At 47.1% G+C, this 487,587-nt stretch overlaps 1 protein-coding gene across 1 annotated transcript; it reads right to left on the bottom strand.

Annotated features, from left to right (window-relative positions):
• Positions 1-5,717: 5,717 nt before the first annotated feature.
• On the bottom strand, positions 5,718-477,696 carry LOC147679864 (poly(ADP-ribose) glycohydrolase-like). The gene is made up of 16 exons (XM_086943423.1): positions 477,556-477,696; positions 423,162-423,840; positions 306,435-306,554; positions 299,320-299,400; positions 288,774-288,848; positions 288,014-288,103; positions 275,789-275,949; positions 254,690-254,769; positions 223,601-223,664; positions 212,619-212,694; positions 178,391-178,538; positions 95,940-96,018; positions 95,466-95,574; positions 79,034-79,139; positions 38,152-38,277; positions 5,718-6,350 (listed from the first exon to the last, which is right to left on the bottom strand). Exons 2-16 carry the CDS (start codon positions 423,834-423,836, stop codon positions 6,244-6,246), a joined length of 2,097 nt encoding a protein of 698 aa, XP_086799549.1. The 5' UTR covers positions 423,837-423,840; positions 477,556-477,696; the 3' UTR covers positions 5,718-6,243.
• Between the last annotated feature and the right edge of the window lie 9,891 nt (positions 477,697-487,587).

The following is a 487,587-nucleotide window of genomic DNA, read 5'->3' as shown; positions in this document are numbered from 1 at the left end:
GGCGGACGGGCTCCCAAACCAAGACTCGGCTCCACTTCCGCTCCAGGCCAAAGGCCCTCTTCATTCCCAGCAAGGACTCCGGGACCGTTCAACCTCCAATTCCGGCGATTTCCGCACTCACAGCCTCCACTCCAACATCCAGCACCTATATCTCGCTAAATGCAGGGTCCCGGGGGGGAGACCAGTGCTAAATTAGTAGGTTAAGGGCTCCGATCCGGCGGAGCTCACAGCGAGTGCGACCGCTCAGCCCGCCATCTTGGCCACGCCCCTCAGTTGGCACTTTCAAACAATGCTTTGAGCACAATTTGTTTAAAATGATAATTGTAACCCTGTGCTAAGTGTCACAGATAGCTTTCTTTTGCAGCCATGTATCTCCCCTGCAGCATTTAGACATGATAGAAATCCACCTATTTTATATCTTTAACAAATCTTTTGGATGGCACCTGGCAATAGTACAGAGCCAGGAGGGCTCTGCCTTCCTGAACTTTCCCATTCCAGTTCTTTCCAGCTCTCAACAGGGGTGGAGGAGGGTGGGGGAAGACTGTTCCAGTCCCATTCGGCCTGAAGCAGGTGAAGCCAGATTTAGAGACCCATGTACATTAACTCTTGCTTGGGCCTGGGCTGAAATGGACACTTCTTAAAAGTTAGTGTGTAGGAAAGAGACATGGTTTACTAGCAACGTTGTTGGCTGAGAAGCTAGGACACCTCCGCATTGAATCTAGTTCTGTTCTTGTTTCCCCAGTTCGTCAAACTGTTTGGTGCTGGACACTTTTTTTTTTTTTACTGCTCTTTACTCTTTTTATCTGCTAAACCTATGCTTCACTCCATCTTCTGCTAATTTTAGGAATGCTTAGGAACTAGCTGGCAGCTGTTCAATAGATCTGGCAACGCTAGGCAAAGTAACATTTAGCCACAGTATGGCTTTGCTACTTTTAGTGTTAGTTTGAAGAAGATGAAAGCTTTAGGAGCATTTAGAAGTTAACTGTTCTAGGAGCCATATGTACAAAATGTAGAGATTGAAGTTTCCTAATTGCGATTCTTACCTATTTGCAATTATGAAATCGCAATTCCTAATGCACAAAAACGTGTACCTCATAAATAGCAATTATAAATAAACCTACCTCATGAATATTAATGAGGTAGGTAACAGCTTGTGACCCATTAGGAATTGCAGCCATCAAAGGGATGGTGGCCTTCTGAGGCCAGTAGACCACCACGTCTTTGATTGTTTTTTTTTAATAAAGCAATTTTTTTAAATGTCTTTTTTAAATGCTGCCTTTCTTCCTTGAAATCGAAAACTGGAGGCGTTTCAAAAAATAAAATGAAATGTATAATTTTCATTTTATATGAGTAGACGGTGGTCCGTGGGATCACTCCCTGCTGTTAACAAATATTGGTTTCAACATTCACAAAGGGGAAGGGGTCCTTACCATTTGCGAATGGTTACCAAATATGCTTTCGACCATAAATCGGTCGCAAAACATTTACCACAGCAGTTCTGTATTTGGAAGGGACGACCAAAACATACACCTTCCAAATAATGACTCGCTAAGCCAAACTGTGATTTGGTAACAAGTTACCAAATTGCAATTTGGTATATGTACATTAAACATTGCTTTCCTGCAGTCGAAAACTGGCCGATTTTATGGCTGCAAAAAAACTTTGTACATATGCCCCTGCCTGATATAGAAAATCAGTTAAATGAAAGCTTCCCCTTCTCGTCAAGGACTTGAGCTTCATTGTTTTTCATCACTTTATATTTTTAAGGTAGAAACACGTACTCATGCGGGCATGAGCAGAATTTACACAATAATAGTTAAAAAAACAATGATTAAAAAACAATCATGAGGGAACAGCAAAATACAAGAAATACAGTTAGTTTAGAACAAATCAGCATATGAGGTAACGGAGAGCAAATTTTACACCCATGAAAGGTGCACTGGAGTCTTGGCATCTTCAGTTTTAGCACTGGAGTTTAAACCATCATTCTGGTCAGATTTTCAGCCTCTGAGAATATAAGGCTCTGAGTACCAAGTCTCAGCCACACCAACATACACTGAACCCAGTTTAGAGGGCGATCCTGGCCAACTCTATTTCGGATCAAAACGTCACAAGAAGCCAATGCAGTTGTGCAAGATAGGCATTATGCTTTAAGGCACAGACCATGGGAAAGCATTTTTACATTTAAAAGAAATGTACCCTTTTGTGCACAAAATATACAGGATGTAGGGCATTTACATTTTAACCAGCGCAAGCCTTTTCCTTAGCATACGGATTTCATCATTACAGAAGGACAAAAAGGAAGCAGAAATAAGGAGGGGAACAGGAGTAAATTAAAAATAAAATGGGTGGGAAAAGGGGACACATTGGTTTCTGAATACATCAAGGCATTTTTCAATATAGTTGTAGTTACGTGTATCACTCCATTCCCCAAGATCATGTATTTGTCACGAACCATCCCGTTCTCTCTGTATCTTTTTTCCCAGCGCAAAATATTTTGGTGGAATTTTTGTGTCTTGAGCAATTGTTTAAGAAAGGAGCCTGCACAAGCATTTATCATTGTGGAAAATTTGCCACATAAAACGGGGTCATTTTTTCGCAGTTTTTGGGCTCAAGCCTTCAATGTTCTCCACCGGAACTCTACCCAAGTTGTCTCATGTTCTGCTGGTTTGCTGTTGACTTGCTGTTTAAACTGACACAGGAGTAGAAGTTTACTTAGTTTTACAGCAGCGACAGACGTGCAAGTGAAAACCTGCAGCAAATGACCTCGATTATACCTGTGCCATCATAAATTTTGTGAATTAACTTGGATTTCAATTACAATAATACCTACATAGTATAAAGCCTGAGTTTTTTTATTACAGAGATATCAATTCAAGGTAAAAAGATTTTTTTTTTTTAGCATGTTTCTGGCACATTTGGTTGTTCTTTACTGATAACGTTGATTTCTCTCCTATACACAAAATATTGGAATACACTCACTTTCCTCGACAGAATTGGAGTTGCCTGTATACATTAGAAGCGCTAAGTCAGTCTTTCCCAGCTTTGGGATGTCTTTGCAGATGGGTAGGGAGCATGGAAGCTAACAGGCGGTATTGCGCCACTCCAGAGTTTGTTGAAAACATTTGTGAACAGGTCACTCGGGCTAAAGCCAGTGCTTAATTTGAGCAGGAGGTTTCCAGTGCTCAGCACCGGCACTTAATTGGTTTCCGGTGCTCGGCACCCACACCTAACTGTTCGAACTAAGGTGTCGACAGTTTTCCACATGGTGGCACTGCTCATCTAATTTAGAGGTGAGCAGAACCACGGATGTTTATGAATACATCATACATTCAAATAGTGCGAATACCTGCCTCCCCAGCCATTCCTTTAGCTTTGGAGACCTGGAATAATCTAAACTGTCCCATTTACATGCGAGAGAGATGGTAAGTAGTTGTTTTGGCAGCACTGAAAAGGGCGATGGGTGCTGCAAGCTGCAGTGGCCTCTTGGTCGGAGCCCTGGCACTTAACATTTTACAAATTAAGCACTGGCTAAAGCAGACTTGAGCCATGGATGTGGCACACACTTTCCATTATAATAGTGATCTGGCTGGGTGTTCACGCTTGTCTTCGTTAGCTTTTCCTAAAATCTTGCCCTGCTGATAGGGCTGAAAGAACAGGAGAAGTGGAGAAATACCAAAAAACTCCTTTCCATGGTGCAAGGGTCTTGTACTAGGCTCTGTGAAATGTAAACCGGATCAATAGTCTGTAGTGTATTTCAAGGAAGGTATGCTTTTTGTTATCTTCTAGCAATTCCTGTAGCTTTTTAAAAATAATTTGTATGCATAATATTTTCTCGAAAAGACTAAGCCCTTGGAATAGCACACAGCTCACATGATCCTTTCTTGACGATGTCCACTTACTATTCCTCAAAGATTCTGGGATGCCAGTGTAGATGTTACTTAGCAGACAATTTTTTCCGTGATAGGACTCCACCATTAAACGTCTCTTCCACACAGCTATATTGTAAAGCAGCTTCCTCCTGTTGATCTTCAACCTCTAAGAATGCACTAGTGTTCATAGTATCGCCTATGGTCCCATTAAGTACTGACTGTTGCTGAAATTACTTCGTATTTCAATTACTCTCTTGCTACTTGAGTTCCTCTTTTCCCAGTTGATGATGCAGCAGGCCTTTCAAATGACCAGGCACCTTTCTGTATGATCAACAGAGTCAATTTAAGAATGGACTTACTTATGACGTGCTCTGGCCACCACAACACAGTCATTGGTGGGGCTATAGTCAAGAAAAGCCAGGATCTGCCTTGGGATCGCTCTAATGTTTGGGCAGCGATTGCGATAATAACGGATAGCAGGGCAGAGGGTCAGGTAGGAGAGGGCTGTGCTTTACATTTCTTTCAAAGGAAACATCTGAGGAAAAATCTTATTATTTGAGAATCCCAGCAAACACCTAGATTGCTAGTTTCCTTAAAATGGAGCTTGATCAGTTTTTTCCCAATCAAATTTGTTAGGCAGAGGACTGTTTGTACCTTCCGAACTGAAACGACTTTTTATGCTAACAACTTTTATTATTAGTTTTCAGCTAGGGGCAGAAATTATTACAGCACCCAAAGGTGTACATCTGAAACATGGATTTTTGGATAAGTACCATTTCAGGTTTTATTTTTTTCTGGGGTCAATGATAAGCGAAACGTGATTTTCGTGAAGCAAAGAAAGCTATTTGCCACCATTTCAAAATCAGGTGAAAAGTTTCAAACATGAATTTCAGGTGGTTCCAACAGAACTACAGCATAAGTCGATAAGGAGAGGGGAATTAGGGCTTGATTCCCATGATTATGTATTTAATAAGGCAACTTATACCTTCTAGGAATTCTTTCTCTTCAACCTGAGAAGTCTATGAGGGAGGACATTATCTCTGAGGAGTTCAGGTTTGCAGAAGGGCACTCTCCTGTGGGTAAGTTATTCAGTCATCCTGTGATCAATTTAGAGCTCGAAAGGTACCTTGTTCTATGCAAGGATCAAGAGTTGGAAGAGGAGCTTTGCATTAGGGAATCTGGCTTTTGAAAGTCATTATTTGGACTAACAGTGTGAAAAAGCCTCAGAATCAAAATTGCCTAAAACAACTATATTTACTGCCGGACTATGTCATGCAGCCAAAACACTGGATGGCTTGTCTTTCTTTTGGCAAAGCACAGGTTTTAGTGCTGGAAGGAGGGGGTTGGGCATCGCTATTTAGAAACCCTGATGAAACAGCCACATTTTACTATAAGCATTAGGAAGCATTAACATCCTATAGCCAAGAGGCAGCACTCCCAATATCCATTTACTGTTTGTGCTTCAGGACTGCCAGAACTGCTCGCTGTAGGAACGGGTTGTTGCACTCTTTCAGTCTTGCACTATGTTATTTTTCACAACCTACAAAATTGCTATAGGAAAGTTCTGTAAAAGTCAATATGTTGACCACCAAGACTGCATTTTACAAATTGTATGTTTTCCGCAAACAAATCCATTAAAAACAAATTGTAAAATTGCCAACGGAGTAATTATTGTTGAATGAAAGAAAATTCAACATTATGGGTAACTTCGCAAGGGTAAAAATAGGGTAAGATTCCAAACGTGTATAGTAAAGCGCAACCTCATCCGATACAAATCCTTGGTGATCAAATTCATGCTACAATAACAATGAGAACTAAAATAGGGTTGCAAGGAAAGGGGTGTTGTAGGGTTTCTTTTGTGAATTTGTTTTATATGAACATTCTAAACCAAATAACTGCGTAACTCTGTCGAATATCTAGTCATGCAGGCAGAAATTAATCTTCAGTTGATATATCCTTTTTAGTAGCTGAATGTGTGCAAAATACTGCAAAATGTAAATATTTCAAGGTGGTAAAATGCAAAATGAGCAGGGGTGGTATGTTTGGTGCATGTATCTCATCAGGACACTGCCTAAAAATAATCAGGTGCTTTTGTGAACAGCATTACTTTTTGTTAATTACATTTCGATTCTACAAGCACCTTTGATCTCTCTTTGCTCCGACAAACGTCAGGGTAATACCCTTGATTTCAGGGCTTTAGACCAATCAATGGAGTAATTCACAGTTCTTCATTGTTGTTACACCTTTTGCCTTCAATGCATGTCACCAAGCTTCCGTAGAAACCCTTGCAATTGGTTTTTGGACTGGCAATGGATTTCCTCCCCAGCGGCTTGGCTGTTCTCGAAGAGTTAAAGCCCAGTTACTGGATGTTCTACATTTTCGATAGCTCTAACTTGGACTTCAATTCATCGTAAAACGAGGACATAATTTTCCACTCCTTTGCCTTGCAGCATTTCTTCAAACAGGTATACAGCTGCCCTGCAGGTTATAAAAATACAAATGTTAAATCATGGTTCTGCATTAGGACTTCTCTCTCTCCTCCGAGCGAAAAACAGTTAAACAATGTGCGAAAGCCAGCTTGAGCAGTAAGAAAAGTGAAGTGCAAATCCAAGACAAAGGTAGACACTTTCCGGGTAGTGAGTTTGTGTACTGTAATTTGCTTATTGTGGTGACTTTAGCCAACCCACTCTCTGATCTTGCTCCATGGTTGGGCATGAAATGTAAATTCCTCATTCGTTCTTTGCTGACTTAGAACAATTGCAAGGGTGGTAAAGCTCTTTTTTTTATTTGCACAGTGTTAAAAAGTGCAAAGTCGACCATAAGGGATTGGAGCGCTTTACATTAGCACCAGTTACATTACACATGGTCGCATTTTTTTTTAAGGTACTGAAGTCATTTGTCCAGAATCACAGGATGTTGATCGTGGTTGAGACTCAAATTTGGTTCCCCAGTTCCAACGTCAGCAGCTTTGGCAATATCGCCACATCCTCTCACCCCTTGTTAGTGCTAAGACTTCCACCAGAGGTAAGGTCCACCAGAGGATAGCTGAACATTAGGATAAATCAGGAAAATCAAATCACTATTCTGCTGCCCACTTTTTAGAGTGTTTCAGATTGACTTGAACCCTAGAAATACAAAAACATATTTCAAGCTAAACGAAAAAAAGAAGTGTATTTGTATTGCTATATTAAATGAAGAGTAATTATTGAAACACAGTCTAAAGCAACAAGAAAAGCAACCAAAACCCTCTGGGATGAAAGAAACCAGAACGGTCTAGTTAGCTAGGCAGGTTATATGTATTACAGCTTGATGGGTGCATCAATGTATAGTCAGTGTAGTGGTTCCAAGGATAACACTGATTGCACATTTGATATTTGTCAATTTATGTGAACTGAAAATTACATCCCAAACAAAATAGAAGGAAAATATTACTCACACTGTAAGCATCTGTTCATAACGTTTAGTACTGTAGATTCACATGCTCTGCCTACTGCTGCCATCCAGTGTTAGAGCTCGGAAGTTTACAAGTTGTTTTTCTTTGAAAATGTCTTTAAAGTTACAATATGTGCTGCCTCCTCCTCTGGTTGACAATGAGCACCAACTTCATCTTGGTTTTAAGCACAGCAGTTCAGAATGAGTGTGGAGTGAGTGAGTTATGCAATGTCAACTGAGAAATAAAAGATCTGCTATCATTGAAAACTTTCGAGGAGGAGGGTGGGCGGAAGTGAATCTACAGCACTACACGGTACAAACAGATGGTACAGGCTAAGTATCATTTTCAGTTTTTAGTGTGGCTGCAGATTGGCATGCACTGGCTGTAAAGCAGTGCCCTCCATAACCGCTGTCTAGAGAATAGATGATGCTAATGTTTGCAATAAAGTTCTTAAAACTGGCCTGCTGTCAGGCTAAGCTGTCCACACAGTATGGCTTGGTGTTCACCAGGTGGCCGCTTTGCAGATGTCAGCTATCAGGATATTCCCTAAGATAGCATGGTTGCCCCTTTTTTATGTGTGAAGTGTGCCCTGAAGGGTATGCAGAAAGTTGGCTCTGTATATACAATACCAAAGTGAGGTATAGTGTGCACAGAGTCCAGTGGAACCCCAAAGGTAGGTAGAGGTAAAGTTAGATAGTACCTCACTCTCTATTTGTGATAGTGTGGTTGAGCAGTAAAGCAGTATAAGAGGACGGTGTTAAGCGTTTATTGTACACAGTCAGCAAAACACTCAAAAGACTGAACTTCATGCAGGAGAGTAGGGTCTGCTTCATATGGTCACCCCCACTTTTTGCTTTTGCTTTACTGGTTTTCGACTTAGATGTGGCTGTGGGCCTGCTAATCAGACCCACAGCCCAGATGCACTCTCTCTAAATTCAAACCATGTACTCTAGGTACATACACAATTGGGAATTGGTTCACCTTGTCAGCCCCTGTAGAAGTGTACCTTAGGTACTCAGGGCATAAGTGCAGCCAAGGCCTACCAGGGGCTGCAGCATGTATTATGCCACCCCTGGCTGGCCACTCAAACTGACACAACTGGCTGATCACTCAGCTGGGGAAAGGTTGTGTAATCACCCCTTGCTTAGGTATAGTATTTCTATATCTACCCTTATATATAGACACACAGTAACCTATGAGTCACTGCTATGGCAGGCCTTAACAATCCTGGAGGCAGAGTGCCTGGTTATGTGTGAGAATGTGCTCTAGCATGAGCTGAGCCCCTCTGCAGCTTTCGGAACCATGTCCTTATAGCGGTTCTATGATATCGCCATACCATATACTCTTAAGTGCATTATGAACCTCGTGGTTAAATGCTAACTTTGGTTTGGTTTTATCCAAACAGGTCATCATACGCTTTGGAATACTACCCCCTCGCCAATTCTGGGGACGGGGGTAGCATTCCACCCTTCTAGAGGGAGAAGACATGTTAGTTCTGAGTATCCCGGTTAAAGTTAACCAGAGCCCCAGCGTCACAAAATGGACGCTGCTGCCACAGACACAAGTCTGACCTCCTGCTGCTGGGAGTCCTTCCAGTCACGGAGGTTTGGACAATAGGTTTCCTGCCTGGAGAGGTGCGAGCACCCCCCCCAGACAGGACTTTGTGTATTGGGACAGGGAGGGCTGAATAGATTGAGACACTGCTTGGGGCACACTAGGTGCTCCATGCATACCCCAGTTCAAACTGGTTGCTGGGGCACTCCAGCCCCAGCTCTGGCGCGAAACTGGACAAAGGAAAGGGGGTGTAACCAACCCCCTTCCTGGTCCCACCCATAGGAGGGACCTAGACAGTAAACCAGCCCCTTTTAGTTGTATAAAGGTAGGAGCTGAGCCCCAGGACTTTAGATTAGATCCTGAACTGAAACTTGAAACGAAACTCTGGACCTTCGACATTCTGCTGAAGCTGAAGACTGAAGAATCTCCCTTGTGGCCAAGGAGTGACCACCCTGGGCAACCAGGCACCATCCAGCAAATCAACGGCTTGCTTTGTCGACGCTCCTGCCGGGACCCGAGCACAGAGCCTGACAAGACCCAGGCTTCCAGACCTCCAGACCTCTCTGACCCTCTCTTCACGTCTGCAGCGTAGCTGAGATCCGTGGAGGCGACGAGACACGTGGGACCGGCCATCTTGAAAAGTCCACGACTTGCTAACTGTGCAGCTCCTGAGGTATCCTCGAAGCTGTGCACTGGGGATTGAGAAGCCCCGAATCCGAGCTCCACCTGCACCGAAGATCAGCCATCCACACTCCACAAGTTCTGCGTGGGGCCCTTCTGCTTGTGTTCTGCTCGACGCGTTGTCCGGTTGCTGGCCCGTTGGCTAGTAGCCTCTGTGACGACAATCCTTTTGAACCAACTCGCTGGTCTGGTTGCTCCAGTCTGGCCCTTGCCTCCCTGCAAAGGCGAGGCACCTCAGACCTTGCTGGTCTGCATCAGAAGCCTTGAATCCTGCGTGGGTTGCTTTTGCCAAGGCTTGTTGACTCCAATCCGGCGGTCAACCCCTCCATCTGCGAGAACCTTTGTGGGACAGCTCTTCTCCAGCATCCGGTCGTCCTCAACGGCTCCTGGTCCGCGTGGCTGAAGAGACAAGCTTCATGACATCACCGGATTGCTCCTCGACGTCGTCTGGTTCCTTCCTGGTTCCACCCGGTCACTGGCAAGTGACCCAGACTCTGTCCCCTCTGCTTTCAGGCCCTCTTCATCCTCGATCCACCCTTGGATCCGCCCGGACATCTTCCTCCTGGTCGCCTGCAGCATCTTTCTTCACAGGCTCCATAGACTTCAACGGCGAAACTCGACACATCTTCACACCTATGCACCCGCTTCCTGTGGATGCCGTAACGCGAGTACTTCAGTGCTCCCAAGGGTATTAACTATCCAAGTGTCTAGGTTTTTAGTTGTTTCCTTCTAGCTAGACCGGAAGTGTCCTAAATCCTTCTTTTTCTAAACTCTAAGTTCCCATTGACTTAACATTGACTCTTGCGTGTGTGTAAAGACACTGCACGCGCCGCCTGTGGGCCTCCTACTCCTAACCTAAGGGTCAGATAGTGTAACCCCAGCGATTCTCTAGGCCCTAGGCCTTTCTTTTTCTCGTGACGTGGTACTTATACCACTTTCTTAGCATATGGTTTGCTTCACCCCTAGGGCCTAACTGTATTTTGTGCAACTTAACGTATTCTGATTAAGTAACTTGTTATGTGCTTATGCCTCTGATCTCAAAGAGTTCAGAGAAGTGTGTTAGTAAATAAATACACAATTATATATATATATATATATATATATATATATATATATATCTATACTAATAATATAAAGAGAGAGCCCAAACCTTTGAGGCGGGTAATCTCAGGAACCACAGCACCAATCACAACACCCAATACAGCGTTGGAAAGGGCAGTTGCAGCAGAAGGACATAGGCTATACAGACGCCCACGATATACATTTAAAAGGTAAAAGAACCGTGCCAGCAAAGTAGTCCCTTGTGGGTGTGTCTGCGTTGTGCTGTGGGCGTGTGTTGGAGGCGTGACAAACACTGGGGGCGTGTGGTACGTTCCACCCTTCATGCCATGTCTCATATTGTGTGCTAATTCCACCCTGCTCCCTTTAAATACCCCTGCATGATCATAACCCACCCTTACTCCTTAAAATACCCCAACACCCTTAAACACTAACCCATCTTAACCCTATAAATATATCCCCCGTACCCCAAAACCCAAACCTATCCCTAAACCCTAAAAATACCCCTATACCCCAAAACCCAAACCTAGCTCTGAACCCTATAAATACCTCTGTACCTCAAAACCCAAACCTACCCCTGAACCCTAAAAATACCCCTGTACCCCAAATCCCAAACCTAGCCCTGAACCCTAAAAATACCACTGTACCCCAAACCTACCCCTGAACCCTAAAATACCCCTGTACCCCAAAACACAAACCTAGCCCTGAACCCTTAAAATACCCCTGTACCCCAAAACCCAAACATAGCCCTGAACCCTAAAAATACCCCTGTACCCCAATACCCAAACCTAGCCCTGAACCCTAAAAATACCACTGTACCCCAAACCTACCCCTGAACCCTATAAATACCCCTGTACCTCAAAACCCAAACCTAGCCCTGAACCCTAAAAATACGCCTGTACCCCAAAACCCAAACCTACCCCTGAACCCTACAATACCTCTGTACCCCAAAACCCAAACATAGCCCTGAACCCTAAAAATACCCCTGTACCCCAAAACCCAAACCTAGCCCTGAACCCTAAAATACAACTGTACCCCAAACCTACCCCTGAACCCTAAAATACCCCTGTACCCCAAAACACAAACCTAGCCCTGAACCCTTAAAATACCCCTGTACCCCAAAACCCAAACCTAGCCCTGAACCCTATAAATACCCCTGTACCTCAAAACCCAAACCTAGCCCTGAACCCTAAAAATACCCCTGTACCCCAAAACCCAGACCTACCCCTGAACCCTAAAATACCTCTGTACCCCAAAACCCAAACATAGCCCTGAACCCTAAAAATACCCCTGTAGCCCAAAACCCAAACTTAGCCCTGAACCCTTAAAATAATCCTGTACCCCAAAACCCAAACCTACCCCTGAACCCTAAAAATACCCCTCTACCCCAAAACCCAAAACTATATCTGAACCCTTAATATACCCCTGTACCCCAAAACCCAAACCTAGCCCTGAACCCTAAAAATACCCCTGTACCCCAAAACCCAATCCTAGCCCTGAACCCTTAAAATACCCCTGTACCCCAAAACCCAAACCTACCCCAGAACCCTAAAATACCCCTGTACCCCAAAACCCAAAACTATATCTGAACCCTAAAAATACCCCTGTACCTCAAAACCCAAACCTAGCCCTGAACTCTTAACATACCCCTGTACCCCAAAACCTAAACCTACCCCTGAACCCTAAAAATACCCCTGTACCCCAAACCCCAAACCTAGCCCTGAACCCTAAAAATACCCTGTACCCCAAAACCCAAACCTAGCCCTGAACCCTAAAAATACCACTGTACCCCAAAACCCAAACCTACCCCTCAACCCTAAAATACCCCTGTACCCCAAAACACAAACCTAGCCCTGAACCCTTAAAATACCCCTGTACCCCAAAGCCCAAACCTACCCCTGAACCCTAAAAATACCCCTATAACCCAAACCCCAAACCTAGCCCTGAAAACCTAAAAATACCCCTGTACCCCAAAACCCAAACCTACCCCTGAACCCTAAAATACCTCTATACCCCAAAACCCAAACATAGCCCTGAACCCTAAAAATACCCCTGTACCCCAAAACCCAAACCTAGCGTTGAACCCTTAAAATACCCCTGTACCCCAAAACCCAAAACTATATCTGAACCCTTAAAATACCCCTGAACCCCAAAACCCATACCTATCCCTAAACCCTAAAACTACCCCTGTACCCCATAACCCAAAACTATATCTGAACCCTTAAAATACCTAAACACCCCAAAGACATATACCTCAGTACCCCAAAACATATACCCCTATACCCATACTTACCGTATCCAAACATTAAAAAAAACATGCTTTTACCATTCATGCATTTACAACGAATTTCGTTGTAAATGTATGCGTAGTAAAAGCATATAAAATGTAATGCCATGCATTATAATGGCATTGCAGATTCATGGTACTTTCGTAATAAAAGTATGCCGAGTGATGGTATGCGGAAAGAAAGTTGCGGAATAATCAGTGTTTACCCTCCCCCGGTAAGTACATTGGTGGCACGGCGGCCCACATCTCCAGCAACATACTAATATTTTTTCACCACTCATTTGAAAAATGCACAGGTCTCTCTCATTGATGGCCAGCACCAACATACACTTTTAGAAATACCTCCCGCCACAAGTTCTAGAATTGCGAACTTCAGAGCTGGGGAGCTTCGTTCGAATCTCTGCATCAGCTCAACATCCTGTGATTCCAGGCAAATTGCTTTGTCTCCCCGTGCCAACCACAAATGAATGTGTTCTTCTGTAATGTAAATTGTGCTCATGCCATGTTGGCGAGTTTGCGCTATATAATATTGCAAAGAAATATGAAGTAGGGAAACTCGAGTTCACACACTACTGAACGCGCACTCTTAAGTGCATCAGCAGTGCATTGTGAATCGGAGCGTTTCACAGGCCTGTCACAGATAAGAAATGCTAGCAAAACGAAATCCTACTAAACAATATACTACTGGCCGTCAGCAATTCATACCAGGACAACGTCGGCACGGGCTGCTATCAACAATGAAATCATAAACCAAGGACCATTAGAAATTGAAGACTCACTGTATCTATTAAGCGAGAAGTCCTTACAAGATTTCAGCCTGCCGCCAGCGGTCCGAACTAACCTAACTGGATACCACAATATCGCTACCGCACACAATATTCCAGAGCTAAATAACTACCTTGCTCAACACTTGCCTAACTTAGTTCCAGATCAACAACTTGCCTACAACACCATAGTTGATAGTGTTGAAAAGAAGCAAGGCAAACTATTGTTCAAGGACGCCCCCGGTGGCACAGGAAAGACTTACTTAATCAACCTCATACTTGCCAAAGTTCGATCTTCTGGCAATTTGGCTCTAGCTGTTGCTTCATCTGGAATAGCTGCCACTTTGCTAACAGATGGGAAAACAGCACATTCTACCTTTGAACTGCCTCTAACAGTTTCCCTTGAAAGGGATTCAATATGCTCTATTCGGAAAAACGGACCTTTGGGGACACTGCTTCAAAATGTGTCTCTTATCATGTGGGACAAATGTACAATGATACTAAAACCATTGCTGCCTAGCCTTTTTTTACCCGGACAACGTCGGGACGGGCCGCTAGTATATATATATATATGTATATCCTGTGTGGTGTCCTTTCATTTGGTATTCAAGGGGTTACATATGATAAAACAGCTGGCTTTACACGCCCTCAAGAGTTTTTTTAGCCTAAGACCGTTCTGTCCACGCTACCTCTAGGATAGCTGGTCTATAAGGTTGACTTTACAACCATCACCATAAGGGTTGTTTGGACTGGTGCAAGGTGTTCACTAGAATAGTGAACATCATATACCAGGCCAACTTCTCACATTGGTGTGCAGCGGTTGGGATTAGAGCTTTCTATTGTTTTACCACTTGTAATCTTGAGATATCATTTGAAAGATCACATAGGTACCTGTAGGTACATATAAAAACAAGTCTTAGTATACTTAAGTTCTACTGAACTTACTTGTTGTAGAGCCTGGGCCTAGCACACCCTGACTACAACTCCTAGAGAGGTTCTGTAGGAAAACAAATATTGTAGGTAGGTGCAACACCCCACCTCACTAGAAACCATGTCTCATTCAGAGAACCCCAGTGGTTCTTTGCCTGAAGAAGTAGATCCCTTGAGGACTGCTTCGAGATATGAAGCCTTAACCTTCAAAGAATTGAGACAATTGTGTACTTCTAGAAGGCTAAAACAGGGTTCAAACCCTACCCTAAAGTTCCTGGTTGAGCTCTTAGAAGAGAATGATGCTCAACAGCCACCTAAGACAGGTGATACAGGTAGTGCAGATGAAGTCTTTCCCTCCTCAGATGATAATACTGATACTCCAGTACCAGATGAGGAGGAAGAAGAAGGGGTAGAAGAAGATGAGTCTGATCCTGAGGTAAATAGCCAGGTCCCAGTCAGGAGACTTAGCCACACATGGGAGTCAGTATGGGCAGCCCTTATACAGACCCCTAAGTGGGCTTAACCAGAGGCAGCGAAGGGGAAGATCCCACTCCAGGGATTCTCTCCAATCTCACTCTTCAAATGGCTCTCATGGCCCTGCTCAGAGAGAGATGACCTCCCCTCAGAGAAGGGAACATGAGGCCAAAATGAGAGAGGCTGCTCTGAGGATTGAGAGGCAATAACTAGAAGTTGCCTTTGGCCAAAGAGAAGCTTGCTCGTGCTAGAGAGCATAGAGAGAGTCGGTTAGAACCCACTGGTGGCAGCAATATCCCTAAGGATAAAGATAGGTCCTATGAGAATAGACACCTAAGCAAGATTGTGCCCCCCTACAAAGAAGGGGATGACATCCACAAATGGATTACTGCTTTGGAGAGGCCTGCAAAGTGCAGCAGGTACCCCAAAGTCAGTGGGCAGCAATGTTATGGCTCTCCTTTTCAGAAAAAGGAAGAGACAAGCTCCTCGCAGTTAGTGATGGGAATGCTAACAACTGCTCTGTCCTGAAGAGTGCTCTGATAGATGGGTTTGGCTTAACCACTGAACAGTATAGATTGATGTTCAGAGATACCCAGAACACACAGACTCAGGACTGGACTGATTCTGTTGATGGTGCCACTAAGGCTCTGGAAGGCTGGTTGTTGGGAAGTCAAGTTAGGGACTATAAAGGATTGTATAGTTTGATCATGAGAGAGCAAAACCTTAGCAACTGTCAAAACCAGCTATTGCATCAGTATCTGATTGACTCTGATCTGACCTCTCCCCAAGAATTGGGAAAGAATGCAGACAAATGGGTCAGAACCAGGATTAAGCAGAAAAACCAGAACCAGGGGGTTATCAAAAAAGGCAGACCAGAAGGGTAATGAGCAGAAACAAAAAGACCAGAAGTCTTCACCAGGTCCCCAAAAGGCACAGGGGGAGGGTGGCTCCAAAAAGAATAAACAAAAACAAGAAGGTCCAAAGAAGCCCTGGTGTGGATACTGTAAATCAGTCTCTCACTGGTATATTGAGTGCACCAAGAAGGGCACAGCACCAACCACCATTGCCCCTAAGGCAACTGTTCCCCCTAGTCCAGCTGTTAGTGGTGGTTCCCAGCAAAAGGGTGTAGTAGGGTTAACCCTGGGAACTGCGGTGGACTCTGGCCTAGTCAGAGTACCAACTCAGGCTGTTCTTGTCTGTGATGGGGACATAGCAATGTCCTCTACTGTAAGTCCCAGTAATCTGAGCAAGTACAGACAGACACCTTTTATAAATGACAAGATGGCTCAGGCCTACAGGGAAACGTGTGCCAGTGTCACCATGGTGACACCTAACTTTGTGAACCCTGATCAGATCATACTAAGTGAGACCTACCTAGTGACCACAACAGTTAACAACTGCAATACTACCTCCCATAGTATTGCAGTTGTTAACTTCTCCTGGGGAGGGGTAACTGGCCTCAAAAGAGTTGTTGTGAGTTCAGACCTTCCAGTAGAGTGTCTGTTAGGTAATGATCTTGAAACCTCAGTTTGGTCTGAGGTGGAGTATAGGACCCATGCAGAAATGCTGGGAATTTCAGCACATGTCCTTGCTGTGACCAGGTCACAGGCCAAAAAGTGCTTACCTGAACAAATGCTGGATCTTGGAACAATAGACCAGACACTACCCAAGAGAAAGAGCAAGAGGGTTAAGGCTGTGCCTTCCCCCCTGCCTCAGGTTGAGGATCAGCCCTCCCAGGAGGATGATTCTGAGATCCAAGAGGGAACTGTCCTAGAAGAGCTTGAGTCTGATCAGGTTGAGTTTGTTGGGACAGGGGGACCCTCAAGGGCAGATCTAAGGCAGGCCCAATTAGATATCAGGTGGCACCACAAAGGCCCCCCTCATACCACTACTTTTGGTGGAGGTACCCTTTGAATGAGCGGGGATAGACATTGTAGGACCAATGGACCCCCAAACAGCATCTGGGCACAGATGTAGTGGATCATGACACCAGGTATCCAGAAGCTATTCCCCTGAGGACCACAACAGCTCCTGTTGTGGCTAGGGCCCTACTTGGAGTTTTCTCCAGAGTGGGGTTTCCAAAGGAGATTGTCTCTGACAGAGGTGCAAACTTCATGTCAGGATATTTAACTGCAATGTGGAAGGAGTGTGGTGTCAACTATAAGTTCACCACCCCCTATCACCCACAGTGTAATGGGCTTGTGGAGAGATTCAACAAGACCCTCAAAGGGATGATAAAAGGGTTACCTGAAAAGCTGATGCGAAGATGGGACATCCTTTTACCCTGCCTTCTGTTTCCTTACAGAGAGGTCCCACAAAAGGGGGTTGGCTACAGCCCTTTTGAGCTTTTGTTTGGGCATCCTGTTAGAGGACCCCTATGTCTTGTGAAGGAAGGATGGGAGTTACCTCTCAAAAAGCCTAAACTTGACATAGTGGACTATGTACTTGGTCTCCGCTCCAGGATGGCTGAGTATATGGAGAAGGCTTCCAAAAACCTTGAGGCCAGCCAAGAACTTCAGAAAGCTTGGCATGACCAAAAGGCTATGCTGACTGTGTACCAGCCAGGGCAGAAAATATGGGTGTTGAAGCCAGTGGCCCCAGCAGCACTCCAGGACAAATGGTCTGGATCCCATACAATAGTTGAACAGAAGGGAATGTCACCTACTTGGTGGACCTTGGGACTCCCAGAAGCCCCCACAGGGTGCTTCATGTCAACAGACTTAAAGCATTTGTCGACAGGGCAGACATGGGATTGCTCATGGCTACAGATGAGGGGCAGGAGGAAGAGAGTGACCCTCTGCGTACTCAGAACCCTGATGATGGGTCAGTAGATGGTGTAGTCTTTGCAGACAGCCTCTCTGAACATCAGCAACAGGACTACAGACAAGTTCTTCAGTCCTTCAGACATCTGTTTTCCCTGACCCCAAGTCAGACAAGCTGGTGCACCCATGAGGTGGACACTGGTGACAGTCTCCTGTCAAGAGTAAAATCTACAGGCAACCTGACCATGCCAGGGACTGCATTAGGACAGAGGTCCAAAAGATGTTGGAGCTGGGAGTTATTGAGCCCTCAGAGAGCCCTTGGGCCAGTCCAGTGGTCGTGGTGCCAAAACCTCACACCCAAGATGGTAAGAGAGAGATTAGGTTTTGTATGGACTACAGAGGTCTTAATGCTGTCACTAGGACAGATGCCCATCCCATCCCCAGGGCAGATGAGCTCATTGATAGATTGGCTTCTGCCAAGTTCTTGAGCACATTTGACCAGACAGCAGGCTACTGGCAAATCAGTTTAGCTGAGGATGCAAAAGTAAAAGACAGCATTTTCGACCCCAGGAGGACATTATCAATTTGTGGTAATGCCCTTTGGTTTGAAGAATGCACCTGCCACTTTCCAAAGGCTCGTGAATCAAGTTCTCACAGGACTGGATGACTATTGTGCAGCTTATCTGGATGATATTGCTGTCTTTAGCTCCACCTGGGAGGATCACCTGGTCCACCTGAGGAATGTTTTAGAGGCCCTGCAAAAGGCAGGCCTCACTATCAAGGCCACTAAGTGCCAGATAGGGCAGAGCAAGGTGTGTACCTGGGCCACCTGGTAGGTGGGGGTCAGATTCAACCACTGGAGAGCAATATCCAGACCATCAGAGACTGGACTCCTCCAATCACCCAGACACAGGTCAGAGCTTTCTTGGGCCTGTCTGGGTACTACAGGAAGTTTGTGAAACACTATGGGTCCATTGTGACACTACTGAATGATTTAACTTCCAAAAAGATGCCAAAGAAAGGTCAGTGGACAGTTAGCTGTCAAAAGGCATTTGATGACCTGAAGCAGGCCATGTGTACTGCACCTATTCTGAAAAGTCCAGATTACTCCAAAGAGTTCATAGTCCAAACAGATGCTTCTGAGTTTGGTGTGGGAGCTGTACTTTCACAACTGAATATAGATGGTCAAGACCAGCACATTGCTTTCATAAGCAGAAGGCTGACCCCTAGAGAGAAACGTTGGTCAGCTATAGAGAGGGAGGCCTTTGCTGTGGTTTGGGCCCTGAAGAAGCTGAGGCCATACTTGTTTGGCACTTACTTCAAGATTCAGACAGCCCGCAAGCCCCTCCTATGGTTAAATCAGATGAAGGGTGAAAATCCCAAACTTCTTAGGTGGTCCATTTCCCGACAGGGGATGGACTTTACAGTGGAACATAGACCTGGGACTGACCACGCAAACACAGATGGACTCTCCAGATATTTCCACTTAGGGACATTAAACTAACCTTGACCAGTTGAGTCTTCATGTTCTAAGTTTGGGGAGTGGGGGTTGTGTAGGAGAGTAGGGTCTGCTTCCTATGGTCACCCCCACTTTTTGCTTTTGCTTTACTGGTTTTCGACTTAGATGTGGCTGTGGGCCTGCTAATCAGACCCACAGCCCAGATGCACTCTCTCTAAATTCAAACCATGTACTCTAGGTACATACACAATTGGGAATTGGTTCACCTTGTCAGCCCCTGTACAAGTGTACCCTAGGTACTCAGGGCATAGGTGCAACCAAGGCCTACCAGGGGCTGCAGCATGTATTATGCCACCCCTGGCTGGCCACTCAAACTGACACAACTGGCTGATCACTCAGCTGGGGAAAGGTTGTGTAATCACCCCTTGCTTAGGTATAGTATTCCTATATCTACCCTTATTTATAGACACACAGTAACCTATAAGTCACTCCTATGGCAGGCCTTAACAATCCTGGAGGGAGAGTTCTTGGTTATGTGTGGGATGGTGCTCTAGCATGAGCTGAGCCTGTCTGCAGCTTTCGGAACCATGTCCTTATAGCTGTTCTATGATATCGCCATACCATATACTCTTAAGTGCATTATGAACCTTGCGGTTAAATGCTAACTTTGGTTTGGCTTTATCCAAACATGTCGTGTAAGGTGTCATAAGCTTTGGAATACTACCCCCTCGCCAATTCTGCGAGCATTCCACCCTTCTAGAGGGAGAAGACATGTTAGTTCTGACTATCCCGGTTAAAGTTAACCAGAGCCCCAGCGTCACAAAATGGACGCTGCTGCCACAGACACAAGTCTGACCTCCTGCTGCTAGGAGTCCTTCCAGTCACGGAGGTTTGGACAATAGGTTTCCTGCCTGGAGAGGTGCGAGCACCACCCCAGACAGGACTTTGTGTATTGGGACAGGGAGGGCTGAATAGATTGAGACACTGCCTGGGGCACACTAGGTGCTCCATGCATACCCCAGGTCCTAAAGACATGAAATGGTTTGTAATCGAGGTCCTGAAAGGTTCCAAAAGAAGGACCAATGTAGATCGCCTGCTTACATTAAAAGAAAACAGATGGATTTGGACAGGTAGTACTGTGGAACATGGGCTAAACCAATGTGTGGAATGGCACATCTAGCGACTCTGTAACAGGACATGAAAGTGTATAATTTCTGGCTCAGATATATATTTTCTTAAAAAAATTTTTTGTGTTGTGATGTAATAGTATTGACTCAGGTATTCTTTGACTGGTCCCGTTTTGATGTACACTCCTGCTTGGTATACCACGGGATTCCCGATATATAATTATGTTTAAAGACTTTTCTGTTTTGTGTGGAGGATCCTAAAATCACCCCCCCCCCCTCCCCAGTCCGTTTTGTGAATTTTTCCTTTGTGGCATGATTTTACATCATTGTAAACACCGTTCCAATATGTCCGCCGCATATCGGTATTCCAGGGCAACTTTGTGCGCATGCGCGCAATTCTAAGAGAGTTTGTCTGCTGGGGTTTCACTGGCGGCTCGAACAAACGCCAACTGAGATTGACGAAGAGCGTTCTCGTCTATGGCTGAACATACTAGTAAGTTCCCCTAAAGTAATGTTTAGTAACTCTTGGTTAGGTGCCATACTGTTTTTTGGTCTATCTTACATGGAACCTCCCGAATTATATCTTTGCAGATTGTATTGTATCCGATCTATTTTGAAGCGGAGCCCTGCCCGTTATATCAGATACTCGTTCGAAATAACTGTGGAGGTAAGCTCCATTCGTGGTACTTTATGGATACTTCTATGACCACTATAATTGTACATATGGACTGAACTTACCCTAACCTTATATCTGTATAGGAGTATTCTTTGGTTTTCCTTGTGAAACCGTGGTCGATTACATTTTGGAGACAGATAGACTTGTTCAGTGAGTATGTAATGCCCTATTGGACTTATTTGGAATGGTTGTTGATAGTTGTAAATAGTTTTGTACATAGTTTTTTACATGGTCACACTGGGTGTGGTGACGGTAGTTTAATGTAAGCAGACTGTCAAATATATTGGACATAAGTAGGTGGAACCCATGTACTTATTGTGTATATATTGTATATGTTTTTGTAGATATCTTATGCAACACATAGTCCTGAGGATGGTCTTGGTGAAAACTATACGTTAAAGACCGAAACGTCGACGCTCTTATACCGTTTGGTTTGCATTCATCAATGAAAGGATTTGTATAAAAAACTGATGGATTAGCTGACTATTGTAACAGGAGCATTCTATGTATATATATGTACTAGCAGCCCGCCCCAGCGTTGCCTGGGGCAGAAGGGGGCTGCGGGCTGCATTATCCCAGGGCAGAACTCCCTCCCGCCTCACGCCTCCCACCCCCCGCCTCCCGCCCTGGACTTAAGCAACACGGCGGTGCACCCGCCGACTCCCTCCCACCCCCCGCCTCCCGCCTCCTGCCCGGACTTCAACAACACGGCGGTGCACCCGCCGACTCCCTCCCGCCCAGACTTCAGCAACACGGCGGTGCAGCCGCAACGTACCTCTCACTGCTCCTCCGCTTCCCGCCGGCTCCTCCGGTTCTCTCATACCGGCGCTGTTGTCCTCCAGCTCTTCCTGGTTCTGCTTCTCGCCGCTCCTCCCCTCACTGAGACGTCATGCTGCTCTTCCTGGTTCTGGTGAACGCCGGTCGCTCCTCCCCTCACGCAGACGTCGCGGCCGGCGCTAGTTGCAAGGGACTACTTTGTTTTTTAATTGTAATTTTTTAATTTACGTTTTAATTTTATTTTATGGAGCCTATGTCCATCTACACACCCTGAGGATTACAAAAACGTATTGGGTGTGTGGATTGGTGCTGTGGTTCCAGAGTTTACCTTGCCAAAAGGTGCAAGTTCTCTCTTTATAATAGTAGTATAGATGAGGCAAACGATGAATTATTGTAACTAAAGCATCGTGTGGTGAGGCACTGAAATGGGCACTAAATATGGACAGAGTTTTACTGATTGAACTATTTTGGACACAAAAGATAATGTGTTGATTTATTTATTTGTGCATCATCAAATAAAGTGTCTACATCTGTTTTGATTCTAATAAAATCTTTCTTTCCATCACACTTCAGAATTTCAAAAAATGTGCTTCATTTTTGCTGTCCTGACTTTTGAATATATACAGTTCATATACATATATTTACATTTTGTTGTGTGTTGCAAAAATAACATTGTACATCCGTTCCTTTCATGCTCACTGTATCCCAGCTACACTTTCTCAATATTTACTTTGTTTTTCTTTCTTCGACTCTAAAGTGAGAGGAGTTTGTGACCACTAATCCTCCATGTTAAAAACACATAAGCAGCAATTTGTCAGGAGACTTAACCTGACCTTTGACCTGTCTCTGAAGCATATGACAAGCTAAGCATAGAGCCTAGAGGCCTCGTTATTTATTGCTTTGACTCTCGATACCCATAATTTGGGACACACTGCTCTTGTCTCATTTGTTATTTGTGTTGTATGTTGCTAAAACAAGCTCAGCATGGTTATGAAGGGAGAACGTGAAATGCTTTTGAGGCTGCATAAAAGCTCGATAGTTAGAAACATTTGGTTTCAAAGCGGTGTTGAAAGGCAAATGATTTTCGGTGAAGAAAACCCTAAATAAAAGCTATACATCGTTGAAAAGCAACATTTTAGGCGACTGTTCTGAAACAAGGTGTAGCCCAAACAATCTGCAGCTTCCATTAAAAACACCTTACTCACCCCTTCTCCAAATGAGAACCCCCTGTTTTGAGCGTGACTACTTGCCTGATTACAAATCAAGTGAGTGTTTTAAAACATGTTTAATTGAGTTTCATTCTATTGCAGATTACATACCGCGCTCTGGCGCAGCATGGCACCAATAATCACTGAATGACATCATTCGCAGAGCTGAGGGTGTCGCTGACGGACAGATGCAGGGTGCAGTTTTTGCACTCTGGGGGTTCAATATTGTCTCTGCACTAGTGAGTCTGTGCAAGTGTCTGGTTGGAATCACATGCACCAAAGCATATCCGTGCGATTTATAACACTTTTCGGTGATGATACGACAGTGTGGGTGAAAAGGGAGTGGGAACATGTTGGGGCTTGAGAAGTAATTGGAAATACGATACAAAGTCACCTGCATCAGCGCGTTACGTTGCCTAAAGGTGACAGCCTATTCACATAGTTACTCGCCGCTCCTCCCCTCACTGAGACGTCGCACTGCTCTTCCTGGTTCTGGTGAACGCCGGCCGCTCCTCCCCTCACGCAGACGTCGCGGCCGGCGCTAGTTGCAAGGAACTACTTTGTTTTATAATTTTAATTTTTTAATTTACGTTTTAATTTTATTTTATGGAGCCTATGTCCATCTACACACCCTGAGGATTACAAAAACGTATTGGGTGTGTGGATTGGCGCTGTGGTTCCAGAGTTTACCTTGCCAAAAGGTGCAAGTTCTCTCTTTATAATAGTAGTATAGATAATACATATTGTACCAACGGTATATTACGCTACTGATATAATGTATTGAGTATTGTCGTGTTGTTTTGTTGCCTAGTATATGTACTTTTCTAATTTTGTGATACGCCAAAAGAATCATTGAGCAAAAATTATATATAAAAATGATTTGAGTTACCACGTTTCTTATGTTCCTTCCCTAAATGGTGTACTTGAAAAAGACATAACAGAAATTATTTGAAGCATTTGAAATAATTCCTCAAGGAGCTTTTTTCTACTTAGTTCACTGACAACAGGCACTGCTAGAGGGAGCAGTGTAATGCACTACATGATAGAGCTTTCCAAACTGTGTGTCCCAACAGTACTATGTCACCAGCAAGTGGTGGGTGTGTCGCGGGATGACGCGGTAGTTTGCTTATTTCAGACTCACTTCCTTCCGCGTAAATGAGCAGTACGTACCAGACGTACGTGGCGAGAGGAGGAGACCGTTAGGCGAGCGGTGCGCGAGGCACATGCATAGTTCGGTCTCCTTTTCAGCTGCAGTGGTGAGACGATGGGACCACGTTGCGGGCTGGTCCACCTCTGCCTCGTCTGAGCGGCATTACAATCAATCAATCAATAATTGAATTTGTAAAGCGCACTACTTACCCGTGAGGGTCTAGGGCGCTGAGGGGAGGGGGGTAGTAGAAGTTGAGTCTGTTGTTCAGGTAGGCTGGTCCGGTTTTGTGAAGTGCTTTGTGTGTGTGGGTGAGGAGCTTGAAGGTGATCCTCTTGTTGACGGGGAGCCAGTGCAGGTCTCTAAGGTGGGAGGTGATGCGGCTGCGTCGATGGATATTGAGGATCAGGCGGGCGGAGGCGTTCTGGATCCGTTGCAACCGTTGTAGGTGTTTGGCCGGGGTTCCTGCGTAGAGTGCGTTGCCGTAGTCCAGCCTGCTGCTAACGAGGGCTTGGGTCACCGTTCTTCTGGTTTCGGTCGGGATCCACTTGTAGATCCTGCGAAGCATGCGGAGGGTGCTGTAGCAGGAGGAGGAGACGGTGTTGACCTGTTTCGACATGGAGAGGGAGGAGTCGAGGATGAATCCTAGGTTGTGTGCGTGGTCCGTGGGTGTTGGTGTACTTCCCAGTGAGGTCGGCCACCAGGAGTTGTCCCAGGCAGAGAGGGTGGGACCGAGGATGATTACTTCCGTCTTGTCTGAGTTCAGTTCCATGCGGCTGCCCCTCATCCACTTGGCGACAGCCTTCATTCCCTCGTGGAGGTTGGTTTTGGCGGTGTGCGGGTCCTTGGAGAGGGAGAGGAGGAGCTGGGGGTTAATCGGCGTAGGAGATGATGTTCAGGTCGTGCTGTCGGGCCACTTGTGCGAGGGACGTTGAACAGGGTCGGGCTGAGGGATGAGCCCTGGGGTACGCCGCAGATGATGTCAGTGGCTAAATCGGAAGGGTTGGGGGCGGACTCTCTGGGTTCTGCCGGAGAGGAAGGACGTGGTCCAGTCCAGGGCTTTCTACTGGATTCCGGCTTCTTGAAGGCGTGTTCTTAGTGTGCGGTGGCAGATCGGGTCAAAGGCGGCTGACAGGTCCAGGAGGATGAGGGCTGAGGTTTCGCCATTGTCTAGTTGGCGCCGGATGTCGTCTGTTGTGGCGATGAGGGCTGTCTAGGTGCTGTGGTTTCGTCTGAAACCTGATTTCGATGGGTCTAGGATGTTGTCCTCGAGGTGGCGGGTCAGCTGTATGTTGGCAATTTTCTCGATGACCTTCACCGGGAAGGGGAGCAGGGAGATGGGCCGGAAGTTCTTGAGGTCCTGGGGTCCGCCTTGGGCTTCTTGAGGAGGGCGTTGATTTCGACGTGCTTCCAGCTTTCCGGGAATGTCGCTGTGTCGAAGGAGATGTTGATGACCTTCCGTAGTTGGGGTGCGATGGTAGAGTCTGCTTTGTTGAAGACATGGTGCGGGCAGGGGTCAGATGGAGATCCTGAGTGGATGGAGTTCATGACTTTGCGTGTCTCGTTGACGTGGATCCAGGAGGTCAGCTGGTTGGTGCAGGTGGCGTATGGGGTGGGGTCTGTCGTGGTTGGAGCAGATGGAGTGTTGAAACTGTCGTGGATGTCGGCGATCCTGCGATGGAAGAAAGTGGCGAGTGAGTCGCACAGATCTTGCGAGGGGGGGGGATGTCGTTGGTGTTGGCGCTGAGATTGGAGAGTTCCTTCACTATGTTGAAGAGCTCTTTGCTGTTGTCTGCGTTGTTATCCAGGCGGGCTTTGAAGAAACTTGGCAGTTCTGATGAGGTGGTGATGTCTGCGGATGGCGTCCTTGTGAGCTGCGTGGCTGTCTGGTGTGCGGTCGTGGAGCCATTTTTGCTGCTGGGGGCTGCAAGGCCGAGCTGCAGCCCTGCTGGAGCCAGAGAAGCAGTGAGGACGAACCTGTCTGTAGTGACCATTCCCGGTAGCCACCTGCAAAGACTGGAGGAGTCTGCATATACACAATGATTTGGCAGGGTTCAGGTATGTGTCATAATGCATCCGGAAACGTGTGCCCTCGTTAGTGCCAATTTAACACGTGCAGACAGCAATTTGCAAACAGAATGCGACCAATTAACTTTTGAAAAGGGTGTCTTACTGTGTGGCCAAATGTGTGGCCTTTCTTCATAACTTTTGACGTGTTTCAGCTAGAAACATTTTTTTGTAAATTATGTAGCAGATGGCATGTTATGTGGTAAACGTGGTAAATCTATAATTATGCGAAAAATGCCACAGTTGTGTAGAACTACATAATTTCAGATGGCCTGCCTGTAATTATGGCAAATACACCGAACACGTAATACATATCCTGCATGCATGGTAGATCCCTGGCCGCCCGAATAAGTAAAAGTTTAATTCACTCCCTAATACACTGCTAAAATATCCTTTTAAATCAGCAAAATATAGAAACTTTGCTGTTCACTCTGACACTGTGCCTCGACATTGGCACCGGAGCTGATGCCCAAGCATTATTTATTTATTTTTTAAAATTTTTGGTAAACCTTTATTATACTTAAAGCAATACAATTGCGGGCAAGTAAAGCGCCAAGATCAAAAACATACGTCATTACATCCCCAAATTGCCCCATTGTAGCTCAGGATAATGTTCGTATTATCAAATACCAGGATGGATGAGGTTTCTTTTTTCTTTTGGGATTCTAATGAACAGGAGCAATAGCGAGCAATCTTTTCAAAGTCTACAGCCAATTATCAAATCGTACAGAGGCGATCAACTGGACAGTTGAAGTGGGAGTAGGGGCGAAATAAGCAATACTGAACAGCCATAAGTGCAGTCTCCAGGCAGAACAAACCAGTGCCCCACCCCACAAGAACTGAATACGCCATAGAATTCCCGAAGAAGAAAACAGAAAAGTACAAAGGAAAGGGCCATAGAGTCAAGAAGAAACAAGAAGATACACAGTACCCAGCCCCCCACCCCGCACCCCTGCAGAAGGCCATGGCCTACCCCCCCAGTAGTGTGCCCGTCGCCCTAATAGGAAACCCGAAATATAGTTAGAGAAAAAGTGAAGAAAGAAGAAAAGATGGAGGAGGAAGACAACCAACATGCATATTCCCAGCTGCCCACCCCCGACCCCGCAACCGATGAAATACCAACGTTCAACTCAGTCAATGTCCCGCTTGTCCCTCATAGTCCCAGCAATGTGAGCATCAGCAATCCAGAAAACGCCCTCAGCCTTGCCCCCTGCGATCAAGTGCGTCAACGGAGTCCAGCTGTCCAGCCGTCATCGTGAATGAAAGAGGCGACCGGGATGGCCACAACGGAATAGGAAGCTGTCCACCAAAGTCTACCCAGACCAACGCTGCGTGTTCGATGACGATACAAATAGATCAACGCAAAGCAGTAATCCCCTAAAGGCAGCGGGCCAGTACGATAACACCAGCTCCAAGAAAGGAGGAAAAGTCACGCCATCTGACCACAAAGGAGTTGCCGGACATGGCGTCCGGGGACGATTCCCCAACCATTGCACGAGTCCACGAACACCAGGCTTCTTTCGGACCATTGCGGTCGGCACCGTGGCGGAATCAAATTCTCGGTCTTCCAATGCCTCCGTATGTACCTGGGTAGGCAGTTCACTGCAGTCGGGTGCAGGGTGTGGCGCAGTGCCACGCACTTGAGGACAACCACGGCCAGTCGAGGGCACATCGGGAGCAATAGCATCTAACCGGCTCCCCAGATCCTGGGCATTATCATGAAGGGCAGCTCGAATAGCACCTAGAGCGCCCAGAATATCACAGATCCCCAGCGGTGCCTCAGGAAGAGAGGATGCAGCATTTCTCTTCACCCGAGGCTCACGGGCGTGTAGCAGCTCTTGAGGCCGGTCGTCATCATCCCAGGCTACCGGTAGATCACCCCGCCGACACTCTGCAAAGTACAGCCGGGCTGGGGGCACAGGGGCAGCAGACTGCCTTGCGTCACCACACACAGCGCTGATACAATGTCAGCAATTACCTGGACTCTCAGTCGCGGTCCAGGGTCTCCAGTTCCAAGCGCCGATGCACGATGTACAAAATGGCTCCCACCACAGCGCAGGGAAAGACAAAGGAACTGTCCGGGCCGTCCACAAGCGGGGAAAAGATACAATGTAATTTCCTCAGCTACAATATTTCCAAGCGTGCAAAGTCGCAGGGCGGAATGAATCGCTGCAGCTGGAAGCGCAGCGCGACAGTCTCTCGCCGGCCGATCGACTCCGCCCCGTCTTCGATGGCCGCCGTTGTTGTGGCCGGGGCTGGCCGTCCCTCACACACAAAGACCCGGTCTCACAGCCAGTAAGGGCCGGGGAAGAAGCGAGGACGTTTCACCACCCGTACCGCTAGTAACAAGCCGGGAAACACACCATCGGAATCGGAATCGCAACCCCGATTCAAAAACTTGGCTCAAGTGCAGGATGGATTGCAGGATGCTGGAGGAAAGCGAGAAGGTCGGCGGAGCCGAGAGTCTAGGCGGCCATCGTGGTTGCAGGCTAGGCTCCTCCGATGCCCAAGCGTTATTGATTGATAGATGAATTCTCCACAATCAGTTTGTTCTTGTTCATAGCCAGAACATATGTTAACACTCACACCACTATGATGGGTTTTCCCTTAGTTGCTAGGTCCAGGACTTTATACCTGCCTAACTGGTAAATTCCCGCCGCCACTGTATGTTCCTGTTGAAAACATGGGTGTCTCTTTCGCTCATTCGCCTGAACCCATAGAGCTTCTTTTGTCGACGTGCAGTTGTAGATGACACTGAAATTCCCAGAGGCCATGCAGCAGCCCATACCTCCTGCTTCAATTTCACAGCTGGGCTCTGGTAACTATAAATATACCACCTGCTTCACATATGTGCTCTGGTCACTTTAAACATCAGCTGACTGACATCTACCAGTTGAAACCTTTGCTGCTGCAGACACCTCGCAGTTACACAGCTGCTAGGGTGCTCTGGTAGCGAGCTCACAGGCTGTCAGCAGCTTGCTCTACCAGATTTCTCCAGCTTCGCCTGAAGAGACAGTGCAGCAATTAAAAGGAGAGTCAGTCTGCTCGCTATTGGTCAGAACACAGCACTATCACCTGAGAAGGGATGCGGTGTGAGCGGGAGGCCGACCAAGGCACAGACGCATCCATAACTAAGGTAAGGGCGACCCAAACATCTCCCGGAGGCCCTGCTGTGTCGGAGTTTCCAACAAAGAAGGTGCTTAGATTGACCTGTAGTGTTAAGCAAATACATTGGGCCAGCTTTACATTTTAATTTGACATATAATGCTTGTCACCATATTTTATAGAGATTTATATTTGCTTGCTTTTGTTCACTTTTTGTTCTATACTTCAGATTGAACGAGTCCTAGGTGAACAAACAGTACATGTTAAATGCCTTTTGTATTCAGTCCCACCATTCCCACTGTTAATGTAATACCGTATTGGAACCAATTGCATCCAGAGACTTTTCCATTGTCATGACTTTCCACCTGTATTGGCACCACACCATTTCAGCAGTTATGTTCTGGAATTAATTATATTGCATGTGTTAATAATTATATTGTATGTGTTCCAGTTTTGTTGCTGCCATTTGTTTTGTGAGCTGTATCGTTTAAGCTGCCCCATGATCATTAAAGGTCTTACGTTTTGTCAGTCAACATAAGAGTTAGTGCGCTTTTAGAAGTAAAAAACGCTTAACATCTTGTGTTCATCAAGTACTTTCCTTCTCCTGTAAGTGCATTACTAGCGTATGTTTATGTTCTGAATGTTGCCATCTGTATTATTGCTTTCACCCATATCATTTGCCTGCTTGGGTGATGTCAATCCTTTGGTCTTAAGCTGTGTAGCAAAGAAGCATTTTTCCTCTTGGATTTGGATGAGGATGTCAGGGTAGAGCTTGTGGGGGTGTCTTTTTATGGTAATACCCCACTGTTTGTTATATATGTTTTCTTGAGTATTCTTAAGTGACGGCTTCAGTTGACAGCCAGGTCACTAGGATGAGTTTGTTTTCGTTTGTTTTGTTTGCGAGCATCGCCAGGGGATGGAATTAAATTTTTATGATTTCAGATGTGATAGTTCATTGTGAGCCATTAGTTTTACATTGTTCCTCCCATTTTAAAATAAGAAAACGTGTAAAGACCTTTATTAAGGAGATATAGTACATGTTTGCAGATTTCTCTTTTTCTCATGCAATGAACCATTCAATGTATCTTCTATTGTAGGCCCTTGCTAGTATTGTGTGGGGGCCCTGCATGCTGGAAGGAACTATCATAACTTGTTTTCCGTTTCAGACATTTACTGTTAGGATTTGGGAAGTTTTTGCACAAACCGTTGTGATCTTTTTGACCCAGACTCATCACTTGCTCCGTATTTTTTTGGGTGGAGTTTTCCATAGCGCAGACTAGACCCGAAGGTATCATAGCGCTTCACATGAGCACCAGTTACGTTACAGACGGACACATTAATTTTTTTGTTAGGCACGGGGAGAGTAAGTGATTTGCCCAGAATCACAGAAAGTTGAGCGCCCCTGCCGAGACTTGAACCCTGTTCCCCAGCTGTCACTTAGGAGCCCACCGGGTCTCATCGCTACAAAGTATAAGCTTACGGGAGGAGAAAGTCTTGTTACCCATACGGATTACGGACTGCAATAATCAAATGTATCTTGAAGGGGAAAGTAGGTCAGCCTAACAATGCAAAGCTCTTCAATGGTAAGATAGAAGTGACTCAGCAGTGGGCCAATTTTCCCTCCTGCCTGCTTTTTTAATAGTTCCAGTTTTAGCATCTTTTAATCATAGTTTTTTTTTTATCCTACCACAGCATTAATACAATTTTCTATGCTGCTATAGACATACAAAACCGTTTTTATTGACGTTGGTTTGAAATGTTTTTTATTAACTGTACAATAAAGTATTATCTTACCTTACCTTACCCAGCGCCGAGGTCGACCGCCCTAGCTGTTAGGCCACATTCACACCCCGTATAACTATAAAAAATTGGGACATAGTGATCCTAATGTACATTTACAGTGGCTATGTCTGACTTAAACCATCACTGGGAAACTAAGCTAGAGAGAACCTGAAGTGGTTGGAGGGTGAAGTGTGAAAAGAGTAGCTGCTTCAACTCCTTGCTTGTGATTGGTGCTCTTACTGGAAGATCAGTGATGGTGGGAACATATAGCCAAGGCCCGCCTGTGAGAAAGAGCGAGAGCTGAAAAACATTTTCTGCAGTTCATGTGTTGTGTTTTCTGCAGATCAGTACCTGCAGTGGAACAGTCAGCTATGCGTAATACCGGTTTCCAGACGTTTCTTTGAATTGATAATGCAAGAGACCTCTTTGCTTCCCTATATTTAGGAACAAGAAGGATGTAATGTGCCTGGATTACATTACAATGCCTAAAAGAGAAAATTACACCACAGAATAAAACTTTTTATAGGAAAGATTCACCATGACTTTTGAAGAATGTGGTATTCAACTCTACATAATGTTGCTTAGTCGTGTTACTCTGCCACTCACTGGACAATGTTACAGTTTTCCCACAAGAGAATGGTCCATGGTCAATCAGGAAAATTCATAGCACTTTATCCTGCTTCTCTGAGAAATCTCACTAGGAACTTGGGGTAAAGTCAGGTTTTCAGGACATTCTTGGTGCAGTGTCTTTCGGTGACTGAAAACATCAGTCAGAATTAAAGAAAGATTGACTCACCCTTCCATACTTCCATACTTTGGTAACGATATTTCCTGTATATTACAGCACTTAGGAACGGTCACATGCAAAATGTAGCGCTATATTTAAGGAGTAAAATCTCTTTTTCTTTCCAGTCTGCCCGATTTTTAATTTTTGAATTCTAGGTCAGAAGGTCATGAACATATTCCACACAACCTACATTTGCTGTTGGTGGGTTCTTCAGTAGCTTGCAATGCATAAAGGCAGAAAGAGGGAATTACATTTTTTGCATTTGCTATTGTTGTTGGCTTTTGGCGCGCTGCGGAGAGCGGTCCCATCTGAGTTCAATGCGCAGAGACCATCTGATAAGTTGCATGATTGTTTTACCACTCACAATTTCCCCTTTCTAAACAGATTTTTGTATAACTCATATTCAGTAAGGCAGCAGGCAGACTTTGTGCATGGTTGGAAGGGTTGGCAGTGTGTGCACCTGTCCCTTTTGTTCCTTCAATCACTGGGGCATGTGTCAATGTGTGCATGATTATATTCTTGCTTCAGGCATAAACCTAACTTTACACCCAGTTTTTCTAGTCACTGTCCTTGTTAGAACAGATTCACAATTGCTTTATTAACCTTCCTGCTTTCTCAAATTTGCTTGAAAATGCACCATTGGTCTACTTTTTTTCCAAAATTTTCTCCGGGGGGAGAACCCTCCTTCGGCGGTTCAGGTTCACTTGCTACGCTCGTTCAGCAGCAGGCGGACTATGTACATGGTTGAAAGGGTTGGCAGTGGGTACATGTGCCCCTTTTGTTCCCTAAATCTCTGGGGCATATGTCAATGTGTGCATGATTATATTCTTGCTTCAAGCACAAACCTAACCCTAGACCCAGTTTTGCCAGTCACTGTCATTGTTTAAACAGAGTCATAAATGCTTTAGTAACCTTCCTGCTTCCTCAAATTTGCTTGAAAATGCACCAATTGCCCACTTTTTTCCAAACTTTTCTTGCGGGCATAGAAGCCCCCGAACCCCACTTAGGTGGTTCGGGCTCGCTCGCTACACTACCTTACTGGGTCCAAAAAATGATGCATAGCCAAAAAGTGTATTTGTAATCACAAAGGTCCACCTCCAAGAAGGTTATTGTGCATCCTGTTGGTGTTGGAATACACTTGATGTGTTAAAATACCCCTCACACACCAAAAGGGCCCTTGGTGTCATGCTTCATCATCGGGGTCTTCCCGCTCGGCTGCCGAACGGGGCAGTGCTGCAACAAGCGACTACGCCGGAGCACCTTTTAAGTGAAGGTGCTATGTGAGTGAGTGGGAGTGAGTGTCAGTAGGGTCAGGGGTGATATAGTGATGTTGAAAAATACCTGGCCTAGTGTAAAGAAAAAATTATTTATTAGGCACTGGCTGGTATTATTAAAATAGGTGATGTCGGAAAGGTTAAGCTAGTTAGTGGGCTAACTTTCCTGTGCGGGTCAACATGTTTCGGGGCTCCATGCCCCTTCGTCAGGACCGGGGTCAGATCCCCCTGTCACTCACTAAATGTTGTGCCACAGTGCGTGTATGTACCCTAAACTGTAAGGTACTTACTCCTATCAATGTGTATTTTATTTTATTTGTTATATAAATACACAGCCCTTGCTAGTACTGGTATACTTGGTTGTATGCTAGGCAGGGGGGTGAACAGTGCCCCATGAGCCAAAACTGAACAGACGGGTAATTGGAGGTCCAATAAACCTCCAGCCTCGTGGTGCTTCCTTCTGTGTCACGGAAGCCACGGACAGAGGAGGAAGCACCACGAGGCTGGAGGTTTATTGGACCTCCAATTACCCGTCTGTTCAGTTTTGGCTCATGGGGCACTGTTCACCCCCCTGCCTAGCATACAACCAAGTATACCAGTACTAGCAAGGGCTGTGTATTTATATAACAAATAAAATAAAATACACATTGATAGGAGTAAGTACCTTACAGTTTAGGGTACATACACGCACTGTGGCACAACATTTAGTGAGTGACAGGGGGATCTGACCCCGGTCCTGACGAAGGGGCATGGAGCCCCGAAACATGTTGACCTGCACAGGAAAGTTAGCCCACTAACTAGCTTAACCTTTCCGACATCACCTATTTTAATAATACCAGCCAGTGCCTAATAAATAATTTTTTCTTTACACTAGGCCAGGTATTTTTTAACATCACTATATCACCCCTGACCCTACTGACACTCACTCCCACTCACTCACATAGCACCTTCACTTAAAAGGTGCTCCGGCGTAGTCGCTTGTTGCAGCACTGCCCCGTTCGGCAGCCGAGCGGGAAGACCCCGATGATGAAGCATGACACCAAGGGCCCTTTTGGTGTGTGAGGGGTATTTTAACACATCAAGTGTATTCCAACACCAACAGGATGCACAATAACCTTCTCGGAGGTGGACCTTTGTGATTACAAGTACCTTGACAAGAGGAGGACGTGCCCACCTCGGTGCCTACCAGCACCACCTCTCCCATCCCTTTTTTTGATTTCCTCAGATAGCCAAAAAGTGTGTCACCAACATGAAAAGTTTGGAAAGCTGTGTGCTACAAGATCTAGCACGTCCACTGTACCTCTCGGCAAAGGCTGAGGCCGTCTCACCCATCCCTTCCGTAGCCGCTGCTCTCCGTCAGTTGGAGCTGCAGCATGAGCCAACAAATATAGCTCTTTATTTAACTAATTCTGTGAGAGCGACTGCCGTGCAGCACTTGAGACCTGGCTATTAGAGTGCAGTGTAATTAATGTACGTTAACCAACACCTCGTCACTATGCTCACTTTAGCACATCCATGTGAAGCGGAACCTGGAGTCCGAATCCCCAGGCACTATCACTTTTAAACTCCCAAAAGAATCAATGTTAAAGGTGAGCCAGACTGAGGCCAGCTTACTTGCCTGGTGCTTAGAAGCTACAGACCCTGTGAGAGGAACTAAACCATGGTAGAACCTTTATTTTTATCGCCTACTTTTCTTGGCTGTTTGGGCAATTAATTGCTCTAAAGAAATAAACAAGAACAATAAACCTATTCCTCTACCAGCTCCACTGGTCTCCAGTGGATAAGCCGAGATAACTGGTCTTCACTTAATAGGAAGGACCAGTTATATTCCCTAATTGGTTTTGGGCCCTTAGTTTTATCCGTGTTGAACGATGGCTGAGCCTTGCAACCTTCTTAAAAGATAACATAGATCATGTGACTGACAAAATTGAACCGTATCCGGTGTAAATGTTATTGCTTATCGCCCGAAGTTCAACATATTTTTATCGACCAAATGTCACACTTCAAAATGCTGGCACACAAGTTTAAGCTGTATATCAATATATTGTATATATATATATTTTTTTTTGCATGACCTAAAGTATTATTTCTGTACTCTTTCCAGGACATGTGGAGAATTCTTTATGGTTTTCTAGAATGCCTGCCGACTTGAAAACAGTGTTTTTACAGTTAAAACTGTACAACAACTCTATCATTGAGGAAAGCGAAAATCTTATTATTCGATTACATTGTTAGTAGAGACGTCTATTCATGGCAGTGACTACTAGATGGCAGTGAGTCAAAGGTAAATCCACCACATAAAAAAAAACAAGGGAGGGTGAGACAGGCAGGGGAGCGAGAGTAGAGCAATGTCAACAAGCGTGCGCGAGGCCACGCTAATTGGAAACAGATGGCACCTGCACGCCGCTGCTTGCTCCCGCAAGGTGGATGCCACCACAAGCACGAGTGCTTGAAAAGTGCAGACCAATTTCTAAAGGTCATCTCCTAGGTTCTACCTAAAAATGTTTGCCATAGCTGCACCTAGGTTCCCTGTCTATACACTGTTGGGATAACTAAATGAGCAAACATTCCCACTAAACTCTTGTAGGGCTAAACAAATTTCCTTAGCATCAGGTGCAGGCTCACAAGCAATCACAGCTCTCTGGGGGAAGACTAGACCTCCAGAATAAAGGGAGAGACTATATAGAGCATGGCACATGTTACTGATTCAGAAAATAACAACAGGATAACTTAGATTACTCCCATTTATAAATCCAGATCGCTTGCAACTGATATCAAAAGAGCAAACTACCAGGACAGTAAAGTTGAAACTCATTCCCAAGGAGCTAACACATCAAGCTAGAATATGATTGGTTTTGACACCACAACCGATCCCAATCCGATGGGTAGGGAAGTATGGCAGGGGTTTGGTTTTACTAGGTTGGTATTCAACTAAGTAAAAGTTCATTTGTTTTTGCCTTTTAACATCAATGCATTAGCTTGCTGGCCTTTTGGATGTATGTGGACTTAACGTATTGCAAAACCAATAAACAGATGCATGTTAACTCATACAGATACTGCTATCTGAACTCGAAAGACTTCATTAGGTTTTCAACAGTATTTCCAAACAAAGTTTCAGTTCATGGGGCACAGATGCCACACAAACAGAATACATTATCACAACTTTGCTATGGTTAGCTCTATTTAGAAATGGTCTATGGCTCTTGGTGTCCTGCTTCAGATACAGGGGTCCAGTATTTCATAATCTGTTAAGTACCAGCTAACGACTCAACTAACCTCAAAATCGTGCACATGGCTAGATACAGTAGGGTACCTGGCAGTGGCAAACCTTTGGGGACCTTATCTCGGAAATGGTCAGCAAGAGTCAACTTTTTCCACTGCCTAGGGCATGGAAAGGACTGGGACGCCCAATGAACTCAACAGACTTACCACTTTCTGCTGCAAGCAGGACTTTATGGCTATGGATCAGCTACAAACCTAAAGTCTGAGGAACAGTAAAGGTTATTAAGATGTCACCAATATTTATTCAAGTTTGGGGATATAGGCAGAACGTTTTGGTCAGCCAAAGTCTGGTTTGTTTAAGGTTCAATCCAATGCAGTTAGGAGTGTATCAGTTTCTGCAGGCTTCTGGTGCAAGTAGTCACAGCCTAGGTGTTCAGATTGAGGTTTCCTGCACGTTTTAGGTTCTTCAGGATAACCCTGTTATTCATCCTGGAACCCTGAGTGTGGTAATTTAGGAGTACCCCTTGCCTTGAAAGACTAGATCTAACAATAATAAAATGTTGAGCACAGCCAAATGATCTCCAAATAGTCAAATTCAATGTGGGGAAAACACTGGGATAACTAGGAAAAAATTAAAAGAGAAGGGTGGCACAGCTTTCCTAGGCAAAATAAAGAGATATTCTGCATAGGCTTTCATTTTACAAAGAGGGCATTCAAAACGTTTTATTGGATTACTGAAATACAGAATATGCAGAGCCAGAAAACAATGTCAGTACTAACAATTTCAGGCAAGTGTTGCAAGATTGGATTTGTCAAATGTCACAAAAGTTTGCCTGGAACAAACTTAAAGCAATTCTAACTGGATAATGTTTTGCATCACAAGCAATTGGGAAATTTCTTGCAGCACATTCAACAAGAGTCAAGAAAACATCAATGGAGGAATGTCAAAATTGAGGACGATTGTAGACTAACCAATTGGCATCTCTGTATAACTTTATTAGGAATTACAATCTGGATGTTTTATCCAAGGATGATTCTCAGTTTATCTTAATTGACCTATAAGATGAAGGGACCTAATTCCTTGTCTTCTCCGCTCTGAATTCGGTTTCCAGAGGTTAAGACAATGAGGTATTGTGGCACACAATAAGAAAAAAAACGTAACCTTTAGTCTATAAGTTTAATACAATTATCATATTTTCTCAACTTGGCAGTCAATAATGGGCCAGATATTGGCTGAACAACATACTGGAATAGAAGTGGATTTGAGGTTATGAATGGGAAAGTGAATAAGTAAGCTGCCACACAAGGTGCATACACACAGCTGGCTCTATCAGTTTTCTATTGCACAACATTTAAGAAAGAATTCTCTTTCCTTAAAGGTGACCTTAAAGCCTGATGCTACCTTAGCATTAGCAATACCTTCTCTACTAAAAATAGACTCACAATGTTCAGTGACAGGGCATTAGGGCAACCGTATTCAGTCTAACCTCAGTGCTATTGATAATTCTGCATCATACCAGCATGAAGACAAAGGATACAGATGGTGATATTTTCTCTCCTGGACATAAACATGTCCCAACAAGGAGATGTGGAGAAACAATGCTCCAGTGTTGAGATCAAATGTATGACCTAGTCTGTCCTGCTACTTAAATAATGAAATAGGAGTTCCATGCAGTTGGGGACTGTATGATCACATGAACTTACCAACTGTGAAACCGTCCTCCAGGAACAGATGCATCTCATGCAGCTCCCTCATCATGGCACGGTCACCAAAAGTGAAGTATGCCACATCCCTTCCTGCCTCGGCAGCCGCCATAAGTTGCAGAAGTCCTGTGGATGCCGGAGACCAACAAAACATGGCATGTTAATCTTTCTGCAGTGAAGTGCAAACATTGTCAGCGACTGAGACAACAGTTCAGTGTTTGTTGACGAGAAAGAAGAGAAAATTACTTACTTTTGGTTACTGTATTGCTGGTAGATATTGTATATTTTTCCAGGCTCACCAGTCTGTGTCTATCCTCCAAGTGCCAGAGTTTTTCTTCAGCAACAGCTCACCACAAACTCCAGAGAGCACTATGTGACTCTGCCCATCCAGATTATGAAGACATTGGGATATATAAGACTACAACTGGTTTTCTGGTGTCAGTTCACGGCCTTGACAACCACAATTTCAGCAGACATTAGACTTGCACATGTTTGGGAGGAGGGCAGTGGTGAGGAATCTGTGGAAGATGTAGTATCCACGAAAATAGTTGTTACCAAAAGTAAGCAACTTTTTCTTCTGATGGATACTGTTTCCTGCAGATTCAGTGCATTGTGAATGAATCCCAAAGCATTAACCCTCTGAGAGGTTGTACTGTAAAGTACAGACTAACCAAACATGTGATACATCAGAACCCAGGCAATGTATTCGTTACTGCATGCCGGGGATATGAGACAACAATATTTTGCAAACAAATGCAAGGATGACCAATGGCTGCCAAGCAAGTGGCAGCCATTGGAGCACCTCTGAGGAAAGCAATCAAATGTTTACGAAGGCTAGCCGGGGGGTCCTTCATGGCCAGGGCATAGCAGATCTTTATGCAGAGCATAACCCAACACTGAATCATCGACTTGCTTATCAAATTGCTCTTCTTCACTCTAGCCAAGACCACAAAGAGACAGTCACCCACTCTCCACTCAAATGCGCATTCAATGTTTTAACGTATAGTTTCTTACCTGTCGGTGTAGTTTTGCAGCTTGAACACTTTCTGTATTCACTATGCTGTGCATTATTCCGCCATCTAGTGGTTGGGTCCGGAATTGTAGCCTTTTTTTTTCTTCTTTTCTGTGGCCCAGGTGGGCGTCGACATCCCACCATTTGGTGTCCTTCGTGACGTCGGCGCACTTCCTGCGGAAGCTTCCACCTTTGGTAGTCATCTTCGGATTCTTTTTTCTTTTCTTGTGTTATTATTGTCTTTCCCCAAATTTCTTAATTCTTGTGTATTTTTAATCCCCTTCCTCCTTTCTCATCTTTCTGGCAGGGGAGAGTGGGTTCGCTAGTGAATCCAGAAAGTCTTCAAGCTGCAAAACTACACCAACAGGCAAGAAAGTATTTGCTTCACAGCGTGAATCTTTCTGGATTCACTATGCTGTGCATAGGCTTTGTAGTGGTTTGTGCTTATTGTGGTGGCTGGGTGGAAGATGATTCCTGGTTACTGAAAATGTGCTGTAAAACCTTCTGTTCTACTTGCGCTTCCTTGTTCATTTGAATATCCATGCAGTAGTGCTTCGTGAACATGTGCACTGAAGCCCATGTTGCAGCTTGTCAAATGTCTTGAATTGGTGCGTTAGCTAGAAACACAATTGTTGCTCCTTTTTTCCCAGTTGAGTGAGCAGCTCCTTCTAACTGTTGCCCAGCTTGTTTGTGGCATAGTTGTATGGTTTGTGCAATCCATCGTGCAATGGTATTCTTGGTAACAGGCCGTCCTAAGGAACTGCTTGCGAAGGAAACAAAGAGCTGCTTTGTCTTTCTGCACTCCTTTGTTCTTTCTATGTAGTGCATCACTGCCCTTCTGGCGTCCAGTGCATGCAGCACTCTCACTGTACTTGTGGTTGGTTTTTGGAAAAAACTAGGTATTTGGATTGTTTAGCTGATGTGGAACCGGGACACCACCTTTGGCATGAAGTGTGAGTCTGTTCTCATTACAATCTTTTCAGTGTGTAGCAGCAGGTATGGTTCTTGAAGTGTTAGAGCCTGCAACTCACTTTACTCTCCGTAGTGATGTGATAGCTACTAAGAAGGCAGTCTTTAGTGTGAGCATGTGCAGTGTAACCTTGTGCATGGGCTCGAATGGTGCCTTCATCAATTGTGTAAGTACTACGCTGAGGTTCCATGCTGGTGCTGGCATTCTGTTTGGAGGTGCGAACCTCTTCGCCCCTTCCAGAAATCTCTTTACGACTTGGGAGGTGAAGAAGCTCTTCCCCGTTTCTCCTCTAGTATAAGCCACAAGCGCCGCTAAGTGTACCCTTAGGGATGCGTAGCTTGTTTGCTTTGCATCAGATGCGTTAAGTATTTTAGCACTGTTGATTCCCTTTGGATTTTTCTTTGCACATTCTCCCTAATGCACCATTCTGAGAATCTCTTCCACTTTGCTACGTAGCATTTCCTTGTGGTAGGCCTTCTTGCCTCCTTGATCACTGCCATTGTGCTTGCTGGTAGCTTGAGGTGTGCAAACTCTAGGTCTTCAGAAGCCAAGCTCCCAGGCTGAGGCTCTCTGGTTCTGGGTGTAGCACCATTCCGTTCTGCATTATTAACAGGTCCCTTCTGTTTGGGAATTTGTGCGCTGGTGCCTGCGCCATCTCCACAACTTGCGAGAACCTTGACTTTCTGGCCCACTGAGGTGCTATCAGTATTAGAGTCATGTTGCTGACCCTGCATTTGCTGAGTCCCCTGTGTATCAGTGGGATCGGGGGGGAAAAGCGTATGCAAATGTCTTTGACCAACTTATCCATAGCGCATTCCCTTGTGACCGATGGTCTGGTTGTCGGATGCGAAGTGTTGGCATTTTGCATTCTGGTGTGTTGCAAATAGGTCTATTTGCGGTGTACCCCACTTTTGGAATACCTTCTGTAATTCCTGTTGGTTGATCTCCCATTCGTGTGATGCTGACGTCTGCCTGCTGAGTCTGTCTGCCTCCACGTTGTCCTTCCCTGGGAGATGTATTGCTAGTAGGTCTATCCCTAGTGGGATGGCCCATGACCATATCTCCAGTGTTAGGCTTGATAGTGCTACTGACTGTGTCCCACCCTGCTTGTTTATGTAGAACATGGTAGTGGTGTTGTTCATTTGGATCAACACCCTGTGTCCGTACAGTTGTCTCTGAAAAGCTTTCAGGGCTAGGAACACTGTCTTCAGTTCCAGGTAGTTGATGTGCTTGACCGCATCCTGTTGCGACCAAAGCCCCCTCACCTTCAGTCTGTTCAAGTGCGCACCGCACCCCAGCTGGGAGGCGTCTGTTGTGATGGTCATTGTGGGAGTTGGTTGTGTGAATGGTTTCCCCTGTGATATGTTTTGTTCGTTCCACCACGCTATTTCCTGATGTGCGTGTGTGTGACAACCACTAGATCTTCCCAACTCCCGGTTGCCTGTGACCATTGCTGCTGTATCCTTTCCTGGAATGGCCTCATGTGTAGTCGAACATTTTGAACTAGGTGAATGCAAGACGCCATCATTCCCATCAGCTTGCTCACCGTCCTCACTGTCAGAACTTGCCCCTTGCTGTAAAGACATGTTTGCTTCATTATCGCCAAAGTTCTCTTCCTGCTGGGGAACACTTTGGCCTGTATGTGGTCGAATTCTGCCCCTAAGAATATCTTGACTTGCTCTGGCTCTGTTGATGATTTCTCCCAATGAATCTAGAAAGCCAGTTCTGTCAGTGTTAGTATGACCTGCTGGATGTGTAGTCTGCATTGATCGTACAAACTTGCCTTTACGAGCCAGTTGTCGAGATACGGGTATACATGTGTCCCCTGCCTTTGAAGGTGTGCTGTGACAGCTGCTAGGCATTTTGTAAACACTCTTGGTGTGGATTTTAGTCCGAATGCCAGTACTGTGAACTGGTAGTGGCTTTGTTGATCACAAACCTTAGTAGGCGCTTGTGTTTGTGGTTGATGTGTAGGTATGTGTCCTTCAAGTCTATAGTAGCCATGAAGTCTCCTTGCTGTATTTGTGGTATTACCTCTTGTAGGGTGGTCATTTTTAATTTTTGAGTCCTTATGAATTTGTTGAGGAACCTCAGATCTAGGATACGTCTTAGTGTTTCATCCATCTTTGGTACCCGGAAGTAAGTCGAGAAAACTCCCTTGTTCCTTTGGTTTAGCGGTACCGCTTCTATTGCCTACTTGCTGAGCAATTCCTGTGCCTCTAGTTGCAAGAGCGAAAGCTCCTTTGCTGAGTGGGCTTTTCTTATTTGTTTTCTGTTTGGAGGTTGTCGTTCTAACTCTATACAGTATCCATATTGTATGATGTTTAGGATCCATTTGTCTGATGTGACCTTCTTTCATTCCTGGATGAAGTCTCTTATTCTTCCCCCTACCGGTGTGGAGTGTTTGAGGTACTGCTTGTCGTTGACCGTTTTGTTGCATCTTCTCCTTTTGTTTTTCCGCCCTACTTGAGGTGTTGCTAGGGTGGTGGCCTGATGCATGGCGGAGTCACTTGTTTGAGGGCTGTCCTCGTCGTTTCCGCGCCCTCGAAAGGACTATCCCCGGGGTTGGTACTGCCAGTTCTGCTGCTGCTGACCCTGCTGCTGCAGGGCTTGGTTGTTCCCTTGGTAGCCTTGCTGAAACGTTTGGTGTGATGTTGTCGGCACGTTGCCTCCACTTCTACCGCCCGGTCTCCTTGTGGGTGTGCCTCTTCTCATCCCCCTGAACTGCAGCGCTCCCATCGATCTTGCTGTTTCGTTGTCCGTCTTGAGCTGTGTCAACTTGTCGTCCACTGGTGTGCCGAACCGTTGCTCTCCATTGAAGGATGTATTTAAGATGTTGCTCTGTACCTTCGGCTTGAATCCTGAAATTCTCATCCATGCGCGTCTACTCTCAGTCACCCCTATCATCATTAGCCTGCTAGATGTTTCTGCAGCATCCAGCGCCGATTTTAGGCATGCTTTCGCCAAGTTCTCTCCTTCCTCTACCAGGTGAGCAGCTCTCTGTTGGTACTGATCTGGTAGGGCTTTAGGATCTACCCCACTTCATTCCAGTGTTGGTGTGTGTGCCTATTGAGCAGGGCGTTGGAATTCACAATGTGTCACTGTATTGCCGCATTTCTCTCCACCTTTCTCCCTATGATGTCCATCCTCCTACTCTCCTTGTCTGGAGGTGGTCTGGTATTTGTGGGAACATTGGCCCTCTTCCTAGCCGTTGCTGCAATTATGGTGTCGGCTGGCACTGACCCCTGGATGTATGCAGGGTCCTTTGAAGAATGTTTGTATTTTTTCTCTGTTCTAGGTGTCATAGCCTTGCATACTGCTGGCTCCTTAAAGGCCTCTCTTCCCTGGTGCAGCACACTGGGGAGCATGGGCATGAATTGGCTTCTGGTCTGTTGAGGCAGTAGAGTTTCCAGGAGGAAACATGCCTTGGGTTCTCCGCCTCCATTTTTACTCCATAAGTCTGTGCAGCCTTCTGCACAGCCATGTTGTAGATCCCTATGTCGTCTGGCGGCGAAGGCCTCGAAGGGTAAGTGTCTAGGCTCTCCTCCGGCGATTCGGCATCGAGATCTTGCAATCCACGTCTTGTGCCTCCGAGGACATCGAGTCGCGGTAGGATTGTAGATCTTCGTCGTCTTCTCCCTCGAAATAGTAGTCCTCTTCTTCCAGTTCCTCGACTGGTTCGGGTGGATTATCAGCCTGAGTTCCTCCCTGTTCAAGAGTTGGGCCATGTATCCACCTCTTTGGGGGAGTTTGAACACTTTGAGGACTGTCCACATGATGTCGTCTTCGTTGTGGTTGGCCAGTGAGAAATGTTCCACAAAAGGTGTTTTGGGGGTCTTGCACCTGATTCTGCTCTGATGCTGGCTGATCCTGGTCTTTACTTTCTGTGTGGTTTGACCAATGTACAGTTTAGGACAGGGACATTGGATCAAATAAACGACATTACAAGTGTTGCAATTCGAAAATGAGCGACAATGTACAGTAATATTGTTGAATGTGAAGGATTTGCCTTTCATTGTGAATTCACAAACATTGCAGCATCCACATGTAATGTCGTAACAGCCGGGGCAACTGTGTATCCATATGTACAGCTATATCTGCTAATATATCTCCCCAGTACTGGGTGACTTTGGGGCTGGACCACAGGAGATGTAGAAGCGTGCCCGGGGTGCAGTAGCCCCTCCAACAGGTCTTATTACATATATGATTCATTTTGTGCAGATTAGTGGGAATGAGGTACCAATACGTGGTTATCTTGCTATTCATTTTGGTTCTCGCAACGTTATGCGCTGTGTTGTGCACCCGGTAGTAAATCTCCTACCATTCTTTGTGTGTGAGGGGACGCCTGATTTCGCGTTCCCAGCATAGCTGAACTAAGGACTTCTTCGTGGGGGTCCGCAGGTGCATGTATAATTCTGTTATTAGGCGTTTGTTGTCCTTTTTCAATATCAGCCATTTCTCAAAAGGATTAGGTGTTCTCTGTGTGCCACTCCTCACTGTGTCAGAACTGAAGTTAACGGAGGCTCAATGCATTGAGCCTCTGAGTAACCATAAGCTTCCTTTATGCCATCAAATGGGGATTATTCAGTTTTCTTCTAAGAGATGACTGTGAACTGTTGACCATGAGTGAAGTCTGGTTTGTACATTGGTCATTGGGGGCGGGAATGTAGTCAGCTCTTCTTGTGTTGCTATTGAGTTCCATGTTGCGAGTGTGGCTCTCACAATGGGAGGTGTAGAGTCCCTTGCCCTGCGTTTGCGAAGCAACCGCTGGGTCTTCCACATTTGTATCCCAGCTGTACACAGTTCATGATGCACAAGTATTTCCCTGATTCACTCCAGGGCCATTCTACAATATAACCGAGCAGAGCGGCTTGGTGATATATTATCAGGATTGGGATATCGAGACCCCCCTCCGCTGTGAAGCACTAAGCTTAGGACCTGTGTGTAAGATGGTGGAAATCTGACTATATGGTTACCCCCACTTTTTGCCTGGTGTTTTGCTGGTTTTCGACATAGATGGACTAGGACCCTAATATACAATACCTTGGGCAAGTATAGACAGGAGCCCCACATCCATGGTCAGACAGCTGTGGCCTATAGGGACACAGGGGCTAATATCACCATGGTGACACAGAGATTAGTCCCCTCAGAACAGCTTTTACCTGGGTTTACATACCAGGTGACCAATATTGATGGAGTCAAGTCAGATCATGCCATGACAGTAATCATTCTCAGCTGGGGAGGAGTCACTCGCCCAAAGAGAGTGGCAGTGTCTACAAACTTGCCTGTAAATTGTTTACTAGGCAATGATCTAGAACTCTCAGCCTGGGATGAGATAGAAAAAGAAGCCCATTCCAGAATTGTAGGCCTCCGTGTTTGGTAGGGCTGTGATGGCCACAGCCCAAGCCCAGACAGAGTTTAGTGTTATGAAGCCTGAAACTATGGATCACTCCACTCAGACAGAGAGCATTGGGGAGGAAGAAGAGTCTCCCTCCCACCAGACTTTAGGTGAGGGTCAGCCTCCTCAGGGAACTGACCCTACCCCTTGTGAAATAACTGCCCCTGAGGTAGTCAGGCCTGGCCTGGCAGAGCCCCTGATGTCAGTGGACCCTTCCAAGGTGGTACCCAGTCTGGAGCAGGTAACCTGCCTTAGTCAGCCCAGGGCTGCAGAAGTCAGGGAGGCCAGTGGACCCCAAAGGGCCCCCTGTCCAGAGGAACCCCCCATCAGCAGATTAGGGGCAACCAGTCTAGTAGCCCTAGCCAGGTGCAAATTCCTCAACCCTCTGAGGGATCCCCCTTACCCTTGTGTAGGGACCTCCCCCAGATGGACTCTGTTGGACCAAGGCAACCCTGGTACCCAGTGGTCCCCAACCTGCCCTGTCCCTCCAGTGATCCAACCTAGGGATCCAACCCCCAGCTGTAGGCAGCCAGAGGTTGACCCTGAGAGCACAGTGCAACTCAGTCATGGAAAGAAAGGCATTTATGGTGGATAGTGATTGGAGGAAGCTGAGCCCAACCTTAGTGGGGCCTCACTTCAATACTCCATCCCAGCACCAGCCTTTTACTTTGCCAGAACACCCCACAGGTAGTGAATCCCTATGGTGGAGACCCTCTGATACCCTTAAGGTGAGGGATTGCTTAGTGGACCATAAAACAGGGGGTAACCATGCTAGTGCAGGTACATCCTTATATAGCCACTTAGTTAATATAGGCTCACCTGGACAAGGTTAGCCTTATCTCCTTTCGTTTGGGGGGGGAGGGGGGAGGGTGTAGGAAGGTGGAAATCTGACTATATGGTTACCCCCACTTTTTGCCTGGTGTTTTGCTGGTTTTCGACTTAGTTGGACTGGGATCCTGCTATTCAGGGTCCCAGTCTATCTGCTTTCTCTATAAAATGGACTCCATGTACTTTAGGTACATACCAGATTGGTTACTGGGTCACCCTTGTGAGCCCCTGTATATGGTACCTTTGGTACCCAAGGCATTGGTGCACACTAGGGCTACCAGGGGCTGCAGCATGTATTGCGTCACCCCAGGTTAGCCTTCCAAACTGACACCACAGGTCTGTACTTACAGCCTGGGTAAGGTGGAGTAATCACCCCTTACTTAGATATAGTATATCTATATCTACCTTATATATAGACACTTAGTAACCTATAAGTCACTCCTATGGCAGGCCTTGACAATCTTGGAGGCAGAGTGCTTGGTTTTGTGTGAGAGGGTGCCCTAGCATGAGCTGAGCCCCTCTGCAGCTTTCGGAACAATCTCCTTATAGCTGTTCTATGATATAGCCATACCATATACTCTTAAGTGCATTCTAATCCTCGCGGTTAATGCTAACTTTGGTTTGGCTTTATCAAAACATGTCGTGTACGGTGTCAAACACTCTGGAATACTACCCCCACCCTGTCAATTCTGGCGGGGGGGGGGTAGCATTCCACCCTTCTAGAGGGAGAAGACATGTAGTTACTGTTAAACCCGGTTAAAGTTAAACAGAGCCCCAGCCTCACAAAATGGATGCTGCTGCCATAGACACGAGTCTGCCCTTCTGCTGCTGGATGAAACTCCGGCAGGGGAGGCCTGGACAATAGGTTTCCTGTCCTAGGCCTGCTTTCTAACTCTCATGTGGTTCTTATACCACCTCCCCAGACAGGCTTTAGAGTATTGGGGCAGGGAGGGTTGCATTCAGTGAATGTTTTTCAGACACTGCCTGTGGCACAAGGTGCTCCATGCATTTCCGAGTGCAAACTGGTTGCTGGGGCACTCAGCCCCAGCTCTGGCGCGAAACTGGATAAAGGGGAAGGGGTGTAACCACCCCCTCCCCAGGTCCACCCATAGGAGGGACCTTAGAGTTAGTCCAACCCCTAAACTTACTATAAGTATAGAGCCCCAGTCCCTAGGACTTTAGATTACCCTGGACGAAACATACATCTTGGACCTTCGACATTCCATATCGACTGGAAGACAGAAGAAGTTTCGCTTGTAGTCAAGGAGTAACCACCCTGATCAAACAGGCACAAACTGCATCTTTGCCGGTCTGCATTTTCGAGGCTCCCGCCAGATCCCGAAGAATCTGCGACACAGGACATGGATATCCAGACATCTCTGATGCCGACCTGCGCTCCCAGCAAAGCTGAGACCTGTAGCGGACACTAGAGACGTGGGACGGGAACTCCTGGACATCCTGCATTTTGCAACCTGCACCTACTTCCTGAGGTATCCTGAAGTTGTACATTACAGTGCTTTAAACCTCAGCCCGAGCACCTTTTGCACCGAAGCTCAGAGGCCCCCACTCTACGAGTGTCCCGTGGGCCCGCTTTGTGCATTTCAGCTCGACGCGTCTTCGCCGTTCCTAGTCCTTTGGCTAGTAAGCCCCAACGAAGACCAATGTTCACTTTCTACAGCTTTCCTGGTTGCTCCAGGCTTGATCCAACTCCTCTCCAAAAGGGAAGTCCCTCAGACCTTGCTGGTCTGCACTGAAGCCCATCTCGACATCCTGCGTGGATTGCGTTTGCCAAGGCTTGTTGGGTCCAATCCGGATACCGACACCGCAGTCAACTAGATCCTTCGTGGGACAGCTCGAATCCAGCTCCTGGTCGTCGTCGACGCCTCCTGGTCTTCGTGGCTGAAGAGACAATCTTCACCTTCTCAACTGAAATCACCCGACATTGGCTGGCATCTTCCTATCGCCTTACTGGTCCCTGACTAGTGGCCCAGACTATGTCTCCTCTAATTTCAGGTTCCTCACATCTCCGATCCACCCTTGGATTCACCCGGACACTTTTCCTCTGGTCGCCTGCAGCACTTCTTCGCAGCCCTCCATTGGAATCGACGACGAAACCAGTCACCAAGAGGCACCTATGTACCCGGCTTCCCTGGGTGAGGTAACACGAGTACTCCTGTGCTCCCGTGGGTCTTGACACTCGAAGTGTCCTAGTCTTAAAGGGTTCCATCGAGTTCACCTAGAAGTACCCTTAAATTGTACCTTTGTAATTTGTTCGTTCTCCATAGAAAGTCAATGGTAACCCGCGTCTGTGTTTAGGTACTGCATGCATCTCCCGTGGGCCTCCTACATCCTAACCTTTGGTGGTTCTAGGCAGCCCCAGCGATCCCACGGGCCCTAGGCCTGCTTTCTAACTCTCAGGTGGTTCTTATACCACTATTTTAGTATATGGTTTGTGAGGCCCCTAGGGCATAACGTATACTGTGCAACTTATTGTATGCTAGGAATATGCTACTTACCAGTATGCATCTGTTCTTGGCATGTAGGGCTGCTGACATTCATATCTGTGCATAGATCGCCGCCTAGTGTTGGTTCCGGATGATTGCACCTTGTTGTCCTAGAAGAGTCTTCGAAGTATCACGAGATAGGTGACTCCTCCCCTGGACTACAGTGCGCATGGGCATCTTCTCCATCCTCAGATTGTTTTTCGCCATTGTGGCAGAGATGGACATAGTAAAGTAAGAAATGTCCATGCAAAAGATAATGCTGCAGCTGCGACAGGCACCAGGGAGGAGGGCGGGCGATATGAATGTCAGCAGCCCTACATGCCAAGAACAGATGCTTACTGGTAAGTAGCATATTCCGTTCGAGGCATGTGGGCTGCTGAATTCATATCTGTGCATAGACTGTATAGCAGTATCTCCTCTAGCGGTGGTTACCTGTGCCAGCTGCAGCAGTTTGAAAGAGAGTTTTGAGTACAGCCTGGCCTACAGCAGCTTGCTCCTTTGCTTGCACGTCTACACAGTAGTGTTTTGTGAAAGTGTGTACAGTAGTCCATGTGGCTGCTCTACGTATGTTTTCAAGAAGGATATTTCCTAGGAAAGCCATGGATGCCCCCATTTTTCGCATAGAGTGTGCTCTTGGGAGGACAGTTAAAGTGCGTTTAGCCTTTTGATAACATATTTGAAAGCATTTAACTATCCATCTGGCTATTCCTGACTTTGATATTGGATTCCCTTTATGTTGTGGTGAAAAAGCAACAAATAATTGCTTTGTTTTCCTAAATGATTTCGTTCTGTCCACATAATAAAGCAGAGCTCTCTTTACATCCAGTGTGTGTAGGGTTCTTTCAGCTACTGACTGGGGATTTTAGAAGAACACTGGCAGTTCTATTGATTGATTAATATGGAAATTGGGTATGACCTTTGGCATAAACATAGGGTTAGTTCTAAGAACTACCCTGTTAGCATGTACCTGCATGAAGGGTTCTTGAATTGTTAGTGCTAGTAACTCGCTAACTCGCCTAAGTGAGGTAATAGCAATTAGGAATGCCACCTTCCACGTTAGGAATTGCAGTTCGCATGAGTGTAGAGGTTCGAAAGGAGGTCCCAAAAGTCTGGTAAGTACTATATTTAGATTCCAGACTGGGGAAGGTGGGTGTCTTGGAGGGATCACCCTTTTAAGACCCTCCATAAAAGCCTTGATTGCTGGTACTCTAAACAGTGATAGGTGTTGCCTGTTTTGAAGGTATGCTGCTATAGCAGCGAGGTGTAGTCTTATGGAAGAGTATGCTAGGTTACATCTTTGAAGATGCAGCAGGTAGCATATAATGTTCTGTATGGAAGCATCTAATGGGTTGATTTGGTTATTGTTGCAGTAAATAACAAATCCCTTCCATTTCGCTGCATAGCACGCTCTCGTAGTTGGTTGTCTTGCCTCTTTAATGATATTCATGCAGTCTGGAGGTAAGTTAAGGTATCCAAATTCTAAGACTTCAGGAGCCAGATTGTTAGGTTCATCTGATTGGGATCTGGGTGTCTGATTTCTCCATGGTTCTGAGTTAGAAGATGGGGTGCGAGGCGCAGCCTTTGATGAGGAACTACTGAAAGCTCCAGGAACGTTGTGTACCATGGCCGTCTCGCCCATGTGGGAGCAACTAGGATCAGTGTTAGTGACTGTTGCCGCAGTTTGCGTGCCACCAGCGGAATCAGTGGTGCTGGGGGAAAAGCGTACGCAAGTCTGCGTGACCAGTTCATCCATATCGCATTGCTTTGTGACAACGGATGTGGGAACCTGGCGGCAATGTACTGGCATTTTGAGTTTTCGCTTGTGGCAAACAAGTCTATCTCTGGGTGCCCCCACTGCCTGAAGAATGATTGGAGAACTTGAGGGTGAATCTCCCATTCGTTTAGTTGCTGGCTGTGCCTGCTGAGCAGGTCTGCTATTTGATTGTCTTTCCCTGGGAGGTGTTCTGCCAGGAGAAAGATGTCTTTTGGAATTGCCCACTTCCATATGCTCTGTGCCAAGTGGGACAGTTGTGGAGAGTGTGTTCCTCCCCGTTTCTGGATAAAGTACATTGCTGTCATGTTGTCCGTCCGGATCAACACAGTCTTGCAGTACAAGTATTTTTGGAATGCTTTCAGGGCTAGGAATATTGCTAGCAACTCTAGTTGGTTGATATGCAGTTTCTTTTGTTTGATTGTCCAGAGCCCTTGTACTGTGTAATGAAGTCAGTGATGCGTCCGCTGTTAGTACTGGTTGTGGGACCGGCTCTTGGAACAGTCGCCCCTTGGAAAGGTTTTGTGGGTTCCACCACTGCAGAGAGTTGTGAGCGCGACTGTCTACCAACACTAGGTCTTTTAGTTGTCCATGAGCTTGGTTCTACTGCCGTGCTAGGCATTCTTGCAATAGACGCATTTGAAGTCGGGCATGGGGGACAATGAATATGCAAGAGGCCATCATGCCTATGAGCTGCATGAAGACTCGAGCTGGCAGAGAGTGTTGTGGCTGAAATTTGCAAATGAGCATCTGCATGCTGGCTATCCTCGCTGAGTTTGGATATGCCTTTGCCATTGAAGTATCTATAGTAACTCCCAGATATTGTTGTGTGTGGGACAGTTGTAGATGCGATTTTGGGTAGTTTATCGAAAAGCCTAGGCTGTGTAGCAGCTGAAGTGTTTGAGACGTGTCTCTTGCACACTGTTCGAACGATTTGGCTTGTATTAGCCAATCGTCTAGGTACGCGAACACATGGATGTGTTGCCTCCTGAGATGTGCAGCCACTGTTGCTAAGCATTTTGTAAACACTATTGGAGCCGTGGTTAACCCGAAGGGGAGAACATTGAATTGGTAGTGTTGACCTTCTATTGTGAACCTGAGATATTTTCTGTGAGCTGGATGGATGGGTATGTGAAAATACGCGTCCTTGAGGTCCAATGTTGCTAGGAAGTCCCCTTGTTGTAGCAACAGGAGCACTTGCAGCAGTGTAATCATATGGAAGTGCTCCAACAGTATGTATTGATTTAGGGGTCTGAGGTCCAATATTGGTCTGAGGGAACCGTCCTTTTTGGGAATAAGGAAGTATAGGGAGTATACTCCTGTCCCTTGGTTTTGGAAAGGGACTGGCTCTATGGCCCCCTTTTCCAGCATGCATTTCACCTCTTGTTGTAGCAGGGTGATGTGTTCTTTGGACATAGGACGGTGTCTGGGTGGTATGTTTGGTGGAGTAGAAGTGAGTTCTAGGCAATAACCATACTGGATAATTTGTCTCACCCACCTGTCCGTGGTAATTGCGTTCCAGACAGGTAGGAATTGTTGGAGTTTGCCTCCGACCGGTGTTGGGTGGTCCGGAGGTAGTGTGATAAAGTCACTGTTTTGTGGCAGTGGAGGCTCTGGTGTTATTGCCTCCACGTCCTCTTCCCTTGTTATTGTTGCCCCTATAACCTCCTCTGTTGGAGTTTTTGTTAAAGGAACCTTGGGTGTTGCCTTTGTATGTAGATGATGTCTGTGAAGTATTGCCCCGTGTAGCTGCTCTATATGATGAGCATCGAAAGGAACCTCTGTGTTGTTGAAACTGCAATGCACCCATTGATTTTGCAGTTTCTGTGTCCTTTTTCATTTTATCTAAAATGGTGTCGACTGCCGGGCCGAAAAGGAAGTCTTGATTGACTGGCTGGTTAAGAATGGTGGACTGCACCTCATTCTTAAAGCCTGAAATACGCAGACATGCGTGTCGTCGTATTAAAACGCTAGTGTTAATGGACCTGGCTGCAGTGTCAGCTGCGTCAAGCGCACATTTGATGGAGGCATTTGTAATAAATTTTCCCTCTTGTACGAGGTCATTGGATTGGGCTTTGAAAGGCTCAGGCAGGTGTTGCATCAAGGCTTCAAGCTGGTCATAGTGTGCCCTATTATAACGAGCTAGTAGAGCTTGTGTATTTGCAATTCTCCTGTGATGCTACCCTTTTACCCGATTGCAAAAACCACAGTTGATGGACAGAATGCAGAACAATGTCATACATTCACCCCAGTACAGAGATCTGGGTCTAAATCCATTGTTTATTTGCACTCCACACCACCCCAGATCAGACATGGCCATATGCAAATCAGTCTGACCCTGTGCCTAGATTCAGTCCTGTGGTCTAAGCTGAAACCAGATTAGCAAAAACGTTTTAGTTACTGTGGTGAATTTTCATGAATATAAAGCTGTTTTAAAAGTTCACACTTTTCAATGACAATCTGGCAATGTTATTCAATGGGAGAAAATACAGGTTGCAAGTAAAGTATGATCACGTTACTTTTGTAATCCAGTACTGGGCTTCTAGGGCTAGCACTGGGGTCTGAACTTAAAACCGGTAGGTAACGGCGTTTCAGTATTTCGTATGATTTTTAAAGAATATTTCAAGTTTTCAAAAGTAGGCACTAAGAAGAAATTTCATAGAAAAGCACACAATGGGTTCCTATGGAGAAAATACAGATTACTAGTAAACCTAGTAAGGATTACTTTTGTGGTTCAGTACTGGGCGGCAAGGTACAGTACTGGCTTCTCACCTGCTTGCAGGTGAGTTCTTCGGAATTCGGCTGATTTTATATGAATATTTGCAGTTTTCAAAACTTCACACTTAGAAAATTTTCGAGTCAGAATGGGTCAATGTTATCCAATGGCAGGTAAGTGAGTTACCGGTTTCCAGGTGAGTACTTGGCTGGTGAAGTTAAGGTTCCGGGTATAGACTCAGATGTCCCCCCCGGTCAGGTAAGTACAGTCGGTTCCGCCCCAGCAGCGCAGGGCCGGCCGGGTGCAGAGGTGGGTAGGCCCAATGATATCCAATGAGGGAAAGGGGGCCTACGGTTGGTGGCTGCTAGCTAGCAGGCCACGCGGCTGTGGGAGTTGGGCTCCTGGTCACTTGCTCAGGGCAAGGGGGGAAGTAGGATAGGACAAAGGTGGCACAGCCAGTGGCACTCGGGCGGCTGGGTACAGGGTGCTCTTGAGCCGTCGGGCGCTCAATGTTATCCAATAGGAAAGGTCAAAAAGGAACAAAGGCTGCAGGCTCGGGGACGGAGACTCTCCAGGGGCGACCAGCACTTCGAGAGGTAAGTTGGGATCTTGGAGCACAGGTAGGTACCCCAAAGGGAGGCACAGGGGGCTGTAGGGCGCCGGGGTGTCTTTGGGTGTCGGAAAAGCTTACCCTTGGCTGGTCGCGGTTGGGGTGGCCCCTGGTTCTGAGTCTGCAGGCGTCTGCTGGTTCGTCGAGGAGGGTCTTTGGGCACTGGACTTTGGGTTCCAGTCGCTGGGGGGACGTCTTCGTGGTCTTGGTTCGGTTGAGCCCGGCCCAGGCTCAGCAGGTGCAGAGTGGGCTGATCCGGAGCTTCCTAGGTGGCACCAGGTGGGTTGTTGCAGCAGAGCCTCTGCTGATGGGAGTCCCAGTCTTTAAGAGGGTCAAGGCAGGCAGGTCCTCCGGGTGTCCCAAGGTTGCTGTCCGCAGGAGTCGCCGGGATTAGGCAGGAACAGGTTCCAGGATCGACAGGCTGGTAGGCCTGGGGCCAAGTCAGTTGTTGTCGTCCCGTTGTTAGAAGCTGCACGGCGGGTCTTCTTCTTCTTGATCTTCTTTCTTCTTTTCGTATCGGGATCTGAGGAAGGAAGGTTCAGGGAGCCCCTAAATACTGAATTATGGGTGTTACAGGTAGGGCAAGGACAGGGACCAATAGGTCCCTGTCCTGGGGTGAGTACACCCCCTAGCCTGCTCCTGTCCAGTGGGAGGGGGGCAGGAGCCTAGCTGGGATCGGGCAGGACTCCCCATCTACAAGATGGCCGGAGCCCGGGGTCGTGCTTCACCTCGTCTCCCCACCTGAGTGATGGGTTTGGCACAGGCTGGCATACCCCCTTCCTGACGTAGTTTTTCCCACCAGTCTTCCCGCCAGAGTGGGGGCTAGAACTGGTGGGGGCCAGTTGCTGGGTACAGCAAATAGTCTGGAGAAGCTCACAGAGACGGCATGCCTTTGAAGCTTCCCACTGCCCATCCTGGGGGAGGAGACCTAACACCTCGCCCAGGATGTGCATTGTTGCAGGCCCAGGAGAGCGGGGGCTCTCAACCCAGTGGTCCAGCAACATGTCTGCTGTGTGGCAGCCTCTGCAGCCACTCAGCCCGGATGTGGATTGTAGGTTAGGATTTCAGAGGGCATCTCTAAGATGCCCTCTGGTGCATTTTACACTAAATCCCATACTGGCATCAGTGCGGATTTAATGTGCTGAGAAGTTTGGTACCAAACTTGTCAGTCTTCAGTGTAGCCATTATGGGGCTGTGGAGTTCGTAATGACAACCTCCCAGCACCATATACTCTTAATGGCATCACTGCACTTACAGTGCCCAGGAATGGCCCTGGGTACTGTAGGGGCACAGGGCTCACGCACCTTTGCCCACACCTCTGGCATAGGGCACCCAGCTAGAGGGGTGACTGAAGTATGCCAGGGCAGTGGGTTCTGGGGGCATGGCACACAGGGATGTGTGCCATGTTGACTCTTGGTTTGGTTCTGTACATAGGCACTCAGCCTGCAAAGGCAGTGTGTGGGTGCCAGGGTACAGGACCCCAGAGGGTGGCACAAGAAGTGCTGCAGCCCTCAGGGGTCTTCTCTGGTTACCATGCCCTGGGTACCTAGGGTACTATTTACTAGGGGCTGACAGGTGGCCAGAGATACCAATTGGGTTTTTAGTTTCAGCACACTTTTAGGGAAGGAACACAGGCCCTGGGTACCTGGTTGGCAGGAACCCAGGGCACACTCAGTCAAAGCACATCAGCAGTTCAGAAAAAAGTGGGGACATACCAAGGCAAGAAAGATGGCACTTTCTCACACAACCCTCACCCACCCCCCAAACGAAAGGCCCTAGGGAGTCTTCATTGTCTAAGTGGAAGAACCTGGAAGTCCATCTTCATTGACATGGGCAGTCTCTGGTCAGTGTTCCACTTCAAAGTCCATACCCTGTAGGGAGATGGACCACCTCAGTAGTTTTGTATTTTCCCCTTTCATATGCATTAGCCATCTGAGAGGTCTGTGGTCAGTTTGAACCAGGAAGTGAATTCCAAACAAGTAGGGCCTCAACTTCTTCAGGGACCAAACCACAGCAAAGGCCTCCAACGCTGCTCTCTGGGGAGTAGCCTCCTGCATATAAAAGCAACAGGTTGGTCTTGGCCTTCCTCATTGATCTGGGAGAGGACCGCTCCTATCCCCAGCTCTGAGGCATCAGTCTGCACTATGAACTGCTTGGAGTAGTTTGGTGTTTTTAGAATGGGTGCTGAGCACATTGCTTCTTTCAGGGTGTCAAAATCATTTTGGCAGCTAACTGTCCAGTTCACTTTCTAGGGCATTTTATTGGACGAGAGTTCTGTGAGGGGAGTCACAATGGACCCATATCCCTTCACAAACTTTCTGTAGTACTCAGTCAAGCCAAGGAATGCCCTGACTTGGGTTGGGTGGTTGGAGCTGCCCAGTCCAGGATGCTCTGGATCTTGGGCTGTAAGGGTTGGACCTGGCCTCCATCAACAAGGTGGCCCAAGTACACCAAAGTGCCCTGCCCTATCTGGCATTTGGATGCATTGATAGTCAGTCCTGCAGATTGCAGGGCTTGTAGAACCTTCCCAAGGTGGATCATGTGATCCTGCCAAGTGGAGCTAAAGACAGCAATATCATCAAGATAAGCTGCACTAAAGGACTCCAATCCAGTCAGGACTTGGTTCACCAACCCATGGAAGGTGGCAGGGGCATTCTTTAACCCAAAAGGCATTACAGTGAACTGATAGTGCCCACCAGGGGTGGATAATGCTGTCTTTTATTTGGCTCCTGGGGCCATGCCAATCTGCCAGTACACTACAGTTAAGTCACAGGTGCTGAGGAATTTGGCTGCCCCTAGCTTGTCTATCAACTCATCTGCTCTTGGAATGGAGTGAGCATCTGTCTTAGTGACAGAGTTGAGCCCTCTATAGTCCACACAGAACCTCATCTCTCTCTTTCCACCCTGTTGATGAGGTTTGGGGACCAGAACCACTGGGCTAGCCCTGGGGCTCTCAGAGGGTTCAATCACCCCTAGCTCCAGCATCTTGCTGACTTCAGCTTTGATGCTTTCCTTGACTTGGTCTGATTGTCGATAGATTTAGTTTTTGACAGGGTTACTGTCACCAGTGTCCACATCATGGGTACACCAGCTGGTCAGACCAGGGGTCAAGGAAAAGATGCTAGCAAACTGTTGCAAGACTTGCTTGCAGTCAGTCTGCAGTTGGGGAGAGAGGGTGTCTGAAAAGACCACTCCATCCACTGACCCATCTGTTGGGCTGGAAGACAGGAGATCAGGGAGAGGTTCACTCTCTGCTTCCTGTTCCTCATCAGTCACCATCAGCATGGTGAGGTCAGCCCTGTCATTGTAGAGTTTCAGGCAGTTCACATGGATAACCCTTTTGGATGTACTGCTGGTGCCCAGGTTCACTAAGTAAGTGACCTCACTCTTTTTCTTCAGGATAGGGTAAGGGCCACTCCATCTGTCTTGGAGAGCCCTTGGTGCCACTGGCTCCAAAACCCACACCTGTTGTCCAGGTTGAAATTCAACCATGGCAGCTTTTTGGTCATACCAGTGCTTCTGCAGCTCCTGGCTGGCCTCAAGATTCTTGGATGCCTTGTCCATGTACTCAGCCATTCTGGACCTTAGGCCAAGCACATAGTCCACAATGTCTTGTTTGGGTTCTTGGAGAGGCCTCTCCCAACCCTCTTTCCCCAGACAAAGTGGTCCCCTTACAGGATGACCAAACAGATATTCATAGGGTGAAACCCCCACTCCCTTCTGTGGCACTTCCCTATAAGTGAAAAGCAGGCATGGCAACGGGACATCGCACCTCCTTTGGAGTTTTTCAGGGAGTCCCATGATCATACCTTTCAATGTCTTGTTGAACCTCTCCACAAGACCATTGGTTTGTGGGTGGTATGGGGTAGTGAACTTGTTCTGCACCTCACACTCTTTCCACATGTGTTTCAGGCAAGCAGACTTGAAGTTGGCACCTCTGTCTGAAACCACCTCCTAAGGAAACCCTACCCTGGTCAAGACACCAAGGAGGGCCTTGGCTACTGCAGGAGCTGTAGTAACCCTAAGGGGAATTGCTTCAGGGTACTTAGTAGCATGATCCACTACTACTAGAATGAATTTGTTCCCTGAGGCTGTGGGAGGCTCAAGTGGACCCACAATGTCCACACCTACCCTTTCAAAGGGTACCCCCACCACTGGCAGTGGTATCAGGGGTCTTTGGTTTGCCACCTGTCTTGCCACTGGCCTGACAGGTAACACAGGAGCTCACAAACTTCTTCACCTTTTGGTTCATCTGGGGCCAGTAAAAGATGCTAACTAGCCTTTCCCAAGTTTTGGTTTGCTCCAGGTGTCCAGCTAGGGGGATGTCATGAGCTAAAGTTAGGAGGAACTCCCTGTACTTCTGTGGCACTACCACCCTCATGGTAGCTCCAGGATTGGGGTTTCTTGCCTCAGCATACAGTAATCCCTGTTCCCAATAAGCTCTGGGGGTACCACTGATATCTCCCTTTGCTTCTGCAGCAGCTTGCTACCTCAGGCTTTCAAGAGTGGGGCAGTCTATGTGACCCGGGCACAGCTCTTCCCTAGTGGGTCCCCCTGGGCCCAGGAGTCCAGCCTGGTAAGGCTCAAGCTCCATGGGCTAAGTTCCTTCTAGAGTTCCCAACTCCTCTCCATGCGGAGAGGGGTCCTGAGAGGCTGGCTGTGTAGAAGCTGGTTCCCCAGTCTCCTTGCTTGTTCTCTTGGTTGGTTGGGCCATACTTTCAGGCTCCAAACCTACTTGTTCACCCTTCTATTTGCTCTGTGCTCTGATCTGCACACACACCAGTCTAGGGATACCCAGCATGGCTGCATGGGTTACTTGCTCAACCTCAGCCCAGGCTGAGGCTCCAGGTCATTTCCAAGCAGACAGTCAGCTGGCAATTGTGGAGAGACCACTACCAGTTTCAGGCCTGTAACCTCCCCCCATCCTAATGTCACCATAGCCAGAGGGCGTTTGGTGGTGATGCGGTCAGCATTGGTGACTGGGTAAGTATTCCCAACCAGGTACTGCTCTGGAGAAACCAGCTTTTCCTTTACCATAGTGATGCTGGCACCTGTATCCCTCAGGGCTTCTACTCTAGTTCCATTAATGGAGGGGTATTGCAGATACTTGTTACAGTTGGGTTGCCAACCAGCTACATTGGCAACCTCAATTTCCCCCAAGGAGACTAGACTAGCTTGAGTGTATTCCCAGATTTGCTCTGGGCACTCTCTGATCCCATCTGTAGATTTACTGTCCCTGGAGTAGCTGTATTGGGTGCCTTAGGGGCTTTATTGTAGGGCCAGTTTCTGTCTACAGATAAATGTCCCAGCTTTTTACAGTTGTTACAATAGGCCTTGTTAGGATCAAAGTGTCTTCCCCTATAGGGCTGAGGCACATAGGGCGTTGTTTGGGACCCACCCACATGTACAGGTTTTTGGGGCCCTTTGGAAGACTCAGACTTTTTATCTTGGGTTTTCTCACCACCTTTCCCCTGGGGAGGTTTTGTGACCACCTTCGTTTGGTCAACCCCAGTGGCTGTCCTTGTCACCCTAGTCTTGACCCAGTGGTCTGCCTTCTTTCCCAATTCTTGGAGAGAAATTAGACCTAGGTCTACCAAATGCTGATGCAACTTTTAATTTGTGCAATTACTCAAAATGTGTTCCTTCATAAACAAATTATAGAGTCCAGTAAAATCATGCACATTGTGTCCAGTTAACCAACCATCCACTGTCTTTAATGAGTAGGCTACACAATCTATCCAGGATTGGGTCTGGGTTTTGTGAGCCCCCCTGAACCTACTTCTGTACTCCTCAGTACTGAGTCCAAATCCCTCAATCAGAGTTTTCTTCATTAGGTCATAAGACCCTGCATCTGGCCCAGAGAGGGTCAGAAGCCCGTCTCTGCAGTTACCAGAGAACAGTTCCCACAGGAGTGCCCCCCAGAGCGGTTTCTTTACTCTTCTGATATCACAAGCCTTCTCAAAGGTTGTGAACCATTGGTGATATCATCACCTTCCTCAAATTTAGGGACAATCCCTTTGGGGATTTTAGGATCATAAGATTGCTCTTTATCCTTATTATTGGTATTGCTGCCACCAGGGATTAAGGCTAAGCCCATCTCTTTCCTTTCTTTTTCTAGAGCCAGGAACCTGGTCTTTAGGTCTAATCTCTTGGCGAACTTTGCTAAGAAGTTGTCCTCTTCATTGGGGCTCTCCTCAATTTGTTCTCTGGGGCCTAGTCCACCTGTGTGGTTCTCATGCTCCCAGAGGTTGACTCTTGAGGGTACAGAGACCCTTTCCTCCCTAGGGATGGTGGGGGGGACCATTATCCTCCTCCTCTTTCACCCCTTCTTCCTCTGGCTGGGTGTCACCCTGCTCAGAGGGGTGGTCCTTCGCATACTCAGCCAGTAGCTCCTGGAGCCCTTGTTTGGTTGGATGCAGATCTACAACAATTCTTTTAACTTTGCACAAGGCCCTCAATTCTTTGAAGTCCAAGTGCAAGTAAGGTGTGAGGTCGTGTTCCTCACCAGGTCCACATTATCTTTACTAACAGCTGGGTTCTTTTCAGACATTCTAACCTGACAGTTCTAACCCTCTACCCTAGCTTATAGTGACTTTTATTTTTCAAACATTCTAATGGGACTTAAGCAGGGCTCTACCAGACGTTTAGTATTTTTGGAAAAGACCAATTTCAGAATTCTAAAGGCAATTTTATGAGTTCTGTCGTCTGATCAGATGGTAACCAAGTAGTCCAACAAATGCAAGTTTGTATCCCACCGCTGATCCGCCAATGTGAGAAAGTGGCTCTATATATACTGGACAATAATGAAGTACAGTGTGTCTAGAGCGCACAAACCCCAAAGGTATAACAGAGGTTAAAGTCAGGACTGACCTTACTCTCAAAAGTGGTAGCTTGGTCGAGCAGTAAGGCAGTACCAGAGGGCAGTGCAAAGCATTTGTTGTACACAGTAGGCAAAGGATTTCACACACTCAAAGACTGAACTCCAGGCCAATGGTTTTTATATCCAAAGATAGAGCTGTTTTATTTTTAGAACCAACAGGCATAAAAATATACTTTGCTAGATATGAGAACTCTCATGTAATTACTTTGCAAGGAAGCAATAAAGCTGAGGAACACAATAGGTACAGGAGTTGCTGAAGGCAACTCAAGTCTAGACACACTTTAGCAGTGAGCTCAATGGATTGTTACCATAAAAGTACAGTTGATTACAGTACAGATTACTTTAGTAGTTCCAGGACTATATCCTAGATTCAGTCCTGGGGTCTAAGCTGAAACCAGATTAGCAAACACGTTTTAGTTACTGGGGTGAGTTTTCATGAATATAAAGCTGTTTTAAAAGTTCACACTTAGAAACTTTTCAATGACAATCTGGCAATGTTATCCAATGGGAGAAAATTCAGGTTGCAGGTAAAGTACGATTGTGTTACTTTTGTAATCCAGTACTGGGCTTCTAGGGCCAGCACTGGGGTCTGAACTTAAAACAGGTAGGTAATGGTGTTTCAGTATTTTGTATTATTTTTAAAGAATATTACAAGTTTTCAAAAGTAGGCACTTAGAAGAATTTTCATAGAAAAGCACACAATGGGTTCCTATGGAGAAAATACAGATGACTAGTAAACCCGGTAAGGATTTCTTTTGCGATTCAATACTGGGCTGCAAGGTACAGTACTGGCTTCTCGCCTGCTTGCAGGTGAGTACGTCGGAATCCGGACTTCGGCTGATTTTATATGAATATTTGTAGTTTTCAAAACTTCACACTTAGAAAATTTTCGAGTCAGAATGGGTCAATGTTATTCAATGGCAGGTAAGTGAGTTACCGGTTTCCAGGTGAGTACTTGGCTGGTGAAGTTAAGGTTCCGGGTATAGACTCAGGGGTCCCCACCGGGTCAGGTAAGTACAGTCGGTTCCACCCCAGCAGCGCAGGGCCGGCCGGGTGCAGAGGTAGGTAGGCCCAATGATATCCAATGAGGGAAAGGGGGCCTTTGGTTGGTGGCAGCTGGCTAGCAGGCCACGCGGCTGTGGGAGCTGGGCTCCTGGTCACTTGCTCAGGGCCAGGGGGGAAGTAGGATAGGACAAAGGTGGCACAGCCAGTGGCACCTGGGAGGCTGGGTGCAGGGTGCTCTTGAGCCGTCGGGTGTTCAATGTTATCCTATGGGAAAGTTCAAAAAGGAACAAAGGCTGCAGGCTCGGGGACGAAGACTCTCCAGGGGCGACCAGCACTTTGAGAGGTAAGTTGGGATCTTGGAGCACAGGTAGGTACCCCAAAGGGAGGCACAGGGGGTTGTAGGGCGCCGGGTGTAGGGGTGTCTTTGAGTGTCGGAAAAGCTTACCCTCGGCTGGTCGCGGTTGGGGTGGCCTCTGGTTCTAAGTCTGCAGGCATCGGCTCGTTCGTCGAGGATGGTCTTTGGGCACTGGACTACGCGTTCCAGTCGCCGGGGGGAAGTCCTCATGGTCTTGGTTCAGTTAGGCCCGGCCCGGGCTCGGCGGGTGCAGAGTGGGCTGGTCCGGAGCTTCCTGGGTGGCACCAGGGGGGTTGTTTATTTATTTATTTTTATTTAATGCGATTTTATATAGCGCAAACTTTACCCGAAGGTGTCAAGAGCGCTTTACATAAGAACCAGTTGCAGAACATAAGGACTAAGGATTACATGCGTTCCATAAGATACAAACAGAAAAAATTGCAAATGTACAAGATGTAAAGTCACACAAAGAAGAGACTGGTGATTAGAGTTATCTCTATATACATAGGGAGAGTTATCTCTATATACATAGGGAAGGGATACAGATGGATATACTCTAAGAGTCACATAGGAATGGTAGAGAGTACAAAGGTCTACTGCATATACTAGTTATTAGAGTTATCTCTATATACATAGGGAAGGGATACGGATGGATATACTCTAAGAGTCACATAGGAATGGTAGAGAGTACAAAGGTCTACTGCATATACTAGTGATTAGAGTTATCTCTATATACAGAAAAGCAGCGTTCCATTAAGTGGGGTCGGAGGGGGGATGCAGTCATAGCACCAAGGGAGGGACAGAGAAGGGCAGGAAAGTGAGACAAACGAGAGAGGAAAGCAGATAGTAACGAGTAAGACAGCGAGGAGTGTGTCAGAGGCAATAGGAGAGACAACAGAAAGGTCGCTAGGACAGAGGGGGAGGTCAGAGATCTCTAAAATGGCGGAAGAGAAAGATAGAAGAAGAAGCGAGTCATAAAAAGAAAATGGCAGGGAGCACAAAGGTCCAAGTCCGAAAGTCCAGGAAGAGGGCTGCCATAGCCAGCAAGTCCGGGGGGAGAAAGGCAGTCCGCAGCAAAGTCACAGCCTCATCGTCCATGAGGAGCTGGGGCAGAGGAGTTTGAACCGGAGACCAGGGATCAGGGAAGAAAGACCACAGGCACCAAGGCAGCTGTTCGCAGAACGGGAGGCAGCAAAGTCCAAAAACAGTTTCATGTGAGAAGAAAGTTGCCCCGGGTGGAAGGCTGTGCATCTTCCTTGGAGCTTCGTGTAGCAGCGCCTCCTCTCCCCCGCCTGCTCCAGACGCAGGCGGCGTCTCCGGGGTCGGAAGGGGGCAAGTACCCTGGCCCGGGGCTCCATGGCTGCTGCTCTGAGCTCGGACCCCCTGCCGGCCGGTGCCCCTGGAGTCCCCTGGCCCGGGGCTCAGTCCCACTCTTTTTTTTTTTTTTTAACTTTATTTTTGGTGCAGACAATGATAGCATATAACAGTTGCGTCTACAGCCACAGGAAATCAATAACATTATGTCATAGAACATTTTTCTGTTTACACGGCCCATCAGCCCACAACCCGAGGGCCGGGCGGCGGTAGCTGGTAGCATAGAAGCCAGGTCCTGAACCTAGCCCTGTGACTGCACGGCAGGATATTCTGATCTGCTTTTTTTTCGAGTTTCTTTAATACAGGTTACCCCCCAACTCCCCAAAGGAACCCCTCCCCCCAAAACTTCGGCATTCATGACTAAACATGTGTACACAGGTCGTTCACCTCATTATGGCACTCCTATTGGCAGGCATAGCAGTGGTCGGTACGTACATTAGGAATGACGCCTTGAGATACAAAACACAATACTTCCCAGTTGTAACCTACATGTGCGTGTACGGTCAGACACTCCCCCAACTCACCGGTCTCCCCCACCCTCTCCCCCGCCCCCACCGTCCTCATCCTCAGACTCTGTATCCCCAGGGGTGAACAACTCCGCACTCGTACCATCCGAATCTTCGGCTGCCTCCCCCAGCACTCGCATCATTCTCCACGCAAGCAGGTCGTCCTGCAGTTTTACATCTCTACGCACAGTCTGCATAAAGGTTTCCTCCGCCAGGGACCATTCCCCCACATCCCTAAGCCAATGTGACATCTCCGGGGCCCTCTGTCCCATCCACGTGATGGCCACCCTCCTCCTCGCCAGTACTAGAAGTAGCTGTAACATCTTGTAGGGCAGAGTACCCTTCCTGGGCTTGGGGACTAAGGCTAACAAGCAGTGAAGGGGGGTCAGTTCCATCCGGAGTGCAGTAACTCTGCAAATGTGCGCCACCACCGACTGCCAGAAGGCGTAAACCAGTGGGCAGTCCCATGCTAGATGAAGAAAGGAGGCCCCCGGCGCGCCGCATCTAGGGCAGTTATTGCGCTTGTCCGGGGCAATACGCTTCAAAGCAACCGGAGTCACATACGTTCGGTGTAAGAAGTTAAAGTGTGTCAATTTGAACCGTGCGTTGCACGACACCTTCCGGGTGAGTGTACCAATGCGTTTGCGCTGTGTTGGGTCTAAGGCAACCCCCAGGTCAGCCTCCCAGGCCGCCCATGTCGGAGGAACCGGTGGCGTGGAGTACTGCCGCATGGCTGAGTACAATAGTGTTACCAGCCTCCTGCCCCTACCACAGGATAGGATAATATTGAGGGTATGGGACACAGGGGGCGCATCAGGGAATTGCGGCCAAGTGTCTCGTGCCATTGCATGGAGGCCCCTGTAGTGTAGGAACTGTCCCTCCCCGAGTCCGAACGTCTCTGTCGCCCGTTCGAAAGATAGGAACGTATCGTCTGGGTAGAGATCTGCCAACAGCTCGCGTCCACCCGCTCTCCAGTCATGGAAAGGCATGTGTACCTCCATGTCCGCCACCGGGGCCATGATCCATATCGGCAGCTCTCTGTGAAAGGGGGCCCTCCGTAGGATTTTTTCCACAACACGCTGCCAAATGGCTGCGGTGTGGCGCACTATATATGGCAGCGTCGCATCCGCGCCCCTGCCGCGCATCAGGGCCATCTGTACCGCTCTTTCATCTGCACTACCCGCAAGGAGCCGAAGTTCCCAGGTGTCCGCATCCGCGAACCACCTGGCAGCTGGCAACAGCTGAGCTGCATAGTAGTAGAGGTCGAATCTCGGTGCCTCCAACCCCCCCTCCTCCCAGCTGCGGACCACCGTGTGCAAGGCAACTCTACTACGCCTGCCCGCCCAGAGTAAAGACGTAAGGAGAGTATTAAGAGTGCGGAACATCCGCGGGGGAAGTGGGCACAGCGAATTTTGTAACACATACAGTACCCGCGGCAGCATCACCATTTTCGCCACTGCCAGACGTCCCATCAGGGAGAGAGGCAACGTGTTCCAGAATGCCACTGATTGTTGTAGGGAGTGCACTACCCTGTCCGCATTGCGGGCCAGCAATTGTTCATCCGACAACGCCACCTGTATCCCCAGATAGCGGAAGGCCTCCAGTTCCCACCGCAGACCCAGGTGTGGCAAGTCCCCGCGCGCGTCCACATTGCAACCGCTAGGGGGAAGATCAGGGACTTCCCTGCATTGATACGCAGGCCCGAAGCTGCGCCAAAACGGTCCAGCAGCTGTAGCAAAGCTGGTAACGCGTCCTGCGGAGACGTTAAATAAAACAGAGCGTCGTCCGCATACAAGGACACCGTGTGGATGTTACTCCCCACTTTGATCCCCCATTGGTCCATTGTGGTGCGGACCTCCACCGCCAATGGCTCAATCGCCAGGGCGAACAGGAGCGGCGAGAGGGGGCATCCCTGACGGGTGCCTCTCTCCAACGCCCAGTCCTCCGAGTGTGCGGCCCCAAGTCTGACTCTGGCCCGAGGCGCCCGATACAGTATCTGGATCCATTTGCGAAACACGGGCCCCAATCCCACCTGCTGAAGGACCTCTGATAGGTATCCCCAGCTAACCGTGTCAAATGCCTTGGCCAAGTCTATCGAAACCAGGACCTGGGGATCTTCTCTGCCGCGTACCTCATGCATAATATGGGTTAACCGTCGCAGATTCATTGCGGTGTTGCGTCCGGGGATAAACCCACACTGGTCCTGGTGGACCAACTGGGCCATGTGCGGTGCCAACCGAGCGGCTAAGAGTTTGGTTAGGATCTTGACATCCGTATTAATCATTGTGATAGGGTGGTATGCTGCGGGGTCACAACCATCACCGCCCGGCTTTAGGATCATGCAGATCTCGCCCTGGTACATCGTGGGCGGGAGAGCTCCATCCTCCAGCGCTGTAAGAAAGACCTGGAGGAGGAGGGGGCCGAGGACGTCTCCGAATGCGTGGTAGAACTCGGAAGGAAACCCGTCTCCTCCTGGGGATTTCGCCGTCGGTAGGCTGGCCATAGCCACCCGCACTTCGTGGAGGGTCAAAGCCCCATCTAATTCTTCCCCTGCTTCGCTCGGGAGGGCCGGAAGGGCCACTCCACGGAGGTAAGACTGATAGGATGCTTCCGTGACCAGCGGATCTGCCGTATACACCTGCGGCAGGTGGGATTTGAGAATCCGCAATATACCGGACTCTGAATGCACCATGTTCCCGCCAGGGCCCCTCAGGGCCAGTATCCGAACCGGTGCCGATTCTTTCCTCAATATCCAGGCCAACAATCGGCTGGATTTGTCCCCTTCCCTGTGGAGTCGCTGTCTGAATTGACCCAGCGTGTATCTGTCGAGGGCGCGTAAGGATATCGTGGACTTGCTCCTGGGCTTCCCGCTCCAGGCCCAGTTCCGGTTCCCCAGGATCTGGTGAGGCCTGGCGAGTCCGCAGGGTGTCTTCAGCCTCCCTCAGTTCGCGGGTCAGCTGTCGGCGGACCCCATAAGTAAGCGCCATGCATTCCCCTCGCACCACCGCCTTCAGTGCGTCCCACCTCGTTGACAGAGGCACGTCGTCCCCCTCCCAGTTGAGGTCCACGTAGTTAGTGAGTGTAGTCTGCACATGATCCCTACCCAATGGGTCCTGCAGTAAGTCCGCAGGCATCCGCCATGTACGGGGGCGGCAGGGCTGGTCGATGTCCTGCGTAGCGCACAACACCGGGGAGTGATCAGACAGGAAGCGGGCCAGATGGGTGACCTTTAGGGAATACGACGCGTCTATATTCGCGGCGAGGACCCTATCTAGTCTGCTATGGGTGTCGTGTGTAGGAGTGTAGCAGGTGTACAGTTTCTGCGACGGGTGACTCTGACGCCACACATCTACCGCTCCCAAGTTCGCCATGACCTCGCGCAGTCTTGCCGTCATGCGAGGTTTCGTCCCCGCACGGGGAGGATGTCTGTCTAGGACCGGGTCCAAGACACAATTAAAGTCCCCGAACCACAGGAGAGGGCTGTCCACGTCCGACACTAAGACGTCTTGCATTTGTGGGTAGAAGGTCGCATCGTCTACGTTGGGTGCGTAAGTATTAAGGAGTGTAAGGTCCCTGCCATTCAACTTCACTCTCAGCAGCAGGTATCTGCCCTCGATGTCCGCCTCTGCATACTGTACTGCAAGGGGGACCCCGGGTGCCACCCAAATCAAGACCCCACGCGCATATGTCGAAAAGGAGGAGTGAAAGACCTGACCCCGCCATTTTTTAGCCAGCTTTTGCACCCCCTCCTCATTCAGATGTGTTTCTTGTAAACACGCAATCGAGATGGCATGCCTCCGGAGGAAGGACAGGACCCTATAACGTTTGGTACAAGTGCCCAACCCACGCACATTCCACGTTAAGAATTTGTATCCCATTTTTCCAGTAAGTGCCCCGCCGGGCCATGTATTCCGCCGCCAAAATACCGCCTCCTAGGGGCCTGAACAGTGATACACATGATGCCTATACCAACATTTTTAAACAGTACCCCCCCATCCACCCCCCCCTCAACGTTGCAACATTTGCAGAACACTTCCCCCTCCCCCCACCCACGAGCAGGATAATGACAACAACCCAACCTGTCAACCCACCCTTCCCCCGCTGGTGCCAGGACGTGTACAGCCTCCCCACACACCCCTCACAACCCATCACACACCCACACAACAACAAACTGCATACACCCCCCCCAGCTCCCCGCAAGACCCAATGCTCACATGATGTACGCCCGGCTCCGGCCCAGCCGTAGTCGACCATACAGGACCAAGTCCGACAATAGCACCCCCGCCTCCCAAAAAGCAATCAGTACCCACATTGCAAATCTACTGGCCTCCGTTTCTCCCCATTATGTAAAGTCTGGTGGCTCCGGGTACAATGTCTCATCAGTGTCCACCTATACCCCTCTCCACCCCGAGAGCCGCCGCAGCCATCCAATGACAAAGTACATAGGGCTTCTACATCACCTCAGGGTGGGCCATTCACCTCCAGGGTCCCAGCTCCCCCAGTCTCCTGAATCACCAGGTCCGACGGTGCCATGTACCTCACCGCAGCTGGTATCGTGTCCGGGACCAGGAGTTCCGCAGGTTCCAGCGGATTTTGAGACTCCGCCTCGGCCCCCTGCAGCAGGGGTTCCAGGAGCATTCCGCCATCAGGCCCCACCGTGATTCTAGGTTCCTCCGTGTGGTCCGACGTGGAGCGTCGTCTCCGTCCGCCTCGGGGCCTCCTCTGCCGCTGGGGACGGCTCCCCCAAGTCTCCTTGGACCCACCACGGGCCCCCGGTGGAACCCCATCTCCCCTAACCTCCAGCCATTTCCAAACTTCCTCCGGCGATTCAAAGAAGTGCGCCTTACCCTGAGCCAGCACCTTAAGTTTGGCGGGATATAGCAACATATATTGTAACTGCATCGCCCGGAGCTTCTGCTTAACACCCAGAAAGGATTTCCTCATCTCCTGAACCTGGTGGGTATAGTCTGGGTATATTGAAATCCGGCTATTTCCAATGGCCAGGTCCGGGTTCTCCCTTGCTGCTCGCAGGATGCAGTCTCGATCCCGATAATTCAATATCTTGGCAATCAGAGCTCGCGGCGGGGCCCCCGGTTGTGGCGGGGGGACCAGGGCTCGATGAGCTCTCTCGATAACAAACACTTCTGAGAGACCCTGTGGGCACACCTTCGCCCTAATCCATGCTTCCAGGAAGCGTTCAGGGTCTCCAGCCTCCAGCCTCTCCGGGACTCCCAGGACTCTAATGTTGCTGCGACGCGCCCTCCCTTCTGCGTCCTCAGCTCTCCGTTCCAGGGCACCAGTCGTAGCCGTAAGTTGTGTGACCGTCTTCCGGAGAGAGGCCACCTCCCCCTGTAGCTGCTCGATGTTAGCCTCCGCATCTGTGACTTTGTCCGCCACCTTACGGAGGTCCGTTCGCAGGAGATTGACGTCGATGGAGACTGTTTCAATTTGCCTCTCCAGCGCTGAGTGGGAGCCCTGAATAGCCTTTAGGAGTTCCGCACGGGAGGGCTCACCGGGGTCCCCGGGCTCCTCATCCTGGCCCGATTGGCGTGTAATCCTCTGGGGCGGCAGCCTTTGCGTGGTGTACTGGGTGACCGTATTGGCCTGCGACGAGCGGGACGCCCTGTCTTTACGCATCCTCAGGATGATCCTAGTGCGGGAATGGCCCGCCTGTAGAGTAGCAACAAGTCCACCTCCGCCTCCACCCAGCCGGTGGCAAATTCCGCAGGGAGTCGCGCTCGAGCTCTCACCCTTGTGTAGTCAGCTGGGCGACCCCACTCTCCCAACACTCCCGTCACAGGCAGGTCGCAGAGACCGCGGGCACCGTCAGGAAGCTTCTTGCACCGGCAAGGGGGTTTCCGGCAACTACACCCCACCAGCGGGGCGGCGCGATCTCGTCGTGGGTCCCTGTGGCCTCCAGCGGCTACGCGTCCCTTCGTCCAGTTGAGCCCCACAGGAAGCAGGCCCCTCTATGCTCCGCACCCGGCCCGTGCGGGCGGCTTAGTTCTTATGCCCTGATCACCCAGCCAGTGGTCAGGTAGGGGGGAGGGCCCCTCAAGGCGCTCTGCTCCGGCGCTGCAATCAGGAGTCCAGCCTGCACCCCACAACCGATATGACCTCCAGTGGCCCGGGGCCTCCTCCAAGAGTCAATGGGGGCCCTCGCCCCCTCCTCCCCGCACTTCAGGAGGCAGGAAGTCCCGGAGGAACCAGGACGGCTCCACACAGACTGTCAGGGGCTTAATGTTGGTGCCTGCCCCGTCTGCGCCGCTCGCCTGTGCTCTCCTGGGCCCCCAGCCTGCTCCCACCCCACTGGCACACAGTTTCTGCCGGGACCTCCGATCAGCAGGCTCCGCCGGTCACTCACCGCCTCCCCAGCCCGCCGGCCGACCTCAAGATGGCGGCCCGGTGGGGGGAGGGGCACGCACTGGTCCTCGGCTCTCTCGTCACTCCTCCGGTCCAGGAGAACCGACCGTCCCCCAAGTAGGCAGCGGCACAGGCGGGCAAGCGCACTTCAGGGCTCCCACACGGGTCCGGGGCCCCCTGACCTGTACTCGGGAGCCGCGGCCTGTTTCTCCGGGGCTGAGTCTCCTCTCGGGGCGTCCCTCGGTCCAGCGCCGCTCAACACGCCCTCGCACACGGCGTCGTCCCCCGGGTCAAGGCCCAGACCCGGGACAAGCTCAGTGTCCGCTCTGCAGGCCCTCCGCAGTACGTCAGGATACAGCCTCCCCCGGCCAACCAGGCCCCGACCGCGGCCTCGCGTAGGCTCGGCGGCCGCACCGGATCACCGGAGTTGCTCCACGGTCGCACCGCCACTCTCGCCGGCTGAAAATCGGCAGGGGTGCTCCCCACAGCTTCAGGGATTCCTCCGGACTGTCAGGGCTATTCACCGGAGCCTGGGCAGGATCACATACAGGATTTTACGGGTCCGCAGGACGGGAGCTGGCAGAGCTCACGTCCTGTCGGCCATGCTGCTTGGCCACGCCCCCTCAGTCCCACTCTTTAAGAGGGTCAAGGCAGGCAGGTCCTCCGGGTGTCCCAAGGTTGCTGTCCGCAGGAGTCGCCGGAATTAGGCAGGAGCAGGTTCCAGGATCGACAGGCCGGTAGGGCTGGGGCCAAGTCAATTGTTATCGTTCTGTAAGGAGCTGCACGGCAGGTCTTCTTTTTCTTGATCTTCTTTCTTCTTTTCGTATCGGGATCTGAGGAAGGAAGGTGCAGGGAGCCCCTAAATACTGAATTTAGGGGTGTTACAGGTAGGGCAAGGACAGGGTCCCTGTCCTGGAGTGAGTACACCCCCTAGCCTGCTCCTCTACTGTGGGAGGGGGGGCAGGAGCCTAGCTGGGATGGGGCAGGGCTCCCCATCTACAAGATGGCCGGAGCCCAGGGTCGTGCTTCACCTCGTTTCCCCCACCTGAGGGGTGGGGTTGGCACAGGCTGGCACACCCCCCTTCCTGACGTAGTTTTTACCGCCAGTCTTCCCGCCAGAGTGGGGGTTAGAACTGGTGGGGGCCAGTTGCTGGGTACAGCAAATGGTCTGGAGAAACTCACAGAGGCGGCATGCCTTTGAAGCTTCCCCCTGCCCATCCTGGGGGAGGAGACCTAGCATCTCGCCCAGGATGTGCATTGTTGCAGGCCCAGGAGAGTGGGGGCTCTCCACCCAGGGGTCCAGCAACATGTCTGCTTTGTGGCAGCCTCTGCAGCCACTCAGCCCAGACGTGGATTGTAGGTTAGGATTTCATAGGGCATCTCTAAGATGCCCTCTGATGCATTTTACATTAAATCCCACACTGGCATCAGTGCGGGTTTAATGTGCTGAGAAGTTTGGTACCAAACTTTTCAGTCTTCAGTGTAGCCATTAAGGGGCTATGGAGTTCGTAATGACAACCTCCCAGCACCATATACTCTTAATGGCATCACTGCACTTTCAGTGCCTAGGAATGGCCCTGAGTACTGTAGGGGCACAGGGCTCATGCACCTGTGCCCACACCTCTGGCATAGGGCACCCTGCTAGAGGGGTGACTGAAGTATGCCAGGGCAGTGGGTTCTGTGGGCATGGCACACAGGGATGTGTGCCATGTCGACTCTTGGTTTAGTTCTGTACTTAGGCACTCAGCCTGCAAATGCAGTCTGTGGGTGCCAGGGTACAGGGCCCCTGAGGGTGGCCCAATATGTGCTGCAGCCCTCAAGGGTCTTCTCTGGTCACCATGCCCTGGGTACCTAGGGTACCATTTACTAGGGGCTGACAGGTGGCCAGAGATGCCAATTGGGTTTTTAGTTTCAGCACACTTTTAGGGAAGGAACACAGGCCCTGGGTACCTGGTTGGCAGGAACCCAGGGCACACTCAGTCAAACCACATCAGCAGTTCAGAAAAAAGTGGGGGCATTCCAAGGCAAGAAAGATGGCACTTTCTTACATATATAGTTTCAACTTTTTTGTTCATGTTCTAGGCCGTTTCCTGCCCTCTTTGAGGTCAATTCTTGTGGAATGTTAGTTATTGGGCATTGCTAGGTGCCCTGGTGAAGGTGTAGGACGTTAGGGTCGTTTTACACTGTAAGGCGTGTCTGCGCAACATGGGAAATCTGGTATAGCGTGTGAAATCTGACAACTCTATTATATTATGACACTGTAGGAAACCTGGAAAACTAACAATACATACGTTGGAGGAGATGGAAATACCTGAATGATACCAGAGGACAGTATAAGACAAGAATATGCCATATAAAATACACTGGTAACAAATTGTATGCAATGAATTGTAAAAAGAAATGGTATTAAGTTATTTTTCTGGTTTGCTATGTCTCTAGGAAAGGAGAGATCTTTATTTTAAAAACGAGTGAGTAGGGTGTCAGTGCGTGGTATTAATGAGAATGAGGAATGGATGAATTTTTATCTTACTGTATGGGCCTCTCGGTGAGGGTTTAGGGGAGTTACATATATATATCTATATATTCAGATTTGGAGAGGATCATGAATTAATTATGAAATGTACATACATGAATAGATTCATTATTAAATGCATATATGAATAAGTAAATGTAAATTTGTACTTGAAATAGACTAATGAGCTTTCTGCAAATTGTATTGCAAGCGTTTTTTTTCTTGTTTCATTATTGAGTTTTTCCCCTGTTCTGGACCCTATACTTCCATTCAGGGGCCCCCTGTTTGTGGTCTGGACGCTAGAAGAAGCTTGTCGCTTCCCAGAAATCCTCGATGACATTCCCAGGGCATCACCAAGTGGTTGCGTTCATAGATGGTGAAGGGCGCCCAGATCCCACATCTACAGCTCAGGAACAGCAAGCCGTCATTGACAGACTAACGGAAGACATCAGTCATACTGAAGCAGAATGACTGGGTGGGCCAGTTGATAAGAATGAGTGGCTCCTAGTCCCTGTGCTACCTCCCACACCGCCAAATCTATAGGCACAGCAGCGGGTGGCGGGGTAGCGATGAACTACCCCGGGGGTGAGTGCTGAAGCCTTCACCTCCACCACTGGTCTCATCCTTTGGTCGCTTCAACTACCTACTAATGTTGTTTGGACTTCTTCTTATTGTTTGTGTTAATGTTCATCAGCTGGGGATTGGGTGGGGAAGGATCACACTCACCCCAAGCAATGATCCATTGAGGACTACGCCTTGCTCGCATCTTCATATGGGCAGGGCAGTCTGAGCTACCGGGAGTGCTCTAGGATCATGTTTCTTTAACCGTAAGGACCCATGAGCTTAATTTATCAGCCTCAATAAACGAGGCCTCAATAATCCTACAAAGAGAAGGGCAGTACTCAATATGCTGGAAGGTGCAGGGGCTAGTAGATTTGTCTCAACCAGGAAACCCACTTTATAATCTGTTTTATTACATTGTTCTGTTATCGTTTTATTGTAGTTTCATTGCTATTTGTTATGTTGCAGTTTTGTTAATGTGTTTTATCATGAACAAGATATGGCTCTAGATGCTGTATACATATGTTCCATATGTACTCAGTAACTTGATTAATATTTCCTTACAGACAAGAGTGGTCCTGCATGCTTTTGAAAAACAGTTGTTGCTCCCCTGTTGAGAAGGGTGCATGATGATCCGGTACGGTTGAAGAATTATAGGCCCATCTCATTGCTGCCTTATTGTGCTAACATTTTGGAAACCCTTGTAGCCCAGGAGATATATAATCATTTCCAGTCTGGAAAATTTTTGGACGCTCAACAAGCAGGATATCAACCAAAGCACAATATTGAAACTGTTTTATTGTTGGTAGTTTATGACCCGAGGAAGGATCTGGATAAAGGTCAAACTGTGGCTTTGGTCTTGCGAGATCTTTCTGCAGCGTTCATGGGATCCTTCTCCAGCATGTGAAAGCTGAGGTTATACTGGGAACGGGACACAAAAAGTTAAGTTCCCATCTCTGAAATAGAACTCAAGCAGTATATTTATCACCCTTTAAAGCTGCTGAAGAAAAAAATGATTGTGGTGTTCAAGGGCCCGCCCTTTCATCTCACTTGTTTCACATCTATTTGCATCCTTTGATTAAGTAGTTGGTAAGAAGAGGCTGTCACAAACTATGCTGAAGACTCTCATATTTACTCTACTCTGCTTGAAAGTCCAGAGTGTGCCTCAATTACTTTTTCAAGATGTTTTGCACTTTATCTATGAAGGCCAATTCTTTGAAGCTAAATTCCCAAAAGACAAATTGTTGTCTTTAATGGTAATTCCAGAGGCTTGGACTAACCATTAATGGCTCTAAACTGGGTCCGCTTCCTGCACCGAAGTTGCAATAAAAAGTCGGAAATTTTTGTGGACCAGCAGTTGTCCCTGGGACCATAAATTAATAGTGTGGTCTCCCTTCAGGGTTTTTATCCTCCTGACTGTGAAGAAACATAATTCTTACCTTTCCTCAGGAACCATGAAACGATTTTATGGCGGCAGTTATTGGTGGCTGCTTAGATGATGCTAATAGCATCTACTTGGGTCTGCCAGAATGTGATTTGAAAATACTCCAGCTACTTCAAAATGCAGTTGCTAGGCTGATATGCAAGGCTCCCCGACGGACAAACACCCAACGTCTGCTAAAACAAGTTCACATTGGCTCCCATTAACACAGTGCATGTACTTCAGTGTGCAGATTAATGTTTAAGGTAATTCCTGAATTAGCCCTGAACTTTTTTTGCAGGACACATCACCAGATATGTTCCAATAAGAACTCTTTGCTCCTCTATGGCCGATTTGTTAGAGGTGCCAAGATTTCGCAATGCTAGGGAGGGTGGGTGTAGGTTTTCAGTTCTAGCCCCAAATATATGGAATTCTCTCACAATGCACATTTGATCATTGCCTTCATTGGAAATGTTTAGACGCGCACAGAAATCTTGGCTTTTCAGGAAAGCTTTTGCCTCCGATACATAGTCTCTGCTGGTGACTGCTTTTAGTATCCAGAGTACTAGCGCCATGATGCCAATCAATCAATCAATCAGTGACACTTATAAAGCGCGCTACATACCCGTAGGGTCTCAAGGCGCTGTGAACGTGTGCTCAATGGGTGAACGTGTGCTCTATAAATATCTCTACCATAACCATATGTTAGTGATACCAACCACTCCCTTAGGTTCCCACCACTCTCTTTCCTTTATGATAAAAATCAAGGTGATCGTCAATGTGCGTAAATGTGTATCTCACACATTTTCCCACTCAAGTGTCAGTGTGAATAGCTATAAATAGAGCATCATGCTACATATTCAGGAAGAGAGGACTAATTGAGCAGAGAGACGCAGCTCCAAGGAATTTTTACCCTGGTCCCACACACAGCCTGAAACAGTTGTGGACTGTGCTAGACTGGCCTGCACCAAGCCTTGATTTCCGGTACGTATATTCTGTATCTCAACTCATGCCAGACATTTTAGCTACTTTTAATTTTCCCTGGGCTACACAGTGAGGAACATACGCAGAATAACACATTGCTCACTTTCTTTATAAAGTACACATATTTAGGTTCGATGTAGTCAATGTAATCATAATTTTCCAATTGTGCTTTCGTTTGGACTATGTTGGCGTTTGATAAAAGTATTTAGTATATCAATTGAAGTTTCGAAGTTTCGCTAAACTGTGGTGTAGGCCAAGGAGAAGTTGCCAAAACCAGTATCTGGCAGAACTGATTTTAACTGCCCATCAGCTCTTCTTCAGGCAAGATGTGAGGCATGACTCATAAGGCACCTGTACATATTCTCCACTTCGCAAGGTTGTTGGATATGCACTCACATGTGGTAAAAGAAGCACAGGAGGTCAGAGTATACACTTTAGGACAGTGTTTCCCGAACTTTGGGTCACAAGCTGAAAGTCTAAGCAATAAATAAAGAGGCTTTTAAATTCTGTATTTATCTTGTCCTGTTTGCTACGCTTAAAACGACAGAGGCCACATGTCAGGCTACACCTTCTGACAAATTTCTGCTCAAGTTTTTTAACATAGGGGTTGGCGTTTACAAACTCCCCATACTTTGCAGTCAGAGAAAGAAAAGTAAAGTGAAATATGTGACAATCTTATGGGGTACAGGGAGAATGAAAGGAAAGTCTATAGGATGTAATTTGTATGTAAAACAAAACAAAATGCAAATACATGTAAATGAACTGTACAAATTCAGCATTTAGAAAAGCAAATATTAAGCACCTTTTTGTAATTCTGAAGTGTAATGGAAACAAAGATTTTAAAAGAATCAAAACAAATCGAGACTCTTTACTCAATGTTCAACCCACCATCGTGGACTCAGCGAAATCTTTGGGCATAACACTTGACACCAATCTCAACATGCAGGAACACATCAACAAAGCAACTAAGGGAGCGAACTACCAAATCAACACCCTTAGGAAACTTAAACCCTTCCTGCCAGCCAAAGACTTCCAAACTGCGGTACAATCACTAGTCATACCTCGAATAGAATACGGCAGCACCGCCCTCTGCGGTCTCCCCCTAGCTACTACGGCACCCATAAGAGCCTCTTTAAACGCCGCAGCGAGACTTATCACTGGATCAAAAAAACACTCACACATTTCCCCTGACTTCAAATCCCTGAACTGGCTAGCTTTTGAAGCCAGAATACACCTGAAAATCGCTTGTTTGACGCACAAGGCTGTCCACCTGAGCTCACCTAGATACCTCGCTCAGAAGCTGACGATTTCTGGAGGCTCCAGAAACATAGAGGCACAAACAATCTTTTGCTAAAGCCTAAAAGATTCCGCAAGGAAAAAACCTATAAACGCTCTTTCTCAGGAATGGCTCCCAGGATTTGGAACTCGCTCCCCCCTGAAATCAGACTCATCCCCTCTACCATACTTTTCAAGAAAGAAGTAAAAGCGATCCTCATGGCTAAATACACTTGAACCACTACTGGGGATCAACTTCAAAGACTCGATACTCATCTGTACTACTTGTTCGAACCCTTTGCATTTTTGTTTGACTTTGAAATTGACTTACTTGATTGTTTATGATATCACTTCACTGTACTTTTAACACTATTGATGTATCTGTGTATATATGCTCCCCTCCTCTGTAAAGCGCTCTGATATCTGCGAAGATCTTGTTCGCGCTATATAAAACTTTCAAAATAAAAATAAAATAAAAATAAATGTTTACTGAAATCCGATTTCCACGCATAATTTGGGCGCAATATAGTTTTATCAGTAAAACTGTATGTCTGTGCAAACTGAGTGGCCATTTCAATGGAAAATGTGCTGTCAGTAAATGACACTGCGCTACCACACAATGAGTTAGCTACATTAAAAACCACCCAACTCATGTTGATTAAAGCATTGTGGGTCTGCAAAAGTTTGTACTTCTAAAAACTGGGTTGTGGTTCTAAAAAGTTTAAGAAGCACTAGAGAACTACATCAGTTTGGGAACTGTATTTTACAAAGAGATGTGAATGTCCAAACATGCAAATCCTATACGTTAGAGCCTGTGCTTTAGAGTGCAAAGTTGGCCTGTGGTCTTTGCTATACGGGCACTGCCAGCCAGGGTCTGAGCTTCATGCAAATCCTCCATACCTCATCATTTGTCCTGGTCTGTACTTTAGGGAGTAGCATCAGCTAGGGCCCTGTGCCATAGGGAACATTGGCATTGCACAGTCTTTGCTTTAGGGTTAGCAAGAGTCAGATGTATGTTTGCTCAGCAGCGACAGTCTGATGTCTGCAATTTAGGTAGCAAAGTCAAACAGCATACTCTACTTTATGAAGCAGCATCCACCTAGCGGGCCTACGTTTTAGACAACAGACTAGGTCTGAGCTCTAGGTTTAGCCCAGGATCTATGTGTTTAGTTGTAGCACCAGCCCAGGCTGTCTCCTTAAAAGTAATACATGTGGCTGGGACCTTCGCTTTAGTTTGTGGGGTGCTTTAAGGAGTGCTTTAGGGACCATCTTCAGCCATAGTCTACTTAAGGGAGCAAGAGTCCGCTTGAGGACTGACCATTAAGAAGCAGTACCCTCTCGGGTCCGACAATTAAGGTAAGGATCATCTTGAGACTGTGCTTTATTTGGAGAGTAGTTTTAGCTCCTTGTGTGTGCTTTAGGCCTTTGTGCCAGCTTGGTGGGGCTGCTCTAAAATGTAGCATTTGTACTTGTAGTAGTGTTAGCAAATGTAGATATTAAGGAGCCTCTTCGGCTTGGTGAGCCTTTAAGGAGTGCCCTTTGCACTTTCAGGGGCAGGGGCAGCTTGTGTTTGCATTAGGAAGCAGGGTTGGTCTCAGGTCAGGCCTTGAGGGAGAGGATCATAAGCCCTGTGCTTTAGGTCTCTTTCTAAGCTCATTGTGTGCGTTTTAGGGAGTATTATTAGCACTTGGGAGCTTTGAGGGGGAAGCTTCGGCTTGGGTGTGCTATATAATTCATCAAAAAGAGAGGCAAGACAGATCTATTTTCAAGGCTGTTTGCAAACCATGGGATGGAAATAAAAACAGAGAAATTAAGAATAAATAAATTCCAGGACATACCTTTCATTTTCGGGTGTCCATTAAAGGCTCCACATCCCCAGTTGCCAGTAGCAACAGCCGCATTCTGTTGTGAAAAAAATGAATTGACCTGGAACCCGCAGTAAGCCTAGAAGAACAAGCATTGGTAAATGTAATCAATTTTGTGTATGTGATTAATAATAAGCTGTTTTTTGTTGTAAGTTTGAGCTTGCTGAGTTATTGTACAATACAAGTTACCAGAAAGTCTATTAACCTCTGTGATGCATCGGACCGCCCCCGGCCGTCAGACGCCACAGTGGGAGTGTGGAGGATGCATAGTTTTTTCAGCACCGCGGCGGACATTCTGAAGAGGTTAAGGTGTTATGACTTGTTTAGTACAAAAAGGCAATACATTTTCCTGTTAATAGTGTGGGTAAGTAATAGCAACATTTTGAAAATATATGTGTTTAGAGGAGTTCTGACAACTGCACATGCAGTACCATTCAAACCATGCCCCTAGTGCTTGCAAGATAACTGCACTTGTGACTGCTTATTTACCAGTTAAATATAGCAATATTTGGTGTTTAGCAGTGTTCTGACAAATTTTGGCCCCGGTGGCACTGCACCTGCTGCACCATCCAAATCATGATCCTATTGTCTGCCAGATAACTGCACTTGTGACTACCTGTTTAGTAGTAAAAATAAGCAATATTCTGCGTTTAGTGGGGTCCCTAGATATTTTGGCACTGGTACCACTGCACCTGCTGCGCCATTTAAATCAAGCCCCTTTTAACTGCAAGATAAATGTAATTGTGAGTGCCTGTATAGTAGTAAAATATAGCAATATTAGGTGTTCAGAGGAGTTCTGACAACTTTTGGGCCAAGTGCCACTACACCTGCAGCACCATTCAAATCATGACTCTGTTGTCTGCAAGGTAACTGCACTTGTGACTGTCTGTTTAGTAGTAAAATAAAACAATATTAGGTGTTTAGTGGGATACCTGGAGCTTTTGGTCCTGCTGCTACTGCACCTGCTGCAGACATCCAAATCATGATCATATTGCCTGCTAGATCAATTTACTTGTGACGGTCTTGGTTAATAGTAAAATGTAGCAAAAATCTGGGTTTAGTGGGTTCCCTAGAGCTTTTGTCCCCAGAGCCAGTGCACCTTCTGCACCATTCAAATTAAGTCCCTTTTAACTGTTTCTGTTTACAGTCTTTATTTCGATCAATATAGATCATAAAAGATTACAACAATTTTAAATGATTAAAAAGATGTCAAGTTAAAAAGAAGTTTGGAGGATAAGTAAAAAACAGTACAAGTAAACAAGAGTTAAAACATTACAAAAGTATGTTAGAAAAGGAACAATTGCAGTGCATTGCATTTAGGAAAATCATCAGGCAATGCTTTTGTCAATATTTAGCTTAATGCAACGGTTGCGAATGTACCACATAGCTGTTAAAAATGTTGCCACTGCAAACACAATAGGAGGGGATAGATCTGTCTTTAATATTCTGTAGGCTGGGAGATAGAGCCTGAAGCCTAGGTTTTTTAAGAGGGGAACAAGCCAGTATTTCCTTGCTCTTTGATAGGCTTTGCAAAAAAATAAAATATGCAGATCATTTTCATGAGTATGTCGGCAAGCTGGGCACTGTGCGGAGGGCTGGGACTTACCCCAACGATCCGTAAAGGCCCCAAGGGGGAGAGTGCCGTAACGCCACTGCATGAATAGTTTCCTTGTCAGGACGGGACTGATTCCATCAAGGACAGGCTCTGGGAGGTATGAGTCCTTGGACATGGTGAACAGATTAGTTAGAGACCCCTCGCGTGTACCCTCAATCGAGACAAGCAACTTTTGCTCGTAGAACTCTCTCTCTCTCGAGAGAGAGAGAGAAGTTTGCGTGGGGTCCTACCACAAGCATTACCCAGGTCAAGCCATAGTTCCGGCCTTCCTAGAGACTTGCATGTTTGTCTGATATATCTCAGCCAAGGGATCAGGGTAGCATTTGGTAGGCGTAGGATCTCCATGAGCTCGACCCTGTAGCTCAATAATTCAGGGGAGCTCCAAATTCTGCGCCAAAAGGTTAAAGGTTTCAGTCCCAATTCTTCAGTAATAGGTCTAAGACCCAAATCTAATCTCAGTGGGAGGAGGGGGGTGCCAGGTGGTAGAGCTGCCAGCTGCCTTATAAAGTTATTCTCACTAATCTGTAGTTTCTTGGCAATTGCATGGCCCCACAGTTCTCTGCCGTAGGTAACGGCCCCTCTTGCCTGCATTTTATAGATATGGATAAGGGGACCAAAAGGCTTGGAAGTCGACCTACTTGCCATCCTACAGATTCGACCCGTTAGCTGGACCAGTTTCATGATAGCCTTGGTACAGTGGGAGTCCGAAGTCATATTCTGATTGATGGTTACCCCCAGGTATTCAAAGGTGAGGACCCTCTCTGGTCTCAACGGCCCTATGGTAGGGTTTGGGCGAGTTGAGGAGGGAGGGTTGAAGATCATACATTTTGTTTTAATGGCATTGATCTCCAACCCTCGCTCCACACAAAAGGTCGAAAACCCGTCCAAAACCCGTTGTATACCCATGGGAGACATAGATAGCAGCAGGGTGTCGTCCGCAAACATAATAGCGGGCACCCTGCTGCCATTAAGCTTTGGAGCGTCGATATCAACCAACCTATTCAAGTGGTTGATCACCCCGTTGACAAAGAGGCAGAACAGGGTCGGTGGAAGCACACAGCCCTGTCTTACCCCTCTGCCAACGGGGAAACTATCCAAGAGTGCCCCACTTCTGCCACACCTAACCCGGGCGAAGTTCCCCTGGTGTAATCTCATCAAAATTGACAGAATATCCGCCGGGATCCCCAACTCCGCCAGGACAATCCACAGTCTATCTCTCGGCACTAAATCGAAGGCTGCTCGCAAGTCCACGAAAACTGTGTACAAGCTGCCGCCCTCGATTGTCACAGTCTTCCAGAACAAAAGGTTCAGACGGAAGATCTGGTCCGTTGTTGAAACCCCTCTTCTAAACCCGGCCTGATAGGGACTTAGGATGGCAAATTCCTCAATCCAATTTTGGAAGCGGTCAAGTATCAGCCTACCAAAAATTTTCTGAGTTACATCAATGAGGCTGATAGGCCTGTAGTTGGCTGGGAGCAGAGGCGACCCCTTCTTATAAATAGGGACAATCTCTGCGCCCAGCCAAGTACCCGGTATATCCATACCCCTTAGAACAGCGTTAAATAACGTCGCTAGGTATGGTGCCCATACGTCGGGCTCCTGTTTAAATAGGTCACCCGGTAAGCCGTCCAAACCAGGTGCTTTTCCAGGTATCAGTGCTGCGATGGCTATTCGCACCTCCTTTTTCGGTAAAGGGGTCCCCCTCTAATACCGTACTGGTGATCGGTAAGGGTTTGTTAAGGGTGCCATCATCAACCCCATAGAGAGACTGGAAGTGATCCTGCCAAGCCTTGGGCGAAATGTTGGGTTCGATTGCCGAGGCTAACTCCTCAGACCCCGAGTTTACAATGCGCCAGAATTCACGTGAATCCCTACAGGATAATGAAATTGTGAGATTTTCCCATTTCTCCTGCTCCCATTCACTCTTTAGCATGTGAGATCAGGGACTTGTAAGCCCTTCTCCTGGCCTTGATCTCGGATCTGTCTCTGCCTTCCTTTATCGAGGTCAGCAGGTCAGATTTAGCCTTGCGGCATGCAGCATTATACCAAGTGGAGCGGGTGTGGTGACCCCCACCACTCTTTCCTGTCGAAAAGAAAACATCAGCCACAGACTTAACCATGTCCTCGTGGAACAGCCACAGCTGCTCGTTGATAACCGGCATGCTAGGTTGCTCCATTAGTGTGCAAACCTTTTCAAGTGTGGGAATAACCCGGGCATAAAGCCCTGATACCTTCTCTGGATAAGAGGCAAGCTTCTCCCACCTAACTCTCCGTCTGTTATTCGTCAGTGCTAACCCATTTCCAGGGACGACCGTCTCGTGCCCTCTATCATCAATGCCTGGATGGGCATATTCCAGTTTCAATGTGTTGTGGTCACTGTCCTCCCTAGATATCACCCGGAAGTCAATGATATGAGACCACGACGAAATTGGGACTAGAATATAGTCTAATCTCGACTCCCTACCTATTCTATTGTAAGTGCATTTGGGGGGGGGATGTCAGAATTTGTTCATGTATAGTTTCACTCAAACTGGGGATGGTCCCGGCTATATTTGTGTGAACTTCTCTGGAAGAATGTTGCACCTAACAACAAGCTGACCCACAGGAGTTATTGGAGCAGAATTTAGAGGAAGTGGCTCCCCTTTCCTTAAAGCCCCTGGGTCGCTTTGCTGCCTCCCCCCTCATAGTCCCACTCTGTCAGTCGACTAAATCCAGGGTACTATACCTATTGAAGGTTGGAATATGGACCGGATAGTGGGCAGCAGGACGGAATGTGGCTCCTCTCCCTCTGTCCCCCCATCTTCCCTCCCTCCTATAGATTGTCTCCCATCGCTCCTCATGTCTCACATGGGTCGCTGGAGGATAGAAGAAAGATAGAGGTAAGGACTGGATAGATGTTCCAAAGTCAGGGTAGGACCATCTGCAGATATGGTCGAGGGGTCCCTGAAATTAATTAGGATACAATCCCCATTGATCGATTTTCATGTGTTACCTAACCATGGGACTCTCCTCACCATAAGGACATCACTCGTTATTCCCTGGTGGATGGGCCTGTTGATGGAAAGCCAACTGATCACCTTGTTTTTAAGAGCCATAACATGTTCTTTTGACGATGGTTTTAGCTCCGGAACCCCCGCTAGGATAACTGTATATGGACTCGCCTCTGGCGGTAAGTTTACTACCCTGTGTTTTTTGTTAATACCCTGGTCTCCCTGTGTAACTACAGCTGGCCTTTCAGGGGGACGTGAAGATGTGGCACAATCAGTCAACTGGGGGGACACTATGTGGGGTGCGGGCTGTTGGAATTGAGAGGGCCTGGAGGCCGGTGCCACCTCCTTTACTAGTGGCGTGGATGCAGGCTTTTTATTCCTAAGCCCCCCCCCACCTTTGGCAACAATACTATCTTTTTTGGGGATGTTTGCTAGTTGGACCGTAGCTTTTTCAATTGACACTAATCTGGCTTCGATCTTAGTTAGGCGCGTCTCCAAGGGGCTTAAAAGTGACTTCAGAAGAGTGCCGATATCAGAGAGGGTGATATCTTCGTCACATGAGGTTACATTGTGACTGGGTGTCTGAAGTGGTGTTTGGGGGAGGGGATTTGGCAGGGGTAATGGCATCTTTCTCCTCAGGGGGGGTATGTCCCTTGCTACCAGATCCCAAGTTGATTCCCTCCGTTGCTGGGTTGTGCTTTGCTACCATAGCCTTGCGCCCCCCAGGGTTTTGTGGCCCTCTTTTCCTTTTTGGAACGGCTCCTTCCCTTTCCCCCTGCGTAGGGCAGCTGACTGTATCGGTAGTGTCATCCGTGTTAGCCAAGCTAACAATGACATTATTAGGGGGAGGAGGGGGCTGGGGTAGGGGTAATAAGCTTAACTCTACAGGGGCACTCGTGTCGATATCATTGATTAATAGGGTGGAAATGGTTAGGTCAGGTGTATCTAACACACCACTAGCTCCATTCTCCCCATTGTCAGACTCTATGCGATCCAGTCTCTTTACCGTGCTCATAGCCTGCGCTATTGTGCCCATGGATGATCGCCTTACCCAGTCTATTGCTTGCGATATTCGCCTTTCCAATATCGTAATTTCATCAATGAGGAGAGAGCCCCCCTTTGCAAAATAGTTGTCCAAAGTACCTTTTGAGGTCCCAGCAGCTAGCGTGCTCTTACTCCTCGTCTCTCTCATGGCCATAGTTTCAAAGTATGGTGAGTGGAAAGGATGATTTGACCGCTTTTGCCCGCCACAAGTGTGGCAGGGTATGCTCAGACGTGAGTCCCTTGCTCACTTTGCCACTGGATTCAAGCAAGCCGGGCTGAAGATGGCTGGAATGCCAGAAACCGGAAACCAGTCCTCGGAAGCTTGTTTCCGGTCCAGGGAAGACATGGCTTGGCAGTTCGGGCTAGACTGTACCCATGAGGCACAGGGGCAGACTGATTTGCATATAGCCAAGTCTGAACTTGGGTGGCAGAGTGGGCTAAAGAACGGTGATGGACTAAACCCAGATCTTTGGACTGGGTGTGAGTGTTTGATTGATTCAGATGCTCCATCCATCACCACCCCCTTTTGTACCGCTTTTGGCCGCCACAAGTGTGGCAGGGTATGCTCAGACGTGGGTCCCTTGCTCACTTTGCCACTGGATTCAAGCAAGCCGGGATGAACATGGCTGGAATGCCAGAAACCGGTCCTCGGAAGCTTGTCTCCGGTCTAGGGAAGACATGGCTTGGCAGTTCGGGCTGGACTGTTCCCATGAGGCACAGGGTCAGACTGATTTGCATATAGCCAAGTCTGAACTGGGGTGGCAGAGTGGGCTAAAGAACGGTGATGGACTAAACCCAGATCTTTTGACAGGGTGTGAGTGTTTGATTGATTCAGATGCTCCGTCCATCACCACCCGCTTTTGTACCGCTTTTGGCCGCCACAAGTGTGGCAGGGTATGCTCAGACGTGAGTCCCTTGCTCACTTTGCCACTGGATTCAAGCAATAAAGTTGGTGAACACAATAGGTACAGGAGTTGCTGAAGGCAACTCAAGTCTAGACACACTTTAGTAATTACATGAGAGTTCTCATATCTAGCATAGTATATTTTTATGCCTGTTGGTTCTAAAAATAAAACAACTGTAACTTTGGGTATAAAAACCATTGGCCTGGAGTTCAGTCTTTGAGTGTGTGAAATCCTTTGCTGACTGAGTGTGTACAACAAATGCTTTGCACTGCCCTCTGGTACTGCCTTACTGCTCGACCAAGCTACCACTTTTGAGAGTAAGGTCAGTCCTGACTTTAACCTCTGTGATACCTTTGGGGTTTGTGGACTCTATACACACTGTACTTCATTATTGTCCAGTATATATAGATCCACTTTCTCACAAATAATGCCTACAAAGTGCAAAGAAAAGTACTGAGGCATGAATAGGAAATGTCACAAACATTCTATGGCTAAAGCATCTGCTTTACACAACTAAGTAATAAAAAGCAAACATTCCAACATTCTTTTAGAAGCTGTATGCCATTTCCATGGGAAGAGATCTTATATTGACAGTGAATGGGGCTTAAATCATGTGAACAGCTTTAGAGGTATCGTAAATGCGTGCAGACAAAGAAAGGTAACAAAAAAAAAGTTCCATACGAAAGCGAATTAACACAGTAATTCGGTAATTGAGAAATGATAATAGCCACCTTTTAAGACATATTACATTCAAGAGATTTCACAAGCACAACACAAGCGCTGTGCAGGTGAAACCTAAAAAGAACAATGCCAAAGCGCTTATGATATTCCCTCCTGAAATCCCTGAGGTAACAGAGCGAGCTGCTCAACAGCTCAGCAAGCTGTGCTGCTCACATGTAGACTAAGCTAGCACGCTACTTTGTCCTACATTATAAGCAGGTTTCTAAGCACTGTTTACAGTTAAAACATGAATAGTTGTGACACAAAGTAGGTGAATGAGTTTTAAATGCTTGGCTCTGGCTCTCAGCCTTTTGCCCTACCACAACCAACGACTACACAAGAACCCCAGTATATCGTTCAAATCAGTTTCTAAGTTTCTGTGGAACCTCTTTCCTACCATTAGCGCTTGGGAACTGAAGGTTGAGCTATACAAAACGTTTAAGTAATATTTACTTTTTCGCCATGCCACAGTTGTTAACACATCCCCCTTCCCTCTGTTTAACCGTTCATGTATGACACAAAAAGGCTGAGACATACACATAATACAATAAGCAAGCAACATACAATCTGTACATTAAATACAGGAAGACGCACACACTGTAAGCAAATGTCAAAGCACTTTCAAGCAAGGTTAGTGAAATAATGCAAGTCCTGAACACCATATGGTGACTCTGCAATCAAGAAAACCCATATCCAGCAGACAAAAGTCTCACCACGAAGTACAGGCGATGGACAGATTTTTTAGGACAGAAGTCCTCTGAATGGCCCACAAAAAAACACTAGTCCTGCTTTACATTTTCCTGCATTAGATTTAACAAACAGCTAGCCAGTTGTTGGGTTAAAAGTCCTCTGCATGGCGTGAGAATGTTGCTTGCTAATTCCAGGATTTCCAGCCTACGCTGCCTGGGACAGGCATTTGCCACAGAACACCATGTCTAGCATCCTCACCCACTCTACAAAGGTCCAGGATCCCCGCACCACAATGACGGTCCAGAATCCTGTCCACACTCTCCTAGGACTAGAATTGTTAATACACCCTTTCTGTCTAGAACATTTGCCCTACCTGGACAGGTCTAAGGTTCTAACTACTCCCTGTGTTTTTTTGGTTTACCATGTGGCCTGTGTTTCTTAATTTTTAATTTTTTTTTAACTTTTAAAACAGCGGTTCTTTATTGTTTTCTGCCATTACCATATTGAGATACATGTGTTAGACTTGGCATCTTTTGGCATGTTTCCCCTGAGTTTTTGCTTTCTGTCCTCCCGGTTTTGACTCTGTTTTTGCTGGCGTAGTGTTTCTGCGCACTTTTAACACTGCTGATTAGTGGTAAAGTGCAAGTGCTCCTGTGATAAAGTATGTTATGGATTGGAGTTTCCATGATTGGCTGCTTGGTTTTCTTGTCAGCCCCTAGTAAAGTGCACTGAGTGGGCCTGGGAATCAAATGCTACGCGTGGGCCTGTAGCACGGCTTGTGCCACCCACGTGAGTAGCCCAGAAAAGGTACCTTAGACCTGCCATTGCAGAGTCTGCGCGCAGTTTGTAACTGTCATGTTGACTTGGCCGGTGCACACACTGGCCAGTCCCTGAACTTCCCTTTTTTTACATGTCAGGCACCCGTAAGGTAGGCCCAAAGTACCCTAGTGTGCAGGGTGCAGAGTATGTGAAAGGTAGGACATGCCCTGGCGTGTGTGGCATGTCCCGATAGTGAATTACAGCCCATTTCGTTTTTCACTATTGCAAGGCTACCTGTTCCCCATAGAACAGAATGGGAAGTTTGTTTATAACATCTTATAAACATAACTGGCCCTGGGAACAAGTGGGAAAATAAAATTAATTATGCCTGAACTCAGAATCTAACGATGCATCTTTTAGTAAAGGTGATTTTTACATTCTGTGTTTGAAAGGCAAATGCTACTTACCAGTATGCATCTGTTCTTGAAATGTAGGGGCCAAATAGGGTACTCATTAACATCAGCATGGATTAGTACATAAAAGAGGTATATTAAGAGTGTGATGTAGATTCTGATTGTGTACTCCTCATTGCATTTTCTAGTTAGAAATTAGCGTAGTTGGCCCCATGGTATGGCATCATTGAGGCCTATTATGTGTGTTCCCAGACGGAACACCCATCTCTGCTCTTTTTCAAAGAAGCCTGCTTCTGATGGTAACTGCTCGAAGTCTGGGAACACACATAATATTTGGCCAGTTTTTACTTGGTAATAATCATTATAACATCCTTCAGTTTGTTAACTAGTCTATCAATACCAATTTTCAAATACTGCGGATGCCACACCAGTTTGTAGGACCCTCCCCAGCTGGATCGTAACTATCGCTTCAAGAAATACTGAAACCAGCGTTTTCGCACATGCGCAGAATAATTTCTCAGTCCGGCACATGCGCTCAACCACTTGCACGGGACACTGTTACCGCGCATGCGCAGAACTGAAACAGTGAGCACTTGCGCATTACCGGCACATATTGACACAAGGGTAGCCCTTGTTTGGGCATATATCCGCCTTCAATTTACGAATCAATTGGCAATTTTAAGTACATCGTGACAGTATATAAGGGCACACCTCTCCCCACAGTGGCATTATCAGCGGAGGGGAAGAGGACAGATCGTCTCCTGAATAACTGTGAGTTAACTAAACCCTGAAAGAGGAGGTCAACAGATGGACTCTGTAAGTAGGAGAACTCAAACGGCCTATTTTCACATTTTCAGATCGCTACAAATTGGGCCAGATGGAAACCCCCCAATACACGTAAAAGGCTCATGGAGCATTGTAATCAATATCAAAAAGTAAGACAATCGCTTTCCTGTTTTTTTCCCTCCACATATCACAGCAATGCAAAAAACGAATACGTGTGTTTTTTAATGTTATATGTGTGTTTTGTCCAGTCTTTGTCACTTTACTTTACAGGGTGCATGACCACTTAAGGCATAATATATGTATGTAGGTACCAGCAACCCTTCACTTTTTGCTAAGGTCACCGCAACTTGCAAGATAGCAATAGATTATTGTGAGAACAAGTATCTAATGTTCTTTTTCTCCCTCAAGGTCTTTAATATACGCCAATTGGGCGATGAGAGACTACGACTTTGAACTACATATTAGGTACATATCACCTATAGTTCACTTCCTTTTTGGATAATACACTTTTACATTTACATCCATGTGAGTAAGGTGGGGATCTTTGTGCAAACCCCGTCCTGAAGAAGGAGTTTTTCACTCCGAAACATGTTCATGTAGACGCACAAATGAGGTTGATGTACATAATTATACACTAACAACCTCCCACTGCACCCCTTTTAATGATACCAGCCGGGAGCTTAATAAAAGTCTATTTTTCACCCCACGAGTCAGGTATTTTTTAACCATCACTTAACCCACCACTCACGTACATTCAATTCCCCACACACACCCACACATAGTCCAAGAATAGTGCTCCCACGTAGTCGTCGGTCGTAGCATGCCGCATCCCGTAGAGGGGTGCGAAGACCCCGATGATGAAGCATGACACCAATGGGCCTGTTGGTGTGTGAGGGGTATTTTAACAACACTGTGTGCTCCCCACCACTGTTGGGTTTGGATATACCTTTGCTACTGAAGTGTCTATTGTTGCTCCCAGATATTGCTGTATGTGGGAGGGTTGCAGATGTGATTTTGGGTAATTTATTGAAAATCCTAGATTGTCCAGTAGCTGGATTGTCTGTGAGGTATGGCTGGCACACTGTATGTACGAGTTGGCTTTTATGAGCCAATCGTCGTGGTAGGGGAACACATGGATGTGTTGCCTTCTGAGATGTGCTGCCACTACTGCTAGGCATTTTGTAAACACCCTTGGTGCTGTGGTTACTCCGAAGGGGAGGACTTTGAATTGATAGTGCTGACCTTCTATTGTGAACCTGAGGTATTTCCTGTGAGCTGGATGTACGGGTATGTGAAAGGATGCAACCTTGAGGTCTAATGTTGCGAGGAAGTCGCCTTGCTGGAGTAGTGGGAGTACTTGTTGTAGAGTGATCATATGGAAATGATCTGAGTGAATGTATTGGTTCAAAGGTCTGAGGTCCAATATTGGTCTGAGGGAGCCGTCTTTTTTGGGAATGAGGAAGTATAGAAAGTATACCCCTGTCCCTTGATGTTGTAATGGGACCGGCTCTATGGCGCCTTTTCCTAGGATGGATTTCACCTCCTTTTGTAACAGCGTGATGTGTTCTTTGGACATTGGACGGTGCTTGGGTGGTATGTTGGGTGGAGTAGAAGTGAGTAACCATACTGGATAATTTCTCTCACCCACCTGTCTGTAGTAATGGCATTCCAGACTGGTAGGAATTGTGTTAATCGTCCTCCGACTGGTGTTAAGTGGTCTGGAGGGAGTGTGAGAAAGTCACTGTTTGGGGGCGGTGGAGACTCAGGTGTTATTACCACGTCCTCTGCCCTTGTTATTGTTTCCTCTATAACCTCCTCTATTGGAGCCTCTATTAAATGTGCCTTGTGTAGTGCTTTTGAATGATGAAGATGTTTGTGATGTGTTGCCTCTGTCTGAGCCTCGAAAGGATGAGCGACGAAAAGAGCTCCTAGACAGTTGAAATTAAAGTGCACCCATGGACTTAGCAGTGTCAGTTTCTTTTTTCATCTTTTCTAAGGTGGTATTCACTGCAGGGCCAAATAAGAAATCTTGGTTAATAGGTTGATTGAGTATGGTAGATTGCACTTCATTTTTAAAACCTGAAATGCGAAGCCAGGCATGCGGGCGTAGCAATACACTAGTGTTGACAAACCTAGCGGCTGTATCAGCTACATCAATGGCGCATTTTATGGAAGTGTTAGTGATGAATTTCCCTTCCTGTATTAGGTTGTTTGCTTTTGCCTTATAGGGTTCTGGTCGGTGTTGTAATAATCCCTCCAGTTCGTCATAGTGTGCTCTGTCATAACGTGCTAGGAGAACTTGTGTATTGGCAATCCTCCAGGTATTTGCTGCCTGAGAGGCCACTCTTTTCCCTGATGCTTCTAAAATGTTTGACTCCTTGTCAGGAGTGGGAGCATCACCCGTTGTTTGTGAGTTTGCTCTTTTCCTAGCGTTAGACACAACTAGAGAGTCTAGTGGTAGCTGAGACCTGATATAAGAGCAGTCTATAGGGGCCGGTTTATATATTTTTTCAATCCTTGGATTGAGGACACGCGCCCTGGCTGGGTCTTTAAAGATGTCTGGTGCGTGCTTTAGTACCCCTTTTAGCATAGGGAGTACACATACACTCTTCTCTGATGTTGGGAAGGTGTTAAATAGGAAATCATCCTCTATAGGGTCAGTGTGCATGTGTACACCATGATACTGAGCTGCTCTGTCCACTAGTTGGTTAAAAGCAACAGTGTCGTCAGTAGGAGACGGCTTTGTGGGGTATGGAGTGGGTTCGGGTATGGGTTGTGTATATTCTGTGTCATCAGGATCATTATGGTCACTCCATGTGTCATCTGGGTTCCCCCCATCATCAGGTGGTATCAAATCATCCTGAGGATCTTCCCCATGTCTTCTTCCTGATCATAATCTACAAGTGAAGGAGAATATGGAACATAAGGCATGTTGGGATTGAAAGGAGGAGGTGTGTAAGGTCTTGAAGGGGATGTGCCAAAGTCCTTTTTCTTAGGAGGAACAGGAGAAGGGGCTTCAGTGTCCAGTCTTCTTTTGTTTTTATTGTAGACTATATGTCCTGTCTTAGGGTCTATATACAGTCTTTGTTGTGGATCTGGGTGAAAGAGTTCTTCCTCCTCTGTCCGTGGCGCCGAAGAATTTGCTTTGTTCGGCTGGACGGATTTTTTCGGGTCGAGTGTCTCTTTAGGATGGACGTCTTTATGATGTGAAGCCTTCTTTGGCTCGACTGGCTTTTTCGGCTCGACTGGCTTTTTCGGCTTGACGGCCTTTTTCGGCTCGACAGCTTTCTTTGGCTCGACGGCTTTTTTCCGCTCGGCGACCTTCTTCGGCTCAACAGCCTTCTTCGGCTCGGCGACCTTCTTCGGTTCAATGGCCATCTTCAGCTCGACGGCCTTCTTCGGTTCGACGGCCTTCTTCGGTTCGACGGCCTTCTTCGGTTCGACGGCCTTCTTCGGTTCGACGGCCTTCTTCGATTCGACGGCCTTCTTCGATTCGACGGCCTTCTTCGGTTGAGCGACCTTCTTCGGTTCGACGACCTTTTTCGGCTCGACGACCTTCTTCTGCTCGACGTGCTTTTTCGGCTCGACGTGCTTTTTCGGCTCGACGGCTTTCTTTGGCTCGAAGGCCTTTTTTGGCTCGACTGCCTTTTTTGGCTCAACGGCAGTGTTCAGATCGACGACCTTACTGGAGTCAACAACGTTTTTGGGTTGAGTGGCTTTAGTCGGTCCCGGGGTACCGGAAGGCTTGGGTGTGGTCTTCGGAGCTGAGCCGGAAGGCGGGGCTTCTGAAGCGGTGTTTCGGTCGCGGCTAAGGTTTTTAGGCGATGCTTTGATCGGAGCCTTGTGTGGAGGTGGAGGTGGGGTAGGGGCTTTGGTACTCACGGTTTGCCCCGGTGTGATCTGGTCATCGGAGTCCGACTGGTCCTCTACGGTGACTATTTCGAGATCTTCAGAGCCCTCTGCCTCTGAGAGTTCATGTTCGTCGTCGAAAATGTTTTACGGTTCTTGTGCCTGCCGCTGCATTTCTAGTCGAGCAGCTCTTCGGTTCCGGATAGTCTTTTTGGACCGGAACAGAGCACAAGCTGGACAGTGTTCTTCGTTGTGCTCCGGAGATAGGCACCTGTTGCATACTCTATGTTTGTCGCTGTGTGGAAATTTGGCTCCACACTCTGGGCATTTTTTAAACGGGGTCCTTTCCATCAGCAGGAGGTCCACGCGGCATCGAAAAGGCCCAACGGCCCGCATCGACGACCGGAGAGAAATGGAAGTTTTGTCGAGTTGAGGGATACCAAGCGGAAACAATACCGTCGAATGTAGAAGGTTTTAGTGTTAGAAAGTTGGAAAACTTCGGTTCGAATTTAGAGCTGTTGCAGTGCATCCGAACCCAATGGCGGAAAAAAACAATCTGAAGATGGAGAAGATGCCCATGCGCACTGTAGTCCAGGGGAGGAGTCACATATCTCGTGATACTTCGAAGACTCTTCCAAGACAACAAGGTGCAAACATCCAGACCCAACACTAGGCGGCGATCTATGCTAAGATATGATTTCAGCAGCCCACATGCCTCGAACATATCGCTTTTAGGAAGTAGGTATTTTCTTGCTCAGTCATCCCGTGTGCCTCTGCTGGAATGTGGATTGCCTGTCTGGGTTTTGGACGACAGATGGTTAGGAAGCAAGGGTGGCTCCCGATAGTCTAGGTAGGTCAGGAAAGGGCTGAATAGACCAGGGTTGCTACGAGGGAAAGAGGGAGGAGATTTCTTTGCACCTCAAAGGGCCTGGTCTGCCTCCGACAATGCCGTCTCCACCCCCTGCTGGGAAATCACACCAGAGAAGGCAGAACTGGTTCTGGCTGGGCAAAGACACCCTCTGCCTAGAGGATCAAAGGATTTTTGGATACAAATACTGGGGACCAGACCCCTGAACTTTAGAACTCTCTTGGATCGCGAAGACTGCCAAGAAGAAGAGCTGGAGAAGCTGTGAGGAGGGACTAGCATTTTGCTGTGTGCTTTGCTGTGTTGGCCTACAGTGGCTGCTTCTGTCTTGGGCAGTGAAAGGACTGGACTGAACTTTCTGCAATCTACTTTTGTGAGTTTCTCCAAGGGCTTGAGGTAGAGCTTGCCACCTGTTCAAGAAGTCTCAGGAACAGCATAGACTTCAAGCTCTTCTGCCCTCAGCACTGGGGACTGTGTGTTTTGAACTGCGACAGAAGAAAAGCAACTCAACTATGTCTACAATGCTGCTGCCGACTCCATGTCCTGAAGGCCCCCGCATAGGCCGCAATGCCGCACCGTGACCCTGGTCTCACCGAAGCCGCCTGCTGATGCCGCCACCAAGCCACTGCTCGCACCGTGACATGTGGGCACCGTACTCCGCACCGCCTCACGCCAAAGCCTGAGCACTGCAGAGAGCACCGCCGCAATGCCGCACCGCTCTCACCGCCAATGCATGCTGATGCTGCCACCAAGCCGATGCTCGCAACGCGACCTGTGGGCACCGCACTCCGCACCGCCTCGCTTCACAACAATGCCTTGGCCTCCCCGACGCCGCTGCTCCACGCCGAAATAGACACCGCTGCTTGCACCGTGGTTCGAGGGCACCGCTCGTAAAGTTACACGATGCACAGCCCTTCCCCCACCGCAGCCTTGGCCTACCGACGCCGGCACCATCGACTCCCGTTCGTCAACCGACGTCAGCACTTCAGCAACTACGCCGCTGATTGCACCATGACCTGCAAGCACCGTGACGAGCCCCGCCTTCACCTCGCACCGCGACCCTGGTCTCACCGATGACACCATCTGAAGCCGCCATGGAGCAGCTGATCGCACCGTGACCTGAGGGCACTGCACTCCGCACTTTGCACTGCAACACCAGATGCCTGCCAACGCCAGCGCTGCGGATCCCAAAAGAAAGGAGCTCGACCTGCAACGTGAGTGACTTCAAGGGCCTCGGCGCCCTGCATCTCTATGCTCACGATGCCGTGATAGCCCAGGACGGAGCTATCGACATCAAGGAGCTGCTTTTAAAGCATATTTTGATAACTGTAGAATTTTAAGTACTTTATTGTGGATTCTTATCGTTTTTGGTCTGGTATATAAAAATATTGGCTATTTTTCTTAACTGGTATGGTGTCCTTTTGTAGTGCTTACACTGTATTACTGTCGTTATGCGCAAATGCTTTTCACACTGCCTCTAAGATAAGCCTGACTGCTCGTGACAAGCTACCAAGGGGGTGAGCAGGGGTTATTTTAGGAGTGCAACTCCCTTACATTGACTAGGAAGAAGGGTCCCTACTTGGACAAAGGTGCAAGCCCTGGCCAACTAGAGACCCCTATTTCTAACAACATGGACATCTTATTCATGCCTCGCAGCTGAGCTTGTTAGGATCACGCCTCTACCACAACCTACTAGGTCTGAGATTCTGCCCCTTTAGCTTAGCTCCAGGGTCCTCACCACAGTTTCCCAGACACACTGAAGCACCCACCTTGTTTAGGTCCCTTTCGATGCTTGCTCCAGTAAACTGCTCTCGTGTGTCACGAAATCGGATGGCATCAATGGCAACAATTTCAATGCAGCGTCTTTGCCAGGCGTCCCTGCACATTTTAAAAATAAGCAGAGACAATGTTACATGTTCTGAGGAAATAGAACTGGACCATCTCTTTACTCATTACCACCATTGGTTCTACCAGTTCATCTCAACCCAGACCTACAGCATCTCATGTTTTCAGTACATAGAACATACATCTCCACCAAGGAGGGGCAGGCCTGATAAGAAGCATTTCCTGCTTTTCTAGTATTGGTACTGATGCTACCCAGTTTCGACATGCCTACCGCTACCTCTTCCAGCACTGTATCCATGGTACAGCTCCCTCTACCCATGCCCTACACCTCCTCACACCACCAGTCATTATTGTGAAGTCATGCAAGGGACATTCATTTTCAAAGATTTCAGTCTTACCGTGGAGTTGAGTCTTTCATGGATTCTTTACATTCAAAATTCCTGCAGTATCCGGCATACCTGCTGTACTGTTCTGCTCCTGTAAAATATTAGATGTGTTATTCTCCTTCATATATCTCGCTTCTAATTCCAGGGCGTAGGAACACTACTGGAACTGCTTATCCCCCACCTCTGTGTGGTGAGTACAACCTCATATTCTAAGACGATCCCACCACCCCAAATTGAAACCCAAGTGTAGCCCTTGGTACCCCTCTGGCTCCTTAGGATCACACGTCCTATCATTGGTGGCTAGGATATAGATATCCATTTTATAAGGAAGAGCAGGAGGTACACAGCATAAGATATGAAGAGCAGAGGTCATGTCAGTGCCTGAAGTGGTGATCTACATAGTGGTGTGTTTAGGATTCATGCTGCCCTGCTTCCAGCACATAAAAATAGGCAGGAAAACATTTTGTTCATTTTGTTACAGGAACAATTAAACCATTACATCAAACAATAACACTTCTCAACTTCTGCTCAAGTACTAATGACTTTATACCATGGACATTCACTGATTAGAATCAATCCTTGAAAAACAGAAGTCCTAGAAAAACTCATTTCATGCCAACAAATAATCTCACATGTACCCTTCACTCGTTTCAAGCCCTAGTGCCCCCAAGATAAACTATTAAGGTTAAGCTGGAGATCGGGTTTGCAGGTTACCCCTGTCTCTCCTCACTGCGGGATTGCTCACCACAAGCAGTTTGGGGTAATTTTTAGGTGCTAGACTTGCAGGCTGTCAGTCACCATTTACTAAAAACCAAGGTAGGGAGTGTCCAAGTATGCTAGCACACTTAGATGGTTAGTAACCCAAAGTGTGACCTAAGCATTTTGCTCACATGCTGGAACTTTTCCAAATTTCCAGCACTGTGTCACCTATAAAAGCGGAGGTCACTGCGAACAAATGGAGTGGTAGGGAATCAGGCTTGTCCAGTGGATCAAATAGATCTAGTTTTAGTTCTTGTTGCTCTGAAATGGCTGTATATTCCGAGGGCATTCTTGGTGCAATGTGTAATTCTTTATCTGCTCTGGACCAGTGGCAGCTATCTTACCTTCCCAGCCCTTTGAAGTTTAATTCCCTGGTCCCTACATTTGACTCGGCTCGTCATCCAAAAGCCCTGCTTTAATGGGAAAATTCTGTGGTGGGTACTGTCGTCTGGCACTAGTGTTCACCAATATTGGTGTACTTCAATTGAATAATCAAGTTAATGACTTTGAGCATGTGACACCCCAGAGGCTGCAAGTTCAAGCATTCAATGCTAACTCTAGGCAGGGTAAGAGACAGAGATAGGACATGACACAATCCTAAAGACCCATAAATCTGATAAAGGCTATATATAACTTGAATGTAGGTTGGACTTTATTTCTATGTTGTTGGAATATGACAGTTAGGGACATGTTACCTACCCTGTACGCAACTGTTTGTGGAATGTAGTGCTGTAAAGCCACATGCTCTGCATACTTCTGCCATCTAGCTTTGGTCAAGGACATGTGCAACTTATTTTTCTCCGAAGAAGTCTTTTGAGTCACAAGGTATAGTGACTCCTCTTATTACTCGTAATGCCCATGGGCATCAGCTCTATTCTTAGATTTTCTTTCCCCACACAAAGGGTAATGATGAATTGGAGCAACAAAAAATAGAAAAAGATGTCGGCCAAAAGAGTTAGAAAGACAATGCAACCTGAGGCTTCCAGGGAGGAAGAATAGACCCATGTGAATTTACAGCACTACATGCCACGAAGAGATGCTTCCAGGGTAAGTAACATTTTATATTTGTGGCATGTGTAGCTGTAGGTGAAAAAACAACAATTGATGGACAGAATGTAGAAAACGTGCATACATTCCCCCCAGTACAGAGATCTAGGGCAAAATCCATAGTTCTTTTGCTCCCCATGCCATTCCAGTTTGAACCAAGCCATATGCAAATCAGTCTTGACCCTGTGCCCAATGGGAACAGTCCAGTCTGAACTGCCAGGCCAGGACCTCCCTGGACTGGAAACAAGCATCCTAGGACCAGTTTCGGGGTTTCACCCCTCATCAGCCACCGACAGCTTGACTTCAGTGGAATGGAGAGTACGGGACCCACGTCTGGGCATACCCGTCCCACTCGGGGTAACAAATGCAAAAAGAACAATTAATGGACAGAATGCAGAACAATGTCATACATTCACCCCAGTACAGAGATCTGGGCCTAAATCCATAGTTTTTGTGCTCCCCATGCCATTCCAGTTTGAACCCAACCATATGGAAATCAGTCTTGACCATGCGCCCTATGGGAACAGTCCAGTCCGGACTGCCAGGCCAGGTCCTCCCTGGACTGGAAACAGGCATCCTAGGACCGGTTTCCTGGTTTCACCCCTTATCAGCCAGGATAGCTTGACTCCAGTGGCATTGAGAGCCACGGTATGGCAGGGTATGCCCAGACATGGGTCCCTTGCTCACTTTGCCACTGGATTCAAGTTAGCCTGGCTGATGAGGGGTGTTACCCTAAAAACCGGTCACAGGAATCTTGTTTCCGGACCAGGGAAGACATGGCTTGGCAGTTCGGCTGGACTGTTCCAACGTGGGACAGGGCCAAGACTGATTTGCATATAGCTGTGCCTGAACTGGGGTGGCGAAGTGAGCTAAATAATGATGAATTCAACCTAGATGTGTGACTGAGGGTGAGTGTCTGAAATGTTTCAGCACTCCGTCCATCATCTCCTTGTATTTGCCATGTGTAACTGTAGGCACACATGCTGTGCATAGACTTAAAGCTGTTCTCACTGAGCAGGGGACAGCAGGAGGATGTTGCAGGGGCCTGGAAAAGTGTAGGCAGGTCAATTTCAATTAGCCCCGCGGGGAAGGGGTTAATGACAGTGACCCTGAAGAGTGAATGCATTTTCTGTTCAGAAGGAAGGCAGAAACTGCAGTTGGATAGATGTGTAGGTGAGACCTTATGTTTGTCAGGGAAGCAGGTAGCACACTATGTCTTGGACAGTCGGCTTGAGAGGGTCAATCTGTTTGGGGAGACAGTAATGGACAAATCTTTCCCATTTTGCTGCATAGCAGGCCTGTGTGGTGGGGCGGCGTGCCTCTTAGAGGATGGTCCTTTACTGAGAAAGGAGTTTGAGGTAGTCGAATTCTAGGATACAGGAGTCAAATCGCACGATAGACCTGTCTGTGATTTGAATGCCGGACTGTGCCCTGTTTCTTGGTAAGATCTGGCCGGCCAGGCAGCTTCTCGTGGGGCGCTAGGGATAGGTCGAGCAGAGTGGTGAACCTGAGTTGTCTGGCCCATGACTGTTTGCTGAAGCCCGCAAACCACGAATAGAAAGAGTGGCAGAGGTATACAATGGAAGGCAAATATCCAATAGTATTGCACATACACTGTGGATGTGGGAACCTGGGGGCGAGGCTTGGCGTTGTTGACAGTAGCCAAAAGGCCTACTTTGGGAAACCCAAATGATGGAAGTACAGGAGCTGGACTTGAGGGTGGAGTTCCCACACATTGACTTGCTGCGCATTTTGCTGAGCAGGTCTGCAAAATCGTTGTCTATTCCCAGCAAGTATTTGCGGTGAAATGCCCTAAGCTAATGCGGACAACTGTGGTGGGTGGGTGCCACCTTCTTTCTTGAGGTAGCACATAGCAGTCATGCTATCTGCGAGGATGAGGACCCCACTATGTGCTGAATGTGGCTGAAGAAGATTTTTAGTGGCTCCAGGTACATGATGTAGAAAACAAGTTTGTGGGCTGTCCACATGCCCTGAAAGGTTAAGTGTTGTAAATGTGCCCCCACCCGGTGAGGGGAGCTTCCGTTGTGATAGTCACTGCAGTACTGGGCCAAGGAAGGATCGAAGGGATGTCTGGCAGGGTGGCAATGAGTTCTAAGCAGTCACACTGCACTATGATTGTGTGGATCTTGCCAGCATGCCAGAAATTCCTGGTAGATGAAGTGTGACTGGAGGGAAGGGAAAGTGAGTCGCTACTTGGCAGAGGCAGTTCCCTTAGATGTTCTACTTTTCCTCTACCTCGAGAGATCTTCCCCTATTACCTCCCCTTGACTAGCCCGTGAAGGGCTCTTCTCTTGCTGCAACTTCCGATAGGAGGTTGTGGCTTTGGGCGAGGTGGTCTTGGGTCCCCTTTATACTGGGACCTCAGAAAGGAACCCCGGGAAGAAGGCATTTGAAGAGATTCAACAGCTTTTGCAGTGTCTGTGTCTTTGAAAAAATTTTTACGAGCATCTGGATAACCTGCGATCCGAAGAGGTGCTCCCCATCGAAGGGCAGGTGGAGCACATTCTGCTGTAGCTCTGGCTTGAAGTTAGAACCCGCAGCTAGGCATGGCAGCAAACTGGTATGCCAGAAGCTAGAATTTATAACCCCAGGGGAGGGAGCCTGTGGAAGTGGGCTCATACTTGGAGGATGTGGCCTTGGGCTGACTAAGTAACACCCAGATCACTTTTCTGGAGCAGGAGTTCACCAACAATTAAATCCAGGAGCTGATACAACTGCAGGCTGGCAGAGCCCCTTTGACTGATGGGCTCCCTGCCGAATTCTAAAAGACATATGTTGCCTTTCTGGCCCAATCCTACTCACTGTTTTCAGGGAGGCAAGACAAGTGAGACATATCCCTGTGACCATGCACAAGCCCTTAATCAAAACATTGCTGAAGCCTGGAAAGCCCTGGACCAGTGTGAAATGCAAAAAACAACAGTTGATGGACAGAATGCAGAACAATGTCATACATTCACCCCAGTACAGAGATCAGGGCCTAAATCCATCGTTATTTTGCTCACCATGCCATTCCAGTTTGAACCCAGCCATATGCAAATCAGTCTCGACCCTGTGCCCCATGGGAACAGTCCAGCCCGAACTGCCAAGCCAGGTCCTCCCTGGACTGGAAACAAGCATCCTAGGACCGGTTTCGGGCTTTCAGCCCTCTTCAGCCAGGATAGCTTGATTACAGCGGCATGGAGAGCACGGGACTCACGTCTGAGCATACCCGTCCCACTCGGGGTGACAAATGCAAAAACAACAGTTGATGGACAGAATGCAGAACAATGTCCTACATTCACCCCAGTACAGAGATCTGGGCCTAAATCCATCGTTTTTTTGCTCACCATGCCATTCCAGTTTGAACCCAGCCATATGCAAATCAGTCTTGACCCTGTGCCCCATGGGAACAGTCTAGCCCGAACTGCCAAGCCAGGTCCTCCCTGGACTGGAAACAAGCATCCTAGGACCGGTTTCGGGTTTTCAGCCCTCTTCAGCCAGGATAGCTTGATTCCAGTGGCATGGAGAGCACGGGATGCAAAAACAACAGTTGTTGGACAGAATACAGAACAATGCAGAACAATGTCATACATTCACCCCAGTACAGAGATCTAGGCCTAAATCCATCCATCCACCTGATTGTAGGAAGCTGGCTCTGTATATACTATACCAAAGTGAGGTATTGTGTGCAAAGAGTCCAGTGGAACCCAAAATGTAGGCAGAGGCAAAAGTAGATCGCACCTTACTCTCCATTTGTGGAAGTGTGGTCGAGGAGTAAGGCTGTATCTTAGGACAGTGTTAAGCATTTGTTGTACACACTCAGTCAGCAAATGATTTCACACACTCAAAGACTGAACTTCAGACCATTTGTTTTTGTATAAAAATATTATTTTTGTTATTTTATTTTCTAGAACCAAGCAAGCCTGGCACAGGTAAGCAATAAATACTTTACAGTAGTAATGCAGTTGTAACACAGTTTGGATTGCAACTGTATATGCACTCTGTTTTGATTACAGTGTTGTTACTGAAAATGCAATGGTTTGGAAATACAGTAAATAGTTTGTATAGGCTTTTTAGTAAAATGAGGCACAGGGACAATGATTTGCATATAGCCATTGTCTGACCTAGGGTGGTGTGGAGAGCAAAAAAACGATGGATTTAGGCCCAGATCTTTGTACTGGGGTGAATGTAAGACATTGTTCTGCATTCTGTCCATCAACTGTGTTTTTTGTAATTTTCACCCCGAGTGGGCTGGGTATGCTCAGACGTGAGTCCCAGGCTCTCCACATCACTGGAGTCAAGCTATCCAGGCTGAAGAAGGCTGATAGCCAGAAACCGGTCCTTGGATGCTTGATTCCGGTCTAGGCATGGCTTGGTAGTTCGGGCTGGACTATTCCCATGAGGCACAGGGTCAAGGCTGATTTGCATATAGCCATTGTCTGACCTAGAGTGGTGTGGAGAGCAAAAAAACGATGGATTTAGGCACAGGTCTTTGTACTGGGGTGCATGTAAGACATTGTTCTGCATTCTGTCCATCAACTGTGTTTTTTGCAATTTTTAGTAAAATGACCAGTAGATTACTTTGCAGAATACTTTTCTTACACAGTGCAGTATACTTGGATACTGCACTGGGACATTTCCTGTAAACAGGTGAGTAAAAGCGTTTTTGTTATTTAGTACAATTTTAAAAAGATCTTAGATTTTCCAACTCCACACAGAAAAACAGTCAATGTTATCCTATGGAGGAAATATGGTTATCGGTTCAAAGGTAAGTATTCGGTTGTGGGAGTTGGGTTTCTGGGGTTAGACTCAGGGGTCCCCCAGGGTCAAGGATGCACTCTTGTTTGGGGCGCAAGGTGGGGCACGAGGAAGATGCCAGCACAGTTGTGAGGCTCTTGCAGCTCGGAGCAATCATCCATTCAATTATCCTTCCCAGGAGGTCCCAAGCGCAAAATAATTAATGCCTCGAGGTGACTGAATACCTGTGCACCTATGCTGTGAGTTTGGTGCATATCGCAAGCTCCGCTCTGCAGTTATTCCCACAACTTGCTGCCACAGCTGAGAGAGCCCGATCCGCCCGGAGCTGCTGCTGGATGCAAGGTGTCACTGGAGCAAAAGGCGCCCACGAGGTGACTGGGCCCTGTCGGAACTGCCTGCGATCTCCAGTGACTGGAATAAGGGGGTGAGTGTGCAAGGGCCTGCTTCTGGCATTGACTGATAAATACACCGCCTTTCCCTACGGACCGAACCGGGGCAGTGCCTCCTCCTTGCTTCGCCCCCACAAACCTTCTTCTGCTCCACAGAGCGAGACGCACCGCAACTGCCGCTTTTCCCTGAATGACGGGCTACTACTAGCAACGCCACACAACTCCCCCACATATACCGGTCAAGCCACGGCAAGGCTCCCACCGCCAAACCATTTGCAGACTGTGTAGCGGCTGTTAGTCCTGTTTGCTTGCACCGGCGGTCGCGTGGCCCCTCATACCTGCCTCACGGGATTCGCGGCAGCCATTGCTCTGCTCTTCCTTCACCTGAGTGTCACTGCTGTCTGGCGATCTGGCTGTTAACTCCCCTCCAGTTTAAGAGACGCTGACACAGGGCAACAGAGCAGTCAGCCTGGACTCTGCATAAGTGCTTGCTGCCTTACCCTGTAGGACATTGGAACATTGCTCCTTGGCCTAAAAAATGCCACGTGGTCACGACAGGGTTGACTGTGAACCCTCAGACCCATTGGCCAGTATTGTTCCTCTGCTGCTCCTTGCCACGCCGCCTTCCTGGACCTACTCACAACTGTGTGACCTCACGTGGCTTACTGCCCCTACTATTTGCGCGGACCGAGCGTGAACTGGGCTCCTTGGTCCGCGTGCACGGGGTCTGCTCATCATAGATTCATCCATTACCGCTGCTCCCTCCAGTTGCAAAACATTAAACATGGGGAAGCCATATGCAAGGCAGCTGCGGTTGACTTATGAGGCAAAGAAAAGCGCATGTCTCCACCAAGAAGAACCTGACGGAATAATTATTATTATTATTATTATGTTTCTTATATAGCGCCAGAATCGACCCCCGAAGGGGTATCTCCGCGCTTGCCTTGGGAACCCGTCCTGGCTTTTCCCTGTGAGATAGCCCCTACAGGGCATCCCCAAGGTGAAAGCCAGGCATCCCGCCGCGGGGGGGCCGTTGTGGAGATTAAGCAAGCTTAATGCCCAGAGTTGCAGAGTGTGAACCCATGATTAGGTCAGGCGCCGAAGCGAGAATTATCGAGTCCATGGACATTTGTGCTCAAGACCCTGCCGCGTCGGGAATTGAACCCTGGTCCCGGGACTGACCTCTGCTTCAGGGTCTGCCTGCTCTAACCAGTGAGCCACACTTCTCCACAATGCGCAGGGGACAGCTCTCCCATCAGACGAAGATGTAAAAACCATTCTCCTTGAGGTCAGTCAGGGCCTCTCTACCATCGCGGACAAAATGGATGCCATGACCACGCGCATGGATGCCATTGTGCAAAAACTTGACAGCCATGAAGAGCGCTTTAAAGAAACAAAGCGCAGTATCTCTGATGCTGAAGACACCACGTCTCATATTCAGGCAAATGTGGCACAAATGGACAAACTTCTGAAGATTATAGCAGCGAAGAACGAAGACATCAAAGCTAGAAGCCGGCGCAACATACGCATACTTGGCATCCCGGAAAGCACCAACACTGGAAAGATGGAGGAGTACGTAGAAAGACTGCTGCTAGCAACGATTGGCGCTGAAGCCCTCTCTTCCCAATTTATTGTCGAACGTGCACATCAGTCGCTGGGTCCTCGACCGCCACCGGGGAGCACGCCAAGGCCTATCATCAACCGGCTTCTCAATTATCGGGATGTTTCCCTCCAGATGGCCCAAGAGAAAAGAAAAGCTTAGCTTTGAGGGCAATGCGTTCACCATTTACCCAGACTTCACAACAGCTGTCCAGGAAGGGAGATGCAAGTTCCTCCCCGCTAAACAGAAACTCCGTCAGGCTAAAATAGACTATGCCCTGTTATATCCTGCCCGGCTGAGAATCACGCATCAAGGCAAACAACTCTTCTTCACTATACCTCAACAAGTGGATGACTTCTTGAAGCGCCTTAAACGTCAAAATAATACCTCTGCCTCACCGGACGCTTCACCTAGACCAGCATCGCCGTCCACAGAGTAACTTTCATTTGCGGCATACAGAGTATACACCCTATGATGCCTGGGGCATCGCGAAGACACGATATTGCGGTAATGCCGAACTATACATCATCCAGAGCGAGGTTGTTCGTCACTGTAGAACAGATAAGTAATAAATTGAGTCCACAAGACAATAAACAACAAGCACCCTCAGCTCTCTCAGAGGTCGTCAATCCCATCAATCTGACTCTTTGAGGGAGAGGTGTGAATGTGCATGACCCTAGATGATGCCCCCAGAGGGCGTTCCCCCTTTGAACTCTGCTGCAAAGTTGCACGCAGCCTGTTTATGACATATTTGGGTGATTGGGCGGGGTGGGGAAGGTAATTCTAGCATGTTTGGGATACTTCAGTTGGTGGGGGGGTGGGTGTTCATCTTTGAGTTTCTTGATATATACAAGACACAGCATGACAGACAGAAGGAAAATGCTACTTACCAGTATGCATCTGTTCTTGGCATGTAGAGCTGCAGATTCTCACACTTAGCATTAGATCACCATCTGGTGTTGGGCTCGGATGATTGCATGTTGTTGTCGTCTTGGAAGAAGTCTTTGTAGTCATGAGATAGGTGACTCCTCCCTTGGACGATAGTGCGCATGGGCATCGACTCCATCCTTAGATTGTTTTTCGCCATGATGGGAAATGATGGAGTTAGTAGAAAGAAAAAAGATGTCCATGTATGTATATCTAATTAAGATAGAACTGGAACAGATACAGGTCCCGGGGAGGCGGGTGGGCGTGTGAGAATCTGCAGCTCTACATGCCGAGAACAGATGCATACTGGTAAGTAGAATTTTCCGTTCAAGGTATATGAGCTGCAGATCTCACAATTAGCATAGACTATACAGCAGTGTCTCCCCTAGCGGTGGTCCCCTGTATCTGTTGCAGTAGTTTGAAAGAGAGTTTTGAGGACAGCTTGGCCTACAGCAGCTTGCTCCTTGGCTTGCACATCAACACCACAGTGTTTAGTGAATGTGTGTGGTGTAGAGCATGTTGCTGCCTTACAGATGTCTTCTAGGGGAATGTTCCCTAAGAAAACCATAGAGGCTTCTAGTTTGCGTGTGAAATGCGCTCTAGGAGGAATTGTTAATGTTTGTTTTGCTTTTTGATAGCATATTTGGATACATTTTACAATCCACCTTGCAATCCCAACTTTAGAGATGGGATTGCCTTTATGTGGGTGAGAGAAAGCTACAAACAATTGTTTTGTTTTGTTTTGCGAAAGGATTTAGTTCTGTCAATGTAATAAAGACGGGCTCTTTTCACGTCTAGGGTGTGTAGAGCTCTTTCTGCTACAGTCTGCATTTTGAAAAAACACTGGCAACTCCACTGATTGATAAAGATGAAATGGAGTGATGACTTTAGGAAGGAATTTTGGATTTGTTCTGAGGACCACTTTGTTACGATGTAATTGTAAAAATGGTTCCTGTATAGTGAAAGCTTGAATCTCACTTACTCTTCTAAGAGAGGTAATGGCAACTAGGAAAGCTGTTTACCATGTGAGGAACTGTAGTTCACATTTGTGTAAAAGTTCAAATGGGGGTTCCATGAGCCTGGTAAGAACAATATTTAGGTTCCACGCTGGGGAGGGTGGTAACCTAGGAGGAATGATTCTTTTTAATCCTTCCATAAATGCTTTAATTGCAGAGACTCTAAATAGTGACACATGTTGTCTGTTTTGCAAGTACACAGCAAGTGCTGCTAGATGTAAACGTATAGATGAGTATGCTAGATTACATCTTTGTAAGTGCAGTAGATAGCAAATGATATTCTGGGTGGTAGCATCCATTGGGTCAATATGATTATTAGTGCAGTAAATAGCAAACCTTTTACAGTTTGCAGCACAGCATGCTCTAGTAGTGGGTCGTCTAGCTTCTTTAATGATGGTCATACAGTCTGGTGGCAGGTTAAGTTAACCAAACTAAGACTTCAGGAGCCAGATCCAGATTCAGTTGCCTGGATGTCTGATCTCTCCATGGTTCTGCGTTAACAGGGATAGGGACAGGCACAGTCTTTGGTGTGGAACTAGTGAGAGTTCTTGCAGCGTTGTAAACCGCAGTTGGCGTGCCCATGTGGGAGCTACTAAGATTAGTTTGAGAGACTGTTGTCGGAGCTTGCGTACCACTAGTGGGAGTGGCGGAAAAGCGTACGCAAATCTACCGGACCAGTTCATCCATATCGCATTGCCCTTGGACAACGGGTGTGGAAACCTGGCGGCGAAGGTTGGGCATTTTGCGTTTTCATGTGTGGTGAACAGATCTATGTCTGGTTGGCCCCACTTGTGGAAAAATGGTAGAAAAACTTGTGGATGTAGTTCCAATTTGTGAATCGGTTGTGTCTGTCGACTTAACAGATCTGTCATCTGATTGTGAACTCCTGGAAGGTGTTCGGCTAGTAGATATATTTTTTGTGGAATGGCCCATCTACAAATGTTTTGTGCAAGCTGGGACAGTTGCGGAGAATGTGCACCTCCTTGTTTTAGTATGTAGTACATGGCTGTCATGTTGTCCGTCCGGATCAAGACAGCTTTGTTCTGCACATATACTTGGAAGGATTTTAGTGCTAGGAATATTGCTAACAGTACCAGGTGATTGATGTGGAGCACTTTTTGTTGAGTGGTCCATCTTCCCTGGGTTGTATGGTCTAGGAGATGGGCTCCCCATCCTGCGAGAGATGCGTCTGTTGTAAGTACTATATGTGGAACAGGTTCGAGGAACGGCTGCCCATTGGACAAGTTTTTGTTGTTCCACCACTGCAGAGAGCGATGTGTGCGGTTGTCCACCAACACCAGATCCGTAAGTTGTGCTTGAGCCTTATTCCACTGACGTGCTAGACATTCTTGTAATGGACACATTTGAAGTCTTGCATATGGTACAATAAAAATGCAAGATGCCATCATGCCTATCAGTTGCATGAACACTGGCTGGGAAAGAGTGTTGGTCTTGACATTTTTTGACTAAGGCTTGAATGCTCGCTATCCTGGCTGGACTGGGATAAGCTAGAGCTGTTTATTGTAGCTCCTAGATATTGGTGTATATGAGAGGGCTGGAGATGCGACTTGGTGAGTTGATCGTGAACCCCAAGTTGTGTAATGTTTGAATTGTTTGATGAGGGTGTTGAACACACTGATTGAACTACCTGGCTTTTATCCGTCAGTCGTCTAGATATGGGAACACATGGATGTGTTGTCTTCTGAGATGTGCTGCTACTACTGCAAGGCACTTTGTGAACACTCTCAGTGCAGTTGTCACCCCGAATGGAAGGACCTTGAACTGATAGTTTTGTCCGTCTAGTACAAACCTTAGATACTTCATGTGGGAAGGATGTATGGGAATGAGGAAGTAGGCGTCCTTGAGATCTAGTGTGGCAAGGAAATCGCCTTGTTGTAACAGTGGGAGCATTTGTTGTAAAGTGATCATGTGAAAATGATCTGAGTGTATATACAGGTTGAGGGGCCAGAGATCGAGAATTGGTCTTAGTGTCCCATCCTTCTTGGGTATTAGGAACTACAGCGAGTAAACACCTGTTCCCTGATGTTGTAAGGGAACTAGCTCTATTGCGTGTTTTTGAAGCAATGAGAGAACATCTTGTTTTAGTAGCGTAAGATGTTCTGTGGACATGGGACGCTGTCTGGGTGGTATATGTGGAGGGGTAGCTGTAAGTTCTTGGCAAGTACCAAACTGGATAATTTGTCTCACCCACTTGTCTGTTGTGATGGAATTCCAGACAGGTAGGAACTGTGCTAATCTCCCCTCGACAGGGAGTGGAATGTTGTGGGGGGAGCGGAAGGAAGTCACTGTTTTATGGTGGGAGAGGTACGATTGGTGGTGTTACCTCGACGTCTTCCTTTATTGCTGTTTCCTCTGTATCCGCCTCTAAAATATCCTCTGCTGGGGGATGTTTGTGTATTGGCTTTAAAGGAAGATGAGTTGTCTGCTCCCATTTGTTTAGAGGCTCCTCTGTAAAAGGAGCGGCGAAAGGAGTCTCGTGTTTGTGGGGACTGTAAAGCTCCCATAGATTTGTTAGTCTCAGTGTCTTTCTTCATCTTTTCTAGTACAGTGTCCACAGCCGGGCCAAAAAAGCTGTTGTTGGTTAAATGGCTGATTAAGGATAGTAGTCTGGACCTCTTGTTTAAAACCGGAGATGCGTAGCCATGCGTGGCATCTAAGGAGGACTCTGGTATTTATTGCTCGAGAGGCAGTGTCGACTGCATCAAGTGCACATTTGATTGAAGCATTTGAGATTAGCTTACCCTCTTGGATTAGATACCCTCTTGGATTAGATCATTTGCTTGTGTTTTATATTTGTCAGGCAAATGCTGTAGTAGTGTTTCTAACTGGTCGTAATGGGCTCTGTCATATCTTACGAGCAGTGATTGTGTGTTAGCTATGCGCCAGGTATTGCCTACTTGGGCAGCTATTTTTTACCAGAAGCGTCTAGCAGTTTCGACTCTTTATCAGGAGGTGGCGCTTCTCCTGATGTTACCCTGATGTTAGGAGTTAGCGCGCTTCCTAGCATTGGAAACAACCAGAGAATCTAAGGGCAGCTGTCCCTTAATGTAGGCAGGATCAACAGGGGCAGGCCTATACTTCTTTTCTATTCTGGGGTTTAGAATCCTAGCATGCACAGGATCTTTAAACACTTCGGTGGCATGCTTAATGACCCCTTTAATCATGGGTAATATTTTTACTGACTTGTGGGACTGTTCAAAAGTATCTAATAAAAACTCCTCTTCTGCCTCATCTGAGTGCATTGTGACACCATGATAGATGGCAGCTTTATTAATTAAGTGTCCAAAACCAATATTATCTTCTGGAGGAGATGGTTTTGAGGGGTATGTGTGTGGATCTGGGATGTCCGGTATGTCTTGTGGGACAGGGTACTTCCAATCAGGTGGGTCATTTGGGTACGTAAAAGGGTCATCTGGGTCATCTCCTACTTCTATGTCATCATCATCATCTTTATGAGGAGGTTTATGAGGTGGAGACAAATGAGGTGGAGAATTTTGAGGAGTGATAGGTTTAGGGAGAGGAGGTGGGTTAGAAGAAGTATAGGAGAAGAAGGGTGCATAGGCGATGTGGCAGAGTCTTTCTTCACAGGCACTGGAGGAACAGGTGCTGTGTCTAACTTCCTCTTTCTATATGGTGCAGTGGTAACATCTCCTGTCTCTGGATCAATATAGTTTCTGCTTAGGATCAGGATGAAAAAGCTCCTCTTCCGGAGGAACCGCTTTCGGCGCCGTTTTTTCCGGTTCCGAGCAGGGTTGTTGTTTGTTTTTGTCCTTAGCCTTAGGAGCCGTGATAGAGTCCTTTGGCGTAGGTTTTGGCTCCAGGGATCTTGGTTTCGGAGCCGAAGCTAGTTTCTTTGGTATGGAAGCGTCCGAAGCCGGCTTGTCTACGGGCTTGGGAGTTTTCGGGCCAGATTTATCTTTTGAAGTCGACGGTGTGTGAAGTTGTTTCAGAGCTGGGACTTCTTTCGGTTTTGGTGCAGACGGCACTGGTGGGATCGGCACATGCGGTTTGCTCGGTCCCGAGGTACCGGAAGGCTTTTGGATTTTCTTCGGAGCCGGGCTTGAGGGTGTGGCTCCTGAAGTATGTTTTCGGTCGCAACTGGGCCCATCAGGCGGAGTGTTGACCATTGCCTTTGATTTTGGTGGGGGGGTTGGGGTTGGGGTAGAGGCAGTAGTACTCACTCATTGACCCAGAGTGATGATGGAGTCATCGGAGTCATCTGCTTCGGATACGATTTCGAGATCATCGGAATCTTCTTCTGGGACATCTGGGCCTTCGTCGAAGATGTCCTCTGGTTCCGGAGCTGATCTCTGCATGATGTTTCGACGGGCCCTTCGATCTCGAATGGTCTTTTTCGAACGAAAGGATGTGCAGGCTGGACAGCTGTACTCGTCGTGTTCAGGTGATAAGCACAGGTTACAGACCTTATGATGGTCACTATGCAGGAATTTTGCTCCACACTGGCGGCATTTCTTGGATGGTGTCCTTTCCATGAGCTGTAGGCCTCACGGCGTGGATAGGCCCACCGGCCCGCGTCGACGACCGGAATCAAGCTGATGAAGTCGAGTCGAGGGTCGAGATGTTTAAAAGTTAATCTGAAGAATTTAAGTACTTTTTTTGCGTCAAACTACTTGGAAAGTAGATTTCGAACCGGAGCCGAAAAGTTACATCCGAACCCAGTGGCGGAAAAAAACAATCTAAGGATGGAGTCGATGCCCATGCGCACTATCGTCCAAGGGAGGAGTCACCAATCTCGTGACTACAAAGTCTTCTTCCAAGACGACAACAACATGCAATCATACAAGCCCAACACGAGATGGCGATCTAATGCTAAGTGTGAGATCTGCAGCTCATATGCCTCGAACATGTAATTATACTCCTATTCTCTCCGCAATCGTCACATGGCCATTAAGCCACCTGCAGAGAGAACCAAGTGCACATGGCTAGTTTGACATCTCACCAGAAATTGCAGATCATCACATGGAATGTTAGAGGATTGGGGGATCACCGCAAGCGCCGCCAGATACTGGCATATCTGGATCGGCACCAGATACATGTTGCGTTGCTCCAAGAAACACACATCAATCCCGACACACAACCACCTTTGCACATAAATGAGCCAACCACAGGATATTTCCCTCTTATTCCTCGTATGCTAGGGGAATGGCCATCCTTATCAAAAAACGGACTCCCTTTGATCTGGCTGGGACATTACTAGATCACCAAGGAAGATACGGTCTTGCATGGGGGCGACTGGGTACAGAATCGGTTACATTAGCATGTTGCTATGGCCCCAACGTTGACACCCCTACCTTCTTCACCACAATTTGGGGGAAGATTATGGAAATAGGCTCTACTCATATAATATGGGGGGGGGGGGGGGGGGGGGGGGAGACATTTCAATGTTGCCCTTAATCCAGCCGTTGATCGGTCCAACCCAGTGCTGCATCATTATAATAGATCACGTGAGGCACTACAGGGCATAGTGACAGACAATAGATGCCTGGCACTACATTCAACCTCATAAAATGGAAGGTACACATTTCACTGCTCAGGATGTTTCCTGGGCCCGCTTGGACTATTGTCTGATCTCCCGCGGACTAGGCCCATCGGTAACCAATATTGAACATTTGGCTAGAACATACTCTGACCACTCCCCAGTTAAACTCATGCTTGTATCCCTGGGCTATGGCACCCCATGCAGTAATTGGAGATTGCAACCTTTAGAACTACTCGACACAGCATTCCATAGTGAGTTGGGAGAAGAAATTCAGGATATTTCCAGCGAAACAAAGGCTCTGTGAATAGCGTTGAAACGGTTTGGGAGGCCTTTAACCTTTTCCATGACGAGCTGAGCTCGTCATGAGGCACGGTGCTCCGGTGCTCATGACGAGCTCACCTCGTCATGAGCCGTGGAACGCTCAGGTGTGGGGAGAATTCCCCTGCTGTGCTGAGCGTTCCACGGGAACCGGTGCACCTGTGAGGAGCTCAGCTCGTCATGAGCACAGGAGCGCCGTGCCTCATGACGAGCTGAGCTCGTTATGAGCATGCGGGCACTGTGCGCGCCCCCTCCTCCCCAGCACAGCGGGGGAATTACCCCCGCAGCGAAGAGGTTAAGGTCACAATTCGTGGATTTTGCATCTCGAAAAGTTCAGGGTTCTTGCGGGATATACAGGGCACACTACGTAGACTGGAGACTGAGCCTAAAGCGCTAGAGAGCACTAGAAAGCTCCCACCACAATTACATGCACGATAGACGATTGGCATTGCATTCTGGCTATTCTACACCGTTCCATACTGTACTTACCATTGCTTCTCCTTTCGTATCACCCCTGCATGCAACTGCTCCAAGAGAAAGGGTTTCACAATCTTCTAGAACGGGCCAAAATAGTAACGTGGGATTTATACCACAAAGGGATGAGCATAGTGCATATTCAATATTTGGCAATTGCAAGTTATCTGAATATACAATAATAATTGTGAAATCACAAAAAAAGAACATCATATGTTTAACTAAAATGATGATTGTGCTGGATGTGTTTTTTAGAAAAAAATTCATAATATTGTTAACATTATGATTCATGTCTACCCTAGATACAGACCATAATTAATCAGAACGATGTGTGCATTTTTAGAACCTCCAGAATCATTGAACAAGAACTTTAGGACCCGTTTAAGAGGTACGTGAGTATAGTATAAGAAGATTTACGATAGGATAGGCTTTGAGTAGAACTCATTTTGGAACCAAACTGATTGCTTTTAAACATTAGCACTAATAGATTGATGTGTACATTCACTCAGCGTGAGAAGAATTTTCGTAAGTTTGCGTTCGAATGGAACTCATTAGGAAATAAATTGAATTGATATGCATTATCGATTGTGTTCAAACTTTTGCATTTAATATAATGGTTTATAGCTTCCTGCATCTCATTAAAGGAGCGAGATGTCATTGTAAATATACAATTTACCCTTCATAAATTGGGTAAATAATGGTCGTTATTTCTAATGACTAAGTTACATTAAATCGATACCACAGTAAACATGGAGTATCCATTCAAAGATGGCGCTTACGTCGTAGTAAGTGTATTCACAAAATATCGCAGGAATGCGCGACTTAGTACACACGGAAGCAGGGGAAAATGCTTTCAAACAAGTCGGCATTGCGATCGGGGAATAATCGGAGAACGAATCGGGAAACTGACACTGCTGCCAAATACATAAGCGCGGTAAGGAGCGTTCCGTATATTGAGTCTTTTTGAAGAACGAACAGCATCGGATAAATATTCAATGATTGTGAATTTTATTTATTGTACCCATAGCAGAGATTGGTGTTCATTAATTGTAGCTAGACGAGACACAGAACTCGTTGGTGATAGAAAATCGGGAAACGGATTCTTCCGCCACAAACATAAGCGCGGTAAGAAGCGTTATTAATATCGAGTCTTCTTAAAAAACAAACCGCATTGGTGTATATATTCACTTATCGCAAATTTGATTCGTTGTAGTTACAGCAGAGACTGAAGTTTTTTAAAGGAAGTTTGACGAGACGAAAAACTTGTCTTGGATCGGTAAGCGTACTTTGAAAGTCACATTAAATGAGAGCATATAAACACGAAAACAGTTTAAATAATCGCACTTCGTTCATTATACAGTGCACAACTTGAAGCGGTTGTCGATCTTTTATATTCATGAAGGCGCGCAACAGCAAACAATAAGGAGGTAAGGGTAATTATGCATATTATTTCCACAATGCCGCACAAAGAAATTTTCAAGTGTAGATCGGAGGTCATTTTGAACACGAAGACAGTCTAGTTCTTCTTTTGTTGTAATAATAGCAAGGTTAGGAGCTAGGTGATAAAAGTTTACATTAAGAACGCATTCTTATGTAACAACTACGTGTAGCTTGTTAGATGACATTATAATATTCAACATAGAGCCCACTGCTTTCATTAAATGGTGTATTTGAAGTTCATTGCAAGAGCAAGTCAAATGATCAATTAAAGTGCTTTGTACAAGTAAGATATTTGATTGTTTAAGATGTTTGAACATGGTACCACAAAATGCGGAAAAATTGCTATTATATATGTTTTTTTAGGACTCGTCTATTATATCCCGCAGGGATAAATAGGCGAGATTATAGTAAGCGGAAAGAAAAGTCTACCTAGCCTGTGGATCGCGTACAGTTCATGTGAGCTTTGCGCGTTCACAGAGCCAGCCACATCACACACCACAATTTGTCTGTGCCTCTGCATCAGACTTCAAAGGCTTGCCGCTCCCCCGCCCCCCACGTGCACATCGCACACCACCATTTGTCTGAGCCTCGGCATCAGACTTCAAAGGAATGCGCTCCCGCACCACAGCAATGCCGAGAGCTTGTTTTTTTTTTGCATTCATTTCGCTGGGAAGCCGTGTTTGGTTCGGCGTTCTCTACACCTTTCTCAGGTTTTTTTCGGGATGAAAGTGAAAGCCTACTGTGCTTGTTTACAGTAGCCTTGCACCTCAAATGCTGTTGCTGTGTTGCAATCTCTCTAGGGACACTCAGCTTGAAAACACTCGACTTGCTAGCTGCAATGCTACATCCGCTATGCTTTGCCTCTAGACACGTTGATCCCTCGCAGACTGTGCTGACTCTGCCCCTCCTGATTCTGAAACTGACCAATGCAGTCACCACGCAGTCTCTTCTCTCTGTCTTATGATGTCTGCCCTGCCACCATTTACTTCAGACCCTCGCCCTCACACCTCCTCACTCTCACACACCCTCACACCCTCACCCACCCTCACACAGCCTCACTCACCCTCACACCCTCTCACCAGCACCCCCACACACCCTCATCCTCACACCCTCTCACCCTCACACACCCTCACCTCCTCACCCTCACACACCCTCACCCTCACAACCCCTCACCCTCACAACCCCTCACCCTCACACCCCCTTACCCTCACATCCCCTCACTCTTCCTCACACACCCTCTCACCCCCTCACCCTCACACACCCCCTCACGCCCTCAAACCCCCCAACCCCCACACGCTCACCCCCTCACACACCCCCTCACCCTCACAAAACCTCACCCTCACTCACTCTCACACACCCTCTCACCCTCACACCTCCTCACACCCTCACTCACCCTCTCACTCTCACACACCCTCTTGCCCCCACACCTCCTCACACCCCCTCATACCCACTCCCCCTCACACACCCCCTCACACATCCTCTCACCCTCACAACCCCACACCCTCCCCCTCACATATCCTCACACCCCCTCACGCTCACAACCCCTCACCCGCACACCCCTCCCCCTCCCACCCTCACAACCCCACACCCTCCCCCTTATCCTCACACCCTCACAACCCCACACCCCCTCCCATACCCACACCACCTCACCCTCACAACCCCTCACCCTCACACCCCCACACCCTCACACCCCACACCCTCGTACCCCACACCCTCACACCCCCTCACACACCCGTACACCCTCACACACCCTCTCACCCTCCCTCTCAAACACCCTCACCCTCACACACCCCCTCACCCTCACACACCCCTTCACCCTCACCCTCACACCCCCTCACGCTCACGCCCCCTCACGCTCACGCCCTCACCCACCCCATCACCCTCACACACCCCCTCACCCTCACTCACCCCCTCACCCTCACTCACCCCCTCACCCTCACATCTCCTCACCCTCTCAACCCCTCACCCTCGCACCCCCACACCCTCCCCCTCACAACCCCTCTCACCCTCACACACCCTTACACCCTCACACACCCTCTCACCCTCCCTCTCACCCCCTCACCCTCACACCCCCTCACACTCACCACCTCACCCTCACACACCACCTCACCCTCACAACCCCTCACCCTCACAACCCCTCACCCTCACACCCTCCCCCTCACAACCCCTCTCACCCTCACAACCCCACACCCTCCCCCTCACACACCCTCACAACCCCTCACCATCACGCCCCCACACCCTCGTACTCCTCACCCTCACATCCCCTCACACCCTCACCCTCATACCCCCTCTCACCCTCACACACCCTTTCACCCTCACACACCCTCTCACCCTCCCTCTCATCCACCCTCACACCCCCTCACCCTCACACCCCCAACCCTCACACACCCCTTCACCCTCACACCCCCTCACCCTCACACCCCCTCACCCTCACCTTCACACACCCCCTCACCCTCACTCACGCTCTCACCCTCACACACGCTCTCACCCTCACACACCCCCACACCCCCTCATACCCACTCACCCTCACACACCCCTCACCCTCACAACCCCACACCCTCGCACCCTCACACCCCCTCACCCTCACCCACCCTCTCACCCCCATACACCCAATCACCCTCACCCCCTCCCCCTCACACACCCCCTCACTCACACCCCTCACCCTCACCCCCTCACACCCCCTCACCCTCACACACCCCCTCACCCTCACATCCCCTCACTCTCCCTCACACCCTCACCCTCACACTCCATCTCACCCTCACACACCCTTTCACCCTCACCCTCCCTCTCACCCACCCACACACACCCCCTCACTCTCACACCCCCCACCCCCACATGCTCACCCCTCACCCTCACACCCCCTCACCCTCACACACCCTCTCACCCTCACACCTCCTCACCCTCACACACCCTCTCGCCCCCACACCCCCACACCCTTCCCCTCACACCCCCTCACCCTCACAAACTCTCACCCCCCACACCCCTCCCCCCTCACCCCCTCTCACCCTTACAAACCCACACCCCCCTCACATACCCCCACACCCCCTCACCCTCACACCCCCACACCCTCGTACCCCTCACCCTCACACCCCTCACATCCCCTCACTCTCCCTCACACCCCCTCACGCTCACCCCCTCACCCTCACACACCCCCTCACCCTCACACACCCCCTCACCCTCACACACCCTCACTCATGCTCTCACCCTCACACACCCTCTCATCCTAACACACCCTCACATCCTCACACACCCTCTCATCCTCACACATCCTCTCACCCTCCTACACCCTCACACCCCCCATACCCACTCACCCTCACACACACCCTCTCACCCCCTCACAACCCCACACTCTCCCCCTCACATACCCTCACAACCCCTCACCCTCACACCTCCACACCCTTGCACCCCTCACCCTCACACCCCTCACCCTCACCCTCACCCACACCCCCTCACCCACACACCCCTCACCCCCATGCCCCCTCACCTCACACACCCCCTCACTCACACCCCCTCTCACCCTCACACCCCCCTCACTCACCCTCACTCTCACACTCACTCACACCCCTCACTCTCACACCCCCTCACCCTCAACCTCCCTCACACACACTCACACCCCCACACGCTCACCCCTCACCCTCACACCCCCTCACCCTCACACACCCTCACACTCACACACCCTCTTACCCTCACACCCCATCTCACCCTCACACACCCTTTCACCCTCACACACCCTCTCACCCACCCACACACACACACCCTCACCCTCACACACCCCCTCACCCTCACACCCCCTCAACCTCACACACCCTCTCACTCTCACACCTCCTCACCCTCACACCCCCTCACACACCCTCTCGCCCCCACATCCCCTCACACACCCTCATACCCACTCACCCTCACACATCCTCTCACCCTCACAACCCCACACCCTCCCCCTCACAACCCCTCACCCTCACAAACACTCACACCCTTGCACCCCTCCCCCTCTCACACCCTTACAAACCCACCCCCTCATATACCCTCACAACCCCTCACCCTCACACCCCCACACCCTCGTACCCCTCACCCTCACACCCCCTCACCCTCACATCCCCTCACTCTCCCTCACGCTCACACCCCCTCACGCTCACCCCATCACCCTCACACACCCCCTCACCCTCACACCCCCTCACCCTCACTCACCCCCTCACACTTCCTCACCCTCACACACCCTCACTCATGCTCTCACCCTCACACACCCTCTCATCCTCACACACCCTCTCACCCTCACACCCCTACACCCTCACCCCCCCATACACACTCACCCTCACACACCCCCTCACACACCCTCTCACCCTGTAAATGTAAATGTACATGTATTTATATAGCGCAAATCACCCACCGCGGTAGGTATCTAAGCGCTTGCTTAGGGAACCCGTCCTGGTATTCCCCTGTGAGATAACCCGAGCAGGGTATCCACAAGGTGAAAGCCAGGCATCCCACCGCGAGGGGCCGTTGTGGAGATTAAGCAAGCTATTACCCAGAGTCGCAGAGTGTGAACCCGTGAGTCGAGTAGGCACCGGAGCGAGAATTATCGAGTCCGTGGAATTTTTGAGAACAAGACCCGTCGAGGCGGGGAATTGAACCCTGGTCCCGGGCCGATCTCAGCTTCCGGGTCTGCTGCCTCTAACCCCTGAGCCACACTTCTCCACACACCCTCATCCTCACACCCCCTCACAACCCCACACCCTCCCACACCCTCCCCCTCACAACCCCTCACCCCCACACCCTCACACCCCTCACCCTCACACACACCCTCACCCACACCCACCCCCTCACCCTCACCCCCCATACCCCATCACTCACACACCCCCTCACTCACACCCCTCACTCTCACACCCCTCTCACCCTCACACCCCCTCTCACCCTCACACCCCCTCTCACCCTCACACACCCTCTCACCCTCACATACCCATACCCTCTCACCCTCACACCCCCCTCTCACCCTCATACACCCTCACCCTCACACACCCTCACCCTCACAACCCCTCACCCTCTCTCACACACACACTCACACCCTCACCAGCATAGCATAACAAACATTGCATAGCATAACAAAACAAAGCATAGGATAGCAAAACAAAACATAGCATAGCAAAACACAACAAAGCATAGCATAACAAAACTCAACAAAACATAGCATAGCATAATAAAACAAAGCATAGCAAAACAAAACATAGCATAGCATAACAAAACACAACAAAACATAGCATAACATAACAAAGCATAACATAACATAAAACAAATCATAGCATAACAAAACATAGCAAAACACAACAAAACATAGCATAGCATAACAAAACACAACAAAACATAGCATACATAACAAAACGTAGCATTGCAAAGCATAGCAAAACATAGCATAACAAAACACAACAAAACATAGCATAAAAAAACACAACATAGCATAGCATAACAAACCAAAGCTTAGCATAGCATAACAAAACATAACAAAGCATAGCATAACAAAACATAGCATAACAAAACATGGCATAGCATAACAAAACATAGCATAGCATAACAAAGCATAGCATAGCAAAACACAACAAAACATAGCATAGCATAACAAAACACAACAAAACATAGCATAGCATAACAAAACAAAGCATAGGATAGCAAAACAAAACATAGCATAGCATAACAAAACAGTATAACAAACCAAAACATAGCATAACAAAACACAACACATAGCATAACAAAACATAGCAAAACACAACAAAACATAGCATAGCTTAACAAAACACAACAAAACATAGCATACCAAACACAACAAAACATAGCATAGCATAGCAAAACAAAGCATAGCATAATAAAACACAACAAAACAAAGCATAACAAAACATAGCATAATAAAGCATAGCAAAACATAGCATAACAAAACATAGCATAGCATAACAAAACATAGCATAACAAAACAGAGCATAGCATAGCATAACAAATCAAAGCATAGGATAGCAAAACATAGCATAGCATAGCATACAGCATCACTCCGCACCACCACAGCATCACTCAGGGGCACCACAACATCACTATGCACTACCACAGCATCACTGAACGCCACAGCATCACTCGTTCGCCATTACAACATCACTCAGCGCCACCACAGCATCAATCTGTGCAACCATTCAACAACACCTGGTTCAAATATGTTCTCTCAATGTTTCAAGCTTTATTACAAATGTAACAAAAATATGTTAATATTTCACTTCTCTTCTTGGATTTTCATCACTATAAAATACACTGAACACAATCTTCACAAAAGTTATTTACAAAACTAAGCTATTGCCATTATAAATTACAATAACTTTTATTTAAGTATTAATTATTGAAAAAAATGTAAAAGCCATAGTTATTTATAATATCAATACATGTAAGTCACGTAAATACAACACATATTGCATTACAAATGCTATAGGTGTCACATTTGCGAAAGTTATAACTATAGGCATTGTAAATGACATAGCTATTAATTTCGCTATTTTCCAAAACAAAACAACTAAAAAAAGTGTAATTTACAATACCAATAGCTCAAACTTTCCTAATGCGAGACCTATTGCATTGCAAATGCTTGTTTACAGAGCATCGGCCCCTGAAGAAGGGACAGGTAGTCCCGAAATGGCTTGGGCTGGGACACAACTGGATTTTGTTCTCCATTTTGCAACAAATGTAGAATTATAATTTAATGACTGTACACTATTGTAAATTAATGAAAATATATTTCTTTGAAAAAAGATTTTTCAAAAAATATGATTTAAAAAAATATGATGATTAAATGAAACATAAGGTTTGCAAAAACAAATGGTGAATTGAAATTATTGAAAGTATACTAGATTAGGGAGTAGTATTTAACCCATACAGCTGTGCACTAGTGAGTCCAGGTAGCCCAAGTGGTACCAGGCCCCTTTTAGATGTTTAGACACATATGTGCAGACAGACATAGGTCACTAGAGCACGCAACATAAAATAAAACAAAACAAACATCACAGTAAAAATCTCTTTAAACAGGCGTGCACAATCTACACTTTCATCAACACAGGGATGGGTGCCATATCAACATGGAAATCTTTGTTCTGTACCAAAACACGCAGCCTGCAATGGCAATGTGTGTGTGAAGATACAGGGTCGCTAAATGTGGCAGCCTTTAGAGGCCTCCCCTGGCCACAGTACCCTTAGCACCTGTGGTACCATCTACAAGAGATTGACCTGTGGCCAAAGAGTGTCAATTGGGTTTTGTTTTTAATGCAGTTTAGGGAAAGAACATAGGCCCTGGTTACCTGTTTGGCAGGAACCCAGGGCACACTCAGTCAAAGTACTTCAGCATTTTAGCAAAAAGTTCGGGCAACCATACAAAAAGAGGGCACTTTCTTACACCGGGAAGGCTCCACCTCAAGTACAGATGACTACTTCATTTGGGTGATTTGTACAGTGATAGCCTATTTCTTACCCAAATCGATTATATAGGCAATGTACAGGACTCCGCTTTGGAGGCTTTTACATACATCAGGTTGAAATGTAACTCCAAAGCAGATGTCATAGATTTTCGGATTGAACCTCCTATCTTCGCCACACTGCACAACATGCTCCAGGCCACGAGTACCAAACACCTGCTTTCCTCTTTTCACCGCTCTGCTCAGGCTGAATCTTCTGGCCCCAGGGGGAAGGATTATAAGAACTGGAAAGTAGACCTAGGGTGTGCCCTGTCGGATGAACAATGGCATTACTGCTGTGCACAGACAGGTCATATATATTCAACTGGCAGACTTAGAATTATCCATTATAAGTTCCATACTCCTAACAGGCTCCACAGGTTTGGCATGGGCTTGTGAATCTATCCACCTTCACTGGCTCGAAGTGCAAGCTGCACTTTTCATCATGGTATGAGAGGCGCTGCTACAGACTCCATTAATTGCTCTCCTAGGCTATGTCAAAGACCCATCTATCTCATATAGGTGATACGTGGCATTGGCATTACTACTTGCTAAAAGAAGGATCGCCGCTCATTTGGGATAAGGACGGGCCGCTACGGTCAGGGACTGGATCACAGATTTAAAATACTGTAATACAAAATTAACATTGTACGCAAATCTTCTGCCCGTCCCTTCCGGACCTCGAGATATCTGGAGCCCTCTCCACACCTACAGGGCCCCCTGTGCCTCTGAGCCCTGTGGATGCACACAGAAGGGCACAACATGTCCCCCCTGTGTGCATGCACAACAGTTCCTGCACGGCATGGACTTTTCAGTCCATGCCATGCAGGAACTGTTTTTGGAATTTCCATTGCCGTGTGTTTTTTTTAAGGCACCGCAGTGGGAACGCCCAAAAAGTCCCCCAAGGCATGAGTTACACTCGGCCTCACAACGGGTTTGGCGGTGCGGTGGCGGGGCGGACCCGGCGCAGCACGGCAAACTCGTAATGGAGCCCTCAATGTCTGCTATTATTAATTGTATGGTGTTGTTTGGGAATGGGTTTGCGGCAATGTGATTGGTATGTTCTGGAACAGAAAGAGGAACCTCGGCAGGACCATCATTTTCATGACTGCAACTCTACCTATCAGAGGTAATGGGAGCCTAATCCACCCATCTACATCCTCTGTCAATTTCTGTATGGCCGTGCCATAGCTATCCCTAATAACAACTGCTGGGTTAGTATGGACCTTGTTACCCAAATAGCAACCTGAATCTGTGGTCTATTGCAAGGGGAACTCAGTCACTGGAGCTGTGGTGGCCGGGGTTAGAGGGAATATGATAGACATGCCCCAGTTAATGCACAACCCAGAATGCCCACCAAACTGGACCACCTCTCGCAACAGAGGGGAAAGATTCACTACAGGGTCTCAAATGTACAGTAGGGTATCATCTGCATAGGCGGCTATATTAAGAGTGTAGCCTGGGAATATCAACCCTCTGTGTGCATGGTAATCACGAATTGCGCACGCTAGTGGTTCAGCAACTATTGTGTATAATAGGGGAGACAGCGGGCACCCCTGTCTGGTACCCCACGTGATGTTAAATGTATCAGACAATATCTCCAATTCTCACCCTAGCCATTGGCGAGGTATATAGGATTGAGACCAGGCGTAGAAACACATTGCCAACCCCGATCCGGGGCAGGACCGCGAACATTAACCCCCACTCCACTGAATCAAAGGCTTTCTTAGCATAGAGAAAAACCACGGCAGCCTTGACCTCCGGGTTCAGTCTCTGCACCACACCAATCAGTGTCCTCAGATTGTGCATCAGGTTACAGCCCGGAACAAACCCCGCTTGTTCTGGACGTATAATCCCTGGTAACAGTGGGGCCAACCTGTTGGCCAAGATCTTGGCATAGATCTTGGTGTCCACATTCAGCAGAGACAGTGGCCTGTACGATGAGAAGTGATTGGGATCCTTGCCCGACTTCAATAGTGTAACAATCACAGCCTCCAGCAATGAAGGGGGCATCATACCAACTTCTGCCATTTCCTCATAGAGTATCTTAAGGTGGGGGGATCAGCAGCTCCTGGAAATCTTTATAAAATGCCACTGATAAACCATCCACTCCTGGAGCCTTGCCCGACGGCATACCCCGCAGTGCCTCCCTAATTTCGTCCGATGTCTAGAGGGGCCATCAAATGGTCCCTGTGTTCTGTCACCAGCCATGGTATTTAAATATATGACAAATAGTCATCAAGAGCGTCATAATTAGCTGGCATTTGTGACGTGTACAAAGTCTGATAATAGGAGCGGAAATGATCTACAACATCCTCAGGCGTACGTAAAGGTAGCCCATCGTTATTCTTCATGTCTGTCATTTTGTCTATAACTCTCTTAGGCGTTAGGAGCCCCACCAACGTGGTACCTGGTCTCTCCCTCTCCTCATAGCATCGCGCGGTAGCATACTTTCCCATGTGTTTAAGCTCGTCATTTGCCGTGTCCTGGAATTCTGCCAATTTTTGTTTAATGTCTGGAGTTACATGAGTCCCCCGCCTCCCGCAAGTGTCTTCTCCAATCTTCCTATTTCCTTCTCAAGAGTCGTCAACCGAGTGCGTTTGGACCGGAGTACTCACACATGTGTGGAGATCACTACTCCCCTGATATACGCCTTAAAGGTCTCCCAGATCGTGGCAAATAACAAGACAGAGTCTAAATTGGTCGTGAAGAACTCTTCGATTGCTTTTGTCAAATCTGCCTTAAAGACAGTGTCTAGCAGTGAGTATGGGGGGAACCACCAGGTGAATGCGAGGACTATAATCAATGTGAGTGTGTGTCATAGACAGAGGAGTAATGTGTGTAACCCCTTCCTGTGGGTGATCTATGTCTCCATATGTCCATAAGACTCCCCTGCACATGATATCCATTATGGCCAATGCTGCTGCAGCTGGGCTGACCCGCTGATTTATCCATATCTGTGTTAAGGATGCAGTTGAAGTCCCCTCCCCCAGATCTCTGGGACCCCAGCCCATTGTGCCAATTTGGCTTCCAGGGAATGATAAAACTGGGGATCATCTTGATTTGGGCCATAGATCACAACCAGCAAGAATTTAAGATCTCCCTTAGTACAGAGGGCGGCTATGAATCTACCATGTGCGTCCCTAAAGAGACCCGTCATATCGACCCCGGACTTCCTATCTACCCATAATAATACTCCTCTGGCATGCAAAGTGTAATCAGATGTGTAACATTGGCCCTGTAACTCATGCTGCACGCTTTCACTACTCTGGACCGTGAGGTGTTTCTCCTGTAGAATGGCAACTCCTATTGAGTGCCTCTTAAGTATGCCAACACCCTACAAATTTTTCGATTGTCATTGAGGACCCGGACATTCCAGGTCAGGAGTTGCAGGGATTGCATTTTACTACTCTCGGAGGTCATTGGAACCACATGTCAGTGAATGATATCTAATCGCTACCTGTCCAAAATGCCTGAATATTCTTTAAAAAGCGTACAACTAACTAAAACGCATTTACTCAACTGTTTTCAGGAAATCCCCCGGTGCTGAATCTAGGATCCAGCACTGTGTTAGTAAAAGTAATCCGAAAAGTAATTTAATTGCATTTTACCGAAAAAGCCTATTGATTCCTATGTACTGAGTCTACTAAGTTTGTGCATTGCATTACCTCTAAACTCAATTAGGTACAAAGTCCTACTGTATTTTGAAAGTATTTAACAACAGCATTTCATATCTGAAAAGTAATTTAATTTGTACCTGTGCCAGGCTTGCTTGGTTCTAAAAATAAACAACAGTATCTTTTTTTATACAAAACAATTGGCCTAGAGTTCAGTTCTTGAGTGTGTGAATTAATTTGCTGACTGAGTGGGTACATCACATGCTTAACACTGTCCTCTGATACTGCCTTACTGCTCGACCAAGCTACCACTTTAGAAAGTAAGGTTCTATCTAACTTTAACCTCTGCCAAACCTCTGGATACCCTTGGACTCTATACACACTGTACCTCACTTTGGTGCAGTATATATAGAGCCAGTTTCTTACACACCCTAAAAGAAATTACTATTTTTAGACCTTCCAGGAAGGTTTAATGACTGGAATCCTGAATAGGGAAGTGTGTTGTCTGTTTTGTAGATATGTGGCTATTGTGACTAGGTGTAACCTTATATAAGTAAAAGCTAGACCAAAGGTATGTAAATAGAATAAATAACAGACGTCTTGAACATTGGTTCCTAAAGGATCAATGTGTTTGCAATGACAATAGTGAATTAAAAAAAATACTTTGCAGCTTAACAGGCACAAGTAGTGTGCCTGCATGCTTCTTTGAGAATGCCCATACAAGGTTGTGGTAGATTTTAATAAGCAAACTCCATGACTCCAGGAGCTAGATTGCAAGGTTGAGGGACCTGGGTCTGGGTGTCTGATGATTTTTCCTAGGTTCTGAGTGAGAAGGGCCTGCCTGTTCGCCAGTACCTCGTGGGGAACTCCTGAGAGTTCCAGGAGTGTTGGAACCATGATTGCCGCGCCCATGTGGGAGCCCTAGGATGAGGGTCAGAGATGTCTGTCGAAGTTTGTGAACCACAAACGGAAGCAGTGGGAGAGGTGGAAAAGCATAAATAAATATCCCAAACCAACTCATCCATAGTGTGCTGCCCTTGGACTGTGGGTGTGGGAACCTGGAGGTGAAGTTTGGGCATTTAAAGTTTTTTTCTGAGGAGAAAAGGTCTATCTCTGGGTGACCCCAATGCCAGAAGAATGGGAGGAGGACGTGCGGGTGGAGCTCCCACTAGTGGACTTGTTAGCTCCCCTGCTAAGATCTGCAAAGTCCTTGTCCACTGCCGGGAGGTACTCTGCCAATAGATGAATGTTGTATCAGAGGGCCCACCTCTAGATTTTCTGGGCTGAGAGAGATGAGTGGATCTGGTGCCCCCTGCGTTTGCAGATAATATATGGCAGTTATGTTGTCGGTTTTGATCAGGACTGCCTTGTACCACAGGTGAGGAAGGAAGGTTTTGAGCACTAGATAAACAGCTAGCAGCTCCAAACGATTGATATGGAGATGTCTTTGGCTGAGTGTCCAGGGTCCCTGGACAGTCAGATCTTGTGAGTGCACTCCCCAACTATTGAGGGAGGCGTCATTGTTATCGTTCACTGCGTAACTGGGTCTAGGAAAGGCCATCCTTTTAGAAGATTGTGGGTATTCCACCACTGCAGAGAGGGGCAAGCTCGATGATCAACCAACACTAGATCTTCACAATGACCCTCCGCTCAAGTTTATTGGTGTGCTAAGCACTCTTGCAGCAGACGCATGTTGAGTCTGGCATGAGGTATTATGGCTATGCATGAAGCCATAGTTCAGAGGAGATGCATAACTGTCCTCACTGTTAGCTGCTGAAGAGGCTGGAACTGGGTAATGAAATGAAATTTAGACTTGTAACGCACGCTAATACCCGAGGCTGTCTTGGTGCGCCAGCTCTGCAGAATTGGCTAACTGGGAGGAGATGTTATATCAGTGAGATTGGGCTATTTGTTGAAAAGCCTGGTTTTTAAGAGCTTGCGGAAAGCCAGAAGATTGCTTTCCATCTTGAGTTCCAGAGGAAGTGAGTTCCACAGTCTAGATATACCTGCGACAAAAATCCCACCCCCCAGGTCTTGTAGCCTTGTCTGCCTTCTTCCTGTGCTTGGTGGTATTGACACTTTCAAAGCGTCCACAAATACCAATTTTCTTTAGGCCGTTATGCTCCAGAGTGAGGAGGTCTCACAATGATGGTCTCACAATGAAGGTGACCTGACCTCGGGTCACTCCCCATGCCGCACGGCTCCCCCTGGGTGCCCGTGCCTCCCCCCAGCTGCTGCCGAGGGTTCGCCGCCCCTGGTGACTGTTTGTACTGCGTACTGCTAATCTTTTCTTCCTCCCATACTTGTCTTTCTGCAACTTGCCTCTTGTAACTTGCCTTTGTCACTTGTGTTTGGTTTTTACTTTTTACATTTTGTCTCCCAGCCTAGGCGCTCCTTTTTGCGCTACTGCCCTCTGTGCCCCCCCGCCCGCTTCCCGCTGCTGCTCCCCCGCCCTTTTTTGCCTTCTGTATCCATCCCCCGCCCATTGGCCGCCTGCTCCCGCCTCCCAGCTGCCCCTCCCTCCCACTTGGCCTCTTATGGAGGTCGCCACGCGGCAGTAAGTGTGACATGACCTTGGGTCGCTCCCCACGCCGCACGGCTCCTCCTGGGTGCCCGTGTCTCCCCCCAGCTGCTGCCGAGGGTTCGCCGCCCCTGGTGACTGTTTGTACTGCGTACTGCTAATCTTTTCTTCCTGCCATACTTGTCTTTCGGTAACTTGCCTCTTGTAACTTGCCTTTGTCACTTGTGTTTGGTTTTTACTTTTTACATTGTGTCTCCCAGCATAGGCGCTCCTTTTTGCGCCACTGCCCTCTGTGCCCCCCGCACCCTGCTGCTCCCCTGCGGCCCGCCCCCTTTTGCCTTCTGTATCCGTCCCCTCGCCCATTGGCCGCCCCACTCTGGCCTCCCAGCTGCCCCTCCCTCGCACTTCGCCTCTTATGGAGGTCGCCGCACGGAGGCGCAAGCGGGCGCGCCGCTGGCGCGCCAAAGGCAAGCCCATTTGCGCCCGTCCGCGCCCAGTGCCAGGACCTCTGGACCCCGCCCCCCGCAAAGCCAGACTGCACTACGACTCCAGCACCCTCCACGCACTCAACATCGGACGAGACAACCCCTGCCACCGGGCCACCCCGAAACGCACCCAAGGGCCCTTTGCCTGCCGGAACTGCAGATTCACCAGCATCCAGCCCTCCAAACCACCAGCCAGAGAACCCAACCACCTCCGCTGCATCCTCCTCAACACCCGCTCGGCTCGCAAACACGCCATCGAACTCTGGGACATCCTAGACTCCACCGCTCTCGACGTCGCCTTCCTGACGGAGACCTGGCTGAACGCCACCTCAGCACCAGACATCGCCATAGCCATCCCACAGGGCTACAAGATCTCCCGCAGAGATCGCACCAACGGAGTTGGAGGGGGAATCGCCATCATCCACAAGGACACCCTGAGAGTCTCGACCAACACCGACGACACCCTCACCACCGCCGAGCACATGCACTTCCAGATCCACACCGACCCAAACACCACCCTCAGAGGAACACTCGTCTACAGACCACCCGGACCACGACCACAGTTCTGCGACACCATCGCCGACCTTGTCAGCACCCACGCCCTCACTTCCACGGACTACATCCTCCTCAGGGACCTGAACTTCCACCTCGAGAACAACAACGACGCCAACTCCACCGCCCTGATCGACAACCTCGCCAACCTCGGACTCAAACAGCTTGTGACGACACACACCCACGCCGCAGGACACACGCTGAACCCCATCTTCTCCACAAGCCCCCACGTCTCCTTCAGCCACACCACCGAACCCCACTGGACCGACCACAGATGCGTCCACTTCACCTTCAGGAAACCCACCACACACCACCGCACCCAACAGCTACCACGCCGCTGCTGGGGCAGTGTCACCAAGGACTAACTGACTACCACCCACCGACCCCACCGACACAGACACCGCCGCGACCAACCTCAAACAATGGATTATTGACTGCGCCAACTCCCTCGCCCCTCTCAAGACCCCCACAACCAACCACACCAACAAGAAAGCCGCCTGGTTCACCGAAGACCTCCGGATCTCCAAGCGCACCTGTCGGAAGCTGGAGAATAAATGGCTCCGAACACCAGACAGCCACACAGCCCACAAAAGCGCCACCCGCAGACACCACCAACTCATCAGGACCGCCAAGAGGACCGCCTTCAAGGACCGCTTAGACAACAACCCCCACAACACCAAAGAGCTCTTCAGCATCGTGAAAGAACTCTCCAACCCCAGCTCCAAAACCAACGACATCCCACCATCACAAGACTTGTGCGACTCCTTGGCCACCTTCTTTCACCGCAAGATCGCCGACATCCACGACAGCTTTAACTCCGACACCCCCGCACACACCACCCCTGCGATCACCACCCGCACCAGCCGCCTGACCGCCTGGTCCCACGTCAGCGACGAAGACACCATCACAACCATGAACTCCATCCACTCCGGATCCCCATCCGACCCCTGCCCTCACCACGTCTTCAACAAAGCCAGCACAACCATCGCACCCCACCTCCGGAAAACAATCAACAGCTCCTTCGAGACAGCAACCTTCCCGGAAAGCTGGAAGCACGCCGAGATCAACGCCCTTCTGAAGAAGCCCAAGGCAGACCCCAAAGAACTCAAGAACTTCCGGCCCATCTCCCTGCTCCCGTTCCCGGCTAAAGTGACAGAGAAGATTGTCAACAAACAGCTAATCCGCTACCTCGAAGACAACATCCTGGATCCTTTCCAATCCGGTTTTCGCAGCACCCACAGCACCGAGACCGCCCTCATTGCCGCCACTGATGACATCAGGATCCTGGTGGACAAAGGAGAAACAGCCGCCCTCATCCTCCTGGACCTATCAGCAGCCTTTGACACAGTCTGCCACGGAACCCTATCAGCACGCCTCCACAACGCCGGAATTCAAGAAAAGGCCCTGGCCTGGACCACATCCTTCCTCTCCGGCAGAACCCAGAGCGTCTGCCTCCCACCCTTCCGCTCAAAAACCACCGAGATCATCTGCGGCGTCCCACAGGGATCCTCCCTCATCCAGACGCTGTTCAATATCTACATGGCACCGCTCGCCCACGTCGCACGACAACATAACCTCAACATCATCTCCTACGCCGACGACACCCAGCTGATAATATCCCTCACTGAAGACCCCCACACCACCAAAGCCAACCTCCACAGAGCAATGAAGGCCGTAGCCGACTGGATGAAGGACAGCAGACTGAAGCTGAAGTCAGACAAGACGGAGGTCCTCATTCTCGGACCCACCCCATCAGCCTGGGACGACTCTTGGTGGCCCACATCAGTAGGCAAAGCCCCGGGACCCACAGACCACGCACGCAACCTGGGGGTCATCCTCGACTCCACGCTCTCCATGACCGGGCAAGTCAACGCAGTCTCCGCGTCCTGCTTCAACACCCTCCGAATGCGCCGCAGGATCTTCAAATGGATCCCCCCCGACACGAGAAAAACCATCACCCACGCCCTCATCACCAGCCGACTCGACTACGGGAACGCCCTCTACTCAGGAACAACAACCAAGCTCCTGAGACGACTACAACGAATCCAGAACGCCTCTGCACGACTGATCCTCGACGTTCCCCGATGCAGCCACATCACACCCCACCTGAGAGGCCTGTACTGGCTCCCCGTCAACAAGAGGATCACCTTCAAACTCCTCATCCACGCACACAAAGCATTACACAACACCAGACCTACATACCTTAACAAACGTCACCCCTACCCGAAGCCTCCGCTCAGCCAACCTCGCCCTCGCCACAGTTCCTCGTATCCGGAAAGCCACCGCCGGCAGCAGATCCTTCTCCTACCTCACCGCCAAGACCTGGAACACTCTCCCTACCAGCCTACGACAGACTCAGGTCCTGCTGACCTTCAGAAGACTTCTCAAGACCTGGCTCTTCGATCAGTAGCGGCCCCCCCCCCGCCCCACTCCCCCAGCGCCTTGAGACCCTCTCGGGTATGTAGCGCGCTTTAGAAATGCAGTGATTGATTGACTGATTGAAAGATACGATCAGTGTCCAGATACATCAAGATTAGGCTTTCCTGTTTTCAGTTTCTATTTTCCGTTAATTCTGGTGGTGTTTTTTCAGTGTTTTCAAGTGATTTCAATACTTTAAAAAAACAGTGGTTATCAGTGGTTACACATTTTCGCGCCATTAAAATCAACAAAAACAATGTTTTTCCGGTGTTTATGGAAAGTTTTGTTTTTATTATTGCTTGCTTTCTGCACTTAGAGTGTATGGTATATAGACAGTGTATATGTGGACCAAATACATTTTTTCAAATCAAACTTTTTGCAGTACATCATACAATACTTCTTCAGTGAGGCTTTGGTCATGTGCGCTTGCTCTTTCCTTCACATGTAAACTTTTTTCTGTGAAAAGCCCCTCTCAACATTGGCACTTGACGGGTCCCACCAAAACAGCTAGTAAACAATTTGCTAACTGGCCACTGACATAGCTTTCCATGCCAATACTGGTGCACTTGAAGATTGTGATTCTCTGGGCAGGTTCTGCAACATTTGTGTTAAACTGGGCTCTTAGGCCCTCAGAGTTATTGAAGCGGTCAAAAATGAAGCATCACTTTTGAAACTGCGAAGAAAATCCCCTTTACGGAAGAGATCTAGAACTTGTAAAGAGTACTATAGTAAGGTTTCATTTACTTCAAATGCCATGGTTTGTAAAGGGACATTTCTATGCAGCATTGCAAGCCATTATTCATACATTATATAATAAAAGTTCCTGAATTGCTCTTCTTCAATAATGCTTTGCTTACCAAGTAGCAGGCACTCTAATATGGAACATGTTGCAGTTCCAAAGTCACTAAAGGTGTCACCAAGCCTACTCTCAAGGAGATGTTTCACATATACACCAATTATGCTGAACACTTGGCAGACAAGGGTGTTTTCAGACTCTAGTATTTTTATTATGTCCACTACAGCAGTTATGTTTTCCTGTGAAAATTAAAGAATGCCGTAAATTGTACTATCAGTATGCAACCAAAGATTCTCGCATTTCTTGCCTTTGGCATTATCACTCAGCAAAAATTATGTTAATACATGGATAATATAGCATTCACAGTCCCTTGTACTGAGAACGATCAGTAAGCGACACAGTTGGGATGACTCTTTCTTTAATGCTGCACAAAGCACAAAAGTATAAATATTTGCGTTTTAGTTCCTGTGCATAACAAAACAGTGCACTAAAATGGACTAAAAAGTCATAGCATTCTACATTAACTCTGAATAGTATAAAGATGATTTCAGCATACCATCTAACAAGTGTCAAGGATCTTTAACAGGGAAGCGCTTCAGCTCGGGTATCGATTTTGACAGGTCATCACACAACTTTTTCATATACTGAGGTGAATCACTGCAAATACAAACAATATCACTCCAATCTTTGTTGAACTTGGAAATAACCTTTTTGGAACAGCAGTCTAAGTGACACTGCGTTCCATGTTTTCCAAAAGTCTGGTGTCATGTTTTCACAACTATCCCAGATGCTTGGTGATAGCACTCTTTTCACATACACTTGTCACTATACCTGGCATTGAATGTTTAAAGCCTGAGGTGTTGGCAATTCACCTGCAATCAATACTAACTCACTAGAAACTGGGGGCTGATGTATCAAGGGTTTTCACCCATTTTCTGTGGGTAAATGTGATGGCACAAATTGGGAAATATTCTTATGAAACCAGCCATTTTACCCATCAGTGAAAAAATCAAACACAGCCAAAATATCAAATATGATTTTGATAGTTCCTGATGCTCTACAGTTCATAAAATAAATAAACAAGGGCTAAACCATGCTTCTTGACCCCGCATCTTTAGACCAAAGACCACAAAAATGAAAAAAAAGCAAAAAGGAAGAAACAATATTTTAGTGACATCCCTAAACAACAAAATTCAAGCAGAGTAATATTAGCCCAGTATTACTTGCTGCAAGCTTGTATAACAAAGTTATATTGTATTTGCCCTTTTAGGAAGAAAAAATACTTTTTCACTCTCCTTTTTCTTTCTTTGAATGACATTTAGTTTGTGGTTGTGCAGGTGTTTTTTCAGTGTTTATATGTTTACACTGGTGAGGGCTATTTTCCTTTCGGTGGGGTTTTATCAGTTATTATAGGTTTAAACCTAAAACCAGACAGCCTAATCATGATATGCTTCTGTCTTGAGTCTATCTCTGCTTGTAGCTTTTGAAGCACTGGTTACACAGGTTGAGAAGTATGTGCATGTTTGCCAAATGACTTCGGCTTCGACGTCTAAGTCTTAGATGTTGGTATCTTTGGTGCTGAAGGTTTCAGGTCTGAAGCAGGCATTTTCGACCCCAGGCTAGAGCAGTGTTTGGACACTGACGGTTTAGTCTCTGAAGGGCAGCTTGACTCAGATGGGGGAGGCGTTGGTTCAGAAACATGCAGCTGGTGTTGTTTTTTCGGCACCAAGGAGGGGCATGTCCGAAGCAGCCGGTCGGTGCCAACTTGGTTCGAAGGCAGAGGTGACCTAAAAAGAGTTTTTGACCAATCAGAGTGAGGAAGACAACCCTTTGTCGAGGTCTGCTGTGGTCGGGGTGGAGGCAGATGGGGCAAAATGCTCAGGGCTGCCCTGGAGGAAGGTCATGCATCTCCTTCTCTGAACCGGAGCTAGCTAATCTTATGAGAGAAGACACCTTTGTCAGTGGTGGATGGGTGGGTTTGTGCCTCCTGTTGAAGGTCTTCGGAACCTAAGAGATCTTGTGTGTCCTCAGCGCTGCATCGGGTCATCTTGAAGCATCGAGCTTTATGGTCATGCAGACTCTTCTTCAACCAAAAAGATCAACAGGACTCACAGGTTACTCCTGTTCAAGGGTGAGGCATAAGTTACACACCTGATGGAGAAAGGTGTGTAGGAACTTCGCGTAGCAGCGAGGACAGAAGCGGAAGGGCATCTGTTCCATCACTGGGTGGACATGGTGTGGAGAAAGCAACGAAGATGAAGACTGCTGACGGGCGAAGGCCCACAGGGGTGGCAGCCAACTTGAGCTACCCCGATGAGGTCAATGCACTGAAGATGGAGACAGAGAACAGCCATGATGGAAAACAATATTGAGAGTAAAGTTAGGAAACAATAGACAATGGTGATGAATCAGAGCAGAGGAGCACATGTCCGAAACCGACAACGGAAGAAAACAACCTAACAGTGGACTCCGTGACCATGCACATTACCAACCTGAGGAGTCACTCTCCCTTGTGACTCGATAGACTTTCTTCGAGGAAAAACACCTGCACACATCCGAGCCCAACACTAGATGGTGGGATTATAGTAAGCATGTGTAGGGGGGCATGGCTTGGCAATCGGCAAAATGGCAGCACACTAGTGTAGCTCTGCCGGCCACCTAAAACTATCCTACAAAATCCTGTCCTAAACCGGTCCATCCCAGGTGCAAAAACGGCGGATCAGCAGCGGGTGACTACAGGCTCCCGTTTGGTGTACCTACTGTCGGTGTGCAATCCGGCATAGTGTGGACTCCGAGATGTCTATCACCGCATGGTAATGGCGGCCGAAGCTGTGGCGACCTAACTGAGTGGAAGTCTACCGGAGTATGCATCCCACGATTGTTCTGCGGAAGGGGAGACCCTAGCTGCCTGGCGACGCTCCGGTGGTGCAGTACGATAGTGCGGGAGAGGCTGTGAGTGAGCGCTGGCCCTCTGCTGTGGACATCGGGGCACCCGGAGGATCTTGCGGTGGAGACTGAGGGGGTGTGTCTCACGCGAGCGGCTGGCTTTGCGGCCTGAGGCAGGGCCGCGGTCGCTTCCTGCGGTGAGAACGCGAATCTGTGCCCCCGGGGCATCGCGGATGACAGAGGAGAGGCGGGGGTAGGTGCCGTGGCTGGGAACTTCGAGGGCCTCGGAGTACGACGTGCGGCACTAACTGCTAGTAGACTACGAATACCGGCCCCTGCGCCCTGCACCTGTGTATACAACAGAGAGAGGCAGCAGTATAGTGAGACTGACCCCGATAGCTGGCGGTCGATATTGGGGCTCTGGACCTGCGGCCTGAGTGGGCTGAGCCGGGACCTGAGGGGGCTAGCGGCCGAGGTGTTCGCAGCGGGAAGGAGCGCCTTCGCAGCCCACTGAGACAGAGCTGTAACCCCAGAAGCTTCATTGGGCCATTCTCAGTGGGGGGTGTTCAGGACAGCATTAGGCATAATAAACAACGGTCATTAGTGGGGTCGCTACACCATTCACAGCGTGAACTGTCCTTCGCATCTCAGCTTGTCCCGACTGCATCTGACAGGCGACATTATGGGCAAGCCGGAAAAAACCCTATCAAAGCTCATGTTCGAACAGCGTAAAGGTGGTAAGTCCTCGCAACAGGAATCCTCGGACACAGAGCTAGACTCATCAACGTTGGCCCTGGAGAAATCTCTAGCCGCCATACACGCTAGCCTCCAAGCTATTGATGGAAAAATAGAAGCTTTAAATGAGAGGATGGACCACTTTTCCTCTAAGCTCGATAAGCAGGCTGCGCGACTGGGGGAAGCGGAGCAGCGCATCTCGGATGCGGAAGATGGCCTGCAGAAAGTCACCCCGAAACAATCAGACATGGTGAAATTGCTTGCAGTGATCCATTCCAAAAACGAGGACATAGAGGTGCGCTCGAGGCGCAACAACTTGTGCATTCTAGGCCTACCGGAAACCACCAACGTTGGGCGCCTCGAGGATTATGTCGAGACCCTTTTGCGCGACGTCTGCGGAGCGGAGTCCCTGTCGCCGATGTTCGTGGTGGAGCGAGCGCATCTGTGTTTTGGGGCACGTCCCCTTCCGGGGGCCCCGGCAAGGCCGATAATTGCCAGACTGTTAAATTACAGAGATCACGTTACGGTATTAACAATCAAGCGACAAAGGGGCACCATTATCCACCAAGGGAACACACTCTCCTTCTTCCCTGATTTTACGGCCACGGTCCAAGCAGCACGTAAGGAGTTCCAAGGCGTGAAGAAGCTGCTGATGCAAGAAAAAATTAAATACGCCATGCTGTGCCCAGCGCGGCTGCTCATTGGTGAGGCAGCAGACTCCAAGATTTTTTATTGAATCCTAAATTAGCGATGGAATACGCTAAATCACTGCGCCGTCGGAACAGTACTCCGGTTCACACAGATGGAATTGATGACTGAGACTGTGTGTGCACCAGGAACTCTATGTTTGTAAATACTACCCATGATTCCTGGAAAACCCTCATGATTGTCTATACTCTGGGACAGGCGAGACACAGGACTCTGTACACAGTGAGTGGGTGCCGTGCGCTCGGTTGAATTGGGCCGTGGCACGAGGGGTAGAGGAGGCGGGGTTACTGGAAGTCTTATTCACAGGTGTATCTGGTGATGTAAATGTGAAAATGCCGCTGTGTGGTGTTGAGCTCTGGGACACTGCTGATGCTTTATAGCTAGAATACGCCAAGTGTTGATAACATTGTCATTGTTAGCATTGAATACTGCCTAACTGATCCTTGCAGAGCTGGCAAGGTAGAGTGATACTTGGGAGGTGACTGGGGGGTGGGACATGATGTGTCTTAGGTGGCCCCTCTACCTCACATGATGGGGTGAGGAACTGCTGCTACGATCCCCTCTGTGTATGACCCAGCTGATGTTTCATTCATTCCTGTTTTTGAGGGGGTGGGAGTTGTATGTGGGGTATGTCTTTGGCTTGTTGGGGCAGCTGAAGTGGGTGGGGGAGGGAGGGGTTGTTTTTGGATTCTCAGCCTGAAGTACTTGTGTTGTGATTGGATCGAAGTGTGCGAACGGGGCAGCCATACGCCACACTACTGGATAGTAGCGATTTGCATGGGTGGAAACAACAGGTGATAAGATTATCTGCATAACATGGAGTGTGCGAGGGCTAAATTCACCCCGTAAGACTAGACAAGTTCTAGCTCAGCTAGATAGGCATAATGTGAAAATAGCCCTTCTTCAGGAAACTCATTTGAGTAAAACTACTGAAGCCAATATAGCATGCAGATGGGCGGCTTATAGACTGGCTTCCTCTAACTCCACCTATGCCAGAGGGGTCCTGATTTTGGTTAAGAGGGGAGTAGAGTTTACAGCACTGCACACTAGCACAGATAACGAGGGACGCTGGGCGAAGGTACAGGGCAAATTAGGTCCAACTCGTGTGACAATAATCAATATGTACGGCCCTGTGGTTGATGATGTCTCACCCTTTTTACAAATGCTCTCAGTGGTGCGTTCCTGGCTGGAAGCGGCGATCCTGCTGGGGGGAGACCTTAGTACTCACCTCAACCCCCTGGTTGACAAGTATAATCCAGAAGGTGCGCGTATCGTTAAAGTTGCCAAATGTGTTAATGATCTGATGTTGGAGCTAGATTTGGTGGATGCCTGGCGCGTGCGCAATGAGGGACGGCTGGAGGGCACACATGTCACACTCGCATTTAATAGTTGGTCACGATTGGATTATTGGCTGCTTAGGGCTGATGCTAACACGTGGGTGGTGGGGATACACACACTCCCGCGCACCCTCTTGGATCATAACCCAGTCATCTTGGAGCTTGTTGTCCCTTTGCAGACGCACAGACCCTTCACATGGCGCTTCAGGGCTGAGGCGCTCATGGACCCGATTTACCCAGAAGCCATTAGAACGGCTATAATACAATATTTTACACATAACGTGGGGTCAGTTGATAGCCAGGCCGTCCTCTGGGAGGCGTTCAAAGTGACCATCAGGAGGGTATGCCTTAGCACCACTGCAGGGATCCTCTGTGACCTTAGAACACAATTGCAGGCGCTGGAATGCAAGCTTGCGACTCTTGAGCGTCAATATAACCGCACGCCAACACAAGCTACACTTGCTCAAATACGTGAACACGTTGAGGAATATAATTCACTGGCAGAAGTTTAAATCAAATATATTTCTTAACGACATGTAGCCAGGTCCTATGGCGAAGGCGGCAGGTCGGGGAAGGTTCTAGCCAACAGGTTACGTGACAGGTCCTACAACCCTCCAATTGAACACATTGTAGATGCGGATGGGACATTGCGTTACTCTCCACAATCCATAGTAGAACAATTTCGCGCGTTCAACGCTTCTACATACATGTCTGGGGGGAGACGGATGTAGCAGCCCTAGATGTATATTTGTAAGACACTGCGTGCGCCTGGCTCTCTGATATACACAGGAAATACCTAGACTTGCCAATCACTGAAGAGGATGTCCAGGGTCTGATTGGCTCACCGCAGAATTTTATAAAGCGCACGCCGATATTTTGGTGCCCCACCTGCTGGCCATGTATGCTGAGGCTCATGAGACGGGCGCACTCCCTCCATCATTGCGACAGGCCTTCATTATTACCTTGATTAAAAAGGATAAGCCACCCGCCAGATGTGAGTCATATCGCCCCCTCTCATTGATTAATTTGGATGCGAAAATATTGGCAAAACTTTTGGCCACCAAATTACTCCCATTAATGCCCCTACTTGTCCTCCCGGACCAGTCGGGGTTCATCCCGGACCGCTCTACCTCTTTGAATCTGAGAACTATATTTGGCATGTTTCCTGTGCTTAACCCAGACCTTGCAGCAGTTGCCGTTCTCCTTGGCGCTGCAAAAGCGATTGATTTGATTGAAAGGGGCTATATGTGGTATATCCTTCGCCGAATGGGGTTTCCACCGTTTTTTTCCAATGGATCCAGATCCTTTATGCTGATGCTTCAGCCAGGGTTCGGGTGGGGGGACTCCCCTCGGAGCCTTTTGCTATAGATCGGGGCACGCAACAGGGCTGCCCCTTATCCCCCTGCTATTTGCTATTGCGCTAGAGCCTTTGGCATTTAGAATATGACAAGGTCACATGGAAACTGCATTAAATTTTAATAATCGCTCAATAGGAATATCGCTCTATGCGGACGATATGGTCCTCTACATTCGTGAACTGCAGAGATATCTGTCACAAGTGCTGCACGAGTATATCAGATTCGGTCTCTTCTCAGGTCTCCAGATTAACTGGGATAAATCGGTAATTATACCATTAACTACTATTACTACTCAGCCTCAAGTGAAATATCCACTGATCTGGTCAGTAGAACCCGTAAAATACCTGGGGGTGAGGCTTCATCGTGAACCGGAGGTGGTGCTAAGAGAAAACTATGGGCACGCCTACACTGTTTTGGTACAGCAGATAGACCGCTGGTCTTGCTTGCCACTCTCCTTAGCTGATCGAATTGCCATAATCAAGACGATTGTCCTCCCAAAGTTCTTGTAACTATTCAGTAATATCCCTATTCCACTGACCAAACATTTTTTCAAAACATTACAGACGCAGCTGCTACGGTTGGTCTGGGGAAACCGGTAGCCGAGGCTTAGCTGGCGTACACTTGCACTGCCCTTTGAATTGGGAGGATTTGCCGCTCCAGATTTCTATGCGTACTATTCATGCGGGCAAGCGCAATACGCTTATTTCTGGTTTAAGCCGCACGACTACGTGCCGCATGTGGCGGTGGAGGAGGAGAACGTCCATCCGATACCCCTGAGTGGCATTATCACTCAAACTGCCAGACAGACGCCCAGACTAGAGATCAACACGCTGGATGCCACTACTGCAGCATGGCAGGAGATAGGGAAACGCACGCAGAAATTACCCTTGTACGCGCCTGCGCTGCCTATTGCTGGTCATGCAGCCTTGTCCGTGGCGCAGGAGCATGGTCCCCTCACAGCTTTGAGAGAGGTTGGTATCCCGACGTTGCAGAATCTGTACCTCGAAGGGACTACATCACGGGAGCGGGGCTAGCGTATATTCAACATCCCACACTCTTGTTTAAATATACTTGCTATAGATTACGCAGGGCCATGCAAGACCACTACACATCCTTCCCTAATGAACCAACGCCACTCCTGGCACTACAATTGGTGATAGGTGCCCCTCATCGTAAAAAGATGATTACCAAATTGTACAAAGCGATTCAGGCGGAAACTCCTAGAGGTGTGGACCGCAGCTTAGAGTGCTGGAACTCTATGGTTGCCCCACCCTTATTACAGAGGAAATCTGGGTCACATTTGTGCACTGACGGGACAACTGACGTCCAACAATAATCTGAGGATAATCCACATAAAATGTATACACCAGGTCTACCATACACCTAAGAAATTATATAAAATGGGCCTACGTGATGCGGTGTGGGCAGGCCGGTGCGGATTTTTTGCACCTTGCATGGTCGTGTGGGCGGGTGAGTGAATATTGGAAGGGAGTCCTGGCTCTTGTGGGCACTATGACGGGGGTGGAACTGCAGGGTACGCCACTGACCACTGTTCCCAGTAATGTGCGCGGCTGGGCGCCCGCGCTACTTCATTCCCCCGGGCACGCAGTGCTGGGTGTGAAGCTCGCATACACAAAACATCCCGGGATAGCATTCGCGCCGCTGCTTTTAAAAAGTGAGCGGCATGAAAAATGCTAACTTCCTGTGTGCTGGAAGCCTGTGCAAGCAGTGGCTCCTCCTGCAAGTGCTGCATTCATTTCTTAATGGGGCACGCCGGAGGCTCTTTGTGGGCCTTTGTGAAAATATTTGTTCATTACAGCGCCGTCATGCGCTGCAATTAACATAAATATTTCACAATGGCCCACAATCGGCCCCCAGCTGTGCTCCTTTAATATAAGTAATGCAGCTTTCCAGTCGGAGTCAGCACAAGCGCGGGACAGGACGCTCTTCCCTTTAATCCAGGCATTACCTGCAGCCAGCCAGCACTTCGAGTGCCTAAATACAGAGACTGCGAACGGGGCAATGCGATGGGGAATCAACCAATTAACATGCAGACAAAGACTAGCAAATATGTTATAATAACTACAATTATTTTGCTTGCTACAACAGACTTCTGTTTTTTAACTTTATTTTTTAATCATGGGACCGTTATTAAAATAATTTAACATTGCCATATGTGCTGAAACTGAACCCTTAAGATATTGTGCATATTAACTGTATCAGCTGATGTCATACATTCTTAAAGGAGAAGGCATTTTTAGCATCCTTTAAAGAAAGAAAAATGTATTCCTGTTCATACTGCTAACATGCAAACCTGCTTTTACACATCTTTAAAACGATACCAGCCGCATTTTAGAAATCGGCACTTTTGCATGTTTATAGTATGTAGTACAGCTGAGACAAGATCTGGCAAGCATCAATTATGTACGCTATATCACTTTTGTTTCATTTAGTGTGGCAAAGAACACCCTCGGTTTCAATTAGGGTCTGCTGTTACAAATAAAATAAAGATTATTAAACACAAACATTAAATTTTTGTGTCCACACATCTATCTCATTATAGCAGCGGTGGAAAAGCCAAACATTTTAGTGGGGCTTCTCTCTCGCTTGCTGCCTTTAAACCCACCATCTAAGAGATGCTTTATAAAGAGTGTGTCTGCTATGGTAACTCGGTGGATTACGCGCCTGCTGTGCATTTCTGTAAAGAAACTGAGCATAACTGCAAGGAAGTAAAAGATGCTTAACAAAAAGTATGTGCACTGTAGTGGCTCAATGTGTTGAGTGCCTGCTGGGTAATTTAGTGTGAAATTGTTAAAGCAGAGATCTGGGTCTGGCAGAACTGCCTCTGTCATTCATAGTTTTTAAAGTTAAAATAAAAAACGAAATAACAGACAAATGCTGCAGCAAAAAACGAATGAACATAAAAACACACAACTGCATTTAGACAAGCACACACATCACCAGTTGGTCCAGTTTACAAAACAATTAGCAAAAATGTGTCCGCCACTGCAGACTGAGTGCCTGCTGTGCAGCTCAGTGTGCAATGTGTACCAAAATGGAAGCAAATCCAAGATGGGCATTGAAAAGGAATATGCTACTTACCAGTATGCATCTGTTCTTGGCATAGAGGGCTGCAGAGTGGTACATTTATGAATAGATCGACATCTGGTGTTGGGCTCGGATGATTGCACTTGTTTTTCTCTTGGAGAAGTCTTTTGTCGTCACGAGACTGGTGACTCCTCCTTTGGGTGCTAGTGCGCATGGGCATCGGCTCCATCCTTAGATTGTTTTGCCATAGTAGGGTTAGATGGAGTAGTATGATAGAATACAGATAGAAATTCCCATGTAAGTGTATCTAAATAAGATAGTGTTGGAACAGACACAGGTTTCCGGGGAGGCTGGGAGGGCATGTACCACTCTGCAGCCCTCTATGCCAAGAACAGATGCATACTGGTAAGTAGCATATTCCGTTCGAGGCATATGGGCTGCAGATGGTACATTTATGAATAGACTATACAGCAGTTATCTCCCTAGCGGTGGTCACCAGTGTCTGTTGCAACAGTCTGAAATAAAGTTTTTAGTACAGCTTGTCCCACTCTAGCCTGTTGTGTTGCCTGCACATCTACACAGTAGTGTTTTGTGAAGGTATGCGGTGTAACCCAGGTAGCTGCTTTGCATATGTCATCTAGAGGAATGTTTCCTAAGAATGCCATAGATGCTCCTAGTTTACGTGTAGAGTGAGCTCTAGGAGGAACAGTTAGTGTCCTCTTTGCTTTTAAGTAGCATATTTGTATACATTTTACAATCCACCTGGCAATGCCTGCTTTAGAGATAGGATTGCCCTTATGTGTAGGAGAAAACGCTACAAATAGTTGTTTTGTCTTTCTTAAAGTTTGTGTTCTTTCTATGTAGTACAATATCGCCCTTCTGACATCTAATGTATGTAGGGCCCTTTCTGCTACCGTCTGTGGTTTTGGAAAGAAGACTGGTAGTTCCACTGGCTGATTGATGTGGAATGCTGAAATTACTTTAGGCAAGAATTTTGGGTTTGTCCTAAGAACCACTTTATTTTGGTGTAACTGCAGAAATGGTTCTTGTATTGTAAATGCTTGAAATTCACTTACTCTTCTGAGTGAAGTAATAGCTATAAGAAAGGCCACCTTCCATGTGAGGAATTGTATTTCACACCTATGCATAGGTTCGAAAGGTGGTCCCATTAGTCTGGTAAGTACTATGTTGAGATTCCAGACTGGGGAAGGCGGTAGTCTTGGTGGAATTACTCTTTTGAGGCCTTCCATGAAAGCTTTTATTGCTGGTACTTTAAACAGGGAAAGATGTCTGTTTTGTAGGTACGCCGCTATAGCTGCAAGATGTACTCTAATAGAGGTGGAGGTGTAAGCAAGGTTACATTGCTGCAAGTGTAGTAAATAGCAAATAATCTGTTTAGTGGATGCGTCCAGAGGGTTGATGTTGTTACTGTTACAGTATACAGCAAACCTTTTCCACTTTGTTGCATAGCATGCTGTGGTGGTAGGACGTCTTGCTTGCTTAATGCTTTCCACGTGGGTGCTACTAGTATCATTGTCATTGAATGTTGTTGCAGTTTCCGAACCACTAATGGAATTAGTGGGAGAGGGGGAAAAGCGTAAGCAAATTTGTTGGGCCAATTTATCAATAGCGCATTGCCCTGGGACAGGTGGTGTGGGTACCTGGATGCGAAGTTTTGGCATTTTGCGTTCTGATGAGTGGCAAAGAGATCTATCTCTGGTTGTCCCCATCTATGGAAGAATGGCTGCAGTATTTGGTTGTGCAGTTCCCATTTGTGTATTTGTTCTGACTCTCTGCTTAGGATGTCTGCTATCTGATTTTGAACTCCTGGTAGGTGTTCGGCTAACAGATAGATGTTTTGAGGAATGGCCCATCTCCAATTGTCCTGTGCTAGTCTGGATAGTTGGAGAGACTGTGTCCCCCCAGTTTTTTAATATAATACATTGCAGTCATGTTGTCTGTTCTGATCAGGACTGCTTTGTTGAGGATTTGCATTTGAAAAGCTTTTAATGCTAGAAACACTGCTAGTAGTTCCAGATAATTGATGTGCAGTCTTTTTTGCTGTACACTCCATTTTCCCTGGACTGTATATTTCTCCATATGCGCTCCCCATCCGGTGAGCGATGCATCCGCTGTTAATATCACTTGTGGAATCGGTTCTAGGAACGACCGCCCCTTGGAAATGTTTGTTGTGTTCCACCACTTCAGAGAGCGATGTGTGCGGTCGTCTACAAATACCAGATCTGTAATCTGACCTTGAGCCTGATTCCACTGTGTCGCTAGACACTCTTGCAGTGGACGCATTTGTAGTCTGGCATATGGTATTAGCAGTATGCAGGAGGACATCATCCCTAACAGCTGCATGAACACTCAAGCTGTTAGTGAGTGTTGTGGTTGAAATTTTGGGATCAACGTGAACATTGTTTGGATCCTGATTGGATTGGGGTATACTTTGGCTTTTTCTGTGTCTAGAGTAGCCCCTAGATATTGTTGAACCTTGTTTGGTTGTAGGTGGGATTTTGTGTAGTTCAGCGTAAACCCTAGCTGGTGCAGCAATTGAATGGTCTTCTGTGTGTTTTGAAGACATTCTTCCTGTGACTTGGCTTTTATTAGCCAATCGTCCAAGTAAGGGAAGACATGTATTTGTTGTCTTCTTAGGTGTGCTGCAACTACTGCTAGGCATTTTGTGAACACCCTTGGTGCTGTTGTGACCCCAAACGGAAGGACTTTGAACTGATAATGTTGTCCTTCTACTACAAACCTGAGGTATTTTCTGTGGGCTTTGTGAATTGGGATGTGAAAGTAAGCGTCTTTTAGATCCAGTGTAGAAAGAAAGTCCCCTTTCTTCAGTAAAGGAAGTACTTGTTGGAGCGTGACCATGTGGAAATGTTCCGAGTTTATGTATGCATTGAGAGGTCTGAGGTCTAAAATTGGTCTTAGAGACCCGTCTTTTTTGGGAATTAGGAAGTATAGAGAGTATACTCCTGTCCCTTGCTGATGTTTTGGAACCTTCTCTATAGCATGCTTTTGTAGCAGTGATAGTACTTCCTGTTTTAACAATGTCAGATGATCTTGACTCATTGGACGCTGTCTGGGGGGGATGTTTGGTGCGGTAGCTGTGAGTTCTGGGCAGTAACCATGTTGGATAATTTGTCTTACCCACCTGTCTGACGTGATGTTTTCCCGGACAGGTAGGAACTGTGATAAACGTCCCCCGACCGGTGTTATATGGTCTGGGGGGAGTTGTATTAAGTCACTGTTTTGGGGTTGGGGAGCTGCGGTTGTTATTATTTCCACGACCTCTACCCTTGTTGTTGTTACCTCTGTAACTGCCTCTTGAATTACCTCTGGGTGATGTTGGTGTAAAAGAGGTAGATTGCTGGCTTGTGCCTGTATTCTTTGATCCCCCTCTATAGGTGGACCTACGAAAGGAACCCCTTTGAGTTGGCTGTTGTAATGCTCCCATTGATTTAGCCGTTTCTGTGTCTTTTTTCATCTTTTCTAAAGTCTCATCTGTACCTGAGCCGAAAAGTGTTTTTTGATCAAAAGGTTGGTTCAATAAAGATGTTTATACTTCTTGTTTGAACCCTGAGACCCTAAGCCATGCATGTCTTCTTAACATGATACTGGTGTTGATGGATCTTGCTGCAGTGTCTGCTGCGTCTAAGGCGCACTTAATGGAAGTGTTGGTTATTATCTTCCCTTCCTGTATAAGCTGGTCTGCCCTTTTTTGATGTTCCTTAGGGAGATGTGTGATGAGTTTTTCTAACTCGTCATAATGCGCTCTATCATAGTGTGCAAGTAGCGCTTGTGTATTAGCTATGCGCCAGCTGGTTGCTGCTTGGGATGCTACTCTTTTGCCTGATGCATCTATTAGCTTGGACTCCTTATCAGGAGGAGGAGCTTCTCCTGTAGATAATGAGTTTGCTCTTTTACGAGCGTTTGTGACTACAAGCGAGCCCAGAGGTACCTGTCCCTTGATAAATATTGGGTCCTTTGATATTTTTTATCAATTCTTGGGTTTAATACCCTAGCCCTTACAGGGTCTTTGAATATGTCTGCTGTGTGATTGAGAAGACCCTTTAACATAGGTAGTGTTCCTGATGTTCTTTGTGCAGCAGGTAGCGTTTCTAAAAGGAAATCCTCTATTTGAGGTTCTGTATGTAAATCTACCTTATGGTATTTTGCTGCCCTATTAATCAGCTGTACAAAACCTGTATTATCATCAGGTGGTGAAGGTTTTGAGGGGTATAATTCTGGGTCGTTATCATCATCTGATCCTGCATCATAATTCTCCCATGGGTCTTCTTCATCTGGGACAGTGTCGTCATCCTCATGAGGTTCTCCCTCCCCTGTATCACTGTCTACATCTGTTTGAGGTGTAGATGGTCTTGGTGTAGAAGGTGGAGGAATAGCTGGCATAGTGTGAGGAATAGGAGAAGAGGGTGTGTCTCTAGGTCGAGGAGAAAGGGGAGGAGTTGTATTTGTCCCCATTGTTCTCTTTTTAGGAGGAAGAGCTTTTTCATCTAGCTGTTCATTCTTCCTCTTTTTCGGTGATTTTGTCACCACTTTGCCAGTTTGCGGATCGATAAACAAAATCTTTTGTTTTGGATCTGTCTGCTGCTCCTGTGTCGGTACCGAAGTTCTTGGTTCCGAAAGGTGCCTTTGCTTCTGACCGTCAATGTTCTGTGTTTTCGGCACCGAGAATTTGCTCAATTCCGATTTTTTCGGTGTCGAGTAAGTCTTCGACGTCGAAGCATGTTTCGGTTTCGACATGGAATGTTTCGATGCCGAGCTTTCCTTTGTATGGAGCTTCGGTGTCGATGTCGACCGTTTCTCGGATCCGACATGGTGGGAGGACGAGAGTTTCGGTTTCTGTTTCGGTTTCATTGCCGGGCCCGAAGGCGGGGCGTCGGAAACTTTCTTCGGTAGTCTGACCGGGCTCGAAGGCGGGGTCGGTACCACAGGGGGTCGGTTTTTTGGTAAGGGGACGTCGTCACTCACGGTTTGTTGAGCGTCGATTTCTTCGACATCAGACTCGTCCACTTCCGACCCCGACTCGTCTTCATGTTCTTCTTCTTCTTCGAGGTGCTGGGCCTTGAACAGCTCCGGGATTGCCTCCGACTGCATTCTCGAAACCTCGTGTCTTGGGGCTCGACGGTTTCTAATCGTCGACTTGGAGGAGAATGCTGCGCAGGCTTCGCAGTCCCTGGATTCGTGTTCAGGCGATAGGCAGAGGTTGCACACCTCGTGTAGGTCCTTGTGTGGGAACTTAGCACCACATGCTGGACATCTCTTAAATGGAGTCCTTTCCATGGACTCCGGGCTGGACAACGTCGAGAAAGGCCTCCCGGTCTCGTCGACGTAGAAGAAAATGTTTATTGTTGGAGTCGAAACGCGCCGGAATGGAAATGAAATCGCATTCGATAACAATACCGTCGAATTGGAAAGGGAATACGCGCCGAAATATCACTTTTTCTCGAAGTCGATCCGGAGCGCTTCGATCCTCATCCGAACCCGATGGCGGAAAAAAACAATCTGCGCACTAGCACCCAAAAGAGGAGTCACCAGTCTTGTGACAACAAAAGACTTCTCCAAGAGAAAAACAAGTGCAATCATCCGAGTCCAACACCAGATGGCGATCTATTCATAAATGTACCATCTGTAGCCCATATGCCTCGAACATGCGTTTACTATGGCATCGCCAGTATGTGGAATGGAGCGCCTGTGGCACAGTGTCCACTGTGAATCAATGGACTGGCATTAAGTTAAAACGGGTTAAAGTTAATAAGGCAGCGCCCGATCAATGCGCCCTGCTGAAGTGCGGCCTATCCGCAGGTAGTAATTTGCCTTACCCTGAATGGGGGCCCTTAAAAGGCTGAGGGACCCCTGAACCGCCCCAGGAAGGGCCAGCAGAGGACTGTGGTGCCCCCTCTCTGATCCTGACTGAGGGGCTCCTTTGTCATCTGTTGTTATCGGGGCACCTTCTCAATAAGCAGCAGAACCTCTGCCTTGAACAACAACCCGGCAGGGTCAAAACGCTGGTCTGCCGATCAATGCTCCGCGGGTTCATGTCTGCACTGGAGAAGCACATCTTATATGCAAGAGAGCGCACTGCCCAGGTTTATCTGCCGCGAGCAGGAACAGTCCACGATTTTATCTAATTCAGCCCCAGATGTGTATTGTTACCCAACTAAACGCTGTTCACTTTATCACACACGTCATCGATGGGACGGCGCGGGAGGTCCGGGTAGGGGAGAGCGCCGCCAGCTGCCGCAAGCTCCTGCCTGCGCTCGGTAAAGCGCATCGCAGGATGCGCATTTGCATTACAGCTGCCATTGAGGTCCTGGTAATGGAGAGCGCTGCGAGCTCCTGCCTGCCCTCGATAAAGCAGGATGTGCAGTTGTATTACAGCCACCATGCTTCCGCTTCTCGGTAACAGAAGCGGAATTAAACTTAAACGAGAATCACGACTTAAACGAGAGACTGGACAGGTCAGGCAAAAGAGAGTGCAAATCCACACAGCCAATCAGAGGAGAAGACAAGCATTTACAAATGCAATAGGACTCGCATTTACGCGAGCCCTATTGCATTGTAAACAAAACTGCGGTCGTGCAAGAAGACCGGAACAGGAGTGGGTGGGGTGGTTGCGGTGGGCAGAGAAGTAACAGACTGCGGGAGGGAACGGGGGAGGCAGGGGAACAGAACTTTTTAAAAGTAATGGGGCTGACAGCCATGGAGGGACAAAAATGACGTCATGGCCGTCAGGAGGCGGAACTAACTTGACACCAATCAGAATGCGGCATTTACAATTTCGGCCAATTATTAAGATAGACGGAAAGTGGGCCGAGATTCCCCCACTATACTGTATACAGCATCTCTCGACGAGACAGAGCATGCGCTGCCTAGGCCGAGACCTAACGAGAGGATATTTTATTTGCGCCTAACTTCATTCATCGGCTACCATTTTAAATGTCCCTGTTGCATAGTAAAGTGAGTTTACAGGTTAAATCTACGTCTATCTGATCCTTAGGTCTGGAAAACCGCAAATAAAAAGCAGTACTTTTGTTTGAATGTTAAACCAAAAACATTTATAGAGTTGATTGCTTATATTTGCACAATATGGCAACACTACATGCACAAACCAGAAAAGTGTTTTGTCCATTTTTGGGGTGGTGAGAGAGTGTATTTTTCCCAAAACGACAGACGGCTTGGACACAGGGGTTACACTAAAATGTAATTGATGTAAGCCACAATTCCTTCCAGGGCCGAATCATGAAGTTGAATAGGTCAGTGTTACCAGTGGAGAAAAGACTGGATGGCAGCGTTTACACACATTTTTAAAAGCCTGTAATATAGTAGTAAACAAGGTTGCATTTTTAGGGTAGGAATACTATTTTGAGCCTGTCGCCTGTTCTCTGTTGCTCAGTGCATAAGTGTGCCTGTGTTCTTTACTTCCTTTACAGCCTTTGGAACACTAGCCAGGGCAGATAGGTACCTAATACCGAGAAGAACACAGTTTTATCTAGGCAGGTGAATGTATATGTGTAATGCGGAATCAGTTATCAAGCCATTTAAGCAGTCCTAGTTGCTGATTCAGTGCAAGACATCAGTGTATGCTTTTCATGTGATAACCAGGACACGGGTGACCAGAATTGTTGTTATTCCAAATACGAAGCGTGTTGTTCATGTACCAAGCCATGAAAGAGGCTACTCAACAAACCATGCACTGTGGCCTTATAATGTAAGCATGCACCTTTCATCAGAATTCTTTAATCGCTGTGAGGCAATTCTGATCTCCCACGTTAGCAAATAATATAGTTAAAATATGATGATTAGAAGAATGGCAATATGAACATATCAATTGAACTTTTACATTCAAATTTCATTAAGCATTCAGTCTCCTGGGACTTTGTGCACGAAAATTAATAAAAAATTAAAAATAGTTTCTTGCAATGATGTGAGAGTTTAAATGGAGAAAATGTAATGTACATGTTCAGAAGTCAATGTGCTGGGAATTGGGTGTACAGAGAAAAAAAGAGCTTTATAACATCACTACTCAAGATCACATTGTGAAGTGAGCTATTCTATAATTCATGCTTAGACTACTGGCCAGAGAATGTCCATGTCAACTCATTCCTTAGTATTTACACCTCCCTCCGTTGTACAACAGGAGTACAGGTGTGTTTGCAGTCACCAGTGTGTTTGGAAAGAGGATTGTTTAAGCAATGAAAACTATCAGTATCCCTTCTTGATAGTATGGACTGAATGGCAGACCTGGTCATCATCTTTCTTGCAAATATTTAGGATCAGTGGAGCAGGGCGTCCGGGATGAGAACTATCAATATCTCTTGTTGGTTTGGACTTAATAGCAGATCCTGACAATCTTTCCTACACATATTTAGGCTGTCATAAAGGCACCCACTTCATGTTGAACCAATCAACATTTATTAATTTAATCTCTACGGTGATGTACCACTAGCATATCAACAGTTTTTTCATGTTCGCTAGCTTCATCAAGATGGACCTCAGACAGGGTCATGAATGAATAGAAAGTACTGACATGCTACTTTGTCCTTAGCTTCAGTGTTTTTAGAGGTTAGAGGGATGTTACATTTAATATTGGGAAATTGTCCCCCAGAAGATACTCGTTCCACATGAGGGCAGTTTTCATCATCTGCCCTAAGATGATTGACATTTTCATTGATCTTGTCAATTGATCTTGCATCACAGACACATTTATCACCTTGTTTCTATTGCCTCCTTAATGTATATATCTAGCAAATTCCCTCTAGACGTAGCAAAGGTTCCCCATTTCTCTCTGCTTTGCAGACTGGCTAGATATTTTTGCATTTTCTGTTGTAATTCTGAAATCTTGGAACGAGGGTCACTTTTACACATACTCGGCTGGATTGAACAATTCCAAATAATCGATCTGTTCATATTTTCATCAAATGATACATTTAAAGCCAGTAAAGGCCAGGTTGGACAGACAGGATTCTATGGCAGGACCGGAGGCGAGGATTATGCTTATTCTTTCTTTATTTCCTTAACTCAGCACTTCAACTTTTCATGAAAAAACTACAAGTCCCAACATTGCAGTAGTTCCCAAGGGTCTCTCAACCGTCCAATCAGAGGGCTCCTGGTCCATGAGATCGCACAGCTGCCTACAACCTTCCTCTTTCTTTCCTGCTCAGCACTTCAGATAAGTACCGTTTTGCTCTGCTCTTTTGGGGCGAGTGTAATGCGGTAGTTTATTGTTTTAGCAGTTGTGGCTGCTTGTTAGTTCATCTGTGAGGGAGACGCGCGCTTGTTGTGACATTAACGTTGTGCAGCGCCTCTCCCTGTCCTCATGTATTTTTTGCTGTACTGCTGTTGTCAGTCATATGTTTTTTGGTCATTCCGGTGCATTTTTTTTGGCAACAAGTTTTACTGTGTGGTATACGCGGGAGCTTTCGCGGCTCCACTCGTGGCCCCTTTGAAGGTGTGGTGCGGCGTGGAGCTGTCAGGGGGCGCGACTCCGCGTCTCGTTGATCTCGGGCGCGCTTGCCGCGGCGGGATCAAGGAGCGCCGATCATTCCCCCCGTCTGCACGGCCTTCTTCTCCCTGTGATGGAAGCCACTACGCCTGCTTCGGCAGGTCCGTATCTTTGCATTGTGGTCTCTCCTACGCCCGCTTTGCGGGTCGGTATGGCGGTCAGTTAGTCATGTACACCCTGTGTGGGGTTTTTTAGCGAGGAGATCAGCGCTTACTGAGAGACTCTTGGGGAAGGCCCAGCGTTAGATACCCTCCTGAGTTGTTAAGGGTGAGTCGCCCCTGCGGGTTCCAGCCCAGCCCACACTTAGTGTGCCAAATACAGTGCTTAGCACGCCAAAACGCTTGTGCCCCTGCCAGGTAATCCTTTACTAGTGCTCTCAGCGTTGGGGCTGCATTTCTCCTCCAAGCTTCTTGTTTTCCAAGGTTGACTAAATGGAGGACTACACAGAGGAAGAAACCCTCGAAGTAATCACCCTAGATCAGAGGTCTTCAATCTGAAGGGGCCCGACCCCCAGGGGGGTCGTGGAGTCCTGGGAAGGGGGTTCGCAGAACAGACTCTGTCAGTTTGCCTTAGTGGCGCCGGGCTGATTGAGGGTGGTCACGGCGGAGGCCTAATTCACACCGAGGGGTGAAAAAAATCAAAGCCTCATTAACAAGTAAAAGGTCTTTTAAAGACCTGTGAAGTACTTGGGGGTGGCTTTGTGTGTGTCCAGTGAAGCTGTTTCAGCCGGGCTCACATACACGAGGGGATGGGAGGGGTGGGGTGGCTGGGGGAGGAGGCTGTAGCCCTTTGAGTTCAATGGGCGTTGCGCGCCTGGAGCTGTGGGTCCCGCCAGTAAAGCACATGAAAGGTCCTCATTGGTTCAAGTCCCACGAGCCCTAATACCTGGTGCCTGTGCGGGAGAAATGTGCCCGATAGTCTGTTCTTCATGGTGAGATGTTGTTACAGCCTGTCTGCCACCCCCCGCCCACAGCAGGGAGGCCCAGAGATGCCCTCCCATGAGAGAGGAAGAAGAAGGAAGACGACACAGAGATACTGACCACCCCCCATGAGAGAGGCACAGAAAAGGTGGGTGAATGAATGATGGATGGATGGATGAAAGGGTGGAAGGATGAATGTATGGATGAAAGGGTGGATGGCTGTATGGATGGACGGATGGAAGGATGAAAGGATGGACGGAGGATGGATGGATGTAAGGATGAAAGGGTGGATGGATGAAGGATGGATGGATGGATGAAGGATGGATGGATGGATGGATGGAGGGATGAAAGGGTAGATGGACGAAGGATGGATGTATGGATGGATAAAAGGTTGCATGTATGAAGGGTGGATGGATGTGTGAAAAGGTGGGTGGATAAATGATGAGTGGATGGATGAAAGGGTGGATGGATGAAAGATGGATGGACGAAAGGGTGGATGAATGAAGGATGTATGTATGGATGGATTGATGAAAAGGTAGATGGATGAAGGATGGATGTATGGATGGATAAAAGGTTGCATGGTTGAATGATGGATGGATGGATGTGTGAAAAGGAGGGTGGATGAATGATGGGTGAATGGATGGATAGATGAAAGGGCGGGTGGATGAAGGATGGCTGTATGGATGGAAGGATGAAAGGCTGGATGGATGAAGGATTAATGTATGGATGGAAGGATGAAAGGGTGAAGGATAGATGGATGGAAGGATAGATGGATGGAAGGAAGGATGAAAGGGTGGATGTATGGATGGATAAAAGGTTGCATGTATGAAGGATGGATGGATGTGTGAAAAGGTGGGTGGATGAATGATGAGTGGATGGATGGATGAAAGGGTGGATGGATGAAGGATGGATGGACGAAAGGGTGGATGAATGAAGGATGTATGTATGGATAGATTGATGAAAAGATAGATGGATGAAGGATGGATGTATGGATGGATAAAAGGTTGCATGGATGGATGTGTGAAAAGGTGGGTGGATGAATGATGGGTGAATGGATGGATAGATGAAAGGGTGGGTGGATGAAGGATGGCTGTATGAATGGAAGGATGAAAGGGTGGATGGATGAAGGATTAATGTATGGATGGAAGGATGAAAGGGAGAACAGGTGAAGGATAGATGGATGGAAGGATGGAAGGGTGGATGGATGAAGGATGGATGGATGGATATGTGAAAGTGTGGGTGGACAAATGATGGATGGATGTATGTGACGAGGTCTAACAGGCGCATTTATGGTTGTCGATAGTTGATGATGAGGAGTACCAGTTTCTAGAAACTTTTGTCGGAAGGGGGTCCTTACGCCTTAAAAGGTTTTACAAGGGGGTCTCGGCATCAAAAAGTTTGAAGACCTCTGCCCTAGATGATGAATTTTGTGATGTGGTGGATGCCTCCATCCACCAGGCAGTGAATGCGGCCATGGGGCCTTTTGAGGAGCGCATAATGAAGTATGTGTTTGCCTGTGAGGCGCAACGACCACAGAAGCGCAAAATCAGGGCAGCGACCGTAACAGGTCCCTTTGAACGCTTAAAGAAGGCATTTTTGGATAGATCTAGGGAGGATACCCTTCCTCCCCCTCCCGTGGTCCTAGACTCCCCCTCACCCCCACCAGACGACGACGATGACGATTCCGTGGATGAGTCAGGGGATGAGGCAGGCCCCTCCAGGCCTTGGCGGCCCACTGAGTCCTTATCCAGAGATGCGCAGGGCAGCGAGGAACAATCTGACATGTTAGTCCCTGAGGACCTGGTCCATCCCCATTCGTCGGAATGGGTCCCTTTTTCCAAGGTTTCTGCCTTTGTGGCTGGCCATTTGCGGAAGCGTTTTGAAAGGGAGGTGCGAGCGTGTCTGAAGGTGGAATGTCCACGCCCAGTCCTCCCGGACAAGGTAGCGCTGACCCCGGAGGTGTACACTAGAATGGCCACTTTCCTCCAGAAGTATATCTGCGATCCTAAAAAGGGGATCGATCGCTCCTGGTGGGCATGCCAGGGCAAGTTGCTGGATATAGCAGGTCCACTAACTAAAGTCCTGGAACTGGCGGAGGAAGCTAAAGCCTCCGGTACCCCCCTCTCTGCTGACAGGATCTCTAGCTGGGCTCAACGCGCTGTAGTCTTCCTAGGTAATGCGAATTGCGCCCTCTCTACTGCGAGGAGGCGCTCTTTCCTTATCAAGGTGGACCCGAAGTTGGGCGACCTCGCCTCTTCTGAGGTAGGAGCTAAAGCGCAGAGCGGCTTGTTCGGGGAGCCCTTTATTAAAGAGTTGACCAGATTAGTGTCCACCTTTACTTTGCTTGATAAAGCGCAGTCCTCCATCAAGCGGGGCTTTAACCCTAAGGTTTTCGTGGGGGCCGGCCGTGGCAGGGGGCGCTCGACCGGCCGCTTCTCCGTCCAAGGCCCTCAACGTGGCAATGGCAAGAAACAGCAGGATGCGGGAAGACAGGAATTCTTCGAGTCTCGACGAGGCTCCAGGGGCCGCGGATGAAGAGGAACTGGCAGAGGCAGCATGCCTAACCCAGGTGAGAGTCCCTTCTCTTTCCCCTTGCATGGTGGGTGGAAGGTTGGCTTGTTTCGTAATCAATTGGAGGGCTATTACCTCAGATGCCTGGGTGTTGCAAACTGTCCAAGGGTTTCATATAGAGTTTTAAGTGTCCCCGGTTCAAGATGTGCGTCCTCGGCCGCTGGTTTTTGCAGAAGATCAGGCTTCCCTCATAGACCAGGAAGTGGCCGATCTGTTGCAAAAAGGAGCGGTGCTTCCCACACACCTCCACCCCAGGGGTGTTCTGAGCAACATCTTCATAGTCGATAAGACGGACGGGGGGCAGTGTCCGGTGATCAATTTGAAGGAGTTCAACCAATGGTTGATCTATCGCCATTTCAAGATGGAAGGCATCCATCTGTTACGAGATCTCCTTCAACCAGACGACTGGATGGTCCGCCTCGATTTGAAGGACGCGTACTTGGTGGTACCTATCTTCCCCCCTCACCGTCGCTTCCTGCAGTTCATGTGGAAGAGTCGAGTGTTCGAGTTCGTTTCCCTTCCCTCCGGTCTGTCGTCGGCCCCTTGGTACTTTACCAAGGTGCTTAAACCGGTGGTAGAGACGTAGCGAGCCAAAGGGTTTCGCCTCATTATTTATTTGGACGACCTTCTTCTCCTAGAACAATGTCCAATCAGACTCTCGGAGCAGCTGTAATTTACGGTAGACTTACTACAGAGTCTGGGGTTTATTATCAATACCAAAAAGTCGAGTCTGACCCCATCCAAACAGCTGACCTTTTTGGGGTTTGTTGTGGATTCGATATCCCGTACTCTGAGTCTTCCTGCTCACAAGATCTCCAAGATCCGCAGGGAGCTGTGTTGAATGCTGGCGCGTCAGTCCACCTCGCTCCATCAGGTGGCTCGTCTAGTGGGTTTGTTGAGCTCCTCTATTCAGGTGATCTTTCCGGGTCCGCTCCATTACAGAGCATTGCAACACCTGAAAGCTTCCCATCTTCGCAAGGGCCTCCAGTATTTGGATCAGGTTCACTGACAGACGAGGTTCGCACAGAAATGACATGGTGGCTCACCCATATGGAGGCTTTGAACGGGAGAGCCATTTTCGGCTCTGAACCGGACTTGGTAATCGAGTCCGATGCCAGCAAGTCGTGCTGGGGAGCTCGCTGCGGGGCCTCTTTTACCAGAGGAAAGTGGTCCATTGACAAAGAGCAGCTCCACATCAACTGCTTAGAGTTGATGGTGGGGTCCTTCGCGGTACAATGCTGGACAAAGGACAGAGCAACTTGCAGTGTGCTCCTGACGATGGACAATGTATCGGCCATCCGGTATATCAATCATATAGGGGGCACGAAATCCAAAGCGTTGGCGGACCTAGCCAAAGATTTTTAGACCTTTTGTCTGTCCCACAACATTTCCGTGACGGCGTAATACCTTCCGGTGGAGTCCAATGTCATGGTGGATTGGTGCTCCAGGAGTTGGTCGGACTTGAGCCTTTGGCAGCTTCATCCTCCGACGTTTCAGCGTCTTCCCGACAGCTGGGGTCCCTTTTCAGTGGACCTCTTTGCGTCTCGGTTAGATCACCAGGTTCCGCGCTTCTTCGGCTGGTAGCCGGATCCCCTAGCGGCAGCGGCGGATGCTTTCCTACAGGATTGGTTCAAAGAGGAGGGGTATGCATTTCCTCCGTTTGCCATGATACTGCTGCTGACGACCCAGGTCAGACGACAACAAGCAAGGTTGGTATTAATCACTCCTTGTTGGAGGTCTCAAGTGTGGTTTCCAGTTCTTCTGGAACTTTCTTGGGATTCTCCAGTCCTTCTACCCCCCGATCCTTTTCCCCTGAAAGATCCTCAGGGCAATCCCCATCCTCTAGTCCAATAAGGTCGGATGCCCTTGATGGCGTGGCGGATTTCGGGCATCGATGGAGAATCTCGGGCCTATTGGCAGAAGCTCAAACGTTGTTGGGAGCAGCCTGGGCAGACAGTACTAGTAAGCACTACAAATCAGCGTGGACCAGGTGGGTCCGTTGGTGTGTTAGAGGGGGTCACAATCTCTTGAAGTGCGGAGTGGTGACCATCATGAATTCTTCCAGATCAGATCGACGATTTCGGCAGGACACCTTCCGGTGGAAGGAAACCCGGTGGGAGAACACCCTCCGATATGTAAACTGTTACGTGGTATCCGCTTTTCACTTCCTTCGGAACCAAGGTACTCGGCTTTGTGGGATGTGAATAAGGTTCTCCGTTTGTTTCAGTCATGGCAACCTAACAAATATCTCTCCCGCAAGGAGCTTTCGGCTAAGTTGGCCATGCTTCTCTGCTTGGTGTCTTGCCGTCGTGTGTCAGACGTTAGGGCATTAGACATCACTAGTCGCGTCTTTACTCCAGAGGGAGTTACGTTTCATGTAACGTGTAGGACTAAGTCTGATTCCAGGATTGTTTCCTACCCAGCATTTGACAAGGTCCCTAAATTGTGCGTTGTGCGATGTCTCAAAGAATATGAGAGCTTGACAGAAGAATCTCGTCCACCGGGCGAACGTCAGCTTCTTATCTCTTTAAGGAAACCTTTCAGAGCTGTTTCCCCACCAACAATTGCTCGTTGAGTCAGATGGGTGATGCAAGAGGCGGGTATTAATGTCTCGCAGTTTGGAGCACACTCAGTACGAGGAGCAATGGCTTCTAAAACATTTATGTTTGGCGCCAGACTGGAGGACATCCTCAATGCAGCAGATTGGTCTTCGGACACAATGTTTAAAATGTTTTATTTTAAACCAGTCATAAGAACGGCGTCTTTGGTGGTGGATAAGCTTTGAACCAGAATAATCCTCGCCTCCGGTCCTGCCATAGAATGAAAAATTTCCTAGTAACCATGACGGAAAGTTTCAATTCTATTAAGGACGCGGGGGCGAGGAATATTCCCGCCCACGACTCAGAGTGAGACCTGAACCCACCCGTTTGGAGGTCGTCGCTTCCGTTTGTTTTGGTTATGGTGCGTTCTCGTCGTATGGGATAAGTATAATTCTTTAACTTCTCTATGTTGATCTTCATCCAATGTTAGGTATGTGCAGTATGCTTGAAATGCTTTGTATAATCTGAAGAATGGTTTCATTGGTTTCTTTTGGATTCTCCTAGGGCCTGATGGTTCCAAAACGGATTCGATTTCTCTGGTGTCCTGCTGGTCGCAGTCAAGAAAGAGGAAGGTTGTAGGCAGCAGCGCGATCTCATGGACCAGGAGCTCTCTGATTGGACGGTTGAGAGACCCTTGGAAACTACTACAATGTTGGGACTTATAGTTTTTTCGTGAGAAGTTGAAGTGCTGAGTTAAGGAAATAAAGAAAGAATAAGCATAATCCTCGCCTCCGCGTCCTTAATAGAATTGAAACTTTCCGTCATGGTTACTAGGATATTTTTCATTTTCCGTGATAGAAGCCTCTGTGTAGATAGCTTCAAATCTGTACCTTCTTCTTCAATGAATAATCTTTCAAAGCTTTTGTTGTTAAAATCCATAAACTGTCCCTGCCCCACTGAATCAGTATATTAGAGCCAAATAAAATCTTTGTTTAGCAAAGCATATATATACAGTGCAGTCCCACTAAAGAACACTCTGCAGTCAGCGTGCAGTGGCACAGTTACTGAAATTTGAAGCAAATAGAGGTATTTGTTTTCTACGTTTACTTTGTGGAATTCCGATATTTTTGGGGGAGATCTCCTCAGGCAAACCTAATTAGATGAGGTGATTTCGAGCCATTTAAAACTTGACGTCATACCAAAAGTTAGACCATTACTTTGCATTTCTCTTTATTTAGCTTGTCCTTATTTGTTCATAATGGAAACATACATATATTGCATTTCTGAAGTCCCCTCAGCTAGTAATGAGTACAGCGGTTAAAAGAAATGGTCTTGATGTTTCTGTTGAACCTTTAACCACCAATTCAGGGCCCTTTCCCCTCACATTTCCCACTTGCTTTTAGCTGGTGAAAAATGTGGGCAGAAAAGAATTTAGTAGTACCGAATGCATGTCCACGCAAAGTAAAGCTTAGAGTTGTCTGGGGTAGTAATTCAGAAATTAGCATGTGGAATTACCACTCTACACAACTTAGTCCAAGGGCCAAGAGTTCATCTGCCTTGGTGCCTGCATCACAGCCCAAGTTTGTGATAATTTGCCATGAAATGTGATCATTGGATTACTTACATCCCAGTATGCTAAAAATGTTCAAATTGAACAGTTATACACTCTCTTTACAATGAATGTCCTGTACTATATTTATGTACCATCAGACTGCCCAGACTCACATGGAACCCATGAGTTTTTTGCTGAAGTAAATGTCGTCCCAGTGAGGAAATACTCATGTGAGGGTTGACGGAACACTTCTCTTGATTGCCACCAAAGCATAAAATCATTGTACACCCCTATATGAAGGAGTGAGGTCAATGATGTACCAGTAATATCTCACTGACCCTACCCCTCAAAACCGGTCTCCTAAGTCGTCAGCTCGAGCATTAAGCCACAACCACAAGAACTGAAGCATTTTCAATATTATATACAACTTTATCCCATTGACCAAACCAATAGTCCTGGCTTCTTGTAGGTGTAATGTTACTTGGATTACATTTCTGGATGCAAAGACAAAATAAGCAAAATATCAGTTGGGTGGTACACTATGCTAAGCACAGCTTAATTGCTTTAAAGCCACGCCCTTAATTGCATCAGCCACGCCCTTTTGAGAGACCCTCCTTGTTTTTTCATCCCACTTAAAGCCCTGGTCTACACGTGCTGTCGGGTTCTTGGGCGCACATAGCCTTGGCTGCAGCGCACAGAGACCTTACTCTGCCGCACAAAAAGGAAAAAAATTAGAGGGAACATTGCCACTGACGTGCCTTTTCGGATATGTGCCTCGGATCGGGACTGTGCTGGGTAGATATGTGAGGGTGGCCTTGTTGCTGGCCGAAAGGCGGATGTTGTTTACATGGGACAGCCGCTTGAGACCCAAGACTGAGCTGTGGTTGAAGGACATGGTCTACTGCCATGAACAACTTGAACTCTTTGCCGAAGAACTGCCGGTTTCGCCCCGGCCCAAGGACATATGGGCTCCTCTGAGAGAATACTTTCTGGCTCAACAAGAACTGGGCTCGGACTGAAGATCTATCACTGGGTGGGAGAGGCTGAGCATGTGGCCACGTTGCTATAATGTTCTAATGATACTGTGGGTGGCGACTGATTGTTTCTTTACTGCACACTGACTGCGGGCGATTGTGGTACAAGTACGGCTGATTTTTTTTGTTGGTATTGTTTGTGTTTCTTTTGTTACGTTTTCTCATTTTTGTATCTGATGTTTCGGCAGACAATGGCGGAGGTATAATGTCTGAAATGCTCAATAGAAAAAAAAAAAGCATGTGTATCTACAGCCACACATGCCTCGAACAAAATAATTTCAATCACGATGCAGTGTCCGCGGCGTCTAGGGCACACTAGATGGTTGTGATGGAAATAAATTTCCCTTCAGAAACAAGCTTGTGGACTCGTTTCTTGTAGTGGTCTAGGAGGTGTTGCAAAAGATCCTCCATCTCCTCCAATTGTCCCCGATCATACTTGGAGAGCAAGTCAACAGAGTTGGCAATGCACTAACGCTGTAGGCTAAGCTGCAACTCGCTTACCTGCCGCATCTATCTTCCTGCTCGCCTTGTCTGGTGGGGGTGTGTTGCTGGTGCATCGTACACTGGCATGCTTACAGGCCATATGACTCATGAGAGAGAAAGGAGGGAGTTGTCCCTTGTTGTATGCAAAGTCTGAGGGTGAGAGTTTATATTTCTCGTTCTCCCTAGGGGTGATCACACAGGCTTTCACTGGTATCTTGAAAACCTCAGTACTGCTCCTCAGCATTTCCTTCAGCATAGTGAGGAAATGTAAGGGTGGAGGACAGAAGAAAACAAGTTATTTACCTTACCTGTAACTTTGGTTCCCCAGTATTGGTAACTTTCATAGATTCCCATGCTTTGTATCATTCCCGTCGTCGGAATGGGAGCCTCGGTAAATAAAAAATTCCTTACTAGTAAGCACAAAGTGAAAAAATAGGCCTAGGCCTCATCTCATTTTGTAGCTTATCCACCTCTTTTTGTAAAAGAGACCAAATTCTTGCAGTAGCCAATCAGAGCAGCCTCACCCCATAGAACCTTCCTGAGAGAGCCTCAGAGCATCAGATTTTCGTAGCCGTTGTGAACAGCAACATCATTGGATAATAAGGCTGAGCTTTCCCAGGGGAGGAGGGTGGGCACATGGGAATCTATGAAAGTTACCAATACTGGGGAACCAAAGTTACAGGTAAGTAACTTGTTTTCTTGCCCCAGTATTGGAACTTTCATAGATTCCCATGCTTTGTATCAGAATAGCTAGCAGTAAAGAGAAAAAGCATCTTTTGTAATATGTGTACCTGTAAATGTCATACGTAATCCTGATAAGAAAACAGATACACATTTGCATCACAAAGCAGAACAATCACAAGTAATACAAAATATGCAAAACAGGAAGGCGGGATAGAAAGGAAAGCTCACTGACTTATTGGAAAAGGTTCCTCAAAACCGCCTGGCCCACTGCCGCATCCTCTTTCACAGAAGAATCCAAGCAGTAGTGGCGAGTGAAGGTGTGGACACTGCTCCATGTCGCCGCTCTACATATGTCCTTGATCGGGACACCTGAGAATAGCGCCACCGATGAAGCCATTGATCTCGTAGAATGAGCACGAACTGCTCGCTGAAGTGGTTTCCCCGCTTCTTGATGGCAAAGGTGTATTGCACTGGATATCCAGCGGGAAATGCAGGGTTTAGAAATTGAACAACCCTTTCGTGGAGCACTGAATAAAACAAAAAGCTGGGAAAATTTTCTGAACAGTCTTGTGCGCTCCAAGTAGAACTTGAGACATCTGTGAATGTCCAAAGAGTGCAAAGCCCTCTCTGCTGGCGTGGAGGGCCGCGGAAAGAAGGATTTTAAGACCACCGGCTCATTCAGATGAAATTCTGAGGGTACCTTCGGAATAAATTTAGGATTTGTCCGTAGGATGAGAACATCATTTTTGAATTATAGAAAAGGTTCCTCAATTGTGAAAGCCTGGAGCTCACTAACTCTTCTAGCCGATGTCAGGGCCAAGAGAAGAGCCAGTTTCCATAAGACAAACTCCATGTCAGCTCTATGAATAGGCTCAAATGGGGCCTTCATCAGATGTGACAGGACCAAATTAAGATGCCAGGCTGGTGGTGGAGGCCGGACTGGTGGAAAAACCCTGAACAAACCCTTCAGGAATTGTTTAATGATCCTCGCAGACCAAAGGGAAGCACCTGATGATGATCGTCTAAATCTAGAAATGGCCGCTAGATGTACCTTTACAGAAGAAGGAGCCAATCCAGATTTTGCAAGAGAAAGGATGTAAGGCAAAAGTTGGCGCGGTGCAGAAGTATATGGATGTAGACCTTCTCTCCGACACCAAAGGCAGAATCTCTTCCACTTTGCCCGATAGGTTTTATGCGTACTAGGCACTCGGGCCTGGGCTAAAATGTCTTTACACTCTCCTGAAAGATTTAAACCCTGGTAATCTCTGAACTCAGGAACCATGCTGTCAATTGTAGTGACTTCAGGTCTGGATGCAGAACCTGCCCATGAGCCATTGTTAACAGTGATGGAACAGGACGCAGGAGAATCGGTTGATCTTGGGAGAGGAGAAGAAGTTCTGTGTACCAAAACTGTCTGGGCCATGCCGGTGCAATCAGAATCATTCTGCACGGTTCCACCTTGAGCTTGCGGATCAGTCTTGGGATCAGCGGAATAGGAGGAAAGGCGTAAACAAATGCGCCGTACCAGGCAATCAAAAGCGCATTCCCCAAGGATCCCCGATGGTGAACCCTGCTTGCGTAGGACTGGCATTTGGCGTTTTGGGGAGTTGCAAACAGATCGACGGTTGGGGGTCCCCCAACGTGAAAACAGTTCATTTAGAATGGTCTGATCCAGTTCCCATTCGTTGCTGATAGTCTTTTGGCGACTCAAAGCGTCCGCTGTGGCATTGAGCGTGCCCGCCAAATGTTCTGCTGAAAGGGTGATATTGTGTTGGATCACCCAATTCCAAAGCCTCTGTGCTTCCTTCGAAAGGGTGCAAGATCTCGTTCCGCCCTGCTTGTTTATGTAGTGCATGGCTGTGGTGTTGTCTGTACGAACCAGCACTGAACGGTTACGGATCTTTTAGCAACCACCAGCTGCCTGCCTTCCGCATCTCCAGAGTGATTCCTATCTTGTCGTCGAAGGAGCCCGTCACCTGACGCCATTGTTTGTCCAACTGCTCCTGCAGTGGACGCATTCGCAGCCTGCAGTGTGGTATCAATGGTATGCAGGATGATATTGATCCGAGAAGCGATTTGTATTTGCGAACTGACAGAAACTTCTGTGTCTGTAGAAGGCGCGCTGAGAGAATCAGCTTGGTTTGGCGCTCTTCTGAAGGAAAAGCCAGGCAGCACTCCGTGTCTAGGATCGCACCCAAAAACTTCGCTGTCTTGGAGGGTCGCAAAATCGATTTTTCCCTGTTGAGCCGAAGGCCTAGCTGCTCGAACAGTTGACTGCAGCTCGTGACTGCCCTGGACACCTCTTGGAACGAAGGAGCCTTTACCAGCCAATCGTCCAGATATGGGAAGACTTCGAAAGACTGTCTTCTGAGAAAGGCTGCCACAGGAGTCAGTACCTTTGTAAAGATCCGCGGAGCGGACCGGAGACCAAAAGGCAGTACTTTGAATTTAAAATGGCTCTTGCCTACTGTAAATCGAAGATATTGCCTGTGAGCTGGATGAATGGGTACATGGAAGTAAGCATCTTCCAAATCTAGGGTTGCCATGTAGTCCCCTGGATTGAGAAGGCGGAGGATGTCCTGAAGAGTGACCATCCTGAAGGACAACTTGATGAGATAAGTGTTGAGCTGTCGCCGATCTAAGATCGGACGCCACTTGTCCTTCGTCTTCCGAACCAGGAAGAACCTGGAATAGAATCCTGTCCCCTTTTGGGAGAGAGGTACAGGTTCTATTGCTCCCTTGGTGAAGAGTTGGTGGGCCTCAAGATGAAGGAGTTTCAGATGTTTGGGTGTAATGGCGTCTGGAGCTCTCGTTGGAGGAAGATCTTGGAACTCCAACGTGTGTCCTTCCTTGATGATGTTTAGGACCCACTGGTCTGTTGTTATGACCATCCAGTTGTTGAGGCAATGGGCAATGCTGCCCCCACTGGTGTTAACGAGGGTACAGGAACAGTAGAAAGAGCCACCTGGCCGCTATTGTCTCTTGGTATTATCTCTCCTCTGCTGCCCCTGTCGTCCTCTCGGCGGCTGGCGAGAGAAAGAACCCCTCTGTGAATACTGGGGTTTGTATGTCTGTCCAGGTTGGGAGTTGGAAGAGTAGCAGTGCTGATTGCCGCCTCTAGAGGATGAGAATCCTCTTCCTCTTGCTCCCCTGAAGGGCACCTTGCGGTATTGTAAGGTTCCCAAGGACTTGGCCGTATCTGTATCTTTCTTTATGCCCTGTAGGGCGTCATCCACGTGTTGGCCAAATAACTTCTCCCCATCATTAGGCAGATCCAGAATTTTATTTTGTACCTCCTGTCGAAACCACGTGGCTCGCAACCAACCCTGGCATCGCAAAACTGCCGAGCCGGCTAGCGCTCGGAAGGCCGTAGTTGCTATATCCATAGTGCAGTCGATTACCTCAGAAGAGGCTCGCTCCCCTTCCAGTAAGATCTTTCTGACCTCGTCCTTAGATGCATCCTGAAGTTCTTCCACAAACGGGGAGAGGTCACACCACATCTGGCGATCGTATCTCCCCAGAATCGCCAAAGCATTAGCCGCCCTAACGAGGAGGCTGGCCATTGTGGAGAATCTTTTTCCAACATTGTCCAGACGCCTGCCCTCTCTATCCGGTGGCGTCGTTAGCGGCATGGATGGGTTCTTAGATTTACTCTGTGCAGCCTGGGAGATAACCGAATCAGGTTTTGGTTGACCTAGCAGACATGCCGGGCTGCCCTCCGGCGCCTTATATTTTTTCTCCAGTCTGGGGAGAACTGGGAGGACCGTGGCCGGATTCTGCATAGCTTTTAAGCCTTCAGACCAAACATGTTCAATGATGGGGATTGAACGTACTGACTTTCGGAATGGTTCTTTGAAGTCGTACAAAAAACATTCAGACTGGACTGTGGTAACTGGAAGACCAAATCTCTTGGATGCTCGTTCCATTAAGTTGTGAAAACCTCCAATATCTGCTGGAGGAGAGATTGCGGTATCAGGCCCTGTGACGTCTGGATCTCGAAGACCATCCTGATTCCAGTCCATATTCTGATCTTGGTCAGGGTCCACTTGCTGATCAACATCAGATGAGGCATTGCCATCATCCGTATGATCCCGAACGGGCACCACCTCTTGTGGATGCTCTACAGGCTCTGGGTCACGCCCTCTTGAAGGCAAAGAGTGTTCTGCCAATGGTTGAAGTAATTGAGGCGGAGGTGTAGGAGGGCGTACTTGTTGAACCTCCTGTGGAGCAGGAAAACGCCTCCGATAGTCCTGCAACATTAACTGTAGATCAGAGATGAGAGTGGATGGCATCGCCACCATATCCTGCTATGACTGACGTGGAGGTTTCTACAAATGAACCTGCATGTGAGGTCTCTCCTGTTGGTCATAATAGTCTTGTGGAACATAGTGTTGTTGTTCCATTTCACCTTCCTCAGAACTGACCTCCTGTAATTTGACTTGTAAGTCAGATGGGCTATAAGCCGGTCCGTAATCGCTATAAGCCTCTTCTTCAGAGTCCTCATCCAACAATAGGGTAGGAGGCAACCGTGTAACTCGTCGTGGAGATGCCATTTCCGGTGTTATTTGTCTTTTTCTGTGAGAAATTGCAAGTTTCCCAGTCGTCAACGACGACGTCGACGGAATCGTCGTCGACGGTTGAATCTTTAAAGACTGTTTCGTCGACGGAGGCGCCGACGAAGAAACTGCGCTCGTCGTCGAAGTCTGAATCGTCGACGGGGAGATGGTCATCGTCGACGAAGGCTGGATCGTCGACAGAACCGTCGACGAACTCGTCGTCAGCATCATGGTCACAGGCGTCGTCGACATGGTCGTCGTCGTCGCCGCGACTCTCGTCGTCATTGTCGTCGACGTGGAAAAAGTCATTTTCGTCGACGACGAACAGGCATCAGGCGTCTTAAACATCGTCGACGGCGCAGGTGCCGTCGTCATAGCCATGGTCGAGAGCCCGTCGACGAAGCCAATTGTACAGGCAAGTCTTTTTTGATAGAAATCGTCGACGTACCTGTGGTTTTCACCGTCGACGAACGTTCTTTCTTGTCTGAAACAATCTCCTGAGGCGCAGTAGAAGGCTTTTTCACCCTTCTTTCCTTGTCAGAGGGTGGTGAAGTCACAGGGACGATCTTTTTAGCCTTTTTTGAAGGTTGCAACTCCTCAGGCTGTCCCTGCCTCTCCTTTTCACTGTGGTGAGGAGATTTTAGGGAAGCAGGCCTATCAGACCTATCAGAGGTCCCAGGCAAGGCCTTGACATGGGGCTCATCAGATGTAGTAGGGGGAGACCTACCCCTCTTCTTCGATTTTCTAGATGACACCATCGAAGAGGAGCCCTCACTGTCTGAAGACATAACTTCCTTGCGGTCCTTCATTTTTTGTAGCCAAGTCAGGAGGCGTCCCTCTCTGTCCCTCAAGGTCTTGGTGGAGAAGGTTCTGCAAATCTTGCAGTCAGTGGCCTTATGATCCGGATATAAGCAGTATATGCAGTCTTCATGTTTGTCTTCAACAAACAACCTCTTTTTGGAGCAAGTAGCACAGGCTCTAAAAAGTGCCTTCTTCTCTTTGTCAGACATGACGAAAAACAGCAAAAAGTTGCAGAAAAATACTAGAAGTGAAGAAAATTGAGCAGAGCTCAATGGAGACTCCCTTGCACAACGTGCAGTAGAAAATCTGAGGCTCTGAAGCTCTCTCAGGAAGGTTCTATGGGGTGAGGCTGCTCTGATTGGCTACTGCAAGAATTTGGTCTCTTTTACAAAAAGAGGTGGATAAGCTACAAAATGAGATGAGGCCTAGGCCTATTTTTTCACTTTGTGCTTACTACTAAGGTATTTTTTATTTACCGAGGCTCCCATTCCGACGACGGGGAATGATACAAAGCATGGGAATTTATGAAAGTTCCAATACTGGGGCAATCTCCATGTGAAAGTCGTCCTCCTCCTGGAGTTTATGCATTTCTACCTTGGGAAAGCGGGGACCTCAAGGCAGAACTTCATGGTATGAGGTGGTGTCATCTGGCGAGGAAGGTTTAGCAGGGTTAAAGTCTGGATCAGTATCCCCGGGTCAGTCAACATCATAGTTGTCCCACGTGTCATCATGTGGCCAGATGTCAAATACCCCCCACTGGAAGAATGTGGGGAACCCTCTGGTGATTCAGGCAGAGGGACTTCTTGTGGCTGTGATGATGCAGGGAGGGGTAGAGGTGGAGAGGATGGAAAAATAGGAGGTGGAGGAGGAGGAGGACAGGGTGGAGGCTGGCTGAGGATACCCCAGATTGTGGGTAGATTGTGATCTGTTTCTGCAGGGTGTCAAACTGGTCTTGAAGGCACTGCAGAATGGACTGCTCTTGGTACTCAGATGCAGTGGAGGATGAGGCTTTCATCACAGGGTGCTTCGGTTCTGAAGCAGATTCCTGCCTTATCGGCGCAGAGGAAGGTTTGGGCTCTGGAGTCTTCAAAGTCAAAGATGGCCACAAGGGTGTCTTTGATGCAAGCGCCACAGGTGTCGTTGGCGCCGGGAGCCATGTCTTTTGTTGCCATTTTGGCACAGGGGGGTGGCTCGGTGTCAGATTCAAGGTGTGAAGGCCCTGAAGCCTGGTGGTGGACTTCAGGGCTCGATTACCGACCACCTCGGAAGTGGTGCTCGGCCTCAGCTCAGTGATAGGCAGGTGGAGGAGGGATGGATGACTTACTCACAATCAATGCCTTTGACTGGTTCTTGAATGCTTCAGGTTCCTCGGTCTCGGATTCAGAGTGGCGAGCTGGGCTTAGGGTTGTGTAACACCATGGGGTCATCACAGGCACAAGACTGTAGACAAAATGCAAATAGACACTTGGCAGCTACTACCTCTCACTCATTGTACTCTCCAAAGAATGTCGACACAGAGGTAGAAACACAATCGGAACAGTGGCCCTTTAATTCGGACTGGACCGACGAATGGGAGGAGTCTCAACAGGACACGGAGACGTCTTATTCCGGGAACAACGAATCGGAGGTGTGTTTATTCACCCGGAGGGAGCGGAGCGGAGACGAAGGCGAAGCAGAGAAGAGGTTCACAGCGTACGAGGAGAAAAGGCCGGGCGTCGTTGAAGAGGACGCGGAGCAGGAGAAGCCAGGAGGCCACCGACACCACAAGCCGCCCAGCCATACACCCGCGGGAGGTGTATGGCTCAGTCAGGTATGAGAGAGAATCAGGGGCTGGGTTACTCGTAAGACAGCCGTTACCGAATAAGCGGGCTATTTTCCCCCTTCCTGGTATTCCCTTCCCCTGAGCACAAAAACCCTCACTACGGCACTAGTTTATTTGTGTGTCACACTTAGACGGATCCTCACTCCCTTACCCTTAAAACACTAGTCAAACCGAACAGACAACTGATACACCGTTGTCTTTTCTCTGTTTCCCTCGAGAGGCAAAACGGAATCCGAAGCTCCTCTCCCACGACGGAAACCCGACAGAGGGCGTAGAACTGCATCTGCCGAATCAGGGATCCGGAAGGCTGCGAGAAGCCGTTCCCCGAGAGGAACGATAACACGGAAGAAAAGCTCAGACTCTTTATACATAAAAATAAAACCCACAAAGACTAAAATTAGCGTGCTGCCTATTCCTCCCGCGCCTGTAACAGTGGTGGAGAATGCGGGCAGAGACACCATCTGTGGAGTAAAGATGGAAACCGTCGTGGAACAATTAGTAAAAGGACAGGAAAGAATTGAGTGGGTGCTGGAACAACATTTAGTATCGGCTCAAGCAGATAGAGAGGTAATCAAAAAAGCATTCGAAGATAAAAGCGAACAACCATGGGTCGATCCCGTCCTAAGGGGAGGAACAACTGAAAGAACCATATCACATGGAACACCAGCAGTCTCCCTACAAAAGTATAGAACCGGAGAAGATCCTGATGCGTTTCTATTAAATTTTGAAAGGGCCGCTAGGGCATGTGGTTGGCCGGTAACAAAATGGCCGTTTTTTTTGGCACCCCTATTAGGAGGAGAAGCCCAGGCCGCCTATCAAGTGGCAAATCCCAAGGGGGACACTACCTATGCAGAAATAAAAAGAATAATACTCAACCATTTAGGATTAGACCCTGAGGCATATCGCCTAAAATTTCGAAAAGAGAGAGGTTCCGTAGGGGAAAATCCTAAAACCTTGTTTGTAAGGCTAAAAATGGCCGCGGACAAATGGCTCACACCCACTACGAGCAGTAAAGAGGAAATACTTGACCGCATATATTTAGAGCAGTTTCTTGAGGCTCTTCCATATGCCACCCAAAAATGGCTTCGTCAACATCATAATTTGACAACCGCCCAAGCTGTGGAAATGGCCTCATCGTTTACTCGTGCACAACCAAAAAGCTTCCCATTTGAGATGGAAAAGGAGAAGAAAATTGTTGTGCGACCTGAAAAGAATGTTTTCCGGGGTAGAGAACCTACACGTCCCCGTACCTGGAGGACCGAGAACAGTATAACTACAGGTCCACAATGCTTTGATTGTGGGCAATGGGGCCACATTGCCAGGATGTGTCCAAGAAAAAGAAACGAGGAAGAACCGATGGAGGTCGGATACCTCCCCAAGGCCGTACTATTCTCCGCGGAGATGGGAGGATCCTTTAGAGTAAGTGTAAAAGTCAATGGACACTCGTTATTAGCTTTGTTAGACTCTGGCTGTCGACAGTCAGTAATCCAGTCCCCATATGTACAGTCAGAACAATACATTTCCCAGGGTATGGTTAATATTAAATGTGTACATGGGGATATTAGACCCTACCCCATTGCTGACATTATTATAGAGCCGACAGCAGGAACATCACAGGCTGTAAGAGTGGGGGTGATGTCCAATTTACCCGAAGATCTAATAATTGGAACGGATAACCCTAGCTTCCTGAACATGTTTAAAAATAAACTGGCGGTTAAGAGTCTCACAGATAAGGAGGGTAGTAAAGAAAAAGAACGTCCGCTTGTACGTAGCCTTCAAATTGTGAAGTTGACTAAATATGCAACATCTCCCACTAAAGGTTCCACAAAAGCAGCAGGATATGACTTATACAGCGCATATGATTATGTGATACCGGGTCGAGAGAAAGCGCTAGTCAAAACGGACCTGCAAATCGCAGTTCCCCCAGGGTGCTATGGCAGGATAGCTCCACGCTCAGGCCTAGCGGCTAAATATTTCATTGACGTTGGGGCAGGCGTTATTGATGAAGATTACAGGGGTAATGTTGTAATCCTCCTGTTTAATTTTGGGCCTGATGCTTTTCAGATCAAGAGAGGAGATAGAGTGGCACAACTCATTTGTGAATGTGTAGCGGATACCTTGTTGAAAGAAGTAGTCGGTTTAGATGACACAGACAGAGGATCGAAAGGTTTTGGCTCCTCGGACGCACAAACCGTACCGGTACATTCGGTTCTTTCACAAGACCCGTGGATTTTGGATAAGAGCTTTAAATTTGCACAGATCAGTGATCCCACTCTGCTCAATGCATGGGACCAGGCCCACCAAAGAGCTGAGAATTCTAAGGTTTTCCCCGGGTTCATAATCCAGAATGATCTATTGTATAGAATAGGAAAGGAGGGGGATCCTGCTCAACTATTAGTGCCTGTCTCTTTTAGAGAGCAAGTACTTTTCTTTGCACACAGCCATATCGTTGCCGGCCACACCGGCGCCGAAAAAACGACCCAGAATATCCTCAGGCAATTTTTTTGGCCCGGTATTTATAAAGATACAGAATCTTACTGTAGGACCTGCGAGATCTGCCAGAAAATGAATATGGTCAGGCCACCGGCTGTCCCCTTGCAGCCGTTGCCTGTCATTGGAAAGCCTTTCGAAAGGGTCGGAATGGACCTTATAGGGCCATTGCCCAAGACTAAGAAGGGCTTCCAACACATCTTGGTAGTGGTCGACTAAGCCACGAGGTTTCCCGAGGCATTTCCCTTGTCTGCGGCCAATTCTAAACAGATTGGTGATAAGATGATTGAATTATTTAGCAGGGTTGGGTTTCCAAAGGAGATTTTAACTGATCAGGGTACGCCGTTCATTTCCAGATTAATGAAAGAAATTTGTGGCACGTTGGACATCCACCAGATCCGTACCTCTGTTTACCATCCTCAGACGGACGGACTGGTGGAACGTTACAACCGTACCCTGAAAGCCACCCTCCGTAAGATGATGGAAGTCAGCGGGGATGATTGGGATCGAATGTTACCCCTGGCATTATGCGCTATCAGGGCACAGAAACAGAGCAGCTTGGGGGTATCGGCTTTTGAACTGCTATATGGCCGTCAACCTCGCTCCCTGTTGGAGATGACCAGGGACGCCTGGGTTAACGAACAATCGGAAGAGGCAAGTGCAACCCTTGATTATGCCAGGGCTCTTAAATCTAAACTGGGCAAATTAAGGGATTTGGCATTGACTCATCTTGTAGCTAGCCAGCATAGACAAAAGACTGCTTATGACAAGGGAAAGAAGTGGAGGCAACTCAATGTGGGGGACTGGGCTTTAGTTCTTCTGCCGTCCTCCTCTCATAAATTTAAGGCGGAATGGATAGGTCCCTATAAAGTAGTGGAGGTAATTGGGCGCACTAGCTATAAATTACAGGTCGCTTCACGTAAACAACAATCATATCACATTAACCTTTTGAAAAAGTGGTTGGGTCCACCTCCCGCCGACATCCATTTGGCTGCAGGTTCCGGCTCGGCTAGCTCAACTGTTGACCTGCTTGTTCACAATGAGGAACTAAAGGCTCATCAAAGATTAGAATTAAGAGAGACACTGGAACATTATGGGGACGTGTTTTCCAACCGGCCAGGGAAAACGTCTCTAGCTGAACATTGTATTGATACCCCGCCTAACAAGAAAGTCAGGATTAAACCTTACCGAGTCCCCGAAGCCAGGAGAGCCGCTATTAAATCTGAAGTGGATAAAATGCTTCGTCTAGGAGTGATCCGCCCCTCTAAAAGTGATTGGTCCAGTCCTATTGTCATGGTCCCTAAACCTGACGGCAGTCGAAGGTTTTGTATGGACTTTCGCGCCCTTAATGACATCTCGCTCTTTGACGCTTATCCCATTCCTAGAGTGGACGAGTTAATTCAAAAACTGGACCAGGCTAAATACATTTCTACCCTTGATTTAACCAAAGGGTATTGGCAAGTTCCTCTACGACCAGAAGACATCAAAAAGACTGCATTCTCGACAGATGAGGGGCACTTTGAGTTCACAGTGCTTCCATTTGGCCTCCATGGGGCGCCGGCGACATTTCAGCGTCTCATGAACACTGTGCTGGCTGGGTTGTCGGATTTCACATCTGCTTATCTAGATGACATTGTTATCTACAGTCCGGATTGGCAAACTCATCTCGAACACCTGTCAGTGGTGTTGCTGGCTCTCCGGAATGCAGGTCTTACTGTGAACGCAAAAAAATGTAAACTAGCATTTCAAAAGGTTAAATACCTTGGATATGTTTTGGGACATGGTTTAATTGAGCCACAAATTGAAAAAGTGAGGGCAATTGCCGACACTCCTTTTCCCTCCACTAGGAGAGAACTACAATCTTTTCTGGGTCTTGTTGGTTACTACCGACGGTTTATTCCACAGTTTGCTGATATTGCCGCCCCTCTCACCGATGCTTTGAAAAACACTGAGAAGGCCTCATCTCCGGTGCGTCCTACCATCCAAATGCAGGAGGCCTTTCGTATTTTGAAGTCAGTAATTACATCGACTCCAGTGTTGTCCTCCCCGGATTTCTCTCGCCCTTTTTCTTTGCATACCGATGCATCAGATTATAGTATAGGGGCGGTGCTTTCCCAAATAGGTCGCGATGGGCTTGACCACCCAATCGTATATGTCAGCAGGAAACTGTTCCCTCGTGAATTAAAATATGCCACTATCGAGAAGGAATGCCTCGCGATCAAGTGGGCCATAGAAAAACTGGCATATTATCTCGAGGGACGGCGTTTTGAACTCTTTATAGATCATGCACCTCTGCTGTGGATGGCCCGCAATAAGGCTAACAATGCTAGAGTATTACGCTGGTTTCTATCACTGCAGCCATACACCTTCTCTATCCATCACCGGAAGGGCAGTGAGAATGTTGGTGCAGACTTTTTATCTCGTCACCCACTCCCCAATCGTGAGTGTCCGGAGGGGGAGGTGTGTAACACCATGGGGTCATCAGAGGCACAAGACTGTAGACAAAATGCAAATAGACACTTGGCAGCTACTACCTCTCACTCATTGTACTCTCCACAGAATGTCGACACAGAGGTAGAAACACAATCGGAACAGTGGCCCTTTAATTCGGACTGGACCTACGAATGGGAGGAGTCTCAACAGGACACGGAGACGTCTTGTTCCGGGAACAACGAATCAGAGGTGTGTTTATTCACCCGGAGGGAGCGGAGCGTAGACGAAGGCGAAGGCGGAGCAGAGAAGAGGTTCACAGCGTACGAGGAGAGAAGGCCGGGAGTCGTTGAAGAGGACGCGGAGCAGGAGAAGCCAGGAGGCCACCGACACCACGAGCCGCCCAGCCATACACCCGCGGGAGGTGTATGGCTCAGTTAGGTACGGGAGAGAATCAGGGGCTGGGTTACTCGTAAGACAGCCGTTACCGAATAAGCGGGCTATTTTCCCCCTTCCTGGTATTCCCTTCCCCTGAGCACAAAAACCCTCACTACGGCACTAGTTTATTTGTGTGTCACACTTAGTCGGATCCTCACTCCCTTACCCTTAAAACACTAGTCAAACCGAACAGACAACTGATACACCGTTGTCTTTTCTCTGTTTCCCTCGAGAGGCAAAACGGAATCCGAAGGAGCTCTCCCACGACGGAAACCCGACAGAGGGCGTATAACTGCATCTGCCGAATCAGGGATCCGGAAGGCTGCGAGAAGCCGTTCCCCGAGAGGAACGATAACAACCCGGAAGAAAAGCTCAGACTCTTTATACATAAAAATAAAACCCACAAAGACTAAAATTAGCGTGTTGCCTATTCCTCCCGCGCCTGTAACAGGTTGAAAAGCGGAGGCTGCTCAGAAGAGGTCCCCGGCTGTGGATCTTCCTTGATGTTCTCAATCCCTGAAGAGATCCGGGATGTCATCTCCCTGATGCTGTACCATTGGTTGTCGAGCGATGTGTTGATCATGCCAATAACTGTTTCTTCTTCGAGTGGAAGGTAGCACAGGCAGAGTAGAGGCCTTCTTGTACTCCGGCGACAAGATTGCAACCTGGTGGAGGCCTGTCCAGGGATACTTCGCTCAACAGCATGGGCAGTGTTGGAATGGAGTACTTTCCATCACAGATCAGAGATTCTCAGGGAACAAGATGGAGTAGGCCCTGAAAGGGAGAGAGGCCCAGGGTGGGACGTCGAATTGATCCCGGTTGCCGAACACAACGAGGATTGCAACAATGGAGTCGATGTCCATGCGCATTACCAGTAATAGGAGGAGTCACTATATAACGTTACTCAAAAGACGTGCTTGAAGAAAAACAACTTGCACACGTCGGAGCTCAAAAACAGATGTCAGGAGTAAGCAGAGCATGTGTATCTCCAGCTACACACGAAACAAACAAATGAAGATAAGAGAGAAAATTAAATATCTATGGTATTTATGAAGCAGGTATGAGATCATCTATAATACTTAATGTTTAGCCAATGTTAACACATAAGGAATCATTTGTGCATTCTCTGCGCCCTTTGGGTGTCGTAGTTAACTTGCTTCAGTTTGATTATTCTCAAGAAATCAATGTGACAGAGGTGCTAGATATTAAAAAATATTTTATTGACTTTGATAGGACTATAAGTATGGCACTGTACTAAAATTTGTAAAGCTGGGTGACTCGGTTGGAGATCATGCATATAAGTCACACAAAAAAACTGCCCAATTAAATTAAAAATATAATTATATCAAAACCTGGATCAGTCGTCAAAAGCATCTCAAACAGTGGCAATTTTTAGTTTAAAGAAATAGCTGAAGCTGGTTAATGGGCCTACCAGTGGCACAGAAATCAGTATTGACTGGGCTACCGTTCTGGCCTTCGAGGGGCAATGCAAGTACCTAAGAGATATCTCTCCGTTTACTTTTTTAAACCACAACTATTGAAATTTTTAGCAAGAACACAAGCCAAGCCTGGCACAGAACATGTGGTAAGAAACAGTTAGGCTGTTGCTGTCATAATACAGTTTTGCATAATGAATCATACAGATACACTAGAGAACAAACTTTAAGCGTTAAACTTTTGACCCCCGCACCCCCTCCTTGGAGCTCTGTGTCGTATGGTCTCAAAGGAGAGTATCTCACTGTCCACGGACCATGGCCTAGAGGGACAGGTCTCAATATGTATCCCTTGGTGGTCAGACCAATCCTTACAAATTGTGTAATGTTTATGTGGACACCCCCCAGCCTGATACACCGCGCGCTTCGGGCCCATACAATAGTCCAAGCCCATTGACCACCCGTCTCTCTGCCTGTCAATGTTTTTGCAATGTCTTCTTTGGCTATTAGCAGACCTAGCCAGAGCAGTGCCCTTTTGCATTTGTCACCCCTCCCCAAGCCATCAACACCACTCGAGTGGAAGAGTGTATAGATTGTGGTAAATCACTGCCGTATAGCAAGTGTGGGAGGCAGTCGTGACACAGTACCCACCCCTCCACTCCATAGATTGGAGGCCCAAACTCCTCAAACCACCAGTCATGGAGCACCAGAAGGTGTGCGGCCCTGTAATATGACATCAGGTCTGAGCTGGCTATGTCTCCCTCAAAGGTGGTCCTACAGCACTTCGAGAGCAATTTGGTGCACTCCTCGATTCCAAACAAGCTCACGTATGAGTGTGCTGCCCCTGGCAATGATGCATCTCCAACATTTTGAAGTTGGCATAAAAGTCTTGGTAGTGAAACCGTTTTAAAGATGGCTGAGCGACCAAGCAGGGATAACGGGGGAAGGTCCAAAATGTAATGTTCCTGGCTAATCCCAGCAGCTGAGATTGAAGGTTGGCCTATCATGCCAAGGCTCTGTTCTCAGTGGTATACGTCCCGAGATACTTGAATCCAGTGGGAAGCACTCGCAGTTCCAGGGCCCAGGACTTGGCAACCGGACACTAGGGTGTATAGGAGACTTAACCGTATTCATGCAAAGGCCAGAGTAGAACCAAAATGTGTGTTTAGTATTTGCAGAGCTTGCGGGCCCAATTTATTAGGGTTATCAAGGAATAACAAGACGTCGTCTGTGTATAGGGTGATTCTGTTGCTGATTGTCGGGACCATTGGAAGCTTCACAACAGTGTGTCAATCCTCACCCAAGCTGCCAAGGGCTCTATTGCCAAGGCAAAAAGTAATAGAGAGAGCAGGCACCCCTGCTGGGCGCCCCTTCCTAAGATGAACCAAAGGGACACGGCGTTGCCAACTGGTACCCTAGTTGAAGGTGGGTGTACAGCAGTCTGATTTAACTGATGAAATTGGGCCCAAATTGATTGTAGGCAAGTAAGTAATGTGAAGAGAGTACCAGTCCACCGAGTCAAACGCCTTTTGAAATTCAACCATAAGCAAAGCTTGGTAGCCCAGCAGACTAGCACTCATTTTGATTGCATTATTGACTCTTCTGATATTATGTTAAGTGGCCGTTGGATCATAAACCCCGATCGATCGAGTGATCAAGGGTGTTCAGTGCACACACACAGGCTTGACTAGGAACTAGTATTTATGGTTGAATTCCCACCACAAGCTTAAACAAGGATATGCTTGGAATTGTAAGGGCTAGTGAGTATGTTTAAATTATTCTGAAACCAAAAGGGCAGAGCCCCAAGACATGTGGTTAAGAGGAAAGATCTCTCTATCACCCTAGTACTGAATAGTAGCAAATATGGACTTCTTGGTGTATAAAGAAAGTTGGGGATGGTTCAAGTTCATCTATTTTTATGAGCTAGAAAATAGTCTTTACATTCTATCCCTCATAGGAACGAAGCAATACAATTAATGCACTACCCTTCACTTTTCATACAGTGGAAAACCTTTCTTGTATCCATGCACAGCTAAGAGGTATTTTCCTCCAAGTAACACGTTAAATGATCAAGTCTAGTATTCACTTTGTGTGGTGAATGATAACATGGGTGATTGTCAAATTTGATGTGATATCCGTCTCTGATTTTATTCAACACACTGTGCGTGGATGGCAGGGACTCCATTATGGAAAGTTTGGTTTTGAAAAACAAAAACATCGGAAAAGTTTGACGGCCGGCTGTCATGTCTGATGGTACCATTCGTCAAACTTTTCTTACAATGACAGGAACCAACATCATGGCAGTTACTGTCAATGTAGAGAGCTGTATGTGGGCATGAAAGACATCTCTAAATTTGGCGAGCAGAATGCCTGTCAAGACGATGGGGTAAAGTATTCTGTCTCCCTGATGGACATTAAACCGACGACCAAACTCTAAATAAGGCCCTATGTTTGTTTGGGAGTGGACAAGAAAGGTTTTCTGGGCCTGAATTCTTTATGGAGCCATTTGAATCTTCAACAATACATGACGTCCCTATAGTATGCATAACACACAGACATGGAACTATGCTTGCTCCAGTGCAAGGTATCTTCAACCAGGTCCACTGATAGCAGGCGTACACATGGGTGGAGGGGCAGGATTGTAGTTCACCAGTGTTTAAACAAAGATTGCACATATAGCTTGCATGTAGATATGCCCGTGAATTGAAATCGAAGGGGAGATTTTTCAATTGAGAAGTTGTCTGGATTAAGCACTGGATAGCAGGAATGTGATTCTGTAGCCAATTCATGCTTCAAATCAATTGTTACAGGTCATTGACGTTTTTGCATCTCAGTTTAAACTTGATCGATAACTGATAATTGAGCAGGCACATAAAAGCCTGTAGCTATTCACTGAGCTGGAAGCACAAACAATGGCATTGGGTTCTAGAGAGGGTGAGTTTGAAGAATGTGCAAGCAAGTACGGATAGCTGCAGAATTTACATTGTCTTAGTACCTGTGATTAGGAGACACTCGTCGTTGTCTAATTTTTCAGTGAAAAGTCGGCTGACGATCAGCTCAGTGTTGATAAGAAATCGGATTTCCTCCTGGACCAGACCAGAGCCCAGCACACCCCCTCCAACTATTGGGCTGGCAAAATCCACCTACACACAGGAATGCAAAGATGCATGAAATTACACTTGTGTAAAACATGAAGTATTGACAGGTGTGTTTATTTTTTTTGTTTGTTTTTCTAATGAGTGCACAAGGAAACAAATACTGTGATATGCCTCGCCATTATGGAACACACAAAAGAAACATAAGGAACTATAGGGAGTGTGGAGCAGAGGGTAGAAGACAATAGTAGCTAGAGATCAAAATAGATTTTTCAAAAGTCAGGTTTCGTTGCCAAAGGATGCCTTGAAGCAATCACACTTTAATGAAAAGCAAGCTGCAAATCCCCATCCACCAAGGTTTTCAGATGCCTAGGAGAGCTTCTGTGGTAGAGGATGCAAGAAGCTTTAGTAATTTTATTTTATTTCCTAAAAAGGACGAGCAGACTTTTGTGAGGGAGACAAAATTCCTCAGACTGGGGATGCTGAATTCAAATATTATTTTGTGCTCTATCAGCCCTAGTGTGATGGATTCCCTGGTAGCACAAGATGGACTTTCTGAGAAGTTGGGCTGCAGCCACTTGCAGTAAATTAACTTTGTGGTTTACAGTAGTTTCTACTATGCGTTTCTTGATGAAGTGAGGTTTTATTTTTGGGACATTTGATACAAAACAGTAGGTTTTATTTGTACTCGTGCCCAATCCATATACTGCTCAAAATTCTAGGTTTAATGAACAAGTTACTCATCTTCAGAATCTCTTTCTAACCACAGAGTCCTCATCTTTGCAGGTGCCACACTGTATCCAAAAACTCTCGCAATAGCTGCTGTGCGCTGACTAGTGGTGCCATCCTGATGGCTTTACCGCTCCAGATATGATGATAGAGTGCATGACACATGATGACACAGACACCAACAATTTGCGCTAATCTCAGTAATTGTATTATTTCTTTTCGTATCTCAGTCAGGGAGCATAGCTGACAGATTTAGTTTCAATTAGCGGTCAGTGACTAACGGGATTTCCTTAATTCCCAAAACTTTACCTCACAGAAAAGAGATGAGGGGAGACAGTGAGCAATTTACAGGTATCCACCAGAAAGACAGTTTCCAAAGGTATGTCAAGTTACTGTTCTGATGTATACTTATAACCACAGATTCCTCATCCTGTTGAATCAGTACCTAAGAAATACCCCACAACGAGGCGGTGGGCTGAGGAGTGGACTTTTACACCAGGAAGTCCTGAAGTATAGAGCAGGCAAAATAGCCCTCTCTGCAGACTTGTAAGTCAATGCAGTATTGGAGGGTGAACATATGGACAGGTGACTGTGTGGCTACCTGGCAAACTGGTTATGGCATTCACCCTGTTCTATGGCCCACAAGAGGGTCCTTTTAGCTCAAGGCATGACACAGCTAAGTGCAAAGGACAATCCACTGGAATACAGTCTATTCTGGACATCGTTTTCTTTCTTCACACTAGTGGACTCAGCAAACTGCTGACTTGCCACATTGTACCCCTTGGTCCTATCAAAGTGATAACCACAAGCTCATGATGGTAAAATCTGTATAACTAATCCTCCTGGGATGTGGTGGTTAAAAGACAGGGAGCATAATGGTCTTTCAGAAGAAAGGGTGCACAAGTCATAATGACCAGCTTGTCAGGGATGAAAGTAATATGCAGCAGCTAATGTTAAACATCCTGCAGCTCACTGACACGAAGTGCAGAAGTGACTGCACTAAGAAGTTCACTTTTTAAGGTTAAAAGTCTCAGAGTACAAATATGAAGACTCTTAAAGAAAGAATAAATCAAAAAGGTTAATACCAAATTGAGGCCCCACTGTGGCCTAATGAAGTGAGCGGGGAGAAACATATGAAGGCTTTTGCATTGGGTGATTTTAATAATGGGTATTTATAAATAAAACAGAGACAGAACGATGGGCTGATAAATAACCCTTACCAGTGCCCCATCAATGTCATGCAGGGCCAAAGATAATCCGAACAAAAGGGCAGCAGACATTACTGTCTGTAATGGGCCAACCGGTTTTCTTCCTCATCAGAGGACAAATTTGGGCCAACAATCACTACAAACTGACTTTGTAGTAGGATGGCAGGTAACTCAAAGGACATCAACCACTTGAGACTGAAATCTCTCAGTTGGTTCCGCTAAAACTCCCCACTGGACAGTAAACGAATTGTCTTTAAGACGCTCACTTTGGCCTTCAAGGCTCTTCACAGCACGGGCGCCAAATATATCAGCAAGCATTTGTTTTTTTACCAGCCATCCAGATCACTTAGATCAGCTTCCCTGGCCTTGGCTTCTGTTCCGGCTATTAGACGAGCCCGCATAGGAGGCCGTTCTTTTAGACGCTTGGCGCCTCAGTTGTGGAACACCCTGCCGGCTACTCTGAGAAAGACTGTTAACCTGTTAGTCTTTAGAAAAGATCTTAAGTCCTGGCTTTTTGTTCAGTAGTATCAGGCATCTCTCTCCTGTCCGTGGGTTTTTAAAGCGCCGGGACACTCCTCGGAGTAGCTGAGCGCTATATAAAACTCATTTTAACATTAACATTAACATATAGACTGTGGAGGTTTGGGAGGACAGCAGACCCTCCCAAAGAGGAACTCCAAGTGGAGAGCAGGCGTTCATAGGTTAGGGTATTAAAATATTAAGTCCTATCCGAGGCTATTAGGATCAGCTTTGCTGTGCCTGACGTTGCTTAGGACTCGAGGGATCAGAGCCAAAGGTAGAAACCTGAACATGAGTCCAGAGTCTCATTACATGTGGAATACATCTCCCAGGAACTCTAGAGTACAGAGGACTTAACACAGAGTGTGTATGGACGTAGTGAATAGGACTACCAAGTGTGTTTCCTGGTCAGCAAATGGTGCCTGCTGAGTTAGTCTGCCGGAGTGATCCGAGCAGATGACTGACTATGAGGGTAATCCTGAAAAATGCTAGCTATTGTTATAATCTCAGATCTTCAAGACAGAAGACTTGAGTCCCTGCCTCATCCTGCTTGTTGCAATACCACATGGCAGTTGTGTAATCCACAGTAGATGTGTTTGCCGCCCCTGTGAGTTCTGGAAGGCCCAAGGCGACCACATGTCACACTGGTGCCTGTACTCCACTACTGAAAAAGATACTGCATGATAGCAAAAGACCAAAAACTTTCAGAACAGTCATGAACCATGGCATAGCATGGTTCCCTCAGCCCCACGCTCTTCAACATCTACATGGCACCCCTTGCAACCATCACCAGGAACATGGACTCAGCTTAGTATCCTACGCAAACATCCAGCTCATCCTCTCCCTCACCAAGGAACCCAACATCACCAGGCACAGTTTCCAGGAAGGAATGAAGGACGTTGCATCCTGGATGAGCAGCAGCTGCCTGAAGCTCAACTCGGAGAAAATGGAAGTCCTCTTCCTCGAATCCACCCCCTCCGCATGGGACGACACATGGTGGTCCCCCGCCCTTAGAAACCTTCCCACTCCCACAGAATTCGCACACAACCTCTGCATCATACTCAACTCCTCTCTCAATATGAACCGACAGATCAATACAGTGTCCTCCACATGCTTCAACACGCTCTGCATACTCCACAAGACCTTCAAATGGATCCCCTCTGACTCCAGGAAGACCGTCACCCAAGTACTCATCCCCAGCAGGTTGGACTAGGGAAACGCTCTCTACACCGGAATCAACAAATCACTCCTTTGCAAACTCCACACCGTCCAGAACGCCGCAACAAGACTCGTCCTCAGCATCCCTCGACATGACCACATCACTCAGCACCTCCGAGACCTCCTCTCGCTCCCAGTCAAAAAGTGTTACCTTCAAACTGCTCACACACGCCTACAGAGCCCTCCACAACACCGGACCCCAATACCTCAAAGAAAGAATCTCCTTTCACACCCCGAAGAGAAACCTCCGCTCCGCCGACCTAGCCCTCGCCGAAACCCCCCACATCCACAGAGCCAGAACGGGGGCAAATCCTTCTCCTACACTGCGGACAAGACCTGGAACAAACTCCTCCTCAGCATCATACAAAGCCCTTCACTGCAAGCCTTCAGGGAAGACCTCAAGACCTTGTTCTTCGGATGACCTCTGAGCTGTCCGAACCCCACCCCCAGTGCCTTGAACCCTTACGGGTGAGTAGTGTGCTCCATAAAATCCCTGATTCATTGATAGCATGAATGCCCCAGGCTTGCTGCGGGCCGGAAGTCCTTCATGATTATAGTGTTCTGTCCAGATGGGCCCCTATACAGGGATCCTCTGAACAGGCTGCAGATCGTATTTGGACGTCTTAATGGAAAAAAACAGGATGGACAGTAATGGCACTCTTGTTATTTGGGAATCCATGTATCCCCAACCTTGAAGAGGTGCCTCAACCACCAACATTTTACATTGTAAAGGCAGCAGAAACCAATGTAAAGCTAAAGGTTAGGACGGTGACTTGAAAGTTGTCTGACCCCCCCCTCCCACACACACACACACACCCTCCTCACACACACACACACAAAGCAGAAGTGCGTCCTGTGGGGTTGTAGGACTAGTACATGTAAGTAGTCATCCTGCAGGTCCAGAAACATCATTCAGTCTTTGAGGTCCAAGGACAACAGAACTGAAGCAAGTGTCACAATTTAAAACTTCTCCTTTCTGAGAAGGCCACTGATGTCTGATTGAAAACTTGAGGGATGTCCAGTAAGGAAAGAGCATAACTAACTGGGACAATCTAGAGGCCCCACTGGTCTGAAATAAATGGAGCGTAAGTATGGCAGGCAACTTTGGACGATACCACCTATTGTATAGCTTTTTAGGACACTAGTGTAATTTTCCCGATTCATGCCCTTATATAGGTACAAATCACCTTGCCCTTATATAGGCATAGAAATCATAACCATATTTAGACATAACCCATCCAGTCCAAATACAGGCATGGCTACTTCCACTAGTTCCTAAAAGCCACAACGATTTCTTGGAAAAAATCGGCTTCAACAGTCAGGGACATCCCCTTTCTTGAATACTGATTTGTCCTAGAAATCATGGCGTTTTCAAAGAACTACATTCTTTGATGACGTTATTATGTCTGACTTTACGTCAAACTAAGCACCTTCAAGGTATAAATATGCCTACACTTGCCCTAGCAAACACACGGTGGTTTGAAGCAGTTCGACTATCTACTTGCCCGACGCAGCTCGCTACAGCAAGTGCCGAAGGAAGCCGCCCCTCCAGCTGACGCATTGACAGAGAGGCTGCCTTTCTCTTGCAGAGAATTTAGCTCCAGTGTTTCCAAGGTCGCCTTGCGGGGTGTTGGGAAATCGAGTTCCGAGACAGAGATACCAGACCTCCTTCATTCTAAAAACCAAGGTATGGAGCTGATTAGACCCTGAGAGAAATCTTGGCTATATTCTTGGCAAAGAAACTAAACCTATGCTACACCTCACTTACTTCTTCCCTCATACAAGACTTAGGTTAGGTACATTGGGGTAGGCGTATTTTAGAAGCACCATTTGAGTACTTTTAGTCTTTGTTATTTATGCATGTATTTTATGGCTTAGAAACCAAACCATGCTTTTACAGTATTATTTTACAATACTCTTTTTACTGTATGCATTATACTTTGCAACCAGTATTACGATTGTAGCAGTTCATTTTGTTTGCATGAGAAAGAAGACTGTTCAATAAATACTTTTATTGAAAACGTCTGTTTCTCTTCACCTCTGGTGAAACAAAAGCATGCACGATTGACTGAGTGGAATACTTATCTATTGTTTCCACGACTCTGAAGATCAGTTTTATCTTGGGGAAACAAAGTTGTCATGTTTATGCGGTTGTCAGAAACTAATCCCTTCTTGTGAATTCGAGAAAGTTCCTAGTGACCTCTGAGCTAGCTGGCACTCACAATTAAGTCTAATATATTCAATAGAGACCTAGTCGACCTAAGTCCTACGTCAAATCTATAGGATATATTATTCCAATGCGCAGAGCCTATTGGGAATATAGGAACTACACTACATGGCACCCAACGTTTGGTAAGGCACTAATTTAACGCTAGATACTAGAGTAACTCAGTCGTGCTTTTCACAGAGACCCCTTTGTCCCGAAAAATACTCCAATAGACGTCTGGAGTGGGTAAAAGGATAAAATATCCGCCATTTCTGAGTAGGACGAAAATCCTATGAATTAGTTTTTGGTTTGATTCAACGTTGAAGGATACAGTGTTCCAAAATATTGTGCACCTTATCTTTGTCTCCTTGAAACTTGCTCTGCAAACTTTCAGTGAACAAAATGACTGAAAACAAGACTGGTGCAGCTGCAGCCCGACCGGGTTTAGACGTTACAGGATTCCAACAAAATGACCCGGATGCTATAATCCTCCCAGAAAACTTAAGGAAAACCATCACTATAAAGCTTATAATGAATGGCCTATCATCAAGAGGTGGTAGGGTAATTTTTGTCATAGAGGCACACGAATATCGGCAGACAGAGGTATTCTATTCATGGATTGTCTTCCCTGAAGCAAACGCAGTAACACGTGTGTTTCACTCCTACAAAGTAGAAGATAATCCAACGGAATACGTTTCTTTAGAGGACATTGAAATTCCACTAACTTACCAAGAGCATCAGCTCTGGTTTAAAGGCGCCCTACAACATCAAAATCACATTACCAAGCTCGGTCCACTAGGTAGACCAGGAGCAACATGGCCGGTACTAGCCAGCTATACACCACATCCTGACATTGAAGAAATGTCAAGTGAGGAACTATTAGTTCAACTAAAACAACTAATAAAAATACATAGACAATTGGTTCAATATGTCATGCAGACTCTAACAGTCCAACCTTCTATAAGGATTCCACAACAAACCCCTCACCAGGGTAACATAAATAAATTCACACCACAGACTCTATACAATCAGTCATTGGTAAATTGCCCGCAAAAAGGGAACAAATTCCAATCCAGATAGCTCAAAAAATTACTCAAATCGAGGCAGTATTTCCTGATAGTACAGCTCTTGAGAAACACCGAATTCTAACAATCTGTTTACCAATGAGGATCACACTACACCTGGAGGACTGCAACACTTGGGTACAGTCTTTGCTGCAATCTACACAAAAACTCATGGTGTTCCGTCTATGACGGTCATACCAGACGTCCTGAAACCGATTAAAAATGAATACGAGGCAGAGCCTGCTTTAAATCTGGGTATGAAATTACTTAAAGATTTCAAACAGGTCTCAGCTATAATATTAGCTAATATTAAAGGTGAAGCAGCATCCGTGGCGATCCGCCAAAAACTAAAAGAACTTGATGTAACTGAGCAACCATATGAACTGGCCAGGATAATAGAAAAATCCTATGAAGAACTAGGTAGAGATAGTTTGGGTGGGAAACCAGTAAAGCCCCAACTAACAGAAAGTCCTGAAAAGGTCTTAATTAAAAACACTCTCACTACTCCTAAAAAGAAGTGGGAAAATACTAAACAGACACTTCCTAAAGAGAAGCGTTCTGAATCCCGAGGTAGGTCTCCTCAAAAGGAGTCATCTGAAAAGAGATATAACCTCAGGAATAGGGATAATTTGAGAAAACCTGATACATATCAAGAGACTGATACACGTTCCTCTCGTACCTTTCAGACTTCCTCACAGAAATTGGAAAGAAGAGGACGGTCAGAACACGAGGAAGAATGCGTGAAGTCCAAAGACGATCAATACGTTCCAAAAAATAAGAAACCCCAATTCACCAAGAAAAAGGTAGCAGGTCTAAAAATCAGACATGCCGAAGATCTTGAGGACACAACTCAAGAACGGGGTGTAGGCTCAGACAATGCTGGACAGCGTAGCAGAAGTCACCATAGCTCGCAAGATCTTGAAGGATCATCTGGAGACAGTGGACTTGAATGAGTACATTCAAGTTGAAACAGCTGATGGGGGCATGGCTTGGTGCCTAGCAAGATGGCCGCACTGTAGTGTAGCTCTGCTGGCCACCAACAAGAATCCTTCAATTATCCTGTCTCACTCGAGCCATCTGTTGGACTGCTCTGCGAAAGTGGATTTGTGTGAGAGAGCTGCACATTTTGAGGTGCTTTGAAGCACTGGCTGTGCCCCACAAGGCGAGATCGACGACACGCAGGCCCTTGACCCTTGTGGCACCGGCGGAGGAGTGTATGAGGCCGCTCCTCGGCCTGAGCATGCCAACTGCCTGATCTACGATTGAGAGGCCGCGAGGGTCGAATTCGAGGGCTGTCTATGAGCCTCCGGACTGGCAGGGAAGCGCACAACAGGTGAATCTGGCCGGGGCAGTGGCGCTGTCGGCTGTGGCAGAGGTGCGGCCTGCTGATCTATGCCAGCGGCCGGCGCGGGTCTGTGCGCTGGGACCGCTCACCAGAGGTACGCGACGGCGGGTAAATACCCTGCGGCTGGTGGGCGCTGCGGCGGACCCACATCATCGGAAGATTGTGGCGGCCCTAAACTTCCTTGCAGAGGGGAAGGACAGTTACTCTCGCTTGGTGTTGCGCGGAGGCCCTGGGGGGGCGTGCGAGGCGCCGTGCTGCTGATCGGGGAGTGCGGCTGGAGTGAGGCTCCGTTCCGGGCAGCTAGGGGGCCGCGTGGCTACAGTGAGTGGAGGCGCCTTACCCCCCCCAGCTGCTGACTGGTGCCTTATTGGACACCCCCCCCCATCCTACCGGCACTGACCTCCTTGGCACTCTGCTAGGAGTCGGTGCATGCGCGTCATCACGGACTGTTGGGCTCCTTCCTGCTGGCAGTGAGCTGCGGTAGTGCGGTGTGTGGGGAGCTGTAGTGGGCCCCATGACTGTTTTTACTCGGCGCACGGCTCATCTGCGCTTTGAGGCCGAGGAGGTGCAAGTAGCCTTCCTTGAGGTGGGCATGGTCTGTGCACTCTGCTACTTGGGGCCTTATCTGCTGGATTGCTCGTCCTTTTGGCGCAATACAGAGGCTGCCACTGGCTTACCTGGATTTTGAAACAGCAGGGCCACTCCATTTTGGACTTCTGTCGCGGAGGGCTGCGACGGCTGAGCGGACGGCTTGAGTTTGAGTGGTGAGTGGCTGGTGTGACCTAGACGGCCTTCTTTCGGTTTCCATTCAACTTTACTTGGGGTTTCTTGCCTTGGACTGGTTGCGTTGATACTGACAAGTGCTAGGGGGCACTGGACTATTGCTTGAGGTTCCGGCTGAGGTGCCCCTCACTCTGTGGAGTCGGTGAAGGAAGTGCTGTATTCGTTCTGAGGCGTTGGTCGCTGCCATAACTGAACTGAGGGAGCCACTGGGTGCAGGAACCGTGAGGAAACCTGACAAGTCTTAACCTCGTCTTAATTTTGAATTACGTAAAAGCGGTAAACCGTCGCAGAACATGACTTCGGATTCGGAGGCGATGTTGCAGGGCTCCTCCGCCCTGGAGAAATCCCTTGCCGCCATTTCGGCCAGCCTGCAGGCCATTGATGGCAAGATTGAGGCTCTCAATGGCAGGATGGATCGCTTCTCTGCGAAGCTGGACAAGCAGGCGGCCAGGCTTGATGAGGCGGAGCAGCGCATCACGGATACCGAGGATGGGCTTCAGCAGGTGGCGACCAAGACATCGGCCATGGCAAAATTACTGGCTGTCATTCAGGCGAAAAATGAAGATATCGAAGCACGGTCTCGGCGCAATAACATACGCGTTCTAGGCCTGCCCGAATCGACCAACATGGGACGGCTGGAGGATTATGTGGAGGTGATGTTGCGTGAGATATGCGGGTCGGACGGGTTGTCTCCTATGTTTGCTGTAGAGCGGGCCCATCGATCCTTGGCGGCTCGTCCGGGTGCTCCCCCGCGTACCATAATTGCCAGTTTACTTAACTTTCGGGATCGTGACACAGTGTTTAGGGTGACTCGTCAAATGGGCAAGGTAACATATCAAAATAATGAGCTGTCCTTCTTCCCAGATTTTACTGCGAACGTCCAGGCGGCACGGAAGGAATTCCAGGGCGTCAAGAAGCTGATCATCAAGGATCAAATCCCATACGCCATGCTATATCCGGCGCGGCTGCGCATCGGCGATATGGAGGGCGGCAAGATCTTCACGAACCCCAAGCAGGCAATGGAACATGTCCGATCCCTGAGGTGGCGCCGGAAAGCACCAGAACATACATCTGACGTCGATGATTGAACAGTAAGGGGGCTGGCATTCTGTGTGGCTGGGGCTGCAGGTGAACCCGATGTTGAGGGGGTTTCTGTATGATGCTGGGGGATGTACATGGATGATAATCCGTTTTGTTATCGAGTTCGCACAGTAGGTTGTGATTCACCTTGCTGGCAGAGTCGCTGGGATGTGCACGGAGTGTGTCATTGAAGTACTTTGGCCCCTGACTTTTTGCACGTACAATGACTGTATGAACTGCTCACATGCGTCTCCAAAATAGAGGTGTTATCTGTTCCCTGTGGGATGTCTCGAGGTGGGGCTGGAGGTGGTGGGTTTCGGTGGTCCCCTCCCTTGTTAGATCTGGGAGTGGTCTTGGCCGCTACGTCCCCTGATGGGTATTCCCCACCTGTTGCGTTGTTTTTCAATGTTCTTATGGGGGCAAGTTGTAATGATGGGGATTGTCTTTAGCAGATTGGGTATGCTGAAGTGGGTGGGGGGTGGGAGGGTTTGGTTTGTTTTCCGTCTCAGAGATACTGTCTTCAATGGATGCCTGACACACAGAGTTGATTTAGGTGCGTTTCTTCAAACAATGCAACTGTTTATTGTACTTAATGTTTTGCTTTCAGGTATAGACAACAGGTGAAGTATACAATTGTATATCCTGGAATGTTCGTGGATTAAACACGCCCAGAAAAACCCGACAGGTGCTAGCACAGCTGGACAGGCACAGGATACACTCTGCTCTTCTTCAAGATACTCACCTGAACAAACACACAGAGAGGGCGAGGGACGTAGGTGGGCTTCTTTTCATTTGGCCTAGTCTTTTTCCACATATGCAAGGGGGGTCCTCATTCTTATAAAGAGGGAGGTCCCGTTCATGCCGGTACAGACGTGTGGATACAGATGGCCACTGGGCCGTGGCTCATGGGAAGCTGGGAGGGGTATTGGTGACAATAGTGAATGTATATGGGCCAGTTGTGGATGACACGACACCTTACATACAATTTTTCAACGTGCTGCGTGCTTGACCTGAGGCTGAGCGGTTGATGTGCGGGGATCTTAACACACACCTTGACCCACGGGTAGACAAATCTAACAAATCTAACCCAACTGGTGCGCATACACTGAAGGTGGCACAGTGTATTCGCGAGGGTATGCATGAGAGATGGGTTTGGTGGACGCCTGGAGGTTGCGACACGCTGAAGTTCTGGAAGGCACACACATTACTCCTGCGTTCAATAGCTGGTCCTGACTGGACTACTGGATTCTCAGTGGTGGGGCCAACGGGTGGGTTGAGAAGATATACATGCTCCCACGAACGTTATCTGATCATAATCCGGTGGTCATGGAAGTGTCAGTACCCCGTACTCCGCATTGCCCATTTACATGGCGCTTTGGTGCTGAAGCCCTGTTGGATCCTGTTTACGCAGAGACCATTAGGACCGCTATTGTACAGTATTTTGATTTGAATGTGGGCACTGTTGATAGTCAGGTGACCCTGTGTGAAGCCTTTAAGGTGACGATCAGGGGGGTCTGTATCAGCACCTCAGCAGGTATTTTGTGTGACATCAGGAGGCAACTGCAGAGGCTGGAAGAGACGTAGAAGGGTTTAGAGGTCCAATACAGTGAGGCACCATCCACTGACACACTTGCCCACATTCGCGAACACGTGGAGGAGTACAACACTTTAGCCGATATGGAAGTGAAATATAGGGCTAAAAGGTATGCTAAAAGGTATGCGGCCAGGGCGTATGGCGAGGGTGGTAGACCGGGTAGGGTTTTAGCTAACAGACTTCGCGAAAGGTATGATACTCCTCCGCTTGATCACATTATAGATGATTCTGGCATTGCTCACCATACTAAACATAGCATTCTAAAACAATTCTGTACATTTTATGAATCCATATACGTGACATGGGGTAGTATGTCGGAATCCGCCATGAATGAATATCTGGATGACACGGCATGTGCATGGCTCTCAGATGTCCATAGGAAGTACTTGAGCCTCCCTATTGACGAAGAGGATGTTAAGGTGGCAATACTCTCGCTGCCCAATGGAAAGGCTCCAGGGCCGGATGGCCTGACCGCGGAATTTTATAAGGCGCATGTAGATCTCCTGGTACCACACCTCTTAGAAATGTGCGCTGAGGCTCATGAGGCAGGTGTGCTCCCCCCAACCCTGAGACAGGCTTTAATTATTACTTTGCTGAAGAAGGACAAGCCCGCTTCGCGCTGCGATTCTTATCGCCCGTTATCTTTGATAAATCTAGATGCGAATATACTGGCAAAGATCTTAGCCAATAAATTACAGCCCTTGATGCCACTTTTAGTTTTGCCAGATCAATCTGGGTTTATCCCGGAGCGCTCAACTTCCTTTAATCTGCGAACAATATTTGCAATGTTCCATGTGCTAAATCCACAATTGGAGGCGGCGGCTGTCCTTCTTGACGCTGCCAAAGCGTTTGATTCTATAGAGTGGAAGTACATGTTTTTTATTCTTAATAGGATGGGATTCCCCCTGGTTTTTGTCCGTTGGATACAGGTACTATACACTGATGCTTCGGCGAGAGTTAGAGTGGGTGGGCTTACATCGGAGCCGTTTAGCATAAAGCGTGGAACCAGACAGGGCTGCCCCCTTTCTTTTCGCCATCGCTCTGGAAGCGCTGGCGTTGAAAATTAGGCAATCCCACAGGGCACCGGCGTTAAATTTTAATAATCGGACGGTTGGCATTTCACTTTACGCGGATGATATGGTCCTCTACGTCTGCGAACATCAGAGATACCTCTCCCCGATCATCCAGGAATATATTAAATTTGGTCTCTTCTCGGGCTGCAAATAAATTAGGGGAAATCGGTTATAATTCCGTTGACGACAGTAACGGCTGCACCCCAGGTGGAATATTCTTTAGTGTGGTCCGATGGACCGGTGAAGTATTTAGGGGTATGGTTGCACAGGGATCCTGAGGTCGTCGTTCGGGAAAATTATTGGCGCACATACACGGAGTTGGTGCAGCTGCTAGATCGCTGGGTTTCTCTGCCGTTGTCTCTGGAGGACCGCATCGCGGTGATAAAAATGACTATCCTTCTGAAGCTTCTCTACCTCTTCAGCAATATCCCTATTAGATTGACTAAGTATTATATTAAAACAGTTCAAACCCAATTATTGCGACTGGTATGGGGGGAAAATCGCCAAGAATAAACTGGGCTACTTTGACATTGCCATTTGAGAAGGGGGGTTTCATTGCTCCGGATCTGTTTGTGTATTATGTGGCCAGGCTCAGTATGCGTATTTTTGGTTCAACACGCATGATTTTATTCCGCATGTGGCTGTGGAGGATGGGGACACGCACGCCGTGCCGCTTAAAGGTATTATCACCCACATCAATAGGAGGACGCTGTAGGTAGGTCTGTCAGTACTGGGAGGAGGTGGTAACTCTTCTATGCACTATGACCGGCCTGGTGGTGGACTGTACATCCCTATGATGTCTTTTGGGATATTTGCCTGGGGTGAAGGGCAACATGGGGCGCTTCCTGAAGGTTGCTCTGTTGTTGGCAAAGAGGCGAGTTGACTGAAAGTTGATTTATGGGTCAAAGATATGGTGTACTGTCGGGAGCAAGTGGAACTGTACGCTGAGGAACTACCGACATCCTCTCAGCCAACGGACATATGGGCACCTCTGCGTAAATATTTAATACCACAGTGTGAGCAGGAGGAGGGTATTTCGAGTGAGTGCCGAATCCTATCTTGTCATCAATCCCTTAAGTTGCTCTGGGTAGGTGTTTCCACGATTTTGATTTGTGGACATGAATATCTATATGTTAACATGTGTGTATCAGATTTTATCAGGGTTTGTCATACTGAGACGGGTTTTTGTTACTATTGTTGAAGTTTGCGGAGCTCTTTTGCAATGTACATGCAATGATCATTTGTGATATGCTCTTTGAAAATGCTCAATAAAATAAATAAATAAATAAAAGTTGAAACAGCTGATACCAGGGTTAGTGTACCCCATAAGTTATATGAAGTAACAATCCGGATGGAGGGGGACATAACTAGGAAAATAAGAGCACTCTTTTGGGAGAAGCTCTCCAAGGGATATGACATTATTCTAGCTGAAAAAGACTGGCCACCAAAATTTGTCAGGGAGTGCCCACATGGCGAAGACATCATTATGCCAGCCTTCTTCAATCATATTCCAATTCACTTAAAATGCACCTATGCCAGACAATGGGCAGTAGCCCAGGCTCCAGCATTATATTAAAATCATGTGGGATGGGATGAGGATTCTCCTCACCACAAAATCCAGTGGCAGTATCCAGTTAAGCAAGAAGCAAAAAAACAGGTCAGGGAGATCTTAGATCAACTTGAATACCAAGGGGTGATTGAAACATGCACCTCGTCCATGAACAATCCTTTATTTCCTGTCTCCAAACCAGACAATAGCTATCGTCTAGTTTTGGACTACAGACATTTGAACTCTTGTTGCAAAACCTTTGCAGTACAAAATGCACACAGTGCAGCACTGATGAATAACATTGTGCGCAAAAAATATAAAACAACATTAGATATTTCTAACGGTTTCTTCTGTCAAAACATTGCACCTGTAAGCAGCAACTTGACTGCTTTCTCAATTATGGGGACACAGCGTCACTTCTGTCGTCTCCCCCAGGGATTCAAGAATAGTCCAGGGTTATTTTCAGCCAGAGTAACAGAGTTACTACAAACGTATGATGATGAGGCATTATCTTATGTCGACGACATCCATCTTACAGACGATGATTTGGACAGGCCCGTGAACAGAGTGAATACAATTATACTTGGATTCACCTCTGAAGGGTACAAATTCAACTTTAAGAAATCAAGAATTGCCCACCTCAACGTTCTTTTTCTGGGATACGAGTTATCAAGTGAAGGAAAAAGCCTGACAGCCAACTTTTTAGAAAAGTGTGCGCTGCTCCAACCTCCAAAAACGCTGAAAAACGTAGTCAATTATAGGTTTCCTGAATTTCAGAAGAACTTACATTCTAAATTACGCAGAAAGGGTTAAACCTCACTACGAATTAATCAAACCGATTTTAAAACAACAAATTGGACTAAAAAAACACAGAAATTTTGCGTTCAGTGCAAACAGACATGTCAGCAACATCACATTTACAGACACGCGTAAACGTACGTAACCTTGTAATCAGAATCATCCCAGGAAGATGCGGATTCACATACTTAACCTTTAATGAAGGTGAAAAAGTACCAATTGCTTACAAATCACACTTGTACACAAAAGCTGAAATTAAATTCACTTCAACAGAAAAAATTCTGACAGCCGTTCAAACTGCAGTAGCAAAAGAGAGAGCTCTCGCACAGGGAAAACACATAATGGTCGTTACTCCTCTACCTGCCTTAGAGGCAGTGACAAAAGCAAGTATTCCGAATGCAAAGGCTTTGCATCTGAGATGGATACAATGGGTTAACTCTCTTGCTGCAACAGACGTTGAATACGTTTTTGATCCTGGTTCTTCAACGGTATTCTGATATTTAAAATCTTTAATTGGTGTTTATTATTATTTTTGACACGCTAAGTTAATGTCAACATCTATTTTAGGTGGCTTTTCAATACAGATTAATTTAATATTATTGTGGTGTCTATCGAGTAGATTTCGCAATTTAGTCTTCTTTCTACTCTCATTACTATGGGCGTTTGGCGCGAGCCTTACTACTATTTAAACGCGTTTCAACATGGCAGCGTCCTCGCAGCATCGAGGGAGACGCCCGCCACTTTCGCCGTTTGGCTTCGTATTACGGAAGATCGGGTAAGCTTGACTTACACGTTACTCATGGGATCCTCTCGTCCCCGTTTGATTTCAAATGTTGGGGATACTCGGTATCTCTCTCTAGGTACTTTTGGGAGTCCGGGGGCTATTTATTCTACGGGCTCAAATTGCAATTACTATTATAGTTTACTTATAGCTCGCAACTTATTTTTCTATTGGGTTGCCTTGTCCGTACATGGATTACGCTTTTTGTTTCCAATGTTCGGCCTGCAGATATCTTGTTAGTCTAATGAGGCCACTCATGCATTCTACGTTGTGTGTTGTTTACTAACGTTAGTTAGTGTGTCAACTTGGCAATTTATATCGCTATTCTTGTGACCTGCCTTTTCTTGTTATATATTTCCATGATATGGATACTTTTGTCGGGTGACCTGGGCAAGTCTATATTATTCACTTGGGCCCTTTCTTTTTCGTTATTATTACAGACTGGCCGCTGCAAGAGGAGCTTCTTTTTATTTAACTTAACACTGTCTCGTGTTACTGCTACTCTGAGGTAGGTCTACTATATTTTACGGGACCATCTTTTGGATCGGATGCCTTTTCTCTTTAACTTATGTTGGTCTGCAAGGACACCCTAAAGCTTGGCATGGTGATTTTTGGACCGGTCATTGAATTTAAATATAGTAAATAAATTATTTAATTGGTCTTTCTGGCCGGTTCTTATTTATTTTGTAATTATCTTGAAATTATTTCAGACTCACCTTTACATGGGGACCTTTCCTCTACTGATTTCTACAACTTGCTACTGCCACTCTGAGGTAGGTCCACTATACCCTATTGGATTAATTCATATGGACATAATGTCCTCTTTTTTATTTTAATTCTAGTTCTATGGTGAATTAATTGTGTCATCTGTAGTTATCAGGTTACTAGCCACCTCTTAATGATGCCTTAAAACAGATGTTGGGGGGTTTCTTCTAAATAATAATCTAACTACGTTGTACACTTTCAAGTTCTTATTCTTATAATGACCTTCAAGTCAGCCTCAGTCTACCTTTTTCAGGGAGAGAATTCAAATTTATGGCCCTTTTCTTTTACATATGTCGTTTATTATTATCTCCTTGTAACGAGGCATGGATAGTTATTGCTACGGTTTCGCTGTTTTTTTCTTACCTTCTGCAGGGGAACCTTTGAGGAAGAAATTGTACTCCTGTGGTTCCTTCTGAACCTCTCACTAATCAACTGATATCTACATTCAAATATTGGGTCCCTCAAGAACGACTTATCTTAGGTGAGACCTCCATTTATATCTAGGTTGGATCACAACTTTTTCTTATTAGTTTTTTGCCCGATTAGCCTTTTGTGCTGCTTGTTTTTTAGACCCCCCTCTAGAGTTTACTGTCCTATATCTGGGACTGTCTCGTAACAGCATCCTCTATTTTTCTTCCCTTATGAATTTCAGGTTTGTGATGGCTCCTCTGGGGTGACGGTTGCTTTCGGTACTCTATTTCGGATACCCACTGCGCTCGGGTGAATTTGGAGAGCCCGGAGTATTATTAATTAATTTTCTAGGTGAGGCTGTTTTTTGATAATCTGAAACGCTTTTCACTGTAACCTCTTGGTTTATTTATTCTTTTCTTAATTTTTTTTCCTTTTCTCTTTCCGTCCTGCTTCTTCTAGTTTCTTCCTCTTACCACTTTTCCATTTTTTTTCATTCATAATTTTCCCACCTTAATTTTAATGTGTCTTGAGTAGTATATAAATGTGCAATTTTTTTTTTTTTAAATGAATCTCTCTGGTGTCTTTATTGTGATTGGCCTTAGACATAAGTTCTTTTTTGTATCCCCACGGTTAAAACAATCTTTTGTGTCTCTTGTATTGATAGGGAATACGCTTATGGGGCCATATTTATATGTATTTTTAGATGTTTATTACCTGTATTGTGTATTTTTTTATATGTGTATATTGGGTCATCTTGGGTGCTCTATTACTGTAGTATGATTCACATTGTTTTTAGACTATTTATGTCTGTTTTTACTGTATTCCTTTTGGACTTTTGTATGGTTATCGCTCTTGCCTGTGTATTTATGTGAGTCCTTTATAATTGTTTACAACCCTGACGAAGTTCCCAGGCACAGAGGAACGAAACGCGTTGGCTGTGTGCCGCTGTTGTTACCAAAAGAAATTGAAAAGTAAAGAAGAATTTTCCCAGACTCGACATCCTCTTCATTTGTTTAGTGCACCTTCCTTTTTGTCTTTGACTCTTACGTTTTTGACCCCAACTTAAAAACTCAGGAATTTTTACAATACGAACAAGAATGTACTCTGCCCACTGAGATTCTGCCTCTAGAACAGTATGAATGTATAATCTATGCAGACGATCAGCACAGCCCGCAATTGGGGGTAAACAAGCTTATAGTGCTGTGTGCGCGATTGTTAGATGTCGCTGGCGTGATGGTAAATTCAGGCCTATGGTCACAAAAACTCAATCTCTCAGAGACTGTACATCTCAGCGAGCTGAACTACAGGCTTTCAAGATGGCGCTTGAAAATACCGATTGCAAATTCCCCACACTCATAGTGTGCGATTCGTATTACTGCGTCCAGTCATTATATGAATACTTGCAGACCTGGGTTCAAAACAGTTTCAAAGATGCAAAAGGTGGCACAATCAAACATAAGTTGCTTTGGGAACAAGTAGTTCAATTACAGAAAGAACTACAAAAGACTCACGTAATCCATACAATGAGTCATCAGCGTGATGGCGTTCACGTTGAAGGGAATACATTGGCTGATGAAGCCGCAAAGGCATCTGTGCAAGCGGCTTCCGTAGCTGCAATCACTCAAAAATAGACGGCAAAACTATGCCAGCTGTCAATGCCACAAGCAAAGGAAGCGGTGCAGCGTTACCTCTAAAGCATCCACTCGAATATTCATACATAATTGATGCAAACACAGTCCCTTTTGCTTGAATCCCTGGAGTGGGGGATAGAGTAATTCCAAACAGGAGGCGGAGAGGTGCTTTGATTCCATTCTAGAATTAAAAGAGACGTACTGGTGGCCTGGGATGAATGGTCTCATTCACGAAGTTGCAATTAATTGCCCCAACTGCAACAGAGATCGCAGCAAAGAAAGCCGCCAGATACCGGACTACAGTATAGCCAGCCCAGTATAGACACCATTGTTAGACAGCATTAGACTATCTACACGCAGACGTCCCCATGGACGAATGCGGTCCCACAAATATTAAGAGAGATCCATTTGGATGTGGCCTCAGCGCTCGGCTGACGCCCAACCTGTTCTAAAAGATCTGCGAGTCTTTATCGGCACATACGCAATCGGCACACTACATTCTGACCAGGGTCCTGCGTTTAGCTCTCAAGCTTACAAGGAGGCCATGGCCAATCTGGGCGTTGCATTGCGGTACTCAAGTCCATTCCATCCTGAGGGAAATTCGGTAGTGGAAAGAAAAAAACGGGACATAAAGCAATCTATAACAACTAGGGTATAAGGCTCGGGTGACGGGTGGGTCAAACATCTAATAAGTGTCCAACATAGTTTTAAAAATCTGCCAAGAAATTCTCTGGGTGGAATCACTTCATGTGAAATCCTTTTTGGTACTAGAATGCTTATCGAGGACCTCGATCATCATACTTCAGTGGCGGAACAAAAACCCTTTGATATCAAAGACCGTTTAGCTGTTTTGCAGGACTTAGATGAAACAAGAAGAAGTCTAAGCAACACATTACAGAAGCCAATGACCACTGAAGGGAAACCACCTGTCCCAGCATGGCCTGTCTGGATTCCAAAGATTGGGGATCTAGTCAGAGAAAAGGTTGCAGATAAGAAGGAATTTGGGCCTTCTTACAGACAACCAATACCTGTACTAGCAATCCTGTACAAATAGTGTTACTGCCGTCCCTTGCTGGAAGAAAAGAGAACAGATTTGTATCCATCGACCTGGTCAAACCACATCATGTGGCCGATAATAAGTAGTAGGCCCAGTGGACTACAAAGATGTAGAAGAAGACTAAATCTTGCTACTATCCAAGAGGTTTAGACTGAGAGACTGATAACATTTGAAGACTCTGCAGCACAGAACAAAGAACTAAGCAATAAAGCTATGGAACTTGTGCCTCTTGAGACCCAAATTACAGTTCGTCAAGACACTCCCGTCTACAATGATGTAGCATCTGAGTACACTAATATGACAAAGGATCCGGTAGCCTCAGCGATTTCAAATAATCCTGATGCAATTCCAACAATTGACAGAACTGCTTCTGGCTATTTCATCAAATTTGATACGTTTTCTGAGGATCCCAGTGAGCCTGAAATGACGCCAGCAAATAAAACTTTTAAAGATCATTTAACAGAACTCTTTCAGCAACTTGAAAAAACGTATCTGATTTCACCATGGGTTGAACTTTGAAATATGCTAGGCGTCCTTTTTCTCCTAATTTGGCTAATCATGGTATTAACTTTGGGGATGCTGATAAATGGAAGATATAGTAAAATGGACACAGCAAGTAAGAACATCAACTTGCTCCTGAAGCCGCACAACTCATCTCATCGTGAACAAAGAGACTGGACATCAGTAAACATCACAGCCGTTCCTATAGCATGGGATAGAACTGATTATGATATCTATGGTCCGGCAGAGCTGCTGAAGATTCCACATCAATTTAAGGTTTCCTTGAGCGACTTTGTTTCACAAAACACATTTTCTGATGATTGGGACTTTGAGACTGTTAGTAATATGATCTCAGATTTAGAGATGTCTGCAAAATTTACAAAATATGAATACTTAGAAGGTTTATCAGATTATGCACAAATGTATTGTTATAATCACTATGGTCATCATTATTTGTACAAATCTGCAAGCCCTAAAAATGTTTATGCTTTCAATCAATGGGAACATTGTCCAACGCCACCAAAAGGTAGCTCAAAAACATTCTATGAAAAATGTCTATACTTCTCAGGTTTTAATACCACAAATCCGGAAACATTTTACTTTAGAAATGTTAATAAGACAGGAATGAAAAGTATGTTGACCAATACAAAGCAAATTTATTCAGCAGCCTTTTATGCCCAGCTGTCCTCGTTAGGTTTTGACTTTTGGAGTGACAACATAGAAACAAAAACTGTCTGGTGCTCAAAAGACTGGCAAGTGCAGGGAATAGAAGCTTTATTTCGAGCCTGCATTATTCCTGAACAAATCATGTTTTTAAACGACACTGTGCAACAGACATACTGTCTTGGTCTAGCCAAGATCAAAGATTTGAACAAATCGTCTATACCTACACCTACACCTGCACCTACACCAGAGGGAGGGGTCGACGTAAAAACTATTTTACTTAAATACAGAACTGATCCTGATTGGAATGCATGGTTAATCTAGCCCACCGACACGAATAACTGTCAAGATAGATTCCTGAACAAGACACAAGGGTTTACAGTAACTTGGCCAGATTCAAGATATGTCGAGAGAGAACATCCAGGGGTAGTAACAATATACAGTGTAAGAAAACTGTGCCTTGAGTGGCTGCAAAAATCTACACTGACAGAGGTTAAACAACACTTATCTTTACTTAAAGATGGCGTTGATTTAAGGGACTTCTTACAAGGTCCGGCAAAACGACGTCATGAACGTTTCATATACGCAGGTATATATGCCATTTATAATGAAGCTTGGAAAGAGACACAGGCAGAGACTGCAGAAAGAATACGAGAAATTGATCGTATTAATTTAGAGAAAGCACTCTCTGTAGTTGACAATGGGTTAACAACCCTGTGATCCAGATTGTATTCTTAGGACAGCATAGTATCCTCTGCCATTGACATAATGGAACAGGACTTGCTCATGATACAGCATGGACAGTCACAATTACGTTCTATAATGCTATTAGGATGGACGTTGCAAAATCATCGTTCTGGATATGTGCCATGGCGTCTGATCAACACCACGTCATTGTTTGCTGTATTTAACCTTATAGATAAACAAATCAGTTTAGCACAGAAAGGAGCAGACTATACAGTGCTGAGCATTGAAAAACTGGAAAGATTACCATTAACTGTTTCGGAAAAGCCTGCAACAGAATGGATAATTCACAGGATAATCACTCAATACTGTTTGAAACATTTACCAGTTGCCGTTTATGAAAGGTTGGGTAAGAAATACATAAAGTCAACCTGGGAATTACCATACACACACAGATGTTGGAGTGGGGGAAAAGAGGTATTTCTTAGTGGTCCACAATGCAAAAGTGCACAAAGTGGTACACTCTTATGCCAGGGTATTAATTTAAATGGGGCCTGTGAAGGTTCTTCGAACAATTTATCCTGCCACCTGCAAGGTTCTCCAGCAGCAGTGATAGATCCAATTTTTAGGCAGCTTTCTAACGGGAGCTATGTAATGTTGAATGATAAAAGCTGTTGTGGAATGATGTCACGAAAACCTTACTTCGTAACTGTGTCAGCCAGGGTCACTTGTTGTATGCAAGTATTGTTTCCTAAAGCTAAAACAAACGGGGAGTCACCGCTTTGGCCTTCACTGAACATCTCTTCTATTCGAATTGATACCCTAAGCAGAATGAAAGCCATTCTTTTACAAAAAACTGTGCCACTGACCTCGTCTAAAGAGACTTATGAACTTCAAGTTGCAAGGTCCTATGCAGAGATACATGCCCTATTAGCACCAAACTGCTGCATACATTTCGTAGAAAGGTTAGGTTGTATCTTAAACATGTCTGATACCAGTGGTATTGTACATGTATTTAAGACCGTTTTTCGGGACTATTAGCACCCTTTGAAGCAGTCCGAGGCATTTTTCCAAACTTCGTTTACTCTGTGTCCGGCGGCCTGCCTCTCATTTTGGGACTCGTAGCAGGAATACTATTCTTATTTCTCCTGCTCCGATATGGCAAGTCCGGTCAGCAACGACACCCAGATTACCATTGAGAACACTCTCCTGGCAATGAAGTGTCGTAAGAGACCTGAATACCACGTGGTTCCTATCATTCCAACCAATCTGGCAAGTTCGCATCTTACCTGTACTACGATGCCTGCTATGTGGAGAAGAATGCATGTGGGACGTCTGTCTAACACTTCCATCAGCACTGCCAACGGATGTTGATACCCTGCTTGGTTCGGTAACGGCCCATGCATCGTGTTGTCCCCAGCGGCTATCAATCCTGATGACGGCATCCATCGAGATCTCACAGATGCAATCTGCAATCTGTGGATCGATAGGTACCACCTTCATCTCCATCTCCAACGAACATTGCTAATGCAGCTAAAGCAGACGGGGATGCTTAACATTTTTGTGCTATCGGTTTACTTAATGAAGTGGTCCAACTTTCACCTACTGTGGTAGATAATTTTTTTGCCAGGTTAGAAGATTTAATGTTTTCTCCTACGAACGGAAATTGCTTTTGAAGTTAGCACACAGTGTTCTATGGGACTCTGTATTCGGCCTTAATTTTTAATGACAAAGCTTTCAACTTTAGAACTCTATTTTTCTCTGATTTGACTTTTCCAAAATTGAACTTTTTTTGGCACAAAGTAATCTGCTTAAAGTAGAATTATTCTTAGAGAACAAGAATTCTTTGAAACACTTCCAAGAGACAATAATTGACCTTGTCCACAACTAAAAACAGTATATATTTTCTGCATTGGAATGGTCTCGACCTTTCTTCTGTATTTAAGGGCCATTTCATCAATGTTATTTCATGACTCATTCTGATAAGCATTTTTTCTAGTTTCACAGTACATGCTTTGAATGACATATTGCTTTAAAAATGCGTACAGCACAAATGCTAATTTTCGTGTACAACCATTTCAAATGCATTCTATGTATTTTGGGAGGGATGTTATACACATCATGCTTTAGATATGTTTTAAATGCTTTGAATTTAGTAATATCGAACATAATAAAGGGGAGTGGGTGTTGTATAGCTTTTTAGGACCCTAGTGTAATTTTCCCGATTCATGCCCTTATATAGGTACAAATCACCTTGCCCTTATATAGGCATAGAAATCACAACCATATTTAGACATAACCCATCCAGTCCAAATACCGGCATGGTTACTTCCACTAGTTCCAAAAAGCCACAACGATTTCTTGGAAAAACTCTGCTTCAACAGTCGGGGACATCCCCTTTCTTGAATATTGATTTGTCCTAGAAATCATAGCGTTTTCAAAGAACTACATTCTTTGGTGACATTATTATGTCCGACTTTACGTCGAACTAGGCACCTTCAAGGTCTAAATATGCCTACACTTGCTGTAGCAAACACACGGTGGTTTGGAGCAGTTCGACTATCTACTTGCCTGACGCAGCTCGCTACAGCAAGTGCCGAAGGAAATCGACCCTCCCGCTGACGCACTGACAGAGAGGCTGCCTTTCACTCGCGGAGAATCCAGCTCCAGTGTTTCCAAGCTCCCCTTGCGGGGTGTTGGGAAATCGAGTCTCAAGACAGAGATACCAGACCTCCTTCATTCTAAAAACCAAGGTACGGAGCTGATTAGACCCTGAGAGAAATATTGGTTAGATTCTTGGCAAAGAAACTAAACCTATGCTACACCTCATTACTTCTTCCCTCATACAAGACTTAGGTTAGGTACATTGGGGTAGGCGTATTTTAGAAGCACCAGTTGAGTACTTTTAGTCTTTGTTATTTATGTATGTATTTTATGGCTTAAAAACTATACCATGCTTTTACAGTATTATTTTATAATACTCTTTTTACTGTATGCATTATACTTTGCAACCAGTATTACGATTGTAGCAGTTCATTTCGTTTGCATGAGAAAGAAGACTGTTCAATAAATACTTTTATTGAAAACGCCAGACTATCTGTTTCTCTGCACCTCTGGTGAAACGAAGCATGCATGATTGACTGAGTGAAATACTTATCTATTGTTTCCACGACTCTAAAGATCAGTTTTATCTTGGGGAAACAAAGTTGTCATGTTTATGCGGTTGTCAGAAACAAATCCCTTCTTGTGAATTCGAGAAAGTTTCTAGTGACCTCTGAGCTAGCTGGCACTCACAATTAAGTCTAATATATTCGATAGAGACCTAGGCGACCTAAGTCCTATGTCAAATCTATAGGATATATTATTCCAATGCGCAGAGCCTATTGGGAATATAGGAACTACACTACACACCTGCTGATCGCAACTGATCGCTTGAGTGGAAACCAATAAGGTTGCGAAGTAGTGCCTGGAGAAAGGAGGATGTGGAATGCTGCTGCGGTTGTTGAGCATGCAGCGCTCCTTCCCTGATCACCATGAAAAGTCAGTGGGCTGCTGCACATGCTGGAAAGTCTGCTGAGGTAAACTTTGAATATCCTCAGAATTCTCAGAATTACTGCTGGAAAACTGACGAGCAGGGCGAAGTAACCAGAAGGAAGAACCCATAATTCTACTGCCCTATAAGTGCTCGAAGGCTGCATCAGTTTATTTAACCAAAAACTCTGGCCCTATCATAGGGCATATCCACCGGCAAAGGTTGGAAAACCCCAGAGAAGACAGTTGAGGGTAACCAGGAAAGTAGTCACATAATGAAGCTAGTGGCCACTGCAGGAGCAACAGAAACAGAAGTATCACAAAACGTTTTTTCCTGGATCATATCGGTCTTGTAATGTCCAGGAAAAAGTGTTGGGCAGATCTTCAGACAATGCAGGTAAAACCTAACCTGCTATACCCTATAGGGAATTCATATAACTACCAAGGAGGTAAAATGCTTTCAATCAACACACATCTAAACTGACCGAAAAATTATTTTTGCCTTTAGCATCAAGTCTCATGGATTCCGTGTTGGGCAGCTTAAACCAGGAAAGAGTTTAGAGTGGCCTTACTTGGGGATACCAGTACTATACCGTTCTCTGGAGTTGGATAATCACTTAGTGCTGGTCTGTGACTTCTAGCTATAGAGTGACTCACTCTTGCAAAGACCCCCAGAATAAAAAGATCTAGATCCGGAGGCAGGACGTTTTCATATAATGGCGCCAAGGCCTGGAACGCCCTCCCGCTGCACCTTAGAACCAACCCAAATCTCTCGACCTTCCACAAACAACTGAAAACTTTTCTATTTCATTCAGTCTAGTCAATTCTACTTTCATCTCTCCTTCTTGGCCGTGTGCGGGGACTCAGTATTTTCAGCGCTTGGACGCCTCTGGGCAGCAATTCGCGCTCTACAAATGTACATCCTATCCTATCCTATCCTATCCTACTGAGGCCAAGAAAGGCTTAGACCAAGTTGTCAGGATCAGGTCAGTCAGGGTTTCGTTGAATGGTAACAAGGGCTCTGTGGCAGCAGGCACAGGCTATAAGATTTCTGTCAGCAGTTTAGACTTAACCTCATCCATTAGGAGTGGTAATACTAGGACTTTCACAGCCCTCTGAACCAATGCAGCAAAAGAGGCATGTTCATCTACAGGGAATCCATGGTGGATTTCGCAGAGTTATCTAAGTCACTGGCATTTTGCAAGTGGAGATAAAGGCCATTATCCAAATAATGAGGTAGGAGCAAACTATCTACTTCTTTATCATTAATTAGGCTGTGTGGAACAAGGTGAATGCCTTGTATAGTATCTCAATCTGATCCGGAAACAGCCTCACCCCTCCTTAAATACTGCTGTTGAGGCACAGGAACCAGTGTAGAGTCCTCATCAGTTTGAGGATTTCCTTTTGTAACGGTATATCCAGACACTGGACTAACTCTTGTAGAAGAAGTTTCCAGGTTTCTGGCTGGAGCCAGGGATAGATATGGGACTGGCAGCACTAAAGTCAGAAGCAATGCCAATAAAGGAACAAGCAGGACCTGTGGCAAGAGACTTGAGGTGCAGCCCAGCAATGAATCAAGCTGACTTTGTCCACAGTGAGCTGGTGACAGGATGGGCCGACCAGTGGAAGCCAACAGGTGGGTCCATGGGGCCTGGAACCATTTTGAAGATCTGCAATATGACCTCATTGAAGGTCTCAATTTGCTGTGGAGTCCAGGATGGTCCAGGGAACTCAGATTATGATTAACATCCAAGAGGTATCTCGGTTTTCTGAACTAACAACAGTGCCATCTCTTCTGAAGTTTAAGTGTCTGGACATCAAAGAACTTCACCTACACTTCCAGTGTGTCTACGTTGACTTGTCCTTCAACGTACATTATGTCACTGACTAAGAACAATATCGCTTCTTGTGTTACACGCATGACATAGTTTTAACTCATTCATCTTTGGGGGTGACATTCTTGCCTACTGTAAACCCTGACAATTTGGAATAAAAAAACAAAATCAGTAGGAGTGGAGCACTGGATAAGTCTCTACAGGCGTGAGGCTGTGTGGGGGGGGGGGGGGGGGGGACCTTTATGTGGCTTCATGTTGCCTTATGCGAAGGTGGGATGGGGTCATGAAGGAGGAAGATGGTGCCTCCTGCTGGCAAGCAGTCAATCAAGCAGTGACTATTCCAAGACTTTCTAAATCAAGTCTGACATCTGAGGAGATTCACAAGTTGAGGAATCAAGAGATTAGGAATCTGTATTTAGAAGTGTCCCTCAAAAGACAGATGTTTGAGTTCAGAATTTTTTATATTTTCAGATGCCTAGTTGAGCATTTAACATTTGATGTTTTTCATTGTAGTTTTTCTGTACATTCTATTGCCCAACAGTTATTCGGGATAAAAGCCCCACAATATAAGGTTCTAACCTTAACATTATTACGTAAATTGCAATCTGTGACATCTCTAATCACATACGTAGGAACATCCACATGCAAGGGAATGCTTTTCCTGCCCGGCAAGGGACAGCCAGGCAGGAGAAGCAAGAGTATGCTCATGTACTTCTTACCCTGATATGGAGGGGCTATGGAATAGACAGTAACAGAAATTCCTCCAACATTAAACTGAACTGGTATTCTGATTACACTTTTAGTTGTGCACAACTGCAATGTTAATATGCGGTGTAGATAGCCACCCACTAGTAACTGAACTGGGACGACAGCACCCACTAGTGGAGAATGGCGAGTCCTTTTTTGGAGCCATTTGTTCTTAGGGCAAACATACTTTCCAAGAGACTACCCTTACCTACATTCTTCTCCTGAACTGGGGTACAGCCGCTGCTCGTCTCCCTCCCGCCGCCGCCATTCAATCGCGGCCACAGTGCGGAGGGGGACTACGAATCCCAGCGTCCCTTGCGGCTGAACCGGAAGCCGCCACCCGCAATCTTGCGCCTGGAGGCGCTCAAATACAAGCAGAGCCCCCGCCTCGCGGGACAGGCGCGGGCCAAGCCCGGGCAAAGGGTGGGCCGTCAGTGGCAGTCCGGGGCTGGCCGCGGCTGGGCCACCCCCCTAACATCCTGCAGCCCGCACATCTAACTGAGATCAATGACTTAAGACTCTGAGCTCTGTCAGTAAGGATTTTTTGCTCCACATATTTTTGCATTTGACCTTTGTATTGCGTTTACCGTTTTTGAGATGTCTAATATCCTGAATTCAGGTCGACAATCTCTAACAGGAGGCTCCGTCCAAGGGACCCTGGATGCTTTTATCACAAGAGCCACCTCAGTACTAGAAAAAGAAATTATGTTAACTGAGCGGCGCATATCCCTAGAATGTCAAAGAAAACGCTCTTCTTTAGGGATTATTCAATCAGCAAAGTCCCCAATGCATGCTACTATATCCTCTGAATTAACTAGTACTATAGGAATACCTTTACAATTACAAGATCTCCCAGCAACCCCCCAGACCCCACGGGACTCTTCTAGTCTGGGCCTGAAACCCCCCCTCAGTGTCGGACGATTCTCTATCTTTAATCTGTGGTGATCTAGTATCAGATAAGCCGACCAGTTCTGGGAATTTAGGGCAGGCCAATTCCACGAAAAGAAAGAGGGGTGGGCGAAAGCATAAAGGTAGCCGAGCAAATGTTTGCCGGATAGAAGGGACTCCTATCACGCCCAAAAGCCCAGAATCAAGCGAATCCACTCAAGGCCATTTAAATACACACATTGTGCAACTGCTTATGAATAACATCGAGCAATTAATTAAATCGCTGATCTTACCTTTAATTGAGAGGGTTAAACGTTTGACTGAGCAATTGGGATCCATTTCAGAGGTCGGAATTGCCAGCTCAAATCTACTAAAAGAGATGGCAAATAAAAGTCAAACCCTAAATAAATTAGAGCCGAGGATAGTGCCCAAAGCTTCAAATAATGTGACTACTAGTAAGCCGCTCCCCAACACCCGGGATAACATTATAACGGGTAAACAAACACCAAAATTTCCCCCTGACCTTACTAATAACAGGGAAATATCAGATAAAAGACAAGCAAACATGAAAGGTCATGAAACTTTGGGTAATACACAGAGGACCTCCCACAAAGATAAGCAGACTATAGGGCCTGTCCAACATATAGACCTCCCTCCGGAGGCAGAACCTCTTGTCATCGTTTTAACAGGGGTACCTGAGTTAGCAGCTGGAACATTTGAAAGCTATCAGACGCTTAAGAATAAGGTCATGTTTTGGCTAAGAGTGAAAAGGCCATTACCGCCTAACCTAGATGGCGAAATCCTATTCGTCAGAAGGTTGGGATGGGTCGGTAGAAGACCGAAGGATGTACCTGGGGACGTAATCGTCATAAACTTTAGGGATCGAAGGACCACTAATTACATTCAAGATTAGTTCACGGGGGATTATGAGGGAGGCATATCCACCAAAGATGTAAGTTACATTTATCCAAAAGCGCTGGTGACTAACCCCCCGAGCAAGGGCAAACAAAGTTTACGTAATGATATACCTCCCATGTTCAACCTTGACACCTCAAATCGCTTCTCCTTATTAATGGGGATGGAGGGGGTAGACTGACGGTCACTTGATAACAACAAGATACTTGGGGACGAAGACATTCCAGTATCAGGTCCAGCCAGTTTACTGGACAGGAATAGTGCGCGTCAGTCCACTGTTCCTTTTACACAGGGTTTTTGTCTCTCAGTGGTAGATAGTGTTACGTCACCTGGTGACATAATCCCAACCTCTTTGCCTAGACAAGGGGATTATACGAGAAGCAGTCCCACATCAAGGTCAGCTGCTGAGTGGGTTCCCTAGACTCCGAACTTCCAGGAGTGACCCTTACAGTGGAAGCGGGGGCTCCCTCTATACTGGTAACACAGTCAGTATCTACAGGGAATAAGGAGTGCAAGGAAGTAAGATCCGACGCACTGGAGAATAAGATAACGATCCTGTCATGGAATATTGCCGGGCCACGATCCAAAAGAGGGGATAGAAACTGGGAGACTTTTCTCTCAATTCACCACATTATTGCCCTGCAGGAAACATGGGAAGGTAGAGAAGGCTACCATTTGGATGGCTACCAATCATTTAGCAAATTTGCAACACCGTCTATCATGGGAAGAGCCAGGGGGGGCTTTTGCGGTTATTTAGTCTAAAATTACTGTATAAAGCAAAACTCATAGCGACAAGTTCCCAAAACATTTTAGCAGTAAGATTAGAGGGGGATAATCTGCCTACAATCCTGGTGATTAATTTTTATAACTCTTTCACCCGGAGTGATGAATTGGACCATTTGAGAGCTCTATCTGGGTTTCTGGACGACTATGAGGAACAGAATGATACGTTTTATTATCTTTTAGTGCTTGGCGACTTCAACATACATGTTTGTCACATGCACTGTTTCCAGAATATGGATTCTGATAACGACCCTGTTGGGAATACCCACTTCGAGCACACTAAGAGTGGGCAGTTTTTGGAGAGTCTTTTATCAGCCCATTATCTGTTTGCACCAGATCAAGAGGAATCTCAGCACCCTGTCCCCACGTTTAACGGGCAAGGCAAAAAGTCTATTATAGACTATATTTTAGTGTGATGTCTCATGAGAAACTTAACAGGCTCTTTGACTGTCACACAGAGAGGATTTAGTGATCATAACCCACTCACGATAGACATTAATATCAGGGCCCTCAAAAAAGAGACTGTTTCTGCCCCTATCTCAAATCTAAGTATAGACTCTAAATGCCAAGGTCGAAGATTAAGGTGGGAGATGATCACTCCTACTGATTTCCTGGAATGTCTGTACAGGAGTAAATCTGAGGACCTGACTATTTGTTTAGGTGCTAGTGCAGACCCAAGGGATATCCCCTGTGCTTTTAACCGTATCACAGAACAGGTAGCAACCAATCTGACTGGGAAAAGTAAAGTTAGGCCTAAGAAATTGGAAAATTGGTTTAACCAAGCCTGTACTGATACCCACAGGGTAATCCTTGAAGTATTAAAAGAATCAGATAAGGATCCCCAGAGGATTGCTGAGGCAAGAAGGGCCTACAAGAAAGCTATTAAACGAAGGAAAATCGAGCTAAAAGATATGGCTTGGGAGGAACTTTCCAAAGTGAGTGACCTGAAAAGTAGCACGCAATTCTGGAAAGTGATTAACAGTCCTTTGTTTAATGAGACAGAAAATACAAACAAGGATTGTATCATCCCCCCAGAAAAGTGGGTGGAGCATTTTGGTGGTCTTTACGCAGACATAAATAATTCATCTCTCACGATTCAAGGTGATTCTGAATGGGCAGGAAAAATTAATTTTATTGAGGAAGAAGTTTTGGATGCCATTGAGTCCACGGCCCATGGAAAAGCCCCAGGACCGGACGGGGTGCCGGCAGCCCTATACAGGGCAGATCCGCAATATTGGGCAAAGATTTTAACTTCTGTTTTTAATGCAGCTACTAAAGTGGGCCCTCCAGTGTCCTGGGCCAAAGCGGTTGTTGTCCCAATATTCAAAAAGGGTTCAAGAGAGGACTCGGCGTGTTACCGGCAGATTTCTCTCTTGGACTCGGCGGCCAAAATAATGGGAAAAGTCATACTAGAGAGGCTGACAAACTGGTGGAAGAGAATGCCGTCATCTCTGATCTGCAGTACAGATTCAGAAAAGGGAGAGGCACTGTGGGTCAATGCCTCAATTTACATCTCGTGATAGGGAAGTACACGGTCGCAAAGCAGGGGGACCTACATCTAGCTTTTATGGATTTGTCCACTGCTTTCGACCTTGTAAACCGGCAAAAACTTTGGACTTCCCTGTTTGACATAGGGTTGGACCCCATACTGATATCCTTCCTAGCTGTTATCTATGAGAACACCACCGCAGCAGTTCGTTATAATGAAAACGGGAGCCTGACGGACGCCTGGCCAGTAAAGCGAGGGGTAAGACAAGGTTGTATCCTGGCTCCCCTGCTTTTTACACTTTATATTAATAAGCTGGGCGATGCTCTAACTTCAGCATGCAAGGACATTCTGAGAGTTGGCCAAAAAAAGATCCGCTCTTCTTTACGCAGATGATGCTGTGTTAGTGGCTAGGACAGCAAGAGGATTACAATCGCTTTTAGACTGTTTTATTGATTTTATGGACTCACTAGATCTGAAAACCAATTTTAAAATGTCACATGCCATGTCGTTAGGCAGCGGACAGGCGAAAAAGGCATCATTTTTTTGTAAAGGACAGGCGCTCATTAAAGTCCCCACCTGCCCATACCTGGGCATTGTGTTTGATGACAGAAGGACATGGGCTATGCAACGCGTTTTGAAGAAAAACACACTAGCGAGGGCCACAGGAGCCCTGCTGGGCTTTGCGAAACGCTTAGGCTGTAAGCCTCTCCCGGCCCTCACGTAAATTTACAACGCTAAATGTGTGCCCATGGTGTCATATGGGAGTGAGGTATGGGGTTATACTAAAGCAAGGGAGATCCAAACTGTTGAAAATGTCTTTTTTAGAAAAGTGTTGTCGCTTCCTCAATCCGCAGCCATTTTTAATATACATGAAGATCTGGGGGTGGGTTACATTTCAGATCAGATCGCTGTGGCACCGATATTAGGGTGGCTAAGAATCTGGGCACAACAACCCCCGAATTTAAACCAACTAATTATCCAAGATTGTCTGTCCCTAAACAAGGCCCTGGCTATACCTTGGATCCGGTATATTAAAATGCAAATGGATGCAATGGGTAGCCCTGATTTGTTCACAAACCCTAGGGCTTTAAGTAAAATTGCAATTAGGGCAGTAAAATCCCAATTTTTAAGCAGGGCGATGCTACAAAGGGAGGAAGAGGAATTGGTCAAACCCTCGGTCAGAAATTTTGTTATGCTAAGTATAGGGAGAGAGATACAGCCGTACCTACCCTTTGTAAGCAAGCCATTCCATCTGTTTGTCTTACTAAGGTTTAAGCATAACATGCTACCATGGCTGTTGTCTTTTCCCAGAGGGTTTGCTAATAGTGGGACTTTGGGGCCGTGCCCATGTGACAATAATTCTGAGCAAAACATGCTCCACATGATCTTTTTCTGTAAGTTTTACGTATCACTACGTATGAAATTCATTTTGCCACTGTTAAGAGGGTATAATTTTGAGCAGGTCAGACCAGCGTTGGTCTACCTACAAATGCTTGGGACCACTGTGGTATGTTTTGGGGTGTCGAGTTACATGAGATGCGGAAAGCAATTATCGATACCTTAAAGCCCCTCTCTCCACCCCATCTGGAATGCTGTCCCCAGTATTTTAAAGATTTTTTATGCTGTGACAATTTTTATATGAATTTTAGATTTTTTATAAAGCTAACAGTCTTCAGTGTGTGACAAATTTTTTATCTTGCTCATGCGTCTGCTAAATGTAAAGCACTTTTATTATTATTATTATGTATTTAGATGTGTCACCGTTGTATGTTAATAGGATCAACTGTGAAATGTAATATTGTGGTGTGCTTTGATGGTTTTAAACTTTTTAACCGAATAAAGCAATTCTTTGACTTAATGGAGAATGGGGTTGCCTTAAGGTGCAGCAATGGTTGTGGCTTGGGAAGCAGGATGCCCTTTGGTTGAGATTGCAGATTGTCTGGGAGCTTGGGGAACAAGCAGGCCTGTGGGTAAGGTTTATAAATAGCTTCGGGGTAAGTTGTGGCATATGGATAGGGACAATGATTCTGAATGAAATATACCTTGTGCCAAGGAATCTGAATGAGTAGTAGATGGGGTTTGAATGTTGGGGTTGCAGAAAATCTTTTGATTGATAACTTAGGTTGGAGTCTAAAGTCTGGATTGCTCACAGGGCCCAAAAAAGGTGTGAACCATTAAGGTGTGATGCACAATGGGAAAACATCCTTTATTTTAGTCCAGTAATTGAATGCTACCATTGCTCATGTGATGGTACTGGAAGCTGGATAAGAAATTGTTGTACCTGCAGCATTCTTTCACCATTTTCCTCTATGGTTCCTTCGCTGGACACATGAAATTTGGTGAACTTGGCCCGAGACCTGGAACACAATGAGTCATTTAGACACAGTAGACTTCAGTTTAGCATAAAGACAGTATTGCTATATAAAATGGAGCAGACACAGCCTCACTACTACCCTTCACAAATGGCTCACTACTAACCTACACCCAAACAGTGTGCCCTTAGAGAGTGCCTCACTATTGAACGACTAACACCCTCATGGCTTACCTCCTAACATCATCTATCTACTACAGTCTCTCTGATTCTGCACATGCCTTCTGTCACCTGTACATACACAGACACACACACACACACACACAACCCCAATGTCCCTCTTTTCAAACCACCACACAAATGAGACTATTGTGACCCCAGGTACCCCTTGATGATGTTTCCAACCACACAGTATGGAGTAATGTCCTATCCTCTAGGTGTGGCCCGAACTACAAACAGTGGTGGCTTTTCCATGCATGAAGCATAGGGAAAGTAAGTGTGCTGGGGTTACACTGAGTATGTTCATCTCTTTAAAATGTGTGCGCTTTAAACACTTGTTTGAAATACACATTAGAATAGCCAGTCCTACATGCAATAAAACAACACAAAGGCTCGAGGTTTATTTTAACAACTTTCATTCTATGCATGGCTGTGCTCAGGGAAACTAGGAGAACATATGCATTTTTGGGCTTACTATCTTGTTGGGTAACAAAGTCTCAAGCAACGAAATAGAGGTTTCAGGAATAAAATTCCCATATAAAAAGATTGCTATGGTAGGTGTGGCCTTCTGTCTAAATTGTCTCTGTGAGAACCACCCGACAACCCAGTAGCTGAGGCCCCATCTGCGGATTTTCCAGTGGCAAAAGTAGTAAACTCTCTTCAGCCAAAATGTCAGTGCCCAAAGTACAAGGGTCCCACCAAAGTTAAATGAATGGAGGAAGTTTAAGGTGATAAATCAAGTTACAGAGGCTAACAGGAATCTGCAACAAGGTTCAATAAAGAGGAAAGTTATTGACCCAACTAGTCTCAATATATTTAATGTGGGGTGGAAGATGCAGATATAAGTCTGCCTATTTCAACATTTGCCAGTGGTGGGACCTTCACCAGAACGAGTTCACCTTGGGTTCTTACCACTTCTCCAGTTCCAACTGGGAGCTGCACTGTAGGATTAAGGACCAGCCATGACCTCAAACTACAATAATGACAGGTGAGTGGACCTGACCACCTACCATGGGTGTGAAGTTGCAAAACATCCACATTCCCCCAAGTCTGGGTGGTAGCAGATACACACGCCCTACAAGTATGATTGTGTCAGGAACGGTACAGGCTCTCGAGCAGCAGTAATGATGCAGAAAAGTGTCTACTCCTTGAAAGTAATTGGACCCCCTCTAAGGTACTAATTCGCAGGTCAGGGAGAAGAGGGGAAAGAAATATGATATGACAACTACTCAAAGCACAGACTCCCTCGTGACCTCTCTATTTTTATTAAGGGTTTTAGCCTCTTAAAGTCTGACATGGACATAACAAAACACAAATGTTACTGTTTCTTATTTCCAATCTCTTTTTTATTTGTTGAGTTTTTTTAATATCTTTTAAACATTGTTATTAAAAAGTACAAAAAAAACATTCATTATATACACAATTTAGCAACATGAGAAACAATTCATAAATTCATATAGTAAACAAAATGTGACCAGGTAGAGAACAAACAACAATCAAACCACACATACATACTTCACACACATTCATACCACAAATTATCTGTGCAAGTTATCGCGTTTCGTTGGTTCTAGTCTAACGCCCAAAACCAGGGTCACTACAAAATGTAGGATTTTATATAGACCTGGTCGACGCGTTTCGGTGGCAATAGATAGCAGTAAGAGCCACCTTCCTCAGGACCCGCCAGATTATCAAATAATGTTCTCTACACCCTGGTTCTTCCTGTGTCAGATATATATATAAAGAGACCCACAATACATTTTTGTGCCCATTAAAAATACATTATTAGGACATTGAGTGGATGAAACAGAGTTTATTTACAAGAAAAGTGTCTATGCAGCACAACAAACCAGTCTGTATGTGTGGTCTTTATAGTAGTTTAAAGCCAACTTGACTACAGAGATCTTGTGCATTCTGGACAATACTGGTTCCCTGAGGCATGTCTATGCAGAACGTTTGTCAGCTGGGTCATGTACCACAGTTCAGCTGCTCAGGGTCAACTTCTCATCTCGCAGGAAGTCAAGCTACTGCCCACCCACAGGTCATAATAACAAGGACTGGACTCAGCTGAGAGAAGATAGCCTTCAATAGATATGCTTTCTGTCCCTGGCAATGTGTTTGCCAACCCTAATGCCAAGAGTCTTTTCAATACCAATATTAAGTGCAGGTTTCTGGTTCCGGGGCAGTATTTCTCCACATTTGGTGGTGATAATGGTAAGCTTGAGGTACCCAAAGTTCTGCTTTATTCAAATTTCAATTGACAAGTTCTTGTTCAAATGATGTAGGAAAACACCCATTTTTGCATGGTTACCCCCTATCTTTTTGCCAGCTACCAGATGCAAATTTGACTGAGTGTGTGCTGGGATCCTGCTAACCAGGCTCCAGCACCTGTGTTCTTTTTCAAAATTGTACCTTTGTACGCACAATAGGCACACCTCCGGGCCACCTGTAAATCCCTTGTAAAAGGCACCGAGTGTACTATGGGCCTTGTGAACAGAGAGGTTCTGAGGGCTGCAGCATGCATTGTGCCACCCTCAAGAGACCTCATCAAAACACCCCCACCTTGTTATTGCAGGCTGTGTGTTTTGGTGCTGACTAAACTGAAGAATCAACATGGCACCCATCACTGTGTGCCATGCCCACCAACACGGCCTGTGGCATGGGTAAGTCACCCCTCTAGCAGGCCTTACAGCCCTAAAGGCAGGGTACCCATACACAGGTGAGGGCATAGTTGCTAGAGCAATATGCCCCTACAGTGTCTGTGCCAACCACAGACATTGTTAGTGCAGTGGAACCATTTTGAGTACATGGGCTGGGAGTCCGTCAACAGGAACTCCACAGCTACATGATGGCTTTACTGAAACAGGGAAGTTTGGTATCAAACTTCCCAGCACCTTAAGCTGGCATGGATGAGTGTGGGATTTAATTAAAATGCACCCAGGGAGCATCTTAGAGATGCCCCCTAAAAATCGACCAACCATGGTGTGGTTCCTAACTGGTTCCCAGCCATCTGCCACTAAGAGACAGGTTTCTGGTCCCCTGGGTAGAGAGCCTCCCCTCTATGGGTCCATAAACAAAGCACATCCTGGGCAGAGCTGTCATTCCTCCTCCCCCAGGATGGACAGGGTCCTCAAGGATGGAGCTTCAAATGCCTGCTGCCTTTCTTAGCTGCCCCTGCCTTTTGCTATCAGCAACTGGTTGCCACGAGTTCTGACCCCCATTTTGAGAGCGAGAACCAATGGGAAAACCTAGCCAGTAAAAGAGGTGTGCCCTACGTTGTAAACCACACCACGCAGGTGGGGGAGGCGAAGTGAAGGCCACCTCTAAGTCCCCTCCACTCAGGTAGAGAGGTCAATGCCCATCTCCCACTGTGGGTGGCATACTAGGGGGTGTAGAAACCCCAGGGAAGGGACCCATTGGTCCAAACCAGCACACTCCTGTAACACCCCAAAATCTAGTATTTAGGGGTACCCCTGAAAATTGCCTCTTCAGATTCCACGTGACTAGAAGAAGAAGGACTAAAGAGCCGTGCTGCAGAAGAGGAGGATGATGAGAACTGCTTTGGCCCCAGCCCTACTGGCCCATCTCCTGCTCTGAAATCTGCAAGCTGAACCCGACATGTCATGCATCCAGCAGCCTTCAAGAATCCCGAGCACCTGCCCTGCCTTCCTATCGCCTGTGCACAACAGATTTGTCCAACACCAGCCCAAGACAGGAGTTCAGATCCAATCGGATCAGCGAGTTTGCACCACTATGCATCCGATGCCCACGGCCCGAGTGGCCCAACACCCCAGAGCAAGATCCCCCCCGACGATTATGACCGTTTGTTGTACACACTCAGTCAGCAAATAGTCTCATACACTCAAGAACTGAACTCTAGGCCAATTGTTTGGATAAAAATAGATCGTTGTTTTATTTTAGAACCAACAATAGGTATCAAAATATACTTTCTCAGAATGAGTTACTTGAGTTAAATACTTTTCAAATAGGCAATAGACTTTTGAATATAATAGCTACAGTTGGCAATAGACTTTTGAATACAATAGCTACAGTTGTTGCAATAGGCAACATAATTTCAAACACAATATAGCATTGAGCTCAATGGGAATTTCTAGTTAAATGCAATTAGTTTCTTTATAGATTACTTTTCTAACCACAGGACTGGATCCTAAATTCAGTCCTGGGACATCTCCTGTAAACAATTGAGTAAAAGCATTTTGGTTACAGTTGTGATTTTTAAGGAATATTATTCTATTTTAAAAGTTGACACTTTGAAACTTTTTCACATAGAATCACCAATGTTATCCTATGGGAGGAAATGCACTTAGCAGGTAAGTAATGTTATTGTTACTTTTTCTTACTCAATGTTGGATCCTGGATCCAGCACTGGTGTATCTCCTGTAAACAATTGAAAGAATGTGTTTAAGTCATACAGGCGATTTCTAAGGAATATTTGTAGTTTTAGAAATTGGACACAGAGTTTTTCTGGTGAAAACCAGACAATGGTTTCCTATGGAGAAAAATTGGGTTAACAGTAAATCACGGTTATAGTTACTTTTCAGGTTTAGTGCTGGGCTGAAAGATACAGCACTGGGATCTCTCCTGATAACAGGTGAGTAAATTGGAATTCGTTGTTCGGCCCATCTCCTGCTCTGAAATCTGCAAGCTGAACCCGACATGTCATGCATCCAGCAGCCTTCAAGATTCCCGGGCACCTGCCCTGCCTTCCTATCGCCTGTGCACAACAGATTTGTCCAACACCAGCCCAAGACAGGAGTTCAGATCCAATCGGATCAGCGAGTTTGCACCACTATGCATCCGATGCCCACGGCCCGAGTGGCCCAACACCCCAGAGCAAGATCCCCCCGACGATTATGACCTGTGTTGCAGCATTGGACAACCTCCATCGACCTTCTCCTCAATGCCTGTAACCTCATCCTGAAGTGTTCCCCCCCCCGACCCTGACCGGAACCGGTGAGAAGAACCCGGAACCGGTGTACTAGTGTCTAACAACTCTTCAACTTCATCCTCTAGTCATTGGTTCCCTTCATCCAGTCTTCTGGCTCCAGCCTGCAGTCCTTTTCTGCGACCGACATCCACCATAGGAAATCATTGGGCTCCCGTCACCTCCTGAGCACCCTGCTCCTGGCTGTCCCTGATGGTGTGTACTTGGTGCCAATCTGGAACCCCTTTGCCCTTACCCTAGCCCCAGGAGCTTGACTACCGAGACCAAGAGGCCTGTCAGAGAGCAGCCCCCAAAAGGTGGCTAAAAGAAAGTGGCTCTGTATATACTGGGCCAAAGTAAGGTACAGTGTGCGCAGAGTCCACAGTCCCCAGAGGTTTGGCAGAGGCTAAAGTTAGATATAACCTTACTCTCTAAAGTGGTAGCTTGGTCGAGCAATAAGGCAGTATCAGAGGACAGTGTAAAGCATTTGTTGTACACACTCAGTCAGCAAATAGTCTCATACACTCAAGAACTGAACTCTAGGTTAATTGTTTGGATAAAAATAGATCGTTGTTTTATTTTAGAACCAACAATAGGTATCAAAATATACTTTCTCAGAATGAGTTACTTGAGTTAAATACTTTTCAAATAGGCAATAGACTTTTGAATATAATAGCTACAGTTGGCAATAGACTTTTGAATACAATAGCTACAGTTGTTGCAATAGGCAACATAATTTCAAACACAATATAGCATTGAGCTCAATGGGAATTTCTAGTTAAATGCAATTAGTTTCTTTATAGATTACTTTTCTAACCACAGGACTGGATCCTAAATTCAGTCCTGGGACATCTCCTGTAAACAATTGAGTAAAAGCATTTTGGTTACAGTTGTGATTTTTAAGGAATATTATTTTATTTTAAAAGTTGACACTTTGAAACTTTTTCACATAGAATCACCAATGTTATCCTATGGGAGGAAATGCACTTAGCAGGTAAGTAATGTTATTGTTACTTTTTCTTACTCAATGTTGGATCCTGGATCCAGCACTGGTGTATCTCCTGTAAACAATTGAAAGAATGTGTTTAAGTCATACAGGCGATTTTTAAGGAATATTTGTAGTTTTAGAAATTGGACACAGAGTTTTTCTGGTGAAAACCAGACAATGGTTTCCTATGGAGAAAAATTGGGTTAACAGTAAATCACGGTTATAGTTACTTTTCAGGTTTAGTGCTGGGCTGAAAGATACAGCACTGGGATCTCTCCTGATAACAGGTGAGTAAATTGGAATTCGTTGTTCGGCTGATTTTAGATGAATATTTTAAAGTTTCAAAACTCCACACTTAAAAGAATTTCCAAGAGAAACCAGTCAATGTTACCCTATGGAAGAAAAGTGAGTTATCGGCTTTTGGGTAAGTACTCGACTGGCAGAGTTAAGGTTCTGGACATAGACTCAGGGGTCTCCCAGGGTCAGGTAGGTACAGTTGTTACACCCTCAGCGGCACAGAGGCAGCCGGGTGCAGAGAGAGTAGGCCTAATGTTACCCTATGGAGGATAGGGGGTCTTCGTTGGTGGCTGCTAGCAGGCAGGCCACGCCGCTGTGAGAGCTGGGCTCCTGGTCACTTGCTCTGGGCGAATGGGGAAAGTAGATTAGAACAGAGGTTGCACTCCCAGGGGCGCTTGGGCAGCTAGGTGCAGGGTGCTTTTGAGCCGTCAGGCCCTCAATGTTACTCAATGGGAGACTTGGAAGTTGAACAAAGGCTGCAAGCTCGTGGACGGAGATTCTTCAGGTGCGACCACCACTTCGAGGGGTATGTTGGGATCTTGGAGGATAGGTAGACACCCAGGAGTTGGGCACAGGGGGCCGTGGGACGCCGGGTGCAGGGGTGTCTTTGCACGTCGGGAAATCTTACCCTCAGCTGGTCGTGGTTGGAGGGGTCCCTTATTGTGAGACTGCAGGCGTCGTCAGGATCGTCGAGGATGGTCTTTGGGCACGGGATTCTGGGTCACAGTCGCCGGGGGGACGTCCTCGTGGTCTTTGTCAACTCAGGCACAGGCCGGGCTCGCCGGGTGCAGTGTGTGCTGGATTCGCGGTTCCTGGCAGGCACCAGGTGTTGCTGTTTAAGCAGAACCACTGCTCATGGGAGTCCCAGTCTTTAGATGAGCAAGGCAGGCAGGTCCTCCGGAGTTTTTGTGGTTGCTGTCTGTGGGGGACGCCAGGGTTTAGTAGGTTCAAGGATCAACAGGCCTGTAGGGTTCTGGGGCCAAGTCAGTTTGTGTTGTCCTCTTGTTAGCAGCTGCACAGCAGGTCTTCTTGTTTCTTGTTGTTCTTCTTGTTTTCAAATTGGGATCTGAGAAAGGAATGTGAATGTGAATGTATAGGCATTTATATAGCGCACTACTTACCCGTAGGGTCCCAAGGCGCTTCGACCGCTGCGAAACCCTTCCTGGCTTCCCTGAGAGATGGTCCCTTAATGGGTATCTCCAGGGTGAGACCAGGCATCCCCGGCGGTCTGGTGGGGCCGTTAGTGAAGATGAGGCAAGCTAATGCCCAGAGTTGCCGAGTGTGATCGCTGATCAGAGTGGGCACCGAGGCGAGAGAATTATCGAGTCCGCTGGACCCTGGTCCAGAAACCTGCCGCGCCGGGAATCGAACCCTGGTCCCGGGCCGTCCTCTGCTCTCGGGTCTGCCGCCTCTAACCAGTGAGCCACACACTTCACTAGAGGTATAGCAGAGGCTAAAGGAAGGTTCAGGGTGCCCCTAAATACTAAATGTAGGGGCGGTACAGGTAGGGCAAGGGCAGGGACCAATTGGCCCCTGTCCTGGGGTGAATACACCCCCTATCCTGCTAGTCTCCTTATGGAGGGGGGCCGGAGATTAGCTCTGATTGGGCAGGGCTCCCCATCCTCAAGATGGCGGTAGCCCGGAGTTGTGCTTCACCTCGCCTCTTTCACCTAAGGGGTGGAGTTGGCACAGTTAACAGTTTACCAATCATTTTCTCATTTGCTAAAGTAATCTAAATAATCCTACCAAACCAGTATTTACTGTTTTTTGAAAATTAACATTGTATGAAGAGTTTAACATGCATGCTACAAAGTAAATCTTGGTTCTAGAAATAAAACAACAAAATAACAGCTTTTTATACAAAAAATGTGTTTGGATCCAGTCTTTTCGGTGTCTGACATCATTTCTTGCCTGAGTGTGTACAACAAATGCTCAACACTATCCTCTGATAAGACTGAGTGCTCAACCACACTACCACAAAAGAGAGTAAGGCAGTGCTTAATTTGAGCAGGTGGTTTCCAGTGCTCAGCACCGGCACCTAATTGGTTTCCGGTGCTCGACACCCACACCTAACTGTTCTAACTATGGTGTCGACAGTTTTCGACATGGTGGCGCTGCTCATCTAATTTAGAGATGAGCAGAACCACGGATGTTTATGAATACATCATACATTCAAATAGTGCTAATATCTGCCTCCCAAGCCATCCCTTTAGCTTTGGGGACCTGGAATAATCTGAACTGTCCCATTTACATGCGAGAGAGATGGTAAGTAGTTGTTTTGGCAGCATTGAAAAGGGCGATGGGTGGTGCAAGCTGAAGTGGCCTCCTGGTCAGAGCCCTGGCACTTAACATTTTACAAATTAAGCACTGGAGTAAGGTATTATTTACTTTAGCCTCTGCTATACCTCTGGAGATCCACTGGACTCTGTGCACATGATACCTTACTTTGGCATAGTATATACAGAGCCAGCTTCCTACAAATGAGGTAAAGGCACCTACTACATTTTTATTTGCAGTTGTTGACACCTTCTGTTGCAAGGGGTACCAGATGAAAGATTGGTCACAGTGAAAATGTACACTGGAGCCAAAAAGACCCCAGCAGAAGACTACCATGCTAGGTGAATGTAACAGAGGAAAAATAAAATACTCTGAATAAAATGAAGGGATAGCTAGGCCCGCCACCAAACAGTTGAGACAGCAGGTCATCTTGTGCACCCATGCAAATGGTGTTCTAGACGGAGACCTTTCATTCGCCCGTAGCTAGTTGCAAACACCATCCACATATGCTACTCCATACAGGTCTCCCTCATAGGGTTAGGTAAGTTGCTACATTACAGAAGACTGGAGAGACTTTCCCCAGGGAGAACAGGTAGGCAGGTTTCCCAGCACCAGGGGTGCAGTAAAAATGCCTGTCTCCCTGAACTATAAGCACTGCTATCACCACCACTGGGTCCATCTTGCAGATTAATCACAGAAGTAATTAATATTGAAATCCTATTATAATTGTTATTTTTCATTAAAATTGGATTCATGATATTGTTAAAACTTAAGGTTAGAACCGTTTTTGTCCTCAGGATGGCAGGGATGCATCATTATTTCTTGTATTCCTTTTTGAAAAAAATACTTTAGACTTTCCTTTTTTTTTATGTCTGGCTACAGACAGTCTTAGCTGACTGCTGGCAAGCTAATGAGATCCACGCTAATGACTCACGGCATATCACAGTGAGTAACTGATCCCAATATGTTGTAGTTAAAGTGGCCACAGTTTCTGCTCTCAATTTCAGATACCTGGAATAATGGTACCACCATGTGCCTGCTGTAAATATTACAGGCAATCCAAATGTGCTGGTATTGCTAACGCCTGTTTTTTTTTTTTTTTTTTTTAATCCTGCCTTCGTCTGAGCCCCATACCCTGATCCTGTCCTCCTCCCAGCATTTTTGTTCCCATTTTATTCATCATTTTTTTTTGCGTAAATGTTTTGTTTTCAGATGCTTATTTTCCAAAATAAACATGCCATAATGCAACACTCTGATACCCGGGGAGGAGGAGGCAGAAACCAGCCTCCCTCACTTCTGTGGGATCCTCCTTAGTGGAGCTTTGCTCCGATGAAGAACCATACCATAAAAATGCAAAACACCCTTAGTTAACTTCTATATCATTGAGCTCACTTGAGGAAAAAGACATGCCTGTCCATAAACATTAACAAAGCAAGAAGGCACAACTTTTTCAACCAAACCAATCAACACCTGCCCAAAAAAAGGTAAAATCCATAAATGGGGTAGAGTCAGAAACTCAAATGTGTTAAAGACAGTGTGGCTTATTTGATGGGTCGTGCAAGTGAAGGAAGTTATCTTTGGTTTTGTGTGTTTGTCGATGACAGAATGTGCTGGGTCATGTGTGTTTATGTAACTATCTAGGAGAGTGTATGTGTGCCTGTTTGTCTAGGGAGATGTACCAGGGTATCGGTGTTGTGGTGTGATGTGATGTAGCATGGCATAACTTGCGGTATTCCAGTAAAGACAAATGGAAGCATGGATGGAGAGGGCTGAGGAGGACATATTCGATTGCTCCTGAATGGGACATGTAAATGGAGAAAAAAGGGATGCTCAAAGTACCCAAACTGGAGGTGGAGAGAGTGCTAGAACTGACAGGGCAGCAGACATTTATAGCTAAAGGAAAATGGGTTGGAGACAGGGTAGGGAATAATAACAAGGGGGCGAGTTTGGAAAGCACATAGTGGAACAAGTTGTAGGAATAGGACTGAGCCACTGAACAGGAGCAGGAGCACTGAAAGACAGACTGCATTAAATGAAATGGACATACTAATACTGGAAGACAGACACAGGAGAAATCACAGGAGCGGTGATAGAAGCAAGAGGTATATGAGGACTACCAATGTTAATGATGCATAGTAGAAGTAAACGGGAAAAACGTAAGCAAAGTGCAAGAGGTGGTGAACATGTAATGCTGTGAAAGAGTTCTGTAGACTACCCCTTACTTACTTGCTCCATTTTTTGGGTTCATAAGGCAGCTTCCGCCTCTCGTATGTCACCAACCCTGTGCGCACTAAAACCAAAATATATCAGACCGATTAGGAGACAGGGAAGACATTATTCTTTCTAGTCATAAATGAATACTTTTAATATTTACAATTAGTTTTTAATGTCTGAAATTACTTTTGTATGTGTTTACAAAGGGAAATGAAATGTACAGACTCAAAACATAGTGCTGCAAGGGTCACAATATTACCAAATTACTTACTTGTACCACTGATTTTGAAATACATTGTATTTTATTGTTTTGTCAAATGCAATATTTGTTTTATATTGTGGATGTATCTGTTTAAAACCTTTTCGGGTTAAAAGTATACACTGGTGTTTACAAAAGTATGTCTGTGACTCAACCAGGAACCCCAGAGCAGGTCCTGGTGTCTGCTCCCCTTGCTACCTCGGGTGTTTTGCCAGTAAACGTTTCACTTTCCTTTTTTTTGTCTTTTGCGTGTGCCTTATTGCATTTTGTTGTAATATTATGTCTGTACTGTGACTTTGTTTGACACTTTTTTGTTTATTTGCTGCTATTTGTGTTCCACTGCCATGCGCTTGCTTCCCGCAGAGTCTCCCTCCCACTGGCCCCACCCACCATCTCCCAGCAACCCTACCATCTCTGAGGACCTACTAAGTGCTCACAGCACCAAAGAAAAGCCTGTCTGCACCCGTAGGCGCCTGGACCGTGCCCAGCACCAGAAACCCTGGCCGTCCTGTCACCCACAAAAAGTACGCCGCAGAGCTCTGAGCCCTGATCCCTGGACCCCAGACGCGGCAACAACAACAGCTGTAATGCATCTCCTCGATCAACGGTAGGACCTTTTTAGCTGATGCCACTGCCTCTTTGCCTGCAACTCAGGACCACAGGCGCTCACTGAAACCCTCGCCATACCCACCTCACCGACAATAACATCCCCAGAACTATTCCACTGCCTCCATGACCACCCTGACCCCCAAAGTTATCTTCATCACAGAAACATGGCTCAACCCCTCTTCCACTCCTGACATCGCCACAGCGACACCCAACGGCTACAAGATGATATCACAAGACCACACCAACAAACACAGAGGAGGCATTGCCATAATCCACAAACAAACCATCTGTTGCACCTCCAAAGACGGCACCACAACAATCATGGAACACCGTGACTTCCAACTGCAAACCAATAGTAATACCACATCAGGGGCACCCTCGCCTACAGACCCCTAGGACCACGCCCTGGCTTCTGCAGCAACATCCCCAAATGTATTGCCCCACTCTCCATTGACCCCAAGCACTACATCTTTCTCTGTGACCTCAACTCCCACCTCATCGACTCCAAAGACACAAACTCCACCAACCTTCTGGAAAGCATGAGCAACATTGGCCTCACTCAACTGGTCACCAACCCCACACAGAGCAGGACACAGGCTTGAACCAATCGTCTCTCCCAGCGACAGAGCCTAGGAACGACCATGCCATCGTCCATGTCACCATCGCAGGATCAACAAAAATTGAGCGGAAGGTTCCCCTGGTTTACTTAAACACAGGTAGGGGAAGAGTGCTGCAATTAGAAAAGGTGGACCTGTGGTTTTTGTGGTGGACTCTATCTGATCAGGAGTCCTAGCTAGACCATACCAATATTAACACAAAACCTATTGACTGGGGGTCTTTACAGTAATAACCACACTTGAAAACATCAAGCACTATCCCAGCACTATCCCAGGTTAAACAATGTAATTAAAATTGTAAACATTTACAAACAAAACAGGTAAACACACCAGTGGAATAAAAAGTATTCACAAAATTTATTAAAATACCTCCCTCTAGGGGTTACATTCTAGATAAAAAACATTAAAAATAATCACATACAAAAAAGGGGTCAAAGTACAAAGGGTCGACGCTGCGTTTCGGTGTGAGTTTCTAATATTTACACCTTCTTCAGGACACTTTGACAGTTTCTTAAGTAATCTACAAATTTAAAAACATCGTTTTAGATACTTTTACTTTTAACACATTATCATGCTTCTAACATTTGAACATCCTAACTGGTGTATCTAAAAACATATCACTCATTACTACCTGTTGTTCTAGGGATGTGCTTATTGAAAAACTATTTTCATTCACTTTGGATTGACAAACCAACATTAGCATTTTTCACATAGAAGTTTGGAGTGCCCTACTCTATAAGTGAATTCTATGCAAGTTAATAAAAATATATACCTGATGTTATTCTCTTTTGGACATTGAGAGAGACTTCAAAATCAATTAGAATCGTCTGTGCCTTCACTTTTGCTCAATGGCCTTAATGAGAGAAGAAAAATATTGGAAATAATTTATAAAAGGCATTTTTATTTAATTTGCGCCTGGTGCACCTATTTTTATGTCATGCATATTACCTGGTTTCAATTGTGATGCACGGTGAAGAACAACAGAGGAGCCACCGGAATTCTCAGAATAAATATAGGGGACTGCCTCAGGTCCTTTTTAACTTTAGGATCAAACAGCTGTATTATTCACATTCACCGCTGTGTTCTTTGGTTGGGGGTTTATGATAAAACTTGTTAGGGTAAAGTGAACGTGTTGAGATGGACCAATGCAAACATATGTGCCACTAGTGTTTTTTATACTTTTTGTCTGTAAGTTGGCAAGAGTGCAATCGAATATAAACGGATGCCATACTTTTGGACAAAACTGATTAAACTGACTACTCACTCCGTATTTTAATAGCCTCATTATCTTTGTAGATTATAAACCAAAGAACAAGGAGAGTTCCCTTTCGTTGTAATTAATGTATCAAATGCTGGCACAGTGCGGTTGCGGCAAAGGCCTTTATAGGCTATTCCTGACTATTCTGGAGTTTTACAAATATTACACAAAGGCCCTGAAAACGATCGGCAAATTTAAGGAGAAACGCTCGCATTCACTCATTCACTTACCAATTGCTAGTGAGTCGGCCTCCCTGCTCCTCCGTGTTCCGCGTCATCCGGGTAAATAATTCACCGGATGCGGGACTGGGTTAAATACTCGCACTTCCGAGGATAACCCGGAAGTAGACTGTTGGCGATGTAATTTTATCCAAAATATATCGCGTTACATATAATAATGCGCTTCAATTTTTGAACATGACCTGGGAATAGAGATTCACATCTGGAGTTCTGCTTTTTAATTACAAGCTATATTTAATTACGATTTTGTCGAGCATACATGACCCGGAAATACAATTCATGCGGGCGCGCTCGTATTTTATCAGCGTTTAAATTGCTGTTCGCCCTTGTTGAAATTAGATAGATTAGTGGGAAATAAGGATATGGATGTCTTTTTGTGCTTAATAATATACGTGTGTACAGAGTTTATGGTCGACGCGCATATAATTCTTAAAGTATGGCGGCCATTTTGGATTGGGTTGGATTCACCTTTCTTTTTAGTTTTTCATTCTATGTTATCATTTTTGGTCTACACAACATGCATTTATAAGAAAAAACAATTATTAAGACCACGGTTCATTGAAATACATATTGTGGCATTTGTGAAATACACTACCCAATGTTACATCATTTTTATGTATTATATATACACATCTTCTAATGTCTGATACAACTGTACAAATAATTTCAATAATTTAGAGAAACATTAAGGCACAACATGCATTTATAAGAAAAAACAATTATTAAGACCACGATTCATTGAAATACATATTGTGGCATTTGTGAAATACACTACCCAATGTTACATCATCTTTATGTATTATATATACCCATCGCAGGATCCCCATGCACCACCACCAGACCTTCCACCTCTTGCCAACGCAGCTGGAACAAAGTGACAAAGACCCAATCAACATGCGCCCTCCACTCCACACAGCCAGACTCTGCAACGAACTACGAAAAGGCCGCCTAGACTTTTTCCACCTAGATCACCAACTGCGCCAACAGAATCACCCCCATCAAGCCAGCCAAGACCAGCAGATCCACTAAACAAGCAAGCTGGTATACACCAGAACTCAGAACATCGAAAAGCAACTGCAAACGGCTTGAAAGAAGAAGGCGCACAAGCTGAGATCCCACAGATCGAGTCCTCTTCAAGTCAGCCTTTAGAAAATACCACCAACCTCTAAAATACATTGAAAGAGGCACCCTGGCAGACTGCATCAAAGCAAGCTCTAACCGCAGGAAGGGACTCTTCACCATCATCAGAGACTTCTCCTGCCCATAAGCCACAGAGAACACAATCCCCCCCCCCTTCCCAGGAACTCTGCGACACCCTAGCAGACTACTTCTACAACAAGGTATCCACCATCTACAGTAACTTCAAACCCCAACCCACCGACCTCTACAACAACCTCACACCAACTGATGCCACTCACAACCATCCGCTCACCGCATGGTAACAGCTCACCACTCAGAGCACTATAGCTATCATGAAATCCATTCACTCTGGAGCACCCACGGACCTGTGCCACCACCTCAGAGAAGAGAAATCAGCAGTGAACTACCCTCCATTCTCAACACATCCATCACAGCGGCAACCTTCCCAGAGGAATGGAAACACGCAGAGGTGAGAGCCTCTCCTCAAGAAATCCTCCACCGACTCCAGTGAACTCACAAACTACCATCCATCTCTCAGCTCCCTTTCCCCAAGAAAGTCCTTGAGAAGGTAATCAACCGTCAATTCACCAAACACCTGGATTGGGACAACCTGCTGAAGACCTCCCAATCTGGTTTCCACTTCAACCACAGCATCGAGACCACCCGAAGAGCTGCCAACAAGAAAATCAAAACCCTCCTGGACCGGGGAAAACAGCGGCCCTGATCCTCCTTGACCTCTAAGCAGCGTTCGATACCATATCCCACCACACACTCAACAAGAGACTCCACCATTTTGAAATCCAGGGAGACACCATCAAATGGATCACACTCTTCTTTACAGGACGAACCCAGAGAATGCGCCTTCACTTCGGAACCTAACAGCACAATCTGCAGCATCCCTCAATGTTAATCCCTCAGCCCCACCCTTTTTAACACGACACCCCTGGCCAACATTGTCTGAACTCATGGCCTCAACATCATATCTTTTGCAGATGACACCCAGCTCATCTTCTCGCTCACTGAAGACCCCTTCATCACTAAAACCAACTTAGACATCTGATTGATGAGTGTCGCCGACTGGATAAAGAACAACTGCCTGAAGCTAGACACTGACAAGACAGAAGTGCTGATTTTTGGGAACACCACCTCTCCGTGTAATGACACCTAGTGGCCCCCTGAACTCGGCCCTACACCGACATACCACACCTGAAACCTTTACATCCTGGACAGCAAACTCTCCATGAAATGCCAGATCAGCAGTCTCCTCCGCCTGCTTCCACAACTGCTGCATGCTCCAAAAGATCTTCAGATGGCTCCCCGTCAGCACCAGGAAAAGCTTCACTCAAGCCCTAGTCACCAGTCGGCAGACTATGGGAAAGCACTCTACGCAGCAATCACCTTTCAACTCCTAAAGAGACTCCAGACAATATAGAACTCAGCTGCCAGACTTATCTCTTACCTTCTCAAACAGATCACATCACTTCCCACCTAAGGAATCTCCACTGGCTCCCTATCCAGAAAAGATGGCAATTCAAGAAGCTAATACATGCCTACATGACCAAGGACCAGCATACTTAAACCATAGCCTGAACTTTCACCATCCCTCCAGGCATCTGCGCTCGCCTACCTCACCCTAGCACAAACTTCCCACATTTGCCGAAGCTACAGCGGAGGAAGATCCTTATCCTGTCTCCTGGAACGACCTTCACCTCTGAACATCATCCTAGCTCTCGGAATTCAGAAAGGGATAAGCTGCGCTCTACAAATCCGAGTTGATTGATTGAGAATCTCCTGATTCTGCATCTTTTTTTGCCTTCTTTTGTCTACCCTCCGGATAAGCTCAGATACCCTCAAACAGCTAGCTTACCTCTGTTGTAGAAGTGCAGTGCATGGCATTTGCATCTGTTTAATAGATAAAACACTTTAAATTCAGTGATGCAAGAAAGGAAAACTTTCTTTTTCAACACAGAACTTTAAGATTCACATGCTTTGCTGTGGGTTTGCGAACAATGCCCATCCTTTGAATGTCATCTGCCACTTTGGAATCTCTCCGTGGGAAGCAAATCCAAAAAAACAAGGTTTTGCAAAGTTTGCCACAATAGACTTTGTTGCTGACTTACATGACTTTACCAATTGTATGTTACCTCGTAGTGCAGCAGTATCTTCCCTTTTACCCATGGAGTGTGCTAAAGGCATACATATGTATGCCAATCAAAATCTTAGTTAAGGTTTAGTTATGGGACACAACAGCAGCTAACAGATGTAGATTTCATAGCGCATAGTAAAAGATCAGGAACAGTGGACTAAAGATCTGAATTTTGCAATGCAATAAAATAAGAAAGGCAACAAGCAGATGAAGACTTGTTGTCAATAACTGTGGTTTCAGGATGAGACGTTGCAAAGCAATAGCTGACTTAAAGCCTCAGTTAGAAATTCTCAGAAAACACCTGTTATTCACTGGCATGCAGAGCTAACATGAATGAAATAAGAACTGCTACCTTCCCTTAAAGATATCTATCTACATTTTTATAGAGCACCAGTAAGGTATTGGCATACTGCACATATAACAGAACCATTGAAATCCTGAATATTTCTTGCAGAGAACAGGAACTAACAGCAGACATTTATGAAATATCACACACTACAAGGAGCGCCCACTGTTCTAAACCGTATTTGGTGTTTTCCATGAAAAATAGTATGATTTAGCTGAATATTTTCAGATTGTTCAGATGTAACTAAACAGACCTTAAGAAGACCATACTGTAAGAGTTCAGAAGCTAAATTCTAAGTTCCAGAATTTGATGGAAGAATCCAGCGTACCACGACAGAGTTCAGATGCACTGATGAAGCAGTTTTAAATATGGGAACATGAATAGCTGTATTCAGAGCACCGGGGCTGCCTCATTCACACCTCTGCATCACTCGTCTATAGCACAACATATCAAATTAGTGGAAAATATTGAAGAGTTTACACAAATTTTTTCACCTTTCACCTGTCAATAGACAGAAAATGTCCTAGACATATCGTTTATGAACACCTAAACATACAGCTTTGGCATAAATTGATTACATTTGATCCAACCAGTGCTACAAAAGGATTTTCCACTTCTATTAAGAATTGTTTGTCCTCATTTGTGGCATTCTTTGAGGTTTCAACCCAGGTCATAAGCAAGCTTGATTTTCTTCTCTTGAGAGGTACTCCTACTGCAGCAATACCATTCGCTAAAGTGTCCATCAGTATATTCCTGGTGTACTCCAGACAGCTTTCAGGAGCGCATAATTCTTCTTTATAATGGAGTACATCCCTGTGGCGGGGTTGGTCTGGATAAACACAATCATTTTCGTAACTGCAATATGAGATCCCAGAGAGACACTTCCTACTACACGGCGCGCTCACAGCATCAATACGGTGAAGATGGAGCACTAGTTCATCTGAACCCACGATCCACACGAGGTTGCATTGCATATGTGTGATTTTTGGATGGCGACATGCCCTTCACTGTTATATAGGGCATTCCTGGGTCAGGCACAGACCACCCTTCGGTTGCTCCAAGGAAGTTGGGCATTGGACCTAGGGACACCTATTAGTGATACAGACCGGACCAAAATATTAACACATAACCACACGTGCCACGTTACCCACAATTTAAACTCATACTGTATTACCTCCTTTACAGGGTGTACCTCACACCCAAAAGAATCAACCTGATGTCTCAAAGTGCAAATAGGGGTGTCCCAGATGTGGGCAGATCAACATGGATTTTCTCCATATTGTCTGGGTGGGTCTGACCCGCACCCTTTATTGGGTCACGGTGACTGAGGTGATAATGGTAATTACTGATCGACAAGTACCTACGACACACTAAGTTTGCCTGTTGAGATGGTTTTCCCACCCCAAAGCACAAGCCGTAACAAATGGATTTACAGATATGCGCAAATCCTTGCTAGACAACAGCTAACAATGAGCTGGAAAGACCCAGGTGGTCCTTAAATTGGACACTGGCTAGATGAACTTCGGAAATGGGCAAACTGTGGGAGTACACATTGAAATGTGTGGCTACCCGGGGGTTGCAACCTGGGAGTTGACAGAGGCTTGGATGCAAATACTTGATGATTTAACTCACCTAGGGGAGAATGATCTAATAGTGCGCGGGACAGATGAGGAAATGGGAACGTCCTGAGGAATACTGCTAAGGCACATTTTATAATGTTCATGGCAGCATAACTGAGATTGGTATGGACCCTACCACAATGGCTAACCTAATGTTACACTTAATATTGTCTTGATTGTCTCACCCTTTCTCTCTTAGAGATGGTTTATCGCTACTCTGTCTTTGTATGTTTTCTTTCGCAGAGTCCTGTGGTGCAATGATTTCTCCTACCCGTGCGAGACCACAAGGCCCTACCTGACAACAGCTACTCAAGTGCTATAATGGCATGGCTCCCCGGCACTATTAGAATTCGATGTGATTGCACAATATTAGAAGGGATGCAGAACAAAGTTAATGTATTAGTGAATGACGTACCTGTACTGTGAAAAAGTCAATAAAGTACGTTAAAGAAAAAATCCCATTCATAACTGGTTTTGAACTGTTTCACTTCTACATGTTTCAAGTGCCCTTTTCCGTCTACTGTATTCCATCCCTCCAAGTCACAGGTTATCCAGTTGTGCTCTCCATCCAGGAAGCAGCTGTCACAATGGTGAGTACCCAGCATTGAGACTTGTATTGCATTGTAGTTTTAACCACATGGCTGCTGGGCGTTTCCCCCCCCCCCCCTGTGCTGGAAAATGCCATTTTAGTGGCACCATGACGAGCTCAGCTCGTCATCAGCACACGACACCCGTGGGTGATGACGAGCTGAGCTCGTCATCAGCATCGAAAGGGTTAAGTTAAAAAATACTTTTGTATGGTGAATTAAAACCGCTACAAATACGAATACCAAATTTACCACAAACACATTGGTGCACGTTCTGGCCCTCTAAAAATAATTTTATAAATCACAAGTCGGAGGATAAGCACCACTTTTCATATTAAAGAGAGCAACAGCCACAATTCTATTATCCAGATTTTATAGAACTAGTCCACTTCTATGGCCCCATAAGTTACTTCTAAGCCAGATCCCTTGGGGGAGCTCATGGTGTGGCAATATGCGGACTCCAACAATACAAGGCATAAGTATTTAATAATATATCCATGAACTTCAAAATGGTCGGCATTTACCCCATCAAACAGTACAAGACAGTACCATATCTTAGCACATACCTATGATTTTAAAAACATTTTTTAGCCATATCCCACGTTCCAAATCTAACAGTAGGCAAATGTATAGCACAGGAGTTAAAGACTCTCATAAAAACGGCATTCCCTCGTGATCAATGCAGTTTTCCAGCCTGTTCTGACCTCTCAGAAATGGATTATACAAAATCCATATACATTTACATTTTATGGAGCTGGGGGTAGGTCTGTGCACATGAAACTATGGCTGCCCAACTAAGTAGGGATAGAGAACTACCCAGGCTTTTCTTTACTTGCAAAATCCAAAAAGTCTATTCATTTGATTTAGACTTCCCCTTTGACAGAGGCCATTTAGCTATGACAACCTGTTCATTCATTCCTGCCATAGATTCAGAGACTGGAGTGTTTCAGTGATATACTGACCAAGGATTTTACAGGGGAATCGCACTCAATACCCTGACCAATTCTCAAGAGTGCTCTCAAAGATCGAGATTCAGCATTCTTGAGCTTAACGCAAACTTGTGTCTATCAAGGGCCACAGGCTGTTTTAATTAACTAAACTTAAGTATAATTTGTGCCTGAACAAAAGTCTTTGGTAACACAAGAAATAATCAAAAAATGTATCAACACTCAATGTAACCATCTGAACAGAAGTTGCATTTATCCAGTGATTCTTAACCCGAATGAGGCCCAAAGTGTTTTGTTGGAAACAAGGTTTTGTTGATTGGCTTATGAGACACGCCTTTGGTACTGTGTGAGACAAACAGTGTTGTGCTCTTATGTCCTATGTCACTGCGCTTTGGGGTGCGAGTGAAGAGGAGTGAGGGATAGGATGCTTCAGATAAGAATGCACTGTTGCTGCTGGTTGGAAGGGGTATCAATTGTAACCTATGCAGGAAGACTTAGGAGAACTGCAATTTGAATAATTTAGTCCATTCTTTCCAGTTGCATGTTTACTGATGTGTATCTTTCTAATTTGGGAGCAATGATACTTCCCATACCTGGTATTACACTACAAATGAAAAACAGGTTCAACACTGCCGGGTAAGCAGTTCACACTAATAAGAAGTTTAGACATCAGATGTTTTGATTCCCATTCCTCATTAGTAGAAATGAAGGGGGAGGTCCTAGTGGTGGTAGTCTAATGGCTTATTTTTGTCTTTTTTGCAAGGTGACCTAATAGCTAGGGCTGCTGACCTTGGACCTGTGGAACCAGATTCAAATCCTGGACTTGGCTCAACAATCTGTGATTATGTCCAAATCACTTAATCCCCCATGCCTAAAAAAAGCAAAATAGTAATAAGAAAATAAATTTAAAAAGTGTAAAGTGTTCTAATGATCACAGGACAAGTTCGAGCTACAAAACTGACATAAATATGCAGAAGCAGTAAGGTCTAGCTAGCACCGGGGAGCCGGTACCTGAGACCCAAATGTAAGTAAAGATGCAGGATTGATACGAAGGAGTAGTCAGGTGAGAAAGAGGTGGGAAGGGACATGGTGTGAAGTGAGGCTGCTAAAGACTCTTCAAGATTTCCTGATGGTATGAATAAGTCTTCCAGTGGAATCAAGGATAATGGATTCACAGATTATGACTTATATTCTTCTTTAAATTAACTACACTACGAAAATGGAAATACAAAAAAATCTTGAAATGTAATTGGCTACAAAATGCATGAAAGCTCCATTTAGTTCCTCCTTTTTGACCTGGGCTAGGTCTCATATTTTATGTCGGCAGGATAACCTCCTATAATGATCACAATGAATTTGGAGCAAACCAGTACTAGGTAAAGAGACAAATATCTCATGCAAAAGGGCTGGCTATTTCGATTTACAGCCACTCAAAGACCATTTGCCCCCTTACTGATCAAACTGGACATTTGGTTACTCTACAAGACTCATTCTCTTTCAAATGAATTTACCAGAGATCCTTTCTGTGAAAACTATGCAGACAACAAGCACATTTTCAGCTTACATGGGCCTATTCATTTTGAGAGGTAGGATTAGGGTGCCATGCAATCCCTCTACTGGCCTTTCTAGACAGGGTTTATTGGGTGCAACTTGTTCTGTTGATTGACTGATGTGTGAAGAATCGAGTATGCAGTGTTTGCCATACTTCCACCTATATGGTATATCTGTGCAATGTTGGATTTGTACAATATGTTTAGTCTAATACGCATGTGAGACTGGTTCACATGTGTTAGTCTGTGGTGAAAATTAATGATGGCAGCATGTTTATTGTCTATTACAGGCATGCCTGCACTGTGTTAGATGATTGAACAGTGTTCTGTCCACTGTATCCTGGACTGAGTCTTGATGGAGTTCAGAGCATGAGTCATTTACAATTTGTTTTTTGCTATATTGGATGTGTGTTATGTATTCTATCTTAAGTGTTCTGTAGGTTGTTGGTTACCCCACGATGTATTGCAAGAACTGTAAGTTATGCAGTTAAAGGTGAACAGAATACAGTTTTTTTTATTTGTCACAAATCACTGAATACATCATACAATAATTTACCAGGTCAGGACAGCAAAGATGAGGGTTGGTGCACCAAGGCAGATGGACCTGGACAGGCTCCCTCATTTCATGAATAACACCAGCAGGTCCGGATTAGCAGATATCAATTAGCTCTGACTATTGAGTCTCTGCAATCAACGCTTCATGATTGGAGAGACTCAATGATTGGAGCCACTAGTGTTTAGAGCGGAAGGTGTGGTCAAGATTAAGGAATAGTATGGGACTGCTTTGAGGTTACTCACTTGGGGTGGAAGGATGACTTGTGGACTTCTTGTTTATAGGTAAATCAGTAGGGGAAAGCCCACAGAGCTCTAGCAAATGGCATTGGGAATAAAAGGATTGAAGGACAAATTAATGGTAAAACGTAATACTGTCCAGTAAACCGACTCATTCGTGAGCAGCCTAGTGCTCTCAAAATCGAGACCCAGAAAGACTATTTATTTAAGGGCCAGGAAGGAATACATGAATGTCATTTCCGCTGCGAAGGTGGCTTATTTCTCTTCTCGAGTCCTTAATTCTTCAAACAGATCCAAGGATATTTTTTCTATTCTTAACGAATTAACGAACTTGGATAATGTCCGCCCCAGGATAATTCCTACCCAGTCTCTCTGTGACTCACTTAATACTTATTTTAGTGAGAAAATTGTAGACATTAAAGCCAGCATCCCCTAGCCTGTGACCCCAATTCCTACTGGTATGACAATCAAGAATAGCCCTGGCACTCTTAGCAGTTTCCCACCTATAACCCAGGATCAATTTCAGGAACTATTAACAAGAGTTAAATCTGGTGCCCCCTCGGACAGTTGCCCTCCTCACGTCCTGAAAGAGTGTTTTTCCGTTCTTCCGGCCCCTGCCCTTACACTCTTGAATGACTCTCTGACTTCCGGCCTAGTTCCTCTAGCCTTCAAGGAAGCCACCGTCATACCACTTCTGAAAAAACCTGGGGCTGATCCATCTTGTAAGGCAAATTACCGCCCTATTTCCTTATTGCCCTATTTGGCTAAGATACTGGAGGCTTACGTAGCTAAATGTCTCTCCAACTTCTTAGAGGAATCTGGCTGCTTTGACCCCCACCAGGCAGGGTTCCGGCCGGCACATTCAACAGAGGCAGTGGTAACCACAGTCCTGGACACTCTCCGGGACTGTGCTGATAGGCGTTCTCCTCAGGCTCTGGTGCTCCTTGATTTGTCGGCCGCGTTCGACACGGTCGATCACAACATCTTGATCGACCGTGTCGGACAGGCCGGCATCCGGGACACGGCGGCCTGCTGGCTGATGTCCTTCCTGGAGAATCGCTCTCAAGCAGTACGCCTCGGAGACCTAGTTGGCTCTAAACAGTCCATCACATGTGGAGTTCCACAGGGCTCCTCCCTGTCACCCCACCTGTTCAATCTCTATATCCTCCCACTTATTCAAGCCCTTAGAGATGAGCAGGTGAGGGTTTTTAATTACGCTGACGATTTACAGCTGCTTTTTACGATTGACAATTCTGAATCTTCCATCTCGCATTTCCAATCGACCATGAGGTTCATCAAAGCATGGATGGACCAAAATCAGCTGAAATTAAACCCGGGAAAAACAGAGTTGGTCCTCACTGGAGACAGCGCCAAGCACTGGGGTCCCCACTATTGGCCATCGGATCTGGGTGCAGCCCCGACCCCCTCACCATCGGCAAAAACGCTTGGGGTCACTGTGGACAGTGACCTTTCATTAAAAACACAAGTGGGCCAGGTGGTCTCTAAATGCTTTTTCCAGCTAAAAAAAAATCCGAACGGTTCGACGTCTTCTCACTTTGGAAGCAATTACCCAAGTAGTGATTGCCACCGTTCTGTCACATCTGGACTACGCGAACTCCATTTATTTAGGTCTCCCCCTCTATTTGTCAAAACGCCTTCAGATGGTACAAAACTATGCCGCTAGACTGATTTTGAATCAACCCAGGTGGCACGCAGCCACTCCCTTACTTATGAAACTCCACTGGCTCCCAGTTAGCCAACGCTGTGCTTTTAAAACAGGATGTATGATCTTTAAATCCCTGCATTGCAAAACCCCAAATTCATTGAGCAACTCATCACAAAATATGTACCATCTCGCAACCTACATTCATCCCATCACGGCCTCCTCCAGATGCCCCTCTTTAAACTTAAGCGATCTGGCGGTCGCAGGATTGCAACACTGACTCCTTGTCTGTGGAACACCTTCCCTCTTGAGATTCGGACCTGCCAGGACCTCCTCTCATTTCGGAAAGCTTTGAAGACCTGGCTGTACAGACAAGCATACCAATAACTCTCCTCCTCGCATCCATGACTATGTTACTGTTGATCACAGCGCCAAGAAACCAATCGGTGATAGTGCGCTTAATAAATGCCTTATTAACAAAACATAACAAAGGCCACTCATCCAAAAAGGAGAAACCAAACAGCATCATGCTGGTATGAGGATATTGTACACCCCTAGTGTGGAAAATACCACAATCTTTCCTGGACTGGAGTACAGAGGTCAAGGAAAGCTATAAGATCTTGCTTTCTTTGGTTTAGAAGCCCGTCCTATGGAAGGAAAATGCTACTTACCAGTATGCATCTGTTCTTGGCATGTAGAGCTGCAGATTCACACACTGTGCATAGATCACCATCTGGTGTTGGGCCCGGATGTTTGCACTTTGTTGTTGTCCTGGAAAAGTCTTTGGAAGTCACAAGATAGGTGACTCCTCCTTTGAACAACATTGCGCATGTGCATCGGCTTCATCCTCAGATTGTTTTTTCCGCCATCGGGCACGGATGTGTTTCCTGCGCTCCGGTTTGGAACTGAGTTTTATTCCAGCGCGCAATCCTGCGTTGTGAGAAACAGAAAAGATGCCCATGTATGCTGTATCTATGCTGTATCTAAATAAGATAATACTGAAACAGATAAAGGTAGCCGGGGAGGCAGGTGGGCATGTGTGAATCTGCAGCTCTACATGCCAAGAACAGATGCATACTGGTAAGTATCATTTTCTGATCAAGGCATATGAGCTGCAGATCACACACTGTGCATAGATTATATAGCAGTACTCCACCCTAACCATGACCACCAATATCTGTTGCAGTTGTTTGAAATAGTGTTTTGAGTACAGCTTGGCCCACACTAGCTTGTTGGTTTGCTTGCACATCTACGCAAGTGTTTTGTGAATGTGTGCTGTGTAGACCATGTAGCTGCTTTGCAGATGTCATCTAAGGAAATGTTCCCTAAGAAAGCCATTGAAGCCCCTATTTTCCTGGTAGAGTGGGCTTTATGGGGAATAGATAACGTATGTTTTGCTTTTTGATAGCAAATTTGTATACTTTTGACAATCCACCTTGCAATTCCAGCTTTTGATATAGGACTGCCTTTATGTGGTGGTGAAAAGGATACAAAAAGTTGAGTTTTACGAAAAGGTTTTGTTCTGTTGATATAATAAAGGAGTGCTCTTTTTATGTCTAGCGTATGAAGAGCTCTTTCTGCGACTGTTTGTGGTTGCGAGAAGAATAATGGCAGCTCTACAGACTGATTAAGATGAAAGGGAGAAATAACTTTAGGAAGAAATTTTGGGTTTGTTCGGAGAACCACTTTATTATGATGGAGTTGTAAAAATGGTTCTTGAATAGTAAGTGCTTGCAGTTCACTGACTCTTCTAAGGGAAGTGATGGCCACTAAGAAAGCGACTTTCCATGAGAGAAACTGCAATTCGCATTTGTGCAGGGGTTCAAATGGAGGACTCATTAGTCTTGTGAGCACAATATTTAAGTTCCATACAGGTGAGGGTGGTACCCTGGGTGGAATTATTCTTTTGAGTCCTTCCATAAAGGCTTTGATGGCAGGTACTCTGAATAGTGACAACGTTGTCAGTTTTGTAACTAGGCTGCTATAGCAGCAAGCTGTAACCTAATAGATGTGTATGCTAGGTTAGACCTTTGGCGATGTAGTTGGTAACTTATGATGTGTTGGATTGACACATCCAAGGGGTTGATGTTGTTATTGTTGCAGTATATAACAAATTGTTTCCACTTGGTGGCATAGCAAGCTCTAGTGGTGGGGCATCTAGCTTCTTTGATAACATTCATGCAATCAGGGGGAAGGTTAAGGTAACCAAACTCTAGGACTTCAGGCGCCAGATCGCTAGGCTGAGCTGTGCTGGATCTGGGTGTCTGATCTCTTCATGGCTCTGGGTTAGGAGATGCGGGACTACAGATAGTTCCAGTGATGTGGTGTACCACGGTTGTCTGGCCCATGTTGGAGCAACTAGGATGAGGGTCAGTGAGTGTTGCTGCAGTTTGCGCACCACCAGTTTAATGAGTGGGAGAGGCGGAAAAGCGTACACAAATCTGCCTGACCAATTCATCCATATTGCATTGCCTTTGGACAATGGGTGTGGATACCTGGCGGCGAAGCTTGGGCTTTTGGCGTTTTTGTGTTAGGCGAGGAGATCTATCTCTGGGTGCCCCCACAACTGGATAAATGGTTGAAGAACTTGCGGATGAAGTTCCCACTCCTGAGTCTGTTGCGTTTGATGACTTAACAGATCTGCTATAGTGTTCTGGACTCCTGGAACATGTTGGGCTAGGAGAAAAATGTTTTGAGGAATAGCCCATCTCTATATATTTTGTGCTAGTTTGGAGAGTTGCAGGGGGTGTGTTCCGCCCGGTTTCTGTATGTAATACATTGCTGTTATATTGTCCGTGAGGACTAGGACAGCTTTGCCCAGAATGTGTTTCTGGAACGACTTCAGTGCTAGTAATATGGCTCGTAACTCTAGGTGATTGATGTGGAGCAAACTTTGTTTGGGTGTCCACGTGACCTGCATGGTATGATGCAAAAGATGAGCTCCCCATCCGTAGAGCGATGCGTCCGCTGTTAGTACAATCTGTGGAACTGGCTCGATGAACGGTTGCCCCTTGGCAAGGTTTTTGGTGTTCCACCACTGCAGAGAGCGATGCGTGCGATCGTCCACCAACACCAGATCTGTCAGTTGACCTTGAGCTTGGTTCCACTAATGTGCTAGACATTCCTGTAGGGGGCACATCTGAAGTCTTGCATGAGGTACTATGAATATGCAAGATGCCATCATCCCTATGAGTTGCATGAACACTCGAGCTGGAAGAGAGTGTTGCGGCTGAAACCTTGTGACTAGTCTTTGTATGCTTGCTATCCTGGCTGGACTGGGATATGCAAGTGCCTTTGAGGTACTTATTGTAGCCCAGAGGTATTGTTGATGTGGGACGGTTGTAGGTGAGACTTTGGGTGGTTTATGGTAAACCCTAAGTCGTGCACCAGTTGGATTGTGGCGTAAGTGTGGTGTACACACTGGTTGTATGAATTGGCTTTTATGAGCCCGTCGTCTAGGTAGAGGTAGACATGAATATGCTGCCTCCTTAGGTGAGCCGCCACTACTGTTGGACACTTGGTTAAGACTCTGGGTGCTGTGGTGACTACGAATGGGAGAACCTTGAATTGATAATGCTGACCATCCACTACAAACCTGAGATATTTCCTGTGAGATGTGTGAATGGGAATATGAAAGTAGGCATCCTTGAGATCTAGAGTGGCAAGGAAATCGCCTTGTGCGAGTAAAGGAAGGACCTGTTGAAGCGTGACCATGTGAAAGTGGTCTGATTGTATATACAGGTTTAGGGATCTTAGGTCCAAAATGGGTCTCATAGAGACGTCCTTCTTTGGAATGAGGAAGTACAGGGAGTAAACCCCTGTGTCTTGCTAATGCAGGGGTTCCGGTTCTATTGCATGTTTTTGCAGGAGGGAGATTACCTCCTGTTTTAACAGTGAGAAGTGTTCTAGTGGGTTCAACACCTTCATACCGCAACTTTCATTCCGCATACCTTCAGTCCGCATACCATTATAACGAAAGTACCATCAGTCCGCAAAATTTTAAAACGCATGCCATTATGGGCCATATGTATCAAGCCGTTTTTGAATCGCAAAGGCCGAAATTCGCAGAATTTCTGCCTTTGCGACTCGCAAACGGGCGTTTTGCACGTTTTGGAATGTATGAAACATTCCCAAAATAAGGAATTGCAAACTTGTGCGATTCCTTATTTTTCCTTAGCATTTAGAGAATCACAAATTTGCGATTCCTTAAATGCTATGTATGTAGCAATTTTAGCTTGCAAATTTTGTTTAAGAATTTGCAAATTACCACCAACTTTCAGTTGATGGTAACTTGCGAATTCTTCCAGAAATGCACAAATTGGCATTTTTAAAGGTGGCATATGATGCACACACATGCCCATAGGGCATGTATGTGCGCCATATGCACACACATGTTCTTTTCAGGGGTGCAGCAGGGTGTCTTTGAGACACCCCTGCACCCTTGCAATAATTCTCAAATTGCGATTAGCAAATTGGCAATTTGAGAATTATTTTGCATTCATTCCTATGGGCCTCCTGGCCCATAGGAATGCATTGGAAATTATTCCTTAATTGCGAATTCGCAAAATGCGAATTCGCAAATAAGGAAGCTTAAGGAATCGCAAATAAAAAGCGATTTTGTTCATACATACCATTTTGCATTTCCTAAATAGCGATTCCTTAAAATTCGCTATTTAGGAAATGCAAAATAGTTTGATGATACATTTGGCCCTATATCTTATATGTTTTTACCACGCATGCTTTTAAAACGAAATTCGTTGTAAAAGCATGAATGGTAAAAGCATATGTTTTTAATATTTAAGTGTACTGTAAGTATATGGTTTTAGTTTGGGGGTGTTGGGGTATATGTTTTAGGGGTACAGGGGTATTTTTAGGGTTCAGGGAAAGGTTTGGGTTTTGGGGTACAGGGGTATTTTTAGGGTTCAGGGCTAGGTTTTGGGGTACAGGGGTATTTTTAGGGTTCAGGGATAGGTTTGTGTTTTGGGGTACAGGGGTATTTTTAGGGTTCAGGGATAGGTTTGGGTTTTGGGGTACAGGGGTATTTTTAGGGTTCAGGGCTAGGTTTGGGTTTTGGGGTACATGGGGTATTTTTAGGGTTCAGGGCAAGGTTTGGTTTTTGGGGTACAGGGGTATTAGGGTTCAGGGATAGGTTTGGGTTTTGGGGTACAGGGGTATTTTTAGGGTTCAGGGATAGGTTTGGGTTTTGGGGTACAGGGGTATTTTTAGGGTTCAGGGCTAGGTTTAGAGTTTGGGGTACAGGGGTATTTTTAGGGTTCAGGGATAGGTTTGGGTTTTGGGGTACAGGGGTATTTTTAGGGTTCAGGGGTAGGTTTGGGGTACAGGGGTATTTGTAGGGTTCAGGGCTAGGCTTGGGTTTTGGGGTACAGGGGTAATTTAGGGTTCATGGGTAGGTTTGGGTTTTGGGGTACAGGGGTATTTTTAGGGTTCAGGGGTAGGTTTTGGTTTTGGGTTACAGGGGTATTTTTAGGGTCAGGATGGGTTATTGTTTAAGGGTGCTGGGGTATTATAAGGAGTAAGGGTGGGTTATGATTTTGGGGTGCAGGGGTATTTAAAGGGACCAGGGTTGGATAATTTTTTAGGGTTTACAGGGTTATTAAAAAAAAATATATATATCTATAAATAATTCAATTTAAATGAAAAAAAAGTTTATTTTTAAATTAAGTAAAATATATTTGTATATATATATATGTAATGAGAAACATGATGGTGGGACTTAAAGCATTTGATAAAGGCAACACGCCGAAACCGGTCATGCTAGTCTGTGAATAAAATTTGAATTTGAAAACGAAGCCCCGCTGTGTCCTGTCATTTCAAATCCAGAAACGGAGGAGAAGCTTTGAAGGGATGTTACCGCGCTCCCTCTGGCGCGTATGCAGGACCCTTTCGGATTTGCGGCCAGGAACATGGGAACTTGTTCTGAATGTAGCCGTGGCAACGGATTATCTACCTGGCCCTCCATCGTAACCTCTGAAGAGTCTTTGAACGGACTGCAATGGTGAGCCTTAATAACGGCAAGAGACACTGTCACTTCAATTGCGTATCTTAGAACTGTTGAAATTAGAGAGGCTGATGGATGAAAGCAAGGGGGATGAAAGCAAGGGGCATGAAGATTATTAATATTTTTTCACATCATGTTTCCGTACTTCACTGCACCAAGTCATCACGCTGTGGCATTTTGGGACTGGTAGTCCCGTTATTCGCAGTGGAAGCACGAGGTGTAGATGAGCCAACCACCACTGGGTAGGAGGAGCCAACAAAGACGATAAATGTAATGAGAAACATGATGGTGGGACTTAAAGCATTTGATAAAGGCAACACGCCAAAACCGGTCATGCTAGCCTGTGAATAAAATTTGAAAACGAAGCCCCGCTGTGTCCTGTCATTTCAAATCCAGAAACGGAGGAGAAGCTTTGAAAGGATGTTACCGCGCTCCCTATGGTGCGTATGCAGGACCCTTTCGGATTTGCGGCCAGGAACATGGGAACTTGTTCTGAATGTAGCCGTGGCAACGGAGTATCTACCTGGCCCTCCATCGTAACCTCTGAAGAGTCTTTGAACGGACTGCAATGGTGAGCCTTAATAACGGCAAGAGACGCTGTCACTTGAATTGCGCATCTAAGAACTGTTGAAATTAGAGAGGCTGATGGATGAAAGCAAGGGGCATGAAGATTCTTTTTTTTTTTTCTTTTTTCACGACTCATAGCCTTGGCCGCATCAGTCACCAAAGCTCTGTAATCAAACTGTTTGAGGACAAAGCATGTAGTTTATCCTGTGTGGCACCAGACTGCAGCTCTTCTTCCAAGTCGGTAATTTCAGTCTCCAGTCGTACAACCTCCTCATTCTTACCTTTCTTTGCACAAGCAATCAACGACAGAGTTTGGCCACGGATTACTGTCTTAAAGGCCTCCCATAGTGAAATGGAGGAAGACACCGACCCCACATTTTCAGCGAAATAGTGATCAATAGACTTAACCACACCCGCCCTGGTTCTGGGATTACGAAGATGCCAGGGATTAATCTGAGCCACTCGACCCTCCGCTCCCAGATGTATGTCAATAGAGAGCCACAGTGGGGAGTGGTCTGAAATACCCCTGGCTAGGAGTCTAACTTCTCTCACCGAGACGGCCTGCACCGCCGGCACAAGAACGTAATCAAGCCTAGCAAGGCTCCCGTGTGCTCCGGAGTGAAAGGTGTATTGTGCCTGTCCGGGGTGCATCAGCCTCCAACAATCCACCAGACCCAATGTCTCCAGGAAGTTACCCAGCCAAGATTGTGATCTCGCAAGATCCCTGGGGGGGGCTGCGGTCCTCTCTACCACAGACGACAGAATTAAAGTCTCCACCCACAACCAAAATACCTTCGGGGAACCCCAGCACCACCCCTCCCAAATCAGAAAACGTCGTAGTTTGTAAACCTGGCGGGACATACACCGAGAGTATGGAGATCGTCTTCTCCTCCCACCTGCCGATGATAGCAGCATATCGTCCCCTATCATCTAGTATAGTATCATCTATTTCCAGGGGGAGGGAGTTTCTGACAAGAACGCCAGCCCCCCTCGACCCAGTAGTGAATCCAGAGTGTGCTACCAGACGATAACCTCGCCTATTCATTGCATGGCATGTGTTCTCTATCAAATGTTTTTCCTGTAGCAACACTACATCAGGGGAAAGACGTTTCAAAAACTGCAATACTATCCCCCGTTTTATCCTGTCCCCAGACCGTTAACATTCCAACTTAGTAGCCTCAGCCCCCTACCGCCATCCCAGAAATGAAGACAGATTCCCTCCCACAACAAAACAGACACCGAAGTCAAAATATGCAATAATACGTAGCCTCGAAACAAACCAATACAAAACAAAGTTCCCCCCACCACCCCCAAAGAAATTCTCTGAACACCCCCCACCTTGCACCCCTGCGTTAGCCCAAAAGCCATCCCAACTTGCAGTGTGCCTGTCGCCCTAACATGAAACTAGTCTACAAAAAGAGAAAAAAAACCCTGAAGGAGGAAGAGTCCCGGTTCCCCTACCGCCCCAGGGTACTTACGAATATATGTACAAATTCAAAAAGTCATCAAACCACTGCTGTGAAGTCCACATGGCGCTCATGCCGGTCGTCACTCACTCCTCCTGTTCCAATGGGCCACCGTCCGCGCCCCCCGATTGCTCCGGGCGGTCTCGATGCATTGGTAAAGTATCAAGCCAGTCGCTAACGACCTCGGGCCGATCAAAAAAGAGCGCCCGTTCATTGTATTCGATGCGTAGTCGAGCAGGGAAGAGCATAGCGTATTTCAAGCCCATATCTCTAAGTCTCCGTTTCACCCCCATGAATCCCATTCTCTGCTTTTGTACAGACTGTGTGAAGTCCGGGTAGAAACCAATAGTCACATTCTCAAATTTCGTTGGGCCATTGGCCCGCAACGCCTGCAGGATAGCGTCCCTGTCCCTGAAGTTGAAAATCTTAGCTATTATAGGCCGTGGAGGGGCGCCCAGCTTATGTTTCCCACCCGGGACTCTGTGGGCACGCTCGAAAGCAAAAAAGTTACTGAGGCGCTTAGGGGCCAGATGGTTCAATATCAGGTCCTCTACAAGGAGATCTCCGGAATCCCGATGATACGCACATTGTTGCGCCTAGCTCGACTTTCGAAGTCATCCAGCCGACGGGCAAACAAATCATTAGAGGACCGCAGATTACGAACTTCTGTTTGGAGATCGGACATGTCGGTCGTGAGACTGGCGGTCTTGATATCCAAAGACTTGACCCGTTCATTGGTCTTCGCCAGATTAGTCCTGATCAAGTTGACATCGATAGCCACCGTGTCAAGCTTTGAAGCCAATGTTTCGTATTGCTGGCCCATGGACGTCTTCATGCTTGCAATGGCGCCCATGACGTCTCGTAGGGTCAATTCTTCCATTGCTGAGGAGCCATCTCCGGTCTCTTCCAAAGCTTTACCAACACCACTGGGGGATCCTTTTGGACGAGTGTAGCGATCCATGATATTGGATTGGATGGCACCCCCTCGGTGCGTGACTTTGGTGGTCCGCTTCTCGCTTTCCGGCTTGCTCGTGATGGAGCGAGTTTCAGAAATAATTTTATTCTGGCTCGTGAAGTTAATCTTCCATAATTTGATTAATCTTATTCATTTGTTTTTGCATGATTTGTAATACTAAACCAACCTAGAGTAAAATTGCATACACCATTACACGGGACTAACGTTAAGTGCTTTATGTTGCATTCGCAAGTATGTTTTATAATAAATAACTAACGTTGTTTTGTTTGTCCTATTGTCTTTGTCAACATTAATGTGGCTGATTAATTAATGGCATGTGCTTATTTTATTTTATATGTGCTTTTGTCTATGTTGTGATTCAGAAAAGGGGGTGGTGATGAACAGAGTGTCTGAATTAAGCAGACCACTCTTACCCAGTCCAAAGATCAGGGCTTGATCCATCACCGTTATTTAGCTCACTGCACCATCCCAGCTCAGAACCTGGCTATATGCAAATTAGTCTGTCCCTGGCCCAGTGCATCATGGGAACAGGGCAGACCAAACTACCAAGCCAATTCTTCACCAGAAAGGAGACAAGCTTCCGGGGACCGGTTTCTGGCATTTCAGCCGTCGTCGGCCCGGCTTGCTTGAATCCTGATGGTGCAGTGAGCAAGGGACTCATGCCTGAGTATACCCTGCCACACCTATAGTGGCCAAAAACGATTCAGAAAAGGGGGTGGTGATGAACAGAGTGTCTGAATTAAGCAGACCACTCTTACACAGTCCAAAGATCAGGGCTTGATCCATCACTGTTATTTAGCTCACTGCACCATCTCAGCTCAGAACCTGGCTATATGCAAATTAGTCTGTCCCTGGCCCAGTGCATCATGGGAACAGGGCAGACCAAACTACCAAGCCAATTCTTCACCAGAAAGGAGACAAGCTTCCGGGGACCGGTTTCTGGCATTTCAGCCGTCGTCGGCCCGGCTTGCTTGAATCCTGATGGTGCAGTGAGCAAGGGACTCATGTCTGAGTATACCCTGCCACACCTATAGTGGCCAAAAACGATTCAGAAAAGGGGGTGGTGATGAACAGAGTGTCTGAATTAAGCAGACCACTCTTACCCAGTCCAAAGATCAGGGCTTGATCCATCACCGTTATTTAGCTCACTGCACCATCCCAGCTCAGAACCTGGCTATATGCAAATTAGTCTGTCCCTGGCCCAGTGCTTCATGGGAACAGGGCAGACCAAACTACCAAGCCAATTCTTCACCAGAAAGGAGACAAGCTTCCGGGGACCGGTTTCTGGCATTTCAGCCGTCGTCGGCCCGGCTTGCTTGAATCCTGATGGTGCAGTGAGCAAGGGACTCATGTCTGAGTATACCCTGCCACACCTATAGTGGCCAAAAACGATTCAGAAAAGGGGGTGGTGATGAACAGAGTGTCTGAATTAAGCAGACCACTCTTACCCAGTCCAAAGATCAGGGCTTGATCCATCACCGTTATTTAGCTCACTGCACCATCCCAGCTCAGAACCTGGCTATATGCAAATTAGTCTGTCCCTGGCCCAGTGCATCATGGGAACAGGGCAGACCAAACTACCAAGCCAATTCTTCACCAGAAAGGAGACAAGCTTCCGGGGACCGGTTTCTGGCATTTCAGCCGTCGTCGGCCCGGCTTGCATGAATCCTGATGGTGCAGTGAGCAAGGGACTCATGTCTGAGTATACCCTGCCACACCTATAGTGGCCAAAAACGATTCAGAAAAGGGGGTGGTGATGAACAGAGTGTCTGAATTAAGCAGACCACTCTTACCCAGTCCAAAGATCAGGGCTTGATCCATCACCGTTATTTAGCTCACTGCACCATCCCAGCTCAGAACCTGGCTATATGCAAATTAGTCTGTCCCTGGCCCAGTGCATCATGGGAACAGGGCAGACCAAACTACCAAGCCAATTCTTCACCAGAAAGGAGACAAGCTTCCGGGGACCGGTATCTGGCATTTCAGCCGTCGTCGGCCCAGCTTGCATGAATCCTGATGGTGCAGTGAGCAAGGGACTCATGTCTGAGTATACCCTGCCACACCTATAGTGGCCAAAAACGATTCAGAAAAGGGGGTGGTGATGAACAGAGTGTCTGAATTAAGCAGACCACTCTTACCCAGTCCAAAGATCAGGGCTTGATCCATCACCGTTATTTAGCTCACTGCACCATCCCAGCTCAGAACCTGGCTATATGCAAATTAGTCTGTCCCTGGCCCAGTGCATCATGGGAACAGGGCAGACCAAACTACCAAGCCAATTCTTCACCAGAAAGGAGACAAGCTTCCGGGGACCGGTTTCTGGCATTTAAGCCGTCGTCGGCCCGGCTTGCTTGAATCCTGATGGTGCAGTGAGCAAGGGACTCATGTCTGAGTATACCCTGCCACACCTATAGTGGCCAAAAACGATTCAGAAAAGGGGGTGGTGATGAACAGAGTGTCTGAATTAAGCAGACCACTCTTACCCAGTCCAAAGATCAGGGCTTGATCCATCCCCGTTATTTAGCTGACTGCACCATCCCAGCTCAGAACCTGGCTATATGCAAATTAGTCTGTCCCTGGCCCAGTGCATCATGGGAACAGGGCAGACCAAACTACCAAGCCAATTCTTCACCAGAAAGGAGACAAGCTTCCGGGGACCGGTTTCTGGCATTTCAGCCGTCGTCGGCCCGGCTTGCTTGAATCCTGATGGTGCAGTGAGGAAGGGACTCATGTCTGAGTATACCCTGCCACAACTATAGTGGCCAAAAACGATTCAGAAAAGGGGGTGGTGATGAACAGAGTGTCTGAATTAAGCAGGTCACTCTTACCCAGTCCAAAGATCAGGGCTTGATCCATCACCGTTATTTAGCTCACTGCAACATCCCAGCTCAGAACCTGGCTATATGACAGGAGAGAGCTGTGAGACGCGACCGGGCTCCACAGCATCGAGGCATCTTCCTCGATTGAATCAATTATTGGATTCAGGAACCGGATACCATTGCGTTTTCCTAGTCAATCACAAACTTATCGCAGGTGTAACAGTTATTACCTTGAGACTGCATTACAAGTGTCCTCGGTCACACATTGCGCATTGATATTCCTTGACCACTACAAGTGGGCCCGGCTGGGTCACTTGTAAGTGAGTGAATCTTATTCCTTTTTCTCACCATGCATGGGTGAACATAGGAATAAAAATCAGATGTCCTTCATTTTCCTGTCCTGATGAGACCCACATTTTAAAGGGTCGAAACGCCGTCGACGCCACAAGGAATAGAACCTTTAAACAGAGTGCCTACGATTGTGTAGATTCACTTATAACAATCATATTATCCTTCTTTGGTCTTTTTTCCTGTACATATACCCATTTAGAAACCACTGTGCCTTTAGAGAACTTATGTTTTTCTGTATTGTCAGTTTGGTCTTTTTTTGATAGACTTGGGACACACCGCATTTTTATGTATTGTTCATGTTTTTGTATGGAATGTACTGTATGACATATTTCAACAAAATTTATATTATGAAGTAAAAACGAGAGAAATATATATAAGTGTGAGTGCATTTCTTTTTGCCATCCATGTCAATCCTCAGTAGTAATGTTTATCGCCATTGAGCAATATAATTAATTCGTATCATTTTGATTACACCACTGGAACCACTGTTCTTGATATAATTTGCGTTGTGATGGCATGCGTGGTAAAGGCATATGGGGAGTAAATGTTTGCGGGATCATGGTATTTCGTTGTATTGCTTTTGCGTTATAAAAAATGCGGACTAATGGTATGCGGGATATTATCCCGCGGAATAACGTCATATATTCGTTCTAGTGACATTGGGTGCTGCCTGGGTGGTATGTTTGGGGTGGTAGAAATGATTTCTATACAGTAACCTGTTTGAATGATTTGTCTCACCCACCTGTCTGTGGTGATGTTGCTCCAGACAGGAAGGAACTGTTGTATTGTTCCCCCGACAGGAGTGGAATGATCCAAGGGGAGCGGAGGGAAGTCATTGGGTAGGGGTGGAGGCAGATCGGAAGTTATTGGTCTTGCCTCTAGCTTTGTTGTTGTTGCCTCTGTAGCCTCCTCTTTGGTAACCACTGGTAAATGTAGACTGGGTGGGAGTCTTGTAAGAGGTGGAAGGGTTGTCAGAGAAGTAGGCTCTGGAGGTGCTTTTGTAGAAAGAGCGACGAAAAGAACGTCTGGGAGCTCGCAATTGCAAGGCTCTCACAGATATGGCTGTATCTGTGTCTTTTAATATGGAAGTCTGTACTTCCGGTTAAAAAACTAAAATGCGTAGCCAAGCATGTCTACGCAGAAGTACACTTGTGTTGACGGCTCTGGAGGCTGTAGCTGCTGCGTCCAGAGCGCAACGAATGGAGGTGTTAGTGATAATCTTTCCCTCTTGTATGAGGTCATTGGCCCTGTTCTTATATTTATCTGGTAGGTGCTGCAATAGGGTCTTAAGGTCATCGTATTGTGCCCTATCATACCTGGCTAACAAAGCTTGAGTGTTAGCTATCCGCCATATGTCAGCTGCTTGTGACGTTGTGACGCCAGAGGCGCCTAATAGTTTGGACTCTTTATCGGAGGTGGAGCGTCCCCGGATGTCTAAGAGTTGGCCCTCTTCCTAGCATTGGAAACTACTAGTGAATCTAAAGGTACTGGTCCTTTAATAAAAGCTGGGTCACCAAAGGCAGCTTTATACTTTTTCTTGATCCTGGGGTTAATAACTCTTGCCCTTACAGGATCGTTAAACACTTCAGGTGCATGCTGGATGACCCCTTTTAGCATGGGTAAAATAGAAGTGGACCTTTGTGAGGTATCAAAAAGTGCCCATTAGGCAATCCTCTTCCACTGGGTCTGTGTGTAAACTAACCCCATTGTATTGGGCAGCCATGTGATGTAGCTGATTAAAACCGGTTGTGTCCTCTTGAGAGGAAGGCCTAGAGGGGTAGATATCCTCATGTGGAACATTAGGGACGTCTGGCGTGTTGTAGTCTTCCCAAGGATTAGGAGAAGAAGGTGGACTATGGTCCCCTAAAGGCTCCTCATCCGCACCCTCCCCTTCATCAGAAGTGTCATCATCGTTCCCTGGTGTAGGAGATGGTGTAGGAGAATGGTGTGGTGGGGGAGGTGTGGGAGAAAGTGGAGGAAGTGGTGGAGAAGGGACCCTGAGGGGAGATGTGGCAATGTCCCTCTTTTTAGGTGGTGGAGCGGGCGCAGGCGTATCCCATGGTCTCTTCTTCAGACTCAGGGTGAGTTGACCAGTTTTAGGGTCATTTAGAAGTGTTTTTTGTCGAGGGTCTGGTGTGAAAAGCTCTTCTGATGGAGGCTGATCTTTCGGCACCGAGTTTTTTTGGTTCGGTAGACTTTGGTAACGACTCCAGAACGGTTTTGTGGTCTTTTGGCTTGGAACCGTGACGTTTTACATTCTCTGTGGCTTTTGTGGAACCAGTTGTTTTCTTGGTTCCAAAGTCTTTTTCAGCTCCGAAGGGAGTGGATCCGAACTTTTAGGGAGCAGCTTTTTGCTTGGCTCTCAGTGTTTTCTCAGAGTGGATGGGTCAGTGATTGTAGATTTAGGTGCCGAATGATTGGATGTGGAGGCAGCGATCGGCACGGAGGAGGAGGGCGGCTTCTTTTTCGGTGCCGATGACCGGGTTTCGGTACCGGTGGCAGACTGGCTCGAGCCCGAGTCGCCTGAAGGCTTAATAGTCTTTTTTGCCGGGCCCGGGGCGGGGCATGGGAAGAAGTCTCTGTGTGCACCTGGGCCCGAAGGTGAAGGTGTGACCGAAGCCTTTTTGGATGGTGTATGGAGGGAGTGAGGGTTGACGTCTTTACTTACGACCCGCTGCGCAGGAGTGATTTCTTCGACCTCAGAGCCCTCTACTTCAGAGCCGCTGCTGAGGGGTTCTTGGATTCGCTCCTGTTCAGGTACATCGACTCGTTCCTGGAAGATGTCGTCGGGAATGGATGTCGACGGGCGAGCCATTTTCCTTCGAGCCCGACGATCCCAAATGGTCTTCTTGGAGCAGAAAGAGGCGCAAGCTAACAGTCTCTGGCCTTGTGCTCCGGTGAGAGGCAGAGGTTACACACCTCACGCAGATCGGTGTGGGGAAACTTCGACCCACATTGAGGACACTTTTTGAATGGAGTCCTTTCCATGAGCCAGATGCCAAGGCCCAAGTAGGCCAGAAGACCCGCGTCGACGATCGGAATCGAGGACGTCGACGTTGGAGAGATGCGCAACTACTTGGATTCGCGATTGAAAACAATACCGTAGATAGGGTGAAGGATAGCACGTCGAAAGTAGAATCGTGACGGTTCCGAACTCGAGCGCGAGAAACACATCCAAGCCCGATGGCGGAAAAAAACAATCTGAAGATGGCGCCGATGCCCATGCGCACTATGGTCCAAAGGAGGAGTCACCTATCTCGTGGCTTTCAATGACTTTTCCAGGACAACAACAAAGTGCAAACATCCGAGCCCAAAACCAGACGGCGATCTATGCACCGTGTGTGATCTGCAGCTTATATGCCTCAAACACATATTTTCCTCTGGATGTAATATTGCTCTGAAAGGAGTCTTTCTTTTGTCTGTGACTAATGACTTTGTTCAACTACAGCAGGGGACTGGCTCAAGATGATACACCCCTCTTACTTAAACTACAACAAAAGTTAAGTGCAGAGTTGCGCAATTTGAGGTCTTGCTTGATAGTACAGACTATTAACAATGAATAGCTCCAGAGCCATTCAGAAACCATATGATTTGACTGCACAAATAAGAGTTGAAGGTCAAATAGTCGTGCCTTAATACCCATCTATGCAATGGCATCTGCATAGCATTGGAGATGCTGCAGTGATAATTGTTGTGGACCTGTCAATGTCTTCCCACTGTTGTCTGTCATAAAGGTTTTAGTTACCAATCCTCCATGAACTGAATGCTGCAGTTTTAATCCCTTTTCTCACTAGATCAAACCTCTTCTTTCGTGTGTGGTGGTGGTCCTGAAGTGGACACTAGTTTCAATGCTCGTATCTTGGCCGAAGCAACAAAGACTAAATACAGTGTTGTAGCATTATACTTCTGTTCTATAAATGGGAGCACTTTTGTTGGTTTTTAGTACTGTGGGAATCATGGTAAGGCTCTGACTGGCCCCATTTTTATGTCATTGATTCAGCATTGTATCACATGACCTTCTGATGTATTTTGTATGTGCATGTCTGATGTTGAAGCCTAATCTGAAGAGGCAAGTTCAATTGTCTATGAAGTTTTATTTCCTTTTGCAAATTATACACCTTTGGCATTTTTAAGGCACTTTCGGACATATCCTGATCCAAGTTATCTTCCTCATCTATGATATTTTACGTTACTATGTTTTGTTACTCCAATCCCAAAGAAGTCCAGTTAAACCTCATTCTAGTTTCCGGAAGACTGTGGTTGATGCTACTTTACTCTAAATTACACAAAGCAGGCCGACGGTCAGCACAAAGCTTTTCAAATAACATCTGGTGAACTAGCCTTTATAATTATCTTGTGGTTACTTTTGGAAGAGCAAAGCAAAGAAGGTTGGTATAGGGGAGGAAAGAGTAATGCCCCCTCTCAGGATATCAACAAATCAAATTTAAAGTGTACAACCTTATCAGTGGTTCACCAGACCAGCTTGTTGAGCTGAAGACTGTGCTTCTTATTAGTACATTGCTGGGGGGAGCCGTATCAACATATTCCATCCAGATGTTTAAATCACCTAGGATTGTCATTTCAGCACTTATGTTGATATTAGTTTTGGAAAACCACCATGGAACACATTACCTTGCTTTGGGGGTCGATAGGTCTATTGAAAGTGTTCTGGCCAGTTGGATTTTACTTTTATGTGGGCTACCAGAATTTGTGCTTTTGTTTGAGACTATATAGTTATTTATATTAGTCGTACTAACAGCTCTCCCGCACCAGTCTTGAGGTACATGGGCCTTTCCAGTATGAACGTGGGAGCCAGTGAATAATGGTCCCATGGCAAATAACACAGATTTACATTCAAAACATTCAATTATTGGTAAATCCATATCTTATTCAACAGCTATCTCATCTTTGGTCTACATTCTTAGAGGACTCTTAGAATGCACGTGCATACTTGGGAAGAGGGTGGATGTGGTCCAGTATAGAGTGCACAGAATTAAATAACTTAATTCCAAATCGAGATATGGAACTTGCAGTAATTGACAACCTCCTCCTTGAGAGGCAAGAAGTGGTCTCTTTAGCTTCTTGATCACCTATATAGTGTGTGAGAGGGAAAAGGTTCTGCAAGACTTACTTTCATCAACAACTTGAGCAAAATAGCAGAAAATGGCCCTCAGCTTCTCTCGCTTGCTGGAATTTTCTTCATCAAACAACCTGCAGATGAGACAGATGTCCAAAGAATTAATGACAAACAGGGCCAAAACGAATTCCACCAAATTATGTGATCACAGCTCTCCAGGGTAAGCAACAAACGAATCTATCCCTTGGCCCAGAAACATTCATCCACCTCAAATTTAGAGCAATGGGGCCGGTGTTGGCTGCAGAAACCCACATCACTTTTTCTTATGGCCAGCCAAGCATCAAGACTAAGATCTATTGTAAAGTCACCTGACTTTGGTATATTACAGGAATATCAAGCTTAAATATAGGCAAGCAAATACGACCAGAATATCGACTACAAGAGTGTTGTGAAGGCAAGTATAAGAAGGTAAGCACAAGGATACTATACTTTATTCCACATAGCTATACAGCTATATAGCACATAGTTATATACCTGACACAAAGCATACATATATAAATGTATATATGTAATATGTTACTCACCTTGTAAGCATCTGTTCATGCACGTGGTGCTGAAGATTTATATGCTCTGCACACTCCTGCCATCTGGTGTTCGGCTTGGACGTTTGCAAGTTGTAAAGTACACCGGCACTATTGTTAGATTGTTTTCCACACAATGGGCGAGCAAAGATGAAGCCTAAGATAGAACAAGCATTGGAAATGCAATAGGTCTCGCAGTAGTAAAGTTTGAGCTATAGGTGTTATTTATTTTTTTGTTTTTTATTTATGTGTTGTTTTTTCTAAATAGCTAAATTAATAGCTTTCTTCTTTACAAAGCCAATAGTTATAATTTTTGTAAATGTGACACCTCTAGCATTTGTAAAGCAACATGTTTTGTATTAACGGGACTTATATGTGACTTATATGTATTGATATAAAAAAAATCAATGGCTTTAAAAAAAAATTAATAATTAATACGTAAATAAAATGGATTTTATTTTATATTGCCAATAGCTTAAAGTTTATTAAATATATTTAGTGAAGATGCTGTGGTTGCGCTGAGTGAGGGTGGGTGAGGGTGAGTGAGGGTGAGGGTGAGTGAGGGGTTGAGGGTGAGTGAGGGTGAGGGGTTGAGGGTGAGTGAGGGTGGGTGAGGGGTTGAGGGTGAGTGAGGGTGGGTGAGGGTGAGTGAGGGTGAGTGAGTGAGGGTGAGTGAGGGTGAGTGAGGGTGAGTGAGTGAGGGTGAGTGAGGGTGAGTGAGGGTGAGTGAGGGTGAGGGGTTGAGGGTGAGTGAGGGTGAGTGAGGGTGAGGGTGAGTGAGGGTGAGGGTGAGTGAGGGTGAGGGGTTGAGGGTGAGTGAGGGTGAGGGGTTGAGGGTGAGTGAGGGTGAGGGAGGGTGAGGGATTGAGGGTGAGGGGTTGAGGGTGAGTGAGGGTGAGGGTGGGTGAGGGTGAGTGAGGGTGAGGGGTTGAGGGTGAGTGAGGGTGAGTGAGGATGAGGTGTTGAGGGTGGGTGAGGGTGAGTGAGGGTGAGGGTGAGTGAGGGTGAGTGAGGGTGAGGGTGAGTGAGGGTGAGTGAGGGTGAGGGTGAGGGGTTGAGGGTGAGTGAGGGTGAGGGGTTGAGGGTGAGTGAGGGTGAGGGTGAGGGGTTGAGGGTGAGTGAGGGTGAGGGGTTGAGGGTGGGTGAGTGAGTGAGGGTGAGGGGTTGAGGGTGAGTGAGGATGAGTGAGAGTGAGGGGTTGAGGGTGAGGGGTTGAGGGTGAGTGAGGGTGAGGGTGAGGGGTTGAGGGTGAGTGAGGGTGAGGGGTTGAGTGTGAGTGAGGGTGAGGGTGAGTGAGGGTGAGTGAGGGTGAGTGAGGGTGGGGGGTTGAGGGTGAGTGAGGGTGAGGGTGAGGGTGAGGGTGAGTGAGGGTGAGGGTGAGTGAGGGTGAGTGAGGGTGAGTGAGGGTGAGGGGTTGAGGGTGAGTGAGGGTGAGTGAGGGTGAGGGGTTGAGGGTGAGTGAGGGTGAGGGGTTGAGGGTGAGTGAGGGTGAGGGGTTGAGGGTGAGTGAGGATGAGTGAGAGTGAGGGTGAGTGAGGGGTTGAGGGTGAGGGGTTGAGGGTGAGTGAGGGTGAGGGGTTGAGGGTGAGTGAGGGTGAGGGTGAGTGAGGGTGAGGGTGAGTGAGGGTGAGTGAGGGTGAGGGTGAGTGAGGGTGAGGGGTTGAGGGTGAGTGAGGGTGAGTGAGGGTGAGGGTGAGTGAGGGTGAGGGGTTGAGGGTGAGTGAGGGTGAGGGGTTGAGGGTGAGTGAGGGTGAGGGGTTGAGGGTGAGTGAGGGTGAGGGGTTGAGGGTGAGTGAGGGTGAGTGAGGGTGAGGGGTTGAGGGTGAGTGAGGGTGAGGGTGAGTGAGGGTGAGGGGTTGAGGGTGAGGGGTTGAGGGTGAGTGAGGGTGAGGGGTTGAGGGTGAGTGAGGGTGAGGGTGAGGGGTTGAGGGTGAGTGAGGGTGAGGGGTTGAGGGTGAGTGAGGATGAGTGAGAGTGAGGGTGAGTGAGGGTTTGAGGGTGAGGGGTTGAGGGTGAGTGAGGGTGAGGTGTTGAGGGTGAGTGAGGGTGAGGGGTTGAGGGTGAGTGAGGGTGAGGGCATGCATGGCTCCCTCGGAAGCGCTCCAAAAGAACCTCGCGTCACAGAAAACCATAGAAACTTCCACATACCTCGACAGTAAAAATAATTCCCGGAGACGGAGACAGGCCGGGGGCGAGTCCAGGAAACAAGTTGTGAGACCGAAAAGATGACCGTTTTCAGAGAAATAGAGGGCGTGCCTTCAAAGGGAAGGTTGTGGATTCACAAACACGGCTCACAGGTTGTGGGGGAAAGAGACGGAATTCAAGGGGCGTGGCCCACTTGGCATTGGAGGAGAAATTGCTCAGAAACAAGTTGTGAGACCGAAAAGATGACCGTTTTCAGAGAAATAGAGGGCGTGCCTTCAAAGGGAAGGTTGTGGATTCACAAACACGGCTCACAGGTTGTGGGGGAAAGAGACGGAATTCAAGGGGCGTGGCCCACTTGGCATTGGAGGAGAAATTGCTCAGAAACAAGTTGTGAGACCGAAAAGATGACCGTATTCAGAGAAATAGAGGGCGTGCCTTCAAAGGGAAGGTTGTGGATTCACAAACACGGCTCACAGGTTGTGGGGGAAAGAGACGGAATTCAAGGGGCGTGGCCCACTTGGCATTGGAGGAGAAATTGCTCAGAAACAAGTTGTGAGACCGAAAAGATGACCGTTTTCAGAGAAATAGAGGGCGTGCCTTCAAAGGGAAGGTTGTGGATTCACAAACACGGCTCACAGGTTGTGGGGGAAAGAGACGGAATTCAAGGGGCGTGGCCCACTTGGCATTAGAAAGGAGAAATTGCTCAGTGTTCAGTAAAGATAAGTACATTGCATCAGGGAGCACTGTGTGTTGTTAGGAGGGCATTGCTGTGGGGAGGGGGGAGGAGAAATGCGACATGGCGGGGAGGGGGCGGAGCGGGGGAGAGGGTGTTAAGCAGCAGGGTACAGACGGCTGAGGGAACAGACGGCGAACAGACGGCGGGCAGGGGAGGGGGCGGAGCGGGGAGGGGGTGTGAAAGCAGCAGGGGCCTGGAGTGCGGCTGAGGGAACTGATGTGCACGCGCTTTTAAGCTCAATGCGCATGCGCATTGAGCTTAAAAGTCACGGGCACTGCAAGGAATCGCCACGATTCCTTGCAAGTTGGATAAAGAGTGGATAAGCCCCCATAGTCTCGCTTGCTCGATGCGCATGCGCATCGACAGGCGAGACCTAAAAATATAGTGACCATGCAAAAGGTAAGAAATTTAGAAGTGAGATAACAGAGTGCAACAACCAAGGGCTTCTGGGAAGGTGGGTGGGCCCATGTGAATTTACAGTACCTCATGCCACAAACAGAGGCTAACAAGGTAGGTAACATACTCCGTTTGTAGCATGTGTGGCTGTAGATACATATGCTCTGCCTAGAGTGTGAAGCAGTTCACCAATAAGCAGTGGTTAGCTGGAGAAAGTTGCAGAAGACTGCAAAAGAGCTCTTAAGACAGTCTGTCCTGCTTGAGCATGTTGGCGTGCTTACACATCCACACAGTAGTATTTCGTGAAAGTGTGTGGAGGCACCAGGTTGAAGCTGTATAGATGTCATCTATGGGTATGGTACCTAAGAACGCCATAAAGGGCTCCTTTCTTGTGAGTGGAATGAGGCCTGGGTAGGACAGGAAATTTCTTTTAGGTTAATTATAGAAAGTCTGAATGCATTTGACAAGCCACCGAGCTATGCCCGCCTTTAACAGGGTAAAACCTTTGTGAGGTTTGTCAAATGCAACACTTAGCTGCTGAGTTTCGCAAAAAGGCTTTATTCTATTGATGCAGTACATAGGGCACGCTTAATGAAATACCAGCATTTGTAAAGCGCACAGCTACCTCCGGAGAGGTGTCCCGGCGCTGGGTGCCGTCGGGAAGATTAAGTGAGATATTGCCCAGAGTCACATGGTGCTGGGCTAACCTGCCGCCGGCGCCAGGGATTGAACTGTGAACCACGTGGTCCAGAGTCAGGCACCCTGGCTGCTGCGCCACACCTCTTCCACCGCTTAACATCAAGAATGTGAAGGCCCCTCTCAGCTACAGAGTCTGGTTGTGGGAAGAACACGGGAGGTTCATGGTTTGATTGCAATGTAATGGAAATAAAACATTCAGAAGGAATTTGGGATTGGTTCTAAAGACAATCCTGTCTTTGAGAACCTGAAAAAACAGACTTCTCCAGAGTGAGGGTCAGCAACTCACTAACACATCGTAAGGATGTGATGGCAACAACAAACGCCCCCTTCCAGGAGAGCAACCTTATGAGGCATGAATGTAAAAGTTCAAAAGGAGGACCCATGAGTATGTTAAGGGTGACACAGTTCTAAAGTGGGGCGGGGTGTACTCTCCGAGGTATAGTACATTGTAGATACTCAATGAAGGCCTTGACTACAGGGATTCAAAATAAGCAAAGGATTTCCCTGTGCTGCACATAGGTACCTATAGCGGCTACATGAATGTGAATGGTTGTGTAGGCTTTGCTCGATTTTTTTAAGTTAAGAAGGTAACAGATAATGTCCTGGACTGGAGGCTTAAGCAAGTCTATCTGCACTGAAATGCAGAAATGGAAAAACGTTTTCACTTGTGGGCAAAGCAGAAGCGTGTAGTGGGTCTTCACACTTCTTTGGGGAAGGACATGCTCTCGAGAGAGGATGAGCTAACCAAATTCTAGGACCTCAGGAGCCATATTGCTAGATTGAACAGCCTGGGAATTTGTCATGTTTCTGTGTAAAGGTCTAGCCTGATTGAGAACATCTTGTGGGGAATAATCGACATTTTCAGCTGCCTGGTCCAAGAGGGAGCCACCAGGATGAGAGGGAGGGAGATCAGCCAAAGCTCCCGGGCCATGTACGGACAAGGGAGAGGCGGAAATGTGTCATCAAATATCTCCCCCTCGGTGGAAGTACAAGAGTAGGACTTGCGATTGGGGTTTCCTACTCATGGACTTGTTGCCAAATCCTGCTGAGCAGGTCTTCAAAATCGTTGTTCACTCCCAAAAGGTACTACGCCTAGAGGTGTATTTGATGGTGAATAGCCCAATGCCAAATGCTAGCGCTGACAGCTGTGGTGAGTGAGTGGCACCTTGTTTTTGGAGATAATACATGGTGGTCATGTTGTCTGTTTTTACAAGCGCTAGTTGGATGGCTACTAACTTGAAGTAGTGGATGTGGAGGACACGCTACTGTGGCGACCACATGCCCTGGACTGTCAGATGGTGAAGAAGTCCTCCCTGCCCAGAGAGCAATGAGTCTGTGGTGATGGTCCACTGCGGAATAGGGTCCATGAAAGGCCGGCCTTGAAACAGGTTGCTGCTGTTTCACCACTGCTGAGAAGAATGGGTGCTGGCCCAAATCAACACTTGATCCTTCCAGTGAATCTGCGCTTGTAACTATTATGTTGAGAGGCAGCGCTGGAGTAGGTGCATGTGAAGGTGGGTGGTGGGTGTGGGGAACAATGGTTATACAGGGGGCCATCATACCTAGAAGGCACCTAACTGCTCTGACTGTCACTTGTCGATTTGGCTGAAAAAGAGACAGAGCAGCTGGAAGGCAGGCACCTGTACTTGACTAGGGTAAGCCTTGCCTGTAACTGTGTTTAGTACAGCTCCTAGAAAGGGCAGAATCTGCAGGCGAGACTTGACAGTGTTTATTGTGAAGCTCAGTTTGTAAAGGAGGGAAAACGTCTGGGACTGTACAAGTCAGTGCTGCTTGGTTGCACACGATCTGCATATCATCTAAGATTGGAAATACATGCATGACGCCCCGTCTGAGGTGGGTAGCCACAAGAACAAGGCATTTTGTGAACACTTGGGGGGAAGTGGTGACCCAGAACGGTGGCACTTTGGATTGCTAATGCTAACCACTTACTACATATCGTAGGTATCGGAGATGAGCAGGGTGGATGGGTATATGAAAATAGGCAACCTTTAGATTGAGCGCGAATATAAAGTCGCCTTGCTGTAGAAGAGAGATTACATTCTGCAAAGGAACCGTATGGAAGTGTTCTGAGAGGATGTACTTGTTGAGGGGCTTGACTGATATCTAGATGTCTCTGATTGGATGTCTAGTGTCTCTGGACAGTTAGATCTTGTGAATGTGCTCTCCATCCCTTGAGGGAGGAGTTGGGTTTTATGGTCCTCTGTGGAATTGGATCCAGAAAAGGTCGTCCTAATAAGAGATTGTTAGTATTCCTCCACTGCAGATAGTGGCAAGTTTAACGGCCAGCCAACAATAGATCTTTTAATTGACTCTCCGCTTGAGTCCATTGGTGCGATAAGAACTCTTGAAATAGAGGCATGTTCAGTCTGGCATGAGGTACTATGGCTATACATGAAGCCATCATACCCAGGAGACGCATCACAGTCCTGACTATGACCTGCTGAGAAGGCTGGAAATGGGGTATGAGTGCCTGAAATGATTAAATCTTGATGCAATTGGGGTAAGCTAATCCCTACTGTGAGTTGAGCATGGCTCCCAGCTAGGGTAGTATTTTAAGGGTTGGAGGTGGGATTTGGCTGTATTGATGGTAAAATCTAGTTGATGAAGTAGGTTTACAGTAATAAATAATTGTCTCTTGGTTTGCAGTGCATCAGATTGAGGAGGTCTGGTAATAATGTGTCGTTGTCTGGAGTTCATCTCCTACTGCAATCTTTGAAGTGCTGGTTCCACAGGCTCAGTATGTTTGCCTAAGGCATGGGTTCTTGGCTCCAATGTAGACTGTTTCAGTGCCTGCATTTTTGGTGCCAAATGTTTCGGGTCCGAAGGTGAATTTTTTGGTGCTGAGGTAGGGCAATATTTCAATGCTGAGAGTCTCGGCTCCGAAAGTTGGGTCAACTCCGATGAGCGAGGAGTTGGGTCAAAAACGTGTGACCCACGTTGCTTTTGGGAAACAACCTTTACAACGCAACCATTACATGGCACTACATTTACAACACAGTCATTACATCACAACATCCTTTACAATGCATGTCACTACAACGCATCCATTACATGGCACTACAATTAATGACACTACATTGCCTGTCACTACAACGCAGGCATTACATCGCATGTCATTACAACGCATACCATTACAACGCATAGTACCCCTACACTATCTAACACGTACCCTATTGTTGCACCCCCTGGAGTTAGAATAGTGATGTTTACCCCTACACTATCCAACACTTACCCTTCTGTTACACCCTCTGGAGTTAGAATAGTCATTTTTACCCATACACTATCCAACACTTATCTTAAATGCAATGTAATGGTATGCGTTGTAAAGGTATCATGTGATGTAATGGAACGCGTTGTAAGTGTAGTTTAAAAAAATTCATTGTAGTGGTATGCAATGTAGGTGTATGCATTGTAAAGGATGTTGTGATGTAAAAACTGCATTGTAAAGGCATGCGTTGTACATTCATAGATTTGTTGCTTTTTAGGTGCTAAGGGGATGCTGGGTGTGTCCGATTCAATGGGTCAGTGCCGACCATGACCCGAAGGCAGTGTTGGCCCACCAAAAGTCTTTGGCCATTGTAGGATAAGTGGGCAACCCTTTGTAATGGACTGCTGCGTTTGGGGTGGAGGGAGCACAGTCCTCATGGATTGACCTGGTGTGAAATCCTGCAACTACAGTTCAGATCTGTCCTTGTGGAAGAAGGTCCTCATAAACAGTGAACACCTGGGCCTGTGCCTCTTCTTGAGGGTCCTCGGGTTCAAAGAAGTCAGGCACTATGGTGGGAATTCTCTAAGCACCAAGCTTGACGGTCACATAGCGTCTTTTTCAATTAAAAGGATTTGAAACCCTCACAGGTAGACTCCTTGTGTTCAGGGGAGAAGCACAAGTTACACACATGGTGGAGATTGGTGCATGGAAACTTGGTGTGGCAAGGACAGATTCAGAATAGCGTCTATTCCATTACCGAGTAGACATGGCATGGAGGGAACGTCACAGAAATGAATCACGCCCCGAAGCGCAAAGGCCCATGATGGCCGCAGCCGACTCGAGTCACCCCGATGAAGTCAACATCGATATTAGAAGAGGAAACGGAGGAAATCAGCGATCAAAAACAATACAGGCAATATATAATATGGAAAAGACAGCGTCAAACCGGAGCAGAGGGGTACACGTCTGAACCCAATGGTGGAAGAAAACATGCTAACAAGGAAGTCAGTGACTATGTGCATTACCATCACTCTACCTTGTGACTCAAAAGACTTCAAGGAAAATCAACCTGCGTGCCAAATCCAAAACTAGATGGCAGGATTATGCTAAGCATATGTATCTACAGTCACCCATGCCTCGAACATATACTTCTAAAATCTCATAACTGAATAAAGTGAACCCTTGTACTTGCAGTATAGTTAGGGAGGATCCTCGGATTTCCCATAGAATAAACAGTGTCAGACCTAGGACTCCTCTCCTCCCACTGATTAATCATTGACCAATCACTCATCAACAGAAATATATAATCATGGACAGATTCATAGAGTATAATAAGGGGCAGGCCCTGGCTATCATAGTAAAATCAGGGTCTGTCTCCTCATTACACTTCTCACTTCCTATAATGTACTGAGGAAAGGCTTGTGAACTCTCACCTATCAGTCACAGTCCACTCACCTCTTGTAGTTCATTCATAGACCAATTCCTCATCTTCTGAAGTATGACGAGGAATAGACCCCTCACGCCACAAACTATAACAGAAACAGGAACTTTAGCTCTCCAAGGGGAATATCTGAGACTCCTCTGACCCATCAAAGTGAAATCCCATGCAGTCCCCCAACTCCTACAGTATATAAAGAAAAATACTATTCACTAGCCTGGAGGTACGTAGAAGGGGACCCTTGACATTAGAGTAATGACATGAGACCTTTTTACCTCCTATAGAGTAAAGAAGGGTAGATTCTCACATGCTCAGTATTCTCCTGTAGCAGCCCCTCACTTACCACAGTAAGCTCCCTTTCACTTTTATTCACACTTTACCCCACTGGGGCTGCACTCGGCATGGCTGACCATGCAAAGGAATATGCTACTTACCAGTATGCATCTGTTCTTGGCATGTAGAGCTGCAGAGTTACACACTGTGCATAGATCGCCACCTAGTGTTGGGCACGGATGTTTGCAGTTTGTTTTTGTCCTGGAAAGTTTTTTGGAAGTCACAAGAAAGGTGACTCCTACTCTGGATCATACTGCGCATGGACATAGGCTCCATCCTCAGATTGTTTTTCGCCATGAGGGAAATGATTGAGCATAGTAAGAGAAGGAAGGATGTCCGTGTAAGCTGTATCTAATTAAGATAATACTGGAACAGAGAAGGGTAGCCGGGGAGGCGGGTGGGCGTGTGTAACTCTGCAGCTCTACATGCCAAGAACAGATGCATACTGGTAAGTAGCATTTTCTGTTCAAGGCATATGAGCTGCAGATTACACACTGTGCATAGATTGTATAGCAGTACCCACCATTAGCGGCGACCACCCCTATCTGTTGCAGTAGTTTGAAATAATGTTTTGAGAACAGCCTGGCCCACATTAGCTTGTTGCTTGGGTTGCACATCTACACAATAGTGTTTTGTGAATGTGTGTAGTTCACATTTATGTAAAGGTTCCCATTAGCTGTGTAAGAACAATGTTCAAATTCCACACTGGTGAAGGTGGTACTCTGGGTAGGAATTAATCTCTTAAGGCCTTCCATAAAGGCTTTAATAGCAGGCACTCTGAAGAGAGATAGATGCTGTCTGTTTTGAAGATATGCTGCTATGGCTGCAAGATGTAGTCTAATAGACGTGTAGGCTAAGTTACATCTTTGGAGGTGCAGTAAGTATCCTATGTTCTGTTGAATAGACACGTCTAAAGGGTTAATATTGTTGTTGTGACAATATATTACAAAACTTTTCCACTTAGCTGCATAGTATTGGTTGCCCCCGTCCTGAGGAAGGAGCTTGTCTCAGAAACATGTCGACAACAACGCACACCAGAGGTCCTGTTCATTAATACAACAGCCTTGACCTCGTCCTGCACTTCTTTTAACAGTACCAGCCAGAGTTCAGAATAAAATTGTTTTTCTTTTTATACTCTAGTGCCAGGTACTTTTTAATTTTTTCACTACACATCCCCCCACTCACTTAAAAACATACCCCACACACTGTACTCCACACATAGTCAACACTATAAGTGCTCCCGCGTAGCCGTAGGTCGCAGCACGCCGCATCCCGATAGAGGGGTGCGAAGACCCCGATGATGAAGCATGACACCAAGGGGCCTTTTGGTGTGTGAGGGGTATTTTACAAAACACTGAGTGCTTCAACATTTATTGATCACTCTCTCCCCTTCACTTTTGAATGTTGGATTTCTTTTGTTTACTTAAGTATCATTGTGGAGCGCGAATCCAACTATCTGCTCTACCTCCCTCTTGTGTTTTTGATAAAGTGTGTAAATCTACCCCATGGTACTGGGCAGCCCTCTGAACTAGTAGGTTAAAACCAATAGTGTCCTCTGAGGGGGGGAGGGGAGGCCTGGAGAGATATAGATCGTCTTGAGGGACGTAAGGCACATCAGGGGTGTTATAATCATCCCATGGATTAGGTGACTGAGGGGGACTATTGATCCCTACAGGCTCATAAGCACCCCCACCTGTGTCATCAGAGTCTGTGTCTACATCATCATCTGGATGAGGGGATGGTGTAGGACAATGATGTGGTGGAGGAGGTGGAAGAGTGTGGGGAAGTGGAGAAGGGACCCTTAATGGACAGGTTGCAATGTCGCTCTTCTTTGGAGGAGGAGGAGGAAGAGGTGCAGGCACCTCTAATGGTCTCTTCTTAGAGCTAAGAGACAGTTGTCCAGTCTTCGGATCCTTTACAAGAGTCTTTTGAGTAGGATCTGGTAGGGAAGGCTCTTCTGTGGATGGTATGTCCTTCGGTGGGGAAGGTCTCGGTACCGGAGGTTTTTTCGGCACCGATTCGGTAGCTGGTCTAGAGTCTTTTGGCTTAGAACTGTGACCTTTTCTCTTTACCTGGAACGTGTTTTTTCGGTTCCGTGGGTTTTTGCGGTTCCGAAGCGTGGGAGTCGGGACCTTTAGGTAGATGTTTACTCGGCTCCGAGTGCAGTTTTAACGTTGATGAGCCAGTGCCAGTCTTCGGCGCAGAGTGCTTGTGTGTTGAAGCAGCGATCGCCGTGGATGAGGAAGATGGCTTCTTTTTCAGTGTCAGTGTAGGATCGACACCGGGTAGAGGCTGACTCGAGCCCGAGCCGCCTGAAGTCTTAGTAGTCTTCTTTGCCGAGCCCGAGGGCGGGGCATGGGAAGCAGTCTCTCGGTGTACACCTGGGCCCAAAGGTGAGGGTGTGACCGAAGCCTTTCTGGAGGGTGTCGAGGAAGGGTCGGGTTGACGTTCTTACTTACGACCCGTTGAGCTGGAGTGATCTCGACGTATGAGTCTTCGGGCTCGGAGGATCTGTCGCTTATTTCGGTTCGCTCCTGTTTTCGCACGTTGACGCCCCATCTTGAAAGATGTCATCCGGGATCGATGCTGACGAGCGAGCCATTGTTCTTCGAGCTCGTCGGTCCCAAATTGTCTTCTTGGAGCAGAAGGAGGCACAAGCGGAACAGTCTTTGGCATCGTGCTCCGGTGAGAGGCAAAGGTTGCACACCTCATGTAGATCGGTGTGGGGAAACTTCGATCTACATCGAGGACACCTCTTGAATGGCGTCCTTTCCATGAGCCAGAAAGTAAGGCCTAGGTAGGCTCGAAGGCCTTGGTCGACGACCGGAATCGAAGACTTCGAAGTTGTGAAGAGTCGCGTCGATGGGGACTGCGATCAGTACAATACCGTCGAACTGGGTGAGGATTGCGCGCCGAAAGAAAATCGGTTCCAAACTGGAGCGCTGGAAACACATCTGAGCCCAATGGCGGAAAAAAACAATCTGAGGATGGAGCTGATGTCCATGCGCAGTATGGTCCAGAGGAGGAGTCACCTATCTCGTGACTTTCAAAGAACTTTCCAGGACAAAAACAAACTGCAAACATTTGGGCCCAACACTAGCTAGCGATCTATGCACAGTGTGTATTCTGCAGCTCCTGTGCCTCGAACACTTATTAATCCTTCATCTCTTGTGATAAGGTCTTTACCTATGGTCACCACTAAGCCCTTACACACCTCAACATTATGTTTGCTAAGAGGCCAGACACTATATTATATTTTGGATAATGAACCTCCTGCCGTACATTATAAGGATATTATATTGCAAGTCACTGAGGAGTTCCATGGGTGCACAGATGAACGAGGCCCAGCTCCTTTATAGGGTTATGGAATTCTGAGGTGTATCATGTATGGCAGAGGGGGACTTTATCCCGGCGGAATAACAGTGGCATGCATGGCTAAACCATGCGTGCCTCTACAACGCCGTCCTAACCGCAAATGCGTCTAACCCACATATTCCTTTACCACACATGCCTTTACCACGCAATTTAGTGGTAAAGGGAAATGCGTGCTAAAGATTACCACTACCCGACCCCCCTCCCTGCCCTAAACCCTAAGATCCTCTTCCCCTACCTCCTCCCCCACTCTGAGGCTTATAACCTGCCCTGCCCTTAAGACTATCCCGTCCCCTCCTTTCGCCCCGAGGTCTAAAACCCTGCCCCCTACCAAAAACTACCCCAGCCCTGAACACTTAAACGTACCCTTTTCTGTCCTTAAAACTACCCCTATCACTGCCAAAACCTAAAACCCTGCCCCTTTAAATAAACTACGCTGACCCCCAGCCTTGAGCCATAAACACTGCCCCATGCCCTGAAAACTGCCCCATCCCCTGCCCTAAGCCCTAAAACTCAGCTCCCATCCCTTAAACCTGCCCATCCCTCCCCCCAACCTGGCCCAAGCCCCTGCCCAACTTACCTTGCCGCGTCCCAGTCCTTCCAGCAGCAATCCTTCCGGTTCCACACCCCGCCCGCTTAGACAGTTAAAACACTGACTACCTTTACCACGGCTAGATGTGGTAAAGGTAAGAATCGTTCAGCATGCGGGGAAACGGCACACGGGCTTAAGGCTGCATTGGAAAGGCTATTTCCCCTTTATGCCTCATAATAAATTGTCACATCACCTTTCGTACAAACTACTTAAATCCTGTTGCACAGCTCTTTCATAAGAAAGAGAGACCATATTTGCAAACATAGGGCCAGATGTAGGAGCCCGAATACAGGTCGGAAACGGCCGATTTTGTCAGTTTCCGACCGGTATTAGGGTTTTCAGATGTAGGGCATGCATTTACAGAATCTGTATTTTACCGATTCTGTATTTACCGATTCAGTAAAATTACCGAATCGGTAAATACAGACTCGGTAAAATACGGATTCTGTAAATGCAGATGTAGCTGGCACATGTCAGAGTGCCACAGGGCTTTAAGAATCGGTATTTTACCACCCAATCCAATTGGGTGGTAAAATACCGAATCCAGGTGTGCATGCACATCTGTGCATGCACACCTGTGCCATGTGACACACAGACATGCCCATAGGGCATGTATGTGTGCCACATGGCACACAAGCCTGTAATTGGGGTGCTAGAGGGTGTCAAAGTGACACCCCCCGCACCCTTGCAAGAATAGGTAATTACTGAATCGGTAAATACCGATTCGGTATTCCACATTGATTCCTATGGGCTTCAAGGCCTATAGGAATCAATGGGGGATACCGATTCGGTATTTACAGAATCGGTAAATACTGAATCTTACAGATTCGGTATTTACCGAATCAGAATTACCTACATTTCCCCCCTCTAATTTACCACTTCTTAAATACCAAATCGGTATGATTCGGTATTTTAGAAGTGGTAAATTAGATTTACCAACATCGGGCCCATAAATACTAAAAATATCCCTAGCACAAAATTAAATACAACAAAAACAGTTGGTAACTAGTTGTTGACAAACGATATTAGAAGCAGTTGAACAGAAGTCAGTTTAAAAAAAGATTGTGCAACAGATACATGCAAAAAGATTCTAACTTTTTACAATTTACCTAGCAGTGCAAACAATAAACATTTTGCCATAAATATCAGATTTTTGCTTGCCACTGTAGAGTTACAAGAAAAAACCAGCAGAAGAAGAAAAACAAGGTTTCATTTTCGTTGCTTTTAACAGCTGCTCCGTGGTCTGACCTGCCTTTCAACTGGCAGCTGGCTCTGGCAGCACGACGTCAGAACTCAACTGTAAGATTTGAATATAATTGTCAACTGAGTGTGTCAGATTATATAAGGGAAAGGTAGTTCCTGCCGTACATTATAAGGATATTGCAATTCAACAAGGAGTATCAAAACCATATAGAGGAATGAGACGAGTTCCTTTATAGGGTTATGAAATTCCAAGGTGACTTGCAATATCTTTATCATGTACGCCAGGGAAACTTTATCTCATATATAGGTCATGGTCAGACCAGCACCTTTCTCACAAACCACTTAAAACCTTGGTGTGTAGCTCTTTCATATGAAAGAGCGAGCATGTTGATAAAAAATAAAACCTCTAGTGCAAAATTAAACACATCAAAAACCTGCGAGTTACTTGTTACAGAAAAGATATTAGAAACAGTGCAATACAAGTAAGTAAATAAAAAAAGAAGCACTAACTCTGTGTGCACACATGCAGAAAGATTCTAGCTCTTCTCTAACTATCTTAAGGGTGCAAAAAATAAACATGGTCTCTCAGCTTGTCACTGTAAGCTAAAAAATAGAGCAGAAGAAAGAAAAGCAACGTTCCTTTTGGTTGCTCCGCAACCTCATCTGTCTTTTAACGCGGCTGCTGGCAGCAGGCATTGCAACATCAGAACTCGCCTGTAATAGCTTATAATAGTTGAGTTCTGATGTCTTGTCTTTATAATTGGTGACTTAGGGGCAGATGTATAAAAAAAACATTTTGCGAGTCCTTAATAGCGATTTGTTGCGAATCGCAATTTCGGGATCGCAAAATGGCATGTAACAAAAATATTGCGAAAAAATAGCGATTTCTTAAAACTCGCAGAAAATAATGCGATAAATGTGCGAATCGCATAATTGCGATTTTCGCAATTTAAGAATTCGCTAAAACGGGAATCATGCAATGCTGGAACAAGTTGATGACATCACAAGCAGGAAGTACCAGTGATTGCTTGCACCTGCTACCCAGAGCCACACCCAGTGGCAGTTGGAAGAGTGTGCTGAGGCAGAGCAGACCTGTTTGTTCAGCAATGGAGTCACAGAAGGCACAGGAGGAGCAGCCAATTGAAAAGAAAAAAAAAAAGCAGAAGTTTTCAGAAAAGGAGCAAGAAGTGCTAATAGAAGAAATGGTGTGTAACCATGAGGACCTGTTTGGGAAAAAATCTTTTAAGGTACCTGACTCCAGGAAAAGAAAAATATGGCTGGAGAACCAGGAAAAGTAAAATGTAAATGTATTTGAGCTTATATAGCGCACAGCTACCCACAAAGGGTTTCCCGGCGCTTGCTTAGGGAACCCGTCCTGGTATTCCCCTGTGAGATAACCCCGGCAGGGTATCCACAAGGTGAAAGCCAGGCATCCCGCCGCGAGGGGCCGTTGTGGAGATTAAGCAAGCTATTGCCCAGAGTCGCAGAGTGTGAACCCGTGAGTCGAGAAGGCACCGGAGCGAGAATTATCGAGTCCGTGGAATTTTTGAGCCCAAGACCCACCGAGGCGGGGAATTGAACCCTGGTCCAGGGCCGATCTCAGCTTCTGGGTCTGCCGCCTCTAACCTCTGAGCCACACTTCTCCACTCTGTCCACACAAGTCAACTCTGTAGGAGTCACCACCCGCTCCATTGATGAAATCAAAAAAAGGTGGTACGACATGAGACTCAGATCCAAAGAAAGACTTGCGGAGAGGATCAAAGATGCCAACCTGACAGGTGGTGGAACTTCCATGGTGGACAAACCCACACCCCATGAGGAACTGATAGAATCCACACTGACAACTGAAAGTGTGAGTGGAGTGACTAACATAGACAGCTCAGAACCCACAGCAACCGCACAAGGTAAGAGGATTTGAAAGTGCACCCATGTGTGTGTACAAAGAATGTGTGTGTGTGTGTGTGCACTGCATGTAAGATTACCATTAGTCCATTAACACTGTGAAACAAGAACACAGCAATGCATTATGGGAGTGGTAGTCCCATTGACATAGTAACACTCTCAATCATAGTCACTTATATTACTTTTTAAATTGGGACTTCGTAATGCTGAAACAGTGCAGTACAAGTAATACTCTGCCATGAGAATTTTTATTTTGTCATGAACACAAATTCATATTTTGCACTCTACATTCACAGGACATACCAGTGAGGACAGGACTGACAATGATGTCGAATTGTCACCTCCCCATGTGATGTCAGATATAGACAATGAAGTCACTAATGCCCCTGTGACCATACAAAGGAAGCGCCGACGAGTTCTACCTCTACAACCAATGGGAGAGGATGAAAACTCAGATGTAGAAGCAGTGTCCAATGAGACAGTCACTGTGTCCTCCCAAGATGCACAACAGCAATCACAAAGTCCAAGGAGGGCACGTGCATTCCGTATTGAGCCATCTGTAAATAACACAGGACAAAGTGAAGTAGTGACAGTGTTTGCAGGCCTTGAGCACAACATGCTTGAGGTACAACGCCTTCAACATAAGGCACTGAGATCTATCAATAGGCAGCTAGTCAAATCCAACAAGAACCAGGAACGCATGGCTGATGCCATAGATAAACTTTGCCTGACACTTGTCAACACAGAGGAGGCACGGAACAGGGCTGCACAGGCTGCGCAGGACACAATGCACACCTACACCAAAGCCATCAACAGGCTATGTGCAGTCACCAGCAACTTCACACGTCGCAGTGTGAACATGCAGCGTGAATTGAGTGATTGCACACGTTCTGTTGGACAGAGTGTGAACAATATGACATTGGTACTGGAAAGTATGCAAACAACCCACTCAGGTGCAAGGGCCCCTCCTGTGCTCGGGAGAAAGCGAGGACAACTCCAGTAGGAGTAGCAACAACCCCACACCAACAAACATCATGGTGCAACGCAGGAGTGGAAGGCGTTCCACTACTGGAGCAGAGCAAGAGGCCATGCCTCCACTTGAGCAACATGCTGGCAGCCGCCAACGGAAAAAATGACTTACCATGTTGAAGTACCTATGCAGCAGTCATGCATAGATACTATTTTTTGTTTGGTTTTAGTAGTATGGATATGTAAATTCACAATGATTACAAATAATTTAACATACATATAGCACTGTTTGCATGTTCTGAATAAAAGAACAATAGCAAAGTGAAAATGGTGTTTAGTTTTTTTTCTCACCTAAAAATAGTTACGTGTAATCTCTGCCCTCCTTTGACGACCAGCCATGGCTCCTACTCCTGCCATTCTTGGGGGAGGGTTATCATCATCATCATCAGATGTGTCTGAGTCACTCACTTCAATTTCTGTGCCTTTGCGGATTGCAATGTTATGCAGCATTGCACATGCTGTCACTATTTTGCAACATGTCTCTGGATTGTATTGCAATGCACCTCCACTTTTGTGTATGCGTCTGAAACGGCTTTTCAGAATTCCAAATGTACGTTCTATTACCCCACGTGTGGACCGGTGTGCCCTGTTGTAGCGTCTTTCACTTGCATTTGCAGGATTCAAGTATGGGGTGAGTATGAAATCACGCACTGCGTAGGCACTATCACCTGCAAGTTAGAGAGGAAAAAGTGACTCAGAGTTCCATTACATTGGTTGGGTGGAAGGGAGGATGGATGAGTATTACTTACCCAGTAGGTATCCATCTCCAAACTGACCAGCACTGAGACGTCTATGTATTGCACTATGTCTGAAGATGTAAGAGTCATGTGTACTGCCTGGAAACTTTGCCACAATGTCCTGGATTATGTATTTAGCGTTGCATATGACCTGGATGTTCAGTGAGTGGTAGTTTTTTCTGTTGCGGAATACATATTCAATGGCTGCTGGTGGGGTGATGGCAATATGGGTTCCATCTATGCATCCAATCACATGTGGAAATCTTGCAATTTGATAGAAATCCAACTTGGCTTCCTGTATGGCTTGATGTGTATTTGAAAAATATATATGATGTTGAAGTCTACTGATCATTGCATCCAAGAAGACATGGAAGAAACGTGATAGGGCACTCTGTGAGACTCCACCAACCTCTGCTATTACTGTTTGAAAGGAGCCAGAAGCCAAAAGGTGCAGTGAGCACAATACCTGCACATGTGTTGGTATTGATTGTGTTCTGGCAGTTGGGTGTGTCAAAAATGGTTTCAATTCAGTAATGAGGTCAAGAATGCTGTGAGGATGTAGCCTGTATTTTTCATATATCTCCTCCTGTGTCTGCTGGAACAGCGTAATGCGTAATCGGAATATCCTTTCCTGCCGTTGTCTTCTCTGGCCAAGAGCTTGGATGCGCATCCTCCTGGCAATCAGGTACAGTCCCGCCATTTTGGAAACAGTGAAAATGCATTCTGGGTGTTCATTTATAGTTTTTTTTTTTACCACCTGCTTCTACCTGGTGTTAATAGCGATTCCTTAATGTGCAAAATAGGCAAAATCGCAATTTGCGAATATATCTTACATATCCATGCGAATTTCGCACTTATGCGACAATGCAAAATCGGAATTCGCTAATTATTCTGCGATTTATCCATTCTCGCACATTAGGAATTCGCAAACATGCGAATTCCTAATGTGCGATGCGAATTCTTTCATACATGCCAATTTCTTTTTTGCATGTCGCAAACGCTGAAAAATAGAGATTCGCAGCTTTTGCGACATGCAAAACACTTGATACATCTGCCCCTGGGTGCGTCACAAGTCGCAGATTATACAGAAATGAGAGACTGGTGTTTAAACAGGGATCGCAGAATTCCATGCATTATAGCATTCTTTCATTAGGGTGTAAAATGTCAAAAGAGAATATATTACTTATAAGTATATGCAATGACTATATGGCCCGCTGTCAGCACTGTCCTGGGATTTGAGCTGCATGCAGTGTGTGTTTCCTGCATTTCAGGTTAGTATAGGGTGAGGCAACAGTACAGTACAATCCTGCTGCTCCCAATAGGATTAATTCAGCTGCTTTCTATTCCTCCTTGCTCTATTTCTTTAGGGCATAATACAGCCTTTTTATATTCCTTACTTGTGATCCATTAGGAAATTTCAGCACATTTCTTTTCTCCCATTCTGCTGCTGTCGGGGAATCATGCAGCCCTAGCTGGGAATATTGTTCTCCTTCAGTAAAAGGGTTTCTTGCTAATGCTGAGTAAAAGTGAAATCTAAGAATAGATCAGTACTTCAACAACATCGGTTTATAGTGTCTAACATTTATTTCAACTTAGATGAAACCAACATATAATCTCCTAGCAGATCTGTGATAGACTTTAGCATCAAAAACTCTCATGCATATTTTTGTGGTGATCAAAACATATTTTATATTTCAGCTTATTTCCACAGACAACAGGTACTCTGGAGGCAAGAATCAACTGTAAACGCATGTTGAAGTGACCCCTGGTTTCAACCAAAATACAAACTACTACAGAAAACAAAGAAAATACAACAAATTGCTATTGGAATTTAAAACAAAATCTTGGAAGATCCCCTTTTTTGCTCACTCGTATGAAACAGTGCATTTATGACTCCCTGCTAGTTCAGTACCGCACACTGATGAAAAAAGCCCTTCATAAAATGTCTATTGCAGCCAGAGGAGAAAAATATTTACAAAGGAACATTTTGTTGCTGAACTCTTCTAACTCTTACCCCTCTCCTTTCTAAAAATTTTTAAAGTGCAGGTTATAGAACTGCTGAAACCTTGGAGTCCAGTGGCGCTAGTGAAAAATCTGTACTGCACTGACCTTAGAGATACAGAAATATGGCACCCCTAAGTGCTTCTTAATGAATGCTGGTCAACTACAAAACCTGCCCTCAGTTAAAAGAATAAGACTAGGTGGGTCCTTGATTAGTCTCTCACCTATGTCAACACTGGTGAATGGATCCCTAGTATTCCAGTGGAATAGACAAGACTCCAAAAACCCTAAAACTACATCATAGTCATTGGTGGACATCGCTTAAAATAAAAACACAAATGGGTTTTAATCCAAAGAAGTTTGTGCTGAACATGAATCCTGGTCAAGCATATAGATTCAGCATAGAATAGTTAAATAAGAGAAATTAAAACAGGTGATGTTATGCTGGTACTACAATTACTTCAGAGCAGCAATCGCCTCATCACCAGACAGCCATTGCTGTAGCAGGCTGCCTTCCCTCCCCCTGGAGACAAAGGTCAAAGGTAGCAAGGGTTCCAAGGCAAGACAATACTTTGGGCTTGCTTATCTAGCCAGCTGTGTGGTTGTGAGGACAGACTGACACATAAGGCAGCAAATACAGCCCTCAGTGCCAAGAAAGTGTGTCTGTGTTTAGGGGAATACTCTTCCTAGGGCCTTAAAAATCTTTGAGCTGGCTAGAACCACATCTATGTTCTGGCATCAAGAGGAGGCCTTCACTCACCTGTTGAAGTTGATGCTGGGATATGTGGCATACTCCGAGTTGCCCTGCGTGGCATTGCGGCGAGGGAAGGTGCAGAAAAAGGCATTGCACAAGAGGCAGGCGACTTGCTGTTGAGACATGGTAATGGCCCGCTGCTGCCCCTTCTTCAGCATGGGGATGGGCTGCAAGACACAGCACATGTTAGGAACGGATACAATCACAGTTCAGGGGATAGTGGATGCTTCTGTGATCCATGCTGTGCACTAAAGTGAGTATGCAGGAAGCGTGTGTGTGTGTGCACACATTTGAGAGTTGTAGTAAACTAGGAGACACAATACAATAATCTCACTGAATGCAGCATGAATATCCATAACGTGCATAAAATCAAACAACACACGTTACAGCAATGGACTTTTGTACTATGAAGCATTTGTGTGCAGTAAAAGTAGTGTGGCCGTAGGACAAAGTTTAAAGAACTCAATGCTCATGATTTACAGTGAAACATGTGCAAGGCCCCGTACTCTGCTGGTACAAGAACATAAGTTCTAACATGGTGCAATAAGGTTGTGCTGCACTTTTCAAGCATTTTCCAGTCTGCCAATGTTTTCCCCAAGCGAATTAGACAATTTGGAAATCCTCTAAATACACAATAATTTTTGAATGAGCGACATTTGATGGTGGATCAGAGTTGCTCATAGATATTTCTTTTTTAATCTATTTATTTTTATATAGTGCTGAGGCACCTAAAAGGAATTAGTGTGCTTTACATTAAAGGATAGGTTACAATGCCACATATTTCCGCCATAGCCAGATGAAATTGTTTACAATAACCAGGGACACTGGAATATGCAAATTTGCGGGTGATTAGTTTTCCACATAATTATGGATTTGACGAATTTGCCACATACTCCATCCCCTGCTGGTTAATCGAAAGATTTCAACCCCACAAAAATAGTTTCTAGGTCAAACAGATCAAAAAGTACTAAAAACACGCCAACGTGTTGTTGCACAGAGAAGGGCTTTTTGCAAAGGTTGACTCGTCATTCTGTTGCTTATTTCTGTATTTGGGTGTCAAAGTGGTACTAACAAGGTAAACCTGTGTCTAGAAAGTATTAACATGTAAAAATGGGAAAGGAAAATGCTACTTACCAGTATGCATCTGTTCTTGGCATGTAGAGCTGCAGAGTTACACACAGTGCATAGGTCGCCACCTAGCGTTGGGCCCGGATGTTTGCAGTTGTTTTTGTCCTGGAAAGTCTTTGGAAGTCACGGGATAGGTGACTCCTCCTTTGGATCATATTGCGCATTAGCATCTGCTCCATCCTCAGATTGTTTTTCGCCATTAGGGAAATGATGGAGCTTTGCAAGAAAAGGAATGATGTCCATGTAAGCTGTATCTAATTAAGATAATACTGGAACAGATAAAAGTAGCCGGGTGGGCGTGTGTAACTCTGCAGCTCTACATGCCAAGAAAATATGCATACTGGTAAGTAGCATTTTCCGTTCGAGGCATACGAGCTGCAGATTACACACTGTGCATCGATTGTATAGCAGTACCCACACTTAGCGCCAGCCACCCGTATCTGTTGCAGTAGTTTGAAACAGTGTTTTGAGTACAGTCTGGCCCACAGTAGCTTGCTGTTTAGTTTGCACATCTACACAGTAGTGTTTTGTGAATGTGTGCGGTGTAGATCAGGTAGCTGCTTTGCAGATGTCATCTAAGGGAATGTTCATTAAAAATGCCATTGAAGCCCCTATCTTTCTCGTAGAATGGGCTTTAGGAGGGACAGATAACTTGCGTTTAGCTTTATGGTAGCAAATCTGTTTGCATTTGACAATCCACCAAGCTATCCCAGATTTTGATATGGGGTCGCCTTTATGTGGTTGTGAAAAGGACACAAAAAGTTGTTTAGTTTTACGAAAAGGTTATGTCCTTTCAATGTGGTAAAGCAATGCTCTTTTGACATCTAAGGTATGAAGAGCTCTTTGTGCAACTGTTTGTGGCTGCGATAAGAATACGGGCAGCTCTACAGCTTGATTGAGATGGAAGGGCGAAATGACTTTTGAAAGGAATTTAGGATTAGTTCGAAGAACAACTTTATTATGGTCCATTTGCAGAAAAGGTTCTTGAATGGTGAATGTTTGTAGCTCACTAACTCTTCTGAGAGAAGTAATAGCTACTAGGAAAGCAACTTTCCAAGTTAAGAATTGCAGTACACATTTATGTAAAGGTTCAAAGGGAGGTCCCATTAACCGTGTGAGAACACAGTTTAAATTCCACACCGGTGAAGGTGGTGTTCTGGGAGGAATTATTCTCTTGAGGCCTTCCATAAAAGCTTTTACGGCAGGTACTGTAAAAAGTGATAGATGTTGTCTATTTTGTAGGTATGCTGCAATGGCAGCAAGGTGCAGTCTGATAGACGTGTACACTAAGTTGCATCTTTGGAGGTGTAGTAAGTATCCTATAATGTGTTGAATAGACACATATAAAGGATTGATGTGGTCGTTATGACAGTATATTACAAAACTTTTCCACTTGGCTGCATAACATGCTCTAGTGTTGAGACGTCTAGCCTCTTTAATAACGTTCATACAGTCAGGGGGAAGGTTAAGGTAACCAAACTCTATGACCTCAGGAGCCAGATCGCTAGGTTGAGCTGAGCTGGGTCTGGGTGTCTGATCTCTCCATGGTTCTGGATTAGTAAGCGTGGAGACAGGTATGGCTTTTGGCGCGGTACCACAGAAAGTTGCAGCAGTGTGGTGTACCACGGTTGTCTGGCCCAAGTTGGAGCTACTAGAATGAGTGTTAGAGAATGTTGCTGTAGTTTGCGTACCACTAATGGAAGCAGTGGGAGAGGTGGAAAGGCGTACGCAAATTTGCCGGACCAGTTCATCCATATCGCATTGCCTTTGGACAGCGGGTGCGGATATCTGGCAGCGAAGCTTGGGCATTTGGCGTTTTTGTGGGTGGTGAAGAGGTCTATTTGAGGTTGTCTCCACATTTGAAAGAATGGTTTAAGAACTTGTGGATGAAACTCCCACTCGCGGATCTGTTGTGTCTGACGGCTTAACAGATCTGCTATGGTGTTTTGTACTCCTGGAACATGCTGGGCTAAGAGGAAGATCTTTAGAGATATAGCCCATCTCCATATCTGCTGCGCTGAGAGAGTTGCAGCAAGTGTGTCCCCACTTGTTTGTTTATGTAGTACATAGCTTTCATGTTGTCTGTGCGGACTAAGACAGCTTTGCCTGATATTTGCTTTTGGAATGCTTTTAGGGCTAGAAATATGGCAAGTAACTCCAGGTGATTGATGTGGAGTAATTTTTGTTGCAGCGTCCACCTGCCTTGCATGGTGTGCTGCAGTAAGTAAGCTCCCCAACCGGAGAGCGATGCGTCCGTTGTCATGACTATTTGATGAACTGGCTCTAGGAACGGTCGGCCACCATTGCAGAGAGTGGTGAGTTTGACTGTCTACCAACACTAGGTCTGTTAATTGACCTTGAGCCTGGTTCCATTATAGTGCTAAACACTCTTGACGCATTTGTTGTCTTGCATGGTGTACTATGAATATGCAAGAGGCCATCATTCCTATGAGTTGCATGAACACTCGAGCTGAAAGAGTGTTGCGGTTGGAATTTTGCTAGGAGAGCTTGCATATTTGTTATCCTGGCAGGAGAGGGATAAGCGAGCGCTGTTGAGGTGTTTATTGTGGCACCGAGATATTGTTGTACGTGGGACGGTTGCGGGCGAGACTTGGTATGGTTTACTGTGAACCCTAAGTTGTGGAGTAATTGGATGGTGGTGTGAGTGTGTTGTACACACTGACTGTATGAGCTGGCTTTTATGAGCCAGTCGTAGAGATATGGGAAGACGTGAATGTGCGGTCTTCTTAAGTGTGCTGCTACTACTGTTAGGCACTTGGTAAACACTCTTGGTGCTGTTGTGACTCCGAATGGGAGTACCTTGAATTGATAGTGCTGACCGTCCAGTACAAATCTGAGATACTTTCTGTGAGCTGTGTGAATGGGAATGTGGAAATAGGCGTCCTTGAGATCTAGGGTAGCAAGGAAGTCGTTTTGTAAAAGAAGAAGGACCTGCTGGAGTGTGACCATGTGGAAGTGGTCTGATTTAATATACAGGTTTAGTGATCGGAGGTCTAGAATAGGACTCAAAGAGCCGTCCTTTTTTGGGATAAGAAAGTACAGGGAGTAAACTCCCTTGTTTTGTTGATGGAACTAATTCTATTGCGCTTTTTTGTAGGAGGGATGTTACCTCCTGCCTTAGCAGAAGCAGATGTTCCTGTGACATTGGGAGCTGTTTGGGTGGTATGTTTGGGGGGGTAGATTTTAGTTCGAGACAGTAACCTGACTGAATTATTTGTCGTACCCACTTGTCTGATGTGATGTTGATCCAGGCAGGAAGGAATTGTTGTAGTTTTCCCCCAACTGGAGTGGAATGTGGTGGGGGAAGTGGAGGGAAGTCATTGGGCAGGGGTGGAGGCAGAGCGGGAGTTATTAGTTTTGCCTCTGCCTTTGTTGTCTATACCCCTGTAACCTCCTCTTTGGTAGCCTCTACTGTAGGTGGATTGGGTAGGGGCTTTGTAAGACGTAGAGGGACTATCTGATGAGTATCCCCTGGTGGTGCCTCTGTAAGATGAGCGGCGAAAGGAGCGTCTGGGAGCTTGCGACTGCAAGGCTCCCATAGATTTAGCTGTGTCTGTATCCTTTTTCATTTTCTCAAGGGATACGTCCACATTCGACCCAAATAAGTGTTGCTCATCAAAGGGTTGGTTGAGGATGGCACTTTGTACTTCAAGTTTGAAACCTGAAATGCGTAGCCAGGCATGCCTACGCAACAGGACACTGGTATTAATTGCCCTTGAAGCAGTATCTGCTGCATCTAGGGCACAACAAATAGAGGTATTAGTGATGTTTTTACCCTCTTGTATGAGCTCATTTGCCCTATTTTTGTATTCATCTGGAAGGTGCTGCATTATGGATTCTAATTCATCATACTGTGCCCTGTCGTATCTTGCAAGTAGTGCCTGAGTATTAGCAATATGCCAAATGTTTGCTGTCTGTGACGCTGTTCTTTTACCTGATGCGTCAAGGAGCTTAGACTGTTCATCTGGTGGGGGAGCCTTGCCTGATGTTTGTGAATTTGCTCTTTTGCGTGCGTTGGAGACTACAAGGAAGTCTAATGGTGCAGGCCCTTTAATGTAGGCTGAATCCGAGGGGGCAGCCTTATACTTCTTCTCAATTCGGGGGTTGATGATTCGAGCCCAAACTGGATCTTTGAAGACTTCTGGCGCGTGCTTAATAACCCCTTTAAGCATGGGTAAATTTGAAGCGGACCTTTGTGTGGTGTCAAAGGTATCCATAAGGAAGTGTTCCACTACTGGGTCAGTATGTAGGTCAACCCCATGGTATTGGGCAGCCCTATGTACAAGTTGGTTAAATCCCATAGTGTCTTCTGGCGGGGAAGGCCTTGTGGGATATATGTCATCTTGTGGGATGTTAGGGACATCTGGGGTGCTATAATTACCCAAGGGTCAGGTGAGCCAGGAGGACTAGAATTATCTGGTGGTTCACTATCTGCACCACCCCCTGTATCATCAGAGGTGTCATCCCTGTTATCGTCTGCTAACAGAGTAGGAGATGGTGTAGGGGAGTGATGTGGTAGGGTAGGAGGTGGTGGAGGAGTATGAGGCGGAGGAGGAGAAGGAGAAGGTATCCTTAGAGGAGAGGTTGCAATGTCCTTCTTCTTAGGATGAGGAGCAGGTGCAGGTGTGTCTAATGGTCGTTTTTGTGGAACTAAGAGTCAGTCGACCAGTTTTGGGATCTTTAACCAGAGTTTTTTGTGTAGGATCTGGATGGAATAGTTCCTCTGTGGGAGGTAGATCCTTCGGTGCCGAAGGCTTTTTTGGCACCGAGCCGGTAGCATCTTTCGGCTTTGAAACATGTTCTTTGCCAGTGTCTTTGGCCGTTGGAACATTTGGCTTTTTCGGCTGAGGTTTTTTTCGGCTCAGAGGCTTTTTCAGCTCCGAAGCATGGGAGTCGGGTACTTTGGTTGGCAATTTATTGCTCGGCTCAGAGTGTGGTTTTGGTGCCGAGGAGCCAGTGCTAGTCTTCGGCGCCGAGTGCTTAGAGGTGGAAGCAGCTGGCCTGGAGGAAGAAGATGGCTTCTTTTTCGGTGCCGGTAGGTGTGCGCCGGCACCGGGGGTAGGCTGACTAGAGCCCGAGTCGCCTAAAGGCTTATTAGGCTTCATTGCTGAGCTCAAAGGCGGGGCATGGGAAGCAGTGTCGCAGTGTGTACCCGGGCCCGAAGGTGAGGGTGTGACATGAGCCTTTTTGGAGGGTGTCGAGGAAGGGTTGGGGTCGACATGTGTACTCACGGCCCACTGAGCTGGAGTGATGTCCTCAACATCTGAGTCTTCAGCCTCAGAGTTGCTGTCGAAGCCATGTTCTTGCTCCTGTTCTGGGACGTCGACGCCTTCTTGGAAGATGTCGTCTGGGATCGAAGCTGACGAGCGAGGCATTGTTCTTCGAGCTCGTCGGTCCCGAATTATCTCCTTGGAGCGGAAGGAGGCACAAGCGGAACATTCTCTGGCCTCGTGCTCCGGTGAGAGGCAAAAATTGCACACCTCATGGAGATCGGTGTGGGGAAACTTCGACCCACATTGAGAACATTTTTTAAATGGCGTCCTTTCCATGAGCTGGAAGATGAGGCCTGGGTAGGCCTGAAGGCCTTCGTTGACGACCGGAATCGAAGACTTCGGAGTTGGAGAGTAGCGTCGATTGGAAACGAGTTCAAAACAATACCGTCGAAGTTGGTGAGGATTGCGCACCAAAGGAAAATCGGTTCCAACCCGGAGCACAGGAAACACATCCGAGCCCTGTGGCGGAAAAAAACAATCTGAGAATGAAGCCGATGCCCATGCGCAATATGATCCAAAAGAGGAGTCACCTATCCCATGACTTCCAAAGACTTTCCAGGACAAAAACAACTGCAAACATCCGGCCCAACACTAGGTGGCGACCTACGCACAGTGTGTAATCTGCAGCTCATATAACACGAACATTTTGTTATGTGTTTTTATAGTGGGCTAACCAACCACCCGTGAAGTTATACAAGTGCTCTATCACAGGTGTGCCAAACCAGCTCTTGGACCTTACTGAAAAGCCAGGTCTTCGTGCAAAACACAAGACAAGAGGCAAAGACTCTGATGTGCTGTAGTAGGTCGTCCCAGCCTTTAGGGGCCAGGTACAAGAAAATGGGCCAGCTCAGCTCTTCTTTATGCGGGGAGTGTTTGCTAGTGAGAGACCTGTAGAACGGAGGAGTCTGGAAGGTCTAAAAATGAATGAAGGTGTTCAGGGAGGTGGGCCAATGTTATGGAGTGCTTTGTAGGTGTGGGTGAGAGAGTCTGAACTCTGTACGCTTGTGTAACGGAAGCCAAGGGGGCTCCTTAAGCTGTGGTGTGATGTGGGCTTGTCAGAGGAGGTTGAGGACTAGTCTGGCTGATGCATTTTGAACACTCTGTAATCTTGTGAGCTGGTTGGTGATCCCTGCGTACAGGGTGTTTGCGTAGTCTAGTTTGCAAGGAATCAGAGCTTGGGTGATTTGTTTTTCTGGTGTTGTATAGTAGCGACTTGAAGATCTTCTTCAGCATCCTTAGGATGTTGAAGCAGGATGAGACCTCTGCAGTGATTGGGAGGGTATGTCCAGTTTGTTGTCTGTGATGACTCAGACGTTTCTTGCTTGTGAGCAGGGCGTGGTGGGGTGCATCCAAGGTCTATGGCCACGAGGTGGAGTCCCATGGCAAGGCGTTCTTCTTGAAAACTACCACTTTGGTCTCGTCGGAGTTCACTTTGAGGCAGCTAGATTTCATCCAGGTGGCTCCTTCTGTCATGCATGTGGTGAACTTGTTCTTGGTGTTGGGTGTTTTGTCCAAGAGGGAGAGTATTAGTTCTGTGTCGTCTGCATAGGTGAGGATATTTATGTTGTGAGCTTGTATGATGTAACCCAGCTGGTTCATGTTGAAACTGAAAAACGTTAGGCTGAGCGAGGAGCCCATTGGGATTCCACAAATAACATTTCAGACAGAGGAGTAAAGGGGAATGTTGACAGCTTGGGTTCTTCCAGTGAGGAAGGAGCAGATCCATTTGCGGGCTTGTTCCTGGATCCCTGCTTCAGGGAGTTGCTAGATTAGGATCGGGTGGGAGATGGTGTTGAAGGCTACCAATAGGTTTAGAAGGATGAGGGTTGCAGTTTCCCCCCACAGTCGTGAATAATCTGGATGTCATTTGATGCTACTATAAGGGAGGTTTCTATGTCGTGGTTGGGTCTGATACAGATTGTGTGCTGTCGAGAAGCTGATTTTTGAAAGCATTGATTTCCACTTCTCCTTTGCTGGTTCTCCATTTCCATTCCAATTGTTTACAATGTAGCTTGGTACTTTTGAGGTCATCTTAGTATCAGCTGGCTTGTGCTCTAATTTTGGCTGCATTGCTTCGTTTCATCGGGGCTATAGTTTCAGCGCAGTTGGGGATACACTTGTTGAAGTTCTTGATGTTGTGTGCTAGGATGCCTGTGGGTTCTGGTTTGTTCTTGTGTAGGGCAGTTGTCCAGTCCGTCTATTAGGTTGTTCCTGTGTCAGCATGCTGGGCCTGAAGTGGGGGCTTTTCTGGTGTGAAAGATGTTGATGAATTTGTCTAACCAGGTGACATGTCTTAGTGTGTTCATCATAATGTTTTTGAAAGATGTAAAGACGAGGTCTAGGTTGTATCCAGAGACGTGGGTAGGCTCCCTAACATGCTGGGTTAGTCAAGAATCTGTCAAGAATGGTCGCTGAGTAGGGGGTCAGTCGGGTCTTCAAGATAGAAAATTATGTCTCCTAGAAGGATGAATGAGCTGGAGTTGAAGACTAGGGAGGCGATGAGGACTTTGAGGTGGTAGACTAAGGTCCCACCCAGGGTTAAATTTGCTGCAATTTGAAGTTGAGGTGCTCCATGTAGATTGTTCCGACTTCGGCGGATGTGTCGCAGATAAAGGTGACTTTGTAGACGATGGTGATTCCTCCTCCAGGCCAGTGTAGCTGGCCTTTCATGGTGATCTTGTATCTGGTGGAGATGGCAGTGAAGATGTCTGGCCTTGAAGCTGTGGTCAGCTATGTTTCCATGAGGAAGAGGATGTCTGGGGCGGCGTCTTCCAGCAAGTTCCAGATTTCCATTTGCTAGATGAGTGAGCAGGTATTGAGCAGCATGCATACTATTGGTGTGTGTGTGTTTGTGTGGGGGGGCCGGAGCGAGTGTGTTTAATGGTGGGTGTTTGAGTGTGTGTGTGTGGGTTGGTGTGGCGAGTATGTTCTTGGTTGGTGTTTCAGGTTGGTGGTACAAGTGAATCGACAGAAGGTGAAGGCTCTTTCTGTGTTGTGTGGTGTAGCACACTAGCAGAAGTGATGAGAAGTCTAAATAGTAATTGGTGTTTGACCCAGGTTTGTGGTGCTGGGTGCAGTCTAAGCACAGACAGGCTTGCATTTGGTGCGTCTGCGCTGTGGCCTCCATTAAATAGGTCCTGGGAGAGGTGAGGAGTGCAGTGGGTGAGGCTGAAGAGGATCACAAAGGCAGTGATGTAGAGAGGCACGAAGGACCAGGCGGAGGAGGGTGATGAGCTCAGGGAATGCACAAAAGGGGTGCAGAGAAGGTGGAGAGGTGGCAAACGTCAGGAGGGCCATGAGAAATGGCACAAAGAGACAAAAAGAGCAAGGGAAACGGTTGGGAAAAGCCACAGAAAGTGAGAAAAGAGTTAAAGAAATGGTAGAGCAGTAAAAGATCGAGATAAATGACAGAAAAGAGACAGGAAGTGAGAGAAATGACAAAAAGAGGCAAAAGGGCAAGAGAAACAGCAGAAGAGTTACATAGAAACAACATAGAAAAATCTCAGACAGAGTGAGAAAAAGTGAGAGAAATGGCACAAAGAGGCAAAGAGATGGAGAAACAGAACAGAATATTGACAGAAAAAGAAGCAAAAAAAAGCGAGCGAAATGGCACTGCAAAGTCACAGAAAAGAGTGGGAGAAAGACTCAAATAGCGAGTAAAAGGCACAAAAGTAAGTGAGCGAAAAGAAAGAAAGTGTGAGAAGTGGCATTTAAATCACAGAGAGAGGGTTGAGAGGGAAAGAGACAGAGAGGGGGGTGTAGAATCTAGGTGGGTACCTCAATGCGCTGGAGCAGGGGGGCCCAAGGACCATGACCGGGCAGAGGACTGGTCGCAGGTAAGTCCATGGGAGGCTGGGACGATGCATCTGCTTAATAATGATGTAACAGAACCCAATTATGCCCCATCACACAGCATAATTTGCCTTTTTTTGCCTCATAATTTGGTCAACCCGACAATACTTATGTAACAGGATGACAGTTAGGAGCATTCAAAGTTCATATCCACCCACAGTTCAAGTGGCTACCACTGGTCATTATATCAGGCTGTGGGACAACGGGTACTTGGTAAGTGTTGAATACATAATCAGGGCAAAAGCCTATTTTACCTTCAGGGGAGGGGACCAACAGGTCTCTCCTGTAAAATCGGACAAAAAAAAAGAGACGAGAGAGAGAGACTGCATCAAGAGGGAACTCCTTCCGACCTTCGACAGACGTCAATAGCCAATCTGTTGTTTTTGCGTCTTTTTCCTCGGCAGCACCGTTTCAGCAGTAAAAGCAGCTTTCCGGCGCCTCCCATTCAGCACCAGGGACAGCCATGACAACTCTGCACCTGAGCTCCATGGGCCAGGTAAAACTGAACTGACTGTTTAGCTTTGTCCTGACACCCGCATGACTTTTACCTGTATCCTGCCTTTACCCTGCAAGAATACCACACAACTTGACCGGTAAGTGACCGATTGTCACTAGTGGTTTTTCCTATTGACACAATAATACTCCATTTTCCTACAGATGGTAGTTGAAAATGGGATATACAGAAAAAACACTCTGTATCTCTCTGGTCCACAATCAGGGCACATTAGAGCACTAGAATGGTACCAGACGCATGAGGGTTTTGAGCTCAAAAAAGAAGGTCAGAAAAGCACCTCTATGCAATGCACCCCCATATCCCATTAGTTGTACAGTAGCTCTGGCCACATGGGGTTCATGGATCTAGTAACTGTCTATAGGGTAGCCCAGTTCACTGTGGGCATTTTAGTTCTACTGGGGTGTGTGCAGTGAGCTGCCACCTCTCCACTCAGGGCATTTCAGTTCCCCTTCTTTAGTTGGTGATAATCACAAGGATTCTTCCAAAGTCCATTGCTTAGCCCCTGACTTCAAGTAGGTAAGAGACCAGTAAAGATTCTATCCTAGGCAAACATTTTTCTAAGCACAGGTTTGCACGTATCTTCAATGTAGGAGTTATTGGTTTCTAAAGGGCCAAGAAGACTGGGCAAACCAAATTGTAGTTTTATTAAAATCTTCCTTAAATCATGAGGAAATACATCACAGCCTTTGTATTTAGCGTGGCAGGCTTTTCCAAGAGAGTAGTAACATGTGAGAGCAAGGAGGAATGGTCATTTCCATTTTACTTACATAAGTATTGAGCTTGGATTCCTGGGTGACATCCAGCGAAACATTAAGTCGAAGAGTTGTTTCACTGTGCACTGGTAAAATATTTCAATACAATGGAATGGATGGGGACTAACCTCCAACACATAGGCAATTACAATATCCGGGGTATACCTCCTTTTAGCAGTGCTAACTCTGATGTTGTGCCTTTCGGCTAAAAGAGAGATTACAGATTGTTAAATCCACTTTGGGAAATCATGTATCTGGTCAGTAAAAGCACAAGCTGGGACAGCTTTACAATGTCATACAGAAGGCATCTGTCTCAGTACTGTACATATTATGCAGAAGAAGCAGGGCATTAGGCTTGAGGACACTGCATTGAAGTCAGGCATGCTGTCCAGAGATTTACTACATCGGACCTAAGGACAAAGACAGATTACTGTGTGATGCTGCCGATTTGACATACTGTAAGGAAGTATTTCTATGATATTGTTTTGGATGTGACACACTACACTGCTGTCCACTTATGGTGATGTTGTGGATTTGGTACACTACAGTGCTGCTCTAATGAATATTGCATTGGATGTAGGACACCACAATAAGATATTTCAATGGTGAAGCTCTGTACTTCCCACACTATAAGACAGTGTCCCCTATAGTGAAACCTGTGCTTCTGGCACACACTGATTTATGTTTTTACCTTTGGGCATATATTTGGTAGCTCCACAGCCAGCTCTGCCATTTTTGGGATCACAGATGTCAGATAATACTGCCGTTCTCCATCCTTCAGCTGTGAAAAGAGATAAAAGAAGAGGTTTTAAGAGAACAGGAAGATGGCATCAAACCACAGAGAGCTAACCAGCCAGCTAAAAAGGCTCAGCTACTTGCCCCTCCATAGATAAGGAAAGGATCAACCAACACACAGAATGTATAAAAAGAGATTTTAGAAATATGTTTATAGGACCAGAGGAACCTTCCAGAAGTGCTTTCTCTGAAAAGAAAAACATACAGATGTCCTGTCCTCTGAATGTCACTTTACCTTATTGCATCCTGGTTTTGGTTAAATACCTTTTTAAACAAAAAACGAAGAAAATGTGCCATGGCGTTAACCATATATGCAGATGTGCAGAGTATAAATGCTACCACTGTCAAGTCACTATACTCTAGTAATATAGAAGAATGTAAACGTAGTACTTTCGTGATAAATGAGCGAAAATGTGTGTATTACTCCACTATTTCCAAATAACTGACATGACATGCACATATATCCATATATCATAGTTGTTTATTCTCACAGATGAACATAATAGATGGTTAAAAACCTCTGTACTGAATGGTAAATACTTTTACAGTTTATCGTTTTCCATAAATGGTGGCTATTGGAATAGAGGTGATACAACTATCTTCAAAGGATATTATTTTAACTGCCATACTAACATAGCATCTGTAGTTTTTCTCACCGAAGTAAAGAAACTATACAAGGCGTCGAACTTCCATTGCCTTTCATATTTCTTGTTGTACGACTTGATAGCTTTCTGCAATGAAAAGAGTCCTATCAGGATGCATGCATATTTAAGCATAAAAAAGGTACACAGCTCTGGCACAAAATTACACATTTTCACTTATCTGAGAGACCTCTTAATATTAAGTCTAATATATTCATTTTCGGAGTTAGATCTTCTCTCTCGTTTTACATCTTTCTGAAACTTGGCTCGCTCTTGTTAGACATACCACAATTATATACAACTAGTCTATTAAATAATACATGGACTATACTGGCCTTCAAATAAAAAGTGGGCAATCAGTCCTTACGTTGTAGCAAGATTTAACAAGATCCGTGCACAAAAGCTTCTCTTTTACATGTTCACTTTTAAACTTCATATCTTTATCTTATCTTTCTAGAAAAGTCACTTGTTGCATGCTTTGCACCTACATCATGATGCCCTTAGAAAGTGTCCTGTTTGCAAGGATGTTTCTTCGTAAGCATTTTCATTTTATCACAACATTATACATTATGTTCAAGGATAAAGTACACTGAGCACGCTGCCCTATTGTATTGTTGTCAGTTCGGAGACCGCTCTGAATCGGAAATACAAACAATGAGTGGCTAAAGAACTCAGACACAGTGCGAACAAGGCCAGTTTTTATCATATAAACTGCTTCTGATCTTTACCTCGTGAGAGGAGCACTTCCATGGATTATCCAGGACGTTTGCCTGTGGCAGATTCCCAGAACTGTGAACTTCTGTTATCATCCTGTAAAGGACAGAGGCCTGGTCCACACCAGGTTGGCTTCATCATACATCACTCATACAGGTAAATGGAGAGTTAAGCTGCTCCAAGAGATTCAGCGGAATGCACTTCTTATAAGGCTCTCTAGAGTAGAGTCAGGGTATGTAGGGTTCTCATTATGAAATATATTCATATATGAATATACTCACTGCAATGTTATAATGGTTGAAATATTCATCTTCTTTATCATTCTTGTAATGCTAGTAACAATGCTTTATTTTCTTCTGCTAATATTTGTAGCTTGTAGTTTTTACACAAGAATCCAATTGCTTCAATAAATGTTTGAAATGTAAATGTACATATTTCTTGTATCTCCATTGGGCATGCCTAAGAAAATAACAACAAGAAGATCTTTTGAACAATTTCCCTGGGAGGGGAATCAGTGTGATTATGTTCTAAGGTTGCAAACACCATCAGTACCCTGTAAGGTTTAGAGGTCAAGCTGCTGCACTGTGAGCTAGCCAAGAATTTGGCCAACATATTGGGCTCACCTTCTGACCCCTGCCCTGCCCGGGTTCTCTCTGGAGTGGTGTCTACTGTATGTACTGAGGTCACCCAGATTGTGAACCTTTCACTGTCTTCTGCCACGGTTCCGGGATGCTGGAAGCAAGCTATGCTGCTCCCTTTACTGAAGAAGTCAGGGCTTGAGGCTACGGTACCGGGAAATTATCGCCCTATATCTTTGCTACCTGCCCTGGCGAAGATCTGTGAGAAGGTGGCTTTTCGCCAATTGGACAGCTTTATCGAGTGACGGAGGCCATTCGAGAGTGCTTGGATGGTGGCGGCAGAGCGGTCCTGATCCTTCTGGACCTCTCTGCCGCGTTCGATACCGTCCCCCATAATCTCCTCCTTGCTAGACTGTCTGAGATTGGCATTGGCGGCAGGGTACTGGTTTGGTTGTCATCCTTCCTTTCTGATAGGACGCAGCAAGTATGGATGCCGCCGTTTGCCTCAAAGGCCAAACCACTCTGCACAGGGGTCCCTAAGGGCTCCACTTTGAGCCCGCTGATGTTTAACGCCTACATCACCCCTGTGATATACCTGGCCGAATAGCTTGGGGCTAAGGTCATCGGATACGCTGATGACACCCAGCTGCTCTTTACCTGGCCGGATGACCAGCTGGATACAACGGCTGTTCACCTCTGTCTTTCCTCGGTGTTTCATTGGCTGGCGATGGCCCAGCTTAAATGCAACGAGGATAAGTCAGAGGTCCTCTTCTATGGGTCCTTCCCCTCCAACTTTAAGAATGAGTTGTGGCCCCTGGATTTTCCTAGTCCCAAGGTGATGGGAGGCCCGGCTAAGAACCTCGGAATTTGGTTCGGAGAAGACCTTAGATTTGAGGACCATATCAAGAAGCTGTCAGGGACCTGTTTTGCTACGTTAAGGGCTTTAAGAAAATTCTTCCCTCTGCTGCCCAGAGAAGCTAGGGAAACGGTTGCGCGTGCCCTCATCCTGTCCAGATTGGACTATGCTAATGCATTGTTTTGTGGTATCCCGGCGTATCTGGTCAAACGACGGCAGGTTGTTCAGAACGCCGCGGTCCGCCTTTTGTTTAGCATTCCGAAATGGCAGAGCGCTCGGTCACACATGCGCGCACTCCACTGGCTCCCTGTAGCTCAGAGAATTATGTTCAAATCTCTTGTTTTGTCATTTAGAGCTGTCCACGAGCTAGGCCCTGGCTACCTGAGGAAGCGCTTCTCTTACTACACTCCTTCTCGCTGTCTCAGGTCAGCCTCGCTGGCCAAACTGACTCTTCCCCGCTATAAGCGGGCTAGGCTGGGCGGCCAATCTATTTCTGTGGTAACTGCGAAGGCTTGGAATGCTCTCCCTTTTCATTTGCGTACCGTCCAGTGTCTATCCAACTTCAAAAAGGATCTCAAGACCCATCTGTTTATTTGTCAGGTCTAGGCTGTCTCTCTGTGTTATGTTTGGTCACCTCCGCAACGCGCCAGGATACTCCCCAGTAGCAGAGCGCGCTACAAAACAACCTATAACATAATATATTCTGATGCTATGCATTGAGTAGGTCCCCATATTTTGGTGCATATATTGTCCAACCACACAGTCTTACTGGATTAGTAGGAACTATAAGACCAAGTGTACTCTTGCAAATTTATCAATATAAAGCAGTGGCTGCAGTATTGTATGGGGCGAGTTTTGGGGGTACGGTCCTTAAAAAAGTTCCAAGTACAAGAGAATAATTTTCTCAGGTCTGTGATGACTTTAGTCCCTGGGATCCCACTGGCGCTGCAGTACCTTGAAACTGGGTATTTCCACAACAGCAGATCAGGATAAACTGAAACCCTCAGTGCATCGAGTCTGCTTGCATAAGAATCCTTGTGCTGCAATATACCTAAAATTTGTGCAAGAAATGTTTATATATGCATCTAGAGATGGCAGAAACTGGTTGAATTATGTTAAAAACCTTCTAACATTGCAGCTACAGTGCTGTTGGAAGCACTCTAAAAGCCATGTATCGTCTCTCTGCAGCACAAAAGGTAGTCATTCATCAGTGTATTGGGTCACAGAAGTCACAAACCGTAGTGTTCCCATCATTTCCCAAAACAGAACAAAGTGGCTGATCAGGTTTGTTTTGTAATTAGTTAGGACACACTCAGCCAATTTGTGCTGCGTGAACCACGAGTTTTGTATTACCAAAAATGTATTTTCATTTTTAGTTAAGTTTCATTGATTTTTCCGTATGTCTTCAAAGGAATATTTTGTCAAAACAGTCGAATCAACATCAGACAATTATGTGCGCAATATATACAGGTGTAAAAAATGTTCACAATAGATACTCAAAGTTCAAGACACCAACATACCAATTATTACATACAAAGCAAATTGAAACATAGGAAGCATTTCACAAAAAGAACCAGTCCTTTAACTTATATACCAATGGACAGGCGGAAATCAGAATACAGTGAAACTGCCTGCCTGTCTCACAAAACCTGTGATAAAGTGTTTTAAGGATTAACAGCTAGGGCCAATGACAGTGGTATTAATTATTCCCTGGCTGCACCCTTCTTTCTTGTCACAGGCTGGGGGTCAACTCGTTTCGAACCGTGGATGATTACGAGGTTCTCCTCAGGACGTGGACTGGGTGAATCCTTCACTGCAGAAAGCACGCAGGGGCTGCGAAAGTGGAGATTAGCTTCACACTGTGTGAATTTTCTGCACTTGAAATTGGAAGCAGGGAGAAGAAGACACGTTGGTCAGGACGCCCGGGAATTAGTCCGGAGTCGTTGGGTGGAACTGCTCACCTTTTCTAAAATACTGCGCTTGAGTATGACAGCAGGTAGACGGAGACGCCCGGGAATGAGTCCGGAGGTCGCAGGGGTTATTACTCTCCTTCGCTAGACCGTCGAACGGGAGCTGCATTCAATCCATTCTGCTACCGGCGTCATCTTGTTTGCATGGACATCCCCTCACCATTCGGATGGGCTCCTCCACCTACGTGCACCAATCCATTCCTGCCCGCCTTTCAGAAAGCGTGAACGGATCCACTGTTTTCTATCTCCTGGCTATGTTTCTCCTGGCAACCAAAATGGCCAGGCCTTTTAAGTATCTTTCCCCTCTATGTTTCCCAGATAATCAAGTATGCCAAAGAGGTCTTGTTTAGCTCTGCGACTGTGGGTGAGTGTCTGAAAAGTTTCAGCGCTCCGTCCATCATCTCCTTGTGTTTGCTTTGTTCGCCCTAAGTTGGCAGGGTATGCCCGGACGTGGGTCCCTTGCGAACTATGCCACTGGATTCAAGCTAGCCTGGCTGATGAGGGGTGTTACTACCAAACCAGTCCCAGGATGTTTGTTTCCAATCCAGGGAAGGCCTAGCTTGGCAGTTCGGGCTGGACTGTTCCCATGAGGCAGGGGGGTCAAGAATGATTTACATATGGCATGACTGAACTGGGGTGGCGAGTGAGCTAAAGAACAACAATGGATTCAATCCAGATCTAATAGTGACTGGGGGTGAGTGTCTAAAAAGTTTCAGCGCTTGTGTTTGCCTTTTTCTACAGCGCCTTGACAAAGCGAAGAAGCAATGCAAAACAGGTGTTGGCTGTATTAGTATATTACTGCAACACAGCACGATGCATGGTTGTTAATACTTTTCTCTAAAATCTTACAAATTGGCTGTTTCAATACAATACTATACCTGCACATATTTTATGGCTTCTAATGGATTTATGAATTAAATCAGGCTATTAAATTGTAATGATTGTGTAATTAATTGCAGTTTTTATTATATTAAATGTCATATCTCAAAGAGAACTGCTAATCTTGTCTCAGAATTTAAACAGGGATGGTTGGTGCCTTAACAAATTAGTTTCACTTTTAAAAGAATACTTTGCAAGATATTTTATGTTCTTATTATCGGTCCCCTACACTAAAACTGAATGCTCAAATTAATCTCAGCCACTTGTAATTACATCGGGTCGCAACCCAATCCATCGGTATTTTGCACATCTTGCCACCTCAGTTTGGTCCCAGCCATATGTAAATCAGTCTTGACCCGGCTCCAATGGGATAAATCCAGCCTGAACTACCTGGCCATGTCCTCCCACAAAGACTAATTTGCATATGGCTGGGTCCAAACAGTTGTGGCTTGATGTGCAAAATGTCAGTGGACTGGGATGTGGACTTGAGTGATTACCAGCAGCTCGGATTAATGCAAGAATTTCATCAATCACTTTTTTGTATACTTTATTGTGCACCCATAAGTGGGACGGGTAGGCCCAGACATGGGTCCCCAGCACACGGTCACTGGAACCACGTTATACCAGGCTGATGAGCCATAATAACAGCAAAACCAGCCCTTAGTTGCTTACGTTCCAGTTCAGGGAGGACCTGGCCGGATAGACCAGGGTGGACTGTTCCTAGTGGAGCAGGGTCAAGACGGATTTACATATGGCTGGGTCCAAACCTAGTGGCATGGTGTGCAAACAATGCCTGGGATGCGGTCCATTGTGATTACCAGTGGCTGAGATTAATTCAAGCATTCTATCCATCATTTTGCCGTATATTTTAGTGTGTCCTCCTATGTGGGACGGCTATTCCAGAGGTAGGTCCATGCACACTCTGTAACTGGAACCAAGCTACACCAAGCTGATGAGCCTTAAAAAGTGCAAAACCGGTCCTGCGTTCATTGTGCTATGGTTTAGTGAGGGCCTGGCAGTTCAGGCTGGACTGTTCCAACTGGAGAAGGGTCAAGACTGGTTCACATATGCCTGTGTCCAAACTGAGATGGCATGGTGTGCAAAATAATGATGGACTGGGATGAAACCAGATTGATTTTACACGTGGCAGAGATTAATTCAAGCATTTCATCCATCACATTTTTGTATACTTTAGATTCCAAATGTGACACTGTGCAACATCTAATTTGTAAGCTTATTAGAACCATGAAAGTATACTTCACATAACTGGGAAAGAAACAAGTACAGTATTAGTCTAAGGGTAGATAGAGTATCCACCAAAATGAGCTTTACCAAATCTAAGTAACTTGTGCTTCTGATAGATGCTGCTAACCGGAGATTCCTCGCCCTCTGACTAGATACCAAAGCAATACCTCCCAAAAGCTGAAGGCTCTGCTGAGTAGATTACTACCAGAAATTACTGAAGGGCCAAGCGGGTGAAATGGTACTCTCTGCTTACTTTTTTGTTGAGTATGGTAAAGGTGTGTAATGCTGCCTATGTAGCAGCTTGGCAGATGTCCAACATCAGAGCACCTCTCGCCAATGTCATAGTAGCAGCCCTGACTCTGCACGAATGAACCAAAGGGCCATCAGGACACTCTTTTTTGGCTAGAACAATGCATGTTTTTATATACAAGGATGATCCACCTGGGTAAGATTTGCTTCTGAACAGCCTTTCACTTTTTACAGCAAGTAAAGCCAATAAAAAGCTGATCGTTCACACGGTGTTGGTCTGTGCCTTAATGTAAAAGTTAAGAGTCCTTTTTGGGCCCAACCAGTAAATCCTCTCTTTCTCCTTAGAGCACGCCTAAGTAATTACAATGAAGACACCAATCTATTGATCAGCAATTCAGACAGCAACTGTGCATAGGATTGAAGGGCGAGCACATCAAGATCATGAAGAGCAAATAAATATCCCACTGAGGCATGATACAGAGTGTAAGGAGAAACATACTAGAGTCTCGTTAAAAAATGCATCACAACTGGTGACCTGAAAAACAAGGGTTTGTCAAGAAAACGTAGAAACGCGAAAAAGACAGATAAACATTTTTGTTGTTGTTGCAGTGTTAGCATTTTTATATGGCACAAACTTGATCCGCTTTAGATAAGCACCAGTTTCAATACACAAGGACACATTAGTTTCTGTTTTGTAGGCACGGGGAGATTAAGTGATTTGCACAGAATTATATGACGCTGAGCTGACATAGAGACTCAAACCTGGTTTCCTTGACCCAAAGATGGCAGCTCCGGCTGTTACGCCACATTCTCTCCCCAATGCTGCTCACTGCAAGGCCCTCCTGGGCCAAAGGTAAAGCAAACATCAAAACAACAATCTGGCCTGAGGAAGGGCAACTTAATGGTCCAAAAACCATGTCACGAACTTTACCCAATGACCGGGATAAATATTTGGTAGATGAGAGTCCAGCTTCAAGAATAATGTGCATGACTTCTACAAGCAATTGATACTGCTCAGTCTCCACACATGGAACAGTAGGTTGTTGAGGTTTGGATGCAGGACTCTGCCCAGTAGCTGGTCGTTAGCGAAGTGGTTTACAGTGCAGAGTACAAACGCTCAGGCTCAGTAGATCGGAGTCCCACACTCTCCAGTCCTAAGCCAGGGCAATGAGGATAATTCCTGACCTCATTCAGAACCCAGGGCAGGAGTATCAGGGGTGGGAATGCTTACAGTAAACTGGAGTCCGACTGCAGGCAGAATGAGTCTTCCTGGGTGCCTCCTGATGAAAACTCCCTTGTGCGTTAATTATGACACTGCCTGTACTTGGTGTTAGTGAAAAGATTCAAGGAATGCCGTAGTGGGCAAAGACATCTTGAACTACCTTTTGATGAAGAGGTCATTCATTGTGAGATAGAGGATGTCTACAGAGCTCGTCCACCTGCAAGGCTGCCAAACGGTTGACCATCAGAATAATCTTGTGTAGGGCCAAGCACTTTCAGAGTCACAGTACCTTCTGGCATAGGTCACAACACCCCACTCTGGCCTATTGGTTGCAGGACCACATGGCAGTTGTGTTATCCATCAAGACAATACCCGCTTCAATTAGATGTATGGGAGGAAGGCCATTAGAGCCCAATGAATGTCATTAAGCTTCAAAAGGTTGATGTTTTGCCTCTGATCTGTCAGGGACCAAAGGTCCCTGATTTCTATCTCTCCCAGAAAACTGCAGCAGCCCAGAGATGATTTGTCCGCCCCTACTCGGAGCTCTGGGTCGGGTCTGCTGCAGGTCAGACTGGTGTCCGACAAAACCCACTTAAGGTCCTGGGCTCCCTCTTCCAATATACAGAGGTTATTCAAAAGGCAGCCTAGGACTGTGCCCACTACAGGCATAGGTTCCACTGCAGTGCCCTCATGTGCCAATAGACCTGGGCAACAGCAGGATGCTCAAGGCCAAGAAGCCTCAGAACCATCCGTGTCGGAACCCAGGAGTGATCATAAGTAGCTCAGTAGATAGCTGAAGAACCAACACTTAGACTGCTCTGACCTATACTGCTGCAAAAGAGGCACTCTCCTCAGAGGAGAGGGCCAGATTGGGGAGCCCAACTCAGTCTCAGTGGAAGTTTCGTGGCCACAAGCATTCTCTAGATCTAAATATAGGCTAGCATTAGTGTAATAAGGGGGGAGTAAATCATCCACTTCCTTGTTGTCGTCTTCGTCATGTGGAACATTTTGAAGTCCTTGAGCAGCGTCAGAATCGGATTCGAACAAGGCTTCAATCCCATGTTAGTACTGGTGTAAATGGAGATGTTGGAGTTCATCCAACGTGGGGGGCAGAGCCTCAGCAATCTTATAAGGAGACATGGGGCTGCCATGGGCTGTTGACGCCTACAGATCGTAAGAAGGCATCAGAGTCAGCTCCACAGTAGATGCCACTGGAGTGGAGGCTGGCACCGGAGCAGTTGTAACCGACAAGCAGGAGTGGAAGTGTGGGCCGATGTCTGTAGGAGCCTGAGCAGAGGTCCGACATGATCAAGAGGTGACAGGGCCCCTGCAGCTCCATGGGGCCTGAGGGTGTTCCAGAAAATGACAGCATCTCCTTGAAAGCTCCCTTAAGGCATCTATCTACTTCAGGGTCGTAAAAGCCTTGGTAACTCAGGTGTTCCAGGACCAGCCTCAGAATGGGCTCTGAGTTGCATGAAGGGAGTAAAGTCAGGTCCTTTGAGTGCCAACTGTACAATTCCTTCTAGGGTTAGGAGTCCTGAGACAAGGAGATGTACCACTTAGACGTCTTGTGCTTCTGACGAGTCTTGTCTCTCAACTTCATCTTTAACTTACGTGAGGATGGTGATCTGGAACAGGACCGGGACCTAGAGCATGAGTGGGCCTGCGACTTGGACCCAGTTTGTTGTGGACAGTCACATACAACCTCACCTCCTGCTGCCTAAAGTCCTTTGGTTGCATCAGGAAGCATTTGTTTCAGGACTTGGAATCATGCTTAGACCCTAGACACAATAGGCAGACATTGTGTGGCGCTGTGACCAGAACCTGTTTCCTACAGACCTGGCATGGTTTGAAGCCTATGGTCTCAAGGGGAGACAGTTTCTCTAGCACGCTGAAAGAAGATGATGTCAGTGTGCAGGGGTGCCGCCTTTATACTTCTTCATTCTTTCACTTATGGAGATGATGTGAAGTTGCCACCGAGCCCGATAGCACCATTTATCAATGCAAAGAGGCAACTGCACAATAAGTCCTGGATCCAGCCTGAATGAGTTCAAAGTTGAGGAATATGCGGTTAGAAGTATCTATGAGAAATACGAATAGTGATTAACAGTTAGGACAAATAAAAACAACTGTGCCCCTTTGCACTTTTACTAATAGGGAGATGGGCCAGTTCGGGGGTGATTCACAAAGGTATTCATGAATTGGACTCCATAAGGTATAGCCAGCAGTAGTACTTCCTCAGACACAGTTACAACATGTGCAGTGCATTCTTCTATCACACACAAAAGAGGAGCCAAACATGCACCAGATCTCACAGCTAGTCTCACAAAAGAACAGATACAGCACAGGCAGAAGCAGGTATGGCTTTCGCTACATTCCATATTGACTAAGTACAGCAATGGCTGCAGCACAAGTGCCACTCGCATGCCAAACAGATGCAGAACGGGTTCCATCAGTGCAAGCTTCAATCACACAAAGAGCAAGTGCTGGATATGAATGGCATTGCAACATTCACCTCGCAAACAGAACAGGCAAAGCACAGACAATAATAGTGCAAGCGTCTCACAAAGTCACCAGACGGAAAGCACATGTAGCAGCAGTGGAAGCTTCGCTAACGCACAAACCAGCTATAGCTCATGCAAGAGCAGTGCAAACCTCTATCACACAAAGAACACTGCAGGGTCTCTTCATACATAGAACAAGAACAGCACTTCAAGCAGCACTTCAACTTTCAGTGAATTTGTGACAGAGATAGTCATGGATTCAGCAGGCACAGGTGCACGAATGACCGTCGATTCACAGAGACGTGAGACTTACTCTTGTGCCAAAACCTTTTAATTGAACTTACCTCAATGTCGTGCACAGAAGACATTTTCTTTCCAAGGGCTTTAGTAATTACGTTCCAGCGAAATTTCGTGCCTGAAAATGACTGAAAAAAATTAATATAAATGTCAATTTTTTTAAATCAATGCTAGCTTTCATGACAGTCTACAAATGCACGTAATATGCATTTAACCATACACATCTGATCCCCACCTGACATCCAGTATGAGCATCGTCCTTTCAACCCCACACTAGGCACATTTCTATAAATCTTTCAACCCACCCATCCAGCTGTAACCCACCACACTTTGCAAAACCACATATGGCTGATACCGGTCTGCAAGAATTGCAGCAGTTCATATTTGCACTTTCCCCGTCACACAATTTTCTTTGCCGTGCTTGTTCACCAATAACTGTCTACAGTGGAAGAAAGAATGAATGATATAAATCTGTAAAGCGCAACAATACTCAAAGTCGTCAAGGCACTGGAAACCAATCCCGATAGTACCCCTACCCATTGCCCTGGCCAGGTTACAAAGAGAAAAGCCAGGTTTTTAAGGCCTTCCTAAATGGAGCATGCAGTGTCATACCAGTTAAATGAAGGGGGAGGGAATTCCAGATTTTGGAAGCTGCAACCGAGAAGGCTCCACTTTCCCATCTTTTCCTCTGAACTTTAGGATTGACAACTAGATTGTGAGCTGCCAATTGGAGAAGTCTGCAAGGGGAGTAACATTGGAACATAGTTTTAATTTCCCCTTGACTGGCACTATACAGTGCTGTATGAATAATGCGCATGGCTTTAAAGGTGACGCGCTTCTATATAGGAGGCCAGTGACGTTCATGCAATCCTTTTGAGACTGACATATTTTGGAATATCTAATGTCAGGGGACACGATGGTCTGTGTGTCATCGGCATACAACACAGCCAGCAGCCCATAGAATCGGATAAGTCTGGCGAAAAGAGAGATGTATAAGTTGAACAGCGTAGGGCTCAGGGAGGATCTCTGAGGGACCCCACAGGGCACGGAGAAGAGGTGAGATTTGAATTAGTTTATGATCACCATCTGGGATCTACCAGTATGAAATGAAGTGAGCAAGTTCATGGCCATATCCCCTATACCTAAGGTCTTCAAACGTTTAATAAGTAAGGTAGGGGAGATGGTAGCAAAGGCTGCAGGCAGATCCAAAAGGATCAAAGCCACGGCCTGCCCTGCATCAACAAGACATCTGTTGCTGTCTGTTGCGGATGTAAGGGCAGTTTCCGTACTGAGATGGCATCTAAAACCGAACTGTGAGATGACAAGCAGACTCTGTTCGCCAAATGTGCCATCAAATGATGGTTAAGATGCTTCTCCAAGATCTTAGCCGGGATGGGTAGCAGGGATCAAGACTGGATTATCTGAGAAGAGGCCTGCTCGCTGCCTCTTTCTACATCCGGGAATAGCACCCAGAATGAATTGCTCTATTCATAATAGCATTTAAAGGCGGAACTATTGTGCTCACTGCTAGTTGGAGAATCTTAGAGGGACACAGTTCTAACAGAGATCACGATTTCTGTTTGATCTGTAGTCAGAGGGGAGAACCAGGACAGAGAATACTGGGTGAAACTCCTCCGCCTCAAATGTGACAAAGTAGCTCTGCTGCCGAGAGGCAGCAAGGCAAGAGTTTGAAAGTTCCTCTTGATCAGCCGGTTCAAATTCTTTGTAAATACTAGTAACCTTAAAATGGAAGAATCCTGCTAACTTTTTACAGTGCTCAGTTGAGCCCTCAATTTCTGAGGAAACTGGAGGAGACTCAAGATGGTGGATAACTTTAAAAAGCTCCTTAGAGGAGCTTGCGGATTCAATTTTCTTCATACATAAGAGAGATTTTTCTTCTCCAATGGCCTTTTAATACTCTCTAATGGCGTTATTATATAAAAATGTTGCCTTGGATCTCATACGGTTTCCTCCATCCGTGTTCCTGCCTATGGCAGGCCTGCCTATGGCAGGCCTGCCTCAGTAGTCTTAACTTTTCGATGAACCATGGTGCTGTGGGTCCCTTCCTGCAAGTGTTGACTCTCTCATGTGGCACGGCCACCTCTGATACAGAGCTACCTCGGATACAGAGCTCAACCAGGCTTCTAATTTGGCGGCTCCCAAATCCGCAACTTCAGCCTCAAAACAAGAGTTGCTTCTGAGGGCACTTGGAAATGGTTCTGCCGAAACCCCCTTCTAGTTTCTTTTCCGAGTCATAGTGGTGTGTGAGGTGTCTTTAATCTGGGGTGGAAGACAACTCAAAAGTGATAGCTACTGCCTGATTGTATGACCAAGATAGAGGTAATACCTCTTGCACAGACAGCCTGGCATAATTAGAAAACCCCCCATCTAGGGTCTATACCACTATATGTGTGGGGGCTCTAACCAATTGTAAGAGTCTAAGGGAGCCCATGATGTCAATCAGTGCTCTGGAGTCCATGCTCCTGGTCTCCTCTAGGTGAAAGTTAAAGTCGCCGATAAGAGTGACCTTATTTTTGGGTATATATGGTTCAATCAGGTTTACAAATTCGGTCAGGAACAAAGACCTATGACCCAGAGGTCTGTATACTAAGAGGCTAGAAAATGACTCAGTGGCAGAAATTTTGATGGAGAAATTGAAAGCCTCACACAGGCTAGTACATTTGAGCAATTCCATATGACACTGGTATTTCAGTTTGTGTACAATGGCTAGAACACCTCCAGGTCCGTCCACCCTATGGAGTCTGAGGATAGCATAACTTGAGGAATTGCACCAGTCAAGCTGGGCCTGACAAGGCATGCGCCCATTTCTCTGTGATGAAAACCAAGTCCGGGTCATGTGTTAACACAAATTCCGCAAACTCCCTGTTGTGGTTACTTAAGGACCTAGCATTGATTAGGAAGCCTTTAAGGTTGTCCGTACGCGTATTACTCCCCTTACTGACTGCTCTTTCAACTAAGGAATTGTCATAATTAGTTAATGTCCCCACCCAACAAAAAGGGTAAGGGACCCTACTGCCACAAGCAGGACAAGTACAATTTATATTGTGATAGAGGTAATTAAAATCCAATGTGCGCATGGAGGTAGCTTGCCCTTATGGTTCTGACTCAACAGAAAGTCTTCAGAGTAAACCAAGGGGGAAGGTATTTCTGATTAAAAAAACATCCAGGGTTTTGCGCGGGTGCAGTACAGACGTGGAGGGGTGCAGACGGGCTTGTCTTAGGTGTGACAGGTCCATGCACAAGTGCAAAATATATAGTTTTCTCAATTTTGAGAGAACGACTGGCCCACTAACCTCGCTGCCAAACAACCAAGAAGTGGGCAGCCCATGGGACACACTCTTCCTCAGCAACAAGTGACTGCTGATTAGTCACGGAGGACGGAGGAGGCAGAGGGCATTCCGTGCAATATTAAGTGAGGGGCAATTAAATTAAAATTAGCAGTTTAAAATTACACAATAACTGAGATCAAAATGATTTAAAAAATAGGGAGGTTAGACAAAGATACCTCAAGAGTCAGCATCAAGTACATGCATACATGCGCAGTATAAAGTTGTCTCAAAAATAAGAGAACGACTAGCCCGCTAACCTCACTGGCGAACAACCAGAAAGTAGGCAACCCACGTGACACGTTTTCCCTCCACAACAAGTTACTGTTAATCAGTCGTGGTGGACCGAGGAGGCAGAGGGCATTCAGTGGAATAGTAAGTTCGGCACCAATCAATTAAAATGAGCAGTTTAAAATTACACAATGAAAAATATAAAAATGGTTTTTAAAATGGGAAGGCTGAACAGCAATACCTCATGAGTCAGCCTCTAAGAGTATCATGGAGCTTGTAATGGGTCTGTGAGGGATTACTGCACTTCTCTTAAAACCTCATGCCCACGTTCTACTCATACCCTTCCTGACAACATTTACTGGTATCGGTTTCTGTCACCTGGTACCCCTCACGTTCCAATGCAACACCTCTGCTATCCCAAACAAGTACCTTGGGCTACATAATGTGGCTAGTGTTACTATTACTAGATTCTCTGCATCCCAGGGCGGCCATCGTACTCCCATGACCTGCCCCTAATGATCCTCAACACATTGCCTCTACATGGAAAGTGGAGAGGGCTGACAGAGTGGGCAACAGCGTGGGCAAAAAAGGTAGGAGATCTGTACCGTGACGAGGAGCTTCTTCCCTTCGAAGAATTTAGGACAGATTTCACTCTACTGCAAGGCCAGTTCCTGCTTCATTGAGTGGTGGCAACGGCACTCAGTTAACATTGGAACACGGGGCTCACAGAACCACAACTCCATAGGCCCTGTCAGTACATTGTGATATCCACAGGCTCTTACAGAGCAATGCTGGTCCTTTATAGGGCAATACAGGAAGGCTTACTTTTACCATTAGAGGTGCTGTGCAACAAATGGGATGGTGACCTTGGAATCCCCATGCCAGAGGAAGGCTGGACTAAAATACTAGATAGAGTACCGAAAATCACACAAAACGCTAGATTTAAATTGATTAACTTCTATGTCCTAAATGGGGCCTATCTCACCCGGGACCGCATTAATAGATATGGCGCGGGGTGCACCAAGATGTGGAGAGATAGTAGCAGATCACTTACACATGCTGTGGCAATGCCTGATCCTGCAGTAGTGCTGGGAGGCCATGACTGCCATGGCGGAAGTGGTGGGGACGGAGGTGCCTTGCTCCCTGGGTCACTGTCTCTTGGGGTGGTTCCCCCATACATCCAAAACTAAGATCACAAGTAGATTTAAAGACCATGGTGTTGTCCTAGCAAAAAGGGAGATTACCAGGAACTGGAAGTCCCTGGTGGACCATCGGACGGCAGTGTGGAGGAGGGAGCTGGAGAGGTGGATTAGCTATGAAGGGGGGTTCTTCTGAGAGATGCTAGAAGGGGCATAGGCACACTGGATACAGCCTGCGCCTGGGTGACGTTGGTGTACTGTTTGAAGAATCTGGAGTCCCAATCACAGGAGCCACCCGCTGCACCGGAAGGGTCCCAGGCCCCACCATCCCACAGGCTGGAATGGTGAAGTAATGAATACCTGTATGAAACAGCACACACCCCTGTCCACACTCATGTAAACAAAACAAAGAAAAGGACAGATGCCTATATACTTTTTATGTTACAAAATTGGCTCTCTAGGGGTGACCCTCCCCCACCTGATTTAGAGCAAATTACAAACCAGGGTGCAACTCAACAGAGGGAGCTGATGGGACAGTTCGGTTCTTCTTGGGGGGATATCGCTACATGCATGAATATATTATGAGACGTTATCGACTATTAATGAGTGTAAATGTTTAACCGCTGGGCTTGATTAAACCGCAATAAAATGGGTTTAAAAAATAAATCATTGGGGCCCCATGTTTCCAATTCTGGGAAAACCTTTTGCAAACCACTGCAGTCTGGTACTTAATTGGATTCATTCATCACTCAAAGGGATCAAGACTAGGCCACCCAACATGTTTTTTAATGTTAAAAGAAAGCTCATATCCTGAAATGTGTAGTCTTCTGGTAACCACGGGTTTTCACAGCATGACACCTGCAAGTGAGACTTTGCTGTGACTTATACCAACCTCGTAACAGTGACTTGGCACCTGTTTTGTCTCAGACTTCTTCCGTTGGATCCCCACCGAAACAAGAAAGACGGTCACCCACGCACTGGTCACCAGCCGACTAGATTACGGAAACACCCTTTACGCCGGAACCACAGCCAAACTACAGAAAAAACTCCCAACGCATCCAAAACGCCTCAGCCAGACTTATATTGGGCATCCCTCGGCAAGCTCACATTTCCGTCCACCTGAAAGACCTCCATTGGCTCCCCGTCAACAAGAGAATAACGTTCCGTCTCCTCACCCACGCACACAAAGCCCTCTACGACCTAGGACCCGAATGCCTCAACACGCGACTGTCCTTCTACACCCCCTCCCGCCAACTACGATCGTCCAATCAAGCCCTCGCCGCAATTCCGCGCATCCATACATCCACCATGGGAGGTAGATCCTTCTCCTACTTAGCGGCCAAGACCTGGAATTCTCTCCCCACCCACCTCCGCCTTACACAGTACCACCTCTCCTTCAGAAAGCAACTAAAAACGTGGTTATTCGATAAGTAAAGCACACCCCCCCCCCCTCCCTCAAGCGCCTTGAGACCATCTGGGTGAATAGTGCGCTATACAAATTTCTGAACTTGAACTTGAACTTCCCAGTTATAAATGCTCATGCATTAGCCAGTGCAAATGTTATGAAACAAAGAGACCTCTGAATAAAATTAGGAGATCAGATCTGCATTTGGAGTTATTGATGTTACTAAAGCCGCTGGCCAATGTATTCCCCAAGTAAATTTACAACTTACACAGGATCCAAAATATTTTACTGAATCAATAAAAGCACAATATTTTGATAAAGAATAACTTTGCAACTCCCCTCTCCGTTCTCCTAAAGTGCAACAGCAAATAAAATACCAGAATGTTGCAATGCACAAGGCAGAGAACCAGGGGGCAGATGAATGTACAAACTGGTCACAAATAGTGGTCACAAATTGTGCACCAACTTTTTGCACCCAGTATTTTACTTTGCCAACAGACCTATGTAGTATTAGGCAAGCTCAATTTGCATCCTTCTGCCTTGCCTACAATGACACGAGGGGACTGCCAACTACCACCCCTATGACTTCATTCCAAAATGGAAAGAACGTTCTTCTTTAAAGCAGCCCCAGGTCCTTAAATGAACTGGGGCTGCTGTAAAAATAAATGTGTTGAGGAAAACTTGACATGACAGCAAGTAGGGCTCCCTGAACCACTTTATACTCCGCCTTAAGCTGCCACCCCACTGGGAATCAGTACCAACCCCATCCAGGGTTTCAGCAACAGATTAAATGGTCTGCGACCAGGATTATGGTCACAAATCGTTCATACACACCATGCCTTCCGATTTGCAATTTGGAGGGATCGTATTTTATGAATCAGAAAAGGTTTTCCAGATCACAAAATATTTTTGGATAAGTGATTTACTGGTCCAACGACTGTACTTAACTGAATAGAGTGGTTCATGATTAATAAATGACCTACTAAATCTGGTCACACATCTGGATCTGTCTGGCAAAGCACAAATAAACATTGACTTACTAAGTTACTTTCGTACAGGTTGTGCTGTGAATGAGGCATCTTGACAAAGTCCTGGTTCCAGGGGTCGGCCGGTCTCCCTTTGTAAGGTTTGGGCATAGACCTTGCTCTAACAGTGCTGACCTGCGGAGACAGAAATGGTCATTAGAGAGCGGGGCAGTCCTCATTGCACCAAACTAATATCAAGCTTTAATTTTAAGATATAGGTCCTTCATTTTCCCATGTTGATCTGGATTGAGAAAATAAAGAGACCATCAAAATCTACAACTCCTATATGTGTACACGCATGCAGCATGAAAGACAGAGTAGGGAGTTAAGCAAGAGATCAGTGACAATATCAAACTTGTACAGTATTTGTTTGATCAGGAATAAATGATTACTTTTTTCCAGCAAAAGAAACTCAAATCAATGCAAAAAGTACTGCAAAAGCTTTTGGCGACACAGCAAAATCTTTTTTTTGGTCAGTTGAAGAGCAGACATTTGATCCTGGGGAGATCTTTTCATGTGTAAATTCACTGCTAAATTGTGTCCCATCATATCCCTCTTTTCCTTTCGTCCTCACTGGTTTGCATTATTGTGCCTCTCTTCTCAGGGCTTGCTGTTTGAGCGAGCATACGTTTGGTTGCCCTTCTCTGGACGGGCATCCAGGATCATTTATACTGATGGAGATGTACCTTACCCAGATGGACAAAGTATTCTAGCTGTGTCAGCCAGAGGTACAAACAATGCTCCAGATGTAGCCTCTAGAAGAAAAGACGGTCCTCCAGATGATACCTCATGAGCTGGATACAATACTCCAAATGCGAACTGCAGAACATGGCTCCACCATATTGCAGATGAAATCAGCTAAACTGGATGCAAAACCTCAATAGTAGCCAAGCCTAACTGACCTGTCTTTTTATTGAGAAATTTAATTAACAGAGAACAAGAAACAACACTCTTTATTAAGAAGTGCTGGCAACAAAACTAAGCAAAACTGGAGCTAAACAACTAATTCAATTTATTAATAAAAAGGCCTGTGACTATGCTAGAAAATGAAAAGCAAGATTGACCCAGATAGAATGTGTGGGTCTAGAATGGCATAATAAGGACATCCCATGAAAAGGCCATCTTGCATCGTCCTGGCCTGTTTTATTGTATGTGCATTACATTTGAGGAGTCTATGACTAATGTCAGGTCACGCAAATCACATGTAGCTGAAGATTTACGCATGCCCTGCCGTACTCACAGCCACATGTAGTTGGGCACCTTAGCCCTCACTGGACAGAGGCGGACTGGTGGGAAAAGGCTGGGTTGATGCTTCTTGATTCTCTGCAGGGGTCAATGGAATTAGGAATGGAGGAACAGGTCTCACATATTTAGTTTACGTAATATATTGTTTCCACTTAAAAGCATAAAATACAGTAATAATAAAATAATGGCCTGTGGCACACTACAAACATAAGGAGGCCTTTGTTGGGTTAAACGTTCTTTGTAAGGCATTGCACTGTGCTGCCCTATCTGTTTTCTCAGGCTGGCACTGTGTTTTTACCAAACCCAACAGAGGTGCCTAGTCTTTACTTTTCTGTTTCACATCAGAGCTGGACGCTGGTGAGTGGGGGACAACCAGAGTGGGCTTCCTTGGAGTGCGGGGGCCTACTGTCCCTCAACCTAGGCTATGCAATAAAAGGTAGGTGGTCGTGGATAGTCGAGGGGGCACAGGCCTTTTTACCAGCACACTTGTGGTGAGTGTCACGCCTGACCTATGTCGCGGAGATCAGCTGTACTTGTATGTGCAACTGTCTGGGAGTTCTCTTCCGAAGGTGCTTTCCTCCATGTACTCTGTACACGCCAACTTTAAATACTTGTACGTGAAATTCATAATTCACTTACAGGTTCATGAATAGGTGCTTGTCGATGGCTGTTAGCAGACAGTTTTCCCATAAATGTTTTTGCCTCCAATGTCTTGTGGGGCTGCCCTCTTTTCTTGACCGGGTGATCATTTTGGCCAATTACACACTCGGTCCACTGACAGTCAGTCAGTACTTACTAGATACTAATTGTGTCAATGGTAGGGTCTCTCCACCTTGCTGTCCTGTAACCTCTGTAGCCTGGTCCTTTAAACTGGATACAAAGTGCCCCTTTTAACACTTGTTTCTAAGGGTAACTGGGAAGAGCAGTCAAAGGCTGATTCAGGGAAGTACTGTGGGCTAGAAACTTCTAACATAGCAAGTGCAACATAAAGGCTCAATAAATAACTGAAAAAGTACTTTAATGAATACACAACTCCTGTGAACAAAATAACAAATACTTACAATATCTCGAGTGTATTTGAAAAGGGAAACCCCTCCTAAAAGCGCCTTGCAGAATTGCAGGGTGCAGATCAAGCTACAAAAAATAATACTGGAGCAATTAACCTGGTGCATCTAGTCCAGGCTTTTCCAACGAATATCTAGCGAGCTACTGGTAGCTCCCAAGGTCTCCATAAGTAGCTCTCCTGTTTGCATCCTGGCCAACTAAATTAGTAGCTTTTTTACTTGGTGTCTTTAATATATGTATAACAAAATCTTAAAGCGTATATTTGATACGTAAGTGTGTGTCATTTTAAAACTCATAAGCTGATGTTGGAAGAACAATTGTATCAATATTACCTTGGTGCCAGGGGCATTGCAGCTATGCCTGTTATGGATTAACCACGTAGAGACATTTAACAATGACAACATTGAAAAACATTTTTTACATTAGTGCTAGCATCTGTGCGTGATGATCTGAGGAAATCACTGCTGGTAATGTATATGGTGGTCACTAATATAATATTGTCTTTTATGATTATCATGCCAACACTTGTAATAATAATAGCTTGTGATGATTTTGACTGAAGTTAAGTATCTCTTATTGCAGAAAAGATTGGGGACCCGTGATCTAGTCTGTTCCCATTACCTGTGGTGGTACTGGATGAACATTTGCAAACTAACAGGCTCCAAGCCTAAAACACAGCAATGCCCCTTTGAGGGCAGACTACAACACAAATCTTTTCAGATCAGCAAGGTCGGGCTTACAAGCTTTGTAAAGTCATTGATTTGATTTGGCAATTTAAAAAGAGCAAACAAATGCCAGAGGGCGTCAAGGCGCTAGTTCAGTTAGTCTACTGCGGAAGAAGAAGAATTACATAGTCCTAACCCTGAAGGAAACATTATAAAGAAAAGAGCCAGGTCTTCAAAGCCTTATGTAAAGAAAAGTGGGCCTGCAGACAAGAAATGGAATATGGATGAGTATTCCAGAGCTTGGATGCAGCTACAGAAAAGGATCTCCCCCCCCATCTTTTCTTTCGATACGGGAATAACTAACAGATTTTTCCCCTGCAGATTGCAGCCGTCTATATGGAATGCATCATTGGAACCAAGTCTTGATACCATTGGGGCCAGTATTGTGTAGTGCCTTGTGAACAATGCAGAAGGCTTTGAAAGTACTTAGTTTGCTAACCAGAAGCCGGTGCAATTTATGAGTCGCCGCATAAGCTGAATGGGATTTGGGAAGATCAAGAATCAATCTTGCCGCCACATTCTGAACAAGTTGCAGTTTGGCTACATCAGTCTTATTGATGTTCAGGTAAAGAGCATTACAATGGTCCAACCAGGACATAATCATGCCAAGTCTGCTTGTTTGCGTGCAGGTTGAGCAAGAAAAGGAAACACTTTTCTGAGAGTCTTAATCACCCAGAAATAGGCTGAGACTGTCCTGTTAACCTGAAGAATGAAGGACAGGTTGTTGTCCACCAGAACTCCAAGATGTTTTGCAGAGTAAACGGGGTTGGGTAATTGACCCAGCATTTCCAGCCACCAAGATTGGGTCCATATGGATTGTTGGCTACCGAAGATCATGACCTCATTTCTATCACCTTTGAGTCAGAGTTGTTTTTTATAATCCAGATGACCACTGGCTGGATGCAGGTATTGAAGTTGGTGGATGATGTCGCTATGTCCTTCATAATAGACACAATTATTTGTGTGTCGTCAGCAAAGGACAAAACCTGTAGCCCAAATTATCTTAGCAGTTTCGCCAATGGGGAAACATAGAAGTTGAACAATGTGGGGCTCAGGGAGGAGACCTGAGGAGCCCGACATGGGGTAGCAATCGGCTCTGAATAGAACTGATCTACAACCACTGTCTTTGACCTATCCATCAGAAAGAATAACAGTGAAAGAGGTCAACAAGCCAGTCAGGAGGGATGGTATCGAAGGCTGCAGATCGATACAGAAGTATCAGCACCGCAGCCTGTCCTGCATCCACCATGGAGAGGATGTTATTGACCGCTGATAACAATGCAGTCTTGGTCCCATGGTTACTTTTGAATACAAACTGAGACAGATCCAACAAATGCTGTTGTTCCAGACAGGTCATTAGCTGGTTGTTCATGTTTTTCTCTAAGATATTAGCGGGAACCGGCAGCAGAGAAAAGGGGCAATCGTTTTTTTTAAACCGGAAGGGTCTAGTTTGGGGTTTTTGAGGAGAAGCTTAATGACCACATTGTTCCAATTTTGAGAGTAACAGCCAGAAGAAATAGCGTTACAGAAGGCCTGAGAGCTCTCGGTACTGGGGTAAGCTGTGGGTGCAGATAGGCGGTCAATCACTTAAAAAAGATCTCTAGAGGAGTTGGCTGATGAAAGCTTATTATTACTGTAGAGAGATTTCTCTTGCCTAATTGTCGCTTTGTATTGTGCCAGGATGACCTTATAATCGGCTCTAACGTGGGGTTTGTAGCCTTTATGCCAGGCATGTTCTTGCCAGCGGCAGCCTTGTCTATGTATTCTGTCTCTCAGAAAACCAAGGAGAGGGAGGCTTTTTCCTGTGTGTGGGATTCCTTATGCGGGGCCAGAGAATCAATGGCTGAAGTGAGCCATGAAGAAAACACGATTGCTGCCAATTCTGTATCACCGTGGTCAGTCCACGTACAGTCGTTCAGAGGTCAGGAAAAGGATGCCTTACTAAGGCCTCTCACATTTCCCTTTGTAGAACCTTATTACTTTCCTCAAGTGTAATTTCGTATGTGGTGGGCAAAGAGAGGGAAAGGGGAACAGCATAGTGATCAGACCAAACTAGGGGAAGGGGTTTTTCAACCCTGAGATGGTAGTCATTAGAAAAAAATGTAGTCAAGGATATGGCCTGCTTTGTGGGTAGATGCCCTTACTAATTGCGAGAGTCCACAGTATAACATTGTGTCTTTAAAGGCCTAAGAGTGTTTACACAACTCACTGTCCTTCACAATGTAAATTGAGGATTACTGCCTCAGCCACCACGTTTAAAAATCAATAAAATAAGCCTATTAGCTTTATCATAGAAATAAACATGTTCATGATGTAGGGATGGAAATGTTCCTTGCATGGTCGACAGACATGTACCCCTCCATTGAGTGCCTGACTGTATATGAAACAGGTATCCTGATTTGTTGCTTGGTCATAGCATCATGCTAACCTAGTGTGTGCACTGAGTTGCAGGCCCAGAATCTGTAATGTGACCTGGAGGAGTATACCAAGCGTGACCTCATGGGGGGCATCGACTACTACCACTGTCCTTTGTGAATCACATTAAGCTGCGTTGGCATTGTATCAGACCTTTTTTTCTGTGTCAGAGAGTGTGGTCATCTGACCCTCACGTGTAAAGTTCTGCTTTATGTGAACACCAAAACCTTGTGCTGACATCCTGTGTGCATGTTAATGAGTGTTTGCAGTGAATACGTAGAAGCTGCATGGCAGTAGGACTGTGGGTATGGGATGAACCGGAGTACTGGGGCCACTGGGATCCATTATGGATGCTCCTTGTTAGAGGTCACCTGCACAGAGCTTGCACTGTGCTTGCAACATCTCTTGCAGATAAACAAAAACCTAAAAGGGGCTTAGAGCCTTCAGTAATTACTTTAATTAACTATTGGTGGGCTCCCACGTCATTCTCGTCTCCTTGCTTTCCTATTGATCAGTGCCTCCGCCTCTCCTCCGGCTTCCACCTACACTTGAATATTCAGCCTACCGTGGAGCTTGCACTAAGTACTCCTTCCTGTGGTCAGTGTCCTTCCGCTGGCCACAGGATCTTGAAGGTGCTCCCATGTTTTTTTCCAACATGCATTAGCTGTTTTTAAATGCCTTATCTCCCTGCCTGCCCACTGTTGGTTTTAAGCACCCCTTCCCGATGCTTTTAACCCACAACCACCTCCCGCTCTCCGTCGCTTCACCCACCCCCATTTCAGTCACCTCTCCCACAATCCCTTGTTTTGCGTGCCTCCTTCTTTGTGTCCTTTTTAGGATGAAGTGTGGCTGGAGAAATCTTGGGGACATTCAGTAAGCTTCCCTGCAAATACATTCGGCCCGTTGATGACAATTGGATTTATGGTTTGGAACTCACATTTTCTGGCTTTCTATTTGCTGGCCGTATTTGTTTTAGGCTGTCCTCCCAAGGAGCAAATACCTTTCACACTACCTCTCTTTGTATTCTTCCATGAGTGCTCCTTTCTGTAAACAGGCCTGTAAAACTTGTCCTTATCTTGTCACACTTGCTGTGCATTCAAAGACAGTGGTCAACTGTCAGGCTCTGTCTATCAAGGGAGCTTGGTGTTTACCTTTCTTTCTTGGACTTCAAATGGAGAGGATTTGTGTGACACTTGAGATGGATACTGGGATTATAGGAAAGGGTTTTTTCTAGCACACAACATTTAAATGAGCAGGGCAAGTATTTCATAATATATCAGAATTGGCAAAGCAAAAATGAAGCAATTTTTTTGTGAATTCTGAAGTGTGTTGAAAAAAAAAATACTTTAATATGATCAAAACAAATCAATACACTAGGTGATGCCATTTCCACACATTATCAGTTGTGCTCTAAATAGTTTTATTAGTAAAACTGTATGTCTGTGCAAATGTAATGGTCATTTCAATTGAAAATGTGTTGTCTGTAATGGCAGTGTGCTACCATATCATACAAACTCCACTTAACACCACTAAACACTGCTCTGCACCACTGCACGCCACCACATTCTACTCTGCACCACTCCACTCTACACCATTTCACGCCACTGAATTCTGCACCACTATACTCTACTCTGTAACACTCCACTCTACGTCACTTCTCTATGCTAATCCACTCTACAAGATCACTGTACTCTTCGTCACTGAACTCCACACCACTCCAGTCTAGGCCACTCCACTCTACACAACTCCATTGCACATCAATCTGAAACACTGCACTCTACGCCACAGCACTCTATGCCAATACACTCTTCACCAATGCACTCTACTCTGTACCGCTCCGCTCTACATACCTGCACTCTATGCCAATGCACTGTACGCCACTCTAATCTACTCTACACCACTGCACTCCATACCACTTTGCGCCATTATTCAACACCATTCTACTCTACGCCACTGCACTCTACCCCGCACCACTCCACTCTATGCCACTTTGTGCCATTACCCAACACCATTCTACTCTACGGCACAACACTCTATCCTGCATCACTGCACTCTATGCCACTTTGCACCATTACTCAACACCATTCTACTCTAAGCCACTGCACTCTACCCTGCACCACTGCACTCTACGCCACTGCACTCTACCCTGCACCACTCCACCCTACCCCACTGCACTCTACCCTGCGCCACTGCACCCTACGCCACTGCACTCTACCACACTCTACTATGCAACACCGCACTCTGCAGCACTCCACTCTACATCACTGCACTCTACTCTACGCCACTGTACTCTATGCCACTCTATGCCGCTCTGCTCTGTACCACCACTGCACTCTATGTAACTGTATTCTGAGCCACTGCACCCTACTATACAGCACTCTAATCTACACCACTGCAGTTTAAAACACTGCTGAATTTTATGCTGCTGCACTCTGTCACTATACTTTGCAAAACTCTAGACCAATGCACTCTACCGCAGTCCACTCAATTCTAATCTATGCCACTCCACGGCAATGCTGTCTGCTCTGAACCACTTTATGCCACTGCTATCAATGCCACTACACTCTACTCTGCAGAACTATACTCAATGCCACTGCACTCTAGACCACTGCACTTTACGTCACTGTACACAACGGCACTCTACTCTGCAACACTGCATTCTACACCACTGACTCTGCGCCACTCTACTCTGCACTACTGCAGTCTATGCCAATACACTTTACTCTACTTCACTCTACTATGCACCACTCCACTCTACGCCACTGTGGTCTGCAGCACTCCACTCTACACCACTGTACTTTATGCCACTACACTCTAAGGCACTATATTCTTCACCACTCTACTCCACACTATAAGCCACTGTACTCTACGCCACTCCACTCTACACCCCTAAATGTCACTGCACTCTGTGCCACTGCACTCTACTATGTAACACTGTAATCTATGCCACTACATTCTATGACCCCACATTATATGCCACCGAATTCTATACCACTGCACTCTAAGCCACTTTACTCTGCAACATTTTACGAGACCACACTCTATTCCACTCCAACACATGACACTATATACCTTACAACACGCCACGCCACTCTCCTCAACGGCACTAATTTTTAGCCATGTTGAACCACAGAGACGCTGGTGTACAAGATGGCTTAAACACATTGGCAAAGCCAATAGCTCTTGCATAGGCGAGACCTATTGGCTTTGCAAATCCTTGTTATAGGAACAGGGAGATTAAATGATCTCTGCCCAGAATCACAGGATGTTGATTCGAAATGGACACTCTGACCTGGATCGTCACATCCAAGGGGGACAGCTCTGGCCGTACCACCATTACCTCGCCACTCTAGGAATATCTTTCTGGGGTGGGACTTTGACCCTTTCATATTCTGTCCTTCTCATCTCCCCAGGAGCGTTCTTTTCTAGTCCATGGCCTTCCTCTGCAGCCTCATTAGTACTTTACTACAGCAGGCTGGATCTGGTGCTAAGAGAGGGCGAGGGGTTGAAGGCAGTGTTGCACTTCAGAAAAGTTATAGGGGTGGGTAACCCAATAGACCCTTGCGGGCTTGGGCAATCGTAATATTTAGAGAGGAAAGTGCCAGCAAGGGATTTATTCAAAAGCTTGAGTTATGCAGTGTGACAAAGTCTATATTATTACGACTTAGCAACTGAGTAAAACAGTAACTGCTTTTTGTGTTATTGTCTGTTTCCAGACTCCATAGAAACTACCACACTAGCTCTATAGAGGTCGAACAGTTGAAACAGTTGTCAACACTTAATGTGGTTTTGCTCAACAAATGAACTTTAAAAAAACGATGTAAAGCAACACGGACAAATATGTTTTTCAAAGAAAAATTATTATTTATATTTTTGCATTTAATTTGTCAAATTTATGAGGGTACATAGTCAAAACTAATTGCATATAAGTCTTAGGTACATGGAAATGACAAAACAATCCATTGGTACATAAGAAACAATCCAGTCTAACAAAAAATATATAAAATTGACTTCTTTTAGAAATAATAAATAGAAAGTCAAAAGGTAGAATGTAGACTTGGACTGGTATGTCGACGTTTCGGTCTCACAGGTAATATCCAAAGACCATCATCAGGACAGTGAATTTAATGCAATGTGGATGACCCTTACAATGAAGTTAGGAAAAGCTATGAATAGTGGAGGCTGCAGTTCAACCTGATGGTGACAATTCAATGTCAAAATTTCATAGCCTTGAGGGACCGCCAAATCTTGCCTGTAGTTATGTTCAAACAGGTAATGTCTTTGTTGTTAGTCTCAAAGTTCCAAATGTTTTCGAAAAAACGGCGTGGCACACGCGAAGGCTCCTCAACATCAGATCAGACGGTGGGAAGGCAGAGAAGGGGAGGGGGGAGGAGAAATGCGACACGGCGGGCAGGGGAGGGGGCGGAGCGGGGGGTGTGGGAGGAGTGCGGCTGAGGGAACAGACGGCGATTTGGTGCTTGCGCATTGACCTAAAACCGCACGGGCACAGCACCAAATCGCCAGTTGGGTAAAGTTGGCTTAAAGCCCTATAGTCTCGCTCTGCTCAATGCGCATGCGCATTGAGAGGCGAGACCTAATAAACCTCCTAGAGTTGCAAGTGCTCAAATTAGTTTTAAAAAAATGCCCCTTCCTCACTTACAGGGCATTAGCGAGGCAGATTAAATCCTTACTGGCAGTGTCACAGCCAAGTTTTGCACAAATAAATAGGAAGGAGTGGGATCCTAACTTCTTTACGAAGAGGCAGCTGAGATGTGGGACTTTGCTAAAGGCAAAACAATACATTTACCTTCACTCATCTGGCGGTTTACGAAATAACAACAGCAGGCCTCCTTAGCAGGCTGTCTTCCTCAAATCACGAGAGGGAGCTCCTGCTGGAAGTGACATAACAGATTTGTATGAATTGCTGTGATAAATGTTCTCATACTTATGAGACACCAGAAAATATCAACTTCATCTTTTTAAGATTGGCCTTTGAGAGTCAGTGGTCACATCTACCTAAAAAGATTCCTTTTTTTACAGTGAAAACGCGGATTGAAAATGAGCTTTTATTTATTTATCTATTTTTCTTTGCATAACTCCTGTTTAGTTTGCTTGCACATGGGTGATTTATTTTGATAAATGATTTGTACCCTTGGAATCACATATTTAGGCTGTCTGCCGCGGATATGGAGCACTATGTTTAATGTTGTTTCCATCTACATTGTTCCGTATATTCTCTGATTTCTTGCTATCTTAAAAAGACATCTTCTATTTTCATTCCAAAGCTCTGAATGAAATATTTACCTTGACATACTTTCTTTCTTCAGAGTGACCCTCTTCTTACCTTCCATCCTCTGCATGCCATCTATTTCGGACTATAGCCTCCTCTCAGTCTCACGCCAGCCTCAGTCCTTATTGTAATTCTGCAATTGGCTGATACCTCATTTCATACATCACAATATCATTTCATAGATCACAACCTACCCTCTTTAAAACCCTATCCCTGTAACCTAACATTATCTAATGTCCCCAAACCTATCTCTCTCACCAACCATTTACCTGACTCCACATAGCTCCACTAACACACACCTCACTGATTATAATCTATCACAAAGTAACTGTTGTAAATGCATGCAATCGTTTCTTGAGAACACAAGACTAATCGCGATACCCAACAATAACCACCAGGTTAACCATTAACCTCAGGCTCCGGAGTTTCATGCTGCTCGCTGCAAAGCGCTTGAACGCCTCGTCAGGGGTAGTAAGCGCTATATAAACCCAAATACACTTACAGCAGTGTCACTAAAGCTCATATGTTTGATAAAAGCCTTTCCATCCCTTTCCTTTTTCACAAACAGGCAGCTAAAGAATGCTGAAGTGGTATTTAGACAAGCAAAGGAGTGCTTAAGAAAAACCCATCCAATACACACTTTTTCTGTTGACATTCTGCAGAAGAATCAGTTTCAGCAGTGTTTTTTTCCAAACCCACTAGCTTGATATTGACTCACCTTACTGAAAACACAAGCACCCCGATTTTCTTTAGTCCGTTGGTAATAAGTTTGCTTGAACTGTATCTACATGTTCTCTTTTCATGGTACCTTTAAGGCAGGTGATGGTTTGCAAAGGATATTTCCAGATGTTGTATTTAAGTATTATTTAAAATTCACAAATAATATTTTGGTAATTAAACAAAGTGGAAAGCAGCACCCAGTACAGTGTAAGTAAAAGCAAAATACCGTCTGTGATTGCAAATGCTACTTACCAGTATGCATCTGTTCTTGGCATGTAGGGCTGCTGACATTCATATCTGTGCATAGATCGCCGCCTAGTGTTGGGTCCGGATGATTGCACATTGTTGTCCTGGAAGAGTCTTCGAAGTATCACGAGATAGGTGGCTCCTCCCCTGGACTACAGTGCGCATGGGCATCGCCTCCATCCCCAGATTGTTTTAAGCCATTGGCAGAGATGGAGTGAAGTATGTGAGTGATGACCATGCTAAGAGCATATAAATATATGAATACTGCAGCTGCTACAGGCGCCGGGGAGGAGGGCGGGCGATATGAATGTCAGCAGCCCTACATGCCAAGAACAGATGCATACTGGTAAGTAGCATTTGCAGTTCGAGGCATGTGGGCTGCTGAATTCATATCTGTGCATAGAATATATAGCAGTCCCTCCATTAGCGGCGGCCGCCCGTGCCAGCTGCAGCAGTCTGAAAAAGTGTTTTGAGAACAGCCTGACCAACAGCTGCCTGCTGTTTGGAGTGCACGTCTACACAGTAATGTTTAGTGAAAGTATGTGTGGTAGACCATGTGGCTGCCCTACAAATATCTTCTAAGGGAATGTTACCTAGGAAAGCCATAGAGGCCCCCAACTTCCTGGTGGAGTGGGCTCTTGGTGGGATAGTGAGAGTGCGTTTAGCTTTAGCGTAACAGATTTGAATGCATTTCACGATCCACCTAGCGATCCCAGCTTTGGAGATAGCGTTTCCCTTGTGGTGTGTGGCAAAAGCAACGAAAAGCTGCTTGGTTTTGCGAAAATCTTTTGTCCTGTCCACGTAGTACATCAAGGCTCTTTTAACGTCAAGGGTGTGGAGCATCCGCTCTGCCAGCGTCTCTGGGTTTTGGAAAAACACCGGCAACTCAATTGTCTGGTTCAAATGGAATTGAGATACAACCTTGGGTAAGAATTTAGGGTTAGTGCGGAGCACAACCCTGTTAGCATGTACTTGGAAGAAAGGTTCTTGGATGGTGAGCGCCTGCAACTCGCTAACCCTCCGTAGCGATGTAATTGCTACTAAGAAAGCAACCTTCCAAGTCAGAAACTGATGCTCACAAGAGTGCAGTGGCTCGAAGGGAGGACCCATCAGTCTTGTAAGAACCACATTGAGGTTCCATTCTGGAGCTGGTGGGGTCCTTGGCGGAATGACTCTCTTGAGTCCTTCCAGAAAAGCCTTGATAGCAGGGACCTTAAAAAGTGACAGGTGTTGCCTATTTTGGAGGTATGCAGCCATAGCAGACAGGTGAATGCGGATGGAAGAGTACGCCAAATTGCATTGATACAAGTGGAACAGGTAACAAATGATGTTTTGGATGGAAGCATCTAGCGGGTCAATATCGTGGTTAACACAGTAAATGACAAACCTCTTCCATTTAGCCGCATAACAAGCTCTAGTAGTGGGCTTTCTTGCCTCCCGAATGATGTTCATGCAATCGGGAGGAAGATTGAGGTAGCCAAACTCTAGGACTTCAGGAGCCAGATCGCCAGGTTGAGCTGTTGCGGATCTGGGTGCTGAATGTCGCCATGGCTCTGTGTCAGAAGGCTGGGAGTGAGATGAAGCCTTTGATGCGGTACCACGGAGAGTTCCAGAAACGTGGTGTACCACGGTTGGCGAGCCCACGTTGGAGCAACCAGGATGAGAGTCATCGAGTGCTGCCTGAGCTTGCGTGCCACCAGCGGTATCAGAGGTGCTGGGGGAAAAGCGTACGCAAATCTGCCTGACCAGTTCATCCACATCGCATTGCCCTGTGATTGCGGGTGTGGGAACCTGGCGGCGAAGCTTTGGCATTTTGCTTTCTCCTTTGTGGCGAACAGGTCTATCTCTGGATGACCCCACCTTTGGAAGTACGGTTGGAGTACTGATGGATGTATCTCCCACTCGTGCATTTGATGGCTGTGCCTGCTGAGCAGGTCCGCCATCTGGTTGTCCTTGCCCGGGAGATGCTCTGCCATGAGGAAGATGCTCCTCTGATTGGCCCACTTCCACATGCTCTGAGCCAGATGAGACAGCTGCGGAGAGTGTGTGCCTCCCTGCTTCTGAATGTAGTACATGGCTGTCATGTTGTCCGTCCGGATCAACACAACTTTGTTGCACAGATGTACTTTGAACGCCTTCAAGGCCATGAAGATTGCCATCAGTTCCAACACATTGATGTGCATCTTCCTTTGCTGTAGTGTCCATAGTCCCTGCACCGTGTACTGGAGTACATGCGCTCCCCATCCCTGGAGAGAAGCGTCCGTAGTCAGGATAATCTGTGGCACGGGCTCTTGGAATGGTCGGCCCTTGCAGAGGTTTTGTGGATTCCACCAATGCAGAGAGTTGTATGCCCGACCGCTCACCAACACTAGGCCTGTCAGTTGCCCATGAGCCTGAATCCACTGACGTGCTAGGCACTCCTGAAGCGGACGCATATGTAGTCTTGCGTGCGGGACGATGGAGATGCAGGAGGCCATCATGCCTATCAACTGCATGAACACCTTCGCTGGAAGCGAGTGCTGAGGTCTGAATCGTTGGATAAGCGTTTGGATACTGGCGATTCTCACTGAATTTGGCTGCGCAGTGGCTGCCAGGGTGTTTATTGTCGCGCCCAGATACTGCCGTACATGGGCGGGCTGGAGATGGGACTTCGGGTAGTTCAGAGAGAATCCCAGATCGTGCAGGAGATGAATGGTGCGGGACACGTGGTCGGCGCACTGCTGCTCTGTTTTTGCCTGAATGAGCCAGTCGTCCAGGTAAGGGTAGACGTGGACGTTCTGGCGTCGTAGATGCGCCGCCACAGTCGCCAGGCACTTCGTAAAGACCCTTGGCGCTGTGGTGACCCCAAACGGCAGAACCCTGAACTGGTAGTGCTGGTCTTGAATCGTGAATCTGAGATACTTCCTGTGGGAAGGATGCAAGGGGATATGGAAGTACGCATCTTTTAGATCCAACGTAGCCAGGAAGTCCCCCTGTTGAAGCAGAGGGAGTACCTGCTGCAACGTGAGCATATGGAAATGCTCCGAGAGAATGTACCAGTTGAGGGGCCTGAGGTCCAGGATGGGCCGTAGGGATCCGTCCTTCTTGGGGATTAGAAAGTACAGAGAGTAAACCCCTGTTCCCCTTTCTTGTAGTGGGACGAGCTCTATTGCTCCTTTTTGCAGCATGACCTGAACTTCCTGCTGCAACAAGTGCAAGTGCTCGCCGGACATAGGACGGCTTCTTGGAGGTATGTTTGGTGGAGTGGAAGTAAGTTCCAGACAGTAACCGTACTGGACAAGAGATTTGACCCACCTGTCCGTGGTGATGGATCTCCACACGGGCAGGAACTGCTGGAGTCTCCCCCCGACCGGTGTTGTGTGGTCGGGGGGCAGTGACAAGACGTCACTGCTTGTTGGCGGCGGTGGACCTGGAGCTGTTGTTTCCACGTCCCCTGCCCTTGACATTGTTGCCTCTGTAGCCACCTCTACCCTTGTTGGTGTATGAGGATTGGGTATTGCTCTTGTAGTACTGGGTGGATTGCGATGCCTGACCCCTTGAGGTGTCTCTGGTATTGGAGCGGCGAAAGGAACCTCCCCGAAACTGCTGAGACTGGAGGGCCCCCATAGACTTAGCAGTGTCTGTGTCTTTTTTCATCTTTTCTAGCGTCGCATCAACCTCGGGTCCAAACAAATGGTCAGGATTAACCGTCTGGTTGAGGATGGTCGTCTGTATATCAGGTTTAAACCCTGAGATCCGCAGCCAGGCATGCCTTCTGAGCAACACACTGGTGTTGATTGCCCTGGAGGCTGTATCAGCCACATCTAGCGCACACTTGATGGAAGCGTTTGTAATGAGCTTTCCCTCTTGAATTAACATTTCCCCTGCCTCCTTGTATTGGTCAGGCAAGTGCTGGAGCAGTGCTTCTAGGGTGTCGTAATGAGCCCTATCGTAGCGTGCAAGTAGGGCCTGCGTGTTTGAGATGCGCCAAATGTTTGCTGCTTGAGCAGCGATCCGTTTCCCTGAGGCCTCAAATATTTTCGACTCTTTGTCTGGGGGAGGAGCGTCACCAGTTGTCTGTGAGTTCGCCCTCTTGCGAGCGTTGGATACCACCAACGAGTCCAGTGGCAAGTGTCCCTTGATATATGTTGGATCCGAGGGCGCTGCCTTATATTTCTTATCAATGCGTGGATTGATGACACGTGCCCGAGTGGGCTCCCTGAAGACCTCCTGCGCGTGCTTGAGCACTCCTTTGAGCATTGGCAGAGTCTTGATTGACTTTTCAGCCACTGAGAAAGTGTCAAATAAAAAGTCCACATCCACAGGATCGGAGTGCAGCTCGACATCATGGTTAGCTGCAGCTCTCTCGATCAAAGCGTTGAAGGCTGCAGAGTCCTCCGTCGGCGAAGTTTTCGCCGCAAAGAGCTGCGGTTCTTGACCCGACTGCGGGTCCTCGGGGTCGCCTCCGGCAGTCCAAGGCTCATGTTCCTCCTCCGGATCCGAGTACGCTGGATAGTTGTACTCGACCTCCTCCTCGTCACCATCACCCGCGGTAGAAGGAGTTGGTGAACGCGGCAGGTCTCTTGGAGACGCCGGCTCCATAGGTGCTGAAGTACCCGCAGAGTCCTTCTTGTTCTTGAGAGGAATGCGAAAATGTTCCAACACCGGCTCCGTGGTGATTTTCCTTTTGAGGAGGGACAGTTTCCCGGTATTGGCGTCGATGATGACCTCACGACGCTCTTCCTCCGCAAGTGGCTGGAGCCGAGGCTTAGACACCACTGGAGACGCTTTGGGCGTCAACACCTCCTTCGAGGGCACGCCTGCCCCATGCTTCGAAGCGAAAGCCTTCGGCGTCGACTTCGGCGGCAGGGTGAAGCGGATAGGCGTTTGCGCCTTTGACGGCTTCAGTGCGGGCTTCGACACCCCCTCTTCCTGTTCGGGAAGCACGGCGCCCTTCCGAATCCGTTGCAGGGACTCCTCGACCTTTTTCGACAGGGCCGGAGAGGGATTGACCGTCTCGGGCGACTTCCCCGTCATGGGAGTGGTGTCGGCGAGAGGTCTCGTCTTCGGAGCCGACGCTGCACCGTCCTTGGCTCCGACGGCCGGAGCCAGCGCAGCCAGAGCCTTGGGATCGCCTTGACGCTTCTTCGAAGGCTTCTTCGGGTCATCGACCGCGACCATCTTCGGCGCCGACGCAGCCGCGTCGGTCGACTTCGCCTTCGGCATCGACCCCGAGGCCCTCGGGTCGGCCATCTTGGCGTGACTCTCCATGTCGGCCATTTTGGTTTTCTTAGGCTTTGACGCCTCCAGAGCCTTCAGTACAGCTTTCACTTTCGGTTTTGAAACCGGAGTTGTAGATCCCGAAGGCTTCACTTTCGTTTTTGGAAACGTGAGTGGCACGTCCAAAATGTCCGTGGCCGGGCCCGGAGGCGGGGCTGCTGGACTAAGAACGAGGTCTTGGGTAAGGCCCGAAGGCGATCCCTCGACCTGGGCCGCAGGAAGGGGGTCGACCCCTGAGTCAATTCGGGGATGCTCTTCCTCCGAGCTATCCCCCACATTGGCAATGGCCCCATCGTCGTCCCCTACCTCGTCGCCGGCTTCGTCAAACTCCTCGTCTCCTGCGTCGTAGGCATCCCCCTTGGACGCAGGGCTAGAGTCCGAAACCTGTTGGACATGGTCGTCTCCAACGTCTTCTTCGAAGATGTCGTCCGGCGGGGGCGCAGACATCTGGGCCTGGAGTCTCGCAGCGCGACGAATCTTGAGGGTCTTTTTACACCGGAACCTGGAGCAGGCCATACACCTGGCCTCGTCATGGTCCGGCGACAGACAAGTGTTGCACACTGGGTGCACGTCGAGGTGCGAGTATTATGAGTTGCACACCGGGCACCGTTTAAACGGAGTCCGTTCCATGGCTGGAGCGTCGTGTAGGCCCGTCCGCGCCGAGAGCACGCGGAAGGGCAGCAAGAGTTCGGAGCTGAAGAACAGTAAGACCCGAACGAAAACGATACCGGCGCCAAGCCTAAAGACCTTTTGGTCTCGAGTAAAGAGAGTTAACAACTATCGGTTCCGACAGAGGGAACCGACACACATCCGAACCCAATGGCGGAAAAAAACAATCTGGGGATGGAGGCGATGCCCATGCGCACTGTAGTCCAGGGGAGGAGCCACCTATCTCGTGATACTTCGAAGACTCTTCCAGGACAACAATGTGCAATCATCCGGACCCAACACTAGGCGGCGATCTATGCACAGATATGAATTCAGCAGCCCACATGCCTCGAACACTTTGTGCGGCTCTTGGCAAGAGGTTTTCATCCCACTCTCATTGCTTAAGTTGAACTACGTAGAATGACAACGTTTGCAGTGAATGCCCTCCCTCTGAGATGCATCTTACCCCATCCTTCTACCAGCAATTGGAAAAAAAAAATCCGTTATGACGCAGCGCATACCGCTTCTGAGCAACATGGCTAAAAACATTGACAAAGCCAATTGCACGCGTTGGCGAAACCTAATTGTTTGGCCAAAGCTTGTTTAGCCTGCCACCAAATGGAGAATTTGGACAGCTTCCCCAGACAGTGGAAGTGTACTCCTTGTAACGTTGTTGCTTAAGAATAAAGACCCAGACACTGAAGGGAGGGAGGATGGAAACATTCAGTGAAGACCTTTTTAGGAAAACGCTTCAAATGAATCTTCCTGTGCACTGCCATTTGGTGGTGGGTACGAGTGAGCCGTGAGACTGAAGTTCCTGTTGTTCAAGGTGAGGAGGTTTCTAGGCAGGGCACGCCATTTTGTCTGTCCTAATTGTTGCTTCAGTAAGGCTGATGACAGTCAGATGCAGAGAGCACACACTTCCTTCTGCTATTGTTTTAGCCCCCTTGAAATCTGCTGAGAGCGCCTTCACCTTGCACTAAGGCTGTACGTAAGGACCAGCCAGAAAATTACATTTGAAAAAAGACCAACCAAAACCAAACCAGTTCTGAATCTTTAGACAGTGATTCAATATCCCCGTCTGGAAAATATTTATAAAAGTGGATCCAAACCGGGGTGGGGGGGCTGGGGGGGGGGTTGAGGGAGGGCGGAGCTAGCTCGCGACCGATATGGCCGCTTGAGCTGAGAGCTTCTGAGCTTCACTACATAATCCGACATTTATCCTGTGTGCTGTGCGACAATATTAGGCCCTTGGTCTACGGAGTGTCCCCTCCCTTGCTGTTGCTGGGCCGAATAGCCGAAGGAGCGGGACTCTTACCTGCCTTCTTCGTGCCACCCGCGTGGCGAAAGGCCCCGAGCACTGAGACCGGATAGTGAGGCTGGGTCGCGGAGGCCCACGAAGATCCAGAGAGTTCCTGCGGCCGCAGGCTTGGCAGGCCGGCGAGCCCTGGTGCCGGACTGGTAATTGGGGAGGGGCGTGGAGAGTGCTGCCCCCCCGGCATCGCGCATCGCCGAGAGCCTCGCCTGCGGTGAGCGATTCATTGCGGCTGCCGGGCCTGAAGGCTGCCGCGATGCGTGGAGAGCGGGGCCTAGGGGGTCAGATCCTGGTGAGACCCGACTCTCTGAGCAAGAGTGCGGGATTGGAGGCTGCGGGCTCGGCCTGAGGAGTCCGGGGGACGGCACTACGCTGCGGCCCGGCAGCGACTGGGTCCTGGAGATGAACCCGCGCCAACAGGGCCTGTGAGGGGAGACCTGGACCTGCTCCCCCAGCGGTGATCGGCAGAGGAAGCGCCTACGGGAGGTGAGGAGTGGCAACTGATGAGTGCTGCCCTGGGGAAACTCAAGCGTTGCGAAGAGCGCCACTCTCACATTGCGGAGCCCGGACTGCCATCAGAACTGGGGGCCTCAGGAGAGGTATGTGGACTGCGCAGCCACCTGGGGCGATCGGAGGGGCTACCAACGGGCGTGCGAAGCGGCTGAGGGCAAATAAAGTTGACTCATTGCACACGGTGCTAAGTGCCTCTCCCCGCATAAACTGAGCTTGTTTTGAGTCTGGCTGCCTTACAGCGGAGATCTGCGTTCAGGAGACTCTGTCGATAGGAGAGTGTGGAGACTTGGTCACGCGGCTCTAGGAGCGAGCTGGTCCACGTATCGCCGATAGCTTGATTGCCTCCCCGACTGTGCAAAACCGGACCTATTCTGCACCAGGATTGGGTACGGCCCAGAATAACAGTGACGGCCGCCCGTAGGAGCCCTTGTGGCAGTTCCAGCAGGCGATGTGTCGCTTTAGGGATAGCCGCCTCTGAGTTGGAGAGCCAAGCCTCGTGGTTGGAGTAACGGTGACGCCTGTGCTGGGTTGCGGACGACTGAGGTTACCCCAGGAGCTGAACGGCGTCGCCCATTGCAAATAGACACATCACTACCGCGATCGGGAGGGTTGACAGGAATCAAACAAAACTCTTGTTTGACCCTAAGAGACCCAAGCCTAACGAGACGGCACTGGAGGAGGGGCCCAGGGACTCGGATCAGGGGAGAGTCAGCAGCAAGACCTTCACGGGCTACTGATAGCCATGGAGAAGAGCTTACAGGGAGGGATTGCCTCCTTGGGAACCAAGATGGATGCGCTCACCTATCGAATGGATCGCATGGCCGAGAGGCTTGACAAACACCCGGAACGCATCAACATGCCCAAACGGAGGCTGACCGAGGTGGAGGAGGCTCACACCACCCTGGACACGGAGCACAAACAGCTGGGGAAGGTCCTCCAGGTTCTGCAGATCAAGACAGAGGACTTGGAGGCCCGCTCTCGGAGGTGCAACCTCCGCATCACTGGCATTCCGGAAACTACCCAAACGGGGAATATGGAGTTGTTAGTTGAAAAACTTTTGCAAACCTTGCTAGGCGACAAGGCTTTCTCCGGAAATGTTCGTGGTCGAGATAGCGCACCTGTCCCTGGGCCAGAGGCCGAAGCCTGGAGCGCCTCCCCGGCCCATAATTGCGAAACTATTAAACTACAGGGACCAAGACACTGCGCTTAAACTTGCCAGAGAGAAACAACCACTACAATATGAGGGGTCACGATTTCATGGTTTCCGGACTTCACAGCCAGAGTGCAGGAGGAAAGATGACAGTTCATACCAATGAAGCGGCAACTTCGAGATATGGGGACTGACTACGGGATGCTGTATCCTGCGAAACTGCGTGTCAACCACCAGGGGCAATCCATGATCTTCACTGACCCTAAAGCGCTTCAGAAGGCCCTTAAAGAATGGTGCAAGGAACAACGATCTTCTCCGGAAAGTGCGCTGCTGGACGAGGCGGCAAGTGGCGCCCTGGATGAACAGGACTAGGCCCGATTCGAGACACAAAATGGCTGAGTAACTGTTTTGATTGTTGAGAGACTTGGAAAGATAGTACTGATACTGAGTGATGTTCTTTTCGGGATTTATGGGGTCTTCCACAATTGTCTACTTTGGCTGGCACTGTAAGGATGGTCGTTGATTATGTGGGGGAGGGGGGGAGGGAATAGACTAGAATTTTCATGGTTTACTAACCTGACACACCTGTTGCATTAACACTAGGAGGTGTGGCGTCGTGATCCGTGGTGGCGCTTAGGGGTCCCTGAGGGCGACGGGGGGAGTTTTCTGAGAGGGGGGCGTGGCCTTGTAGAATAGAATGCTCCAGAGGAATGTTCTAGGGGGGGGGCACAGGTAAAGGGATGACCATGTATTACGGTGCAGTGCATGTTTCTTTCTTTTAGTGAGGCAGGGGGAAGGGTAATCACCGGACAGTGAACAGTCTTGTTTATTGCGAGTTACCTTCACCCCAGCGTGAATTACACTGGTACAATGTTTTTCTTCTTGGTTTTTGAGGGAGGTCGAGAGAAGGGTGTCGACCATTGTTGGGGGGTGGGTTTTCGCGGCTAAGTTGGGGCTGGGCAGGCGTGGGAGGGTTCTGGGAGGGTTGGGGGGACGCAGATCTATGTTTTATTTGGGAGGAGGTATTCATGTTGTATTTTTTGTTGGCTTTATGGCACAGATGAGACAATGCATGTTACGATTGCATACGTGCACGTCACCACACCATGGCGTCTTCACTGGCTTCTAACTCTTCAATGACAACACCTGGGGAGCCCCTAGACTCACTAGTCCTATTGACTTGGAATGTCAGAGGTCTTAACGACCACCGCAAGGTTGGGAAGGTGCTGCACTACCTTAACAATTCAGAAAAGGGGGTGGTGATGGACAGAGTATCTGAATTAAACAGAACACTCATACCCAGTCAAGAGATCAGGGCTTGATCCATCACCGTTTTTTAGCTCACTGCACCATCCCAGCTCAGAACCTGGCTACATGCAAATTAGTCTGTCCCTGGCCCAGTGCATCATGGGGACAGGTCAGACCAAACTACCAAGCCAATTCTTATACTGGGAAGGAAACAAGCTTCCGGGGACCGGTTTCTGGCATCACAGCCGTCTTCGGCCCGGCTTGCTTGAATCCTGATGGTGCAATGAGCAAGGGACTCACATCTGAGTATACCCTTCCACGCTTATGGTGGACAAAACGATTCAGAAAAGGGGGTGGTGATGGACAGAGTATCTGAATTAAACAGAACACTCATACCCAGTCAAGAGATCAGGGCTTGATCCATCACCGTTTATTAGCTCACTGCACCATCCCAGCTCAGAACCTGGCTACATGCAAATTAGTCTGTCCCTGGCCCAGTGCATCATGGGGACAGGTCAGACCAAACTATCAAGCCAATTCTTATACTGGGAAGGAAACAAGCTTCCGGGGACCGGTTTCTGGCATCACAGCCGTCTTCGGCCCGGCTTGCTTGAATCCTGATGGTGCAATGAGCAAGGGACTCGCATCTGAGTATACCCTTCCACGCTTATGGTGGACAAAACGATTCAGAAAAGGGGGTGGTGATGGACAGAGTATCTGAATTAAACAGAACACTCATACCCAGTCAAGAGATCAGGGCTTGATCCATCACCGTTTTTTAGCTCACTGCACCATCCCAGCTCAGAACCTGGCTACATGCAAATTAGTCTGTCCCTGGCCCAGTGCATCATGGGGACAGGTCAGACCAAACTACCAAGCCAATTCTTATACTGGGAAGGAAACAAGCTTCCGGGGACTGGTTTCTGGCATCACAGCCGTCTTCGGCCCGGCTTGCTTGAATCCTGATGGTGCAATGAGCAAGGGACTCACATCTGAGTCTGAATCGCACTACCTTAACAGGCACAAGGTGGACGTGCACTCCTGCAGGAGACCCACCTTCACCCGGACAGCCCTATACTGCACACCAGGGGTCTTCTGGGTAGCGTCCACTCGGCAGGATTCCCCTCATATGCTAGGGGAGTACTAACGTGGGTTAATCCGAAAGCCTCAATGACTCGGACGCCTCTGGAGACGGACAGGGTGGGACGTTACACTATTTTGAACTGCTGTGGGAAAGGGCTGAATATTTGCATTATAAACACGTACGGCCCTAACTATGATCACCCTGCTTTCTATACAATGCTGACATCTAAAGCTCAGGCACACTCGCGGGGTTCTGTTCTCTGGGGGGGTGATTTCAATCTGACACGACAACCCGGCAGTGACAGATCAGACGGTCCGGATAGAGGCCCCTCTGCCTCGGCCAGAGTGCTAGAGACGTCCATGATGCAACTGGGCCTGAGCGACGTGTGGAGACAGCGGTACCTAACTCAGGGAGGTTACACACATTACTCGGCTCCTCATGATATTCACACTAGATTTGATTACTGGCTGGCCTCCACTCACTTAACTCAAGATGTTCTTGCTTGCACGATACTGCCACGCACATATTCGGATCACTCACCACTCCTGTTGGCAGTGGCCTCGCCCAGGAGGCGGATCTTGTGGAGAAGTGTGGCTCAATGGTTAGAGCGGCAGACCCTGATGCAGAGGTCTGGCCCAGGACCAGGGTTCAATTTCCGCCTCGGCAGGGCTTGGGCGCAATTTCCTCGGACCTGATAAATCTCGCCTCAGTGCCTATTCTAACCATGGGTCCCACTCTGCAACTCTGGGCAATAGCTTGCTTAATCTCCACAACGGCCCCAACAGCGCTGGGATGCCTGGCTTCACCTTGAGGGTGCCCAGGAGTGGACATTTCACAGGGAAAAGCCAGGAAGGGTTCCACAGCGGTATGCGTTACAGCGCCAGGACACCCCAGTTGGGGTATTAGTGCGCTTTACAAGTACAAATTACATCCCTCAGTTTATGTGGCGCTTTCCACCCTATTCCCTATTGGACAGCTCCTTTAAGGAGGATCTGGCCACGTCTATCGAGGCGTTCTTTGAGATGAATGTGGAATCGGTTGACTCATTTCAGACAGTATGGGAAGCCTTTAAGGCGTACATCAGAGGGATCACTATTGCAAACCATGCGGGGGTACTTAAATCAATACGGGCCAGCTGGAGACTTTGGAAAAGAAACTTAAAGAGTTAGAGGCCTGGCGTATGACGGACCCGAGTGAAACGCTCACGCAAGAACTGGCACAGACGCTGCGTGAGTACTAGGAGGAAACCAAAGTGGAAATAAAACATATGGGGAAATACACCACGGCTAGAACTTATGGCGAAGGGGAGCGCCCAGGGACCGTCCTAGCGCAACTGGTCAGACAGCATCAAAACAGATTGATGATTCCGGAGATGAGGGCTTTACTGACAGATCCGCCGTTAGCTGAAGCTCAGGTGGCGGAGCGGTTTCGTGAGTACTATGCGGCTTTATATGCCCCCCGAGGTCCGGCTCCAGAGGAACGTATCCTAGATTATCTTACCCACATTGAACTGCCGTGGCTGTCGAACTTGCACCGGGAATTTTTGGCGTGGCCTTTCGAATGGGAAGAGATCGTCTGGGCCCTGTCGGACATGAAGGCTAAGAGCGGGCCGGGTAGCGACGGCCGAACTGTCGCCTTTTATAAGGCTTTTTCAGACCTACTGTTGCCGCACCTACTGACGCTGTTTGAGGACATGGCCACGTCCGGAGTTATGCCGCCCACTATGCGTGAGGCAATATTAGTAGCTATACTTAAGCCTGGGAAACCCCCTGAGGAATGCGCCTCCTACAGGCCCCTGTCCCTTCTGAATGTTGATGCGAAGACATTCGCGAACTTGATAGCCAATCGCCTTAGCCCCTTGGTTACCTCGCTGGTTGCGCTGGAACAGGGGTTTTTTGTCCCTAGTCGTAATCTTACCTATAATCTGCAGCCAACCAGCACATGCGCCCTGCGGTGGCAGTCTTCTTAGACGTAGAAAAGGCCTTCGACTCAGTCGAATGGCCTTTCATGAGACAGGTCCTGAGCCGCATGGGGGTGGGGGAGCTCTTCCTACAACTCCTAGCGACGCTGTACTCGACCGCAACAGCTCGTATCCGGATAGGAACTTTGGTTACCGAATCTATACAGATTAGCTGGGGCATGCGGCAGGGATGTCCCCATACCCCATACTTTACGCCCTCACGGCCGAGCCACTTACCCCGACGAAACCCTGTTATATGTCCTGTACCCTGAAGTATACCTTTCCCCAGTTCTAAGCGAGGTGGTGCTGTTCAGGTCACTCTCCGGCATTAATGGTAATTGGAATAAATCCATTATGTTTCCGTTCACGCCGGCCGCGACACGTGTGGTCCCGGAATACCCACTTCAGTGGACCACCGACTTGGTGCGCTACATAGGGATCCACATCCATGCAGACTCAGAGGTCGTACTGAGGGAGAACTATGGGGTTGCCGTTTCCAAATTGGAAGACGACATAGAGAGGTGGATTACCCTGCCGTTGTCCTTGATGGGGCGGGTTTCCCTCATGAAAATGATGGTGCTACCACGCCTCCTCTTCCTATTCCTTAATATACCAATGGTGCTGTCCAAAGCATTCTTTCAGCAGTTGCACACGTTGATGATCCGCCTTGCCTGGGCGGGCAAGCAACCGAGAGTGGCATGGAAAATACTCACCCGACCGTTCTCAGCGGGAGTCTCATGGCGCCCCTGACCTAGAACTCTTATTATAGAGCGGCACAAAGCTCTCACGCCTATCATTGGATCCACGGTCCTGCAGAGGTGCCACACCTTCGTATAGAAACCATAGTCGCTGACCCCGTTCCTCTTCCTGCGTTATTGTGCTTGCCCAGAGATCGCCTCACCGGCATCATTGACTTACTCAATACGGTTACACATGTTTGGCACCATATGCGAGACGTATAGGCCTGCAGCTTACTATATGCCCCGGTGGCATCTATAGCTTGGTGTTCTTGGCTCGCCCCATGCAGGGAAAAAGGGGTAATTAACTCGCTGAGAATATTAGATATACACATTATGGGGGATCTCTTTGCTGACGGCACTGCCAGCATGTGGGACGAGGTCACAACGGAGGGAGAATCCTATTCGCTGATATCGCGTTTCTAATTCCACAGGGTGCAACATGCACTCAGAGCACTCCTGGGAGAGGACATGGCAGAACCTCCTGAGGTCACTGCCTTAACCTATGTTATTAAGGCTAAATCGCCAGCTAAACTGGTCTCCAACTTGTACCGTATAGCCCTCTTGGAAGGGCATGCTGAATATGCTAAACCACGGCTTGACTGGCAGAGGGACTTAGAAGTGGAACTGACAGATGAGAAGTGGCAGTACTGCTGCTCGAGCACCTATCGAATATCACTTAACGGACGCCATAGGCTGATCCATTTTAAATTCCTGAATAGGGTGTATTATACCCCAGAAAGACTTTATAGATACAGACTCCGTGAGAACCCCCAATGTGAGAGATGCGGAGTGATGTTGGCCGATTTCCTGCATGTGGCTTGGTCATGTCCGGGGATTGCATCATTCTGGCATAGGGTATATGAAGAGGTGAACAGGGTTACCGACCTCACACTGACACCAGACCCGCTCCTGGCTATCCTAGGCTACTCTAAACCTCTTCATAAGGATCTTAGAAGGCTGGTAGATATGGCCTTCCTCCTGGCCAGGAGATGTGTTGCTCTCTCCTGGATGCGAGGCTCTACGCCAACGTTAGCGCAGTGGACTAATGAAATGCTTTATTGCAGCACTCAGACCGAAGTATAGCAACAGGCCTAAGAACTTCTGGTCATTGTTCCTGGCCAGGAGGCCCACACAGGATACGGCTGATGAGGGGGAGGTGGACCTGCTTCATAGGGAGGAGCACCCAGAGTACACCATATAATTGTAATTTTGGAGTATCACTGATCTGGGACACGCCCACTTTGCGGACAGTCTGCATGCATAGGATATTGAGGGAAGAGTCCGGAGCGGGGTTACACTGTTGACAGGAGGTGAGGGTGGCTCCTGGGTGAGACCTTGAGATATACAGGACTATATTGACGTTACGATGTCATGATGCTGTGGTCTACACTCTTATTGCACTAATGAAGGTGTCACATTGTCTGTTGTTTACCTAGGATCTCATATCCTGTATTTATGTGCCAATGCTTTGATACCTTTGCTTTATTTGTATTTTTCTTTTCTGAAACGATAATAAACACATTAATAATAAAAAAAAAAAGTGGATCCAAACCACCCCGCTTTGTTCTAGTTCTAAATTCTACTTGGTCAAGAAACTAGGCACACATAAATCCCTGTACGTTCATAAGCAGTTTTTACATTTTGCGAGAAGGGTTATTAGTAACCAAGTCACTAGTCCATTTTTACAGTCAATATACTCTGTCCATGAGACGCAAGTGTCTAGCCTTTACTGGCTTATGTCTATCCCAAAGGATCGGCATTTTTTAAAAAAACATATAGCCCAATATCGCTATATTGTTCTTTTTCCACAGATAAGTTGCCAAGGTTAGTAGGCCGAACAATTCCCTAGTAAGACAGCATCAGACCTAATTATTAGTACCTTCTAAAAATGCACTTAGTAATAGCACCAGGGTTGCACCACAAAACAAGTGTTTAATGTTGATTGCGTCTTCTACATTTGCACATTTGAAGCAGTTTCATAATTGAACCAAAGTGATAATGAGTATTTATCCTAGCGAAATTTTAACAATAAATACTACTATTTTACATGTTTATTTAATGTTACTAATTATATGTGAATGTAATTGATAAAAGCACTCAATTCAGTAGAAGTAGAAGTTGAAGAGTAGCTTTAACGTACAACCATCAACAAGCAAAAGTAACAGCAAACTGGATTCTGAGCAATTGGAATATAATAATTCCATTAATGATGTAATCAACCAAGACACTCTTAAAGAGACAGTAAACATAACACATCCCCAATACACAGTAAAAGAAATAAAAATAAAGCTTGAAGAGAGAATATAAAACATCAAACTAGAAAAGAGAATGTATAACAATAAAATAAATTAACGCATTACATAATCATTGAATTTCCTAGGAAGCTGTAAAGACCTTCTAGGAGTATCTCTGTGACTACTTGTAGGAGAAGCAACACTAGGATTGTTGGATGATCTGGAACCACTATTAAAGTGATTCCTGACATCATTGTACTTAGCTAATTTAGGCATATTCCAAGTGCAACCATTATCCAAAGTGACAACATTTTTCCTTATGGAAACAATGATGAAAGGACCAGTTAAATTCGAAACACCTTTGTGACCAAATGTCGGTTTTTTCACCAGAATACTGTCACCCACATTCCATTTCCTAAGTTTGACAACCATCTTAGCATCATAACATTGTTTATATTTCTGCTGATAATTTGTCAACACTTCTCTCCTTCTCACCTCCTCCTCAACACTGTCACCACAAACCCTCTCTGGAAGCCAAGTAGGGTTGAGCTTAGAACTAGCTAATCTCCCCCTCAAAGCCTCAAAAGGAGATCTCTGCATGACAGCATTAGGAGTCGTGCAATGTGCCCACCACGTCTCCATCAAAACACTGCTAAAAGAGACTTTAGACTCCAGGGCCCTCTGTGCACAACTCTTCACAACTCTATTCATCCTCTCTGTGAGACCATTCGCTTGTGGAGAATAAAGAGCTGTTTTCTGATGAGTAATTCAAGACTTCTCAAGAAACTATCCATCTCACTGGAGGTGAATTGCACCCCGTTATCAGTGAGCAAATACTTTGGCACTCCTTCCGACACAAACACATCCCTCAAGAACTCAATCCCAGTTCTAGAATTAACAACACTCAGGCATTTGGAAACCACCCATTTAGAGGTATAAACCACCAACAGTACAACAAATCTCTCATGTGAGGGCATAAGCTCAAACGGACCTGCAATGTCCAACCCCAACTTAGTCCAGACAGCAACAGGAACCTCAACAGGTGAAAGAGGAGACTGACTAGTGGTACGTGATTTGTCATTGACTGCACACAAATGACAATCTTTGACAACAGCTTCCACCATACGATCCATACCAGGCCACCAGTATCTCTCTCTAATCCGAGCCTTCGTGAGATTTCTACCCAATTGTCCTTCATGAGCGAGATTAACAACTCTTTCTCTTAAATCACCTGGGGGCACAACTCTGTCACCTCTCATCAAATTATTTTGGAAGAAAGTCAAATCATCCCTCGCCGTCCAAAAAGGCTTCAATTCACACTCAAGAACATCATAGTTTGGCCATCCGTTCCTGATGACATTCCTTAACAATTGAAAAATGACGTCATCCTTAACACACTGTAACCATTCCTCCTTGGATATGCTAGACTCCAATACCCAATTTATACATGTAGCAACACCATCTGCAACACAATCTCTTTCGATAGAAAGATGTGATAAAACAATCAGCAGGCTTATTGTTCTGTCCTGGAATATACTGTACTATAAAGTTAAACTCTTGCAAACCTTCACTCCATCTTTTCAACCTTGGCGTCATATGATCACTCTGATGACAAGAAAAAATTTGAACCAGGGGACGATGATCAGATTTAACAACAAACGGAATGCCCCACAAATAAAATTTGAAGTGAAGTACGGACCAAAATACTGCCAACGCCTCTCTCTCAATACAAGAATAATTAAACTCAGCCTCTTTTAAGGCTCTTGAAGCGAAAGCAACAACAACTTCTTCTTCATTCACAACTTGGGAAAGCACAGCACCTAAACCCTTAAGACTGGCATCAGTTGTCAGGATGGTCTTAAGTTTGGAGTCAAAATGACCCAGAGTTGGCATTTTACCAATCTCCATTTTAACCAATTCAAAAGCTTTCTCACAATCAACAGACCAGGTAAAGTGTACACCCTTCTTTAAAAGATACCTTATGGGCTCAACAAGACTGGCAAAACCCTTAACAAACTTGGAATAAAATTCCGCCATTCCCAAAAATGACTTGACCTGGTCCTTATCTACAGGAGTAGGTGCGTTTACAATGCTCTCAGCCAATTCCAATTTGGGCTGAATTCCACTCCCAGAAATAACATGTCCTCAATATGTGACAGACTCTAAACCAATACGACATTTTTCCTTCTTAACTGTAAGTCCACCATCATTTAACTTGTCCAAAACTGATCTCAGTACTTTGTCATGTTCACACACATCCACACCATGAACTGAAATATCGTCTTGAAAAAACATCACATTGGAAAGACTGCCAAGGACCATTTTCATCACTCTTTGAAAACACGCAGCAGCCGAAGCTAAACCAAATGGCATTCTTAGAAATTGATAAGCACCGAAAGGTGTAACAAAAGAAGTTAGATGTCTGGAATCCTTATGTAACACAATTTGGTGGTAAGCTGAAGAAAGATCAAGTACACTGAAAATCTTTGCGCCTTTCAAAATACTAATACTCTCAGCTATGTACGGCAATGGCTGTCGATCCACCCAGATCCACTCATTCAATCCGCGCAGATCCACACACATCCTAATCGATTTCCCACCATCCTTGGGTGCTAAAACCACTGGACTTAACCATTCTGAAGATTCAATCTCTTCAATCACACCTAAATTCAACAACCTTTCAATCTCATGCTTCAGTGGCTCAAGCATCATGTTAGGTACTTTCCTAACTTTGTGCACACATGGTTTGGCAGATTTCTTAAGAATAAATCTGTGTTCAAATCCCTTTAAACACCCTAAAGTGTCGGAAAAAACTTTAGGATAATCAGCAAAATATTCGTCAGACCCACCCACGAAATCTACCTGAGTAGGAAGAGAACTAGAAAGAAAGTCTTCCATCAGCATGACTTGGTTCTTAGGATCTTTGGCTCCAGGATTAAGAATAATACCCAAATCATGCTGATGTCGCCATCCAAGAAGGTTGTCTCCTCTGCAGCAACATAAACCTTGCCACAAATTTTCTTGCCTCTAAAAGTGATATTGGCTACAGTGTATCCCAAAATCTCTATTTTTGACTTAGTATAACTCAGAGGAGAAATGTCAGAAGGTAAAAGTTGAACATTTTCTAAACCTACAACTTCATCCCAAATCTTGTTCCCAATTAAGGTAAAAGGGGACCCAGAGTCTGCCATAAGCTTAAATACAAATTTGTCAATTTCTATATCACAAAATGGCATGAAAATATGTTCTGTATCAACCATTTCACCTTTAACATTGGAAACCACAACTGTACGTACAATGTCAGAGATAGTTTCATTAGTATCTCTTTTCTTACCAGACCTACACACGCGCGCATAATGTTCTTTGATTCCACAGTTATTACAAATACTGTCTTTTGCAAAACAATTAGGGAAATTAGAAGTGTGGGAGAAACTTCCACACCTAAAACAACGTATTATCTGGTTGCTAAATGGACATTGTTGACGAAAATCACGTTCTTTAGACAAAAGAGACTCTTTAGAAGAAGAAGGACGATTTTCAAAGGTGCTTTTCTGAGAAAATGAAGTTTTTTTAATAGGTTTGTTCTTTGAACCTACACTGACTTTAGCAACTTCTTCATGACACTCACCAACAAGCTCATCCTCTTCTAACATGTGTACTGAGTCAAGGGCTTTCTTTTTATTATCACTAACGGTATGACTTTCATCCTCTTTATTTTTCCTTATTTCTTTGACCCATGTAGAGGTATTCTCCATGCCCTCTACAATGGCTACAGCTTCTTTTAATGTGGGGTTCTTAGACAATAACTTCTCTTGGACCCTAGAACTATTCGTACATCGAACAAGTTGATCTCGAACAAGAGATTCAGATAAATCTCCAAAATCACATGTACGCGAAAGAGTTTTCAAAGCAGCAACATATGTCCCAACACGTTCACGTGGACCCTGAACATGAGTAAAAAATCTATGTCGTTCTCAAACAACATTAATTCTTGGACCAAAATACTGTTCTAACAGTCATTGACATTTCAAAAGCGTCTGCAGGTTCACCAGCAGCTCCACCAACAGGTATACTGTCCATACTGTCATAAGTATGTCTGCCTTCAACTCCCAAATTGTGTAACAAAATGGCTTGTTTCCTAAAAGCCGAAAATTTCTCTCCACCAATTGCAACTAAATATGAATCAAACAAATTCCTCCATCTCTTCCAAGGAAGAATGGGTTCACCTTTCTCTGAAAGAAATGGTGGTGGTTGTGACATGCTAGATGTTGTAGCCATAATGAAGTAGTAAATAAATAAATAAGAAAAATAAACACCAAAACAACGTGTTTCTGGTAATATGCAATAACTCAGAATAAGAAAAGAAAATTAATGAGTTGTGGCAAACATAAAGAAACACTGGTATAAGCTTAAAAATACCCCAATTTTCTAACGCACAGCTGTGCACATCAGCGTAGAAAATACCGATGAAAAGTTACAATATTGAAATTAAGTGATGCACAGCTGTGCGCATCAGCGTTGAATGAGTAGTCCAAATATTTAAATGAATCGATGCGCAGCCGTGCGCATCGGCGTGGAATCGATAATCCAATTATATAAATAATCGATGCACAGCCGTGTGCATCGGCGTTGAAAGCATAGTCAAGGAAACTAGAAAATGGCCGCTTACGCGATGACGCGGGACGTTGCGTGAAGACGTGGACGTCAGACGTCAGGTCAAGGTTCTCAGCATCACGTTGGAACGAAGAAGCTGACGAATGGAGTCACAAAGACGAAAATCTGAAACGTTGCACGCGATGTGAAACGCGAGGCAACTCCACCGATGCAATTTTAAATCCAAACAAGGTCAGTGAAGATCGGTGAATCCGATTTTAAGATTTAGAAAGATTTTAATCGGAATTTCTATACACCGTTTTAAAGTACACGGCAATTACTTCTTCTTCGGACAATTTTGATGGCAAACAAATTTCAAAGTCATAGTAACAGCCAACAACGTAGTGAAGATATGGAACTTCAAATTCATTAAAATGTAAAAAAGTATATATATGTAGACAACAGTTGAATATTGAAGTATAGTGACAGATCCAAAGTGAATAATCCAAAACAGTTTAACTGTGTAAGCGAATTTTCAGAGTCAGTCAATCCAAGCAAAGTAAAATCCAAGGTAGAACTGTTGTAGTTCAAATTCAACTAATAAATAGCGTTAGTGGTGAAAGATGCTATAATAAATCCAAAAAATGCAGTACCTGTAGGGTATCCGAGTGAAGTAGATGGTACAAAATTTGTCCAAACCAAGTCCAAAACAGAATTTTCAAATCTAGGGGAATTGATGGTTGTAAGTGCTTGTCCCCAATCAAGCCTTGACCCTCATCGCCAGTGATAAAAGCACTCAATTCAGTAGAAGTAGAAGTTGAAGAGTAGCTTTAAAGCTTTAATGTACAACCATCAACAAGCAAAAGTAACAGCAAAACTGAATTCTGAGCAATTGGAATATAATCATTCCATAAATGATGTAATCAACCAAGACACTCTTAAAGAGACCGTAAACAAAACAGTAATGCTTTACACTAGTTTGTATTAACCACACAACAAAGAATTTCACACCCTTACCAAGGAAAGGAGTGCTCTTCGGAGTACTCGAAGAACAGCTGTGGGAAAAAGAGCATAAATTTGCCTGACAGCCAGTGTCCCAGAAGTGAAGGGACATCACCTAATCTCCATTTTCTTCTGTATATGTTGGGGATTTGCTTATCAGCTTGCCTGCCTTCTGACAGAGGGAAGGAAAATGCCTAGTCCTGTAGGTAAAGTGAGTGTCCATGAGTAGTCTTGCGTATTCCCAGGGCCAGTACACCCAGACCAAGCGGATTACAACATAGAGTGAAGCCAGGTTCTACTAGTGCAATGCAGGGGTCCTCCGGTCTGCATGGATCTCACTGAGAACTGCATCAAGACTTTGTGAAAACAAGCATCTCTGTGCCAGCCGGCAATTTGCCATGAACCCTTGAGACTAGTGCTCTGCTGTCTGGAACAAGAACCACATCGACGCAGAAGCCCTGAGCAGCCTCAACTGCCGAAGAGATACCATAATGGATGACTATGCCCAAAGTCTGCATTTGCCATACCCAAGCACCTGTCTGCACTTGGACATGGAGGTCGCAACTGCCAAAGGTGTGTTGCTGCACAGGCCTGCTCTGCTCTGTTGACTTTATCCAGCAGTCCTTCCTCTCATGTGAGGTTGCTGCTGCGGCCCTAACAGTAGTGAAACCACAGTTGCAAGTATGGGTACATGAACCACACCCGCCGCACCGCTAGAACTGCAACGCGGTGCAGCATGTAAAAGAGAGGCTTAGCCTCTGACTATAATAAGAGACTAGAACATGCCGAAGAATCTGTTACGTGGACTGAAGAATGCTTGCCAAAGTGAACACAAGGTGTAAAAGACGTTGAACTGAGTCTTACAGATAATCAGCAGGGTAACACAACATAATCTGCACGTGTGCATAATAAGTGCCTACCCCCACAGATTACCAGGAGCTAGAGCCATTACAAATCAGCTAGATTGGAGCGAGTACCGGAAGGGGCGTGTACCGCCTTACTGAAGATTGTTTTTGGATTACAACCTTGAAATGCAATTCCTATTGAATTTATAAGATTAACCACTTCGATGATTGTGACAAGGTCAACTCGTCATGGGTGTTACCTGCACTGTGCTTATGACGAGTTGACCTTGTCACATAACATGGGATTTAAAAAATTGCAGCACACAGCGGGAATATACTATAGCAGCGATGCGGTTAAAGTTCTTCTCTTAACTAAGAGATAAACACTAGACTTGACACAACTCTATAGTGTCTGTTGGTTGACGATAGAGTTCTGAGCACTTATTCCCCACACTATTTCTCAAAGAAGCCTTTGACTGCTTGATCTTGCCACCAAGACAGTCAAGTGCGGAAAGGGTTGTGCTTGTCCCAGTTTGTAGATCCATAGTAGGATTGACACAGAGGCAAACAACTTTAACCACCGCATTTGCGCCCCTGTAGGGCACTTCAGAATGGGGTTTCACACTGATATCTGCCTAAAGTGACCCATCAAACATTTTAAGCAGACTCAAAGTATACCTTGACAAGAACATTGATGGTTTGATTTCAAGTGCAGTTACTCTTTCAGGGCGACAGAGTATTTTACTCTATTATCCTATTGCAGAAACCGCACGCCGAATTTGGAGATTTACGCTGCACAAACGGACATCTCTTAAATTAGCAGGAACCGCCTTCAGGGTGGTTCCTGTCACAGCATTAAAAGTGTGCCAATAGGCTCCATCAAAATGTTTGAGCTCTACAACTCACTTTCACTTTGTTTTTTTATTTTGAACAAGAAAATCCCAAAGCGAGATTTTCTTTTAGATAATTAAAAGAAAAACAATGACCCCACTTCCATGGGAGTTTTTTCCCATGGCGCGAGCGTCACTGAAATGTTTTAACTTTCACTTACCGCCATGTTATAGTTTGTGTTAAGGCAAAAAGAAATATTTGCCATGCTGTCGTCCACTCTATATAGGGGGGGGGTTCACAAATGGCAAAACCTTTGACAGCTTTTACTCCGTCAGAGGTGTACGTCAGTGGCAGAGACAAAGTAGTCTCCGCTGCTGACATTCTAAAGGTCAGCGTAACTATAAATGAGGTGGGCAGCCCTTCAGTATGGCAGAAGGGGTAATTGTCACCATTGCAACGGATTCACCCTTTTGCCCCATTCTAAATGAGGAATTAAGGCTTCTTCTCAAATTAATAATACTAAGCATTTACTGTGGCTAAACATAAACCGTAACCTCTGTATTACACTGCTGGGAGTTCCCAGTATAAAACCATTTCCAGGTCCAGACCTTCATACACACCTATCTGAGGAAAATTCTCCAAATCCGCTGGCCAAACACCTTCAGCATAAAATGACTTATAGCAGCAGACTTCCCAACTCCCTGGTCATGAAGAAATCATGAAAAGGCGCTGTGGCTGGGTAGGACACACCCTTCACAAGCCTGCATCACACACCACCAGGAAAGCCCAGACCTGGAACCCTCAAGAGAAAAGGAAAAGAGTAAGGCCAAGAAACAACTGGAGCCGAAGTCTAGAGGCTGACTGCAAGGAGATGGGTTGCACCTGGAGTCAGACTGAAGGAAAAGCCCAGGATATAGATGGCTGGATAGTCCTATTAACAGCCTATACCCAGGAGGAGTAGCAAGCATAAGTAAGTAAGTTAATACAGTGTAATAACAATCCGCCAATACAGACCTGCCGTCTTTAACATATGATTTTCATAATAAAAAAAATACTGCCTTTATCATACTTCTTCATAATAAACAGTTCCGCCTGGAATCTGACCTAAATTTCTCAATGAACCAATCGGGCATTGGCTTGTTGTCATGACCAACTCACGTCTACTTTCCTCAGCCTAATTTGTGCAAGGCAAGCCCTCTTGATCAATTGAAGCACACAACTTCTGCACAATCAAATCCTGTAGGGACAAAGATCACAATTTAAACAGAGCCACAGCCTCTCTCCGAATAGTGCTTCTTGAAGCTCTTTATCTATTGATCACATAATGTCAAAAGAGATGCGCTGTCACGCCAGATGTAAAAATCGGGAGGACACCACTTATAGGCCTGTGGAACAAGGCACTGCAAACCTCCTCTTCATACCTCATTGGACAACCCACTATTCAGGTCTAACAGCAGCAAATTAATCAATGTCTACAATACTGCCAGCCAAGATGTGGGCAGCAGGCCTTGGTGAAATCTGAATTACACCAGCAAAATTCACAATTTCAGGAGGCGCTAGGGGGCGCACAGCGGAATGGGCTCCGCCGGGCGACCACCAACAAAATGGACTGCCCCCGCTCTAACCCCGCCGTTTCGCCTACCACACCGATCCTTGCACACGGAGAAACAGAGCCTAAACTGACTGTGGAAGACATCGGACTGGGTCCCTGAAATAACAGCGCCTGTGGTGCTCCCCCCCGGCAGAGACCACGCATAGCAAGCGGTGGTAGTAATCCGCCGACAACCGGAGGCACGTGGAGGAGGAGTCCGGCCGGACTGGATGTTGCACAACCCATAGCAGACGGAGCTGAGGCGACACAGCGCCAGCCCTCCGCAACGCAAACCGCAAAATTGAAAGGGCGAGTGAAAGGTGCCTGTAGGAGCTGGAACCTGGGAGACAAACCGGACATACCCAGAGATCGGTGAGACCGGGCGGAAGACCTCCGCGACTGCTCCACCAGGGCGAGATACGCACGGCCAAGGTCGGACCTAGACACACGCCTGCCACCATGGGGAAAAAGGACCCGCCGACCAAACCATCGCAAAAAGGCCCCATGGATAGTTTCGCAGCACCACAGCAAGCCAAGGGGAACCAGGACCTATCAGCAGAAGGGCACATAGACGCAGGAACACTGCTCGCGGCAATCCAGGCTTCGAGAACAGATATTCAAGAATCACGGGCGGCACTCGAGGTGAAAATCGGAGAGGTGGGATCTGAGGTTACCCTTCTACGCCAGGACTTCAGGAACCTCTCAGCCAGAGTAACGGAGACAGAATCGCGAATTGGGGAGGCCGAGGACTCGATTACAACAATTCGGAAAGACATGGCGGAACTCCAAGCATCACACCGACAGCTGCTATGGAAGGTTGATGATGCCGAAAATAGGGCGCGTCGCAACAACCTACGATTTGTAGGATTTCGGGAAGGAATTGAAGGGAACAACATGGCGGCGTTCCTGCACACGTGGCTCAAAGAGACTTTCCCGGAGGCACAATTCTCGGCGTGCTTTGTAATTGAAAGAGCCCACAGAGCACTGCTGGCGAAACCTCCAGAGGGCGCGAGACCAAGGCCTGTGATAGCACGTTTCCTCAACTTCGCGGATCGGGACTTGATTCTACGAGAAGCACGGAAGCTCGGAGGCTAGAGAACACACACATCATGATCTTCCCGGATTATAGCCAGGAGGTACAGAAGCAGAGACGGTCCTTTGATTCAGTGAAAACTAAGCTCAGAGCTATGAACATTACATACATGCTACTCTTCCCGGAAAAACTTAAAGTCATGTACAAGGAAAAAGCTATTTTCTTTAATCACCCGGAGGAGGCATGGCAATGGCTCGAAGAGAGACCGATCCTCAATGGCAGGGAAGCAGCGGGCGAGAGGAACTGGACAGAACTGTACGAGAAAAGACACAATGGAATCTCCCAAAACCGCAAAGGCGAAAATCCAGGAGGATGTACTCTCGTGCATCAGGAACCCCATATCGAGCACGTACAGCGACGGGAAGTAGGAGGGGGAGGTCGGAGTCACCAGGAGCCTCCGGTACGGCAGACCCGCTACTACAGGGGACGCACAAACGGACCTGTTCGGAAGGGGATGGTGAGGATGAGGCCGAAACTAGAGACTCGGAAGCGGAGGATGATGTAAGAGACACCCTTCAGAGCTCCATCCACCCCTTGGTGACTGTGATACGAGATATGGAACAAGAACACTCCGACAAATATAGTGGGTCTGAATCAGCTACACAAGACTCCCACTCTTGAACACTGCTGAAGTGGACCAGATCAGAAGTCGGCCGGAGCACACGACAGCACGCAAGTTGTCACTACCCCTTGTTTTTGTTTTCCTTTTACTCCTATATCCCTGTTCTTTTGGGGAAATTGTTCACAGTTTTAAATCTTCTTCAAGTTTCAAAATAACTAAATAGTGGGAGGGTGAGGGTGGGCGACGGACCGACTCCTACTGAAAGCTCGGTCCTCAGAGGGGATGAGTCTGGATGGGGAAGGAGGTGGGGAGATCACAGGAGGGGAACAGTTACACAAGTTGGGGTTGGGGGGGACAGCCACAATCAGATGGATTGCACCACCACCACTGGCGTCCAGCACAGACGCGAACAGAACACGAATACCACCCCACACCATGGCAGGTACACTGACTACACCACTACAGGAAGGCAGGGGGGTATCGATCCTCACATGGAATGTGAATGGCCTGGGTTCTAGAATAAAGAGGGGACTAGTGAACGAATATATTAAGAGGGTGGCGCCGGACTTTGCCCTCTTGCAGGAGACACACCTCAGGGGCGAAAAATGTACTTTCATAGCAAGAGGGAGGTATGCGGTCCTAGCACACGCGGGGTATACACAAGATTCAAGGGGAGCTGCTATACTGGTAAACAAAGCATTCCCGTTCAAAACAACACGTACTTGGAGCGAGCCACAAGGGACCTATGCAGGGGTATAGGGGGTGTGGAGGAGGCAAAGATACATAGTACTCTCAGTCTTTGCCCCACCGAAACTACAGGCACGTACATACAAAGCGATAGCAACGATCTTCATGGACACGGCCGATACCATACAAATAGTGGGAGGCGACTTTAATGACGTTATGTCGGAAGAGCTAGACCGCACGGGGCCAACACGTAGGGGAGGGGCGGAAACAACACTATCACAACACATGGCCAACCTGGGTCTCACAGACGTATGGAGATGGCGACACCCAACACATAAGGATTACTCCTTCTACTCCGGGGCACATAGAGTATTCTCGAGACTGGACTATATTTTCATGGCTAGGGAATACCTCACCACTGGGGACGAGGTGGCATACAAGGCAAGGGGTATCTCGGACCACTCACCATTATACACAAAGGTGGGGGCAGATAGAGGAAGGACTGGCTCAGAATGGCGACTGGCAGCCTGGGATTTCCAGAAACCAGAAATGATAAAAGGACTCAGGGCTGACGTCAAAGTCTACGTAGCAGAAAATGAAGGCACGGTTGCTTCTGGAGTAACCTTTTGGGAGGCCATGAAAACGGTTCTGAGAGACAGAGCACAGAGTAGATTACGGGAAGATCGTAGAAAACAACAGGCAGAGATAACGGAACTGGAGGCCAAAATATTACACTTAGAGGGGGAATACCAGACACGCAAAGACGACGATACTTTACGGCTCTTGCTAGACAAGCAACGGGAATATAGAGAGATAGTCTCGAACGAAGCGCGGACACAATCACTGGCCACCCTGCATCGGCTCTACGATGTGGGCGACAAATCAGGCAAGCTCCTAGCCTGGCTGAGCAGGAAGGAGAGGGCAGCCAGATGGGTGGAACAGATTAAGCGGACAGATGGCTTCCTGGTGTGCACCGAACAAGAGATAGCCGATACCTTTGCGGCACACTATGAGGGCTTTTATGCAGCGAGGGACCTCGGGACGGCTGAGGACGCACTACAATATATGGAGGGGGTAGATCTACCGGTACTGGCCACTGAATCCAGCGTGGCACTGGAGACTGACATCTCACTCGACGAGATCTCTGAGGCCATCAATAAGCTCAAAACAGGGAAAACGCCGGGACCCAATGGATTCCCTGCGGAATTTTTAAAACGCACAGCAGATCTGTTGACGCGCCACCTGAAAGCCCTCTACACTGAAGCTTATCAGGAAGGACGCCTCCCACCGACCTCGCTTTGGCCACCATTGTACCAATTCACAACAAGCATTAGAAATGCAATCGGGCTCGGATTTGAGTTTGAGCTAATGGCATTGTAAATGCCAATGTATTGTTGCTATGTGTTATGGAGTGTGTTCATGTGGTGTGTACTGCCAGTGATCTCCTTGTGAGTGTGAGAATATTGCAACACTTGCCTGTGATGTCCTTCTTGTGAGTGTGAGAAACTTGCACCTCTGCTGCCTGTGGTCTCCTTGTGAGTGTAAGAAGCTTGCACTGCTGCTGCCTGTGACGTCGTTCTTGTGAGTGGGAGAAGATTGCACCTCAGCTGCCTGTGGTCTCCTTGTGAGTGTAAGAAGCTTGCACAGCTGCTGCCTGTGATGTCCTACTCACTACTCTACTCTACTCACTACTCTACTCACTACTCTGCACTCACTACTCACTACTCTAATCACTACTCTGCACTCACTACTCACCTCACTACTCTACTCACTACTCTACTCTGCACTCACTACTTTACTCACCTCACTACTCTACTCACTACTCTACTCTCTACTCACTACTCTGCACTCACTACTCTGCACTCACTACTCTGCACTCACTACTCTGCACTCACTACTCTGCACTCACTACTCTGCACTCACTACTCTGCTACTCTACTCACTACTCACTACTCTGCACTCACTACTCACTACTCTACTCACTACTCACTACTCACCTCACTACTCTACTCACTACTCTACTCTACTCCTCTACTCACTACTCTGCACTCACTACTCTACTCACTACTCACTACTCTCCACTCACTACTCTACTCACTACTCACTACTCACTACTCTACTTTCTACTCACTACTCTACTCACTACCCACTACTCTACTCACTACTCACTACTCACTACTCTACTTTCTACTCACTACTCACTACTCTACTCACTACTCACTACTCTACTCACTACTCCACTCACTACTCCACTCACTACTCCACTCACTACTCCACTCACTACTCCACTCACTACTCCACTCACTACTCCACTCACTACTCTGCACTCACTACTTTACTCACTACTCTACTCACTACTCTACTCACCTCACTACTCTACTCACTACTCTACTCACTACTCACTACTCTGCACTCACTACTTTACTCACTATTCTACTCTACTCACCTCACTACTCTACTCACTACTCTACTCACTACTCTACTCACTTGAAGAAGGAATTAAAATATTTAATAAATTCACTGTCATTTCACAGAAAAAAATTGTCAAAGGGGGTTGCTGAAATCTTTAAGAAAACTGGTTCTAAAGTGCTTTCCATTGAAATCTGTAAAGCGACTTTTTAGTTGTAAAATTACTAATTTCCCTTTTTAAAGAGCGGTCAGTAGACGAAAAATTGTGTCAAATGTATTATAACTTGTTTGTTTTATTTGTTATCAAGTTTCACCAATCACTTTGGATTTTTCTGGTGGCCCGAAGCATCGTTCTGTCGCACTGTTTGAAGTGTTAGCCCATCCTCCAATGGTTGGTAAATTTACACCTCCAAACATGCTCCGTTTTCTTTTTGTTTCCAGTTTTATCCAGTGCAAAATCAACCCTAAGGTATTGGAGTGGTTTACATGAGCATATACATTACACAAGGACACATTCATTTTTGGTAGGCACAGGGAGATTAAGTGATTTGCCCAAGATTACAGGATCTCGAGTCGACGCCGAGATTCAAGCCAGGTTCCCAATCTCCAAAATCGGCAGCTGTGGGCACTGCGCCACATCCTCCATCCAAAAGGTCACTTAGAAATGCATATCCTATAATCGTGTGCCCTGACCCCTCGACCCCACGCACACACTGTGGCACTCGCGAATATCTGCTGACAACACACAGCATACGGTCACAAGCTCCCAAATAAATGTAATCCTACAAAACAGAGGGTTTGATCCCGTGCGCAGCATGGGGACGCTAAGGCCAGGCGGCTGCTGAGGAAAGACAGTTGACAAGGATAATGTCCAGACGGCGCCCTCAGCAGCCGGCGGGCCTGTAACTCAAACCCAAGGCCTGCCTGGGGTGAGCTCATCTTCCAGATTTAGCCGGGGGCGGGGGGGGGGGGGGGGGGAGGGGGCACGTGCCCTCACAGGCTTCCTTCTAAAGGAAGAATGGGAGGGCAGACTGCCAGGGAAACTGCGGGCACGCATCTGTAACGTGTGTCTTGCCTTTTGCAGTTAGTATTTCTTGCAGCTGGGCTATGCACTGGCAGCGGAACAGGACAGCCATTTGACACAGTCTACGATTTTACAAAGACCCCTTGCGCCTGGAAAAAAATGCCCCGTACAGCGCCTGCACAGATGGTGTCCCTACTGTACCAGTTTCCCGTATGTAGAAGAACGTGGGAAGAAGCCTCCACTGCATAGTCGTTGCTGTACCAGTTCTTTATGCGTGAACACAGCTGTCACCATCGCTGTCCATACAGACCATGCGATATCTGTGAGCGTGAGGGTAGCTAGCACAGTAGCGCCTGTGCCTCGTGTTGTGTGTGTGTGCCTAGCAAAGCTCACCTGCCGCAGGACTGTGCTGATTCTGCAAGCGTCATAGCGATACTGAAATAAAAGACCTCATGTTATCTCCTACAACGCACTTCTGCCATTTTTTTTCACATACTGCCTAAAATCTCTGTCCAGCCAGGAATAGTGATCACAGACATACCGTCGGTCTGCCAGGGGTCCTAGGCTGGGAGACAGCAGCCCATTAAACTTGCTGGAATGCCAAGAGATTTCATCAAACTCAGCTGGGGCAGGAAGCAGCGCCTGGGGCTGCAAACAGGGAATACGGCGTCTGCCTCTACAGCACTGGGGGATCCCTTAGAACTCAGAGCACAAAAGTGCTGGACATGTGTCCCTAAAGTGCCGGACTGGCCCTCCGTGCCGCCTACGACCATGTGCTGACGTCACGCATTGCTTGACGCGCGCCCGACAAACGCGCTGCTAGATGGTGAACGCGCGCACAACATCTGGATTACATTACACGGGCACTCTGACAGCTCCTAATTAAGATTAATCACTCTCCGTGCTCGTTCGCGCACAGAATATGCCAAATCGGGCACGCGTACATCACATACAGCCTATCACGTCAACGCTACTAAATACACAGCACAGCGAAGAAGAATCACTAGGCAGATGCCATAAAAAACAAAAGGAATGTGCCAGCCGGAGTCCTTTCTGAAGTTTTTTTTTCTAAATACTAAAGAGCTCGCAAGCTCCGCCTCCACTTCGTGGTGGGCGAGGCCCGAGCCCTAAAAAGGGCAAACCCACTGACGAATGTGCTTCGTATCTCCCAATTTCACTCCTTAACATTGAGGTGAAGATATTGGCAACGGTATTGGCGACGCGCCTGAGGTCGGTGATTCCAGATCTCATACACGCGGACCAATCAGGATTCTTGCCAGACAGAGCCACTAAACTAAATTTGAGACGCACACACAATTGGTTGCAGGAAGTCAAAGACAGAGAGGAACCCCACTGGTTTCTATCCTTAGACGCAGAGAAAGCGTTTGACGCTGTACACTGGCCATTTCTTCTGGCAACACTGCAACGGTTCGGCCTAGGCCCAAAATTCCAGGGGTGGATAGAGTTACTGTATACAGCTCCGAAAGCACGTGTTCGAGTCAATGGCAGACTGTCAAGAGAATTCCGGGTGTCCAGAGGCACGAGACAGGGGTGCCCACTGATCCCCTTACTATTCACACTCACGATTGAGGTCTTGGCCGCCAAGGTTAGACAAAACCCCGAAATCCACGGCTTCTCTGGGGAGGCGTCTAGGGAAACACAGGAAAAAATATCTTTGTATGCGTACGATGTGCTGCTATACATAACGGAACCAGAGGTTTCAGTCCCGGAGTTATTCAGGGAACTGGAGGGCTTTGGCGCAAGAGCGGGCCATACCATCAATTGGAACAAATCAATACTCTATGATCCACAAGGAGCCCATAGGTGGGGAGCCCTGCCTGACCAACTAATCACCACAACAGAGGGGTTTCAATACTTGGGGGTCTATGTTACACTAGATAGGGCGCTCTCATTCCATAGAAATGTAGAGCGAGTCATGACCGAAGCGGTAGAGGACATGAATAGATGGAGGCAACTGCCGCTCACCCTGTTAGGTAGGGCTGCCATGTACAAAATGATTACTCTCCCCAAGTTCCTCTATGCCCTTCAAAACGAGTACTACCCGCTCCCGGCCGCCACGCTACCCAAAGTGCACGCAGACCTCCGTTCCTTTCTGTGGCTGGGGAAACAACCACGCATTGCCCTTCAGACGCTCCAACGACACCAGTACAACGGGGAGATTTCCCTGCCTAATCTAGAAGCGTACTACTGGGCGGAACACCTGACGCCAATAAACGAGTGGATCCACTCCCCGGCCGACCACCCGACCTACGCACTGGAACGGCAGAAGCTGTCACCACACAATGTATACCACTATCTCTATGGGGGAAAGGTACAGAGGTCGCTCCTACCGGCGACACTGCTCACACTACGGGCTTGGACGCGAGCGACAAAACGTATGGGATGGGATGGGAGACCGACTAGACAGACGCCGTTGTGGCATTGCCATTGGCTGACGGAAATAAAAAAAACTGAAAGGTTTCCATAGATGGGACGACATAGGCATCTCGCATATTGGCGATGTCATATATAAGGGGGAATTGAAGTCGTTCGACAGGCTACAAAGGGAATACGGACTACACCGCTCGCAACTTTTCAAACATACACAATTGGCACGTGCATGGAGAGCCCAAAACATCGCACTGACGGATTTGCCAGAATACGCTCCACTGGTGGGTAGGCTTCTGCGGGAACAGTTAACACACCAGGCGGTCTCACTCACATACAAGACACTGACTAACAATATGCTGGGGGACTTAACAAAACTTAGAAGAGCATGGGAGGCAGAAGTGGGTGAGATGGAAGATTTGGATTGGGAGATAGTCCTGATGCACCCACGCGAGGTAGCGATTAAGTCAAGGCTGAGGCTCATTCAGCTGAACGTGCTACACAGGACATACTTTGATAGAGTACGTCTCCTCAAAACAGGGAAAATAACAGACCCCAGGTGTCTCAGATGTCAACAACACCCAGGTGACTTTTACCACACTATATGGGCATGCGACAAAATTCGATTATACTGGACACACATTTTCACGGAACTGGGGGAAGTCCTGGGGATAGAGTTAGAGCGTGACCCGAAACTGGCGTTGGTGGGCATGACAAACGAAGTAGACCTACCACGCAACCAACTCATATTTTTGGTACTGGCGCTAGTGGTGGCCAAGAGGGACATAGCGAAACATTGGGGGGCCGCGGAGACACCAGACATAGAGGAATGGAGAAGGGGCCTGGATCTCTACATGGGGGCAGAAAGGGTGACATATAAGACGAGAGGGTGCCCCAAAAAGTTTCGGAGAGTTTGGGCGAAATGGAGGCAATACCATGGTCTAGAGGGAGGGTAGTGAGGTGTGATGGGTCGAACATGGAGGGCATACAACAGGAGTGGGACCTAACGTGAAACGGCAAAGACATGAGTGGGGAGGCATGCAACATCGAGGAGGAATTTAAAAGAAAAGGCTGGAATTGTAATGTTCTGTGGGGAAGTGTTGGGACGGGGGGGGTGTTGGGGTGCGAAACTGTGACCATAGGGAAGATACACCAAATACTGTGGGGAAACAGGATATGATGTGGCAACGAGCTTGTTGGGGTATGTTATTTTAGTCACAACGGACATAGTTGGGGGGGGGGGGGTCATTGTATAATAAAATGCAGGGTACCGTCTTGACATGGAAAGCCCACAATGATAACGGCTATATAATGTTTGAGTTGATTGATTAAAGCTGCGCCGCCCGGCCTTCGGGATGTGGGCTGATGGGCCGTGATTACGACTATATCCTATATCAGTACACAATTGATGGTTTGGAAATGCAGCCCACGGGCTGGGGATATCCGTGCTTTTTACCTGCAACAAAAATAAAGTTTAAAAAAAAAACAATAGAAAAAAATGTGTGCCATAGAGCTTTGGATCAAAACAGAGAATCCTGCTGTTGTGAGGTTACATGAAACTCATATTGCCGCCGCAAAGATTGACGTTTTTTCTATGTTTAAATTGTGGGCTTCATATCTGGGGTTCTCATGTTCCGTAGAGTCTCAACAAGGTGTTGCCCTTTTCATAAATCGAAATCTAGAACCGGACATTCTTCAGGTTGAAGGAGGTGCTGGACGTTGGTGTTGGGCCACATGCTTAGTGAAAAATAGAATTAACCCGATTCCCTTGGTTTGTTTTTATGCTCCAGTTGATGACTCGTCTCAAATTTACAAGGGTCTGTTCCAATCATTACTTATGGTTAAAGGAGATATAGTTATTGGGGGAGACTTTAATATTTTTATGGACTTAAAACTAGATTCGACTACTCCCACTAAAAGACAACTAAAACCTAAATCATGCAGATCTATTATGGATAATATAACAGTATTAGATTTCTGTGACCCTTGGCGTCTGAGAAATCCGCAAAAAAAAGATTTCTCTTGCTGGTCAGGGAGACATAAATCTTCTTCCCGTATTGACTTTTTCTTAGCGTCTAGGCAATTAAAATGTACTTACCAACGCTTTTTGTATAATGGGTTTTCAGACCACGCAATGAAATGAAATGAAAAACGATTTTTAACGCACAACTAAGCCCAGATGGGCGTCAAGGCGCCTAACCAAATAATACCAGATGACAGAGACTGATCCTAATTACGGATAAGCCCTGACAAAACACCAGGTCTTGAGCGCCTTTTTAAAGGAAGACAGAGAAGGTTGCATCTTAATCTCAAGAGGTAACAAGTTCCATAGTTTGGGAGCAGCAATGGAAAAAGCTCTGTTTCCCCAACGAACCCTTTTGGTACGTGGGACAGCCAACAGATTCATCTCAGAAGATCTTAAAGATCTACCAGGCTGATACCGGGTCAGCAGGGCACCAAGGGGGTCAAAAGAGCCCTCTGCCAAAGCTCGATAGACAAGACAGAGGATCTTAAACGAGATCCTGAGATGAATGGGCAACCAATGAAGGCTCTTTCTGGCCATCGTAGCAGATGAAGCTTTGGGAAGTGCTAAGACAAAGCGAGCAGCCGCATTTTGAACGACCTGTAATCGCTGAATGAGCCCCTTGTTGGAGTCTACATAGAGCGCATTACAGTAGTCCAACCTTGAACCTATCAATGCTACTGCCACCTGTTTGCGTGCTGAGGGAGAGAGATAGTGAAGGATCCTCCTGAGAATCTTTAACACTCCCCAGCAGGTGGCCACCGTACGGTTGACCTGCAGAGTCATGGATAAGGAGGTGTCAAAGATTACCCCAAGATTTCTTGCTGACTGGGAGGGGGATGGACAGGTTCCCAGTGAGGCCGGCCACCACTCATCCGACCAGATATCCTGGTCCTTGCCAAAGACCAGGATCTCAGTTTTGTCACCATTTAACTTCAGGGAGTTCTGAAGCATCCAATCAGAGACTGTCTGCATACAGATCCTGAAGTTGGTGGCGGATGATGATACTGAGTGGGCCAGTGACACCATAATCTGGGTGTCATCGGCGTATGACACCAGTTCCATCCCCTGAGATTTTACTAGCCTTGCAAGGGGGGCGACATAAATGTTAAATAGGGTCGGACTGAGAGCCGACCCTTGTGGCACCCCACACTGCAAGGACATAGCAGGGGAAAGGAACTCACCAAGCTTGACTCTTTGCTCCCTATGCTGTAAAAAGGAGTGCAGGAGGTTCAGAGCAATGCCGGATATCCCTGCCTCCCTCAACCGAGATGTAAGCATTGATGGAGACAGGGTGTCAAATGCCGCTGTGAGGTCTAGTAGAACCAACACAGTAGTTTGGCCCGCGTCCACCTTCCTACGGATGTTATTTGCCACCATAGTCAGAGCTGTCTCAGTACTATGCGCCTTTCGGAACCCATGCTGGGAGCTGTCAAGATACCCAGATGAGTCCAGGAAGGCGGTAAGATGGCCATTGAGGTGTGTCTCAAGAACGCGATGCTAGTTATTGAATTTGGGGCAGTTGACAACATTAGAATTCCCAAAAGATGGCTATTTAATAAAACATACTTACAGAATGATAATTGGATCTCCTTTTTGAAATTGGAGATCACAGAGTTTATCATACGTAATTCTGATACAGCCCCTCTTCACATCATCTGGGATTCAATGAAAGCTTTTATCCGCTGTGGCATCATAATAAGTAAGGATGCAGTGGAATGGTCTGCTATTAAACAAACTAGAAATCGATTATATAGAAAAATACATACCTTAACTCTTTTACCGCAATCCGATCCTTCTAGTACTGTCCAAGGTAAATTAAACAAACTAAAAAGAGAACTTAGCACACATTTTTTTGCGCAAAGTGAAGAGCAGTTTCGAAGACAGTCTCAGAAAATTTATGAGGAGAACAACTTCACGGGTACATTTTTAGCCTGGCAGGCGAAAGAACAAGCCGCCGCGAATCAGATTCGTTCGGTAATCTGCCCGATTACACATATAGAGACCTCAGAATCCGTTGCAATTGGTAATATTATGCTTTCTCATTATCAAAAGATATACAGTCAACATTAACCCCTTAAGCACTGCCCCCGACCAGCGGCCGACGGCACTCTTACCTCGGGAGTGCTGCCGTCGGCCGTTGGACGTTCCAACTGCACCTGCGCAATGGAACGTTCAGCACTGGAGCTGGACGTTCCAAAGAAGTTAAGGTGTTAAAACATAGAGCATTCTAAACTTACTAAGTTTTTAAGCAGATATGAGCTACCTAGTTTATTGCAAATGGATCAGGAAGCAATGATGAGCCCATTTACTATGGCCGAATTAGAATTGGTGGTTAAGGAAACAAAGGAGAAACTGACCATCTTTGCCTGAGACCCAGAACAGCGAAGAAAAAAGAAAATGGCGACTCAAAAGCGAAACCGCTAGCAAGAGCTGGCAAGAGGAAGGCACACGAGGAGAGGTGAGCAGAGTGGACTGTAGACCACGGAATGTCACAACAGTCCCTGCCTCAGAGCCACAACTAAGCAAGGGCTCAAATAGCGAAACGCGAGCAGACGAGCAAGTGAGCGCCAGCACACAGGGACAGGCAAGGCCGCGTCCCAGAGCAGCGCGCAGGAGCAACCGAGTCAGTGAAGAGATGCGGAAGCTGGCAGAGGTTAAAGGAACGCTACAAAAGGAGAAAAGCTCACAGGGTGAAAAGGAGCGGGACATCACGGGAGCGAGAGGAGGGGGTGCGCTTAGAACAAAAGAAGCAAAACCGAAACTAAAACGCGCACAAGCAACAGCCGCCATCTTGGGTGGAGGAGAGGAAGCACAATCGGTACTCAGTGAGCACAGCACACAGGGGCAGGCAAGGGTGCGTCCCAGAGCAGCGCGCAGGAGCAACCGAGCCAGTGAAGAGATACGGAAGCTGGCGGAGATTAAAGGAACTTTACAAAAGGAGAAACGCTCACAGGGTGAAGAAGAGCGGGACATCATGGGAGCGAGAGGAGGGGGTGCGCTTAGAACAAAAGAGGCGAAACCAAAACTAAAAAGGCACCCAAGCAACAGCGCCATCTTGGGTGGAGGAGAGGAAGCACAATCGGTACTCAGTGAGCACAGCCGGGGAAAATTGTGTGCAGGGGAGGAGACACGCTCGCACCCGAGGAGAGTAACGCTATGAGGGCACGGGCCACTCCCGACCGTGGCCGCGCCTAAAAACAAACGCGATACTACAGCGCACAACAACCGTGCCAGAGAAATCGGGGCAGACGGAGAGCCAAGCAGCTGAGCCTGACTACCGAGGATCAGTGAGAGCAGCACTGTGAGGGGGAGGATCGAGGGCCCGCAGAGGGCGCCGGGCCGAGTGCAACGAGCGAGTGCAGCGAGCGGAGGTACCACGGTAAGAGAGTGGAGGCCTCCATAACCCCGCTCCCCATCCCCTCCCAAAACTGCCAAGAGAGGAACCGCAACAAGTGCAAAGGGGTGCAAACCACAAGCACAGAAGGAAGCACCAAAGAAGGGCCACACAACCGGACGCAAATAGCGCTGTGCTGTACTCGAGACATAATCGGCCCCAGGGAGAAGAAGCATAGAGAGCTGGTGAGCCAGGCTCAGCACTGAAAGAAGAGAGGGGAACCAGAGAACGTAAGGTGCATACAGAGAGGCACACAACGGCGCACAAGGGGAAAAAGGAACAGCACTGTGAACAGGGAGGGGCTCCCAACCACCATCTGAGAAAACAAGAGCACAGTAACCCCACAATAAGCAGGCACTACCAGTGTACCACAGTAGCACACCCAACTCCGACGATCCCACCCACGGAGTGGGTGGAGCACCTAATAACTGCATCGGCGCCATTGCAGACAGCAGCGTGGGCTACAGCGTGATACAGAAGGGGGTGCAGGACACCAAGGGACCCGCAAGTAATCTAGCAACACGCCAAACAAGGAACAAACCAGCCTCCCCCTGAGCATAACCAACATATCGGTCACACACAGCCAACCTCCTCCCCCCCGTGAGGGAACACACCCAGCAGAGCTAACTGTGGAGGCCAAACAGAGCCAACAGCCACAACGAGGGGCTACACAGGAACACAAAGTGCTGCCCGCTATCCCAAGAAAAGGGGGAAGATTTGAGCTCCACCAGGCGAAGAGAGGACTAACAAACATGGCGGGGTGCAAAGCAAGAATCCAACAGCAGCTAAAGAAGAATAAGGGGGAACCCACGCTAACAGATTCTCCTATCAAGCAGAAACCTGATGTGAACAGCACACTGGAGATGATTCTAAAAAAGCTAGCAGAGGTTCACGACCTGGACAAATCCACAAAATAGACTACTGATGCAATCCAGCTGGAACTGGTAGCAGTAGGGGCGGACATGCATGCGGCAAACAACAGACTGACAGCGGCTGAGCAGAGAATAAGTGACATTGAGGATACGCACCAACAAGTAAACAAAGACCTAAAAGCCCTAACTAAGACCCCAGCAGCACTCCAGAAGCAGACGGCGGAGATTGAAGACCTGAATGGAAGGGGAAACATAAGAATCTTAGGAGTGCCGGAGGGCGAAGAGGATAAAGCAGGCTCCTGCCTGGCCTTCATCGAGGAAATGATACCAAAAATCACAAACCTCAAATTTGATCACCCTTTTGAGCTGGATAGAGCCTATAGAGTCCCAGCATTCAGAGCAGCGACAAAGACGGGGGCTCGCCCAATAATATGCAAGCCACTAAGAGCACAACACACAGAAGCCATCTTCAGTGTTGCGAGGGAAAACCAAATTATTGCGTGGAATGGGCAGAGGATAATCCTCACACAGGACTACTCCAAGCCCACAGCAGACATCAGGAAAGTCTTTCTGGGGCAAGATGAAGAAGAAGAACATCCTGTTCTCATTCACTGGACCTACAAGATTCCGGATAAATGACAAAGGGAGAACACATATCTTCGAGGACCCGAAAGAGCTAAGCAGATCCTCGAGGGCCCAACACAACAAGAGATGGAAACCTCCCAAGCAGGTACCAGCAAGAGAAGAGCTTCGACAGAGTTGATAGTGGAGTGAATGTGGCGCTGACCCTATATGAGTACGATGGAAACGTTCTGTAAAAAGAACCTTATCTACCTCATACACTAGATAAAACTGGCCTTACAGCAGCAATGTAAAGCTAGTAATGTTCGGGAAAATCAACCGTATCTACCTCAAGCTCTAATTATTTTTGGACTAAAATACCTTCTACCTCAAGGCACTACAGACCACAATAGGCATAAGCCACAGGTCACCACACAACTCTGGAGCCCATGCTCCAGATGCAAGAGGCGGCCTCTTTCTACAGCCCAGATGAAGTCTTTTAATGCCAACCAGCGGATGATGTCTCACGAAGGATGAGAACCAAAGAGAAGACAGAGCGCAGGTGAGCTTGGACTTAGCCCTGCGCAGCTGTACTGATCACAACCAACGGACACCCCGATGGTCTCTCCACAAAACCCAACCGGGTAGATGTCTGGAACAAAAGTCAATCGAAGTACCATGCTGCAAAACCAAAGACGGACTGCATATCCTTTTATATGTAACCTGTTGGGGGACATGATGGTGGGCGGGAACAGGAGGGGACTAACACAGACTCTTACAACTGGGCAGCAAAAGACTTTATATAGACTACTCCAAGACTGTAGAGGTGCACTCGTGAGTTGAACGAAACATAAGTACAGTAACTAACAACTCCCAGGAAGTCCGAACTACAATTCTGTCGTCGCACGTTCAGCATACAAAGTTTTGTTGTAAAGGGGGCGGGGGTGGGCGGGGTGGGGAGGGTAGGGGGGGCTCACCTGTCTTGTCTTTCTTTCCATAATCTTTCCACTGTCTTCTTGTGAGGAAGAGAACGAGAGGCTCACCTTCGGGTCACCATGGAAAGAACATTCCGACATCCAAAGTCAGCGAAGTGAATTTTGGAACTTGAAGGCCAACTCGAACAGACAACAACCATCCCTGTATACTGTCTCTTCTCAGAGGGACTACGAAACGAGGCCGGAAGTGGGCAGAGTCGAACCCAGAAGTTGTTTCCCCGCTCCAATGATAGGAGGGCGAGACAAGAAGGAGTCATCTTGGACCAATTGCGGAGAGGAAGCGAGAGTGAAGGAGGAGGAAGACGGAGACTGCGGAGGACCCGGCGAGGACGACACGGAAGACAAGGACGCCATCGGAGGAGACGAGGATCCTGGCGAGCGGTGGAGCGAGGAGTGGTGGTGCCCACCGGAGGAGGCTGGAGAGTGGCCAAAACTCAGCATAGTTGCGGCAGAGCCGGTGAGTGCTAAAGTCTCGGGGGACAAGGGTGTGGGTGAGCAGGAGGCGTACAAGATAAAGGGCACGGGTAGTGAAATTGAGGACGCAGCCTCAAAAGTACTTGTGTGTGGCACGTCACTTGCATTCCCTGCTGGATGGACACTTTATTGGTGTGGGCACTGAGCGTTGTTTTTGCCTTCTTTTCTCTTACTCTGCACGTTTCCACCTAAGGACCGTTACGGTACAATTTTCCCTATTGTTTAAAGCACTTTTCTTTAGTGAGACTGAATTTGAGAAAACCCTTGCACCGGAACCCTAAGCACTCCAATGTGTGGTGACTGGCAGAACCTTAATACCTGTCTAAAAACAGAGTGATTGATGGCTCCCTTTTCTTTCCTCTCCTATGAGCCTCCGGGGAGACACTATCAAGACCGAGGAGGAGCCGGAAACATCTCCCTCAGAATCCCCGTCCAGCTCAACCAAGAGCGAATCTGGAGAAGAGCAGGAGGAAATACACTCTGAGCAAATTACCACACCCATCCCTGATAATAAAAAACATACTTTTGGAAAATATATTCAGCCTCCTCGCCTGTTTATCAAACATGCCCTCCCACACTTCTATACTATCTCCACCCTTCTATCTATACATTTATATACAAGAAGTAACACTAAGACCAGAACAAGAATGACAAACAGCAGACCCAACCCGGGGGAATACAGGTATCAGCCACCTTCACCATACCAGGAAATGAACCCAAGTGGGAGGGGGATGCGCACACTAAACGAGAGTTGGGGGGACGCAGAATAGGACTACAAGTGCTCACATACCATAACCAAGGGGGGAGGAGAACATTCATGTTGCCAACATATACGGCCCTAACACAGATGACCCCGTGTTCTGGGAGGGGGTCTCACACAAGCTAGAGGACATCCCCCAGAACAACCTTATTGTGGTGGCCGGGGATTTTAACATTGCCTGAGACCACATACTAGACAGACAATCACACTGCCATTCCCAACCCTCAAGTGCCCACAACAGACTAAAGAACATCTGTACTAGATTCAACCTCAAAGACCCATGGCGGCTCCAACACCCAGACACTAGAGACTACACCTTCTACTCCAACCCGCACGACTCATACAGCAGGATAGATTACATACTGATTACAGGCCCACACGCACTACTAATAGAACATACTGACATTGCACCTAGGTTAGTCTCAGACCACTCGTGCATCAGCCTACAGCTGAGCGGTTGCAACAACAAAGAAATCCCCCGAAAATGGCGGTTTAATAGCGACGTCTTGTCTGACCCAGTAAACAAAACTAAAATAGAGGAGGCCATAAAGGATTACCTTAGGCACAATGACACACAAGACACTGACCCCACGATTGTATGGGATGCACTCAAGGCGACAGTCAGGGGCCCAATAATAGGAATCAAGGCCAAAATCAACAAAAACGCTAACCAACAACTGGCCCAACTCGAGTAGGACATCAAAAGACTGGAGAATTCTCAAGGCAGAGCCATACAAGACACCCTAACAAAGCTCACTAGGAAAAAATAAGAGTACAACAAAATATTGAGCGTTGTGGGTGAACAAATATAAGGCCGTTAACCTTTGCAAGGCTAATAGAGCGGGGAAGCTCCTAGCTTCCTACCTAAAGCACATAGACAATTCACCATCTCAGCCATCACTGACCCACACAACAACACATACACAAAACATAAAGAAATCCTGCGAACCTTCCAAGAGCTTTATCAAGAACTCTATAAAAATGATCAGGTCTTAGACCGGGAAGGGTGTACAAATTACCTGGACAGACTTGACCTCCCAAAACTAAAGAATGAAGAAGCTCAGAAGCTAGGACAGGAAATAAGTACGGCTGAGATAGAGATGGCGGTCAAGTCTCTAAAGGACAACAAGGCACCAGGCCCAGATGGGTACACAGCCACTTTCTACAAATCCTTTCTGTCGCACCTGAAACCCACCATGAAAAAGGTGTTCAACCACTGTGGGGAGAATGTATTAGTATCCCATTCCATGTCGGAGACAAACATAATCGTAATCCCAAAGGAAGGCAAAGACGCACTATTGCCCAAAAACTACAGGCCCATATCTCTAATTAATGTGGACTGCAAAATATACGCAAAAATCCTGGCTGCAAGACTAAACCCCATACTGCCCAGACTAATAAGCAACTCACGGGTAGGCTTCCTAAAGACCCTTATGTCACACGACAACACCAGACTCCTATGCCATATACTAGAGCGCACCACCAAAATAGCTGAGCCAGCGGTGGCTATCACATTAGATGCCGAGAAAGCTTTCAACAGAGTATCTTGGGCCTTCCTGGAACAATGCATGCGGTCATTTAACCTTGGGGAAACATACACACGGAAGGTAATGGCGCTATACGGGGATCCCAGAGCACGCATTGTAGTTAATGGGTCACTTTCCGACCCCATTCGCTTTAAAACGCGGAACAAGACAGTTCTGCCCCTTATCCCCCTCATTATTCCTGCTGGCCTTGGAGCCCCTGATCAGAGATATCAAGGCTAACGAGGAAGTGAAGGAAATCAGCATCAATGACGTGGAAGTCAAACTAGCCGCTTATGCAGACGACATCCTCATTGTGACAGAGCAACCTATGACCTCCATTGCCGCCCTGATAGAAACCATAGAAACATACTCAAACCACTCAGGATATAAGCTTAACAGGGACAAGTCAGAATGTAAACCCCTCAACATCCACACGACTAGGGACACATTGGGGGGGGGGGGGCGGGGGGGGGGGGGGGATCTGGCCTGACCTGGCAAACTGTTCATCAAATACCTAGGGATCCACTTCAGCAACAACCTTAAGTCCACACTAGACCAAAATAAGAAACTACTGTTAGGGAAGACAAAGACTCTCTTGGAGTCCTGGTCCCCCAAATTTATAACCTGGTGGGGCAGAATCGAAACAGTCAAGATGATGATCACCCCGATGATTAATTACCTGCTGAGCATGCTACCACTTCTACTCACTGACGAATTTCACCGCAAATTGGACAAGATGATTAATAATTTAATATGGCGAGGAAAAAAAGCGGGCATCAGCATAAAAAAACTAAGGCTAGACAAAACATTGGGTGCATTAAACCTAGCAGACTACAGAACCTTTCTAACCGCATTCCTAGCAAAGCAAGGAGCCTACTGGATGTCACCCCCTCAAGGGTACACGCCAGTATGGCTATTAATTGAGCGAGCCATCCTAAATAAGCATGAGCGGGAAATCCGTTACGCTCGCGGATTTTTGGGAAATCCGCAATCCGCGAATTTTGCGGATTTCCCGCAAAATCCGCAAAAAAAATCCGCGAACGTAACGGGTTCAAAAGTTGAACCCCCACTCATGCAACTATTTTACAATGGCGCCAGCAAGCTGCCGGCGCCGTTGTAAAATAGTTACAAAGTTAGCTTGCACAGGAACCACTAGATAAAAGGAAGCAGGTGCTGCTTTATTTTATGTAAGTGCTTCCTGTGCAAGCTAACTTTGTAACTATTTTACAACGGCGCTGGCAGCTTGCTGGCGCCATTATAAATAGTTACAGGCACAGCCTTACACAGGTCACTCAAGGGACCCCTGCGCCCTTCAGGGCGATTGCATAGTAACACACATATGGTCACTCGAACTAGTTGATGCTCAAATTCAGTGACTCATTCATTAGCCCAAAAACAATCATGAGCGTCTTCGAGGCTGGACAGGTGTGCCTCTTCCCAAATCTACCGTGGAAAATCAGCTGTGATGCTGGGTAGAGGGCGGCCTTTGCATGGTCGCTTGAACTAGTTGATGCTCAAAATCAGTGACTCATTCATTAGCCCAAAAACAATCATGAGCGTCTTCGAGGCGGGACAGGTGTGCCTCTTCCCAAATCTACTGTGGAAAATCAGCTGTGATGCTGGGTAGAGGCCTTTGCATCCTTGACTTTCATGAGCGCAATCCCCGTGCTGTTCCTGTGACCAGGAGCTTCTTTCTCTTCATATAATTGTGTTCGCACGGGTTGCTGCAAGTTCGCACGCATTTTGTACAATTTCGCAATTTGCGAAATTGTACAAAACCCTCGCGAACTTGCAGAAACCCGTGCGAACATTAAAAAAAAATCTGCAAATTCGCGAGAATTCGCGGATTTTGCGGATTGCGAGTTCGCAAATCCGCAAAATTCGCGAACGCGAGATTCGCAAAATTCGCCCATACTTAATCCTAAACAACCTAGAACCACTGGTGCTACTAACAGCCAACAAACACACACACACCGCCATCCCAATATTCAAAAACACAAAAATGGCTGTGCTCAAAATAGACAAGAAAATGGAGAATAGTGTTAGGAACTCGAAATGGGAATCCTTGTGGGTCAACACCAAGATTAAGTATAAGGGGAAATGCCTGTCTATAGAGGCATGGAAAATGAAAGGAATCTCCTACCCAGCCCAACCGGAAGAGGAAGGCAACCCATAACGTTCACCACGCTAAAAGAGAGACATAGCCTACCAGACATCGAGTTCTATAATTTCCTAAAAATCAGAACAGCACTAACAAAAGCCAGATTAGCACAACACAACCCATCAATTATACAATAGATGACAAAACTCAACAGAATAAACCACCAGGTATCGCACCTATACAAGCTATTACGCCCAAGCACTACCAAAATTAATGATAAGCCAGCAAACTACTGGTCAAAACAACTTTGTACCACACTAAGCGAGCAGGAACTGAATCTTCTCTGGGCCTCCCCCTCACGGAACAAAATCTCCCCAGTACTAGTGTGGTAAATAAAACATTACCCGGACATAATTTCTATACATTAATAAGGAATAAGGATAACTCATAAAATGAGAGGCAGAGTCCGTGGTGTCCGAGTCAAAAGGGCTTTAATACAATGACTCGAGTCACTGGAGAATCGGGTTCCATCACCACTAAAGTTCAGGAAGGGTCGTCATCCAACGTTTTATTCACATAACACATTATATATAGTAAAGCCATACAATTGCAATGAATAGAGAAGGCGGGACGCTCCAAGCGGAGCAAGTGAAAAAGAGAGAGATAAGAACACATGGGCGTAAAAGAAGGCGTGTACGTGGGCGTTCACCTGATGAGTCATAGGTGTGTCATAGGTGGGTGGATGCATAGAGGGGGTCTGCAGGGTCAGCAGGAACCTTTACCCTACATGTGCGCGTAAAACTGGTCATGACGTGAATTTGACGTGTAACTGGGGAGAGCTGGGGGGAGCTGACTTTAGCACTAGTAGAGGAGTCTGGAGTCTGGGATGTCAGAACGACCTGCACCTTTGGCATATCTGATATCTTGTGTTTGGAGGATGTATTGTCTGAAGTAAAGGTCTCTCGAGCAAAAGCCGTTCATCACTAAATGCTAGTGTGTGCATATATTTCTTCGTGCATTGCGTGAGGGCCATGGGCCTTCTATGGAGACGGGTTCAGTAAATCACTTACAAGGAGACAGAAAGGCTAGGCCCTGTGCTCTGCAGGCGGAATATGTTTACCCCTTTCACTAGACTGGAACGTGTTTTTCTTTGCGGAGCTGAACAGATAACTTGCAGGAAAAATACCACCTTGGCATTCAGGCCAGGCCGGGCACCTCTCGGCTGAGCAGGGAGTAAGGGAGAGGTCAGGGATGCATACCTAAACTGCAGCTTTCAGAGTCAGAAGAGGCTCGGAGCCTGAATTCAGGGCCTGGCTCGGCTGGGCCGCAAAAACGTGTGCTTCTCGACCTTTAAACGTGTACCATGTAAATGCATTGGCAACGTAGGCCTCAGTGCAGAATTAACGTCTCATTCATGGAGAACCTAATAACTGGCATGTTAACATTAGACGGAAATGCGGGGACATTATTATTATGGGCACGGGAAGAGAATCACATGATAACATGGACATACATGGAGCATAGGTACATGGAAAGGGTACGAGTGGGGGACACACTGGCCACATAAAATTTTTATTTCCTTATTCCCTCCTTGTCCCCTACTGCGCCCTTTTAGGACACATCTATATTCATGAGACCATCTATTTGTTCATATAGCATCATTTGCTCATCCTTTTTCTTTTGTGCGCGGGAACGTGAACGTGGACGGGGAATACAGGCAGTGGCACACAAGCCGCAAATCGCTGGGCCACATTGCAGACAGAGACAGCAACTGAATACTACGAGCAGTATTATTCCTAGGAATGACAATACTTTCCATCCCCAGACTGATATCACACTCCAGAGCCAACCGGACCAAGTCCAGGTGCCTGGATTCTGGTGTATCTCGTGAGCTATCTTATGGAGCCTTGTTATTGCTGCATACACTGATGGTGCGTTATTTGGAATAAACACATAACAACTGGAGCCGATCACTCTACAAGCCCCGCCCCTATCGGCCAGGATGACGTCAAGAACAAGGCGGTTCTGAAGAACAACAAGTCTCATAGCAGACTGTCCCTGGGTCAAGTTAGCCAGGGCAGATGCAGTCTCATTCACTACTGCTTTGAGGGTTCTTGTTAACCTGCGTATGAGTTTACTGTTTTGGATGGGACCTATGAAGAAAAAGAATCCTCTATTGAAATCTGTATATTGCTCCCACGTTGTCTCAGTCTGATCGACAACCGGGGACTCGGTCTCCCTCTTGTGTCTTACATGTACGAGTTGGGAGTCTCGATGATAATGGGATGGGGCTAGAAAAACAGGTGGCAATAGAAACACAATATAACACGTTCCACCCCAGTCTAAGGGCAGACGTACATAGGCTGTCTGACCACAAATGAAATAGGAATGGCGGGAAGCTTTGAAAGTAGACTTTCCTTTATCATTGAATTCGACCACAGTATTACAATCACTGTGTCCTAGGTGCACTGAACCATTCTTTCTAACACATAATTCACCTTTTACTGGTAAGACTGTTATAAACGGTGAGCCTGTATTGGTCTCGGACTGGACGTTCAGAATCATGAGACTAAGACAAAATCCCATAATTCGTACACTTCATTTTCTAAATCTGTTCCTTTCCTTTGGGGAAAACCATCCTTGTCGGGAAAACATACCTTATTCATTACTATATTCAGGTCCCCCCAAATCCATTCACTCTGGGAACTTGTGAACTGTCTGTCTTGTGTTGATGACATTAAAGCAAACCAGGCTCCGCACGAACCATTGTGCGAAAACGGATAAGGAAAGAGGGGCAGAACTCCCTTCATTTTCTGATAAGGTGGGAGTCGGCCACATACCCAGCAATTCGTTATATTGCTGGTTTGGCGAGAATGGTGTAACATACCAATAAAGGTATTGTTGCGCAGTGCTAGTCGATAGGACAATTCATGGGGTGGCAGGTCACTGAATGTGTGCTCTATGGTGTCATTGAAGATAGAATGTATAGGTGAACCAAGAGGAGGAAAGAAAACATGTAGCGTCAAGCTTATACATATAATCGATATACTTAGAAAAAACATAATGATCAGAGTTACTATGCATCTACTGCGTAGGTTTTTACAGTACTTCTTTTTCATCTCCTTCTGCCTATCTCTCTGGCTATTTGGGTCTACGATCTTATACATGTCAGGAACCTGTCTAACCGCTTCACCCGAGGGGGACTTAAACAATTAAACGCTGTCTGACTTACTAGACCGTAGTTTTTGTTTATACTCTTGTTGCGGAGTCTTTTCTAGCAAAGGGAGTTTAGAGTCAATGTTTTCGGGACAGTCCTTAGAGTCTTTTACTGAACCAAGTCCATGGAAGCGTTTCACGTGATGGGCATGGAGCCAGCCCTTTCTTCCCTCGACCTTGACGGCGGTTCTCGTTGCTAACAGGACCAACTTGGGTGCGCGCCAGCGGGGCTCCAAAGGGCTTGAACGGTCGAAGTTGCGGACAAACACCAGGTCTCCCGGAACAATTGAATGAGTCTTCACCTGGGTGTTGTCGGGGAAGGCAGCTGCAACCTGTGAATGACAAGAAAGGAGTGCAGACATCAAGGAAGCCAGGTAATCTGTCAGCATAGTACTGTCGACATCGGTTATCTTTCTTGGCATAGGTGTACCCCACATATTCGGCGGTCTACCAAAAACCACCTCGTACGGGGATAGTCCGGTTCTGGAATGAGCTACCATACGCATTTTAAAAAAAGAGGGCAACCGGCAAGGCTACCATCCAATCCACGCCTTTTTCTGCACAGACCTTCGCTAACTTTGTTTTGAGTGTCTGATTGTGTCTCTCGACGAGACCTGCTGCCTCTGGGTGTCGTACACAATGGAATTTCCACTGGTACCCTAACAGAAGAGATACTTGTTTCATCAGTTCAGAAGAGAATGGCTGCCCATTATCTGAGTACACGACACGGGGCAAGCCGTATCGCGGAAAGAATTCTCGGACCAACTGCTTGGCAGTGGTCACAGCAGTGTAATCTGGGACTGGGTACGCTTCTGTCCATCTAGATAGGGCACATACAACTACGAGGACATACTTGAATCCTCGACATCTGTCCATCTGAATATAATCCATCTGGAGGACTTCAAAAGGGTGGTCAGGAGCATGAAATCCACCTTGTTCCACAGGAATGCCTTTGCCTGGATTGAACTGACAACAGATCATGCAGGTACGCACTTTCTGTTTTGCTGCTGCACGTAAATGCTTGTTGACCCAGATGTTCTGTATACTGTCTAACATGGCTTTTTCTCCTAAGTGTGCTGGACTATGTGCTGTGTTAATGATAGCTTGAACCATGGCATCGGGGAGAAACCATGTGGCTTTGCCTTTTGTCATCCATCCCTGATCTGTCTGGACCCCTCCTTGTTCAGTCCATTTCTTGATTTCGTCTGGAGTGGCATGTGTCTGTATGTCGAGTACATCTTGTGAGGGATCCCTGACTGTCATGCAATTCGTCAGTGATGGTACTTCAGTCTTTGTCGTGTCAGTTGGAATGTCTGCTTGAGTCTGGGCTGTAAGTTTAGCTGTTCGATCTGCCAGGTCATTACCCTGGGAAATGGTGTCTGTGACTTTAGTATGTGCTTTGCACTTCATGATGGCTATGGCTGTAGGCAAGTGTATTGCATCTAACAGAGCCTGAATGAGGGGACCATGCTGTATTTTGGCCCCATGGGAGGTCAGAAAACCTCTCTCTTGCCAAAGGACTCCAAAGTCGTGTACGACTCCGAATGCATACTGTGAATCCGTGTATATGTTTACTTTCAAGTTCGTGGCTTGTATGCAGGCTTGGGTCAGAGCGATGAGCTCTGCTGCTTGGGCAGACAGGGTGTCAATTCGATGTGTCTCTATGACTTCGGTATCAGTGGTCACTGCATATGCGGCCACTAACTCTCCTGTGCTTGTTCTCATGCATGAACCATCCACATAAAGTGTCAGGTCTGGGTCGGTTAATGCAATGTCTGTCAAGTCTTGTCTTGGCTTTGTCACTGTATTAATTACTTCCACACAGTCATGTGGTGTAGGGTCTGCTGTGCTCGAGGGTAAAAGTGTAGCAGGGTTCAGAGTATTGCATCGTCTGATCTCTATGTGTGGCTGGAACAATGTCAGTTCATATCCTGTCAGTCTTGCTATAGTCAGGTGCTGTGTCTGGGTCCTGTTCAAGAGAACTTCCACTGAGTGTGGAACCTGTACAGTCAGGGAATGTCCTAACACAATGGAATCGCTTTGTCTGATTGCTAGAGCTGTTGCTGCAACTGATTTTAGGCACGCAGGCAGAGCCTGGGCCACTGGATCCAATGTACTAGAAAAGTAAGCACAAGGCTTATGTTTTCCCGCTTGATCTTGTGTAAGGACAGATAATGCTGTGCCATCGCGTTCTGTGACAAAAAGTGTAAAAGGTTTGCTGTAACATGGTGTCGCTAAAACTGGTGCTTGACATAGAGCTTTCTTCAATTCATCAAATGCAAGTGTATGTTCCTGAGTCCAAGGGAGGACAGTCGAAGTCGCTGCCTCCTGTGTTGTCAACTGTATGAGTGGCTTTGCTAGATATGCATACTGGGGAATCCATTGTCTGTAGTAAGAAGTGAGGCCAATGAAGGCCCGTACTTCCTTTTGTGTCTTGGGCTGTGGAAGATGTGTAATTAACTGAATGCGGTCTGGTGTCAACTGTCTACCCCTCTTGGACAGCAAGTGTCCAAGGTACACCACTTGCTGGGTACAGAATTGTAACTTTGAAGGGGACACTTTGTGCCCCTTTTCTGCCAGGAAGTATAAGACTGTCAGTGATGCACGTTCGCAGTCTCGTACTGTTCGTGCTGTGATCAAAAGATCATATTTACAAAAAGGGGTGGTGAGGGACAGAGTCTCTGAATTAAGCAGAAAGCTCTCACCCAGTCAAAAGATCAGGGCTAGATCCAACACCGTTTTTTAGCTCACTGCACCATCCCAGTTTCAGAACCTGGCTGTATGCAAATTAGTCTGTTCCTGTCCCAGTGCATGATGGGAACAGGACAAACCAAACTACAGAAGCCAATTCTTACACTGGGAAGGAAACAAGCTCCCGGGGACCGGTTTCTGGCATTACAGCCGTCTTCGGCCCGGTTTGCTTGAATCCTGATGGTGCAATGAGCAAGGGTCTCACATCTGAGAATACCCTTCCACGCTTAGGGTGGACAAAAATATTTACAAAAAGGGGTGGTGAGGGACAGAGTCTCTGAATTAAGCAGAAAGCTCTCACCCAGTCAAAAGATCAGGGCTAGATCCAACACCGTTTTTTAGCTCACTGCACCATCCCAGTTTCAGAACCTGGCTGTATGCAAATTAGTCTGTTCCTGTCCCAGTGCATGATGGGAACAGGACAAACCAAACTACAGAAGCCAATTCTTACACTGGGAAGGAAACAAGCTCCCGGGGACCGGTTTCTGGCATTACAGCCGTCTTCGGCCCGGTTTGCTTGAATCCTGATGGTGCAATGAGCAAGGGTCTCACATCTGAGAATACCCTTCCACGCTTAGGGTGGACAAAAATATTTACAAAAAGGGGTGGTGAGGGACAGAGTCTCTGAATTAAGCAGAAAGCTCTCACCCAGTCAAAAGATCAGGGCTAGATCCAACACCGTTTTTTAGCTCACTGCACCATCCCAGTTTCAGAACCTGGCTGTATGCAAATTAGTCTGTTCCTGTCCCAGTGCATGATGGGAACAGGACAAACCAAACTACAGAAGCCAATTCTTACACTGGGAAGGAAACAAGCTCCCGGGGACCGGTTTCTGGCATTACAGCCGTCTTCGGCCCGGTTTGCTTGAATCCTGATGGTGCAATGAGCAAGGGTCTCACATCTGAGAATACCCTTCCACGCTTAGGGTGGACAAAAATATTTACAAAAAGGGGTGGTGAGGGACAGAGTCTCTGAATTAAGCAGAAAGCTCTCACCCAGTCAAAAGATCAGGGCTAGATCCAACACCGTTTTTTAGCTCACTGCACCATCCCAGTTTCAGAACCTGGCTGTATGCAAATTAGTCTGTTCCTGTCCCAGTGCATGATGGGAACAGGACAAACCAAACTACAGAAGCCAATTCTTACACTGGGAAGGAAACAAGCTCCCGGGGACCGGTTTCTGGCATTACAGCCGTCTTCGGCCCGGTTTGCTTGAATCCTGATGGTGCAATGAGCAAGGGTCTCACATCTGAGAATACCCTTCCACGCTTAGGGTGGACAAAAATATTTACAAAAAGGGGTGGTGAGGGACAGAGTCTCTGAATTAAGCAGAAAGCTCTCACCCAGTCAAAAGATCAGGGCTAGATCCAACACCGTTTTTTAGCTCACTGCACCATCCCAGTTTCAGAACCTGGCTGTATGCAAATTAGTCTGTTCCTGTCCCAGTGCATGATGGGAACAGGACAAACCAAACTACAGAAGCCAATTCTTACACTGGGAAGGAAACAAGCTCCCGGGGACCGGTTTCTGGCATTACAGCCGTCTTCGGCCCGGTTTGCTTGAATCCTGATGGTGCAATGAGCAAGGGTCTCACATCTGAGAATACCCTTCCACGCTTAGGGTGGACAAAAATATTTACAAAAAGGGGTGGTGAGGGACAGAGTCTCTGAATTAAGCAGAAAGCTCTCACCCAGTCAAAAGATCAGGGCTAGATCCAACACCGTTTTTTAGCTCACTGCACCATCCCAGTTTCAGAACCTGGCTGTATGCAAATTAGTCTGTTCCTGTCCCAGTGCATGATGGGAACAGGACAAACCAAACTACAGAAGCCAATTCTTACACTGGGAAGGAAACAAGCTCCCGGGGACCGGTTTCTGGCATTACAGCCGTCTTCGGCCCGGTTTGCTTGAATCCTGATGGTGCAATGAGCAAGGGTCTCACATCTGAGAATACCCTTCCACGCTTAGGGTGGACAAAAATATTTACAAAAAGGGGTGGTGAGGGACAGAGTCTCTGAAATTAAGCAGAAAGCTCTCACCCAGTCAAAAGATCAGGGCTAGATCCAACACCGTTTTTTAGCTCACTGCACCATCCCAGTTTCAGAACCTGGCTGTATGCAAATTAGTCTGTTCCTGTCCCAGTGCATGATGGGAACAGGACAAACCAAACTACAGAAGCCAATTCTTACACTGGGAAGGAAACAAGCTCCCGGGGACCGGTTTCTGGCATTACAGCCGTCTTCGGCCCGGTTTGCTTGAATCCTGATGGTGCAATGAGCAAGGGTCTCACATCTGAGAATACCCTTCCACGCTTAGGGTGGACAAAAATATTTACAAAAAGGGGTGGTGAGGGACAGAGTCTCTGAATTAAGCAGAAAGCTCTCACCCAGTCAAAAGATCAGGGCTAGATCCAACACCGTTTTTTAGCTCACTGCACCATCCCAGTTTCAGAACCTGGCTGTATGCAAATTAGTCTGTTCCTGTCCCAGTGCATGATGGGAACAGGACAAACCAAACTACAGAAGCCAATTCTTACACTGGGAAGGAAACAAGCTCCCGGGGACCGGTTTCTGGCATTACAGCCGTCTTCGGCCCGGTTTGCTTGAATCCTGATGGTGCAATGAGCAAGGGTCTCACATCTGAGAATACCCTTCCACGCTTAGGGTGGACAAAAATATTTACAAAAAGGGGTGGTGAGGGACAGAGTCTCTGAATTAAGCAGAAAGCTCTCACCCAGTCAAAAGATCAGGGCTAGATCCAACACCGTTTTTTAGCTCACTGCACCATCCCAGTTTCAGAACCTGGCTGTATGCAAATTAGTCTGTTCCTGTCCCAGTGCATGATGGGAACAGGACAAACCAAACTACAGAAGCCAATTCTTACACTGGGAAGGAAACAAGCTCCCGGGGACCGGTTTCTGGCATTACAGCCGTCTTCGGCCCGGTTTGCTTGAATCCTGATGGTGCAATGAGCAAGGGTCTCACATCTGAGAATACCCTTCCACGCTTAGGGTGGACAAAAATATTTACAAAAAGGGGTGGTGAGGGACAGAGTCTCTGAATTAAGCAGAAAGCTCTCACCCAGTCAAAAGATCAGGGCTAGATCCAACACCGTTTTTTAGCTCACTGCACCATCCCAGTTTCAGAACCTGGCTGTATGCAAATTAGTCTGTTCCTGTCCCAGTGCATGATGGGAACAGGACAAACCAAACTACAGAAGCCAATTCTTACACTGGGAAGGAAACAAGCTCCCGGGGACCGGTTTCTGGCATTACAGCCGTCTTCGGCCCGGTTTGCTTGAATCCTGATGGTGCAATGAGCAAGGGTCTCACATCTGAGAATACCCTTCCACGCTTAGGGTGGACAAAAATATTTACAAAAAGGGGTGGTGAGGGACAGAGTCTCTGAATTAAGCAGAAAGCTCTCACCCAGTCAAAAGATCAGGGCTAGATCCAACACCGTTTTTTAGCTCACTGCACCATCCCAGTTTCAGAACCTGGCTGTATGCAAATTAGTCTGTTCCTGTCCCAGTGCATGATGGGAACAGGACAAACCAAACTACAGAAGCCAATTCTTACACTGGGAAGGAAACAAGCTCCCGGGGACCGGTTTCTGGCATTACAGCCGTCTTCGGCCCGGTTTGCTTGAATCCTGATGGTGCAATGAGCAAGGGTCTCACATCTGAGAATACCCTTCCACGCTTAGGGTGGACAAAAATATTTACAAAAAGGGGTGGTGAGGGACAGAGTCTCTGAATTAAGCAGAAAGCTCTCACCCAGTCAAAAGATCAGGGCTAGATCCAACACCGTTTTTTAGCTCACTGCACCATCCCAGTTTCAGAACCTGGCTGTATGCAAATTAGTCTGTTCCTGTCCCAGTGCATGATGGGAACAGGACAAACCAAACTACAGAAGCCAATTCTTACACTGGGAAGGAAACAAGCTCCCGGGGACCGGTTTCTGGCATTACAGCCGTCTTCGGCCCGGTTTGCTTGAATCCTGATGGTGCAATGAGCAAGGGTCTCACATCTGAGAATACCCTTCCACGCTTAGGGTGGACAAAAATATTTACAAAAAGGGGTGGTGAGGGACAGAGTCTCTGAATTAAGCAGAAAGCTCTCACCCAGTCAAAAGATCAGGGCTAGATCCAACACCGTTTTTTAGCTCACTGCACCATCCCAGTTTCAGAACCTGGCTGTATGCAAATTAGTCTGTTCCTGTCCCAGTGCATGATGGGAACAGGACAAACCAAACTACAGAAGCCAATTCTTACACTGGGAAGGAAACAAGCTCCCGGGGACCGGTTTCTGGCATTACAGCCGTCTTCGGCCCGGTTTGCTTGAATCCTGATGGTGCAATGAGCAAGGGTCTCACATCTGAGAATACCCTTCCACGCTTAGGGTGGACAAAAATATTTACAAAAAGGGGTGGTGAGGGACAGAGTCTCTGAATTAAGCAGAAAGCTCTCACCCAGTCAAAAGATCAGGGCTAGATCCAACACCGTTTTTTAGCTCACTGCACCATCCCAGTTTCAGAACCTGGCTGTATGCAAATTAGTCTGTTCCTGTCCCAGTGCATGATGGGAACAGGACAAACCAAACTACAGAAGCCAATTCTTACACTGGGAAGGAAACAAGCTCCAGTCTGCCCTGTTCCCATGATGCACTGGGCCAGGGACAGACTGATTTGCATATAGCCAGATTCTGAGCTGGGATGGGGCAGTGAGATAAATAACGGTGATGGATCAAGCCCTGATCTTTGGACTGGGTAAGAGTGGTCTGCTCAATTCAGACACTCTGTTCATCACCACCCCCTTTTGTAAATCGATTTTGGCCACTATAGGTGTGGCAGGGTATACTCAGACATGAGTCCCTTTCTCACTGCTCCATCAGGATTCAAGCAAGCCGGGCCGAAGAGGCTGAAATGCCAGAAACCGGTCCCCGGTAGCTTGTCTCCTTTCTGGTAAAGAATTGGCTTGGTAGTTTAGTCTGCCCTGTTCCCATGATGCACTGGGCCAGGGACAGACTGATTTGCATATAGCCAGATTCTGAGCTGGGATGGGGCAGTGAGATAAATAACGGTGATGGATCAAGCCCTGATCTTTGGACTGGGTAAGAGTGGTCTGCTCAATTCAGACACTCTGTTCATCACCACCCCCTTTTGTAAATCGATTTTGGCCACTATAGGTGTGGCAGGGTATACTCAGACATGAGTCCCTTTCTCACTGCTCCATCAGGATTCAAGCAAGCCGGGCCGAAGAGGCTGAAATGCCAGAAACCGGTCCCCGGTAGCTTGTCTCCTTTCTGGTAAAGAATTGGCTTGGTAGTTTAGTCTGCCCTGTTCCCATGATGCACTGGGCCAGGGACAGACTGATTTGCATATAGCCAGATTCTGAGCTGGGATGGGGCAGTGAGATAAATAACGGTGATGGATCAAGCCCTGATCTTTGGACTGGGTAAGAGTGGTCTGCTCAATTCAGACACTCTGTTCATCACCACCCCCTTTTGTAAATCGATTTTGGCCACTATAGGTGTGGCAGGGTATACTCAGACATGAGTCCCTTTCTCACTGCTCCATCAGGATTCAAGCAAGCCGGGCCGAAGAGGCTGAAATGCCAGAAACCGGTCCCCGGTAGCTTGTCTCCTTTCTGGTAAAGAATTGGCTTGGTAGTTTAGTCTGCCCTGTTCCCATGATGCACTGGGCCAGGGACAGACTGATTTGCATATAGCCAGATTCTGAGCTGGGATGGGGCAGTGAGATAAATAACGGTGATGGATCAAGCCCTGATCTTTGGACTGGGTAAGAGTGGTCTGCTCAATTCAGACACTCTGTTCATCACCACCCCCTTTTGTAAATCGATTTTGGCCACTATAGGTGTGGCAGGGTATACTCAGACATGAGTCCCTTTCTCACTGCTCCATCAGGATTCAAGCAAGCCGGGCCGAAGAGGCTGAAATGCCAGAAACCGGTCCCCGGTAGCTTGTCTCCTTTCTGGTAAAGAATTGGCTTGGTAGTTTAGTCTGCCCTGTTCCCATGATGCACTGGGCCAGGGACAGACTGATTTGCATATAGCCAGATTCTGAGCTGGGATGGGGCAGTGAGATAAATAACGGTGATGGATCAAGCCCTGATCTTTGGACTGGGTAAGAGTGGTCTGCTCAATTCAGACACTCTGTTCATCACCACCCCCTTTTGTAAATCGATTTTGGCCACTATAGGTGTGGCAGGGTATACTCAGACATGAGTCCCTTTCTCACTGCTCCATCAGGATTCAAGCAAGCCGGGCCGAAGAGGCTGAAATGCCAGAAACCGGTCCCCGGTAGCTTGTCTCCTTTCTGGTAAAGAATTGGCTTGGTAGTTTAGTCTGCCCTGTTCCCATGATGCACTGGGCCAGGGACAGACTGATTTGCATATAGCCAGATTCTGAGCTGGGATGGGGCAGTGAGATAAATAACGGTGATGGATCAAGCCCTGATCTTTGGACTGGGTAAGAGTGGTCTGCTCAATTCAGACACTCTGTTCATCACCACCCCCTTTTGTAAATCGATTTTGGCCACTATAGGTGTGGCAGGGTATACTCAGACATGAGTCCCTTTCTCACTGCTCCATCAGGATTCAAGCAAGCCGGGCCGAAGAGGCTGAAATGCCAGAAACCGGTCCCCGGTAGCTTGTCTCCTTTCTGGTAAAGAATTGGCTTGGTAGTTTAGTCTGCCCTGTTCCCATGATGCACTGGGCCAGGGACAGACTGATTTGCATATAGCCAGATTCTGAGCTGGGATGGGGCAGTGAGATAAATAACGGTGATGGATCAAGCCCTGATCTTTGGACTGGGTAAGAGTGGTCTGCTCAATTCAGACACTCTGTTCATCACCACCCCCTTTTGTAAATCGATTTTGGCCACTATAGGTGTGGCAGGGTATACTCAGACATGAGTCCCTTTCTCACTGCTCCATCAGGATTCAAGCAAGCCGGGCCGAAGAGGCTGAAATGCCAGAAACCGGTCCCCGGTAGCTTGTCTCCTTTCTGGTAAAGAATTGGCTTGGTAGTTTAGTCTGCCCTGTTCCCATGATGCACTGGGCCAGGGACAGACTGATTTGCATATAGCCAGATTCTGAGCTGGGATGGGGCAGTGAGATAAATAACGGTGATGGATCAAGCCCTGATCTTTGGACTGGGTAAGAGTGGTCTGCTCAATTCAGACACTCTGTTCATCACCACCCCCTTTTGTAAATCGATTTTGGCCACTATAGGTGTGGCAGGGTATACTCAGACATGAGTCCCTTTCTCACTGCTCCATCAGGATTCAAGCAAGCCGGGCCGAAGAGGCTGAAATGCCAGAAACCGGTCCCCGGTAGCTTGTCTCCTTTCTGGTAAAGAATTGGCTTGGTAGTTTAGTCTGCCCTGTTCCCATGATGCACTGGGCCAGGGACAGACTGATTTGCATATAGCCAGATTCTGAGCTGGGATGGGGCAGTGAGATAAATAACGGTGATGGATCAAGCCCTGATCTTTGGACTGGGTAAGAGTGGTCTGCTCAATTCAGACACTCTGTTCATCACCACCCCCTTTTGTAAAGTGATCAAAAGATCGTCAACATATTGGAGTAATGCAGTGTCAGTAGGCATGTGAATACTGTCTAGTTGTCTTTTCAATGCTTGACTGTAAATACTAGGACTTTCTGTGAACCCTTGAGGAGCCCTCGTAAACTTGAAGCTTCGTCCATTTAAACAGAATCCGAAGAGGTATTGGCTCTCTGGATGGATCGGGACACTAAAGAAGGCGTTCTTGAGATCAATTACAGTAAAGAACGTCGCTTCGGAATCAATTGCAGTCAGTAGTGAAGAAATGTCTGGGACCACTGGGTACTGTGGTATTATGCATTTGTTCAATTCTCGGAGATCAATCACTAGTCTGTAGACCGGTGGTGCATTCGGGTCAGTTCGTTTTAGAATCGGAATGATAGGAGAATTACATACATTGGAGTCAGTTTCTACAACCACTCCCTGTGCAATGAGTTCGTCAACAATTTTCAGTAATGCTACAACAGCATCAGGTGGTAACTTGTATTGTCTGATTCGTGGCAGTACAACTCCTTGTTTGAGTGTGACACAGTATGGTGTAATGTGCATGTAACCTACATCAGTCGGACCTTGCGCCCATAAATGCTGTGGTACATTCTGGAGTCTGGGGTCAAAATCTCTCAACACATAATGTCCTTTAAAATCACGTAAAAACAATCTCACTCCTTCCGGAGAACAACAAATCACTGCTCCTAGTTCTTTCAATGTTTTTATACCAAGCAAGTTTTCTGGACATGATTTGGTAAGCAACAAGTCTGTAGTGCGGGACAATGGACCAACTTCTAGGGAAACTGGCTTTGATACTTCGTTAACAATAGGCTTTCCTGAAAATCCCAGGGAAATATTCTGTGAGCCTGAGAGGGGTGCCCCTGGAACCTAGTCATGACTGATGGTAGTTCTGCTCGCCCATGTGTCAATCAGAAATTTTCTGTCTTTCCCCAATACATGACTATGTACATAGGGACCCTCTTGATCTACAGGAACCTCAATAAGGGGTAAGCCAACCTCCCTCTCTAGGCTGTTTCATGAGTACTGCTGGTAATCTGGGTAGTCTGACTGTGCATACTGGTACATTTGTTGCGTGACATGTTGTGTGGCAGCAATAGGTTGGGGTACAGCTACGGTCTGTTGCGTGTTCTGTGGGATGTTATCCTGTCTAGGAGGCCGCGGTCTTTCTTTCGTTTTGCCTGTAGCTATATTGTGTTTCAGGAAGGCACATTCATTTATATAGTGACCTGGCTGTTTACAGTAGTTACAGTTCCCTTTGACAGGTGCCGCGCCCTTTTTCTGGCCATCGGCTGGAACTGATTGAGCAACTAGTACTTTCATTTTCGTATCTTTCATGCGTCTCTTTTCGTGTTCCTGTTCTTCTCTAATTCGGTTCAGGTGATACTGTAACATTTGTAACATTTGGGAAGGGCTATTTGCTTGCCAGGTACTTTCAACCTTCAGTACTCTATTTTTTATCTGGGGTAAGGAATTCTCTACTAATTTGCTCACAAAAAGATGTGGGTACGATTCACTACTTGTCTTCAGGCCACTGTTAATAAGAAAACATTTTTCGAATCTAGAATAAAAATCACTAGTGTCTTCATCTTGTTTCTGTTTGCAGGCAGAAATAGCATCCCAATCTTCCTTTTTAGTAGTCAATAATCTCGGCAAAACCTGTATTAATAGCTCGGGTAGTTCTTTAGCTTTGTCCCCAAGACCAACACCTGGGCCTCGAAGTTTATCCTCGTCTTCTAATTCTGTCCAGCTGATCTTTTTCTCTCCCACCTCCCAATCTTTTTCTTTAAGCTTTTCATAAATGCCTGCTGGTAACAGTACATTCAATAATTTAATGATATCAGCGTTTGTGTACTCCCCCATGCGGAGCATGTCTTTTAATTCACGGTGGAACCCCCCTGGATCTTTATCATGACAGGGCAGTAATTTTTTCATTTCCAATAATTCCATTTTCGTCAAGGGTGTGTAAACGTATACTCGTTGTAGCTCACCCCCTGTAGTTTTAACGGGATGAACCTCTCGTAGGGGATTCTGTCTGTCTATGTGAAAAGTCTTTCTTTCTCGATGTGGGGCAGGAATCAAGTGCGGGGTCAGAAAAGTCAAATACTTATGTCGTTGATCTAAAATGACATTAATTAATTCGGTACCTAGGCCTCTCCATCTTGCTAGGAGTAAATCGTCCAATAATCTATACAAGGGACCTGGATCAGAATGCTGACTTTCATACAATGTGATGAGATGTTGAATCATGTAAATACCAGCTAAACGCTGTTCTTCCGGAGGAAGGCTCAAAAATGTTTGCGCTACTATGTCATCCATATATATGTTAGAATTACAAGCCCATTGAACTGCTGACCGGGCTAGTTCCTGTTCATGCATAGTACAAAGTTCACTACTCCCTACTCGTTTTTTCAGCGCATGTTCAGCAACTTGGAATAAGTGTTCGAGGGAATATCTTTCTGGTATTGGAGAGAGGGAACGTTTATTGTAATCTAGGCCTATGGGTCTGTCAAACGGTCTTGCCCTACCTACATAATTCATTTTATTCATTACCTCTGTTACTGTATCATCCTCATCTGTGATTTCGTCGTCCTCTTTCTCGGCTTGTTTCTCGGCTTGTTCTTTCTTGTGTACATCAAGAATTTCTTTACGAATTTTCCTGTACATGCTTTCTATTCTGTTCTGTGTATCATGTTTACAAATAGCTATATTGTCACTCCAAGTCATCATACCTTTAGTCACTTCCTTATCTGGCTGGTCTCGTTCCCTGATCAAACAATTAATCAAAAATCGTAAAAGCATGGCTTGAATCTCCACCTTTCTATTTGTCATGGCCTCATTTATACTTTCCGGTCCCTCCCCCGTTCTAATGAAGTGGTATATTCTGTCTAAATGTTCTTTCATGCCTGGTAAAGTGATCAAATAGTCTGCAACACGTCTTAAACGTATTGAGAATATGAGCATTACGCCCTGACCTGGTACTGGATCATATATACAATCGGAAAATGATTGCCTAAGAGATGCTGGTGTCATTGGTTTTGGCGTGCGCTGCAGTGCTAATTCTCGTAGTGTTCGTTTTAGTGGTGGTGGGGTGTGCGGGGTGTGTGGTATGTCTCTAGTGGGCCCCCCTCCCGATGCCCCTAGACTTGAGTCGCCTTGGCTTGAGTCGTCTTTCTCTGTCAGGGCTGCTGCTAATGCGAGTTGATCTTGTGCTACGGGTTGTTGGCGAAAAGGATTGGTAGGGATATTGACAGGAGGATTGGTAGGGTTGGGAGGAGGAAGAGGAAAATCTTCATTTACATACTCCGGAGCAGCGTCGTCTAAATAGGAGGAAAGAAAAATGTCCGCTGCTGTCTGTTTATGACTACGGAGTTTAGTCGGGATCAGTGGTGGCGGCAAGTTACTAGGTACTTCCGGGGTCACTTTAGGTAGGCCCTCGGCGAGGATGGGATACATGCCTTTAATAAGGGCATTTCTTTGTCTATCCATTTGTTCTGTTTTAACCCGTTCACCTTCTTCTTTTAGCTCTTTTTCTTTGGCTTTTTCTGATGCTTCTCTACTTCTCTCTGCTTTGTTTATTTCTTTCTCTGTTCTTCTATGCGCTTCTTTACGCCACAACTCTATGGCGTCTTTTTGGGATTGTCTAGCTTTCCTTTTCCACAGTGCTTCCTCTACTCTCATGATGCAATCAGCATCCCATGTCCCTGAGACAGGCCATCTATATTTCTCTTCCAGATCCTTCGTGTAATCTACCCATAAATCTAAATACAGTATGGCATCTAGGCCATGCTTCTGGTACATAAAATGCCCAGGAGTGTCCCTAAGCGGGACGGGAACTGCCTCTTCGAGTATCCCTTTCCTGGTCCCTATCTGACGTAATTTCGGAAACAGCGGCATGTTTGAACTAACTTGAACAAAAACACAATGAGCACAATAATAGACTGAGAACAATCATTCATACCACAACATTAAAGCAATAGAAACAGATACTAACTAGTACATAGAAAAACACAGTCCTACAATAACCTCGTTTACTGTATGCACTGCTAGAACAGTACAGTCATACCGGTCTCATAAAGAGACACGTCTTTACCGCATCCACCTAAACGGACACGTCTTTACCGGATCTGTGTACCCAGACCCGTCTTGACCGGGCTCAAATAAATGAACCCGTCTATATGCGTTCCCAACAACGGTACTCACCGGGAAGCAAAACTGAAGGCCTCGGAAACTCAATACTGGACTGGACTGCTACGGCTTCTTGCTGCGCATGCGCCTCAGAACAGGTGGGCCTCGGGATACCTCGGACCTTGCTCTCTCGGCTTGGGCTCTGGTCGAGATGGTCCGCAATCCTCACTGCCTCGTATGGATGCCTGGTCGCAGGCTCCGTCTCCTCCGTGGGCCTGAGGGAGGTGGCAGGAAATCCCGCTGACGTGTACACTGGAAGTCCGTCACGGCTATAGAAGGGGTCAGGGGCTGCGCCTACATCGCCGGCGAGTGGGGGAAAGGGACCGTCCCTATTCTGGCGCCAGATTAATGTGGTAAATAAAACATTACCCGGACATAATTTCTATACATTAATAAGGAATAAGGATAACTCATAAAATGAGAGGCAGAGTCCATGGTGTCCGAGTCAAAAGGGCTTTAATACAATGACTCGAGTCACTGGAGAATCGGCTTCCATCACCATTAAAGTTCAGGAAGGGTCGTCATCCAACGTTTTATTCACATAACACATTATATATAGTAAAGCCATACAATTGCAATGAATAGAGAAGGCGGGACGCTCCAGGCGGAGCAAGTGAAAAAGAGAGATAAGAACACATGGGCGTGAAAGAAGGCGTGTACGTGGGCGTTCACCGGATGAGTCATAGGTGTGTCATAGGTGGGTGGATGCATAGAGGGGGTCTGCAGGGTCAGCAGGAACCTTTACCCTACATGTGCGCGTAAAACTGGTCATGACGTGAATTTGACGTGTAACTGGGGAGAGCTGGGGGAAGTTGACTTTAGCACTAGTAGAGGAGTCTGGAGTCTGGGATGTCAGAAAGACCTGCACCTTTGGCATATCTGATATCTTGTGTTTGGAGGATGTATTGTCTGAAGTAAAGGTCTCTCGAGCAAAAGCCGTTCATCACTAAATGCTAGTGTGTGCATATATTTCTTCGTGCATTGCGTGAGGGCCATGGGCCTTCTATGGAGACGGGTTCAGTAAATCACTTACATGGAGACAGAAAGGCTAGGCCCTGTGCTCTGCAGGCGGAATATGTTTACCCCTTTCACTAGACTGGAACGTGTTTTTCTTTGCGGAGCTGAACAGATAACTTGCAGGAAAAATACCGCCTTGGCAGGCAGGCCAGGCCGGGCACCTCTCGGCTGAGCAGGGAGTAAGGGAGAGGTCAGGGATGCATACCTAAACTGCAGCTTTCAGAGTCAGAAGAGGCTCGGAGCCTGAATTCAGGGCCTGGCTCGGCTGGGCCACAAAAACGTGTGCTTCTCGACCTTTAAACGTGTACCATGTAAATGCATTGGCAATGTAGGCCTCAGTGCAGAATTAACGTCTCATTCATGGAGAACCTAATAACTGGCATGTTAACATTAGACGGAAATGCGGGGACATTATTATTACGGGCACGGGAAGAGAATCACATGATAACATGGACATACATGGAGCATAGGTACATGGATAGGGTGCGAGTGGGGGACACACTGGCCACATAAAATTTCTATTTCCTCACTAGCTCAGACAAAATTCTGGCTGCTACACAAGACCTACTGGACCCCGGCTCGTCTAGCAGCGCTAGGCCTCAGGGAAAATGACCTGTGCTGGAACGGCAACAACAAAAAGGGGGACCTAGCACACCTCATCTTCTACTGCCCAAATATTGAAGCGTTCTGGGAGAAAATATTAATTTTCATAAAAAAAGGGCTGGGGTGCACACTAAAACCAGAGTTCTCTACCCTACCACCACGTTTATGATCGCAGAGCTAGATTCACAGCACAACAGTGATCTGTTGGACCTCCTTCTGACCTCTGCAGTGAAAATGGTCCTGTCCAACTGGAAGGATACAGCTAAGACGACATTCAAAGGCTGCCTCAATTGGGTGACGTACCTCAGAGGCGCAGATAACACCACACTGCGAAACTCACCCTGGAGACCAGCAACTAGGGAAATGTGGACATCACTGGACGAGTACCTGGACCCCTATGAACCCCCGTGAACTCACTTGAAGAGGGGGGTCTGCCCACAAAACAAAACCCCACAGGCCCAGAATAGGCCCACGGCTTAAGTACTCTTCTTGTATACTATCTCCTCCCTTCTCTTTTCTATTTTATTTTTTTTCTCTTTCAGCTACCCTTAATGTCCTAGCAAGACATTGGCAAGGCGGGCAGCCAAACATGTATACCACCTACCTGTAACCATGGCAAAAACAGCCAATTTGGGCTGATACCCTGTAATGGTAAAGCGTGCTTACCTGTCTGTAAAATGTTATAAAATACGTTGAAATCAAAAAAAAAAAAGAAGAAGCTTTTAACTTTATCTTCAAAATGTATAGGACTTTCTGATGACATGAACAGCGTGCCAGGTATCTGAAAGGGAGATCTCCTTGATGACTTGGTCTACAAGAGCCCCATCTGGTGTTCCCTTCATGGGGCAATAATTCCCATTACTACTTTAACTACTCATGTAAAGAACCCAACACCTTACATTTTTTGTGAATCCGAGGTCCTTTCATATCCATAAATACCAGCGACCAGGTCTCTCACCAGTAGGATAGCATTCTTTTGAGACTTCTATATAATGTTTTGTTGTGTTTGCCTTGTTGTAATAAGATTATGATTAGGAGAGTAACTTCTCACAATAATAGTCTTCTCCCAACAAAATCCACAAATAAGACATTGTATTTGCTTAGCCTCATCGATGCTACACCTATTCCTCTGCTGTGCTGGACAGCAATAAAAACGGGTGTGGTCATGACGCTCGTCATGAGCACAGGAGCACTGTGCTGCATGACGAGCTGAGCTCGTCATTAGCATCGAAGGGGTTAAGAACATTCTGTTTGGTGTGAACCATTTCATGCTGCACAACACAGCAACGCCACAAGTTGCTTATAGCTCTAATAAAACCCCCTACTCAGTGAGAACCAGGAGCACAAATTCTTCTTCCAAACTAAATAATCACTGGCAATACCAATAATTCTGGCTTGCAACTGAAAGTGCCTTTGCAGTCACTGATGAGTCAAGATTGTCACTTATCCTCACACGCATGTATTCATTCATCCAACCACTGACTTGTTCTTGCATTCACCTGTAGGAAAGTGCCCTTTGTTTAATATGGCCACCCCCACCTTTTGCCCTAGTACTGATGCTTTTTGACTGAAAGTGCACTGAGTACCTGCCAACTAGTTCCCAACTTTCAGTGCTCTTTTCTTTCAAACAGATTAAAAAATGTAATTGTAACCCAATTGGCAAGGACTTTAGCACCCCTGTAAGTCCCTACTAAATGGTACGCCTGTTACCTAGGGCATGGGTACTAAAGAGGGTCCCTAAGGGCTGTATCATGTATTATGCCACCGTAAGGCACCCACACACAAATTACATGCAGACTGCCATTGCAGGCTGTGTGGAAGGGTGCAAGCCATTTATCGGAAACAGGACGTGGCACACTCAATGTGTGCCATGCCCATAAACACTGCATGTACTATATGCAAGTCACCCCTACAGCAGTCCTTACGGCCCTAAGGCAGGGTGCATTATACTACATGTAAGGATATATCTCCATGCGGGGATATGCCCCTGTAATGTCTAATTATATTACTAGAGATTGCAAGTGATCAAGGAAGCCATCTTAACACATTTACTGGGCTCTGTTCATTACGAGTTACCTAGCTATATGATGGCTTCACTGAAACCTATGGTGTTTAGTATCAAACACCTTGCCTTAAGAAAATCTGTATTGATTCCAGTACAGGATTTATTTTGACATGAGCCCAGAGGGCCACTCAGAGGGGCCCCCTAAAACCTACCAGTCCTGTAGTGTGCTGGCTGGCTGGTATCTTCCAGCCTGCCATCACAGACGAGTTTCTGACCCCCTGGAGGCGAGGACCAGTGCTCTCTGAGGTCAGAAACAATGCCTACTCCGGAGGAAGGTGTTTGCACCTACTCCAACAGGAAGGCTAGTGATTTAGCATATGAAGGCCAGAGGCTTCAGAGACTCTGCCATCTTTGATATGCAACCACAGCATCCTCCCAGACCTGGGAATGCCATTCCCCGCCCTGAGGCCCATTTGGAACCAGGACAGGTTGGAAAATTTGCGAGTTAAAAGGTGTGTTCACCCTCAGGCTAGTCACACCCCTAGGGTAGGCTACCTGAAGTGAACAGCAAAAGAAGGGTTTCACCATCTTGTTTTGGTGAAACTAGGAACTCTGGGTCAGGTTTATGCCCACTCAGTTGTCATATAGTGAGATGTAGTCACCCCAGGAGTAAGTAGGCATTGGCTACTACATTAAAAGCCCTACATTCCCTATTTAGGGGTTCCCCTGACATCAGGAACACATATTTATCTACCTGGGAACAGAAGAAGGACCAAGAACAGCCAACAACTCTGAGGACCAGCACAGAAATTGGTGCCAAACCCTGCTTGCCTGCTACTCCCCCAACAATTGCAAAAACGGACTCGTCCTGCCACTAAACAGCCTCCCCAAACCCTTGGAGGTCTGTCCAGTACTTCACCAACCAAGCAACATCTTTCTGCATCTGCAGGCACTGACTGAATCTGCCCAGTTCACAGTTTTGCTACCTCGGGTTCACCGAGAGAACAACTCACCAGGGGGAGGTCGTCGAGAGTCGAAGAGGTCCGCCCGTCGCTTCACTAAGTCTTGAGACGCTGAGCATTCCCAGGGCCTCCCTGCATCAATACCCAGGGTACCCAAGCCCTTGCATATACCAAGGCTAGTTGTGTTTCTGGGGTTGCTGTGAATGGTGCCAAAATCTTGGGGTGCAATGTGCTGGGATGGGAGGCAGAGTACTCCCAACCCCGCTTCTGTTTAAAAGGCTCCCTTGAGCCAGAAAGATACCTCACCTAATAGTTGACTCGAACATCCAGGGACCCCTCACTCATTCTTTTAATTGATTACACTTTATGGACAACCCCTTATGCTAACACACAAGGCCAACAACTGGAAATCTTGTTGGACACTGACCTCTCATTCAAACCCCCAAAGTAATGAGTCATTAAGTATGTATTCTACCACTTATAGTGGTAGAATGCATACTTTGTGGAAAGCTCCCTCTGCCTTAACTTCCTCACAAAACATACTTGGTTCAAACAATGATAAACCCCTGATGGATTGCTACAAGACCATCTACACAACACTTTCAAAAAGAATCCTTTTAAACTTCACAGGGTTTATTGGGGCTTCCTGATAAATAAAGGTCACAGTTCAAAACATTTAGTCTAGTCCACAAGTTGTTTCGTGGCAGCACGGTGTAATATCTTTCCAAGTTCTTCCATCCTTACCAGTCCTGACGAAATCCAAGGACAGCTTTCTCTACTCCTGGTCATAAACATACAGACAGCTGGGAAAGAGTGCCACATGTGCAAGGATCTTAAGTGTGGAACAACCTGCCTGCCTACCTATACACTAAAAAAAAAAAGATCTTGAACTTTCACAATGTTGCCAAAACTGGTTGTAGTTTTGTCCGCTAGTGTCATTTAGAATGATAAGAGTGCATAAAAAAAACTACTTCTATTTTTTGTTTCTTTATTTTAAGATCGTGCATTAGTATATGCATTTAATCAAACCATTTGAATATGTTTTGTATGGCTCTAGATCAAAGCACTGAACGCATTGGTCAGACATATTTTTATAAACAAGCATTTGCAATGCAATAGGTCTCGCATTAGGAAAGTTTGAGCTATTGGTATTGTAAATGACAATTTTTTTATTTATGTGTTAGTTTTGAAAATAGCAAAATTAATAGCTTCGTCATTTACAATGCTAATATTTTTAACTTTCGCAAATGTGACACCTATAGCATTTGTAATGTAATATGTGTTGTATTTACGTGTCACAGCAGCAGAAGAGGGTGGCACAGCAGCAGAAGAGGGTGGCACAGCAGCAGAAGAGGGTGGCACAGCAGCAGAAGAGGGTGGCACAGCAGCAGAAGAGGGTGGCACAGCATCAGAAGGGGTGGCACTGTGGCTGAAGAGGGTGGCACAGCGGCTGAAGAGGGTGGCACAGCGGCAGAAGAGGGTGGCACAGCGGCAGAAGAGGGTGGCACAGCGGCAGAAGAGAGAGGCACAGCAGCAGAAGAGAGAGGCACAGCAGCAGAAGAGAGAGGTACAGCAGCAGAAGAGAGAGGTACAGCAACAGAAGAGAGAGGTACAGCAACAGAAGAGAGAGGCACAGCAGCAGAAGAGAGAGGCACAGCAGCAGAAGAGAGAGGCACAGCAGCAGCAGAAGAGAGAGGCACAGCAGCAGCAGAAGAGAGAGGTACAGCAGCAGAAGAGAGAGGCACAGCAGCAGCAGAAGAGAGAGGCACAGCAGCAGCAGAAGAGAGAGGTACAGCAGCAGAAGAGAGAGGCACAGCAGCAGAAGAGAGGTACAGCAACAGAAGAGAGAGGCACAGCGGCAGAAGAGAGAGGTACAGCAACAGAAGAGAGAGGTACAGCAACAGAAGAGAGAGGCACAGCGGCAGAAGAGAGGCACAACACCAGAAGAGAGAGGCACAGTGGTGAAAGCAGAACCAGTGTTAATACTACGGGGCCTCCCAAGCGACACAAGAAGGAAATATAATTATATTTTAATTAGAGGGGGCTTACCCCTCTTGCCCCCGAAAGAAATCACCGCCGCAGCCCTGCTCCGTGAAAACCGGAAGTCAGGCACTTTTGGCCGAGACGGGGGCGGGGCCTGCAATCCGGCAGGAAGTCCCGCCCGCCGACACCGAGGAAGAAGTGAAGATGGCCTCTCCGCAGCCCGGGGCTCCCATGAGTTGAGGAGAGTCCCGGGGCTGCCAACAGCCAGAGTGTTGCAGGGCTCCCAGGTGCTGGAGGGAGCCCCGGAAGTGAAGTCCTGTCCCCTGGTGCCGTGAGGAGACTGCCGCAGAGAGGAGCCCGATGCCCAGCAACAGCCCGGTGAGTGCCCGACCAGCCCGAAAGAGCCCGGTGAGTGGGAGGGGAGGGGGGTGTACGCGCGTGTACGCGCGTGTGTCTGTGTGTGTTCGAATGTGTCTGTGTGTGTGCGTGTGGGTCTGCGTGTGTGTATGCAGTGTGTGCCTGTGTATAGCTGTGTATGTGCGCATGCGTGAGTGTGGTGTGTGTCTCTGTGTATGCGCATGCGTGTGTGGTGCTGTGCGCGGCCCCGAGGAGGAATCTGAGACCGCGACGCTCGTGCTTGAGCTCCGTCTCAGATTCCTTCTAACACGCCAACAACAGTTGTCTTCGCAGACAAAGCAGGCTCCGCCTGCTTTTAGGTCTGCTCGCCCTAACAATCAAGACCAACAGGTTTCTTAGTGAGAACCAGACTTTTACCCAGCTTTTCCAGGGATCATAGGAAGGCATGCTACATAATCTTACATGAATTCTTGATTGTCTTTAACAGCATAAAATATATCTGAAAGGTATAATCAAAACTAAGGGCACCGACAAAGACTGTTTTCCTCGTCAACTGGTATCACCAAGTCAAACTATCTATTATCTGCTTTAGGACCAACAACATGACTTTTCATATACTAAGGCTGTTTGTATGCCAGATCCTCTTAAACATCGATCTGGTTCTGCTTGACCCTAACCGGTCTTGTTCAACACTGCTTAACTATTACACCTGATCGGGAGTTGGGAGGAATCTGGGAACCCTGGAACATTTTGTCCAGTGCCTGCCGCACATGCAGCAATGGTTGCACTAGAAGTGTCTCTTCTCTTCCTCAAAGCATTAAAAACCGAGCTTCTGCTTTAAGGGCACGACAAACCCAAAATCCTTGGGTTCTGCTGCCAGCATTGAGTGAACCCTCTCCGCCGTCAAGAAAGGTACACAACAGTTCCTATGTAGTGGGAAGAATGCCAACATGTCTTTACCACCTAAAGTTCATGTGCTCACCAAACGCTCTTTGAACCACATAATCTTCTCACTACATTAAGAGTCAGTCAATCCTCAAACTCACTGTTACAAACACTTCTTACTTCCCTCCTCACCTTGCACCTCACAACTGCTGCCAGAACAAACTTGCATGGTGAAGCTGGCAGATGAAGCAAGGGATTTTCAAAAATTGCAACTAAAATAATACAACTAAATGAACTAAAAGGACATTGCATGGCACAAGGTCATGGTTAAAGCCTGAAGCTAGGACTCATCCAAACGGCGAACCTTTTTCACAACTTTTTGGTACAGCCACAAAGTTGTTCATTTGTGTCCCAGCAGGGGCAGGAAATTCTAGAGAGCCTAGAAGATGCCGGTGAGTGGATGATCCCTGTGTGCACCACAGTAGAAATGGTGTCTCTGGAGCACAATGAGGTTGAGGGGTATGGTAGGGAGAAGATTGAAGCATGCTAGACCCCTGGGACAGCTCCCTAGGATGTGAGCTTGAGCTAAGAAGTGGAAGATATTCCAGTGGTTGAAAGTATGCAATCCTGCAGTTTCCAGCTGTATTTCTGCCGATTGAGTGTCCTTACCAGCCTACCTGAGGGTGAACATCAATACTATGACTGGCCATGCAGGAGATCAACAAAGGAGAGGAGCTAAGACCACCTGGAAACATGAATCGTGGACACAAACAATACCCTTGGTCTTGTAGAAGTAGCCAACAAATAAATATATTTAACATGGCCGACTAGCAACTGGGAATCGAAAGTCTTCAAATGAAGCAATCTTGGCTTAGAAACTGTGATTGGACATACAAAAATAACAGGAAGCCTAGACTGTTATAACAGCGGGAGGCAATGATGCCCCCACTGACTCCAGGTGGCGCTTTTGGCGGCGCACACTCAGAAACGTTTCTATGGCAAGAAGAATGGTGATGGAGTGGCACTTGATGGAGCACTGGAAGGCTGGTTTTGGCAAATAATTTGTCTGTGAAACTATCCGGTGAGGCGTTTTGCCCAAGGTGGGAGTACCTAGCCACAGAGGCGTGCTGCTGCAATCAAGCCAATGTTGTTCCGCTTTAATCTCAACTCCAAATTCATGGATAAATGGTACAGCATACTGAATAAGTGTTCTTTGGACCTCATTTTATTAATCATTGAGGAATTAGCGAAAACAATAAAAGAATTGGAAGAAGAAATTTTCAATTTAAAAACTGAGTTAGAAACGAGAATGGAAATTGACACCTGGAAAATCAGTTTAGAAGTCATCAATTTAAAACTTGAAAAATATGAGAAAGAGTTACAAGAGGGTAAACTACGTAAATATAAACGTGATACAATTGATTATAAAGTGAATGAAGTTTATACGTGGACTGACATCTATGCCCGCCGACAATTCATTCCTAAAAAAACAACAGCAACAACCCACTCATCTGAAGAAAGTCTGGTGGCAGACAAAGATACTTCTATACGACGAGGACCTGTTCGATTAACTCAAGAAGGAACAGAGCTAATCACAGAAGGAAGTGACCAAGCAACAACTAGTGGAAGTGTTGCTTTTTCGTCCCAGGACCAAAACCAAGGGCGTCCACCGACGCAACGAGTAGAAACATCATCGTTAGGCGCAAAACAAGGCGAGGAAGTGGCAAGAAAGGCACTACGGAGTGGTCGGACAGTAGTTTGATAATCAATATTTCATCTATAACTCTATCCAAACAACAAGTAAGAACATTAAATAAAGGACTGTCATTTGTACCTACCATCAAAACAAATGAAAGAAAGACTGAAGGTGCATTCTTTAAAGTCATGCGAACCCTGAGGTTGAGACATTATTTCACTAACGTAGCAGAACTAATGGAGACAAGTGGGGAAAAACAGGAGCATAAATTCAAACCCAAAAGTTTGTTTCAAGCCCCCGTGTCACATAAAATGCTGGACACATTCGAGATAATGGTAAAAAAAGACCTCCAAACATTGGATTATAAAAAAATTCGACACAGCAATTTATCCAAGATGGAACAGAACATAATTACTAACTTGGCAAATAACACAGAGCTGATAATACAGCCAGCAGACAAAGGTGGAGCTTTGGTAGTGATGGACTCAAATTTTTATGAACATAAGGTCAACGAACATGTGGCAGATACCAACACTTACTTATTGCTACCATCGGATCCCATCACTAAACTTCAAACAATGCTTAACAATATACTGCAGACAGCAAAAGAGAACAAATGGATAGATGATCAAACACAAGCATATTTGAGCACAAAACATCCCAGATGCCCGAAATTGTATATGATTCCTAAGGTCCATAAACATCTAACCAATCCTCCATTTAGACCAATTGTCTCTGGGTGTGGGTCAATTTTTGATCCCCTAGGACAATATATAGACCATTTTTTACAGAAATTCGTGCAACAATGGGGTTCCTATATAAGGGACACCACAGATTTTTTGAACAAACTGGCATGGATTGAACAAGGATTTCAAAGTCATTGGATCATGTGTACGATAGATGTGGTGGCTCTTTATACATCCATACCTCATGAGGCAGGTTTAGAATCAACAGAATGGGCATTACTGAAAATGGGTGAATTGTCAACGAATAAAGTCTTCTTGTTACAACTAATCAAATTCGGTCTCCACAACAGTTATTTCATATGGCAAGATCACCATTATGCACAACTCACTGGAACTTCGATGGGCTTTGCAGGGGCCCTGCGTACGCAAATACATTTATGGCCCAGTTTGAGGCAGAGAATTTGATGAACACTGAACAGAGGCAACATATAAAGATGTATTGTCGCTTTATTGATGACATTTTCTTAATTTGGGATGATACACCGGATACCTTGGAACAACTGATTCAACAAATGAATCAAATAAATCCAAGGATACAGTTCACCCACAAAATTGACAAACAAAACATCGACTTCTTGGATGTGCGTATCATAAAAACAAACAGCGGATTCACCACAGAACTATACACAAAACCAACAGACTGCAATAATTCCCTAAACTACACCAGTTTCCATCCAAAGAGTTTGATTCGAAATCTACCTGTGTGTCAATTCATCAGGATAAAACGCATTTGTTCTGATCCACAAACTTGTTTAAACATGATTCAGAAACAAGTGGAAAAATATGAGGAGAGAGGATATCCCACAGAGGTATTGCAAGAACATACAGAGAAGGTCATGAGAATGGATAGGCTCGATTTGCTCAAACCAAAAATCAAAACATCTACAGAAAGAATGGTGTTTGTTACGAAATACAAAACCCAATCTAAGAAGATCAAGAACATAATCAACAAAAGATGGGATTTACTGGCATCAGAACCAGATTTATTCAAAGATCTACCTTTACATGCCTATACAAGAGGACAAAACTTAAGAGAGAGATTGAAACGGGCACTATTGGCACCAACAATAAAGGAACACAAAGGAACAATCAAATGCCATAACTGCACAAACTGTAATAATGTCATAGTAGGAAACAAGTGTTGCCATCCGACCACTGGAAAACAAATAAACCTCAGACATACCAGTGATTGCAACACACAGAATGTTGTATATGGCATCAAATGCCCCTGTGGCAGATTGTACGTTGGAAAAACACAACGAAAGATCAAAATAAGAATCACGGAGCATAAAAGCAGGATACGCAGTGAAAGTTTAACATCACCACTGGTCTACCACTGGAGAGAAGCAAAACACACTATTTCCCAACTACGATTTTTCGTTATTGAACAGGTACCAATCAGGTCAGGCATTGACAATCACCAAAGATTGTTACAACGGGAAATTTATTGGATTAAGTACCTTAACACGATGTCCCCAATAGAATAGGACTCAATGATAAATACGATTTATCATGTTTTTTGTAGCGGTTTGTCAGCAATTACCACAACAACAGCAGGTTTTGAAACAGCAAAATATTAGGCCAGTTGAAATGAACAAGAGTGACATTTAAGTTCATCAGCATAAACAATGTATATATGTGTAACAGTATAAAGTATGTATTTAGCAGCTTATGATAGCATGTCTTTGAGATGTTTTGGAACAACTCAATCATCACAACGTATTCAGCATATTATAACATCACCTCACATAGAAAGTATTGGTATAGTTATAATCTTACAAACACAATCATGTTTTCTGTTGCGTGGTATTAGCATAAACAGTAGGATCGTTTTGTCGGACGATCGGTGCAGAATGTCAGTGTTTATATAATACGCAACCGGAGTAGGATTAGAGCAGTGTCTACAAGATTTCACCTTGTAATGATGGCGCTTTTTGATCAAGGAATACTCTTGGTGGTTTATGTTTCTTGGTTAATATTATCATTATATTTTTAAATATCGTGACGGGTGTTAGAATCAGAGGATAGACATGATGGACAACTAACGCAGTATGATATCGTCCATTTATTTACTTATCACACACGGCTTAGTGCATACTGAAGCTAGAGTACGGCATTGTTTACATTATATCACCGTGTGAAGATGGCGCCCGCAATAAAGTCCCAACTCGTGTGGTTTAAGTCCGTTTTTTATTTTTGGAAACACTATGATGAGTGTTTAAAGCATGAACACGAGGCGACTCAGGGCAAAGATCGGCATCGTTTGAGGCGTGACGTTGTTTACTTTTTCAAAGCACAACGAACAAGTGCAAAATGTATGAGCAGCAATCACCCGCATGTTTTTGGTGATTTCTTGTTCCGAGTATTCAGAATATTGATATGTCTCTCTCGGTATTGTTTCAGGTTTGCGAGACGACAAACGCACAAGGTACGATAATTATTCAATGATGTGTTTAGACTAAACACACCAACGTAGTGGCGTTTTCTAAAAACGTATATCTTGTCTTTACAGTGGCTTGACATTTGAATTCGAGTAAGGTAGGCTATGATAAGGTGTTTCCTTTTGCGAGTGCAATGTGATTAGATGGTTGTGACACATCATGATGTGAGATAGTTACAATGGCGTTTTTTATTCTTGTGTTCACAGATAATTAGCTGCTTTCGTGGTACACAAGAGGTTATAATTTGCATACAGGTCAACATAATCAGGTATGAAAACATCACTAAAAGCACACACATAAGCTCCCATGGTCTTAAACAGACACGGACACTTATATTATTTTATTCATTTATTTTTTTCAGGTTCGCCCCTGATGAAGGCACTAATCAGGTGCCGAAATGCATTGGGCTTCATAAAAACCTTGTGATCATGAAAAAATGTAAAATTGTTATATTGAGATACCAATGAATCAATGCAAATATTGTTTTCTTTTCTAATATCACAGTAGATGATGAATATGATTTGAATAATGAAAAAATGTTGATAACAGACTGAATATTGAATACAATAAACAGAAAAATAGTAAAACAAGGTGTACAGTGAATAAGTCAATAAGTTAAAGTTAGGTGCGGAAGCATCTTGTGAACAGTGTGTGATTAGATGGGTCAACAAACCTATCATAACTAACTATTGAATCAAGAAGTGACTATCCTTATTAATCACAGCACCAGTGGATTAACGACATAACTTTGAGTACAACGGAGTGCTCCACACAAACCCAATAACTAGTAATAATGGAAAGAAGGCATAACCCAAGGAACCACACATGGTTGTGTCATGCACAGTATTCTTTTTCACTGACACTACTTGGGAAATTTCTGAGCTGCGCTGTGAGCACACAGAGGATCGGCCCCCTTCCTAATTCTGCCAGGTTGCCATACCATGTTTTTACATCCTTCGGTGTGTGTCTACAAAAGGGAAGGATTCGGAGGTAAGAAGGAGCTTTAGGTTCGGAGTTGAAACAGCAGAACAGAAAATATCACGTGATTTTTCTGCTGAAAATATTGGTAATCTACAAACCGGGTTTGGCCAAGCAGAAAACCGCAATGGCCGCTCAGCGTTGAAGCTCCGGCGCCTGATGCCCACTATGACGCTGAAACAGCAGTAACCCCTGCCACAACTCGCCCCAATTCTTTCATAAGGCCCATCGGAGGGTGCTGTGCCCCTATGCCCAGGGCACAAACCCCGAGCAACAACACGGGCGGTGCGTGGTGGTGGCCCAGCCCGCCTTCGGAGGCCCCGAGGAGACAGGGTCTTCGGGTGAGCCTGAGGCCGGAGTGTCGGAACTCTGCTGTGCCCCACCGCCCCTCCGTGGAAGCCTAAGCCTGGTTGCTGAGGAACGGGCGCTACGACTGCGGGAGAGTGGATAATGCCTACATTGCCTCTGATACTGCCGGACGAGGCCTGGCTGCCAATTTTCCAACGCTTTTGCCGCCCACCCCGGCAAGTCTACACCGGCTCCTCGGGGCTCCCCCGCTCATTATTTTTGTTTTTCTACCCCTCCCTACCCAGACTCATCACCAGCCGTGTGTGGAGCACCGGGGGCCCCGCATTCGGCAGCGGCCCTGTATCTCACTCCTTCTCGATCTCGGGCTTTGCCCCTTGGAGGTCTGCGACCTGCGCCACAGACCATTTGGGGTGACACCCTGTTTGTGGCAAAACCTCGGAGGGGGTGCTCACACTCTCTCTGTTCGGCCCAAACAAAAACACAAAACCCAGGGGGGCCCTGGGCATTGGAGACTGGTGGACTGTACTACCGCAGCATAGGTTTATGAACACGTCCCCAAGGCCCGGTGGGCCTCAAAATCTGTGTGACGGCCTGCAGTAACCACTCCATCCCAACACTGTCATTGGTACCTCGACACCCCAAGAAGAGGCCTGCTACACATTGCTTTACGGAGCATCGCCCATCTCTGGCCCCTAATACGCCTGAGGCAATTTCGCTGGGAATCTGCTACTTGTTCCACCTCCCATCCCATTACAGACACCCAGGCTCCTCAAGCTGCGGTGCACGACGGTCTGCCATAAGCGAGTGAATGGGTGAGACACTGATCCTAGTTCAGCCCCGCTACCGGCTGCCGAGCCCGCCATCCCATACTACGACCATGGGAAGTGGAGACCCAAACAGCAAAAAATTACATTTGAAAAGGTGGATTCTTCTGAGAGGCCAGACCGCGACGCTGAGAGAGAGGAAGGCCTAGCACATACAGACCCTCCACAGTCCATGGACGGGGCCGCTGCTATCATGGCGGAGCTGCGCGCGGGTTTCAATGGCATAGACATACAGCTTGATACTCTGTCCTCTCTGCTTGACAGGATGGGTGAGAGGCTTGATGGTCACACAACCAAGCTGAACAGAGAATCTCTGCTCAGGAAGACTGTGGAAATGAAGAATGAGGATCTTGAAGCTAGATCGCGCAGGAAGAATGTCCGTATTATGGGCCTGGCGGAATTCACAAATATGGGACCCCCATGAACCTTTTCTTGAAAACATGCTAACAGAGCTTTTTGGCGCAGAACACTTCTCTAGGCATTTTGTTGTGGAACGGGCGCATTGATGACCCAGGTGTGGGAGGTAGGTAGGTTTTAAGTTGTTTGCATATCGTGCTGTTTTTTTTACTTGATGCGCAGGCAAAATATTATTTTTTCGTCATTTGTGCCCCTCTGTAGATCCCCCTCTTTCATTATTCCAGGGTGGTGTTCCAGACACAGGAAGGGCAGGTTCTTATTCCGTTGTCTAAGGGTATGGCTGTGACTCCAATGGTTGATATTAAACTAATCACCTGGAATGTCCGGGGGCTCAATAACCCTCAAAAGAGTAAACTGGTATTGGCATATCTCAGACGGAATGAAGTAAAAATAGCTTTTTTGCAGGAAACCCATCTCCCAGTTCAGGGAGCTCCTCCCCTTGCATCCTCGTAGGGCACCAACAGGTTTTTTGCAAGCTACAGTACCTACTCCCGGGGGGGAGGGGGGGAGGTCTGTCTTCTCATACATCACTCTCTTCCATACACACACAAGGAGACTATTTTAGACGCTCAGGGGCAATACCAGCTTGTCCCGGGCACTCTGCTTGACAAGCTGGTGCTTTTTCTTAATGTATATGCCCCCAATGCGGACGACCCTAGCTTTTTTGAGGAACTACATGTTTTGCTCAGTCGTTATAACTATGATGCAATATTTTTGGGGGGAGACTTGAACCTTTGGCTTGATCAGACGCTTGACTCATCTAACCCAATCTCCAACCCCAAAGCACGGTCCCTGGAAGTGATGAAAGACTTTGCCCACTCTTTGAACCTACGCGACCTCTGGCGCACACATCGCCCTTCGACCCCTGGGTACACTTTTTACTCTGCACCTCATTCTACACATACCTGCATAGATTACATTTTAACAGACTCGCTCGGTTGCCGCTGGACCAAGGATATAACCATCCTACTGCGTACTCTGTCGGATCATGCGCCAGTGTTTGCTCATTTATCTATCCCATACTCGGCTGGATGGGAACGCAGGTGGTCTTTCCCAGCTTCAGCCCTCTTGGATGGGGTCTTTAGGTCGGAGGTACAGGAAGCCATTACTGAATATTTTCATCTGAATATGGGCACAGTGGCTCACTTTTCAACTTTATGGGATGCCTTTAAGGCATACATTGGAGGGGTTGTTATTTCCAAACAGGCGGGGTGCTACACATGATTTGTGAGAGTCTTGCAAAAGTCGAAGCAGAATTTAAGTTATTGGATGCTACGTCCCCGGCGCCACAATCCCCAAATAAACGCAGTGCTCTTATTATGGAGTTTAATGAGCATGCGGATAGAGAAGCCTCACTCCTGGGACGACACTCCACAGCCCGTAGATATGGGGAAGGGGAACGCCCAGGGAAGACACTAGTGTGACAGGGACGCCCTCCTAGGGGGGTTGGCCACATAGCAGCGATAAAACGTGGGGATAATATGGTGGCTACGCACGATGCCGATATTCTGGTGGAATTAGTCGCATACTAGCAATCCCTCTATTCTACCACTCTCCCCAAAGACATTTCTCAGCACCTGGCCTACTTACAAGAGGTGGCCATGATGTGGCTCACAAAAAGACAGGTGGATTTTCTAGCGGATCCCTTCCCTGTGGAGGAAATAACACTTGCCATTGACGCCCATTACAGGCTCTAAGGCGCCAGGACTCGACGGGCTCTCAGGTGCTTTCTACAAAGCGCTCAAAGACAGCCTAGCGCCGCAACTTCTGGAAGTATATGCAGAGGCCCACGAAATGGGTTCCCTCCCACCCTCTATGAGAGAGGCAACTATCTCTTTAATACTTAAACTTGGTGTAGAAACCACTCAGTGCTCGTCCTATTGCCCTATTTCCCTAATAAACTTTGACAACAAAATTCTCGCTAAAATGCTATCCACTCGCCTGTCACTGCTCATGGAGCCAATCATCTCCCCAGTCCAGTTGGGCTTTGTCCCACACCGCTCTACAGCCCTCAATATAAGAACTGTCTTTTCTGTCATAAACCGCATCGAGCCCACCACCCCTGCGGCCGTGGCATTATTGGATGCAGAGAAGGCCTTTGATTCTCTCGCGTGGCCTTTTCTCCTGGCCACGTTTCATAAACTAGGTATCCCACCCAATTTTATAGCCCCGATTGCACTGCTCTACTCCTCCCAGTGTGCTCGGCTACGAGCAAATGGCTCATTATCATCCCCCTTCTAAATCACGCGTGGGACACAGCAGGGATGCCCATTGTCCCCCCATATCATCTATAAATGCTTTGGACCCATTGGTCCGCCACATGCAGGAAAATCACCTATTCCTTGGCCTACAGTTTCCTGATGGCCCCTTACTAATGTCAATGTACACAGATGATGTTCAATTTTTTGTGAGACACCCTGAAGCAAATCTACAACCCATTATAGACTAAGTCAAATAAAACACTGGTAGGGCGTCCAAAGGTTAGATTTTGTATTTAGAGAAAGCCAGGAGAGCCCTGTACTGCAAGGCAACACTGCCCTCAAAGCAACAAAACATGCTAATCTTCCAAAAACAAGAAGTGAAGACTATTCTACATCCGTCACCAACACACTTAACTACTTCAACAATGTTTTGGAAAGCTATGTTTATGCGCACGCCCAATTACAAAAAGCAAGTGCAGGCCAAAGCCTTCAGCACCCTGATATTCAAAAGACCTTGATGACAATAAACAATGGAAGAAATACTGTACTAAAAGAAAATTCGAGAAAAAGTCCTCAGAGGAACTTTTGATTCTAATGTCCATCTGCTCAACAAATAGACACCTCATCACCTCAGCTAAAACAAAATACTAAACCAACACCAACAGAAGCAGAACACTGTTCAAGACATTTAAGCACTGCATAAACCCAGTCTGACCCATGTAGTCCTCACTCATCAGAAAAGTGCAATGCCACGAAAGGGACACACTAGATAGCAACTTCAAAAACGATGAAATCGCGCAGGCAATCAGAAATCTCCAATCCGGCAAGGCTTTGGGCCCTAATGGTCTACCTATCGAACTTTACAAGTTACAACCAGATAAAATAGCCCCACACCTATGGGCCATGTTTGATGAGAGCCGGGAGGTGTGAATATTTCCCCTGGACATGAGAGCAGCAACACTGGTCACTATACATAAAGAGGGTAAACCAAAAGGCAGGTGTTCATCCTACAGGGCCATTTCTATGCTAATCGCAGAACCCAAAATTCGAGCCAAATTATTGGCGAGCCACCTGGCCAAAATCATAAATAATTTGGTACAGTGATCAATCGGGCTTTATGACTCATTGAAACACCGCATTAAACCTGAGAAGACTACATGGTGTGTTGGGAAGACTGGACACGATCAGAGAGGCTGCAATGGTGGTATCATTAGACGGCACAATGGCTTTCGATACTATCGAGTGGCCATACCTATTTGCTGTTCTGGAAAGTTGGGTTTCGGGCCTAGTTTTATTGACTGGGTGCGGCTCCTCTACACAGAACCCCTGGCTCAAAAAGGGGTCAACAATAAGAAGTCTGAGGTATTTGCACTGGGTCGTGGGACCAGACAGGGCTTTCCGCTCTCACCATTGCTCTTCGCCCTCTCCCTAGAGCCATTGGCAGCTTGGATCCAGAAAGACCCAGTAATTCAGGGGCTCAAATGGACAGAGGGGTGGGAGGACCGCATGTCTTTATATGCGGACAATATCCTCCTGTACCTGGCCTCCCCGAAGGTATCACTCTACAGAGTGCTTAATATTTTTACAAATTTTGGTAAATACTCGGGGTACACAATTAATTGGGGCAAGTCCTTACTATGTGTCCTCTGTGGAGATCCTCCTCTCCCACCTAGTGGATGCCCCATTCAAGTAGTAAAGGTGGGCTTCCTGTATCTGGGTGTCTATCACCACGGACCCCAAAATCTGATATGAACATGCCGCTCGAGATTGCCTGTGACACTTGGGTCTTACGCTCGCTACTGGAGTAGCTGGGAGCCAACGCGCTGCTAGTGTGGAGTGTCCTTCCTGGAGAACCGGCTGCAGAGGAGGTGAGAGGCGCGGCGAGCGGGACTGCGAGGTCCAGCATCCATAGCAACATCGCCAGCTGGTTCCTCTTCCCGCCGCGGCGCGCCCCCTCCCAGTGCCACGCCCCCCCGCCCGGAAAGCTCTTCACCTCTCGCGGCCCCCGCTTCGCGGGTGCCACTCGAGATTGCCTGTGACACTTGGGTCTTTGGCTCGCTACTGGAGTAGCTGGGAGCCAACGCGCTGCTAGTGTGGAGTGTCCTTCCTGGAGAACCGGCTGCAGAGGAGGTGAGAGGCGCGGCGAGCGGGACTGCGAGGTCCAGCATCCATAGCAACATCGCCAGCTGGTTCCTCTTCCCGCCGCGCCGCGCCCCCTCCCAGTGCCACGCCCCCCCGCCCGGAAAGCTCTTCACCTCTCGCGGCCCCCGCTTCGCGGGTGCCGCTCGAGATTGCCTGTGACACTTGGGTCTTACGCTCGCTACTGGAGTAGCTGGGAGCCAACGCGCTGCTAGTGTGGAGTGTCCTTCCTGGAGAACCGGCTGCAGAGGAGGTGAGAGGCGCGGCGAGCGGGACTGCGAGGTCCAGCATCCATAGCAACATCGCCAGCTGGTTCCTCTTCCCGCCGCGCCGCGCCCCCTCCCAGTGCCACACCCCCTCGGCGTTCTTAGGCACACCTGGGTACGCGCATCGCGGGACGCGCGCGGGGTGAAGACCGGGCAAAGAGCGGGCCGTTCTAGGCCGTTAGAGGCCGGCAGAGACCGGACCGGGCCATCCCTCTGACGCTCTCTGCCCCCCAGCCCCCTTATACTTCCTCACAAGGGCGACCAGAACCTCAAGGAGTAAGTCTGCTCAACAAGGATTAAGGACTTTAGAAAAATTCTTCCCTAAGGCGAGTATCCAAGCTAGTAAATCTCAATCAGTCACAGAAACACACCCTGAGATGGGGCCCGAAAGCGTGTTTCTGGAGCAAGGGGATACCTCTACAACAGATGTTACCACACCCATTCCACTGGACGCCACTCATATGTCACTAATGGACAGCATTGATCAGACTATAGAGTCGGTCCTTCAGCAGTTGAGAACTCCCTTAACGCAGAGGGATAGGAACTCCTCCCGTCCATCTGGGACTTCTGATCTCTCTGCCACTCCGGATATTATGGGAACAGACTTGCAGGAAGCGGGGCAGGTTGCCCTGCGCACAGAGCCTCCAGGCAGTGGAATGGTACAACCCCCAAAAAGGAAAAGGTCCAGGAAACTAAAGAAGGCAAAAAGGGCCAAAGTTGATACAATTGAGCCAATCCATGATGTTAGTACAGACATTTCGGCTTCCCCTGAGCTTATTCTGTCAGGGTCTAGGTCAGATCACTCGGGCTCTCCAGCAGCTGCGGCCCCCTTACTGACCTCGGGCCCATTTATCTTTGGTGGGGTAACTTCTAACAGTACTGAGACACTAATCAATTCACTTACAGTAACCATCAAGGAATTGTTAACCCCCATCTCAGCCAAATTGGACGCCATAGAGAACAGACTCAAGGCCTTGGAAAACCATCATACAAGGAAGAGCCCTGGGCCAGCTACAGATGCCCCCGTGGCTGCCCAGGTCTGCTCTGGGAATAGACCGCCGTCCTCTGCACTGTCCCAGGTCCCCCATATGGCACTGCAGAGCACAATTGGTGCGTCGGCTTCTCAGACACACCCTGTGCCACCTCCAGCGCCTAGGCCCCCTGTCCCGGCCCCTAGGAGATCTAAGCAACTTCCTGCGCCACAATCAGGGGTGGCAGTGATCTCTACCAATGACACTACTGGTGGTACCACTCCCCCCCTTGATAGGCGCAGGGTGGTCAATCTGCCCCCAGAAGCAGTCCCATATACGGCAATCATGGTGGGAGTACCTGAGTTAACTGGCGATAAAAGGGAGTCTCAAGACTCACTACGAAATAAGGTTATAAGTTGGCTTAGTATTAACAGGCCGCTGCCACCAAACCTGAAAGGTGAGGTTTTGATGGTTAGGAGGATCCCTTGGATTGGCCTTACACAAAAGAACAGCGCAGGGGATTGTATTATCGTAAGTTTTAAAAGCCCACATGTCGCCAACTACATTTGTAACTGGCTCGTAAGGCCTGACAAGTCCAATATTGAATTAGTACCCCTATCACACTTCTACCCTAATGCTAACAGCACGGAGGGAGGGAGGGAGAGGGAGTGGACTAGAGTAGGCTTTGCTGTAGATGGCTCACGTTACAGACCAAGGCATTACTTACCACCTGGCCAGGCCAATTTTATTCATCACAACAGATTCTCCTGCTTAGATCAGGTCGACTGACCACAAACCGGGGAGGCTTCTTTCAGCCCTGGGAAGTTGCTGGCTGAGGTGCAAAGTTGCGGGGGTTGGAGCTCAGCCCCCACAACGGAACACGGCCCGCAGGATACCGTTAAAGATCAAACGGTCAACACGGATGATAGTCCGGGTCAATTGGGGCCCCCATCAAACACCGGGTCTGACCTTATCCTGCAACCTGGGGTGGCGGAATTGGTTGGGCCATCCGCCACCGCGGTTTGCAGTATTGTTCCCCCAGACACTCACCCACCAATAGCCGCTGTGCAACTTCCTACTGTAGGTCAAGGTACCCCACCATCAGATTCGGGGCTGAGAATTCTTTCCTGGAATGTGGCAGGAATTGCTAACAAGGCGGGTTCACCGGAGTGGGATCAGCTAGTAGGTAGCAGTGACATCCTCCTTTTGCAGGAAACATGGGCGAGGGGCACTTACTCCAGGAGAGGGTTTGAAATATTCGAAATCCCTGCCAAATGGAGTGGGAAGGGGAGGCCGTCAGACGGCTTGGCAATCTGGATTGCGAGTCACACTGGGTGCCAGGCAGAACAGGTGCTTACGTTCTCGCAAGACATTCAGTGGGTCAGGCTCACATGGCCTGGCGTACCACCGTGGGCTATTGTGAATGTCTACTCGAGACCAGTTGCCGCGCCAAATGAATCACCGACCCTAAACGAGCTATCCTCCTTTTTGAGTCAACTTCCGGGAGACTTCAAGGTGGTGCTTGGAGGAGACTTCAATTGCCACTTTGAACCCCTGGAAGGCCTACTGGAGGGTGCCCTCACGGCCGAGGATGACTACTGGGGGGTCCCTCCCTCGTCTTCCCCCCACCCCAAAGCTTGGTCCCCCCTAGCAATACAACTCATGTCCCTCACCCTGAACTACGCACTGAGGGCTTGTAATGGTCGCACCCCTTCCGATACCCCCTCAGTGTGTACCTTTAACAGAAGGGGCCATGAGTCGAGGCTAGACTATATCATGCTAGATATTACGCTCTGGCCAAAAGTCCTCGACTTTAGGGTAATAAAGAGGTATGATAGTGACCATAATGCCCTTTGCTTAAACATCCAGTGGCCACTGCCCCCAGTGGGCACATCAGTAGAAAGTGGTGGAGAAGACATGGGGGAATTGCTTCTTACAACCAACAGGCGCCGGGTTAAGTGGGGGAAGCTTGCGAGCTCTGAAGAGGCCATCAGCAAGCTCTATGAGTTGGCACTCCCTAGGTTCATGGAGGTGGACGCACTTCTAAATGTACCATGTACCCCAGAATACAATGAGAAACTGGGCATCATACATCAGGATTTAGTGAGGGACTTGGCCGAGCTATTTTACCCGGAGATGCCAGTCAGAAAGAAAAGGACCCATGTTCCCACCTGGTATACCTCTTCTTGTAGGGCAGCAAAATCTGAGCTTATTGCTGCAATAAAAGAGGGGTCAAATAAGGCCAAGGTACGTGACCTTAGGAAGCGTTACAAATCAGTGATGGCGACTGCTAGGACCGAGTGGGACTGGAACCATTGGCAGGACCTTCATGATGCCCTAAAAGTTAGGGACTCCCGGAAATTCTGGGCACTTGTAAACAATGGCACAGGGGAACTTAAAGAAGCAATTGAACACAACATCGCCCCTGAGGTGTGGGAGGCGCACTTTGGGGCACTTTATCAAGTCACTAACTCCTGCCCTGATACATCCCTTTTGGCGCCCTCAGGCTCCCAAGACTCTTGTATGGAACTATCCCTGGGGGAAGTGGAGGCGGCCCTAGAGCACTTATCGCTGGGGAAGGCGCCAGGTCTGGACAGGCTACCCGGGGATCTTTTTAGGCACCACCCGGACATCTGGGGCCCATACCTCCTTATTCTTTTTAATGCCATTTTAGGAGGTATGGCAATCCCCGGGTCTTGGCTGGGGGCAGAGATTGTTCCGATCCACAAGAAAGGATCCACTCTGCTCCCCGCCAACTACAGGCCTATTAGCCTAATAGACGTACCCCAAAAGCTTTTTGCGCGCCTCATCCTTAACCATCTCCTGGACTGGGTGGAGGACAATGACATCATGAGCCCCCTCCAGGCTGGCTTCAGAAAGAACACGTCGACCATGGACCAGATCTTCCGCCTCCTTCTCCTATATTGGAAGACGGTTACGTTAGAGGGAGGAAGGCTGTACATGGTCTTCGTGGATCTGAGGTCAGCCTTTGACCTAGTCCCAAGAGGAAAACTATGGGAGGTTCTGCAAAAGCTAGGAGTACCCCCCCACCTCCTTAATATTATCATCAGGTTGCATGAGAACAACTATGCACAAGTGAGGTGTGGGAGGGATGGTAAGCTCTCGGGCAAATTCCCGGTCCGCCGAGGAGTCAGACAGGGCTGTGTCTTGGCGCCGACCCTGTTCTGTCTTTTCATTAACAGTGTCATCCAACATCTTGACACTGTTAAGGACAATGATGCTCCACTTTTGGCAGGCAGGAGGGTTCCGGCAATAATGTTTGCTGATGATACCCTCCTGCTTTCCAAATCCCCCATGGGGATTCAGAGGATTGTGGATGGTTTTGGCCTTTTCTGTCACCAACATGGGCTGGAGGTGAACACGGAAAAAACTAAGTACATGATCTTCAACCCCCCCTGCCAAGGCCAGACCAAATCCTAAATTGGGGGATGTTAGTCTTGAGAGGGTTTCAACCTTTATATACTTGGGGGTAACACTCGAAGAAAACCTTTCATGGGACTGCCAGATAGCGAGATCCAGGCTGAAACTTTCCCAGTTATCGGGTGCAATCCTGAAGGTGGCTAACAACTCCACCTTTAAGCCTGTAAGCCCGGCCCTGGAAACATACAGGTCCCAAGCGAAGCCAGCAGCCATGTATGGTAGTGAGCTGAGGGGACACAAAGCAGGGAAGGCCCTGGCAGGTGTGGAAAACTGTTTTCTGAGACGCTTACTTGCTCTCCCGCAAGGTACGCCACTCCTCCCCTTAAGACTCGACTTGGGCCTTCCCTCTGTTGCTGAAGACCTTTTGTCGAAACCCGTGAAGTTCTGGCATCGGGTATGGACCACCGTGGAACTGCACCATTACAGACAAGACCTTATGCATGTAATGAGGCTGAATGCCAACAGCAAAATTCCCTGGCTGGCTTTTATCAAGGCGGAACTGTTTAGCCTGAACTTGCCAGACTTATGGGATGACCCAGCCCAGGGATGTCAAAGGATCACGCGTAAATCTCTTGCACAGCTGTATAAAAATAAAAACCTTGTTGATATGGACAATGCTCATAATAGCGGCACCCTGACGGGACGTTTTATGGTATCCAAAAATTCTTATGCTTTTGAACCCTTTATGGATTTTATTTTTCCTCTTCTGGCAAGGAAATTGTTCCTCCAATGGAGGTTTGGTACACTCCCCACCAAAGTATTTACCAGCAAATGGTCTTCAGGGGGTGACAAACTTTGCCCATGTTGTAAAGCCCAGGATGAAGACGACCTACACATAATGTTTGTTTGCCAGGCTTACCAGAGTCCCAGGAAGCGTTGGATAGCACCGTTGTGTCGGAACCTGGGCTTCAGGAAATACCTGCAGGCCTACAGGGTCATGAAAACGAACACTTTGGGCCACATTGTCTTTGCGGTCTCAAAATTCTTAATGGCAGCATGGATAATAAGGAAGAAAATGTCCCCCTAAACTGGTGTTACCTTGCATTTTTTAGTCCATGTGGGTTCAGCAGAAATTTGTATATGTAAATACTGTCTTTTATATATATGTATGTATTTTATTTTATTGCATCTTTTATGGCCCATGTGGCCGAAATAAAGAATTTTTGGAATTGGAATTGGATATGAACATAATGTCCTTCCCCCCCTGCAGAGACTGAGGCGAGATGTAGCAACTTGGAAAACACTCCCACTCTCTCTGCTGGGTAGGGCAGCGCTGTTTAAAATGATGGCATTGCCGCGTTGTCTACATGTATTGCAGAATTCACCGGATTTGGTCCCAGCGAGATATTTTAAGGAAATAGAGCCTACAGAGGGAGTTGCTCCGAGACGGCAGACCACGCATAGCTTTGCAAAAACTAGTTTTGAGTTGGTATGATGGTGGGATTGGACTCCCGAATGTTAGGAAGTACTACTGGGCTGCCCAATTAGCTGCAATCAACCATTGCACGTACCGCCGAGGGGATGACCCGGGATACAGAATGGATACTACCGTGTGGTAACTACAACATGGCTCTATACACTAGGGCCTTTTTTCTTTTGTCTGTATGATGTAAACAACAAAACAATAAAGTTTTGTGTTTAAAAGTTTACCCTGCACCTCACACTGCTAAAACGTTGGGGAATTAATGAAAGAAAAATTTCCGAGTACAACAAGAGATTCTTCCACAGTCCACCGCCTAAATCTGGTATGTAGTCTTAAGTCAGAGACATTGCATTGCTCATGCGTGCAACTGTAATGGAGATAAACAATGACATTTTTAAACACAAAACTTTATTGTTTTGTTGTTTACATCATACAGACAAAAGAAAAAAGGCCCTGATGAGATTCCCGGAACTGGTTTCCTGTAATCGAAACGCGTCGGCATACTTGGAGGCACAGGCACAACTGGAGGCATATTTGAAGGAATAATTTACTCACAAGAACTATTTGTTAGCTTTAACACCATGAAAGAGTATCATTGATTTGACTCAATTTCTTACGCTCTCCTTCCTTCTTGCCTTTCTTTTCCTCCTTTTGATTTTGTCTCTCATTTATTGAGATTAAGTACACATCAATTTAATGTGTTTTTTGTTGTGATGATGTTTTTTTGAGTTTGTGTAGATACATTGTGACATGTTTTGTTTATAAAATGGTTTGTATAGTATTGTAAATATATGTACAGTTTGTCCTATCTTTGCTAATGAATATATATGTAAAGTAAAAAAAGAAGTCAAAGGTATAAAATATAAGTACCTGGTCAGAATTCAATAAAGAGTATTCTTGACCTTCATTAATTGTTCTTTTTTTTTTTTAAAAGAGTGGTCTAGGTGTAGTAAATGTCCTCTCCACTGTTCTTCTCTTGCTAGACTGTACTACGTTACCTATGACATCATAGAATGCCAGGGTGTCCCTCTAGCTGACTGTGCCTTTCTATTACTTACTGTGGCAGTTGGTCATCTGAGGCTGAGCTGCTTACAGCTGGCTCCTGGTGGGGTTTCCCTTACAACTTAACCGGTCTGTCTAACCTGGAAGGAACCTGCAATAAAGGATCTTAACTTATCAAGTGGACTCTGCATCTTTCATTTACCACACTAGGCATTTGTGTGTTTTTTGCATTTATAAATGGTCCAGCCTTGTCCACGTCCAAAAAGGGCCTAACTCCTTTGGGCTACTCATATATAACAGCATCAAAGACTCATCACTATGCCGAAGATACTCCACTCTAATTCAAAGTCTCCTCTGCTTCATACATAAAACACCTCAAACAATGCTTGCACATCATCCAAAACTGGTTGTTCGAGCGCCTACCTGAATCTCAACCCAACCAAGATAGAATTCTTATTATTTGCCAAGAACAACCAACAACATACAGTACAAACCTGGCTCAATGACATGAAACTTTGCGGCTTCAAACCCCAACTCGCACCGAATGCCAAATCCCTTGGATTAACCTAGAACACTAATCTTTCCATCAAGGAACACACTTTAGGACTGCCTGGCACCAACTCTCTTTCCTAAAGAAGGTCAAACTGTTTCTTCCACAGATTTCAGAACTGCTGTTTAAGCCCTTGTACTTTAGCACGTGGACGGTGGTAATTTCCTACTCCTGGCCTAATAGAGTCCACATTGGTAAACCATATGAGCATCCTACATGCCGCGACATGTTTCATCCAGTGCCTGAAGAAATATGATCACATCACCACCATCCCGATGAACCTCCATTGGCTCCCCTTGGCAACCTGCACTGTCTTAAAAACAAGTTGCATCATTTACAAAGCCATCACAACCAGCATTCTACCTTATCTTGCAGACAAGCTCGCCATCTCTGTGGATCTTGGCACATCCACAGACAGAACACCATATGACTCCAGTCTAAGAAGTGCAAAAAAGAACAAACAGGACAACAGGTATTTTCCAGCTATACACCGAGGATCTGGTACAACATCCCTGTATCCATCAGGACCACCTCAATGGTGTTTCAATTTAGGAAAACGTTGAAGATTCACCTCTTTTAACAACACTACATCACAATGCATTACAGTCAACAACTTGGCTTCTATTGCTTGTTGACTTTCATCGAGCATTTGACCATGAACAGTGTTCTGCTGCCTTTTGGCTAGGTTCACTCTATGGAAATGCCAGTAATATACATATATACACATGGTTCTAAGCATACTCACTCTCGACTAATGGCAATTTTACCGCAAGCCCAACCTCGTCTAAACAGGAAGCATGTAGTAGGAAGTCAAACAAACAGGAAATAGCTAGAATCACACCACCACCAATTAGTACAACGGAACAAGCCGAACAAGATTTCTGAATGGTGGCCAGACAAGCGTCATATCAACTCTGCTCAGTGTTTAAGCATGAGCATTTTTAGGGCTTTTTGAGAACAGACCACCTGTGAATACACTTTTCAATTGACGAGGATAGTAATGAGTTGCACAGATGAGATATCCAGTACCAAATGCATTGACAGATACCCAACAAAAGAGCCCCTTGGTCTACACCTAGAACTGAGACATCCACGGTGACCATGGCAGCCACACAAAACAAAGCTTCCTTGACGAAAGCAGATCTTAAAGCTTGCCTACAAGATCTACAAAAGGAAGGAAAGTACAGCCGAAAGACCAAGATGGCAGACATTATGAAGGACTTTGCCGGGCTCATCTATAATCTCAGGTAAGATGTGAAGCAGAAGTGTGCCACATATGTGAAGAATGAGGAGAAACTGCAGAAACTTATAGCAGTGGGACAATCAATAAAAAAGGGAAATTTTGTCATGGGAATATACTGTTACGGCATTGCAACTGAAAAGTGAAAAGTTGGAGAATCGGATCGGAAGTACACTATCGAATGAGAAACAAGAAAATGGTGGAAGCTTTCAATGTGGTGGAAAATGTACAACACCTGTTCACCTGGATATTGCTATCGAAGGAGGGGAATGATATTGGTACTGAGAGAGCACAAGTAGTGGGTCCTAGAAAACCCTCCAACAACAAAAGATCCCGAGACATCTTGGCTAGATGACCTCCTTCTAGCAAAAGGATCATACATATGAGCGATGCAAGAATTGCAGGTCATATTTCAGGAGGATTCAGTGCTAGTGCTGCAGGACTTAGCACTAAGTACTTTTAGAAAAAGTAAATCATGGAAAGTAGTAACATAGGGATCAGTGCAGAATCATGTGGTACTGGTAAAAGAGTTACTATGACTATCTCCATTGGGGACAAGGAAACCGGAGCATTAAAAATATACACAGACTGGAGATGGCACAGCGCCCTTTCAAGAGGTAGATGCAGATGGTCAGGAAAGTAAAGGGTGTATAAGGAAGGTCAAAGAGTGTGATGCCCACCCTGGGTGGACGCCACTAAAGAGAAACTGTAGTCACTGTAATATATTGAACAGGCAGCATATGTCAGGTTTTAAGAGCGGAGAGCAGTTCAAAAGGGGGTCGAACATAGGACCACAGCATAAGAGGGTGGGACACTGGGCCACAAGATGAAAATATGATACCAGGGCTCCCATGTGTACTGAGGTGGGATGCTCGAAGTGATAAATAATGTTATATTTTGATCCAATACGATTTATTGAGGATTTCTGGGTTAATTATTGAAAGGTGCAATAACGGGGGTTCGTGCATTGACATTACGTGAAGAAAGAAAGTGGGACATTGTATTCTGGGAGATGTAGTAGCATGATGCATATCAGAGCGGAAGTGTAATAGTGTAGTCATTTAGTCCGTTGTTGAGCACAGGATGAGATCCGTGTTTAAACATAAATCACCTGGAAGTAGTTAACGAGGGCAGGAAGATAAAAACGCTAGTTACGATAGTTTGAGTTTGCTTGTAACTGGGACATGTGTGCTTTGGCACTTTGAAAAAGAATATGGCTGGAATGAAATGCGTCGAGTTGTGTCAACTCAGACCAGTACTTTTCGAAACACGATGTTAAGATATTAGAGAGATCAACATGCCATGGTAAGCGTCCAGCAGTGGCTACAAGTTACTGGGCTTTAAACTAGCTAGATTGCTTTCTTTAAGTAAGGGGGGTCACCTCCGGGCAAATGCACTGTGTTGAAGTCGTAGAAATAATAAGGGTGCTTAGAGCATGGAAATGATGTAACATGTTGGTGGTTATTTTATGGACACAGATCTAGTAAACTATTAAAAGGTTATTGTACTGAATATGACCTCTGGGAAGAACAGATGCTTTTTAAAAAAATTTTTTTTAGTTTAGAGTGAAGTGTTTCATTACGTCGACAGAGACTTTTTTTTAACAGACATGGGTTTGTAAAATATAAAATATATGTTATTGTGCTTGTATTTCCAGATGCCCCTGACAAAGGGAACCTTTTTCCCGAAATGCATTGGGTTGTGACAATAAATCATGGCATGTGGAACCCACTTTTGCTGCTGTGCTTTTGTGAATGTGGATGTTAAGCATTGCTCGGATAAAATGGATTGAATAAGCAGACAAGTATGAAGCTGAAAAGTAAAGATGAAATAATATGATAAACTCAAAAGATAAAATACATGAATTTGATTCATTGGATTCAAGCAGTCTTGGCTGTGCAGCTTGGTGAAACCGTAATTAGTTCCTTCATATTTTGTAAAAGTAAAGTGCGCCATACTGCTATTGCTACAATAGTTAATTGTGGATGTGTTAACAATTGGTGAGTGCACTGGCGACTGGTGGTGTGTGTTGGTGGTGTGTGTGCCTGTAGAAATTGTGCACTGATTGCTGGTGGTGTATGTGCCTAGTGGAAGTGTGCACTGCTGCCGGCTGGTGGTGTGTGGGCCTGGTGGAAGTGTGCACTGACGGTTGGTGGCGTGTGTGCCTGGTTAAAGCGTGCACTGGCAGCTGGTGGTGTGTGTGTGTCTGGTGAAAACGTGCACTGACGGCTGGTGGTGTGTGTGTGTTCCTGGTGAAAGCGTGCACTGATGGCTGGTGGTGTGTGTGTGTGCCCGGTGAAAGCATGCACTGACAGTTGGTGGTGGTGTGTGCCTGGTGGAAGGGTGCACTGACGGCTGGTGGTGTTTGTGCCCAGTGAAAGCATGCACTGATGGCTGGTGGTGTTTGTGGCCAGTGAAAGCGTGCACTGAAGACTGATAGTGTCTGTGCCTGGTGAAAGTGTGCACTGAAGGTGTGGTTGTGTGTGTGGTTGTGTGTGTGTGTGTGTGTGTGGTTGTGTGTGGTTGTGTGTGTGTGTGAGTGTGGTTGTGGTTGCGTGTGTGGTTGTATGTGTGTGGTTGTATGTGTTGTGGTTGTATGTGTTGTGGTTGTGTGTGTTGTGCTTGTATGTGCGTGTGTGGTTGTGTGTGGTTGGGTGTGTGTGTGGTTGTGGGTGTGTGTGGTTGGTTGTGGTTGCGCGTGTGGTTGTATGTGTGTGGTTGTATGTGTGGTTGTATGTGTGGTTGTGTGTGTTGTGGTTGTGTGTGTTGTGCTTGTATGTGTGTGCGTGGTTGGGTGTGTGTGTGTTTGTGGGTGTGTGTGTGTTTGTGGGTGTGTGTGGTTGTGTGTGGTTGCGAGTGTTGTGTTTGTGGTTGTGTGTGTGGTTGGGTGTGTGGTTGTGTGTGTTTGGTTGTGTGTGTGGCTGTGTGTGTGGTTTTGTGAGTGGTTGTGTGTGTGGCTGTGTGTGTGGTTGTTTGTGTGGTTGTTTGTGTGGTTGCGGTGTTGTGTGTGGTTGTGTGTAGTTGTGGGTGTTTGGTCTGTGTGTGGTTGTGTGTCTGTGTGGTTGTATGTGTTTGTGGTTGGGTGTGGTTGTGTGTATGATTGTGTGGTTGTGGTTGGGTGTGGTTGTGTGTGTGTGGTTGTGTGTGTGTGGTTGTGTGTGCGTGTGTGGTTGTGTGTGTGTGGTTGTGTTTTGTGTATGTGGTTGTGTGTGTGTGTTGGAAAACAAGGAAGTATCTGTGAGGCCTGCACATATAACATGACTACATTTGTCCTTCACTGGGAACCAAACACCCAATTGTAGCGCCTGACTCAGAGGATAGCGTTGCAGAGCAGTCTGAGGCTTACGCAAGGGAGGTGGTGTGGGCTAGTAATCGGCATTTGCAGGTGCGCAAAATAACACTCAATAATTGATTGTTCAGTCTGTACTTTGCTTTATAAAAGTAAGAGTACATTTATTAAACACACACACTACTCGATACTATGCACCAATTTACAAATATACATAAGCTGTTGGAATTACTTTGTGACATTGCAGATCATCTCCACCCCTCCTGGGGGGTGGGGTATAGTACCACCACTCCCATGTATGCACATCATCTTGCCCCCAATGCAGTGAATTAGACTTAACCTGGAGGGAGGGCCATGCGCACTGGCACCATGCCAGTGGGGACTCCCCCCATTACCTCAACAAGCCTTAAACAGGGGTACACCTGCCTTGGTGACTCATGACCCTGACTGAGCATCTCCTACTGACCATACAGTATCCACCTCTTCATCTTAAGGACTAACAGTCTGGGGTCTTCACCTAAGCGCAGCAGCAAGAATACATGTTTACTCACACTTTAGAATGACAGTACTCAGCACATTTGGATATCATAAAAATGCAGTGCAATGACAACCCCTAAAGGCATCACAGATGATCACAGGATTAAGTTATAAATACAGTCAGACACTCTAGCAGGAGTGTCTAGCCACTTAAATCCACTTTGCTTATGACATCACCTTACACCAATATTTCACATTGAAGTCAGTCCCTCTAAAGAAATAATGTTACTAAAAGCATTTGTGGTGCAATTACACCTCTTCACCTCCAGGGAAAGCCTTCCTCCAGACATCCACCACCTCAGCCTTTCACTTCCAGAAGCACTTTTCAATCACCCTCAGCTGAAGAACAAAAGTTCCAGCCCAGAAGGTTTAAAATGCATGCTGAGCCCTTGAGGGGTTATTCTCTCCAATTCCCCAAGGCACTTAGGGTGGGACTTTTCTTCTTTGGGCTGGGGGAGGCTGTGTTGCTCCTGCAGCTCCCCCTGCCCCTCTTTCAACAAATTAGGGTGACCCCCCTCCTCTGGGAGCCACCAGCACCAGAACAGCAGACTTCCAAATGCCTGGAAAGCCATTATAGAGCGATTGTGCTCCTATTTCTGCATAATAGATGAGCGGCTCTCCCGCTGTGCAGGGGAGAGCCGCGATGTGTGCCCCAGGTTGCTGCGGACGTTGGTGGGAGGGTCTGGCTCCACCCGGACCCTCAGGTGAGTCATTCGGCTCGGGGAGCCCACCACCGGCCGATCTTCCGATTTTCTGGGGCCAGGTCCCGCCCAGGCCCCTGGCACCTCTCGCTCCTCTTGGAGGGGGGGGGTAGGTCCCCTCCGGGACCCCTGCATGCCCAATCGTTGGGGGGCAGCCTGGGGAACCTACCCCCGGCTGCCCTCGCCGGCTCTCCACCCGGCCAGCACCCTTGCGTGCTGCCGCGGGAGCCGCACACTCAGTTCTGGTCTGCCCGCTCCGGCAGGCAGACGCGCAAGGCTTCTCCGGCCCTCGGGGGAAGGCGGCGGCACTCCCCCAGCCTCCTCCTCTGTTTCAGGGCCTGGGGATGGGGTCCCGGGCCCCTGGACATCTTCGGGGCGGGCGTGACAGCGCTCCCCCCATCCTAGACACTGTGGGGCCCAGAGATGGGGTCCCGGGCCCCTCCTCCCGTCTTCTTTGCGGTGGGCGCAACGGCACCTCCCGCCCCCACCTCCTCACACGGGGCCCGAAGTTGGACACACAGGCCCCTTCCTCCCACATCTCTTCACGGGGAGCGTGACGGCACTCCCCAGCGCAGGATTCAGCGGGGGCCAGGGTGGGCTCCTGGCACCCCGTGGGGGCATCTTCACCCCGGCTTTACTTTTTTGGGGAGGGCAGCCCCTGGGACCTGTAACACACCCCGGGGACATCTCTGAAACCAGCGGCGGAACCCTAGGCGCTTCGTCGTCGGTCTTCTTAGGGGTCAAAGGTCGCCTACCTTCCGGGGGCCCACCTCCACCCCTGGGGGTCTGATCTGCCCCATTTACGCGACTTCTTGCTCCTGGTGGTGCTCCCCAGCCACTGGGAGCACTCTCCTTCGTTCTCCGGGTCTCCCAGAGGGTGCATTCTGCAGAGAGCGGTCTTCAGTGGCTCCCTGCGCCTCTTCTTCTGCGCCCGGTCCTGGGCTCTTCTTCTGGCGAGGTTAGGGGCCTGGGGGGCAGTCAGGGGTGTCCACCTTCCAAATGCCCATTGAGCCAGGCTCCAGCACCTTTCCCCTCAGCAGACCACACCCCATAGAGAGCTTCTCCTCCTGTGCAAGTACTTTTAAAAGTTGAGTAGGGGGCTGGCAGGAAGTCTCTGTGTGTCCTATCAAACATAGACACATCACTTCCCTGCCCTTGCTCCCTCCTTCTTGGCCAGTTTCTGGGTTGTTCAAACATGGCGTCGTCCAGTCGCCACATGGCCTCTGAAACCCAACTCCTTCCCCCCTCACTGCCTTCCCTCCTTGGTGCAACCTGGTGCCTGGCACCCAGCGACAGCAGTTGATGGATTGGCTTGTAGCTCCACCTATCTTTTCTCCTTGGAGGGAAGATCTTTGCTCTGGGAAGAAAGGTCATTATTCTAACCTGCCATGGCCAGACCCCAGCCAGGGATTCAGAGAAATATGACATTTCTGGATGACCCAAAAGCAGTACAAATATGACTTTGGACTCTGCAGAATACTCATTTTCACATCAGTTACACTGGACATTAGTGCGTGTCTGGAATCTGTAGGTTTTGTGGAAGTCATTTTAGCCATGGGCCCCACATCCCCTATAGGGAATAATGAAGTGAAAACACAGTAAAACACACTGACTTTCCCTGGCATGTTCCTTCCCAGGGTATAAAGCCTATTCCATGTCATCACCCAATTCTGCATAAGTCCTGCCACACCATTCACTCTGTAGCTGCTCCTGGACTGCGCACGCTAGGAATCTCCCCTGCGCAGCCCCTACTCGTGTGCACACGCATGTACAGTCGTGTCTGCATGTAACCAGCACGGTGTCCCATACTCCAGCTGCTGCGCAGCGGGCTAGTCAAGCCAGGGGTACACCAGTAAAATCTCCATTCAGTCTCCTTCATTATGAGTTCACTGTGGGTGAGTCCCAGATTATGAGGTTCCCCCAGAGTAAAAGCTCCACAATTAGGTGCTCAAAAAGCGAAAAATCCGGGCAGCCCACAGTGTCAGAACCACCTTCTAACAGTGTGGTTGTGTGTGTGGTTGTGTGTGGTTGTGTGTGTGTGTGTGTGGTTGTGTGTTTGTGTGTGTAGTTGTGTGTGTGGTTGTGTGGTTGTGTGGTTGGTTGTGTTTGTGTGTGGTTGTGTGTGTGGTTGTGTGAGTGGTTGTATATGTGTGTGGTTGGGTGTGGTTGTGTGTGTGTGTGTTTGTGTGTGTGTGTGGTTGTGCGTGTGGTTGTGTATGTGGTTGTGTGTGTGGTTGTGTGTGTGTGGGGTTGTGTGTGGGGTTGTGTGTGGTTATGGGTGTGGTTGTGTGGTTGTGTGTGTGTGTGTGTGTGTGGTTGTGCGTGTGTGGTTGTGTGTGTGTGGTTGTGTCTGTGTGGTTGTGTCTGTGTGGTTGTGTCTGTGTGGTTGTGCCTGTGTGGTTGTGCCTGTGTGGTTGTGCCTGTGTGGTTGTGCCTGTGTGGTTGTGCCTGTGTGGTTGTGCCTGTGTGGTTGTGCGTGTGGTTGTGGTTGTGCGTGAGGTTGTGGTTGTGTGTGTGTGTGACAGTAATACTAAAAGCATCTCAAAATAAAGGAACACAAACAACGAGTTTGTGGAAAGAAAATGCACATTGTAAGTCAAACGGGCGCAGCAAAGCATTAACACAACAACATGTTCTTTGATGTTTGATGTTGTTTGAACAAGAACATCAAAGGGGCGCTGCTAAAGTAATCGAGGGCGAAAGTGATCTCGGGCGCTCAATGAGTATGACGAGGTTTGCAATTTGGCGCCTCGGCTCCTAAGTCCGAGCCCGTGCACATGCACTGTAGTTCTAGGCTGGCCAGGCTGGCCATGGTAGCATTTTTTGAGCCCTCACTAAATGTCTCGTCAGACCAACGCATGCGCCGGGTCAGGCGAGACCTAAAAAAGGACAGGTCCACAGCAAGACCCATGGACGCCCTGCAGTCCAGAGGGCAATTAAGGGGTAGAGCCACCACTCGCAGAAGAATTCCTTCCGGAGGCAGTTCACAACTAACAGTGTACCACACCTCGCTTGCTGCACAGCAACCAAGCCACTGCACTACAATTATATGGTAATACACACGGCAACAGAGACAGTTCTTTCATGGACTTACTCGTGGAAGGGGAGCAGCACCAATAAAGCTGCGCACATCGTCAAGTGACTGCGCACCACAACACCCCTGCAACTTGACACCGGTAAAGGGCAGAATCGGGGACAAAATAAATATTGAATTGAAAAAATAGAGACATTCCAGTACCAACCATTAGATGGCAGAATAATGCACAACATATAAATCCAGAAGGACCCACACTGTAAAACACCCTTGGCTCTCCTAGGTCTGAGCTCTTCATGGTAAGAGATGAAAGATGTTCTGACGATTACTCCTTCCAGTGATGATGGTCATCGCCAGGAACTGGAAAAGACAGTAAGCACCCATAATGGACAAGTGATATTTGAAACTGAGGGACGCAATGGCCACAGAAATGTGTACAACTCATGTGACCGAAAGGAAGTACGTTATTGGGACTATGGAAATTGCTGGTCACATATATGGAGTAAGGGAAAATCTTGAGTGGACATGCCCTCCGAGGCTTAGGGCTCCGAGGCTGCTTGATCAGGAGTGTACAGATGCAATATGAATAATGTTGAACATTACAGGATGTAGTCATTAGAATCGTTCTACTGACACTCCGCCAGACCGGGTAGGTGGGAAGGAGGTGGGTATACCTTGTTTAGGGGACTGTGGATTTAAGAGGAGGGAATATACAGGATCACAAGAATTGGTTGCTATTACATTTGCGGCTCACCGCTGACCATTTAAGAAGCTTGGGGCCATATGTATCAAACTCTGATTTTGCGATTCTCAATTTGCGATTTATTGCAAATCGCTATTTGAGAATTGCAAAACGCTATGTATGTAGGATTTGTAAATATTTTTGTGAATCCTACATATTCCTTAATTGCAAATTGCGATTTGCAATTAAGGAATACCTCCCCATTCATTCCTATGGGCCTAGAGGCCCATAGAAATGAATGGGAAGACATTCTCAATTTGCATTTCTCAATTAGAGAATTGCAAATTGAGTACGAAATCCTCCTGAGGCGGAAGCCGGGAGTTTTTGTTGTGTAACTTTTAAACTTATTGTCACCTATTTACCTGTTTTTAAAAAAGCACTCACTCGCTCAATAGGACCCCTGGACCTGTCCTCTGAGCATAGCGCACAGCCGATTGAAGGCTGATTGCCGACCCAAAACTCCAAACATTTGCCGCCGGCGAGCCGCGTGACCACGCCCACTTTGAGGCCACGCCCACCGCCACTCACATATAAGCGCTGAACACAAGCGTTTCAGGTCAGAAGCACGAAATCCTCCTGAGGCGGAAGCCAGGAGTTCTTGTTGTGTAACTTTTAAACTTATTGTCACCTATTTACCTGTTTTTTAAAAAGCACTCTCTCGCTCAATAGGACCCTTGGACCTGTCCTCTGAGCATAGCGCACAACCGATTGAAGGCTGATTGCCGACCCAAAACTCCAAACATTTGCCGCCGCCATCGCCGGCGAGCCGCGTGACCACGCCCACTTTGAGGCCACGCCCACCGCCACTCCAGCCTCTTGATAATCATGTGCTTTCACCGTACGCGCAGCAGACGGGCGCAGCGGGCGCGCCGTTTGCGCGCCTAAGGCAAGCCTGTCTGCGCCCGTCATCGCCAAGTCATCGCCTCTCGCCAGTCCCCCTGGCCTTATTCCATCAACACCCCTTCATTACGACAGGGAGCAACTACTTGCCTGGAACCCCGGACGATCCTGCGCAAACATTACAGGTACGCCTGGTCTCACATGCCTCCAATGTCAAAATTGTGATTTTACTACTGCTAACCCCTACACCATTCGACAGCTACTAGAACCTGTCAATACCACCCCCATTACGTTTCTCCATCTCAACGTTAGGTCACTACCCAAACACCACCTTGAGGTTAATACCCTCATTCTGGACGAAAATCCTGACATCCTCTTCCTCTGTGAAACCTGGTTACGGGATGGCACCTCTGCCATACCCAACCTTACACTACCAGACGACTACCTTATGTCAACCATCAATAGGGATGGAAGAGGAGGTGGCATCGCCATAATCTATAAGAAGTTGTTTTCTTGTTCTTTCGTCAAGGAAGAACTGCCCGACTGTGAAAGCGCCCACTTTAAAATCACTATAAATCCGAACTTCACTGTGTCGGGCCTTTACATCTATCGCCCACCTGCCCCGCTTCAAAATTTATTGAGGCTCTTCTTGAGACAGCAACCTCTCTTATAACAAAAAACTCAAACTTCACCATTCTAGGCGATCTCAACCTGCACTTTGACCTGCTTAACGACGTTACGATCAAAAATCTTCTTGCAGATCTCTCCGCACTGCAACTCAACTCTCTTATTCTTACTCCGACGCACCTAGCTGGTCACATTTTAGACCCAGTATTCACAAACATGGAGAAACTTACATCAGATATACCCGTTCCGATGGGATGGACAGATCACCACCTCATAAAACTGTCCATACTAGTCAATAAAAGCAGGCACAAAACAGCATCGACCCGTCGTCTAAAAAGACCATGGCACAAACTGCCCCACAGTGACCTCCATACCACCCTTGGAGAATTCCACCATGACACCAATTCTGACATCAACGCCAACTATAGCGCCTTTCATGATTGGATCACGGGAGGGCTAGATGCCCTCATTCCAGCAAAATGGTCGATAGGACGCAACTCCCCATCCAACCCTTGGTATAATGACACCCTCAAAAACATGCGCAAAGACTGCAAAAGAGCGGAGCGCCTTTGGAGAAGGGACTATAACAGCGAAGATAAATCCAACTATCTACTAAAACAAAAAACATACCACAAAGCCATCCGTGCTGCGCGAACTGCCTTCTATGCTGACAAAATTGAATCCAGTCCCACCCCTGCCAAGGAAGTTTTTAAACTTGTTCAAGAACTTCAGAGTGGCAAATCCCCCCTCCCTAATATCTCCTCCGCACAACAATGCGAAGATCTTGCTAGGTTTTTTGTCGACAAGGTACAGAAAATATATACCTCTTTTCCTCAGCATTCCCCTAACCCTACCAATAGCCTTTCTCCTTCTTCCAATTATTCTACCTTGACTCACATCCCGGAAATTTCCGATGATAACCTCATTAGACTTTTCCAAAAAGTTAAATCTGGTTCACCGGCTGACCCTATGCGCCCGGCTCAATTCTTAGAATCTCTCAACTTCTTTCTACCCCCACTCACCTCTATGCTGAACCTTTCCTTTACCTCTGCGAGCGTACCATCTGCCTGGAAACAAGCGTGGGTTTCACCCATCATCAAGAAACCCACCCTCGACCCATCGAAACCGGAGAATTTTCGACCAATCTCCCTGCTTCCATGGCTGTCTAAGCTCGCTGAGGCACATGTGAACAGCACTCTATCTCAGCACATGGTCAACAATAACATCCTGGACCCATCCCAAAATGGGTTCAGACCAGACCATAGTACTGAGTCTGCTCTCCTGGCCACCACAGAGCACCTCCGAACAATTTTAGATGCCGGTCAAAGTGCTGCGCTGATTCTTCTCGACCTCAGCGCGGCCTTTGATACGGTATCCCATGACATCCTCCTCAATCGTTTGGAAACATTTGGAGTGTCTGGCCATGCTTTGGATTGGTTCCGTTCTTTTCTCAAAGACAGATCCTTTCGGGTCTCTGCTCCCCCCTTTCTATCCAAACCCCACCCTATTGCACAGGGAGTTCCGCAGGGCTCTGCATTGAGCCCATCCCTCTTTAATCTTTACGTCCAGCCTTTGGCGGCAGTGGCCAAAGAGTGGGGCCTGACATTAGTGTCGTACGCCGACGACACTCAGCTGGCCATCGCACTTACAGAAGCCCCTTCCATCTCATCCTCCAGTTTTAAAAACGGTCTTTCCGCGGTTGCTCAATGGATGACTAATAACTGTCTACAGCTTAATGCTGGCAAAACAGAGGTGCTACTCCTTGGCAAAAACACCAGCCTCTGGAATGAGCATTGGTGGCCATCCTCCCTAGGCACCATCCCATCTCCCAAATCCCTAGTGAAAAACCTAGGAGTCTGGATGGATGCCTCACTCAATTTTCAGGCCCACACCAAAAAAGTTGCTGGCACCTGTATCGGCCTGCTGAGGAGTCTTAGCCATATACTAGGCTTCTTCGACGCCAAGACTCGCCAACTTATCATTCAAGCCACCATCCTTTTGCGTCTTGACTACGCCAATGTTCTCCTTCTTGGCGCCAACAAAAGTGAGGTAGCACGACTCCAACGCGTGCAAAACTCTGCGGCTAGAACTCTAGTCGGCCTCCCCGCAGATGTTCAGCCAGAGCGACCATACAAAAACTACACTGGCTACCCGTCGACTCCAGAATTAAGTTCAAGGCCCTCATCATGACCTTCAAAACCATCAAACTGGATACCCCCCCACTGCTTCGACCACTCCTCACCCCCTACGCGCCGTCACGTACCCTGCGATCCTCAAACCAAAACCTCCTATGCGTTCCACGCATAAAACTCTGCCGCATGGGCGGCCGCTCTTTCAGGTTCCTTGGAGCTAAACTATGGAACTGTCTGCCACAACACATCCGCTCCATAGAAAGCCTACCGGCGTTCCGGAAAGCAATTGAAACGTTCCTATTCCCTCTCCCCTAATTCCCTTCCACCCTCTCCCGCTCAGACCAGGGTCTGTGGTTCTTAGCGCCGGGACGCCTCATTGCTGGGGCAGCAGTTTGCGCTCTACCAAAACAATAGAATAGAATAGAATAGAATAGAATAGAATAGTATACAATTTCAAGCTGTGCCAGGGTGTCAAAGGGACACCCTGTTGCACCCCTGAAATGTGCATGTGTGCACATGTGGCACACATGCGTGCCCTAAGGGCATGAATGTGCGCCACATGGCACTTTGAAAAATGCAAAAAAGTGCATTTTTCAGAGAAATCTCAAATAACCACCAACTTGAAGTTGGTGGTAATTTGCGATACCTTGAGGCCAAATTGCACTTTTACTGTGCTTTTTACATTGCCTTTAAGGAATAGCAATTTGCGATTCCTTAAATGCAATCGCAAAATAGGGAATCGCAAATTTTGCGATCCTTATTTTCCAAGCCAGTTTTTCTTTCATACATACCACTGTGCCCAATTGCGATCGCAAACGCCAAAATTCTGCAAATTTCGGGGTTTGTGATCGCAAATTGGAATGATACATATGGCCCAATGTGTGTTCTGATCCTTCCAATAATCTAAGAAAACACGTTCTTAAAAAAAAAAAATATTTGACAATGATAAACTGAGAGTTGTGCATGTCTATGTCCGTTAGCGTTATAAGCCTAGGGTATACTTAATGGAAACTTTGTGTTGCTTTCACAAATCCCTGGTCCATCAATAGCACTCACCTCTACCAGCACAACATGTTCAGATGATGGCCTCAACGGTGGCATTGGACGGGCGGGGTCAGTTTTCTTTAGGAGGTCGGTGTTCACTCCTAGGTATCTTTCCCCATTATCTAAGGCGCCCACAGGGCTCCTGGTGGGCAACACTTCTTCTTTAGTACATGAGGGATGTGCGCCCATTGGGCTCTTCTCACAGTGATAACCATCTGGGAACTGCCCATCCTCCTTCTCCCTGAGATAGCCCGGATCTGGACCTTTGACTTTGCTCCTCTTGTCATCAAGGTAGCCATCAGCTCCCCGCGGCTTCTTGTCCAGGACCGAATTATCGCTGCTCACACATTCATGTAGGTCTCGGTGCGGCTTTTCAGTCTTACTTCCCAAGGGTTGCTTTGAATCTTCATGCTGGTCTCCAGACTTGCTCTGGGATCGCTGCAGCTTTTGTTGCGAGTCTCCATCACTTTCAGAAGTCTTCCACGCCTTTTGATGCGTTCTCGTATCGCTGCTCTTAATCTCGCTTCCTTTTCCATCTGAATCGAAGTTTATTAGGTCATTCGATTCGAAACTTGGACGGGTGTTTTTAGAAAGTTCTGTTTTGTCTACAGGAGAGCCTGGATGATCGCTTATGTCTTCTTGATTTAAACAGCCAGCCACTCCTGAACTGTTGTTCCTCTTGGCCATTGCCCTGGGAGCAAAATAAAAACAAGAACAGTGTTAGGCTAGACTGAAAAATTGAGCAAGAAAAACAAATCTGCTTTTAGTAAGAAATAACCTATAAATATATATTGCACTCAGAAGGCATTCAAGAGTCTTATACGCATACAAAAATAATAGTATCAAAGGCAAGTAAGGAGAGTTCTTAAACTCTGGCATCATCCCAGCCACTAAATGCCCATAGATGGAACTCTCATCAATGGTAAACTCGACTGTGGCCTCAACGAAATCCAACTTAACTAGTTTGAAAATTGGCAAAATACGGAGGCCTGTGAGCCCATTCCCAGGCATTCGTCGGTGACAGAGCCTACTGACAACAATAACCTGATTTAGAATGGTGCTGCAAATGTTACAATGTCCTATCTTGCTTAGGGTGGAGAGGAGTAACATAAGGGTCAGCAAGGGAATGAACATGGCCCTCCTGAATACGGACAGCCTGCAGTGCTTTAACTGGGAATACAGAATTGCTGGTACCCACTCTTTAGGAGTACCTGCTTGTTACTGAGAAGTACTGGTACTCTCCCATTCCAATTAAAGAATACAGGTACTCAGTACCCATTTAAAGCACAGCGGACAGGAAATTGTGTAAACAAGTGACGAGAAGGGCAATTGGATAGGGGGGCAGGATGTTTAACTAAAAGCAAAACACGCTCACTTGGGTGTACATCTAAAAAGGGCCAATTCTCGATTACAGGAGACAGGGGTAAGAAAACCAACACTGCCCTTCTGTGTTGCAAACTTCGGGGAAAGATATTTTGAGGTTTCAGTGCATTGTAAAATGCAATCTCCTATCTCCCCTGCTCCTTCTCCCGCAAAACACCGAAGGGACATTCATCCAGTGAACTGACCAGCTAGCAGCTCTGCTTCACTTTGATTCCGGGATTTAAATAGATGTGAGCACATGAGCCTCTCATGAGCTGAATCACTTCCCCGTTGAAAGGAAAACGTCATGTTCATAACTTGTGATGGGGTTTCCTCCGAATGGGACAAAGATGACTGTCTTGCCTTATTTGCTAAAAGCGACACCTGCTACTTACCATAGTGCCTCTCAGTCCATCTCTCTGGCCCAAAATATATTTTTTTTACAGTGAGATTGCACACTAGCAGCATAACGCGTGGGATGTAAATACTTCTAAGAAAACATAGCCTACAGATCAGTGTCGATGACCCACCATCACTCATCTTCTATACTGACTCGTCAGTCCAAAGAGGCATCGGGTGACATGCAAATGGTCGTCCTACTGAAGCCTCCCATTGTCACCCCTTCTTCTTACACACGTGAACACACATAAGTAACAATCCAGAAGGAGCAGTCATTCTAACAGGGGTGAATGAAGAGACCTTTGATTCCAGACACTAGGGTGGTAATGGATCTTGTTAATATCAGGCGACTGCTCAATTCTAATCACACACTGAAAATGCAGAAGGCTGAAAACAACGTTCTGGCTTCCTGCTATGTTTTTTCTTTGTGGTTAAAGGGACTCTTGATACAAGACACCAAACCAAAGGATTGTTTCCTAAAACCACAGGAAGGCTATGCAAGTATAATTGTCCCCCAAAATATGTGTGAGGAATGTGCGTCTTCCACAGTGATATTGCCACAGAAGCACGGGGATACATGTTAAAGACACGATGTTCAGGAATCTGGTCTACGGGATAGGGTGCTGCGAGACAGGTCAAAGAGATATTGTTCTACTGCCTAGGGTGCTGCGAGACAGGTCAAAGAGATATTGTTCTGCTGCCTAGGGTGCTGCGAGACAGGTCAAAGAGACATTGTTCTACTGCCTAGGGTGCTGAGAGGCAGGTCAAAGAGATATTGTTCTACTGCCTAGGGTGCTGAGAGGCAGGTCAAAGAGATATTGTTCTACTGCCTAAGGTGCTGAGACACGGGTTAAAGAGATGCTGTTCTACAGGATAGGGTGCTGAGAGGCAGGTCAGAGAGATGCTGTTCTACAGGATAGGGTGCTGAGAGGCAGGTCAGAGAGATGCTGTTCTACAGGATATGGTGCTGAGAGGCAGGTCAGAGAAATGCTGTTCTACAGGATAGGGTGCTGAGAGACAGGTCAAAGAGATATTGTTCTACAGGATAGGGTGCTGAGAGGCAGGTCAGAGAGATATTGTTCTACTGCCTAAGGTGCTGAGACACGGGTTAAAGAGATGCTGTTCTACAGGATAGGGTGTTGAGAGGCAGGTGAGAGAGATGCTGTTCTACAAGATAGGGTGCTGAGAGGCAGGTCAGAGAGATGCTGTTCTACTGCCTAGGGTGCTGAGAGGCAGGTCAGAGAGATGCTGTTCTACAGGATAGGGTGCTGAGAGACAGGTCAAAGAGATATTGTTCTACAGGATAGGGTGCTGAGAGGCAGGTCAGAGACATGCTGTTCTACTGCCTAGGGTGCTGAGACACGGGTTAAAGAGATGCTGTTCTACAGGATAGGGTGCTGAGAGGCAGGTCAGAGAGATGCTGTTCTACAGGATAGGGTGCTAAGAGGCAGGTCAGAGAGATGCTGTTCTACAGGCTAGGGTGCAGAGAGGAAGGTCAGAGAGATGCTGTTCTACAGGCTAGGGTGCTGAGAGGCAGGTCAGAGAGATATTGTTCTACTGCCTAGGGTGCTGAGACACGAGTTAAAGAGATGCTGTTCTACAGGAAAGGGTGCTGAGAGGCAGGTCAGAGAGATGCTGTTCTACAGGATAGGGTGCTGAGATGCAGGTCAGAGAGATGCTGTTCTATAGGACAGGGTGCTGAGAGGCAGGTCAGAGAGATGCTGTTCTACTGCCTAGGGTGCTGAGACACGGGTTAAAGAGATGCTGTTCTACAGGATAGGGTGCTGAGAGGCAGGTCAGAGAGATGCTGTTCTACAGGATAGGGTGCTAAGAGGCAGGTCAGAGAGATGCTGTTCTACAGGCTAGGGTGCAGAGAGGAAGGTCAGAGAGATGCTGTTCTACAGGCTAGGGTGCTGAGAGGCAGGTCAGAGAGATATTGTTCTACTGCCTAGGGTGCTGAGACACGAGTTAAAGAGATGCTGTTCTACAGGATAGGGTGCTGAGAGGCAGGTCAGAGAGATGCTGTTCTACAGGATAGGGTGCTGAGATGCAGGTCAAAGAGATGCTGTTCTACAGGATAGGGTGCTGAGATGCAGGTCAAAGAGATGCTGTTCTACTGCCTAGGGTGCTGAGACACGGGTTAAAGAGATGCTGTTCTACAGGATAGGGTGCTGAAAAGCAGGTCAGAGAGATGCTGTTCTACAGGATAGGGTGCTGAGAGGCAGGTCAGAGAGATGCTGTTCTACAGGCTAGGGTGCAGAGAGGAAGGTCAGAGAGATGCTGTTCTACAGGCTAGGGTGCTGAGAGGCAGGTCAGAGAGATATTGTTCTACTGCCTAGGGTGCTGAGACAAGGGTTAAAGAGATGCTGTTCTACAGGATAGGGTGCTGAGAGGCAGGTCAGAGAGATGCTGTTCTACAGGATAGGGTGCTGAGAGGCAGGTCAGAGAGATGCTGTTCTACAGGATAGGGTGCTGAAAAGCAGGTCAGAGAGATGCTGTTCTACAGGATAGGGTGCTGAGAGGCAGGTCAGAGAGATGCTGTTCTACAGGACAGGGTGCTGAGAGGCAGGTCAGAGAGATGCTGTTCTACTGCCTTGGGTGCTGAGACACGGGTTAAAGAGATGCTGTTCTACAGGATAGGGTGCTGAAAAGCAGGTCAGAGAGATGCTGTTCTACAGGATAGGGTGCTGAAAGGCAGGTCAGAGAGATGCTGTTCTACAGGATAGGGTGTTGAGAGGCAGGTCAGAGAGATGCTGTTCTACAAGATAGGGTGCTGAGAGGCAGGTCAGAGAGATGCTGGTCTACTGCCTAGGGTGCTGAGACACGGGTTAAAGAGATGCTGTTCTACAGGATAGGGTGCTGAGAGGCAGGTCAGAGAGATGCTGTTCTACAGGATAGGTGCTAAGAGGCAGGTCAGAGAGATGCTGTTCTACAGGCTAGGGTGCAGAGAGGAAGGTCAGAGAGATGCTGTTCTACAGGCTAGGGTGCTGAGAGGCAGGTCAGAGAGATATTGTTCTACTGCCTAGGGTGCTGAGACACGAGTTAAAGAGATGCTGTTCTACAGGATAGGGTTCTGAGAGGCAGGTCAGAGAGATGCTGTTCTACAGGATAGGGTGCTGAGATGCAGGTCAAAGAGATGCTGTTCTACAGGATAGGGTGCTGAGATGCAGGTCAAAGAGATGCTGTTTTACTGCCTAGGGTGCTGAGACACGGGTTAAAGAGATGCTGTTCTACAGGATAGGGTGCTGAGAGGCAGGTCCGAGAGATGCTGTTCTACAGGATAGGGTGCTGAGAGGCAGGTCAGAGAGATGCTGTTCTACTGGATAGGGTGCTGAAAAGCAGGTCAGAGAGATGCTGTTCTACAGGATAGGGTGCTGAGAGGCAGGTCAGAGAGATGCTGTTCTACAGGACAGGGTGCTGAGAGGCAGGTCAGAGATGCTGTTCTACTGCCTGGGGTGCTGAGACACGGGTTAAAGAGATGCTGTTCTACAGGATAGGGTGCTGAAAAGCAGGTCAGAGAGATGCTGTTCTACAGGATAGGGTGCTGAGAGGCAGGTCAAAGAGATATTGTTCTACAGGATAGGGTGCTGAGAGGCAGGTCAGAGAGATGCTGTTCTACTGCCTAGGGTGCTGAGACACGGGTTAAAGAGATGCTGTTCTACAGGATAGGGTGCTGAGAGGCAGGTCAGAGAGATGCTGTTCTACAGGATAGGGTGCTGAGAGGCAGGTCAGAGAGATGCTGTTCTACTGCCTAGGGTGCTGAGACACGGGTTAAAGAGATTCTGTTATATAGGATAGGGTGCTGAAAAGCAGGTCAGAGAGATGCTGTTCTACAGGATAGGGTGCTGAGAGGCAGGTCAGAGAGATGCTGTTCTACAGGACAGGGTGCTGAGAGGCAGGTCAGAGAGATGCTGTTCTACTGCCTAGGGTGCTGAGACACGGGTTAAAGAGATGCTGTTCTACAGGATAGGGTGCTGAAAAGCAGGTCAGAGAGATGCTGTTCTACAGGATAGGGTGCTGAGAGGCAGGTCAGAGAGATGCTGTTCTACAGGCTAGGGTGCAGAGAGGAAGGTCAGAGAGATGCTGTTCTACAGGCTAGGGTGCTGAGAGGCAGGTCAGAGAGATATTGTTCTACTGCCTAGGGTGCTGAGACAAGGGTTAAAGAGATGCTGTTCTACAGGATAGGGTGCTGAGAGGCAGGTCAGAGAGATGCTGTTCTACAGGATAGGGTGCTGAGAGGCAGGTCAGAGAGATGCTGTTCTACAGGATAGGGTGCTGAAAAGCAGGTCAGAGAGATGCTGTTCTACAGGATAGGGTGCTGAGAGGCAGGTCAGAGAGATGCTGTTCTACAGGACAGGGTGCTGAGAGGCAGGTCAGAGAGATGCTGTTCTACTGCCTAGGGTGCTGAGACACGGGTTAAAGAGATGCTGTTCTACAGGATAGGGTGCTGAAAAGCAGGTCAGAGAGATGCTGTTCTACAGGATAGGGTGCTGAGAGGCAGGTCAGAGAGATGCTGTTCTACAGGATAGGGTGCTGAGAGGCAGGTCAGAGAGATGCTGTTCTACAGAATAGGGTGCTGAGAGGCAGGTCAGAGAGATGCTGTTCTACAGGCTAGGGTGCAGAGAGGAAGGTCAGAGAGATGCTGTTCTACAGGCTAGGGTGCTGAGAGGCAGGTCAGAGAGATATTGTTCTACTGCCTAGGGTGCTGAGACACGAGTTAAAGAGATGCTGTTCTACAGGATAGGGTTCTGAGAGGCAGGTCAGAGAGATGCTGTTCTACAGGATAGGGTGCTGAGATGCAGGTCAAAGAGATGCTGTTCTACAGGATAGGGTGCTGAGATGCAGGTCAAAGAGATGCTGTTTTACTGCCTAGGGTGCTGAGACACGGGTTAAAGAGATGCTGTTCTACAGGATAGGGTGCTGAGAGGCAGGTCCGAGAGATGCTGTTCTACAGGATAGGGTGCTGAGAGGCAGGTCAGAGAGATGCTGTTCTACTGGATAGGGTGCTGAAAAGCAGGTCAGAGAGATGCTGTTCTACAGGATAGGGTGCTGAGAGGCAGGTCAGAGAGATGCTGTTCTACAGGACAGGGTGCTGAGAGGCAGGTCAGAGATGCTGTTCTACTGCCTGGGGTGCTGAGACACGGGTTAAAGAGATGCTGTTCTACAGGATAGGGTGCTGAAAAGCAGGTCAGAGAGATGCTGTTCTACAGGATAGGGTGCTGAGAGGCAGGTCAAAGAGATATTGTTCTACAGGATAGGGTGCTGAGAGGCAGGTCAGAGAGATGCTGTTCTACTGCCTAGGGTGCTGAGACACGGGTTAAAGAGATGCTGTTCTACAGGATAGGGTGCTGAGAGGCAGGTCAGAGAGATGCTGTTCTACAGGATAGGGTGCTGAGAGGCAGGTCAGAGAGATGCTGTTCTACTGCCTAGGGTGCTGAGACACGGGTTAAAGAGATTCTGTTCTATAGGATAGGGTGCTGAAAAGCAGGTCAGAGAGATGCTGTTCTACAGGATAGGGTGCTGAGAGGCAGGTCAGAGAGATGCTGTTCTACAGGACAGGGTGCTGAGAGGCAGGTCAGAGAGATGCTGTTCTACTGCCTAGGGTGCTGAGACACGGGTTAAAGAGATGCTGTTCTACAGGATAGGGTGCTGAAAAGCAGGTCAGAGAGATGCTGTTCTACAGGATAGGGTGCTGAGAGGCAGGTCAGAGAGATGCTGTTCTACAGGCTAGGGTGCAGAGAGGAAGGTCAGAGAGATGCTGTTCTACAGGCTAGGGTGCTGAGAGGCAGGTCAGAGAGATATTGTTCTACTGCCTAGGGTGCTGAGACAAGGGTTAAAGAGATGCTGTTCTACAGGATAGGGTGCTGAGAGGCAGGTCCGAGAGATGCTGTTCTACAGGATAGGGTGCTGAGAGGCAGGTCAGAGAGATGCTGTTCTACAGGATAGGGTGCTGAAAAGCAGGTCAGAGAGATGCTGTTCTACAGGATAGGGTGCTGAGAGGCAGGTCAGAGAGATGCTGTTCTACAGGACAGGGTGCTGAGAGGCAGGTCAGAGAGATGCTGTTCTACTGCCTTGGGTGCTGAGACACGGGTTAAAGAGATGCTGTTCTACAGGATAGGGTGCTGAAAAGCAGGTCAGAGAGATGCTGTTCTACAGGATAGGGTGCTGAAAGGCAGGTCAGAGAGATGCTGTTCTACAGGATAGGGTGTTGAGAGGCAGGTCAGAGAGATGCTGTTCTACAAGATAGGGTGCTGAGAGGCAGGTCAGAGAGATGCTGGTCTACTGCCTAGGGTGCTGAGACACGGGTTAAAGAGATGCTGTTCTACAGGATAGGGTGCTGAGAGGCAGGTCAGAGAGATGCTGTTCTACAGGATAGGTGCTAAGAGGCAGGTCAGAGAGATGCTGTTCTACAGGCTAGGGTGCAGAGAGGAAGGTCAGAGAGATGCTGTTCTACAGGCTAGGGTGCTGAGAGGCAGGTCAGAGAGATATTGTTCTACTGCCTAGGGTGCTGAGACACGAGTTAAAGAGATGCTGTTCTACAGGATAGGGTTCTGAGAGGCAGGTCAGAGAGATGCTGTTCTACAGGATAGGGTGCTGAGATGCAGGTCAAAGAGATGCTGTTCTACAGGATAGGGTGCTGAGATGCAGGTCAAAGAGATGCTGTTTTACTGCCTAGGGTGCTGAGACACGGGTTAAAGAGATGCTGTTCTACAGGATAGGGTGCTGAGAGGCAGGTCCGAGAGATGCTGTTCTACAGGATAGGGTGCTGAGAGGCAGGTCAGAGAGATGCTGTTCTACTGGATAGGGTGCTGAAAAGCAGGTCAGAGAGATGCTGTTCTACAGGATAGGGTGCTGAGAGGCAGGTCAGAGAGATGCTGTTCTACAGGACAGGGTGCTGAGAGGCAGGTCAGAGATGCTGTTCTACTGCCTGGGGTGCTGAGACACGGGTTAAAGAGATGCTGTTCTACAGGATAGGGTGCTGAAAAGCAGGTCAGAGAGATGCTGTTCTACAGGATAGGGTGCTGAGAGGCAGGTCAAAGAGATATTGTTCTACAGGATAGGGTGCTGAGAGGCAGGTCAGAGAGATGCTGTTCTACTGCCTAGGGTGCTGAGACACGGGTTAAAGAGATGCTGTTCTACAGGATAGGGTGCTGAGAGGCAGGTCAGAGAGATGCTGTTCTACAGGATAGGGTGCTGAGAGGCAGGTCAGAGAGATGCTGTTCTACTGCCTAGGGTGCTGAGACACGGGTTAAAGAGATTCTGTTCTATAGGATAGGGTGCTGAAAAGCAGGTCAGAGAGATGCTGTTCTACAGGATAGGGTGCTGAGAGGCAGGTCAGAGAGATGCTGTTCTACAGGACAGGGTGCTGAGAGGCAGGTCAGAGAGATGCTGTTCTACTGCCTAGGGTGCTGAGACACGGGTTAAAGAGATGCTGTTCTACAGGATAGGGTGCTGAAAAGCAGGTCAGAGAGATGCTGTTCTACAGGATAGGGTGCTGAGAGGCAGGTCAGAGAGATGCTGTTCTACAGGCTAGGGTGCAGAGAGGAAGGTCAGAGAGATGCTGTTCTACAGGCTAGGGTGCTGAGAGGCAGGTCAGAGAGATATTGTTCTACTGCCTAGGGTGCTGAGACAAGGGTTAAAGAGATGCTGTTCTACAGGATAGGGTGCTGAGAGGCAGGTCAGAGAGATGCTGTTCTACAGGATAGGGTGCTGAGAGGCAGGTCAGAGAGATGCTGTTCTACAGGATAGGGTGCTGAAAAGCAGGTCAGAGAGATGCTGTTCTACAGGATAGGGTGCTGAGAGGCAGGTCAGAGAGATGCTGTTCTACAGGACAGGGTGCTGAGAGGCAGGTCAGAGAGATGCTGTTCTACTGCCTAGGGTGCTGAGACACGGGTTAAAGAGATGCTGTTCTACAGGATAGGGTGCTGAAAAGCAGGTCAGAGAGATGCTGTTCTACAGGATAGGGTGCTGAGAGGCAGGTCAGAGAGATGCTGTTCTACAGGATAGGGTGCTGAGAGGCAGGTCAGAGAGATGCTGTTCTACAGAATAGGGTGCTGAGAGGCAGGTCAGAGAGATGCTGTTCTACAGGCTAGGGTGCAGAGAGGAAGGTCAGAGAGATGCTGTTCTACAGGCTAGGGTGCTGAGAGGCAGGTCAGAGAGATATTGTTCTACTGCCTAGGGTGCTGAGACACGAGTTAAAGAGATGCTGTTCTACAGGATAGGGTTCTGAGAGGCAGGTCAGAGAGATGCTGTTCTACAGGATAGGGTGCTGAGATGCAGGTCAAAGAGATGCTGTTCTACAGGATAGGGTGCTGAGATGCAGGTCAAAGAGATGCTGTTTTACTGCCTAGGGTGCTGAGACACGGGTTAAAGAGATGCTGTTCTACAGGATAGGGTGCTGAGAGGCAGGTCCGAGAGATGCTGTTCTACAGGATAGGGTGCTGAGAGGCAGGTCAGAGAGATGCTGTTCTACTGGATAGGGTGCTGAAAAGCAGGTCAGAGAGATGCTGTTCTACAGGATAGGGTGCTGAGAGGCAGGTCAGAGAGATGCTGTTCTACAGGACAGGGTGCTGAGAGGCAGGTCAGAGATGCTGTTCTACTGCCTGGGGTGCTGAGACACGGGTTAAAGAGATGCTGTTCTACAGGATAGGGTGCTGAAAAGCAGGTCAGAGAGATGCTGTTCTACAGGATAGGGTGCTGAGAGGCAGGTCAAAGAGATATTGTTCTACAGGATAGGGTGCTGAGAGGCAGGTCAGAGAGATGCTGTTCTACTGCCTAGGGTGCTGAGACACGGGTTAAAGAGATGCTGTTCTACAGGATAGGGTGCTGAGAGGCAGGTCAGAGAGATGCTGTTCTACAGGATAGGGTGCTGAGAGGCAGGTCAGAGAGATGCTGTTCTACTGCCTAGGGTGCTGAGACACGGGTTAAAGAGATTCTGTTCTATAGGATAGGGTGCTGAAAAGCAGGTCAGAGAGATGCTGTTCTACAGGATAGGGTGCTGAGAGGCAGGTCAGAGAGATGCTGTTCTACAGGACAGGGTGCTGAGAGGCAGGTCAGAGAGATGCTGTTCTACTGCCTAGGGTGCTGAGACACGGGTTAAAGAGATGCTGTTCTACAGGATAGGGTGCTGAAAAGCAGGTCAGAGAGATGCTGTTCTACAGGATAGGGTGCTGAGAGGCAGGTCAGAGAGATGCTGTTCTACAGGCTAGGGTGCAGAGAGGAAGGTCAGAGAGATGCTGTTCTACAGGCTAGGGTGCTGAGAGGCAGGTCAGAGAGATATTGTTCTACTGCCTAGGGTGCTGAGACAAGGGTTAAAGAGATGCTGTTCTACAGGATAGGGTGCTGAGAGGCAGGTCAGAGAGATGCTGTTCTACAGGATAGGGTGCTGAGAGGCAGGTCAGAGAGATGCTGTTCTACAGGATAGGGTGCTGAAAAGCAGGTCAGAGAGATGCTGTTCTACAGGATAGGGTGCTGAGAGGCAGGTCAGAGAGATGCTGTTCTACAGGACAGGGTGCTGAGAGGCAGGTCAGAGAGATGCTGTTCTACTGCCTAGGGTGCTGAGACACGGGTTAAAGAGATGCTGTTCTACAGGATAGGGTGCTGAAAAGCAGGTCAGAGAGATGCTGTTCTACAGGATAGGGTGCTGAGAGGCAGGTCAGAGAGATGCTGTTCTACAGGATAGGGTGCTGAGAGGCAGGTCAGAGAGATGCTGTTCTACAGAATAGGGTGCTGAGAGGCAGGTCAGAGAGATGCTGTTCTACAGGATAGGGTGCTGAAAAGCAGGTCAGAGAGATGCTGTTCTACAGGATAGGGTGCTGAGAGGCAGGTCAGAGAGATGCGGTTCTACAGGACAGGGTGCTGAGAGGCAGGTCAGAGAGATGCTGTTCTACAGGATAGGGTGCTGAGATGCAAGTCAAAGAGATGCTGTTCTACTGCCTAGGGTGCTGAGACACGGGTTAAAGAGATGCTGTTCTACAGGATAGGGTGCTGAGAGGCAGGTCAGAGAGATGCTGTTCTACAGGATAGGGTGCTGAGAGGCAGGTCAGAGAGATGCTGTTCTACAGGATAGGGTGTTGAGAGGCAGGTCAGAAAGATGCTGTTCTACAGGATAGGGTGATGAGAGGCAGGTCAGAGAGATGCTGTTCTACAGGATAGGGTGCTGAGAGGCAGGTCAGAGAGATGCTGTTCTACTGCCTAGGGTGCTGAGAGGCAGGTCAGAGAGATGCTGTTCTACAGGATAGGGTGCTGAGATGCAGGTCAAAGAGATGATGTTCTACAGGATAGAGTGCTGAGATGCAGGTCAAAGAGATGCTGTTCTACTGCCTAGGGTGCTGAGACACGGGTTAAAGAGATGCTGTTCTACAGGATAGGGTGATGAGAGGCAGGTCAGAGAGATGCTGTTCTACTGCCTAGGGTGCTGAGAGACAGGTCAAAGAGATATTGTTCTACAGGATAGGGTACTGAGAGGCAGGTCAGAGAGATGCTGTTCTACTACCTAGGGTGCTGAGACACGGGTTAAAGAGATGCTGTTCTACAGGATAGGGGCAGGTCAGAGAGATGCTGTTCTACAGGACAGGGTGCTGAGAGGCAGGTCAGAGAGATGCTGTTCTACTGCCTAGGGTGCTGAGATGCAGGTCAAAGAGATGCTGTTCTACTGCCTAGGGGTGCTGAGACACGGGTTAAAGAGATGCCGTTATACAGGATAGGGTGCTGAGAGGCAGGTCAGAGAGATGCTGTTCTACAGGATAGGGTGCTGAGAGGCAGGTCAGAGAGATGTTGTTCTACTGCCTAGGGTGCTGAGAGGCAGGTCAGAGAGATGCTGGTCTACTGCCTAGGGTGCTGAGACACGGGTTAAAGAGATGCTGTTCTACAGGATAGGGTGCTGAGAGGCAGGTCAGAGAGATGCTGTTCTACAGGATAGGTGCTAAGAGGCAGGTCAGAGAGATGCTGTTCTACAGGCTAGGGTGCAGAGAGGAAGGTCAGAGAGATGCTGTTCTACAGGCTAGGGTGCTGAGAGGCAGGTCAGAGAGATATTGTTCTACTGCCTAGGGTGCTGAGACACGAGTTAAAGAGATGCTGTTCTACAGGATAGGGTTCTGAGAGGCAGGTCAGAGAGATGCTGTTCTACAGGATAGGGTGCTGAGATGCAGGTCAAAGAGATGCTGTTCTACAGGATAGGGTGCTGAGATGCAGGTCAAAGAGATGCTGTTTTACTGCCTAGGGTGCTGAGACACGGGTTAAAGAGATGCTGTTCTACAGGATAGGGTGCTGAGAGGCAGGTCCGAGAGATGCTGTTCTACAGGATAGGGTGCTGAGAGGCAGGTCAGAGAGATGCTGTTCTACTGGATAGGGTGCTGAAAAGCAGGTCAGAGAGATGCTGTTCTACAGGATAGGGTGCTGAGAGGCAGGTCAGAGAGATGCTGTTCTACAGGACAGGGTGCTGAGAGGCAGGTCAGAGAGATGCTGTTCTACTGCCTAGGGTGCTGAGACACGGGTTAAAGAGATGCTGTTCTACAGGATAGGGTGCTGAAAAGCAGGTCAGAGAGATGCTGTTCTACAGGATAGGGTGCTGAGAGGCAGGTCAAAGAGATATTGTTCTACAGGACAGGGTGCTGAGAGGCAGGTCAGAGAGATGCTGTTCTACTGCCTAGGGTGCTGAGACACGGGTTAAAGAGATTCTGTTCTATAGGATAGGGTGCTGAAAAGCAGGTCAGAGAGATGCTGTTCTACAGGATAGGGTGCTGAGAGGCAGGTCAGAGAGATGCTGTTCTACAGGACAGGGTGCTGAGAGGCAGGTCAGAGAGATGCTGTTCTACTGCCTAGGGTGCTGAGACACGGGTTAAAGAGATGCTGTTCTACAGGATAGGGTGCTGAAAAGCAGGTCAGAGAGATGCTGCTCTACAGGATAGGGTGCTGAGAGGCAGGTCAGAGAGATGCTGTTCTACAGGCTAGGGTGCAGAGAGGAAGGTCAGAGAGATGCTGTTCTACAGGCTAGGGTGCTGAGAGGCAGGTCAGAGAGATATTGTTCTACTGCCTAGGGTGCTGAGACAAGGGTTAAAGAGATGCTGTTCTACAGGATAGGGTGCTGAGAGGCAGGTCAGAGAGATGCTGTTATACAGGATAGGGTGCTGAGAGGCAGGTCAGAGAGATGCTGTTCTACAGGATAGGGTGCTGAAAAGCAGGTCAGAGAGATGCTGTTCTACAGGATAGGGTGCTGAGAGGCAGGTCAGAGAGATGCTGTTCTACAGGACAGGGTGCTGAGAGGCAGGTCAGAGAGATGCTGTTCTACTGCCTAGGGTGCTGAGACACGGGTTAAAGAGATGCTGTTCTACAGGATAGGGTGCTGAAAAGCAGGTCAGAGAGATGCTGTTCTACAGGATAGGGTGCTGAGAGGCAGGTCAGAGAGATGCTGTTCTACAGGATAGGGTGCTGAGAGGCAGGTCAGAGAGATGCTGTTCTACAGAATAGGGTGCTGAGAGGCAGGTCAGAGAGATGCTGTTCTACAGGATAGGGTGCTGAAAAGCAGGTCAGAGAGATGCTGTTCTACAGGATAGGGTGCTGAGAGGCAGGTCAGAGAGATGCGGTTCTACAGGACAGGGTGCTGAGAGGCAGGTCAGAGAGATGCTGTTCTACAGGCTAGGGTGCTGAGATGCAAGTCAAAGAGATGCTGTTCTACTGCCTAGGGTGCTGAGACACGGGTTAAAGAGATGCTGTTCTACAGGATAGGGTGCTGAGAGGCAGGTCAGAGAGATGCTGTTCTACAGGATAGGGTGCTGAGAGGCAGGTCAGAGAGATGCTGTTCTACAGGATAGGGTGTTGAGAGGCAGGTCAGAAAGATGCTGTTCTACAGGATAGGGTGATGAGAGGCAGGTCAGAGAGATGCTGTTCTACAGGATAGGGTGCTGAGAGGCAGGTCAGAGAGATGCTGTTCTACTGCCTAGGGTGCTGAGAGGCAGGTCAGAGAGATGCTGTTCTACAGGATAGGGTGCTGAGATGCAGGTCAAAGAGATGATGTTCTACAGGATAGAGTGCTGAGATGCAGGTCAAAGAGATGCTGTTCTACTGCCTAGGGTGCTGAGACACGGGTTAAAGAGATGCTGTTCTACAGGATAGGGTGATGAGAGGCAGGTCAGAGAGATGCTGTTCTACTGCCTAGGGTGCTGAGAGACAGGTCAAAGAGATATTGTTCTACAGGATAGGGTACTGAGAGGCAGGTCAGAGAGATGCTGTTCTACTACCTAGGGTGCTGAGACACGGGTTAAAGAGATGCTGTTCTACAGGATAGGGGCAGGTCAGAGAGATGCTGTTCTACAGGACAGGGTGCTGAGAGGCAGGTCAGAGAGATGCTGTTCTACTGCCTAGGGTGCTGAGATGCAGGTCAAAGAGATGCTGTTCTACTGCCTAGGGGTGCTGAGACACGGGTTAAAGAGATGCTGTTCTACAGGATAGGGGCAGGTCAGAGAGATGCTGTTCTACAGGACAGGGTGCTGAGAGGCAGGTCAGAGAGATGCTGTTCTACTGCCTAGGGTGCTGAGAGGCAGGTCAGAGAGATGCTGTTCTACGGGATAGGGTGCTGAGAGGAGGGTCAAAGAGATACTGTTCAGGGAGCAGTTCTACAGGATAGGGTGCTGAGAAACAGGTCAAAGAGATATTGTTCTACAGGATAGGGTACTGAGAGGCAGGTCAGAGAGATGCTGTTCTACTACCTAGGGTGCTGAGACACGGGTTAAAGAGATGCTGTTCTACAGGATAGGGGCAGGTCAGAGAGATGCTGTTCTACAGGACAGGGTGCTGAGAGGCAGGTCAGAGAGATGCTGTTCTACTGCCTAGGGTGCTGAGATGCAGGTCAAAGAGATGCTGTTCTACTGCCATGGGGTGCTGAGACACGGGTTAAAGAGATGCCGTTATACAGGATAGGGTGCTGAGAGGCAGGTCAGAGAGATGCTGTTCTACAGGATAGGGTGCTGAGAGGCAGGTCAGAGAGATGTTGTTCTACTGCCTAGGGTGCTGAGAGGCAGGTCAGAGAGATGCTGTTTTACAGGATAGGGTGCTGAGAGGCAGGTCAGAGAGATGCTGTTCTACAGGATAGGGTGCTGAGAGGCAGGTCAGAGAGATGTTGTTCTACTGCCTAGGGTGCTGAGAGGCAGGTCAGAGAGAAGCTGTTCTACAGGACAGGGTGCTGAGAGGCAGGTCAGAGAGATGCTGTTCTACTGCCTAGGGTGCTGAGATGCAGGTCAAAGAGATGCTGTTCTACTGCCTAGGGTGCTGAGACACGGGTTAAAGAGATGGCGTTATACAGGATAGGGTGCTGAGAGGCAGGTCAGAGAGATGCTGTTCTACAGGATAGGGTGCTGAGAGGCAGGCCAGAGAGATGTTGTTCTACTGCCTAGGGTGCTGAGAGGCAGGTCAGAGAGATGCTGTTCTACAGGATAGGGTGCTGAGATACAGGTCAAAGAGATGCTGTTCTACGGGATAGGGTGCTGAGAGGAGGGTCAAAGAGATACTGTTCAGGGAGCAGTTCTACAGGATAGGGTGCTGAGAAACAGGTCAACGAGATATTGTTCTACTACCAAGGATGATTAATTACAGGTCAAAGAGATGCTGTTCTGCTGCCTAGGGTTCTGAGAGGCAGGTCAAAGAGGGGCAGTTCTTCAGGATAGGGAGTTGAGAGACAGGTCAAAGATATATTGGTCTACTGCCTAGGATGCTGAAAGGCAGGTCAAAGAGATGCTGTTCTAAAGGATAGGGTGCTTAAAGAGAGACAGGTCGAAGAGATGCTGTTCTACTGCCTAGGGTGCTTAGATACAGGTCAAAGAGATATTGCTCTACTGCCTAGGGTGCTTAGATACAGGTCAAAGAGATGCTGTTCTACTGCCTAGGATGCTGAAAGGCAGGTCAAAGAGATGCTGTTCTAAAGGATAGGGTGCTTAGAGACAGGTCGAAGAGATGCTGTTCTACTGCCGAGGGTGTTGGGAGACAGGTCAAAGAGATGTTGTTCTACATGATAGGCTGCTTAGAGACAGGTCAAAGAGATGCTGTTCTGCAGGATAGGGTGCTTAGAGACAGGTCAAAGAGATGATGCTGTTCTACAGGAGATGGTGCTGAGAGACAGGTCAAAGAGATGATGTTCTAATGCCAAGAGTGCTGCAATACAGATCAAAAGGGTGCTGTTTTACAGGATCAGGTGAGGAGATACTACCTAGGGTGCTGTGAGATAGGTTAAAGCATAGGGTGCTGAGAGGCAGGTCAAAGAGATATTGGTGTACAGGATAGGGTGCTGAGAGGCAGGTCAGAGAGATGCTGTTCTACAGGCTAGGGTGCTGAGAGGCAGGTCAAAGAGATATTGTTCTACTGCCTAAGGTGCTGAGACACGGGTTAAAGAGATGCTGTTCTACAGGATAGGGTGCTGAGAGGCAGGTCAGAGAGATGCTGTTCTACAGGATAGGGTGCTGAGAGGCAGGTCAGAGAGATGCTGTTCTACAGGATATGGTGCTGAGAGGCAGGTCAGAGAGATGCTGTTCTACAGGATAGGGTGCTGAGAGACAGGTCAAAGAGATATTGTTCTACAGGATAGGGTGCTGAGAGGCAGGTCAGAGAGATATTGTTCTACTGCCTAAGGTGCTGAGACACGGGTTAAAGAGATGCTGTTTTACAGGATAGGGTGTTGAGAGGCAGGTGAGAGAGATGCTGTTCTACAAGATAGGGTGCTGAGAGGCAGGTGAGAGAGATGCTGTTCTACTGCCTAGGGTGCTGAGAGGCAGGTCAGAGAGATGCTGTTCTACAGGATAGGGTGCTGAGAGACAGGTCAAAGAGATATTGTTCTACAGGATAGGGTGCTGAGAGGCAGGTCAGAGAGATGCTGTTCTACTGCCTAGGGTGCTGAGACACGGGTTAAAGAGATGCTGTTCTACAGGATAGGGTGCTGAGAGGCAGGTCAGAGAGATGCTGTTCTACAGGATAGGGTGCTGAGAGGCAGGTCAGAGAGATGCTGTTCTACAGGATAGGGTGCTGAGAGGCAGGTCAGAGAGATGCTGTTCTACAGGATAGGGTGCTGAGAGGCAGGTCAGAGAGATGCTGTTCTATAGGACAGGGTGCTGAGAGGCAGGTCAGAGAGATGCTGTTCTACTGCCTAGGGTGCTGAGACACGGGTTAAAGAGATGCTGTTCTACAGGATAGGGTGCTGAGAGGCAGGTCAGAGAGATGCTGTTCTACAGGATAGGGTGCTAAGAGGCAGGTCAGAGAGATGCTGTTCTACAGGCTAGGGTGCAGAGAGGAAGGTCAGAGAGATGCTGTTCTACAGGCTAGGGTGCTGAGAGGCAGGTCAGAGAGATATTGTTCTACTGCCTAGGGTGCTGAGACACGAGTTAAAGAGATGATGTTCTATAGGATAGGGTGCTGAGAGGCAGGTCAGAGAGATGCTGTTCTACAGGATAGGGTGCTGAGATGCAGGTCAAAGAGATGCTGTTCTACTGCCTAGGGTGCTGAGACACGGGTTAAAGAGATGCTGTTCTACAGGATAGGTTGCTGAGAGGCAGGTCAGAGAGATGCTGTTCTACAGGATAGGGTGCTGAGAGGCAGGTCAGAGAGATGCTGTTCTACAGGATAGGGTGTTGAGAGGCAGGTCAGAGAGATGTTGTTCTACAAGATAGGGTGCTGAGAGGCAGGTCAGAGAGATGCTGGTCTACTGCCTAGGGTGCTGAGACGCGGGTTAAAGAGATGCTGTTCTACAGGATAGGGTGCTGAAACGCAGGTCAGAGAGATGCTGTTCTACAGGATAGGGTGCTGAGAGGCAGGTCAGAGAGATGTTGTTCTACAGGACAGGGTGCTGAGAGGCAGGTTAGAGAGATGCTGTTCTACTGCCTAGGGTGCTGAGACACAGGTTAAAGAGATGCTGTTCTACAGGATAGAGTGCTGAAAAGCAGGTCAGAGAGATGCTGTTCTACAGGATAGGGTGCTGAGAGACAGGTCAAAGAGATATTGTTCTACAGGATAGGGTGCTGAGAGGCAGGTCAGAGAGATGCTGTTCTACTGCCTAGGGTGCTGAGACACGGGTTAAAGAGATGCTGTTCTACAGGATAGGGTGCTGAGAGGCAGGTCAGAGAGATGCTGTTCTACAGGATAGGGTGCTGAGAGGCAGGTCAGAGAGATGCTGTTCTACTGCCTAGGGTGCTGAGACACGGGTTAAAGAGATTCTGTTCTATAGGATAGGGTGCTGAAAAGCAGGTCAGAGAGATGCTGTTCTACAGGATAGGGTGCTGAGAGGCAGGTCAGAGAGATGCTGTTCTACAGGACAGGGTGCTGAGAGGCAGGTCAGAGAGATGCTGTTCTACTGCCTAGGGTGCTGAGACACGGGTTAAAGAGATGCTGTTCTACAGGATAGGGTGCTGAAAAGCAGGTCAGAGAGATGCTGTTCTACAGGATAGGGTGCTGAGAGGCAGGTCAGAGAGATGCTGTTCTACAGGCTAGGGTGCAGAGAGGAAGGTCAGAGAGATGCTGTTCTACAGGCTAGGGTGCTGAGAGGCAGGTCAGAGAGATATTGTTCTACTGCCTAGGGTGCTGAGACAAGGGTTAAAGAGATGCTGTTCTACAGGATAGGGTGCTGAAAAGCAGGTCAGAGAGATGCTGTTCTACAGGATAGGGTGCTGAGAGGCAGGTCAGAGAGATGCGGTTCTACAGGACAGGGTGCTGAGAGGCAGGTCAGAGAGATGCTGTTCTACAGGATAGGGTGCTGAGATGCAAGTCAAAGAGATGCTGTTCTACTGCCTAGGGTGCTGAGACACGGGTTAAAGACATGCTGTTCTACAGGATAGGGTGCTGAGAGGCAGGTCAGAGAGATGCTGTTCTACAGGATAGGGTGCTGAGAGGCAGGTCAGAGAGATGCTGTTCTACAGGATAGGGTGTTGAGAGGCAGGTCAGAAAGATGCTGTTCTACAGGATAGGGTGATGAGAGGCAGGTCAGAGAGATGCTGTTCTACAGGATAGGGTACTGAGAGGCAGGTCAGAGAGATGCTGTTCTACTGCCTAGGGTGCTGAGAGGCAGGTCAGAGATGCTGTTCTACAGGATAGGGTGCTGAGATGCAGGTCAAAGAGATGATGTTTCTACAGGATAGAGTGCTGAGATGCAGGTCAAAGAGATGCTGTTCTACTGCCTAGGGTGCTGAGACACGGGTTAAAGAGATGCTGTTCTACAGGATAGGTTGCTGAGAGGCAGGTCAGAGAGATGCTGTTCTACAGGATAGGGTGCTGAGAGGCAGGTCAGAGAGATGCTGTTCTACAGGATAGGGTGATGAGAGGCAGGTCAGAGAGATGCTTTTCTACTGCCTAGGGTGCTGAGAGACAAGTCAAAGAGATATTGTTCTACAGGATAGGGTGCTGAGAGGCAGGTCAGAGAGATGCTGTTCTACTACCTAGGGTGCTGAGACACGGGTTAAAGAGATGCTGTTCTACAGGATAGGGGCAGGTCAGAGAGATGCTGTTCTACAGGACAGGGTGCTGAGAGGCAGGTCAGAGAGATGCTGTTCTACAGGATAGGGTGATGAGAGGCAGGTCAGAGAGATGCTGTTCTACTGCCTAGGGTGCTGAGAGACAGGTCAAAGAGATATTGTTCTACAGGATAGGGTGCTGAGAGGCAGGTCAGAGAGATGCTGTTCTACTACCTAGGGTGCTGAGACACGGGTTAAAGAGATGCTGTTCTACAGGATAGGGGCAGGTCAGAGAGATGCTGTTCTACAGGACAGGGTGCTGAGAGGCAGGTCAGAGAGATGCTGTTCTACTGCCTAGGGTGCTGAGATGCAGGTCAAAGAGATGCTGTTCTACTGCCTAGGGGTGCTGAGACACGGGTTAAAGAGATGCCGTTATACAGGATAGGGTGCTGAGAGGCAGGTCAGAGAGATGCTGTTCTACAGGATAGGGTGCTGAGAGGCAGGTCAGAGAGATTTTGTTCTACTGCCTAGGGTGCTGAGAGGCAGGTCAGAGAGATGCTGTTCTACAGGATAGGGTGCTGAGAGGCAGGTCAGAGAGATGCTGTTCTACAGGATAGGGTGCTGAGAGGCAGGTCAGAGAGATGTTGTTCTACTGCCTAGGGTGCTGAGAGGCAGGTCAGAGAGATGCTGTTCTACAGGACAGGGTGCTGAGAGGCAGGTCAGAGAGATGCTGTTCTACTGCCTAGGGTGCTGAGATGCAGGTCAAAGAGATGCTGTTCTACTGCCTAGGGGTGTTTAGACACGGGTTAAAGAGATGCCGTTATACAGGATAGGGTGCTGAGAGGCAGGTCAGAGAGATGCTGTTCTACAGGATAGGGTGCTGAGAGGCAGGTCAGAGAGATGCTGTTCTACGGGATAGGGTGCTGAGAGGAAGGTCAAAGAGATGCTGTTCTACGGGATAGGGTGCTGAGAAGAAGGTCAAAGAGATACTGTTCAGGGAGCAGTTCTACAGGATAGGGTGCTGAGAAACAGGTCAACGAGATATTGTTCTACTACCAAGGATGATTAATTACAGGTCAAAGAGATGCTGTTCTGCTGCCTAGGGTTCTGAGAGGCAGGTCAAAGAGGGGCAGTTCTTCAGGATAGGGTGTCGAGAGATAGGTCAAAGATATATTGGTCTACTGCCTAGGATGCTGAAAGGCAGGTCAAAGAGATGCTGTTCTAAAGGATAGGGTGCTTAAAGAGAGACAGGTCGAAGAGATGCTGTTCTACTGCCTAGGGTGCTGAGATACAGGTCAAAGAGATATTGCTCTACTGCCTAGGGTGCTTAGATACAGGTCAAAGAGATGCTGTTCTACTGCCTAGGATGCTGAAAGGCAGGTCAAAGAGATGCTGTTCTAAAGGATAGGGTGCTTAGAGACAGGTCGAAGAGATGCTGTTCTACTGCCGAGGGTGTTGGGAGACAGGTCAAAGAGATGTTGTTCTACATGATAGGGTGCTTAGAGACAGGTCAAAGAGATGATGCTGTTCTACAGGATATGGTGCTGAGAGACAGGTCAAAGAGATGATGTTCTAATGCCAAGAGTGCTGCAATACAGATCAAAAGGGTGCTGTTTTACAGGATCAGGTGCGGAGATACTACCTAGGGTGCTGCGAGATAGGTTAAAGCATAGGGTGCTGAGAGACAGGTCAAAGAGATGCTGTTCAGGAAGTTGTTTGACAGGGGAGGCTGCTGAAAAACAGGTCAAATAGTTGCTGTTCTACAGGGTGGGGGCTGAGAGATAGGTCAATGAGATTCTGTTCTACAGGATAGGGTGATGGGAGACAGGAGAAAGAGTTGCTGTTCTACAGGATAGGGTGCTGGGACACAGCATTGGGTACTGAGAGACAGGTGAAAGAGATGAGAGATGCTGTTTTATAGGATAGAGTCCCAAGATGCAGGCCAGAGAATCGCTAGATGGCAGACAAATGCTGAGAGAGATGGAAGGGAACTGCTGTGAGACACCACAGGGTATCTAGGTGCGGACATCCCGGGCATCTAGCTGCTGAAACACAGGGCATAGATGGACTGAGGCACAGGAACAGAGAGCTAGCTGCCCAGAGATACAGGACCAGAGCTTCTTCTGGGAAAGATATAAGAGAGCACGTATAAGACACAGGTCAGAGAGCTACTGAGACACACAGAAAAGAGTTGCTGGGTCACAGGACATAAAGCAGCTGGGACTGATGGTCCAGAGCTGCTGAAAGATGTTCCATTAAAATACGGGACAGAGAGCTGCTGAGATACGGACAGAGATGTGCTTGATATTCAAAAGGAAATGCGGTGCATGTGGGTGCTGGGTGCAGTGGAGCATCAGACACGGGCGAAGATGGTGCCAGGCATGGGGTAGAAATATACAGGAGAATATGAGAACATTGCATAGAGGGAAGTGCTGTTTACTCTGGAGGAAGCTGGGACGCTAGGTGGTTCCGGGTACTAGTAGGTGCTGGCCATGGGGAATGGCGTAGAGCAAATGATGGTTTAGGTACTAACGAGGGGCTTAAGGTAAAAGGGAAGTGCTGCATATTTTGGTGGGGCGAGGCACACAGAGGTGCTGGAGTTTTAAGGGTACATGGAGGGACTGAGAGGTGAGGTACAGGGAGATGCAAGTTAAGAAAACAAGTCTGGCTGTAAAGGAAGTGCTATTGCCGGGTGGGTGCAGCAGGCAGTGGGATGGTATATTGCGAAGGCGCTTCCTCTGCCTTTCAGCTAAATTCCACATCCATGCAGACATATAAGCAGTCAGAGGAGTGAACGATGTAAGGGGGTGGGATGTAGGGAATGGAGGACCGTATCACTGATGACGGAAAGACCGCGAGCACCCTGCAGAAAGCTAAATGGCTTATTGGCGCTTTTACGTTGAGCCTCTTCAAATCACATCAAGGGGCATTTCTTGCATCCCGTGTAGCGCCACTGACTAAAGAGTGAGTGAGGGGTTCACAGCATATACATGGCAACCTTAATCCCAGAAGCAGCCGTGGGCCTCCATCTGAACAGCGCCTAGATAAAGGTTTGTCAATTAAAAGCACTTTACTAATCCGCTCCCTCCCTCCTCAATCATTTACTCACTCCAGGGCGTGTACACAGTTGGCATGGTGAAGGCCGAAGCTCTGGAAACTCCCAGATCCTTCAATGCTACAGACGAGATAAGGCGTTGTTAATGCCCCACCCAATCGTCCCTAAAGATCATTGGTGCTCTGAGTATCAACACTCTCTAAAACAAAATGTATGAAAACAGACATTTATTCGGCGCTGCCAGCTAACATATGACACTTACACAGCCCAGAATCTCCTTTATTCCAGAAAAAGCACCCACCTTTTAATAGAGCCCTGCGCCCTTCAGAGGTCACCCACAGACGGGCAGCAGAGGTTCCCTCTCCATGGCAACCACACCCCTATAAACTTTCCCCATGAGCCTGAAGGTCACACACCACATCTGTCCCTGAACCGGCGGTAGCAAGGGCGGCTTCTGTCAACGCCCAGAAGAACCTGCAACCAATCTTTCATAGAATTGTACGAAACTGTACTCTGCAAACTAGGTCGTGCTTCTTCCGTACTGTACCAAAAAGAGTGGAAAAAATTAAGGCAATAAAGCCTGCCACGAAAAATTCAGAAGGCACCAGCTTAATCTCCAGATGAGGGAGGGACAAGCCAGGCCCACTTGTACCTTCCTCCTGAAGCCTCCTATTTCAAAAGTATGCAGAAGCGTAGGGAGGAAGGCTGCTTTCTGTGAAGCATGAGTGGGGGAGTCAGAACAGAAAGCTCCATTACTCAGCACAATGCGCTCCCTCCCTGATCTGTGTTGACTCAGGCAGAAACCGAGAAGTCATCCGCCCACAGGCAGCAACCTCTGCCCACTTTGGAACTCCTTCCAAATGACTGCAGTTACATTGAACACCCTGAGACGACAAATGACATTCTTCAACAAGGCTGTGCCTCTGAAAGGCCAGACGTGCGGACTGAGGGGAGCTCGCATACCAGGGTATTTTTGACCATACGCCACCAAGGGCAGTTGGTGGTCTCAGAAAGCGATGGGTAATACACGTATCCATTTGCAAGCCAAGTAAGCGAGCCCATCCATTTCGGAGGAGTTCACGAGGAAATAGAGATGTTCCACTGAGAGAATTTTGGAAAAAAAAGGCATCCCATAGTGTTCTTAAATTGCATTTTCACTTAAAATTTATCACAAAAAAAAAAGTCTCAAAGTATACTCCGGAAACGGAAATATTTTACTGACCCTGTAGCTATCTACTTGTAGCTTGTAGTGCTGTAGATCCACATGATTTGCATACTCTTGCCATCTACAGCTGGACGCGGATATTTCCAATTTGCTTTTTTTCCCACTGAAGATCTGTCTCAAGATACCTCGCGAATTCTACCTGAACACACAATACATCAGGACCAAGACTTCACTGCAGATTGATTTTCCCCAAAGGGCGAGTGATGTAAAGTATAGTAAAGGAGGAGAGTTCAAGTATCCGGTACTGTTGGACCTGACATCATTGGCGTGAGTCTCCCTTCCATTTTTGACAGATTGCCTCCTCCGTTTTGATATGTTTTTGCTGGATTTATGCTTTGGGCACTGTGCCACTGCTAATCAGTGCCACAGTGCAAGTGCTCCCTATGTTAAATTGATATACTGATTGGTTATTCCATGATTGGGTTATTTGATTTATCTGTCAGCCCCTAGTACAATGCACCATGTGTACCCAGGGCTTGTGAATCAAATGCTGCTGGTGGGCTTGCAGCACTGGTTGTGCCACCCACATAATCAGCTTGTAAAATGTGTCTCAGGCCTGACATTGCAAGGCCTGTGTGCAGTCTAGCACTGCCATGTCGACCTGGCCAAGTGCACCCACTTGCCAGTCCCTAAACCTTTCCTTTGTTTCCTATTAGACACCCCTATGGTAGGCCCAAGGGCAGGGTGCATTGTAAGTATAAGGTAGGACATGCTCTGATGTATGTAGCATGTTCTGATAGTGAATTACAGCCAATTTCGTTTTTCACTATTGAAGGCTACCTGTTTTCATAGGCTAGAATGGGCAGTTAGATTGTTACATTCTTATAATCCTAACTGACTCAGGGAACATGGTAGAAATTCGAATTTAGTATGCCTGAACTCAGAATAATAAAATACATATTTTAGTAAAGTTTATTTTAATATTCTGTGTTTGCAAATACCACTTTTAGAAAGCAGGTATTTGCCTGCCCAACCATTTGAGCCTGCCTCTGCTGAATTGTGTATTCCTTGTCTGGGGTTGTGTGTGACAGGGCTGGGGAATTCCAGGAGACAGGCTGGGACAGCCCAGTGGTGAATAGAAAGATTTACATCCAGATGGGAGGGAGGAATGCACCTGGGACCTGAATAGGGCTGGGCCTTCCCTCTACAATGCTGGCTCCACCCCCTGTGGCTTGGCTGATGTCTCTGCCCTGCACTGTGAAAGGAGAGGAGGAATCATGTCAACAGAGTGATCCAGAGCTGAATCTTTCCTCCCCTCTGCTGTGAACTGGACTGACACCTGTCAGAAGGCTTTTGACGCCCAGAAGACTGCCATATGCACAGCGCCCGTGCTTCGGGCACCCAACTTCTCAAAATAATTAATTGTACAGACAGACGCTTCAGAGCATGGTGTGGGGGCTGATCTGTCACAGTTTAATGAAAAGGGCCTAGACCAACCTGTAGCCTTCATCAGTAGGAGGTTACTTTCACAGGAACAGAGGTCGAGTGCAATTGAGCGTGAGGCATTTGCTGTGGTCTGGGCACTGAAGAAGTTGAGACCATACTTGATTGGGACTCACTTCCGGGTTCAGACAGACCACAGGCCCCTCAGATGGCTGATGCAGATGAGGGGTGAGAACCCAAAGTTGTTGAGGTGGTCAATTTCCCTACAGGGTATGGACTTTACGGTCGAACACCACCCTGGTACAGAACACGCCAACGCTGATGGTCTGTCCAGATTTTTCCACCTTAGTGAAGAGAACTCCCAAGGGGAAGGGTAGTTTCCCCACATTTCAGCTGGAGGTGACACATGTTAGACCGGACATCATTGGCGTGAGTCTACCTTCCATTTTTGACGGACTGCCTCCTCTGTTTTGATATGTTTTTGCTGGATTTATGCTTTGGGCACTGAGCCACTGAGGATCAGTGCCACAATGCAAGTGCTCCCTATGTTAAATTGATATATTGATTGGTTATTCCATGATTGGGTTATTTGATTTATCTGTCAGCCGCATGCAGCACTGGTTGTGCCACCCACAGAAGCAGCTTGTAAAATGTGTCTCAGGCCTGCCATTGCAAGGCCCATGTGCAGTTTAGCACTGCCATGTCGACCTGGCCAAGTGTACCTACTTGCCAGTCACTAAACCTTCCCTTTGTTTCATACTAGACACCCCTATGGTAGGCCCAAGGGCAGGGTGCATTGTAAGTATAAGGTAGGACATGCTTGGATGTGTGTAGCATGTTCTGATAGTGAATTACAGCCATTTTAGTTTTTCGCTATTGAATGCTACTGGTTCTCAAAGGCTAGTATGGGCAGTTAGATTGTTACATTCTTATAATCCTAACTGACTCAGGGAACATGGTAGAAATTCAAATTTAGTATGCCTGAACTCAGAATAATAAAATACATATTTTAGTAAAGCTTATTTTAATATTCTGTGTTTGCAAATACCACTTTTAGAAAGCAGGTTTTTGCCTGCCCAACCATTTGAGCCTGCCTCTGCTGAGTTGTGTATTCCTTGTCTGGGGTTGTGTGTGACAGGGCTGAGGAATTCCAGGAGACAGGCTGGGACAGCCCAGTGGTGAATAGAAAGATTTACATCCAGATGGGAGGGAGGAGTGCACCTGGGACCTGAATAGGGCTGGGCCTTCCCTCTACAATGCTGGCTCCACCAGGTTTTTTTTTGGATCAATTTCACGGCGAAGCGCTGACGTCTTGTTTTTATTTGTATAAGGCGTGCATTTCCATCATAGAGCGCAAACGCCGCCTCGAGGCTCTTGCAGTCTTCCTCGGTGCCTGGTTCACAGGGTCAGTCGACTCTGCATCACGCAATCCTGGGCGGAGCCTCGCTTTAGAAGCTAGCTAGTTCTTCATTTTATGCGGGTAGGGGAGAAATGTCCCTTGCGGCCGCCAGATCCTCAGTCCAGCTGCTCAAGCCCACAGAGGAAGCGAGATCGGCGGGGCGGAGGGAGCAGGGGTGTCACCCACGGGGTACTGCACTCCATTACACAATGATAGTGTTAAACTACGCGTTGTTCTTCGGCAGCTGAGGGGGATGTGTGTTCTGATCAGGGAATGCTTCTGTCTCAAGAATCACTTCCTCAGTGAGGGTCGCGCATGGTTCTGAGATAGGTTATCTATTAATGTGCTTACACGAGGCCTCTTACTGAATAGACGGACGTGGTGGGCAGTTAAGATTTGGTTTTATGTGGCGTTATTTTAAGAGTACTCGCTTCGCTATGGGGGATTGTAGAGATTTTTTTATGCATCCACTTCTCTCTATGAGCTACGCTGATTTAATAGTATCTGTTGGTTTTCAGTGCCTCAGAGTGACTATTTGCTGTGGTGGGGCTTGGGGTGCAGACTCGCTGACCCTTTCCCATGCTTTGCCGCTTACACGCGTACACATGTGTCTGTTGTCGGTTCAGTCGCACTTCTCCAATCAAGAACATTCTGGAGCTTGCGACTCACTTCTCTGGTCTAATGATGTGCACCACCTCTGCTGCCTTCCTTGCGCAAGCCACAGGGATCTTCTCAGGGGCCCGTTTGGCACATTGGTGCTTTACACGTCTCAGGCTATCTATTTGTCTTTGGGTTGTATGACAGCCTGACGTTTTTATGTCTGTGCCATTACAGGGACAAGCTGCTTCCCCCACCTCACAAACGCCCGTCCAGACCGAATAACCAGGCCAGGTTCCCTCTGGGCTCTGCCAGCATGGGCGTCTGCAGATTTTTTTTCCGGGGGTGAGGGGAGGAGCATCATTTTGACATTATTAACCATACAACCCGTTTTGACAATGTCAAAGACCAGGGGCCTAGTCAACAGACAAATGAAAACTGGAGGGGGGAGGGATCGAACTCCACCATCTCTGATCCTGAGCACCAGGGGCAGAGGACATAGATTAAGAGACCAGTTCCTGCCCCAGCTGGCCTCTGGAGTAGATGTTCAGGAGGGTTACTGTGCCTCCTGCAGGCATACCAAATGTCACAAACGTGCTGATCGTGGTCAGGTTTTCGGTTGGCAGAGGCACCCACGGGACCAGGGGCAGGCATAAGTTCACCAACATGACAGTAGGATCAGAGCCCAGTCATGAATTCAAACAGTGAATCATCTGTACCCGTAAGGGTCACTAAGGTAGTTCCAACGGTTCTGGAGTCAGGGAAAATGTCTCACCCAAAACTTTACCCTAAGACTCAGAGTCAGGGACAGCTAAAGTGCAAACTGTCTTTAAATTGAGAGTTTCCAGTCAATCCAGATGACATCCACATAGGCTTTTCTTCCTGGGATTTTTAGGGTGCCGCAAGGGGTACGCACTGAATTATCACATTATGTATGCCATTAACAGCCACACCAGATAGTCTGGGTCTGGCAGTGGGTAAGTGGAGCTTGTATGCTGTTGGTGGACAGCAGTCTTGGGCCAGGCATGGTTTGTATTCACCATATCACATAGACACCCACTGGGTCTGTGAGGTGGCAGTTCCTAAGGCAGTGTCACATAGGTAGTCTCATCCGTAGTGTACAAAGATAGCCTGAAGTGGACCATGGATTTGTGTGCTAACTTTGTTGACTATATTGACTACTATTCACCCTGCACATACTTGTTGACGTCTTGAATGGAGTATCTGTCCAGTCGTGAAGGCCTGATATAGCGTTTTGTGTGCAAATGTGGAAACCGGGTGTGGCTTTTTTCAAAATACCTCATCTTGACAACTGCCTCCATCTGTGGGCCTCGTCTCCGAAGTATAAGGACTGATCAGAGAGAATGGTTACAGCAGACCTACCGAAATGGGGTAATGTTTGCAACAGAATTTCTCAAAATGGTCTAGGTTGAGTACAAGCAGTATATGTAGAGTGTGCTGGGCACACATTCCTTGGGGCCATAAATACAGTTTGAAGGAGTAAATGTTTTATATGAAATATGCAGTTTGACACACCGCACCAGCTTGTTTGTACGAAAAAGCAGCAGCGGACCTTAAAATGCCGCACCTAAACTCCAGTGCCAATGGGTCTATGATCAAGTCAGTTTGATATTGTGCTGCCAACCCCGACACCAGCTGCTGTTTGGCGTCGCTGTGCTCTCCAGATCAGTTAAACAGTTTTTAGATACTCAAGGGGGCGCACCAAAATGAGAGTCCAAATAGAATAAGTAGAGAAATGTTCTTTATTTATCTTTGTTCAGCAAGAAAGGGCACATCAATAAAATATGTAGTGAGATCAGCCAACGCGTTTCACTCCCTACCAAGGAGTTTCTTCAGGGCGCTGCGAGTATTTTCGGTAAGTTGTCTTATGTAAGATCCCTCTGTGATCGCACTGGTATTTTTCGGTCGTTTCTTTTTTCAGCCTATTTCTTTAAAAGTCTTTGGAGTATCTCTTCCCTTATCTTTTCTTTATATCGTGGACTTTGTTGGTCTTGTCCGAAAAAGTAGTTCTGATATTTCCAAGAGTTACCCGTCCCTGGTTGTATTTGTTCTAGGTGGGTACAGTGCTGTGATGACCGTCGTCAGTTTCGGCGTCTCGGCATGGCTGGTTCCAGGCTGAAACACCGCACCAGCTTGGTCTCGCTGTCACCCCAGTGTTACATTGTCTTGCATTTTTTTGTGTCTGGCTCACAGGCAACCATTGTAGCTGTCCTAGCCTATCCATCTGTCTTTGTGTACCTGAACTCTCTTGGCTGCTTCCTAGAAGTTTGGGCATGCAGTAATGCTTCGTCATAGCACTAATTTTTGCATCCTCAGTGCATGCTTGGTAGAGCTGGGCAAGATTTAAACTCTGCAAAAATTGTAAAGTTTCTAAAAAATGTCACATTACCACATTTTGTGTAAATTTTGCTTGCAAGGGGCACTTTTATACACAAAATGTTTTGCAGCTATACATTTTCTTCTCGGACCAGTATCTCAAGTGACTTTTTTTATTTGAAGTTTGCCCCTGCTTGAAAAATTCACAAAACAGTCAGGCAATGACAATTTGAGTTCAAAGCGTAATTTTATGAAATTTCCATGAACCTTTGTGGTAAAAATAATATTCTCCTTCGCACACTCCTATTATTTGCTGTTATGAGTGAATGCCGGTGTCTATAAGGAAACAGGATTAGTATGAGCATGACCAAAACATGTGAATGAGCCGGGAGCTGTTCCACTATATATTTGGGGAATGCGAGTTCGTAAATGATCAGTCTCCTTTGTCAACAAGAATATGCCCCCAGCCCCCACCACTCCCCGCCAACACCACAATATACATTCAAACCATACTAGTCTTTTAAATGCTCCCCAATGAAGTTTACATTTTTTCCTGTTCCTGATGTTTTTAAAATCAGGGCCCTCTAACTTAACAGGGCCTTCAAGCCCCTCTTGGTGAAATATGTAGAATCTCGTCCTCCAGCTACTACCATTAGAACCCCCAGTGAACTACCTTCTGCTCATGACAGTTGAAATTCTGCCGTTCTAACACGAGGTGGCGCTGCCTGCTGTACTACCACCAGGTGTTGCTGCCTGGGACCTCCCGAGATCCGTTTTTTTTTACCTCGAATCCTGCTTTTTAAACGGTGTAATAGAGTGATGTTTTTAGGTCTCGCCTAAGCCCTCCGGTTAGGGATGCTTGGCGAGATTAAAGCAAGGGCTCTGAAAAATACACCCTACAGTGCATGTGAGCCGGGCGCGTTCACATCGCACCCCATTTGGCAACTTGCGAGCCTCGACATCAGACTTCAAAGGAATCCGCTCCCCCGCCCCCGCCATGCAATGCTGAGAGCTTGTTTTGCTACTCATACTACCCTGCTTTCCCCGGTTCTCTTCCCTCTGTGTCTCTGCTCTCCGACTTTCTTCCTGTTTCGTCTCTCTCTTCCCCTCTACCATCCTCTCCCTTCTTTCGCTTTCTGTCCCTCTCTTAACTCCCTTCTCTCCCTAACCCCACCTTTTCTTCTGTTTTCTACGTGCATCCATGCCCGTTTTCTCAACTTCTGTATCTCCTCCCGCCCCTCACTCTTTATTGCGCTGTTTTTTTATTCCATCCCGTTTGTTATCTTTCCATGCTCATTTGTTTTTCCTCTTCTGTCCTTTGTCCCCAACGCACCGCACCCCCTTTTATCTTCTCTTTTGAGCCATTTCTTCTTTTTTCACGTCACTTACCACGTTTCCTCCCTGTTTCTCTTTTCTTCCTTTCTTTTGCCCAACCCTGATCGCTCTTTCTTCCCACTCTATCTCTTTCTGCCCGTGTCTCCGGCCCTCGTGTGCCCTGAGGCAGGCTCTCGACTCATTAAGGCGCTGGAATGCGCCAGTCACCAAATGGAACATTAAGAGGCTATTAAAATGTAATGAACTATTAACTTCTAATACACTCAATTTAAAGGGCAGAACAGTGCCCCATGACCCGCGAGCAGGCGGTTTGTGTGCAGTCAGTCTGGCACGGGCTCTGTGGCACACCTACGGCTGATCTCTGGGGATCTCGCTTCTCAAAGTAGGGGAACATTTGCAATCCGAGTCGCTGCCTCTCAGCTAGGCATAGGAGTCTAGTTCACCTCGGTTTGTACCGGTCATCTTCGTGGTGCACAGTGCACACCTGTGTGCCCTGAAGCAGGCTCCTTGCAGCTTTCTTCCAGTGTTGGGGCCTAGCTTCCATTTGGCGCAGCAGGTGCACTGGCGACTTGATCTGAGGACCCACTGAACCCTAATTATTGCCCCAATTCACTCATTTCCTTCCTTACGCACAGATCACCTCGGCTGTGTGTCCGCTGCATGGAAATCGAAGCTGTGAGTAAGCGCACACCGTCACCACCATGTCCACAACCACCACGTCCACCACCGTAAGCGTATGCCATCACCACCACGTCCACCACCACCACGTCCACCACATCCACCACCAGTTCATTCACCACCACTTCATCCACCTAACTCGTCCACCACCACCACACCCACGTCCACCACCACCACCACACCCACCTCCACCACCACCACGTCCACCACCACTACCATCACCACCACGTCCACCACGTCCACCACCACCACCACCACCACGTCCACCACCACCAAGTCCACCACCACCACGTCCACCACCACCACGTCCACCACGTCCACCACCACCAAGTCCACCACCACCACCAAGTCCACCACCACCACCAAGTCCACCACCACCACATCCATCACCACCACATCCACCACATCCCTCACCACCACGTCCACCACGTCCACCACCACCACGTCCACCACGTCCACCACCACCACGTCCACCACGTCCACCATCACCACGTCCACCATCACCACCACCACGTCCACCATCACCACGTCCACCACCACGTCCACCATCACCACGTCCACCACCACGTCCACCACCACGTCCACCACCACCACATCCACCACCACCACATCCACCACCACGTCCACCACTACCACGTCCACCACTACCACGTCCACCACTACCACGTCCACCACTACCACGTCCACCACTACCACGTCCACCACTACCGCGTCCACCACCACTGCGTCCACCACCACTGCGTCCACCACCACTGCGTCCACCACCACCACTGCGTCCACCACCAACACATCCACCACCACCACCAGGTCCACCACCACCACCAGGTCCACCACCGCCACCACGTCCACCGCCACCCCGTCCACCGCCACCACGTCCACCGCCACCACGTCCACCGCCACCACCACATCCATCACCACCACCATAGCCACCACCATGTCCACCACCATGTCCACCACATACACCACCACATACACAACCACGTCCACCACCACCATGTCCACCACCACGTCCACCACGAGGCCACTACCACGTCCACCACCACCACGTCTACCTCCACCACCACCACATCCACTACCATCACCACGTCCACCACGAGGCCACTACCACGTCCACCACCACGTCTACCTCCACCACCACCATGTCCACCACCACCACATCTACCACCACCGCGTCCACCACCACCGCGTCCACCACCACCGCGTCCACCACCACCGCGTCCACCACCACCGCGTCCACCACCACCGCGTCCACCACCACCGCGTCCACCCCCACCGCGTCCACAACCACCAACACCACCTCCACCACCACCACCACTACGTCCACCACCACCATGTCCACCACCACCACGTCCTCCACCACCACCACGTCCTCCACCACCACCACCACCGCCACCACCACCACGTCCTCCATCACCACCACGTCCTCCATCACCACCACACCCACCACCACCACACCCACCACCACCACGTCCACCACCACCTCACTCTGTCGCCCTCACTCTATCTATCGCACTCCCTCTATTTATCTATCACCCTCACTCTATCGCCCTCACTATATCTAATTATCGCCCTCACCCTATCTATCGCCCCTCACTCTATTTATCTATCGATCTATCACCCCTCACTTTATCTATCGCCCGTCACTCTATTGGCCCCTCACTCTAGCTATCGCCCTCACTCTATCTATCGCCCTCACTCTATCGCACTCGCTCTGTCTATCTATGTATCGCCCTCACTCTATCGCCCTCACTCTATTTTTCTATCTCTTGATTGCCCTCACTCTATCTATCGCCCTCACTCTATATATCCATCGCCCTCACTCTATCTATCGCCCTCACTCTATCTATCGCTCTCACTCTATCTATAGAACTCACTCTATCTATCGCATCACCACAGCATCACTCAGCACCACCACAGCATCACTCAGGGGCACCACAATATCACTATGTGGTACCACAGCATCACTGAACGCCACAGCATCAATTCGTCGCCACCACATCACTCGGCGCCACCACAGCATCAATCTGTGCAACCATTTAACAACAACTAGTTCAAATGTGCTCTCTCAATGTTTCAAGCTTTATTACAAATGTCACAAAAAGATGTTAATATTTCACTTCTGTTCTTGGATTTTCGTCACAATAAAATACACTGAACACAACAGAAGGGCAGTATGGCACAGTCAGAAATTCTGATGCACCAATAAGGTGGGATACATCTTTGATTCACACTTGAACATGCCCTCAGATTTTGTGGGAAACTACACAAATGGATAACCGATGGACTCAAGGCATCTTTCTGGCTCGCTATGAGGACCAAATCCAAGAAATAATGCTACCTGGGATTAAAATAACAGTGCGGGGGGAAAGCTGCAGGCAAGCTGCTATATGCAAATGTTAAACTAGTCACGCACAAAGTTTTGCAAAAATCAATACCGGAGGGCCCTTAGCCTGTCGACAGAGGTTCTCCAAGCATTGCTGTCGTTGATACAGCAGAATTTCAAACCCATGTCTTCATATCAAATCAGAAAAGGTATCAAGCCAATGATAACAATCAATTATCTGAAAACCAAGGCGACTCTTCAGTATGGAGCATCTCCAACAACCACCTTTTACCATCTTGCCATTCGAGGTGCAAACAATACCTTCGACCTTAATAGGCAACAAAGTAGATCCTTCCTGTGAGAATGGGGATAAACAGCAAGTGTTGGATATTTTGCTAAAACCATTATGCAAATCATGTGGGACTCAAGACTATCTCATTCGCAACAATATTTTACAGCTATTGAAATCACCGGTGACTCACGCAAAGCTCTTTGCACGGACTATAGGTAAAATAGTGTTTTTGGCAAGGAAGGAAGATGATCTAAATGAAACCACAAAGTTAACAGTAAATTCAAAAGCAGCAGAAGCAGTCTCCATCCTTGACCAAAAATATACCTTCCTGGAATGGGCCAATGAAGTCTGACAAATTGAATATGACGGAGTATCCTTCTGGCTCAATGTCACATCACGCAAACCAATTATCACGTTAAAAATGTCTTACTAAATCAAATCAGGTAGAGAGCATAGTGCCATCTAATACACACAGCCCTGTTCCACCTGCTAGTCAGTATGAAAGTTCCAAAGTTTAGTTCCACTAAATTCATCAGGTTCACAATGCCTGAGGCAGATGAAATTACAGTTAATATCAGAAATCAGGGAAGTAGGGCTTGCTTCCTTAGAAAGTCTTGACACAAATGCACCATGACTGATCCCGGCTTCCCAGGACTTTGGCCAACAGCAATTGACATCCAAAAGACGACTGGCTTTCTGCTGTTTTCAGATGTTTGACAACGTAAAAGTCCAAACCGATCCTTCATGTTTGGAAATTTATCAGATCAAGATCTGCTCTTGGAACATAGCGGGATTACCCAATTAAATGCACAAGATGACACTATTACTTATTTGACCTGATTTGCCTGTAAGAGACTTGGGCAACTGAGCCAATCTTCCATGCTGTGCATGAACTACATTTTAAAACCGGGTAGACTAGACGGAGGGCTTTCGATTTTGTGCTGAACAGCCAGGAATTTTACAACATAAAGCTTAAACATAAAAAATAATGGTGCTGAGCATATTGCAATCAATTACAAATATGACGCGTTGTGAGAAAGTGGCTCTATATATACTGGACTAGAATGAAGTACAGTGTGTATAGAGTCCACCAACCCCAGACGTATAACAGAGGTTAAAGTCAGAACTGACCTTACTCTCCAAAGTGGTAGCTTGGTCGAGCAGTAAGGCAGTACTAGAGGACAGTGTAAAGCATTTGTTGTACACACTCAGTCAGCAAAAGGTTTCACACACTCAAGGACTGAACTCCAGGCCAATTGTTTTTAGATCCACAGATACAGTTGTTTTATTTTTAGAACCAACAGTTGTAAAAATATACTTTTCTCGGTATGAGTATTCTCATGTAATTACATTGCAAAGGAACAATAAAGTTTGTGCACACAATTAATACAGTATTGACAGTGAGCAACACAATCTTAAAACACACTATAGCATTGAGCTCAATGGGTTTTCTACATGTAGTCACAGTTGATTACTATATAGATTACTTTAGTAGTTCCAGGACTAGATTCTAGATTCAGTCCTGGGGTCTAAGCTTAAACCAGATTAGCAAAAACGTTTTAGTTACTGTAGTGAATTTTCACGAATATTTAGCTGTTTTAAAAGTTCACACTTAAAAACTTTTCAATGGATATCTGACAATGTTATTCAATGGGAGAAAATTCAGGTTGCAGGTAAAGTACGATCGCATTACTTTTGTAATCCAGCACTGGTCTCCTAGGGCCAGGACTGGGGTCCTAACTCAAAACAGGTAGGTAATTGCGTTTCAGTATTTTGTGTGATTTTTAAAGAATATTTCAAGTTTTCAAAAGTAGACACTTGAAAAAAATTTCATGGAAAAGAAGACAATGGGTTGCTATGGCGAAAATACAGGTTACTAGTAAACCCGATAGGGATTACTTTTGCGGTTCAGTACTGGGCTGCAAGGTGCAGTACTGGCTTCTCCCCTGATCATAGGTGAGTACTTCGGAATTCGGACTTTGGCTGATTTTATGTGAATATTTTCAGTTTTCAGAACTTCACACTTTGAAAATGTTCGAGTCAAAAGTGGTCAATGTTATCCAATGTCAGGTAAGTGAATTACCGGTTTCCAGGTGAGTACTTGGTTGGTGAATGTTAAAAATGGGATCCCTGGCTGGCCAGGGCTCGCGCCAAAGTCAGTCAGAGACCACCATTCCTAAGTCAGGGCAAGGGAGTTACACGCCAAGATAACCCCTGCTCACCCTTTAGGTAACGTGACGCGAACAGCAAGGCTAAACTTGGAGGCTATGTAGGTTAAGTGTTTGCGCGCGCACCCAACAACAACACCCAAGGCCCACCACAAAGGAAACTCCACAAAAGGTTATATAAAAATAGCCTTTGTATTATACCAAAACACATTAGATAAAAACACACACTTTACAATGTGCAAACAGGCACGGGCCGAATTTACCGGGGATATGTACAAGACAGGGCCACATGGACCACTGTCAGGAATCAGCACTTTTAGAACTAGCACTTAGGACATAGAGTATAAAATCAATGTAGCACAAATTAGAAAATGTAGCACACAACTAGTAATCACTGGTAACAGGTAAGTACCACCTACGCAACCCTAACCTCCTTAGGAAAAGGTCACGCAGGGAACCAGGACCTCACTAGCAACACCTGTACTTGGAGAAAAACAACCACCTAAGTATCACAATACCTGTAGGGGTATAAGCACATTACACATGATGCATCACAACACATTCAGAGGTGTAGGGAAGGAAAGCACAATTGCTCAAAACTCACGGACGGGCGCCTAAGGGAAGCCCGTCTGCGCCCGTCCGCGACCGACCGGGACCAGGGGCACCTCATAATACCCAAACCATTCACTATTCCAGGGGCGATCTTATGGATTGTAATACAAACAGTGACCTTCTCCTTTTACCAAGGGATACACGCCATCAGCTTTGCAAGCATGGTATCCTGAGCCATGGCTGTCACCTTTCAACTCGTGCAACATGTTTGGCCTCGCCCAATCCACCCACCAATGAACTCGCTATTTTGTATCTCAATATTCGCTCTCTTGTCAAGCATCAGATGGACATCTTCCTGTTACTAGACACGGAAAAGCCAGACATTCTCTTCCTGGCAGAAACTTGGCTAACCCCTACCTCAGCACCCGATATTATAGCAGCACCGCCTCCTGACTACTATATTATACAGGCTGATCGCGCTACCGGGAAAGGAGGAGGTGGAGTTGCGGCAATTATCCACTCAAGCTTGGATGTCACCACTCTCAACTGCTTGACGCTACTTAATACAGACAATCTGGTATTAAAGATTGCTACTCCTCACATGTCTATAGCATGTGTTCTATTATATAGACCACCCACCTCAATGCCACTGTTTCCTATGTCTCTGAGCGAGTAAGTTGCCAATTTGGCTTTGGACCATACCAGGGTCATATTAGTTGGCGATTTCAACTACTGGTACAAAGACCCAGCAGACGGCTCCCAATCGGCAGAACTGACTGACCTTCTCTCTAACCTCAACTTTAAGCAGCTGGTGCTTTCCCCCACTCATGTTAAAGGACACATTTTAGACCAAGTGTGGTCTAACACTACCTGTGTGTCATCTCCTTCAACCCTGCCTTGCCTATGGTCAGATCATCTCATTCTCAGATTTAAGATCTGTGTTGAGTATATCAGAACTACGGTGCCAATCACTGGCAAACTAGCCAGAAACTGGAATGCTATGGATAAGGATGCTTTCCTACAGTCACTAGCCAAGGATGTCCCTTCCTTGGATAATGACATAAATCTGTCAGTTGCTACGCTAACCAACTGGCTACAAGAGGCCAGTAACCTTCATGCTCCTTATAAAACAATCAGATTAGCACGCCGTACGGACGCCAACAGATGGTTCTCAGCCGACCTGAAAATCAGGAAACTGGCCCTCGCCAGCTTGAACGCCAGTGGCGCCGTAATTATGACACCGAGGGGAAAATTAAATATACTAGGGCAAGGAAGGAATACATGAATGCCATCTCTGCAGCGAAGACAGAATATTTCTCTTCCCGTATCCTAGAATCAACAAACAAGTCTAAAGATATCTTTTCGGTTTTTAATGAACTAACCAATTTGGAGAATGTTCGTCCTAAAGTAACTTCCACCCAGTGTCTGTGTGATTCACTCAACACTTACTTCAGTGACAAAATCAAAGATATAAAAGCTAGCATTCCCCAATCAAAAACTCCAATCACGACTGGCATGGCAATCAAGACTGCTTCTACCACTCTCACCAACCTTTTACCCATAACTCAGGACCAGCTTTCGGAGCTACTGACGAGAGTTAAATCTGGCTCCCCATTGGATATTTGCCCCCCTCGCATCCTGAAAGAATGCTTCTCCGCCTATCCTACTCCTGTTCTTGCTATCCTTAATGACTCTCTATTGTCGGGCATAGTCCCGTCTGCTTTCAAAGAAGCAACGGTCATACCCCTATTGAAAAAACCTGGGGCTGACCCGGCATGTAAGGCAAACTACAGGCCCATCTCGTTGTTGCCTTACCTAGCAAAAATCTTAGAGGCACACGTGGCAAAAATCCTTTCCAACTTTTTGGAGGAGTCCTCCTGCTTTGACCCCCATCAGACTGGATTTCGCCCTGCGCACTCTACGGAGGCAGTAGTCACTGCGGTGTTGGACACTCTCCGAGATTGCGCAGACAGACGCTCTCCCCAGGCAGCTCTCCCCAGGCACTGGTGCTCCTAGATCTGTCGGCCGCGTTCGACACGGTCGACCATAATATCTTGATCGACCGTGTCGGACAGGCCGGCATACAGGGCACAGCGGCCTGCTGGTTGAGATCCTTCTTGGAGGACCGCTCGCAAGCGGTACGCCTGGGGGATCTAACTGGCGTTAAACAGCTTACCTCATGCGGAGTGCCACAGGGTTCCTCCTTGTCACCTCACCTTTTCAATATATATATACTCCCCCTGATACAAACGCTGAGGGACAAACAGGTGAAAGTTTTTAACTACGCAGATGATCTGCAATTACTCTTCACCATTGATAACTCTGAAAAATCCGTCAGTCACTTCCAGTCAACCATGAGGTTCATTAAATCCTGGATGGACCAAAATCAATTGAAATTGAACCCGGGGAAAACAGAACTGGTATTGACTGGGGACAGCGCTAAGCACTGGGGCCCTCAATACTGGCCCTTAGACCTGGGTCAAGCTCCACAACCATCACCATCGGCTAAAACGCTGGGAGTCATCGTGGACAGTGACCTTTCATTAAAGGCACAAGTGGGCCAGGTGGTTTCTAAGTGTTTCTATCAGCTAAAAAAAATTAGGAAGGTTCGGCGATTATTAACGCTAGAGGCCACCACCCAGGTTGTGATCGCCACTGTTCTGTCCCATCTGGATTATGCGAACGCCATTTATTTGGGTCTTCCAGTCTTTCTACTCAAGCGTCTCCAGATGGTACAGAACTATGCTGCCAGGATGATACTGAAGCAACCAAGGTGGCAAGCAGCGACCCCCCTTCTTACTAAACTGCACTGGCTCTCGATTACACAACGCTGTGCCTTTAAGGCAGGCTGCATGATTTTTAAATCACTGCATGGCAAAAGCCACAAGTTCATTAATCAAATAATCACCAGATATGTTCCCCCCCCGCAACCTTCGCTCACTCCATTTGGGCCTTCTCCAGATCCCCCCTTTCAAGCTGAAACGTTCCGGTGGACGTAGGTTTGCAGCACTTGCCCCCCGCCTATGGAATACCTTGCCACTAGAAATTCGGCTCTGTCAAGATCTTCTACCTTTTCGGAAAGCACTGAAGACTTGGCTTTTCAGACAAGCTTTTTAAATCCTACTTTTTTACCTGTTGTGTTACTGTCAAATTCAGCGCCAAGAAACTAATCAGTGTTAGTGCGCTTAATAAATAATTTAATAACATAACATAACATAACATAACATGAGCCACCACCTGTGGCAGTCCCTAGGCCAAATGGCCTCTCTAGGGCTAGGACGCCCTGTGTCCCAAAGTCAGGGAGGCCTAAACGTAGCAGCTGCCCACTAAGTGCTGGGCAGCTGTGTGAGACAATGCTCGAGCCAACGCTGGAGCCTTGCAGGCTCTGCCCAAATGACTGGGCCCTCAGGAGCCTCGCTGGGCTCTAAATAAATGGAATGCCCCTGAGCCTCTCCGGGCTCCTCAACACTGGGGCGCCTTGAGCCTCTCGGGGCTCTTTACAAACAATTGCCGCCTTGTGGGAGCCTCTCAGGGCTCAAGAATAATGAGGTGCCCCTGAGCCTTTCAGGCGCGAAAGAAAAATGCGGCGTCGTTGGAGCCCCTCTTAGGCTCGAATTAGCAATGCCAGGTGAGCCTCGTGGGCTCTGATTCTAGAAAAATGCCCTCGGAGCCCTCTCAGGGATCTAAAACCAGAATGCCCTCTGGGGGCTGCCACTGAACGATGGAGCGGCCCTCTGCCATCCGGGGCCGCTCTTGAACCACTGCTGAGCCCCCCAGACACCCACACTCACCGGGCTGCTGTGGCGGGGGCTCCCAAGCGGCGGCTCCCTTCACTGGCTGCGGGGCCTCGCGGTTCTCGCGCCCGGACTTCTCTCTCGCTCTTCCTCGCTCCTGGGAGCCAGGGAAGGGGGGGGGGGAACGACGACGCTGGCTCCTGCGGTGCTTCCTGCCTTCCAGGCAGGCGGCCGGGGCTCTCCCTCGTGAGAGCCTCGCCGACCCAAATCGGCAGGTTCCTTCCTCTCGGGCTGCGGGGGGCGGGACTTCCGGCCCTTTGTCCTGGGCCGCGCTGAGGTTGGCCGATCAGCCAGCTGCTTCCGGGTCGCAGTGGGCAGAGCGGCGGCCCGAGGGAATGCTCTCCTTGTTGAGGTTAATCCGGGGTAGGCTCCCGGTCGGTGGAGCATAAAAACGGGGTGAGCGCCCGTATTGTTGGGAGTGAACAATAAATTGAGGTGGGCACTCAATATAATCAGTAATCCTGGGCAAATGCCGGGTGGGCACCGGCTTGGACAATTAAAGCGCCCCCAAGCGCTATGGCGGAGTCAAGCGCTCCCAAGCGCTAGGGGTGTCAGGAGGATCAAGAGAAAGCGCTCCCCAGCGCTAGTAGATAAATAAAGCTCTTCCAGGCGCTTTGAGGCCCACAAGTCCAGAAAATGTCCTCCTAGCAGAGCAAGGCAAGGGGTGGGGGATCAAGGCTGGGCCAGGGGCCAGCTCACTGGGCCCTCCAGGCAGGAAGGCAGTCTCAAGTGGCAGTTCCTCCTGACGCCCAGCAACAGCCCCCTCAGTAGGATCAGGCAAGAACAGTTTGTAAGGGGACACAGCCCCTTTTTATGCACAGTATTCCTTTGTCTTTGCTCAGGGTGAGGGGAAAGCCAGTCGCAGCTGGTTGGTGAGCACTCTTGATGTGCTCAGCCCCTCACTCTATTCACTGGCAGGGCTAGGGGCATTAGACGCAACACAGGGGGCGGAGCCAGCATTGTGTGGGGAAAGCCCAGCCCTATTCAGGACCCAGGTTCACTCCTCCCCAGCCATCAACATGCTAATCTCCACACTCACCACCGGGCAGACCCATCCAGACTCCTGGAGCCAGGCTCACCAGCCAGCTCCAGCCAATCATGTGCCAGCACACTCACTGCACACGCACACCTATGTCTAGAAGTGGCACTTTCACACTAGACACATACACGCCGCACATATCATTGCGCAGCATTCAATCACACGAGTCCGCACATACCAAACTCGAGCCTGCACACCTCACGCATCAGGAACTACCAGGGACACAGACATTCCCCATGCATTCCTATGGGAGGGCAGGCCAACCTTACTCCATGCACTCAGAGTGCGCACACACTTTCCACTGGGACACAGTGAAAGTGCGCAGAAACCAAAAATCACTACCACCAATTCACATTCATAAGCAAAAGGTTTTAGGGGTGAACCTGCCAGAAGGGCCACAGTGAAGTTACGGCTCTGAGCATGGACTCAGGGGGTCCCCAAGATCAGGTAAGTACAGTTAGTTCAATCCCAGCGGCACAGGGGCGGCCTGGTGCAGAGGTAGGTAGGCCCAATGATATCCAATGAGGGAAAGGGGGGCCTTCGGTTGGTGGCTGCTGGCTAGCAGGCCACGCAGCTGTGGGAGCTGGGCTCCTGGTCACTTGCTCAGGGTAAGGGGGGGGAAGTAGGATAGGACAAAGAGGTCACAGCCAGCGGCACACAGGCAGCTGGCTGCGCGGTGCTTTTGAGCTGTCGGGCGCTTAATGTATCCAATGGAAAAGATCAAAAGTGAACAAAGGCTGCAGGCTCGGGGACAGAGACTCCCCAGAGTCGACCAGCACTTCGAGAGGTAAGTGGGGATCTTGGAGCACAGGTAGGTATCCCAAAGGGAGGCACACGGGGCTGTAGGGCGCCGGGTGCTGAGGTGTCTTTGGGTGTCGGAAAAGCTTACCCTCAGCTGGTCGCGGTTGGTGGGGCCCCTGGTTCTGAGTCTGCAGGCGTCGGCTGGTTCGTCGAGGAGGGTCTTTGATCACTGGACTTCGGGTCCCAGTCGCCGGGGGGGGGCATCCTCGTGATCTTGGTTCGGTTGGGCCCAGCCCGGGTTCGGCTGGTGCTGAGTGGGCTGGTCCGGAGCTTCCTAGCTGGCACCAGGTGGTTTGTTGCAGCAGAGTCTCTGCTGATGGGAGATCCAATCTTCAAGAGGGTCAAGGCAGGCAGGTCCTCAGGGCGTCCCAAGGTTGCTGTCCGTGGGAGTCGCCAGGTTTAGGCAGGAGCATGTCCCAGGATCAACAGGCCGGTAGGGCTGGGGCCAAGTCAGTTATTGTTGTCCTGTTAGCAGCTGCTCGGCGGGTCATCTTCTTCTTGATCTTCTTTCTGGTATCGGAATCTGAGAAAGGAAGGTTCAGGGAGACCCTAAATACTAAATGTAAGGGCCTTAGAGGTAGGGCAAGGACAGGGACCAATGGGTCCCCGTCCTGGGGTGAGTACACCCCCTAGCCAGCTCCTCTCCTGTGGGAGAGGGCAGGAGCCTAGCTGGGATTGGGCAGCGCTCACCATCTACAAGATGGCCAGGGCCCAGGGTTGTGCTTCGCCTAGTCTCCCCCACCTGAGGGGTGGGGTTGGCACAGGCTGGCAAACCCCCTTCCTGACGTAGTTCTTCCTGCCAGTCTTCTGTCAGAGTGGGGGTCAGGAAGGTTGGGGGCTGGTTTCTGGGTACAGCAAATGGTCTGGAGAAGCTCACAGAGGCGGCATGCCTTTGAAGCTTCCCCCTGCCCATCCTTGGGGAGGAGACCTAGCACCTCGCCCAGGATGTGCATTGTTGCAGGCCCAGGAGAGCGGAGGCTCTCCTACCCAGGGGTCCAGCAACATGTCTGCTGTGTGGCAGCCTCTGCAGTCACTCAGCCAGACGTGGATTGTAGGTTAGGTTTTTCAGGGTGCATCACTAAGATGCCCTCTGGTGCATTTCACATTAAATCTCACACAGGGCGATAGAGGGAGGGCGAGAGATAGAGGGGAGCAGTATGGAGGAGGTCATGGAGTTTGTTTAATTTATTAATTCTCTGGGCGGCAGAATCAGTTATTGCTCGTGACAGGAATTTAAAATCAAAACATCCTGCTGCCACTCAGCCTGCACTGACCAGAAGTCTCTCAGTGACAGTGCCTACGCTGTAGGGCTGGAGGACAAGAGTGCCATCCTGCAGGTTGCAGTTCTGTCTCAACCGAGCTGTCATCTGAGCAGAGCGCACATGCATCAGCCAGCGCCAGTCACAACAGAGACCTGGACCTCTGGTGCGATGATTAAGGTAGCATAAGAAACAAGGGTACCCCATAAAGTGAACCTGGGGTTATAGAGTATATTAGGGCAAACAATGGTTCAAGAGTGGCCTAACTAGGTCCAGAGTAACAAAAAATTTAATAGCTTTGTCATTTACAATGCCTATAGTTATAACTTTTGCAAATGTGACACCTATAGCATTTGTAATGCAACATGTTTTGTATTTACGTGACTTAGATGTATTGATATTACAAATAAAAATGGCTTTTAATTTTTTAAAATAATTAATACTTAAATAATTTATTGAATTTGTATGTCAATAGCTTAAACTTTCGTAAATAACTTTTGTGAAGATTATGTTCAGTGTTTTTTATTGTGACGAAAATCCAAGAACAGAAGTGAAATATTAACATCTTTTTGTGATTTGTAATAAAGCTTGAAAGCTTGAAAACAGCTTGAAACATTGAAAGAACATATTTGAACCAGTGATGCTGTGGTTACGCTGAGTGATGCTGGGGTGGAGCGGAGTGATGCCGAGTGATGCTGTGGGTGGTGCCGAGTGATGCTGGGGTGGAGCGGAGTGATGCTGGAGTGGTGCCGAGTGATGCTGGGGTGGTGCCGAGTGATGCTGGGGTGGTGCCGAGTGATGCTGGGGTGGTGCCGAGTGATGCTGGGGTGGTACCGAGTGATGCTGGGGTGGTGCCGAGTGATGCTGGGGTGGTGCCGAGTGATGCTGGGGTGGTGCCGAGTGATGCTGGGGTGGTGCCGAGTGATGCTGGGGTGGTGCCGAGTGATGCTGGGGTGGAGCCGAGTGATGCTGGGGTGGTGCCGAGTGATGCTGGGGTGGTGCCGAGTGATGCTGGGGTGGTGCCGAGTGATGCTGGGGTGGAGCCGAGTGATGCTGGGGTGGTGCCGAGTGATGCTGGGGTGGTGCCGAGTGATGCTGGGGTGGTGCTGAGTGATGCTGGGGTGAAGCCGAGTGATGCTGGGGTGGAGCGGAGTGATGCTGGGGTGGTACCGAGTGATGCTGGGGTGGAGCGGAGTGATGCTGGGGTGGTGCCGAGTGGTGCTGTGGTGGTGCAGAGTGGTGCTGTGGTGGTGCAGAGTGGGAGATAGGGAGAGTGAGAAAAAGGAGAGCAGGGAGAGGGAGAAGGAGGAGAGAGGAGAGAGGAGAGAGGAGAGAGGAGAGAGGAGAGAGGAGAGAGGAGAGAGGAGAGAGGGGAGAGGGGAGAGGGGAGAGGGGAGAGGGGAGAGGGGAGAGGGGAGAGGGGAGAGAGGGAGGAGAGGGAGAGGGGAGAGGGTGGTGTTTGCCTCCATCCATCTACATTAACATGGTGTTTCACACTGAACATTGGGACTATAATGTTTTAAGAAGGCCACTCTTCCAAAAAGAAAAGAAACGCTTTGTATTTGCCAGAACACAAAAGAGACCTCTCAGTGGCCGTCCACGAAAGCTCTTGTTTAGTAGACAACGTCGCAAAAATCAACCCCCTAAACCCGGTCTAGTCTGCACGCAGAGGTTCATACCTCACACAGACTTGTCAATCCTTTGAAAACCACTGCCAGAGATTTATAACATCACATTATCTCGGGCTTCAATAATGCACGAGCCGCGAGGAAGGCTTTCGCCTGCAAAATTATGATTTCTTTTTTTAATGCAAAATAAATGGGTGTATTACCACGCAGAATATTCAGCTTGAGTGTCTTGTCGCTTGCTCCCTGCAAAGGATGCCGCATTTTACATTCACTAATGCCCATTTTCAGGGAGTGATGTATATCAACAAAAGGACCTTCAACACAACAACGGCCGCTACACCAAAACGAAGAAGACCTCAGTGCCCATTTGAAGGCGGAGAGTAACAAACAAAGCAACACAATACGTATCAGGATTTCAAATAATGATCTGGCCAAAACGGTATTGTATAGAAAAAGTTCCATCACACCCAGATATTCAATAGTGCGCCCTGTGGCCTGTGGGCTACTGCCTGTGAAGCAGCCGGTGCAATGCCCGGGGCCCTGAGGGGGCATTGAACACTGATTAATGCTGTGTTTTCTACCGAATTGGGTTTGCCAATTTTCAGGTGACCACTCTTTCACAATTGCTTCTTTAAAAAAAATAAAACATCTTAAAAATTCTGATGGGTAAAAAAAGTGAGAGGCTTTTAGTGACAATTGTTTCCATTTTCTGTAATCACAACTTCAAAACATACCCCAAAGCATTTCACATAACCTTTCGTCTGGGGTCATAACAAATGGCTCAACTTTACTGTAGAAAATAACAATATGGGACTGCAAATGTAAGCAACGTACAGTGGGAGTGTTATGTTGTCAGAAAATATAGTTGCAAAAAGTAATACTGATCACCTAAATAGAATAAATAGGGGAATACTGCGGTGCATCTGAGGCCAGTAAATATAGTAGTCCAAAGTAAACCAAAAACCTAAGGCAAAGAGCTGCTAAAAGGGCTAGCATGTGTCCAGAACCAGATTACAAGGATAAAGAATGAACAGGCATATGTTACACCATAACAAAAGAGAGAAACTGAGAGGATAAAGCGCGGTGTGCAAACGGTGTGGAAATTAGAACTTGCATTTTACAGAAAGGATAGCTACTAATAGAACATACCTGAACATGAGACATGCAAGCAACCTGTGAATCATACATGTAGGTCAGGCATCAGTATGGTGAGGTCACCAGATTCCTATCAAGGGTAGACATTGCAGACAGCCTCGCAAGTAACATCAGCAATGCGGATATCGAAAATAACTCCAAGAGTAACGCTGAAGTTTGCACGTGTGACAAAGAGTACTGAAACATGGGTCTAAATTAGGAAACCGCAAATAGGAATATAACACTAGAGTGCAAAAGTGTGAATACAGAGGACACCACAAAAGAGTAGAACCAACACTGAAAAGTGCTAGTCTGAGCACGATACCAAAGTAAAAAAAAAAAAAAAAAAGGAGACACGGCCTGGCGGCCGTGAAACTGAAAGCACGGCCGGCCGGCGGTGAAAAAGCCTTTGATGCAGCAGGGGGCAATTAGGGGTGGAGAATGGCTGGGCTGAGGCAGAGCGCAAAGCCTTTCATGCAGCAGGGGGCGGAGCGGGAAAAGCTGCTGGCGGCACCAAGCTGACGATTTGATGCTGTGCACGCGCATTTTAACTCATTGCGCTTGCGCATTGAGCTAAAAGCGCACATGCACTGCATCAAATCGCCAGTCTAGTTAAACTCTGTTTAAGCCCCTATAGTCTCGCAAACTCAATGCGCATGCGCATTGACAGGCGAGACCTAAAAATATGATTAAGGTAGCAGCAATACTCAGCTAAGCCCGCACTGTGTCCAGCAAACAACTAATTAAAGGCACTAGTGTTAGCGATCTCCGACTCAGGGAATACTGGCACTTAGATGACAGAGGTGTCAGAATAAATGTCATCATGAACGTGCGAAACGCTAAGTAGTGTAAAAGTATATTTTTATTAGGCAACATTATCAACTTTTAGATTATACCTCACTCCAGGATAGGCAGCGAGAGCAGCAATTCCGTGGCCTGCCTCCACTTACGGTCGACTTTGACTTCCGGCTCGACTTTCCAACTGGTGTAGTTTCAGGTGCGAGTCGTGGCGAGAGTTAATTATTTACTTTGCTATCAAAGATGCGAGATACCAAAATATCTCTCATGGTAATATAGTACACTTCAATATTATTGTACACATTATGTAACATGTAGGCACGCCCAGCAACATTATTTAGTATACGAAAAAACAAACAAATGCGCCCGGCATTGTTGCTAATTAGGAGCAGGTCACTGGATGAAAAGAGAAATCCCACAGCTCCCGATGAATAAATAGTAGCTTCTTTACGGGCCGTGCTGAAAGCCAGAGCGGGTCACTGGATGAAAGGAGGAGCCCCCGGCGATTTAATAGTAGCTCCTTCACGTGTAGGCACGCGCTGCAACATTATTAAAGGCGATCTTTAAAGGCACACACAGTGCTTTAAGTAAAGATTTGTACGTGTAATCCCCATGCTTGCGCCAGTGGTAACCTACAAAATAAAAAAAGTTTGATCTATTGGTATTGTAAATGACATTTTTTATTTATGTTTTGTTTTTGAAAATAGCCAAATTAATAGCTTTGTCCTTTACAATGCCAATAGTTATAACTTTCGCAAATGTGACACCTATAGCATTTGTAATGCAATATGTGTTGTATTTACGTGACTTACATGTATTGATATTACAAATAACAATGGCGTTTAATTTTTTTTCAATAATTAATACTTAAATAAAAGTTATTGTAATTTATAATGGCAATAGCTTAAAGTTTTGTAAATAACTTTTATGAAGATTCTGTTCAGTGCATTTTGTTGTGACGAAAATCCAAGAACAGAAGCAAAATATTAACATCTTTTTGTTACATTTGTAATAAAGCTTGAAACATTGAGAGAACATATTTGAACCAGGTGTTGTTGAATGGTTGCACAGATTGATGCTGTGGTGGCGCCGAGTGATGTTGTGCTGGCGAACGAGTGATGCTGTGGCGTTCAGTGATGCTGTGGTAGCGCATAGTGATGTTGTGGTGCCCCTGAGTGATGCAGTGGTGGTGCGGAGTGATGCTGTATGCTATGCTATGTTTTGCTATCCTATGTTTTAATTTTGTTATGCTATGCTATCCTATGCTTTGAATTGCTATGCTATGCTATGCTGTGTTTTTTTATGCTATGTTTTGTTATGCTATGCTATGCTATGATTTGTAATCCCCTCCGCTGCGCCGGTGTGTGAGGATGAGGGAGGGTGAGGGGGTGTGAGAGTGAGGGGTGTGTGAGGGTGAGGGGGTGTGAGGGTGAGTGATGGTGAGAGGGTGAGGGTGTGAGGGTGAGAGGGTGAGTGAGGGTGTGAGGGTGAGAGGGAGGGTGAGGGAGGGTGAGGGTAAGGGTGTGTGAGGGTAAGGGTGTGTCGGTGTGAGGGTGAGGAAGTATGGGGGTGTGTGGGGTGTGAGGGGGTGTGTGGGGTGTGAGGGGGTGTGAGGGTGAGGGGTGTGTGAGGGTGAGGGTGTGTGAGTGTGAGGGGGTGTGAGTGTGAGGGGGTGTGAGGGTGGGTGAGAGGGTGGGTGAGAGTGTGTGAGGGTGAGAGGGTGTGTGAGGGTGAAAGGGTGTGTGAGGGTGAAAGGGTGTGTGAGGGTGAAAGGGTGGGTGAGGGTGAAAGGGTGGGTGAGGGTGAGAGGGTGGGTGAGGGTGAGAGGGTGGGTGAGGGCGAGAGGGTGGGTGAGGGTGAGAGGGTGGGTGAGGGTGAGAGGGGGTGGGAGGGTGAGTGAGGGTGAGGGTGTGTGAGTGTGAGGATGAGGGAGTGTGAGGGTGTGTGAGGATGAGAGGGTGTGTGAGGGTGAGGGTCCGAAGTAAATGGTGGCAGGGCAGACATCATAAGACAGAGAGAAGAGACTGCGTTGTGACTGTTGTTGGTCAGTTTCAGAATCAGGAGGGGCAGAGTCAGCACAGTCTGCGAGGGATCAACGTGTCTAGAGGCAAAGTATAGCGGATGTAACATTGCAGCTAGCAAGTCGAGTGTTTTGAAGTTGCGTGTCCCTAGAGAGATGGCAACACAGCAACAGCATTTGAGGAGCAAGGCTACTGTAAACAAGCACGGTAGGCTTTGACTTTCGTCTAGAAAGGTGCAGAGAACGCTGAACAAAACACGGCTTTCCCGCGAAATGGATGCAAAAAAATAAAAAAGCTCTCGGCATTGCTGTGGGGGAGGAGCGAGAGCGCATTCCTTAGAAGTCTGATGGGGGGCCGATGGTGTTTGATGGGCACGCGCCTGCCTCACACTCCTGCCTCACATGAACTGTACGCAATCCGCAGTTTGGTAGACTTTTCGGACTGCTTACAATAATCTCACCTATTCAATCCCTAACGGGATAGAATAGTCGAGACCTAAAAATGAAAAGCACCCCTCTCTTAATATGATGAAGATTAATGAGATCGCCCCATGAAGGGAAAGGTGTATTTCCTAGCGTAGCGCAGTAAGACGCCACTGTTTATTATTTCACTCCTACAAATACCACGTCTGTTAACAATTTCATATTCAGTAAACGTGGGCGGCACTGTGCAGATGTCTGAACGGTCAGCACTAAATTCGGTAGTGAGTCAAGGGCTCAGTTTATTAACTGGCTGCATGACTCCATACACTGCGACAGGACATTTTTCCTCAATCAAATTAAACCTCGGTTCACATATTAGGAGAATTATGCAGAGGTGTAGGTTTGGCTTACAGATGAGCTGTCGGTTGCAGAACCACATAAAGTAAACTCTAATTTTGGCAAACCCGGGCAAACATTGTGTGCCCCTGTGCCACATTCACCGTGGGGTCCAAAAAAGGTAATGGTTTAGAAGGTAAACACTAGAATTAAGCGTTTCCATTGCCCAACGGAACTTGGCGTAATACAGGTTCCCCCTCACCTCACCTTCCCAGAACATTATACCAGCTTTTTCAAAATATCTGTGTAAAAGCGCTACAAGCCATGATGCAGCCTGAGTTAACGACGTTGGCTTTAAAGGTGACGCACATTCAATCATTTTGAGGGAACAGATTTACATTTTAAAACTTGGAAGCACTGCGTGCGAATTTGTTTTTGCTAAACCCTTGTTAAAAAAGGTGCATGTTTTTAAAATAATAATCTTTGGGAAGAAGCATGGTTTTGGATTCAACTTTGACTAATGGCAACAGGGGCTACGGAAATGAAAGCCTCCTGATGGATAGGTGTGGCTGTAGAACATCCTACTTAAGTACAGGAGGCTATACCGCAATGAGAGTTTACTGGCGGTAGTAAAACGGCACACTTTACGGTTTCAGTAGTTACCACTCCAGTTATTCTCGGTTTCACATAAGAAGGAAAGTAACTCCAAGGAAGGAAAAGGACATTGAAAACAAACACTTCAGCATGCGTGCAGTAATGGTCTTCAACTCCAAACATTTGTCACTTCCGGATCCGCATGTTGATAGTAAACTTTTACAGGGAAGGGGTTTAACCCTTCAGCTGTCGTTAATCTTTTGTCATGGTAGCTTTCCCGTCAGACTCCTACAGTGCCACAGATCGAAGGACCGCCACTCATATAATAAACACGCAGCGCGCTAAATGATGGTCTTTCCTACAGCGATTCTCAGATAAGAGGGATTGCGGGGTTCAAAGGCAGCCCTCCCCGGCATATTCTTCTGTCACCTTTGTTTGTATACAGAGGGAAACAAGCATTGGCCGCGCAGCCATGAAAGTGCAAGCGATCGCGGTGCATGCTTAGCATAGCACATGGTTTCGTTTTGCGCAGGCGCTAGACGCGCTCTGTGGTGGGGGAGGGGTGAGCAAGACATAGAGGCAGAGCGAGGCGCGCGCGCGATTGAGCAAGAGGAAAGCCACATGGCGCCTCTGCTCGTACCTGTGCGCGTAACAGCACGCAGTATGCCACACATGGTAGGAATTTTAAAAGCCCACTATCTAAATGTCTCGCCAGAGCAGCGCATGCGCTGACTCAGACGAGACCTAAAAACAATGGACCGGAGGGCGTAGGGTTTCCATTACTGCCCGCCCCCCTTCCCGAGTATGGAATACATTGCTGTTGGAGATCAGGCAGACCTCCAACTACATCAGATTTAGGCAGCTTTTGAAGACTTGGGGTCAGATGTAGGTCGCCAATTACCAGTCGGTAACGGACGAATTCGGCCGTTACCGACCGGTAATTGGATTTTGAGATGTAGGGCCCTTAATTTTACAGATTCTGTAAATGTACCGATTCTGTAAAATACCGAATCGGTAATTTTACTGATTAGGTAAAACCCAGATGTAGGTAGAACTGTTCACAGTGCTACAGGCCTTCAGGATTCGGTATTTTACCACCCAATCCAATTGGGTGGTAAAATACCACATTCAGGTGTACATGCACATCTGTGCATGTACACCTGCGCCATGTGACACACAGACATGCCCTTAGGGCATGTATGTGTGCCACATGTCACACAAGCCTGTACTTGGGGTGCTAGAGGGTGTCAAAGTGACACCCCCTGCACCCTTGCAGGATTCGGTATTTACCGATTCGGTAAATACCAAATCGGTATTGCCCATTGATTCCTATGGGCTTCATGGCCCATAGGAATCAATGGGCAATACCGATTCGGTAAGAATCGGTAAATACCGAATCCTACCGATTCGGTAATTCTAAAATTAGAATTACCTACATCTGCCCCCTTCCTATTTACCGACTCTTAAATAACGAATCGGTAAAATTCGGTTTTAAGAGTCGGTAAATAGGAATTACCTACATCTGGCCCTTGGCTCTTTAAACAGGCTTACCAGTACCAATGGATTTATGACGTATCAGCTACCTAGCGCCAAGAGACCTTAAGGTGACCGTGTGCTCTAGAAATAGTCAGTAACATAAACTATGAACAAGGGAGATGTAGCACTTAGAAGCAGTGATTACAACCCTGTATCACGTTTTCATCATGTTGTGTAGTATATCGTTTTGCAGTTTGATTAAAGTGCTTTCTTTTTCCAAAGAAGATAAGCACTTTGCTGGGCATTATGTTATTGTGTCTGTTGCCTAGCTGTTGATGCGGAGGTCTTTTCCCCAACACTACAACCCCGAGAAGCCTGCAACTGCTTACCCTTGCTTCCCAGAGATTTAATGGAGCAAAGCGTTGCACTTGGTCATGTTTGCGGAGTCAAAGTATGATGAACTCCAGTGGTAAACACTTTCAACTACCACAGTTATGGCCCAGTAGCCCCTTTCTGCCATGTGTCTCCACCCGGAGGTCGGGCCTACATATTTGACATACCCTGTTACACCGGCAGATCTGATTATACCCTATGTCAAACATGAGTAGCTCATCCATTCCTGTTTTGGGTCTGTTGTTTGCAGCATTCTCAAAAGTGCAACCTGTATTTATTTGTCTTTGCAAAAGCACACTACGACTGGGTAAACTACTTGCTTAAGACATGATGAAACAAATTAAAAGCTCTGAACACTGACACACAAAATGTTGGCTGTCAAGTACTCCTGCGTCAAGTTTAATACCTTCAGCCAGAGGACCCAAGTTTCTCAGGTCAAAGCGCGAGATGCTCTGGTTTTCCAGCGCATTTTGTAACTTCGGCCACCACACTACACAATGAGGACTACAAGTCTCACAATGCAAAGAACTATGTGAACGACGCGTGGACATCGGAAATTTATGTTGTTTTCCGCCAATCCTGGCTTTTTTAGCCAACTACACTTTCAACACCTTTAAAAGTAAAAGTGAAACTACAAGCGCAAAACGCAAATATGAGTCAGCTATTAAAGGTAACATGGGAATACTGTGCAAAAACCCTGCGGCCACAGCTCTAAAATTTCCCAGCCCGAGTCAGTGGGAGAAGCAATCCAAGTTTTTATTTTGCTTCTGAAGCTCGTAAACTGGAATTTGTAAAGGGATAAACAGGACTGCTAGTACCAGAGTCATGTGAAGAAAAAAACCTGACATCATCGACTATTGCTGCAGGAACTAGGAAACAAGACTGTCGCAACTCACAGTGGACCCTTACGCATAGCATACCCTACAGAATATATATATATATATATATATATATATATATATATGTCCCTGGCTCCGTTACCCTTACACATTACCTTCAACACGCACGAGCCCTCGCATATATCCTTCGACACACGTGTGCTCGCATACCTTATCAAGGATACCCCTACCACACATATGGATCCACGAACAAAGCCCAATACAGACTGACCCCACCCACATAACCTGCAGCAAACACGACCCCATCCCCGCACTCCTTGTTATTTCCGAGGGGCGTTCACATACCTTTTTCGAAAGACGACGGCCCCCACAGGCGTCGCAGCTTCGAGACCCACTCTCTCCTGTGACGAGCCTGTCTCTTTTGATCTTCGGACTCCTTTTCCGGACTTCTTTAACTGTCTCCGTCAAAACTCTTTCAGTTTCACTTCTGTTGAAATCCCTCCCCCTTGTCACATTGGCGCGTCCGTGCCTGCTTCTCACCCGTGCGTGCTTCCGCCACGCTTTCCCGTTCCTCCTCGAGCTCCTGTCCATCGTTACCAATGATCCTTCTGTTTTCCAGACCCTGTTGTTCTTTACCTCGCCCGTTTTGCCTCCCCTCTCTTACTCCATTACCAGATTCGTGCATCTCTTTCCACTGCTTAAACCAACAAACGGTATTCCAGTCAGGCGGTTTGTTCTGAAGGGAAGCCTCTCCCTTTAGTACTTCTGGTTTTAATATTTTCATGCACCAGGTCCGACTTTCCTTCACAAAGAGCGTGGTAAAACGATTTATATATATTACCTGTTTGTTAAAGTGTTTTAGAGCGCATAGGTTTTTGGAACTGTGTTTGGAAGACTTAGGCTTTTGACAAGGATTTCGAAAATGACACACCACAGCTAAGCAAGCTGTGAGGGAGCAGGCAGTCACCGAGGACTCTTTTCTGAATGCTAAGCAAGACCGGGCATGGAAGGCTTCCTCAATAACATTGCCACATTAGTGACAGAGTAGAAGTGGAGAGAGTTATGTGTATTTGTAAAGCGCGCTATCACTCGCTAGGGTATCTTGGCGCTGAGCAGGTTTGTGTGCCTAGTCCTTCCTTTGGTGGGTTGGTTTGCCATGTCTTCAGCTTCTTGTGGACTTCAGGAAGAGAGAAGAAAGCTATGATGTGGAGTAGGAAACAGTTCCAAGCGTTAGGAGGGATTTAAGAGAATGCCCGTCTTCCTGATGTGGTTCTATGTATGGGTGGCATCCTCTTGCTCACCGAGGACGCCTCCAATGCCAAAACCAACTTCTTTCAGAACGGGGCAGGCTGAACCTCCCCAAACGAACTTGCTTCGCCCCCCACATGAGAGACCACTGGATCCCCATCCAGAAAAGATGCCAGTTCAAGATCCTCACATACGCCTAAAATCTTTCCACAACCTAAGACCTGCCTACCTCAACCATCGATTGAACTTCCAACAACCGGCTATATACTTGCGCTCCTCTTCACTCGCCCTTGCACACACCCTCTGCATCTGTCGTGGCCGCTCCTTCCCCTACATCGCTGCCAAGACCTGGGATGACCTTCCCACCGAGCTCCTTACAGATCCCTCACTGGCAGACTTCAGAAAAAGAATCAAGACCTGGCTCTTCGGAGACACACCACCCAGAAATCCCTAAGGGTGATAGTGTTGAGCTTTGCAAATGCTGCTTGATTGTATGCTCAGACGTGAGTCCCATGCTCTCCACACCACTGGAGTCAAGCTATCCTGGCTGAAGACGGCTGATAGACAGAAACCGGTCCTAGGATGCTTGATTCCGGTCCAGGAAAGACATGGCTTGGCAGTTCGGGCTGGACTGTTCCCATGAGGCACAGGGTCAAGGCTGATTTGCATATGTCTGAACTGGGGTGGTGTGGAGTGCAAAAAAACGAAGGATTTAGGCCCATATCTCTGTACTGGGGTGAATGTATGACATTGTTCTGCATTCTGTCCATCAACTGTGGTTTTTAGGTTTTGACTAGCAAATGCATGCGTACGAAGTACGCATGCGCTAGGAAAAATCTTATGATCTGTGTGTGGAGTCGGGTAACAGCCCCCTCCTCCCATTGGCTAGCTCCATAAATGGAGGCTAGCCATTGGGAGAGGGCTCTGTCCGTCAATCTCGGACCAGATTCGGGGGCGTTCCCGAGAATTTTTGGCTTTTGGCTACGTCAGCCAAAAGCCTGTTCTCGGGAACACCCCCGAATCTGGTCCGGCATTGCCGGCACCCGCCTTCCTGCTCAGGGTTGTGGGCAGATGTGTACATTTGGCCTCCGTGCATGGTGTGAGGTCGGGCACGGCCCCCGCCTCCTGTAACGCGATCCACCTGGAATGAAACGCTGAGATCTGGCCGAGAACACGCTGCGTACATGCTGGAAAGCGTGAGCAAACCCGACCAGTCTGAGTGAGCACGGCTCGTTTAAAGTGAGCGAGGGTCCCGATGGGCAGCTTCAGCTCTGCCCCTCTCTGCCGGCCCTCAACTAACAGTCTTATGCTTTTTATTATAATGTATGCCATTGCAATTTTGATTTATAATCCTCTAAACCCCTAAACTGCAAGTTCCAGAATGCAGTATAACTCTCACGGCTCTGACAGTGAAGCTGCACGAGCCAAAGCCCCGTGCACGTGCTCCTTGTTTACAGCGTGTGCTCTCCCGAAGCCGGACTCAGTCACCGCATCCCGTGTGCCGAGGCGTGTGATCTTTACAAGCGCAGCTGTGTGCTGCCCTCAGACGGCTCTGTAGCCCTGTATGGGGTTGGCATTGCGCCCGTGCATGCTTTCAATGCCTCCTGGGTGAGCAGCCGGATCCTGCCGTGGGATCTCCGCCTTTGACGAGTCTTGTTTAACTCGCTGAGTGTCGCACGTGTAGCTTCGATGAGTCCGCACCCAGAGAGTGAGCTGTTTACTCCTACCTTGCTTTCATTTTATTTTGACACCCATCCGGTTCTCCCATGGCCCTTGTGATGCTGCTGAGTCACTGAGGGAGTTTTAGGTAACTTTGATGACAGAAAAGGGGGGGAGGGGCGTAGGTATCCATCGTGCAGCAGGTGCAGTGGCACCAAGGCCCGCGGCACCCCAGATATGACTATTGTATTACTCTAGCGATCACGGGAGAGGGAGGGGACATTAGCCCTGTTTGCATTAGGACAGTGGTTCTTGTAGTGACAGGCGAGGGCTGACAGAACGAGAAGGCTGAATGAATGTACCCGGGTGGACCTGCTGTGCCCCCATCTCTGCCGCCGGCATGTGCCCTTAACACCCACCCCTTCTGGAATGGAGGTTCATGCCCTTGTGCACCTGCGTGAAGCGCCCTAGGGCTCTCCTGAAACATCCACCCGGGTGCATGTATGACGCTGGCACTGCCCGTGTTTACGTTAAGAGCCTCGTGTGCTCGGACGTACGTCACACTTCTCTCTGACCAGGAGGTGCGCTAGTTTCTCTTTGCTCACTCTTTGTCTAGACTTTTCCTTTCTTTTACTCTCGTTTTGAAACATCCCGCGGTCCAATGCAGTCACCGGCCAAGCGCAGCTTGCAGCTGTCTCTTCCTGCTGCACTGTGTCCCTCTTGGGTGTTCCCAAAGCCGGCTTGTGTCCCTTAGCAGACACGTGGGGGCGAAGGGCACTTCACCAAATGAACTTTTTTTAGATTTTAACTGGCGATGCGCACGTAGTGCGCATGCGCCAAAAACATGGGCCATGCGTTTATTAGAAAATGCCTCTAACTCTTGTGGTGGAATGTAAATATCTATTTTCTCACTTTTTATATGAGAACAGCGAGCATACCTGTGTCTGTAAAAAGCACTCGGCCTGCGAATGTCATGGGTGATTGCAGCAGAATCGTGTGCAATGAATGAACTGTACACGTGTGCACCCACCTACCGGTGTCATCTTCATATCCAGAGCTGAAGTGTTCCAAACGTAGAGTAAAACTATGATCAGCGCGCGTTAGGCTGGAGCAGGGACAGAAGAAAGGTCTGGGCTTGTGAATGGACTGCGGGTGGTTCAAAAATGTAGATGCCTCCCAGCTAAGCAGAGAGCATGTGAAAGTATTCGCTTGAAATAGAAGTACAATTTTAAGATTAAATTAAAATCGGGTGTTTTAGCAGCGAAAGAAAGGTGATGTAAACGTGAGAGTGACTGTAAAAGTCAGGAGTTACATAATAGGGAAAATAAAATTAGCGGGGCTCAGTTGCTATTAGTTTTCTTTCATGTGGACCTCTGCAAATATTACATAGAAGCAAACATTCTATAGGTTTCTTGGCTCAATGGAAAATGTGTTGCGATGTTTTTGACACGCAGTGAAATCGTTTTATTTTTTTCCCCATGCCGCCCTCAGAATGTGATATTTCTGAACTGACACTTTCTGTTTACTCGTGTCTGCTGTTCAAGTAGGGAACAGTGCAATACACAGAAAATAAATCTGATAAAAACATGAATGTCTGCACTCCGATACATGGCTATATGTCACTCTCCTTGTACAGGGGATGCCGCACAAATCACGTATAACCGCTGCGCTGCAGAACTTAAGTGATAAATCGACGTGTATTGTGCCACATACAATCAAGTGTTTGCTTTATCCACGAGGAGGAAAAATCCGCTGGAGAATACATGGCGGAAATGCATGTTCGCAGCTTTTCACTGTACCTTTTTCACCATAAGGAAATATTTCCCCTGTGGGTTAATCCATTCTCATTCACATGATGGATGCGTGGGTGGAAAGATGAGCGGATGGATGAGCGGATGGATGAGGGAGAGGATGGATGAGTGAGAGGATGGATGAGCGGGTGGAAGGATGAGCAGATTGATGAGTGGGCGGATGGATGTGTGAGCGGATGGATGAGTTGGTGGAAGGATGAGTGGATGGATGAGTAGGTGGAAGGATGAGTGGATGGATGAGTGGGTGGATGGAGGAGGTGGTGGAAGGATGAGCGGATGGATGAGTAGGTGGAAGGATGAGCGGATGGATGAGTGGGTGGAAGGATGAGTGGGCGGATGGATGAGTGGGCGGATGGATGAGTGGGCGGATGGATGAGTGGGCGGATGGATGAGTGGGCTGATGGATGACTGGGCGGATGGATGAGTGAGCGGATGGATGAGTAGGTGGAAGGATGAGCGGATGGATGAGTGGGTGGATGGATGGATGAGTAGGTGGAAGGATGAGCGGGCGGATGGGTGGGTGGAAGGATGAGCTTATGGATGAGTGAGAGGATGGATGAGCATATGGATGAGTGAGAGGATGGATGAGCGGATGGAAGGATGAGCAGATTGATGAGTGGGCGGATGGATGTGTGAGCGGATGGATGAATAGGTGGAAGTATGAGTGGATGGATGAGTAGGTGGGCAGCTGGAGGGAGGGACGAGGGAGCGGATGTATGATGAGGTCGGCGGGCGCCTGCTTTGATAGATGAGTGGGTACCAGAATGGACAAGTGGGCAGCTGGGTGGGTGAATGAAGAGATTGGCAAGTGCATGCGTAGATAGATGAGCGGGTGGATCAGTGGCTGGGTGTTCAGATGGCTTAGATGAGTGGTTGAATTTGCTATTGTAAATTACAATGCCATTTATTTATGTTAAAAAAAAAACAAATAAAAATAATGTCAAGAGCAATGCCAATAGCTCTAACTTTAACAAAGGCAAAACCATTGCATTGTAAATGCTTGTTGCGTTTGATTGTGTGCGAGCAGAAGTCACACAGAGCAGAGGTGTTTGGTGGAAGGAGATACAACTGTTCAGGTAGGTGGCAGGGGCGGATTGGCAAGGCAGGCATCCGGGAATGGGCCGAAGGGCCGGTGCCTCAGTGCCCTCTGTGGGCCGTTTTTTTTCTCCCCTGTCCCAGTCCACAGAGAGTGGACTAGGAAAGGGGAGAAAAAAAAACGGCCATCAGAGTGCACAAAGACAGAGACTGAGAAAATTAAAGCAGCCTCGCTGTGTGGCCAGACAGCGATTGTCAGCTGTGGGCTCTCCTTCACCCCTACCCTGCCAAGCAATCAAGCTGAGGCTGGGCTGGGGAGGGGTGATTGTTTGCAATAATCGGCCTCCCTGGGGGCCAGGTGTTTCTCAGGCCTTTGAGCCATTTGCACCTCGGCCCCCTGGCGCCCATGCAGCCCAGAAACGGTGTTAGTCTTAACACCTCGCCCACAGCCCTTCACATTCAGGGCATAGTGGGCGAGGAAGAATGGGTCTTGCTGTGGGGGCCTGGTGATGTTTGGAATTTTTTTGTTTTATTTATTTATTTATGCGATTTTATATAGCGCGGACTTTACCCGAAGGTGTCAGAGCGCTTCACACTAGGAACAGCAATAACACATGAGGAGAAAATTATAAGTGGACAAATTACAAAAGCAAACGTTAAGTTACATGAATCAAAAGTGACAATAGTGAGCAACCAAAATACAAGAGGAACAAACGATACATTACAGGAGGAAAAAGAGATATGGTGCAGGTTTACAAAAGTGTACAAAATAAAAGTAGAGGTATAATACTTCAATTTATGGCAGACACTCCAGCACAAGAACAAACGTTACGTAGGCAATGGTGGCACTTGTGCAAGTATCTAAAGCAAACAAAAGTGAGAGGTAGCAAACAGTGTGTTACAAGAGAAAAGTGACTTGTGCAAGTTACAAAAGGGTACCATACACAGGTACAAGGGTAATACTACAGTAAATGGTAAATACTCAAACTGCCAGAACACACTGGGAAGGCACTTCCCATGCACCAGCTTCACCTCAGCCTCCCTCCTGGCTACCTGGCTACCTGGCTACCTAGGATGACCCAGAAAGCTGTGTTTTGTGCTCCCCTGCCAGGACATTTTCCCAAGGCCTGGAGGGTTGATTAATGTACTAATTGCAGGAGCCTTACCTCTGTTCATGTGCTCCTGAGCTGAAGGTCTGGGGAGGGCTGAGTAGGTTAGTAATAGCAGGGGCTTCGCTGCTTTTCAGGTGCTCCTGTGCTGGAGGGCTGGAATAATTTTGTGACAAAAAGGGGCCTTGCTATTTTTTTTAGTTGCTCAGCATGTAGGCCATGGTCACCTTGGCCCTGTGTTGTGTGCAAGAACAGTATCCTCTCACTTTCATTCCTTGTCTGTACAAATGGTGTTTCATGAAAGGGCACGCCCCTTGAATGTGTGCCACGCCCCTTAAATATGGGCCACGCCTCTTGAATGTGGGCCACTTTTTTCGTCAGTGCCCGGGCCGAATTGTGATCCCAATCCGACCCTGGTAGGTGGGGCCTGAGTCGTGCAGTGCCTTGAACGTGTATGTGAAGAGTTTGAATTGAGCACGTTTGTGTATCTCAAGCAAGTGGTGTTCCCTGAGATGTGTGTGATGAGAGTTCTGTGTGGGAGGTTGAGGATGAGTCTGGATGGTTTTTCTCGTCTTCTAGTGCGTTGCATGGTGATCTTGGCATAGAAGTTGTTTCCATAGTCCAACTTGGTGGGCACTTGTGCGTGAGTGCAGTTTTTCTAGTGTTTTTTGTGATACATTTAGAAATCTTCCTCAGGGTCTTCGGGTTGGGAAGCAGGATGATGTGATGGCTTTGACTTGTATTGTCATGTACAGTTTGCTGTCAGTCATTATTCCGAGGTTCCTGGTCTGGGGTGTGGGTGTTGGTCTGAGCTCGAACAGCCACCATTTGGAGTCCCATGGTGAGGTGTGCTTGCCACAGATCACAATTTCTGTCTTGTCAATGTTGAGCTTGAGACAGTTAGTGACTTCGGTCATGCAGGCTGTGAACGTGTTTCTTGCATTGGGGGTCTTGTCCGAGAAGGAAAATATGAGTTGCCTAATATTGGCGTAGGGGAGGCTGCTTCTGTGTCCATGGATCACGTTGGCCAGAGAGATCATATATGCATTGAAGAGGGTGGGGATGAGCGATGAACATTGAGGCTCTCTGCAAATGAGTTTGCTGGCTTCCAAGGAGTAAGGTGCCAGACTGCTTGTGTTCTATCCGTTAAGAAGTGGAGAGTGTTTTGGGGAAATATATATGCACTAAATGCACATCTGACCTTGCATGGACAAGCAAGCTTCAACATCTCTTCAGCACCAACCTAGGGGTCACTTTGTTTTCCATGACTAGTTAGTTTGCTCATCAAGGTGTTCATTTCTGCTCACACTCAATGTCTGTATTATAATTGCTACTGTGTATAATTACACAGTGCCAATCTTGCATTTCTCTGCTGACCATATCTGGCATCTTGTCAATATATCAGTTCTGCTAAAGTTGCATTGCTAAGTGTATATATGGCCCAGAAACCAGTTACGCTGGGAAGAAGCAGGCTGAGTGCAGCATTGTGTGCACTGACTTCTCCCTTGCTAGGCAGCAAGTATAAGTATGTATGGGTCTCAATACATACATTTAATTTTGTTCCTGAGAAAACTGCTGTATTGTGTGTTTCTTTCATTGCTGCTGGGAGGGTGCAAAAGTATTTCCCTAACAAATGGTGTCAGAAGTGGGATGGTGTGAAATGTTGCACAGGTAAAGGTAAGTGAGCTGAATACCTTGCCACAGTGGCCTGTCAACACTCCGAATATATCTGACAATTAAACAGGGGACTGAAAACGGATTTTTCTCTATCAATAAATTACATTGATAGTGCCCTATACTTACAGAGGATTGTAACCCATGCAGAAAAGCCTGTATCAGAAGTGGATTTTTTTGGGGTCCGCAGGAGAAGAAACCCTCCCAGAGAATAGTGAGGGGAGCGTCTGATTAGCAGGTTGCACCGGGACAGAGGGAAATTATTTTGAAAAATTGATCAATGACTATTTGAATTGTAATGTGACTAATGGTGATGTGCAGATGATTTGTTACATTTGCATAATGACTGTGTTTCTTTGAGTAACACATAAAAGCGTCAACAGCTGTTGATTTTTCTCTCTCTCTCGCTCTCTTGCTCTCTCTCCACTGCCTAACATTTTTCCTTGTAGGTGACCTTTTACTGTGTTTATCTTTCAGGGTGCAAGTACATTGTGAGTAAAAAAGCGCATTTCACTGGAATGGATCTCTGTGGAAAACAATGGTAAGCCCACTAGAAATTGTTTAAAAAGCTGTCAGGAGAGAAACGTTTAAAAATCATCGCCAGCTAGCCCTGCAGATAAAGGTAAGCATAAGAATTATTTAAAATATGTTAAGTAGTTTATGTGCTGGTATGCACAGGGAGAGGTAAGGCACAAAGTGTAGCTGTAGCAAAGCCTAGATGTATATTGAAGACCTGCTGCATCCACACAGAACTCTAAGAGCAGAGAAATGCCTACATTCTAGAAGTGTACACGTAAAACTTAAAGGCACCTGCCCCACCTTTTCTATATACAGCACCCTGCCTTATTAGCACCTACCCTAGGGGTGAATTATATGTAGTAAAAAGGGAAGTATAAGGCCTGGCAAGTAGTTTTAAATGCAAATTCAAAGTAGCAGTAAAATGCACATACAGGATGCAAGGGCAGGCCAGAGATAGGTTTGAAGGGCACATGGTATACTACTTTATAAAAAAGAAAAGCCTTTTCAAGTAAACTAAATATGTCAATTGTGTATTCGCCATGTAAAATTCTTACTGAAAATAGGAAAGGAGGCAAGAAGTAGTGTAGATTTGCTTCTGAGCCGTCCTTGTATCGCACTGCAAACAATAGATTTTGACTGGCTTGGAAGGAGTGTTTCGTTTTAAATAGAACAAAATTAGTTCATGAGCAGCATCAGCAAGAGAGCTTTAACAGCTGCGGCGCACCACACGGTGTCTTCAGTTGCAGCACACAGAGACAACTAAGATTAGCAAAAGGGGCGATTAATAAGGGGTGCAAATCTAGAAACAAGAGTAAACACAGAGTACTACATGCCATCGCCTTACGACATGGCAGCTATTGCAATTCATTTCACTTTCCCGCTCCTTAAAAATACCTATTTGACTTGGGACACCTTGTGGCAGTTTTCGGTTCAAACATGGTTTCTCAGTAAGAATGTGAAGAGCTGCCAGTAGACTAACATTCCTTCTTGCAAAGCTGTGTCAACCCATTTATCAGTTAATATGAAATGGCAAAGACCAGCAAAACGTACATACACGTATAAAAAAGCCACTAGTCTTGATAATTTAGAAATATTGTTTTAATGTTTTGGATACCAACAAGATGAAAGGCAGGATTTTCTTTACCTTTTATACACTATTTTACAATTTCTTCTCTTCGGAGTACATTTGTGGTTTTGATGGTAGATAATTTGTTATTTCTAAGGGGTAAGGAAAACATTTTCATGTTTCAGTAAAGGATAATGTTCGCAACAACAAAGATATGAAAATAAAATGAAAATTCTGAATAAAGACAAATTACAGT

Source organism: Lissotriton vulgaris, chromosome 11, assembly GCF_964263255.1.
Source record: "Lissotriton vulgaris chromosome 11, aLisVul1.2, whole genome shotgun sequence".
NCBI classification, from domain to species: domain Eukaryota; kingdom Metazoa; phylum Chordata; class Amphibia; order Caudata; family Salamandridae; genus Lissotriton; species Lissotriton vulgaris.
Note: the sequence above shows the minus strand (reverse complement) of the source record. Positions and strands in the feature narration are given on the sequence as shown.

What these genes read in the sequence shown, in the direction of transcription:
- LOC147679864 (XM_086943423.1), bottom strand. Translation starts at nt 423,836, where the DNA reads ATGGCCAAGAGGAACAACAGTTCAGGAGTGGCTGGCTGTTTAAATCAA. An exon ending in TGCTCAAGTTGTTGATGAAA is followed by an intron (nt 223,665 to 254,689) that starts GTAAGTCTTGCA and finishes TTTTGGTTTTAG; the next exon opens with TGCGCACAGGGTTGGTGACA. An exon ending in ATGGTGAAAGAATGCTGCAG is followed by an intron (nt 178,539 to 212,618) that starts GTACAACAATTT and finishes TCCTGTGTGTAG; the next exon opens with GTGGATTTTGCCAGCCCAAT.